This window comes from Ambystoma mexicanum, chromosome 5p, assembly GCF_040938575.1.
Source record: "Ambystoma mexicanum isolate Mex_15411 chromosome 5p, UKY_AmexF1_1, whole genome shotgun sequence".
NCBI classification, from domain to species: domain Eukaryota; kingdom Metazoa; phylum Chordata; class Amphibia; order Caudata; family Ambystomatidae; genus Ambystoma; species Ambystoma mexicanum.
The window spans coordinates 1,043,938,943-1,044,515,658 of NC_090930.1; the positions used below are offsets into that span (position 1 = coordinate 1,043,938,943).

General features: G+C 45.5%; 1 protein-coding gene across 2 annotated transcripts; it reads right to left on the reverse strand.

Moving 5' to 3' along the window:
- Nucleotides 1–79,330: 79,330 nt before the first annotated feature.
- On the reverse strand, nucleotides 79,331–362,038 carry MYLK4 (myosin light chain kinase family member 4). Of its 2 annotated transcripts, none has more exons than XM_069613527.1 (14): nucleotides 360,925–362,038; nucleotides 266,599–266,698; nucleotides 248,581–249,019; nucleotides 245,258–245,586; nucleotides 216,025–216,130; nucleotides 197,713–197,806; nucleotides 190,126–190,235; nucleotides 182,639–182,780; nucleotides 176,732–176,802; nucleotides 165,726–165,854; nucleotides 157,826–157,978; nucleotides 148,122–148,200; nucleotides 113,793–113,859; nucleotides 79,331–86,321 (listed from the first exon to the last, which is right to left on the reverse strand). In XM_069613527.1, the coding sequence occupies exons 1-13, from the start codon at nucleotides 361,585–361,587 to the stop codon at nucleotides 113,812–113,814; spliced, it is 2,463 nt and encodes an 820-aa protein (XP_069469628.1). In that variant the 5' UTR covers nucleotides 361,588–362,038; the 3' UTR covers nucleotides 79,331–86,321; nucleotides 113,793–113,811. The 2 variants fall into 2 exon arrangements, with proteins under 2 accessions (XP_069469628.1, XP_069469627.1); XM_069613526.1 differs by having other exon boundaries at nucleotides 248,581–249,196.
- Nucleotides 362,039–576,716: the final 214,678 nt, after the last annotated feature.

Consider the following 576,716-nt stretch of genomic DNA (forward strand, 5'->3'; position numbering starts at 1 on the left):
ATTCCACTCCACCCCATTTAAAATAAGGGTGAAAAGCACCACACAAATACAAAAAAACAATTTAAAAAGAAAACCACAATACTGACAACATTGTAAGGGAGCACCGGTTCAGAGCTCACGCAAGAAATGGAAATTGAGACAGACCCCATATAGACTGCTACTTGGAAGAGTGTGGCAGCCCTGCTGAACTCAACACTATAGGACTTCTAATCTGTCCTCCGTATGGTAGGCCTCATACATCAACTACATGTCCCAATCTAAGATGGCTGCAATATCAGGACTGGGTGAAAAGTCCACCAAGCATTGCAGGATGTGACATAGCTGCATGGAACAATAATGCAAAGATTTAAAGATACAATGTCCTGTAAGATGGCATCTGGGAAGGAAGATTACTTCCCAGAAGAAGAGATTTAGCCTGAACCTGAACATCTACTACATTAGCTAATTAGTCGCCCTTCATGTTTGTTAATCCACTTCCATGGCGAAAAAAAAGGATTTTGGGATAAGGGTGATTATGGGTTGGTCTCTGAGGGCTATCTCTCTTGCTGTCTGGTTTATTGTTCTCTCCTTAACCCACGTGTGCCCTAAGTGACCCCTCCAAAGAACCCACAGCAAGACACTACATAAATCCAGACTGTGCATGCAACAGTATCCTTTAGACAGAGATGGATGGAAGAGTTGGTTTAAGCAAGGCTCCCATCACTGCCAGGTATGTCATTATTTGGGGATTCAGTAATAACGGGAACATCCCACCATGACAACTCTTAATGTTTCCTCTCCCCCACAGCTCCTGAGCCTGTTACATGTTCATGTCCTACTGAAGGGGACCTCCATCCAGTTAGTCTCATGTTTGATTCTTTGGGGAGCCAGACATAAATCGTCCTACGTAGATGGAGGACACTGTCCTTTGGCGTGTTTCCATCAAGGAACTATGTTGTCTCCTGCAGTTGAGGTGACCATCACCCATCATTATTGAGAGTCTACTGAAACCTGTCTGACCAAGATCTGACAAAAATGCACCACAGGTAGGAGGCAAAGGTAATCTCAAAGGTAATGTAAAGGCTAGGTATGATAGTTATAACTTTAACGTGATCAAAATAACCAACATTTCACCTAACAAACAGGAAAATATAGCAATGGAATTGGCAAGTGTTTCTCCTGGGAACAAAAGTTAATTGTCGTGGGAAGCAAACAGGCTTTGAGTTTGAGATCTTGCATTATTTATTGCTGAGTTATTTTGTTCCCGTGTGACAAGCACAGAATTGTTACAAAAAATGTTTGTAAGCTTATTAAAAATATAACATTACTAATTTGTTTCTGATTGTACATGGTACTCTGGCCTTTTACATACATTTGAACATCGCAATTACTTTTCCATATTCTTTATTCTTGTAGAAATATCTTGCAGGGAAATGGGAAAAGCTACACAATCAACAGTGGGCTCCTAATAAAATTCCGAAGCTGCAGGGTAGTGTTTGGAAGTTGCCTTATAATACCCCTCTATGGTATTGTTACTCCATGGGGCCTTTTCAAAATGGTGGGATTTTTATTGTGTTCCTGCATGAACGTCTTTGGAGAATACGTGCAGAGACACAACCAAAAAAATGAAAGCGGTCCACTCTTAGGGCCTCATTACAACTTTGGCAGTAGCATGGCTGCCACCAAAACCGGGTCCGGGTATGGGTTCCCTGAATGTGGAATTACCGGGCCATTCCGAGTTTGGAGGGCCCGGTAATTCCTCCTTGAGGGAACCCGGGCCTTCCCCATTCCCATTTGAGCCCCCATAGGGCTCAATGGGAATGGGCGCGGGAGCTGACAACGGGCCAATTACGACCGGCCCGTTGTTAGCTCCCTGGTCCCCTCGCGTGACCCGGTAAGGACGTCTGGTAAAACCAGACGTCCACATCGGGTCCCGCGAGGGAACCTCGTAATGAGGCGGAATGGGTAACCCATTCCGCCAGGGTCGTAATGAGGCCCTTAGTCTTTTCATGGTCCATTGTGATGCTGCACAGTCCTGTCATATTTGGAGGAAATATGTACATTGTACCTTTTTTTCCCATATTCCAGTGGAAATATCTTGCAGAAACGGGGGTCGGGGGAGACGAGGGGGGGACGGTAGCATGGTGGTGAAAGTCACACAAAAGATAAACACTGAGTTGCTCATAAAATCCATAACTTCATTGTTAGTGTTATGGCTCTCTAGGGTCTTTTTATTTCATGAGCACTTTTAAAAATGGTAACATTGTATTGTGTTCCTATGAGAAGAGGGAGGAAACGCAACAAAAAACGAATTTTCTGTGCTCCTTTCAGTGTTTTTATGGCCCCTTGTAATGTTACATCATGCTCCCACATTTTGAACGGGATTTGAAAATGATAATTTTTTTCTATATTCCTGCAAAAATATCTCATGGTAATGGGTTAAAAGTTTTACAAAAAATAAACAGTACGCTGTTACAAAATTGAGAACTTCAGGGGGAGTGTTTGATAGTTGCCTCATGATTCCCCCTGGTAGCTTTACCTCAGGAGGCCTTTTAAAAATGGTGGAATTGTAATTTTGCTCACACGAAAATGTCTCAAACGAATGGAGTGGAAACACAATAAAGAATATTTTTCCAGGCTTATTAAAAATATGAGATGACTAAATGCAGTCAGTCTGTGCGTCCCTGTGATCTTTCATGGTACTCTACTTTTTTTTTTTTAAATACATTTTTTATGATGTTCCTGAAGGAACGTAGGATAAAAATAAATAATTGTACACTATTGAAAAATAGCACAATTTCGTTGTTGCTGCTTGGATGTTTTGCTATGATTTTCCATGCCCTTTTTACATGTTCAGGGCATTCATACAGATCCCCTTTTTTGGTTACCATGAGAATATTTAACAAAAATGTCATATAAATCATGAAAAAAATATTTTTGGGGGATAAAAAAACAGGTACTGTTATTTCTATTGATATTTCTACTTAGCTGCTGTTAGTATGTTTTGTTTGATTTGATGTACGAATCTTAAAATGTTATTGGGGTTGATTTAAATTTCCAAGAAACTGGAAATTGCCTTTAAAATATGTTGAAGTGCTTTAGAGTGGTACTTAGAATGGCAGATGTTTATGAGATAGTGTTTTTTTCTAGCATACTACTATGGCTGAATTTTGTCAAGGCATATTGCTGTAATTGCCAGCATTTTTAAGATGTACTCCATCTCTCCGATACAGAGTGGATGTGCTATGATATGATAGGTTATTGATAACGTGCTTAATACCCAAAGGTTTCCAAGCACGGACCCGGGGAGCAAACCTGTGTTGCTCTGTGTCGTCTTGCTTCCAAGGAGAGCAAGATGCCCCCTGAGCTATCCTCCCGAGACAAAGTGGACATATGAAATTGTATTGTATTATTATACATGCAATACATCCCATGGTCACCCATACATGCGGATATCAATTTATTAACATTTATCTGGTTATGCACTTCCACATTTGCCTGTGTCTAATATTGGGAAAAAATCAAAGAACTGTGGTGGTACATTTCCATGAGTTTTGTGAAAATATGTTACATAACTGGAGAGACAGAGACACTCCACATGTTGTCCCAGATTGCGCCAGCCTCGTGCGCCATAACCCATTTTGACGCACAGCGGATTCATGGATACTTACATCCATAACCAGCCATGGCGCAGCGTGGCGCAGCGACCCTGCAGCAGCGCCAGTTACGCCCCTAACCCCGCACTGTGCGCCAAAAACATCTGCACAAATCCCCTACATGGTGCAAAGGCCAGTGGACCAGCATAGAGCCCCCCAACAACGAAAACGCGCTAAATACGCCACACAACCTACACGCGAGAACCCAATCACGTGGAAAACTCCCCGCGCACCCCTTGGAATACGTGTACCCCGCTCGCTGCAGGCCCATCACCGCTGGCCATGACCCGCAGGCAGCCAATTGTTAGGCGGAAACCTGTGCAGTTCCCTCTGGGACCACTGCAAAAGATTTAGGACTACAGGCGTTGGCGGTGAACCCACTTGGTGGCAGCCTGTACCACACAGATTCACTTGGTAGCTGTGGCTGAGCAGTCAGACTTCTCTCAAGAAAAGTTGGTCAGTATGTGGAGTATACAACATAGGGCAATTCTTCGCAGCAAGACAAGCAAACACGCAACGAGGCTTAGTGTAAAGATAGTAAGTTATTTATTTATAACACAACATCTATGGAAAACACTAAAGCAAATCACGGCAAACAAATCAAACACAATTACTCTACGGAGTAGAAAACGATCAATCCCCCTAGCAAAATATCGACAACTCTAGGTTCTACTGGTACCACTTATTTTCAGACAGAGGTGTATACCTCAACCTAGATGACACTCGAATATTAGTTAGGACGGGAGAGAAAAAGATAGGCAGGTTATGAAATCAACACAGTTCAATCCTAAGCGGATAAAATGCAAGGCAGGAAGGCAAGAATCACAATAGATCATAAAGTTCAGAGGCCAGGCCCACTCGGAGAGAGGCAAGGCGCGATGTCCCAAAAAGTCTCTAGTGGAGATGCATTCAAGTCTTTATAGCAAATTGTTATCGGCAGATTGAACCAGTTCAGAACAAAGAATGAGCAAAGCTTGGAGGCGACCCAGCGGAACGGAGAGGATTAAGACACCTCGCTCAAACCGAACGAAAGGGAAGCCAGGCAGACACGGTACCTTGTTGTGGAGGGCAGCTCCGGCGGGGGCAGTTGTTCCTGGTGGTGGATGCACGTCTGGTCTTGGCCAAGAGTAGATATGATCTCGTCGTCGAAGGAAAGTAAAGTCCGGTGCACCACCAGGGAAGAGACCAGCCGCGGAGTGCTCCGTCACAAGGCACCACCTTTTGGTCGCGGTACAGGGGTAGTGGCTATCCGGTTGCCGAGGTGCTCTGCACGGGCAATTCGACCACTGCGTCCTGAGGCGAATAAAAAGCAAAAGGGACTGGTTGTTCCCACCAGTCAGGGGAAGAGACTCTCCGGCAGGGAGATCTCCTCTGTCGTCGGGAAGTGGTGAGTCGGTTCCGCAGGGCTCCACCAGAGGTGTCGTCGTGCAGGTCGGCTCAGCGTTACCCTTGTCGGATTCTTAGGTCCTGTGGCGACTTCTGAAGATCCAATCCCAAAAGCCCTGCTTTTATGCAGACGACCCTCATTCATTCAGCCTAGCTGTCAATCAACACATGCTAAGTGGTGAGCGGGAAGGCTCACCACCTGGGCCAATCACTCCAGAGTGTGACCTGAGTTGGCAAGGCAACTCGGTCCAGGGTGCCTAAACCCCCTCCCACACCCCTGAGGTAACCCAGACAGAATGGCACCACTTTGGAGGGTCTCTGTACAGAGGCCCGCCAAAAGTGGAACAAAGGGCTCAACCTTTGGTTTAGGAGTCACAGAGACGAACACAGACGCCATTTTAAAACCGAGTTCTGGCAGAAAATACCATTCGATAAACTTATTTAGGATAAGTAGATCGATGGTACGTCAGAGATTAATGAGAAAATGTATTAATCTCCAACAATGGGACGAATCCCATAGGGTTAGGTTCGGGATCGAACATAACAAGTAGTTTCCACTGCCACCAGCCAAAACTCGACGAGGGGGGACGGGACAGTGCCCCCTCGAGTAACAGATACAGGAGTAATCAAATTACCCCTACTAGTACGTCCACAATAAGATGGTTGGTACTAGTTCTGTTAGTAAATTTAGGTCTAGTAAAGCCAATGGTGACTTTACATGCCCGGGGAGACAGTAGTCAGTCCCCTGGTATGGAGTCTATGGTGGGGGACCCGCTAGGGCGCCCCCGTGTTACGACACGTAGTGTGCGGTGTAACACACATAGAAAAACATATGAGACCCTATGGAGTAAAAGACCCCGTAGCCCATCGAACACATTGGCATTTCAAAGGAATTACACACATAAATGTCCAAGAGTGGGAGAAAAGAGTCTCACTCTTGGCAGGATGGAAAAAACAAACTCCAGCAATCCAGCAAAGCTGCTGGGGGACTCACTAGGTTAGGAAATTCAGCCTAAACAGAGAATTCTCCCTAACACCCATCACCCCTGACCATGACCCGCAGGCAGCTCATCACCCCTGGGCATGCGCCACAGGCAGCCCATCACCCTTGGCCATGACCCGCAGGCAGACCATCACCCCTGACCATGACCCGCAGGCAACCCATCACCCTTGGCCATGACCTGCAGGCAGCCCATCACCCCTGACCATGACCCGCAGGCAGCCCAGCACCCCTGACCATGACCCGCAGGCAGCTCATCACCCCTGGGCATGACCCGCAGGCAGCCCATCACCCCTGACCATGACCCGCAGGCAGTCCACATGGCGCCATGCACTTGGGAGCCCTGTCACACATCCCACCCCTCCACCCCCCAGTGCAAACACCCAATGATCCACTGCACCTACTCCCTAGTAAATTACGCATTCCATTATAGTCTGAAAAGAACTAACATGCCCATCAACAAATGTCCGACAGAGCCACACAGTGACAACACATGACTGAGCCAATGTTCATGGAGACATGCGCAAAATAAATCATAGTACACCACACCAATAATGTAGAGTCATGAAATGTATTAAAAATAAAACAAAATGACAAAAATAAAACCACACATGCAAATGAAGAAATAATAAATGCAATCTGAAAAAGAAAGTAAAATCCAAGGAAAATTGAAAAACCAAGACATGAAAAATGAAAAGTGGTCCATTGCCAAGTCCATAGAAACAAATCCAAAAATTAAAAGCATAAAAAACCATTACTCCATGGGATGAAATAAGAGTATTTACATGTCCGGAACTATTTACAATGAAAGTCTGAAGGGTCCATGATCCCAAAACAAAAGGAAACCTACCTAAAACCCTATCTAAAATACAACTATATACAAAAGGTGGAGCAAAGTCTGTGGACTCCAAATAAAAATAAAAACCAAATGAAACCTAAATCTAAATAACTATAAACAAAGGTGGCGGGCTAGTGCGATGGCTCACTCATTGATGTCACGGGCCAGTGCATCATCGAACTCCACTTCAACGTCCCGGAGGCAGGCCTCTTCCCTGGCCCCGAGGTCTTGCAGGGATGCAGCCATGGACTCCTCCAACTCCCTGCAAGCTGCCTCGAGTCACTCAGCCCGCCTCAATGCCTGGAGTTCTCCGCCCTGACCATTGTGAGCCGTGCCTCCTTGGCCCGCCGCTCTGCATCTATCTGCTGGCCCAACCGTTGCCACATGGAAGACACTCCCAAACCAGGGTCCTCTTGCCCACCCGCCGATGCCTGCCCTTGGGATGTTGATGACCCAGAGCCATGATCGCTCCCATGCTGAGCCTGCTACTGCCGCCAATGCAACTGCCTCTGGCACCACAATGGCCTCCAGACTGATGGAATCCTCTGGTGCCGCCGTGCACGTGCCCTGCCTGATGATGCCTGCACGTCCTCCATCTGCTGGGGTCCAGTTGGTGGGGTGGCCACCCCTGCTGGACCTCCGACTCCCGACTGTGGCAGGGATGTCTCCTTTACCAGCCAGGCCGCTGGCTCAGGGGCAGCTCCACAGGGGGCCCAGGTGATACTTGGCACTTGAAGATGGCACGGAGGACGACTGGCACCTAGGGGGTTCAGTTGAGGAGGGGGTCGCAAGAAGATCCAGCACATGGAGGAACCCAGTGCCGATGACCTGTCCTAGTAGGTCGACGTGGCCAATGAGGTATTCGAAATGACGTGCATTGTCAAGACGAGAACCCTGTACGTCACCCCGAATACCACGTTGGAGCAACGCCATCACAACTAGGACAGGCTCAATACGGTCACGGATTGCAATGTCCACAGGGAGAGGAAAGCCAGTTTCTGTATGTGCATCCCCTCCCTGAAAACGGGTCTGGACGGAGGCATCCCTGCTGGTGCCGGATGATGCAGTCACAGGATCGGGGACAGGATTACACACAGGCACCTCCGCGGCGGCCTGTGCTGCCTTCTGTCCCTGCCCTGGACTGCACCACTAGCACCAGTGGAATCCCCCCCACCAGGCCCCGTGCGTGGCGCTTCCACGGCCTCCTCCTCAACTGAACCCCCGACCAACCTGGATGACTCTGTGCCATCTTCCTCCATAGGCCCCTGTGGGGGTTCAGCTGCCCCTACTGCTGCCGAGGAGTCCACCTCCAAACTCCGCCTCTTGGACCTTCCCTCGGCAGCTGTGGCCATGGAGGCGGCACCAGACTCCTCACTCCCCGAAGAGATGACTACATTTTAGTATTTATTTTATATATAGAGCACACCAGGCCCGAGGGAATCCGGGCATGTCACTTAGTTACAACATGATAAGGCAAACAAAGCATTACAATTTACAATTTAAGTTACAGATATATACAAAGGCAGTTACAGAATTAACATAAAAGCCATAAGCTATATACATGAGGTAGGGCAGGTGGCTAGTGCATGGAAGGGGGTTGGCCAGTAGGAGGGGGGTGTTGGGTGGATAGCCAAGCTTTGGCCAGGTGTTTGAATCTGTGGAAGGAAGGATTCGCTCTTAGCGCATTGGGGAGCGAGTTCCAGAGTTTAGCCGTCATTACTGGGAAGCTAGTTCCGCCTGATCTTTGAAGGTTGAAACGTGGTATGGAAAGCCAGTTAGTCTGAGCCGTTCTACGGGATCTGTTAGAGTTGTGGAGGGCAAATCTATTGGCTAGGTAGCAAGGTGCTTGGGTAGAAAGGCATTTGTGAGTGAGGGCAAGTGTTTTCAGAGAAATACATGGGAGGGGAGCTGGGCCTTGCGTCTCCGGCTGGCGGTGGGATCCCTGTCGCTGTGCTCCACAGCACCCTCTCCGCCCTCTTCATCAGTCGACCCTGCAGACAGGGAGAGACAGAACACAGGCATCAGGGCACTGTAAAATGGTCTGAAACACACATGACACAAAGAGTGGCAGTGTCAAACTTCACAGATGGCATCACACTCCCCAACACTCATATCATTAGAACCCACACACACGCACAAATTAACAGGAATCGTGCAGCAGGCAGCAGCATCCATACACACACACCAGCATGAACAACCGAAGGTTGGCATGACGTCACAAGCAACATGGGTAGTGCCCAACACATGCACACACGCCACCAGACAGACATGCATCTGTACATCTCCACCACCTGTCACAGTGCATTCATCGGCAACTATGCCACATCTGCTAATCGGGTTCCTACATGTCTGTGTCACATGCATCCATGGCGTATCACAGTTGCACAAATGTCAAACACAGACACACACTCATGTACACCGTGCACATACATGAAGGTGGAACAAGCCTACATGTGTCACACCCCAACCATGGCATAGTACATACACAGAAATGCAAACATGTGTGCGTCTCCACATGCAGTTGTGCATCATGCTTTGGAACACATACACCATTGATGTGCATCACACATGACTGGAATCACATGCAGCAGGCTCATGTCCCTGCACATACACATCCATACATGGGCCTTTCCAGACATATGTCCAAGCTGCACACTCCTGGCACACCTCAACATGCACTGCGTACAATAAGTACGCATGGACACTTACCGCTCGACTCCGGACGGGTCTCCCTCTCGAGAACCTGGCGGTGAAGCACTGGGTTAATGCCTTCCAGGACCCTCATGTCGTCGGTGGTAAGGTGGACCCGGCACCTCACTGCATCCGCTGCGTCCAAGAGGCTCCGTGCGTTCCTGAGGGTCCTGAACCTGAAGTCCTCCTAGCGCTTACGGACATGTGGTAGGTTGCGGGTTGCCACGCCCTCCATGTTGATGGCAACCACGATGTCCAACCAGATCCTCCTCCGTCCATCCTTGCTGGTGTGTGTTCTTACGAAGAGGGCATCATAATGCACCAGGACCTGCTCCACCAGGATGCCAACCTCTCCTGCTGTGAAGCTGGCAGCCCTCTGCCTCTCTGGCTGGGGGTTGCCAGTGGTCTCAGATTGTGTTTCCCCCGACATGGCAACCCCTGAGGCAGGTGTGGGTGGGCAACTGGGTCGTGGTGCTGGGCTGTGGAGCGATGGAACTGCAGTCGGGAGGTTTCTGTTCCAGCAGGGGTGGTCACAGCAACTGGACCCCTGCAGATGGCTGACCTGCAGGCGCCAAATCGCAGGGCATGTGGCTGGCAGGCAGGCAGCAGCAGATGGCTGGTGGGAGTCGGCTCAGGGCTCTGGGGGGCAGGAAAATGGCCTTCTGGGCAGGAGTGTGGTCTTCCATGTGTTGTCACGTGTCCAGCTTGATACAGAGTGATTTGGCACGTGAAAAAACAGTACATCAGTGTGTAATTTGAGGAAAGGCCCTTAGCGCGTAAGCGCGTATGTGACGTAACACACGCGGGTGTTTCACTCGGCACGGGTGCATAGTGATTCAGCACATGAAAAAACAGTACAACTGCGTGTTAATGCGTGTCATTCGAGGAAAGGGACTAAGCACTTAAGTGATGTGACGCACGTGGGCATTTCCCTCAGCACGGGTTAAAGGTGAGCGGAGCCCAGCAGTTGGCTGTACGTGCTTTTTGTGGGGACCGACGCGTGTGTTGCTACTTCTGGTTGTTTCACGCGCCATCACTACTTCACAGCGTATCAAAGACGTATCTCTTCTTTTGGTGGGGGTCTTACCTACGCGTGTTTTTCATTACCACGCTAGACAGACGGTGAGTTGCGCACAATATTTTTCCCACTGCGGGTCCCCCTGTGTATCGCTTACCCGTTTTTGAGCTTAAAAAAAACTTTTCTAAAATTCAAACAGAGAGGGTATGGATCAAGAAACACAAAAACAGCCATTAACAAAGCAGAGAGAAGAGAGAATCTCTACTGATAGACAAACCAAAAACCAATATGTCTAGACCAAAAACTCAGTTCGTTACAACCTATGGCACTGAAGCTAAGAAAATGATACGGATACTTTCCAAATATTGGAACATTCTTCTCACAGACTCCAGTTTACAGAAATACCTAGACAGCTCTCCAAGCATTTGTTTTCGGAGAGCACCCACTATTAAAAACGTGATTAGCCCGAGCTTCCTCAGACCAATTCCAAGTACAAGAAAGATATTTTTCCAGAACTCAATTAAGGGCACCTATAAATGTGGACATTGTAAGTTATGCCCATTCATCTATCAAGGAAAAAAAGAAATTAATTTACCAAATGGAAAAAGAAAACAAATCAATCAACTGATCAACTGTAACTCGACATTTGTCATATATGGTATTGAATGCATTTGTGGAAAACTTTACATTGGCAGTACCATTAGGAAACTGAAGGTGAGAATATCTGAACACATTAGAGCTATCCGAAACAGGCACCTTAGATCTCCCATTTCTGTTCATATCATCACAGATCACCCATCCCTTGAAATCTCAAAACTCAAGAACTTTGGTTTGGAGAAAATACTTTCACCCCCGAGGGGGTGCAATAAGGAAGAACTGCTACGTAAACAAGAATGTAAATGGATTTGTATCATGGACACATGTGTATCAGGTTTGAATTGCGATACGGAAATGTATAATTGGTTATAGACTATCCATGTTTCTAGCTAAAAAGCAAGAAGGCAATTTGTCTTTAGAAAGGAAGTCTGAATTTATGCTTGAACTAAATATGTAATGTTAAAATGTGTTATGTAGTAAGTATGCAATTCACCTTTGTATACTATTTATCAGAACTTAATTAGGAAGTTTGGATGTTTGAACATCGCATGTAATGTTTAAACTCTGTTGCCAACTATTGCTATCTATTTCATTCAACTGAGAATGTAATGTTCATTTTTGATGTAATCACTATTTTGTTATTGACTTCCTCGCTTTACTTTTGTTAAGACAAAACAGGGATTAATATGCCCATTAGCTAAATAAATTTCATTTATAACGAGCCTCACACCCTTCTCCTAATCAGGAAATAAGTTCTTTAGTTTGAATTCACACGAGGACTCATTTTGCTGTTAAAAATGGCCGCCAGGAGCGTTAGTGACGTGGTGACATCATCGTGTCACGTTTAGTAACATTGCGTGTGACGTGATGACATCACGGCGCACCGCGGACGCCATAAAAAGAGCACAATGATCAAAAGATATCGCAAAACCAGCCCAGGAAATCAATACTTGCTTATCACGGCGAGTTTTACCTACTGAAACCTTTCAGGATATCATGGATCTAGGTAAGCCTGCTATATAGATCTTTTAAAAATTCCACCCTTAAAGATGTTTTTCTAAATTTCTAAATACTTAAAAAATAGGGTATATTTCTCTTTCTCTTCCCTGCAGTTGCACCTAATTTGAATTTGAAATAAATAAACATCTGCCAAGTTGAACAGGCATGTTTAACAAAATTACTACCTTGCTGTAAATACTACCAATTGGATAAAATTTCAATCAGAAACATAAAAGAAATAGGGTGAGTCATTAAAATTGATATATTTTTCTTGTATTATTTAATTTTTGAATAATTGATGTATATGAGCCATATACCTAAAAGTAATTACCTTTTTTCCGCTTCCCTACTTTTCAGAATAATTTCATATCTTTTCTTTCTTCTTTCCTTTTTCATATTCATTGCAGACAGAAACTATCTCTTTTCTCCTGATGAACCATTGAAACTCACAACGGGGAAACATGTGTCGAGAGAGGAAACACAATTAGTGTGATGAGAGAGGAAACACAATTAGTGTGATGAGAGAAAAAAACACAATTTGTGTTATATTAACACAAAGAATATATCATTATAAAGCATATAATCAATTTTTGTTTGTTTTTCAATTAAAGACATTTTTGAGAACACCAACATTCTTGGATTGATTCTATATATCTCTTCTTTCGTACTATGAACATGGACTCTAGCTAAATACTATTAATTGGATGCCAAATTTTGACCCACCAATGTATATTTCTAAAAAAAACTTTATTGGAGTTGGCGCATTTGAGTAACAGTTTCTCATATCTTTATACCTTTATACCTCCCATTGGCACTATTACATCTGTGCCATGGTTGGGAGGCCACGAAAGGTGAGGGGCGCCTCAGCTGGGCGTCCTCCAGATGGTGGGCGTGGTCAGGGACGTGGCCAGGGTGACCAGGGAGTAGGGGGACTCCAGGGTGTCCAGGGTGGCTGCAGAGGGGGAAGAGGCAGGGGTGCACCACTTCGGCAGGATGTTCTGCCACGTGTTGGTGCAGTCATGCCACCACCCCCTGTGGTTCCAGTAGATGCAGCTCTTGCATCTGGCACTGGCACCCATGTGACCCGGCAGTCCGTTTCATTGACTGCCATGGGCTCAAGGGTAGTGGTAGCTGCAGGTGCAGCTGTGGCCACCACCACCCAGGCCAAGGGTCGGCCAGCGCATGCTGCGTTGACACCTCAAGAGTCCCGGGATGATTTCCAGGTGGTCAGGAGGCATGTGGTAAGTGCACGCAGGGCTGCTCTGACCGAGGCACATGTCCCTGGGGCAGTATTGTCATCTGCTGCCCCAAGCAGCCAGGTTTTGGCAACTGCATGGGCAGATGCAGCTGACACCACCCCGGCTGTGAGTCTGCCATCCAGGACAGTCTTGGTCAATAACCTTGGCACAGCGGATGTTGCTGCACAGGGTCCAGTCAAGGGCACCCAGCAGCCACTGACGCAAGTCAGGGCTTCCGTCCTTGTTCCACCTGCCACTCCCTCGGTTCAATCCACCAGTGCCACTGCCCCTACTGATCAGGGCGCCATTTGCCAGTCAGGGTCCGGATCATTGCCCAAGAGGAGAAAGGTTGCTCCTGCACAAGAGGCTGGGACCCCAGACATGGCTCCGGCCTCCGGCACATTGAGGAAGAAGCCTTTCGGCAAGCAGGAACTGGACTTTTTTGTGGGCTATGTGTCGGGACACAACCGTGAGATGCTAGTGATTCCAAATTGTCACACTACGGCTGCCCAGCGTTTGTACCACTGGAAGCATGTTGCGGAGGTTGTCAGTGCATTTGGACATGAGGTGCGCACAGCTCAGGAGTGCAAAAAGCATTGGGATGACCTCCGATGCTGTGCTAAGCTAAAGCGTGCCTCCAATTATGCCATGACTCGGGTGATGGCAGTGGGCCACCACCTGGGGAGGAAGATCTCACTTCACACGAGTTGATCGCTGCGGATTTCATACCAGCAGAATTGTACGAAGGAGTGGGAGAGATGCTGGATTTTGATGTCCCGTCCAGTGAGTGTTGTTGCGTGTTTGTCCAGCCCATGTGTGGTTTGCCTGTGTGATATGTTGTGCTTGACTGCCACTACATGCTATGTGTACATGGTTCTCATGTGCGAGTCATGCAGTGCTTCACTAATGCATGCCTGCTGTGCAGCATGCTGGACATGTAGAGCAGACTGTCCTCATCACCACACCTGCACCCTACTCACATACTAGTCACCCGGCTGCCCCTCTGGTCCATGTCCCAGCTCACTGGCCCTTCTGCATGTAGCCTGGGGTGTCCTTCCACTCAGCACTCCGACTATCTCATCGCATGACTGACGTGCATGTGTGTTCTGCCTGAATGGGGTACTCCACGAAGGCATACTCCATTGCCCCTCCACCCCAGCACCACAATTACGCCATGGCACTGGTGGGTAACATGTTGGACTACTGCAATGGCATGTTCAACACTCCTGTGTACATGCACACTTCCCCCTGCCAACCTGCCAGATACATACTGAGGGGTACATCCTTTGTCCTTGATGCAGGGTGTCTCACTCTGACTATGCAGATGGCAGATGCCCCGCAAGGACATGAGTGTCCATTCATGCTCCATATGCATTCCATGCATGCCCCTATGTGTCCTTGGCAGGATGATCATTGTAGTACGTGTCCAGGATGACATACATTTAATGGCATTTGATCATCCATTCCATGCTCACTCTGGCTCAGTCCTGCATCACGCACATGTTTAGGGTGTCGTAGTCTGTGTGGGTCACAGGCCTCCCCCTGTTTCAGGCCCCCTGACTCTGTTCAACTGATGTAGTGCCTTCTGCACAAATGGGTGTACTACAGAGGGTTCATCATGTTTATGTTTATGTTTACATTTATATAGCGCGCCAGGTACCCTGTGTCCTGCTTACAGACGGGGACTGTCCTCATCACCACACTTGCACCCTACTCACATGCTAGTCACCCGGCTGCCCCTCCGGTCCATGTCCCAGCTCACTGGCCCTTCTGCATGTAGCCTGGGGTGTCTTTCCACTCAGCACTGGGACTATGTCATCACATGACTGACGTGCATGTGTGTTCTGCCTGCATGCGGGTACTCCACGTAGGCATGCTCCCTTGCCCCTCCACCCCCCTAGCACCACAATTACACTATGACACTGGTGGGTAACATGTTGGACTACTGCAATGGCCTGGTCAACGCTCCTGTGTACATGCATACTTCCCCCTGCCAACCTGCCAGACACATACTGTGAGGTACATCCTTTGTCCTTGATGCAGGGTGTCTCACTCGGACTGTGCAGATGGCAGATGCTCTGCAGGGACATGAGTGCCCATTCATGTTACATGTGCATTCCATGCATGCCCCTATGTGTCCTTGGCAGGATGATCATTGTAGTAAGTGTCCAGGATGACATACTTTTAATGGCATTTGATCATCCATTCCATGCTCACTCTGGCTCAGTCCTGCATCACGCACATGTTTAGGGTGTCATAGTCTGTGTGGGTCACAGCCCTCCCCCTGTTTCAGGCCCCCTGACTCTGTTCAACTGGTGTAGTGCCTTCTGCACAAATGGGTGTACTACAGAGGGTTCATCATGTGTCCTGCTTACTGTCCCATTCTCATCTGCTGTGTTGTCAGTTGACTCAGATGATGCAATTGACGCTACTCAACACTGTCTGCCAATACACAGTTCTCTGGTCAACCTTTCACTGCCATACAATGCCTCCAGCATTTTCACTAAGGGGAGGAGGTTGCCTGTACCCATGCAACCCATTGCATGCACATTGCAGGTGATGCCTGACCTTGCCCTTACACTGCCTTCATGTTTATTGATTGACATCATAATGTACTTGTTGATGTAGTCGGTAACCTACACATGTTCTGCACTGCACCAACCCACTTCTGAGCCATGTTACACCGTTCTACATGCCTACTCACTGCTGCAATGTCAAAGTGACCTGACATGTATGGTCAGATTGTCATCCCTTCACTGACATGAAAGGCACGGGCACAGGGGCATCCTGTGACACATGTACTCAGTATTGGAACACACTAGCAGGTGTTTAGCAAAGTTGATAGGTCAATCTGCAGCCTATACTAGCTGGTATAGGCCGCAGATTGACTATAGCCTGCCAATCGGGTAGTAGTGACATAACACACACATGCTGCCTGCACATGTGTATGTGTATACTTTCACATACATCAAAGCAAGCAGTGTTGTAGCAGCTTGCTTTGCTGTATAGGATGCTGTTCATAATCACTATACGGGTGTAAATGGACATGGGTGGTTTTCAACACTTTCACATGTATATATGCAAGCAGCTTCCACGTTGTGTAGTGCAACATTGCGGCTACTCATTTATGTGTATGTGAAAGTGTTCATTTACACATGAGTCCTCTGCAGCTTTTTAGTTGCCTGACTAATATGTAGTTGATTAACGTTAATGCTGCTGAGATTTCAGCATGGCGACCATTATGTTCAACTGACACAATCCTGAAGGTGCACTGTCGTGCAGACACACTGAATAATGTTTTAGGGCACAATCAATGCACAATGTGCTCAATCAGGCCCTGAGGGGTGTTCTGGAGGCTTCATGGCCGGTATCTCAGACCGTACTGGGAATTATGGTCTCTTATGCCTGGTTGAAGGCCCTCGCTTTGCTCGGGACATTCACTATGTCTCCATGGCCCATGACGCCCGGTACGGGCCAAGCAGCAGATGGATGAAGCTATATTGGTGATGATGGTTTAGGGATGCATGTGTACATGCAGATTACGTGTGTCATGGTGTGTTTGGATTCACTTGCACCTGTGGCCATTTTACAGTTCAGACATGCTTATGGTATGTGCCATCTCTTTGATGCCATCTGGCATTTCTGCCTGTGACATGTGCCTGACAGAGGTGGTGTGTGATGGAGGTGATATACTACATTCTATACATGTGTAGGCTTCGCTATTTACACACATCCATTTCTGCTTTTGGGAACTGTTTGCATATCAATGCCACTGGATGCATGCCGGAATTTCATTTGTGTGTGACATGTCTGCTTCATGTGTTGGCTGTCGATGTGATGTCTATGTGTGGGTTATGTGCTTCTGACATGTGTACTCATGTTTGTTTTTTCCACATTACAGATGATGACGCAATGGAGCCAGAGGATAGTGATGTCAATCCTGACATAGGGTTGCTATTACATCAGCAACCCGGCACAGGTGGGGGTCATGGGTTGGTAGGCCACGAGAACCCACTTGTGCTCCAGACCATCGTGTCCAGGGCTGGCAATCAGTCTAGCTCTGAGGATGACTCTGACAACAATGTTGAGTTTGATGAGCATCATGTCCATTCCTCGACGGTGAGTGATCCTGATGAGAAGGATCTTCTGTGACACCTGCACTGGAACCTCCGCCTGTGGTGGATCGGGACGCACGTTCACACTCCACACCAGTTGCTGATGTGCCTGGGCCATCATGTCAACAGTGGGATGTAGTCTTGCAGCCGCAGGCGGTGCCAATCCAGCGAGGACCACGGCTCCTTGGGCCCCACGGGGTCAAGCCCAGCAACGTGGTGGATGTGCGTCACTGGGGTATACTGAGTGGGAGCAATCCATGTATGCCAATTCAGAACAACAGGGGGCAGCAATTGATAAGATCGCTCAGAGCATGGAAGGTGTGGCCCAATCCGTGCTTCCCCCTGCTAGGGAGGTGGATCTCCAGCAGCGGGCGGCACATTCCACGGCCCGCTCACTCAGGGTAGGCATGGCGGCCTCAGACAGGGCACGCCGGCCTGAAATGATGTCTCTGCGTCAAGCACTTGCTGCTCACGCAGAGGCACACAGGAAGGCCCTGAGGGATGACCATCAATCCCTCAGATCTACTCTGGGTGTGCTAAACATGACCCAGAGGAAGCGGTCAAAGGAGAGGTTGGAGCAGCTTAAGAATACCATCTCGGCTGAGCTACGTGCATACCGGGAGGTGCTCCAGATGTCATGCGAGGCCATGCAGGAAGAACTCCATGTTACTCGTGCTACCTTGCAAGAGGAAGGACGCGTATCACGTGAGGTGCTGCATGCTGACCTACGTGTCATCACCGCACAGGACCAGGCTTACCAGTCCCGCAGACTTGCTGCTGATGAGGGGCAAGCTGCGCATAGGCGTGGTCAGGGTACTGTGCCACGTCCACCTTCTGCTTTCCATCCAGAGGGTGAGCAGGATGACGACTTATCTCCCACACAGGTCGGGCCGTGCAGGCGTTGAGCCCATGGAGGTTTTTATTTTATTTCAACATCATCGCATGTGGGTGTTGAGGTGCACCCTGTACCTCCCCCCTCCTGGGTACCTTCCCCCTGGGTTGTATGCAGACATTTTTTATTTTGTTAGTTTAATTAGTTAAATTAGTTTAAAATTGTTTGTCTATTGTGCATTCATGTGACGGTGTGGTGCTTTGTGGCTTTTGAAAGCATCCATTGTCTGTTCCAGCTGGGCCCATTCAAGCGTGTCTCGTGTATGTGTTTGTGGCTTAGGGCCTGACACATATGCCACTCCTGCTTCCCCTATCCATGGGCTTGCAAGGATCGTTCGGTGTGACAACCATTTGCACAAGGGCATTGGACGTTCGTCATATCTGTGGCCTGTCTGCTGCTCTACTACTTGTGTTAACACCCCTAGTGGGGATTATGGATGTTTTCTCCATGGCATGTCTGCAATAAATTTTGGTGAGTACATTATTAAACTGTCCATTTATTGATGTTGATTGTGATGTATGTTCATTTATTGCCTGTATTCGTGCTTGATGCACTCCATGCTGTAGACGGTAGCCTGCACCCTTTAGCTGTCAAAGTCACACTGATGGTGGGAGGGGGCCGGGTAGTGACAATGTCAAGTTGATACGTGTTGAGTTCAGCCCCTAGGGATTCTGGCAAAGGAGGATGCATTAGGAATGTGACCCAAGAGGCACAACTCATGGTCCAGTCCTCACCTGAGATGTCTCCCTATACTACTACTATGCTCCGTTCCGTTTGGATGGCACGTTGTATCTGTCTTCCCTCTTGGACTTTGATGCTGCCTGACGGCGCATTTTTCCTACTGGACTACATCTCTTTTACTTGTTTTTCACACTCTGGTGCCTTTAGTCCCTGTTTTTCCTCCTGCTACTGTCCTTGTTGCAGATCTGACCGCCTGTCTCTCGGGCAGTTATTTCCGCATACTCTTACACTGCCTCCGTTTGCCTCAGTACACTTCTGTTCAACAGCATCTCTCGGTCGCTCCTCCTGTCTTTCATCTATTACATCCATGCCTTTATGTTGACTTTTGGCTTTTACCAATGCTATTCAACTATTGTGTCTCTTAACTTGCTGTCAGCTGTGTCTGGCTATCTCGCATTCACTGTGCCTCTCCAGACTTGTGCTGTCTCTGCCTTTCTTTGTTCACGCTATCAAGGATTGATTGGGTTTCAGCTCAACCATCCAGTTATGCCAGCCTCCTTGGTTATTTTCTAGCCAAGTTCCATGTCTACCTGTCAGGATACAGACCCTGGGGTTGTGTGGGAGGAGGTCAGATGTAGGTCTCAGACATGATATGATATGCTATGATATGATATGGCATTTATAACACCTATACACAAGTGTTTCAAGGCGCGACCAGGCAAGGGAGGGGGAACAAAGGGAAGACAGACAACAATCCTACTAGGCCCAGTGTCATTCAGATCGTGCAAGTGCATGGGCAGGCGGGAAAGGGAGAAGTGCGGGGGGAGGGAGACGTGCAGTACATGTAATAATAGCATAATAGGATAAGATAAATAAAAATGGCCAACTAGTGGCAAGTGTACGGTAAGTGTAGACATAAGTGCTAGTCGAGGGGGGGGCTGTAGGGATGCAGAAAACAGTCCGCAGGTGCAGGGGTTGCCAGGGAGGCAGTGCAGGTGGGTAACTGGTGTGGCATGGGTCCGAGTTCAGAGGGTGGCCAGGTAACCAGTGCAGTTTCTGTCAGGAATTCAGGGGAGAGGCGGAGAGAAGGCAGATGCAAAGAGGAAGGTTTTGAGGTGCTTTCGGAACCAGAGATGGTTCTCCTCAAGTTTCAGGGAGGCAAGAAGGCTGTTCCAGAGGGAGCCCCCGCCGAAGAGAGAGATCTACCACCAACTTGTTGCTTGGAGAAGCAACTGACCATGAGGGAGTTGGAGGTGGATGAGCGAAGAGCTCGAGAAGGAAGATATTTAGGAAGAGAGAGTTGAAGGTGTTGCGGCCCCAGGCCCCAGAAGGCCTTGTGGACAATGCAGAGGGTTTTGAACTTAATCCTCGTGGCTACTGGGAGCCAGTGCAGAGCTTTCAGTCCTGGAGAGATACGGTCCCTGGGCTTGAGGCCAAGGACAAGTCTCACAGTCCTGTTTTGGATAAGTTGCAGAAGGCGGGGAGTAGAGGCAGGCAGATTTAGATAGAGGCTGTTACAATAGTCCAGCTTAGAGAGAACCAGGGCTCTAGAGACAGTGAGCTTCTGGGGGAAGGAGAGGAAAGGGAGAATACCTCTGAGGAGGTAGTGTGACTTCTTAGAGACGTCAGAGATGTGAGGAGAGAAGGAGAGTGTGGAATCGAAGATGACCCCAAGGTTTTTAGCCTTGCAGGTGGGAGCAGGAAGAGGGCCAAGAGAGGCTACTACATGGTCCAGTAACAAGCAGCATTAAGACACACACACGGAAAAGATTACAGCCTTACAAAAAAGGCTTTTATGCACTTACTGCAGGAAAAGGAGACTCCAGACTAACTTTCCCAGCAGACACCGGGCCAAGAACTAAAAAACCATGGCCACGTTGGGTGCGGCACATGTGAGCATGCGCGCGCGAGCAGAAGCACAGGGTTTGTGCTAAGACGTCAGACAGAAGCAGACGTGTTTCCAGGAGCTCCGAGCAACGTGAGCAGCACGAGGGGCCACGCCCCAGCCGACCTTCCTCCAGGCCCCGCGCACATGCAAGTTAAGTAGCGCCAGTGCAGGGGAGCTTAACCAGGCGTTGGGGAAGATGTGCACAGTACAGCTAAGCCGCGCTGAGGAGAAAATGCCAAGAAGCTTTCCAAGTTGTCAGGGGCTCACGCAGGGGGCATCGCCCATATCCTTGAGTCCCCCCTGCTCCATAGAAGCTAAGTTATTAACGCACAAACTCGAGTGCAGTGCATATCATTAGCATATGCAATTTGTCACGTGCACTACCTATAGAAATCCGCGGCTGGCAGAACGCGACTTGTACTGAAGTCGCACCTCGCCACACCCGGCTAGCAGCTCACCCAAGGTCCATTCTATCATGTGTGATTCTTAACACATGGGGCCTCATTACGACCCAGGCGGTAAGTTACTGCCTGGGTCGTACCTTTACCACCATGGCGTAAACTACGTTTACGCCATGGTGGTTGGCGGACTTACCGCCCCATTCCGAGGTTGGCGGGGTGGTAAGTCCCCAATCCCCATTTACCCTTCCCCATTCCCATTTTTGCCCCATAGGGCATAATGGGAGTGGGGAAGGCGTTAATTACGCCACCGTAAATTACGGTGGTGTAATTAACATCAAGGTCCCTTAGCGCCATGGATTTTAACACCGGCTAAAAGCAGGTGTTAAAACCTCCATGGCGCTGAGGGACCTCGGAATCAGGCGGTAAGGGTCGGCGCTGTTTACGCCGCCGTAAACCCCTTACCGCCTGAGTCGTAATGAGGCCCATGGTCTTCCATTTACCGCAGGGCTACATGCGGCTGCCTTACCACATTGACAGTGTATGAACCATCACGGGGGCAAGCAAAAGTATACGAACGAAGCAGCAGGCAAGAGTGCTTGTTTGGGGAGGAGTCACTAAGTTCGAGGCACAAATGGTGTTATGTGTGTGTGGGGAAAACACACACAGAATAGTAACTCACACTCTCTTTGCAGCATTGAACTGCTCCTGTTACCGGACCTGAGAGTGCGCAGACATGAGGCCAGCACTCACCCCAGAGATAAGTGTCTCTTTGTTTCACCTTTGTGCCATTTTGTACAATGTGCATGAAGAACATGGTTTCTCTGATTGAGTATGTGTAATTGTCAATTGTTGTATTTTGTCTTTTGCCTACTTTCCCTTGCCCATCCACCTCCCCTCTCCTGACCCCCTTTCCGGTTATCCTAAATACTGATGCCTATCCAACCAACGGATCCCTAACCCTCTTTCCCCACCGTGGTCTCAGAGGCCTGTGTAAGTTTTACCTTGCAGGCGCCCAGACCGCGGAGGCGGTGGTTGGTTCATGTCACTCCTGCGCCTGGACACCGGAGCTGTGACACTACCCATCAGTTGTGGCATCCTCATTGATTATTGTCTACTGAAATTGCTACCCATCCTGTTGAACCATTGTTCCAGTGTGCTACCTTGGTAGTTATTCTATCATTCTGCTTGGACATGTGCTTGGCCATTTTCAGCGACTTCAAGTCATCTACTGGAGACTCTTCCAGGGTTTTTTGGTATCTACAGGCTGTTTCCCTGGTTTGGGGGTTTGGCTCCTTGGAGTTCTCTGCGATTTGGTATTTTTACCAGTCAAGGTGACCTCTGAGGGGGCTGGACCCTATTTGTATGAAAGGAAGAACAAGGAAACCAAGGGGAAGGGGAATCCGGAAGCTAGGTAGACTAGAAGCAAGTAGCCAACAGACCCCAGACACAGTTCTTCTGAAGGTCATGGTGATGAGTTAATGAGGGAGGGACTTTTGTTGTCGGACAGTACGCTTGGGCTACAGTGTTTGGGCACTCTCTGACATTCCCATTGTGGGGTGCTATGTACATGATGTGTTCTGCTGGTCAATGGATGTTCCTGTGTTGGGTTTACTTTTCAGGTGTCAGGGGATTATTGTGGTTTGACATACTGGGATGTACACATGGCCACTGTTCACATGTGATGTGTACAGGATCTTGAGGGTCACTTGATTTCACATGCATGTATTGAGTTCATGTCCCTACTGAAACACACACTTACACAATGCTCCACCACACATACAAACACCCTTTCATTCCCGCACGCCTACACAGATTGCCTTCTCTGGCATGCTGTGTCCCTGCAGCGCATGATCACTTACCATTTGGGGATCGTGTACATGCGTCACTCAGTTATTTTTGTTGCTTGTCTTTTTATATGATACTCAAGGTGTATCCCCAACACAACGGCTGCTCAGTGTGCTGTGTGCTGAGTGGTGTGTTGCAGGTGACACACACAGCACACGGGTTTGGGATTTGCGGATTTGGATTGGCCAATGTGCATGCCAACAGGCATTCTTTTTTTGTTGATGGTACCACTGGTGGCATGCATTTGTGTATGACTTTGTATGTGTTGGAGGTTGTTGGTCAGTCATTTCATCTGATTCCATGTCAGGTGTGATTGTGTCAGGCCTCTTTCCATTTATCACGTGTCACTTTGTATCTAATTGGTCATGTGTTGTGCTTTTGGTTTGCTCTTTTGATGTTGCATGCCATGTCATGGTGTGACCGACAAGGGTGATGTGGGTTGGGTGGGAGGGTTTGGGTGACATAGCAGTGATTGTCATGGCCTGTTTTGCAGGGGGGTGGTGTGATATGCACCTTGGATGTGCTCCTTTTGGTCACACAGGATTGTTTATGTTTAAGTAGCTGGGGATGCACACAATGTAGCACTTCCGTGGCAACATTCTCAGGGTGGTAAGGTTGTGACAGTTGAGTGTCTCTTTGTCATCATCGATTGTCACCTGGTATGTGCCAGGCCTGTGTGCACACCGCAGGGTTGGGTGTTTAGGTGAAAAATGTGGCCACAAGCCACAAGGTGACATAGCAGTGATTGTCATGGCCTGTTTTGCAGGGGGGTGGTGTGATATGCACCTTGGATGTGCTCCTTTTGGTCACACAGGATTGTTTATGTTTAAGTAGCTGGGGATGCACACAATGTAGCACTTCCGTGGCAACATTCTCAGGGTGGTAAGGTTGTGACAGTTGAGTGTCTCTTTGTCATCATCGATTGTCACCTGGTATGTGCCAGGCCTGTGTGCACACCACAGGGTTGGGTGTTTAGGTGAAAAATGTGGCCACAAGCTGGGTCCGGGCTGCCTCGCTACGTGCCCTTTGCCCTCCCATGTGCAGTGCCTGTGGTTGGGGATGTGGGGGCACCACCATGTCCACGGTACACCCTGCTATGTTGCAACATTGTGCAGGACACATGCTGCCACAATGATCCTGCACACTCCTGGGGGTGCATATAGTAGCTTCCCGCCAGAGCGGTCAAGGGAGCGGGAGCATGACTTGAGCACTCCGAATGTGCACTCCACTATGCCCCTGGTTGCAATATGGGCAGCGTTGTATCTTACCTTGGGTGGTGTGGTGGGGTTCCGTATTGGCATTATCATGTGGTTGCTCAGAGGGTAGGCACTGTCCCCTGGGGAGGTGAGGATGGTTGTCATTAGTTGGGTTTGTGCATTTGTCTGTGTGTGACATGCATGCATGTGCACAGACATTTGTGCACAGACATTTGTACTCACCAATGAGCCATGTGTCGCCATGCTTCCCAACTTCCAGGTCCCCGCTCAGGGCAGACATTCTGTACATGAAACTGTCATGGGTAGACCCAGGATAGTTTGCATAGAGGTGATGATTCCATGGGCATCGCATACAACCTGTACGTTGATGGAATGCCAGTGCTTGCGGTTGAGGTAGATGTGCTCAGTGGCCCTAGGTGGACGTAGGGCCACATGGGTGCAATCTATGGCACCGAGCACTTTGGGGAAGTGTGCCACCCTGTAAAAGTCCTGGACCACGGCCTGCCTTTCTGCGAGTGTTCTGGGCATGTATGTGTGCCTGCGGACTGAGGGGCGCACAGTCATGATTGCCAACACCTGGTGTAGGCAGCATGACTGTGTGGCCTGTGAGACACCGCCAACTATGGCAGTTGTCCGCTGAAATTACCCAGTGGCCATAAAATGCAGGACATTGAGCACCTTTTTCAAGGGGCTCAGTGCTTGGGAGCACAAGGTGGGTGATGTGAGGCCATCCTCCCACTCAGTGACCAGGTCTAGGATGATACGAGGTAGAAACCTATACCTGCCATAGACCTCGTCATCAGGCATCCCAAAATGGCTGGTCCTGGCCAAATAAATGCAGGTCCTGGCTATTCTCCTCCTCCTGTGGTGTCCCACGATCAGTGCTGCGAGAAATGGGACATTCATCGTAGCTGTATATGGGTTCCATGTGATAATATTGCTGCAAAAATATCACCATACAGAAATTTCGCCATATTTTTGCAGCAATATTACCCCATGGAACCTGCGGGGGACACCCCCGCAACCCCCATATATTTTAAAAGGGAGCGGGGGACACCCACGCAACCCCCCCATCCATTTACCCCATAAATTATCCCCACCAAAAATATCGCCAATGGCCGTTCCCGACGACCATATGTACGGCGATATTTTTGGTGGCGATAATATTACCTGATACCTGCATATGCGCGTTTGGTGTTTGTGCGCACTTTTATACTGCGCGGAGACGCTTCCGCCTGCCTTCGTGTGGCGGACGTGTTTACGCCTGTGCGTGTCTTTTGGCGTGCATGGGTTTTCCATATTCCATTCCATGAATACGTGTTGTTGGCTCGCGTGTGGGCATTCCGTGCATTTCCCAGCAGTACGTCCCCAGTTACGCCCTCATTTTCACACGTTGTTCCCCATTCTGCATGTTCCGCCCCCTTTTTGGTGTGTATGCTACACGTTGTGCGCTTTCACCGTGCGTGTCGCTCACAGTGTTCAGGGTTGTCGCAGTGATGTGTGCTTTTTCACGCTTGCACCACTAATTTCGGTACACATTTGTTCCATGAATCGACCCCCATATCTTTCCTGTCAGTAAGTTCTGAAGTAAATGAGGGGTCTGTTTAAGGAGGTTTTTGGGCTGATTCATTGAATTTGTGCGCCGAAAAACGGGGATTTGTGCGCCATTCTGCCTGCAAATCCCTGTTTAAAAAATGGGGATTTGCTGGCAGAATGGCGCACAAATCCCCGTTTTCCAGCACACAAATTCCATGAACCAGCTGTAGAGGGAAAAACAAACTTTCTAAAACGTTTTGTGACTGATTTGTATGTCTGTAGTGTGTGTCCTGAAACTGGATATGTTATGATATAAGAAACAAGTATTTAAGACTGTTGTGCCAATGTTAAGAATGATGGTGGGCAGTGTGATTGATTGGGAAGTCTGTCTCATTTGTGTGTCTGAATTTTTCTAAATTGTAAGCGCCATTTTGATGATTCACACAATGCAGTTTGCTCAGAAAAGCGGTTTATAAATTAGTACAAATACATTAGGGAGATATGTCTGAAAGTCTGTGTGCATAGCGAATATTGGGGTTTTCAGTTGTATTATCATGAAAGGAACGTGAGCTAGTTCAATTGAATGGTTGAGACAAAATACAGTATGTTTGGCATGTTCTTAAACTTTTATAATTTTTTTCAGCCAGCAGTATAAAACTATCTGTTTATAGTGCTTATAGAGGGATTTCCAGTGTAGAATTCACACTTCTTGCAAAATAATAGTAAATTACATTTGTAAATTAAGTGAATGAAATGGCATTATGGACATGTGTTTGTTGTGTGTGAGTCTGCCAATTATATTTCATTTTTATAATGTCATTAGTAATTCTGATTGCATTGCCAAGGACATTAGTATATAAATGTGTATTGGCGAATTTTGAAAATACGCCAAATACGCCAAAATGAGGAACTATAAGAAACAAAAAGGCTAAATTGTAATTTTTATTTTGATATGACTTTGTGAGTGGGAAGCTTATATGATAATTATTGGTTCAGCAAGGATAGATAGAAGGGAGATGTGAGATGATTAGAGATGTACAGTCCATGGTATTTGTTTGGTTAATTATTGATTGGCCAAGATAAAGTTACTGCATTCAGCATGTTGATGCACAGTGCAACCAGGTTTGTGCATATGCCACTCTGTCGGTTTTTGTTTGACTATGTTTGTACTTTCTGAGCATGTGTGTGCAATTATTTGTTTTAATTGAGTTGTAGATCACTTATAGATAATAATGCAAATATGTCGCTTGGTATGGTAGGTACATTCCTATGATTTACAATTGACCTATTTGTGCATATGAGTGTAATTTTAGTGGATGTTTGGTGAAAAGAAACAAAAGTAATACACAAAACCTTTGGTTGTTGTATTGGAATTACAAGAATATTCCATAGAGACTGTACTATCAAATGTGCAGATACAAATGATATTTGGTAGGTATTCTTATTTGATGAATATGTTGTGAGATTGTGCTATTTGCTGCTAGTCTGCAATCATTTCCGCTGCTCTGTGGACAGACATAAGACTTTCATCTCCAAATAGTGTTGGCTTGTGTTCTTTAGAGTCTGAAAAGTTTTGCATATCAATGTGTCTGTTATTTATTTATTATTTATTTATACAGCACACATACAAAAGGGAAGTGCTTCAAAGCGCTTTAAGACGGGAAGGGAGCAAGGGGATACAGTAGTCATTCTTAGGGCTTGACGTTTCCGAATGATCTAACAAAAAAGTAACTAGCGTACTAGACCTGACGGCTTTTCTCCTGGTGCAAGTGCATGAAGTGTTTCAGGCGCAACCAAACTAGGGAGGGGAGACAAAGGAAGACAAGAGTGAACATTACTAGTCCTAGTAGATTCGGGTTCTGCAAGTGTACAGATGGATGTGCAAGGGAGGGGGTAGTGTGCCCAGTTCAGCAGGGCCCTGGGCTAAGTGCAGAGAGGTAACACCTCTCAAGGGGCGTATGCTGAAAGTGTAATAGTCAGAACATAGAGCAGAGGCCCGGTGGCAAGTGCAAAGACTAGCGGGGGAGCCTGGGACCTGCGAGGCTCTTAAGGTGAACCAGGCGACCAGTCAGTAAAAACTGAACAGAGTTAGGAAAGGGAGGAAGAGTGAGGCAGGATAAAAAAGAGAGGAGCTTAGCAGGGGAGAGCGAGGCAGAAGGAGGAAGTGAAGAGGAAGGTCTTGAGGAGTTTCCGGAACTGAAGAAGCTCCGGCTCAAGGTGGAGAGAGGTAGGAAGGCTGTTGCAGAGGGAGGCACCTGCAGAGGATAAATATTTACCCCCAAATCTCTGCTTAGAAAAATGGCTCAGCCGCAAAGAGTTGGAGGAAGACGAGCGGAGGGCTCTAGAAAGAGAGTATTTAGGAAGAGAACATTGTAGATAGTGCGAGTCCCAGCCCCAGAAAGCCTTGTGGACTATGCAGAGGGTCTTGAACTTGATCCTAGCAGCCACAAGGAGCCAGCGAAGGAAGTTCAGTGCCGGAGAGATGCGGTCTCTGGACTTGAGGCCAAGGATAAGTCTTGCGGTTCTGTTCTGGATGAGTTGTAGCGGACAGAGAGTAGAAGTAGGAATATTGAGAAAGAAGCTGTTGCAGTAGTCTAGCATAGAGAGATCGAGGGCTCTGGAGAAGGTGAGCCTTTGGGGGAAAGTGAGAAAAGGTAGAATACCTCTGAGGAGGTGCAGCTGGTATTGGGACTTTTTCGAGATGTCGTTGATGTGGGAAGAGAGGGAGAGAGTGGAGTCGAAGATAACCCCCAGATTTTATGCCTCACTAGTAGGTGTAGGCGCAGGGCCAAGGGAAGCCGGTAAGTGAGAAATTGGGAAAGCAGGAGCAGCGCACCCCAATGAGGACGATCTCTGTCTTACTGGCATTGAGGCAGAGATCATTAGCAGCACACCAAGACTGAATTGCGGAAAGACAGTCAGGGATGAGTGAAGAGGAGGAAGAGTCGGAGGGTAGCCTGAAAGAGAGCTGCGTGTCAACCGCGTAACACTGAAAGTTGAAGGTGAAGGTGAACAATGCTCTCAGAGCAGTTCAGGGCCTTAAAGTCTCAGAACACATCTTCCAAATCAAAAGTGAAGCCCACTGGCTTCCCATTAAAGCATGCATTGACTTTAAAATACTCTCCACCACCCACCACTGCCTCTACAACACAGCCCCCCATCTTACACACTGCATCTCCAAGAAACCAGATCCATGAACCTTACGTTCAACTTCCTCCATCTCACTTACTACACCTTACTACACCTAGATTCAACAAAAAATGATCGGGGGCTCCTGCTTCATTGTCATCGCACCCAAACTATGAAACATTCCCCCTCCCTCCATCAGGAACGAACCTTCCTACCTTGCATTTCGCAAACAAGTCAAAACCGCACTGTTTAACAAACATGCATGATTACCTATGTAACTACTGCTGAATGGACTGTACTGTAACTAACTATGCTTTACTGTATGATACCTCTAGGTCCTGTGCCCGTATAACAAATGAAATAAATAAAAAAGACCGATATCCTGTGGGTCAGAGGGGCCATGTAGACATTGAAGAACCATGGGGAAAGGTTAGATCTCTGGGGGACACCACAAGAAGAGAGAGTGATAGAGGAGAGAAAGGGCACAAGTTCCACTTGGGAAAGATGGTCAGAAAGAAAGGAGGCAATCCACGCCAAGGCCTGATCTGTGATGCTCAGGGTATCATGGAGATGGGATATCAGGATCATGTGGTTTGCTGTGTCGAAGGTAGAAGAGAGATCAAGAAGAATGAGGACAGAAGGAGAGTTAGAGTCAAGGTCTGAGAGCAGGTCTTCACAGGTGTTCAGAACAGCAGTTTCCGTGCATCTGGATGCTCTAAAGCCAGACTGATGGTCAAGGAGACAACCAACAGATTCAGTGTGGAGGGTAAGCTGTGAGATGGCCTATCTTTCCAGGAGTTTGCCCAGGAAAGGAGTAATAGAGTTTGGGCAATAGTTTGCCGGGATAGAAGGGGCAGCATAGGGCTTTTGAGGAGAGGGTGCACACGTGAGTGCGTTGAGAGAAGTGGGGAAAAGTGCAGTGGTGAAGGAGAGGTTGCAGAGGCCGGCCAGGGCTGGAACAAGGGAATCTGTGTTGTCCTTGATAGTTTTTTTTTTTTTTTTGTAAAACTACAGCCTTATACATATTTTATGATAAGGCTTTTGTTACATTCTTCCACACTTCATCCTTATTCCTTGTTACTGCTGCTTTGCCTTTGGTTATAGTTTGCCGACTTTCTGATCTGTGTTCCAGGAATCCTGATTTGGCAACAGCATGTCTATGTAATTAATTACTGAACAGACTAGCTGTATGTTTTCGCCTGATAATAGATTTTTCCACCATCTTTCGATATCATTCCTCAACGGAGTGAACTTTTCCAGGTGTGTTTTACGCTGAGGGATTGTTCCTGTGCACTCTGTTATAAGATGTTTGGTGGTTTCAAGCCCATCTTTACAGAATCTGCAGGAACTGTCTTTTATTTTTGTGTTTTTTTGTCTCCTTAGTGTTTCTTTTGTTCTTAATATGTTTAGTTTCAATCTTAGAAACTGCATACGATAATACTTTGAAGGGCATCGTGTCAGGAATCGAGCTGGCATGTTTAATTTGTTTTCGATTGGCCCTAGACTTGCCATTGATTTGAGTGAATCTCGCATTTCTTTGTTAATTATCCAGGACCATCGTTCAAATTTTTTTTTTGCAATTTGAGGTGTGTTCAGCAGTTCTGTTTCTTTAATGTCGGCTGTGGTTATGATTCCCATTAGTTTGGAGTTCCATTTAGTTGTTAGATTTATTTGAGTTCCAGATTCTGTCTTGAAGATCTCGTATGCTGGGATTGGGGGGTTCAGATTCATTTTCCTCCATGTTATAAGCGATTTCCATATAACTTTCGAGTGTAATGAATTCAGTGATAATTCGTGCCTTACTGCGGCAGCGGGGACATTTTTGGGTAGATTCAACACTCTGCGCCAAAATATGCTTTCCAGCAGATGCCATGTTGTTTCTGAGATGTTCCACCCAGCTTCCGCTCCGAAGGTTATTGTTGGTATCACTTTTTGTGCATAGAACAATATAACAGGAGCCAACGAGAATTTGCCGTATTCTCTCTCTAATTTTGCACCTTGCAACGCCAGCTTTTTCATACGGTTTTTTAGATCTTCGATCCATGGTCCTTCACTGATGGAATTATTGAAGCGTATTCCTAGATATTTTATGGAGGTTACTCTTTCTATGTTTTCACCGTTTATGGACCATGAAAAATTTCGGTCTTTTCTGTTACCTTTAGAGCCAATTTCTAAGATCTTGGTTTTGGCCGTGTTTATTTCGAGATCATTCATTGTCAGGTAATCATACAATTTGCTTAACAGTCGTTGCAGTCCGACTTGTGTACGATCTAATAGTACTATGTCGTCGGCATATGTTATGCAGGAAATTGGTGTATTATTCAATTTTGGAGGAAATGCGTTGACGTTTCTCAAGTGAGTTGGTAGATCTGCTATAAACAATTTAAATAGCTCTGATGCAAGAGGACACCCTTGTTTTACCCCCTTCTCAGTTTTAATGGTTTCTGACATTTCTCCATTATTGCTTAATCGCACACGTATTGATGTGTTAGTGTGGAGTGCTATGATAGGTTCAAGTAGGTTAGCCGGGCATCCCCATAGACTAAGTTTTTGCCATAGCCTTCTGCGATTTATTCCGTCGAAGGCCTGTTTCATGTCGACAAAAGCTAGAAACATCCGTTGACCTGCTTTGATGGTTTCCATTTTTAGTATGCTTAAAATGCAAAGATTTGCGTCCACTCCGACGCCAGCAGTAAATCCCGTTTGTCTTGGGTCTACAATCATCTCTTCATTTGCCCATTTCGCGAGTTTCTTTCTCAAGAATGATCCACAAACCTTACCTATGGTGTCTAAAAGAGCGATTGGACGATAATTGTTTGGGTCGTCCCGGTCGCCCTTTTTATGAATTGGCACCACTATGGCTTTTGACCAAGACTCAGGTATTTGTTTAGTTATAGCGAGTCGAGCAAAGAGAATTTCCATAAAGACTGACCATTCCACAACATTTTGTTTTAACATTATGTTTGTGATCAGGTCTGGACCTGGCGCTCGGGAATTTTTTAGTTTGGTTATTGCATATGCAATCTCGTGTGCATCTATTTTTAAGTCCCAATCCTTCATTCTAGTGTTGAGTTCTATTGCTGGTTCCCAATGGGAGCTTTTATATACTTTTGTAAAATGGTCAACCCAAATATTTCCTGCTAGACCATTTACAATTGTTGGTTGGAATTTCAGGGATCCAGCATTTAATATTGACCATATGTCTCTGGAATTTTTCTTTATCATAAGTTTCATAATATTTTCTGCACGATCTTGATCAATGATTGCTTTCTGTGATCTAATCCAGTTCCTATATTGATTGCGCCGAACTTTTATTCTTGCTCGAACATCACCCGTTTTGTGATTTTTTTTCAGTTTTCTCACGTCACTTCTTAATACTTTTTTAGCGTCTTGAATCACTTTACTGAAATTATGTTTATGTGTTTTACCAGTCGTACTTAAATGGTTTTTTACAAGGTTTGATAATAGTGGAGCATATTCACATGTACCTTGGTCCTCGTTTCTGCAGAAAATTTCAGTGACTTGTCGTATCTGCGGGCCAGTTATTCTCAGTCTGTTACCAGTCGAGTTTACTGTTAACTGGGCTGTTATTGGTTCGCTCTTTTTCCAAAAGACCCGCCAATTTAGACGTATCATCTCGTGATCACTCTTTCTTGTTGTGATCACTTCTATGTTAATTAGTTTTCCATACATCTCTGCTGACGTCCAGATGTAGTCTAGGGTTTTGGCTGCACCTTTGAAGATGCCTCTCCAAGTGCATTTTGCCGGGATGTCTCCTTTGATGTTTCCATTAATCATACACAGATCTCGATTTGACATCATATTTTGCCAGGCATTTGCTCTTTTGCATAGTTGGTTTTTTGGAATTCTTAGATTAGTTTCTGAATTTTGGTCCCATTTAAACCATGCACAGTTCAAGTCTCCACAGCAGATGATCCATACTTTCCTGTAATTTAGAATAACGTTGTTTATGAGCTCCAGCACTGAATTTATGAATTTGTCAGTTGCAATTTTGGCTGGATTCCAGTAACAGTTAATTATTAGCATGTATTCACATTGCTCTTTGTTTGGTAGGAGGTATTTTATTAATGTTCCTTGAACAAAGGGATTTGGGTTTAGGGATTGTACTGGTGTCCATCTTTCGTTGATTCGAATCATCGTCAAAAGTCCCGAAAAGGGGCGACCAGTTCTGTTTTTCCCAGCAGGATTGAGGAATATGCTAAAACCATCTTTTGATGGTTTATTACGTAGCCAAGTTTCCTGCAAACAAATGAATATTGTTTTTTCAGACGAAACAGGAAAATCTTCAAACAAGTGTGTAAATCCACGTGTATTCCACGATAAGAGGTTTCCTTGTCCCTCTTGTTATTTCAATCATTGCTAATTTGGTTGTCTTTGTAATCCTTGCTTAGTTTGAGTGTTAGCCAGTGAATGACGTAATGCGTTGATTTTGGATTCCATTGTGAGAGTGTCCTGCTCGTCATATTGGCTTCTTTCCTGTTTAGAGCTTTCTAGAGGTTCTACCATCAAGTCAAAGCCAAATACCAGAAGTTCATCTAAGGCATGTAGAATTGTGGATCGCACTGCATTTGAGGTAATGTGCAGTAGCACCTGATCAGTGGAGTTTTCAGAAGCGTATTCCACTATTTTGATGTCATCCGTATGAATGGTCCGTAAGGAGGGTATACATTGGAATAGCTTCAGCACATTTGTCCGATTTAAATTCATCTCGTGTTCGTCTGTATGGATGTTTTGAAGTCGAAGTTTTGTGATTTGGTTGCCATTTTTCTTTTTCTGATACTGTTGTGTTTTTGATATATAGTGCACAGTTTGTTTCCTTTGATTTATTGTTAATTTTGGATTTAATTTGTTTGCCGCTTGTGCTCTAATTCCTTCTTTCTCTGAATTTGATTTTCCCATCATTTGAAGCTTTGTATTGTTTTCATTGGTTCGTCGAGTTGGAACACTTATTGGAAAATTTTGTTTTGGTTGAGCCTCGTCTTGCCATACATTTTCAAACACAGCCGCGTCATCATTTCCGTCGCTGTTATGCGAGTATGTTGACAGATTGCAGAGCTCTGTTGACGAGGTTGAGATGGTTTGTGCTGTGCTTGTTCCTGAAGTTTCTCCCCGCATGCGTTTTCTACATGGGCTCCTCTTTTCGGTGTTTTTAGAGTTGACTTGCTTTTCTGACGTTGTTGGTTTTCGATTTGCCTTCTCCGTTCGTGCGAATATTGCTGGTCGGGTTGGTAATGGCATATTTCTTATAAATTTTTTTTTGTATTTGCTGTTCTTTTCCACTTATTCCTGTCAAGGGTGGTTGCGGAAAAAAGTGGGACCTTGGGAACATCATTTGTTGTGATTTCTTTAGATTGATTTTTTTTTTAAGCTTTTGTTATTTCTTCATGTACGCCATTGAAGATTTTAAAGGCTGATTGTTTAGTAACTTCACCAAGAATGATCTGAGGGTGATCTTGAAGTGTTTCTGTCGTCAGTTTTTGTTGTTTATTTAATTGCCGGGTATTTGTCCTGTTCTGTGATGCTTCTAAGGTCGTTTGCTCGCAATCAGGTGCACGTACGTTTTGTTGTAACTTATCATTTTTGGCTCTTATTTCCTGGAACTTTCCCTGTACTTCGTGTGGAGTTACTAAATAGTTTTAGGAGGGCAAGGGTCAATGTGTTTGGAGGAGGCTTTCATTGAGAGGACTTATCTAGCGACACCCTCAGGTGGGACAGGGGAGAGGGAGGAGAGAAGAGGGAGGGTGGCCGAGGGGGGGCCCAAGAGATGTGGGTGCAGGTGAAGGTACAGGGGAAAGAGAGGATAGGATGTCCTGTGTTTTGGCAGTGAAATGTGCAGCCAGAGCCAAGAAAAGGGCCTGGGTGGGTGCAGTAGAGGAAGAGGCTGCAGTAGAATTGGGCAGTTCCTTGCAGATTTTGAAGAGTTTAGCCGTGTTGTTAGATGCTGATGAGATGCAGGCTTGACTATAGAAATGCAGTGTATATTGCCGTTGAAGAAGGCGGCAGGCCAGTTTGTCAGATGGTGCACCTGAAGATCCCCATTTCCGTTCCTCTGCACTGCCTTTTCGTTTAAGGGCAGCCAGCTCGGAGTCGTACCAAGAGCTGCACTTATTGGAAGGCTTGAGATGGACCCACATGACAGGGGCGAGAATGCCAAGAGTGTTGGAAATCAAGTGGTGAAAGTTAGAGAATGCTGTGTCAGGGTGGGAGTCAGCCGTAGGAGAAGGAGTAGAAGGAGGAGAGTAGGTGGAGGCAAAGGCAGACACTGTCACTCTTTTCATGGGTCAAATGACCTTGAAGGCAGAGGCTCTGAAGAGTGTGTCAGTGTTAGAGGAGAAGAGAGCTTCATGTGGGAAGAGAGAAGAGAATGATCAGTCCAGGAGAGTGAGGTAGTGAGAGGGATAGAGAGATGGATGTCTGTGGAGATAAGGGCATCTAAGGTGTGGCCAGCGGTGTGCGTCGGGACAGAAGGAAGAATGGAGAGAGAAAGAGAGTCACATAGGTTGCAGAAAGGACCGGAAGAATCAAGGTGGATGTTAAGATCCCCCAGAAGGATGAGTTGGGTTGAAGGAGGAAAGGAGAGAGGAGGCCAGGTCAGCCCATTTAAAGAGGAAGAGGGTGGACTGGCCCGGTGGCCGATACAGGTGGCCAGAGTAAGAGAAGAGACAGGAGAGAGAGAGAGAGCCTGCAGACCAGACATTCAATGGAGGAGTAAGCCTAAATGGGAATGATGGAGGCAGGGATCCACTCGGGAAAGATCAGGCCTGGGTCCACAGAGGATCTTGTAGCCTTCAGGGAGAAGTGTGTCAAAACTCCTGACAGAGCTGTCCTTGAACCATGTCTCAGTAAGGGCTAGGACATTGAGATCCAAGTGTTTCAAGGAGGTGGCAGATATCAGAGGAGTGCTTGACAGCAGAGCGAGAGTTAACCATGGCAATGTGGAGCAAATTGCTGTTTTTGAAAGACATACGAGGGGGGTACAGGGGATAGTAGTCCTCCGAGTAAGCAGCGAGAGTACCAAAGAGATAGAGGTAGGGAGGGGCAGAGGAGCCAAGGCTAACACTGATGTTGGGGAGGGGAGTGTGGGCAAGGGAGCCAGGACAGTAGTAGATGGCAAGGGAGCTAGTGTAGGGGGGCCACAGGGGGCAATGAGGCCCAAGAAGCAGCGACAGTGGGTGGAAAGGGTACCAGAGTGGTGGCGGCTGGCAAGTTAGTCAAACAGTGCTTGTAGGCAAGAGAGCCTGTACTGTTGTAAGCAACAAGGGGAAGTAGTGAGAGGGGCAGTAGGGTTAGTGGGAGGCAAGGTAGCCAAGGTGGACATAGCTGGCAAGGGAGCCCTGGCGGTCATAGAAAGAGGTGGCAAGGGGGGGGGGCTGTAAGGAGGAAAGTGAAAAAGTTGAAATGGCAAGGAAGAAGCCTATCAAAAAGTAAGAGGTTGGGTTGAGGCCCTTGTACCAGGATGGTACCATTTTGATACACATTTATGATGACCCTGGTGGTGAAGAAGGAGGCAAGAAAGACCTCTCAGTGGGTGCCACCATTAATGTGTGAGGAAGAGTAAGTAGAGAGCAGAGCGACCATATGAAGAGTGCATAGGTCATGAGAAGGAACGAAAAGGAGGATGTCGGTGAGAGTCTCTCTGGCGGAATCACTGTTGTAGGTGTCAGTGATAGGCAGGTCTGGGTTCGAGCCTAGTATGTCCATCTTAAGTTTTTTCTTGTCAGACATTGTGAGAGGAGAAGGATAGGAAATAGAGAAGCGGTTAGAGAAGATAGGAGAGATAGGAAATGCCATAGTGCTTTGCACAGAGTGTAATACACTTAACCCATGCAGAGCAGGAGTGGTGCATGGGAGGAACTGGACAAGGAGGGCGCAGGCGTACAAGGAGACACAACAGGACTGGGAAGAAACAGTGGGAACTGAAAAGGGTGAGGTAGCAGAAACAGTTATATAATAAAATGGTGAATGCTTCTGTATCAGACTTTTCTGTACTGAGAAATATGTAATAAGTAGCTAATAATGCATCACTTCATCTTTCTACTAATGCACACAAAACATAAATAGACTACAATGCATACAAATATGGGGCTTATATATGGAGAGTAAAATAAGCAAACAAGCGGCAGTACCATTAGCAACAGTGTATAATCTACATGATTGTATTCACGCACAAAAATGATTGCTGTGTTTCAGGGCTGCTTCTTCCTCTATGTACATCATAAGATGCGATAAAATTCTAAGGAAAGTAGTGTAAGAACATGTGAGAATAGCGATGTCTATACATGTAATACGTTTGAAAGTTAAGTTTCTGACTGTCAGTAAATAAAACCACCTGGCCTAGATATGGCAGTGAACAGAAAAGAAGGGGCTAGACATGTGATGTCATGAGTGATGTCATCAATGGTGATGTCATCTTTGATGTCATGGGTGTTAGTCTTAGCAGTATACAGTGGTGGTGCGAGTTATGGTTGCTTAGCTTACCATAACTGGCGAATTTCAGGGGGTTTTCGATTTTACTTGTAACCATAATATCCTTTTCATAACGTTTTTTTACTGAAAAAAAAACAAAATATATATATATATTGCTCCACAACACACTGAAATATGCCATCTTCTTATCAATGTTTTATATATATATACATGTATATATATATAAAACATTGATAAGAAGATGGCATATATGTATATATATATATAAAACATTGTATAAAACATATATATGTATATATATATATATATAAAACATTGATAAGGAGATGGCATATTTCAGTGTGTTGTGGAGCAATATATGTATATATTATATTGCGCCACAACACACTGAAATATGCCATCTTCTTATCAATGGATATTTCTGCAATACACCATCTCTGTCTCTTGCACTATTCAACAAATTGTTGTCTACTCACATGATGGATAAGGCAAAGTCTATTTTGGAATGTGTTCATGATTAATTTCAAGAGTGACTCTCATATTGAACACTCTAATTTTGGAGCTGGGCATGAAGGTGCTATCCTTTCAAAAGAAGTACTCTTAGAAATGAAATGCTAAGAAATGGCTGTATAAGAGCCTGCCACAGCTGAAAAGCCAGACAAGGTTGGGGTGTCTCGTTGTTGCATATTGCATAAATCACAGACAGAGTAAGTGCACATTGCTGAGAAAGTGGATGATGAAAGAGAAGATGTTTGGAAAGCCCTATACCTATATTAGATTGTAGAAGAGTTGCATCCAATTAAATCTCCAACAACATGTAAGTATTGTTTCAGAAACATCAGAAAGGAGACTATGCCTCCCACAGGTATTTTAATTAGCATAGAACCATGTGCCTTTCACCCAGATCTTTGAAACCTGAATGTGCTTAAAGTGATTGTTTTACAAACATTTCATCCTTTTCAGATGGTAGTTAGACAAGAAAGCAAATCTTCAAAGTGTCCTCACAAAGATAACGAGAGGGAGTAAAGGGAAAAGTAGTGTATTTTCCACCTGAATTTAATGAAAATGTTCAGAATCTTGGTGTAAAACGTCAGCTTCAGGGTTCATTGTTTTTCTTGGTCAATGGTGTAGCTATGAAAGACAAATAAATTCAGTAGGATCATATTGACTTGGGATATTTGTCAAATGAAAGTGCATTGTATGCTGATGTGCAGACTTTGAAAAACATTTCCCTGGTGGATATGCCTATTGTGTAATCAAAAAGGGAAGGGCAGTTTCAGCAAATTTTTGAAGCTGAATCAACCAGCAACACTGATTGATCCATTACATTCTCATTAGGACATGGTCGATAGAACTGAGATATATAAGATTTATTTATTTATTTGAACATTTAGATAGCGCACAAAACCCAGAGGTATCTAGGCGCTTAATCATACGAAATTGGTTACAGGCATGAGTTTCAGCTTAATCATTGAAAGGTTGCAAGGCAAGGTACAGTACAAACATGCGAGTTACAATCTTATCTTACATTCCTATCATGCAGTATACAGTGTCAGACATCATCAGACATTATTTAAAGGCTTTGCACTATTTACACTATTTACACAAATTATACAGATAAACCAACTCTGAATTTGTTTCAAGACTAACAGGCATCTTGTTTGAACAACAGAGTTTTAAGGCTTTTGAGGAAAGACCATAAGGATGTGTCTGTTCTTAAAGATGGTGGCAAGGTGTTCCAGAGTTTGGCAGCAATCACTGGAAATCTAGTTCCACCAGCTTTGTGTCTCCTAAATCTCTGTGTAGAGATTAGGCTAGTGAAGGAGGCCCGAGTAGGCCTGTTGGATTGGGTTTTGGCAATTTGATTGCTGAGGTATACTGGAGCATTGTTCGAGAGGCATTTGTGAGTCAGCGAGAGGACTTTGAATTTAATTCTGTTTCGTACTGGGAGCCACTGGATGTTGCGTCTTGTTGATAAGATATGTTCGTGTTTGGGTATGTCAACTGCTGATCTAATTGCATTATTTTGCACGACTTGAAGTTTGCTAATATTTCTGGCATTCGATCCTGCAAAGAGTGAGTTACAGTAATCTATCCTGCAGAGGATCGGTGCTCTTGTCAAGGTAATGCAGTTGTCAGATAAAAGCAAGGGCCTGCTGGCTCTAATTAGTTTGGAGGTGTATGGTGAGGAGGAAGCAATGGCATTGACCTGTCTTGTTAAGGTCAGTGTTGAGTCAATGTAGGCACTTAATGTTTTTATCTCTTTGGCCACATTGATAGTAGTGACATCAGTGTTGAAGGATTTATATTGTTGTGATAGATTTTTTTGTTTTGATTTGCTACCTATGATGTTATCACTACATAATATCCCCAACAAAAATACTGCCATAGATAGGCCGCTTGGTCCATCATAGGCAATATTTTTGTTGGGGATATTATGTGGGAGCGGGAATTGTGGGGGTGTCCCCTGCACATTAGAAAATGATGCGGGGGTGTCCCCAGCAGGGTCAATGTGTGAATTTCGCAGCAAAAATATGGCGATATTTTTGCATCGCAATATTTTCGCGGCCGAATTAACACATGGAACCCCTATGATGTGTAATTCCTCTTTCTCATCATTGAAACATAGTTCATTTTGTGCCATCCAGGCTTGGATGATGAGGTAGATTTTATTGATGGTGTCTGAATCAGTGTCGTAAGAGGCTGTCATAGGTAGGAGTATTTGGGTGTCGTCCACATAATTTGTATACGTGACACCCAATTTGTCTAGTTTGTCAAAGAGATGTTTGGTAAAGGCATTATATAACGTAGGCGAAGCACAGGAGCCTTGTGGTATGCCACAAGAAACTGGGGCTGGGGTGGCTGCTGAAGAGGCAGAGAAAACCCTCATAGCATGATTAGAGAGAAATTATTTAATCCACGTTATGGCTTCAGAGGAGAATTGAGCAACTGTTGCTAGATGGTGGCAAAGGATTTTGTGGTTGACCAAATCCAATGCTGTGGACAGGTCGAGCAGGAGGAGGATGCAAAGGTCCCCTTTGTCCTTAATATGATCCATTTGTGTTTTTAGATCTAGGAGTGCTGTTTCTGTTCCGTGCCCAGGGTGGAAGCTGGACTGTCTGAGGCCTAGGAGATTGTTTGATTTAAGAAACATTTGAATCTGTAGATAGGCTACCCGGTCTAATATTTTTAATAGAAATGGCACCATGGTGATGGGTCGGAAATTAGTTGGGATGTTAGGTTCCACGTTGTTTTTTTTAGCAGCGGTAGTACCCACGCTTCTTTAAGGTCATCAAGTACTTTGCAAGAGGCAAAAGAACTGTTGATAAGTGAAGTAATGAAGGGGGCCAGCTTATCAGCAGAGTCTTTGATGAAGGTGCCAGGGCATATGTCCCCTTTGCATCATGAGGGTTTAAGTCCTTTGATAATTTGGATAGTTTATGGTATGGTCAGAGGGGTGAAGGCACATTTGGGTGTGGTTGCTGCCCTACAGTGGGGGCATCTTCATGGGTCAGGTCATGGTTAAGTATCATTTTCTTGGCTTTAATTTCGTTTTGAAGAAGGGTAACTTTGTCCGCCAATGCATTTTGGACATTACAGCACCATTGCTGGTCCTTGATACAATGGTCAAGGGTGGGGGCAGGCGATTCCAGCTTGCGAAGTATAGCAGATAGTTTACTGGAGCTAGATTGGGCATTCTTAACTCTCAGATTATAAAAATCTCCTTTGGCTTTAATAGTTGCTGCCTTGTATTCATTGGCTAGGGCAAGGAAATGGGCCTCATTTGCTGTTGACAGTGTTTTTTACCAGTTGCATTCGGCTGACTGTAAGGTTTGTAGGTCTGCTGTAAACCAGGAGTTGGCGTGTGCTATTGGTTTCACTTTTCTGACATTTAGCAGAGCTACTTTGTCAATAGCTGCTAAGATAGTTTTGTTGTAGAGGGTAACTAGGGATGTGGGATCCAACTGGGGGTGGGGTATGTTTGTTTTGCGGGTAACATATTGCCTCGATTGATGTTTTTCTGACTTCTTGACAGCAATGATGAAGTGAGGAGGGTAGGTTTGGCCAGTTTGGTAGTTATAGAAGTAGAGAAGAGGATGGTGTTGTGGTCGGACCACGGACAAGGGGTGTTAGCTAGCATGTCAGTGACACAGTTGAAGTCTGCAAGCCAATCTAAGGTACATATTTTTTGATGGGGCAGGAGGGATTTGCAATGTGTGAATCCTTGGGCAACCATTGAGTTGGCAAGGAGGTGAGACAGTGAGTCGAGAGGGTCGTTCAGTCCTAGATTAAAGTCACCCAAAATGATGATTTTCGATAGTGGTTTTGTGTTGGAGGCTAAGAGTGAGGTGATGCCATCTTCAAAGGAGGATATTGGCCCTGGAAGTCTGTACACGATATGGAGAGTAAGGGTGCAGGAGTGGGTGAGGGCCATTTTCAGAGTGATTACTTCCCCTGATGGGAAGATGTGTTGTGCAGATATCCTAAGGTCGAAGGATTATTTTGCAAGGAGAGCTACTCCTCCTCCTTTAGCTGTAGTTCTGTCTTTCCTATATATAGTGTAGCCTTCTGGCATGGCTAGAGAGATGGCCAGTCCTGAAGCTGCATGGAGCCATGTTTCCGTGATAGCGAGGATGTCTAAATCGTTAGATTTGATGAGGTCTGCAATGTCTAAAGCGGGAGCTGGGAGCAAACTAGCGTTAGATCTAGCTAGATAAGAGCTCCTTTCAAATGTATCAGATTATTGTTACAGTCGGTAACCTTGATGTTAGTTGTAGGAATCTTCAATTAACTTTGTTTGTTTATTGGATGTTAAAGTTGGACTAGCGATATTTCACTGACCTCGGAGGTATTGCCAAGATTAACTTGTTGGTGGATTGAGGTGGGGGGTGTCTGGTGTCTATGCCAAGGTGGGTGATTGCTGTCCCTAGTAGGTATGGAACATACTGGAACCATTTTGAGGTGCAGGTGAGTGCAAGATGCTAGTCGTTTGTTCCTCAGAGAGATAGAACAAGGGGCTAAATGGGGCATAGGAGATTTGTAGTGATGTTCCAGGAGGTCTGGGGTGGGCCCTTCCAGTAAACACAATGGCAAGAAAGGGGGTATCTTTGGTAGGAAATGGGTAGGGGGAATATTATGTGGGTTGGGGAGTGCAGTGGCCATTTGCAGTCTATGTTGACTATGGTAGTGGGGGGGAAAGGCTATCTGACTGGGTTATTCTCATCTTCTTGGTTAAGGCCTAGGACAGTTATATTGTATATATTGTCTTATGCTTAGATTTACTAATATCAATTCATCAGGCTCAGTATAAAGGTATGAGCACAGTATCTGGACAAGGGGGCGCAGGTAAGGAAGGGCGGCGATATCTAGGTACAGAAAGCAGGTAGAGGCACAAGGTGCACAAATCAGGCAAAGGCACAATATGTAGGTGCAACATCAGACAAAGACATAATATCTAGGTGCAAAAACAGGCAAAGGCATAATATCTAAATTCAAAATCAGGCAAAGGCATAATGTCTGGGTGCAAAAACAGACAAAGGCATAATATCTGGGTGCAAAATCAGGCAAGTGCATACTATATAGAGACAAAATCAGGCAAAGGCACAATAAATAAGTGTGGAGCATGCATGTTAGACTTAGGTGCAAACTGTACCAAAGGCAAAGCATAGTACATTCGGTGTATGACTCACACAGTGCGATGCAGCAGGCCGCAATTACAATGTGGTGTGCCATACAATGTCAGTGGTGGCTCATTTTGTATAGGGATAGTGATGCAGCATTTTAGTACACAGTTATTAGGACACAGCGAGAGACAATAAATCAGTAGACAGAGCCGGGTAGGATTAGGCAGCTGGTGCCAATCTGATGAAGATATGATATGATATGATATGATATGGCATTTATAACACACCTATACACAAGTTGATCCGTACGGCAGTCAGGCAAGTTGGCAATGCAGTGGAGTGCAACGCATAGTAGAGAGTTGGTTTTGTTGCATGTTAAACTGCCCGTTAAGTAACAAACCGTTTTTACATGGCCATACGGGTCAATTTGCAGCCAAGTTAAGTTCAGTGCGCATAACTCCTGATGCAGAGAGGTGTGCCTCAGTTTACGGTGAGAGTATTGAGTTTGCAAGGTGGGCAAACAGGATACAGCGAATGTCTAGTCACCGTGTTGGAAGGGCAGGGTGGGAGAAACTTAGACATGGGCTTGTACGGTTTTGCAAAGGAATTTGGAGGCAGAACGTGACAGAAGCCAGGGGCAAGCACAATGCGGGATGAAGCGCACAGTGTTTACCTTACATGCAGTTAGGATAGGATCACGTTGTTCCACGGTCTCCTGGGTGACACGGACAGGCACATACAGGGGCCTGAGCGTGGGCCTTTGGTGGGGCCGATATTCACCTGCCGAATGCTGATTGGCCTACTTGAACAGGCAGACAGCCAATCACAATGGCTCATACAACAGTAAGGAGGCACTCTGGAACAGAAGGTGCAGCAGCCATTTTGAGACAGATTTCTTTCTTTGAAATATAGTATGCAGCATGGTTCACTTCACGGATCGTAGGGACTTCTATTCCTTCCCTCAATGCAATACAAACACTGGATATTATCAGGATGCGTGCTTCAATAAAATAATATTTAAGCAATTTTGCTCTTACACAATGGTCAATTCAGAATTTTCGCCCAGCTGGGCTTACCTTAGGAATAGGTGTAGCGCTGGCTAGTGGGAGGGTGCCGGGGCCATTGGGGCAATGATCAAGTATTTCTTCGCTGTCTGCAGGTTACAGCTGCCTGGGGCCATAGAATGCGCACTGATGATCAGGGCCTGAGCGTGGGCCTTTGGTGGGTGCCGGCGCTTGCTTACCGGCTGCTGATTGGCGTACTTGAACAGGCAGTCAGCCAATCACCACAGCCTCATACAGCAGTAAGAAGGCACTCTGGAACAGATGGTACAGCGGCCATTAGGAACAGGCGTAGAGGTGCCTTGTGAGAGGGTGCCAGGGGCACTGGGTCAATAATCAAGGATTTAATTGCGGTCTGCATAAGATATACAAAAGGTGCACCAATCAGTTTATGGAATAAAAGTCTAGAAGCTTGATGTCAAAAGAAATTTCTCACTGGAAAAGATGGAAGATTGGATTGTCATATAGCTATTTTAGCATTAGAATACGGTTGTACACAACTGTATTCTGAAGTTCCCAGCTTGAGAATCAAACATATAGTACATTTTCCACTTAATGTATGAAAGTGAACTTTATATCCTTGTCTGTTTAGGTGCTCACACTCTTAAGACTGATAAGCATTTCCAGAATGTTACTTCCAAGCGAGATGGTGCAAAACGTTAAAGATAAAGATGAGGTCTTAATCAAAGATACCAAGGATTCTAGTTGGCATGTCTGTAACTAAGAATTATGGGTGCAGATGACATTCAGAAGTAGAGTGTGTGATGCAAAACGTGGGTCCTACCCCATGGTTTCTGACTTTTAGCCCAAAATGTCACAAACCAAATAAAGCCCAAATAAAATTGTAATACTCCAGATGATATGAGTGTAACGCTCACCTTAGCTCTGCAGGGGCACCTGGAAGACCTCATCTGTTGGCAATCTCTGCTTGGGTTCACTGGAGAAGCTGGACTTCTGGTCGTAGTTCTAAGGAGAATGCACAAGAAGATGTAAGTAAGATGGTATTGGATAGAATCTACCACCCACCCTGTACCTCCCAACCTCTGGGGTCTTTGCTCACCTGCTTTAGTGAGAGGTGAAGCTATCCATCCTGTTATATCCTTAACAGGGGCGCAGTTTGTATGAAGCCAGTTACGTCACTGGTTGTGAAGAGTTCCGCCCAGACCTGCTGTGGCGTGAATAATGTTCTTATATGTGCCTTGTGGGCAGTTACGGCCACGTGTCAATATCTTCTTGTGCATTTGCTTTGGTTCATTTTCCTGGCTATGTATCACTCTTATTTGCTGATGATATTGCCCACTAGAGCACTGCTGCAGCGTAGTGCTTGGTGTTGTCTTTTGCTCTTAAGTGTTCTTAATTGTTCTTAATTGTTCCTAATTGTTCATAATTGTTCTTAATGTTCCCAAAATGGGTATGCGCCTTGTAGTGCCTTATAAGGGCACCGTTATGCTGCTGATTGTTATTGGGCGCAGTGTTCTTATGTTTCTTGCGCCTGATTGGTTGTGACACTAACCTTCTTCCTTGTTTGCTTTCCTTTCAGATGGCGACAGCAGGAAACTGGAGAGCTGCTGTCTGTTGAAACGGAGGAGCGCAGTGTGGAAATACCTGGCATCAGCTGTCCGTTGAAGCGGTGAAGCGCGGCATTGGAGGTTCCTGGAAGCAGCTGTTCATTGAAGCAGAGAAGAACTGGATTCTGCACGAGACGGTCAGCTGACTGTTGCTGGGGATCGAAGGGTCGGGTCCGTGGTACACGCTGCTTCTAATCAGCTGTTCTGTTCTTCATTCCAGGAGTAATGCCAGGAGCTTCACGCTGCATTAGCAGAAATACGCGAAGCGAGGATCTTTGCTTGGGTGGGGCTTTGAATAGTCAGCCACACCCAGCCACGCCCAAAAGGCTGGCATGCAGCATGGGATGGTGCTTAGTACAACGCCTCCATGTTGGAGGGACAGGAAATGGTAGCAGGGAATTGCTCCCATTAAACGTTCACCAAAGCATCCCATTAACCCATGAGTGACTGCTTCTGAAGTGTTTATGATCCCATGAATGCTATATGGCGCCAGTCACGCCATGCTTGAACCCAACTTGTCCTCTTACTCACTTGTAACCTGGCCCAGGGCCCCCGGTGGTATTTCGGAACACTCAGATTGAGTGTCCCCCCTACTCCACCTATTACTGGTGCACTGGGACTGGAGCAGGAAACTGGGCCCATGGTACTAGGACCTGTGGTCGTGACAATGAGAAGAACTTTGTGCCGTGGGCCCTGTTCTCATTTGTCATTTCTCAAAGCCACTGAGTACTTTCACATTCACATGCTTCTGTGAGTAAAAGATGGTGCTAACTTTGGAAAAGACCCTCGCATCTCTGCCATGGAATATATGGAAAGGTAGGTCACATATGTGATTACATCAGAAGCTGATAATGCAGAGTAAAAACAAATACATTTTGAGACCGACAAGTGTGGCAAATACTGTTGTATAAGATATTACACCACAAATAGGTTTTGTTTCCCAATGCCCATGTCTGCAGCTGGTCAGGCCAACAATGTATTTTTTTCTGTTCATCATAATGTAACTGGTGAGTAACCCAAGAAGACATAACCTTTAGTGTGATGAACAATCTCAGTGTATTAAAAATGACACTCCTGTTAACGATCTCCTTTGGATTGATGCTCAATATGTAGCTGATAACACATCAGATGGTGCTTGTATTAATACATCTTACTTAATCAAAGGTGAAAACAGCAATGCTAATGAGGTTTGGTATTATTTGCCAGCTGTTAAAACTTTGTGTCAGAAATGTCTCAGCTTTGACATCAAAATGCTCTAACACAAAGAGTGTGGTGTGTACAAAGCTTTACATCCACTCACCTCTGGATGGCAGGAGTGTCAACATTGTTTGGCTAAGCCTTGTTGCAGATATCCTAAAAAGTAATCTGATTAACACCTATTACCCACAGAGGGCTGTCTTTTGAGAGGATATTGGGCCTCATTACAAGTGTGCCGGTCTCATAGTGTACCGGCACCGTTGTTACCAGACCGGCACACTATGAGCCTGCGAGCAGCTGGCAAGCGGGACGGCAACTGCTCGCAGACTTTCACAGAAGCACTGGCACCGTTTTTAACGGTACTGGTGCTTCTGTCATTCCCATTGAGTCCTATGGGACTCAAATGGGAATGGAGATTTACATTTTTCCGGCGCCTGACTTCCTGGAACGCTGGGGTTGTAATCCCTGGTTATTCCAGGAAGCCAGGCGCCAAAAAAATTCACAAGTCCAGCGGCAGCCTGCCGGTTTTACTGGCACAGCTACCGCCAGACTCGTAATGAGACCCACTGTCTTGTATGTAGTGGCTGAGCACTATTCATACCCAAATGGGAAAGGAGATGTGATGCAGGACATTTATAAATACTTAGTTGTCCTGGTTACCTGGTGAGATATGAAAAAGCATCTCCCATAAATCACATGCAACTGTCTTGCCAAACCACTGAGAAGGAGGACTTGTTATACTTTTGTCTTTTGCATTTGTTTTTACCTTGGTGTAACATGGGAGAGTTGCTTTGAATTTTAACATTAATGAACCAAAGAAGAAAGTGTATATTGTTTATTCAAAGTTGCAGCAATATTTAGAAATGTTAGAGAAGGAAAATTGGCAGAAAGAAACGGTGGCAGCAGAAATTGCACAGGACATCCCTAAACTGAGTCAGAAGCCTTTGCATGGTACTAAGAATGCTCTTAATGAACCAGTTGTACAAAGTGATGTTGTACTTGTCATGGTGGAAGTCAAACATGCTATAAAACAAAAAAATAATTTAGATATTGTTTTGGATATGTTTCTGTCTAATCTTAACGCAAAGCAAATGGAAATATAAAAGATAGTAAGAAAACAATCATGCATGAGAATAATGTGTTCTCCTGTAGACAAAGTCATCATTTGTTGCTGCATGTTAGGGGACAAGCTAGAACAGAAAAAAAGATTTTTCTCCATGCCTTGAGATGTTCTATTCAGCAAGAAATGTACTGCTGTGTGTCTTGTATTGTGTCTAACCCCACAGTATTTACCATAGGATGTGTTAGTCTTCTTGTTAATGCTACCATTAGAATTAAATACAAAGGCAAAGGCCCATTTGATTTAACTGGAAACAGTATTTTCTCAAACAGCTAGATTAGAGTTTGCATTAAATATAAGTTATGGTAATATAAAACTTGAATGCAGCGATTGGTTTTGCTTTTGCCACTTTTCTAGCTTCCACCTAAGCAGGAATAGGCTCGCTGAAAAAAAGCCTGGAAAGCACATTGTGACGCAGATAAAGGCTCAGAAGGAAGTGACAAGATAGGCATGCTAAACTGGGGCATGGCTCTGCTTTTTAAGGGTTTGGGAATATACTTAAGACTGGAGCGGGTGTCGGCGACTGGAAAGGATATACCAAGAACCTGGGTTGAGAGTACGATACGTATACATTTTCAACACAAATAAGTATATAACTGTAAAACTAGTGAAAACAACAATGAGACTGGAATAAAAATGATGTAAACCCAATCATGGGTAAAGAGTTAAATACAGACTACTTAGTTGTCAGACTGTGCTGGACTACGCCACTGATCCATTATGCATCGAAAACAATTTGTCAATGAGAGCTGCTCTGCTAACAGAAGGCTCACAACCAAAGGCCTTAAAATTAACTATTCTTACTCTGCGTCCCTAAATGCAAGCGCATCTCATGTTTTAAACCATGTATGAAAACAGGCAACAATTGGTATCCAACTATTTTTAGTGGCATTGGTAGTTCAAAATATGTTCAGTCATATTTGTACTGATGTGTTAGTAAAAGGTGACTTAGTTAACAATGGATGTGACATCTGCATGGCCATCGGTTTAGCCCTCTGGGATTCCTCAAGGAAAACAAATCAATTCAATTAAATTCTAAATAAGTCAAATAGCTGCCAATTATACATCTGACAGCAGTCCCATGAAGGGTGTGCAGCCCTAAAGGATGTTCCCCTCCTTCAACTACCTCAATTTGTGATGAGATACAAAGATTAAAGAGGACAGGAGCAAGGACACATTTATTTATTTTATTTATTGAGCATTTGTGTGGCATCTCTACATCAAAAGGTGTTTCCAGGCACCACAAGACAAGGGAGTGGGGGGGCGAGGAGAAAATAACAGTAACGGTCCTACTAGGCCTTGTGGCATTCGGATCGTGCATGTGCAGTACCAGGAAGTGCAGGGAGAGGGGAAGATGGAGAAGTACAGGGGGTGAGGGTACCGAGGGCTGGGCAAGTGTTAAGGGATGCCTCAGAGGGCAAGTGCTCAAGGAAGAAGGAAGACTCAGTAGGCTAGTCGGGGAAGGGCGCCCAAGGGCAAGTGCTTGTAAATAGGGGGTAAGGTGGAAGACTGGTCGAAGGAGGACCTGGCCCCAATAAGGCTCATTAGGGATACAGGCAACCAGACAAAAGGCAGGTGGAAACTAGAAGGGGAAGGGGAGAGGGATGGAGGAGGAGAAAAGGAAGGTCTTGAGAAGCTTCCAGAACTTAAGGAGATCTGGCTCAAGATGGAGAGGGCCAGGGAGTCCCAGAGGGAGGCTCCTGTTGAAGAAAGTGATCTACCCCCGCTTTCTGCTTCAATGAACATCTTACCTGCGGAGAGTTAAAGATAGTAGACTGAAGGACTCTAGCAGGTAAATATTTAGGGAGAGAGAGTTGGATGTACTGAGGTCCCAGGCCCCAGAAAGCCTTGTGAATGGTGCAGAGGGTGATGCCCTGTGTCGCGTTCCTTCTCCCCGACCCCACTTTCCACTTCCTGACTCCCTCCCGCCTCCCAGCCCGCCCACCTCCACTGATTGGCCATTATTCTCTTGCGGTTTGGCCTGGTCCCCGGCCTGTGTGCCGTGCTCACTTTTGTCTCCAAACTGCCCTGTGAGTAGAACCTTTGGAAAGAACCCTCCTGAGCTTCTGTATATGGGATAATTTTGTTTAATTTCGTGTGAGCCACTTGCCCCGTGCCGCATTCCCTCTCCCTGACCCCACTTTCCAGTTCCTGACTGCCTCCCACCTCCCAGCCCACCCACCTCCCCTGATTGGCTGTCATAAACAGCCCTGGTGAGTAGAACTTTTGGAAAGGACCCTCCAGGGCCTCTGCATTAGGGTTAATTTTGTTTAATTTCGTGTGAGCCGCTTGCCCTGTGCCGCGTTCCCTCTCCCGACCCCGCTTTCCACTTATGACTCCCTCCCGCCTCCCAGCCCAACCACCTCCCCTGATTGGCCGTTATTCTCTTGCTTTTTGGCCTGGTACCCAGCCTGTGTGCCGTGCTCAGCTTTGTCTGCAAACTGCCCCGGTGAGTAGAACTTTTGCAAAGGACCCTTCTGGGCTTCTGCATTTGAGCAAATTTTGCTTAATTTCATGCGAGCCAAGTGCCCTGTGCTGCGTGCCCTCACCCCAACCCCACTTTCCACTTCCTGACTTCCTGCCGCCTCACAGCCCGCCCACTCCCTTGATTGGCCATATCGGTACTTTTAACCCTCCTTCCCAGGGAAGCCCTGTGCCCCTGCAGCAAAGAGCCCTGAAGCAAAGGGCAGCATCTACAGATGCAGCACCAAGTTGTGTCTGCAGGTGTCAGCAGGGGAAGCCAGTGGCCAGCCGTCATCCAGCAGCTACAGCCAAGGTAGGTGTGGCTAGGGTGGGGGTAGAGCAATCACTCAACCCTGACAGCCCTACCACATTGCAAACTATTCTAGCACTGTAAATGTTGGCCGGCGCCGCACAGTATCGAGCTATTCAGATTGATCTGAACCACATCTGTTCTTGCTACACTAATTCAGATCTAGAAGGAGCTCACTGAGATTGTACTATAATTTACTGTAATTAATTTTGCCTGTCCGCACACTTAGAAATTGCTCCTGTTAGCTTGATTCACATCTAGAAGGTGCCCACTGAGCTAGTACTGTAATTCATCTGTGCCGCACACTTAGAAATTGTTACTCTTAGCTGGATTCACATCTAGAAAATGCCCACAGAGATAGTACCGTAATTTATTTGCCTGTCCCATACACTTGAAATTACTCCTGTTAGCTTGATTCACATCTAGAAGGTGCCCACTGAGCTAATACTGTCATTTATCTGTGCCACACACTTAGAAATTGTTCCTATTAGCTTGATTCATATCTTGAAGGTACCCACAGAGCTAGTACTGTAATTTATCTGTGGGGCACACTTAGAAATTGTTCCTGTTAAGGGTGGCGACCGAATGTGCGGAAAAACAACTACTGGCACAGACACCCACAACATTCATTGTGATCTGAGAAATTTGTGTTGAAGTACAAGATACGGCATGGCGGGGACGGCGCGACCCCTGCTCCCGATAACACCATCCTCCTGGAATACGGCTGCGTGAAGGTCGAAGATCAGAGAGGGTGATTGGAGAATAATCAACTCCTACTCCCACTGTTGGTCACCTTACTGCCCACGCCTGGTACCTAGCTGCGATACATGGGCCGACACAAGAAGAAGGGCACAGGAACAAGGAAAACAGGCCCAATGGATTCCTTCACAAACTCCCAGGCCCAAAGACCTGTGGCAACAACTTCACTGGCCAATTATGCCCAAATGGAGATGCCTGACAACTCCAGAGACGATCGACTGACGAACCTCATGCAAAATGGATTCCTAGCTGTAAACGTCAAACTAGATGACATAGTGGCTACAATCGGTTCACTCTAGGCGAGGGTGGAAAAGGAGAGTGACCGTGTCACCGAAACAGAGGGCAGAATCAGCACACAAACGAAGATACGATTACTCAACATGGCCGCGATATAGCACAACTCAAAGATGACCTATCTAAGATGCAAACAAAGTGTGAAGATCTTGAATCCAGGTCCAGGAGAAACAATATACAAATTGTTGGGGTCGCAGAATCCTTCTGCAAAGGGGCAATGGAGGGAAGTGTGGAAGCCCCCCTGAAATCCCTATTTAGTACAGAATACATTTCTGAGCATGTTTTGGTCGAAAGAGCCCACCGTACCCTAACGCCGGTGTCCAAACCTGGTGCGGCGCCATGAACTGTAATTGCACGTCTCCTCAACTACAGAGACAGAAACATGATTCTCAGGCTGGCCAGAGAAAAAGCCACTCTACATTTTGAGGAAAATAATATACACATCTATCCTGACTTTGCGTCAAAATTTCAAGCGCAAAGGAGATCGTACGAACCAGTGAAACGATAGCTCTGCCTACGCCGAATCCCTTATGCCCTGATCTTCCCAGCCAAAATGAGGATACAGCATGGGGGAAGAGCACATTTTTTTTAAACACCTGCAGCCGCCTTGGCCTATGTGGAGGCCTCCATCCCGCTACCCCCTAGAGAGCGAGGAGCAGATCACAACATCAGACCTCGACCAGTCAAGGAATGACATGATCACGCAGACTGAATGCCGAATATCGATATCCTTTGCATTGATCGCATGATGGGGACAGTGGGTGGCCCAGCCCACTACTTGTCAGTTCTCGATCGGGGGTTGCTGGGGACAGCAGCCACACAACTGCAACATGCACAGCAGCACACCTCAGGAATGTTCCACAAGTTTGAAAGGATATATCATTGAGTTGAGGGTGATGATTTGGGGGAGGAGGAAGCGATGCGGAAGAGGAGTGGAGGGGGGAGAATTTTGGGTGCTCTACAAGACATATAAAGGGGGGTGTTGGTGAGTTGAAGTGGTTAATTGCGTTAAAACATATGTTCGCGCCACTGCAGGCGGCACCCACTTGGGAATGGCAAGTACAATCAAGGATCACTTAGATCTGTAAATATGGCACACAACAATCCAGCAACCAAGGGGCTAAAAGTTAGACTCCTGTCTTGGAATGTCTGAGGACTTAATAACCAGACTAAATCTAATAAAGTTGGTGCTTACATCGCCAGGCATCACTTACACATCCTAATGTTGCAAGAGACACATGCACTCCGTAAAGTAAACACTGACCTTCTTCCACACTGGGGCCCACAAAGATATTGCACTGAATACTCCACTCAGGCTAGAGGGGTACTGTAACGCTCATCTGACTCCCACGGAGGCGCTGGTCTGGTTCGCGCTGCTGTGACCTCTTCTAAGGTGATGCGCAGGGTTCGGAAGACGGACTGGACCGGGCCCCCAAATCTGGCTTGTCTGGCTCGCAGAAGTATCCTTCTGTAGGCGAAAATAGGGGATTAACTGTCTGCGGGTAATGCAATCGGCCTCCCACTTTCCCCTCTCACCCGCCTCGAAACCCTTCTGTGATTCCTCGTAGCGTCTCACCTTAGGGTCTGGAAGGACGAGCTCTCCATCCTGCTTCTGATGCAGGTGCGCGCTGGTATCCAGTTACTTCACTGGATTTTCGGATTGGTGAGAACCAAACTTGCTTGGCTTCCAGGTAAGTCTTTTGATAAGAGGTTCCCCTTGTGTCCATGCATTAATGTACTAATGCTAGTGTCTTTTTCCCCATAGGGGCTGGGGTACGGAATGCCGGAGGACAGGCACCGACCCGAGATGAGAGGTAAAATCCTTGTAGAAATCAGGTAAGTCTTTAATGAGCGTTTTTTTGGTAATGTCTTTTCCTTCGCTCATTACCGCTGATGTCTCTTTTTCCCCTTAGTGGCCGGGATCCGGAAATGCCAGGATGCGGCGCGGACCCGAAATGAAGAGGGAATGAATCAACTGGTAAGTCTTAACATGGAGATTTAGCTTTCCTTATTCCCTTCTCTCTCTCACCTTTTGTTCTGGTCTTTTTCTCCCTATGCGCTGGGGCGTGACTGCGAATCCGGATGATCGCTGCTGAACATGGAGGCGCCCTGAAAAGGTGAGTGGAATGCGGCGCTGCAGCGATCGACGCGATGAGCTTTTAAATAAAAGTCTTCCTTTTCAGGATTGTCGGGAGATGTCTCCGGGATGCGGTTTTTAGCAGGTAAGGACTTTTCCTTCTTCTGTTCTCTTCTTCTCTTCCTTTGCAGGTGATCCAGGATGCTGGCAGGCGTGGCAGAAGTCAGGATGCAGGAGCAGACACGTGAGCGTCCAGCTGCTAGATGCAGAACAACGCAAAGCACGTGTGGCTGTTCGGGTGGGGTTTAAATAGCCTTGGAAGAAGTTCCAGGTATGTATCCTTACTCCAATCAGGTATGTATCCTTCCCCGACCACGCCCGGATGGTAAATTAGTCCCACAGGTAAAGTAGTTCCTTTCAGGCCTCAAGGAGGCCGGGATCCTGCAGCATGGTCTGCATCAGGTAAGTGCACCCAAGCACTCCCATAATGAGCCTGGCGCCTATGGCGCCAGGACTGATGTCTTTTATGAGCCTGGCGCCATAGGCGCCAGGACACTGTCCAAAGGGCCCCTATATGGGGTTGCTGGGTCCTTCCCTGGGGACTGGATGTCCGCTTTCGGGGACGCAGGGCTTGAACCGGCTCCCCGGGAGCGGGCATCATGTCAGCACTCCCCCCCAAGGCCCCTCCCAAGGTTGTTCCCTCCGGGGGTTTTGGTTTGTCTGGGAAGAGTCGGTGGAATTTCCTGACTAATCGAGGTGCATGCACATGGTCGCTGGGTTCCCACGACCTCTCCTGAGGTCCGTACCCCTTCCAATCAATTAGGTAGAACAGTTTTGACCTAAACATTTTTGAGTCTAAAATGTTCTTCACTTCCAATTCGGGCTCCCCATCTATTAGAATAGGTTCTGGAGGTTTGAGTAGTCGGGTTCCGGGTACCACTGGTTTCAGAAGTGACACATGAAAAACAGGGTGAATTCGCATACTAGCTGGTAAATCAAGTTTAACAGCCACTGGGTTAATTATTGCCGTAATAGAATAAGGTCCCAGATATTTTGGGTTAAAAGTTTGAGGCCCTTTGAGTGGTAAATGTCTGGTAGCTAACCACACTTGATCCCCAATCTGATACGGAGGTGTTTCACTCCGATGTAGATCAGCATTCTCCTTGTATTTTCTCTTGGCTTGTTGTAAATGTGTAGTTGCCTCTTTGAAGGCTTGGGTAATTGTAGAATGCAGATGTTCTACTGCAGGCATTCCGAGGTTCTGAGGTGAGTCAAGGTTTGAGGTTCGAGGGTGATGCCCAAACAAAGTATAAAAAGGACTGTGGCCCGTTCCAGAGTGTACCGAATTATTATATGCGTATTCGGCTATCCAAAGAATGTCTTTCCAGTTGCTTTCAGATTGCTGTAACATACATCGTAAGTACTGCTCAAGGGTCTGATTTGTCCTCTCGGTCTGACCATCGGTCTGAGGGTGGTGACTGGTCGATAATCTTACGTCGATCTGCGCCATTTGACAACATTTGCGCCAGAAGTGGGAAATTAATTAGCTTCCCCTTCAGAGATTAGTATAGATGGGAATCCATATAGCCGAACAATATTTTCGAGGAATTCTTTGGCTAGGACAGAAGCTGAAGGTAAACCTTTCAAAGGAATAAAGTGGGCCATTTAGGAAAACAAATCCACAATTACCAGAATAGTATTGTACCCCGAACAAGGAGGCAGGTCCGTAATAAAATCCATTGATAGGGTGTGCCAGGGTGCTGGCAGTATGTCTAGAGGTTGAAGGAGACCGGCTGGTCTTTTCTTTTGACTTTTATTTTGGGCGCAAACACCACAGGACATCACAAAAGATTTAACATCTTTTCGCCAAGAGGGCCACCAAAATTGTCGTTTCACCTTTTCCTCTGTCTTGGCAATACCGGGGTGTCCCTCTATTAATGTATCATGATAACCGGAAATAACTAGTTAGTGTAATTCCTTATGTGGCAGGAATAAGCGTCCTAGGAAATAAGGTAAACCATTATCTATGGTAAAGTCTGATCCCTTTTGTATCCAATCCTGTAAGGTTGTAGGGTCCAGGAGTTGTTTCATTCTGGCTTGAATGTCTTCAAGCGTCTGTAACGAAGTCATACCTAGAATCCTCTGTTCGGGATTATCGGTGCTGGTTCTGGGTTTGTATCAGATTCTCCCATTCCAATTCCGTATAAGGCGTCTGCTTTGCCATTCTTGCAGCCAGGTCGATAGGTAATCACGAAATCAAATTCAGCGAAAAACAAAGCCCAGTGGAGCTGCCGTGATGACTGAGTCTTGGCGGTTTTCAAATACTGTAAATTCTGGTGATCAGTGATCACTGTGATGGTATGTCGAGCTCCAAGCAGATAATGCCGCCAGGCTTTAAAAGCAGACTTAATGGCTAACAGTTCTTTGTCCGTGATTGCATAATTAACCTCGGGTGCCGAGAATTTTCTGGACCAAAATGCTACGGATGCAGTTGGTTGGTTTCGGGATCTCTTTGGGACAGGACAGCTCCAATGGCTAGGCTGGATACGTCAGTCTCGACGACATAAGGGAGATCTGGACGCGGGTGTTTCAATATAGGTGCAGAGGTAAACTTAGCTTTTAAATCCTGAAAGGCCTGCTCGGCTTCTTCAGACCATTCAAAACATTTATTTTTCCTCAAGAGTGCAGTAATGGGTTGTACCACGCGTGAAAATTCTGGGATAAACCTGCGATAGAAATTGGCAAAGCCGAGCATGCTTTGAACCCCTTTTACAGAGCTAGGTGATGGCCATTTGAGGATGGCATCCACTTTTCTTGAGTCCATTCGGACTCCTTTGGGTGTCAGGATGAAACCTAGAAACTCGACTTCTGTGGTATGGAAAACACATTTCTCCAATTTAGCAAATAGTTTGTGTTGGCGCAGTTTTTTAAGTATTGCCCTGACGTGTTTTCTGTGATCAGATTCCGAAGAGGAGTACACCAGAATGTCATTGATATATACGACAACACACACATCAATGAGTTCCCAAAGGACATCATTCATGAAGTATTGGAAGGCAGCCGGCGCGTTACATAATCCGAAAGGCATCATGTGGTACTCGAATAATCCGTATTTAGTACAGAAGGCAGTTTTCCATTTGTCGCCTTCTTTAACTCTTACCAGATGATAAGCCCCCCCGGAGATCTAACTTGGTGTATATGCAAGCGTCCTTCACCTGGTCAAGGAGTTCAGGGATCAGAGGCAGAGGATAACGGTTTTTAACCGTTATCTGGTTCAATGCGCGGTAATCGATACAAGTTCTAAGGTCGCCTTCTTTTTTGGGCACGAAGAACAAAGCCGAGGATGCCAGGGACTTTGACGGGCGAATAAAACCATTAGCTAGGTATTGATCCAAATATTGTCTCAAATGCAGATTCTCAGGTTCGGTAAAGGCATAAATCCTGCTACAAGGGGGTTGTGCACCGGGCACCAGATCGATTTGGCAATCGTACGATCTGTGAGGAGGTAACGTGTTGGCCTGTTCCTTTTGGAAGACGTCCTGAAATTCTTGGTATTCCGGAGGTAGTTGCATGGAGGCAGAGGTTACAGATGCTAGATTAATCTTCAGGTTTTCTGGGTAGCAGGTTTCTGTACAATCCGGGAAGGTTATTCTCTTAGCTCGCCAATCAATTTGAGGATTATGTGTCTCTAACCAAGGGATTCCAAGAATAACTTGAAACTGTGGAGCCTTGATTACATCAAACACAACACCCTCCCGATGGCCGTCGGGACCAATAAGAGTCACCTCAGTAGTGGAATGTGTTACCGGTCCAGAGGCAATTTCAGTTCCATCGACTGTGGTGTTGACATCTTTGCTGGTTTTAGGACGGAGAGGGAGGTTAATCCTAGAGACCAATTCACGATCCACATAGTTTCCAATAGCCCCACTATCGATGTATGCCTTTATTGCATGCAACCGCTTAGGCTGTTCTGGATCTACGAGAACCATTGGCACAATGAAATGCGAGGTCTGAGAGTTAGTTTTCAAGCTTGGCAAGCGGACCCCTACACTTGTCGGGCGGAGTCGTTTCCCGAAACAGAGTCTTCATGGTTTTTATCAGCGGCTCCTACCGCCTTTCGGGGCGGTTTTGCCGGGCAATCTCGTAGAAAGTGTCCAGAATTCCCACAATAAAGACATAATTTTAACTGCCGCCTCCTTTCACGTTCCTTTTGAGTTAAGGGTCCTTTAACCCCTCCAATTTGCATAGGCTCAGAGACATCAACTCCCTTGGGATTGGCATGGGTCTTGACCAATACCCGGGTCTCAAACCTGGACCGATCTGCTTTTCTGTTTTGAAGTCTGTGATCCAATTGGACCACTAAGTCTATATACTCTGTGCATTCTTGGGGCGGATTTACAACTTGGGCCAAGACATCTTTAAGTTCTCCGCGTAGGCCTCGATAAAACAACGTGACTCTTTTATCCTCTGGCCATCCCGTTTCCACAATTAGTCTATTAAAGGTTGCAATATAGGATAGGAGGTCCTGATTGCCCTGTCGCAGGGATAGAAGTTCGTCATCCAGAGCCTGCCCCTGAGAGTGTCGAGCAAATAACCTTTCCATGCTTGCTTGAAACCTTTGAAAATCACAGAGAATCGGGTCATCTTGAGTAACCAGTGGAACTGACCAATCGGCAGCGCAGCCGCTGAGATATGACAATACAAAGGCTACCTTGGTCTGATCATTAGGGAAGGCCCCAGGTCTGCATAGGAAGTGCAAACGACACTGATTCATGAATACGGCGAATCGTTTGGGGTCCCCAGCAAAGCGTTTGGGTGGGGCCAGCGGCATGTTTCCAGGTAGATTAATCTGCACAGGGTTACTGGAAACCACAGGAGCGGGGTTCCCTCCGGAACCGGGTAGAGGAGTTTGCCCAGCTTGACCTTGCAAAAGCTGTCTGGCCAGGTCATCAGTTCTTTCCTTTGATATTATTAATTCCCTCCTGAGGGCATTAGTCTCTTGATGAGCGGCATGTACTTCGGCCCGTAATTCCCCCAGTAATTGGGCCAACTGATCAGTCTCAGAACTTTCCATAGCGCCTGGGTGGGAATTTGTAGGAAGGCTTCGCGTTCTGTAACGCTCACCTGACTCCCACGGAGGCGCTGGCCTGGTTCGCGCTGCTGTGACCTCTTCTAAGGTGATGCGCAGGGTTCGGAAGACGGACTGGACCGGGCCCCCAAATCTGGCTTGTCTGGCTCGCAGAAGTATCCTTCTGTAGGCGAAAATAGGGGATTAACTGTCTGCGGGGTAATGCAATCGGCCTCCCACTTTCCCCTCTCACCCTCCTCGAAACCCTTCTGTGATTCCTCGTAGCGTCTCACCTTAGGGTCCGGAAGGACAAGCTCTCCATCCTGCTTCTGTTGCAGGGGCGCGTTGGTATCCAGTTACTTCACTGGATTTTCGGATTGGTGCGAACCAAACTTGCTTGGCTTCCAGGTAAGTTTTTCGATAAGAGGTTCCCCTTGTGTCCATGCATTAATGTACTAATGCTAGTGTCTTTTTCCCCATAGGGGCCGGGGTACGGAATGCCGGGGAACAGGCACCGACCCGAGATGAGAGGTGAAATCCTTGTAGAAATCAGGTAAGACTTTAATGAGCGTTTTTTTGGTAATGTCTTTTCATTCGCTCATTAACGCTGATGCCTCTTTTTCCCCTTAGGGGCCGGGGTCCGGAAATGCCAGGATGCGGCGCGGACCCGAAATGAAGAGGGAATGAATCAACTGGTAAGTCTTAACATGGAGATTTAGCTTTCCTTATTCCCTTCTCTCTCACACCTTTTGTTCTGGTCTTTTTCTCCCTAGGCGCGAATCCGGATGATCGCTGCTGAACAAGGAGGCGCCCTGAAAAGGTGAGTGGAATGCGGCGCTGCAGCGATCGACGAGATGAGCTTTTAAATAAAAGTCTTCCTTTTCAGGAATGTCGGCGAGATGTCTCCGGGATGCAGATTTAGCAGATAAGGACTTTTCCTTCTTCTGTTCTCTTCTTCTCTTCCTTTGCAGGTGATCCAGGATGCTGGCAGGCGTGGCAGAAGTCAGGATGCAGGAGCAGACACGGTGAGCGTCCAGCTGCTAGATGCAGAACAACGCGAAGCAGTGTGGCTGTTCAGGTGGGGTTTAAATAGCCTTGGAAGAAGTTCCAGGTATGTATCCTTCCTCCAATCAGGTATGTATCCTTCCCCGACCACACCCGGATGGTAAATTAGTCCCACAGGTAAAGTAGTTCCTTTCAGGCCTCAAGGAGGCCGGGATCCTGCAGCATGGTCTGCATCAGGTAAGTGCACCCAAGCACTCCCATAATAAGCCTGGCGCCTATGGCGCCAGGACTGATGTCTTTTATGAGCCTGGCGCCATAGGCGCCAGGACACTGTCCAAAGGGTCCCTATATGGGGTTGCTGGGTCCTTCCTTGGGGACTGGATGTCCGCTTTCGGGGACGCAGGGCTTGAACCGGCTCCCCGGGAGCGGGCATGATGACAGGTACTCACACTAATACACCCTTCATTGGGCTTCCAATACACGAAGAGCACAATAGACCCCCAGGGCCGCTACGTAATGGTGTGGGGCAAGATAGCTGGGAAGGCAGTGGTCCTAGTTAACACCTACGGGGCAAACATAGACGACCCAACTTGTATATAAACGTCTCAAATGTACTCGCACTGGTAGACGACGCATGGATAATATGGGGGGGCAACTTTAACACCATCTTGGATGTCTCCCTCGACCGATCCTCTAATAAGCACAGGGGACCCATGGCGGCCACCACTTTACACCAGATTTTACTGCAGGCACCCCTCATCGATGCATGGAGGACTCTACACCCACTGGAAAGACATAACTTATATTATTCCTCTGTACATGATACAGAATCCTGCATTGATTATTGTCTTATCTCCTCCTATCTCTCCAATATGTTAATTAGCTGTGACATACACCCCCACACTGTCAGACTACTCTCTGATATCCCTGGAGGTGGTACTGCAAGATGCTCAACCACCAATTAGGAGATGGAGAATGCCACCCGACATCCTGAAAGACACAAATGTAATAGAGTCACTTCACACAGAGATTAGCAAGTTCTACACTTTAAATAAGGGCTCCGTAGACAGATACGCAACAATTTGGGAAACTTTCAAGGACTGGGTAAGGGGGGGTCCTAATGTCTGAAACCACTGGGCTACTGAAAACTGTCAGATCGGAATTAGCGGATGTGGAGAGGTGCCTGCGGGTCCTAATCAGGAATGTACCCGCTTCTACTCAGATGTTTATTCAAACTGAGACGTGAAATCCGGCACAGAAATAGAACATTATCTGAATGTATTAACACTCCCTATACTCCCCTAGACTCCCCTTAGATGAGAGCCTTGCCCTAGATCAGCCGATCACATGTGAGGAAATGACAGATGCAATAAAATCCCTAACATCCGGGAAGGTGCCTGGGTCGGACGGCATGGAATTATATAAGGAGTACCACGCCGAACTAGCCCCGATATTGTTACTGGTCTGGGAGGAGGCGATGGAGCGGGGACCTCTGCCAGAATCCATGTAGGAAGCTATTATAACGGTTTTGTTGAAGCCCGGGCGTCCACCCCACGACATGTCCTCATATAGGCCCCTCTCATTAATTAATTCTGATGCGAAAATATTCACTAAAGTACTGGCTACCAGGCTCCTGCCGAACATGCCCAGGCTGGTCCACCCAGACCAATGTGGCTTCATCCCAACGAGGTTGACCGCGTTGAACCTATGCAGATTATTCAGGGTTATGGCACAGACCAATCCGGAGGCGCAAGCGGCAGTAATCTCCCTTGATGCCGAAAAGGCTTTCGATTCTGTGTCCTGTGAATACTTGTTTGCTGTGCTTGGTAGATTCGGATGGGCCCCTACTTCCTCAAAAGTGTCAAGTTATTATACGCCGAACATGGAGCCAAGGTACTTACCAACCGTACTATTTCCAAAACCTTTCCACTAGGAAGGGGTACTAGACAGGGCTGCCCGTTCTCCCCCATCCTGTTTGCCTTGACGATAGAACCGGTAGCGGTGGCTGTCAGACAGAACCAGGGACAGAGAGGAATCAGAATGGTGGGGTTAACCCGGTCCATATCGTTATACACGGATGACACGCTACTCTACATCCGAGAACCTGAAGTTAACCTCGACCCCATAATGAGAGCTATGCACAAGTTCGCCGAGTACTCAGTCTACAAGATTAACAACTCTAAGTCTGAAATATTTCCTTTGACGCACACAACCAAATGTCCAACCAACACCTGTGGACTCAAATGGTCACCTACACAAATACGATACCTGGGCATTCTTGTGTCGAAGGATAGAACCTCCCTACTGACAATCATGACCAGCTCCTGCACACACTTGCAACCAAACTACAGTTATGGGCCAGGCTCCCCATATCATTGATGGGCCGTATCGCAATCCTGAAAATGGTGGTTCTCCCCAAACTCCTGTACATTTTTGGAAAGACCCCAATTTGGCCGGGCATGGCGTTTTTTGACAGATTGTGGTCAATGGCCACATCGTTTATATGGAATGGGGCAGCGGCCAGGATGAAGGGGGAGAAAATGGTCGAGGCATACAACACAGGGGGCATTGCAGTGCCTGACTTCAAACTATACTATTTGGTGGCACAAGCTCAATACGCTATGCACTACTACGACCGGCTAGACACAACACCACATATCCCGATAGAACAGCACTCTGCACTCCCAATTGACCTACCTTCCATCATATTTAAAGTAAAACACAAAGATTCTTGCAAATTCAACCGTTTTAGCACAACTGTCCACGCCTGGTCTATTATTTATAAAAGATTAAAGATAGAGACACCCTATGATCCGGACGCCCCCCTCTGAAAATTCCCCAGCATTTCGCCGACATTCGATGCAGATGTGCAGAGGATGTGGGACCCTAACAGGGAAATAAAAATGCGGGATATGTTTTCGAATGGGAAATATGTGACCTTGGAGGACTTCCTGAACACTGTGGGGGAGGACAGCTTAGAATGCTCCAATATCATTGCATGAAAGCAGCATTCAGCGTCAGATGGCTGCTATTTCCAGATGAATCACCCTCACACAAATGTTTACGGTCCTTGTCCTCCAGGGCCGGACCCAGTGTATCCAAATTATATGCTACAATACAAACACACACGCCCTCATTGAATACAGTTGAGGCCACTTGGGAGGCAGACATGGGTGCCACAATCGCAGATGAGAAGTGGTTAAAGTTCTGTAAACTGTCTAAGACAGTATCTCTTGACGCTGGCCTCCGCTTGATCCAATTCAAAATATTGAACAAATTGCATTATATGCCAGCCAAAATGGCTAAGTTCACAGATAATTGCACAGGGGCTTCCAGAAGTGTGGGAACCCAATGGCGGACTCATTCCACATGTACTGGGCCTGCCCACTGATCACTGGGTTTTGGAGGGAGGTTGCCATGATAATAGAAGAAATAATACAGATCCCGGCTGATCTCACAACTCAGAAATATTTGTTCAGTGATATAGGGAAAACAGGGGAAGTGACAAGAAGGCTGTTTAATGTGTCTTGCGTGGTAGCGATAAAATGTATACTTCAAAGTTGGAAAAGCCCTCAAGCGCCACGCATAGACCACTTCCTTAAGGAACTCACGTATGTAAATGAATGCGAGGAACAGTATGTTATATCACTGCCTAGAACGAGTCGACTCAAGGACATTTGGACGCCATTCAGAATACACCTCTGTGAATTGGTATCTGATGATGAAGGCTCTCCAAGGCCCTAGTTTGAAAGTGTCTGACATATTATGTAATGCTATGTACGTGCATTGTCTATGCACCATTCATTTCTATTGTACTGTTGCAGAGTCGTGACCATCAATAAATAAAGTTTTTTTAAAAAAGAACAGCGAACAGCACCCTTCTGAGCACACTTGCAATGTGCGCGCGCCCGATGCGCTCTGACTTCTCTTTTTATGGCACCTTCCTCAATAAGGAGAGATATGTGGTAGACAGCTCCAGCTGAGTGGCTCAGCAGAACAGCGAACAGCACACTTCTAAGTGCATTTCTGATGTGCGTGTACCGGATGAGCACGGCTTCTGTTTTTATGGGGCCTTCCTCAATAAGGGGCTTTAATATTAACTTTAATTATGCACAATGGAAGGAAAGTCCAGGGGAGATATGTGGTAGACAGCTCCAGCAGAGTGGCTCAGGAGAACAGCGAACAGCACACTTCTGAGCGCACTTCCGATGCGCGCGTGCCCGATGCACGCAGTCTTCTGTTTTTATGGGCCATTCCTCAATAAGGGGCGGGGCTTCAATAATAACCTGAGACCTTGAAACATACGGTTCTCTTCTATGTAATAATTCTAGGATTGGATGCCTGGGGAAATCACTATTTGTTCCCCATGAAATCGGAGATTGTCTGTAAATGTAGGAAATTATCAGCAGCTGTGCATGTTCTATGTATTCTGTTGTTATAATGTAAAGCGCTTTGGATGAAAACGCTATATAAACAAATAAATACAAATACAAATACTGAGTTAACACTGCGTTCTAAATGAATCCTCATAGGCAGACTGATATTAGCGATCGATAGATGAAGGCCGCTTCCAGGCCGGGACAGGCCCAGACAGGGTAGTCACAGCCATTTGAATATGGCCCTTAGAGAGGGTCCAGCATTTCCTGCCAGCTCCCGAGCTGGGCTGTGATAAGTAGAAACAGCAGGACCAATCAGGCTGCTGGAAGAGGCTGATGGTCCACCTCAGCACACAGCAGCAAGCCCGGCAGCCATGTTAGAGAAGGTCCAGGCAGAAGATAATTGTATTTATTTATTTTTGCAATTATAGCACACCAAACCCTGAGGCATCTAGGCGCTGTTCTTGACACTGGTTAGTACGTAGATTACACATGAGAAATGATACATCGTTACATAATTCAAATGAATGCTAGGCAGAATGTTGTGCGAGAATACAGGTAGGTCTGTAACATACACTTAGATAAGGGGCGTTACAGATATGGTGAGGGAGTAAGCAGGTGGGCATGAATTATATCTGTGTTTCATGTGTGAAGAGCCAGGTTTTCAGTTGTTTTCTGAAGGTCCAGTAGTAGTCTTCAGATCTGAGTTTGAATGGCAGAGTATTCCAGAGTCTGGCGGCTATTCCCGGGAAGCTACTCCCTCCGGCATTCTTAAGTCTGAATCTCGGTGTAGAAAGTAAATGCTAATGCACAGATCTCGTGTGCCTGTTGGATTGTGTTCTAGAGACTCTGTGTGCTAAGTAAGAGGGAGCTGATTTGTGTAGGCATTTGTGTGTGATGGTGAGAGTTTTGAAGGCTATGCGCTCTTGCACAGGAAGCCAGTCAGTATTCCTTCTTAATGTGGAAATATGGGCATGTTTAGGTATGTTTAGGGCTGCTCTGAGGGCATTGTTTTGTATCACCTGTAGTCTTTTTATATTATAATTTGTGGTGCCTGCATAGAGGGCATTACAGTAGCCCAATCTGGACAAGATGAGTGCTTTGGCTAGAGTAATACAACTGTCAGTGGACAGAAATGGTCTGCAGGGATTGATCAATTTGGAAGTACAGGCTTCTGCTGAAGCTGTGGCGTTCACTTGCCTGGTTAGTATGAGTGCTCAGTCAAGTTAGAACCCTAATGTTTTTACTTCTTTAGATACCTTTATAATGTTACCGTCGATGTTGAAGGCCTTAAAGACTTCATTCAGATTGTTAATGCAGAGTTGAGACCCTAAGAGGAGGAGTTCCGTCTTTTCGTCGTTTAAGCGTAAACCCTGGTGGGCCATCCAGGTTTGGATAGTTTGGTAGATGACATTGAGAGAGGCTGAATCAATGTCGTGTGATCCAGAGATAGGGGTGAGGATGTGGGTGTCATCAGCATAGTTAGGGTAGGTGACACCCAAGTCATCCAAGCAGTTGAATAAGGGTTTTGTAAATATGTTATAGAGTGTCAGTGAGACACAGGAGTCTTGTGGTACACCACAGGTGACTGGGCTAGGCTATGCTGCTGCAGTTGTTGAGAAAACCCTCACTGTATGAAGTCCTCGAGGCCATAAGGGCCTTTGCCATGAAGTAGCTGGTAGGGAGGTAGCCAGGGAAAAATGGTCCATCCAGGGCAGTCACAGCCCTTTGAAGGTGGCCCTTGGAGGGGAGCCGGGGGCGCCTGCTGGCTCACGGGCCGGGCTGCGATAAGCGGAAACAACAGGACGAATCAGGCTGCGGGCAGGAGGCTGGTGGTCGTCCTCAGCAAACAGCAGCAAGCCTGGCGGCCATGTTAGAGAAGGCTCAGGCAGAAGTAAATTGTATGAAGTCCTCGAGACCACAAGGGTCTTTGCCACGAAGTAGCTGGTGGGGAAGGAGCAGAGGACTTGTCTCAAGCCCTCATATGTCCTTACTTCTGCAGACATAAGCCCTCTTCCATCTAGCTTATTCTTAAGGTGCAATTCGAATGTAGGTTTATTTGTATTTGTAATGATTCTGAAAAGTGCCAGGAATATAATTTCTGCCTCGTTTTCTCTTTTTTGACGACATTAAATGCCATAAATAAGTCAACAAAAGCAACATAAAGTGGATTATTTTTATTCCAACCTTGCAATTGCAATAAATGTACAACTAGGCCATTTTGCGAAGTACCAAGACCCCTTCTGAAACCGGATGACATTTATCCAGCCTGTACATATGAGCTGCCCACATCTAGAAGAGAAGCAAAGAGTTTGGGTGATGAACTAGGTAATCACCTGCACTGGGTCTGTTTTAGTGGGCTAGGATTTGAGTCGCGATTGCTGCTGCATGTGCCTTGTTAGGGGGCCACCTCCAAAGGACCCCAAAAAGGTAAGATGGGTAAAGAAACAACGAAGGCAACTGTGCGCTCGTGGCAAGCTTGGCCAAAAAACGCGGCAAGCCTTTCAGCTCAGTGCAGTTCAGCTATAGCTTCTCGGACATCCAGGCCTCATAAGCCTACTAGTATAATACAATTGAAAATGTGGAATGTTCCAACAACAACTGGACAATAAAACACTGTCGCAGTTTACCAAGCTTGCCACATGCGCAAAGTTGCCTTTGCTTTTTCTTTTCTGACATCTAGAAGAGAATAGCTTACCATTGACATCCAACAATGTAATTGGTCGATAGTTGGACAGCAACATGCAATCCCCTTTCTTAAACACGGGCACCAGAGGTGCCATCCGTTAAGACAACAAAATTATTTTAGTTGTACAAATGTTATTAAATAATCTAGCTAAAATGTTAGACCAGTGTTAGGGAGAATTCTCATTTCTGTGCTAATTCCCTTCAACTTTAGAAACCCCCAGCTCTTTTGCTGGACTTTAGGACCTTTGAATTTTTACCCTGGAGTGAGTGAAACCTTTTTCACTCTCTCGTGTGTTTTGACCTGATTTGGATTATGCGTTTCCACTGTTTTTGCATTATGGCAAACTCCATAGGCATCTACTTTTTGTATGGCGACACTTGGCACATTCAGTGCAGTGTCCCAGATAAATCGTTTTGATTTCTCATACGGTTTAAATACCTTTTTCTTGTTTGAACTACCGTTCCCAAAAATAGTGAAGTAAAATTGACTTTACTTAACCTTTTCTCTTTGTAGATCCAGCACACACAATCTTATGTGGAGTGCTGGGGGGTTACCTAGTAGCCCCTTATCCTAACTACTCATGTAATATTTTTTATGTTACCCTCGCTACTTTTAATGGCTGGTGGCAATGGTTTAATTTTCCTACCATTGTGCTTTTCTACCACAGGCTGAATCCTCAGCTGCAGTATAGCACCCATGGGTGACCATTTTGTCAAAATGGCCCTGGTCTTCTTTTTTTGCCATTTTCTGTCGGTGAAGTCTTTCTTGGGTTTTACTCTGCGCGCCAAGCCAGGTTTGAACCCTTTGTTCATTTTGCCTTCGGTGGGCTTCTGTCCTGAAACCCGCCTCTGGCTCCAGTGTGTCTGGAAGAGCAGGAAGTAAGGGAAGTTCCCGAAACTCCCCTGTCCTTTGTCTCTAGGAATGCCTGAATGCAACCAGCCCTAAATCAAGTCAGAGGAAGGGATTTATACTCCTCTTCCAGGTTCCATGAAGTCTGAAAAATACTTTATTGTTAAGTATAAGAGAATAACATGGTAGGAAGAATGGGTTGTAACATTAGGGTTAATTTGAGCTAACAAACAAGCAAACACAGGACATTGGGCCTCATTCTGAATCAGGCGGTCCAGTAAAAAAGTGCCGGTATCCGGGGATACAGGTATTTCACCGGACCGCCCGACTGCGGAAGTGCTGGTGGGGCACCTGGGTTACCTTCAGCTAAATGCTGGAGGTAAACTAGGAGCCCCACTGGCCAAAAAGCCCTTGTTATCAATGACGGTGGCGATAATGATGGCAAATCCCCTTATGGAGTCCTATGGCACTCCATGAATGGGGATTTACACCGCTCCACCGGCACCCGTAATCTGGCAGAAATGCTGCCGGACCGGGTGCCGGTAAAGGTAAGTACCAGGTGCTGGTATCCTGGCGGCTCTACCGCCAGGATACCGGCATGCTCAGAATGAGCCCTTTTATCAGGTCAGAGGGGGGATCATGCCCTTCCTGTACCAAGTGCCAAATAGTCTGGAAAACAACTCAGTGCAAGGCATAGGAGAACAATAAGTGGCAGGGAAGAAGGGTTTGCAACATGAGAATTCCATCTGAGCTGCCAAACAAGCAGACACAGGGCAAAGGTGGGGGCCGAGGAGACATGGTGGCTACAAAGGGGTTTCAGAGTTATTAGCTGAGCAAAGTTCCAGCTATGTTGATTCATTGTCCATTGAAACACTTTTCTGTCCATTCAAAGACATGGCTGTCCAAATAGTTTAATGCACGAAAGTGCCAGGCTATTATTGAAGTCTATGTAAAAAGGACGAGTATACTCGTCCTTGGCACTTATAGGGTTGCATATTATTTCTTATTGCTCGTCTAACGTGAAAATCTAGCTATTACCAGCTACATAAGTGGCTTCTATGGCACCTGCTCTTAGGGCAGGACTTGCCTGACTGCAGTTTGAGATTGTCTGAACTGGCACACCACGTCATGACCTGCCTGTCAGACCAGAGCTTTTGTGCTGCAGATGCAATGATCATTCCACTTGTATGTCACAGAATACTACACACCTCTCCCCATCGGAAATCCTTGGACTCAAGAAGGATAATCCTTTCTTGGGTCTGCAATCAGGTTGAAATTCTGATAGTCAGTTGGTGGGATTGATTGTTCTTGGTAGTTAAAAAAAAGGGACGTTACACAATCAAAAGTTTTTTTATCTTAACAAGACAAAGATTGGGACAGACTGGAAAAGGGGAAATTGCATGACCCTTTGCTGGCATACGTATGCTTCATAACTGCTTTCGGATCGCTTGATTGATTGATTGATTGATAGTTTATTTGTATAGCGCCTAGACAAACATGTGTTTCAAAGTGCTTCAAGGTTAGGGAGGGAGCAAGGGAAAATACAATGACATTCTTACAAGGACTTGAGACATTAAGAATGTGAAATTAACTATCGGACTAGGCCTGGTGAAATTTCAGATAGTGCAAGAGCTTTGACAATGATAGGGGAGGGAGGGTAGCAGATGAGAACAGACAAGCGACTATCGTACTAGGCCTGATAACATTTCTGGTAGTGCCAGAGGTGGACAAGAGGTGAAGGAGGGGTGGGAGAGGGAAGAAGGAGAGGAACAAAACAAGCGACTATCGTATACACCTGACGACATTTCAGGTAGTGCTGAAGGGGGAGGAACAAACAAATGTGGGAGGAGGAGGAAAAACAAACTACTATTGTACTAGGTAAGATGACATTTCTGATAGAGTAAGTGCATATAATATAGTACGGGGAGGTGGGAGGGGAGAGAGGGAAAAGATAGAGAGAGGGAGAGAAGACTGAGAAGCAGTGAATGTGATGAAAGAGAAGAAAAGACAAGCTGGCAAAATACAGTGTTATGGAGCGGAAAGCAAGTGGAGAGAACACATCAAGTTGCAGAGGTAAATACTGAACACATAGGCCCTCATTACGACCCTTGCGGAAATGGAAAAATGATGGCGGAAATGCAATACCGCCATCGAACACCGCTCGTTGCGATTATGACCCGTCACCGTAAAGTACGATGCCATTAGCGACACCGCAGTGAACGGCAACGCTAACTGCACCAAGTACGCGCACGCGCGCCTTGCAAAACCGGAATCACCGCCATGGCGCAACGGTACGCGAATTCTGACCCTAGCGGACATGTACTGAACGCCATCAAGCACGTCGTAAAGTACCATTCCGCCATGGCGAGAAATACGGCATCGTGAACCAACCGTAAATGGCCCACTGAGTGCCTGAACTCCACTCCCTGGCCACATTGCACAACTCCTGGCAGGCGCAATGTACTCACACTATGCAACCAGTGAAATCTACAATTCACCCATGCATGCCAACGTAGAAATGCATGCAGGGGCTCAAAGCGCCCCGTGAGTGGGCATCCATGTACGGCATGCCACCATAGCCGTACTGATGCAGCACAGGCATGTGAAGGTACAATACATCAAAATGAAAATCAAGAACACATGACACAAAACAACAGTAGTCCCCCATCGCTTGCCACCAGCGCAAGGCAACATCCAAAACAGCATCCTGAGGGGGATAGCACCAGCCCTGTACTCTTGCCAGTAAACAAACCAACCATCAGCAGAAGCATGTACCACACAAGTTGGCAGAGTGACTGAGCAGCCAGGCTCATCCCAAGAGGGGCCGATGGGAGCTGCAGGGCACAGATGGCATGAATACAGAAGCTATTCCAATGGACATGACCCCAGTCCCCCTCCAACAAACGCACGCAAACACAGGCACCTGTGACCAGCCACATTCTGAACATCCCATCATTCCACCAATCGACCTGGCTGACAGGCACCAGTCGGCCAAAAGCCAATCCCCCGCCCCTGAACAGCACATCATGTAAACAGTCACAATGGCAGCCCCTATCCGTGACCATACTGTGCTACGTAGGCAAACGCGGCCAGTACTGTACCACACAACTCAACTCAGAAGGCGGAACACAATGCAGATCATCTCGCAATACATACCGCCACAAATCGAAAATCGCCACATCACCTGCAAAGAATAACGCAACACGCCAAATATCGGAATACAATTTAAATGCACATCCAAATGACAAAGGCCTCACAGCAATTTGCAAAATAACACCAAAACATCCATCATCACCGAGGGCTGCATCTGCAATAATTGACCAGCTTCCACTTGTGTGACGCCCTGTACCATCATGGCACACAGGGCCTACATCAACGTTCCAAAAGGCAACATGGAAGCGGCAAGAACCGCAGGTCCGTCCCATGAGGCAGGCACTAGTCGAGCTGAAAGGCCGAAATGTTGCACCTAGCCACCAGTACAGCGTAAGGGCATGTGGCCCATTGGCGATCGTCCCATAAGATCGCAATGGTGCTCCACTGATTCACCCGAAGCTGCAGGTGTCGAGAGTAAAACCCATCTGGAGGAGTGGCGTACAGATGGCATCTGCAATAGGGCAGGAGATACCTGTCACCCAAATGAAACACAAATTAACCGATTGCATTACGGGACTCATGATGCATTACAATCTTCATTCAACACACCAAATCCACACCCATATGCATGCTAGCCCACTCCAAAGGAATATACACACCCCTAAATCAGTATCGATTCATAACGAAATCAATCGAGGTAAATACACCATTGGCAACGTCGGTTACTGTGCATGCGTCCGTCAAGATAGAACCCATGACATGGGATTAGTAACGTGCCTAGACACAAGTGTATGAAGGCGCGTCGAGACAGGGAGGATCCGACAAGGGCAGATAGACGTAAGTCCCACTATGGCAGCCTTGCATCACATAGCGCAGGGGAAGGGGAGTGATTCAAAAAACCCATGTACATGGCAGACCCTAAATGGAATCATCTGTCCATGCATCCATTCATCATTCCCTCATCCCGCAATGAAAACGCATGAATATTCACTCACATAATATGTGAAACTTCCATCGCGTCTGTGCGTAATGCAGTCTGCAAAAACCACTGTGCTCCTGGCCGGATCTGTAGTGTTGTGAAGCAAGATGGATTTGGGAACGTCCTGCCTTATCGTCCACTACGCTATTGCGCATCCCATTCAATTCATATCATTCATTGCTTGCTCGTTATGGGCCATGTCCCAAGGACATCCTACAATAGAACGTTACATTTCCAGCCAGACCTGTGGGCGTATCCTCGCCGCTACTTCAAAACCAAAAATGCTGGCCTTCGAATTCATCACTTGCAACATTACGTCGAAAAGGCTTCTGTGAACGCTTGCATTCACAATTACATCAATGTAGTGCGGCTGTGTGTCATAATGCTAACTGGCTGCAATCACAAATGGGACGCCACGCCCGTCGGTGAAGTACGTTACTGTGCTGCATGAGGGTCGGCCATCGACCGAGCCCTACATACCACTGACTCTTCACAGGTATGTAAGCGGCTGCAATTATAGCATGTGTAACAATGGGAGCATAGCATGAAAATCAGTCAAAGTACATCACACTGCCATCGGGATTTGATACATGATTCCAATTCCAAGTTGCCATGCGGCCAAATGCAGCCTTACGTGCGGGACGTGCTCGGCCAGAAGGGATTGCATCTGCCACAGATTCATTCAATCAGCACAGGTGGAGGCCATACAGGCCGACAGCACATATATAGCAGACCCAAACCCCTCCCACAACCACTCCCACTCCAAAATGCTACCGGCAGGACTAGCGATGTTGGGCCTGGGGCACCAGATAGCACTGCAAGTGCTACAACTACAAGAAGACGACCAACAACAACAGGTACAACAACCGGGCGCACAGGGGAGACGGAGGAGAAGGAGGAGGAGGAGGGCAAGGCAGGGTCAGCAAGGCCCACAAGCACTGCCACTACCACCACGCAGGCGGCCCGCAATCCCACGCCTCCGAGCTGATCCGTTCAACCTCACTGCTGAGCAGATCCACACCCTCTACCGTTTGGACCGGGACACCATAATCGCCATTGTGGACATGACACATGCTGACCTCGTGAGCATGATAGATAGCCCAACCGCCATCCCACCCCTACTGAAGGTGGTGTCTGTACTCCACTTCCTGGCCACAGGCACCTACCAGCACACAGTCGGACAGTTGCATGGCATTTCACAGCCACTGTTCTCACGGACACTCTTCCAAGTGCACGATGCCCTCCTGAAGCACGCCGACGACCACATCACACTACCACGCACGTACCAGGAGATTACCAACGCAAAAGTGGGATTCCATGCACTTGGCGGCATCCCGGGTTGCATTGGTGCCATCGACTGCACCCATGTTGAATTGGTTGTCCCACATGCCATGGAGGTCCAGTACCGCAACCGGAAACAATTTCATTCAATCAATGTGCAAATGGTTTGTGACTCCAACAAGATCTTTACGCATTGTTGTGCCAGATTTCCAGGATCTACCCATGATTCTATGGTCCTGAGGAACACAAGAATACCACGCTACATGGAGCGACACGCAGGGCACAGATCCTGGCTACTCGGTGAGTCTCATTCCATGCATGACATCGTGGCCCATTTGATGCGTCAATGACCTTGCAGGAGGGGGGGGGGGCTACTTAGCACTATCATTCCACTGACACCCTTCATTCGTCTCATACAGGTGATGCCGGGTATCCACTGAAGAGATGGCTCCTTACACCAATCCGGAACCCACAGAACGAGCATGAGGAGGACTACAACCATGCCCACTCACGTACCCGTGTGGTCATTGAACAGGCATTCGGCCTACTGAAGGCTCGTTTCCGCAGCCTCAGCAGGTCTGGCGGGGCACTCATGTACAGCCATGATAAGGTTTCTAAGATGGTCATGGCATGTGTCATGCTGCACAACATGTGCATACGTAGGAATGTGCCCATGCCCCCTGACGCTGTACTGCATGCACCTGAAGATGATGATGATGAGGGTGGGGATGTGGAGGCACCTCAAGGAGTCCATGAGGCACAGGATGCACGTGCAATCCGACAGAGCATCATAGATGCATGCTTCTAGCAACCACGCATGGTGCCTATTACACGGAAAGGGGACCTGTGGCACTGTGTGTGTGTAGTACAGGCACATTGTGGACTGTACGCCTATGAAGGCCTCGTACGCAAATATCAATGTCCACACATGTCATTGGATGATAATGAGGTGCTGTATTGTTAATGTGATTTGATTTATACACCCTATGGACCCGCCACCCAGTGAAGCCCAACACACCCCCTCCACCCTACTACCTCCCCCCCCAACACCAGTGTCCAAATATGCATGCTGTCCGTGGGTGGACGCTATTGCAAGCCCCCTCTACGGGTATCAGGGGCACCCCTGCCCGTGGAGCGCAGGTTCCTGCCAGATCTGCGTTGGGGGCTGCCCTGGACGGAACTTGCCACGGATGATGTCTCTGCCTGCTCGCGTCCATGCATGTCTCTGAGGGTTTGTGAGAGCTCCGAGAGCACACGGCGCACAGCAGCAAGTTCAGCACAAACGTCTTTGGACGTCGCATGCAGTTCCCCCCTCAGGCTCTCGGTGCTTTTCTCCATTTGTGCTCTCAGGCTCTCGGTGCTTTTCTCCATTTGTGCTCTCAGGCTCTCGGTGCTTCTCTCCATTTCTCCCCTGAGGCTCTCACTACTTTTCTCTATTTGTGCCCTGAGTGTCTCGGTGGATGTTTCCATGGCTGCCCTGGAACCCCCGCATTCATTTGCATGGTCCTTGAGTAGCGTGGACACTTCCTGCTGTTGCTCGATCAGCAGGTCGAGGGACTGTTGCCTCTGCTGGGCCATGGACATTTGCGGTGGTGTGACAGGGGGGCTGCTCAACACATGTTGCCTTGGCACAGGACTTGTGGGGGTTGGCCAGTCGTCGTCTTCAGGGTGCCCCTGCGTGGTTTCGTCATGGTGTAGGGGATGTAACATGCAGGGGGATTGGGAAAGGTCATGGATGGTACCTACGTCGCCAGCACTGTTTTCCGTGTCGGAGCATGCTGGCATGACAGCTGTGTCACCTATGGTGCTGCTACCACCAGAGGCAGTGCCATCAGATACGTTCTTTGGGGGGACCTGTGGTGCTGGGGTTGTGGACTTGCTGGCTGCTGGGGTGCCTGTTGCAGTCCCCTCCAGTGTGCTGCCACTTGATTCCTGCTGCTGCCGTGTCTTGATCCTTGCACCTGAGGTGGAGGCTCTTGGGACGTTGGTCCTGGCCCTCTTTGCAGGCGTGCTGGTAGGGGTGTCCTGCAGCTCGTCGTTGGTATCGGACCCTGTGGTGGAGTAAAGAGGGGCGAGCGTTAGTTATGGGTCTGTGGGATTTGGAATGGCAACGTATCAAATGCATTGGGGTGGTACATGAGGCTGATTTGGGACTGGGCCTTGGAGGTGGTCTCATTTTCGTGTGGATTGAGGATGCATTCATTTGGCTGCCTGCAGTTAGGGGGTGCATGCTGCACATGTAGGGGTTGTTTATGGCATCTTGATTAATTTGTTTATTCATTCTGACTTTTAGAGGGCGCTGTCAGGGCAAAGTATGTATTGCACTATGGGGTCACATGGTACTGCACATGTTCGTGCTTTGTGGATTTCGCATTGTTTCTCTTGGCCAACCTACCTGATTCTCCGGATGTCGGCACTCCTTTCTCCATCCCTCCGACTCCCTCTATGCTCTCCATTCCTATGGTGGAGGCGCAGATATCCTCCCAGGGGGTCAACTTGATGGGCGACTCTGATCCCCCCCCGGTAGCTGTGGCGATGTTCCTGTTCGCAGAGAGTATGCTGCGTACGCGGATCCGCAGGTCGTCCCACCGCTTGCGACATTGCTGTGGCGTGCGGGGTGTTGTCCCCACCGCACTTACGCGCTGTGCCACCAGGGCCCATATGGCCTTCTTGTTGGCAAGGGCCGTCCTGGTCATTTGACTGGAGAAGACGACGGCGGCATTTTCCTGGAGGGTCTCGGTGAGCACGGTCAGTTCCTCTCCGGAGAAGTGGACCTGCCGCTTGCGATCACACGCTTTCTTGGCTACCTTTCCCATATTTATTTTTTTAACAGGGGTTGCTAACGGGTCGGGATGTGTGTCAGGGTCGGATTTTTAATGGTTGTGTTGGGATTCGGATTTTATAGTTGTGCGGCGTGCTGTTTCCCGTTCCGGCCACATGCTTTTACTTCCGTTTCCGTATATTTACGGTGCCCGTAATTTGCGGTGCCCGCTCATTACGGTGACCGCTCATTACGGTGACCGCTAAGATGGGTGGCGGTATTGCACCTGGTGCAGCGTACGGCGGCGGTAAGGGCCGTTTTGGGGTCATTTCCGCCATCGCAGCCTTTCGGATTCCGCCATGGCGTAATGCTCGTGCCCGATGGGTCGTAATTAGCCGCACTTTGCTCCTTCGTGCAATGGCGGAAACGCTATTTACGCTGTTGCGGTCCGGTCAGTCACTTTCCGCCTGGGTCGTAATGAGGCCCATAATGTTGCAAGAGAACAGCAAGTGCAAACCGGGAATCAAGTCGTAGATTGGCACAGCATGATTCGAGGTCACCATGATTGCGTGATGCTAAAGAAAGTCCAGCATGAGAACGACGAGATTCGAGATTGGTGAACCAACATGAGTCACATGAGTCCAAAAAGTCAAATCAAAGCATCGGCAATAAGGCGGTAATGGTGTCACCATAATGTGTCAATGTAAACTCCCACAATAGGCAGGGAGGGATTGATTGACGTAGGGGGGATAGCAGGAGAGGGCTACCTTGGGGGGAGGGGACAGCAAGATGAAGGATTCAAGCATACAGGTATTACATTCGTACAACAGTGGGGGGCAGTGAAATACAAGAGGAAGGCATACAGGCATCACATGCATACAACAGTGTGGGGACAGCGAAATACAAAAGGCAGGCATACAGGCATCACATGCATACAACAGTGGGGGGGCAGCGAAATACAAGAGGCAGGCATACCGGCATCACATGCATACAACAGTGGGGGGGGGCAGCAAAATACAAGAGGCAGGCATACAGGCATCACATGCATACAACAGTCGGGGGGACAGCGAAACACAACAGGCAGGCCTACAGTCATCCATGTATTCAACAGTGGGGGGGACAGCGAAATACAAGAGGCAGGCATACAGGCATCACATGCATAAAACAGTGGGGGGGCAGTGAAACACAACAGGCAGGCCTACAGTCATCCATGTATTCAACAGTGGAGGGGACAGCGAAATACAAGAGGCAGGCATACAGGCATCAGATGCATACAACAGTGGGGGGGACAGCAAAAAACAAGATGCAGGCATACCGGCATCACATGCATACAACAGTGGGGGGACAGCGATATACAAGAGGCAGGCATACAGGCAACACACATACAACAGTGGGGGGAGAGCAACATACAAGAGGCAGGCATACCGGCCTCACATGCATACAACAGTGGGGGGGACAGCGAAATACAAGAGGCAGGCATACAGGCAACACATGCATACAACAGTGGGGGGGGCAGCGAAATACAAGAGGCAGGCATATAGGCATCACATGCATAAAACAGTGGGGGGAACAACAAAAAACAAGAGGCAGGCATACCGGCATCACATGCATACAACAGGGGGGGGGGCAGCGAAATACAAGAGGCAGGCATACAGGCAACACATGCATACAACAGTAGGGGGGGACAGCAACATACAAGAGGTTGGCATACCGGCATCACATGCATACAACAGTGGGGGGGACAGTGAAATACAAGAGGCAGGCATATAGGCATCACACGCATACAACAGTGGGGGCAGACAGTGAAATACAAGAGGCAAACAATCAGGCATCACATGCATAAAACAGTGGGTAGACAGCGAAATAAAAGAGGCACACATACAGGCATCACATGCATTCAACAGTGAGGGGCAGCGAAATACAAGAGGCAGGCATACAGGCATCACATGTGTACAACAGTGGGGGGGACAGAGGAATACAAGGGCAGGCAGCGTTACGGTAGTGGACAGGGAGCAGACAGGGGTCTTCGTGCAGGCCTTTGCTGTAAGAGACGGCTCCCGCCTCCTGGATAAGGTGATTGGCTAAAGTAGCCTAGCCAACCACAGGGTGGGGAGAGGTCCAAGGCCACTAAGTGTTACAAGGTTCAAAAAAGGAGCGGCCATCTTGCAGGGGTGAAAGCAATGGCCCGGCCAGTGAGAAAGGATAAAATCCTTTTGCAAAATGCGGGATGTGGATGCAACAACGTAAAAGCAGATTAATGCTTTGATTCAAATCATTTAAAAATTAAATTAATCATTGTGATTAAAGGTAAAGGGGGCAATGCACGCTGCATATGGTGCCACACTGGCCTTACCCCTCGTGGTGCCAGAGGAGATGATGTCTGGGCTGGAGGCAAGGTTGCCGGAGCGCCATGGTAGCTGTTGCTCCCAGTGCAGGGGAGATGAAAGCAGAAAGGAAACAGAACATTCTCTGAGGGCCTTGTTGCAGGCCTTTGCTGATGATTGCCTGGGGCGTTAGTGTCCCTTTGGGGTGTCTGATCCAGATGGGCCAGCCTGCTGGTCACATCCTGAAACATCCAATGGTTGGGTTTGAGCCTATAATTCAGGGACTTCACCTGGGGCAGGTATGGCTGGGACAGCAACCTGAGGAATAGGTAGCAGGGTCTTGGGGCCCACAGAGCACTGCCTCTGTCTATCAGACATACTGTTCATGCCACTTTTATTTCACAGGGGGCTACACAGGGGTGTTGCTAGGTCTGGAAAAGACCTGGGGCTATGCTGATGTCAGAACTGTTGGGACTGGGGGCTAGCTAGCCTTTTGGCTGTAGCTCCTGAGATTCTAACCGGGGCTACAACCAAAAGACCAGGGGCTATAGCCCCCTTAGCCACCCCCACAAACCCCAGCAACGCCTCTGGGGCTACACATGGGTGAAATTATAGTTACAAAGGAACCAAGTAGGAGAAAGTCTGAGGTTATAAGGGTTTAGCTGAAAATGACAAGGTATAAGATACATTATGAGAAACTTATTAAGTCGAGTTACCAGGGCAATTCCATAAACAGTAACAGAATAACAGCATTGGGAATAAGTCAATGGCTCTGCATATTATGGAACATTTTCCAATGGCACAGTTAAAAGGATGAGGCAAACACAAGAAATAAGGGCTTTCGTAGCAGTAAAGAAATAGTCAAGAAGTGCAGAGAATGATATTTAATTGTTTTATTTTGGGTATTTATTGAGCTTGAATCTAACTTTGAGAAGCAACAGAACGCTGTACATCAGTAGGGGATTCTGGTATACATGAGATGGTTACAGGGGGGGAACTGTGCATACATTATAGCATTTATTACCATCATACCATTTAGGGTAGCTGGGAATAGCTAACATTTGCAGCTAGTAGGGAACATGCAACACTGCTGAATGGGTGGTGGTGGTGAGTGGTGGAATGGGGCAGGCTATAGAGGGGTTTTGGTAGGAGTGTTACTGAACTGGGTAGCTTCGGGTCACTGTGCGTCTTACATTGTGTGAAGAAGGTGCTCCTGGAATAGTCGGGTCTTGATAACTTTTCTGAACTGTATTGCATTAAGTTACCTGTTTTTGGTGATGACTATGCATTAAATGATGGAGACATTCAGTGAGGGAGTCAATGTATAATCCAGCTGCCTTACCGCTAATATTTAGGGGGGACATCTGGTAGAAAGTCAGTCTCATTTCTTGTGAGGAAGGCATAAGTGATAGCCGTAGAGTTAAATCTCTGTGGCGCCAAACTGAATGGACAAGACCTATAAGAGCGGCGTGTAAAGAACCACTGTGATAAGTAGAGGTCAAAAGTGTCCGTTGATATTATACAGAGTATCAAAATTGAAATATAATTCAAAACCAATGGATTAATGAGACTTGTTGAAGTAAATAAATATTAAAATGAAAACAAAACTGGGGAGTGACTTGTGCAGTGGCTGGCAAATGATAGATTACATGAAATATACAAAAAGTCAACTTTTATGTTTCAGAAGAAGAATGAGAAACAGGGAGTTACAGGAATAAAAAAACATCTTTTTTTTTATTCTATGCAAACAATTAAATACAACAAATTAAGCCAAACAGCAGTGCACAAAACATTAGTATGATTTCTTTCTACAACTGTCAACATACAAGCATAAATATCTGACAATGTGATGTGCGAATGTGTTGAGGTGCTTGCTGGTGAGGAAATGTGTAATTGCCCGAAACAGACAAAAAAACTGAAAATATGCAAGACAACCAATCGACAAGTTTAGCATCTTCTCTACATTGAGCAGTCTCTATACAGTACTACGAAAAACAATTCTTGAGAACACTAAAACACAGACAAGATCAAGTTAGAATAACTCTGTGATATATGTACTTTTACCAACATTAACATAAATCGCAAAGATACATAAGCACGAGGTACTAACCACAATCTAGCAATGTTTCTTCAGTAGGTAGTTGGTTGTTGAACTTTAAGCCTTCATGGAAGGTGAAATCTGCTGTCTAAAAGTCCATTGAGGATGCATGCAATATCAGCCTTATAGACAAAATGTAATTACAAGTACACTACAGTGTGAATGACAGGTAGGGTATATCAATGCAGAATCCTCCCTGTCTAAGGAAGAAGCGGAGATCCCAGAAGAACTACTGTCGCTTTTGGAAGTTAAACTATTACTTTTAAGTGGAGCTTTGTTCATGAAAGCCGCTTTGTTACCAAGAACTATACATCTTTTGTTTTCAACCTGGGAAAAATACACCCAGGTTTTCAGACAAGATGTTTCTGATCCCTGAAAAGATGTTTTTGTTCCCTGAATAAAATTATGCCAGATACTTCCTCCCCTTTTGAAAAGCAAAGTCTGTACGACAAATCGAGGAGTGAAATCTGGCTACAGCAGTTCGGAAAATGCAATAACACTGCATGAAAAGCTGTGTGGTACCAGTGTCATGCCCCCTTTGATACAAGCAGAGCTATTGCTGGATTTCAACAGAGGTAAAACAGTTTCAGGGCACCTAAGCAAAGAACGCTCACTGCACTCTCCTGTTAAACAATAGGTGCAACACGACACTCTTTCAGTGTCTGAATATCATGTGAGATAGTCTTTGTATATTGCCGAGATACACTGGCAATCACTTTTCAGCATTTCCCCATTCTCCGATCCAGTGACTGGATCTGTCCATGTGCCCCCATTGGTTGGGTGCCGGGAAGAGATGTGCCGAGGCCATAGCTCAAGAGCACTAGAGTTGCCCTCACCTATTTTGCTCCGGATAAGAGATAGAGTGTTCCTGTGAAACAAGACAGCTAGAGTTATAGATATGATATTATTCACTTTGAGCCCTGCCCTGTCATTCTGATTAGGATGTGTTTTGTTCCCAGTTGCAGTCACCCTGGCAAGAGCTGTCTCTAAATGCAGGACTCAACAGGAAAGATATCCTTGTGGATCGATGAAGCCTGTAGCAAAAAGGCACATGCCATCGAGACACAACAAGCAGCCTCGCCATAGGGTGAGGTCATTGCCAGTGATTTAAGTGGGAGGCGGAATCAAGGGAGGTTGGAGGGAACAAGATAGGGAGTGTGACATACATATGGGTGGGTATTATACCCCACCCACCTGTACTTAGGCCACGCCCCCTAACTAGACCCCAACTCACCCATGCCGCCCACCTGCCTGGGAGCCAATTGCCTTCTAAAGCTGTGGTGCCCATCTTTGCTTTTTGTTTCTCAGAGTGAAGAACCAACCTCCAGCAGGCCACCGTTTCACTCAAGGTGCTGCATGGTTAAAGAGCTGCCTCCAAGTGTTGGCATTTCTGATTATAAAAAAAGGAGAGGCATCTGCCGTGCAGCTCTTTGGCTAAACGGACCGCCATGGGGGATTGGCGTATCTGGGGCTTGTTGTGGGGTAGGGGAGGTGTAGGCAGCCCAGTTTTGATGCTATTCTCTCTCCTTCCACTTCACAGTGATTGCAAACATTTCCAATTATTTATTTCTCGGAAAGTAATCAGACACTTTTTATGCATTTTAGTTTACATCTTCTGTACCAGTGATAAGTGTGCCAGCTCTCAATAAAAAAGCAGCTACCTCTTATTGTTCTGCCCATCGGTGGTGCAGGAATATGTGGTAATGCTCCTAGGAAAGCTTGCTTGTGTGCTTTAACGATATTCTGCTTGTTTCCAGGAGCCTAATACTGCACACACTGCATTAGAAAGAAAGAGAAAATAGCGGCTGCGCCCAACATAAGCGTCATCATTTAGTGCCTCGCCAAAAACATTTCCTAACAAACTCTGCATTTAAGCAATGTCAGTGCTTAACGCTCTACACGTGTACTATGCATCAGAAACAAGCGTATTTTGTAGTCAAAAGCTGTTTACAGAAGCACATTGTTTTTGTTAGTTGGCCAATGTAGACTGGCAACCATCTAGCAAACACCCTGCCAAAGGCAATGGTAATGGGAAGTGCAGACCTCAAAAATAAAGAAACGCCCAAGATATAACGCTGCGTGGCACGCCTGGGCAGAGGAGCACCAAGGCACAAAGTCAGCCTTTGCTTTGCCATAGAACAAGTTCCTTCTTGAAGTGACATACGTTTTATTAGAACCCCAGATAAATGGCAGGGCTGCAACAGTTTAAAAAGTGTTTTTTATAGGGTGGTAAAGTGTAGGGGGTGAGGAATTTGGGTTTAACGCATATGCCTATGCTGCTTTATTAGGGATGAACAGGCCAGATACAGGAGGCATTGCTGTGGGACAGGGACATATTGTATGCAGCATATACATTGACTCTAAGGCATAGACTATCTGCCTGTTTATTTATTTATATTTTTATGACGCGCCGGTCACCCGTAGGTCTCAATGCGCACATAAAAGAAAGACTGGAGACACACTGGAGACACATTGTTCTCCTGTGTTCATTTTTTAAAGACAGAGTATGATCCAAGCTTTCTTTCAATTGTTTTAAATGTGCAGGAACTTTGCTTTCCTTGTAGAGCAGCCGTCCTTCTCGATGCAATTTACCAGCATTTCTTGTCAGGACTTAGAGGGACTGCGCATAAACATTGTTCCTAGTTCAAGCCCTGCGTATGCCACCTCATTGTCTGCCAAGGACACCAATACACAATCTTCCAACTGTGCTTTGCATTAGAGTGAAAAAATTAAGAAAAGAAAGCATCAATACAAACACAATAAAATAAGTATTTAGCTTTTTTATACTGAAAGTGTTAACTTTGCGTTCCCATAGAGAAAAAAACTGTATGGAAAACAAAATATACAGTGCCAAAGTCTCATGTGCAGAATCATGTCTCTTTCACACACTAACCTACCTCAGTGACCATGCAGGTTCACAGAGACCCGCCTGAATTATGCCTCTAAAATATTCAGTACAGCGTGCAGAGCTTTGAAGAATAGTTGATCACACCTAAGAAAACAGTCAATACTTCCTCTTGCCCTCACACTGAGCAGCCCGAGCTGATTAAGAACTATGTTAACAAGTCGACTTTGAATTACAGCTGATATTAAGCATTGCATATGTGTGCAGAATAAACAAAATTCGCACCCCGGGAAGGGTGCATAGCCAATCAGGTGGCTTGAACAGCAGGCGAGAATACACATTCTCTGACCGCCGCTTCCAGCCACCCGAGGCCCTTGCTTAGGTGGTGCAATTTTTCTTTTTTTATGTGGGGAGGCATCAGGGAGTGTCTACCTGTTGCCTCCCCACCCCCCAAAACAATCCTTACCCTTCTCACCCCCTCTCTCTCTTCCCTCTTAACTGCTGGGACCGGAGCTTTGTGCTCCGGTCCGAGCACTCTTCCCGTCTGCCGAATGCCACCATAGAAATGGAAAAGGGACTTAGTCCCTTTTTCCTATGGTGGCAGATATCTTTATTTTTTTCCTCCGAGGGGAAACAAACATGTGCACCCCAGATAAACCCTGGGGTGTGAATGGCTTTCACCCATGCTGTGGGGGCCTGGCATGGCCGGTAATAGCCCATAGCCCTCACCTTAACCAGAATGTTGACGGGATAAGAGGTAGATTAGTTAAGGAAGGGGTAAATCCTGCAAGGGCAATAGGGATTGTGGTTTTTGGGTGTTTCTATAAGGGTAGGGCTTCAGGTGATCAGTAATAATACAATCGCTATAATCAGATGCAACCACTAGATGCTAATGCAGGAACTCTTGGCCTATTTGCTGCCATTGGATTGGTACCCTAAAGTATCCCAAATGTAAGTGGTGTGTGCAGGCAGTTCTTCTAAAGGACACAGTGCACGATTAATGTATTTCTTGACTACACTTTATAGCAAGACCTTCTGCAATAAACTCAAAACAAAGGAAGTTCTCCATGGGGAGAGAGTGCCAACAGGAAGACGAGGGCAGGGATCTACAACCTGTAGCTCTACAGATCTTTTGGACTATGACTACCATGTCCCTTTAAAAGGGGCTGCGCTGACAAGGGCTAATGGGTGTCTTAATTCAAAACATCTGGAAAGCCATCTGGAAAGCCAAAGGTTGCAGATTCATGCACCTGGTTTAATCATTTGTAGTTTCATATACAGTGAGATGGCCAATTAAAGTATGAGAAGGTCTGTGTCACAGGGCTCTATGTGGTTTAATTCCAACAATATTTAAAGTGGACTGTTTGGTCATGGCAATTTCACTGTCGATATCCTGGTTTTGTTCTTTCTTATAATGTAATGCGTGGGTCCCCTCCATATTCCCCATCCTCCTGCTCTCCCCTTACCTCCTTGCCTCAGCCCTGCCCCTATGTATATATGTATAAAGCCGTGGTGTGTTAGAGAAGACAATGATTAAGTAGAAAAACGGAAACCTACACAATTGATGAATCTGAATGTTTTTTCGATGTTGTCAAGGTTTTTCTCCAAAAATCAAAAGAACTACATGGTTTATATACTATTGATAAGTAGTGGAGATCAAAAACTAATGATACAGATGTTGAGCTTGATCAATCAATGTGACCAAAAATAATTGTTTTAGAGAAATATCTGTTTTAAAAATAAATAAAAAATAAATTTTTGAATAAATGCTGAAAGTAGTCTGTAGTTTATCAGAAATAGGTACGGACGATAGACCTATATTTTTTTGTTTATTATTTATATCGCGCACCGAACCCTGAGGTAACTTTATAGGTATATTATAATAAACTCTATCCAACAGTCATATGGTGAGCCTGAAAAGACAAAAGACCATCCAAACAGATTGTATGTACCACACCTTTAATTGAGGTGGGATTGTTTGGAGAGGTCCAGTTAAATATCCCCTCTTGACTCTAAATTGTTTGTAAGTGGTAATCGCATTGCCATAACCAAACCATTAACTATATAAATGGTGGGGCTGAACCCACTGCAGCCCGTGTTGAACATGTTAAAAAGCAGTGCTCTGTGACATAAGTGACATAGCTTTTGGTAGTGAATATAAAGTACCTGTGGGGCTGTGGCACCACGAATGCCACAAACGTTGAAAGATGCACCCAATCTACACTAACATGGCTACAAGCTGATTTGAAACTACCCTCACTACAGTAAGTCTTTGCGTGCACACCAAAACTTGAAGTGTGCAAAGGGAAATATATGCAAATGGCGCAAATGGTGATTGCCATTTTAAGAAGGAGAACCGGGTCAGTAAGAGTGGCGGAAGGGACACAATGCTGGGGCCCTGCATTGTGGAAAGGGGACTTTGTAAGGGCCAAGCCAGAACCAGAGCCTTTTTTCAGTTCTCTTGGGAGCATGGAGGCCTAACAAGAACCACAGCGATTATATGGCTATGCTGGCTCCTGGCGCGCCTGATGGAGAAACTTGTAAAATGTTCAAACGTGTGGCTGAAATGGAGAAAGACCTCTTGTACAAAGTAAGGGGAGTGGCATTTCTGCTTTCAATCGGTGGCATGTGTCCAACACAGGCTTAGACTACATTCTTCCATAAACACCACCACAAAAAAACAACTGCCAGGCAAACATGATGGCTATGATGGCAATGGACGGGCCGCTACACAATTTAAGTAGTTGTTTTATTCCCTCCATCGCAATCTGGGCACGAATTCGGCAGCGTTGGGGTTCATCCTGCAGCTGAAGTGGTTGGTGTTGGTCCACTCGGTAAACTATCAAGTCATCACAGGGGTCAAGGAACCGGAAGTGTAGATTTTTCCCAAACTATTAGCAGAAACCACGCAGCAACTTTCATTTCCCTGCAAAGTAAACAGAAAGGCAGAACACTCAGGTCAGAAGCAGCCCACAGCTCTAAAAGTTATTATTATTGCTACATTACTCGGTTGTGATCTTTGAAAACCGCAGCTTTCTTTGTACTAACGTGGGTGGGCCAGAAAGCCCCTTGGGAACGAAGTCATTTTTTAAAGCTTGGTTAAGATCTACAAGTTCAACTTGCAAAATAAAAAGACAGGGCCTTTTGTCTGAAATGTCTGCTGGATTTATCCCATTAAAGCTCGGACGGACACCCGCCTTCGTGTTGCCACTAATATCCTGCGGATCAAAGCCCAGCATCGCAGAGAGGGGATTTTTCTATTTGTGCAGCCATTTCAGATATTATCCCCTTAGGTCTTACGCCATGGGGGGGTTGTGCACCCGCAGGAGGCTACATGGCTGTGTGACCCTGAAACTTGATGAAACCGTTTAAGTAAGCACACATTTCAATAACTGTGGGGAAACTTAAGAGGAAGAGAATCTATTTTGGAAAGTGACCACGTGACGCAGAACACAGGAACCCAATGTATTCAACATCATTGGCCTGACCGCAGTCAAATGTAAAAAGCATTAAAAAGCTGATAAAATGGGGGCTAATGGGCAATGTTTATTGGCATTAGAAAACTTCTTATATACATTTTTCTACTGTTATAATGCAGTTGAAATCTGTTCACATGTTCTCCACCAGTCTGGGCCTTCTGTCTGTTCCCATGTGCGCAGTACCCTTAAAGTAATATGCCACTTTTAGGTTCCTGACGACCTGTTGAAAGCTAAAGATAAACTGAAGAGAAGCGCCCTGTGGTATTGTCTCACCGATTGCCAGACCTAAGGTAGCTGAAATGTGCCCCTAGGCACCTAAAGTTTGGTTATTATATATTGCCTATACCAATGAACTTCAAGATAGATAGTAACTTGATGTCCATACCAATAGAACATTGGTCCGAAACCTCTGGATCTCCAGATGTTTTAAACTACAACTCCCATGCTCCTCATCATTGACTTTGCTGGCTAGGGCTGATGGAAGTTGTAGTCCAAAATATCTGCCGAGCCAAAGGTAGCAGGCCCCTGCAATAGACCTGTAGACGTATGGTCTGACCTTCAAAGCTACTAAGTGATCATCCTTAGGGCTGTTCATTGGAAATCCTTCTTAGTATTGGAAGATGAAGTCGCTTTACGTAAATAACAGCTGCTAGTCTATATTTAATTGTGTATATTTTTTAATATATTTTCCAGCCTATTTTTGCTGTATATAATGATCAGACCTGTATCCTCACATTATTGAAAATCCTTTATCATTTTATTTAAACAAAAGTGTTGACATTTCCTGTGTGCATGTGAGTTTGTGAGCCTTATCTCTGCTTCCCCCACATACCCTCTCTGTGCATGTGTCTTCTTATTGCACAATAATGAATGTGTTTTCCCCATTATCACTTACAACTCTGCTTGAAAGAGGCTGATTTTTAATTTAGTTATTTATTTGTACATTTATAAAGAAGCACACAAAGCCCATGGGGATCTAGCACTGGTTACATATGAGAAGAAAACAGTTATCGCAGAAATAAGATGAGAAGGAGAGTCAAAGGTGGGGGGAAATGTCAGTTGAAAAGGTGAGTTTTGAGTTTCTTCCTGAAGGAGTTATAGGATGGTTTATCTCGCAGATGGGGTGGTAGGTCACTCCAAAGGGCGGAGGCACGGACTGGGAAGCTGGAGCCCCCCGATCTTTTCCAGAAGAATCTGGTTGTCGTGAGGCGATGTTTGTAGGCCGATCTTACTGGCATCGCCGAAGAATGCTTCTTGATTTTTTGGGTAAGGGATGGAGTGGCTTCTTTAGAAAGGCATCAGTGAGTGATGGACAAAATCTTAAACTTGATTTTGTCCTTGACCGGGAGCCAGTGCCAATGTCTAGTGCTGCCTGGAGGGCATTGTGTTGCATTATTTGTAATTTGAGCATGTTTTGTTTTCAGACGTGCGCACAAGGGTGAATTATAATAAACAAGTTTGGATCCTATGTGGGCAAGGGCAACTTCAAGCCGGTTCTTGGTGGTCAGGAAGGTTTTGCTGGCATTAATGAGCTTAATTGCATAGCCCGATGACGATGCAATGTGGATGCCCTGGCGCGTCATGCTTAGTGAGGAGTCAAGGTACACAACCAGAGTCTTGACAGAAGTAGCAACTGAAATGTTGTGGCCACTGATCATGAAGGCTTTGTAGGCCTGGTTTAGTTTTGACAGGCGTGCCGTAGGGCCGATGAGGAGGAGCTCATGCTGTGTGCAGCCATGCAGGAATGGATGGCTTCATAGATCGAGGTTATTCTGAGAGTTAATATGCTGCATTACACTAAGCCAACTGCTACCCCAAACTCATTGTCTTGTAAAACAAAGAACACACAAAAATGAGAAGGCAGCAACAGGATTTGGGGTGCAAATCTAGAAAGGGAAAACAAATGCAAAACGTTTAAGCTGTGAAGAAAGAGGGTGTTTTGGAGTGTACAAAAAGGGCAGAAAACCAAAGAGGGGCAGCCATTTTTGGCTTTTGCACCATACTTAAAAAACGGTATACAGTGATAATAACTAATTAAAAATAACTAATAACTTTTTAAACAAATGGAAAATAACGAAACAAAATTAAATTGTATGTTAAAAGTATATGTGGGGTTTGGGTTAAGGGATTAAAATGGGTGGTGAGGGTGTTGGCGGGGGGTAATAAAACCAGGAAAACAGGGTGCTTGGGCGGGGTGCCATGGCAGGCAAATTGAAAAACAAAAACAAAAAAAATAAAATCGACATTTGCTTGTTATTTTCAATTAGTTACAAAAGTTTTTATTTTTTCATTAGTTCTTTTCACATAGAACCTTGAAAACCTTTCCACTTGCATTTCAAGGTGGATGGGGCTCTAGCTCTGGCCAGGATCGCCTGGCAATCTTGCAGAAGGGACAGAGCCCCAAACTCTAAGATGACAGGAGCCAGGCTGTCAGACAGAGAGGCCGGGTCATGATGCAGTACGGCTCCCTGATTCCTGGACTGGAGCGATTGGTGTGGGCGCAGCTTGATCGGTGTTGCTGACGAGAGGGCAAGGAGGTCTGAGTACCAAAACTGTCTCGGCCCCCAAGGGGCCACTAATATCAGTTTACACCGATACAGTCTGAAGGTGTGTAGGACTCGAGGCACCAGAGGACTTGGGGGAAATGCATAAATAAACTTCCCTACCCACAGAAACGCAAAGGCGTCCCCAAAGTTCTCTGGATAGGGGAAGCGGCTCGCAAAGGTTTTGCAGTGTCTGTTATCATGGGTGGCAAAGAGGTCGATCTCCGGAGCCCCCCACGTTTGAAAGAACAAGTGAAGCTGGTCGTTGTGCAGTTTGCACTTGTGGCAAGAGCGCAACTCCCTGCTGAGGGAGTCCATCAGAGTGTTCTGAATCTACGGTAGATGAAGGGGAATGAGAAACATGCCCTGCTGTAGAGCCCAATGCCAGAGGGCTTGTTCCTCCTTGCTTGTGGAAATAAAGCATCAACATTGTGTTGTCGGTGTGAATCTGCACGACCTTCCCCATCAGGAGGGGAAGAAAGGACTTCAGGGCCGAAAAAATAGCTTGTAGCTCCAGCAGGTTGATGTGCTAGCTCTTTTCCTCATCCGACCAAAGGCCTTTGGTGTGTTGGTCTTGACAGTGGTCACCCCAGCCCTCCAGTGAAGCGTCCGTCGTGATGGTAGCCTGATGGTCCGGCAACCTGAAGGGGGTGCCCTGCACTAGATGTTTCCTCACTTACCACCAGAAAAAACTCTGTCTGAAAAGCGGTGTTAGAGCAATGCGGTCGTTCTAGGATCCTGCGGCTTGGGCCCAGCGGGCATCCAAGAATTCCTGCACCGGTCTCATGTGTAACCAGCAATTGGTGATCAGTGGGATGCATGATGACAACATCCCCAACAGGGATTTGTAGCTGCAGATTGGCGTGACCTGGGCACCATTAAGACAGCGCACCTTGTGTAAATGAGCTGCCATCCTTTCGTCTGAGGGTCTGGCAGTGCAGGTTTTGGTGTCGAGTCTTGCTCCGAGAGTGCCTGTTGAGATGGAAGCAGGCACGACTTTGGGAAGTTGATGGAGAACACCAGTTGCTGTAGACATTGGATGGTGGTGGCAGTGTTGGTTTTTGCCAGAAGATAGGAGGGGGTTCTTACTAACCAGTCGTCTAGATACAGGTAGACGTGAACGCCCCTCCGCCGCAGGTGAACCACCACTGAAACAAGGCATTTGGTAAACACCCACGGAGCAGACCGCAGGCCCAAGGGAAAGGCTTTGAACTGATAATGTACTCCCGCCACCAGAAAGCCTAGGAGGCGCCAGTGTGAGGGGTGAATAGGGATGTGAAAGTAGGCGTCCTGAAGGTTGAGGGACGCCAAGAAATCTCCTTGTTGTAGCTGGGACAACACATGCTGCAGCATGACCATGCAGAACCTATACGCCTTTAGCAACTTTCTTGAGCACCATCAGAATTAATATGGGCCTCCAACCCCCTGACTTGTTGTGCAGTGACTTTTCCCTTACCAGGAAGTAGCAGGAGTAGACTCCTGTTCCGAGCTCGTCCCTGTGAAACTACTCCACACCACCCTTGTGCTGCATATCTTGCACTTCCTGAAGCAATAGGTGTCGGAACCTCTGTGGTTTGTGTGCAGGAGGAATGTCCTGTGGATAGTCCACAAACTCCAGCGAATGACCCTCGCTGAAGGAGGGATAGCACCCATTCGTCGGTCATAATGTGTGTCCATTCTTCAACAAACCTTGACAGTTGTCCTCCCACTGGGGTGCTGAAGTAGGAGAACCTGGCCCTGGGCTAGTCATACCTGTTTGCCGGACTGGCCCCTAGATTGGCAGGAGCCACAGCGTAGCTGCAAATCCTTGAAGGACTGGGACCTTTTCCTGTACTGGTCTTGTAGGAGGGTCTTGTAGGAGGGTGAAGACTGGTGCATGGTGCGGTTATCCCGCAAAGTCCTGACATAGCGCCCTTTTCCTGAACGAAAGGACTGGCGCCTCTGCTGTAGTGTGCGCAAGGAGAGAGCGGTTTCATGTCTTTTATATAGACTATAAGGCCTCATCCACCTTCTTCCCAAAAAGGGCAGATCCGTCAAAGGGCATATCCACGACCCTGGACTGGGCATCGGGTCGAAAATCTGTGGCCTTGAGCCAACCCTGCCTACGTAGCACCACTCAGTTCCCAAGCTGGTGAAAACCAGTGTCAGATGTGACCACAGAGACCGTAATGGCATGGTCTGATGCCAACTTGCCTTCATGGAAGATGTCCAAGCACCCGTGCTTCTTGTCTGATGCCAACTCGTCATCATGGAAGATGCCCAAGGCCTCTTGCATCTTGTCATCCGGCAGGAACTCCAGCAAGGGACCCTACTTGTACCACAGCTCACAATCATAATGTTTCGCACGTTAGGATTGTGAGCTGTGGTACTCGCGTATGGCCATTGCCTTAGTCGCTCTGATAGAGGTGGCTGCGGTGGTAATGATCTTCTTACCAAAGGCATCAAGGCGTTTGCCTTCCTTGTCTGGGGGGACAGAGTAGGAAGACGATGGGTTAGCCGACCTTTTTCTGGCAGCTGCCGAGACAACAGAGTCTGGTGTGGATTGGGTGCAGAGGCAGTCGGCAGCGCTCTCTGGGACTCTGTACATTTTGTCGAACCAATCCTTTTTAGCCAGGGCAGTTGCGGGATGTGCCAAGGTGATCAGGCATCCTCCCAGAACAGCGGGATAGCATGACAGATTTCCTGCGCTACTCTCTGTGCTGGTACAGCACACTCTCCTTTCGCTGCTCCTCCGGCACAAGGCTGAACATTGTGGCCACCCTGGACATGAGCATGTGGCAAACCCAAACTTCATCAGGGGGAGAGTCCCTGAGTGGAACGTCATCTGCTTTCAAATCAGCTGTGATGAAATCGGCAAATTCATCAGTGTTGGTTGTGTGTGTAGAGACCCCGTTGTCGGGATCTGTGTCTGTCCCAGTATATGGCAGCCTCTGCGGTACTGACTGGTGCTTACCCCTTCTGGGGGTACAAGGGATGTCATCCATTTCCCTGGAAGGCCCAGGTACATCTGTGCAAGGTCACTTGGTAGGTTCAGTAACCGGGGCTGGTGCAGGCAGCCGCTGTTGCAAGGTTGCCAACAGAGTGGTCAGAGTAGATAAAATGTCCAGTGGCATGTCTCTTTGTGGAGGCAGTGATGGCTCTGGTAGATTGATTGCTTGAGGTGAATGTAGAGGGGTTAAAGGTGGTAGCCTGATCAGGCTTGCCTCACCCCACAGTGACCTTCTGTGAGGCGATGTACTACGTGCTGGCGAGGACGGCAGTGACATGTTGGCCTCCTCCTCTGCTTCCTCCACATCTGAATGGGATAGACTTGGTTCTGGCACCTTAATACAACCCGGCAGCAAGGCTACCCAAAGGTTAGGGAATGATGCCCGTAGACGGGCCATTATTGCAGACACTGTGTTGGTGTGGGTGTCGGTGACGCCAGTGAGAATGGTATGGAAGGAATCAACTTTCGCCCATTGATGAGGTCATCAACAGTGTCGTCGACGAGATCCTCATAGTCTTGGCTGTTGTAAGACAATTTTGGTGGAGGCGGATATAGTATAAAAGCTTATTAACAGAACTTATATTGGCAGTGTTAAGTTAGCCACAAATAGCAGCCTAGTGAATATCAGAATTGAATCAGACAAAACGTGGGCGGAAAAGTGCAACAGTTGAGAGAGGGTAAGGGAAGAGATTAGCAATTCTGCAGGTAGGGGTGAGATTCTAAATATGCAATAGATGGTGGGAGAACAAACTGACAAGCGTAAAGGTGGATTGGAGTGAGCCAAAGTTGTCACACACACCAGAATTCGAACTATGTTGAAGGGGTAACATCAAAAGACCAGGGAAGTGGGGGTAGAAACCATAAATATAGAGAAAATGAGATACGGTGGGCACATCCCTGGGATAGTATGCAAAGCTACTAAATGTACACATTATTTTGGTGCATAGAACCAGCCTCCATACTACACATATGGAAAAAAAACAATTGTTATTGAAATTAATTTCAATAACAATTTGTTTAGTACTGATATTTCAATTCTTTAGTGATCTGGACTTTCTCAAGCATCAGCATAAGTGTTGAGACAGATGCGCATTCCACCTATGCATTTCGCACCCCCGATCCTTCATCAGGGCTGGATTTGTGCTGATGTCTTTCTATAGGAGATATCTCAGATGGTGGTAGCAAGGACTGACCAAGAGAAGGCATGTTCTACAATACTTTATTGTTACACAAAAAGAAAATGCCTATCTCTATTCTAAGGTGGTTTCCCTACTTAAACAAAGAAACTGGGGCGATCAGGACAGTCGAGTTCTTAAAATAAACAGTGTTGGTCAAAACCCTGCTATCCCTATTGCTACAGCAAAACCCAACATAAATATAAGATCGCCTGTGCTTCAAGGGGGAATGACTTCCTCCACCTTAGCAAAATGGACAGTTTATCGCTATAAAGGAAAAGTCTCAAAACAAAGTTCTGCTAAACATGGGAGGATGACTCCCTCCTCCCAGCGGACTCCTCATAGAGACAAACAGAGACAAACAAGGTTTGTTACAAGGTTTGTCATAGAGACAAACCTTGTGACAAAACCAAAAGTTCCAACAAAAAGTGAGTCTCAAAGTGTTCCTGTGTAGAAAACTGAAATGTTCAAAGGCAAACACTCTCAAAAGTCCATGTGGTTTCGCTTGGGACAATAAGGATTATAGTAGTAGTAGACCTTCCTCTAGTCCCTCAAGTATTACCTCCTTATGCAGGTAATTGAGATCGAAAGTGATCTACAATACAGAGTATTTGTTGGTTGGGTTCCCAACCCGATCTGGACTTAAGCGGCTCCCAAGTACCTTGATTCTGGGAGTTCTTCACTGGCTCTTCTTCAGGTCTCAGGAACCTCAGGATTATACAAGGTGCGTCTTCTCCATCTTTAACAATTCAGCGCTCATCGACTGGAGGCTGATGTTGGTTATAGGGTTGCGGTCTGCTTGCATACATTATAGGCCACCCTCACCTAGGCTCGCCTTCCTACTGCTGCTGCTCATTGCTGGTAGATGTGGCTTTGGGCGTGTTTGTGAACCAAACCTCTTCCTCTGGTCCCGTGCCTTTCGATCATCCCTCGCCTGGACCTCTCTTTGGTGGCTCGCCTGCTCACTGGGTTCACAGGTATTCCGCCTTGCTGTATCTGTAGGCAAGCGACCGGAGGAAAAACAGGAACTTGGCAAGTCCTCCTGGTGCTCGTTCTTCATTCCCCTCTCAGGCCCTTTCCTATTACCAGTGCGGCTCCACTCTAGCAAATGCAGTCCTTCTTTGCTTTCAGGTTCAAATAGGAAGTCTGGCCCATGGTTAGCACCAGTCACTTGACTTACAGGTGTATCAGTGTTGTTGCGCCTTACTTGCTGATCTCGTTGTTTCTTACTCGTCCTGGTGTTTGATGAAGCAAAGGTTTTAGAGATTTTACAAAAACACATAGTTTCTACTACATTGCCCACTGAGGAGGTACAGGGGAAGGGTTTTGGCTCACGGGTGTTGATCTTACAGGAAACACCATTTACCCTGTGAGGGACATTTCCCCCATGAGATCCTACTGCCGTGCAATGCCCACAGGGCGGGAGGAAGTCATCCCCCTTGGAGCACAGGGGATCTTATTTTTATGTTGGGTTTTGCTGTAGCATTAGGGATAGCAGGGTTTTGACCAACACTGTTTATTTTAAATGTTGGATAGATTAGATACAATATTGTTTATAAGTTTCCCCAGGATGCCTCTTCAAGTGTTACTATCGTCAAAAAAGGGGCGATGTGAGGTTGCACAACAATATGAGAAATGGGTTGACAAGGTACTTGTTGCGGCAAAGCAAGTGTTGAAGGTATGGAAGACAAGGAAAAAGCCACAAGTGGTGAACTGGGTAAGTGATGTGTTGATGTTGTCTAAGTTTGAGATAGTAATGTTTCAAAGACAGGAAAGGGAAGAGAAGTATTTAGCTCTTTGGGCACCCTTCAACTAATGATATGGTGAGTCTATGCTTTGGTGTTTTAATGAAGGAGATCAGGGATGTGAATTGGGATATTTCTTTTTTGGTCCTGTTTTGTTTTATTTGTTTATGTTAGTCTGCTGAATTCTTGTGGTTGTCTTAGTGTTATTTCATCTTGATGTTTATTATACGAAGTAGGAATATTACTGAGACAACGTATACATGAAAAACAAGTTATTTTGATTGGAGTAATGTAGATGACATGGTTCAATTAAGTTGTCTTGAAATCGCTGCCTATGTAATAATATACAATGGAAAGCATGTCTTGTGTTTAAAATAAACAGCTGCATTATTGTTGCTTCTTATTCTGGAAATTATTAAATAAAAAAGATTTTGCAAAAAAAATGTTCAACTTAATATTCCATCTGTGTCCAAAACCTATTCTTTTCCGCACAACTAGAACAAACAAATGTTTAAGGATGTCAAAGTCAGAAATAAACAGTGTTCAACTTAAAGTTCTGAGCTTCTTCCAGCTCACAGCTTTCTCTCAGTTCCCCTTACCCAAGCACAAGAAAGTTGCATGAAAAAGAGTCTTGACGTTTACCGTTCTCCAGTTCAAAAGTAATGTAATTCACTGTCACTCCTGGGGTTGCCTTCAACAAGTTTCAAACACAACACTCCAACCTTGCCAGGCCTAAGGATTTCCTTCCCCAAGACTTCAATGTCACACAGGTTCCTTGACACTTACTCCTGTGCGTCAAGCTAGTTTCACTTGCTTCTCTTTATTGTTTCCGGGGTTAGGGTGTGATATTTGGGCTTTTCTGGTTTCTTCTTAGCTGCCCCGTGGCTCTGCCACCATGTGTCACACACCCCTTTCCAAATGGTAGAATATTCGGGTGCAGGCCATATTTTTTATGCAGTCTTTTAAAGCATTTTTATGTTGCTAAGTTCTATTCAGTTTCAAGATTTGGATCTGTTCGTTGTGCAACACACATTTAGCATTTGTCGTAATACTTGTTTGTTTCACATTTAAATGTCCTTTTCCAGTTCAATATTTAATTATGCTTTCACTTCGAAGTTCATTTCATGTGTAAAGAGGCATTCAGCTTTCAGCGTCTTACCGTCTTTGAGTTCGGCATTAAATAGGTATTCACATCCTTTATATTTCCATTTAGTTCGGTATAAAATAAATGAAAAAGTGAAAAACTCACTGGCTCACTTTGTAGTCTTCTTTTGTATCGCGCAGGCCACGTACTGGGCAGCTTCAACACAGAGGGATTCACTCTGCTCCTCAGACACTCCTGTGCTCTTGCAGCGCCACGGGTGAATGAGCAGTCTTTTAATTGGAATGGAGGACGACCCTGCATCTGGTCCTGTTCCTTTTCCTCGCCACAGAGCTCCTGCTCCCACTTAACATTCACCCAGACCCTCATCTGCACCGGTCCTTAGGGTGTTTCAACGGCTGCAGCATAGCTTCCGTCTACTCCCATCAGCGTCTCTCTTTCCTCTCCTGCACACACCCCTTTTATAAACCTGAGCTGTGTAAAGGGGTTGCGTGTGTGTGTCCTTTTCATGAATTGCCTGACCATAGTTAGGCTTGTTAGCAAGACATGCCTGATCTTTACAATTATACTCTCATGAGGCCCTCTTCCTCATCTCAGTACCAAAGTGGTGCATGTTGGTGTGCATTACTCCTAGTTGCCTCTTCCTCGTCCCAGTACTGTCAAAGGTCATGTGTGCCAAAATGAGGAGGGCTGATTTAGAATAGCCCATACAAGTCAGGGGAGGGTTGGATTTGTCATCAATGGGAAAAGGGGATACCATGTCTCGCCCAAGGGTTCCCCACTCCCAATCCTCAAGGACCCTCCGCCCAGGTGATCCTCCCTCACTTCTCCACCACCAGGGTCAGGATCCAAAAGTGAAGGCCTTTCCCTGGCCACCTGCACAGAGGATCCAAGGGGAGTAGGAGTGAGAAAACCCTTGGGTTTCTCACACCACCAACCCTAACATCTCAGGAGGTTCCAGATTGGCTTTATGTAGATGTCAAAAAGCAGAGATGAAACAAGGGTGCCCTGGGAAACCCCACAATCCACCTTGTTAGGTGGTGACCAACAAGTACATAGTCTCACCCACTACTCAGAACCCCCAAAGGAAGAACACATCCACTCCACGGACATTTCCAAAATGCAGGTTACCATGGTGAGACACACCAAAAGAAGAGTGTGATACACAGTGCTGGAGGCAACCTAGAGGTTGAATAAGATTCAATAAGAGAGAGAGTCCTGTTCTGCAGTTTTAAAATGTAATCCAGAACAAAGACGAGCATTGTATCAGTTCCATGCTTTAGACTGAAGGCTGACAGATGATTATTTAGGATGTTTTTACTTGTCTAGCAAGGTTTGCAGTTGCAATACTACTGAATTCTCCAGGAAATAAGAAATTCAAGGTACCCAAGCCACCTGACAAATCTTGTTAAACACCAAGGCTTTTTTAGCAGTGGTCTTGGGACTTGCTGCTTTGAAGACCTGGAAACAAGGCCTTGAAACAATGCCTCGTGAAAAGGACGCAGTTGACAAAGCTGCAGAGTTAGAGAGGAGCTTTCAGAGAACAAGTGGGGCACATAAACCGAAGGAGGGATGTTACAGAATCTTGATTTACAGGGGGAACGTTGAAGGAATGTGTCTATCAGAAGAGTGCTGAAATAGCTAACCAAAATGTCCCTCAGAAGAGCCATTAGGATTGTTTGAGTGTTTGTCTGATTTTTCTCATTATAAGGATAGCGGAATACTCCTAATACTACTGTACCGCCTTGATAGGACAGTCAAAGAAGGATTAGCATGCAGGGCTATACCAGCAGTTGTGGCCCTGGAGCTGTCCAATTTCGCTTTAAGCAATTTCCAGACAGACTGCTTTCTTCCACCAAGGCCTGTCAGGAAATTGCCAGAGAAACCTTTTGTGCATGCCTGTCAGAGAGACAGGAAGGGAGTCAGAGCAGTCGGTAAGGAGTGAAGCAGGGCTTGAGGGAGTTAGGGTTTCTTTTGAGGGGGGCATATGGGCTGGGAGGAGAGGGATGGGTTGGGGGGATGTGATGAGGAAGGAGCAGGCCTAAAGGGGGAGATCATGGTGGTGGGGGCAAATGGGCAGGGCATGTGGGGGTGTCCCCTGTACAAGATGTGAGTCAGGGGCAGAAGCAGGGGATGAACGAAAAGTGCATGCAGCGCCAAAACCGAACATGGAAATCCATGTCTCAGAAAAAGGGGCCTTCACATTGGTTGAGCAAGTCACAAAATTCCATTTTGTTTTGCTTATGTATTGAACTGTCTTCAGAGTGAGTACTCCCTTTACAGAGTAAGATATGTGAGAACCTAAAGTAGAGCTAGAACATGGATAGTTCCTTTTTGATGCACAAGAATCATCACAGGCGAGCCATTAGTTAATAGTTGTAAAGGCTCTACAAGCTGTCAATATCTATGTAGTTGAATTGTCTGAAGGGGTATTTGCTCTGTAGGTTGACACATTGGCTTTGCAAATAAAAAGCAAGCATTATTAGAATGATTATCCTATGCTTTTCACATTGATTGTGTGTCCTTCTCTAAGATGAAAAGTGGAACATAGTGGACTTTGGTTTGTTGATGCAGAGAACTGCTCTAGTGTGTAGTAGCCTAGTAGCCATATAGGAAGACATTCTCCATCCCTCCTTCCCTCCGCTGGTTGTTTTAAAGCCTTCTTCCGCTTGGCAAGAGAGGATGCCGATCTCCAAGTCATTAATAAGCAGAAATTTTTAGCCTAGTAAACTAGATCATTAAGTGAAGCGCTTGCTTCAAAGATCTGTGCTTGACCTGCATCACAAGTCTACACCCCAGTGCGACCGACACAGTTAATCAGTTTCCAAGGATGGTAAATTTAATACCATTAAATTGGGAAAAAAACAACACCTTTTGTGAAGCACTTAGAAGTGAGATCAATCTGCGATTAAGTGCTATACAAAAATGTTATATTATGTTTGATGCTATACACCCTTTTGGTATCACTAAAATAAAGATTTTAGGACATTTACTCATCAGTAAAGGCTGTGTGTGGAAAAAGGAACAAGTTACTTACCTGTAACTGTTGTTCTCCAGCATGGGTCTGGCATGGATTCACATGCTCATGAATATTCCCCGTCGTCAGGCTGGGAATCCTCGGTAAAGAAAAAACCAGTATTAGTTTCGTTTCTGATCTGTCTTTCGTAGTAGTAACCAATCACTGGTCTCTGCGTCATACTGACCACAGCCAATGACTGCCCTCTACCTAAGCACCGCCTCTGGCAGCCATCTTCAGATTTGGAAGCACGTGAAGTGGCAGTATGACCAAGTGAAGAGCCGCAGAGGGGTAGGCGGGAGGGTTCGCATGTGAATCCATGCCAGACCCATGCTGGAGAACAACAGTTACAGGTAAGTCTTAGTTACTTACCTGTAACTGTATTTCTCCAGCATTGGTATCTTTCATAGATTCAGATGCTTGAATATTCCCCGTCGTCAGACTGGGAATCCTCGGTGATGAATTAAATAATAATAATAATAATAATTTAAAAAAAAAAATATATATATATATATATATATATATATATATATATATATATATATATATATATACACACTGCCACCTAGCAGTGCATGTACATAGCCCATTATAGCCTATGAGCCACTTCATTGTGTAGTCCCTCCACCTCACTTTGGTCCTTTATGGCCCCAGCCAATGAGGTGGCAGGGCTTAAGCTCCGCCCCCGGCAGCCATCTTCAGATTTTGAACCGTAGAGATTACAGTATGATGGATGCCGAGCATAGGAGCAGCCTCTCAGGGGAGGCGGGCGGGCGCATGTGAATCTATGAAAGATACCAATGCTGGAGAAATACAGTTACAGGTAAGTAACTAAGACTTCTCCAGCATTGGATCTTTCATAGATTCAGATGCTTGAATAGAATACCAAGCAGTTAAAACATGCCACCATTATAAACAGATATGCATAATTACAGAAAAACATATTTCTGATCAAACCTTTACCATGCAGCAACACAACGGTTACATACTTCGGGAAAGGTGGGAAAGGAGGCTGGTCCTACCTTACACAAAGAGATGGCGGAGCACTGCCTGTCCAACTGCAGTTTCTTTGTTGGTATCTTCAGTCAGGCAGTAGTGTTTCGCGAAAGTATGGAGAGTGCTCCACGTGGCAGCTCTGCATATGTCTTTCAAGGCCACCCCTGCGTGGAATGCTGTTGACGCCGCCCTTCCTCTGGTGGAGTGCGCAGACGGCGGTCTAGTTAAAGGGTCGCCTTTCAACTGATGACAGTGGGTAATGCAGGACGATACCCAGCGTGCCAGGCTTTGTTTGGATATATGTTGACCCTTGGTACGGCCAGAGAAGGAAATGAATAGCCGGTTTGAGGAGCGGAACTCCTTGGTTCTTTGCAAGTAAAACTTCAACACCCTAGAAACGTCTAGAGAGTGTAATGTCCTTTCCGCTTCTGAAGCGTGATTCTGGAAGAAGGTTGGTAAAACAATGCGCTCAGTGAACGACATCTCCGAAAGTACCTTGGGGAGGAACTTCGGGTGAGGCCTTAAGATGACGCGGTCCTTCTGGAACAAGGTAAATGGAGGTTCCGAAGACAAAGCTTGCAACTCACTGATCCTTCTGGCCGATGTGATGGCTACCAAGAAGGATGTCTTCCAGAACAAGAATTTCATATTGCATCTATGTATGGGCTCGAAGGGAGGTTGCATGAGGGCTGTTAAGACGGTGTTGAGGCTCCAGTCCGGAACTGGTGTAGGTGTAGGCGGATAAGTACGCATCAGCCCTTTCAGGAAGATCTTGATCGCTGGTAAGGAGAGTAAGGCTTGCGTCTCCGCGGTTACTGTGTAGGCCGCTATGGCTGACAGATGGACCTTGATAGAGGACAGTGAGAGCCCTGATTTAGCCAGGTGCAACAAGTAAGGCAGAATTTGATCAACCGAGGCCGTGAGGGGATCGATCGCAGAGGTCTCGCACCATTTGGAAAACCTGGTCCATTTTCTGGTGTAGGTGAGTTGCGTGGACGGGGCTCTAGCGGCCCTGATGATATCCCAGCATTCTGATGGTAACTTTAGGTGCATTAGTTTACGCTGCTCAGGAACCATGCTTTGAGGGACAGGCCCCTCGGGTCGTGGTGGAGGACCTTGCGGTTCTGTTGTGTTAGTAGATATTGATGTGATTTGAGACGAATCGGGGTTTTGCAGGATAGATGTCTCAGCGTCGGGTACCAGACTTGCCGTGCCCAATCGGGTGCAATAAGAATCAAGGAACAATCCTGTTCTTTCACCCTGCGAAGTACCCTCGACATGAGGGGAATGGGTGGGAAGGCGTAGAGGAGCTTCCCCGACCAATCCACTGAGAACGCGTCTCCCAGCGATTGGTGCTCGGGGTATCTTGACGCAAATCTCTTGCATTTTTTGCTGTTCCTGGTGGCGAAAAGGTCGATCTGCGGATGGCCCCATAAGGCAAATATCCGTCGGGTTTCTCTGTCGTCCAACTCCCACTCGTGTGACGCTGTGTATTCTCTGCTTAATCTGTCCGCTAGGACATTGTCTACTCCTGGAAGGTGCTCTGCCCTGATTTGTATCCCGTAGCGCAAGGCCCATGCCCATAGCTGTTGGGCTTCTTGTGACAGAATCTGAGACCTCGTGCCTCCCTGCTTGTTTGTATAGTGCATGGAGGTCGTGTTGTCTGTCTGGACCGTAAGAACATGACCAGCTATAACCGGTAGGAAGGCTTTCAGCGCCAACCTTACGGCCCTGAGCTCCAACACGTTGATGTGGAGCTGGGACTCTTGTGCCGACCAAGATCCCTTGGTTTGGAGGTCCGCAAGATGAGCGCCCCAGCCTGATAAGGAAGCGTCCGTCCGCAGCAGGAGGGTCGATGTCGGTGCTTGAAACGGCATTCCCTGTAGAAGATTCCTCGGAACGTTCCACCATCGAAGGGCCTTGTGCAACGTCGATGGAATCTGGACAATGTCTTCCCAGCATCCGAAAGCTTGTTTCCATTGGTGGTCCAGAGCTTCCTGAATCGGCCTCATGCGAAGCCTGCAGTTCGGTATGAGGAATATGCATGATGACATCATGCCCAATAGGGATTTGTAAGAGCGTACAGATGTTGTCTCTTTCTGTAGGAAGTTCGAAGTTGAGCGTAGAATCGCTGCTATTCTCTCTGTGGATGGTCTCACTCTGGGAATGCTGGAGTCGAGCTCGGCTCCCAGGAAGAGAGCTACCTTGCTGGGAACGAGGCAGGACTTCGTCTGGTTGATGGAGAAACCTAACTCTTTTAGAAGGTTGACCGTCCTCGACACTGCCGAACGAGCCTTTGCAGCTGAACTTGCCTTTATCAGCCAATCGTCCAGGTATGGAAAAACGTCCGTTCCTGCTCTCCTGAGACTTGCCGCTACCGGTGCCAGGCACTTAGTGAAAACTCTTGGCGCCGATTTTAGACCGAACGGAAGCACTTGAAACTGAAAGTGGAGCCCTCCCACTGTGAACCTGAGGAACTGCCTGTGTGCTGGATGGATCGGAATGTGGAAGTATGCATCCTCCAAGTCTAAAGTGGCCAAGAAGTCGTGCTTGTTTAACCAAGGTAGCACCCCTTGTAGAGCTACCATCTTGAAAGTTATGCGCTTGATGAACTTGTTGAAAGCCCTCAGGTCCAAGATGGGCCTCCATTGACCGTTTTTCTTTCTGACGAGGAAAAATCGGGAGTAGAAACCTTTTCCCCTCTGAGAATAGGGTACTGGCTCTACTGCTGCCTTCTGGAGCAGTTTTTGCACTTCGGACATGACCTGTCTTAGCATATGCACTCTGCGGGGAGTTGGAGGCAGGGAAGGAGGTTGGTCCAGAAATTCCAAGGTGTGACCCTTTCGGATCACCTGTAACACCCATTTGTCCGATGTAATTGACCGCCAGCGTTGGAAAAACTGGCTCACCCTTCCCCCCACCGGGGCGTGGCGAAGGGGGGGGGGAGATTGGTCGTCAGTTCTGCTTGCCTTGCGACTTCCCTTGGGCGGAGCCACGTCTGCCTCTATGGGCGTATCTGTTGGATGACTGATATTTATTGGCTTGGTACGTGCCGCCTTGTGCTTTTTGACCATAGGAAGAACGACTGTATCCCCTGAACTTGGAAGATGAACCTCTAAAGGGACGAAAAGACCGATGGTCCTTACTTTTGTCCTTTAAAGAACTGATGGCTCTGGCTGTGTCAGTGTCTGTCTTGATTGCCTTCAAATGGTCATCTATCTTTTTCCCAAAGAGATCTTGGCCGTCAAATGGCATGTCTAGTATCTGCGCCTGAACTTCAGGTCTAAAGTTAGTAGCCTTCATCCAGGCCTGCCTTCTGAGCACTGTGCCGTGCGCCATCTGTCTGAAGCCTGATTCGGCCACATCAACTGCTGCGTCGATCATGTGATCCGATGTTGCTTCACCATCCGCGATTATGGATTTTGCCTCCTCCTGGAGCTCCGGTGGTAATTGTTTCGCCAAGTTAGACATGCGGAGCCAAAGCTCGCGATCGAATCTTGCGGTCATGGCCAGTGCATTACCCGCTCTGATTGTAAGTGATGCAGAAGATGATACTTTCCTGCCCATGGCTTCCAATTTACGTCCGTCCTTATCCGGTGGGGCCGACAACGGTGAGGAGGGGTTGGCGAGTTTCTTTCTGGCCGCCACTGTAATAACTGAGTCCGGTTTCGTATGACCCCTTAAACAAAGCGGTGCCGAATCCGGAGCTTTATATTTCTTTTCTGGCCTGGACACCAAAGCCGGAGTCGATAAGGGCGTAGATAGGATCTTGGATCCGGAATCCCAGATGGTATCGAGGAGGGGAATTGTGGTCACTGTCCTCCTCCGTTTGTCCCTGTGCTCGTAAAGCACTGATTGCCTTTCCTCCGAAGAAACCTGAATTTTAAACAGTTCTGCGGCTTTACCTATTATGGTGTGGAAAGAGACGAGATCATCCGGTGGTGAGGCCTTGCCCGGCGAGTCTCTCCTCCTGGGCTTCTCGACGACGTAGACATCCCAATCGTCTGGCTGCTGAGTAATTTCTCCTTCTTCTGGTTCCGAAAATTCACCAAAAGGATCCTCCTGCCAGTCTGATACCGAGATGGTGGACGGTACCATGGTGGGATCTATGTCCGGAGAAAGCGGTCTGTGCGATGACTGTGGTGATGGGACTCTTGTAGGTGAAGCACTGTGGGAGCTGCTCCTCGGTCTTCGAGCAGGTGATCTCATCCGTTTTTGCGGTCTACTCCTGTAAGGAGAGCAACCCGATGTGCCTGGAATCGGGGATGACTCTCTAGGAATGGGATTAATCGGAATTTGCTTCTCCCTTTGCCGTTTGTAAAATTCTTCTACAATCCTCTGCACGGATAACATGAGCACCGGGTCATGAGGATATTCGGATTCTCCCGTGGACGGGTGCCAAGGAGGGCTGTATTGCTTCGGTAAGGGACCGATGGACTCTTCCACCACTTCCGCATCGGAGAATTCTTCCTGAAGAATTATATCCAGAAGTTCTGCCATGTGCCCCAAAGGTGAAAATTGTTGTACCAGAGGTTCAGTTACAGTATTCTTTTCAATGATATTGCTTGTAATGACAGGAGCTTCAAGAGTGAGAGGCAGTAATTCCTCTGTAACTGCCGAAATTTGCGGTGCCTCTGAAGGCGTTATGGATGATGTTATCCTCGTCGACGACTGAGGTTTTCCCGTCGACGAGGGCTTCGCCGTCGACTGAGATTTTCCCGTCGACGACAGAGATTGTCCCGTCGACGGAGGCTTCGCTGTCGACTGAGCTTTTCCCGTCGACGACAGAGATTGTCGGGTCGACGGAGGCTTCGCTGTCGACCGAGCTTTTCCCGTCGACGACTGAGATTTTCCCGTCGACAAGGGATTCGTCGTCGACGACTGACCTTTTCCCGTCGACGAGGGCTTCGTTGACGAATGTGGAGTGTGTTCCGTGGACGACTGCGTCATGGAGTAATGCTTCGTGGACGAGTGGTGTTTCTTGCTCGTCGACGATTGCTTCGCGGTCGACATGTCCGATGACGATGATCTAACTGTCGACGATGTCTTAAGCGTCGTCGATGCTGGTTTCGTCGACGGTATGGCCGATGACGGGCCTTTACCTTTCCCTTCACTCGTGGGCGGTTTACCCGCCGACGACTGCCCCCCCCGTTTTTTGCAAACTCCTCCTTACCTCTGGAGGCAGATTTTGCTGACTTTTTCTGGCCCTTCTCTTTGAAGTTTGCCTCTCAGATGGAATGCTGGATTGGACAGGAGCTGTTCTGACAGACTCTTCGTCCGAAGATTGATCCCTGGATTCCAGGTATGAAAGGAGTCTTCTATGCCTGTCATGAAGGGTCTTAGTGGAAAAGGTTTTACAAATCTCGCATTTTTTAATGTCATGTGGGTACACACAATAAATGCAATGCTCGTGGGGGTCCTTGTAGTAAACCAATTTCTTCTTGCACCTCGTGCAGTCCCTGAACAGGGAAGGCTTCCTGACAGCCTGAGGTGCCTCCATTTCTGAAGAGAAGTTCAGTCGACGATTTTGAGAGGAAAACAACAAGTTTTGTCACCAAGGTTAATTGGAAAGAAAGCCCCTAAGAAGGGGAACAAGATGGAATATATTTTACAAATATATTCCACACAAAAGTAGAAAGAATTTGAGAAAGCTCAGAGAGCTTGAGGATTCCCTGTGTCTGATAGACTGCGGTGAAAAATCTGAAGATGGCTGCCGGGGGCGGAGCTTAAGCCCTGCCACCTCATTGGCTGGGGCCATAAAGGACCAAAATGAGGTGGAGGGACTACACAATGAAGTGGCTCATAGGCTATAATGGGCTATGTACATGCACTGCTAGGTGGCAGTGTATATATATATATATATATATATATATATATATATTTTAAAAAAAAAACAATTATTATTATTATTATTATTTAATTTATCACCGAGGATTCCCAGTCTGACGACGGGGAATATTCAAGCATCTGAATCTATGAAAGATCCAATGCTGGAGAAATAACTTGTTCCTTCTCCAGCATGGGGTCTGGCATGGATTCACATGCTCATGAATAAAGAATACATAGCAGTACACACATGCACAACCACGGGAGTTGGCAAAGGCTCAACATTAAGCATTACATCAAACTCAACATTAAGCATCTTACCTCCTCACCAGGCTCACCTCAGGTGAACAGGTTGCGCAGCACTGCTTGGCCGACCCTGGACTCCTCCCTGGAATCCTGATCGACGCAGTAGAATTTCGTGAAGGTGTGCATCGACCTCCATGTAGCAGCCCTACATATGTCCAGCAGGGGCATACCAGAAAGGAACGCCGTGGTAACTTCGATCGCTCTGGTGGAATGGGCTCTCGGACGGCCAGGCAGCGGTCGGTTTGCCAACCGATGACAGTACATGATACAGCCGGAGAGCCATCTGGAAATGGAAGCCTTCGAGAGAGCCTTCCCCTGATTGACAGGTCCAAAGTTCACAAAGAGTTGTGACGTCTTCCGAAAACACTTCGTGCGGTCCACGTAGAACTTCAGCGCTCTAGCCACATCCAGCGAGTGCAAAGTCCTCTCAGCTGGCGACGAAGGCGACGGGAAGAACACAGGCAACACCAAGGGTTCGTTGAGATGGAAGTCCGACGGTACCTTGGGCATGAAGGAGGGGTGCGTCCTGAGCACTACCCTCGTGTCGTGAAAAGTCAAGTATGGGGCCTTGCAGGAAAGGGCCTGGATCTCTCCCACCCGTCGTGCGGAGGTGATGGCCACAAGAAACACTGTTTTCCACGACAGAAACTTCAACGGGGCCGAGTGCAGAGGCTCGAACGGAGGTCCCATGAGCTTGGTCAGCACCACGTTGAGCTCCCACGCCGGGGCCGGAGCCTTCACCGGCGGGAACGATCTGAACAGTCCCTTCATGAACTCTTTCACCAGACGATGAGACCACAAGGACGTCCGCCCCGTGGTTCTGGTGTATTGGGAGATCGCAGCAAGATGACTCTTGATGGACGCGTGTGCCAGTCCAGCTTTGGCCAGCGTCAGCAGGTACGGCAGTACCTGGGGAGCCGTAATCCGTAGAGGGTTAATCTTCTGTGCGTGGCACCAGACAGAGAACCTCTTCCATTTGTGTCCGTAGCATTTAAGAGTCGAGGACGCCCTGGCCTTTGCAAGAACCTCTCTGCAGTCGGCCGGTATGTCGTATCCTCCAAACTCTAGCGCTGCAGGAGCCAGGCCTGCAAGTTCAGCGATTTCGGGTCGTGGTGGAGGATGGCGCCTCCTTCCCTGGAGAGTAGATCCGCGTCCACCGGCAGCTTGATTGGCGGGGACGTTGACAAGTCCAGAAGGTCCGGGAACCATATCTGCCTCGGCCACGCAGGTGCGACGAGGATCATCCTGCACCGTGACCTCTTGAGCTGGTTGACGAGCCGGATTAGCAGTGGCAAAGGAGGGAACGCGTAGAGGAAAAGGCCCTCCCAGGGGAACGAGAAAGCATCGCCCATGCTCCTCGCCTGGGGAAACCTGCTGGCGAACCTCCGGCACTTGGAGTTCGTCGCCGTCGTGAACAGGTCGATCTGGGGTGTGCCCCACTGTTGGAAGAGGCGATCCACTAGATCCTGCCGTAGTTCCCACTCGTGGCACGAGCGCAGCTCCCTGCTGAGTGAGTCGGCGATGGTGTTTTTTATCCCTGCCAGATGAAACGGCACCAGAAACATCCTTTGGGCGACGGCCCAATGCCACAGGTCCTGCGCCTCCTTGGACAGTGCTGGGGACCTGGTTCTGCCCTGTTTCCTGATGTAAAACATGGTGGTGGTGTTGTTGGTGAAGATCCTCACCACCTTGCCCTTGAGGGACGGAAGGAAGGACCTGAGGGCCCAGAACACTGCACGGAGCTCCAGGACGTTGATATGGAGGGACTTCTCCGTCGGGAGCCAAAGGCCTCTCGCGTGTAGATTTTCGGTGTGCGCTCCCCACCCTTCCAGGGAGGCATCTGTGGTCACTGTCTCCTGGTGGTCAGGGGTCTGGAAGTCCATGCCCGCCGTCAGATGCGCGCGGGTGCCCCACCACCGGACCGCGCGGCGGAAACTCTCGTCGAGTGTGATCCTCTCCTCGAAGCCGCCAGTCGTTTGGATCCAGCGCGCGTCCAGGAACTCCTGCAACGGGCGCATCCGGAGCCTGCACATGGGAATGAGGTAGATGCAAGAAGACATCATTCCGAGGAGGGACTTGATGGACCTCACCTTGGCCGCGTCGGAAGCCAACATCTGCTGTACCTTGCCCAGGATGGACCTGGTCCTTTCCTCCGACGGGGAGGCCAGAAGGGACACTGTGTCGAGCTTCGCTCCCAGAAACAGTGCGTTTTGCACGGGTACCAGGTGGGACTTGGCGTAGTTCACGGAGAATCCCAGGTCCGTGAGAAGTTGGACGGTCCTTGCCGTGTGCTCCACGGCGAGCTCCCTCGTCTTGGCCCGGATGAGCCAGTCGTCCAGGTAGGGGTAGACGTGGATCCCCTCGCGGCGCAGCTGCGCCGCCACCGGTGCAAGGCACTTGGTGAATACCCTGGGTGCCGACCGTAGTCCGAAGGGGAGGGCTTTGAACTGATAGTGACGCCCTTGGACCACAAACCTGAGGAACTTTCGGTGCCCCTTTAGGATGGGAATATGGAAGTAGGCATCCTCCAAATCCAACAACGACAGGAAGTCTCCTTCCTCCAGCTGACCCAGGACGTGCTGGAGGGTGACCATCCGGAACTTCTGCGCCTTGATGAATTTGTTCAGACGTCGCAGGTCTAGGATGGGGCGCCATCCTCCCGTCTTCTTCTTCACGAGGAAGTATCTCGAGTAAACTCCGGAGCCCCGAAGCTCTTTGGGACGAGTTCGATGGCGCCCTTCCTGAGCATCGCCCTTACCTCCAGGAGAAGCTGAGGGACGTGAAGCTCTTTTCTGGCCACGGGGGGGACGCGCGGGCACCTTCTTTGAAACTCGAGCGCGTGGCCCCGGGCTAAGGCGTCCAGCACCCAACGGTCGGTGGAGATGGACTCCCACACGCTGACGAAGCTCGCCAGCCGGCCTCCCACTGGGGTGCATCGGTGGGGGCCCGACCCCACGGTCGGTTCAATCCTGTTTCGACGAGGCTTTGCCGCCTTGACCTCCTTGGCGACGACGGTGGGGTCGCCAGACTTGCCTCGTCCTCTGTAGGCCTCCTGAGACGACGAGCGGGCCGCTTGACGGTAGGTGGAGAAACCGCCGCCGGAACCTTTGGAGGCGCCCTTGCCTCCGGTGCTCAGAAAGGGCGTCCGTCGTTGCTGCAGAACCCCAAGGGCCCGGGCCGTCTCAGTGTCCGCTTTAATGGCCTGAAGGGAATAGTCCACTGTTTTCCCAAACAGGTTGTTCCCATCGAACGGCATGTCCAGGACTCTGGTCTGTACGTCTTGACGAAGTCCGTAGCCTTGAGCCATCCACGCCGCCTAAGGCACACGCCGTTGCCCAACTGGCGAAACCCAGTGTCGGTGATGTCCGTCGCAATAGTGATGGCGTGGTCCGACGCCACCTCACCTTCCTGTAGGATCTCCAGGGCATCCGCCCTCTTGTCGTCCGGCAGGAAGTCCAGCAGGGGAGCCAGTTTGTACCATAGCTCCCTGTCGTAGCGGGCCACGATAGCCAAGGCGTTGGCCGCTTTAATCGTCGTCGCTGCAGACGAGATGACCCTGCGTCCCAGCAGAGACGACGGAGTCTGAGGTAGGCTGCGCCCGGAGGCACAGGGGGGCCGCGTCCGGGTCCCGGTACTTCTTCTCGTACCGGTCTCTTCTAGCTGGCGTAGTGGAAGGGTTCTTGAGGAGGGCGAGGCCCTCATCCCAAATGTCGTCCAGTAGAGGCACCGCGAGGACCGTCTTCCTCTTGACCTCGCGCCGTTGATAAAGGAATCCTTCCTTTTTCTTCTCCTCAGGGCAGAGTTGGGAAAGCTCGGATGCCCTGGCGATCATGGAGTGGAACGAACCAATCTCGTCGGGCGGAGAAGCCCTGGTGGGAGGTGAGGACGGTAGATCCTCGTCGTCCGTACCCGTCGCTGCCGTGTCAGTCCCCGTATTATCCCCTCGGGTGGACGGGGAGGAGGGCTGGACGGTGCGCGACAGCTGAAAAGGAGGTGGAGGGTGAATCCTTTTCTTGGGCGGGGGAACGCCAGAAGGTCCCGGTTCAGGATCCCCCGACGGGAGAGGTTCCTCCGTCGGCAACGGTAGTCTCGTCCTTATCTCTGAGCATAAGGACTGTATAGCCAACAAAATGGCCGCCGAGTTGTCTTGCGGCGCTGGCAGAGGGGAATCCGACGGGCGATCAGGGGCCCCGTCGGCACCCTCGACGATGTCGTCGTCACCCGCGTCGGGATCCATCCCGACGGGCCGGTCTTCTTCCACGCCAAGGCCGTGGCTTAAGACCTCGATCAGCTCTTCCTCTGAGGTTGAAGCCGAATCTACGACGACCCCCTGCCCCCCCTTTTTCTTCCCCGCCGGGGATTTCACGGGGGTCCTATCGATGGGCACAAAAGAGGACTCCCTCCGAGGTGGCAGGGAGACTCTGAGCCCCGAGGTCGCCACCACTGGTGTAGCCTCCACAGGCTGAGCCAGGGTCGCCGCGACAGTATCGATAGAGGGCTTGGCCGGATGGATTAAGGCCTTCACCACCTTAGGTGCGCTCACCGCCTTATCCTTGAGGGGGGGACACTGCCTCGCTCCCCCTCCGATGGGGCCTTCGAGCTCGACCGGGGCCTCTCCAGGAGCTTCGCCGGGTGCTCGCCCTTCCTCTTACCCGACCCAGAGCGTTGGCTCGTAGTTGAAGGTGCCGGGGAGGGTGCACCCTGCCTGGCGCCCGTAGAGCCCGACCGTTCGGCGCTCCCGGTGCCAGCGGACTCACGGTGCTTGGCTTTGTGTTGGACCCCCGTCGCCGGGGCGTCCTCAAAGGTCTTAGAAGACCGCTTGGATTTCTTCCTCTTCTTCTCGCCTGACGGGCTCTTCCCTTCCAGCCAGTTGGCGAGACGTTGATGGCGGTCCTTCATGGTCCGCTCCGACATATTGCCGCAAAACGCACAGTCCTTCTTCACGTGCGTCTTGTCCTCATGTAAGCAGTAGAGACAAAAGGAGTGTTCGTCCTCCTTAAAGACGTTCTGCAGCTGGCATCCAGGGCAGACCCTGAACAGCTTTCCGGGCGTCGAGCTTCCCTTCTCCTGGGCCATATCCGGGCCTGAGAAGCTTCTGGAGTCCTCCAAAGCGTAGCTCGACGAAATCTTCACCCTTGAGGGGCGCAGACGAATCCGACACAGGTCCCCGTTGATCGGATGGAGAGTCGGTGGAGCTTGAGGCTCTTTTGACCGAAAAAACAAAGTTTTTGAGCAAAAAACGTGAAAAAATAGCACTAACGCTCGAGAGCAATAGCACGAGGATCCCAACACATGAGCGTGCGGTAAAAATCTGAAGATGGCTGCCAGAGGCGGTGCTTAGGTAGAGGGCAGTCATTGGCTGTGGTCAGTATGACGCAGAGACCAGTGATTGATTACTACTACGAAAGACAGAGCAGAAACGAAACTGATACTGGTTTTTTCTTTACCGAGGATTCCCAGCCTGACGACGGGGAATATTCATGAGCATGTGAATCCATGCCAGACCCCATGCTGGAGAATAGCAGATTTCCATAAGTTGCAGGACCTAAACTTGAGATTTTGCGCAAGGGTAATAATGGAAAAAAGGCTATGAGGTAAGAATACAGCTGCTGTAAAGGCTCTATGATGCAGGAGAAAGTCATGAGTAGTTCTTGTGCTGGGGATACAACTTGCTATTGACTTGCCAGGCGACATTGAGATAAAGAGATTTATGTGGACAGATCCATCAAATGGAGCAGATAGATGCCAAAAGAATAGAGACGCAAGGACGGCAGATCTGATGGTGGAGGGTGGAAGTGGTGCCAGTTGTGGGGCGTTAACCCCCATAGAAAAAACAAAAAATAAAAGAGGTCCCCATGCGCGTGTGCTACTTGGAGAACCTTTCAAACAACAAATAATGTTGAGATCGACATTAGCGGATGCTGGTACATTTATAGTTTGTCCCACCCTCATACCGTAGGGTCGAGAAGGCACTCCACCTAGCGCCTATGACAAAACAAATGTTTTACCTTTTAGATTCTGTCTCGTCTGTGGTGCCCTGTTGTCTAGGCAGGGTGCTGTATTCACTGCTGTGGGCCTCTGCCCATTGCTTGAGGCTCAATATCGCATCGTTCACCGCCGGAGGTCCAGGCTAATTTGTTGGCACTCCCCATTGGGACAGGGAGTGACCAACATCACCACCACCTACTGGGCTGCTTCTCATTACATGGTGCTCCCCGCCTAGGAAAATGAGCTCTGTGCGAATGTTTCTGGGCACGCCCCCTGTTATGGCAGATCTGCAAAGACTCCCAAGGCTGCTGCTGTTGGCCGACGTGGTCTGGGTGAAGATTAATGACTGGGGTCCCCGTCTGCGGCAATCAATGCTGGGTTGCCTATGGCATACGTAGCCCTGCTTAAACAAGCTTTGGGTGCCCTCCATACACTGCTGCTACCCTGGATGACCTGCTGACCACACCGAAGCAACATAATCCATCACCTGCAGCAGAAAGGACCTTGAGACAGCCCTGGCCAGGCTGTCTTTCAAGCAAGGGTTTTTTGCATATAGTTTGAGAACATAAAGTGCACTTCATAAGGTCTTTTAAAAATATGTTTACAGGTCTCTTTGTATAGTTTTAAAGGACACCTGTTTTAGTTTTCAGTGTAGCTGCTTATGATAGTGATAGTGTTAGTGTGCATATAATGTCTATTGTGATTCCCTATTTTTTGTACAAAAACAAAACAACTGCTGGTGATTTAAGGCTGAGGCAAAATACCTATATGCAAATCACTAACGAAACAAACCCATACACCAGCATTCATTTTATGCCCTACTCTGTGTGGGATACATTGCTGATAATCTTGTGTTTCTTTCTAGGGGGTTTGAGTAATCCTTCTAGTCATTGTCTTTCCTGACCACATCCTTTTCCTACAGAGGCGCAGTCAGGGTGATCCAGATGCTCAGGTAAGCGGGGGTTGCAGGAGACAGGTAAGAGGTGGGTTGATTATTTAAAAGCTAGAAAATGTGTATTGCTGTTCCCTCGCCTGTGTCCCACCTGTGTGTTATATCCATCCCCCCAAGGAAGTAGTGCAAGATGTTGGTCCATAGGGCTTGTGATGAGATGAGGTCATTAATACTTAGCTACTAGATACGAAAAAGACACGACTCTAACCAATCAGGTTACAGGCAAGGCTCCTGCACATTCTCTACAGCTTACAATGTATAGCAACAAAGCTCTACCAACCTTTTCTTTTCTAGATATACTACTGCGCCATGGTTGCTTGAGAATCCGTGACACACTTCATCTTTCTCTGTGGAAAGAAAATATTTCAGGTGCGTGTTTTACTTATGCAAATGAACAAAGTAGCAAGCAAAACATTATGAAAACGGTGGATGTCAGAAGTCAACCAATACAATTATTTACTGTAATGTCATGTTATTTTTAATGACGTGTGTGTTCATTTGACATCTATTATTACATATTGTGTTATCTGGTTATACATTTAATATCAGGCAAACCTCAGGCTGCCACGTGTGTAGTATCATCAATATTGACATTCTGCTAGCAAACAGGGTGGGACAGAAATCTGAACGTTCGAAATATAGGCAATAAACAACACGTCAATATACACTTGAGCACTGATCTCGGCGGTCCCCTAGTGTGAAGTGGACAATGGGGCATCCTCAGCCCTTCATCCTTCTGAGGTAGATACAATGAGCACCATTAAATTGGAAAAGAATAACAAAGGTTGTTATAGTGCTGAGAAGGGGCAGCTGAAGATCACACATTATTGAGGGTGAGCTTGAAATGGATATGTCTAAGTTTAGCACATATCCCACACTGACTAGCTATCGCAGTTTATTGTTTTTATTTTTTATTTAAATGTATTAGTTTATTACAAACTTTAACACTAATACATATAGAAATAAACGTGCTTTTCAAAGTGAACATATACATTGGGAAAATAACTTGATAAAATACATTTTAGTAAATACATCGAACACATTAAAATAAAGCACATTACATATCAAGGTGTAATTATCATACAAATAAATTAAAAGTAACATTGAAATATCCGCATTAAGACATTGAAATATCCCCATTAAGACAGTGAAATATCACTGCTTTACTTTCTGTAACAATATATGAATCTGTTTCCATAAACTGCGGTTCGAAGGACGATGAAGTTAGCCGAATAAATAGCTGATCAGAACCATCAATGATGGAAAAAGATTAAATCTAAGTAACATAATAAATCTACGAAATTCAGCATCTACAGTGTATATTATGCAATTGAATGGTAAAAATGAAGGAAACTCTTGTTGACTACATTCAATCAAGTAGGGCTTTCTCACCACACTTATGCAGCATTAGCTGCATGATCCATAACAAAATCTTGGCAGTCAACTCTTTCTTTATGATTACCTGCAATGGGCCACATATCTAGTCAGGACCTTATCATGCCAGTTAGGAGATTTAACAAGATAACCGTATAGGCTTAAAAAAGAAGTAGGTTCCTCCTATATGACAAAACAGACTTTGTCTAATTTGCAAAAGTGTCTCCAGCGACACAAGGCCCAACTCTAATTGAATGGCTTCTATATGCAAGGATTTGCATAAGGCTAATGTAGATTTCCATAGCTTACCCTCAAGGGTTTTAAGCCATCGAGTATGATGTTTCCGGTAAAGATTCAAGGCCATAAAAAATGGCCGGGATAATACTTGTTTTATAGATCTTAATCAGCCCTTCGATTGAGAAGCCACCACAATTACTAATAAAGCTTCTCCTGAGGCTACATTTATTACATGTTTTGGGAGACAAGTAATTGTACATGGGCATACCAATATGTTTACCACTTAAGAGTGTTCCCAGGCTGTCTGTTGTAGCTCACTCAATTCTTGACTTATTATTTTGCTGTAATAAAAATTTTCTTTGCTTAGCTGAAAATTGGATTACTCCTGACAACTCTTTCACACCAGTTTCATTTCACACTGCGTCCACCCTGTTTTCCCACGCCCCTCGCCCATCTAGGCATAGCAGGAGTACTTGTGTTCTTTCAATTTTTCGTGGACTCTTACCTCCCCCTTCTGGTCTCCCACTCTTCACCACTTCCGAATATCATTTTTCCTCTTTTTCTATCCCATTTCCTGTTTCTCTTCCTGTTGTTTATTGCCTCCTAGGCGAGCTGCTGATTTTCTTGATCATCTTGATCTTCTTTTATCCTCTCTTCTTCCTTCCCTTTCACCTTTTTCTCTTCTTGGTGACTTTAAACTCCCTTCTTCTAACTCTTCTTACTCTCTGTTGACATCACTTACTGACTCTTATTACCTATATTTTTTTCCATCTCCCCCTTCCCATCAGTCGGTCTTTTGTCTCAATCTAATCTTTTCCTTGCTCCCTCCCTCTCAGTCTGTGTCTTCATGTCCTTTCTGTGTTTCTGATCACTTTTTACTTTCTTTCTCACTTTCTCCTGCTACCCCATCCGCTTTTTCTCCCTCCTTGTGCACTTTTACCCATCACAAACATTGTTCTTTAGATTCTGCCTCTTTTCTTTCCTCTTTGCACTCCCCTCTTCACCTGTTCCTATTTTCTTCCCTCTTTCCCGCGATGTGGCTACTAACATTCTAGCATTCTAACCTGCTGTCAGTACTTGACTCTGTCTCCCCTCTTCATTCTTTCCTTCCTACTCGTAAAACTCCCCAACCTTGGCTTACCTTTTCTACCTCCATTGCGTCTGCGTAAAGCCCAGCTGCACTGGAAAAAATCATGGTTGCCCTCTGATCTTGCTGAACTTTCATCTTTACACTCCTCTTTTAATTCTGCTTTATTTACTGCAAACAAATCCTACTTTTTGGAATGTACTGTTTCTCTTTCTCACCATCCTCATCGTCTATTTCAACTTCTTCATGACATATTGTCTCCTAAAAATCCTGACCCGTCCTTTCTCTCATCCCTTCCATCCTCAGATTTTGCCAACTACTTCACAACTAAAGTTGCTAATATTAATTCTCCCTTTTCTTCTTCTGCTACCTCTGCCCCTTTCTAGACTTCTAGTCCACCCTAACACTCTTTATCTTCTTTTTCTCTTCTTACTGATTCTGATACTTCAGATCTTCTTACCTGCGCTCACCCTACGGCTTCCCCCTCTGATCCTCTTCCCCCTTTCTTATCCCCGGGTTTATTCCCACCTTCTTCCCTATCTCACTTCACTCATTGGGCCTCATTACGACCCTGGCGGAAAGTGACTGACCGGACCGCAACAGCGTAAATAGCGTTTCCGCCATTGCACGAAGGAGCAAAGTGCGGCTAATTACGACCCATCGGGCACGAGCATTACGCCATGGCGGAATCCGAAAGGCTGCGATGGCGGAAATGACCCCAAAACGGCCCTTACCGCCGCCGTACGCTGCACCAGGTGCAATACCGCCACCCATCTCAGCGGTCACCGTAATGAGCGGACACCGTAATGAGCGGGCACCGTAATGAGCGGGCACCGTAAATATACGGAAACGGAAGTAAAAGCATGTGGCCGGAACGGGAAACAGCACGCCGCACAACTATAAAACCGAATCCCAACACAACCATTAAAAATCCGACCCTGACACACATCCCAACCCCTTAGCAACCCCAGTTAAAAAAATAAACATGGGAAAGGTAGCCAAGAAAGCGTGTGATCGCAAGCGGCAGGTCCACTTCTCCCGAGAGGAACTGACCGTGCTGACCGAGACCCTGCAGGAAAATGCCGCCGTCGTCTTCTCCAGTCAAATGACCAGGACGGCCCTTGCCAACAAGAAGGCCATATGGGCCCTGGTGGCACAGCGCGTAAGTGCGGTGGGGACAACACCCCGCACGCCACAGCAATGTCGCAAGCGGTGGGACGACCTGCGGATTCGCGTACGCAGCATACTTTCTGCGAACAGGAACATCGCCACAGCTACCGGGGGGGGATCAGAGTCGCCCATCAAGTTGACCCCCTGGGAGGAGATCTGCGCCTCCACCATAGGAATGGAGAGCATAGAGGGAGTCGGAGGGATGGAGAAAGGCGTGCCGACATCCGGAGAATCAGGTAGGTTGGTCAAGAGTAACAATGCGAAATCCACAAAGCACGAACATGTGCAGTACCATGTGACCCCATAGTGCAATACATACTTTGCCCTGACAGCGCCCTCTAAAAGTCAGAAAGAATAAACAAATTAATCAAGATGCCATAAACAACCCCTACATGTGCAGCATGCACCCCCTAACTGCAGGCAGCCAAATGAATGCATCCTCAATCCACACGAAAATGAGACCACCTCCAAGGCCCAGTCCCAAATCACCCTCATGTACCACCCCAATGCATATGATACGTTGCCATTCCAAATCCCACAGACCCATAACTAACGCTCGCCCCTCTTTACTCCACCACAGGGTCCGATACCAACGACGAGCTGCAGGACACCCCGACCAGCACGCCTGCAAAGAGGGCCAGGACCAACGTCCCAAGAGCCTCCACCTCAGGTGCAAGGATCAAGACACGGCAGCAGCAGGAATCAAGTGGCAGCACACTGGAGGGGACTGCAACAGGCACCCCAGTAGCCAGCAAGTCCACAACCCCAGCACCACAGGTCCCCCCAAAGAACGTATCTGATGGCACTGCCTCTGGTGGTAGCAGCACCATAGGTGACACAGCTGTCATGCCAGCATGCTCCGACACGGAAAACAGTGCTGGCGACGTAGGTACCATCCATGACCTTTCCCAATCCCCCTGCATGTCCCATCCCCTACACCATGACGAAACCACGCAGGGGCACCCTGAAGACGACGACTGGCCAACCCCCACAAGTCCTGTGCCAAGCCAACATGTGTTGAGCAGCCCCCCTGTCACACCACCGCAAATGTCCATGGCCCAGCAGAGGCAACAGTCCCTCGACCTGCTGATCGAGCAACAGCAGGAAGTGTCCACGCTACTCAAGGACCATGCAAATGAATGCGGGGGTTCCAGGGCAGCCATGGAAACATCCACCGAGACACTCAGGGCACAAATAGAGAAAAGTAGTGAGAGCCTCAGGGGAGAAATGGAGAGAAGCACCGAGAGCCTGAGAGCACAAATGGAGAGAAGCACCGAGAGCACAAATGGAGAAAAGCACCGAGAGCCTGAGGGGGGAACTGCATGCGACGTCCAAAGACGTCTGTGCTGAACTTGCTGCTGTGCGCCGTGTGCTCTCGGAGCTCTCACAAACCCTCAGAGACATGCATGGACGCGAGCAGGCAGAGTCATCATCCGTGGCAAGTTCCGTCCAGGGCAGCCCCCAACGCAGATCTGGCAGGAACCTGCGCTCCACGGGCAGGGGTGCCCCTGATACCCGTAGAGGGGGCTTGCAATAGCGTCTACCCACGGACAGCATGCATATTTGGACACTGGTGTTGGGGGGGGAGGTAGTAGGGTGGAGGGGGTGTGTTGGGCTTCACTGGGTGGCGGGTCCATAGGGTGTATAAATCAAATCACATCAACAATACAGTACTTCATTATCATCCAATGGCATGTGTGGACATTGATATTTGCGTACGAGGCCCTCATAGGCGTACAGTCCACAATGTGCCCGTACTACACACACACAGTGCCACAGGTCCCCTTTCCATGTAATAGGCACCATGCGTGGTTGCTAGAAGCATGCATCTATGATGCTCTGTCGGATTGCACGTGCATCCTGTGCCTCATGGACTCCTTGAGGTGCCTCCACATCCCCACCCTCATCATTATCATCTTCAGGTGCATGCAGTACAGCGTCAGGGGGCATGGGCACATCCCTACGTATGCACATGTTGTGCAGCATGACACATACCATGACCATCTTAGATACCTTCTCATGGCTGTACATGAGTGCCCCGCCAGACCTGCTGAGGCTGCGGAAACGAGCCTTCAGTAGGCCGAATGCCTGTTCAATGACCACACGGGTACGTGAGTGGGCATGGTTGTAGTCCTCCTCATGCTGGTTCTGTGGGTTCCGGATTGGTGTAAGGAGCCATCTCTTCAGTGGATACCCGGCATCACCTGTATGAGACGAATAAAGGGTGTCAGTGGAATGATAGTGCTAAGTAGCCCCCCCCCTTCCTGCAAGGTCATTGACGCATCAAATGGGCCACGATGTCATGCATGGAATGAGACTCACCGAGTAGCCAGGATCTGTGCCCTGCGTGTCGCTCCATGTAGCGTGGTATTCTTGTGTTCCTCAGGACCATAGAATCATGGGTAGATCCTGGAAATCTGGCACTACAATGCATAAAGATCTTGTTGGAGTCACACACCATTTGCACATTGATTGAATGATATTGTTTGCGGTTGCGGTACTGGACCTCCATGGCATGTGGGACAACCAATTCAACATGGGTGCAGTCGATGGCACCAATGCAACCCGGGATGCCGCCAAGTGCATGGAATCCCACTTTTGCGTTGGTAATCTCCTGGTACGTGCGTGGTAGTGTGATGTGGTCGTCGGCGTGCTTCAGGAGGGCATCGTGCACTTGGAAGAGTGTCCGTGAGAACAGTGGCTGTGAGATGCCATGCAACTGTCCGACTGTGTGCTGGTAGGTGCCTGTGGCCAGGAAGTGGAGTACAGACACCACCTTCAGTAGGGGTGGGATGGCGGTTGGGCTATCTATCATGCTCACGAGGTCAGCATGTGTCATGTCCACAATGGCGATTATGGTGTCCCGGTCCAAACGGTAGAGGGTGTGGATCTGCTCAGCAGTGAGGTTGAACGGATCAGCTCGGAGGCGTGGGATTGCGGGCCGCCTGCGTGGTGGTAGTGGCAGTGCTTGTGGGCCTTGCTGACCCTGCCTTGCCCTCCTCCTCCTCCTTCTCCTCCGTCTCCCCTGTGCGCCCGGTTGTTGTACCTGTTGTTGTTCGTCGTCTTCTTGTAGTTGTAGCACTTGCAGTGCTATCTGGTCCCCCAGGGCCAACATCGCTAGTCCTGCCGGTAGCATTTTGGAGTGCGAGTGGTTGTGGGAGGGGTTTGTGTCTGCTATATATGTGCTGTCGGCCTGTATGGCCTCCACCTGTGCTGATTGAATGAATCTGTGGCAGATGCAATCCCTTCTGGCCGAGCACGTCCCGCACGTAAGGCTGCATTTGGCCGCATGGCATCTTGGGATAGGAATCATGTATCAAATCCCGATGGCAGTGTGATGTACTTTGACTGATTTTCATGCTATGCTCCCATTGTTACACATGCTATGATTGCAGCCGCTTACATACCTGTGAAGAGTCAGTGGTATGTAGGGCTCGATCGATGGCCGACCCTCATGCAGCACAGTAACGAACTTCACCGACGGGCGTGGCGTCCCATTTGTGATTGCAGCCAGTTAGCATTATGACACACAGCCGCACTACATTGATGTAATTGTGAATGCAAGCGTTCACAGAAGCCTTTTCGACGTAATGTTGCAAGTGTGGAATTCGAAGGCCAGCATTTTTGGTTTCGAAGTAGCGGTGAGGAGACGCCCACAGGTCTGCCTGGAAATGTAACGTTCTATTGTTGAATGACCTTGGGACAGGGCCCATAACGAGCAAGCAATGGATGATATGAATTGAATGGGATGCGCAATAGCGTAGTGGACGATAAGGCAGGACGTTCCCAAATCCATCTTGCTTCACAACACTACAGATCCGGCCAGGAGCACAGTGGTTTTTGCAGACTGCATTACGCACAGACGCGATGGAAGTTTCAAATATTATGTGAGTGAATATTCATGCGTTTTCATTGCGGGATGAGGGAATGATGAATGGATGCATGGACAGATGATTCCATTTAGGGTCTGCCATGTACATGGGTTTTTTGAATCAATCCCCTTCCCCTGCGCTATGTGATGCAAGGCTGCCATAGTGGGACTTACGTCTATCTGCCCTTGTCGGATCCTCCCTGTCTCGACGCGCCTTCATACACTTGTGTCTAGGCACGTTACTAATCCCATGTCATGGGTTCTGTCTTGACGGACGCATGCACAGTAACCGACGTTGCCAATGGTGTATTTACCTCGATTGATTTCGTTATGAATCGATACTGATTTAGGGGTGTGTATATTCCTTTGGAGTGGGCTAGCATGCATATGGGTCTGGATTTGGTGTGTTGAATGAAGATTGTAATGCATCATGAGTCCCGTAATGCAATCGGTTAATTTGTGTTTCATTTGGGTGACAGGTATCTGCTGCCCTATTGCAGATGCCATCTGTACGCCACTCCTCCAGATGGTTTTTACTCTCGACACCTGCAGCTTCGGGTGAATCAGTGGAGCAGCATTACGATCTTATGGGACGATCGCCAATGGGCCACATGCCCTTACGCTGTACTGGTGGCTAGGTGCAACATTTCGGCCTTTCAGCTGGACTAGTGCCTGCCTCATGGGACGGACCTGCGGTTCTTGCCGCTTCCATGTTGCCTTTTGGAACGTTGATGTAGGCCCTGTGTGCCATGATGGTACAGGGCGTCACACAAGTGGAAGCTGGTCAATTATTGCAGATGCAGCCCTCGGTGATGATGGATGTTTTGGTGTTATTTTGCAAATTGCTGTGAGGCCTTTGTCATTTGGATGTGCATTTAAATTGTATTCCGATATTTGGCGTGTTGCGTTATTCTTTGCAGGTGATGTAGCGATTTTCGATTTGTGGCGGTATGTATTGCGAGATGATCTGCATTGTGTTCCGCCTTCTGAGTTGAGTTGTGTGGTACTGTACTGGCCGCGTTTGCCTACGTAGCACAGTATGGTCACGGATAGGGGCTGCCATTGTGACTGTTTACATGATGTGCTGTTCAGGGGCGGGGGATTGGCTTTTGGCCGACTGGTGCCTGTCAGCCAGGTCGATTGGTGGAATGATGGGATGTTCAGAATGTGGCTGGTCACAGGTGCCTGTGTTTGCGTGCGTTTGTTGGAGGGGGACTGGGGTCATGTCCATTGGAATAGCTTCTGTATTCATGCCATCTGTGCCCTGCAGCTCCCATCGGCCCCTCTTGGGATGAGCCTGGCTGCTCAGTCACTCTGCCAACTTGTGTGGTACATGCTTCTGCTGATGGTTGGTTTGTTTACTGGCAAGAGTACAGGGCTGGTGCAGTCCCCCTCAGGATGCTGTTTTGGATGTTGCCTTGCGCTGGTGGCAAGCGATGGGGGACTACTGTTGTTTTGTGTCATGTGTTCTTGATTTTCATTTTGATGTATTGTACCTTCACATGCCTGTGCTGCATCAGTACGGCTATGGTGGCATGCCGTACATGGATGCCCACTCACGGGGCGCTTTGAGCCCCTGCATGCATTTCTACGTTGGCATGCATGGGTGAATTGTGGATTTCACTGGTTGCATTGTGTGAGTACATTGCGCCTGCCAGGGGTTGTGCAATGTGGCCAGGGAGTGGAGTACAGGCACTCAGTGGGGCCGTTTACGGTTGATTCGCGATGCCGTACTTCTCACCATGGCGGTATGGTGCTTTCCGCCGTGCTTGATGGCGTTAGGTACATGTCCGCTAGGGTCGGAATTCGCGTACCGTTGCGCCATGGTGGTATTTACGGTTTGGCATGGCGCGCGCGCGCGTGCTTGGTGCAGTTAGCGTTGGCGTTCACTACGGTGTCGCTAATGGCTTCGTACTTTGCGGTGACGGGTCATAGTCGCACCGAGCGCTATTCGATGGCGGTATTGCATTTCCGCCATCGTTTTTGGATTTCCGCCAGGGTCGTAATGAGGCCCATTGACTCTTCCTTCTCAGATCCTTGCTTTGCAGCTACCTTTAAGCATGCTCTTATTCTCCCGATTTTAAAAGAATTATCTCTTGATCCTTCTATTCCTGCCACTGTCCGCCTTATTTCGCTTCTTCCATTTCTCGCTAAAATCTTTGACCGGGCTGCATATGTTCAGGTTACTACTTTCTTAAATCTTTACCCACTGCTACCACCTTTATAATCTGGGTTTCGACCCTCTCACTCCACAGACACTGCTCTTTTGAATGTATCCAACTCTCTTCTGTCTGCTTGTCACTCTAAACTTTCCTCTGTACTCATTCTCCTTGATCTTTCTGCAGCGTTCAACACTCTTGATCACACTATTCTTATTTCTTTTCTCTCCACTTTGGGTATTTCTGGGTCTCTTCTCAAATGGTTCCACTCCTATCTTTCGCAGAGGTCTTATTCTGTAACTTGGGCTCGACATACCTCTCCTCCACTTCCTCTTATTTATGGTATCCCCCAAGGCTTTGTACGTGGTCCTCTCCTCTTTTCTCTGTACACTGCCCCTCATCTGCTCACATTTCTTTGCTTAATTATTTTTTTCATCTTGCGCAGATGATACTCAAATCGTTTCCCCTTTTTCATCTTTTGACTCTACATTGCACTCCACTGTATTAAACTACTTTTCTGCTGTCCAAAACTGGATGCCTTCACCCTTTCTCCACCGCAATCCTTCTAAGGCTGAGGTTCTGTTCTCCCCATCTTTCTCTTTTCCCCCATCTGCCCTTTTCCTCTTCTGTACACAATTTGGGTTTTATCGTTGATCCCTCGCTTTCCTTCTCACTGAATATCTATTCTACTGCTTGTTCCTGTCGCTACGCTCTTTTCAACATTCATCGTGCCCGCCCTTATCTGTCATTTCATGCTACTAAACTTTTTCTCGTCTGTCAGTTTTTTTCTCATATCGACTACTGTTAATCTCTTCTTCTGGGTCTCCCTGTCTCACATCTACTTCCTCTTTGCTCTGTCTATAATTCTTCGGTTTGTCTCCTTTTCTCTTTATCCTCTCGTTCTTCCATTACATCCTCTATGCTGCATATTTCATTGCTTCCCTTTGAGTCACGTCTTCTTTACTACTTTCTTTCAATCGTTTTTAGATGTATTCATGGACTTGCTCCTTCATACCTCTCTTCAGTGGGGTTGTTCTACTCCACTTCTCAGACTCTCCGTTCTCAAAGTCAGTTCCTTTTCACTGTTCTCAAACCCCCACATGCTTCTTCTTGCTTTCACTCCTTTCGTTCATCTAGCCCCCAAACAATGGATTTCTCTTCCCCTTTCTGTCCACTCTTCTTCGTCTCTTTGTATCTTTCAATCTAATCCCAAGTCCATTCTTTTGTCTTTTCTTTCTACATAATGATATGTTATTTGTCCCATTTTTAAATGGTTATGCATTACAATGATTTTACTGTCCTTTTTTTATATATTGTAATAGCACTTTTGGCATAAATTCAATAAATAAAATGAAAATGAAATTAAGTTGATTTGCATGGAGGCAAGCTGCCAATCCTGCAATGGCGCTCCCAAGTAGGAGGCGTGGGAACGGAGACCACACGGAGGAGCCCTTTAGCGTAAAGTGCTCGGATTGCTGGGCACCATGCCCTGCATCGTACAGGCTCTCTTTTGCCTCTTGTATGGTGCGAGAAATCACATTGTAAGGGAAAAGGGTACTTGCATTCCCGTATGCAGACAGGCGCCACGTTGCTACTCTGCAGTTTGGAGCTCCGGAGAGTATGAACTGGAAAAGAGGACCCAAAAGGGTGGTGTGGTGATATCACAGCATGCCGGAGGCATAAGATTACTTGTCCTTGTACCCGGGAAGTGAAAGGAAAAAGATCAGCAACATCAGGTGCTACCATAGAAATCAGCAACATCAGGTGCTACCTTAGAAATTGCAGTAAATATCTCACCGAAATTGAAAAACTGTGGAACTAAAGCCAGCAAACAGAGGTGAGAGCAGAAGTATAACAAATCACAGGGCCTCATTACACGGAAGGCGGTCACCATGGCGCTACTAGCGCCTTGGTTGCCGCCTGTAATTTACTGATCCCGCCATGGTGAATGCCGGAATTACCGCCCCATTCCAAGGTTGGTGGGGCGGTAATTCCCCATTCACCATTGGCCCTTCCCCATTCCCATTGAGCCCCCATAGGGCTCAATGGGAATGGGGAAGGCGGCAATTACGGTACCGCAAATTGCGGTACCGTAATTGCCTCCAAGGTCCCTTTGCGGGTCCCGTCCTTAACGGCTGGTAAAACCAGCCGTTAAGGTAGGGACCAGAAAAGGGACCTCGTAATAGGGTGGTAAGGGATTACCGGCACCGGTGCCCTTTCTGGTGCCGGTAATACCTTACCGCCATCCGTGTAATGAGGCCCACAGACACTCAAGCTAGCTAACAGAGGTGAGGGCATACGTAATCAATTGAAAGATCTCACCAGGCAGAATGTGTCAGGTCCAACTGTGTTCATGGCTCATCCTGGCACTCCCAAAGTAAAGGTGGGAATGTAGAGAAAAAGATGTTTGCACTACCTGAGGGTGGGGTGTGAAGGGAATGCGGGCAGTGATGGAAAAATATCCTTACTCATGCACTGCCTTGGGTATGAAGGGCAAAGACTAGATGACATCCTACCTTATCTGGATGATGAGGAGGGTGTAATGGAAGGTGTGAGTAGAATTATACATTAAATAAACTGGATAAATATTTCAACTTCAAGATTAGCACCATTTTAGTACGGTATAACCTTGACATGCGTAAACAGTTTCTTGGAGAATGCGTTGAGGAATATGTGACAGCACTCAGAGAACTTGCAGGAACATGCAATTTTGGAGACACATTTGATGAACACATAAGGGATCAATATATGGCAAAGTTCAATCAGGACAAGAAAAGGGAGGAGCTGTGTTTGAAGGATGATCCCTCACTAGGCGAAGTGCTGGGGATAACTAACAGAATAGAGCACTAACTGAACTGCTTAGCGAAGCTGGCAAAAGCGAAAGTACCAGAAAAGGAAGTGATGAAGATCGAAGCCTGTGTGCGCACAAAACAAAATGCAGGAAGGAAAGATAAAAAAGACTATCCCAAAGAGAGTATCTTGACTGGAGGGGAAAGTGTGTCACTTAAGAAAACATGTTGTAGATGTGGCAGCAAAGGACTTCTCTCGGGGCGTCAAATTGTCCGGGAAAGAAAGTGATTTGTGAGAAATGTAACAGATGGGGACACTTAGCAAATTATTGCAAAACCATCAAAGTGTAAAAAGCGTTAATGTGGTGATTGTGGGTGCACCATTTGAAGAGGTTTCAGGGGATAGTGATGATGTTGTGGGAGCGGATATATGTCCCATATGTGTAGTAGGTGTGGAGTGTGACAGTGAGGATGAGAGTCCATTACGGAAGTGTTTGTAAATGACATACTAATACACATGATGGCTAACTCAGGAGCAAAGGATTCCCTGATTTCAAGGGATGAGTAGGAAAAGGTATCGGATGGGAAAAAAGAAGACTTGATGCCACCAGACATTTGTTCAGGGAGAGAGGGGTACAATATGGATACAATTGATATACTTGGGAATTTCATGGCCAATTTGGGATTCAAGGGGAGAGAAATGATTGTGAAGATCTATTTAATACGGAGGGAGGTGCACTGTTTAGTTGGAAGGAGCAGAGTAAGCTTAAGATAAGGCTTGATCCCAACAAGTGTGAGCAAGTATTAGCTGTGAAGGAAAGTTATAATGTGACACCAGAGATATTGAAGTATCCAGATGTTTTCTCTACCAAAGTAGGAAAACTGAATGGAATGGTTCAGAAGATAATTGTGAAGAAGGGATCTCTACTAGTAGTGGTGAAATTGATGTATGTGCCTGTAGCACTGAGAGAGGTTGTAGTGAAGGAAATGAAGAAATTGTGTGGTGAAGGGATAATAGAATGGGCAGGGGCAGTAGAGTGGCTGTCTCCTTTGGTTGTAGCCAAGAAAAAGAGCGTTGATGTAAGAGGATGTGTGGATTTACGTAAATTAAACAAATGTATAGTTGTGGAGCAGCATCTGCTGCCAAACATCAGAGAACAATTGTGTCTTATTCGAGATAGGATTTTATTTACAAAAATGGACATGGTGTCAGCATATCATCAAACTGAGTTGCATCCCAAGTCAAGGAAATACACAGCATTTATATCTCATGAAGGTGTGTTTCATTTTAAACACATGCCCATTGGATTAGTTTCAGCAGCATCTGTTTTCCAAAAAGCTATGTACAAATTGTTCAGAGGAGTTGGAACAATGTTCTGCTTGGAACCATGTTCGCTCAGGATGACATATTAGTCTGTGGGGGATGTATCAGAGCATGATGTAATATTGCGAGGTCTGTCAATTCTGAATGATAGAGTTCTCACCGTTAAGAAAGAAAATGCATTTCAGGAATGAAAAAGTAGAGTATCTGGGACATGTGATATCCAAAGGAGGTATTAAACCGAAGGAGGAATTGGTCAGCACTATGAGAGAAGTGAAAGTACCTAAATCCAAAAATGAACTTAGATCATTCCTTGGGCTAGTTGTGTTCTATCAGAAGAGTATAAAACAGCTTTTATTTTTTTAAAGTGGAAGGGATGATAGAAATGCTGAGGAAGAAAAGTGGATTCTTGTGGGATGAACAATGTGAGAGGGAATTCAAAGCCTTAAAAGCAGAGATTAATTTAGCAAAACTACTTGGCCAGTTTGACACTAGAGATAAGACTATCATTACTACAGATGCTAGTGACACAGGATTAGAAGCAGTGTTATCCCAAACAATGGTGATGGAGACAAAGCAATCATCGCACATGCATCAAGGGTACTGAAGGGAGCTGAACGCAGGTATTTGGTGATAGAGAAAGAGGCTTTGTAGTGAGCCTGGGGAATAGATAAGTTTAGAAGCTTTGTGTGCAGGCAATATTTTACATTAAGGACGGATCACAAACCACTCAAAGCTGTGTTTGAGAACAAGGGTATGGAAAAGGTTTCCAGGTGACTGGCATGTTGGACAACCCGCGTGCAGTGCCATGATATTGAAGTGGAAGTGGTAACTGGTCGACGTAATATATTCGCTGATCACCTATCAAGGGTTTGTGTTGAAGAGAAGCGGGGAAGTGAAGAAGTCGGGTGGAATAAGCAAGTGCATGCCCCACACAATGGGATTATTGGAAAGAGAGAATGCAAAGCTAAGTGTGAGAATGAGGCATGTGTCAGGGTGGTGAAAGAATTTGTGAAGGGAAAGTGGCCTAGGAAGGCTTTGTTACATGAAAAACTGGGGCTATTTTGGGAAGTGAGAAGTGAACTCAATGTATAAAACAATTTGCTGTATCGGTCAGGAAGAGTTGAGACTCTTATTGGGGTGAGAGACAGGTTGGTTGAGCTAGCCAATGAGGGGTATATTGGGATTACCAAAACTAAAGAGATATTAAAAGCAGATTACTGGTGGCCTGGGTTCAACAAATATGTGGACGACATACTTAATTCTTGTGTCGGCTGCAACGAATCGGAGAAGAGATTAAGGACGAGATAGCAACCATTATGTGTTAATGCTGGTAGATCTGTTTTCAAGGTGGGTGGAAGTGAAAGTAGTGAGGGGGATCACTGTGGTGAGTGTGGAGAGATTTCTGGATGACATTTTTGCTAGGGAGGGTGTTCCAAATAGCATTTTAACAGAAAATGGTCAGCAATTTGTATCATCCACAAACTAATTAAGTGGTGGAGAGGGTAATTAGATGCCTTGTGGAGGGAGTGCAGGTTGCCGAAAGCAGTGGGAAGGGGCGGAAGGAAGAGAGGTTGGAGAGGGTTCTGGCCCTACAGTATGCACCTCATACTACGACTAGTGCAATACCTTTTGAAGTGATGAGGGACCAGTAGGTAAAAATGAATATATGTGAACTGTGGCTACTGAGATCTTGTACGAGGATTATACATGAAAAAGAGATTGAAGCAAGGGAAAAATGTGTGAAGGAAATGGCAAATAAAAGGTATGACAGGTTGAAGTGTGTCAAAGGAATTGTGGTTAAGAGAGGAGATGTGAGTGAAGATGGGAAGGATGAAGGATAAGAAGGGGATCAAGTATGGTCCGCAAGAGAGAGTCAAGGAAGTTTCAGGCGGTGCTGTGAAATTTGAAATCGGGCAAGTTTGGAATTTGAAAAGATCATTGAAATTGTAAGGTGTGAGTGAAGTAGGTTATCTGGGTACCATGTATATAATTAAAGTTTAAGTTGAATAGATACAAAATGATTAATAGTATGTTATAAGGTAAGAAGATGTTTTGTATCTCGTGTAAGCCATGTTGTTGTGTTCCAGTACCTGCTCCATGGTTACGTGGAGAGGAGAATTCCAGAGTGAGGCAGTAAAGCAATTGGAGGAAAGGAGAGAGGTGGGAACCTGGAGCAAGAGCTTATAGATCTCACTTAATAAAGAAGCAAACCCAACATCACCTATTCGTGAGCATCTGTCTTCAACACCATCCATTTGACAATTAAGTTTTGGTCTCAACATCTTTTCACTGATCGCTAGCATTTTAGTTTTACTGGAATTGATCTTAAATTAATTAGTCTTTGAAAAATCTGCAGTCTTTTAAAGCTCTCCAAACCCCCAGGCAGGTTCTGTCCAATAGCACTGTATTGTCTGGATAGCTGAGCCAGGAAACTGGGTGATGACCAGTTTTGGGTGGAGAATTATTGGAGGGGTCCAATGCATGGGGCACACCCCTGCTTTAGCCCAACATCTGTTCAATGTAATCAGAAAGGATTCCGCTGTTACCCAGCCTAACTGCTACAGAAGTGTGAGTATATAATTGCTGTACGAGGTACAAAATATCCAGGTCGAGGTCCCAATCTCTCAGTTTATCCCACAACCTGTTTCTATTAACACAGTCAAAAACGTAGGAGCAATTGATATATGCTAGATAAAGGGATGCAGCAGGGGTATCAAAAGTGGGGGCTTTCAGATGTTGGCGTGTCCAGATGTTAAAGTTAGCCCCATGGCCTTACGAAGTCCAGTTTGTTGGCAGTGGTAATAAGCATTTCTTGGCTATTCATTTATTAATTTCACCTAAGGGAATGGTACAAAATATTTTCCCATATCTCCATGTACAGCATATGCAATAACTTTGCCCAATAATCAGGGTCCTTTTTTATCACCACATTGGCCAAGCCATCCATGCCAGGGGAACGGGAGGATTTAAGGCACTGAATTAGGACTATTAGGTCCTCTTCATCCAATAGAAGTCTATAGCATAGGTCAGCGCAAGGTTGCCTGGCTGACTTACTCACACGGGGCTCGTTCCCGTGTCGGAGTCTGTCTTTTATTTCTCACACACACACACTGGGTGGCAGCCTCCCTTCCGACCACTCGGCTCAGAAAGCTGATTGGCCTGGTCTGTGAATTGGGGCTCCTCTTAAGGTGCTCCCTCCCTGGCGGTGAGTTGGATCTGAGACTGCTTCTGCAGCTCAGCTTGATGTCAGTTATGCTCACGGCTGAATTTTAGACTGTTTTATACTTTTTCCTCATTTGAGTTTTGTTCCTTTAAGGGGTTCCGGTTACACTGGACCTCCATGGTCCAACTGGGTGTTTTTTTACATTTTACTTTCTGTATACAGCTTTCACTTTCATTATTTTACTTTGTTTAATTATCTTAGGTTCTTTTTATTTAATTACTTTTTCTTTCCTTGTACTGGCTACAGCGTTTGCTGCAGCCAGCGCGTGGTTGCCTGCCCTCCTTACTCACACGGGGCTCGTTTCTGTGTCGGAGTCAGTCTTTGATTTCTCACACTCACGCACTGGACGGTGGCTTCCCTTCCTTCCACTCGGCTCGGAAGGCTGATTTGCCCCTGCCAAACACGATGTGCAGATTTAACTTGCCCGCCCCCCATAAGCGTAGCGAATGGGCGCAGCAGAAGCGCCTTCACTCGGCCAAAGTTAGGCCCATCTGCGCCCATCCACGCAGCAGATGCGGATGGGCTCTTCCCAAGGTTAGCCTCTTGCCATAATCTCGTTCCTCCCTGATTCACTTGGCACCTTCCGATACGGTTTTTCCCTCAGGTTGGCACAGGGAGGTCTGCCCCGAGTTGGGCTCTCCTACTTTTAAGGACTATGAGGTCAAATGTTTGCTGTTTAAAGCACAGTCTCTTCCCGCACATGCCGCTGATTGTTTCACGCTACTCCTGCTCTCGCCTTCGTCACAGAAACATGGCTTAAAGCTACCTCGGCTCCCAGTCTGGCCCTGGCCCTATCTTCCAATTATCAGATTCTCAACTTAGATAGGTCTCCACCTAAGGTGCGCACAGGTATTGCCCTGCTTTACGACAGTGTTATGATATGTTCCCTTTGCAGCACACTTTAAACATGGAAGTCTTGCGCCTGCGTGTTTCCATTTCCCCTACCAGCCCTCTTAATTTCTTGCTGCTCTATCAACCCACTGGACCAGATCCTCTCTTCCATGCTGATTTCCCGGCACTTGTGGCCGATCTCAGACTTCAGCTGGGGGCTTCAGTTGTCCTCCGGGACTTCAATCTCCATCCCAATGACACTGCTGACGCTCAGGCGGCTTGCTTCATCATTGTGTTGAAAGAGATGGGTCTCTACCAGTTGATTATTGGCCCTACCCAGCAGCTGGGAAACACTCTTGATCTTTTTCCCCGCCCCCTCACCCCCCCGCACTGGCCACTTCTTTTGGCCACCTCCCCGTTCTTTGGTCGGATCATATGATTATTCCATTCACAGTGAATTCTCGCACTTGTCTCTGCCCTCCAGTTCTGCCCCGCGCCTCTAAAAGGAACTGGGGGAAGGTCAAGCACTCCGACATCACAGTGGCAATTATTCAGCAGCAGTCAGCTGATGTTGTCTGGGATTTACAGTCATATACCGCTGCTCTCACAGCTGTCGCAGACTTTCTTGCACCACTTAAGGCTGATAAAGCCTGTGCATGGCCTTCTGAACCTAGGTTCTCAGCTGACCTGGCCAAGCTTTGGCTGGCCCGTAGGCACGTCGAAAGTAAGTGGCACATGTCATATTGTGACTTTTCCCGCCTGGCCCTTCGACAAGCCACAACCTCCGAATCAGGCAGCCATTGTGCTAGCTAAATGTGCATTTTTCGTTGCTTAGGTGGAAGCCTCGGGTAACTCCTCTAAGGAGCTTTTTAAAGTAGTCCGTTCTCTCCCCTACCCATCCACTAATTCTGGGGAGGTCCCTTCTCAAGGGCTCTACGATTCACTGTGCTCTTTCTTTAAAGATAAAATTGTGATTATTCATCAGAATATCTATGCCACGGCTGGCATTTGCCCTCCTTCGGGCTGCCCAGAGGACCTGAGCCTGCCCCTCTCTGTTTGGTCTACTTTTCCTGTGTTCACGGCGGCCACTGTGATTGCAGCTGTGCTTTCACTTAAATGGGCTACACCTGCTGACCCTATTTCACTCAGTATCCTCAAGGATATTTGTCTTAACATTGCACAGCCTCTTATGGCAGCGGTTAATGCTTTCTTTTCGTCTCCCACATTCCCAACTCTCTTAAGCATGCTCTCATTCTTCCCTTTCTCAAAAAACCTGGTCTTGACCCTTCTACGCTTTCTAATTTCCATCCAATTTATCTTCTTTCATTCCCTATAAAGCTTCTTGAAGCTCTGGTTACTCCACTTCTCCGTTCATTCCTTGAGGACTCTGGGTGACTTGACCCTTTCCAGTCCGGATTCCAGACTGGTTGTGGCAAAGAGTCAGTTTTAGTTGCGTTGGTTGATGATCTAGTTCAGATCGCGGATCAGGGGGGCTCGGCTGCCCTGATCCTGCTAGATCTCTCCGCCTCCTCCGACACGCCCCATCACGCCATTTTGCTTGCGCGATTGTCAGAGGCTGGCCTCTCTGGCCTGGTCTTGGACTGGTTTGATTCCGTTCTCACGGGACACCCCCAGTCTCTCCCTCTTCCTCCTTTTCTTTCTGTAGTGAAACCCCTTAATTGTGTTGTCCCCCAAGATTCTGCTCTCTCTCCTCTTCTCTTTAGTCTCTATATTCGTCCTTTGGTGAAGCTGATTCACTCTTTTGGGTTTCTGTGTTTCGCCTATGCTGACAATACACACATTTTGGTAGGGCTTGATCCCTCCTGCCGGGCCTCTGCAGAACACTGCTGCTCCTGCCTGTTCGCCATTCACACCTGGATGAGCAGAAACTGGCTTCGCCTTAACAGCGATAAAACAGAGTTTCTGCTGGTGGGGTCCCCCTCGGCCTCCCTCAGCTGATCCTCAGCCTTTTGAGCTCCCATGCTTGGCCCTCTGCCCTTGCCCTCACTTGTGGTAAAAAAAACTGGGGGTGAAACTCTCTGATTCTCTTTCCATGCAGAGTCAGATTAGTGCAGTCAGCCAGTCAGTTCACTTCGAGCTCTGCGTTTTGCACGAAGTTCTCATGTTCCATCCTGCTCACCTTCGCTCTTCGGTGGTATCGACTCTTACCACTGGCTCTCTAGATTACTGCAGTGCGCTCTATGTGGCCCAGCCAGCGTATCTCCTCCAGCGACTTAAGTGCTGCAAAATGCGGTGGCCCGGCTTGTTGTTGGGGCCTCCAGGTTTTGCTCGGCTTCTCCTATTTTGCTTAAACTACAATGGCTTCCTGTGACGAAACACATTATATTTAAGCCCCTATGTGTGGTCCATTGTGCATTTTATGCTAAAGGTCCTGAATTTCTGCAGGACAAATTCTGCCCCTACGCCCTCACTCGGTAGCTGTGTTTGACTCGCATGGGGGGCGCTCATTCTCGGTTGCCGCTGCCTCTCTGTGGAATGCCACACCGGTTTCTCTACAGGTCATGGATGAACATCTTAAATCCGGTTGTTCTCTGAACATTTTTCTCTTCACAGTTTAGCTGGCCGCTTCCTTCATTCTTGGTTTTTCCTCAGCGCCCTGATGCGCTAGCTGGTGAAGTGGCACTTTAGAAATTATTTTTACATTACATAGCATAGAGGATGCACAACAAACTGCTTCCACTGTATATGATACCTTGGATTTATTTCAGGCTTAGTACGAGAAGCATTATATTTACTTTTAAAGTGCCTGAATGTTCTGTCTTGACTGCGAAGGATGTTATGAAGTATTTTACAATGAAGAAAGAACTGGTGCCCTATATTGGGGGACACTCCCGTCCCCTGCACACTCGTGGTACTGAGACAACTCATTCAATATTTGTGATTTGATGATGGTAGTTCTGACTGCTAAATACAGTTGAATTAGTATAGGAGGAGAGGAGGAGCCAACAATAGTCAGTGAATTATTTAATATAAAGTTGCTAACAAAACATACAAACAAGAACATTCACCAAGAAGGTATTCAACAAGAATATATTCAACAAAAAGTATATATAAAGTGTAAGCTCTGTGTTTCGGGTATACACCCTTCTTCAGGAGCCAAACATATGAGCATCTTTATTCCAGATCCGTCAATTTCATGTCTATAGGGTAAAAAAGCATATGGTCAAGAATCTATCAAAGGCTTCTACAGATTGGACTGATTCAATTATCTCCCATGTGGTTGAGTAAGCATTCAACTGGATTTCATGTGAGAGACTCACCAAGAGTCATATAGAATTATCCATATCCATGCAATTAGAGAGTGTATGGTGGCACGTTGAGGTAAGTATGGCAACACTGTAAAAATAAGAGAGTGTGGAAAATATGGTCAGAAGATGCAACAATGTTCTGATAGCCAAATATGTGCTTATTAGAGGCAAACTGCCAGACCTTAATCTCTGAAGTGGGTAGATTACGCAGCCAATGATTTCAAACAGCAACATCATAGGATGATGTCTGTTAAACACTGATCTGTCATAAATTGCAAAACTCAATGAAAGAAAAAGTTGGAATTACTGAGGAGTCAAAGAGTTGCCTCCAATATAAAAGATTCTGCCCCAGTAAACATGAGATCCTCAGTCTTGAACTTACCTTCATGAGGCTCACAGAGTTCACAGAACTATATCCTGGCTGTTTGCGGATGTGCAAACATCAGCAACATGTTGCCATATAATGTGCGTGCCTGGGTTGGAGACGTCTTCACGTAAAAGAGCGGTGACGTTGCGTCAAAATATTTACAAACGCAGACTTGCGCTGTGATTCTAAAGGCCTCTTTAGTTTTAGGTACTCGAAGTGCAACACAGTAACATTACATAATCATATATTGAAGCATGAATTTAAAGGCAGAGTGCTGGTATGTCAAAGTAGTGATATACAAGTTGTGGGGGAATCCAGTTGCAAGACTAGCCTCCCAACATGTTCACATTCTATAGTGATATCTATCAGCAATGTCATTGGTTACACAGTATGGTGGCATCAGCAATGTCATTAGTTACATACTACAGCAGCTTAATTCATATTGTTTTGGCACATATAAATTACATGGTGACAATGACCATTAGTTACATATTGATGAGATTATCTTTTAATTACATTTGTACAATATATGTAGAGACCACCATAGTGAGGAGACATTTGACAGTGTTCATCAGAAATACAGTCAGTCTATATGCATCATCATTAAAGGTTCAATTGTCAGATACAACTATTCGTGAGAGTATATTGTTATAGGAAAGCTGCAAGTGGAAATTCCGCGTTCATGCCTGTCGGTCCAGGGGACTTTAACGTATGCATCCAGAACATCTCCCTGCGTATCAGTAGGTCATTCATGTTGCTCGTTCTAGGTGTTATCTTGACTCTTTCTAAAATTACATATTTAAGTTGGCCAATACTATGTCTGTTTTGTTCAAAGTGTCTCGCTACAGGCAATTTTCGGTTTTTAGTCCTGATGTTGGACTTGTGCTCTGTGAGTCTGTTCTTTATTTTTCGGAGTTGTTTGGCCCGCATAGAATTGTCTGAATGGGGAGACCACCAAATAGATTACGTATTTCGAATCGCAAGTAGTGTAGGTTTTCAAAGTTACTTTCTGATCTGTCAAATTATGTCTAATGTGATCTCCCCTATGTACGTTGTTGAAATGGCAGCAATGTAGGCAGGGGAAAGTGCCATATTTAGGGATACGCATAAATAGTTGTTTGCAAGGATCCACTCTCTCAGCTTTCACTATGTTGTGCCATAGGTTCCATCCTCTAATGTAAGCTACCATGGGTGATCTTGGAAAGAGTTTTATGAGTTGAGGATTGAGTCTTGTAATCTTCATATTTTTCTTTAATAATTGGTTAATCTGTGAGCTTTGTTGTGAGAGTTTCATAACATGTATGAGCGATGGATCGCCTTTTGGTCTGTGCTAAGCTTTTACCCTTCAATTCTGTCAAGATGGTGTCTGGTAAACCTCTAGATCTGAATCTGTTGGCTAATATCTTGGCTTCTTATGTAAATGCATGATCGGCAGAAACAATTTGTCTTATTCTAAGCAATTGACTTAGGGGAAGGTTGATTTTTAAATGCTGTGGATGGTAGCTTGTGTAATGAAGTGTATTGTTAAAATCTGTCGGATTTCGGTAAATAGTGGTATTTAGTGTATTGCCTATTGGAGTAATTTTAACATCAAGAAAATATGATCCTAGATTCCATTGCAGGATCAAATGTATGTTAGAAGTGGGATCCACAAGTGTACACTTTCTTGATGTTCAAATGTTTTCACTTTAAACACTTTTCACTTTATTAGCAATTCATCAGGATCATGATAATAACAATAGTAATCATAATAATGATAATATTTACATGTCTTCATTTGTGATGATCCGTGGTTTACACGGACCACGGCATAACAGACGAGATGTGCGGCACCCCTTTTGTCCTTCCAACATGGATGGTTACGTAACGGTGAGTAACAGTCTAGCGGATGTTCCACTAGCCGTAGCCACGCCCCCAGTCTGGCGAACAGTACTTCAGGAACCATCGCTCACACATCGGCGCGTTGCTACTCTCTACCCAGGGGCAAGCTACGCTTCGCAGATGTAAGCACAAATTCGGGCCCGCTGCCTTTCATTTTCCTCGCAAATCTTAAGAGTCAGACTCTTCGAAGTTGGACTGTGGAGGGGCTTCTAGGTATTCTCCCATTCACTTCTGAGTACGGAAGGAACCACCGATCCCAAAGATAATTAAGGTGGGTGCTTTCTAGTCTGTACTTGAGTCAGTTTGCATGTATTGATTTTTGAGTCATCACATCATTTGCCAACAAGATAGTGTTTGCCTGAAGGTTCACAAGTTTCTTTTTGAGGGATGTGTCACCAGCCTTCAATGCATCCCTCCCTCAGCTCCAAGGATTTACCACAAGTCCTTGCTAGCAAAGTGTGTCAGCCACTACGAGTACCTGGGGTTCTGTGACATAACTCTGGGCCTTCCACAGTAAAACACTGCATCACCTTCAAAACAATGTGCATAACGCACAGGGCAATCAGCGGACAAGGAGCAGAATTTCTACAAAAGAAAATAACAATCTACAAGCCAACAAGACTCCTCAGGTCAAGCAACGAAATCCGCCTGGAACCAAAACCGTACCTCAAGAAGAAGCTTGGAGGCACCTCCTTCTACCACTTAGCCACAAAAACCTGGAACAACATCCCAAAAGAAATAAGAAACACCAAAAATCACCTAAAATTTAGGAGACTACTAAAAACCTGGCTCTTCAACACCACAGACTCAAACTGAAAACCAAAACAGGAAGGAAAAGGGATGACTAAACTGGAGTGGACACGGACAACTCCCAACACAGACCGTTAACAACTCCCTATGTGAAGAAACTCCCACAGCACCTGAATGATGGCCGCCGGTCAGAGTGAAACACAGAAGACATACACAGACACAGAGTCAACAACCCATACTTTTTCCCACCCAATACCCAATACTCGCATACGCACCTTAGCTGCCACCAGGTACCACAGTGCGGTGGAATTAGCGGGATATTGGCAATCACCACACTATCAGAGCTGTGGACACTGACAGGGGCACTAGCCCTAAAAGTGGGAAGGGAAGACAGGTAGTAGATGTGAAAGGGACCCTGAAGGCCGGACGGATCTAGATCAGAACAGAGGCAGACGGGTGCTCCCGAACCCCACCTGGGGAGATTACGTAAGCCCAGCACCTCAAATTAAGGATAAAGATGCCAATTAACCAATTGCACTAACAATCCCCCCTCTGCATACACCTCTCAAACCCCAAACCAAACACAACCACAAACCTTCAGCACAACAAACCGCACAAACTTCACTACACTGCAACAACAACAAAAAAAACTCACATAGACCCGCACAACAGTACACAACAACTACTGGCCAAATACATCCCAGGCCCAGCCAATGGACCCACCGGGCTGATGCCGCCAACAGCACATCACTGCTCTCTTGCACTTTTCCAGCCTCTTCCCACTAATCCCCCCTTCCTCTTTCAGAGCCGCCAGAGCGCCAGGGGACCACTCAGGTGGTGATAGTGCGCGGTACAAATGTCCTTTAAAATTAACATTAACTTTGAGTCCATACTAGAACCTCAATTGGCATCCAGTTAAAATAATGCAACAAGATGGCTAAACTAGCGCAAATCAATAATAAACTCTGAAGATGAACACAGAGAAAAGGACACAAATGTGCCCTAAGTAAAGGTAATGCATAAAAGAGCCTTAAACTGATGGGTGACTCAGTAGTACAGTACTACATAACAATTCGAAAATAGAAGAAAAACACTTGCAGACAGTACAAAAAAAATTAAATAAAACAACTTTAGTAATACCAAAACCCTGAACATCAAAATGTGTCAATTACATTAAAAAAGGTGAAATTTGTAGCAAAACAAACAAAGATAACAAAGCATGCTGTGTCCTTAAATACAAGAGACAAAACACATAAATGGAATATACAAATGTGGAGTAACCTACAAACTAGCAATCTTAAAGGTTATGCTGAGCCTTATTTACACTATTCATGCAGGGAAACTGAAACAAACAGCCCTACATGTTTCTCTCCTATTCAGCAATTCTTTGGGGGTGAAAATGTCTGCGCAAAAGATAAAAGGTGTCGAAAACTATTACTGTATGGTGATAGGTAAATGCCTACAAACATATGCAGAAATAAACTTTCAGACCCAAGCATATAGAGTTGTCTTGTTAGTAAATAGAGTCATGTCACACATCATAAAATAAAGCACAAATTAAGTGGATTAAAAAAAATCAATAAATGACCATTGTATTCTTAATAAAGAAATTAACCATTACTATTGAAAAAAGTCTAAATATATCTGTACATTCAGCTTGACCAAAGGAAAGTTCGACTAATGCAACCCATGTGGGCAAAATGTCTAACCTTTGTTATATAGAAAGTTACTATGTGATTTCAAAAGCAGGATTGAATGGATGAAGTCCCTAGATTACCATCAGTTGAAAGATGGAAGATACTCATGTACATGGTTTACTTGAGCTGATCTCAATATTTGTAACTCTAATTGTTTATTGCTGATTTTTTATGTTTTGTTTAGGTGATTGTTAATGCATATGTATATAGTTTACTGTTAATGGAGTAATCCAAAATACAATGAATGTACATGGTAACCGGTCAAGGCAAAATCTTATCTTTGGTCCTATAGCCAATCAACATGCTGTGCACCAGAAGGTTTGGAAACAATTTCTTTATGTGGCATGAAATTATTAAAATAAAATAAGTACCTTGAGTGCAATTAAAAGTGAACATTCCCACACTTATATTTCAAAATACCTCAGTAAAAGTTCAAGGGTGAAGCATCCTACTCAGCAGAAAAGAAATGCTGTGGAAAAACTACTGGAATTGAAGTTGTAGCAGGTAATATCATCCCCACCAATAATATCGCCATATACGTGGTCATGAAGTAAGGCCATAAGTGATGTTAGTGGGGATAATTTTTGGGGTTATTGGTACATGGGGGTTGCGGGGTGTCAATATTTTTGTATGGCGAAATTTTCGTGGGGATATTAACACAGTCCAAATATGTTATCATACAAAATTACTCTAGTCGAATAAAGGTGTGCCCTTAAAATAGGATCGGGACCCTCTGCCGCCAGAGTTGCACACTTCTGCCAACTAGCACAAACTCTGCCACTTATTCCCTGTGGGTCGGAACCTCCAGTGTTAATTTCACTTTGTAACTGGGAGCTGCTTATTTTGCCCCCTAGCCTATTTTGCAAGATCCCTTTCATGAAATGTATGAGAATACAGATCATGACATTTGAGAGAATAGAAGTCCAAATATGTTGGTGCCACCAATGGAAGAATTAGCCACTTTTTAAATGAATGGCTCAGAATTTGTTACAGGGGTCTTCGGTAAGTATGGTACCTGGTCAAACTATTACAAGGAATCCCAAGTTCACAATAATGGGTTCCGGAACGTTCTATAATGTTGTCCCCCAACTTTACCTAATTACATCCTATAACTGTGTCCTCAAGACCTAGAAGAATATGTCTACCCAATGGATAAAATAGGTTGGACAAAAACAACCGCCCGACTTCTTTTATCTATCCCAAGCTGTCAACAAAAAGTAAGCATGACAAGGAATCCTTACAGCAAGTAGTGTGTATGTCAGGGATTGATGGAGTAGGTCACTTGTTGTTCTCTAGGATTGTTGCAATAGGACCCTTTTTTATGATAACCTCAGTTACTATTTAACATGTTAGCACACTGAGATATCAATTTAATTTAAAGCTCAATGCAGAAGCTGGTTTCACTCCAGACATAACCCAATGTACATTCAGTAAGCAGATAACATATAAAAAGGCCTCATTACAAGTTTGGAGGTGTTTGCAGTGCTAATACCTCCAAATGCAATTACAGTTACCATTGGTGGTAAATGGTGAGTATTCAACTGGTTATGAGTTGTGGTTAGTCCCCATTCTGAAATCCCATAGTACTTCATTGGGGAAAGGAAGAATTTATTCGGAAGTTATTAGGGTTGTATGGGCCAGCTCCATTTTCTTTTTAATGATCAGAGTGTTGTATGTTTGGTCGGACCAATTAGTAAAATAGTGTACAAATAATACTAGAGTTTGGGATTGCACAAGTTTCTTAATACGATATGTCAAGGCTACACCAAGAGTCGAACCAGAATATGTACAAGACGCTCATAGCAAAGTATTAATTCCTCAGATTGATTTTGGAAAAGTTGTTAACAGAAGACTTTTGAACTAATAATCTTTAGTCTTTTTTGGACACAGGTTTATGAAGAAAGGCACATAATTAGCTAGAGTAAACCCAGCCTCGCGGTGATGTGATGCACATTATGAGAACTACTGTGTGTTAGAGAATAAGAACCAGTGAATTGGTCTGTGGAAATTGTGAATAGTAGTGTATTACCATACACTTTCACTGACACTTGCTTGGCTATGATCCACACATGGGACAAGAGAACTTGAACAAGAATCCGAAACACAGACAGAACATCCCTTGCCCTTCTGACCTCTTCCTAACCCCTTTCCCCCTGAAAGACCATGTTATCTCTCTGTGATTTTGTTTGGAAGGAGATAGGTCTACTTGGGGTACTCAGTGATTCGCATTGTCAGGCTTGGACTACCCTAAAAGGCAATAAGGCAATGCCTGAAGTGCATGCCGTTTTTTGGCCAAAGTGGCAATGTACAACTCATAGTTTTGACTAGTGTTAGTGAACAAATATTTGTTTAAATGCACAATTTACAACACGTTACCAAAAAACTCCTGCTTGAGTACTACCTAAACAGTCTGTCAGAAAAGGAATGGATTGTCATTTGCGACAGTAGGTCTCTTGTGCCCAAGCCAATTTTATACCCCAGTCCAACCTTGCACATCCTCTCTATGAATATGTAAATAATATTTCTCAGAATATCTCAAGTTAAATGTTCAAAACACAGAATCAATATGAAATGGTAAAAGAACGGAACCAGTGCAGATAAGGGAAGTTACAATGAACAGTGAGAGAAGTAGTGAAAAGACTAATAAGTGATAGAGAAGCATAGAGTCTTGTTTATAGATCTCACCATTTGTGGAGGCATGAAATGCCAGAGGTAAAGTCAGTGTATGAAGTGATTTGTACAGTAAATGTATATTGATTAATTATAACCTGGTACCCTAGCAGTGATTGAGATATTTCATCACCTTACATTTAAGAGCTACATACCACCATCTGGTGTTACACAAGGATTTAAGGGATTTGTGACCGCAGAGGGGGCTTTCAGATTTCTGAGAAAGCCATTTTGGACTCAACTTGACCTATTCAATATTTAAAAAATTAAGGCGATGTATTTCAGGGGCATTAAGGAAGTTGAGGCATTCGAGAAGGACATACAGATGGATGCCAACACAAAATCACAATGCCTTGTGACAGTAGACCTGTTGCACACTTGACGAAAAGAATGAGCGGGCTCATGAGTAAAGTGTACTGTTAGCCAGAAATATATTGCGATGTAGACTATTGCCATAGAATTTGCATAGTGTAAAAGGTAGCGGATAAGATCTTTCAAGATTGTTGCACCCCATTGAAATATTTGTGGACGTCACTCAAAGCCCGGGAGAAAGTAGGAGTATATATGATGGAGCTATTTTCTGTTCTTCTTCGCATTGTGTTGTGATGATTGATTATTCCACATAGAGGTTCAAGGTATGGGTGTGGTGATACCCAGATCAGCAAGGTTTACCATGGTTTTAACCATGTTTTTGCTGTCTAGCCCACTTTTGCCGACATACACTTTCGACAAATGCATTTCTGCCAATTTGTTTTGCACTTTTCTTTGCGGCAAAATGCATATGGATACTGGCTTTAATGAATACTAAGGTGGGTTGCAGGGGGTATCCCCACATTTTGCATTAAAAAAAGTGCAAAAGTCTGCTTTTTGCAAGGGAGGGCATATCACTGGAGATAGTAATGGCAATGGGACACAGGTTACATTAAGTGAGATAGTCAAGAGGTCAAATGGAATGAGACAGACAAGTGAAAATAATAAATTAAATAATCAGAAATGCAATGCAGTGTGAAAGCAAAAGTGGAACAGCGATAAATTAAGCTTTTGGCAAGATAATGGGCCTCATTAAGAGATTCCTGGTAAAAAACAGTCATTACTGGGATGGTGGTACTAACACATCCGAATTGCTTCCACGCCACAAATAACGGCTGATTACGAGAGCGTGTGCATGCCTCCATGCCGGTAATCACTGCACCGCCATGCCGTTAAAGACTCCCAACCCCCCGATAGCGGCATCACGAAACCCGCTGATACCGCCTCCGTCCCATGAGCACCCCCTAAATAACGGACATGAACAACAACACACAGCTAATACATGAGGGTTTAGCAGCAGTAACCCAGGTCCTGGGCAGGATTGCAGATCACTTACAGCAGCAGCGTCCTGCACCAACAGACGCACCAGCAGGCACGTCAACATGTTAGCGGCGTCCCGGTATTGCCGCCACGAAGGGCTCGTGTACGTGCGCATGCCGGTACGGAGTGGCACGGTCCAAGCGGTGGTGGTAATGCCGGGATGTCGACTCGTAATAGGCCGGACCGGTAGACGATGCTGGTATTACCATTCCGGCATCATTTTTGACTTAGCAACGATTCTCGTAATGAGGCCCATTGAATGCATCCAGAACTACACCGAGTTCCGAGTTCTGGTTTAGTTGCAGCAATAGGAGGAACACTCAGACCACAAAATCAGGAAGAATTGAGGCCATTTGCAGGTCTTTGTAAATGTTATGCACGGCTCATAAAGAATTATGACATAATGTGGGTGCCGAAACATGCATTCATGAGGCGGAAGTGTGCATTTTGTGTGAATAATGTCGGCAATGATTTTAGAATATCATGGTGCACATCCACAAGGCACCCATTTTACACTCATTTGAAACATGCTATCAATGTGTAATTATGGTTGAAGCAAACACGTATTCAATTGGTTATTGTTTTAGCACACAAAAGAAACTAATCTGCTTTAAAAACATTAAGCAAGAGGGATAGGGAGTTCATTGTAAAAGTGGGATAAACACTGGCATTGGCAAGGGAAGTCAATAAATCCAAACCATTTATCTGGGTTATGCAATTCTTCATCAGAACTGACAACAAACCGTTAGTTTATGTATTTAATGTGAACTATTCAACCAGATTTTTTTTAAAAAAAGGGTAGTGCAAATTGTGACTGAACTGCATGAGTACCATTTAGGAATGGTTTACATAGCTAGAAAAATAAATGTGCAAGCAGACTGCTTGATAAAAATACCAACGGTGACATAAGAGGGAGCAAAAGAGGACTCCAACTACAATGCAGCATGGGTGGATATAGATGCAACCATGAATCATGTAATCAAAGAGGAACAATGGAGATAGGCAGCAAAAGAGGATGGGTATATGCAAAGGTCAAAGGCCTGAATTGAAGGATTTACCTTCAGTAAAATGCTGGCAGTAAATCCTCCACTTTAATGCCAAAAATCAGCAAATGTATGGCAGCGGAATAACTGCTCACAGGGAATCTGTCAAAATCCTCATGGAACACTACGCACTACAAAAATGGGGACTAACACCCCCATATCACCACTCAGAATCCCTTGGTAAGTCCACAGGACCGAGTGGCAGTAACAGTAACTGATTTTGGTGGTAATTCTGTGGATGTACTGCCAAATTATTCCCAAACTGGTAACGAGGACCCTGATGAGCTGTTTGTTGTTCTTCCTTTAGAGCAGTCACATTTTATTGTTTTGCAAGATTATTATTAAAAGTAGTTCAAGCTTCCTAGTGATGGGGCTAGTCAATTCATTAATGGTTATCTGGCTTTTGAAGAATGTAGGGCATAAATACCTGTGCGTCATATAGGAGCATCTATGTATCATCCAGATGCTAACAGACATGTGGAAAGGGTAAACTCGGATTTTCAAAAAGCTTACAAACAATAGTGCAATGGTAACAAAGGAAGCTTTTAGAGTTATGATGCAGGTGTACAGACGTATCAGTGATGGAAAGGTCTCCATTTAAGTTGTTTCGTGGAAAGGTGCTGCGAGAAACCTGAAGGTGTCTCTTCAACTAGTCCCTGGGGATCTGTCATCGAAGTGGCCAGGACACGGCCATCGCTATTGGATCCAGTTCCTGGGGGTGGACCAGTGAGGGAGGATTACCTTGATGGGGGGTCGAGGTGGGACACGGACAGGTGAGATGCTGTACACCCCTTCTTGTTATACCATTTCCCCATCCTACCCCATAGGATATTCTAACACTCTACCACCCCTTTCCGACACAAACACTTTTGCATACCGCAAACGACGACGGACAAACACCAAAGCCATTTACGTGACATGTCCCAAAGCCAGGGTCAGGCAAAGTAAGGCAATTGACTAGAATCACACACACCTGACGGCCCTTTCACTTCTACACAGGGATAAATGGTGGAGCAGGAGAGCACAATACGAGCAAGGCAGACCGCGCGTCCAGGAAGCTAACTTAGCAAGGCAGTTCAAGAGGAGAAATACGGCGCATACTGAGAAGGTGAAAAGGAGAGGAGCACCCTTGCCCTTTCCAACCAAGACCAGTGAGATTTCCACAGAAGGAGACGTAAGACCACGAACAATAGCCAGTGTGTGTTGCAGAGTTGTCAACGGTACGCAAGACCCTGCTCTGCTGATAAGCATGCCTGGGAGAGACGCTGGTCTCTGTGGTACCAACCTTGACTCCAGAAAGAAGAAAAGTAAGCTGTTCATCACAGCTAGTGAGTCGAGGGTAGAGCTGATAAGAAACCGAACTGTGTTGAACGAAAGTAGCAAACGGCTAATTGAACTATAAAAACACAAAGAAATGTTGATCTTGAGAAGGGGAAAACCTGCAGCAGAAGAGTGCTGCACCACGTGGGTGCTCACTCAGGGAACGCTGGGCGATTTCTCCAACTGCAGAAACTACCTGAACCAGAAGGCCTTGGGAAAAGCAAGAAGGGGGTCACAGTGGTCATACAACAGTATTGTAAAATCCTCTGTACAGTGGAAAGTCTATGACCAACAAATGATTGTGAAGCTGAGGGAAAGTGAAGCCCATCACAAAAGTTGAATAAAAGATGTGCAATTGATAAAGTTGGCTAGAGTGAACCCGGAAGAGGGATGTTCACAGTGAACTGATTAAAGAGACATTAATATTTATGAATACCAAAGGGGTCCGAGCCCGAACGAGGGAGCACCATGGGGTGAGTAGCCATCACCCGAAGATTTGTGCAGAGGGGTGAACAGCCATCACCCGAAGATTTGTGTTGTTGAGAATACCAAAAGAGAGAGCATGTGAATGAGAGCCGTGGTGAACTCAACACCCACATGCATAAGCAAGTAACAAGCCAAGTTATTGAAAAAGTGCAAGCAGAAAGTAACTTTGAACTTTTATGTATTATTTTGAGATGCATCACGCTCTCAGAGGCAAGAGAGTTTTTTGTAGAAAAGAGACTTAATCACTGAAGGCCCTGATCGCTGAGAGTGGAACTGTCGGCTTATGCTGGGAAGGCTCAAGCGTGTGCTGTTCTCCAGAATCCTACCTTGTTCCATGCTAAAAACATGGTGAAGGGAGACCCGACTACCACATCCAGATTTATTATTTGTGAACACTTCCTTCTTTCTTATGAACATCATCCCACACTTCTTTCGTATTTAGAGTAAGGATTTGGCAATAGGTGTCTTAGTATAGGCCATTTTATTTGACACAACGCCACTAGGACTGCCTTATTATTATTTGATGGTTGAAGCTTGCTCCCATCTTAGATTGAGGTTTAGATTAACTTAATCCAGGGTGGTTAATATTGTCAAAAAAGAAGGTAAGTATTGGAGGATGAAGAAAGAAAAGAAGTGAGAAAGAGACTGCCAGAAAAATAAAACAAGAGCAAAAGGTAAAATGACCAGAAGAAGTCCACCAGAGAGTTAACGGCAGATGTAGGAGATCAAGTATGAGTGTGCAGGTACCATGGGAGGTGCAAGATGCCAAATTATTATTTTCTCACTGATGTAGTAAAGCGAGTCAGTTCTACTGGACAAGCAAACATTGTCATCGGCATAGAAAGAAGGAGTTGGAAGTGGTAAACATGAGATGGGTGGCCATAAAAGTGAAGTATGTGAGTATGGTAATAAAGGAAGGGCCCTTGCAAGTGGTGCATAGACTGTTTGAGATGCAGAACAATATACAAGTTGAGTAGTATAGAAGAGAAAATACCGGAAATGGAAAGAGGAAGGATTGGAAATGATAATTGTGTGAGTGTTCAAGCAAATGTAAGGAACTTAAGCAATCGGGGGAGTAATGGGATTACTAAAGAGGTTGATGGATGTGGATATGGCTTAAGTACATGTAAATGCAATACAACAATTCAAAAAACGCATCACAACTTTAACATGGAGTAATGTTTTCAGAAAAAGATCCACGAATATGCAGTTTCAATATTTCTTGCATTTCCTGTTCGCAAGTGGAAAAGTGGAAATATGCTGTAATTAGGGAAGTATGAAGGTATGAGAGCCAGGAAGATGAATGACATGTGCAGATGCTATGTGTATGGGATAGGTGGATGAGTGGAATGTTACAAAGGTAGGCTGTTGGGGGATTGGGTGTTCAAAGGTTAATGGTTTAGGTGGTTGTATGACAGATGCTTGGCAACACACCTCTGGGTAAAGATTTCCATCATGTAAATGACCAGTTATTTTTGTGATAATTTTCCTTCTCCAAAGAGTTCTCAGGGAATTTTAAGGTTTTCTTTTTTCATAAAGAGAGCAAAGCATGTTACTGCACAGCGGCAGGATAAACAGGTGTCTTAGTCAATTAAGTACATTGAATTTGATATTCAATCTATATTTACAAAAGTGAAAATGTATGGGTGGCTGGGTTTGTGGCAAAGTGTTGTACCTTATACAATTCTGCAGGAGATTAAAACTAGAGTACCTTAAGGTTGAGTCCGCAGTGGAGTTCAGGGTCGGTTAGCCAGCTGTGTTTCAATGATTCCTTTGCACTTATTCTCCAGCTAGAGGAAAATACAGAGGGTTAGTCTGAGAGAAGCAGGAATCACTGCATAGGGCACTATTCAACAGACAACAACAATCACACCTGTCAGTGTGCTTTCAAGTGAGTAATGCAATAGTATAAAAAAACTGAACTTTTCTACAAACTATGACCTTAGGTCTATAATATACTGAAAGACCTCTGCTGGCTGGCCTACTCATAATTTCTGAGTATGTCAGAGTTCAGAAAAGTAGGCCTTGCAGGATCTACAACATGAAGTTAAAAAAACTGATTTTGCGCATACAAACACACAAATCCCGAGGAACTCCCTTGTTCAGCAGATAGTAAAAGTTTCTAGAATGTGTACTTCCCATTCATTTCTAGGTTATGCTGGTGTTGATATTATTGAAACACGAGAATGAAATAAAAGCGTGACCACCAATGAAACACACAGAGCTCAACCAATAGGTGTTATTATGTGTGTCATGTTGTGTGCATGGAGATAGAAATGTTTTTTCTGAGTAGTAGTCTTTATTTCAACCAAATTGAACTCCTTGCATCTCTTCCCTGTTTTCTGCTCCTTTTTATCATGACTGTCTGGGTCTGTGGCATAGGTGATGCCAGGAATATTCTGTGATGCGTTCCTGTCCTCTTTACCAGTCAAACATGGCTGTCGGAGGTCGCACTGTGAGAATGGTAGTCTTCCCTCGCTTTCCAACACTTTCTAGAAGATAGCTGAGACTGCTGAGTTGATAAGAACTCCTTGGATCAGGCAACTGATGCATTGAAATGGCACAGGTAAGGTTCGGAGTTTTATGCTTTTACCGTAGTTCCTGTTGTTCTTTTGCTACCTACTTGTGATCCGCTTCAGTTCTGTTCCATTTTGCTCATCGTCCCCTTTGGGTGCAGTTCCTGCCCTGTTTTTTCAAGTGCTCCGGGTCTCCTTAAGGTTGCTCCCAGGATTCCTTTTCAAGATCCTGCCTTTTGCTAGTCTCATTCAGACTCCAAGCTCCTAATTGAATTATAGCAATTCCCACCAATCATATTTGAATCTTGACATCCATTATCATGCACAGATCTGCACCTACCGACCTGCAAATGGCTTTTCAATTGGCCTCTTTCAGAACATTGGCCACCAAGTGCCATCTTCCAGCTAGAGGTCTGAGGAGGCCTTCTCCCATTGTTGGTTCCTCTTCTGGTTGACCCCAACACCACAATCTTCTCATTTGTTGTGCAACAGAGCGGCTTCTGGAAGGGACAGACCTTACCTCACTACTTCCAGAAGGACCCTGAGGACAGTGGTAAGGCTGGTTGCTGACACCCTTTCCAAAACAGATCTTGACTCATATATGCTGTGATGAATCAGTAATGATTCCTCCCAGTAACCTGGTCTGGGAACTTTTTCATGTGGCCGGGGAAAGGAAGACGCTTCCTGATCCCGACCCTGGGGGTGGTGTACTGCGGGAGGATCAGATGGGAGGGAACAGGCCAGGAAGACTGGGAAACCCCCTTTTTACCTTTCCCCATAATCCCACATGTTTGATGACTGTTTGCAAAGCAGCAGCTGTCAAAAGAACTAACTTTGTTGTTGGGGACTACAAGTCCCATAATCCCATGAGAAATGGCATGAGGAAGAGGGCTGAAGAGGCATGCTGTAGCAGTAGTCAGGCAATTAAAAGGCTCCCTCGGGTGCTGGCAATAGGAAGGAGCTGTAACTGTGGCTGGAATGCGTGCAGTGGTAGCAGAGGCAGGAAGAAGAAGACAGTGTTGGCAATCCAGGCATAAGTGGGGGAACCAAAGGGACGCCGGAACATTGATGCAGCAGATTTCACCTGCTTGTTCTGATAGTGTTCTGACTCTGAGTTGGAGAGTCTGCGCAGCGGAAGGCGTGCAGAGGGTCTGCCTTTCCCCATGTGAGCCTGACTGTGGAGATTGCCATGCCAGAAGTGTGTCAGAGACTGAGGCGAGGAGCTGCTGTCAAGCCATGGGTCTCAGGTGCAAGAGGGGCTCCTTAATGAAGTGACTAGACCGAGGCACCTTCAGCGAGGAAGGGTGTGGGTCCCTGTGGAGCCAGAAGCAGTGGAAGTTGTGCCCAAAATCGTGGAAGATGGGAAACCTGCTGAACTAGGATCACAGAAGCTGGTGAGTCAAACCTGGTGTTCTGATTACTTGTGTGAGCACTCCTGGCAACAGCATCCAGTTCAATATTCACTCACGTAGAAGCAGAAGTGAGTTGAAGTTATTTGTTGAAGTCTTTAACAAGGGGACAATGGGAAAGTAGCAAACGCATGTGATAGGGTAATTCTCATTTCACTCACGTGAAGTGCAAACACTATGACGATCATTGTTAAACCCTTAAACCTTCCAAACCTTATTACAAAGTGGTCTCGTGTCTCCCATTATGCAGAACAAACATTGCTAAAGACATTGGGCCTCATTACGAGCTTGGCGGTAGCCGTGCCTGTTTTACAGGCACGGCTACCGCGAAACTCGCTACCGGCACCCGCGATTGGGCAATAACCGGCCCATTACGAGTTGAATGAGCCGGTAATTGTCCATTTGCAGGTGGCGGTATTGCCGGGCTCCCGATCCCCATTCTGCCCCATGGGGCAGAATGGGGGTGGGGAGCATGGTTGCACGAGTTTGGCTCGCGGGTGCCACACAGCCTGCCAGGTCAGACCTGGCGGGCTGTCAGACACCCACGAGCAGAACTCGTAATTCAGCGGTACGATATGAACGGTGCCGATGCCTTACCGGCACCGTTCATACCGTTTACACCAACATTATAATGAGGCCCATTGTTTAACATGTAACCTTTGCAACCTGTTAAGAAGTGGTTGTGTGTGACTCATTTTGTTTTTCAAAGGAAGATGAACTCTACCTCTTTATCCACATGAACAATCATAACTAATAAAGGAAGTTAAGTGGTTAAACATTGTATCTACAGTTGAAGAGAGCAAGCATTGCCAAAGCCGAGAGTCATCCCCTATTAAGACTGAAAGCAGCCTTTTGCAGAGCCAGAAAGCAATATAATCAACACTGTGAGCCAACAGGAGTTAACATTGCTTAAAATACCAGTGTGCAAGCATTACCTGAAGCCAAGAGAGTCACACCAAGGCATCTGGGTAATTACTGTGGCTAACAGTTAGCAAAGAGGTGAAGACAAATTTGGGGAAGGGTAACTTGCTGCTTCTAAAGATCATTTGAAGTTAACACAACCTATATTGCCAAAGACTGTGAGAGAAAGAGAGAAGTGGGTCATAAAGGGAAACTTGGGCTGTTATTGTGGCAGACAAACAAGAGAGGCAAAGAGGCTGCCCCTTTTGAAGAGATATTCAGAGGAAGAGTGCCTTGCCTACTTGAAGGTGTTGAAGTACCTTAAAGTGAATCTTGTCAGAACCTGTCTTGAGTCACAAATCACTGAAGCAGTGGTGGTACCACAAAGTATTGAAGCTGTGGTGGTATATTTGATTGTCAGTGGATGACAGACTGCAGTGGTACAAGTAAAGTGGAATGCTAGGAGGCAAAGGAGAATGTCCGCACGGTAAATGCTAGTAGAAATGAAGTTGTTGAAGTAGAAGTATCAACACTGTGAAGTAATCCTGACAAATATACTTATTGTGAAGCCTAATCTGAATAGAAGAATAATTACTGTTAACCAAAACGTATGTTTCACTAACATTCTAAATGTTGTATTTCCTTTGAACTGTGTCAAGTCTTCTTTGATAACTGAAAGTGGTGAAAAAGCATAGTGGCTGGGAATAACATTGATGCTATTCTGAGCAAGTGGAATGTCTTTATTTCACCAATAAGAAGAGCTCTGTTGTTGTTGAAATTTCGGTTAAGAAAATGTTATCTTACCATTGGAAATTCAAGAACTGAATTCAGATTTTGCTACCTATGCAGATTTCCTTCTTTTCTTTTGATGAACATTGGAGTTGAATTAAGCTTGAATCCTGGGGATGGGGATTCACCCAGGTTACTGAAAAAGTTATCAAGGAACTGTGATATCATTGTTTATGTTGAGTGAATTGTCATATCTTTTTTTCTTTCTATTTATTGTTTAATTGTGAGGGGCAGACATCCTGTGCTATAGTGTTTCCCCTTCGTTTTGTTAGGCAGGAAAATCCTCAGCAGAGTATGGATAGTGGGGCATTTAATATTATTTGTACCTTAATAAAATGGCATGCTTTGAACAATCATCAAACAGTAGTCCGCCTCGAATTGCTGACCTCTCACATTGCCTAACACTCTATATTTAAGCAGGAGGTTCCTGGTATTTTAGACACAAGTATTGCGATTATTCATAGGTTTGACCTTTTGGCCTCCTGAAATATTCCTTACCCCAATGCAATTCAACAGGCAAATTGAGTTCTTCCTCTTTCCAAATCAAAATATTCCTCCTCTTCCACCTCTTGGGTAAGCTTGGATAAACTTCACAACTCAAATCTCCCTAATTTTGGGGGATTCAACCAGGCCAAACATCAGAGAAACTTTTCAAGAAGTTTGATCGAGTTCAACGTCATGAACTATAAAGCGGTGCACATGGCTGAAGGTCAATTCCAGTCTTAGGCCGCTTTCAGCGAGGCAGGAGGCTGTTGCTAGGGACAGGGTTAGAAAATTCAGGTAATAAACTTGAGCTTAGTTATAATAGTTCAGTAGAAAGGATTGTAGGGGCAGGTATCAAGTGACTGGGGACTCAAAGGGATAGATTTAGGGGAAATCTTGTTTATGCTGCGCCGTGAAGCATTCAGTGATTTGGAGTGGGCGAACAATACAAGTGCCATGTGGTCAATTGGAGGTATCATCCGACTCATGCTCTAATGTCACAAGTTTCTCTGGTGTACACACAGCAGTACAAGTACATAGCAGGTGTTGCACCACAAAGATGACCATCTCTGAGACCAAGAGAGCAGGTTTCACATTCAGTTTCATCCACTATATCCGGTGAAAAAGTGGGAGCGCTGCACATCTAATCTACTGAGATCAAGAAAGAACAACATACAATGTAGTTGAAAAGCAAGAGGGGATTGAAAATACCAGCTCTCTATCTCTACTACCCCCACCCACTAATAAGTCAGGCAATGATGATAATGACGACAACATGCATGATGATCAAGACAAATATTATGATCCATCAGATTCCAGGAAGAAACATGTGGTGGTCTGGAAAGCAGTGATACTGAGGAGAAGAATCACACAACAGATGTTCCCCAGGGTTTTGTTATTGGGCCCCTTCTTTTCACTCTACATACTTCTTCTTTATCTTCTTTCATCTCTGGTTATGGCTTTCAAGTCCAGCTCTATGCAGACAACACTCAGATCCTAGTATAAGTTCCATTAATTACTGACTCTACCCATCACGGTCTGTCTGCTTGTTTAACTGACATAAAATAATGAATGTCCTCTCATTTCCTTTGTCTAAATCCCAATAAAACAGAAATCCTTTTCTTTCCTGCTTCAAAAACCTCTCCTCCTCCTCTGTTTGTATCTTTTGCTCCACTATAACTCACCTTTTCAAGCCAGGCTTGTAATCTATGTATTATTTTTTTCTTCTTCTTTTTCTATACAGGCCCAGATCACTATGGTGGTCAACTCCTGTCAGTCTCATTTATATAACATCCGGAAAATCCATCATTTACTAAACTTTTCTGCCACTAATATTTTGCTTCAGTCAATGGTTCTTTCTCGTTTACATTATTGTTGTTCTCCTTAGGTCGGACTGCCTACATTTGCTCTCTTTCCTCTATGCTCTATCTTGCACTCTGCGCTTCATATACTTTTTAATTTTCCTATTTGCGCTCATTTTACTTTTTACTTGGCTCATTTACGTTGGTTACCAATTCAGCACTGTTTTGAATATCAGTTTATTTCTCTTGTCTTTAAATGTACATATGCTGTAGCTCCTCCTTATCTTTGTTCCCTGCTTTCTTTACATCAACCTTCTGGTAATATATGTTCTACAACACTTTTCTTCTTGACTGTTCCCCGTCCCGCATGTGCCTCCTCATGCTTTAGATCAATTAAACTTTTAGGGCTTAATCTCTGGAATGCGCTTTCATTTACTATCCGCTCTTGTTCTCTCTCTAAATTTAAGAAACTCTTAAAATCTCTGCTCCTTTTTTGTGCCGACATTAATATTTAGACACTTGCTAGATGTGGGGGCTGGAGTCATTAGTGGAGATTATCCAGGGATGGTGAAGATTGTTCTCTTCAATCTAGGGAACCACACTCAGGTAATTAAATCAGGCCAACCCATTGCCCAACTAGTGTAGGAAAGGATCCAGGGTCCAGAGATGGAGGAAGGTGTGGAAGGAGAGGAAGCACAGAACAACCTCAGAAATAACTCTAATCCACTGAGATCCTCGGATCCCATATTGTTGGGAATTATTGTAAGAACTAAACCCCCAAAAAGGGAGCCAATCCAAGCTGGAATCCCCAAAGTTCAACTTGCAGTAGAATCCGCAGAGGCCCCAGGAACAGACCCCTTGCTGAGGAAAATCAGGAGACTGCTACCATTGGAAGAAAAGAGTCCAACTTTAAAGTCTCCACCTGGTATCGAGAAAGGAACATGTAAAGTGACCCCAACATCCCTAAATGACCCGATAAGGGCTGTGGTTGAGTGTCAGGTAAACATCAAAACTAAAATAAAAAGCAGAGCCAAAAGGAGGTGAGATGTACGCTAGAGACAAGAGCAGGTAGAAGTGTGGTGGAGATGGAGGTGGTAGCAGTATGGAGGAGGCGGTAAAGGAAGTAGTCTGGTGGAAGAGTGTAGAAGTGGATGGAAGAGTGTAGTAAAGGGTGGAGGAGTTTTGTAGTGGCAGAGGAGTGTAGTTGTGGGAGATGGCGTGTAGTAATGGGACAGAGTATCTAGTAGTGGGAAGAGGAGTGTAGTAATGGGAGGAAGGGATGTAGTAGTGGGATGAAGAAAGTAGTAGCAGGAGGCGGTGTGTAGTAGTGCAAGGGGGAGTGTCATTGGAAGAGGGTATTAGTAGTGTGAAGGAGAGTAGAAATAGAGAAGGGGAGTTGTGAAGTGTAGTGGGAGGAGTGGGTATATCAAAGGGTGGAGGCAAGGAGTCGCAGGAGTGAACAATCTGAAGGATGGAAGATTGGTGGGAGGAGTAAGTTGGAAGGAGTGGTAGTAAGAGTAGAAGAGAAGAGTTTAGTTGTCATAATCGAAATAGTCCAAACCATCCCAGTAAATTCAAGGCTTTATCCAGACACCGGTTAGAGCATTAACCGTTGTTAATGTACAGAAAGTTAGAAAGCCACTAAGGGGATAAGATAGCCTGCATAGAGGGAACCATCTATAAGAGAAGGCACAATTTTAGACAGTAGGGATTACCATTTAGTAGAACTTACCAGGGGCTACAGTCTCTTGGGTAAGGGAGGAGGGTTGTGGGCAGAGAAGAGAGTGAGGCACAGCCATACGTCCCAGAAATCAAATAAAAACCCTTGAACTGTCTCAAAGATTCAGTGTCTTCTGTGCTATCTGTGACACTGTATTAGAAGCACATCATTGCACTCCTCAGGAAAGAGACCTGGGAAAACCAAAAGAATCCCAAGAAACGAGAACCACACCCCAGTAACAATTAAAAATTCAAGACACAACACTACACTTCTAAGACTGACAAACCACCACAACAGCAAGTGGTGAGATAAGATGATCACAACAACAAACAGATGGAAACTCTGAAAGGGTAAACATCTTTAATTCGTTTTTCTTTGTTTTTGGGGATAGGATTGGGACAAGGAACTTTTGGAGGGATTTTAAGCTTCATCAGAAAAAACAAAAGAGAGACGGGCAAATATGTTGTTTTCCTTTTTCTGTATGGGGAAACTTAACAAGCCACTGAACAAACACTAAGCAGGCAAAGGGATAGAACAAAACCATTTCTAAGAACACCAAACTAACCAAAAACAGACATCCAACTCCTAAAACAGACTCTATAACTTCTCAAATCTTTCTCCCAATCCCCAGGTCTTGATTAGGGCATGAATCAATGCAAAATAATCTGAAACCATCAGATAACAATAGTATCACAGCTCTGACTATGCTTGACTTATCTGCAGTGTTTGACACTGTTGATCACGCAGGGTTGCTAAATTTTTTGATCTGTTCAGGGCTTCCTGCTCTTTCATGTCCTTTCTCCCAGACTGTACTCAAATGGCCTGTCTTGCGCCTTTTGCCTCCACAAGCCACCCTGTTAATTGTGGAATTCCAGAGGCGTAGGGGCCTTTCTGGCTTCTTTTTAATCTGTATCGTCTTGCTAGGCCAATGCATGTCTTGGGATCGCTATTTTTTGTTCCTATATCCATACTAACCCACCTCACTCTACCTTCACATTCTCCACCCCTATTCAACCATGCTACCAAGCCAACAATTCCCCACCCTGTAATCCTACCTCATCCCTGCTTATTTCCACCAACTTACCCTCCATTGCTCACCTCTGCCTATCCCCACTAGTACTAGGTCATCCATGCCTACCACCTCCCACCTTGGCTCAACCATACCCTGCCATGCTAGCTCACCTTATAATCCCCATGCATACCTTAAACATTTCAAAACATTGGACCTCATTCCAACCTTTGCCGGTATCCTGGCGGTAAACCCGCCAGGATACCGGCAAGGCTGTTACTGTTTCGGGCACTCGGTCCAGCAGCATTGCCGCCGGATTACGAGTGCCGGAGGGATGGAGGCAATCCCCATTCATGGAGCCGTGTAGTCCTCCATGAGGGGATTTGCCGTCATTGGTGCCGGTAATGAGGGCTTTTTTTGCCGGTAGGGTGCCTGGCTTACCTCCAGCTTTTAGTGTTTGCTGACAAGTAACATTAGTAATGCACATAGTAAAAGGACCTCTGCACAGTGTAGTGAGGAGAAGTCTCTCTACTATGTCTTTTTTACTAATGTTATTTTTCCGCAAGCACTAACTTGTAGACACGTTAGGAATTACAGGCTAAGTAGAGCTCAAGTATTTATCTATTAATGTAAAATGCAACCACAAAGGCCAAAATTATTGTCTTTGAAGATTCTTGTTTTTATTTAATTTTTTTGCTGAGTTGTACTGCAGAGTAATACAAAAAATGTTGGTGACATTTTATAGTTTTGCAAGTCAACTTTCCGTTTCCTGACCTTGTAAAGGCACGTCGCCACTTCATAGAAATTCTCATTTACTTTCATTAGCCGTATAAAGAACAGTTGTGAGTACTTCACCCCATCTATAACACTACATATATCAGACAGCAATAGCCTGCATGGTTAAGTGTTTAGTGGGCCTTCTGTAGCCTGAAGGTCACAGGTTTGAATCCCTGCTGGTGTGTGTTCTCGGAAGCAGCATCAAGAATTGCACAACACCTAACACAACCGCAACCAATGAATCCTTCCGGTGATTGATTAAAAGGGGGCCTTTAAAAGGATAATAACATCAGCTGCCGTTTACAATGCAACAAAACTTTGTAATTTGAGGATAATGGCATACATGTTTTGTTAAAAATGTTGTCATCACATTTAGAGCGCCACTTTGAATGCCCCAAAAATCAGAATAACGACACCATCAACCATTCCCTGGTCGCAACTAAGACCATGTCCCGTGTATCCCCTTTCGCTTCCTTCGCCTATCGCGAAGGCAAGGATGATGCGTCCATACCTCTTGTCTTTAATGAGAAGCTTGGTGATGAAGTCCTTCGCCTCTTCCGATACATCCTGAAATTCTTCGTTCTCAAATCCCCACCGACAGCAGATGATGTTGTTCAGAGTTTCATTGTCGTCCTCGCCCATGAAAGGTGACAATCCACTAAGCCTGTAGTGAGATACATGCAGGAGAGCTTACCAAAATCCACATCATCCAATCACAATTCAGGGAAAGCCCTGTTAGTGTGCCTTTCTGTAATAATGCATCCTCATAAAGAAGTAATGCTATGGGTTAGTCATAAGCGCCGACATGTTATCATGGCTGCTTTAAGGCACTTCGCGAAACAGACCTGAGAAAGTGTGCTCATTTCTTTGAGATTCACTTCAAATGACATTATTTTTCATTACAACATAGTTTAATTGTACTTTTCATTGAATAACTGAGATCTTTGACAACATTGAGCAACTGACAGTATCTTCTGGGCAAATACGAGTCTAGGTGCACTAGGGGAAATATGTTCGTCCACTTTCGTAGCGCAGGCAATCCTCATATGACCGCTTGAATCTAATCATGTCCAAGTCAGCAAATGCTAGATTTGGCAGTAAGAGATGCTTTGAGAAACTGAGTGGCAGGCTCATACATGAGATCTACCACACAGAGCGCAGTGCTTAAAAAGACTACATCCTACAGATAAATATTCTCTCCTTAGTTTCCTTAGTTACAGAACAATTTTTCGATCTCTTAGAAAACTCTCCAGAAAAATAGAGATGTGATATTTTATTTGGGGCACAATTCCCAGGGTACAGCATTTTGTGCTAGTTTACATTGAAATAATGTGTATCTTTTCGAGATGCATGGGTTGCTTTTAGGGACGTGCAGCTCTACTCTTCAGCTGGAAAGAAGGAATTCAGCTGTAGTACTAGAATTATTTAATAGGGCGATTTGAATCGCGTTTAGTAAAATGTTTGTTTTGTTAGTGTTTTCCGATTAAATATATGCCCTCCAGACCCAGTAAATAAACAAACAAAAGTGTCTGCAAATTAATTATTGTGTACCCGTAAAATATACATTTTAAAAAATTGGACTCTTTTTCTCAATATACTGCCTATGTTGGAGACCATCCTCAAGTAGGAGTGGTTGCCGGATGCGCATAGTCTCCAGGTCAGGGACAAGGTCATGAGGGTGGTTGGACACCTTCTGACTGAAGGACATCCAGGAGCAGGCACCGCCAAACCTGAGCAGGTTAAATCCAGGTTGAAGAGCAACCAAAAAGGGAAGGGGACGGACCCCTGAGGGTGTGAATGCAGCTGGCAAAGCATCAACTTGCTTGGGTTGCAAAAAGAGGCCAGTTACAAGGGGTATGGAAGTTTATTAAAAACTCACATTTAAAATCTAAAAATCTGATGAGAACGAAGAGGTTAGAAGCACAGGACCGAGCATGTGAATACTTCGAGAGGGCCAATACCCTGAAGAATGCTAAGGCATTATTGGTTAGGATGACTTAGAGTGTGAAGGAGTATGTCCCCAATGTACCTAGCAACATCTCAAGAGCAGGATGTGAAGATCTCCTTAAAGCACTGTACATAACAAAAGAAGATTTGGTTGGGCTAGCAGCTACCGCAGCTTGACCAAATATATTTTTTTTATTCCAGAAGTTAAAGCACTTGAAGTCAAATTGGAGAACATTAGCTTGCATGGGGGTCAGGAAACAAGTGTGGATAGATTCTCGGGGGATCACTTTTTGATTTTCACAGAAATCTGCACTACCTTTTTGTGTGGCATTTCAATCTGACCGTGAGACTGGGCTTGATCCCAAAATAATGGAAGCTTCCAGTGCTGGTGCCAATATTTAAGAAGGGAAAGAAAGTGGGGAGTTCACCCAATAACCAGTAGCCCATCGCCATCAACATAGCTTGCAAACCCTTTTGTGCCAGGGGATGATCTATTTTGGTATGAAATATGTCAATCTCATGGGAGGGGGGTGCAGACGGTCTTTTCCTTTGTTGATTTAAGTGCAACCTTCGACAAAGAGTCATTTAGGGATCTGTTGTGGTAAGTCTTGCAGAGAGTTGGGGTTGGGCCTGGACTTATTGATCTGCTCAGGGCACTTCACAATGGGACCCAATGAAGGGTGAGATTTGGGAAGAATGGGGAGCTGATGGGCAGGTGCCGGATCAGAAAGGATGTCAGGAAGGGTGCTGTCCTGGCCCCAAACCTCTTCAACATCTTCATTAAGGATGCTGAGGAGTGGTTCATGGCGGCAAGGTCTAATGCACCCAAGATCAGTTCACAGGAGGTTCCAGTACTCCTTTCACCAATAATGTTGTTCTGTTGATGATACAGGGGAGGGGATCATGAAGCTTCTTAGAGCATCTAAAAACTACTCAGAATAAAAAGGTTGATTAATACCAGAAAAACCAAGCTAATTACAGGTGCTCGAGGAGGCTACTGCCCTATCAGGTGTATCTGACCAGGGAGAGGGCTAAAGTGGACCAAGAATTTGCTAACTTAGTGGTGCAGTTCTTTTTGACAGGGTCTTGGATTGTACAAATGACCACCATGATGATCAAGAGTGAGGGTTGAAGTTATAGATTGTTTAGGGTGGTTGCTGCTAGGTCTCTGCTAGCCCCTCCATCCGCATCAGGTTGCAGCAGTGGTGGAAACACTATATGGGAGTGGGCTTTGGGAGAACTAAGAAAATTATACCATTGCGTAATGAAACAGATGATGTCACTGTGTCATAAAAGGTAACACCATGACGTTATAAAAACTGTTTACAGAATGGCAGCACCAATCCTATACGTGGAAACCTGCCGCCTTTTGTGACACAATGACAGCTGGAATCAGTGAGTTAAACCTTTAAACCTTCAGACAGTATGATTTGGATTAGTTTATTTAATTTAATTTCTTTGTTCAGGAATGGGTACAAAAGAGTGACAATTTATTGTTAGACTAAACACCTGGGAAATACTTAAAGAATAAAACGAATAAGCGAACACAGAAAATCATTTTAGAAGATGGAAGACTATACAATTTATGTAAGGTATTTGACAATTACAACTTTGTGCAACAACACATTATTTTTTGAGCCCATGCATTGTGACATGATATTAATATTTCTCTAATAACATTTGACTAGAAGCATGTACAATATTTAAAATTTTCCTGAGATAATAGTTCGGGGGAAACCTGGTCACAGGCTCCTGCGAATAGTTGACAGACAACGCATGTGGATGGCATCAAGCAATCCTTACTTGCAATTTTAAAGGGGGCGTTTTCAAAGCCAATATTAAATTGAATCTTGGCATCCACAGGGTGGTACGGGGCTACAATGTGGGACTGAGCCTACAGCTGGGCATTATGTTACTGATTATAATTAATTACAGTCACTTAAGGATATTAAATAGAATTTGAACAAGAGATATGATTTGCGAATTGAAATTGGAATCGTTTCTGTTTTCCAACTATTTGTTATTTTCTCTTTCTCTCTTTAGAGTTAACACCCACAGGAGGACTGTGGATAAAGAATGGATGTATTGTACATTTGTATTGCTCAAATTTCTATATAATGCTTGGTGCACTTAGGATCAGGCATACCCTGAAAAAGGTTTAACAAATTAGACACAGGAGGACTGTGGATTGAGATAGCACAAATTTCTGCTCTTGTAATGTTTTGTTTATATATTATTTTGGTAGACGAAGGATCATAGTAACCTAGAAAAAGCCCTAAGGGAGGCGAAACATTTACACACGCTCTAAATATGTTATGTTGGTACATGGGTACATGACTTTGAGTATGCTTTTTTGTTACAATGTAGACATATAGTAGTTTGGTTTAAATACAATGTGGACAATTGCTGTGATGTGATTTCTTTTCTTCTCCATTTGGTGTTAGACTTCTTGAATCCAAATAACATTACTTATGTGAAGTCATATTGACTAGCGTAGGGATTAAAATAAATCAATCAGATACAAGGTTATTTATATAACCCTAAATCAAGCACATCTATAGCCTGGAATTTTTTCTTTTATTACATTTGCGGATGTACTATTCCCCAGGAATGTAATCTCAAGACCTGTCAAGATCAATGGAACCAACTAAAGGTTTCTAATAAGAATGTCCCTCCTATGGATGAGTTTGCCAGAACTTCCACAAAAAGTTCAACATGAAAACTAAATATTGGTATTGAGAGCAAAGTATATCTAATCATGACGAAGAAGAGATATCTCCAATTCGCTACTCAGAGCTTTTCGTCCTTGTATGGTTGTTATTATTATTATGATGATGGTATTTATTGAAGGCAGACCTAGCTTCAAGAAGCAATGGAGCACTTTACAAAGGTATAAAACAATACAGATACACGACAGAGCACTTTACAGAGGTATACAACAACACAGATGCATAACAGAGCACTTGTAAATCAGGTTGCTATTTATTTAAGCTCTGTGAAAATGAACTAATCTGATACATGCTATTCCTCAGACTTAACATTCTCCTGGATAATGAATACATTGGAGCTTGGCAGAAAATCCCCAGCAATGCTAGACTTTGAGCCTCATCAGTAGTTTAGCGGTATACCTCGCAGGTAATACAGCCTGCGCAAATAGCGTTATCGCTACTTGGTCTGCCGCTATTAGCGCCAGATCACGATTAGCAGTAAATTCCAATTCCCCAATGGGGTTGGAGGATGCTATTCCCACCGGCAGTAATTGCGACGTTGGTAATAGCGCCGAAAAAGTCTGAAAACCAGCAGAAAGCAGGATTTTTACTTCCAGCAGAAAGCTAGAGGAGGTAAAACTCCAACCTTTCCACCCAACTCATATCAGGGCCAGCACCTAAATGCAGCGGTAATAGCATTACTGCCTCAGTTAAGGGCTACCGCCCAACCCGTGATGAGGCCCTTTGTAGGCTGTGTCACAGTGAAATAGAAATGGCCCGTCACTTATTGACCAACTGTCCACTGCTTGGTGAACATTATTGTAAAGGATATTCTAATCTGGATAGTATGTTAAGCAGTAATATTACTGATCAATTTTGGTCCAACATATACTCAGCAGAATCATTGGTTATAACTGCAGCATCCTTTTATATTTGGAAGATTGCCGGACAACGCATTCATTGTGCATTAGGATTGATATGGCCTTCCTTTTTGTATAATGCTGTTTTATTTATCTGTTATTGTGGATTTTATGTTTATTTTATATTATGTCTCAATCTTGAATATACTATTATATGTATTTACTTTTTTACTATAAATTTAGTGTAAAAGGTTTAATGTTTCAAACCATATGCACTTAAAAAAAAGAATGCTGCTTTGAAATAATGGTGAGATATTATACAGGGTAAACTCTAATCATGTACTGATGTACATTTTAAAACTATTCAAGGTTTCATTGTATTCATTTGATGGTCTGGCCCTCATTAAGAGCATGCCGGTCCATAAAAAAGGGGCGGTAACAACGGTTACCGGCACCTTTTCCAGACCAACATACTCTGAGTCTGCTAGTAGGGGCAGTGAACTACCAGCAGTCCTGACCTGCCGGTAGTTAAATAACCAAAGAACCGGCAACCTTACTAACCGTGCTGGTGCTTCAGGTTCCCATTCCCATGGAGTCCTATGGGACTTGATGGGAATGGGAAACTACCATTCCGACACCGCCCGTAATATCCCAGTTTTACTGGGATATCGGGCAGCAGAAACGGCAAACCGAGGTTGCCAGTACCAACAACCTCATAATGAGGGCCAATGTGTTTCTGAAGGCTTACAGTGCTATACAAAAAACCTATTTACCCAGTAATTACATGAAATCGAACAAAAATAGCAGCAAGTTAGGGTTTGCAGGCCCATTATATTAGTGATAGAGATAGTAAAGAACCTAATCCGTGTTACTAAGTTTATATATTATTGCACAAAACATAGCATATCTACAGAGCATGTCTATACAAAAGCCAAAACTATTAACTTTGTGAATGCTTGGCTTAAGACAGTAAATGGATGAAATGTGATTTTTGCCTACACATTTCGTAGGATTAACTCCCTTGTAGATATCCTCATTGTTTTCAAATAGTCCCAACATTTACCAGCATATTTAATACATCTACAAATGCAGGGAAAAATCCTTTGGAAAGTTTGCAAATAAACACTGCATTTTAGAAAAAAATGATTTTCCTACCTAGAAATGCAGAAGGCATTTTTTCAGTGATTAGTAAAAATGCATTTCAAACTTGATTAATACAGTGTGGAAATGTTTTATATTTGTTCTCCATGGTAGGCTATTATATTCTGGGAAATTTCCCTTGATGACAAATTCTTTGTATTTAGACGCTTTTTTCCTTTAATCGAAAGAAGAAATATATTAAATGAGGGATTGCTCTGTCGGATTAATCACCTCATTGCTCTACTGCGGTGAGTGTTAAGAGATTCCAGAGAAGGTGATTTTGTATTTTTTTTTCTAAAGGCTAGGTAGTTGGTTTTGGTGAAGATGGCTATCGGTAGTGTGTTCCATATTCATCGCCTTTATATCGATATCTGCTTAAATTGCACAGTCAAGTCTACACTCACCAAAACACTTGGCGTATCAGAACAACTATCCTAGGATGATGGGCTCCTTGAATGACCGCAGGTACTGGCTGGTGGCCTCTAATATCCATATACAGGTATTGACAAAAAGATGGTGTGGGCTACCGCGAGTGTCTCAAATTTCTAAGTTGATATTGATAAAGAGAATAACAAATTAATTGAGAGTACACTTTTTTAAATCACAGGTCCTAACAGCAGATGGTGAAAGAAAGGAATGAGTTTTTCAATGGACAACCCTAACAAGGGCGCAGTGAGATCCTAATGTATATCCTGGCAGATACATGTAACAAATATGTTCAAAGTAAAGCAGGAGTTTCAGCACTGGAGAGCAGGCTAGAGGCACAACATTTTAGAGATAATGGAATAAAACAAAAATTGACCAAGTTAATATCAAAATGTTATCGCTGAAGAAGGTTGTTTACGGATGAAGTAATGGTGTACTTATTGCAGGAATTTGGGCCTTATACCACTTATAAGTGACAACACTCCTAGAAGTTGAAGGCAAAGTGTAAAGTCATAGAATCTTTGCTCTCACTTTTGAAACTGGAAAGAAACTTATTGTACACTTTCATGGAAAACTCTTTCATTTAATTCTCAACAATATTGCAAAGATAGATTTTCATAAACTTTGTAAAAATTACTTGACATTATTATACATTTGTCAGTATCAACAAACACTCAGTTCCTCAATACGGAGGAGAATCTTTGAATTCATTTTTTGCGCAACAGTTCTGAACATCAAAACATTTGATCAGATCTTTGAGGAGAGGTACAATCAAATGAGCCATTAGCATTGCTTTGATTTAAAGATTATGCAAGCCTTGCAAGTGTCATCTATTCTCAAACGACCCTCACACATTTGGACAGGGGGTGGGGCACATCACACTTGTTATACAGATCATACCACTGTACCTCACTCATATGGTGACTCTAAATTGGAGCAAAATGTATTCACTAAAATGTGCTAAAGAAGTTCACACCTGCAGCATTTCTTGTTTCTGAATTCTGAGGTAAAATGCAAAGATAAAAGGCTGCAGAGTCGCTGAGCACTATGCAGTGTATCATGGGAAATTATATTTAGCCAATATGTGAGGATATCAAGGCTGGATTTTGAAGGTGTCTTCGCAATTAACAAATGATGTCAAATAGAGCTGAAAACCCAACTATACATCATCAAACAAGGGAGCGTTCGGCAATCCATATTGTTGGTCTTTGTGGTTGGTGCAGAATTGGGTCCAGAAAACATGACTTTTTCATTTGAAGGCCCCTCAAAAGTGAGAGCTAAAATAAAATATATGAAGAACTAATACCAAGCTAATTGGAGAGCTACTTACAGCATATAGGCAATGACACCAATGCTCCACATGTCTGTGGGGAAGGACACAAATTCATAGTTCACAACTTCAGGAGCAAGGAACTCAGGCGTACCAAAATGCACTTTCAGTTTTTCTCTGGGCTTATACCTACGCATTGAAAGAGGAACAAACATCAAATCAATTGACAACTGTCATTGAGAAAAGAACAGATTAAAATAGTTTCATCAAGAACATTACCCCACATTCTTAGGTATCCTAACCTTGATATAACTAGCTCTTGGTTATATTCTTGTTTTAATTATAGCCCTATGATCGGGCTGTTTAAATATGCAAGTGTCTTTGTTTAAATGTAAAAACCAAGAATGTATGATGTAATTATTCTGAAACCCATCAAAGCAATGCAGGGTTCGAAATTGAGGGGGAGTGGGAGATATTAAGCTCCTGCTTATAGCCTAGAAGAACAAGTTACTTCTTACCTGGTAACGTTCTTTCGATGGGATGTTCCTCTGACGTATTCCTTATCTATGATATTTGTATCTCCACCTTTCTGGCCTCGGAAATTTTTTTTCCCAAAAGAGGGCGCTGTGCGTCGACGTCTGTCGAGTAGGTGTTCCTGGACAGCCACCGTATCGACGCCGATATCATCATGCCTATAAATGGCCACGCACAGCGTCCTTTGCTCAGTTCCGTTTTGTAGAGTAAGGTAGTTATTGCATGAATGGTTACTACCCTTGAAGGAGCGTAAACTGCAACCACAAGGGAAATGTTACTGCGGGGATGGATGGGAGGGGCGATAAGGAATACGTCGGAAGAACATCCCATCGAAAGAACGTTACCAGGTAAGAAGTAACTCGTTCTTCAAAGGGATTGTGTCCTCCAACGTATTCCTTATCTATGATAGACTCCCATATGTGATTGGAGTAAGAGATGCCATATTACTCATTAAGAATGAACAGAGTGTAGCACAGCTTTGCCAAATCTAGTCTCTTGACTAGAGGAGGAATCCAGGCTATACAATTTGGTAAAGGTATGTGCGGACGACCATGTGGCAGCCGCACATATGTCTCGAATTGGTACCCCTCTTTGAAGAGCTGAGGAGGCTGCGATACCCCTGGTCGAATGAGCCCTTAGATTTTGTGGGGGCTCTTTCCCTGCCAGTTTGTAGCATTCCAGAATGGCTAAAATTATCCATCTGGAGATGGTTTGTTTGGTTATTGGTACTCCCAACTTATGTCCTGCGTAACCTACAAAGAGTTGGTCTTCTTGTCTAATTTTAGCAAGTCTACTGATATAAAAACTCAAGGCTCGCTTAGGGTCCAGCCTGTGTAGTCTCTCTTCCTCTTTCCCCGGATGGGGAGGAGGATAGAATGAAGGTAAATTAATCTTCTGAGTAATGTGAAATTCAGAAATTACCTTTGGGAGGAAGTTAGGCTTCACCTGTAGAACGACTTTGTGCTTGTGAAAAATTGTATGAGGAGGTTTACAAAATAGGGCTTGTATCTCGCTAACCCTTCTAGCAGATGTTAATGCTACCAATAAAACAGATTTGAGGGTGAGAAACTTCAATGAACAAGAGTGGAGTGGTTCAAAAGGAGCACCCTTTAGGAAGTTTAAAAATAGATTTAAGTCCCATAAGGGAACTTGGAATGGTCTTGGAGGGTAAACATTAGTTAGACCTTTCAGGTATTGTATTACCAATGGAATTTTGAAATACGATGGCTCCCCTGCAGTGCGCTTAAAGATCGATAGCGCTGCGAGATAGCCCTTAATAGTGCCAACTTGAAGGCCTGAATTTGCCAAATAAAGTAAGAAGGATAACACCGCAGGTGTACCACATGAAAAGGGTTCGATATTCTTTTCTCTGCACCAGCTGCAAAATTTATTCCAACGGCAGCGGTATAGAGTTTTAGTTGCTGGCCTTCTGGCAGAAAGCAACACCTCCATGACGTCATCTGGAAGGTCCCAATCCTTATACCTCAACCTTTCAGATACCAAGCGTGAAGGTTGAGGGTCTTGATGGCTGGATGGAGAACCTGACCTCCCTTCTGTGAGAGAAGATCCTCTCTGTACGGTAGACGAATTGGAGGGCAGATGGACATGTCCAGAAGGTCCGGGTACCATGTTCTCCTGGCCCAATCCGGGGCAATTAGGATCATGGTCTTCCGAAACCTTCTGAACCTCCTGATCATTTGAGGAATGACAGGGACCGGAGGAAACGCGTACAGAAGTGGGAACTCCCAGTCCACTACAAACGCGTCTCCTAGAGCTCCTCTCGGGGGAAATTCCCTTGAGCAAAATCTGTCGCACTTCCTGCTGATACTGGTGGCGAACAGATCCACTTGAGGGGTTCCCCAAAGGGCGAAGATATCTTGAAGGAGCTATCTCCCACTCGTGGGAGACTGTGTTCTGCCTGCTCAGAGCGTCCGCTGTCAAGTTCTTCTCTCCGGCTAGATGAATTGCAGATAGAGAGATTCCTTCCTGAATTGCCCAAAACCAGAGCTGCATCGCCTCTCTGCACAGTGGCAGTGACCCTACGCCTCCTCTTTTGTTGAGGTAGTGCATGGCCACTGTATTATCCGTCATTATCAGGACGTTTCTCCCCCGTACAGACGGCAGAAAAGCCTTCAGTGCCAGTCTGATGGCTCTCAGCTCCAACAGGTTGATGTGTAGTCTGGACTCCGATGGAGACCAACGACCGCTGATGGTCAGGTCGTTGGCATGGGCTCCCCACCCCTTGAGTGAGGCGTCTGTGACTACTGTTATCTCCGGCCATGGTTGCCAAAACAGTTCTCCTTTCAAGATGTTCTCTGGAGAGGCCCACCATTGAAGGTCGTGGGCTACCTTGTCCGGAATCCGGAGGAGATCTGTCATCCTCCCTGAGAATTGTGACCACTGAGTCCTCAGTGCCCACTGAAGGGATCTCATTCTCAGGCGAGCCTCCGGCACAAGGGATATGCAGGATGCCATGAGGCCTAGCAACCTCAAAAAGTCGTAGGCTGGGAGACATTGGGCATTTTGAAATCTGGTGACCATCTGCAGAATATCTTGAGCCCTCACCTCTGGTGGCGAGGCTTTTCCCAGGGACGTGTCCAGGACTGCTCCAATGAACTAGAGTCTCTGTGATGGTATCATCTGTGACTTCTTTAAATTGAGGGAGAAGCCCAGCTTGTGAAGGAAGTGGCAGACATAATCTAGTTGGATCCAAGCTTGTTACGAAGAAGCTGCTCTGATCAACCAATCGTCCAGGTAGGGGTAGACGTGAATCCCTTCCCTCCTTAGACTTGCAGCCACAACCGACATTAGCTTGGTGAAGACCCTCGGGGCAGAGGTCAGCCCAAATGGCAGAACTCGAAATTGATAATGAGAGTTGCCAATTGCGAACCTCAGGTACTTCCTGTGCTTGGGATGGATTGGCACATGGAAATAAGCATCCTGAAGGTCCAGAGATACCAACCAGTCCTGAAGCTGGAGGGGCTGAAGGATCTGAGAGAGAGTTACCATCTTGAACTTGTCCTTCCTGAGGAACTTGTTCAATTCTCGTAAGTCCAGGATGGGTCTCAGTCCTCCGTCTTTCTTTGGTATGAGAAAGTAGGGGGAGTACCACCCCTGGTTCTGTCCGCTACAGGTACCGGTTCTATGGCACCTTTCTCTAGCAGGTCTACAATTTCCTGCAAGAGGAGCGGATCGGCACTTTCAGCGAGTTGTTCCCCGGTGGATGGCTCTGAGGGATACGTAGAAAAGGCAGCCAGTAACCTTGCGCAACTGTCTCCAATGCCCAAGCATCTGACGTAATAGCCTGCCATTCCGTCAGATGGTGAGTTAACCTGCCCCCTACAGGTGTCTTGTGATGGGAGATCTCAGAGTGGTTTGGGAGCGGCTGATGCAGTTGCCGAAGGTAAAGCGGCTCCTGCTCCTGCTGATTCGGCTTTCTTTCCTTTACCCCGTCCACCACAGGTAAATTTTCCTTGGCCTCTTTGAGCCGGCCGTCCTCTGCCTCTTCCATATGAGCAATAATAGCGAAAGGACCTTCCTCTCCAAGAGGATGCTGAGGGACGAAAATTAGTTTGGCGAATTGCAGCTCCTAGTGACTTGGCTGCTGCTTTAGATGTTTGCAGTTTTTCCAAACTGTCATCCGCCTTTTTACCAAACAGGGAAGAGCCGTCAAAGGGCATATTTAAAAGCCTGGCCTGTACGTCAGAAGCAAAGCCGGACTTTCTCAACCACGCATGCCTGCGGATTGTGGTACTTGCCGTGCTGATACTGTCTGCAGAATCAATGCCAGTTTGAAGGGACTCACACATTGCATCTTTACCATCTCTGATGATATTTAAAAATGCGTCCCTTTCTTCCCCTTCCTGGAGGCAGTCAGCCGCTGATGAAGCACACTCCCAAAGAGTGTGGCTGAACCTGGCGAGCGTACAAGTCGCATTAATAGATTTTAAAGCCATGCTACAGGCCGAGAAGACTTTCTTAGCCATGGCATCATATTTCTTATCATCCCTATCCTGTGGAGCAGTGGGGTATGCAGATGTACTGCCTGATGAAGTTGCAGCCTGGACCACCAGACTCTCTGGAGTAGGGTGTTTAGATAGGTATTCAGGGTCAGCAGCAGATACCCTATATTTCGTTGACAACTTCTTGTTAACTGCAGGGACAACTTCAGGAGTTTCCCAGTTAGTTAAAATCTTCCTTTGTAAAGCATAATGAAAGGGAACCACAGGATCCTCCTGTGGACCTTTATCCAGAATATCTGTGAGGTCATCCTGTTGAAAAACAGGTGAAGGCGCAGACCAACCCATGAACTCATTAATTCTTGACATTAGGGTTCTATAAGAGGTTTCAGCATGTTCCCCTGGGTCTGGTTTGACAAATTCCACTTCTGGGGAAGTGTCTAGGCCACTTGCTTCCTGTAATGCATCCTGAAGGTCTTTCAACCTTCTTTCCTCAGAGGCAAAAGTCTCTGGTTCAGGTGATGTGGTCCTCTCCAGCCCAAAAGGCCTTTCTTGATCAGAATCTTCCCTTTCTTCATAAATTGAAGTTAAGGGGGGATGCGCTGGCCTGTGAAATGGTATAAAACCCATCTCTAAAGCAGAGGGAGCCATCATCAGTGGCCTTGAAAAGGTCGATGTCGTCGGCGCCGATGTGAAAGTCCTCGAAGGCGCCGACAAAGGCGTTGAGAAAATTGGAAGAGGCCTCGAAGAACTCGAGAGGATTGGAATCCTACTCGAGGATGGCGACGACGTTCTCTACGTCGTGTCGGAGGCTCTCAGTGTAACCGTTGGCTGTGGAGTAGCCGTGGGTTTTTCTTTTATCGGCGTCGATGTCGGCGTCGACGCCGGCGTCGATTCGATCGACGGATGCGTCGAAGAACCCTTCGATAACGGCGTCGATGGCGCCGATCTATGCTTCGAAGGGGCTTTCGACGATGGCGTCGAAGATGCTTTACTTCCCGATGGCTCATGGCGCTTTCGGGTCGACTCTTTCGCCGGGTGCTTCGACTCGCGGCGTTTAGATTTTTTGGGCTTTTCACCTGGGGTATCACCCTCATCTGACTTCGAGGGGGTCGAGGCCGCTTTCTCGAAGACGCTTAGCATCTTTTTTCTGAATTCCTCCTACTCAGCCTGAGAGCTGTATTTTGTGGGGCAATTTACTCTTTCAGTGGAACTAGAAGACGATGACAAAGGAGATCTTGTACGTCTCTTTTTCGAGTGTCTAGACCTCGACGAGTGGTGGGAGTCACTTCGAGACCGAGACCGAGAATGCTTTCGACGGTGAGGAGACGAATGTCTCGACTCTACCGCGGAAACTTTCGAGGAAGTTAAAACTGACTTACCTCTCTCGAGCTTCCCCTTACGCTCCTTCAAGGCTTTCGCCGTCATGGATAGGCATTCCTCACACTCCGAACACTGGTGTTCGATTTCCAGACACCACAAACAGATCCTGTGAGGATCCGTCAACGACATTTTCTTCCCACAGTCTCGGCATTTTTTGAAACCGGACCGAGGAGTCGTCGGGTCGGAGGAGGAAGCCATCGAGTACGAGTCGGTTTTCTCGAGGAAATATGAATATATTTCGACTGACGAACTGAGCAACGGTATTCCGAGGCACACGAAGCGCGGAAAAACAGAACTGAGCAACGGACGCTGCGCGTGGCCATTTATAGGCATGATGACGTCGGCGTCGATACGGTGGCTGTCGAGGAACACCTACTCGACGGACGTCGACGCACATCGCCCTCTACTGGGAAAAAATGTTTCCGAGGCCAGCAAGCTGTAGATACAAAGGAATACGTCGGGGGACACAATCCCTTCGAAGAGCCTGGTTAGCTTAAAACCAGCAGTTACCAGGAGCTACTTCTGGATCCCCATGCCAACTGATGCCCAACGAGCACAACTATGTGAATTTAACTCTGTACATTTGGGACAATCTATAAATAAAAATTAGGTCAAATCTATATGGCATTTAAAGCATAAGGGGACATAAATAATGGATACAATGTATATGTTTGCAGACCACTACCCCTACAGGTCAAGATAGGGCACTCATGGAATTCAAACTGTTCCCCAATAGCACACTTTAAGAAGCAAATAATTCTCTGCTTAACACCGAATTTTCACAGAATACCTTTACATTTCAGTCCATTCATTGTTATCATACTTGTTTGGCATTAACGTATGCTTTTAAAAATATAAAGATCAGGTGATGATGTCTTTTACAGATGATTGAGGCAATCCCTTTGTTGGGGTGCCTTTACAACAAGCATTGGGTATGGACGGATAGTGCAGTAGGTGATGCAGGGGCAGTATAATGGCATATGCAGAGCACAGTGACAAGGAAATAGACATACATATGATATACATGAATGGCCTAGAAGCATAATCTGTACAGGATTACATGCATATTTACAATGATGTGTGGCATTATCGAGAGAGTCAGGGAGGGGAGAGAGGGGCAAGGAGACAAACCTTCACCAGATGGCAAGTACAGTTTGAGTCAGGCATGATAACTTGCATGGTAATGAATGGTTGCTGCTAAATGCACCATAAAATTCAAATCTTTTAGCAAATCGCTTTGCAACTGCCTTTGTATTGTTTTTGTATTTTTGTATTTATTAGGCTTATATAGCGCTTTATACCAAAGCGCTGCACATTAACAACAACAGGATACATTTAATATAACAATAACAGTAACAAGAAGCAAATTACAATTTTGATTCAGTCAACAAAACAGCATGTTGAGCAATTTGACAGAGGGAAGGGGAGAGAAGTGGAGCAGAGCTAGGAGGGAGAGGAGAGGGGTAGCAGGAGGAGGAGGCAGGAAGGGGTGAGGGCGGGGATGTCAAATATGCCATCATTTAAACATGTGAGTTCCAAAAAGGGTCCCTAGTCAAGAGAAAACTGTAATGAATAATAGGCTTTGTGGGAGCAGCAGTGAGACCCACAATCTAATGTTGAGCATGGACCAAGACTCTTGTTCTTACTCACTCTTGTTCTATCGCTGAGTTCCAATTTCAGCCAGTGTACAGACCACCTGGACATTAAGGAAGGGCTGGATTTCTTTTGCAAAATAACCATATACATATTAGTAAACACACGCTTATGAGCATCACTTATAGAGTAAACCTCCCTGCCCCTTTCAAACTTGAGCCGGACCACCTGAAGTTTTGGAAGCAGCTCAAGGCATTCCTTTTCGCCTCTTCTCTCTCTCTCTATCTCTCTCTCTCTCTCTCTTTCTCTCTCTCTCTCTCTCTCTCTCTCTCTCTCTCCCCTTCTGACCTACCTGGCTACCACGCTGACTGGTAGCCTGGCTAGCCTGAGAGTCTCGCTGGGTACCAGGCTCCTCTACGACCAGTCGCCCCTGCACTGCCTCCGAGCCTAACGTGCACTTAGGGGCTGTAACTGTAACCCTACAGTCCCTTGCCTCCTTCCATTTACCCACAGCCGCATTGACCTGACTGCACTTACTCAGAAAAATGCTGCTCTGATTGCACTTCCCCTTTCCCTTTCCCTGGCACTTCCCCTTTCTCCCCCCACCCCCAGCACTTTGTGTTATCGCACTTGCAAAATCTGAATGACACAAGACCTAGTACGATCGTTTGTTTTGTCCTCCCTCTGTCTTCCCTCTCTTGTATTGCCGCGCCTAGAAACACTTGTGTACAGGAGCCTTATAAATGACTTATCATATCATTATATATAATTTCAGGATTAATATATGGGACTTAGCAATTGGTCCTGTATATACTTTTGCTATTAACACAAGGCTATGGAATTGGAAATCTAAAGGACAGTGATGCATGATTTCTCTCTGTAGAAATAAGCCATGAAAAGCAAAGCATAGACAGTGTGAGCTATGGTGATATGATATATGATATGATATGATAAGGCATTTATCTGGCTCTTGGAGCCCCTAGACTCTCGACTCTAAGGATCTGCTCTGTCAGCTGCACTAGCTCCCCATTAGGAGCGGGAACAAGTTTAAGACTTTGTGCTCAGTACACCCCGCCATTCACAACTCTGGTGCTTAGTTTCCAGGTTCAAAACAGACTCTTTATGAGACCACGAGAAAATGTTGTTCCTCTTCTCAAACCGTGCTATGTATTCCAAGGTTCCGTAGGGCTCGCACAGGGCAAAGATAATTTTCGGTGCAGGCTCCCACCCTGTGGAATTCTCTGCCGACGCACCTGCGTGACATCTCCGAGTATCTTCAGTTTTGCAAGGGCCTGAAAACACATCTATTTTGAATCTGCCTCGGATCAGTCCTCTACTTATCGTTATTAGCGCCTAGATGCCTTCTGGCCTTAGCTCGCGCTCCACCAATATCAGTGTTAGGGAGAATTTTCATTTCATGGCTAATTTCCCTTACCTAGTGAGTCCCTCAGCAGCTTTGCTGGATCTCTGGAGTTATTTCCTTCCACTTGGTTAGAGTGTGAGCTTTTCACCACTCTTACTTGTGTTTTGCTATGTGTTTTTACCTGTTTTTGTGATTGTGGACTCTGCAGTACACCACTTCAGTAGCCCCCATCTTTTGTGTGTCACACAGCACCTTCTGTGCAGTGACACAAGGTTGTCGGTCAGACTTTCCACCGACTCCATTTCCGAGGCTGACTACTGTCCCCCAGAAAAGGGTAAAGTTACCATCAACTTTACTTAGTCAAACTAACCACAGATCCGGTACACCCCATATTACATGGAGTACTGGAAGGGTTGACTCTTAGCCCTTTTTAACTGTACCTCGTAGAGCATTGTTTCTCTCTTTTTAACATTTAGACATGGCTGGTGGCAGTGGTATCCATCCTAATTTTCTACCGCAGTTATCTTATATAACTGTGGTAATGTTGTAGGCTATTGTGTTAGCCTCGAACTTAAACCCGCTTGACCAAATACTTTTTCTTTTGGCTCCGGTGCGGTTTATTCGCCATTTCTTTTTGTTAAAATCCTTCTTGTGTTTTACTTTGTGCGGCAAACCAGGTTTGCCTTCTTTGTTCACTGTCTTTTGACGGGCGTCTGCCAAGAAGCCCTCCTCAAGGCACCTGGGTGTCTAGGTGGGCTGAATGTGAGGGAGGGGTGTAGTCACCTCCTGCACAGGGTATCCTAGGAAACCCAAGTCGCACTTTTTCATGATTGGCTGAGGTGGTTGTCCAGGCTGGACAACCCCACTGCTGTGTGATTGACAGCCAGGCTGTGTGAATGGGGGATTTTCGGATAAAAGGCAGGTCTCTTGGGCTGGAAGTCAGAGAGTTGCCACTGGAACTACAAGGAACCGAAGAGAAGCAGAGGAGAGGTTGACTGCTGCAACTATCCCGTACCGGTGAAGCCATGCTGCAGCCCTGAGCTATCTACCCTTCAACGACTAAGAGGAGATTTAGTCTGGAGACTTCTTCCCTTGAGACTGGTGGGGATAACCAGCTCGTCTTCTTCAGCCAGAGGTCACCTTCATGGTCGAAATCGCTGCACACTGCTGTAGTGGTCTGGATAGCCACCTGAAGAGCCTCTCCTTTTTTTAAGGAGCGCACCTTTTATTCATTGTCGCTGCTGCCGGCCTCATCCCTGTGTGGTGTAGACCCCCTTCATCGTCCTTCTTCGTGCCGAAGCCAGGAATTGTGGGTCTACAGGAAACTACCAGGAACAACTGCCGTGGCACCAGCTTCTTCTTTGAAAAGGTACTGTGTTCTGCTTGAGGAATTTTGGGTGAAATCCCTATTTCTCGCTTATAAGGCTTGTCTTTATTTTTCCCTCCTTCTTATAACTTTTGCTTCCGAACATTTGACAATATCTAAAGTACTTTTGGCAACTTTAAATCGCGAGCTATCCGACGTGTGATCCACGACACAGGAACCCGGTTCCACTTGACACTGGCTCCGGCACCTTGACTCTTGTATTTCTGTCTATGAGTGTTCTTTGATTCTGTCTGCCTACCTCACATATTGCCTGTGATTTTTGCCCCCAACCCTCTCTGGGTATCTCAGGTGCTAAGTGTGTTTTTGCCCCGGTAGCATTTCTTGCTGGGGATACGTGTTTATTTAGTAGACCGAACTGTCAAAAAGTGATCGCAATTGTATTCACGGTAACGTGTATTGTTTCGTAACACTGGTTCCCTTAAACACAGGGTACTTACCTTGATTCATACCGTACAAAGTGAATTGCTCAGTTGTAGTATATTTAACGTGTGGTTTTAAATTTAATAGAAGTGTTTTGTTAATAACAAATGGTTTCAAAATAAACGTACTTATATTTTTTACCTGAAACCTTGAGTCAGTGTTTGCTTGAGCCACTGTAATTGTGTCCCTTTGTGTAATCTCTGCTACTGCTCATATACTCTTGAGATAAGCCTGGCTGCTCCGCTACTGCTACCCCTATAGCATAGTAGTACAGGCTTGAACCAAAGGTAAAACTTGTATTGCCACATGTGGTCTTAATTGTGTGTAGTGGTCCCTAAAGGCACTGCACAGGATTCTGCCTAACAATCATTACATCACAGTGTTCCTCACTAGAAATGCAAACATTTAGAGAACGACTAAAACCTACCTTCGTGCCAACCCAAAGTCAATGATCTTTATTTGATTAGTTGCTCGATTCACGCACAGGATATTCTCAGGCTGCAGACAGAGAAAGAGGGGGAGGGGGGTTGAGGATCAATTCGTTGGTGTTCGGTCAGAGATATACAATATAAAGAAACAGACGATTAGGTGGACTGCTTTGCTAAGAGGCATGCTCCTCCTGCTTGTCCCTCAAACAAACATTCATTCCAGTATCTCGACGGATAAATCAAAAGATGTATTTAAAAAAAAAAGTATTTGATATTTGTAAAGGTTACATGTCTTTCCATTGAAAAATGTTCCATCTACACATTTTCAATCGAATCTTTTCCAACGAAAATGTTTTCAATGGATGCATTTTTTGGGGGGTGGGAGGGTGCTCCCTTCCAACTCCCCGTTTTGAACCCTTAAAAACCCACCGCAAACAAAATGAACCCATTACCCCACATAAATATGCATTCGATGAACATATTTTTTTGGGGAAAAAATTCAATGGAAAAAGTTTCCATGGGTTAAGTTTCGATGGAAAGACTGCACACCATTTGTAAAGGGCCACACATATCAAGTTTGCAGTTTGCCCAGCTAAAGATATTAAAAATGGCTGACAGTCAAGCGGGTAGGTAGGGCAGTAAGAACACAAAGAAAAACAGGTAGAGTGGTAGACAGAAAGCTAGACTGATGGACCTACACGTATGCAGCTACATATGGACAGGTAGGTGGGCAGATGGACAGGCGAATGGTCCGATGAATGGCTGGATGCGTGGCAAGTGGGATGGCTAGATGCATGGACAATTAATGGATACAATGGTAGATTGATGGGCAAACAGACGACCAGAATGACGGCTAGACCGAAGGGTAGGCTTGCCAATGGACAGAGTTATATAGAGCGTCCCTAAGGCGGGAGCATTGACACAGAGGCTATCCATTGGCAATGAACAAAGATTTGCGTTCCAATGAATGGCTCTAGGTCCACAAGAGTAGTGACTGCAGAGCATACCGGGTCTGCCTTCATTCATGTCTCGGCTGCTCTATCTTGCTCTGTCCTACTCTCCCTAAAGGAGTGAATGCAGGTTATGGATGAGCTGTAAGCGAAGCAGAGCTCCCCAAACCCCACACCTCATTGCTTCCCCGTCTGACATCATTCAGGAGTTCAGATAAAGGGCTCAGGGGGGAGGGGAAGGACGATGCTATTTTGAAGTAAAGCCACGGTGAAAGTTTCTTATTTTTCGCTCTTTAATGGGACGAGGACCCCAATTTTTCCTAAAAATCATTTTGCATCTCTAAATGATGCCTGTGATGTCCCAGTGGCCACAGGTTCTGGCAGTGGCGTTTGCGTTGATACTGAATCAGCGACCTACTGCAGTCAGCTGGAGGCTCTTATCAGATATACTTTTTCGAACAGGGTGATTGATGTGTTGTTTTGAAGCTACAAAGAGCCCGAAACACAGTATTTCATCCCTGGCCAGCATCCCACGCATAAGTGCTCGTCTTCACCTGGCAGGCTTTTTGGAATACACTAAAACAGGAGATCTAAAGTCTTTCGTTTTCTTGAAGTTGTGATTTACATAAGCTGCTCCGATAGAAAACACTGTTTAGTATCCCTAGCTACTCAAAGGGTGTTCTTTTGTGCCCCACAGTCCAATACGGGCACCTGGGCAGTGGAGCATGACTTTTACCAGTCCGCCACCATGTCAATGGGTGCCCATCTGACAACAGGTGCTAAGAAGGGAGAAGGAAATTAGATAAACTAAAAATCACTGTGACCCACGCAACATGAGCATTCTTGGCCTTTTCCAAATGCAATGTGTTTCAGGGACAAGTGGTGCGGCACATCCACTTCCCGTTTATGAAAAACATGGAGTGGGCTTTCCATGAATAAGTGGCTGTTTTATTTGCTTATATGTTTGATCATGTGTCCGAAAAGCTTCTACAAAATAATCTACCAGCCTTGTGATACAAGAAAGTTGTGCTTTGTAATCGAAATGGGCAAAGAGTTCACCTCAGGGTATGGCACTGACAATAACTAGGGTGACCAGATTTTCAAGACGAAAAAAACGGGACAGGCAACAACAAAAAAGGACTCACCCACCTTCCTCACCTGCCCCGCACAGCCCATCCCCCAACCCTGCATCTCCCTAAAACTGCCGTGCCCCAGTGGCTTGTCCTGCGAGTGGCCTGTGGTGGCAGGTGCTACTGATGGAATCTGATTGGCCACCCCAGGTGCCACCCCATTATCCTAAACTATGACCATTATGTGTGTGCGCGCTCATACTTCAGGCCACCACTGCATAAGTCAGTGCCCCATTTGTGCCACCCCAGTCAAAAGAGTCTAGGCACGCCACTGCCTGGCCCCACAGTATTTATAGCACTGCCCCTGCATATAAATCGCCCTGTTATGACAGTGGATATAAGCATACTATTAAAAAAGAGCTTTTGCTCTGATACATGCTACAGACCTTGCTTTTCAGACATTTACTGCCTGGTCTCTGTGGCACAATCAGGAAATACTGTGGCTGATACTTGCAAGATTGGCGGTTCGAGACCAACCTGATAGGGCAACACTCTGACTGTATTATAATTTTTGTTTACTTCATAATTGTTGTGAACCGTCCCTTTAGCCAAAATCGGGCATGTGACCCTCCCTTTCCCCCAAAACCGGAATAGGACTTTTAAATTATTAAAAAACTCTTGGCTAGGGCGGGCAGAAGCCTCAATTTCCGAGACTGTCCAGGCAAAAGCGGGACGTCTGGTCACCCTAACTTTAACCCATGGGTAAATCTAATGCATGTACATGTACGAAAATACTAATGCTCGGGCTGGACTCTACTACCCAGCAAATGCTAAAATCCAGTCTAGTTTTAAGGATATCCTCTATGAATATGAGTTTTTACCAAACCACGAAATATTTTTACTGCACGGTGGTCAACAAGCAATCCCCATACTAGTACTAGCATCCACCGACAATGAAAGGAAGCAGGCCCTCCTGATATGACACAGAGGCTCAAACGAAAACTGCCTAGTATCTGTCGCTTTCATGGCCCCAAGTAACAAAAGCCTGCCTTGTGCATGGGGTGGGCGCAATGGTATGGCAGAAGCGGCCCCTTCTTCCATACCAAATTGGTGCTCTCTAAATTTGTAGAACTACATTCAGAAGGGGGTTTTCCTAATTTGGAGGGTGGTGCGCCCCAGAGAAAAGACGGTATCCCTATTGCATGTAAGCATGCTTTGCATTAGCAAAGCCGGCACAAAGCTCATCAGGATGTGGGTGTGTGCACAGCACGTGCATCCCCGGAGAGGTGATGCACATGAGCGGAAACTCAGGGAAAACTTTGGAATGCAGAAATGTGAGTTGGAGGGACCTTCTGATCAGATCCCACCGGGAATGGGTGCATTTACAAACTGTTCCCCTCCATCATACACTAGGGGGTGTGCTGCCAGTTCCAAATTGATGCACCTGCGCTAAAGCTGACATCTACACCAATGTTGCTCTGAGAGTACCCGTACAGGACCTCCACTGCATACTTTTACAGAGCAGTGGACGAATTTCCTACTCTGTAGAAATATGTTACACCTCTCCAGAGTGATGCAGCTGCTCTGCTTTTATAACTTTACTAGCAAAAAGTACCTGTACTCTGCACGTGTTCTGTAGACAGACACGCAAACACTCTTTTCAATATTTGGAAATCAACGATCCTGTAGGTCAGTGTTCCGAGTCGCTAATCACTTGTGCTTTCCACCCTGAAGTAAACTGAGCTGAGTGGGCGTGTGTGGCTGGCTGACATACCCCGGACCAGACATGGACGGAGGTGAGAGTTGGCATGCTTCAGCATACTGGGTGTGCTCGCTGCAACTGTCGCCTCACCCTGGCGTGGTGCTGTGTGTTGATTTGCATTGCAGTGCAAATATCTCAGAAACAGTGCATCCTAGGGCCGTGAAACGTGTTTTCCTTGAAGGTCTGTTTCTCGCCTCGAGACGCTTTAAATGAGCTTTGTCCGGTCCTTTTACGACCACATTGATGTTTTGCCGATTTCAGGAGAGCGTGAAATCTCGGGAAAGGTGTGAGATGTCAAAATGTCATGTAGCCAGTAATGTCTGGGGGGCCGTAACTTTGCCAAATTTGGTGCAGCTCGGTGGAACGGAGTAGAATTGTATAACAAACAAACAAACAGACTTTCTGCTTTATATATATATATATATATATATATATATATATATATATATATATATATATATATATATATATATGATATAAAATAGAATTGATAGATAACTGGATGCAAAGGGACAGTTTATGGTGCATAAGGCGCACTTTGGGTTTGGTTTAAATAACCACAGGATTGGCCAACTAGAAAGGTCAGAACCTTTTTTAAATCTAATGTGCTAAATAACTGAGATTTGCAGAAAGAGTCGCTCTCAAAAGGCATTTCTAGCTGCCAACAGTCAGCTGAGGCAACAAGCCTCTCTGCATCCACCTGAATAGTCCCATAATGAGGAAAGGTCTGGAGTCACCTTTGATAAGCAGTGAGGAAACCGTGAGGCATAAGCGTAGTCTAAACAAAGAAAGCACCAGCGAATGGGTGGCGAGGCAAACCTTCCCTTCTAGACTGGCCGTCGTACCAGAGCAGACCCAAGAATCAAGCTATTCACCAGAGGTTCCGGTGACAGTCTCACTCCGCATTGGTCGATTCAGAGGAGAACGAGGAGCACAATATTGCTGAGCTGCGAGAACCCCAAACGAAAAAAGGGGAAAAAGCCTGCGAGACCAGGCAGGGACAGAGGTATCCAATGTGGGGCAAGCAATGTACACTAAAGAAACTCACTTTTATTATTTATTTAATTGGGGCCCAGGAGGCTACAGAGGAAAGAGGAGGCAAGACGGGGAAAATCAATGGGAATTGAGAAGGCGATCTCATGGAATCCCATATGAAATCCTGTTGGAGAAGGGAGAGCAGTAGCATCAAATGACACATGGATATAAGTTGATAAAATGAATGTTATACCAGGGGCAGCTCATCCATCATAGGTGATATGGGAGCTGTCCTACCTCCCATTAAGGAGGAGTCAGAGGGAAAGCCCAGTGAATCCTCAGCACTCCCTCATCTGCAGTGAGCAGCTCCAGGGCGGCTGGGTTGCTTGCTTTCTCTTGTGTTTAGTATCCGAGGCAGCACATGCACAATGGGCCATTCAAGGACAGGAATGTTGTGCTTCCTGTGCATTATCAGGCCCATTGGGTATTCTGACCGGAGTACTGCAGGCCATTATAGCGAAGGCACAACTCCTGCACACCCCCATGCTAATGCCATACTGGGGATGTGGAATCCTGGCACTGCGGTAGGCAGGAATCAGGACACCCAAAATGGGATTTACACCGGCTTGCCACCACTTGTAATCCTGTGGTAAATACACAGGACAGAGTGGCAGTAACACATCAATTTTCCATGGTAAATATACCTAGAATCAGTGAAAGATTGACTATAAAGACCAGAGGAAACATTGACAACTAAAACAACTCTTGCTTAACCTTTAGTACTGAAGACCATCTTTTATGTTGTCATCTCCATCACTTCAAGCTATGGAGCCGGTGTCTTATTCAGTCATTGCAGGATGTAAGGGTCTCCGGCCCATCTTCAGTGTAAATGGGTAATTAATGCTTATTGTGTTAAACAGTATAGAATCATAGTTTTGTATGGGCATCTTTAGTAAGCAAATACATTCAACCACACCCAGATATATGAGTTCTCAGAAAGGTAACTTTCACTGCCCCTGGGATGTAGATGCATGTTCTAATCTTAGGAAAGTATTAAAGTACTGGCAGTGAAAGGGTTACATTCTCTGCATGCTTCTGCCTCGAATGCTGTCATGTGGTGGTGTGTGTATATGCAGTGGTGCACAATACCTTAAGGTCTAAGTGGATGATGTACATTTGGTGCATGTACTGTATCCCTTCGCAGATCTGCTTTATGAACAAGATGGTGTCCATTTCCGTTAAACTGTACGATTCATCGATGATCCTGTCAAACAGCTCACCTCCTGCCACACTGTTGAAAGAAAGATAGAACATTTTTCGAAAACATATTTCATGTATGTGTGGGAGGTGCAGTATTTGTAGTTGACATGCATTGTTTGCATTCCTGCAGCTCAGACTCTCCTGAACACTTAAACAGAAGGTTAGACCATGGCGGCTAATGTTAAAGAGAGTCCTAGCAGATCCGGTTGACATAACGAGCTGACAGTTTTATAACTCACTGCAAGCACACAGAATAATAAGAGTCGTTTTTCTAAAAAGGCAATGTTATGATGCAGCACGCGTGTTGAGTAAGCCCATGCCATTGGATTCAAGGCATGGTGCGTTATGCAGAACCATGTTACGTGTGAAACGGGGCTCTGTGTCGGCCCGCAGGCCATACTAACAGCACCTTACAGTGCAACAATGGTCCATGAGCAGAGTTTGTTCCTGCCTGTGTGACCCCTCGTTAGGGAAGCTGTTGGCTTTCCATTTGTGCTCCTGATCGCCCACATTGAGGATATTGGCCCCCATACTGCGTTCCCCGCTAGCAGGAGGACAAGCTGCTGTTGATCTAACCAGGATGCCCCCCGCCTGCTGTAATTTCCCCACTCCAGCTTCAATGTTATAAATAAATATGGGAACGGTGCACAAACTACTCCTGAAGCACATACACTAAGAGCAGGACATAGAAGCACAAGGAATGTTCAAGATTTCATATAGGTCAAGGCCAACATTTATACTCTCCTGGTAACCTCTGGAAGCAAGTCTGTAGCCCACTGGTGGGTGCGTGTGTGGGTTACAGGGGTACGTTGGCAAGACGGTGGGGGTAAAGTAGGCAGGCTTTCAGCCTTTAATGAGGCTGCTCGTGTGGGTTGTGATCCAGGAAAATAACAACCCATGGATTACACTTGTCTGGGTGACAACAATGGTGGGAAACAGCAACAATAGGGAAAGCAAAGTATCATCCTCATATTTAAGGAGCCGCCAACACCACCAGCCTGCCTGGTCTTGTAAAGCAATTCAGGCTGCCCTGAAACATGAATTTAATGTTTGTGTTCTACCAATGTCTCATGAGGATAGCTCAGGGGCAACGTGCTCGCCTTGGAAGCAAGACGACACAGAGCACCACAGGTTCGATACCCAGGTCCATGCTAAGAAAACTCTGGGTATTAAGCACATTATAAATATCCTATCATATAATATCATTGCAAGGTGGGACCTTTTGGTCGAAGGCCTGACGATGTAATTTGCTGTGACCAGGCAACTACACGATGTGATAAATAAATCTATGATGCTCTTCACAGCAGGTTATGCAGTTCACAAACTATTTAAGACAAGCTGACAATGAGCTCTAAGCAGCTGCTAATTGGACTCTCACTGCCTAGCTTAGTTCTATCTTTAATGCAGATTACGAGAGGTTTTGCCAGGCTCGCCAATAGGCACAATAATTGATTGATGCCTATAGCGCCCTATTCATGCGATGCTGTATTCTGAGAGATGGGGAGGACAAATTCAGTGCACAACTAATTCAAGGGTGTTTATTCACCAGGCGTTGCCAACATATATTAAGAGATTGTCGAAATTCGCTCCAAAGAATCCTTGAGCTGGCAGGTCTCATGAGCTTGCAATATAAGGGCAGAACCTAGGGCATAAGCCCTAAAATCACTGAGTGGAGGTGGTCAAAGCACTACAATACCATACAATGCCCAGAGGATGGCACAGATGGAGAGCAAAATAAAGCCCCAAATGAAACGATCACATTGCCGCAAGCTGTCTGCAAATATTGTGGTTGCAATCTATCGCCATGTGGGTAATTGCCGTGCCTGGAGTCAAACATGCGGTAGGTTCCGACGGTATATGTGACGTAGCATTTTCTTCCTAAAAAGATAACAGATCTCAGACGACATGGCTGCAAATGGCTAAAATGGCAACAGTACAAGTTGAAGCCCAGCAAGGAGGAGGATGTTGAAGTAGTATTCTTCATTTTTAAGATATTTGGTGCCAAAACTGGAAAGCACCAGCAGCCTCGCCGCAAGGTGAGACTACGCGCTGTGTATGTCCCAGTCCTGATTGGCACTGGTGGCTACGCAAATGTGATTGCCAGAGACCAATTCCTTCCCTTGACCAGTCTCTCCCATTCCTAAAACCAAGAAAAAAGATGTTGATGACTTGAGGAGTGCTGACTTTGCTCTGGAGGGAGATTGCATCGCAGAAGTTCACCATGAACAGAACTGTGTGCAAGAAAAACTCAAAATTACTTTGGAGCGTAAAGGCGCTCTGCTGAGCTGTAACATGGATGAGGCTCTATCACTTGTGCACTTTGCATAGTTACCGTTTGATAAGCATGTGTGCACCCTGCTAGAAGAGCATGTAGATGTATTTGAAGGAATAGAGTGTCTGAAAGGTCAGCTAGTTCGTAGATACACAGACCCGGGCTTTGTGACACAACAAGATCGGATAACTCTAGAGGCTGAGGGGATCATTGAAACCATGACAGGGCCGAAACCTTCGGTGTTCCCAGTTGAGGTCACGACCAAACCAAAGCATTCTGAGACTGTATGCATTTGTATTTGCATGAGAAATAGTTGATCAAATAAAGCAGTAACGCATGAAAGGTGCCATAGATTATATTATAACGAGTTTCTAGGAAGTGACCACGTTCTCGAAAATAGATGCAAATACTGGACAAAGCCTGGAACCATTGCTTAAGGAGTTGAGATACATCACCACTTTCTCCTCCCACAGTGGACTGTTTAGGTTCAAATAACTCTGCTTTTTGATGTCATTGGAAGTCTTTCAGCACTCAATCAATGGTGCACTGGTTAGACTCATAGTGGTTATTAATTTAAGGGAAGATTTACTGATATACACTTCATCATTGCAGGACCATTTGGGGATTGGTAAATGAACTCCGATGCCTCAATGAACATGGATTGAGACTGAACAAGCACACATGTGTCTTTCTGGGCCACCACATTAATCTTTTGGTTCTATATTCCAAGGCTCCTGTTTGTCAGCAGATCGAAAGCAAGCTGCCAGAATTCAAGCAGGCATTGCAGCCTCCAGTCTATGTCTGCCATAGGCAGCTTCCTCTGGATGGTTCATTTATGTGACCCTTTAAACCCTGAACTTGCCCGACCTTCCTGAACCAACCCAATGTCTCTGGTGGAAGGACTTCACTTCAGAATGGGACGAGAAGGTACAGCCTACCTTGATACAGCACTGGAAAGAACTTCCGACTAGCCCATGGAGTATTTCAACTCGCCGAACGCAACAGAGATTGTGGTGGATGGAAGCCCCTCAGGTGCAGTCTCGGGGACACCACAGGTGGAGATGGAGACTGGGAGGCTGCTGATTGCTTATGCTATCAGCGGCCTCATGGCCAAGAAACAGCACTATTCTCAGATAGAGAGGGAAGCGTTGGCTGTCTTCTGGAGCTGCAGGCATTTCCACCTGTACTATGTGGGCCATGTGATTACCAACCACAAGTCGTTTCTGCGCATAATTATTCAGCAGAACTTTCCCCTACATCACACATACTGCACAGTACATAATCAGTCCCAGGAGGATAGCTCAGCGGCAACATGGTCGCCTTGGAAACAAGACGACACAAAGCAACACAGGTTCGATCCCCGGGTCCACACTGAGAAATCTCTGGGTATTAAGCGCACTATAAATACGCAACTAAGTGGTAACAGCGCCTTGATGCCCCCGGGCTCTGTGAGCGCTTTAAAAATGCAAACAAAAATAAACAAATAAATCATGCTTTAGGCAGAAGAGCTATCCGCTTACATAGCATTTTATACACCTTACATGGTCAGGCTTTGGGCAACAGGGCAGTCCCTCTAAGTCACTCGTACTGCACGGTAGATGGCCAGGCTTGGGACAGCAGCACTATCCCCTTAAATTGCAGATACTGCACTGTACATGGTCAGGCTTTAGACAGCAGATGAATCCCCCTAACTTGGCCATGCTAAACACCAGGACCCCGCACAGATTTCGCTGACAATGACTATTGTATAACTGGCCCACACAACCCATAGTGAACTGGATGAATACCCTCATGAACTTTACTGTCTATCCCAATAATCTTCCTACATGGCACCTGTTACCTTGCTACGTGGTGGTGACCAATGCTTACTTCCTCACCAGTTGCACCCCTTGTTTGTCAACTCCCCAGTTCTCCCCGACTAAATGTCTCGCTGCAAAAATCTCCTACCAACTTACACTAAACACACAAAGCCTCCACAGACGGCCACTGCACCCCTAACCGTTATCACATGAACATTAATCAAGCCACGGCCAGGTTCCCCTCTGCAACCCTATCACATTCCCCATATCAGCGCCTAACTAGAGCCAAAGCACTGCAGTCGCATCTGCCTCACCCGCAGTCCCACAGACATCCTCTCTACCGCTTCACTGTTAGGGCCACACCCAGCGAGGCCAGCAAGCATGGCAGAAGAACACTATATAAGATTACTGTACATTATAATACATAATGAATGGCATGGTGCGTAATCCCACAGGTGGATTCTGCAACTCTAAAAAACATGGTGTGACATTGTGTTTCTGCACAAGGACGAACAGATGGGCGGACTATAAGTCTCAAGATCATAGGGTAGAAAAGGGGTTGAAAACGTAGTGGTTGTGGAGCATAGGCTGATTAGTAGAGCCGAACTCCCGGTTTCAATGTCGATTAACATCATTCTTTGTCCATGGTGGGGGGTCGAGGCAGACCCCTGAGCTGTCTAAATGGGTCCTAGATGAGGATAACTGCATGGCAACGGAGGAACGAGTGTATAGGGGTAAGGGCTGCCCCGACAAATTCGGGAAAATCTGGAACAAATGGGCAGATGCCAAATAACTAAACCCTTGTGACACCGAGCGTCTTCTTAATGGCTAATGCAGGGAGGTGCCCTGCCTCAGATGCTGTGTCTTGCTCTTAATGGGAAACCGACTCAGTGCCTGGGAAATTATATACAGTTCAGAGATATGTTTTGCCCTGTCCTGCTGGTGTGGTTAGAAAACTCAATACATTTTTTTTTTAAAACCCATAATTCTTCGGGCCATGGAGGATGATGAGTACCTTTAAGAAGTCAAGGACCGCTGACATGTATGTAAATGGCAAGATGTCCTTCCCCAATCTGAGCATCTCACATTGGAGGCAAGAGATGCAGACTTGTCTCCATCAGTTGGCGATTTCCTCCTGAGAGGTTCCAGAATGATGATGCCCTCATGGATCACCCTGAGACAGGCAGGACACCAGGGGGCTATCATTACCAAGAATCCACAGAGAGAAGGTCTGCTTCCCTGGAATGGAACATCGGTTAAAGTGAAGATCAGGAGCTACACTGGGTGCAAGGCCATAGGAATACAAAAAGGACTGCCTCCAATCGACTGCCCAGGGAGAAGCAGACAACCAGGGCGAGCAATCTCCGCGTGTATCTGTGCACAGTGCTAAGCTATCAGCATTTTATGGCGGTCATCTATGAATTCTCCCTGTATCCTCAGATGCAATGGATCCCTTTGATGCCTGTGGAGCCATCATACTGGCACTGGAAATCCTGTTTGCAGCGCATGGCATACCCGGGTCACTAACGTCAGACAGTGGGTCTCCCTTCCAAGGCGCCAACTACTTCAAAGCATTCCTATCAAGGCTGATCATTTGCCACACACGTATTAACCCATGCTGGCCAAAGGGGATGCAGAAGATTCATGGGAATGATCAATAAAGTACTTTGCACTTCCTATGCGCGAGCGAGGAGAGCCTCTACCCATGGCGCTCGCTAGATTTCTGATGTCCAACCCAACGACACCACCACCATTCAGGAACCGGTCTCTGCTCGAGGCCTTCCAGGGGAGAAAAGCGAAAACTACGATTCCAGCGCAACCCTCCAGGCCAACATAATACGATTCCGAGGGATGCATGCCTCTGCGGACAGATATAAGAACATAGCCTTGAAGGTATGCAGTGAAGGTATGCAGGAAGAGGACATTGGTGAGGGGGATTCAGCTCTGGCAATGAGCAGACACCCACAACACGAATGTAGATCTCAGCCATGTGCTCAGGAAGCCATTAGATAACAGAGGCTCAGGAAGGAAACAGGCAGCCCAGCCGACGGGAGAAGCAGGTCCCCGGATGTCTCGGGACTGCTTCTTTTATGAGTAGAAACAAAGGGGTTACTGCCTCCTTGTAAGACTGAAAATGAAGTGAATAAATACACGGCACTAATATTTTGGAGTGGGATCTTACGATGCGGCGCATATGTCGCGTATCCTTACGTTTTTGTTTTCAGGGTGAGATGTGTCATTCATCACCACATCAAGTGAATACAGGAAGCACACCCATGGTAAGGCGGGGAGAGTGTGCCATGGTTTACCCGCAGCCTGTATACTATGTGTGCCGGCCGGATGGACTAACTGTCCTACAGAGTGCAACACGCAACACACTCTAAAACAGCCCCCAAGGAGGGGTTCACAAAAAAGGCCCAAGACTGATTTACGCCTGGAAAAGTCCGAATGCACACATGTATAATTTGCACATTGTTTAAACAAAGTAGGATTTCACATAAACAAGTGTGTTTGTTTGCAACTCCAACATTGCACACTGACAATTTGCTACTTACTGCATGTACATAAGTGGGGCTTCATATGGGACTGGCAGGCGGAGGTTCGGGGCGACAGTGTAAAGGGTTGTCAATGCGCAGTTATAAATATTATGTGTTGTACCTACCTGAACACTTAACTTACACCCAAAATCTTTATTATTAGTACTAGACCAGCTCATATAATTATCATATGTAGCAATGTTAGTGTTATTATGATTATTATTAATAATGTTGTTATTATTATATTATTATTATTATTAAGAAGAAGAAGAAGAAGAAGAAGAAGAAGAAGAAGAAGAAGAATATTAATGCATATACTAATAACATGAGCGGGTCTAGTAATAATAATAATAATAATAATAATAACAGTCGCAAGTTAGATCTTCGTGTAGGCGCAAGATACACAATGCGAAAATAAGGCATCTGCGGTCAGTGCTTTTTTAATCAGACGCTTCTTATTTCGGAAAGTTGGAACTTTCACTAAATACATTGCAACCCTAAATATATTTACGCCCTGGAGGCTCATCTCAGGAAGAGGGGTGAGGTGCCTTTCAATGTGGATAAGAGTATTCTGTGCCCCAGCATGATTGAAAGACAGCCCTCATTTCTGAAGTCATTTGAAGCACAGGCTACAGCTTCAGAGCTTCGCCGAGCACCACATGCATGGCACAACAAATCATTCTAGATGCCAGTTTGGCAACCAGGATCAGCTTACTGAATCTGCCCGAACAGCATGAAATAAGGTATTGGGTACAGAGAGGGACTTACTATTCCATGACCAGCACAATGTCATGCTTGGACTCAAAGGCGTCGTAGAGCTGGATGAGGTTCGAGTGGTTCAGCTGGTTCATGACGAAGATTTCGTTTTTCACTTCTTCCTGCCAATACAAAGCACATCCGGTTCATTATAAATTGAGGAGAAAAGGTGCACACTCTTGGGGTGACATGTAGGAAAACACGTAGGGCAAGATGATTCAGTACTTGAGCCAACTACACGCAAGTCCCGTCTGGGTGCTGAAGGAGGGGCTGGCTGCCTCCAGCACTGGAAGTCCCTCGATCCGTGTGCAAGGGTTGATTACACTCCTAAGGCCCATCCGTGCATTATATGATATGAATATCATATGATATAAGTCATTTATAACACGGCTGTACACAAGTGTCTCTAGGCGTGGCCAGGGAGGGAAGACAGAGGCAGGACAAGACAAACGATTTTACTAGGCCAAGTGTCATTCAGATCGTGCAAGTGGAAATGCAAGTGTAAAGAGGGGCGGGGGAGACCAGCACCCATCAGTGGGGGAGACCTGAGATTAGAGAATCACCCCTTTGTTTGCTGGGGCACATCGGCTGTGATGGGCGTCACACTCTTGGGTATACAACATCACAGGAACACGCACAGGCAGGGGTTTGCAAAGATTCCCTGCCTGCTTTGTGCATTCCCCTGCATCTGGCTTGTGCAATAGAGGGACCACAACCTCTAGTGAATCCCTTCAGGAATAAGGACTGAGATCTGGGGTGTGGCTTCCCAACCCTTGGTAGCCCCCTGACAGCAAATCCTGTGGGTGGCAAAAAAGGTATCCAGTCTTTGCATCGAATTAATTAGCATCGAATTATAATCCATCGAAATGTATTCATTGAAAAGCTTTTCCATTAAAAAGCATATTCATTGAATGAATTTCGATGGATTTTTAGGGTTAGGGTTTGGATTACAGTTAGGGTGAGGGTTGGGTTAGGGCTAGGGTTACGGTTAGAATAAGGGTTAGGATTACAGTTAGGGTTAGGGCTGGGTTAGGGTTAGAGTAAGGGTTATGGTTAGAGTTAGAGTTAGGGTTAGAGTTAGGGTTTGGATAACAGTTAGGGTTAGGGTTGGTTTAGGGTTAGGGGGGGTTCCCTTGGGAGTCCAGGGTAGGGGGCACCCCCCCAATAAACAATAAACACTACAAGTTAGAGGAAGCTGGCTAGTGCTGAAATACTTTAAAGATTTCAGCACTGGACAGCTCCCTGTAATGTTTTACCGTTAGTCATGTTTCATCGAATTTCTATGCAAGAAATGTAAAGTGTTTATATAAAGAAACCCTATTCGATGAAAGGGTTTCGTTGCATAAGCATTTTGCACTTAATGTATGGGAATTCAATGAATTATTTTTCAATGGAAATGATTCGCTGCAAGTAATCTTCGATGCATTGTTTATGTGAATGGTACCGTCTTGGTCCAAGGCCCTCAGACAAACCTTCTCCTCTTTGATAGACGTGTACCTCGCCTCATCAATTTCCTTTCTTCTCCTGCTGTCCTCTCTCCCCCCTCCACGGCTTCCTTGCCTCCCCCTTTTGCCTCCTCCTAGGCTACCTTGCCCTCTCCTGCTTCCTTTTCTGCTCCCCCTTGGGCTTCTCCTACACCTCCGCAGGGCGTACCTCTGATTTGTACCCCGCACCGGAATTCTTTCAAGGATGGCAACCTTCTCCATATTGCCACTCTAAACTCTCGCTCAGCTGTCAAACACTCCTCCAACATCTGCCACCTTCTGGAGGCACTTGACCTCGATGTCCTCGGTCTCACTGAGACATGGTTCATGGCCAGCTCTGTCACAAGCTTTGACACTCTCCTCCCAGACGGATACGAGATCCTCTGTGCGCCCAGTTCCAACCGTTCCAGAGGGGTGTAGCCCTCATCTTCCCCGAGTGGATTCCTGCCTCTGTCATTCCTACGCAGGCCTACTCCTCTTTCGAATGCCTCGTCTGCAGGCTCTCTCTGTCTCCTAGCCACTCCCTTACTGTGGCTACTATCTATCGGCCACCTGGTCAGATCTCCTCCTTCCTCTCTGAGTGGGCGGACCTCTCCTCTTCCCTCCTGGTCTCAACCACTCAACAACTTCTCCTTCTTGGAGACTTCAACATCCACCTGGATGCTTCCTGTCCTTCCTCTGGACTCTTTTGCGACCTTTGCGACTCTCTCTCACTATCTATTCTCCCCTCTGGCCCGACTCACTCTACAGGGCACACTCTGGCTGTTCTGATCTCCTCAGACCTTCCCATTTCTATCCCTCTCAACACTCCTGGAGCGATCACTTTCTCCTTTCCTTCCAGCTCACCCTCTCCTCACCCCAGGCTAGGCCAACTCCAGCACTGCCACCCACCTTCTCGGTTATCTGGACCATGATGCGTGTGTCAGTTGAGGCTTTTGCCGCCACTTTCTCACCTCCCCCTCCCCCTTTGGCTGACTCACACCCTGAGACAGCCATTTCCATGCTCCACTCGGCTATTTCCGATACTCTCGATGTTCTTCCCCCTGTCATGAGGATCCGCTTGAAGCCCAAAGCCAAGTGCAATTCCACGTACGACTCAGACCGCGCCACCCTCAAACGCAAGTGCAGGGTGGCTGAGAGGAAACGGCATGCTTCTGATACATATTCCGACAAACTGGCCTGCCGCCTGCTTCAAAGGCAATTCCGGCTCTCTGTCTGCACCAAGAAGAGAGCTCACATCCAAGCCCGTGTCTCTGTGGCATCTAACAACTCGGGTGAACTCTTTAAAATCTGCAAGGAACTGGGCGATTGTGCTGCAGTCTCTGCCTCTCCTTTCCCCTCCCAGGCCCTCTGCACGGCTCTGGCTTTTCATTTCATCTCTGCACAGCTCTGGCTTTTCATTTAATCTCTTAAATTCAGAACATCCTGTCCTCTCTCTCTTGCTCTCCTCCTCGCCCCTCTACTCCCTGCTCTTCCTCTGGCCCTTCTTTGGCCACCTCTCCTCCCTCCTTCTCTGCCTTTCCCCTGTTCTCCCCTGATGAGGTTTCTAGACAAGTCCGATCTATGAAAGTCTCATCAAAACAGGTTCATCCCTGCTCCTCCAAAACCATCAAAGACCACATTGACTCCTTGGCTCCTGCTCTGGCCAACTACTGCAATCACTCCTTCAAAACTGGAGTCTTCCCATCCCCCCTGAAGCACTCCCCTGTGCACCCTCTTAAGAAACCCTGTGCCGACCCGTCCTGCCTGGCTAACTTTCGCCCTATCTCCATCACTCCCTTCCTGGGCATACTTGTGCAAAACCTGGCCATCTCCCACTTCTTTCCTCTCTGACCCACCCTCCCAGGTCCAACTTGGGTCCTTCGTCTCCTCTATCTCTAGCTCTACCAGTGGTGTCTCCCAGGGGTTGCTAACCTCTCTCCCTGACTGTTCAACCAATACCTGGCACTTCTTGCCCACTGTATTGCCGCTCTCTGCCTCAACTTTCAGTGCTATGCGGATGACACTTAGATCATTTTCAGGCTACCTTCGGCCACCTCTTCTCCATCTCTCACTTTTGACTGTCTGTCTGCTATCCAGGAATGGTGTGCCGCCAATGACCTCTGCCTCAATGCCAGTAAGACTGAGATTCTCCTCATCGGCACACCCACTCCCAGATTGCCTGTCATTCTCTGGCCAGCCTCTCTTGGCCCTCTTCCTGCTCCCACCTGTGAGGCTAAAGACCTCGCGGTCATCTTCGATTCCACACTCTCCTTCTCTCCTCACATCTCTAATGTCTCTAAGAAGTCACACTACCAGCTGCACCTCCTCAGAGGTGTTCTTCCCTTCCTCTCCTTCCCCCAGAAGCTCACTGTCTCCAGAGCTCTGGTTTTCTCTTGGCTAGACTATTGCAACAACCTCTTTCTAAATCTGCCTACCTCTACTCTGCACGCTCTGCAACTCATCCAGAACAGGACTGCAAGACTTGTCCTTGCCCTCAAGCCCATGGATCGTATCTCTCCAGGACTGAAATGTCTGCACTGGCTCCCAGTGGCTGCGAGGATTAAGTTCAAAACACTGCATTGTCCACAAGGCCTTCTGTGGCCTGGGGCCTCAATACCTTTAACTCTCTCTTCCTAAATATCTTCCTTCCCAAGCTCTTCGCTCATTCGCCTCCAACTCCCTCAGGGTCAGTCGCTTCTCCAAGCAACGAGTTGGTGGTAGATCTCTTTCTTTGGCTGGGGCTTCCCTCTGGAACAGCCTCCCTGCCTCCCTGAAATTTGAGGAGAACCACCTCCGGTTTCCGGAAGCACCTCAAAACCTTCCTCTTTGCTTCTGCTTTCTCTCCTCCTCTCCTGTTGAATTCCTGGCTGAAACTGTACTGGCTACCTGGCCAACCTCTAATCTCTGGCCCAGGTCCCCCCCCACCAGTTACCCACCTGCACTGCCTCTTTGGCAACCCCCGCACTTGGGGACTGTTTCTGTACCCCGACAGTCTCCCGCCAGCACTTGATACTCGATGTCTGCACTTACCCTTGCACTTGCCGCCAGCTGTAACTACTTCTCTTATTGTTTTTTATTAATTCTTATCCCATGTACTGCACTGTGCACACCCCTCACCCATTCCGCACTTTTCACCTTCCCCCGTCCCCTGCACTTGCGCGATATGAATGACACTTGGCCTGGTAGGATCGCTGCATGTCTTCCCTCTGTTCCCACTCCCTTGCTGCGTTGCGCCTTGAAACATTTGTGTATAGGTGTGTTATCAATGCCATATCATATTGATTCATAAAGTCGATGCAAGACTATAAACCGCAGAAATCTACCCGCATGATGGCATTTGTGTTGGCAGTTTCTTTTTTGTGGAATGCAGTAGTATTGCACTTCCATGCACAGATGACACAGACCTGTGGAAACAATATTTTGTGAATCCGGCCCTTCAAGTTCTGGTCATATACACATATACACAAACTTTCTACTTTTGCTTATTCTAAAGCCATCTTCTGAGCGAAACACAGGCCTTTACTGCTGGTTCAATAATTAGATACAAAAGACATATGCAAAGGACTGTTGGCCACATTTGAAAAGAGCATCACATCAAACGCATATATTCTTAGGTCCCCACCTTCCCAGGAGCTCTGCAAATAACCTTCAGTTGTTTTCATGGTCAAGGCGCCTTCTGAAAAATCTATTGGGTAGCCATCTTTGGACGCTGTGCAGTTTATCAAAACTACAACGATCAAACCACTTACCACTACCTAAGTTTACATAGCATGGGACTTGGTAATCCATCCCTAGGAGGCAGCTTAGTTTGTGGTAAACTATACAAATTGTCCATCTCACTGACTCACATGAGGAAAAATGTGCATACATTTAGAATCATTGTATGCAGATTTATCTCATGAATATTAATGAGGTATCCTGAAAACCCAACATGGATCCGGCCCTCGAGGCCTGGATTTGGACAACCCTCCAACTCAAAAGAAGATGGAGTTGATGTATTTGGTCGTGGGATGAGGGTGTGTGAAAGCCTCTAGATTCCCAGAAGGACATCTCTAATTTGTTTTCATTATGAATGACATTAAAACACTGTTTGGAATACACTTGAACAACCTCTTACCCGCCCATCTTCTTTGAACAGAACATCTATGTGAGCTCTTGATATAAAATACTTGGGGGAGATTTCTTGAGTTCTGGTGGCTTGTTCTGTATTAGACTAATTGACAAAACTGATTCTGTCTGTTGTAGGGCGGCTTATCCTAAAATCTGTGACCAATTTGTTCTCCTGAAAATGATGGGTATGGTGGTGGGAGTGGTTGGTGTTTTCCCCACATGCTGTGTCTTTTTCCTTCGTGGTTTGACATCGGGGTGATGCCAATGTCCTCTTTGCTCGGTTTCTACGGGGCTCTCCCAAATTCTTGCTTCTCGCATGTTCCGTTTTATGGCTGTATGCATTCTGCATATCATTTCTGAGTGGGTGCATCATTTCTTTTGAGTTTACCTAATTGATAGCCAGAACTAATATCTTTGTCTCAGGAGAATAGCTCAGGGGCAACGTGCTCAACTTGGAAGCAAGACGACATGGAGCAACACAGGTTCAATCCCCGGGTCTGCACTTAGAAACCTCTGGGTATTAAGCGCATTATAAATAACCTATCATATCATATCACATTAACATTAGAAAATCTCAAACTACCCTAAACTCATTCAGTGTGTTGCCAGCTTTTATCTATTCTCTGGGGGTGATGTTCATGATGTGAAATGCTACTCTGAGGATGGAACACATTTACTGGGCCTCCTATGTTCGGTGATTTCTGATTCTTTGGGTCAGTGCATTCTGAAATGTTGAGCGTCTTAAATAAACTGGCATTTAGCTTATTGTTACAATATGGATGCTTTTGAGTCAATTGACACATTCTGGTGCTCCTTTGGACCCTCTTTGCACATTTTTGCAAATAAGGGGGCATCTCGGTGCATTCCAAATCTGAATGTAGTGGTTGAACGGCCTATAGGGAACTCTAGAGATTTCCAGGTGGGCCTCTACGCCATGCGCCTCTTTTGTGGGTGTACTGTAGTGATGTGTCTTTGGAATGGTGGGGCACGCGAACCAATCTCCCTGCATTGTTCGGAGCTTGGTTCGCGTGACCCAGTGAGCCGTTGGAGGAGTTGTCGAGTGGTTGGGCACGGCGAGCCCCTTACCGAATAGCGGGCCCCTTACCGAATAAACTTACTTGTACCCTTGTTTTTAGTGCCTCCTACCCTCTCCCCCATCCACAGCCTGCCCTTCCGTCCAACTCTCATCCTCCCCCACATCCATTTGAAGTAAATAGCTTCCAATATGTTTCTCCTCACTCTTAGCAAATCGTATGTGTCCGTTTTTTGTAATGTTTATTTACCTAGTAATCTTAATAGAGGGGCACATTTAGTTTGAAATTCACAATTTCTTCCCACATTACTCGCTTGTCTTCATATCTACATTTGATCCCACAGTGTAATATAGATGGGCCCACTTACAAACCCTTCCAAGGCCACTTTTGCTTGTTAGTCCACTCCAGATGAGATGCGCATTGAAATGCGCCAAAAAGAAACACATTCCCCTGAACATGCTTGAAACATGTGCAGGGGGATGAACAATGCATGACATGCTCATTCAGACCCTGTCATTAATTTTTGGGGGAGTGTGATAGCACTAGTTTGATCTGCTGCTGTCACACTCGCATTTCTATTTCAAAAACATGGATAGAAATGCTTTCTTTTTTTTTGTGTGCGTTTTACAATGACAGGCCCTTTAACGGCCAGCCACCAAAATGTACTGTGCTGACCTGGGAGCCTGTAATATATCACTAATGTATGCAAAGAGCTGGCAAAGCATCTTTTGTGCTGCAGCCGAACCCTCTGAAATGAGTAGGTCACCTTTGAGAATAAGGTGACCAGTGCATTTCGGAAACAAATCCAAATTTTAAAAAAGTGCATCTTCTGCCCTTTTAAAAATATATATGTTTATCTGCTAGGCTTTGAGAATGGACCCACATGCATCTATGAAAACAAACCTCAAGGTAGGTCAGTGCAATGCTAATTTGGTTGGCTATTCAGGTAAAACAATGGGTCAGAAACAGAATGCATGGGTAGTACTTACTTTCTGCTTTAGAAACTTGGCTTTGATGATCTTTGCTGCCAGTGTTAGCCCTGATAGCTTTTCTGTGCAAATGTGAACTTGGCCAAACCGTCCCCTAAAATGAGAAAGACAGTTTCAAGTTAGTTTCGCATAGGCCCTTACCCCGTTTACCACCCTAAAGGCTGCCCAGAAATAGGAGTCCTCCAGGTAGATGTGTTTGCACCTGGAGGATCCTCTGCACTGCAAGGCAGTACTGTGCAGTGTAGGCCTCCAGCTGGAGGAGGGATTAGCTATACGAATCTCTAGCATGTTGTTGATGTTTTTGGGAAGCACTTTCCCTCAATGGGTAAGTTGAGAATTGAGGGACAGTCACTGTAAGTCTTTATATCATTTGATGACTGAAGGGTAAGGTTCTCAGAGAGTACCAGAAGAACAGCCTACATATAGAAAGGTTGGTTATCACTTGCCTATATCCCCTGGGTCATAATATGTTTCAGCTCGACTTGTAGCACTTCCCCGGGGCCCATCCCCATGGAAGTGTATAGAGCATGGTGGTAGTGCATAGAGCATGGTGGCAGTGTATAAAGCATGGTGGCAGCTTTGCATGGCTCTCTTAATAAGGGGATTTGCCCATTGTAGCCCATTACCAGCAAGTTTCTTTTGAAAGAATTTGATGGGCGTTTCAAAAATCTGATCCCTAAATCCCCTTAAATGTTCAGCTTACCCTGCAGTGCATTAGGGCTCCAGCTACTCCGAGGAGGACGCTTTACCACCTCCTGGTGTGGAGCAATGTCCACACGGAAACTGTTAGGACCACCTTAAAGACATTCTGAGTTTAGATGGGAGTGTACATCTGGGATGGTTGAATTGTACACATCCCTTGCTTAGTTAGCTAGGAACGCCCAACGTGTCAGCTTTATTAGTCGAAGTAGGAAAAATCTATATCCAGGACCGGAAGGAGAGATATTGTTGCCATTTCCAATTGGGGGTAATGGGAAGCCTTAAGGAACCCAGTAGGAGTGAGATGCACATGTTAAAAAGTATGTTAGGAGCCAGATGTGAACCAAATGATTCCAACAGAATAAAGGGCAATGTGGCTAAGGATTACTGGGAATCCTAGCCCTGGAAGAGCTGCATTGTTTGGCGATCTCATTTCATGGAGAATGAGCACATGGAAACACTGAGCTACAGAAACAATGCTCATTTTCTCTTCCTTTCCCGCATTGAAAGGGGTGAGGTCTGGTTCATGCCCCTACTGGGGCAATTGGAGAATTCAATCAGGGTTGAAGCCCTTATTCTCTATTAATTTACCTCTGAGAACGAAATACAATGTATAGCACAGTGTTGCACAGTATATTTGGGAGTCATAGGGCCAAATTACGTCCCTGGCTGTAGTCGTGCTGGTAAAAACGGCACGGCTGCCGTTAGGGACATTTTTATTCTGGCACCTGGCAATGGGGAATTACCGGGGCATTACAGCCCTGGCAGTCCGGGTAATTCCCCATTGCCAGGCGCCGGAAAAAATTACTCCCCATTCTGATTCGAGTCCGGTAGGACTCAATGGGAATGGGGATGGGGAGGATGGATGCACCGGCACTGTGTGCAACAGGGCTGGTGCATCTGTCAAGGTCTGTGAGCGAGTGCCGTTCCGCCTGCCAGGTCAGACCTGGCGGGCGGAACGGCACCCGCTCACAGGACTTGGAGTATGTCGGCATGGTAACAACGGTGCCGGTAGCTTATCGGCACCATTGTTACCGGACCGCCATACTCGTAATGAGGCCAATATAAAATAAGAAACGGGTGCATACATCATTTTTGCATCAATTCGGTCTAATCTTAAAGATTGTTGCGCCTTTTAATTATTAATATGCAATATTTCTATTGGGTCAAGTACCTGGAAATTAGTTTTTGTATCTTATGATTTGAACGAACAAACCAATTAACAATTAATGTGATATTTGGCATGTTTTTGTGCTGCACGATAGCAAAACAAAAACAGCGAAACAACAGAGGTGATGGGTGGAAGGTTTAGAATTAATCTTAAACTCTGGCATTGCTCTGGGCACCCCTCCAGACCATCATTCTTCGTCTGCCAAACCATTAAAGAAGGAGAAAGACCACATGCAAATCAGGCTTTGTCCGACCCCAAAAGGGGCAGTCCAGCCTGAACTGCTAGGTCACATCCCTTCTGCACGAGACCACAAGCATCCCCCGACATGTTTCGGCCTATTGGGCCTCCTCATCAGTGAGGTGTAGCGTGGGTCTCTAGACCCAGCAGGCACGAGGCCCACGTCCGAGCATCCCCGTCACTCTCAGGGTGACAAAGCAGAAACAAAGAGGTGATGGCTGGAAGGTTTAGAATTAATATTAACCTCTGGCACTGCACTATACCACTTTTAGGCTAGCAGTGTAAATATGTTTTAGGTAAATGATTTTAAATGAATGCATACGTATGTGCTGTCCTGTGGAATATTATTTACTGTACTGAACTGGCAATGCTGATAAAGATGAGGATGCCAAGGGAGAGATGCATGACCCTTCCAAGCAGTCAGAGAGGGCACATAGAAGGGAGAGTGGTGTTGAGAATGTTGCACATTATGCATGTGCTTGCTTTAATGTACAGTGAACCTAACTGCGAAACAAAGAAGAGCTGTGCAGCAAGTCGGCACAGTAATGGGGTTCAATAATACAGACACAATTATCATAAAAGATAATAAGGCGGGCTTATATCCCAGTTGTGAGCGGCATCCAAGACACTACTTGAAAAAATGCCACAAAATCAGATTCCTTTTGCTTCACCCTTGGATAACCAGTAAACCTTTCATAAGGAAGTTGGGGAAACAGGGAGTATAACTAAAGAGCAGGAGAGGGCAATCTGAATGAAAGGACCCCTTGTGTTTTATTGGCAACGTCTGGCATAGGTATATCATAAGAAATGGTGGGTCATGGCTGACCCCACCACCTGAACCTGTGCGTCTCCCACCCCCAACGTCCTGGAACTGTTTGCTTTTCTGTTGCTGCTCTCCTTTACCTCTACCTTAACACGGATAGGAATTGAACTCTTCTGACTATTTTTAATTCCTTGACTATAGGTGTTTCCTACTCTTTTTTAAGTTCCTTTCTCATTAGGCGTGCATGCACAAAACTGGCAGCACAAAGGCTGTACTCTCGTTAAAGCAGGGGTCTGCAACCTTTGGTTCTCCAGATGTTTTGGACTACAACTCCATCGGCCCTAGCCAGTATGGTCAATGAAGATGGATCATGGGAGTCACAGTCCAGAAGATGTGTAGAGCCACAGGGTGCAGAGCTCTGCATTAAAGCGTCCACCTGAGGCAGGTAAAAGTCTATTAACATTTGTTCCCACTCTCTGGAACACACGCTTTCTCCCAAAGACTTCAGTATCAAAGAAGATTTGGCTTGTTTGACCCTTTTTGTTGTCTCTTAAGTTTTAATGTGTTCCTGAAAGGTACCTTGCACCGTCAGGATTTATTTTGGGGTATAATTCACTTCAGCAAGTCATTGCACGCAGTGACCAATTGACAGCTGCTTTTCGTGCCCACCTTCCTGGAGAAGAATTTCATGTCTGTCATGTGTTGTCCCCATTTGCTGTTCCCAGCTCCTTCCAACCACCATCCGGTTTAATGTAGTACTACGTCTGTATCATGACTATGTAAAGCAGACAGCAATATGCTGCTCCAGCAACCAGTATGGCTTTTCAGCAATGCTTATTGGCAAAGAACATTTAATTTTCAGTACCTACATAGTTCCTTCTTCATCAGATAGACTGATCAGGATAAACTAATCATGTATATTGTTAGAACCCTCTTTTCAAAACCATAACATAAAGAAAACACTTGTTTGTGGAACATGACATGAGTAATGTGTGGACATGCTAGGGAGGCATGCAGGTGAAGTTCAGTTGCACAATTGTAGGTGCACGCCTGCATGTGCATCCCTACCATTGTTGGTGTGACTGTTTAGTTACACTTGCTGGGGGAAGATGAGTGCTCTCTTATATATGTGTGCTGTGTTGTTCTACTCGCAAGGGGATAGATGCGTGTTGGTTTTTCTACTTACAACAGAGTAGGGGCCTGTTGGTTGTTATACTCGTAAGGGGTAGATGTGTGATGTTCTTTTTCCTTCTTGCATAGAGTGGATGTGTATTTGTTCAATTCTATTACTCTCTGAGTGTCTGTTCCATTGACAGGTGGATGATGTTTGGTGTGGTTCCCCCATCACTCTCAACACCCAAACACGATACATGCCCACAGGGCTAGCCAACCTATAGCCTAAGACAAACTCAACACAATCAACACACACTTACAACAACAACAAAAAACAGACACTGGACCTTACCCGTAAGGAAACAACAAGCGAGTGCGAACAACCTTAAACCCCTGTCAATCTACACATAAAACACACATACACATCCCAACATAACAGTCACATAGAAACCTCCCAGGCAGTGGACTTTACCCGTATGGATACAACAATCCAGTGTGCAAAATCTGAAATACCAGCAATCTACACATAAAACACAGCCACACAGAAAACGCACCAGGCATTGGACCTTAACCGTATGGGTACAACAAACCATTGCACGCAACCTACCATCTGCAAGCCAACGCACACAGACAGATCGGTTGAATAAGGTGGGGCAGGGAGGGGCGTAAACCTGCAGATATGTTGCTGCAACTGACAGTGAGACAAATGTTCTTTCCTACTTGTGTTTGTGATTGTCCTATATCACCTTGGCTATCTAGGGTACCTTCAGTCTGCGAGTGCTTCATTGCCACCGTACGAGTGGCTGTGAGTGTCTTTCCCTTACATCAGTGTATGGCCTATATTGCTTTGGTCTCCTGGCAGAGCCTTGCCCCAGTAGAAGTGTCACTGCCATTTTCCAGAATGACTGCAAGTTATTCTTATGTTTTGTCTTGTGTTCCTTTCAAGGGGAGAAGTGTGTAAATCTTTGTGCAGATATGTATGTTGGGTTACTCTTGGGGGGAGAAGTGTGTGAGGGCATGTCTGGTGTATGAGTGCCTATGATACTGGTGATCTGCATATAGTGTGTTTTCCTAGGAGACTGTAGCAGGAGGAATGGCTTATGGAATTCTGAGTGGACATTGTATGTGTGCCAGAGTGAGTGACGCATGAGTGACATTTCAGAGATGGGCGTATGTGTTGGGTCTGCGCATTGAACTACTTAAGTACCTTATCTGTCAAGATGATAGCCTACCTGTGACAGAGTATGATTGATAACATCAGAGGAACCATCATATCATATCATATCACATCACTACGCCTACTCTCTACTATACACCTTCACACAACTAGAACACAGTTATACCCCTGATAAATTCGGCCTAGCTGTTCACATATGAACACTACCCCATGAACACCTCATCACCCTAATAAAACGCAGCTATCCCATGACATTCCAGCCTAGTTGCTCGCATAAGCGTCCTTCAGGCCTAATGCAGCCAAACCCAGTCTGGATGTCCACCCACCAGACTGCACACATTCCAACTAATATCTTCAACACGACACCTAACGCTAGGATGCAGCTACCATCCAGCTACATCACCTTCACACATAACTGGTGCACCCACGCACCCTATGACACCATCTCTCTCTACTGACCTGAACCGAGGGTGTTCAACCTACCAACGCTTTGAGATCATACCAATGATATATAGAGCGCTATATAAATGCCAAGTAACATAACATAACATAACATAAAAATGCCACTGAAAATGTACCTGAGACTGTGGTCACATCTAAGGAGACAGCATCCAATATACCAACACCTTAATATATGATTATAGCAATAATATATGAGCTGGCAGGCTAGATGGGGCGGTAACTGACTGGTCAAATCGAGGGGCTTAAGAATGGGCCACAGTGTCTTTAACATCCGCCGGCAAGGGTTTAATTACTATTAGCACCACGGGTCCTTTATCCGGGGTGCTGATAGAAATTTATTTCTTTGAATGAATGGGTTGCTAACTCGTGGTGTCCCATTCATTCACAAAAATACTCACAAAAGATTACCGCCATGGAACGGGAAGCAAGACCAACAATGGAATTTTAATGGCAGCCCAGGATGCGGGAGCAGCAGCGGCGAGTCCACCACAGGAGTCAAATAAGTGGGGTGGGTAGAGGGAAAAGAGACCAGAGGGAAGAGGAAGTGTGGGGAAGATGGTTGGGTTGGCACACAGATTACAGTTTGCTCAGGAACATGGGCTTGGATTGTGGGATTCAGCCCGTGATATAAGCAAGCTGAATCGTTATGGTGTCGACACTGGGTGCTAGTATTAGTTTTGTTCTTCAACAAAGTGAAAACTTTATGGTATGGCCATTATTACAAGGGAACACTCACCATGCAAATTAAAAATAACATTTCAATATAATTTTCATCCTACACTTTTCATCAAATTCTTCTTCCCATATGTTCAGGCGTTGCTGCAAAGAGATTTAGGAGTCAAAAATAGAGCCATTGATAGTTGAGCACCCTCAGAGTTTGACAAAGGGGGTCATTTTTTAATGGGCGGAGCAGTAAGTCAAGGCGTAAAAGGAAGGTATAATGTTTTTCTATCTTAATGTACCGCTCCAGCACATTTCCAATTGCTTTGAAGACACAGAAGGGGCATGAAGTGGTGTTATTATCTCTGCAGGGCCTTCTATTGATATATGGGGCCAGTGATATTCAAAATTCTTCTATTTGAGTCTGTCAGTCAGCATAAGCACCATGACATGCTTCTGGTACTATTAGCATCTAACCTGGCAGGCTTAAGGCAACTCTGATTTAGCACTTGACGGCTGACATAACACAGATGGGATGCCAGTGGTGCTCGGCCAACTTAATGTGATTCCATTGTGGCTGGAGAGTTATCTGCAGTCCTACCCAGAATGGGGCGAGAGATGGGCAAAGGGCCAAGAAATTGGGGGTCACAGAAGTCTCACCTGTGTAAAGGGAAGACAGAAAATCATAAAAAGTGAAATTAAAAGCGGAAAGAAGAGAATTGAAGGACGAAGGAAAATGGAGGACATTGAGAAAAGAATGCAGGCTAGCAAGGGCAATGAATGGGAAAGCCGGATCCATGTAGTATGACCCCTTTCCAATGGCAACATATAAGAAGAGACAATGTCAGGAACTAGAAATTATAGACAGTTACATAAGCCATTAAATTCAGGAAAAATGTGGCCATCACTGTTATATGAACTCTTTGGAGAATATTTGGATAGACGAGGGATATGAGTAGGCATCAGTATGATTTATGGTGTTATATATCTTGTCAAACAAACTATTAGGTTAGAAATATTTATTCGTAATGTGTAGCAATAAAATTACATTTATATTTAATGCTTGCATTTTCAAATACTTTACATAGTATTACCAAACAATGGGTATTCTTTTAAATTCCAAATTATGAGAATTATAACAATCATATGAAAATAATGTAAAACATTGGTTGATAAGAAGGGCTCCCTTAAGAATCATTAATGATGGTACATAAGGAATTGTCACTGGGTTTAGGGATGAGTGCAGTAGCATCTTGGAGCTTATCTCATGCACAGAATGCAATTATCATAATAAATGACCTTGGACGCAAATAACCGGACAGACTCAAAGAATAGGGCAAAGTACTACTTTTTTGTCAGCTCAAATAAAGTAGGGAAATCTGGTGACCATACGAAATGCAACTCACTCACTGTCATCTAAGTTTTGATTACACAAAGGCTTTATATATGTGAGGAGGAAGGATAGCTCAGAGCAAGGCAACACAACACAGGTTCGAATCCCGATCCCGTGCTTAGAAACCACTCGCTGGTATTAAGTGCGTTATAAAAGAACCATTATAATTATACTTCAATGTACGTCAGCTATGACGTCATCCTACGTGGCAAACAGTAAAAACTATCAAGGGGAGGGATTGCTCAAGCGAAGATATATACCTATAGTATGTATAAGTGTTGGTACATCATTGGTTGCCCCTTATCTGTTAGACGTGCCTCAAACTACCTCCAAATATGTATAATACTGATTATAGAAAAATACTAACAGCGGCTTGGCTTCTGCAACATTGTAGAGCATGCTGCTACATACCACTCATGATTGGTTGGCATGATCTTCTAACCTTGGACATTCGGCTCGGTAACAGCATGTGAGCAGAACGAAACCCAGGTGCAGAGACCAACATCAGACCACTGCCCACTTTGGTCAATTAGTCTACCATCTCTCATCTGTCCGATCATGAGCCAAGACTTCTCCTTTGTAGGTCATCTTGCTTACTGTTTTCTTCTATGGGATTTTTAAGGGAGTTAGGGTGCACCATTATCTTCGTCTGATCCCTAATGAATAGGCCTGGTATTCAAGTCTTGCACCACGTGTCAGTAGACCACAGATTTGTCAATTTCGACCTGTTATTTACTGCTATTAGATTTGATTATGGTGGGTGCTATTACTCCTCTTGAACTCTGGAGAGTTGGTTGCTCTGTTTTACATGTGCTTTCTTCACCCTTAATGTTCCAATACTTGGCACCTGCAAATGTTTTTGCTTCAGCTTAATCTAAGAGAAATGTGCCCTTCATTCATAGCTTATACTGGTTAACTCCCTTTGTACTTATCAATTATGTCTTGCTGTGCCATCCTTAGTCTCAGCAAAACAAATATTCTTTTTTTCTTGCACAAAGCTGTTTTCTGCAGTGTTTCTGATCTGCGGCCCTGGTTTATTTCTGAGGTAGTTTCAACACGATCCGATGTCCATCTTTCCATCATGGCCACTTTCTTCACGTTATAGTTTCTACTGCAGCAAGCTTCGATTTATCTCATCTACCTTGCCTTTCTGCGTATATACATCCACTACTCGTCTGGTTACTTATATTCCTTGTATATATGGTTTCTTCGTCTCAGCATACATGTTTCTCTTATCATTTCTGTTACATTATCATTCTTTAGGTATTTGCATATCGTTTCAATACGTCCCAATACCTTCTCTTCATGACATCTCTTTACTCTGGTTTGACTTCATTTACAGCTCTTTTATGTCCATGGTGTATGCCAACATCCTTCCACCACATCAGTGCAAGGGTACATTCAATACGGTTGTCTGAGTGCATAATGTCTCTCATATCTTCGGTGGGGTATTGGGATGATACCTGGTGTCATGTGGTGAACACAGGTCACATTATTAGACAAACCTAAAACACATGGGGTGATACATGACAGTATAATAACCAAAAGATGCTTGTGTACAACACGCTCACTCTGAGTGCACAATGCCAGGTTAAGAATAATCCTGCATTAAAAGGGCACGTGAAACCGAGCTAGAGAAGCCATTTTGATACTTTACAAGGTCCTAGAGAGGAAAAAGGGAGGAAACAGTGTTCGGTTCTGAGCATTGTATAGTAAGGAGATTTTTTTAAATGTTCTAGTTCATGAAATTAACATTTCACAAATGTATCATTAGAAAACAATCATACAATAAACACAATTAAAACAGGTATGACATAGAAAGAAAAAAGAATGAAAAAATAATAGAAAAATATACAACATTCCATAAAACCAGAGGAGTAGCCAAGATTGTCTAACAAGTGGTGCCTGAAGCTAATGTAGTTGGGCCCCCCGCATTGACATTAACATCTGTAAGTGCCCTCACAGCGCTGCTGAGTGGGAATTTACAGATTTTGGGTGACCGTTGCCCGCTCAGGCCCTGCCCTGTCTACACCTTTGCGATAAAACCTGAAAGTCGAAAACCAAAAAAAGAAAAGACAAAATACAAAAAGGCTACTGTATAATGTTATCACAACTCCTAACCTCACTGTCCACATTTTCAACCAGGAAAAACTTTAAATGTCTCAAAAATTAGGTTTCAGGACTTAGTATTACATGTTTTCACCTCTTTACCTTTTCTACTGCAAAGCACTCTGGTTAGGCCCTCATGCACCAATCCCTGTGGTGCATGTGGCTTTAAATGAGGGCAGAGCCCCTATTTTGGCAGATCATCTGAAGGCTTCACCAGAAGCACATGGAACAACTCACCATTAGACCCTACCTGAAGGTACAGTCTGCCTTACATCTTCACTTTTTTATTTCTTTCATTTCCTACTTCTCCCTTTCATACTATTTCTTTCCTTCTACCAATTTCTCTTAATTTCTCTTCCTTGCGACAAACAAAGATGGACTGAAGGAAAAATAAAGAAGTTAATGTAGAATGATGTATAATGACACAAAGAAGAACATTAATAATTATGCTAAAATGCAAAGAACAAATGATGGATAGATGAAAGAACACTAGAAATATGTAATTAAGTAAATCATGATTGAAATAAGGAAATACAGAAATAATGGAGGAAATAAAGAATGAAAGGAAATAGAGCAACAAAAAAGGAGAAGGATGAAAAGAAGAAAGGAAGGAATGAAGTAAGAAAGAAAGAAGCAAGAAATAAGAAATTAAATAATTAAATGGAAAGAGATGGGAATAAAAACAAAGAAATTGAAGGGAAGGGTCACCGAAACAGACGAAAAAATGGAGGAAATAAATTAATAAAAGAAGATAATAGGCATCATTATGAGTTTGACGGTGCATTACAAGAAAGTGGCTGCAATTCAGTTACTACCACCTTTTCTTGGCATTAACAGAATTACCCTGTTTTTACACACCAGCGAATTCTGAATTTGACCTTAAAGTGGAGGGTTTAACTCCAGCTGGAGATAAAACCTCCACGTTAAGGCCAAAAATTGCACACAGTAATTCGCCAAATTCCCCACGACATCCTACAGACTCAAAAAATTGAGATTTACATCACCTTGCCACAACTCGTTAGCCTTTTGTAAATCCATGGGACTGAGTGGCAGTACTGGTAATCGATTTTCGGTGGTAATTGGAGAGATTTACTGCCAAATTACTGCCAAACTCATAATGAGTCAAACAATCATTGTAAAGAAAGGAGGAAAGAAACAAATAAATAGAGCACAGAAAACGAAAGAAAGAGGAAGGACCAAAATCAAGATAGCCTCATATTACAAGTAAATTTGTCAATTTAAGAATTGTATTATTGAAATTCTGAGTAAAAAAATATTTTAGAGAATTATGTCTATTATTGACACATTTTAACTGCATCAATTGCCTATCATTTGTTGTACAAACTCATCCTTAAGCAATCAGTGAGTTTATTACTGATACTTTGTAACAGGACAACAGGACAGGAGCCGCAGCACCTTGTGATGCAGTGCGAAAGATAGCAGTTCCCAGGGACCAAATCTGTTACTGCTTACCAATGTGCTACTAGTAGTGAATGTAATGGTTTAAAATAAATTACTTCAAGAATGTTGCCCTTTAATACCATAAGTTCATCTAGTTGTGGTGGTTTTCTATAGAGAAAAGGGCACAGAGACTAGCTGTGGCTAAATGGTAAAAAGAAGTCCCACAAGGATTTGCAGGAAAACATTTATGTAATTTTGCCAACAGAGAGAAAGTGTGGCCATCGATAAACACTAAAAGGACCAGTATTCAAGCACTGCAACTGACGCATATTGCAGGCAGTGCAAGGCATTATGCTTGATGGGTTCTTAGATCGGCATGGCACTGGCATGTAGTCGGAGTATTAGAAAGGTCTGACAGTAGGATTGCTCATATCGTACAATGTCAAGACTTCTTTGCAACAAGACTGGCCTGCTACTATGTTGAAGGTTTGCCCACTCTTAAGTGATATTTATATACAGGGGTGCATACCTAGGTGACGTTGAGCGTGAGCATGATGAGAAGCCCTGATAGAATTAGTTTGAAGACAACGATGACTTGCTACTTTAAAACGCTGACTGAATGATTTATTTGGAAGCTTTTATGACTACAAAGGGATGCTACTTCAGGCTGAAAGAAACAAGTGACCCTTCGACACTACAAAAGCACTTACCTCTAGGCTTCTTCTGTCCTCTGTACCCTGTCTATAAGTCTTGCTCAGAGTGCAATATTATACATTACACTAACGCTTAAGGGAAACTCAGCTATCCTCTCTGAAGGCTCAGGTGGACAATGTCTATAACACTAATTAGCCTTTGCCATGGGCGCTAGATTCACAAGCCATTCATTGGAGTATACGCGGGGCCAATGTGGGGACATGTATGCATATTAACGATAATACTAAGAATGGAAACATTGGTGTATATACCAGAATATTAAGATACGCAATCTTGAATTGCCGTGAATTAGTAGTGCAGTGCCTCTACATCAAATTACCTCTGTGAGTTGAGGGGCTGGCATGCCTTGCTTGAAATGTTTTCTTTTTTGTACATTATCGCTTTTCCTCTAAATCAATTGGGATGAGGACATCTTAGTTCAAGGGCCCATTGTAACAGAATCATATAAAAAAAAGATATTTCCTGTATTTGAAGCTCATTATTTTTTGGTAAACAATTTTAGTTATTAAGTGGTATTAATGGTGATTTTTGATCCCATTTCACATTTTAAAATGCCTGAAAGCTAAAAAATGTATTTCTGAGGAATTCTACCATCCGCACGGTGGGTGTGCAATTGCCTGGGCTTTTTTGAAAATTTTAAATGGAATTTAATGATGGTAGATCAACTTCCGGAAAATGTGTGGGGCGAATCCGCACACATTTTCCTATGCTCACCGCACTGTCAGGTGTATTGACCCATGTTCGAGTTATTATGCTGCAACATTTGGTGCTGTGGGCTTAGAAAATCCAAGATGGCTGAAAAGCCCACATCTGCGCCAGATTCCAGGAAAACCGTGCAGTTTTGCGCACACCAAAATGGTCGCCTGACCTGCCACCCACCAGTGCGAGCATGATGGGCCAGAAGCACCATGAGTGAAACGTGGTGCCAAAGGAAAAACAGCAGTGCCCGTTAGCTCAAAAAGCGCTTTGAAATCACCTTTGTTTCACTGAATGCAAGCTCAAAATGCCTATTTCAAACATTGCAAGATAGTTAATACAGGAGACCATTGCCAGACCCTATCCTTTGGCTGCACATAGAGCGAAATCCGTGCAAAGGAATATGGTGCTGTTCAAAATCCGTTTTAATTGATGTCAAAAATTGCTAAAATCATGGGCACAAAACCACCAAACAAAAACGCAACTTCTGGTTGGGTGTTCTACAGTACTCTACTGCAGAATCTACATCAATACAATGTTAGCAAGGATCATATGCCATCAAGTAAAATCCCCTTTTTGAAATGTATTAATTCAAGACAGCTCCCAAAAATGGGTGCAGTACCGGTGCTTGACACTGACCGGCGCTAGCGATCTAAACTCTGACAGGAGACCTGCATTTCAGGAGCTGAAAAGGAACCTAAGTCAGCTGGGACTTCAAAGCCTTCCTGGTCAATGAGAATTCTTCACACCTACTGTTCCCAGGCCCTATACCAGAAGGGAGTGTGATTTAATTAAAAGTTCAAGAGGCCTCTGTCCATGGGAAACCTTCTGCTGCCCCACTAAAAGGAGATCACACCTCTATGATTGAATCAGGGGAGTGGTACCTGGGACTGCAGGGAAACAGAACAATGAACTTCCCTTGGCTCAAAGCAATTGCTAAATCAGGGGGTCGTAAATGGCTTCCTCTTGGAAGGAACTGGGAGGGGCACTGCCTCTGTGAGCCAGCTGAGCTTGGAGGCGGGGACGAACCAGGAATTCCCCCATGTGCTTTGGGACCGAAACATGCCCATCTGGGCCAGAGCATAATTTTAAAAAGATGGATAATTCATAGTACGAAATTGTCAAAATTATATAAATAATATCATTATTCCTGTGATTTTTCTGTGCACATTTTAAGAGGCGTTAGGACTCTGTACGATGTTCTGAGACCGAACCCCGCGATTTATTAATATTACAGACACTGTGGTTATCTCAGAAAATTGAAAACTTATTGTAATGTGCCCAGAGAGGGGGTGTACCTCCGGGGAAGATTTGATGCAGAACCGACCATGGCAAAACCCACTAAAAGCACAAAATGTTGTCGTTTCTGAACCCAAGCTCGAAGGAACATGGGGCTTGAACAGAGACCTGTCTTAATTCATCTGTGATGTGTACATGTAGTATGAACCACGTGTGTATCTGGGAAACCTGTTTGTTATGAAAAATTCATTTTCTAAGTGAAACCAAAGGGGAGTGTTCTTTCTGTATGCCATAAAAAAACGATGCCTGATGACACCGGATGACTCACAACTCTGTTCTCCAGTCAGAGGACAGAAAATCCTCTAACCTATCAGAATCCTCAGTGGGTTGGGCATAGAAAGTCAGCCTTCCCACCCATTTTCAAAAGACATAAAAAGAGCCACTGAGACCCAGGTAGGGACTGCTCTTTCCACTTTCTTGCGAAGCACTTTGCCGGACCAGACAATATCCAGAAGGACCATATCCAGAACTTAGACTCCAGATTCCAGAACTTTGAAGCAGAAGGCCTACTGCAAGCTACAAGTATTCTCAGCTGGCCTTACAATCTTGCAAACTGATTTTACCCCAGACTTCCAAGGGGCACATCAGAATAAAACAGCCAGGCTGTGCTGTTTCTGCCTCTTTGCCAAGAACTTTTGCCAGAACCAGAGACCCAGACCAGACCGCTGTGCAGTGCAAGAACTTTTGCCAGAACCAGAGATCCAGACCAGCAGAGCTGACCCAGATAGCTGTGACTTCAGAACCACCCGCCAGAAGTCCAGTCTAAACCTGTTGACCAGATCTTGACAGCCTATTTCAAATTTATAGTGTGAGTATCCAGCCAGAACTGTGCTGAACCAATCTCTTAGTTTAAAATAATGTAATTCAAACCATTTCCACCTACCTACTGCATCATAGAAATCGTGTGTCCATTCTGTGATTTGAAACCTGTGAAAGTGTCATTTGTCATTCTGAATCGTTACTTCATTTCTGAAAATCTACCTCCACTAAGACGTTTGTATCTTTTGAACCGTCGTAGAAGTGAGATTTAACTTTCATTTTAAAGCTAAGAACCTAAGCTTTCCAACAAGCCCAAATCCGACTTTCTATTCATTATAGTTTTTCCATAATCGCGATCGACGCACTCGGAAAAAGTGCCGCGAATTGCAATTTGACTCAATTTCTCCACCTGTCAAAAATAGCTGTCTTTTGCTTGCAACTGCTGAAATTCGTTTTCAACCTGACAATCATTCATGACTCACTGATAGTGTTGACCTGAACCAATCTTAAGTAGTTATCACCTACCCTGAATCTCCTATAGGGAATTAAAATCATTTTAGCATATTTTTCACTTCATTGCAAATTACATTTAAAAGTATTTTTGACTGTTTAAAAGCATACCGGTTGCTCTAAGCTTGCTAGGGGGGAACTGGAATTTGTATTGCATTTGATTATATTCCTGCAAACTGTGTGCTCTCCTTCCATCTCCTTATATTGCATAGGGGGGGGGGTGAATTGTCAAAAGAAAAAGTGATCATCTTATCTCTTGTTGAAACCATATCAGTTTAGTTCTGTGCTGCATTCTTTCCATCATTGTTTTTCCTTGAAACCATAAAAGTATTCTCTGCTACCTTATCCTTCCTATACTAACTCCTAAGTAATTAAAAAAGTGTGCTAGTGTAATATTATCCATTGTTGATCACTGTCATATTCATAAGTGTGCTATCAAATATTAACTTATTCATAAAAGTGTGATATATATACATATATCGTTTAATTTTCAAATAAATCTTTTAATTTGCAAAACAAACCTACTTCTTGGCTCAGTGAGGTCAGGGGGATTCAAAGAGAGGGGCGTTATATAAGGGGTCATCATCCAGATTTAGGAACTTGTCATAAAAATATATAAACAAGGGCTTCTATTGTGCATCCCCGACCAGGCATTGACTTAGTTGGATTGCTAGATTGGAGTCACTAACAGCACAACATACACATAGGGCCTCATTACGAGAATGGAGGTAGCCATGGAGCTATGTAGCCATGGAGCTATTAGCTCCATGGCTACCTCCGTTCCGGGCTCCATTACCGGGTTCCTGCAATGGGGACTTACCGGGTTACTCCGACATAGGAGGACCCGGTAATTCCTCCTTGCAGGAACCCATCCCCATTCCCATTTGAGCCCCCATAGGGCTCAATGGGAATGGGGAGGGAGGTAATAACGGGCAGATTACATCTGGCCCGTTATTGCCTCCCTCTTCCCCTCGTGGGACCCGGAAAGCACACCTGGTTTTACCAGGCATGCAATCCGGGTCCCGCGATGGGAAGCTCGTAATCGCCGCTCCCAGAATGAAGGGGGCCGGTCCCGTACCAGCCCCCTTCATTACGGGAGCGCCAGCCTTATAATGAGGCCCAAAGACCTGTGTACTCTGGATGGACACAGCCTACAGGCGCCATCCCCACTATCATATTTAGTTGGAAAATGACAGCCAAGAGTACATATAGGGATCCCAGAAGGGGGAAGGCAAAACCTCTCCTGCCATGGCCAGCCTAATTAACTATCAAAGCTCCATGGATCTGTCTGCTCATTGTTAGCTGCTGGTGGCAGCTATGCATACTAATCAGAGTTAATTCAAGCAGGCCCATGGGAGGCCTGGTCGCAGGACTAACAAAAGACAGGAAAATCCCAACAGCATTGGATATGCACTGTGTCAACCTGAAGTCAGCTCCCGCCTCTCAGTATCCAGGGCAGTGACCTGTCATGTCTGCAACTGTGTATTTACAGTAGTCATCCGTGCAGGGGGACCCCATTCAGAAGGTAGAGCATGTGGTTTGGTGGAGACCAAATGTCTGGTCTCGCCACAGCTTCAAGGGAGACCTGCCACTTTAATTAGGAACTACAGAGCTAAATTAACCAGAGAGACACTTGTAAACACAACAGACAGGAAGATGGGTGGGACATAGTATTACATGTTTTCACGCCTTTACATTTTCTGTTGCAAAGCACTCTGGTTATGACCTCATGCATACAGGAGATTGCTGGTTCATTAAGATAGGCTTAGCCTACACCAATCACTGGGGCCCATTTGGCTTTAAAAGAGGGTCGAGCCCCTCTTTGGCAGATCATCTGAAGATTTTGCAAGGAGTAACAAGAAGAACTAAGTTCAGCCCTGGCTGAAGGTACGGTCTGGTCTACCTTACATCTTCTGCCAGCGAAGGAAGGCCAGGATTTCAAGAGAAGGAAGCAAGATCCCTCCCCTAAACATCTCCAAGGGAACAGAGCGAGATACTGAATCCAGAGGACCCTCCAGCAGCTCTAGAACCAGTACTCAGCCAGCACAAAGCGTGCCCTGCTAGGCTCTGCAAGCAAGCTTCCTAGGTGGAAAGTGCCACAAAGTCTCTGAACCAAACCAAGGACAAGGCCGTTGCCTGCAAACCTCTCCTCAGCTTTGGGCTGTCCGGCTTAAAGGACGACGCAAGCCCAGTGAAGAAGCTAGGAGGAGTGCATCGACAAGCATCAACCAGCTCCTCGGGCTGCAACCGACTGCACTGCTGACTGTTGTCAAGCTGCAGTCGCTAACGTTGTCCGAGATGCCTCGACCAGTGCTTCAGACCCAGCAACCAGCACTGAGACAACGATTCCTGACCCCGAACTGCCCTCTAGCTCAGTCTGCAGCCGTCCATCCAGCCTCGCCCTCCGAACTGCCTGCCATCTGATACCCACAGCTGTCTCTTGTCTTGAACTCGCTGGAGTTGCAAAGTACCCTGGAATCGGCTCGACCCTGTCAAGCACCACGAATTTCTACAAGCACAAGGTACATTGTGGTTCTGTCCCCATGGTCCTCCTCCGAAGGCTCCTAGTAATATTTTACGACCCATTGCTCCCTTTGTGTTATAACCAAGTATCCTTGAACTATTGTGATTAATTACTTTACCAACTACCCTCCTGTCATTATCCAAAGTGCATACCTTTCCTTCTTGAAACTGTCTGTCCTCTGCATTCCTTTACAGGGTGGGTTGTATTTTGTAGTGTGCTAGAACTGTCAATTGTGATCATAATAAAGTCGATATTTGTATACAACCTTGACTGGACAGTCCCTTTTATTATTGAGTAATAATTGTATTTAGGGCTGTGTTGCAACTAACCAACGATCCGCAACCTTTGAGAGATAAGCCTACTGTTCCGTCCAAGTTACCAAAATTGGACAAGGAGGTTTATAATTTTATTGTGTTTCCAATCTGTTTGGATACTAGAGTTGTGGTGCTGATTGATGGTTTAGAAACCGATATTCACTCCTGGACCACTGGTGCCCCAAAAGTTGATTTGTCACAGTATTCATTATTTATTTACACCCGATGGTGGTTTCACATTTCTATTTTACAAGCTAAGGAATTCACAAATGTAAAACCAGAAAAAATGTATTGAACGACTACCAACTTACCCTCCAATAATTTCAGCTCTGTTGACGGTGTAATAGTTGTTGATCTGCGCATGTCTCGCTGAAACAATCCGATGATCGAAGGGTGCTGCCGGAGCTGGGCACTCAACTGCAAGGACAGAGAATAAGAGCGCAGTGGCTCAGTTTAGAGAAAGCAAGCAAAGACAGCTAGAGAGATAAGGCATGGGCTGCTGCAAACATACATTCAAGAAATTGATGGGATAGGTTCGTACAATGCCAGAAATAAACCTTAGAAGAAGAATACATGTGACTCAAAGCAAGAGCTTTATACATTTAAACGAAATATTAACCTAGAATGGTTCATAAACATTTGTCGGATAACTGGATTATAGTTCATTTTCTTAAAGACCAAAGAATAAGCAATCAAAAGTTAATTGCCTAGAGCTTGTTTTGAGGACAAACCTTTTTTGCATTGCATGTCTTCCATTTGGTCCTTGCACCGACTCCCCCCCTTTTCCCACTTCTCACGAAAGTCGCACCCTAGCATTTTAGACAACAATTGTCAATGCCAACAGTTTTGACTTTCGTGTGGATAAGGGAAAGGTATTTTCCAGGCATTGCCGTAATGGTATTAACTGGAAATGGTAGCAGCTTGAAAATGGTGCTGTACTTGGGCTTATGATAGCAGTGCCTGGGAAATGCCTATCTAGTACCTAAACTACCTACCAAAACCGATGACTTTGCTAATGCATGTTTTTAACAGGACTTCATTGATGGCCAAGCACAACGCAGAACAGGTTAAGACATTTCTATTACACCAGTAGTGAGTTTAAAACACTAATGAAACAATTAGCTCTCCGAAGACTGCTTTGAAAAAACCCTGGCAATGCAAAGTTTGATTTTAAGGGTTGATAAAGTTAGCTCAACGAGATCCCAGGAGGGTGTGTTTTGGACAGGGAGGGGCAGCAAGTGGGTGGGAATGGCCTTAAGATGTGCATGGCCATGGGCAGTCAATGGGTAAGTAAATAACCAAACAACACCTACAAGCGGTGTCCCTCCTCATGTGCCATGTCTCCCTAGCTGTAATAAGTTAATAATCTCTGCCCATTTCCAGTGCGTTCGTTTTGCCTTAGCGGAGGAAGACTGATTTTTTTCCAGTGACGTTCTGCTCGCTGAAGAAAGGACCACAGGAGCAAGAGATCGGGAGTGAGCCAAGGCTGAGTTGGCTTATGGGAGGGGCGAAACGGACGAGTGGTGTGAAGAGCGTCAAGCGTATTAAGAAGAGCAGCGTTAAGGATAGAGAAGGCTGACAAGTAATGTATAAACAAAGAGACCTTATTTGCCACTCCGGTTCCTCTGCCACGGTTATCTGCCTCTCTGGTTCCTCTGCTATTTGCTCCCGGCCACTGCTCCTGCAACGTCTTAGGGGCAGCAAAGAAAATAGAGCTTGCTTCACTTTTTTCATGGCAGTTATCTGATATTGGTTTTGCTTTTCTTTAATGAAATGACACTCAGCCACAAGCATTTTTCAACTATTGAAAACCCCACTATCAAGGCCATTAGCACCTTAGACATTTTGCCAGGATGGTAATCAGGATAGTGACCTGGTGGCAGGCTGTATGCGCTGCAGAGCACTTGCTGATTCCCTCTGTAGTGTGCCGTTCTGTTAAATTGGCAAGCCAGAAACAGCCAGAAGAGCCTGCCTAACTTGGAACATCATCAATCAACCACAACAGAATGCTGCACTCCTGCATATAAACCAAGGGCCTCATTATAATGTTGACGGTAACCCGCCGGTGCCACCGGCTGGTTGCAGCCAACCCTGTAACACCACTCTCTGCCACCTGAGATTCTGTGCCACGGGGACATTACAAGTTCCTGCGGGCCGGGATGTAAGGCGGCGGAAATCTTCAGTCCACATTCCCATAGAGACCAATAGGACTCTATGGGAGTGGGGAGATGGAAGCACCGGCACTGTTGCTAGAAGTGCGGGTGCTTCAATGAAAAATGTGCCTATCAGTGCCGATGCGCCCGCCAGGTCGGACCCTGCCAGGCGCAGAGGCCCCGCAGCCATAGTTGTAGTCTGCCGGTTCATAAGGGGTGCTGGTACGTTGCTACCAGCACCCTTAATTCTGGACCGGCAGACTTGTAATGAGGCCCCAAATCTCTATAAACTACTGAAAACAGATTTAAAGGCAAGACAGGCTGAAACAAACACTGGCAAAGCCATTATGTTTTGGCTTTTGTGTATTATTTCCGCCTCAAACTCCGCAATTTCTATATGATATGCGTGACATAGTCATCATATCGTAAAAAATATAACCCCAAATGTGCAGCTGCTACCATCATAGGCCATGTGCAGCTTCACAGGCACCAAAAGAAATAAATACTTTCCAGCATTAATACCATTCACGACTTCACATGCTGTTGAATATTCCCCGTCATCAAGCAGGAATCCTCTAAACATTAACAAGGCAGCTTACTTGTACATAGACAAAAAAGGTGTATAATGTTAATTTCACAAAAAACATTGCTAAAAGAATATTATGAACAATGCCATTTCGTAAACAAGGCAGAGAGAGGGAATACATGGCGATTTAGGAAAGGGGCCTAAAAGTAAGAAAAAAGGGTGGACCTGGGGGAATAATGGGTTAATGGTGGAAAAGCCTGGGAAGGGGAATAGGGTCGGGAATGAAACCCTCTCATATGAAAAAAGGGGCAAAAAGAAATACGAATAAAGAGGCCATGAAATGGAAGGGTACAGATTAGATTTCAAAGTTGATGCCCTTTGGAAATCATCACATGAAACACAAAAAATGCACATTCACTTTAGTGGTCGATCAGCTCCATTTCAGGGCATTGGGCTCCTGGACAATAAGGAAGCAGCCCCTTAGCTTCACCACAGTGCCAATCTTCAGATGATGGTAAACACTGAGCCTCAAATAAGTTTCGGAGGGTTAGTTGTATGAGAATCTATAAAAAGATATCAATGCTGTAGAAGTGCACATATAGGTCAATTACCTTTTGTTCTCCAGCAATTAATCTATCATTCTATTTAGTAGAAAAGCAGTTTAAAAAAGTTTTCTTATTGCCAAGAAGGAGGAGAAAATGAGATTTACCTTAAAAGAACATGCTCTGCAGGGCAGCCTGGCTGACCCCGGACTCCACTGTGAACGTCTCGTCGATGCAGTACAATTCGGTGATGTTGTAAGCAAACTTCAATGCTGCAATTCGGCCCCACCTGAACCCTCATTTTTGCTTCTGTTGCTTAGTAGTATGTAACACAGCCATGCTATAATGTATGCCCCTTTCTTGTACTCTTATTAACCCAGAGTTGTACAGCGGTCTGCTGCTTCTCTAAGCTAGGTCCACGCTGAATACATACCCACAAGGACATCTAATCAGACCAGTGTCCTCCAGAGGAACCCCTGCCACCAGAGCAGTTGCAGATGTCATGGATTTTGCTCTGGGTCTCCAGGATTGTTTGTGGTACAGTCCAGTGCTGGCTGACAGCCACCTGGCAGAGCCCACTTTGGAAGGTTCCTTTCCTGTGCCATTGTGACAGAACGCTACAGACAGTTGGGCTGAAGGATGAACTTTCTTTGTGCGATCAGTGTAGCACTTCTAATCTATCTTTACATCCAGGGAGTTGAGAGATCTTTTGCCTAGTATGGACGGGTTGTCAAAAAAGGTGTGAAAGATTATTGGCTGATTTTGATGTAATGTCATGGGAGCATTTGGAAAAATGTGGGCATAGCTCATAGAATGAACCTGTCCTTGTGGAATTTTAGGTGCTGTTCATGGACCACCAGTGCTTGAATTTCCATAGCTGGTTATGACCATGATGGAGGAAATTTCTTCGAGTATACCAACTTGAGTTGTGAGTTATACATAGGCTTAAATGGGTTCCCTATCAATTTAGAAAGAATCATGTCCAATTTCCACACAGGTAAAACTTTCTGAACAAGAGATACCTTCATGAACACTTTGATGATCGTCTGAGACCGCAGAAAATGAGCATCTCGTTGGCCAGTGAGGTGAGAAAACGCTGGACTTTAGTTTATGAGAAAGCCAGGCCTTATTTACCTTATTTACACAGGCTTAGCAGATATGTAAAGATTTGAGGCAGATAACAATCAAACGGAGTAAGACTTTCCTGAAAACACTATGAACAGATTAATGTTCATTGTTTTGCCATAGCAGCATTTGATTGAAGGAGTTCTTGTTACAGCTAAAACATCTGCCTACCTTTCCAAGGAATTGTTAGATTTCTAAATTCCTAGAAGCCATGTTCTGAGATTTAGGGAATGCGGGGTCATGTTTGAGGCTACGAACATTTATTATGAAAGAAATAACCAATCTTTCCCCACTTCTAAGGAGCATGCCCTGCTTCAACCTAGGAATCTTTAACGACCCGTCAGAATGTCTGTCCAAAAATAATATGTTCTCCTTCCTATCAGAAACCTATTAATCTAACCCAAACACTTAAACCAAAAGTCTGTAACAAAGTAAAGTTCCTTCACCCGGAGAATGACTCCCTTCTTCTGGTGGCTTGCTTCTGTCTTCTCATAATAGTAATTCCTTCAGTGTCCCTTCAAAACAGGACCAAAGGAATGACTCTGTTCCCCTGGTTCCTTTATCAAAGTTCTCCACAGCGATCCTTCAGCACGTTAACAGAAAGCGTGTATCAGTACCTTCAACTGTTTCCAAGAAGTAGAAAAGTTCACAGCTTTATCTGGCCTCCCTTTATTGTCTGCATGATAAGTATCTTTCCCAGACTCCTCTGATTCCTTCTTGTAAACCTTTCTGAAGGTTTGAGCAGTGGTAATGGTTGGGCCACTGCGACGTGGAAGATGATTCCTGATGCCTTCAGCTGGAGCAGTGGTATTGGCTTGGCAACTGCGACGAGGGAGATGACTCCCGTTGCACTCTGCTGGAGTAGTTGTATTGGGTTGGCCACTGCGATGATGGAGATGACCCCCAATGCACTCTGTTGGAGCAGTGGTATTGGATTGGCCACTGTGATGAGTGAGATGACTCCTGTTCAGCTCTGCTGGAACAGTGGTGTTGGCTTGGCCACTGCGACGAGAGAGATAACTCCTTATGCACTCTGCTTGAGCACTGGTATGGGTTTGGCCACTGCGACAAGGGAGATGTCTCCCAATGCACACTGAGTGAGCTGGGCCTCTTCCGGACCCCACCTGGTATTTCTGTCATTCCTGTTACTGACTCTCGCTTTTCCTTGGGTCTCAGGGTCCTTTCCTCATCCTACTCGCTTACTGCAGGGCTCTGTGGACTCAACATTGTTTCTGGACCCAAAGGTCCACCTTCCAGCTGTTCCTGCCAGCTCTCAGGACGTTCCGGCAACATCCTGCTTTTCCTCTCTCGCTCCCGGAGAGAACTTGAACTTCCCAGGTTTTGTGTGCCTACTCTTGGCTTCCACGATGAGATCTCCTTTGTCTGTTCTCGCTTTCCAGTTTACACTGTTGGCGCCGCCCTCGCGTAACGTCAGCGCCATTTGTGAAAGTCTCCTTTGCACTCTTCATGCCTCCACCAAGCCACCTCATTACAGTACTTAGCTGACTCTTCATCTTGTCACTACATATGCTTCTCATGTTCTTCTTCATCTCAGTAGGTTTTATACTTGTCACAATCATGGGTTTACAGTAGCAGATGGTTCTACTATTAAGGATGGCTGAAAAAGGTAACCATCAGGGTAGGGGATTATGTGCTGTGGTGGTGATACAGAGACTTTTCCCCATTTGGACGTCCTTAACCTCAGGAGGGTAGTCCCTACATATGATGTCCTCCTGCATATTACCACCCCTAGGAGGACTATTGGGTAGCAGCCTCACCTCACTAGCCTCATAGGAAAGGGCTCCCCCCTGGGGAGAATGCACAAGACCTGGTGAATTGTCACAGATTGTCAAGTAATTTTTTGCTGTGTTGCCTGGAAGGAAGGTTTGGCATTATCAGCTAACAATGGGCTGCATTTGGCACAGCAGCAACAGGTCTGAGAACCATTACTGGTGGGTCGAGGCAGAGGCAAAGAGATTCATCTGACAAGGTTGCTGTCTCATGCTGCTGAGAAACCTTGGGTTGAGAGTCAGATGGAGAAAGTTGCATAGAAATATGTTTCCAAGGGAACAAGAATCCTTCTTCCAGACTGCCAGGATGATGAAATCTGCTGGCAAATGTTTGGCACTGGGAGTTTGCACAATGTCCTGAAAACATAGTCTCCTAATCGTGTTTCAATTCCCACTTGTGATACGCTGTGAGGTCTCTGCTCAGCGTTTCCACTAAGGTGTTCTAAATGCTGGATAGAGCAAATGGGAGGAGAAACATCCCATATCCAAAGGCTCTTGGTTCCTCTTTGTTTCTTTATGTAATAAGATAAAGTTACTCCGCATAGTAACTACTGTACTCCTAGTACATAGTCCAATTTCCACCATTCTGATGCGGGTCAGTCCCCAGGAGACAGGACTAGAGCCATTAAATTTGATGCAAACAAGGATGTGCCTAGGTGTATCCACCCATGCGGACTCCTCCCACCAGCCTCTCCCATCAGTCCTTATCTGCTTGTCAGCTACTGCTAACTTAGTGATTTACAGTGGATGACTGGTGGGTTGATAACTCTTACTCCTACATCCTATTCCTTTTCCTCCATACTCATGGGATATTTTGTGGGAAATGCAAAGCTTATGGTAGGGGGAACATTCTTACTAATTAGCAAAAGGTTTAAACAGGAAAGCACAATCAGGAAGAGTGTCACATTTTTAGAGTTGGAGAACCTCACCAGGACCTTTGGGAGGCATAGGGGGATCAGCAGAAAGGCATACAGAGAGAGGGAGTCCCACTGTATCCTCAGATTGTACCTCAAGGAGTTCAGAGCAATTCTGACCTGGTATTCAAAGAAGGTGGACTTGCTGTTGTTGGGCGTCTCAAAAAGGTCCACATGTGGATGGCCCCAGCAAGCAAATATGGTTTCCTGAATAGAGTGTTTGATTTCCCATTTGTGGTTTGTTAGAGTTTAACCTACCAAAAGGTCGGCTTCTGTGCGAGTACTCCTGGAAGATGGATAGCCTTCAGGGACATGTGGTGCTTGATTGCCCACTCCCATATCACTACTGTCAGGTGACATAATGGAGGGGATCCTGTTCCCTGCTGCTTGTTGAGGTAAAACATGGATATGGAGCTGTCCATCTGGATGAGGATCTGCTTCCATCTGAGTACAGGGAGGAAGGCCCTTAGGGCATTGAACATTACTTGCAGTTCGAGCGGGTTGATGCGAAAAGGCTTCTTTTGAAAGGACCAGAATACGTGCCCGGTGAGAGGCCCCATAGAAACCCCAGCCTCTAATAAGAGAATTTCTGAAATGGAAGTCCCTTGTCAAGTTGCTGCACTTGTTCCACCGTGCCAGGTCCTGAGACAGAGATGCCAAATTCAGGATGGGATCTTGTTGCCTCCCCGTGGACTGGATCTAAGAACTCACTAGGTGCAGCTGGAGGTATCTCATCTTCAAGTGGGCTAGTGGAACACACAGCACGCATCCCACCATTAATCCAAGGAGCATATGGAACTACCAGGCTGAGGTGAACTTGCTCCTCCAGAACTGATCCACCACCACTCAAATGTCTGTAATCGTCTGCTGGGATTGGAAGATCCTAGCAATACACACTTCTTTTGCGAATTTTAAATTAATTACACATACTCATCGCCTTACAGATCTGACAACGACTTCTATTTCAAAGCTCAATTATGCCAACATTAATTCAATAACAATTCAATTTATTTCATGAAGGCCAGTTCAAAAAAACATAAATATACATACCTACATCAAAAACGTCTATTCAAAAAACACATACACATACATATAACATTCAGCAAACCTAATGTCCAAGCATACAACCATTTAGCACCTCAAAAGGCAGTTGTGGAAATAGCCATAATAAATGAAGGTGCTTGCGACAATTAAAAGGGTATATCTAAAACAATTCTTTACAAATCTTGAATGCATTCAAGGAACACGCCTTTAACAACCGGCATTCAAGAAGTGCATTCAGCAGTTCAAAGGGTGCAATGGCAAAGTGCCATCAACAGTGCTAATGTGTAAAGTGCATGATGTGCTAAAAAATAACATTGATTCAAAAAGCACTGATGACTAACAAAGAATGAACAATTTGAATATTACACCATTGTATTTAGCTGCCATTCCATCAATCAACGTACACTAGTTTCAACAACTAGTTGGTCTTGATCCTTTTGCCAGCCTCGTCTTCCTCAGCGCGACCACATTTTAGTACTTCGACAACTGAAGAAAACACGACTTAAATCACTAACTAGTTAAGGGAAAGAACGGGTTGTTTGCAGGATTAAATCAATTAGTAGATATGCTTTACCTATTTAAACTTTGGAGGCATACGATGAATTTATCTTCATCTCAAAGTCACTTAATTTAATCACTGCAACATCAACGCAAAAATCGTTTTAGTTGCATTGCAGATAGTTATTAAAATATGGTCAAATTTCTGCTCATGAGCAATCTGTTAAACACGGATTGGATTACCTTCATGTGCTCTTTTAAGAACTGACAGTGAACAAATCCCATCACAGGGTGGAAAGATCCTTGCAGCCTGAAGGAACCAAACAAATTCAAGAAAGGTGACTCCAGTGGCAACTAGAGAGAACTTCTGAAAAGATGGAAAATCTGAGATTGAAGAGCGTATACACCAGAAACTGGGCTGAAGGGGCCGTTCGCAGGGGGGCACCTGAGCCATCAATTCCGGAATAAGCCCCATAAAGTAGTCTGACATAGATTTTGATGTAGGTGTGGGAGGAGTGAGAGGGGCTAATGACACGGTGGCTAGAATCCAGTATGCTTGTCTGTGCTGGCAGGTCCATGATGTAGGTGTCCATGAAGTAGGAGTAGATGAGCATGAAGGGCATGAGGTGTGCCAGACTCCAGACTGCCAGCCATAGTGAGGAAGGAAGGCTCTGTTAGATGAAGTCGAAGACAGGGGCACTGAAGAATCATGGGCTCTGAAGGTAGAACTTGCAGCCAGCTTGCCTAGTAAACAACTGGCCAGAAATTCCAATTCCTCTCTATGGGGATCCAGTCTTGCTGTTTGCATCGTCATGAGAATCTTCCAGGAGGGCTCCCTATGCGTGCCAGGGCACTCCTCGTGCACCATTTTCTTTTGGTTGGCCATATTGGGACTTCCGTAGCCTTTAATGTCAGGGACATGAGGGCCTTTACTTACCAGCATGGACCCGTTGAAGAAAGCTTCGAGAGACCCTCAGAACGGGCCCTTGTCCTGGTAGAAGGGAGTCTCATGTGTGGACCTGGGAGGTACTGAAGTATTGTCATCAACAATGTCGCTGGTAACTCCTGCCTCCTCTGAATGAGTTTCGGTGATAGGCCATGCGTAGCCATCAGCCCCAGATCTGATGAAATCTCTCATATGTTACAGTCCCAGAGAAGGAGTCGTCATGCTGGGGTGCCTGGGAAAAGTTTACTTACCTATAACTACTGTTCTCCACCCTGGGTCTGGCATGGATTCACATGCTTATGAATATTCCCTGTCGTCAGGCTGGGAATCCTCAGTAAAAGAAATAAACACTTTCACTTTAAATCTGTATTTCTACTCTAAACCAATCACTGTTCTCTGGGTCATTCTGCCACCATTCAATGACAGTTCTCTCCCTAAGCTCCACCCCTGGAGGCCATCTTCGGATTTAGTAAGCACGTAAAGTGGCAGTAAAAACCAAGAAGAGCCACAAAGGGGAAGGCGGGAGTGTTCACATGTGAATCCATGCCAGACCCATGCTGGAGAACAATAGTTACAGGTAAGTAACTTAAACATTCTCCAGCATGAGGTCTGGCATGGATTCACATGCTCATGAATAACAATTACACAGCAGTACATATACACAACCACAGGAGGTGGCAAGGCTCAACAGAAGCAAAAAACACTCACCTCTGGAACAGACACACCTCAAACAAACAGGTTCTGTAGCACCACTTGGCTGACTTGGGACTCCTCCCTGCAATCCATGTCGACAAAGTAGAACCTTGAGAAGGTGTGCGTTGACCTCCACGTTGCAGCCCTGCAGTTGTCGAGCAGGGGCACACTAGAGAGAAACACTGTCGTTGCTGCAATGGCTCTGATGGAGTGGCTCTCGGCCGGCCTAGCAGAGACCTGCTAGCCAGTCGATAACAGTGCATGATGCAGCCGGAGAGCCATCTGGAGCTGGAAGCCTTCGACAAGGCCTTTCCTTGATTTACAGGTCCAAAGTTGACGAACAACTGAGAAGTCTTCTGAAAATTCTTTGTTTGTGCCACATAGAACTTCAAGGCATGAGCAACGTCGAGCGAATGCAAGGCCCTTTCTGCTGGCGACAACGGATTCGGAAAGAAAAAAGGTAACACCAAAGGTTCATTGTGGTGGAATTACAATAGTACCCGTGGCATAAAGGTGGGGTGTGTACATGGTACCACCTTCGAAGAGTGGAAAGACAAGTAAGGCTGCTTTCAAGACAGCCATCTTCCATTAGAGGAACTTGAGCGGGCCTGATGCATAGGTTTGAAGGGCGCTCCCATGAGTTTAGTTAGCAGAATATTGAGCTCCCAAGCCGAGGCAGGGCCTTCACTGATGGGAAAGTCCTGAAAAGGCCATTGAGGAACTCCATGACGAGCCTGTGAGACCACAGCGAAGGTTGCCTGGGGACCTGGTGTACCTGGATATGGCAGTGAGAGATAGAAGTTGTTAGGTAGAAGTTGTGGAGCCGTGACACGCTGAGGGGTAATCTTCTGAGTCCGGCACCACACAGAGAGGCGTTTCCATTTATGTCCGTAGCACTTCAATGTTGACGAGGCTCTGGAATTGGCCAAAATGTCCTTACATTCTGCAGGTAAAGCATAACCTACATAACTCTAGGGCTGCTCTCCAGTTGAGAGACTCCAGGTTGTGATGCACAATCAAACCTCCTCCCCTTTGAGAAGTTCTGGGGACAGCAGCAGCTGGTTGGACAGGGCCACTGACAGACGTAATAAGTCATAATAAGTCCAGAAACCAGATTTGCCTCGGCCATGCCAGGGCGACAAGATTATCCTGCAATGACACTGGGCCTCATTACACGGTAGGCGGTGGACCAAGGTGCTATTAGCACCTTGGTCCATGCCGGTAAAATACCGGCACCGCCTTGGAGGAAAGGGGAATTACCGCCCTATTCCAAGGTTGGCGGGGCGGTAATTCCCCCTTCCCCCATTGCCCTTCCGCATTCCCAGTTTTGCCCCATAGGGCATAATGGTATGGGGAAGGTGCTAATTACGGTACCGCAAATTGCGGTACCGTAATTAGCACCCTGGTCCCTTTGCGGGTTGGTTTTTAACACCTGCTGAAAAGCAGGCGTTAAAGTACCAACCCGCAAGGGGACCTCGTAGTAAGGCGGTAAGGGTTAACGGTCACCGGTACCATTAACGGTGACCGTTAACCCTTACCGCCTTCCGTGTAATGAGGCCCACTGTCTGAGTTTGTTGATCACACATAAGAGGAGTGAAAACAGAGGGAAGGCGTATAGGAACGGTCCCTCCCACAAGAACGTGAACGCATCCCCCATGCTCCTTGGTTGATGGAACCTGCTGGCGAACATTTGGCACTTGGTGTTTGCCGCTGTCACAAAGAGATCAATCTGGGGCTGGCCCCATTTGCCGAACAGAAAATCCACTTGGTCCTGGTGAAGTTCCCACTCATGTCAAGAACGGAGTTGACTGCTGAGCAAGTCTGCAATGGTTTTCTTGACTCCCGCTAGGTGAAACAGTATGAGGAACATGCCTTCATGGACGACCCAGTGCCACAGGTCCTGGGCCTCTTAGGAAAGAGCCTTTGAGCGCCCCCCACCCCCTGTTTCCGGATGTAGAACATGGTGATGGTGTTGTCTGTGAAGATCCTCACCACCTTGCCCTTCAACGACAGGAGAAAAAACTTGAGGGCCAAGAGCACGGCCAAAAGTTCCAGGACATTGATGTGGAAGTCCTTCTCCTCTGGTTGCTAGAAGCCTCTGGCATGCAAATGTCCGGTGTGGGCTCCCCATCCCTCTAGAGAGGTGTACGTGGTAACTGCCTCCTGGTAAGGAGGAACCTGACACGGAGCTCCCTGGATGAGATGTTGCTGTACAACCCACCGCTGAATCATCAATGGAACTCTTCGTTGAGCAAGATCTTGTCGGCAAAGTTCACAAACACCTGCACACACCTTGCATCCAGGAACTCCTTGAGAGGTTTCATGTGAAGTCTGCACAGACGAACAATGCTGATGCAGGAAGACATCATGCCAAGCAGTGACTTGATGGACCGAATCATTGCAGTCTGCACCGATGACAAGCGCTGTACTTTGCCTTGAATGGCCCTCACCCTCTTCTCCAAGGGCAAAGCCAAACACGTCACTGTGTTGAGTCGGGCACCTAGAAACAGCAGGTCCTGAGATGGCATCAAGCAAGACGTTGGATAGTTTATGGAAAACCCAAACTCTGTCAGCAGATGTACTGTCTTCGATGAGTGTTCACCCGTCAGAGCATGTGAGCAGGAATGCACCAGCCAGTTGTCCAGGTAAGGGTATACGTGGATGTCATGTGCCGCCACCAGGGCCAAGCAGTTCCTAAAAACACCCTCTGCCCGATTTCAGGCCGAAAGGCAGAGCCTTAAACTGGTAATGCTGACCCTGAAATACGAAGCGTAGTAACTTGCAGTGTTTCTTGTGAATGGGGATGTGGAAGTAGGCATCCTCCAGATCTAACAACGTCAAAAATTGTCCTCGCTTCAATCCAGAACTTTTGGGACTTCAAGTACTTGTTGAAGTGATGAAGATCTAGGATCGGCCTCCACCCACCTGTTTTCTTTTGAACCAGAAAGTACCTGGAGTATACTCCGGACCGCCGGAGACACTGGGGGAAAGGTTCTGTTGCCTCCTTCTGTAACATGGCCCGCACCTCCTGCAGAAGCTGTGGTCTATTTTTTTGTTGCTGAATCAGCGGAATACAAGGACACCTCTGAGAGCATCCAGCACCCATCTGTCTGTGGTGATCTTGACACACGTGCCAATGCACTTTGCCAGCCGGCTTCCCACAGGGGTGCATAGGTGGGTGCCCAATGCCACGGCCAGTTCAGGCCTGCTTGGGGATCAGAGCTCTGCCCTGTGTGCAGCGCCGCTGCTGTCCTCTGCTGCCTTGAGAGCAACCCCTGTATGCTTCCTGAGAGGAAGAGCGTAGTGCTGTCGGTACAGTCTATTATAACCCTTGTAAGATCTTCCTGGTTATCCTCTGGAAGAGCAAAAGGACAACGTCCGTTGCTGCTGTAGAGTTCCCAAGGAACTGTGTTGGTCCTTATTGCTTGCAAAGACTCATCGAGCCGCCTTTCTGAAGAGGTTCTCCCCATCGAACAGCATATCCAGCACCTTCTTCTGAACATCCGGGCAGAGGTTTGTTGCCTTCAGCCCACCTTCATGACTCAGGGACACCCTGTTCCCCATCTGGCAGAAACCCATGTCCACGATGTCCACTGCCACCATGATAGCATGATCCGAGGCCAGTTCCCCTTCCTAAAAGAGTTCCAGTGCCTCAACCTTCTTGTCTTCTGGCCTGTACTTCTTCTCCAACCTGTCCTGCTTGGTCCGGGCTGTACTCGGGTTTCTCATAAGAGCCAGGCCTTCCTCCCAGATGTCGTCCAGGACTCAAGATGTTGATATAGGAAGCCTTCTTTCTTGGTCTCCTCAGGGACTAATTGAAACAGTTCTGAGGCCCTTGATATGACGGAATGAAAGGATCCAACTTCATCGGGTGCGAAGGCCCTATGGGGCTTGTCCACGTGCAGCGTTTCACCGTCAGCTGTGATGAATTCATCATCCTCGGAGATGCCCGTAGCGCTGGTAGCTATTTCCGTGTGTGGGTCCAGGACCCTGGGTCGGGTCTTTTCGTGACGAGTTGGTGGAGTCGGGTGATGGCAAGGGCTAGTGCCCCTTTTGGTCAATTTCACAGGGGCGAACTGAGCCTCAGAGGCTCCTGAATGTCCTGTGAAGGCGTAGGTCGCGGGGGCATACTCTGCTGGATTTCCGTGACCAGTGTGTGCAGGGTTGTTAGAATATCCAGCGACACGTCCCTAGGTCTCGGGGTGTCAGGAGTCAGCAGTGTAGGATCCGGGCTATCGCGCCTCCTCTTGCCAACAGGAGACCCCTTGTGATCCATGTAGCAATACTCCTGCAGATCATTGTCCTCGTTGGTACTTGAGTAGATCTGTTCTGGCCTATCTTGAACAGCCCGCTGGTCCACATACTGGGGGAGTTCCACCGGAGGGACCATCTTCTCAGGAGGTTGGTGGGTCTGTGCAGTCACTGGGTCCTTCCCTGACCCCACTGTTGCTGCTGCCTTCATCGCAGCTTCCGCAGCCTTATCTCCCCTCAGGGTTAAGGACACCCATGGACACCTCATCCACGGACCCACTCTCCTTCAGTGCTATCGCAGCGGTCGTCGTTGACTTCGTCGACGATGAGCTCATCGCCACTTTTGACGACGGTGACGTCGTCGACTCTGTTGGCCTGGCAGGCTGAGAGATTTTAGCCAGCTTCGACGAGTCCTCTACGGACTTGTCCTTTGTCAGATTATCCATGGACACAAACAGCTTTGCCAGGTTTGAGGACTTCCGCTTTGAAGAGGACCCTTCCATTGGCAGGCTCACTGCAGAGGCCGATGGTGATTGCCTTTTGCCCTGACTCGGGACCCGCATCAGCGGCGAACCCATCGTTGCTAGCATCGCAGAGCTTGGCCTTCTCTTGGACCCCCGAGAGCAGGGCGTCCTCAAAGGATCTTGACCTCCTCCCGGAGTGAGTTCACTCCTCGGACTGGCTGGTCCCAGATGAGTCTTGACTCTGCCCCGCAGCTGATTTAGTGACCTTGCTCGACTTGAGCTACGCTGACAGTCTGCTTTAACAGTCTTATTTGGTTTTCTCCGAGAAACCACAGCATACCTCGCAACCCTCCTCATTGTGTTCCAGATGTAGGCAATATAAACATTTATGATGCCGATCTTCCACGAAGACGTTTCTTAATCCACACTTCATGCAGGGTTTGAAGAGGCTTTGACTTTCCTTCTTCTCTTCACTCATGGATAAAAGGTGGAAAGTAGGCGCAAGGCTGGGCCTTCTCGAACTGCAATGACGATCCGTCGGTGGACAGTGATCTTTGCAGGTAGCGGGCCCCCGCTGACAGCCTCTGTCCTTCATCGATAATAAATAAGCAAAAATCAACTGTTTTGGATACAAATTTATAAAACACAAAATTAGCTCGGAGAGCAACTTGAGGACTCCCAACACTGAAGCGTGCATTCAAAATCTGAAGATGGTCTCCAGGGATGGGGTTTAGGGAGGGAACTGCCATTGGATGCAGCAGTATGACACAGAGGGCAGTGATGGGTTTAGAGGAGAAATACAGTTTTAAAATGATAGTGAAACTGTTTTTTCTTTTACCAAGGATTGCCAGCCCGATGACGGGGGATCCGTAGGACTCCTCTCATGTGTTCAGTCCCAGAGAAGTTCTTGCTGTGCCGGGGTGCCTGGGAAATAAATCGTACGCACCTCAGAGGAGCATATGGGTCTCCAGAATTGATTTTTAATGAATTCCTTCACAGGACGAGAGGTCGTTCCACCAACTGAAACTACAACGGAGCATTTGCAAACACAGAGCCAGGCACATATTTTTGGGGAAGCTATGTAAGGCATCCAGCTTTGTGCAGTGGTAAGAGAGGCCAGTAAAAGGAGAAAGTATGGGCGGGTACGCTCAAGCACACCCTTGCTAATGACAAATTTAAAGAGGAAATGAATGTTTGCAGTGCAAAAGGCTCCATTCCCGTCCAATGGGGCGAACTCCCATCAGTGTGGAGGAAAAGGGACGGGACATAGGAGTACATCATAGTGGTGTTGTTTGCGTCAAATGTGAATACTTTGTTTTATGCCAAGTAGGAGGACTTTAAGGCCCAATAGACTTTTCAGAGCACTATGGAATCAATGTGCAGTCATTTTTCTTCTGAACTTCAAAAGCATTGATGTAATTTAGAGGTTACCAAAGGAAGCAGATGCTACTCCTGGTGACTCCCCTGCCACCTCTGGCACCGGCTTTCTGACCCCTGGTTCTGGAATCCCAGAGGCAGTGAAATATGGAGAGAGCTCTGATGAGAGCCTTGTTTACTTTTGGCAGCTCCATTCCTAGGGCCTTCTACTGCAAAAGCTGCAAATAAGTAAGCACTTTGATCTTGTGCTTTCCTCTGAATTTAACTATGTATTAACTCCCTGCACAAAGTGAGCTAGTGCAGCCTCTGAGGCGCTGCATGACTCTTTAATATTTCATTGGTTCCCTCTCAACAACCCTGAGACATGGCTTTAAATTGCTGCTTCTGTAAGGAGGACTCGTTTTAGAGATTCAGTGGCTTTATATTTAAATAGTTTTCATCCATGCCTGCTGCCATAGTGCCACCAAGTGATGGGTCATGACACAGATAGTGCCATGCAATAACAGCGGCTAAATGGAGCGTCAAATCATGGAAAAAACACAGTGTACATAAAATAAAAACATGCATTTTCCTCCGGAATCACCTTTCTGCACTTTGTGGAAAAAAAATGTGCAAATAAAAAACAAAGAGGAGGCACTTTTTTATTTGCATTAGTTTGAGAAATGTCAACTTATTCTCAAAGGTCACCAGCACATTTCAGTGGGGCGCTGGGCAGCCCACTTGCATACAATAGCTTTGGGGAGGGAGAACTCGTGACACTAATGTTATATTGCCTCCCAGCATCCCACTGGGTGCTGGGAGAACATATCACAACCCCTTAAGGGGGCTGAAACTGCAAAACGTAAATAAAAGAAAAAATGTCTGCCATTTCAGGGATAGAAATGCAAGTGTGACAACAGCAGTCACAAAACTTCTGTTCCACTTTCAAAAGAAGCGTGACAGGATCAGGACCTGGCTTATGTCATGTAATGCATATCACCTTTGCCTGTTCCAAACAGGCAGAGAGGGATGGCTTTCATTTCTGAGCATTTTAAAGTCCATCCCATTTTTGGGGGGTGAGCTTTCAAATGCATAGCACCTCCCTGATTTCCACAACTGTGTAAAAAAGGGCCTTCAATCTTGTGCATCTGGACACTGGATCACCATTGAAGGGAGCAGAAAGCAGAATTAAAGAGGAGCGGTTGGGGCAGAGAAGCATATTAGCCTAGAGAAGGGACAGGATGAAAAGCCAGAGAGGTGCCGGAGGCAGCAATAAGGACGGAGCTGGAAAGTAGTGCGGGCATCAGAAGGTGAGCGCGGTAGGTGTATGGGGCACACATTTCAACTTACGACTGTATCCTAATTATGACTGTGCGCTTGCCTGGGAATTTGATGGCAACAACTCGTCCTGAGAATGTACATTACAGGTGGTAACATAACATTTCTATGAGGCACTTTCTGCGGCATTTGAGCCTGCATTTGGCATATACAAATATCATCAAGACCTGTGAAGCTGCACATAACATATGATGACCTTTTGAGACTACTGTTGGCATGTAATGACAGCAATTGGATGTGTGACAATTCGCATTTCAAGTGGTAGCTCTAACATGAATATGCAGCATTACATGGGCTTGACCCACGTTACTGGGCTTGGATTTTGATGCCAGAGACTGGGCATTCAAGCCTGTATCTTAAATAATATGACTATACCTAGGATACAAGACTATTACAGACATAGCACCCTCTGCATGTAGGACACTACATGTGACATGTTATCCCACCACCTGGGAATGTGGACTTTTAGCATATGACAACTGCAATGTAGCATAAGGTGGTATATCTCCTTTCCTATGTTGATCATACTGGATGTACTTCTCTCATCATTTTGACCCCACACGTGGCATATCAAGGCAGCACCAAGTTTGATTATATTAGATAACTAAAGCAGTTACAAGTTTATTTATATAACTATTATTGTATTAATCACGCACTTATCAGTTGTTCTGTTTCCATCTATGATGTCCATTTTAGTGATGCCATCAAGGTCAAAGTTTGCATGGTGTTATTTCCTGCGATGCCATTATGGTCAAAGTTTTTATGACATAACTTCCTAAAATGCCATCCGGTGTGTGATATCGCTTCTGCTACCCCTGCCATTTTGGTGAATTGACATCCCTGTCCAAAAGATGTTCACATTATTATCAAAATGGGATTCCTAGCCCTCCATGAAGGCAGCAAACTCTTGGTCCCTCAAAAGAACCCCAACATACAGATTGTCTTTGCTTGGCCACCCGGAGTGGTTCTTGCAACAAACAAAAAAACAGTTTAGAGTATCTTGTTGTCCCCGGCCACTCAAAACCTCAAACCATCTGGCATCCAGGTACTCATGAAGTGGCCATGTGTGCAGTCGACAGTTTTGAAAAAGGAGTATGCAGGACAAAAGCATGCCTAGCAGAGACTATTATGTGTGATTCATTTGCACATTCCTTCCAATTAGAAATGGAATCTTGGAGACTAGGGCTTGTATTCTCGTATTCTGTATTTCAGTGGACAATCTCGTCCTTATGATTACTGTGTCTGCATGTCCAGAAAAAACCATCTGCTTGCATGAGGTAATGGAGGATTTCCTGCAGTTTTTTGAGGATCCCAAATACTTGAGTGTTTCTTGTGTTTGCAATGTCAAACAATTTGCCTGACAACTTAATGAGGCTCAGATCAGATAGTTATCTAGATATGGGTTGATGTGATGGCTTGCTCTCTTTAGGTCGATGGCTTCAGGGCCAGACATTTTTGTGAAAATCCTGAGTGCTGATATGAGCCTAAATGGGAGGATTTTGAGTTGATAATGCCATCCATCTAGCACAAACCTGAGGGATTTCTTGTGGTTGTGCTGGTTGAAGATATGCAAGTAGGCCTCCTCCATGTCAATGGTGGTAAACAAATCGCGCTTTTGTACCCAGGACCTTGAGCAATGTAAATATTTGGAATGACTGGTCCCTGAGAGACTTCAGGAGTCCAAAATGGATCACCAGTCTCCCGACATTTTCTTGACAAGGTAGTGTCTTGAGTACAATAAGCCTTGATTTGAGGCACAAGCTCTAGTGCTTTCTTGAGCAAGAGTGACAAGACGTTGCCTTGGAGAAAACTAACATGTTCTTCCTTCTTGTACACTAGAGGAGTACACTGGGCTTTTTAAATAGAAATTCTAGTGTTCGACCACATGACAGAAGCAATAGCACCCAATAGTCTGACGTGTTCTTTTACCATGGATGAATGTAATGATGATGTGTGAGGGTGCCTGGGAGAGAAAATGAAGACTACATTGACGCATGCCCTTTGGATTGAGAAGGACCTCTGTGTCTACAGTTTTTGTGGTATCCATGGAAGAGGATCCCTTCATGAATAGGAGTGATTGGAGGATTGTAATCCGCCACCGGATCCTGAATACATTACCCCGGGTCAAAGTGAATGATAGTGTCACCTCTGCTGCTGCGATCCCAATGAACAAGCTGTCTCTGTGACAGTTTTGATGGCCAATAAGGTGTTGTCTGCTTTCATCCCAAAAAGGTCCTCACCTTTGAACATCATGTCAACCACCTCATTAACCTGTATGTCCGATCTGAGGTTTGTGGCTTCAAGATATCGAGACCTGCACAGAACTGCACCATTTCCTAGTTGGCAGAAACCTGTGTCAGCAATGTCCACTGCCACTGAGATTGCATGGTCAGAGGCCACCTTCCCCTCATGCAGAAGAGTGATTACCAAATGTTTTGGTCATCTGGCCAAAACTCAAGTTTGAACCATATTTCACAGTCAGACCTGGCCAGAATGGCCACAGCATTAGCCGCCTTAATGTTGTAGCAGCACTAGTAATACTTCTCTTACCAAAGGCATCTAGCTGTTAGCCCAGTTTGTCCATCAGGACTGAATAGGAGGGAAATTGGATTGCTGACCTTCACCTAGCAGCTGATGATACTAGCCACTCCGGGCTGGCGTTGGCCCTTAGACCCTCCTGCTAGGCCTACAAAAGAGCTCCTCATTGCAACTAGGCCATTCTCCCACATGGCCTCCAAAATGGTAATGGAGAGAATTGTAATGGTTGAATCGAAGGCTCCTTTTTCATCCACTGGCAAGTCCCTTGGAGGGTGCTCCTCCGATTCCCTGTCCGTTTGGACGTAGTGATGAAACACATCAGTCCTGTATGAGTGAGCAAGGGACGTGTCCAAGTAATCTCCCACCTGCATTGCAAAGTCAGAAGTGAGATCTATCTCCTGTTTTGGCCCAACAAGCTTCTTACTTTTTAGAGTAAATCAAGAGACTGTGGTGCGTTTTAGTAGAGGTGGGGTCAAAGAGGGTCTAAGAGGAAATTCTGGTACCCTTGTTTAGAGTTCCATCTTTGGGATATGCGATATGCCCAAAGACAAAAAATGGAATTGAGGCGTTGTTGGTGGAGTGGGGGCAAGACATTTAGGCTTTGGTTGTGAAGATGTGGCCCCTAGTAGTTTTCCTCATCACTATCATCTATGAAGTGGCCTTCAAATTCAGTATCTCATTGATGCTGAAAGATTTTCTCAGGGAGAATGTCCATTGGATCCAACAGAGTAGGTAGCACAAAAGGTTGAACAGTGAGAATGCCTTTCTAATGCCATCATTGGGAAAGAGGAAAGAGCTGTGTTGCTGCAGAGCTGTCAATTCTTGGGGCAGAAAGGGTTGAGGACGCTGAAAGGTCTTTTGGAGCAGCTGATTGAAAAATAGGTTCTTCCTCCATTGACAGGGCCCTCACTGACTTTGTTAGCACTGCTTTTTACCGTTCCATTGAAGGCTTTAGTAACAGTCTCGCTAAAGATACTGTTGATGGCAGTGTAGTGGTCATCAACACAGTGCTCGTTGACATGGGGATGATCATGAATAGTGCGCATAATGACGTTTTATTCTTTGATGGGGACTTAGTAGCTGCCGATTTAGATGACTTACTAATGGTGCCATTCATGGATGACTTGTTCATGTCTATCGAGCCCTCTGGAGGTAGAGAAAGATTCAGACATCTTCATGGCCTTTAAGGAGGGCTGATCAGTTTCCAATGGAGCCTGGGTCGTGTCAGCACCCTTCACCCTTTCTTCCCTAGATGTTTCCTCATGGGATCCTGTTCTTATAAAAGGCGTGGCCTTTAAGGATGACCTTCCTGGCCTTGATGAGGTAGAGCACCTCACAGAGCTAGTCCCTGATGAAGTTGACAAATCACCCAAACAGGCTACAGTACTATTTTGGCTGACCCGTACAATTTTACTGGATAGAAATTTGCAGACATTGCATGTATCAATGTCATGTTCAGGATGTAGGCAGGAGAGACATGCTTGATGCCAGTTTTCTACATACACATTCTTTAGATGGCAGGTGGTGCAGCTTTTAAACAGGCTCTTCTTAATTATATCTCCTGCAGCCATGATGTCAAGATCAAAAATCTACCCCCTTTTCCGGAGCTCAGAGCCTGAAGGGGGGTCAAAGGGTGTCCACCCCTTCCCTGGGGGGAAGCCTGCAGGTGAAAACTTCATAAGTCTTAGAAATATGAAAGATCTCTCTGCATGTACTTTCCAGAAATGTCCTTTTTGAAGCTTTATCAGTTCAAAACTTTGAGTGAAGACAGAGCTGTGAAGGTGACTGAACGAACGGTACATCATCTGAAGATGGCCTCCAAGGCAGAGCTATGGGGACTACCACTCGTTGGCCAGGGCCAAATTGCCTGAAAAGAAGCTTATAGAGCACTAAAGTAAAAGCAGTTTTTAAAAAAATGTATTCACATGTAAACTGCTTTGTTTCTGCACAGAGGATTCCTACCCTGATGAATGGGACAATTTAATGAAAGATCCAATGCTCGAGAAAAGTGATAAGTAAAACTTCCAAATAGAAGAATAGTTACTGTAGTGTAGTGTAGTCATACGCTGTATCCTTGAGCAAGTCATGAGTCACACAAGGGTTGAGTCACAGGGGGGATCTTTTGTCCCACAGTCTAGAGTTGTATTTTAGCATGATAGAATCTGGAATGCAATATAAAAAAAAAATCACTTTTCTAAACCTGTATTTTACTCTTCCTTTTTCATGAACCAATATATTTCTCTGGAGTAACAAATATCCTTATTGCCCACAAACCTGGCAACTAAATAGTGGTGTGTGTGTGATTTATGATCTTTCTGTTTTCTGTTTTCGTATACAATTCTGTATGTTCACAATGTCCCTGAGTGCTTCTCAGCTTTCCGAGGGCAAGAGCAGGTGAATGCTATCTGAAACAAGAAACAGGGTAAAAAGGTGTACTGATAATGTCAAAAAGAGGGCAAAGAGGGTGGGAGTGAAAAGGTGGAGATTGCAGGGTGATGTCTGCAGATGGACGGACAGGGAGAGGTGGAGAGATTGGGGTCAAATAGAGATGGATAGTGAAAACCCAGCACCGACAGGTTCTTTTCAGTGCTTCAAGAAATGTAAACAAATCCATATGTTAGCGACTCGATCCACTAGCTCTCAGTTGGGAATACACAAGTAAATGCATCACTGGAACACACTGGGCCTCATTATAAGCCTGGCGGTAGCCGTGCCTGTAAAAAGGGCACGGCTGCCGCCGGAGTTGTATTTTTAACGGCACTCGTCAATGAGGAATTAACGGGTAATTCCAACATTGCCGGGTCCGGTATTTCCTGCATTTCTGGGTGCCGGTGCCTGTCAGTCCCCATTCCCATTTGAGCCCAATAGGGCTCAAATGGGAATGGGGAAGCCGGATGCACAGGCACCGTTATAAACGGTGCCTGTGCATCCGACATGCTGCGCTTGCGGGTGCCGCTCTGCCCGCCAGGCCATACCTGGCGGGCCGACAGGTGCCCACGAGCACAGCTCGTAGTATGGTGGTCCGGAAACTACGGTACCGGCATGCTTACCGGTACCGTAGTTCCCGGACCGCCATGCTTATAATGAGGCCCACTGACTTCAATCAAAAAGCCTGACATAGCAGTGGCTGCTAATGCAGGGGTTAGATTTTTCATGTCAGCTGTCGTGTTGTGATATTGGAGGTCTGTCCCGATGTTGAGAGGCCTACCTTGGTGTACTTCCGCCTGGGTTTTGAAGAGTTTTCCACTCTGTCGATGTTGGAGGCATGTCCTAATGTCATCGTATGAGTAATTCTTCTTTGGTTTTCCAAGAACTTTCAACTATATTTGCTGCATTCTTTCACAATGGTGTCTCCTGTCCTGGTGTTGCTGGGAGCCTCCCTAATAAAAGGGGTGTTCCTTAATGGTGTGAGCCTTGTGTTGGTGTTATTATGGCTGGTTTTGGAAAAGCTTCCACTGTATTCGCCTTTTCCCTTTCTTGTCCATTAGCAGCCTTCACAAATCCTTCCAGCCTCTACAAAATCTTCACATTGATACCTCATGCCTTTTCTACATCTATAATAGCATTAACACATCCTCCATGTAGGGTTGGAGCTGGAATTCCCAGGCATTCTTTCCTCTTAGCAGGCACACCCTGGCCATTTCTGCACAAGGTAAATGAGGGCATGTGTGGAGAGACAGAGAGAGAGTGAGTGAGGGAGAATGGCCACTATCTGCCGAGGTGGGTGGGAGGAGTTGGTAAAGGAGCCGTAGGGAATGCAGGTGAGGGATTACAAAAGAAAGAAGAGGATGGGAACTCAGTCCCCTTGTTCCTCTCTCCTAGACTCTGGCATGACCATTGAACTAGCACAAACATCAAACTCATCTCACTACTCTAACTGACATCCACCCTGGGGAGTTCCTTGTGACTAGCATCCATCCATCCTGTAACACAACCCTCTTCTCACCTTTCCACCACCACACACAAAGATGCCTCTGGACAGCATCCAACATGCCACCTTGAGATCTGTGTTTTCAAGATCTGAGTCGCACCACAGTTTTATGAACAACAGCTATGCTCGTCTACCTCTTCCCCATTAAGCTCCCCAACTCATCCCTTGCAACACACAAAGTGGCAAGAGGACATACAAATGGCAGAAACTGCACTATAAATGCCTAAGAATATACCAGAACAGTGGACTATAGTTCAGGAAAAGGGGTACATACCTGATCTCATCTTCCTGTCTATCGTAACTGCATATTGATAGAACGTTTTCTTTTACTGGGAGCAGAGGAATGGTTTGGCTGGAATGAAAGGTTCTATTCTTGCTTCGTCGTTACTAGGGGCAGTGTATGATAGAGTTACCCTTCTCTTCTCTAGGAATATAAATATGGAGGTCCTCATGTTGGCATTTGTGTCATATGTAGGAATGTGCAATGTTTGTTAACTACCTTACACACACAATGTCATTTGCACCTTTGTTACATGATGACATAATTGATATCCTATATATTAATTGTGCGTCACCATTGGCATTAATTCTCTCTTTAAGACACTGTATTGACTATCTGCTTTGTAATTAGGTGTTGATACGTCTTCTTGTCCCCCAAGAATAAGCTATTTTAAAATGGCACGTTTTTTCTAAGTGTACCGCTGTTTGGCTGCTGAACGAAGTGAAAACTTACAATTTGGTGGAGCGACTTTCCAGCCATTGATTGCACAGCCTGGAGCTCTATCGACAGATCGTTTCTCTATTGTTGTGCCTGGGAGCCTCTGCTCGGTGCTTCACCCAGTCTGTGCTGGAGATTACAAAAACTCAATGTCTACATGTAGCGCGCGTGGCAAGTGTGTTATACGTGTTCTGCTCCTTGGCTGCTGAACCTAGTGAAAATGTACAATTTGGTTGAATTTCTAGCCATTGATTGCACAGTCTGGGGTTTGTTCGCCTCCTGCTTTTCTCCCTACCAATGATAGTAGTGCATCATCTATCACTAAGGACATATTGCCGGTTATTGAAATATTGGGCACGCAAAATGAATTGCGGAACATTCAACAGGAAGAACCTCCAAAGGGCAGGAAACTAAGCACTTAAAAATGAACAAAGTAAACAGCAATTCTTGATAAACTTTTCTGCCCCGAATGCTGCTAAAAACATTTGTGAGAAAAATAGCCAGGCAGGATGTGGAGCCAGATTCATATTGTAATATGCCTGTTAATAATTCTAAAGTGTTAAAAGAAAATGAAGTGATTCAAGAGGTTCAACATTTGGGAGAACAATGGCAATATGATGTGGCTCTTATCTTAAAAAGTCAATAAGATCACCATAAGGTTTTTAATGAGTAACAAGATTGACATATTAAATGGAATTCGCAGCCCTATGGCCATAATAGGACAGAGGAAGATTTTTTATTTTAGGGAAGCAGCCATCCATGACCTATGTACATAGGCTAAGGCATTGACAGTTCCCTGCCCATTAATTCTTTGAATCTAATCAGCCGGAACACAAGAGGTAATTCCAATTTATTTAATAATTCGCATTTAGGAATTTACCTTAAAAAGTATAAAATGATCTTAGTACAGGAGACTTGGCTGGTTAATTGTCCAATGTTTGCTCGATACAAGGTTATCTCAGGCCGCAGTAAAAGGTTTAAAGGGAAGACCTTCAGGTGGCCTTATGTAAGTTATAAAATCTCATTTCTCCAGCAAAGATATTATTGAGGGCACTATACAAAAAGAGGCACTTTTCGCTGTAATAGAACTGGAGAAGGTATACACTTAAATAAGTTGCATCATTGTGAATATATATTGGCACAAAGGAATAAGGGAATTGAATGCATTTGTGGATAGGCTTGAGAATGTTTTAAACAATTGGCACTTTTCTAACCCTAAATGTCATATTATTGCAGGATATTTTAATGTTGCATGTATAGATTTGGTCGATCTAGATTCTGATGAAGAATTATTAATAGCCTATGACTTGAGGCTAAAAGTGAGAAATGGGGTTAGATGGAGTACTCTGTTAAACACTATGGGTTTGAGGATGCCAATGAGACTTCAAACAATGGTATTCCTTTATTAAATTCTGGAAAAATGGTGATAAAAGATTGACCATTGATTATATTTATGTGGATCGAATTGCATATGATGGTTTTACAAAATTTGAAATATTAGAAACAGAAGTTAGCGATCATAATATGTTAAAAACTAATTTGAATGTGTTTTTATCAGAAAGAGAGATAAGTGCTCCACTTATAATTAACCAGGGGAGAAATAGTATTAGTCTACTCTGTACATTAATACATGATTTTAATGAAAGAGTTACTAATGATTGGAATATGAGCAGTTATGAGTGGAAAGCACAGACGTTTAGTGAGTATGGATTTCATAATTATTTAGAGGAAATCATGCAAGGAATTATGAGTGGGAACAATAAGCACAAGGATAAAAAACAGAGATTTGTCAAAGATACCCATCATTATGATAGAACATTGGCAGAGCGCAAAAGGATTTTGAGAGCTGCATTACGATCTACTAAAAAGTTTAGAATAGAGATCGAGGACAAGATGAAGGTGATTAAAATGGAAAATTTTAAACATTGGATTGCTATGCATTACAGTATTATGTATCAAAATGATACAGAATATATGTTGAAGTTATTAGGCCAAAGGACACTGCACAGTTTTGTCAGGCATACATGGCTTGAATGGTTCTCAAGCAGTGATACAACAACATCGAATATTGGAAGTGACTTGGATATCTCGCTTTGAAACTGTATACAGAAAGCCTGAGGCAAATTCACATCCTCCTCGAAAGTTTGGTAATAATATTAAGAACCTTGGAGAAATGATGTCATATGAGCCTATATTATAAGCTATTAAGAGAGATAGCTCATCTACAGCCCCCAGATCTGATGGGATGAGCAATATGGTTCTTAAGGCGGCTCCTGAGCTATGGGCTAACATTCTGACTCTATATTTTTTGCATCTTGTCACATTAGAATGGCATTTGTATGTGAGAATTTCAAAGACAATCCAGGCATCTCCATATGGACTCCATTTTGAGGCTTTGAGAATTGGGTATAAGAAAGCAGGTGCAAACCAGATAATTGCTAATATCAGTGTGCATTGTTTGTCAAGGAAACTTTTGCAGCTGAAACTGGACAGAAGGTGGCCACCACATTGTCACTGTTAGGGAACCATCAACTACTGTAATGTCTTGTTTGAACCACTTGATGTGAATGTTTGTAAAGCGATGGATTATGGTCTCCTATGAGATCGGAGAAATAGTCGTACCATGAAACAGGTTGTGAGGTTGGTTAGATGATTGGTTTTGTGTCCACAGCAAATGCCCAAAATGTAAAGGATCTACAATGTTCCACATGCTCCTCCTTGTGAGACTACTGACTTATAACACCTGAATGGATGTAATGCAGGACCCCAAGGCTTATTTCATCTAATGGGAAGAGAACCTAGGTCTTTCAGAACCTGAGAGAGGCTGAACTATCCCAGTGTTGTAAGTGATTGCTGGTGAGAGTGTGCCACTTCCAGGGCATGAAGGGTGTTTATGTTGACTGTGCTCCCACTGATGGATGAGAGTTTTCAGCAATGAAAGTGGAGACAAAGTGTGTGATGTACCTATATAGTATTGCATGGGGCACTGTTAATAGGTAAAGACTGTTTACTTTCTGTGAATAACATGTACATGTGCTCTCTACCCATCAGTATATGAGGTAAGACGCCCCCTATTCCAACAAAGTCCTATGAGGTCAATCTGAGTCAGTGTTGTAAAATAAATGGCAGTAATTCTGGTTCCACCATTTTTGACAGTAATGGAATTATCACCATTTTGCCACACTACACAATTCCAACGTTCACTTTCAGGTCTTCAGGTGGTGGATTTACCTCAAGCAAGGTCTTCTAATTGAATGCCCCTAATCAGTGAAATTACAAGTGACGTAATTAGGAGTTACCTAGTTCCTATTTACTGCCACTTGATACTGCGGACTATCTGCCAGATTCTGAGCAGCAGTATGGTGCTATTAATACTAAACCTGGGCAAACTTTCTCAAAAGTGATGTGCAGCTCCCGCAAATCCCCTAGTTAAATAAGGGTATGTGTGCATGTTCCCTGTGATTTTTCTACCAGACCGAATCTGCCCAAATCTTTTTTGAGAGCCATAAATCTTCAAGAAAGTTCAGATAAGTGTGGGCAAGTTTTAAATGATGCATGGGCAAAATACACACAAAATAGCTTAAAAGGCTTGAGGAAAGGAGGGAAAAGTTAGGGGAAAGGGAGGAAGCGTGTGTGTCTCATTGGGGGCATGGGACCTAGCTCTATGTAATGGAGTCATGCACATCTGTGACCGTTATCCAAGCAGGACATCAAATTCAGCTCCGCAGTAAGATCTCAGTAGATGAATGCATCAACTGCAGAGATGTATGTGTAACATGAGGATCCCATGTTTGAATCTGGGTAGGAACTCAATCTTTTATCCTTTTGAAGGTGACCAAATGAGTACATTGAAGTGGATAATTGTAAGATTGTAGGTCAGATCAGCAGAGTCTGTCACATGTCAGGCATTACAGGTCTGCTTTTCATCATTCAGAGGTTAACACATTGTATACTGTTGAGGTTTATAATATTACACTATATGGAATCCATAACAAACATGGACCTCTGGAAAGCCTGTAGTGCTGGAAAATATTCAGTCCTGCTTTAGGGTGTACGATGTTTCACCCTGCAGAGTTTGGTTTCATGAGGACTGATGTGATAATTTATTTAATAATAGCGAGTGTTTGTGGGTGTGGGTCAATGACCGAAGGAAGGCCAGTAGGGCTGTGGCAGAGTCATTCATATGTCAAGCATTCATGACATAGACTCTGATGTTTCTTAAAGGAATACCACTTAGTCAGGTAGGATTGCAAGGTTAACAGTTTCTGCCTATGAAAAAGCACATTACATATATCTACGTTAAGAGGCCTACAGTAAGAGGCATGGATTTCCATACATACACCCTACACTAATGCATGCACGGGAGCTGGCCAGCCCATCATTTGTGTTGCAGCACAGCCCACGAGAAATATGCAGGTCGCCTTTGTGACCTACATATTTCTTAAAGTAATGTAAATAAAACATGCAGCCTCTGCATTTTTTTTAAAAATAAATGTTTATGAACGTTGCACAAAGTAGTTTTTTTAAAGTTAACAAAACGGAGCTTGGCTGTTTGTAGGAGGGAGGGAGGGCAACATATTAACAGTATGCAAGCAGCAATTAGTCTAAATTATAGTTAGGGTGCCCATCACAAGCCAATAGAAAAGCTTTCCTCCAGGGTGGCCATGTTAAAAGTCAAATAAAAACACTCATGTTTTTAGTGCACGCTTTTTCTTACCAATTACGAGCTCTTCCCCATTGTCTTCAGTGGCTAGGTCCTCTCGATGGTCTTCTGTGGAATCTGTTTCCAGTGATTCTTCTGTTGGAATACTTAAAGTTTGTGTTGGTTCTAAAGGCTCTTCTGTGGTACTTGTGGGTGCTGAGGGCTCTGTATCGACCCTGCTTTTTTTGTTATCGTCTTTGATTGGGTCTTCCTCGGTTACCCTACGCTTGCTGCTGCCAGTGCTATCCAGTAAGCAGCTCTGCTCGGGAGTCTCTGGCAATTCCCTATCTATCTCTTTTTCAGGGGTCCGTAGCAGCGATGGGTCCTGGTCACTGTCCTCATACCTGGAAAAAAAACATTTTGGTCCCATACAGCTTAGGAAAAAACACAAGAACAATGACAAGCATTGAACAACAAGGTCATGATTTCACAAGGTTTTTCTTTCAGGTACCCAATTAAGATGACCCAATAACACATTGTCATCCGGGATAATCAACTCTATTCTTGGGATTTGGTTTTACAATAGCTTTACTTGATTGCATTTTAATCAATTAAAGTGCAGAAGAATGCAACTCCTCTCAGAATACAATTGCAGAGAATTGAAAGCCCAAGACTGCAGCACTATGCCCCCAATGACACAAAATCTCCTGATAACCAGCAACACAACTGGGGTACTTAGCTCCTTTAATGGCGCTACTGAGAGGTGGTGATATGTTCAAAACTCACTGAAATGGTGTGAGCTGTATGGACTTCATAACTAGACAAATAGGGTTTTGGATGTGTGTATTTCAACCTCTTCAAGCACACCCCAATGTGATAATGCTTCCAGAGTGTTTACACATTACTGTACATATTCATGGGTCTGGCCAGTTTTGTTAGCAGTCTTTCACTAGAAATGTAGAAAAACTTTTCTTGAGCCTAAACACTTTCTCCATTAATAATGTGGTATCTGCATTTGGTTTGAAACACTTCAAAATAATGATGAAAACATATGTTGCTGCTATTGAGATAGAAGTCTGCTATCGTTTCACAATTAAGCTTTCCGGAAATCTCCTTTATCCCGCATGAAACATCCCTTTTAACTGAATATGGTCAAAAGGAGAACTTGGGTCAATAGATGTGATGTGCTCTGATAGAGCAGCATGACTGTTGCAAGAGACATTGGACTTGCTCTAAAATGTTTAGGTGTGCAGGCGAATTGGAAATGAGGAAATCAGGAAATTTTGTGTGACTTCCCCAGTTCTTTATATCAACATTATGAGACCTCCACCCTTTGCGAGAAGGTACATCACAGTGTCTAGGCAAGAATGTTTTGAGTCAGGACTCTTGAATCCATGCCTTTACTTAAACACTGGTCTAATCAGTTACTTTTTAATTAGGGAATTGTACATTGGGAGTATATTCAGTGCTATACGGCCCAGCATAAAGGTGAGCTGCCATTTTGTCATAAGAAAGACCCTTTCAAGCAATCAATCTGTTTTCATCAAAAATGGTTGCTAAACACAAGTCAATTCAGTTTTATGGTAAAACAACCCATGCAAACATATCTCCAACAACCTTATTCCCATTGAGGATGTCTTTTATTGCTATCTTCTACTAGGAGCTGACTGGGATACTAAGAGTAGAAGAAGCAGCTGTGAGGAAGCATAATGTACTTACTCCATTGATCGGTTGCCGATGACACCCCACTGAACGAATGGTAAGCAGAGAAAATAGTCATCTGCTGTGTCCCTGTTGATTGAAGATCATAAACAGGGTCTTTTTCTTAATGGTTAGCTATCATTAATCTTATATATATTTTCTAGGAAATCTGCCTCTTCGATCCACCGGTTTGTTCAGGCCCCATACACCTCACTTTTAAGGTTGTGGTGGCAGTGGAAGGTAGGGCAGGTGGTTGTGTCTGTTGGACCCACCTGTAATAAACACAACACGTGTTTCCTCTGCAGATTCCCACAGTGATGTTGTTTCTCACATACAATTGCACACTTCTCCCCACTCAACTAATGTAGGACTTGAGAGAAGTTGTGTATTTGCTTGCTAGCGCTTTGCTTGCCAGCACTCTGCTTGCTAGCGGTTCTAATCTTAAAGTCTCTGCCTTTTTGTGTATTTTGCTGCCACATGCATATGACTAATAATAATAATAATAATAATAATAATAATAATAATAATAATAATAATAATAATAATAATAATAATATCTCCAGAATGCAAATTACACAGAATCTCTGTTCTCTCAGGGTGGTAGTGGACATGAGGGAAAAGGGCTATCCCCCTAGTATGCAGAGGCAATTTTAGTTCTTCAGTGTTGTGGCAATTATACACAATGTGAGCAGCTATTTGTTCATGTTATAAGTGACATTAACCACAGCAACTGTTGCAAACCTACTCTCATTTTAAAAGATTTGCGAACATTTCTGTTAAATACTCTGTAATCGAGGCTTCCCCTCCAATTCTAAGTTAGTCTTTAATGAAATAGTCCGGCCACTTTGTTCCAAATGGAAAGCCGAACAAGCTTGCAAATGACCTGGTCATGCGCTCTCAGTTCTTTGCCTTTATGCTATCTAAATCTCTGGATTGTCTATGCATGTCTAATTGTTTAATTTGCAGTTTGTTCTTAGCAGAAATCATTCTTAATGTTATCACATGTACGCACATTTGTGTATAGAGAACCCAAAATATGGTCAGGCCATCATAAGAATCTTCCATGTTATTTACTCGAAGACCAATGTTAAGCAGTGACCCTGCATTCTTCTCTCAATTTGCCACTTCACTATGTTGAATTTTCAACTGTTGCAACTGCTTGTTGAACACAAACAAATGCACAGCTACGAATGAGACGTGTGTCTGAGTACCCCCAAATTACTTGTGGACTGTATATGCTAATATTTCTGAAGGGATGGTAGCAGATTACACCTGATTGAAGACTAATTAGTACTCCCTAAAACTGAATGACATAAATTTGGTTGAGCAGTATCTAAGCAAGTTACATTTAAAAGCATTGAACATGGTATTGTGTCACTGTTTTTCCTCTCTATTGAAATAACACAACTACACCAAGAGTCCTAAAGTCCGGGCCTTAAAAGCGAAACCAGACCAGGTTTTTGGGATAACCACTGCTGTATAAATAACTCCCATTTAGAGCCACAGTACTGAAAAGTGATTTGCCTGGGTATCCTAAAAACATGGAGTGTAAGTGGCTTATCACACCTGGAGACGGCAAAACTACGCTGTTGTGTTCCTGTCTATTTAGTGTCCTCTACCTGAGCTTGCTTGCCTGAAACAATTGCTACAATAATTGAGTTAATCATGCTTTGCGATTTAAGAAAATGATTCCATACCTTTCAAGTAGCACTGTGCAGTTCGGGTTGCGCTCTTCTACAATGGCGGCTGGCAGCTTTAACTCTTGGTCTCCGTCATTTGCTTCAGAATAGCTTAGAGTCTCTGCTGTGCTTGTGTTATTTGAATCAGTCGTGTGGTCTTGGCCTTCTGCTGAACAGGCTTCATGATGTTCCTTTTCTTCAGACTCTAACGTAGACTCTGATTCTGTCTCCTGATCTTGAAATTTACAAAACTTCTTGTTGTTAAGTGATGTCTTTTCTCCTCCTCCCTCCTCTTTAGTCTCTGGTTCTTCCCCTTCCTCGTGCCCATCTCCTTGATCCTCGTTGCTTTCCTCGTCAACACTGTGCTCAAGTTCTCTTTGATCTTCTTGAATAACCGTGTTCCCATTTTCTCCCCCTGGTTCTTCTTCTTCATGAAGGGCATGCTCGTCGGAGACATCTGAAACAGATGTGGTGCTCTGTTGAACCTTATGTGTCAAAGCTTCAGTTTCTACCTCAAGTTTTGGCCCAGTGGGGAGTGTGTCCAGGCCGCTACCCTCAACCAATGGAACAGCGGCCGTTCCTGAATGAACTTTGCCTTTGGAAGGATAGGCTTGGTTCTTTTGGATAATTCGCTCTAAAGGTAAGGATAGGATAGCAAGCATGTAGTGATTAAGGCAATTAGTTTGATTTAAATAGCTTACATGCAGTTACAATAATTAAATACTTTAATAGCTAGCATAAGTCACAATGAGAAAAAGGCAACAGTCACTGGTGGAGATTAAGGCAGCAGCAGAGTGTTTAGTAAACAGCGCTAAATTTAAAGAGGTAGGGGATTGTGTTAAATTAGTGAAATAACGGAATAGCAGCAGTTACAAGAAAGTTTGGAAAGAAACTAAGATTTCGCTCTGGGAGCAAATACAGACGAAAATGTATTCAGTCAAGAGGAAAAAGAAGTGTTGCATAATAGACAATATGATGGAAAATCAGAACTATGTCACTCTGAACAGAAACCCCTGGGTGATATGTGAAAAACTATGTACAGGCGGCTATGAACACACCAAATGCAACTGAAAATATACCACACACTTCCTCTCCACCGGAGTGCATGAACACCTGTGGGCAAACATTGTTCTATGGGCGATCATCAGCAAAACCTTTGATAGACTGCTGGAATGGCTGCCCTACACACTAAATTGCAGTACAATGTAAACATTGAGCCTCATGCAAAAGTGGAAATATGTGCCCAACCGCCAGTGATGGGGTGAATGGAAGTCCCGGAAGGGTCTCAACGACAGTTGCGCATGTGCAGCAGAGTCGGGTAGAATTTCTGGACTTCACCTATCTGTCGAGGGAGTGCGGAATGAGAATTGGAAACCCCCTTAGTGGCAATAGGCGGTAGCTGTCTTATCTCAAACCACAGAGCCCTTTTATTGTTCTAAATCAGGCACATTGTATCCGTTCCCCGGTTGAAAGACAACATGAATAGAGGAACAGGTCAACAGGTCAACAGGAAGAGGCACAGCATTAAGCCCTTATTGGAGCCCAGATGTATGCATATAGCAGAGATAAAATGTGCAATGCAGTATGGAATTAACTGTCTCTCTTCCTCATCTCAGGCATATCATCATATGGGTGAGCCCAACCATCACAGTCACCCATTGCCCAGTTGAGAGTTAACATGAAAAGAGGAACGGGCTACTAGATAGAGTCAGGCAAAGCATCAAACACTTATTGGAGATATGAATGAACAGTATAGTGAAGACCTTCAAAAGTATATGAGTTATGCATATTGCAGATATCCACCCATGTGCAGTTTAATGTGGCATTACCTCTTCATTGTCCCCGTCCTATAATAATGAGGGTGAGCCCACCTATGACAGACACCCATGCAAGTAATCAACTTTATTATTTATTTATATATTTATTTATTTTTGGATCCTTATACGTAACCTCCTCCTTGCAAAGAAAACTATAAGACTTCGCCCATCCCATGAGCTCCTGATGTTTGTCTGCCTGTGAAAGGCATGCACATAAGTATGTTGAGGGTTAACTGCTTTTGGGAGTTGAATAGTCTGATGTTAAGACGCTCCACTTTCCTGGCGACTGGGGGTGTACGGTTACTGCCACACTACATGAAGCACAGGTGACTGCCTGCGCTGGAGGAGACCCCCAGAAGGCCCATGAGAACTGTACACTCTAAAAGACTCCAGTTAAGGGTTCTGTGACAATGATTTGTGTTATTGTTAAGTACGCGATCTCTGCATATCTGCTAAAATGTCAGAAGCCTTGCGGAAATGTAGCGAGAAGAGAAGCAAGAACTCACTTTTTTCTCATGGGGGCATACGCATAAAACACTCCCACAGACATGATTTCCTTGCACCAATGATTGCTACTCCTAGTGCTCCAGCTCCAGTGTTACCAGTGCTGGACCTGCCTGGCTGCCCTGTTTCTCCTTCTCTGGATCTCCCTGTTCCTCCCCCGACTCAGTGTTCCCAGCCCTGGTTCTCTGGTTACAGTTTCAGAAGCCATGAGAGAAACCATTTGAAGCTTTCCTTAACAAAATAGGTGTTCCCAGAGAAGGGCCATCTGCTGAGCGTTCGATGCTCAAGAAGCCTATGGGACTGAGTGATGACCTACATGAAGCATCAGGCAAATAGATCAGAAGAGTGGTCCTTGAGGAGGCTACAGCCTACCTATGCTTTGGATTTCCAGGATATTTAGCAACCCTCTTCCTCCGAGATGATTTGAGTCTTCCAGCTCAAGCTCCTGTACTGGTAGAACTCCTGGTCATACAACATGTGAAAGATCGCTTGTCCATGGAGTTTAAGGAGCCTGAAAAGACCAGGATTTCTAGGTTCCTCACAAGATAGCAATCACTTTCGAAACTCAATCTGGACTTTCCAGCAATCCTGCAGGAGTTTTCATTGCTTCCGTCACTCTCCGGTAGTTCCTCCCTTTTCACAGGATGCACCCCCCTTGACCCAGTGGACAAGAAAGTAGAGGCATCACTTAAGAGGGCCAATGCCTCCACCAACGTTGCTGTGTGAGAGGCAATCTACTCTGATTAAAGACAGTCATTGTTAGAGAAGTTCAATGCCATCTTGGTGATTCAGAGGATAGATCCGACTGCATGGACCGCCTCCTTAGGTTGCACAAGCAAGTGCATTTCCTTTGAGACATTGCTTGGCTTTTGCTTCCCCTGTAGGTGCAAGGTTGCTCCATCAGAAGCTTTGCAGCCTCATGGTTGGGGGCCTGGGAGTCTCTACTAAGGAAATGTATTAAACTTGGGCATTAGCCACAATTTTGGCAAGTGGTTGATTCAGGCTCTGGGTGGATACCTGTGGATATGGCTTTCACCCCTGGTGTGGGGGGGGGGGGGGGCAGGCTTGACCGGTAACGGCCTGCCAGCCTGAGCCATGGTAGGCACGAACAAAGCGAGGGCCTTGGCGAGGGCTGTGAGCCGTTACCAGCCATGTCCGCTCCCCTGCCCCACCAGGGGGTGAAAGGCATTTGCCCCCCAGGGTTTATCCGGGGTGCAAATTATTTCTTTTTCCCCTGAGGAGATTCACACTGCTTGCGCTGCCAATCTCCTGAGGGAAAACAAAGAGAAAAGATTTCTGTCGCCATAGGGAAAAGGGACTAAGTTCCTTTTCCATTTCCATGTTAGCAGATGGGATCGGAAGGAGCGTGGGTACTGGAGCTCAAAGCTCCGGTCTCGCAGGTAAATTGGGAGGGGGCGGGGAAGGGGTTTAGTTGGTTTTGGAGGTAGGAGAAATAGGGAGACCCCACATAAAAAAATTGCACCACCCGGGGAAGGGCATTGAGTGGATGGAATAGCGGATGGACAATGTCTATTCTCGCCCGCTGGTCCAGCCACCTGATTGGCTAACCTTCCCCGGGTGCGTGTTTTACAGCAGTTCTGGCATTTGGGTCTGATTTTTCCTCACGATTGAAGGACATAGACGAGGAAGAGTTAGACTTGGAGTTATGAAGATCACCAGTAAGTAATGTAGGCATTTCTGAGCAAAGGGGAAGCCATGATTGACATAAAACTGGTGTGTGTGTGTACTTGTCCTTGAAATGGATGACAGCAAAAGAAACCTGTTTCACTGTTTACCTGAAAATAATAGGTCAGACAATCCAAACAACGACACATAAAGAGCAATTGATTGATTAAATATGGTGATTAATTAATGCAGCCATGCAATAAGAATTGTTTCCCTATGTGTTTAGTTATGGTTATGAAGGAGCCACAGAGACTGACACATACTGCAGGCCATGTAATTACGATTACATTCAATATTTTTTCATTCTTTATGGTAATGTTTTTCACATTTTTGGCACATATGACATGATTATCAATGATGTATAATCAAAACCGTTTACTAAGCAGCAAAGAACTACCGTATTGGCTATGACTTAACTAATGCAATCCTTTTATTGTGGTACTGCCTAAGTGACAAATTCTACAGCTCCACACTAGACAAAACGCTACCTCATATCTGGTCAAAGGCTTAGACCATGGACCTGCAATCTTTGGCTGGGCATCCATCAGGCTCATACAGCATGGCGAATGGTGAGGAGTTATAAGAGTTATAGTCTAGATGGGCCCTCTATTGTCTCCAAGTTAGAGGAAGTATCCTCCTTAAATTTGGACGCTTGACCCACAAATGCATCAATGACAGTGATCTTCAAACTCTTTCATGCCAAAGCTCCTATAGCAAACATTTTGAAGTCTGGACCCCTCTGCCCTAGGTCAAATGGTGGCTCACGGTAGGGGGTAGGAGAAGGAGTTATAGAAGGGACCTCAGAGGTTGCGGTTTGGTGGCTTGCACAGAAACCACCTGTCACTAGTCACAAGGCTGCTGGTAGAAGGTGGTGTACCTCTCTCACATGAATACCACGCAATCTGTTGAGTCTCCATCAAGTAGGCAGTCATGTTTTGGAGGGAGTTCTCAATGAAGTTGAAATTAAAGAGAGTTATGGATTATGCTCATGCTGTTTAACGTTTCCCTTTCTCCCACAGTCCTCTTTTTAGTCTTGCTTCTGACTCTTTCTTTTACTGTCCCTCTCTGGTTTTCTCACCTTCACATTTGCAGTCTCCTTTTGCTTTCTACGTCACTCACCCTGCTGCTCTGTCTCTTAAATCTCCCGTGCAGTCTCTCCACACCCGCCTACCCTGTCTCTCTCTTCCATGGCCCACCAGTATTGTCTCTCATTTATTCTATCCCTCCTTTTTTATCTCTCCTCCCTATTTCTCCCTTTCTCTTTATCCATCCAGTTGTGTGTAACCAATTTCTCCCTGCTGCTCTCTCCCTCTCTTTCTCTCTCTCTCTCTTTCTCTCTCTCTCTCTCTCTCTCGTTTTTTTGGGATGACATTTGTATCTGTCCCTCCTCTTCTGGCTCTCACTTGTTGTGGTTCATCCTGTTCTTTGGCTCTCCTTTCTATTTCTATTGTTCCTTCCCTCCCTCAAATTCTATCTCTTCTCTACTCTCTATCTCTCTTTGAATGATCTCTCTCTCGTTCAGTTCCTCATCATTCTCTCTCCCTCTCTCTATTTCTGTCCCTCCATCCCTTGCATTCCCTTCAGTTCTGATTCTCCTCTACCTCCCTCACTTTTCTCTCCCTCGTTTTGTTGCTCCCAACTCCCTTCCTGCCTGAAAATGCAATGCTTGTCGGCCCTGTCTTGCTTTCTACCTTGTGTTCTTGTTATCTTCCTCCTTCTCAACATGTCCTTGCTCTTACTTCCTCCTAAACTGGCATTTGTTTCTGTCTTTTCTTTGCACTGCCTATGTTATTATTTGTGTGACGCAGAGCTCGCAACTAGTTCCAGGTGAGGTGAGTTTAATACATCCAAAACTGTTTTTCCTTGGCATTCTGGTACTTAACGTCCAGCATTTCTAATAGAAAAGGCAAAACAACAAGCCCCATAATGCAAAGAAAGAAAGGAACTGGAAGGGCAACACTCTCCTTACAAGGGTTTAGGTAAGAGCTCTGCGAGACCTGTTCCTCTCCCTCACTCATTCTGTCTCCCTCGCACACCTCCCCTACCACAGAACTTCCCATTCTGTCTCTCCTCTCCATCTTCAGTCTATCCTCCCATTCTATTTCTCTTTTTCCCTTTCAGATTTTGCCTCTCCTTTGTCACCCAGATCCCTTTATTTGACATTTGTTGGCATATGCAGCCCATATGGTCCAATGCAGACAAAGGACTTAAAGACCTACTTCTGTTTTTGACTGAATCACTTGTGTGTGTCCTTTCTGTCTCTTCTGTCTCTTTATCCTGTTTCTGGTTCCACGTTACTTTTCTTACATTGTAGCTCACATTTTGGTTGTCTCTCTCCCTGTCTCTCACAGGGAACAGGTCAATCACTCTCTGTTTTAAGAGAGAAAGCCAGAGTAGGACAAACAGAGGAAGAGCAATAGAGCGCCAGATGACACCTGTAAGCCTAACACAGGGAGATAAGGTGGGCAGGCCACCGTCTATGCCTCCCTGTGGCACCAATGAAAAGGAGCTATCCAAAGCTGCTACTTGATTGATGCCTGTAAAAGTTCTGTATCCAGGATCATGAGGGCCTCCATTAGGCTGAGCATCAGTGGGGCTCTCTGTGTGAGAGAAAGGCTAACTAACCCTCCACGGGCTGAGCATGGAGGGATGTGTGTCCCGTCACAATATGCTGCTTGTGCTCCCCCCAGGCCGCGTGCCCCACTTAATTTGAGAGTACCGCCGGTATGTCTGGAAACCAGAGGTTTACTGGTACATGCCAAAATGTGAACTGAGCACCCCACTAGTATATGTTCTGAGAGTTCTCAGTAATCGGCTCACAGGTTCACCATGTAGTGCAGTTTAGGAAATCTTTTTCTAAAACAGTCTCCCACCGTCACTACAGACACACTGTGGCGAATCAACTTCTGGGGCACCAGTGGTCCAAGGATGAATATCGGTTTCTAAACCATCAATCAGCCTCACACCTCTAGTACATCCGAAGGGATCCGAACAGATTGGAAACACAAGTAAATTATAAACCTCATTGTCCAATTTTGGTAACGTGGATCGAATAGCAGTCTTATCTGTGCAAGGTCGGGGATCGTGGTTAGTTGCATCACAGCAACAATACAATTATTACCCAATGATAAAAGGGACTGTCCAGTCAAGGTTGTATAAAAATATCTACTTCATTATTATTACAACAGACAGTTCTAGCACACTACAAAATAAAGCCCACCCTGCAAAGGAACATAGAGGACAGACAAGACAGTTTCACAAAGGAAAGGGATGCACTCTGGATACTGACAGGAGGGTAGTCGGTAAAGCAATCAGTCTTAACTGTTCAAGGATATTTGGTTTCAGCACCAACGGAGTAAGGGGTCGTAAATGTCACCAGGGGCCTTCGGAGAAGGACCAGGGTGGCAGAACCACAATGTACGCAGTGCTTCAGATGATCTTGATGCTCGACAGCGTCGAGTCGGTTCCAGGATGCTTTGCAGCTCCTGCGACAGAGTTCAAGATGGGAGACAGCTGCGGGTATCAGGTGGCAGGCAGTTCGGCCAGCAAAGCTGGCCGGACGGCTGCAGGCTAGCCTACACGGTGGCTCTGGGTCAAGAATTGTTGTTCCTGTGCTGGTTAGCAGATCTGGAATGGCTTTAGTGACTGCAGTGTGACAACAGTCAGTGGTGCAGCCGGTCGCGGTTCGAGGACTCGACTGTCTCGAAAATGTCCTTAAAAGATGGACGCTTGTTGATGCTTGTTGTGGCACTCCTCCTAGCTTCTTTGAAGGGCTTGTGTCATCCTTTAAGGCGGATGGCCGAAAGCTGTGGAGAGTGTTTGCAGGCAACGGTCTTGTCCTTTGTTCTGAAACTCTCTGGCACTTCCCACCTATGAAGCTTGCTGGCAGAACCTAGCAGGGCACACTGTGTGCTGGCTGGGTACCAGTTCTGGAGCAGCTGGACGGGTCCTCTGAGGTCGGTATCACCCTCTGTTCCCAGGGAGATGTTTAGGGGAGTGATCTTGCTTCCCTCTTGGAAATCCTGGCCTTCCTCCACTGGCAGAAGCTGTAAGGCAGACTGTACATCCAGCCAGGGTCCAAATGAGTCCTTACTCCTTTCGAAGGATAATCTCCCGAAAAAGGGGATTCAACCCTCTTTAAAGCCAAATGGGCTGCAGTGATTGCTGCAGGCTAAGCCTACCTTAATGATCAATCCTGGGTCCCCACCAACAATCTTCTGTTATGAGTAAGGTCATAACAAGAGTGTTTTGCACCAGGAAAGGTAAGGGGTGACAACATGTACTACTAAGTCCCACCAGTCTGTCTGTCTGTTGTGGATCAAACTGTGTCTGTTGTTAATTGAGCTCTCTGTGACTCCCATTCAAAGCGCAAGTCTCCCTTGTAGTCTGTGGTGAGGGCAGATTTTCTGTCTTCATAAAATCACATATTTCTTCCCTCTGAAAGGCGGTTCCCTGCAGGGGTTGCCTACTATAAATAGTTGTCTCAGACATGACATTAATTGCCCTTCATACAGAGGGGTGGGAGCTGTTGCGCCCTCTGCTGGGCCTCTACATGGGCCTTCTACAGACGACACAGGAGCCATGTCTCTAAACAACCTTCTCTTTATTCTCCTTCCTCCAACTGTCCCCTTTCTCCTGCCGTCCCTCCCCTTCCTCCCGCCTCCCGTTCCCTCCCCTTGGCCCGGGTCCTTCCTCCTAAAAGGGGCTTGTCATGTTTCCCTGGTAACACCTCCCCCCCATTTAACATGAATCTTCCCGGGCTATATTTATTCAATCAACCGTTGGGGTCTCCTTATGGTCCGATGAGGCCTGCCACGTGACTTGCGGGTCTCGCCCGTATTTTCTCGTTGCGGTTTTCGGTATGCCTCTTCGCCCCCTGCTCCTTCCGTCTCGGCCACCTCGTCTTCCTTTGGTTCCAGTTCCTTCAGGTATAACTCGTGGCGTCATCTCGCCGTGGTCCCCGTTGTAGTTATCACTGGTCCTTTGTCCACTGTCACTAGGAGGGGATCTGCGTGGTCTAGTGAATTCCTCTTTTTGCATTGTCTTTGGTGCTCTATGGCAGTCTCCTTGATCGGGAGTTGAGGCTCCTTGGCCTTTTGTTTGTGGTCTGCCCTTTCCCTGGCTTTCCTTGTCTCTCCAGCATCTTGCTTAGGCATGTAGTCCTTCACTTGGGTGACTTTGAATGATATGTACTGGATGTCGATGAGGGCACGCGCTAGTGCCTCCGATGGCTGAGACGGCTCCGCCCTATGGCGGGACTCGGTACCATGTGGATGGTGGCGGGTACTCTGCGGTCTCCGTGAGTTGGGTCACAGTGGGACTGTCCTTTTGGCTGTGGCGGCTGTGCTGTTCCCCACTGAAATACGTAGGCTTGGGACTTGCCCAGGGGGTATGCTTCCTCTCTGGTTTGATAAAGTTGCTTGTTCATGACGTTGACTGTAGCCTCTGTGTTCACAACAAACGGCTTGTGCAGGTTTCCAATCCGGACTGTGACCTTGGGTGCCATGGTGTCATCTGACGTGGTGCTGATCAGTCTCCCGTATTCTCCCTTGCACCCGTCATGGGAGTGGTAGTGGTCCCCCCCACCCCCGGTTTCGGCATCTCGTAAGGCTCTTGATGTTCATATGACTCATGATCGTCTCTCGGGACGGGATGAGAGCATGCGCCATGCTCCTGATCAGGTCCGTACCTCCCCGTGTGCCTTAACTCAGGGTAGAGTAGGTGCTTGTGCCTGAGTGGGCTGGGAGGATAGTTGTATGCATCGGAGTGACACCTGGGTGGGTCGACTTTTATGGCCTCAATGGCCCTCATGAAGTCTGGTCTGGTCGCCGGTGGTGTCAGGTACCTCTCTTGGGGTGGCGTTTCCTGGTCCCTTCCGTGTGTTGGCCAGTCGTTGGGCCCTCTTGTTTGTTCTGGTCGTCTGGTCGGGATTGGTGGTGGTGCCGGTCGGTGTGCGGGGGGTGCAGGCAGTCTCTCTTTGCACATCGCCTGGAAGTGGTTTTCTTGGCCACATCGCATGCATCTCTGACCCATGGCCGGGCATGGTCGTCTGTCTGGGAACTCAAATCCGCACCTGTAGCATTGTTTGTCGCTCAGGGTTTGATGCTGTGGGCCTCTGAGTCCTTGTCTTCTCCAGGATCCTGTAGTCCTAGTGTACCCCGGCTGTCCTACTGCAAGGGCTAGGATGGTGTCACGCTTTTTGGTGTTTTCAAAGGTGGCTGCCTGTATGTCAACTTGCTCGTGTATTCTTGCTAGGTCAAGGATTTCTTGTAGGGACAGGGGATTTTTGAGTAGGTGCTTTCTAAGCATCAATGAGGTGCACCCTTCAATGATCCTTAGGCGGATCGCCTCTTTATCATTAGAGTTGGCAAAGTCACAATGCAGGATCTTTCTCTGCATACGAATGATGAATTCCCCTATGGATTTGTGAGGGAGCTGTGTGCATTGGTTGACGCATGGAGTTCATAGTCCCTGTTGGGGAGTACTATCAGTTTGTCGTTGATTGCTGCGAGAAGGCGTTGGTATGTGTTTCTCTCCTGTGTGGGGACAGTTTTCATTATCCCCTTGATAACCTTTCTTGAAAGATTGGCGAATATATCCATCTTGTTGGGTGAGTCGTTGTCTCCCACCGCCTTCATAAAGTCCTCAAACTCTTCGACCCAATCCTCCCATCTCTGGCCTTGATCGTGGTGTAGGTGGAGGGCAAACGGGTTGGGCCATCGTAGAAACGTGGTGTGGGAAGCGGGCTATAGGTTTGTAAGGGCATGTGCCCCTGTGTCGGCAGCTTGCTGTGCCTGGTCAACCATGTTGATGGGTTGTATGGTCTTGGCGTTTTTTGTCACCGTCGGCGTAATGTTGTTTTCCTGTGGGGGCCTCTACCTCCTCGGCTGAGGCAGTGGTGTCGCTTGCAAAGTTGGTTGTGGAACCTCCCTGTGGTGTCTCAAGGGGAAAATGGTGATGTGGCAGGTCTCTGCATTGATTGCGGTGCCTCGTTGCTCTGCGTAGTTGCTGAGCCACAGTTCGGGCAGGTGTAGCTATTGGTGCCACTTAGAACATATATAGTGGGCTGTGGGCACCTGTGCTGGTGCATGGTAATCATGTGGGTGGTGTGAGGCTGGGCTTCTCCCCTCCACTGCACTGCTCTTAACCACTGGTACTCTGCTGGGCTCATCCCTGCTGCTGGGCTTGGCACACCGGCCGCTTCTCCCCTGAGCCGGTCTCACTCTCCTGGAGTCTTCTTCGCTGTGCTGGGCGCTGGACGCCCGTCAATCTGCTGATCCTCCTGATCACCATGTGCGGTTCCTTCTGCTGGGCTCCTCTGACCCACCTTTTCGTCAGTTGTAACTGCTGGGCTCTGCTCACCCTCCTTTCTGCTGTCATGCTGATCCTCCGGATTGCTGTGTTTGGTTCCTTCTGCCGGGCTCCTCTGACCCTCATCACTGCTGGGCGCTGGGCGCGTTGTGCTGCATGTATGTTGGCTGTGCTGGGCTTACTTCGCCCACCTATGCACTCCACATGATGAAACGTGAGGGTCAGTCAGACCTCATCGCTAGTTGTTGCACCCTTTGCTGAGCCCCCGCATGGGCCTTCTACAGACGACATGGGAGCCATGTCTCTAAACAACCTTCTTGTTATTCTCCTTCCTCCAAATGCCCCCTTTCTACCGCCGTCCCTCCCCTTCCTCCCGTTCCCTCCCCTTGGCCCGGGTAACAGGAGCTAGCCTCAAGTTGACACATTGCCTATCAAAGAGGTGTTAGTTTCCTGTCCCTTGTATTAGTTCTGTGAGCAGGCCTCTTCGCTGGCCTGCTTTCATTTAACTCTCATCAGTATGCGCTGCCACCACACAGAACTTAGACAATAGAACATGACACATCCATGGAGCCTTTGATATTTAATTAGGCTGGCCATGGCAGTGGAAGGTGGTGCCTTCCCCCTTCCTGAGGTGCTTTGATGTACCCGTGGCTGTCACATTTCAGCTAAATGTGACAGGGAGGACTGCGCCTGTAGGCTGTGTCCCCCTGGGTATACATTACTATGCGTTTGTTGTGCAGTGAAAATAGTAAAAAGTGTGCGGATTAGCCCTACACATTTTCTTACAAAATTTCAAAAAAACCCAGGTGAGCGCACACTCGCCATGCGGGTGGTCAAATTCCTCAAATGACGCCCAACCGCAACATGCGAGCCACCACCCTATTGAGGGTCCGGTTCGTCATCAAGGTGAAAGTACCGGCTGAGGCCATCTGCATTTCCATGCTGGAAGCCTGGCTTGTGCTGGATGTACATATTTAATCCCTGTAGGGACATGGCCCAAAGTAAAAGCTTAGGATTCTCCCCTTGCATGGCCATTAACCATCGCAGAGACCGGTGATCTGTCTGGAACATAAAGTGCGACCCAATGATGTAGGGTTTCATCTTCTTTTATAGCCCATACGACCGCATACACCTCTTTTTCTAGGACAGCCCAGTTTCTTTCCCTTTTTGTCAACATCTTGCTAATGTAGGCAACAGGTTGCTCTACCCATTCAGAGTTCAGCTTCGCTAATACTGCTCCAAACCCAAATTCACAGGCGTCTGTCTGGATAATGAACTCCTAACCATAGCCTGGCATTTTCCAAACTGGAGCCCTGCACAAGCCATCTTCCTGAAAGGAGGTTTGACAGGCGGGGGTCCAAATTACCTTCTTTGGCATTTTCCTGGAGGTTATATCCTTAAGGGGCATGCCAATGGTCCCATAACCTCTGATGAACGACTGGTAGTACCTGGTGAGCCCTAAAAAGGTTCTCACCTGCGTCTGTGTGGTGGGGATGTTGCAATCCTACACAGCATGTACATTTGCTTTGAGAGGTTATTTCTTACTGCCACCAACTAGGTGGCCTAGGTAAGTCACTGTGCCCTGCGCTATCTGGCACTTAATGGCCTTGATAGTCAGACCTGCATTCTGCAGCGCCTGAAGCACTTGTTATGATATGATATGATATGAGATAACATGGCATTTATAATGCACCTATACACAAGTCTTTCAAGGCGCGATAAGGTGTGATAAGTGATCCTCCCAGGTGTGGCTGAAGACAGCAATGTCATCTAAATAGGTGACATTGAAGTTTTCCAAACCAGACAAAACCTGGTTAAAAATCCGCTGAAAAGTGGCAGGGTCATTCTTCAATCCGAAGGGCATCACAGTGAACTGATAATGTCCTTCCGGGGTTGAGAACGCTGACGTCTCTCTCGCTCCATCTGTCAAGCCGACCTGCCAATACCCCGCTGTGAGGTCAAAGGTATTCATGTACTTGGAAGCGCTGAGCTTGTCAATGAGCTCATCTCCGCGAGGAATGGGGTGAGCATCTGTCTTTGTGACCGAATTGAGCCCCCTGTAGTACACACAAAAGCAAACTTCAGTCTTCCCACCACTGGTCTTTTTAGGGACCAGTACCATTGGGCTAGCCCAGAGGTGTGGAATGGCTCTATCACTCTTAGGGGCAGCATCTTGGAAACTTCCAACTTGATGGTGTCCCTGACATTATCTGACATACAGTGAATCCTACTCTTCACCGGCTTACTGTCTCCAATGTCCATATGATGTTTGCACCAATCTGCACAACCGGGAGTCAGAGAAAGCAGACGGGAGTCAGAGAAAGCAGTCTGTCAGTTGCTGTTCTGAAAGGTCTGTTGCAAGGTTTACACCTTCAACTGACCCATCTTCAGTGTGTAAGAGGTCTGGGAGGGGATTGGTCTGCTCCTCAGTCTCTACGTCAGTCACTAATGCCATGACCATGTCAGTGTAGACTGTCACTGTGGGCTTCTGGTTGTGCCAGTACTTCATTATCTTCTGACTGGCCTTTAGGTTCTTTGTTCACTATTCCATGTACTTTCCCATTCTAGACCGAAGTCTGAGTACATAGTCCACCAAATCTCGTGACAGGGATGAGGGTTTGCTTTCCCATCCCTCTTTCACTAGACTGAAGGGACCTCGTACAGGGTGTGCAAACAGAAGCTCAAAGGGGCCAAACCCTACTCTTATCTGTGGCACCTCCTTGTAGGCGAACGGATGGCATGGCAGGAGAAAATCCCATTTCAGGGTCTTGTTGAACTGCTAAACAAGCCCATTGGTTTGTGGGATGGAAGGATGTAGAGAACCGGTAGGTTACTCCACACTCTTCCCACATAGCCTTCATACAGGCTGATATGAAGTTTGATCCCCGGTCAGAAACGACTTCCTTGGGGAATCCAACATGGGAGAATATCCCAATCACAGCCTTCGCAATCACAGGGGCTTGGATGCCCCTTAGAGGGACAACCTCGGGGTATCTGGTGGCGTGGTCGACCACCACCAAGTTAAATCTGTTCCCTGAGCTGGTTTGAGGATCCAAAGGACCCACAATATCCATGCCTATTCTCTCAAAAGGCCGACCAACCACAGGTAGTGGAATTAAGGGGGCCTTTGTGGCACCACCTGACTTGCCAGACGCTTGACAAGTAGGGCAGGACCAGACAAATTCCTTAACCTTTACGTCAAACTGCAGCGAGCAAAAGTGCGCAGGCAACCAGTCTGATGTCTTAGTCACTCCCAAGTCACCGGCTAAAGGAATTTGGTGTGCCAAATCCAAAAGGAACCTTCTGTGGCATTGGGGAATCACCAACCTTGTGGTGCCCTCGCGCTCAGAATCTTTTGGCTCACTGTACAGGAGTCCATCCTCGCAGTACACTTTGAAAAGGCCAGGGGGCTCGTCCTTAGCCTGCTCCTCCACCTGCTTCCACAGATCCGCCAGAGTGGTACACTCTTTCTGGGATGCGAAGAAGTCAGTCTGACCTGGGCCCCCAGCTGATGTAAACTCATCCAGTTTGGGCAGGCCCTTCAGATCTGCACCCACCTGGTCCTTCATTTTAGGTTTCTGTGCTGCACCATGCAACTCTGAAGTCACTGATTCCCCTGCTACCAAAGGAGGGTCCTCAGTGGCTACTAGCCCCTCTCCCGCAGAAGTAGGCGACTCAGTAGTCTGTGGAGCTGGACTAGCGGCATCCCTTTCCTTCATGAAACTGTCTCTCCTCTATGTTCATTTACAGGGTGGGCTGTATTTTGTAGTGTGCTAGAACAGTATGTTGTAATAATAATAAAGTAGATATTTTTATACAACCTTGACTGGACAGTCCCTTTTATCATTGGGTAATAAATCGCTGTGTTGCGAAGATAAGCCTGTCGCTCCGTCCACGTTACCAAAATTGGACAAGGAGGTTTATCATTTATTTGTATTTCAAATCTGTTTGGATCCCTTCTGGTGTACTAGAGGTGTGGGGCTGATTGTTGTCTCTGTGCTGGTTGGAGGATCTGGAACGCTGGTTGAGGCATCTCGGATGGCTTTAGTGACTGCAGCATGACAACAGTCAGTGGTGCAGCTGGTCGCGGTTTCAAGGGCTAGACTGCCTCAAAAATGTCCTTAAAAGATGCACACTAGTTGATGCTTGTTGTGGCCCTCCTCCTAGCATCTTCGCAAGGCAGGCAATGGGCTTGTCCTTTGTTCAGAGACTCTATAGCACTTCCCACCTAGCAAGCTTGCTGGCAGTACATAGCAGGGCACGCTGTGCACTGGCTGGGTACTGGTTCTGGAGTGTCTGGACAGGTCCTCTGAGGTCGGTATTTCCTTCTGTTGCCTGGGAGATGTTTAGGGGAGAGATCTTGCTTCCCGCTTGGAAATCCTGGCCTTCCTTCACTGGTGGAAGCTGTAAGGCAGACTGTACCTCCAGTCAGGGTCCAAATGAGTCCTTCTTCCTACTCCTTTCAAAGTTGTCGGACGATCTCCCAAAAGAGGGGCTCAACCCTTTTTTAAAGCCAAATGGGATACAGTGATTGGTGCAGGCTAAGCCCACCTTACTGAACCAATCCTGGTTCCCACCAACAATATTCTGTGATGCGTGAGATCATAACCAGAGTGCTTTGCAACAGGAAAGGTAAGGGGTGACAACATGTACTACTAATTCCCACCCATCTTCCTGTCTGTTGTGGATAAAAGTGTCTTTCTGGTTAATTGAGCTCTCTGTGACTCCTGATCAAAGCACAGGTCTCCCTTGAAGTTTGTGGTGAGAACAGACTTTCCTCCATCAAATCACATACTTCTTCCCTGCAGGAAAAACAAAACTTATTCTTCCAAGGAGAGGCACTGTGACAACTGGTGAGTTAGTAAATAAAGATACAAAACTCAAATTTACAATCTGTGTTTTAATCACAGTTGTGCTGCGATTTTGCCCAAACTTTGCCAACACGTGTTTTGACCCTTCCTAGGTCTTTTTCAAGGTAAGGCTATAATATTAAGCACTACGGTCGCCTAATCCCATATATCAATGGTTTTGTTAAACCATTGACAGGTAAAATGTATATATCATGCGAACATTCCCTCGATTTAACTGAAAAAGTATCCTCCAGACCGGAGCTTCTGTGCTGATTAACCTTGATACCGAGTTGCAGCGGCGTCACCAGGAATCAAATTTAGGAGGGGCACAGAGGGGGCCAAAGACAAAAGTAGGGGGGCACAGACAAATGTAGGGGGAGAACATGGTCACTGCTTGTCTTAGGTAGGGGGGCAAAGGAGGGGCAGGGGGTTTTACAGGGGGGCCCTGTCCCCCCCAGACTCCTCCCTAGCGACGCCACTGCCGAGTTAGTGCTCGAGATGCAGATACCAAAAGTTATAGCACAACGTCATTCAAAGATTTGTGTATTTAATAAGATTTCAAACTGCGGTTCCAACGGTTCCAAGTTGGACGACCAACTCCATTTACTTTTTGCACGAGAACATTTTTAAAGATACAGAGCCGTAGAAGAATCCATCATCATTGGTCACTTAGTACCAGGCGGTACAGCGGTCGGAACTATGTATATTTGCCCCATTTTACTTTTAAGCGATTTTTAAATTCTAAGCTCAGGGAGCAGCCATGTCTTATTTTACCAACCAAGATGTTTCAACATGCAAGTCAGGCTTCTTTCCTCTGCCAAACAATGTTTTTTATGCATCCTCAGTTTCTGTAAATGACTTTGACTATAGAAGCCATTTACAGAAAACCTTTCAGTCACAATGCACAAGGACACAGCACCTGACGACCAACAGAAGATGATACAAGGCCATGCAAGATGGGAGATGTAGTCCAAAGTAGGCTTTAACTAGGCTTGTATGGCTGCAGCCAGGAAGGATGGGGTCAGCACATCACCTGCTGAACAATATTTGTTTTGCAATCACACAATCCATTTATAACAAAAGACAAACAAGGCTCTAGCTTGGCCTGTGCACCCAATAAGGGGTTGTGGGGTGGTAATCCAGAAGCTTTGCCCTACTGCCAATGCAGTTAGAACTAAGGCAAAAATTGTCATATTTCATCAATACATGTTTGCAGTGCTAGCGCAAAGGACTAGGACGAGGGCAAACATTGGCATGGTGTAAAGAATAAGGACCTCCGTATGAGTGCAGTGGTGCAATAAAAAGTGGTGGTATTTCTGTTACTACAACGTTTTTGGTGGAATTACCACAACTTTTACCACACTGCCAAATTACGAGTTTGACCTTGAAGTGGAGGATTACCTCAAGTGTGATGCTAGAGGCAAACCCTCCACTTTAAGGTTAAAACCAGTGGATTTACACTGCAGAATCACTTCTCATAGTGACTCTGTCAAAAATCTCCATGGAGTCCAGCGGAATCCAAAATCCAAAATGGGGATTTGCACTGCCCTAGCACAACTCGTAACCTGATGGTAAGCCCACGGGACTGTGTGACGGTAACAGGAAACTATTCTGGTGGTAAATCAGCAGATTTACCACCAGTTTACATCCAAACTCATAACAAGGCCCTATTTTATGGGGACTAGGGCAATTTTTTGCCAAAGTGCTAATTGCTACGGTGCAAATATTCTGTAACACTGCCCCTGGTAGCTTAGGGCAATTTGCTCGATGCTCTGAGCTAGTAAAGTAGCATACACGCATGAACTGAATACTTGATTCAGCACAACACATCCTCAGGTACAGGTGCAGAATAACGCGTGAAGTCTTACCTGTAGAATCGGGTGTCTTTTTCTTCTTCAGAGACTGTGTTCCCCTAAGCCCTAAATAGGACTTCACCTTCTTCTCCTTTGCTGTTTGATCCCTGGTGACCTGTAGGGAGATGCAACATGCAGGTACCTGTGAGAAACATCTTACAGTGAACACCGCTTAGAGCATAGAAAACCCTGATAGAACACATTAAGGGGGTCATTTTGTAACATCTGATCATTGCATTCAGGGTACCACCAACACTTACACTTACCTGTTGCTGGTCCCCTGTATGCAATTTTCATCACTCTCAAAGTGGAGTAGAAAGGTGTAGCGGAAAGCAAAATCAAAATCGCCATTACTCCTCATTTGTACTCTCTAATTGGGAAGAAATTAAACACTGCATGCAAATATACTGCAGGCAGAGTTTTAGAATCGAATGGGCCTGCTTACTACCAGGTGCTAATGTGAGGCGTTTTCCATTGGAATACATTCGTTTTACGCATGCATGAAAATATAATGCAGGTGTAAAAAGAAGTGCTCAGCTGAGAGGGAGAAGGAAAGCAAAGCGGAGATGCTCTCCCTTATGGACAATTCCTTAGACACAAGCCTGATGGCATCGACCACTCATTTTATTGCAGAAGCATTTAAGCTTCAGAACAAACTCAGAAACAGGGGACACCCCAAACGTCTGGTTTTAGATGCATTTATACACGCAAAAAACACTCATAGGGAGAACGTATTGCGTGTAAGAGAAAACAGCAGAATACCAACATGATCACATGTGTAACTACAATTAATGAAAACAGTTAAGGTTAGTCGAATCATAAGACAAAATTGTAGAATACTGACAGACAGTGCCCAAATTGAAAAATTACCTCTGTTCCCCTCCAGAAAGGGTTGTAGTTTAAAACAATTATTACTAAAAACTATATAGATCCAAAAACAACATCACTGAGGGAACTTTGGGGTCATTAGCTGAGTGTAATGTCAGACAAGCTCAAAATCAAAAACTGTTGAATACAAGAATTTAAAGTGGGAATGGACGTTCCACTTACTCGAATTGCAACTCTAAAATGTTATTTAATGCATATCTTGTCCATGTAATTTACTATATATCGGCAATAGAACTGGAAACATTTCAGTCAGAATAAATGAGCATAGATCGCGCCTCAGAAAAGACTTGGCATCAAACAAAATTGCCTTTCACTTTCGGAAGAAATCACATCTGGAAAGCGATTTCATCATGTACGAAGGTAGACATAGTCCAAACATTAAAAATTAGGGTAAAATCCTGGATGACAAGAACCAACTTCATCACAGGAGGTTAGAATGAAAAAGATAAATTGTTTAATTTAGTCATTAAGTTTCAAGAAACACCTTAAAGATAGCCGCACCACCCGAGCTGACCTTATAAGCAATTCAAACGGCAGTGCGGCATGCATGTGAGAGAATCAACGGAATGCCACACATGATGAAACAAGACTTGAACAAGCACCCAGCACAACATGGCGGTCTCATTTATTTCACCTAGCACTTGGATGTGCACGGTGAGCGTGTGCCGTTCGTATGAGGGAGCTCAAATTAATTAGGAGTACCAAAACCAAGGTGAGCATTGGTGAAACTGCAAGATTTGACTTGGTCAGTTAATTACAATTGTTGTGTTTCACAGTTGCTTTACAATACTGTGAATGTGTGCCATTTTAAGAACTTACAGTTTGGCAGTTGGATAGGGCTGACCAAGACACATAGAAACAAATATACAGACAGGATTTAAAATTCAGGAAATAAACTCATATCACGTTCACAGAGATATTGACCAGAGGATTATTTACATATACTCATTGGGTGATTTCTGCGCATTTTGGCCTAATATTATTTTGGGAATATTGACCTACAGGAATGAGTAGAAATAATAAAAATTGCACTTGAAAATGTACTGCCTATTAAAATATGGAGTAATTGAATAGAATAGAATGTATTGATTCTATGAAACCAAACGAATTGGAAGAACCATGTTTTTAAATGTGTTGACTAGGCAATTGTATTTAATTAATTTAGGAAATTGCATTCATGCATGAGAGGGAGTGGTACCACATTGTAGAAATTCAGGTGTTTGATAAATATTATGAAATTGTAATTACTTTACAAAACTTGTCAATGAATTGGAAGGCTGTCTTAGTGGGCAGGTTCTAAGTAGTTACATAGTGTGTTTTGCTTTTTATTTTTTTTAATTTTTATTTTGGTTGGCTGAAAAGAAAATTCAACCTTTCAAAAAGTCATGACATACAAAATCAGATTCTGAATCAATTTCATCATACATTGTATCATTCACATGGATTCTTACAAGAATGTTTTATCTATTAAACAATTATTCAGTTAAAAACAAAAACTTGAGGATTAAAATAGAATAGAATAAAATATACACCATCTATGCAAAAGGCTGCAAACAATGTACATTGTTAATGTTTTTCAAGTAGATGGAAGCGAAAAAAGCATGTCAAGAAATTGTACCAGGGCAACTTTAACCGACAATTGTATTTTTGGCATGTTAATACAAATAGTGAAACAAATACTCATCATAGCAGCTAGTTCAGCGGTTTTTTATTTCAAGCAAGACCACGCAGAGCAACAGAGGTTCGAATCCCAGATCTGCACTTAGAAACCAAACTCAGGTAATAAGCGCGTTATAAAAAAAATACATATATATGCTAAAGTATTACAAATCCATTCTACTCCCTGCTACCAAAAAACGGAATTAAAATACTTACACTTCAAAACCTCATCTGAAGCCCCAACTATGGCCGCTCTCTGGCCACATAGACAGAAGACCAACTTTGAGTAAATGATCTTGATTATGCAAGTACTAATCATTTGTTTATTTTAATCTTTCTATGCTCATTTTAAAACAATAGAGAAATGTGACAAAACTCACTAGTTTGTACATCCACTTAGAAGGTAGGTTTATCTAAGAAAATGAAGAGAAACTGAGCGCCCCGCTGCCCCCCACTCCATCATCAAGAACTGGCACTGCAAGGGTTAAATAGTATCAGCACAGAGACGAGAATGATCCTAAAAACTGCCTTTGCTCTCCTCTGACTCCTAGAAATAAACCTGCCATGCTTTGCAGTTAATGGCATTGGCCGGCCATCACTAGCCTCTCCCGGAAGGGAGCCCCATAGAGTCCTAGGGTGTCCCCAGACCCAGCGACCCCAACCCTCTTCATCACACAAGTGCACATCTGTATATACCTGTAAATATCTCTAGGGGCCTCCCTCTGGAATAGCGTCCCTGCCGCCCTCCGTCTTGAGCCTGATCTCCTTAAGTTTCAGAAACTCATAAGACATTCCTCTTCTCTGCTTCCTTCTCTCTCCCTCTGCCCTGCTAACCTCTCTCTCCGCTCTATGCCCCTCTCCCTCCTTTTCCACACAGCATACCGACTGGCCACCGGGTGTACTTCAGAGTCTCACACTTCCCTGGCGCCCTCGCCAGTCCTCCAGCACTTGTCTAAGTGCCTGGACATGCCTTATTACTACTGCACTTGGTCAATGACCCATTAGAATGGCATCTCTCATCACTTACCCAGTTCCTGACTAACTGGCCGCACTTGGATTCCCACCACCCCCTGTGCTTGTCCCCCCCCCCTGTCCCCTCTCCTGTACCTCTTTGCAACTGCAAGACCTGAACGCAGCATGCCTTGAAGATCATCTATCCTTTGCTCCCCGTCTCCTCCCCTGCATGGTGGCGCCTCCAAGCTCTTCGACAAACTGCAGAATCGTTGTCAGACCTATTTGCTGTTATCTACACTGTTAACTGTATTTATGCACTTACTCTGCCCTGGCAGACTTGTATCATTCAGAAATTCAAGGGCTCTGATTGAATGTTGTTTTTCCTCCCCTTTTTCCCTCTCTCCTTGACCGCCTTGAAACACTTGCCTTATGTATAGGTAGCTTTACAAATAAACATTACCATACTATACTTGCTGAAGGCATCTTTAAAGCCTGTATTGTGCTTTCCGCTTTTACTCTTTCCAGCTCCCCCACCCCCATCAGCAGCCTGTGTAATGTATTACTTGGCGCATCTGACTTTGTAAAGGCATGTGAAGCGCCCAGCAATGGGACTGGCACTGCCCCAACCATCAATGAGACTTTTGTACAGTGTTTTTGGTGAATCCTTTTCAGGATCATTGATAATAAAAACAAATGCAACTGAGTACGTTGTGGGATGTGGGACTAGTTTCTAGTTTTAAAAAGTACATAGCGATTGGAGAATGGGAGTACATTTCAACCTCATGACATGTCAGATCTGGTCGATTCGATCGAATTGCCACTTAATGGTGGTATCCTTCCGCCGTGGCAGCACTATCTAGACATGAAAAAGCTTTGCAGAACCACCGCTTCCAAAATGTATAGTCAGGCTTCACTTCATCCATAACAAGTGCTACAGTGACATCTCCTGGAAACCTTTCGCAATTACCGTCAATGTACAACTTCGAAGAGCTTTAACTTTTTTCCAAGGTATATCTATTACAAGAAAAACATATCCACAAACCTCTGCCTAAATCCTCTTTAGGCATACGTCTGCAAACATTAGGCACGCTGGAATAAGATCTGCTCTTTCAGATAATCTCTGACTATTATAACGCGCCCGGTAGCCGCATATAGTTCTATGGGGTTTACCGAAAATAGACATACATAGTGATGCTGGGAGTGTTTGGAGAGTACAATGATTAATTTACAAGACAGTGCCCCAAGCAGCTTCAAAATAATGTCACAGACGAACCCACTGAACTGAAGGCACGCCCTTCACTTATATATCTGTTTTAGAGTCTATAATGAACAGTCCTTGCAAACCAATGTATAACGTTCAATGTAATTCCTGCAATCAACCCGCAGAGCCCCAAACACCAGATGTTAGCATAAACTATTACTTTTTGTTTCCGTCAACTGCCATGAACCCCTCAAAGTTAGCCGTGCACAATATTGCGGGGTACGATGCTCAGCAAACACATGAATACACCCTTTTTTTAGTCAATGTAGGTCACTTATTTGGCCAATGTGGGCCAGTTTGATGAGTTACTTCACTAGGGGGCTAGTAGTTTTGACTATTGTTGCTGAATACATATTCTTTAAATTGCACAATTTGCTATACATTTTATCAAAAAACTCCCCCTCGGGTACTATTCAAACAGTCTGTCACAAAAGGAATGAATTTCCATTTGTAATTGTAGGCCTCATTTTCATTGGTGCTCAGACAATGTTATGCCCCAGTCCGACCCTGCAAACACAACATTGTCTATTCTATAAAAACATATTTGAGAAACTTCCTGAAAACTGGTTTTAAAATGCAATAGTTGCTTACAGAAATAGAAACGCAGCAAACATGTTTTACACCCTCTTTATTTAGTTATTTATTTATTTCTATTGTTCCGGTAACTTGCAAGTTTCGGGGTGCAGATACAAGCACACAGAGTACACCATGTAGAAAACGGGACTGATAGACAATGTTAAAGCTGTGGGATCCTTTGGCGAGAAAGTTAGTTGTAGATGTGGGTCTTCACCAGTTTACGGAAACGCATATAATTGGTCTATTTTCTGATGTTGGCTGGAAGATTGTTCCACAGCCCTGTTGTCATGGTGGGGAACGACTTTCCCAAACCATATTTGCGCTTGAAAGCAGCAACTGATATCATGCCTTGGTCGGTTGATCTCAGCCTGTGATTAGGTATGCATGGGTATATTTTAGTTTTTAAGTAATCAGGTGCTATTCCGTGGATGCATCTATGTGCCAGGGTCAGTGCCTTAAACTGTGTTCTGTTTTCAATTTTAAGCTAATGCAGATCTTTCCTTGCGTCGTTAATGTGATCAAATTTAGTTTTGTTCTTAATGATCCTTACAGCATTGTTTTGTATGATCTGGTATGCTTGGAGGCATTTTTTTATTGAATCGTAACATCAAAGCATTGCCATAAACTAGGCGTGAAAGTATGGTTGCTTTGGCCACCGTGGCACAGTTACCCTCCGAGAGGTAGGGCCTAATGGCTTTGAGAAGTCTTAGATAGTATGTGCATATTTTCTTTATGTATTGGGCCTGTGGCCTCAAGCATCATGCCCAAAGTTTTGACTGTATCCAGTACCGGAATTTATGTGTTTTCTATCTGGAAAGTGTGGTATTCAGGGGGAAGGGTGGCTCTGGCTTGATGGGAACTGAATACCATTAACTCAGTCTTCTTGCCATTCAAGCACATACCTCGCACTTGCCACCAGCTGGCCCTTTTTATTTATCATTTATTATTTCATTACGCCACTTACCTTGTACTGCACTTCTCCCCCCACCTCCTCCCCCTGCACTTTCTCCTTTTTCCCCTTACCTCTGCACTTGCGCGATCTGAATGACACCTGGCCTAGTAGGATCGCTTGTCCGTCTTCCCCTTGTTTCCCTCCCTCCCTGCCTCGTCGCGCCTTGAAACACTTGTGTATAGGCGCGTTACAATTACCATATCATATCATATCATATCATACAGTTTGCATCCATCCACTGTTCTATGATGGAGTAAACTTTGAGCAGATTCTCGTTGTCTTTTTTATGGCCTCCACTAAGTTCCATTACCAGCTGAGTGTCATCAGCGTAGTTGGTAAAAAAAGATATTTAGGTGGTCTAATACATAGCAGAGAAATCTCAGATACAGGTTGAATAATAAAGGAGACATATTGACCACTTGTGGGACACCACAGAGGATTTCCTTTTCTACGGAGAATTTGTCTCCCCAGTGTACCCGTGAGATTCCATTTTTTAAGAAGGACATTATACAGCCTGTTGCCTCTCCTGAGCAGTTGGCTGTTTTTTTCCAGCGCTGTTTTGAGCAGATTGTGATCCTGCAGGTCGAAAGCAGCACTGAGATCAGGTTTTCCCTTGATCCATGATACTTAGCATTTTAGATTGGAGATCTATCATGGCAGTCTCTGTGCTGTGTGCTGGTCTAAATCTAGACTGTTGGGAATGGAGAGATCCAGATGCCTCTATGTGCCCTTGAAGTTGTGCTGTGGCTAGCTTGTCCATGATTTTCAAAATGAAGTTGCAGTTTGTGATTGGCCTGAGGTTTCTGGGATCTCTTGGATCCACCCAAGGTTTTTTTACCGGGGGGGTAACTGTGACCCTTTTTATGTCTCGGAGACTGTCTCGTCTCTAAATGACGAATTATTGATTTTTGTAAGTATTGGGGCAAAGATGTTCGAATGCTCCAATATCATTTTAGAGGGTATGATATTTTCGGCGCAGGTAGTAGGTTTCATGGTGGCCAAGGTTTTTATCATGACCTCAGGGGTGATATCTGAAAACTTGAAAACCTCGATATTTTTGGTGGCCTCTTCTAAAGAGGGGGCTGTTACTCTTAGCTTGTTTGTTTGAGATTCTAAGATTAGGTCTCTGGCTTTGGCGATTTTTGTAAGGAATGCGTTTTGGGTGTTATCACACTCGTGTTGAGTAGGGGCAAAGGGAGGGGAGATTGCCTTAGGTTTTTCGATGGATTTCGAAATATTGAAAAGTTTACTGGTGGCATTGTCTGCGGAGGTGATTAGATTATTGTAATAGTTCTTTTTTGCCTCAATTATTGCTTCATTATTGCTCTTTGTCCATAAATATGTTAAAAGTGTTACCATGTAAGTGTAATCGGCCCACTTTAAAGCACCTGAATATGTTTCATGTGTTCTCTCTAGAAGGGTCAACAACCAACACCCCAGAACATTCTCTAACATTTGCAGTTGTAGGCCCAAAGGAAATACAGTGTATTGGTCAAAAAAGAACAGCGATGGAGTTGTAATGATGCAAAGGTTGTCAGTTGTCTGGCTCGCTGGCTAAAAATAGATTTTTTAGACTCACGACAAATTGCATTCTGGTACTTGTAGGCCTCCATTCAAGATGGGGGAAAATAAAGCTACAATTGTACTCTTTATGCATAACATATTTCTCAGAGGTTTTATAAATTTGTCTCAGTGGTTTATTATGATTTGTGTAATGTTCAAGTCATTGCTACAAAATAGAGTATTACTGAAAGCCAAACATGGGATGAGGAGGCGAAAGGAGGTGAGGGCAAGTGGGGCAAGATGATTTGCCAGGTCCAGGGATGCGGGAAGAGCGTTTGCTGGCCGGACGACTGGAAAGGTTGTTTTCTCTGGTCGCAGCACTGCACTGATTCTGTTACCATTTGAACACTTGCCGTTCCCGGTAAATAGGCCCAGCTTCGAACATACTATAAGGCAATCCTCCAGCAGAGGTTCTTTGCTCGGTTTCCCTGCTTGCAATCCCGGGATTGCAGGCCCTGGAAGCTGCAATCACGGATAGACACGTTGCCAGGACTTCTAATTTTGGCTGATAAGGCATGGTGAGAGCAAATGTTTTGTCCAGGAGCACACACTTTGGTAAAGTGGCAAAGCCAGGATTTGAGACCAGTATGCAACTCAATCACATCTTTCAGGATCCAGGATCCCTCTCCAGTATCAAAGAGTAATTCACATGTGCTGTGGTGTCACTACATATGCAAACAAGTGGGCCCTGCACACGTGTGCCGGCCAGGGCCCTACAAATCCCAGGGCCAGTCCTGCCAATAGCCTTCAACCACCTGAAGAAGAAAAAAACAAGCTCAGGATGTTTGACCCTTGCTTACTGCCATGACCACTTCCTGTTTTACTGATCCGCGCTGATTATGGGTTTGCAAACCAGTAAGAAGGAAAACAATCTGCATATGCATGGTGGTGTTACCTTAAGAAAAAAGCGGTACTACCTTTGGCAGTAGTACTGCAATGAGGACCAATAGGACCATAACGGTAATCTCATAATTAGGCAGAGACGATAGTGTTACTTACCATCAGTGGCAATGGTAATTCCTTTGGTGGTATTAACATGAATAATACAAACAAACTCATAACGAGGCCCAAATAGGGGTCTGTAATTGATCCAGGTTCTGGCTGATATGGTTTTGGATGAGGTTTGGAATTGCGAATCATTTCTTTGCCATACTTGGCAAACGGTTGTGTCATTGAGGGATAGCTGAGTAGAAAATGTCCTACAGGAACTGCACATTTTATTCTGGTAATGAATGCACCTTCTGTAGAGCTCCACCAGGTTGTTTTATTTTGGCCACTTTGGAGACAGAGAGGGGATGAGCACACAGCGACGCATGTCATTCACAGGAACAGTTTGAGGGCAGTAGTTGCTGGTCCTCGTACCTTCCAGTTGTCATGTGGATCCATTCAACTATAAACATGTTGAGTGAGCTATTGGTGGCCACTTCAGGGGGAGGTGAAGCTGCAACATGTTCAATGGCTACCATTAAATTCATCCCTATAATGGACTTGTCATCTGCCTTTACCCGGCAAATCGCCCCGCTCTCCTTTTGATCCCCTCAGACTTAGGAATTCCTTTTGGACTGCATCTTTACTGTCTGTTGGAACAAACTTTAAACCCTATTCCTCTTCCTGTCTGTCTTGTACAAGGCTCTGGCCTTGTCCCTCTCCTCTTTACCATGGCTGCCTCCTCTCTCGGTGAACATATTACCTTCTGTTTTTTCCTACCACCTCTTTGCTGACGCCACCCACATTTTCTTCTCCTACACCACATTCATCCCTCAGTCATCTTCCAATATTTCTACTTGTCTTCTAGACATCTGCCAATGGATGGCCCTTCACTGTCTCATGCTAAATGTATCTCAAACCAAAGTCATCTACCGTCCTGCCACAAACACCCCATTCCCCCTCCTTCGTCAATATCTTTTAATTCGACCAAGTCAACCTCTTTCCCAAGGCATGCAGCCATGCTCTTCTATTTGACTGCAATCACCTGTGAACATGATTCTTTGCTTAAATGAACAAGCACGTGCACACACTGTGTGTCAGGGGGTAGACTTTGTGTTTGGTGTTTTTTAAAGCGCCAGAGAGTTTCTTAACAATATGGAAAAAGTTGATTACAGGCCCCAGAAGAAGAGGGTCTTTCATTTCCCTCAGAGAGACAGATGATTATCTTACTAATTTCTCAGATAAGCAGTTAGGGGGTTCCAGCTAAAGGTTGACTGGGAACCAAAAGAGGCCCTGGAAATCATTTTCAAAGTGGCCCGATATTACATATTTTCAGCAAGCCCAATCCATTTCGTATGGGAAAATTTCGAAATACCACTCAAAAGAGGCTAGGGTGCAGAGGCCTACCGGGACATCTCCAGAGTACTCTATAGACCAGTTCAGCTCTGGTTCCAGCTTTTTGAGGCCATATCGATGAACCGTTGGCATCCCCCATTGTGTTGAGAACTGCGTTGTCCGGTAGGCGTACAATGGATCAAACTGCCTGCTACTGCAGCTGGTTTAGGACCAAACAAGACTCTGTGAATAAGACACTTGATGGCCTCATTACGAGGTCGGTGGTACAGTAAAAAAGTGTCAGTAAGTCCGTTGCCACCACCTTTTTGGGGCAGTAACGGAATTACTGCCATTTTTACCGCACCATTGAATTCCAGGTTTGACATTGAAACAGAGGATTTAACGCTGGCATCGTGCTGGTGGTAAATCCTCCACTTTAAGGCCAAGATCGGCAGAAGAAATGGGGCGGAATGACCACTTCTGGTAATTCCACCAACATCCCCATGAAGTCCTATGGACACTGGGGATTTACACTGCCCTTCCACCACTCGTAATCCTGTGGTAACCCCACAGGACCAAGTGGCAGTAACAGTAAACGAGTATAGTGGTAATTTGGCAGCGCTACTACCGAATAACCACCATTCTCGAAATGCGGCCATAAACTGAAAAACAGCCCCACTTGTGATCAGGAGCCAATGTATTACTGCCCTGTAACCAATTGAATTGTACGGATCTTAATCCGACCCGTTTATTATGGCCATTAAACCAATGTTGTTGCAAAATACACATTATTCCCTGAGTCTTCTGAAAACTGAACTATGTCCCTCCTGGCGCACTAAGCCAATGGGCAGAACATGTGATTGGCAGCTGCAGCTGATTAAAGGAATGACAGGAACTTGATGTCTGCTCTGTACTATACACAAAGGGTCTGTATTCTGTTGTGGCAGACATCGGTCTGGTCCCTGTAACCTCTCGAATAGCATGAAAAGTACAGTCTGGGCTACAGTCTCCCTTGGGCTACTCTGGTAACTAAAAGCACACTCCAAAGTTGTCTGCAACTTGGTGTGTCTGAGATTCTGCAAGACAACTTTTTTTATGTAAAGGGACAAGCCCCTCTCACAGGCGAGTAAAAGGCGAACTTGCAATGCTAATTATAGCGGCTTTCGGAGGGTTTTGCTTTCTCAGCACCGCGTGAGCTTGACATTGGCTGACTTATTCTCATTTCTGGGTTTCTTTTCGCAATTCACTGAACAAGAAAAGGGCCGACATGATGAAATCCCTCTTATTTACATTTGTTTCTGAAAGATATAAATGGTTGACAGTTTCTGACATTTTGTGTATTTATGTATAGCACCTGGGGTTTCACCCTAAGTGTGTAAAAGTCATCCAGACGTGAACTCACTGCTCCCTAGAGAGTTAGCCGAGCCTCACTGATGACGCCCAACAGGAGAAAACTGACTCTGGGATTGCTGGTTGCACTCTTGTAAAGAGCAAATTGCCTCGCATGTCATGCTGGACTGCCCTTGTGGGCGGGAAGAGACTGATATGCAAATAGAATATGTTTGACACTCTCCCTAGTAGGCCACATCCCATGGAACAGGCTAGTGTAGCCTGTGTTCTTTCTTGGTTGAGCAATTCTCGCATGATGTGTTTTTACAGATCAATGATTGCTTTATATTGAATTGGCTAATTTGCAACAACAAAAATAATCATCTTAAAATGTGTGATGGGACCTTGCTCATGCCTTTGGCATAGTCTGGTGTTCATGAAGACTTCCATAGTTCAGAAATAATAAGTATCTTCATCATCTGAACCACCTGGAGATACAGTCATCTGTCCAAGGTCAAACCATTTTCATAAGTAACTAAATCAAGATCGAGGTCCAGATCTCCTAGTTCCAAATTGAGCAACTTACTTCTTAGGCTACTCCTCCTCCCTTTCCTGTCCTTGCTAATATGATTTGTTTAAACTAGCACTTGATATTGGTGGTCCATTTACTTCTAAGCATTACCACGTTTGACAAGGAAAACAAAAAAAATCAGAGGTGGAAAAACTATTTGCCCAAGACCTAATAGTTTGTGTCAATTGGAGAAATTGTGATTAGAATAAGTGGCATTCACCGAAAACATAGGGGTTGCAGAAGAGACATCACGCATCCTTTGTCCCGCCCCCGCAGTGGCGTCACAGAAAGTGACATCAAAAGATCCTTGACTTCGATGATCGGCCAAGGTAGCCTCTGTAAACAATATGTACTGGAATCGCGAGGCTTCATCCGGGTAATAAATGGGCCCAAGCTAATGAAAGTGCCAGAGATGAAGGCATACTACCGTTGAACAATTCAGTCGTTCAATGAGTCAAATCAGAAGGGTTGCAAATCAGTCCTGAGTGGCTGCAAAACAGCAACAGAGCGGTGGCTATTGCAGTACTGAAATAATGCCAATTATTACAAGATTATAGTCCAGATATTCTAGTTCCAAAGGCACTCATTTAGGCATTAGGCATTAGAACATGCCTCTGCACACCCCTCTTTTTGGAACAATATCGTACTGTAGACAAGTCTTCATTTCTTTTTCTTTTTCCTTGTTCAAATTTGACAGAGAAGGAAAGAACTGAGAGAACATGGGTTTGCTCAATTTCAGCTCGTTTTTGTCAAATGGTGGGCATGGATTATAAACTCTCACTCAAAACTTGACAACTTTGCTGCTAGGCTGTGCCTGCCCCCATCTTTTTGATTTAACATAGCGCAATCCACTGGTGTTTGATTTGTATTAAGTAGAACTCTGACCTTCAGCAGATAATGAAACTGGAGTACAGGGAGCTAAAGGGGCACGCCCAAGATCACAAGAGGTTGGATAAGGGGGTAAACTGGCATTGCAACCCAGATATTATGATTCTAAAGTTGGTCATTTACCATCTAAACCTCTTAATTACTTATAATTCCTTTGAATACTCTACTCCCTTATCCCCTGCGTTCTCCCTGAATCTGTGTTGGATGGGACAGTTTTGGAGGGAAGGTGGACCTATGGGGTATACACTGATGCATGGCAAGTGTGAAAAGTAGTACTGTGGTACCTGTTGGGGTGGATGGAAAGTGTGGATTAGCCTTTGGGTGTCATATGGGGGCTGGAATGAGCATATAGAGGTAGTTTGGGGCAGAGAGTCTTGAGATGTGCTTTTGGGGCTGCTGACGAGGGGTGGCGATGTGCCTGTGAGGAGGGATGGAGGGTGTAGCTAATACTTTTTTTTAAATGATGGTTTATGGTTTAAGACAAACCTTTAAAGTTCATCACATTGAAACATATACACCCATTTAACAGTTTATCACATTCCACCATATGAACAAACTGTTTACTCTTTTTAAATGTATAGAAAGATAGTGGCGTAATTCCCAAATAAAAAGACAAGTGATCAAAACATCCACAAAACTACCAAAATGCTCATTTAAATAAACCTAAAACCTTTTACAAATCTCACTGCAGCAAATGGCAAGGCTACCAATCTGCTCCCCAACATGCTTAAAGGTTCTGTGAATCAGCATGTGCCAAATTGTTAGCAAACTTACCAAATAATATTATACACTGGGACAGCAGCACGGGACAGAATAGCAATAGATGTTTTAGGTCTTCCATAGCTCTCAAATTCCAGCAAAATCTGCAAAAAGCCCGTACCTCTGGCAACCAATTTCGAGTACAGACTATCTCCTTCATCAAGAGCACATTAAAACAAAATCTCATAAAATTACTCCTAGAGCTCCAATCAGCAAATTTTAATGCGTAAGTTTCCACCATACCCGCTCTCTTATGAATACTTCGCAGAAGACCATACAAAGCGAGCCGACCAAGAGCCTCCCCTGTTCGAATCCAATCTCTTAATATCACGGTAGCTTTCACCTTGGCTGGATTAGAGATCAGGGTATCAGTTGAAATTTCTAGACCCATGAGTTGTTCTCTCAGTAACTCACAAAGTCATTTACAGAGCAGCAGGTATGAGATGGTGTCGCTATGTTTGTGGGGAAATGGGGATGGTGAAGAGTGACAATGTGTCTGTGGGCGTGGTTGGTGGATCAAATGTGGAGCTGTGCATACCGCTAATAACGCTTAAAGTACAATATTGGTAATCCTGTGCCTACTGCCCTTATTGCCAATCCCGTGATAATTGATGATTATAGCAAATCTCCTATGTGCTCATCAGCATTTCTACCCTCTACCTTATGGTATTTATTGTTACACTGACAGAAGTTATTAGTAATCCTATGCTTGTTGATGGATTCTTGCTTCTCCTGACTGACTTCATTGTTACGCTGGGAGGAGTAGTGATGAGGGCTTTATTTGATAAGCAGATTCATGCCTAACTCCCCTTCAATGGTCATAGTAGCACTTTGCTGCCTCCACCATGACTACCACCATCACCTATGGCACCCGCCTTCTGCACCCGTAAAATCAGGTAGTAGGTGTGCCTGTTAGCAGCAAACACTAATCAACTATTCACCTGCCTTTCATCCTCAGGTTTCTGAGTGTATTTGTGCTTGGGGTGTGTCTCTATGTATCATGCATATGGCTGTGTGCAACAGTGGATGGTTGTGCGCCACTACAAAAGTGTATCCACATATGTGTCAGTGATGGTGAGCATGTGGGTAGGACATATTTGTGTGCATGTGTATTTATTTTTGATTTTGTATTTACCTAAGAGGAAAAATGTGGCTCGACAGAAACATCTACAGAGTATTATACAGAGGCTGTGCAGTCCTGGAGTCAGGCGCATTAAATATGAATTTACATGCAATTAATATTTGAGAAATTACCAGTTGGTTATGGGGGTTGTCTACAACCGTAGACAAGTACATAGCAGGATGTCTACTGAGATATTGTGGGGATAAAAGGGATAAAAGATACTAAGTGCCACGGAGAAAGGTAGGGAGTTCTTGGGGAAGAGCTATATTGAGTGAGAAGTATGATTAATGCCCCTCTCTGGCTCTTGGAATAAAGGGTCAGGTGACCATGGAGCTAACTGATATATGGACCCAGGGCGGCATGGGGAGTATTCTCGCTCACCCCCCCAAATCACAGCCACACATTAGGAGTTTCTCTCCAAAGAGGACTGTCCCATGTTCAATGATCCACCCTCCATAGCAAGTAAGGTTGACATAACGGGAAGTGTGAGAAACCTGAGGGTGTTCTCCAAAGTAGATCCCGAGAACCCCTTATTCAGGTGGTCACAAAAGGAGTGGCCCTCTCTTATCCCAACCCTGCAGGCAAACGAGCAGGGAAAGATCACCTGGGTAGGGGAACCTGGGGTTATGCTCAGGAGAATGCCCAAAGGGAGACGCAGTATGATATTGTGGAAGGAGAAGAGGATGTTGAAATCTCTGAGACCTTTATGGGCTGTGCCACATCTACCCTCCTTCGACTCATTAAACCTCTTCTACCCAAAGCCAATAACCCCTCCGTACAGAGCCAGTCTCCTAGGATCTCAAACCCCATCACATTCAGAAACCATCTTTTCCAAAAACCCTGTTTTCCGGTTCCCTATCCGAATACTCCCATTAATTCTTCATTCCCGTCCCTCTGATTATTATTCTCTGCACTCCCAACCTGCTCAAGTAAAATACTACAATCCCCCTTGTTTATTTCATGATTCTGGCTATTCCCTTTTGCCCCGCAAACACTACCTATCCCGCCCCTCTGATTGTCACATTGTGAACTCCCAGTCGAAAGTGACCAACAATTACAATTCCCACCATCCCCTATGTTCTGTTAACAATCCCGATCATTCTCGTACATTTCACAAACCTTACCCATTTCACCCTTCTCAGTCTACCAGCCGACCCCCTTCTTATAATAGCACCATCTCCCCATCCTATCCCGTAGGACATTCCGACACTCCAACCCCTCCCTTTTCCGACATGAATACTGGTTTACAACGGACTTGTAATGAAACTGTTTACCTGACATGTCCCGATACAAGGGTCAGGCAAAGTCAGGCAATTGACTTAAATCACACACACCTGAAGGCCCTTCCTTTTTCCCACAGGGATAAAAGGTGGAGCAAGAAAACACAGGGTGAGCAAGGCGAGCACAACAGAAAGCATGACGAGACAGCTAAACAGGCGCAGCAGTTCAAGAGAAGGAGAAAGGTGCCAGGGCTTAAGAGGGTGGCAAGGAGAGAAGTGACTTCCCCTTTTTGTCCCAAGCCCACAGAACCTTTGTGGAAGAGAGCCTAAGACTGCGAACAATAGCACAAGTGTCTTGCAGCAGATGTCAACGGTACACGGGGCATGCCTACGCCAATAAGCAGGAGCGAGGGAAGCCCCCACAACCGTGGTACCGGCCTTGACTCCAATGAAGAGAAAAATTAAGCGGTTCATCACAGCCGGTGAGTCGAGGGGAGAACCAATAAGATTGGGGCTGTGTTGATTGAGAATAGCAAAGTGGCAAGTTTGAACCAAGTTCACTTAACTCTGGTCGATCCCCATTTGAGAAACCATACAGATACCAGAAGGCCATAGGAGAGCCACCAAAGTAGGTAAAAGTGGTCACACTGAGGGTCAAGCAAAATCCCTGTACAATCGAAAGACTTTGATCTACAAACTGTGTGAAAGCAAGGGAAGTGCATCCCGTGAACACTTGCGAGTAAACTGAATGAGAAGTTGGTAAGAGTGCCACAAGGGATGCTGACAGGAGGGGGCAAAGTCTAAAGTCCAGAGAAACAGTGTGTTGACAAACGTGAACCCGGCTGAGGGGTGTCCAGTAAGAACTGTTTGAAAAGGCATTGAGAAACCAAGCGAACTGAATCCTGCTAAAGAGAAGAGCAATCCATAGTGAACCCGGAGGAGGGAGGCTGAGATTTGCAGAGAGGCTGAGCCGGACCAAGGGAGATCTAGCAGTGAAGCTATCGCCCAAGAACTGACAGTCAAGAGGGATCCGAGCCCGACCGAGGGAGATTCAGGGGTGAAGCTATCATCCAAAGTTCATAGGGGCTGAGCCCAACCGCGGGAGATACAGCGGTGAAGGTATCAACCAAGAGCTGACAGGCAAGAGGGGTCCGAGCCCGACCGAGGGAGATCCAGGGGTGAAGCTATCATCCAAGTTCATAGAGAAAAAGAACTGACATATACATTGTGGAATAAGATATGTGAGTAGGGTCAGCGCCCAGAAGAGGGTGACCCGGGGTGAAGTCATCACCTTACATGAACTGTGGCTAAGAATTAAGAAGGGTCAATGCCCAGAATAGGGGGACACAGGGATGAACCCATCACCCAGTGAACATTGGAAACTGAACTTCATTTGTTTGTTAAAGGAACTTTTGTTTTTGTTATTTGGACACGTCAGGCCCAAAAAGATACTTTCAAAGGAAACAAGACTTAGCCATCGACGTTCCTGAAAGCTGCAATTGGAACTGTCATCTCGTGCTGGACAGACTTGAGTGTGTGCTGTCCTCCAAGTTCCCATCTTACCCCGTGCTCAAAACCTGGGGAAGGGAGACCCAAGCTACCACATCCTGACATATTATTTGAGAACACGTCTTTCTGTTTCTTGAAAGCTATCCCTCACCCTTTTTGTATTAATGTAAAATCTGGCAATAGGTTTCTTAGTATAGGCCCTTATTATTAGACAACACCATTAGCACTGCCTTATTTACATTTGATGGTCGACACTTGTCCCCATCTTAGATTTAGGTTTAGAATAGGCATTTTTCCAACCTACATACAGCATTCATTGTTCAATAAAAACCTTCTTGAACTGTGATCACTTGTGTCTGTTTTACATGTTGCCACCATGAGTTCCTTACAGAAGACAAGGTGGAAATGAGATATTAAATCTCAGTCGTATCGCTGAATTGTTTGTGGGGAACAGTAGCGCACAGCACAGTAATAGGGAGGGTGAGCATACAATTGTGAGCTTCCACATACAGAAACCCTCTGACTTAAAGCCGGTTACTCTCAAAGGACGAGAGCAGTGCCCGTTTTCAATGTGGCATCATTCTTTTCGTATGCATACTTTTGAGATCATAGGTGGTAGACCACCTTCAAAAAGGCTTGGACTTGGAGCTGAAATGGTAGAGAAAGGACCTCCAGAGCGGCGGGATAGCAATACTAAGGTAGTCATTAATCAATCCAGTGTCAAAGCCTAAATGCTAACAACCGGAACCTACCTGAGTGAGGGCATTACCCAGAGGTGGGACCAGGCCCTTGAATAAGGAAATCAGATTGTCACAAGGGTATGGGAGACTGGAGTGAGTGGAGGCGCACTGCAGGAGTGATTTGGAGGCAGAAGGACCGGAAGAGGAGACAGATGTGAGAAAGGATGGAGAGTGGACGAGGTTGAAGAGAAGGAGAACGATTGACAGAAGGAGGTGGTGACTCAGGAGAAGCAGATGAAGTTGGAGGAGAAAGGAGACCGGAGAAAGGAGGTTGTGGAGAAGGAAGAAGAAAGACAAGATAATGTGGTGGTGATTGCAGAGGAACTAATAACTGACCAGGTGTAGGGAAGTAAGGAGATAAGGTGGAGGGAGATAATGAGGAGTGGAAAGAACAAGAGATTGAGGAGGACAAGGTGGAGGGAAAGAACCTGAAAATAATTAACCATAATGGACTGGACGTGGATGGAGACCACAGGAGGAAAGAGATGGAGAGATATAGAGAGGGACATTTAGAAACATCAAAGGGGAGAGCAGAGGAGATAAGAGTAAGCTCTGGAAGGCTCTGGAAGAAGAGGGAAGAACTCCACCCATGCCATATGTCTGAAATTGAAGAAGAGAGTGGAGGTTTGGGTGGAGCTCTGAAAATTTGGTGAGGAGATGAGGAGGTATCAGAAGAGGCAAGTGAACAGCAGACGGCAAGAGAAGAAAATAAACCATAGCAATGTTTCCCTTCGGAACAAGATCATCCCTGCTTCAATGGCCGAGTGCTTGGTGGTAATTCTGGGGCCTTCTCTGGTGATGCACATCCCTCGTTTCTCCTGCGGCCTAGAGCTAGTGTGCAGGTGCACCCAGGACCTAAGACATCAGATGGACAGGTCTTTCAAGAACCAGAGATAACCAGTATTGGAAGCAGAGGAGAAACCAGATGTGATGCAGTGGAACCAATACCAAAGCCAGGAGTCAAGGAAAGAACTGCGGAGGGCCACCTAACCCCCCCAGACTTTCAGTGGCTGACATATCCCTGAAAAGAGAGCCTAGAATTGGAGAGACTTTCCTTTACGGAGACATCCAAGCGTTCGTTTTCTTTTACAGTTTCTTCTTTGTCAGAATAGTCCTGCCTACGAAAAATGCCTGGGAACAGTTTTGGTCAAATCAATCTGTTGGATTTAGAGGCATTTGAGACTCAAAAGAATAATTCCACAGATCCAAGCCTTACCCAATGCATCCTTGAACATTTCTGGGCTTTGACAGAAAAGAAGGAGAGGGTGGCTTGATGTCAGGAAGAAGGGGAGAGTTGGGAACTCTTGCTGTACGGTTTTTAAGGGCCAATGTGAATAAAGAGTAAATAACCTAAGTTGGTGTGCATGTGTGTGTGTGTTTCAACCTGCCTTGTGACAAAGGTTGGGTGGTGCCTTGGAGATGGAGGTGGGGCTTGAGTGCTGATTTAAACATTGACAATTATTTTAATATCAGGAAAAGGGAATTTCAGTGAATCGGGCAAGCAGGGATGTCATTTTGGGGTCACCAGGGGTCTCACCTGCAACCCCTAAGGTCTCGCTAGCTACCCCTAAAAAAATGAAAGCTCCTGGGCTGTGGCCAGCTATGATGTTGAGAAGGCTTACCCTGCTGGTGCTTCTGTGGGAATAACAAAGTGTTGGGGCCTAAGGTCGCTACAAAATTAACTTCAAGGTTATAAGCCTTGGGTCGAGACCCTGGCGGAACGGGTCAAACGGCGCCGTAAAAGGTGACAGTGCCGTTCAACCCGTTCCGCCACATTACGAGGTCCCCTCGCGGGACACGTCAAGCATGCCTGGGAAAACCAGGCGTGCTTACCGGGTTCCGTGAGGGGAAGAGGGAGCAAACAACGTGCCATCTCGTTATGGCCCGTTGTTTGCTCCCTCTCCCATTCCCATTCAGCCCTTATGGGGGCTGAAATGGGAATGGGGAAGGACCGTGTCTGGGTCCTTGAGGGAAGAATTACCGGGCCATCCGAACTCGGAATGGCCCGGTAAGTCCTCATTCCGAGGACCCGGACACGGATGCGATTTCAGCGGCAGCCATGCCGCCAATAGCGGCATGGCTACCGGCCGAACTCGTAATGAGGGCCTATGTATTTTGCTTTCTGGAAGTTGCAGTTATACATGTTTCTTTCTGCCGTCATCTCTGTATCATCACAAGACATGCCATCATGGTGTCCTCGTTCACTTAACAAAATCCTTGTACCTAAAAGCTTGTGTACAGTGTAAAAATGTTTGACCATAGCACATAAAGTGGACCTTGATTTCATTGTGCCACAATTAATGCTTTGTTGTAATGTGTCTATCTTTCCCATCTCCCTGGCATGCTGTTCAGGATGTTTGTTTGCATGTATGAGGTAACGAGAGCCCAGAGTACGGGATGCCGTGTGAGTTGCACTGCTTTCCCTGCGCTTCTCTAAATTCTTTAATACACAGTTATGAACCCTCCCAATGGTATGTATTTTGCCAACTTCTGAAGCCCAAAAAGTAGATCCACACAGGCTTGACATGTGGCCAACTTTGCACAAGACCTGCAGATGAACTGGCATGCTGTTAAATCTCAGTTACCAGTTTAATCGGGAGAGGGAGAGTGTGTGTGTGTGTGTGTGTGTGTGTGTGTGTGTGAGTGAGTGAGTGAGTGAGTGAGAGAGAGAGAGAGAGAGAGAGAGAGAGAGAGAGAGAGAGAGAGGGAGAGAGAGAGAGAGACACCTGAAACTCAGTGGGTTCAGCGCTCGTTGCTGCGATGTGTGTGTGACAAGGCCAACTCAGCCTTTCATACTTCTGAGGTTGATATGTCAGTACCAACACAGGTTGGGTGATATTGTATGTATATTTGTTCTATATAAAGGGCTTACGCGTAAATGATATATAATAACACACATCACTATCATTTGGCCTTGGACGTCTGCTTGCATTCACAGTCATTTGGTAATATCCGCCTATACACACTGATAATAACAATGCATATGGTGATCCATTCTTGTATGAAATGTACACCACATTACAGTGACATCGTAACCATATTTTTCGTAGTGTACATAAGGACAATGCTATGTGATGCCACTTCCTGTTTTGTTAAGGAGTGAAAGGTTGTGTTCATCACTTCCAGTGATGTCACTTCGGGTTAGGGTTAAATGACATCACTTTCTGGGATGTCAATAGAGGCCAAGGGTCATGTGATGTCACCTTCGCTACCCTTGGCATTTCGTGAAATGACGTTCCTGGGGGCAAGGAGGAAAAAAGAGCAGAAGCAAGAGAGTGAATACTGTGGAATAGGGACAGAAAGATAGAAAGATTGAGAAGTGTGGCAGACTGTAGGGACCGAGGAGGAGAGAAGCATGAGAGAAGGATGCTATGTAGGGGGAACAAGGCTATGGTAGATTTCAAGACAAGAGTCGTTGTTTGCCTGTGTAGCCAGCCAGCATTGTGGAGATGATAGGAAAGAGACCCTGTTACATGAAATATAGTAGCAGATGTAAGTTCAGAGGTAGTCATACAGGTAGGAATCAATCCAGGTGAAAGGAGTGCCTTGAATTCCAAGGTTGGAGGGAGCTAGCAGGTGAAGGGTGTCATGGGCCATGTCAAAAGCAGCGGATAGGTCCAGGTCATTGATTTATAAAAGTTCATGTGGGTGAGCATATGATCATAAGCAAGTTCATGTGCTTTTATGAGAAACCACGTGTGTGTGTGTGTGTGTGCGTGCGTGCGTGCGTGCGTGCGTGTGTGTGTGTGTGTGTGTGAGAGCATTTGAAAGTGTATGTCTGAGTATGCCTGAATGTCTGATTTTAACTAGGAGAAAAACTAACATCAAACATCCAAACAAACAATGAGAACGTTTTAGGTTGGCTGGTTTTAATTTGGATATACATTTCACAAATTGTTCTTAAGTTTCCTAAATAAATAGAAAAACAATGGGTGCCACTGTCCCGGAAGATTTTAGCAGTAGAACATGTTAGATTCAAGGCTAGACCATTAATTGTAAATGTATAGACCAATGGGGTAATAGGGTGGTATCTCTTCTTCCAAAAACCTACATGTCCTCCACCCACGTCTTGTCTCTGCATTCCCCCATCCACAGGAATGGTCTCCCCCAGCCATCAAAGATATTGCATCTATTGATGTGTTCAGTGCACTGTTCAAGCTTCACTTTCCGGTTAGTGTAGGGGTGTCCTCATCCCCCATGCTATCCTCTCTCTGCTGATTTCCCAGCCTGCCTTTCATGGTAAAGTCAGATAGGTACGGAACTATGTACACTCACCTGTAAATAGTGGCTCTATGCCCTGGGCCATGAATATCTATTTTAATTATGCTCTGTCTACCTGTCATGTACAGCACTTCAAGCTGGAGGAGTTCAGAATTAAGCGTGATATAAATCACCAATAATAATAGCAATAGAGCATGTTCCTATACATTACCTCTCTACCACCTGGTCTAGACATCTTCCAGACAACCACTGTAGCCTATAAAGGCCTGCTACTCTAGCCAGTGACTGCCCCCGCAGTACATGTTCTGCATGTGATTTCTCTTAGAAATTACCTCCTTACTACCAAATAAATATAAACCTCCCTAATCTAGGTGAATTTATGTGTTTCTGGTGATGAAGCCCCAAGTGCTGAAGTGTGACATGCACACGGCGATTGGTCCCTTAGATTTCTCCTAATCACATTTCAAGTACCTCTCCCAGGAACCCAGCCATATTGAAAATCATCCAGTCATCACTCACTAAATAGCTGGCTAAAATCCAAGGCAAAAGGACACCGCTGCCCCCTCTCAGGGATCTGTTTCCAGTGACCTCTGTTCTGAAAAACCTCCCCTGATCTCTTATCCCACTTTGGCTCAAGGTTCTGGAGATGGACTATTTTGAGTCTGTCATATTGCATATGTGGCCAAACTGTGTGTATTTACATTCTTGGGGGTGAGCACATCTACTTCTAAAAACCTGTATTGCAAGTTTCTCTATCTTCGGACACAGATTTTCGAATACGTTCTAAAACTTTCAGAAGCCTCTTACCTCACATCCCCATCCCTGGCTGAAGCTGGAGCAATTGCTTCTGTCTGTACAGTTTGTCCTATTTTCCCTTTTAACAGGTTCGAGTCTGACCAGCGCTTAGAAGCAGTACGTTTGAGCAGGTGTTTTTCAAATGTACTCACTCGCTTGTAATTGAAAGCGTTCAAATGCCCCAATATTTCCCATTATGCAAAACAAAAAATATTTTATGAGTAACCTTGTGTTATATATACCTCATGGTTTATGATAAAATTAGCGCTCCCTCAAAGTAGAACAGGAGTTTCCTGTTACAAAACTATATATATTTGTATTTTATTGTGTGCATATAGTTAATACAAACCTTTTGCACAGTGAGATTTTAAAAGAAAGGAAAAACAAATACAGAGTATACAATTATTCACACTAAAACACGTAATAAAAAACTCATACTAAAACCTAACTCCATAGAGGAGGCACATACCTAAGTTGCAGAGAATTGCAGAAAGAGGTGATCAAAAGTGCAAATGCATGGACATCAATTAGTAAACATTCAGCATCCTTATTAAGGGAGATAAAACGTAACGCTTCCCTCCATTCATGACAGGCAGCTGCAGTATAGTCAAAGGATTCTGCCCCACAGATCAAGCATGTATTTTCACCCTCGCTAGGGCAAACCTCAACAGCCACCATTGCTCTATAATCTCCCATAGCCAGTGCTCCAATATTATCCCTTTAAGCCAGTGCTCCAAAATTATCCCTTTTAGCCAGTGCTCCAACTTTATCTCTTTTAGCCAGTGCTCCAACTTTATCCATTTTAGCCAGTGCTCCAACATTATCCCTTTTATCCAGTGCTCCAACTTTATCCCTTTTAGCCAGTGCTCCAACTTTATCCATTTTACTCAGTGCTCCAACTTTATCACTTTTACCCAGTGCTCCAACTTTATCCGTTTTAGCCAGTGCTCAAACTGTATCCCTTTTAGCCAGAGCTGTGACATTATAACTTTCGCCAGTGCTCCAACATCAAGAGGATCATCACAAGTTGGGCGATGCAGTAAAATTGTGGCGTAATACCGTTGCTGCCGAATTACCTTCAGCTTTTAGCTGAAGGTAAATTTGCTGGCTTTCTGCCCATTTTTGGCACAATTATCTCAGCAGAATTACTGCTGCAGTAATTGCACCGTAAATGCCCCATTGAGACCAACAGACTCCAGAATACGGGGACTTACACTGCCACTTGTAATCTGGCGGCAATAGCGCCAGACCAAGCGGCGGTGACAGTAATTGCATTGGGGCAGTATTAAGGAAGATTTACAGCTGGGATACCGCCCAACTCATAATGACCCCCTATCTCTTTTGCCAGTGCTCCAAATATATACCTTTAGCCAGTGCTCAAACCTTACCCCTTTTAGCCAGTGCTCTAACATTATACCTTTTGCCAGTGCTCCAAATGTATACTCTAAGCAATTGCTCGAACGTTATCCCTTTCAGACGGTGCTCCAAAATTCTCCCTTTTAGGCGGTGCTCAGTATTATCCCCTACAGGTAAGCTTACAACATCCTTCATGGTCGACACTATGGTAAAAAATACCTCAGTAAAGAAATGGTAGGGCAACACCGGCAAGCACATTTCCAAGTCTTTACTCAATTGACTGTTATTTTGGCATATAAAATTGATCAGAACAAAATCAGTGCGAAGTGTAAGTCTGATATATCTAAATTACATTTTGGAGAAGTGATAAAAAATAGGTTTAAAAGACCGTGAACCATTAACCTCCCGGTTTTCATAGTGCATAATACATGCCCACACAACGACCATCCCTGGCACTCTTTCTTTCTTTCTTTCTTTCTTTCTTTCTTTCTTTCTTTCTTTCTTTCTTTCTTTCTTTCTTTCTTTCTTTCTTTCTTTCCTTCTTTCCTTCTTTCTTTCTCTATTTGTGCATGCAGCACTATTTTCCGCTTTATACCTGCCATGCCTTATTCACCCAACCGTCCAGATGGGTCCAAAATAGATGTATGTCATATTTATAACCAATTGCTGTCATTCTTCCCAAAACAATGCAAAAATATTTTGGTCTACTTTTTCATTGATCTTGATTTTTTACATTTGTGTTAAGCTGATTGCATTTGTTTAGTTTTCTGGTTGATATTTCCATGACAGAGTTCATGTACAAAACTGCTTACTTCACTTGGGTGTCAGTGTAGTATAGCTTTTCAGAGTGCAGCTAAATCTGTCAGCATCAGGTTTCCAAGTCTCTTGCATAAGAGTTTGTTTTGCAACTGCCTTCTCAAAAGATAGTCTTTCCACCAATGCACATTTAATCAAAAAGGAATTTTAGGTGATTAGGGGGCCGGAGCAGTTGTGAGGCCTAACAATGATTTCAGCTTTAATTGGCATTGTGAAGAGACCGGCTGGCGAGCTATTTCCAGGCCCATGCCAGGCACTGCTAGTGGAATGCCTACATTAAGCTCTGCTTATTTTTAGAGGTTTATTTTCAGCCTCGCAAACACTGTCCCAAACTATACAGTCAAATCCCAAGAGGCTAATGGCTATGGAAACATACATGGATGGTGAAAGATAATTATGTAAAAGGCACCTGGGTTAGCTGGGTGGTCCACCAGGGCACTATTGACATTTTGGGTTATATGTGATATTTTACCGATAGAAATTACAGAGTGGTACATTCCATCGAGGTCAAAACACTAGAAAACACAGAATTCTTTGTTTTTATTTGGGGGGGTCCCCTCTCTAAACCCCACCCCCGATTGTCCACCCTTATAATGCCACCCCAACACCATCCTGACCCATTTTAACCCCTTGCCCCAACACCCTCATATATTTATGTAATGTTTGCTGTGTTTTTCAGTGTTATTGTCTGTGGTGAAATGTACGACTCTGTAATGTTTTAGATGAATTGACTGGGTACTGCCCTTTTGTGACCATCCACAGATATGTTACAAAAATAGCCATAGCCAAGCAACCCATAATCCCACTTTTAGACGTAGAATTGGGACCTAAATCACGAGTACAGCACTTTTTAGAGGGAGTAATTGATATCTGTCTTCCCCTGCACCGTAGGCAGTCACCTAACTTGCCTTGTATTGGAATCAGCATTCCTCGATATACCACAGTGCCAAGGTATGCATTTCCTATAGCAACACATCTATCATTGTGCTTGCAACTTTGGGGAACTTTTGACAGTGACACCAAGCTCCAGCAGTGCATAATCACCTCCAATGTCATGGCTGTAAAATTAACCCCCCTGGATGTGCAGAAAATCCAACCCCGACAAACCTATCACTCCTCAAAAGCCTTGGTCTCTCCCTTTGTTCTCTGCAAACTTGAATATTTTTCTAGCGTCCTCTGGTGCTTTCCCCTTAACTTCTTCTCTCCACTCAACACAGTACTAAACTGTGCTAATCACATCCTTTTTCGATACTCTCTCACCTCCTCCCAATACCTCCAAGCTTGGTGACTGTCCAATTATAATTAATTCATTTTTTTTAAAAATGTCTCCTTCTGATCTGTTTGGCAAACACTAGCAACGTTATGGTGGTGGCGGCTCGCTAGTTAGGTCTGAACAATATAAAACCTATACCTACATATACTCCCAGTCTTTACAGCCCCAATATCTTCAATTTTGACATTTCCAGTATACTGCCAGTATGATAACTCCAGTATGTTCCCAGTTCATTGTAGCACAATTCCAGTGTACTTTCAGTTTGCAAAAGCTCAATACTTTTCTAGTCTGTAAACATACCATATACTACCATTTACCAATCACAGTACACTGACAATCTCAGCAACCGTCAAGTTTGCAAAATTCTATTATACGCAGTTCTACAATCTCAAATTCCTATTTTGCAAAATACCAGTATTTTCTGTGTTTGGGAATCCCAGTGTACTCCCAAATGAACCACCCCAGTCAACTTCCAGTTTCAACAACCGCTTATCCTCAAGAGTTTTTACAATACGGACATATGGTCAGTTCCACAATTCCAGTAGGCTCACAGTTTGACAACCCTGCAATGTGCCCAATGTAACATTCCCAGGCTATGCCAATTTGCACAATTCCATTATGCCCCCTATTTGCACAACCCCAGCATACATCAGTTTGCACAATTCCGGTGTATTTACGATCCTGATCCACTTCCGGCTGTACCATTCCAGCATATTTCCATTTTGCACAATGTCATTTTGTTTCTAATCTGGCAGCCCTGGGGTATGTTAGCACAATTCCAGCATACTCTCAGGGCGCAAAATATAAATATAGGTTCAGCCAATAAAACTGAAACATGTGGCCAGATTATCAAAGCTTTTCACGTGTGCAGAAAAGCAGAGCAAATTAATTTAGCATCGATTTTGCTGCTTAGATAACATGGAAATGAGCATACGGGTTTAGCCTCAATCCACACTATGTAACAATGTTTTCTCCTTGTTAAAATCGGACCAGGCTTGCTGTGTAACATGAAAAGAAATGTAGTAAAGGCATTTCTTTTTATGTTCTGCAGCAAACATAGCACAAAAACACTCAAATTCATGTTTGCACTAGTGCATTTTTAGATAATATAGATTGCGAAAAAATCCAGTTTGCTCCATCTTGTATTATCAAAGCATTGGAGCAATTTTTGCCGTTGTAAATCTGCCACTTTTGCTAATCCTAGAAAACGGAGTTTGTGAAATAAAAGTATACTCCCAGATTGACTGCCTTAATGCATTCATAGTTTGCACTATGCCAGTGTATCTTAAATTGCACAGTGCAGGCCTTTTTCCATTTTGTTCAGTAACCCAAGATGCACACTTTTAATATTCGCCCGGAACACTTACACAATTTCATTATAGTTGTGCAGTCTGGTTGACAGATGTTTACTCCCAGTTTGGTAATCCCAGGAAGATATGTGCGTAATCACAGTTTGGCAATCCCTGTATGTTCTAAATTTGACTGTCACAGTATACATCTAGTACGATTAACCCATTGTACTCACAATTTGTCAACTTCAACATTTCCGCAGTCTCCACAATTCCAGTATAGGTTGCATCAGCTTTGGCATTCCCAGTGTATACGTCCAGTTTGGAAAATGATAGTGGATATCACACAGCTATCTAGCTATCTCCTTCTCTCTGTGTGCTATCACTTTTCCTCGCAGTTTGGACAATTTCGGTATACGAAGAGTCTGCACTATTCCTATACAACTTCTGATTATATGTCTACTTTACATTTAGTTTTCACAATACTTGTATATTTCAAGTTTGATCATCCAGGTATATTCTAAATTTGACAACCCTAGCGTATACCAGGTTCACAATCCCAGTATATTCTCATTTTGATAGTGCCAGTATGCTCCCAGTTTGACCATCCAAATTTATTCCAATTCGAAAAAGCCAGTTTTCCAGTTCATTACATATCCATTTTGACAATCCAGTCTATTGCCAGTTTGCACAAAACCAGTATATTCAGTCATGACGAAGACCAGCAAAACACACGACACAGCAGAAATAAGGTGGAGTTTCTTTATTTTGTCTCACAAAAGTGGTTGATTAACACCCATGCTTTATAGTGTAACTAAAAACAAGAGGGATATCTCTGGCTCACAGTGTCAGGGTGGTGGTATAAACAAACACTGTGAAGGTTTAAGATAAGAGGAACTTGTGTCCAGGTCCAATTCCCTACTATATAAAGTATATTTCCCGGTATATAGTCCGTTGCAGGATACTTCCATGTCACTCACAGTCAGATGTTTTTTATTTATTATTTTATTTATTTATGTATTTGTGTAGCGCCCAAAACAGGAGGTATCACGGCGCTTGTACATAGTATGAAGGAATAGAGATACAGTCTGATGCATGTTCTTCTTAGCATCACAGCATGCTTTGTTGGCATCTCTGCTGATTACTCCTTCGTTCCAGGATTGCCTCATGGGCTCTTGAGATGTAGACTCCAAACGTCCCCCATGCAACAACTGGTGAGTTCCCTTTGCTTTAGGGGATGCCCAAAATGATACATTCACATTGGTAAATTGTTATGGTTCCCTTGCCTAACAGGATACAAAAATTATTAAGTGCCAGGAATGTCTGCCCCCTGTCGGGGTACTGTTCACACTATATTTATTCTTAACCACCAGCCAACGGGCAGCTTCCAAGGCAGAGGCCACTGTAAGGTCTGATTGATCTAATTTTTTTTTGGCTCCCACCATTTTAAAAAGGCCATCTTTGAAATCTCAGTCTACTTCCCGTTATCATCGTCACAGTATATTCCCACTTCACACAATCCCATAATACTTCTCTTTGTGGTGGCAATGCACCACTGGCGGTGAGGTATCGACGTGACGAGAAGATAGGAGTTTGATATGGAGATGCGTTACAGAAGGTGTGGTTATATGCCGATGACATGCTGCTGGTGTTGTGCGCCCTGGATTCCTCACTGCCGGCTCTGCTGCAGTGAATAGAGAATTTTTATTTTTTCTCGGGATATAAAATTAATTGTGCAAAATCTGTAACAATGCCGACCTCATCCTCCTGCCCAGTACTTGTGTTGCCAGCTTTTTTTTTTTCAAATTAGATTTTATTGGTTTTGTACACACAAAAAAAGAAAGGTAACATATATTTGGCATAAGTATTGTATGAGTAGTATTTTCCGAAACTGGATAATATTCTCAGGAGATACTGTGCCAGCATACATTGTTTAAAGTCCCTCCCTCCCTCTGCCCACCCCCCAGAACAGGTTACAAGCACAACTGAAGCACATTACCATGCATGCATAAGTATTCCATATGGGGCCTTCTTTCAGATGGGTTCGACATGTTTAACCTTACAGATAGTCACATTATTATTAGCAGGATACAACTCGGGTCATTGGGCTAGTCACGGTGCACGCAGACTTGAGAAAGCTACGGGGTCCATCTTCCACCAGAGTCACATTCATATGGGGTTCTGTACGGGATTAGGAGCATGTATATCCCCAAAGTTATTCAACAGTAGTTCATGTTGGGCTAATTTGTCATGCAGATCAGCTGTGATCCTTTCCATCGTACATATATTTGTGACTATTTCGATCCACTCTTTTTTAGAGGGAGGCTGTTGTGCCTTCCATCTGATCACCAGGCCGGCTTGCGCCGCTAAGAGCAAGGGAGCCGATATTCCGCCCACTCTAGACACTCCCTCGTCATCCTCTTCTAGATCAAACAATACTAGTAGAGGTGTTCGTTCTCTGGAGATACCCTCTCCCTGCTTAATCCAGCCCAGAACCTTGCTCGGGTACACCTGTATCTGAGGACATTCCCACCACATGCGCCAGTAGTTGGCTATATTTCCACACTCCCGCCAGCACCCGGGGCTAATAGTTTGGAACATTTTGGAGTCTAAAGGGGTCATATTGCCACCTATGCAATAATTTAATAGCATGCAGTTTCTACTGTGCAGCAATTGATACCTGTGAGGGTGTTTTACTTATCTTTGCCCACGTGCGTTGGTCAAATTCCCTTCCAAAATCTAGCTCCCACCTTTGTTTGGGCTTTGTGATTGATTTCAAGCCAGTTTCTAGTAATGCTCGGTACATGTGAGTAATCAAACCCTTTGCCTCAGTCATTGTATCGAGAAGCTTCTCAAACGGTTTGAGGTCCCTTTGTGTTTTTATTTGCCAGTCTTCTCTTGACAGTATGCCTTTAAGCCATAAGTAAAGGAAGACCGAGATCAGATTTAATTGGAGTGCCTCCTCTAGCTCTGGGATCATCAAAACCACCCCTGTCCTCCACAGTTGCCCGACCCTCTCCAAACCTCAGTCGAACCATGATTGATATCGTGAGTGTTCTGGTATCTCTTCACGAATCCCCGGGGCCCATATATGGCTTAAGGGAGATGGCCACGTTGTGATACCGACCATGTCGTCTCCTTCCTTCCTTATATTCCATATAGTACAGAGTATGGGGTGGTCTCGTAATCTTCGCACAAGTTTGGGTCGTGGAACCCATAACCATTCTGCAAGTGTGACCAGGGTTAGGTTATCGTTATCTAGTTGGACCCATTGTAGATCCTTCCTATTTCTTAAATGTGGTATCAGCACTCGCAATTGGACCACTTGATAGTATAGTTTGAGATCAGGGAGGCCTACCCTGCCTTGCTCTTTAGGCAGTATGAGGACTTCATATGCTATTCTCGGTTTCTTTCCCTCCCAGAGGAAATGTAGCATAGCCCTCTTCACCTCTCTAAAAAACCCATCCGGGACTTTCAAGGGGAGGACCTGGAAGGGGTATAGGAAGCGAGGGAGGCATACCATTTTAATAGCATTCAATCGGCCCATCCATGAAATTATTAGGGGCCACCATTTTGTTAAATCAGCTTGGAACGCGGAAAGGAGCTGCGGGAAGTTGGCATCATACATTTCATCTAGGTTTCTTGTTAAATGTATCCCTAAGTAGCGTAGTGTAGCGTTGAACCCCCCCATCACCAGACCCAATTGACCGAGTTCTCCGGCCAGGTCAGGGGCTGGTTCTTGTAAGGGGAAAAGAAAAGATTTTGACCAATTGATTTTAAACCCTGATAACGCGCCCTAGGTCTCAATAAACTGTATGGCCCGGGGTACCATAGTCAGAGGGTTCTGCATATGAAGCAGGATGTCATTGGCGTATAGGGCTAGTCTGGTCTCTTGTAGGAAAAGTACATCAAGGTTAGCCCTCTTGAATTCCCGGGAGACCAATGATCTTTTAGTAGGTGAATTAAGACCCTTAACATTCAAGGTGCCAGCCGTAAAATATCTGGATTTGCCTGCTAAATTGTCACTTATCATAGACATAGTCGTTATCTAGCTGTCCATTCCTACTCCCCAACCAGTAAGAGTTCAATATCCATGATATGATTTTGCATGTGCCAGTGTAATTACCTGTTTTAATCGCACCCTCTCCCCCCACCTCCCTCCCCACCCATCATCCCTCTGCCGCGTCCGATCCATCTGGGTTAACCTCACCCACCCCTTGTTGGTCCTTTAACATAACACCTCTAACAGAAAATGAGCCCCCTAAGGTACCCCCCTCTAGACCCCCTCTGTTTCATACCGGTGATGTTCACCCACAAATTCTGGTGTCTGGTGTCCTCATCTTCATTGCCCTTTAGTTGGAAGTATATGATCTCAACAAGCAGCTTTCCGCGTAAGAAAGGGCAGCATTATGTCTTCTCTGGTAAATCTACAAACAGTGACATTGATTCATAGAGGAGACATCAATGTTCCATATCCCGTGATGCATTCATCCTTCTGAACTTTCTTGAGCCAGGAACCTTTCTTCGCCTTGGTCCTTTGATCTTACACTCTCTGTCCCTATTCCATCCTTCCTCTGGGACCAGACCTCCTTCCTGTTCACCGACCAGGTAGGTCTGTTATGCAGCCGCCAATGTCCCTTTCGGTTCTCAATTTTACTGTGCTCCCCTCCCATTCAAACGTCAGCGAGAAGGGGTACCCCCATCAATATCGTACTGCTTTATCTTTTAAAAATGTAGTGAGTGGGAGGCATTTCCTTCTCATATCCAATGTGAGAGAGGAGAGGTCCTGATAAATGGATACACTTGCTGTGTCCTGGGGGATCTGTGTACTCCGTCTCGCTTTGTCGAGGACCTGTGCTTTGTCCGCATAATTGTGGAAGCGGGCAAGTATTGTTCTCGGGCCACCAGCCGAACCGCCTGCACGATGAATGCGGTCAAGTTTGGGTTAATCTACAGAGTCATCATCAAATAGTAATTTCATCAGTGTGTGCAAATTTCTTTTCAGATCGATCTCTGGTTTCCCCTCCTTTTCTGGAACGCCAAAAACACGTATATTGTTGCGTCGCTCGCGGTTCTCCAGGTCATTGACCTTTAGGCGAAATTCCTCCTCCCTTGTTTCAATATCTGTGATCCTGGCATCTATTTGCATTTCTAGGCTGGATAGGGAGGTCTGATTATGCTCCACTTCCTCCAGCCGCTCCTCCATTTTGTCGATCATATGAGTTATTCTGTCTTTTTTCCCACTCATGTCGGCTCTCATACTCTTCATTTCAGATAACAGGTCCACTACGTCTGCTTTGGTTGCAGCTGCTTCCGGTCCCGAAGATGCCATAGCAATGTCAAGGGGTAGAGTGCTATGAGCGCGGTGTGTGTAAAATGTATATGCTGCAAGCTTTTCTTTAATGTCCATGTGCACGATGCTCATGGCGCTTGAGGGGGCGATATTCCAGGCGGTGTACGGGGGTGTTGCGCAGTCCGGTCTACTGCCCGCCTCTTACGTGGAGGGAAGAGGGCACACGCCCCTATCAAAAGGGGGCCCAACCTTCTCAAAGAGGCTTAGGATCACCAGTGTTCAGGAAGGTCAGTTTTCTCCTTGGGGACTGTATTTGATGAAGTAAGCAGGAGGACCTCGCATATGGCCTTCGCTCCTCTGGGAGTGTGCATCGGTTGATTGGTAGGGAGTGAGGTTCAGCAATGTCCCAATGGATCTTCGGGAGCCAGGAGAGAGGAGATCAGCGTACCGCTCTGTTTGGAGGGAGAGCGCTGCCGCTAAAAGGCCGGGGGGCAGTCCTTATTAAGTGACTCCATTAGATAATCCTTGGAAATGTCCCAGTCACCAGGTTGTTACTGGGTGTCCCCTAATGCAGAGCCTTCTACCCTCAAGAGCGTTGTGGATCTCACCACTTTCTCATGGTGGCGTGAGGATACTGGTGTCACGCAGGGGGAGATGCCAAGCCCATGTGAATCCCTCTTATCGTCCGTTATTGTGCACTGCACAAGGAGGATCTTGTTTAGCCAATTGTGGAGTGATCCTAGGCCAGGTGGCCACTACTTCATTGCTGCAGAATGAACGCAGGTGTGTCCAGAGTGATTCCAGGAGAGAGGGGCTTGGGACGTGTAACAATCAAATGGATAGGGGGCCTCTGTAATGTTGAGGAGTTGCAATGTTCAGTCTGGGTCTCTCAGAAGTGTATCTTGGTTGAGAGCAGGGACTCTACATTGACACCTATATTTGAGGAGAGTCTCGGGTATGTCCCGACTTCAAGGGTGTCAGGGGCAGAGTTTACAGTGCTTTACATGGGATCCTATGGGTAGGGGTCTCCTTGCACCTGCGGGGATGAAGTGGAAGTTGCATACAACAGAACACCGTTCCAATGCCCCTACCCTGTGTGAAGTGCGGATCAGGATTATCCTGTTTGCTCCTGCCCTTTCTGTAATCTGGCAGGAAGAGGCCTGTGCGTGCTGGGTACAGTACCGTTCTTTATGATGTTAATTGTATACAATTTCAGCTGGCCAGACTTAATGCAGCTTCAGGATGGGCCTGATGGCACCTCGGTCAATGCGCACGTGTAGTGCATAGCATGCAAAGTTCAACATTGGGTTTTAGGCACTCATTCAACCCAATGGCAGTTCTCGCTTATCCGTTCAATACAAGATTCTCCTCCACCAGGATGTATAATATAGGGCGAGACTGGAAGGGTTTACTAGCCCTGTGAATCCGCACAGTCTCTGTGGTTACTGATATCTCCTCCAGGGGCCGGCGGGCGGTCACTCACTGTGTTTTGAACTGTCTATGCCCCGAGCTACCGTTGCATATTCAAAGGTCATGCGGCCATCAGTGGTGTCCTCGAGTCGATGGGCACATTGATGGTGAGAGGAGAGTCCGCAATGGGCGCACGACCGGGCCCGTTCATGCAATGTTATCCATTGGAGATCAAGGGAGTCCTCTGTCTCCGCCCGCTCTCAAGATGGGGCACTTCTCTATGTTTGAGGGACAGCTGAGGAGCTTTTCCGCAACTACTGTCCTTTAGGCACTCCAATGAAGCTCCTCAAGCGGGTCAGAAAGTGGTGCGGGTGTTCCACGCACGGGGGGGGCAGCACGGTTCTCAGAGGCCTCGACTGGGCTCACCCTCTCTGCGTTGGATTATTTGCAGCTCACCTTCCTCTGTCCTTGCGAAATCCGTGGCTTGTTGTGTTAAAGTTGCGTGTGATATTATGGAGCGGTCCTACTGCAGGACCTGGAGGCGCTCCAACAGGACAATGGTCGGCTGGTATAGTTCCACTTTCACTACGCAGCAGCAGGAAGGACCGACCTCTTCAGTCTGTGATTTCTCCTGGAAATCTTCATCATTTTTCGCTGGGTTTTCTCCAGCAGGAGGGAAGGGGGCACGCTCATGCAGCTTTATGCTACTTATTTATATATCTATCTAACATCGGCCACTCGTCCATGGGTCCCATCCCTGCTGAGAACCCTATCTATCTACTTTTCAGATCGGCTATCCAGCCCCCCTGGCGCCCTTATCTGGGTGGACCATCTTACAGCATTTTGAAGTCCACCCCTTAACTCAATTGGGTAAGACTCTGCTTCTTCTACATTCCTTCAACAAGGCTGTCATACCAATTTCTTTTGGCCCTTGACTCAACTAATTGAGTCTCCTTTTCCTTTGTCTCCCTTGGTACATTGTTTCTTACTCTGTCTCAATTTTACTTGAACTGTAACTATACACCTCGTCATGCCTAAATGTAACTATCAATTGTTATATGTTCTGCCCTGTTATTCACCCCGTCACCACCACTCATGATCACGGGTTTGCTAATTACCAATCTGTTGCCACAATGTGCTTCCATTCCTCATTACTGAAACTATTTATTAATTACATGCGTATTGAATGGAATATATATGTCATAAATAACAATGGGTATCACTATGTCACTTCACGGTGCACATCACAACATCACTAAATCACAGCCTTGAAAAAGACTTAGGTTGAGATGCGCGTCGGCTGTGTAGCGAGTTACCATGTCAAAAAACTTGTCATTCATTTCTACAATGATGTTTTCTTTGGTGCTACCTAACCAAAAATAAACAAATGAATGACTATGACCTGACTGGACCATATAATTGATCAAATCGCTCAACAGCGACCATTGGACCACCATACCTTATCAGCGCCCAACTGATCTGGAGTTTGTCATCCCCACAATTCTTACATACAACATTAACATACAAAATGTACTTATCCATGTGGTAAAAAGGATCCATACCATTTAAAATTACATTATTCAATACACTTAAAAATTTCAACAATTTTAAAATAGAACAATATGATAAAATATATCAAATTAATCTCATTACCGCTCATAAAATTCATCCACAATTCATTCTTATTTTGTTCCTCAATAGAGTTGTCATATGAATTAAAATACTTCAGTCTCAAATCCCCTAAACTTTCACAGTTCATTATTACATGATGGAGAGATTCAATTACATTATTTCCACATAAGTGACAGTTCCTCTGTGTATGGGTTAAACATAATCTATTACCTTTCGTCTCCAATACCTCAGATGCATTAAATTTGAGCAACAAATAAGTATGGAATGTTCTAGTGCTTGGATAGGCCTTTATGTACTTGGGGGACATCGTTCTTGATAGTCTCTCTTGGCAGTAGTCACCACTGTGTGTCAATGAGGCCAGGCTCACCAACGATTGCTCAAAACTACATACAGACGTTCTTTTTTACCCATGTTTCCAGTTGTGCTATGGACCATGCCAAATCTGTACCCTGCCCCATGTTAGTTTGCATTCTTTTCATGGGGCCCATTATACCTACAGGCACAGGACCATCAAGACTCAGGAGTGCTTCCACATACGGGACGATTATAGTGTCAATTTCCAATTTACATAGCTTTTCGTATGACATGACACATTGACTCATATATGCATACCCTATCCCCGTAATGTTAAACTCCAAGTACAGATATTCCACACTCACACTTTGTGGCAGTCGAAACAACTTTCTTAATATTTTGGCTTCAAGCCTCACCAAGCGAGTTTCAAATTTGTGTCCCCATATTTCGACCGCGTACATAAGTACCGATCGAATTTTTGCCATATATATAGTGATTACTGCAGCAGCAGATTATCTATTATTCCTCCCAATGAAGATACTCAATGTGTTGGTGAGGACAAGACACTTAATTTTCAAAGCTTGCCATTGTTGCTCCCAGGTTAACTTTTCATCAAAAATGATGCCCAGATACTTGTATGTGGATACTTGTTTAATCTTTTTGTCGTCTAAGTTCCATTGATACGATCTCAGACGCCGTTTGCGAGAGAAGACCATTATTTTGCTTTTTTCCACATTAATGGTTAATCCGTTCTCCCCGGAGTAACCCACTAGTGAATTAAGCATGCGCTGTAGACCTGCCGGAGTATAATCGAGCAGCAGCAGGTCGTCAGCATATGCTAACCACCCTATGAGTACATTATTTACTTTCACAAGCTTGATTTTGGGGATAGAGAATGAAGCCTTCTTGTCGGCAAAATACAAATTAAAAAGAATAGCGGCAATCATGCACCCCTGTTTGACCCCACATTTAGTTTCCATGAGATCAGAGAGTCTGCCTATTGCATTTAGTCTGATCCTTACTGTTGTGTCAGTGTGTAACAACATCAACATGCGCAGCAAGCCCAGTGGAATGCCCCAAGAATACAGTTTATGCCATAGTCGATTGCGCATTACCGTATCAAAAGCTGCTGAGAAATCGATGAACGCGCAATAGACATCCAGATTTCTTTTATTCCATGCATGTTCTACTCCCGTTGTAAGTATCACCAGGTTGTGGATGGTGCTTGATTTATCCCTAAAACCAATTTGATTCATTGGGAGGATGCTATTTTCTGCAATCCATGTGTTGAGTTCTTTTAACAATACTCTAGTGAAGATCTTAGATGGGAAGTCCAGCATAGCTAGTAATCTAAAATTTGCTGGTTTATCCCACACCCACTGCTTATGAAGAGTGAGAATGTTACTTGTTTTCCACGAAGGGGGAATCACCCCAGTAGTACCAATTTGTTTGAATAAAAGGAGTAGAGCTGCACCCCATAATTCTGGTTGCTTTTTAAGGACTAGATTACAAATCCCATCCGGGCCTGCTGCACGTGAGTTTTTTAGACTTTCGATTATCACTATGATGTCCAATATTGTAGCCTGACAGTCCTAGGTCACATTAGGAATCGGAAGGAAGTAAACAGACGGCTCAACTCTTCTCAAAGTTTCTTTAATGTATTGCCCCCACATTTCTTCTGTAATGCAATTAATAGACAGTTCATGTTTTCTATTTTTGCTCATCAATTGCCATAGTCCATGATTGTTATTTAGTAGTGCTACTCTTGCAAGAGACATCTAGGTGTCTGCATTACTACCAACCAGCATATCTTGTTTCTTGGTAACCCCTGATGAAGGTGAGCTGAGTCTCATTGACAAGTCAGTAAGGAAAGGTAATGAAACTACTCTGACATGTTGCCAAAACATGGGGAGCCTGATTTTCTCTACCTATTTGTGATTGCCCCATGTAAAGGGGTTGCGGAGGGGTGGAATAGGTTTTGCAGCCTTGGTACAATAGGAACATTAAGGAATATGTCAATTTACTCGTAATAAGTAACTGTCCGGTAATAGTGGTCATTGTAACCTAACATACTTTGATCGCATGCTATGAAAAAAACAGATATTGTTTTCCTCACATGCAAAGCAAAGAGCTTTTGTTGAGCCATTCAAAAAAGCAATACGCAGGTAAGGTTATATTGTTCTGAGTCGCTAAATGGCAGCTTAGCGTTGTAAAGATCTTATCCCTGATAAGCTCCCCAGTGATCATTTCACTGTCCTGTTTCTGCAGTGCCCTGAAATAGAAATATTATCAGGGACACGTTGTACAGTGATTAAGACTTGGCATGGAGCGTGTAATCTGACTGATGCAAGGGTTTTCCTTACTATGGTTTAGCAACTCCAGAGAAAATTCTATCTTTCCACGTAATGTGAGTCCTACGAGATGCAAAGCTGCATATGTTTTAAGGGGTTTTATGTGTAAAGTCTTGTTTTCCCACCCATTGACTCAAATGGAGATAAGTATCCTACTGCCTACTGCAATGTTGTGCACTGTGTTCCATTTCCAGCTGGCGGAGTTACCCATTCAAAACCGAGCACCGTCAGTGCTGCTCTTCTTATTTGAGTTAGAAGATTCGCCAAAAAGTTTTAACTAAATAAATGCATGGTCATGTTGTAAATAGATAACTCCAGACAATAAAAGACAAACGTGAAAAGTATTTACTGAACAAAGTGGGTGAGTTTATGACCGATCGAACAAACAAGGGTGTGAGTGAAGCGAGAGTATACATTATCAAAGTGCTGCATTATGGTCACATCGTACTCTAAATGTGGGGCGTGCGGCTGGAAAAATGATCATGCCACAAATCTTTGTGCAGGGCAGTTCTTTCAGACACGTCCTTACGCTAGGATTGTGTTCCCTCAATCCTGTTTTAAGATTAAAGTTGTTTCTCATACGATCACCCAATACTCTAGAAATTCTCTTTTCTGAAAGATCCTGGCCTTGTCAAATTTCGTTTTTTCTCACTGATGATTTCTCTGGGCCGATATCAGATTATTTCTTTTTAACAAGAAAACAGAAGGCGGGTGTGACACAACGACTTCTGTCCCACAGGAGTAGAACAACGAGCAGTGGCTAAACCAGCTACTCAGAAATCACACTTCTCAATCATAAAGGTGAAACACGCACTTCTTCTCCTTCTCCATGGTAGTGACATGGGCCTAGGCAAAACTAAGAGGAGTGTGAAAGTGAAACAGTAGAAATCCAAACAGCAATAGTACAACAGTTCAAAATAAAGGTATGTCCAATCAAGGAGCTATACAAAATATATATACTTTAATTAAACACACCAATATGCAATTAAAAAACGGTACTAAAAAACACTAACAAAATCCCACCGGAGCAAAGGAAGAAAGTGACATGCAGAATGTAAAGATGCAAGCGCTCTGGATATTTAATAGGGATGAAAAAGACAATAAATCACAATAAGCAGAAATTGACTCAATTTGAGTTGATTGGGTTCGTGATGAGCCTAAGCCACTTATTATTTGTGCTGGCGACTTTAATTGCTACTCTCTAGCCCATAAGTAACGACGATCAGCGCATGGTGGGGCTTGCAAGTTCCCCCTGTACACAATTTAGAATTTCAAGTAAGCTAAAATCAAGGGGAATGTATCAGGGAATTATCCCTGTCAGCTAACCTGGACTCGAGGTTCCTCACATTCTACCAAGCGTTTTATCTTTGTTCGAGAGCTTTTGTTTTTCAAAACAATCTTTTTACTGATACTGCCTTCTTCTAAGAGCGATCATGTCCAATTATCACTTGAACGTGAACCAACCTTGCATGATGCCAGGATTCCGGATTCAAACACTAGTTACTTGACTGCAAACTATGCCAGAAAAAGAGTAAAGGTCTCTCCTGCGGTCACCAGGCGTTTGAGTTCGAACGTATGCACTCGATGGAAGACCTGGAGTTTTCTGGAGAAACTACTAAAAACTTCTCCCTCTGGTTTTAACCATACAATAAGGGAACAGATCTATATAATTTCACTCTCCTATGAAAGAAGGGTTATCCCTTTTTTTAGTAAGGCATAAGCATTCATTTGAAATAAACATAAAAACTAAAAAGTTGCAGATGAGACGTAAAATCAAGATTCTTCAAAAGAACCGCAAAGGTCCTCAATTAGATACTCCAAGTAAATAAAAAAAAATTAACAAAATAAATATAAAAACTGGCTTAAAACTTACAAGGTAACTAGGAAGATACACGATAGCCAAAAGATAATAAAACGTGTTGCTTGTAAAGAAACTAGAGGCATATGGTCCACACTTAATGGAGGTTATACGACTCAATTGTTTATTTATTTATTTATTGCATTTACAGCAGCGCGCCAAACCCTTAGGCATCAGGGCGCTAGTTACATTAGGTGCACATAAGAATTCTTGCTTAAGGGTTACAGGTGTGGCCTTATAGATGAGGCAGGTCAGGTAGAACCAGGGATGGCGGAGCCACTCCTCATGGTACAGGGGCAGCGCCACACAATGCACATAATAGACAAATCAGGAGGATGCAGGGGCTGGCGGAGCCACTCTTCATGGTACGGGCCGCGCCACACAATGCACATAATACCGACAACTCGGGAGCATCATGCCAATCTCTCAGCGTGTGCACACTCAAATGTTACACGTACAGATGATACTTGAGAGGTACAATCAAGGTGGAGGCAAAGTAAGATACAGTCACACCTCATGGTAAAGTGGCAGATTTATTAGGACTCAGATAAAGAGGATAGCCAAGTCAACAAGGTGGTGAGGGTGCTCGAGTGATAGCAATGGGCAGTAATGGAGGTCCATACCCTGAGAGTGCAGTGGGCAAAGTAGGGTGGAATGCTGCATGTCAAGTGGTCGCCCTGGAAATGGAGAGAAGCACACATCACAGTGATGGATCAGGAAGGGGGTAAGCCTCCTTACCTTAATGCAGATGACGTAGCATTTGGAATGAATACGTTGACATTGACACATCGTATGCAGCCGGACAATACCAGATAGGGGCCTTAAGTATGGGCCTTAGGCAGAGGGCCGCAAAGCCTGCCGGCTTGGGGACATCCTCCTTAGAGCTGGGTCTGTGCAATTATGTAGGTGTATGTAGGCCTCCATTTTAGAAAACATTTGGGTAGCCCGCTTCCAAAAAGTCTATTCAGGGTTCAAAATTGCTGGGGGCTGAAAGCTATTTATATCCTGCTTCTAGCCTAGGAGTGCCAGTTTAGCATTAAACCAATAGCTTCCAGGAGCTAAGTTTGGCTCCTCGGGCAAACTGGTGCCTTACAAACATGTATATGTGACATTAACTTTAAGCATTTGAGACTGTTAATCAAGAGGATTTAGGACACATCTAATGCACATTTAAGCACAATGCATCATACATAATGGCCAGAAAGTTAGGGCAACACCTCATGGTTTCTCCTGGTTTCCCTACAGTAGCTCCTGCCTATAGGCTGATGCCCGACACCCAGGAGTTGGTTTTAGCTCCTGTTCATCGATTCTAAATTTCGAACCTTGCTATTGCACAGATATTGTAGCTGCCCACAGTAATTATAGTGAGTGGACCCCCCAGTGGGTCCCAACATTTTGCGTGGTTCACCTACAAGAATTGCAAAACTTAAGAACTCATGAGTGGGAGCACAAATGGACTCCCTAAAATGGTTTATAAATTAGATCCTATCCTTTGGTCTAACATACTCTGGTTGCTTACTTGCTGATATTAGATACTGGTAAAATTCTGCAGAGTTGGAAGAACGTGATTGTTATTACCATCAGTAACAAAGGTGACCAATTATCTCCATCAAACTACACGCCCATTAGTCTGATTGATATGTCTAGCAAAATACTGGCATTGCTTCATCAAGAGTTGGGTGGTAGCCCTTAAATGCGGCAGTAATGGCATTACTGCCACATTCAAGGGCTGACCCTGTCACGAGCCTGGCTCTAAATGGGCTGTTTTACCTCAAGCTTTTTCCTGGAGATGGAAAACCCATTTAGCGTAATTACCGCTGGTTGTATATACGTGCAGTATTTGCGCCGAAAATTCCCCATTGGGTCCAGTGGATCAATGGGGAATGGGGATTTACCGTTAATGCCCAACCCGTGATCCGGCGGTAATAGCGCCGGACTTGTTGGCGCTAACGCTATTGCAGTTGGGAAGTATTACAGCCCAGATACCGCACAACTCTTGATGAGGCCCTTAGATGATTGATCCTAAAGTCAGGGCGACTATCCATGTTTCAAACAAGGTTCAGGATGTGCATGGGTACAAACCTTAACGGACTGGCTGACAAGTTTTGTCAACAAAAAGCCTCATTGAAATCCTCAGTGCCACCATACTATGCAGCATTAGACATGACAGACGCATTTGATAAAGTGATCAGGAATAAGCTTTGGGGCAAACTACAGGGATGGAATATTCCCCATGGATTGTTGAATATGCTCCTACTATTCCACATGGATAACACACTACAGGTACGACTTGATACGTCGGGCACTCTGTCCAAACCAATTAGGGCAAATGTAGGGCTGAGTCAAGGGTATGTTCTTGCCCCTTCTCTATTTAACCTCTACCTGGCTGATATACCTGAGTGAATGGCTAAACCGGATTTGCTTCCTCCAACAATTGCTAAGACACAAATAGGATGGTTATACATTCAACTCTCCCTCCGTAAATATCTTCCCACTCGAGCTCTTCGCTCCTCCACCTCCAACTCCCTCAAGGTCAATCGCTTCTCCAAGTAACGAGTTGGGGGTAGATCTCTTTCCTCGGACAGGGCCTCCCTCTGGAACAGCCTCCCCGCCACTCTGAATCTTGAGGAGAGCCATCTCCGGTTCCGGAACCACCTCAAGACTTTCCTCTCCCCTTCTGATCTGTCTGCTTTGGCTCTGTGCACCTGGCTACCGTCTGATTTCGGGCCCAGGACCCTGCCCCCCCAGCCACACACCCACACTGCCTCCTGGCAACTCTTGCACTTGGGTCTGTATATGTAACCCTACAGTCCCCCTACTTGCACTTATCTGACACCCCTTGTCTGCGCTTTAAACCCCACACTAGCTGGCTGCACTACCAGTTGTTGTTTTTATCCCTTGCTCAGCACTTTCCACCTCTAACCTTTGCCTTGCACTTTCCCCCTTCCCTCTCCCCTGCACTTGGGCCTTCTCAAAGTCACCGGGCCTAGTAAAATCGTTGTTTTGTCTTCCCTTGTTCTCCTCCCTTGCCTTGTCGCACTCTGAAATACGTGTGTATGAGCACGATACAAATAAAATATCATATCATATTGTATGCGGACAATATAATTTAATTGGATAAGACTACGTACGGCCTGCAAAGAAGCCTTAACTATTTTAGTGATTTTGAAGTTGCCAATGGCTTGGAAATCAATGCCACAAAATCAAAAAATGTTATCTTTTTGGGTAATCAGAAAAAATGGTCAACTAATAACACGCAGCTGGTGGTGGTGGAAAACCTAATTTATTTAGGATTTACCATTTCTAGCAAACAAAAAGTGAGAGCAATTAAAGACAGAATAAGATTGAAACGCAGGTCATATCAGTTTGAAATGAAAATAATGTCTAAACATTGCTCATATACACTACTTCCCTTAATTGAATTTGTGTAGCTAAAAGTGATACCCACAATCACCTATGGTTTAGAATTACTAAACGATATTGAGGTCATTTGGCGAAATGTCTTTGAAGGCCTGCTTTGGAGAACAGTCTCTCAATACCTATTTCACTGATTCTCTTAGAATTTGGCATGTTTTCTTGGCGCATCACGGGTCTAAGAACCAAATTAACTGTATATGGTCAAATCTTTTCCCTCTTTCAGGGGATATCATGCAGGGTTGGATGGTGAAGATTCAGTGGTTCTCCAATTTACCAAGAAGTGTGACAGTTTATTGGCAGCTATGATTCTTGAGAACTCAGTGCTGATTGATAACACTAGTCTTATGGTTAAAAAAATGTAAAGCGCTAAATAACATATACAATCGTGTATCTCTTTCAAATTCAAAACTATATAAGCCATTTTGGCATGCAATTAGCACACTACAATCCCCGAGGGCTTACGTTAAAAAATTCCTTTGCCGGTGGAAAGGATATGGCTCCTAAGATTTCATTTTAATGTGCTGCACACAATGGAAGTTTCAGGCCCTAGATTAAAACTACAGCTAGCGGAGCGTACGTGCAGAATTGTGAATCAAACAAAGTTGAAACCCTGCACCACTTGATAGTACAATGTGCACATTCCTTCGTGTGTGGTTTGCTCTGATGCCATATGGTCCAGAATTATAGCTGCAAGGAAATTGAACCTATCTGTAGCACTAATAGATTTATTGAACAATAAATAAACAGAGGTACCAAGTAATAATTCCAGATATTCATTTTGTGCATATAGCATCAACTAATTCAAAGGTGGAAGCGCAACTTTCGACTTTTCTACTTACACAGTTATTTCTAATCTGTGGTCCGCCTCAGGGCATCAAGTCCTAATCTGCAGCTAACCTTTTCTTTTTCTTTTTCATTAACATTCATACAAACAAACTATTTGATTTCTTTGGATGCGCCAGTGCTACTTAAAGGCTGATTCCTTTTCATTAACCTCTATCTAGCTTAAGGTCTATTGAAATCTTAATAGAATCAACTCTGTATGATTATATTCCTTTGTCCATCATCTATCACCCAATATATGTAGGCACTTGGAGAAAGCCTTCTATTGGTTGTCTTGTCAATGCATAGGCATTCAAGAGTTTTGCCCATGTACCACTGACAGTTGAGCCATCTGAAGGAAATGAGAGTAGTAAAATAGTCCATATAATTATTACCACTCTTTTCAGAACGTTTATGGTTCCCCAGAGAATCGGAATAATGGTATTCTGTGCACTATTCCTGGTAGTTGGTTAGAATAATTATTTCCTGCAAAGCGAAGCTGTCGTGAACATTTTCCCTGCTTGCTCTTGCTGTTCTGTGTTTCATATTTGAGCATTGCACTCCACTTGCATCTCCCTCCACCTGTAGGCATCCCCTGTTACTCCTGGCATCCCTCATGGAATTGCCCCGCACCACTTTTTTCCTCTTTCGCTCTCTCACACATTTCTCCATTTCTTCAACCCACACCCTCCTCTTCCAACATCCGCTCACCATCCACTGCTTTCGCCAGTCGGCTCCTGTTGCATGTTTCACCTACATGGCTATCTTTTCATGCTCACGTTTGGCGGCCATCTTTCAGGATCCTGAATGGTCCTTTCATCATATGTCTCATTTGGCCACATAGCCCAAGGCAGCATACTGCCCAAGGGGAATATTGGCTACAATTAACACCCTTTTTGTCTGCTTCCATTTTATTTGCCTCAAGATACAAACCAGGGTCAGATTAGCCCCTCTGCCTTTCGGCCCGTGGCTGGGCCGAAATCGTCCCTGGGCAGTGGGGGCCGATTCCTGGCCACTCCTGGGCCGGTTTGAAGAAAAATGTAATTGCATTTTTTTTGTTTTTGACAAAAAAAATTTAAAAACCTGCAACGTGCAATATGCATCTATACACACAGATATTAATGATACATATGGTGATCCATTCTTGTATGAAATGTATATCACATTAGTGAAATCATAACCATAATTTTCATAGTGTACTTAGGAACAATGCTATTTGATGCCACTTCCTGTTTTGTCAAGGGGTGAAAGGTCGTGTTTCATCGCTTCCCGGGATGTCACTTTGGGGTGGGGTGAAATGGAATCACTTCTGGTGATGTCATCAGAGGTTAAGGGTTATGAGGCGAGGGGTGGGCCACTTTTTTGAGGCAAGGGGTGGACCACTTTTCTTTGGGTGTCCGTGCGTATTTCCTGTCCCAGTCCGACCCTGATACAAACTGTAATTTTGCACACATCTGCTTATTAAGTTTTAGCATTCATTCATTTTCCCCTCATACTTCTCCCTCTACTTTTATTTTTCGTTCCACTATCCCACAGCCCCTTTCCTTTTTTCTATGTTGAATATTCTAAACTCCCCACTTTCTATTTCTTCTCATTCCATAACTTCCATTAAGAAGCAACAATGGAGTCGCCTACACAAGCCATGATCCTCCCTAACACCTTAGATTCTGTTGGTGGCCTTTCCCCTTTCCAAAGAGTGGGTAATGATTTGCAACTCTGAGGATTTTTTCTGTTTCGCTTCCTCAGAATGAAGCTTTTGAACATCTTGTCAAGTGTCAACGTCACCTGCCTGAATCAACATTGCCCTACTTTGAAAGAGCGCATTCCGATGTCAAAACCCAAATTACCACGAAATAAGCATTAAACACATTTCAAAACTGGCGCACTTAGTATAATCTTCCTCCTACCTCCAAAGGACTCCCGACTCTGAAACCTGCCTCCCTTCTGCGCCTCTTTTGTGCACCAATCTCAACTTGAATTATCATTCTTTTAACGTGTAGTGGGCATCAGGCGCAATGATGCCATAGAAATCTCTAGTCGCCCATGCCATAGAAATATCCGAAGTCATCGCTACTGGAGACTACGACTTCCTAGCCATAACAGAAACATGGCTGCATGAGGCATCAGGCCCAGCACTATCCCTAGCTGTTCCCGACAACTACACTATCCTCAGAAGGGATAGATGTGGAGCTCGGGGGGGGGGGGCAGACTAGCCATCATTGCCAAAACTAAGCTTGGGATGAGACTTACTCCTTAGCCAACCATTGAATCTTGTGAGATAATGTCTACTAAGACCCCCACAGCTAACGCTCAAACTATTAACCTCCACTTGATATATAGACCCCCAGGTCCCATCAAGACCTTCATAGAAGACCTATCGACCATTCTTTCAGAAAACCTCAAAGACACCACCCAATCAATATTACTTGGTGACCTTAATATTGGCTTCAATGATATCAATGACCCACAAGCCATAGCAGCATCTAACATTCTAACTGAATTGGGCTACACCCAAAGAGTGTTTGAGCTTACGCACATCAAAGGGAGAACCTTAGATTGATTTGCTGACCATAACTGTAAAATCTCTACCCCTATTATCTCACCTCAAATATGGACAGATCACCATCTAATTTCATTCTCCTTGGACACTACCACCCCTAAACTGCAACAACCCTGTGCACCACCGGCACTCACCAGAAACAAAAAAAACATGACACTAGACAAACTACTCCCCGGCATCATGCCCACTTTGAACGCTCTACCTAATAACCTTAACCCGAACGATTTAGTGGAAGAATTCAATAATATTAAGAATAAAACACTTGATAATATCGCTCCGCTTAAGCTCAGAAACAGCAAACCACAGAGCCATCTGAATAACTGGTTCACCCCTCTTCTAAAAAACCTAAGATTAGAAAAAAGAAAATGGGAAAACACGTGGAAAGCTTGCCCCACTCTGGAAAATAAACTAAAATTAATCAACATCTCATCCCAATATAAAAAAGAAATCATTTTAGCTAAACAAGAGACCTACAACAACAGAATCACACAAGCCAATTCAAGTACAAAAGAATTGTTCTCCATACTTAGAGAACTGGAAAATCCAATAACGCCACAAGACAATTGCCTCAAAGATAAAAAATGGTGCTCTGAAATCCAGCATGCATTATCCAACAAAGTCTTAAACCTTCAAAAGAAAATAGAACTAAAACGAGAGACCTTAGCCTCTGCCACATTACCCTCCACCAGGACTCCTTCCAACCCCAAACCCACCACCCAATTCCACTTCTCCAAAGTCTCTATATTAGAGGTGGAGAAAGTAATACTCGGCCTAAAACCATCCAACTGCAAAGGAGACCTTTGCCCAGCACAACTCATCAAAGATGCTGCACGAGACCTAGCACAGTTCATCACAAAACTGATTAATGCCTCCTTTACTATGGGTACTATCCCGAGTAACCTAAAAGAGTCCTGGGTGCTCCCACTCCTTAAAAAGGCAACATTAGACCCAGCCATGCCCACTAATTATAGACCGATTACCACTGTACCGTTCCTCCTGAAGATTCTGGATAGGATGGCATACATCCAAATCCAGAACTTCTTGGAACAAAATCAACTACTAGGCTCCCGTCAATCCGGTTTTCGCCCACTGCACGGCACAGAAACTGCACTAATCGACCTAAAAGCCCAAATAGATAAAATACAAGATTCTGGAAAGCCAGCACTTCTCCTGCTATTAGACCTATCGGCCGCATTCGACTTAGTGGATCATAAAGTCTTGTGCAATCACCTCGATACAGCAGCACACTTCTCCACTGAGGCTATAGTATGGATCCAATCATTCCTTAGCGACCGTACTATGAGGGTCTTCTCCCCTATAGCAGCTGCTGACCCCATCCCTATCACCTGCGGCGTGCCACAGGGATCTTGCATTTCACCAACGCTATATAACATTTTTACTAAGCCCCTGTTTGATGACTTGGACCATCTGGGTATCACGTATACCAACTACGCCGACGATACCCAGAGCCTCCTCCCTCTCACGGGGGATTACGAAAGTGACCTAGCAATGGTGAACAAAATCTACAGCATAGTTCAGGCATGGATGGCAACCCATGGCTTATGCCTAAACAATGATAAAACTGAGCTCCTCATCCTAGGTACGGCTGCCCTCTTTAATAAGCTAAGTACAAACTATTCCTCCTTTATCATCGATGAGAACTGTATACAAATAGCCAAAGAAGTAAAAACGTTAGGTATGTACCTTGACTCCACCCTATCATTCTCCAAACAGGTAAACTCCCTAGCATCATCAACTGCTTACACATGTAAATTAATTAGAGCAGGAAAACAATTCTTATCCCAGCATAGTTGTCTAACATTAGCCAGAGCCCTAATCATCTCCAAACTAGATTACTGTAACGCATTGTACATAAGAGCCACTAAATCTACCATTAACAAAATTCAGATACAGCAAAACAATGCCCTCCGAGCTGCATTGAACATCCCCAAGAGGGAACACATCTCAGAAACAAGAAGGAAACATAAATGGCTCTCCACCTACGAGAAAATCAGACTCAAAACTGCATCCCTTACATACAAATCACTCCACAATAAAGCTCCAAAATACTTAAAGGACAGATTCACCAGAACTCACTCCACTAGACAAACAAGACTAGCCAACACCAATCATCTCCAAGTACCCCGATTTAAACTTGCCACCATAGGCGGAACCAGTTTCCCAGTCAAAGCCGCTCAATTGTGGAATGAACTACCTAGCACTCTGAGGCTAGAACAATCTTTTACCAAATTCAGGAAAAAATGTGATCAACTGGTTGACGACAACAAATGTTAAATGAATGTATGAACTTGTTCCTACATGCCTGTAACCAATGACTTGCTCCTACATGCCTATAACTAATGACTTGTAACCGATGAACTGTAATCTGTAACCTGCAATTGTGCCTCAAGCTGTACATTTTCTTACCTTGCGCCCTTATACTCCAGGGTCCAGTGCGCACAATAAATACTAAACAAACAAACAAACAAACAAACAATGATGGTTTTCGAAGTGCATTTGTCTTATTAAATCTCTGTGATTCTCTGGAGCAGATATATCCAGCCCCCGAAATACTGCATCTCGCCCTAGAAACAGAAATACCTCAGTCTTCAGTTTGGACACGCCCCAACCCTTTCAATGGAACGTTTGGTTGGAGGTGAAACTGCACCTCACAAGGTGTGGCCGTGAGGAACTGCGCCAGCTGGCCGCTTCTGCATTCATCATTAAAACTGACAAACAGGGCCATTAAGTATACCTCAGCATCATTCACTGACCGCACTAAGAATCATAATTATTTCCCCCAAAAAACTCTTGCTGAACCTAGCAGCCATGTCGCTCCATCAAGAAAAGTGCCTCTCACGACTTCCCCGCAATGCTCCTAGTTTCTATCTTCTCCCAAAGAAGTGATATGCTGTCAATGTCGCCGTTAACCTGTGTGGTACAATTCTTGTCCTCTAGGCAAACTTACCATTGGGAACAAAATGTCCAGAATTTCCCAATGTCCAGCTTATCTCCTCTTGAGTAACTTTTCCCTTTACTCCACTTTTCTACCTTTTGCCCACCTCTTCGTTTTGGCTATCCTCCTTTATTTCGAACTATTCCCGCCCACTCCCCAACATTTATTTGGTAGGGCTTGTTGGGCTGCCTTTATCATTAAATTCCTTGCTGTTACATCTTGTGGTCTGCTCCAAGTTGGATTGGTGTTTGAGGAGTGATGGATAGGAAGGATAAATGGGGAGCATGGCATGAGCTTGGGAAACAGGTGGTGCAGGTAATTTTCTCTGAGCAATGATTTTTTACACAGATCTCTTTCTTTCTCATTTTTTCTTCAAGTTGTCCTTTCTGTCCCTAATTCACTTATGTCTTTCACAGTAAGTTTCTAGTATGCTTTGTGAATTGACAAGTGAATCGATCCACCCACTGCAACACAGCTGTCTTGAATTTCCTTGTGGCTAGTCTGCCTGTCCTGTATTTGCGTGCTACGTCTGCCATGAACTACTTTTGTGCTAGGAGCCCTACTGCCTGTACACATGTGGCAGTCCCTTCCTCGAAAATGCAAGTGTGCAGCTTTTCACAGGCGGCTACCTCTATTGAGCAATAGTAAGTGACTACTCTTCACCTGCCAGACCTCCGTGCAGGCTTCATTACTCAGGCACGCCCTCTTTCCCTTTCTCCGGCTCACACGACCACTGCCCTCTTCCATAAGCAGCAGCTGCCGTCCCATGCTCTGCCCTTTAAGCATGGCTACCATCTTCGCTTTGTGTCCATCGTTACTTTGCCACTCCACCCCCACACTACTACTCAGGTGTTCTAAAAGCCTTGACACCCATGTCCTGCGGGAAAAGCCTACCATTAGGTGTCCCTAAGCCCTTCTTAACAGCCTGAGTCGTGCTTGTGGGCAGCTAATTACTGGCATTTCCCCACCAATGGCCGTGTGAGGCGGGGTTGTCAGAGAGCACAGCGTTAAGCCGGAAGGGGCATGCTGAGGAGGGGGAGGTGTGGTACTGCGGCAGGGGACTGGATAAATGGGAAACATGTGGTGAGCCAGTAAAGAGGGGCCGGGACTAACGCGCTGGTCAAACTGCCCCAAGTGACATCACGGGAAGTGACGGTACACAGCCTTTCACCCCTTAACAGAACTGGAAGTGTCATCACATAGCATTGTTCCAGTAGACTAAGAAAAATATGGTTATGATATCACGGTAATATGATATACATTTCATACAAGAATGGATCACCATATGTAGCATTAATATCAGTGTGTATAGCTCCAGGCAATAAAGCACTGTCAACCGGCCGGTGACAAACTGTTGCTGCTGGAACAGAAAACAGTGTATGAACAACCAATATAGTGAGAAACACTGAGATAAATATATGCCTAGAACAAAAAAGTTTAAAAAAGCGTTTTACAGCCTGAAAACTCATCTTCTGCCCAAAGAGAATGCAGAAGTTGATTCCAGATTAGGACGCCCAATGTCGCCAGGCCTCCAACACCCTGTTAAGTGGTTTTTCAAATTCAGTGTGTGCCAGTAGCGCCATTTTGATTTTTGAAATCAGCACTTCAATAAGGGACTGAGGCTCTTTGAGATAATCTGAGGCATCAATCTTGATATGATATGATAGGTTATTTATAACGTGCTTTTAATTCCCAGAGGTTTCTAAGCGCTGACCTGGGGAACAAACCTGTGTTGCTCCGCATCGTCTTGTGCTTCCAAAGCGAGCGTGTTGCCCCTGAGCTATCCTCCCGAGAATCTTGCCAAGTTTGTGGTTGTGTATTTGAGCAGGGGGACTGCCAGAGATCTATCGCTTTGCCAGATATCGGCTATAATTCTGTAAATTAGCATGGCATTCCAATTACTCCAGACATTTAGGAGGTGAGCCACACTCTTCCATTTCAGAGGGAGGCAAATGTAGGGGCTGATGTGGAAAGACCCGATTATTTTTCCAGGAATTGTTTTGAATCTTTTGCATTTGCCCTCCATTCCTTCTGCCCCATATATCCGAGCCATACAGGGCGATTAATTGTACTATTTCCTTGTAGGCTCCCAGCATAAATTTTACTTGTTGAACGCGTTAAAACTCTTAACGAATTTAAAGCTCCCCCGCCCGATGGCTTGCACCATTCTTGAGGCTTTTCCAATATGTTTTTCCTTGTTAAATTAGAAGCACATCTCATGCCCAAATACCCACAGGGGTCCTCTTATCCAATTAATTCCTGGTTAGTTTGCAATCTCAAAGAGGCTGCCTGTACTTAGTAGAAATCACCATTGTAGCTGATTCGCCTTTGGTTTGATTCCAGGTTTCTCATATATTCAACGGAGACGTTGATAAGCTAGCTGCTGCAAAGAGAATGAGCTTTCTGCTAATAATGCACTGTCATCAAGGTAGAAATGTAGGTCACAATAAAATGTATGCAAATAGTTAGTGAATGTATTGGAAAAAAAGAGGTCCAGGTTTGCATGCCTATGGCACTCCAAGTTCCACAATAATGGGTGAAGTCACCAACCCTTTCATTCTATATCCCACCACCATGGAATTACTTGTTTGCACATCCATGATTACTCTCAAAAGATCAATTGGTATACACACTTGGCATTGCCCACTTCAGCCACGCTGTCCAGTTGGCATGCCCTTCCCACGTGTCACAGACAATCTTGAGTGCAAGAACGAGGTCAACCTACCCTTAAATTCAGTTGACGCAGGTATAGAGCTTGAAAGCTATTGCTAAGCCCATAAAGGCCACACACAGTACTTCTTTCTTGCTAAATAATAACTTGGCTGTAATAGGACATAGGTTTAAACCCTGGCGGGGGGTCGTATGTCCCTTTTGAATGCCTAATTGAGATGATGCAAGTACAATGGTTCTGCTCAACCCAATCTGACACTTTTGCAAGGATCACACTGCCAAACAGATTAAAAGAGCTGTTCAGCAAGGATATTGGCCTGTAACTAAGAAGGATATTTATTATCTTATTTAAAAATGTTATATAGAGCATCAGCAGTGAGGGGGTGGAAAAAGGGCCAAAGAGCTCAAGTGCTGCCCACAGCCAGTATAAAAACATTTTTTCTTTCTTTTTTTCATTGGCCACGGGTAGCAAGGAAGACAGCGGGGGAAGCAGCTGAGACAGCAGGGCTCACAGCTTCGACCCCTCATCACCCCCAAATGACGTCCCGGGTGCAGAGAGAGGGGGTTAACTGTACGTGTTGTATGTTAGGCTGAATAGAAAAGGAAGTAGGATGTTGTTGATTCTTGTTGATCGGGGGAAGGAGGGTGGGTTGCATAATGTGAGGGCTGAAAGGGAGATAGGAAAGGGTATCATGTAATAATATCCCCACATATATGGTCGCCGTAAATAATATTGGTGGGAAAATGTTGTGGCGATATTATTTGGGTGACCATATATATGGCGACAGAGGCAAAAAAAGAAAAACATTTTTTAAAAAAATAATAATTTGGGGGTTGCGGGGGTGTCCGCCGCATGTTCCATGCAATAATGTCGCCACAAAAAAACGGCAATTTTTCGGCGATATTTTTGTATGGCGATATTTTTGGGGCGACATTATTACATGGAACCTAGGAAAGGGAAAATTGGTGCTGCGTATTCTTGTTCTTCTTGGAAATGTTGAAATTGGAGGGTCTATATTTATTAATGTCAATCTGAAATAAAGGGATTTGAAATAAAAAAAAAAAGAAATAAGGCCTAGGTCTACAATGGGTACCTATGATACCTGAATAAAAAAACAAATGTTTCCATTTTGATAACTGACAATATTTCAGAAACATTAAAAAGGAAATCATTAGCTTAATGGAAGCAATTAAGCACAAACTACCATGTGGAAAATAAATGTCAAATGGAAAGGATCTTATTATGACCTGAAGCAAATTGAATTGAGCAGGAAAGGATATGTAATATCTTTCCCTTCCTGGGATGCCAGCCAGCAACTCCACGCGGGCCAGCATACCCTTTGTGAATCTCCGGCTCAAGCATTGTAGACTCCTGAGCATGACAAATGCCTCATGCCCTATTGGGAAGTGCATTACCCAATCTTCCCAAATGTACGGATACTCGTGGGGACCCCTCTAACTAGGTGGGATCTCCTTGCATTATCCGACCAATTATCTATCTGTCGACACAGCAACCTTTAAGTGTGCGCCCAGCCCTGATGAATGTGGCCTTTACCTTGTCTGTGCCACTGAAACCGGTAGGCTTTTTGTGGCTTCTTTACCAAGAACAAACCCAGACGAACAGACAAATTCTTTTCTTGAAACTCGTCGGGCCTTCCTATTTTTGACTCCCCTTCAAAAAAAGATGGGAACCACTAATATTCCTAACTGGACTCTGAAAAAATTATGAAAAAGACCAGAGCAGAAGAAACAATATGGGAGATCTGAATCTCTAGGAAATTTTGAAAAATGAATAAAAGTATCCACTAGAAATACACATATATGTATTCTCTTTTTATACCCTGCGGATAGAGAAACCTAATTAAAAAAATCTTTTTTCATCTATGAAGCAGTTTTTAAGCAATCCCAAGTACCTCATAAGAGGGCAAACCCAAATTAAAAATTAAAAATTAAATATTTGACTACAATATCCCCCACAGAACTGATCAACCTGAGTCTACTATTGGGCGAATACTCCTCAGTGAAGGCCTTGAAATGTCCTGAGATGTAAAGATGCAAGGCGCATGAAAATCCGGTATGCGCTGGCATGTGAAATGGAACATGAATGATGGCCTCGTTGACTGCTGCAAGCTCAAATGAGATTTGTAATATTATACACACATTCAAGACATATTACAGAGCAATCCTCTAGGAAGAGAAAATATAATCACATTTACACCATTCCTGTCAGAGATGTTCTCTTCCTCCCAACAGCTGTTCAACACAACATTGAAACCTGCGTCGACTGAATTTAAGGACAGGTTGACCTCGTTCTTTTACTAAAGATTGTCTGTGACACGTGTGAAGGGCATGCCAACTGGACAGCATGGCCTGAAGTGAGCAAATCTAATTCCACTCACACTCTCCTCAAATCCACGGGGCAATGTTGGGGTTGTTCTCAAGAATTGTGAATTTGACGATATTCTCCTCCCAACACTGTACACAATAGGGTGTGACTTCGGCTCTGCACCCTCATGGTGCACTTGATAATTTAGGGTACTGAGAAACCTTCCCCCAGTTACAGTTACAGTTTCCGTCAAGTCTATAGTTCTCTGCACAGCCGCTTTCACACTCTGTCTCAGGAGCACTTGTCTTCCGGGAACTTGCTTGAGGGTGCTAAGATGGGTCTTCGCCCAGTGAACTAGCCATCAATCTCATGGTGCCAGAGTTCTTGGAATTAGCAAGGGCTTAGCTAGGGCTTACAAATTACATTCTCCTGTGATCCCTTCTGTGATCACCCACTCTCCCATCTTGAGATGTATGCATACCCAGTACTGTGAGAGCTCTGCACTCAAGCACACTTCATTGAAACTTTGCATGTCAGCCTCATCCCACACGGTTTCTCATTGTCCCTGGTAGCCCTCCTTTTCCTATCCACCAAGTATCCTAATGTCTGGCAAATGCGAGGCAACTTTTGCAAATTATGTCTCACTTCCTATTAGGACACGAGCTGGTGACGCCCAGTATCAGAGGGCCACAGATGTGAGCAAGGATGACTGACAAGAGTTCTTGGTTTTCAGGTGTATGCCAGCGTTCAGGGAATAGAAGAGGAAGCAAGGAAACTCTGTCTAAATATTTTATTTCTGACACAAGTCTTTATTTCTTTTCAGTTCAGCTGATGATCGCATTATCCAAAGGATCTATTTGAAGGGATGCTGCTAACATACCATCAATTCCGCCGATATATTTAAGGGATGATGCACTGAAGAGGGTTGCTAATAAAGGAGTCTGACACTAAAGGCGAAGAAAATGCAGTCTTGGCGATTTTGTGCCAACAGCACCACAGTGAGGCCAGGACAGAGAGTGGGAGAACAGCAATCTGAACCTCCTTCGGGCAATGGAGTGGGGAACGGAGGGCACACCTGAAAGGATATTGAGGCACGTGGGCATCTGGTTGACATAGTGCATTTTAATCAGAAAGGGGTGAAGACTTTTTCATTAATAACCATCAGCTCTAGAAGCTGATGGCCTATGGTAAAGCAATCTATGACTTGCATACAATTAAGCATCCCATTGGGCTACGGTGTACAAATTGGATATGTCAAGCATGGTTTACTGCCGCTGTTTGTAACTCTTGCTCAAACCTGTGGTGGCACTGTGCAAAGCTAGACCCCATCCTGGTGGTAATATGATAACAAGTCACACTGTTAACAATATGACAATGACCTGAGCACAAAGGATGCCTTATGCATTTACTTATGCTCAGATTGTGACCGTAAGAGATCCAGATCCAAGTCTCTTGTATAACTGAGGTATACAACCCTCCCCTCTACAAGATGAACAGGTTTGGTTTATCACATTGGGGAAGAGAGCACTTCACTGCTCAGCCACTTCATGAATGGCACTTCACACATCTGGAGAAAAATAAGCAAGATGTTGTGGTTACTAGATGTGTGATGTCATGCATCAGATGCATGCTGTTGATGATCCTGCAGCGAACAAGCCTACAAGACAGGATTTGACTGGTGCCGACTTAAACTTGTCTGCCGAGGAATGTGACCTTGTGGGATGCAGTCCCCAAGATCGAGATTTCATATGGTACTGTGTCGAGCAGCGTGGGTTGTGTGGTAAATGTTTGAATAACCATTGTGTGTCAAGAGGAAGAGGAGAAAATGGCATCTTTATGGGTCGATGTTTAATATGTGGAACTAAAATGGAACTCATCAGTAATGACTATTTACTAGTCTTAAAGGGCTTGGATCCGGAATTTGTAGAATTATTTAAGGTATTACATGCATGTATGACATGCTGAATAGTTTTTAGCAAGTGTGTTGGTTGACCATACCTTTATTTTTATAGCAAGGAGCAATGCTAATAGTAATATGTAACATTGTGAATTAATTGGCAAAACGTCACGTGAAGATATATAACAGTATTTATGTTCTGACAGGTTATGAACAATATGGTGAAAAAGAAAAATGTTATTTCATGCAGTATTCATATGTTGTTATGCATATAATCCTATCAATAATGATAGTAATTGATTCTAGGTGTATGACGTGTGGAATCCAGGGTGTTTCTGCGATTATGGTTGAATGGTGTCAGCGCAACTAACAAGTGATTTGTTAGTGTTTTTATCTGGAAAATTTGAGATGCGCTGAATTTTGATGAAAGTGTAAGCTTTCCCATTGGGCTTGTGGCATTATACAAAACATGAGCTTAATGGTGTGGATTTGCCTGTGTCATGCCTGGAGTTAGCTTCTGATTGAGCTTTGTCACGTGTTTTTAGCAACCTGTGTGATTGTTTTTAGCATCAGTCTATACCTGCAAGGTGTGTTGGTGATTGGAGGGTTTCTTAAGCAGCATATTATGTATGCTCAGCAATCTGGGCATTTGCCCTGCCCGTGTGGCTTTTCTTTTGTGTTTCTGTTGAAATCCTGTATGTTGTCATGGAGTGGCCTGTGTGCTTTGACTACCCTGTTTTAATTTGGATGTGAGTCGTGCCGGTGTGGCGTTTCTTTTGAAACTGTGTGTGTTATCAAAGAGTTGCCTGTGTGCTTTAACTACCTTGTTGGATTTTGGCTGTGAACCGTGCCTGTTGGCATTTTTGTATGTTCGTCTTTTATATGGTAGTTTACCATTTCTGTGTGGTGTGGACTAACTTGTCATATGTTAGTTTTAAATAGTGCAATTTTTGCATTACATTGCCAAGCGGGGAAAGACAACCTCTAGCCTGATAATCAGGACAAGCGCCACACTAGAAAGAGAATTTCTTGCGGAGACCCAAAGCTCAGAGCCACTAGAATAGATCCAGTCAGCTCAGCAGGCACTGGAAGGTAATCAGGAATGGGGGACTCCCACCAATCTGCACTGACACTCACACATACCTATATGCTCGCTCTCTCCTCTACACCATCAAACAATAGAATGCCCCTCGATCAAATTCAGCCTAGCTGTGCACACATACCCAAACACCTCCACGAACAGTGCACACATAATCTCATACACAAGCTCCAGCACCGCCAGAATGCAGATTCTGAGGTCAACCGCCTGGCTGCACACATTCTACTGATCTCATACAACCACTGCACCAGACCTAGCATTAAAATGCAGCTACTCGCCACGTAAACCACACTAGCTGCACACATACTGAGTGCACCCAAGCACTATTTACTACACCTACTCTCTCTCCACTGACCTGGAGTACGGTCCCTGAGGGCGTTCAACCCACAGTGCTTTGAGATCATACCAATGGTATATAAGGCAGTATACAAATGCATAATAACATAACTTTAGGAGAAAATGAGTTGTAGGCTAGACCTGGCTGTTCAGTTTGTGTAGGTGGCAGTTGGAGAGCGTGTTTCTTTGTGTTTTCCATGGCTTTAGAAGGATGAATGACTTTCGAGAGATTCAGTAGCCTAGCCAATGCATATTTTATGCATTTGTGCAGAAAGCCCAGTGGCCTTCCGGTTCTGTGTTGGTTGAGTTTAACAAAGGGGGTAGGATCCGGCTGTGCTTATATTTATTAGTGGCAGTGCGATGTGCAGACTGTACATCTCTGTTTTCTGGTGCCTAGGTGGCCTGGGAGATTAAGTAAACTACCCAAAGTTTGGTTGTATTGGACCGGGACCTGTAGGCATGATGAAGGCTGGAATATGGATTTGTTGATTAATGGTTGCGTGTGGTGGGTGATCAGTGTGGCAACCGTACTGGATCTTTTGTGGAGATTAATATCTACATGTTGCAGAATTGAGGGTTGTTATCTAGAAGTCTTTGTCGTGGGTGCACTGTGGAGTAATTAGGGAGCATCCTTTATGCATTTAGTTATGTTTTGTTATTTTGGTTGGTATGCAGTGATAAAATCGCTGCAAAAATGTCGCCTATACTAAAAATTGTGGCAAAAAAGCTATGGTTTGACCCGGTAAAGGTGTACCCCATTATACCATTTAAGGTGAGCAGAGGTTGCAGGGGTGTCCCCCCGCTCCCTTTAAATGGTATAATGGGTCTGGGGGTTACGGGGGTGTCCCCCGCATCCTTTACATGGATTGTGGTGGCAAAACCACAGCATTTTTGCCGCAATATTTTGTAACCACAGCAATTTGGGCCGCGATTTTAACACATGGAACTTTGTGGTTTTGGAAAGAGTGAGGTTTCCGCAGTTCTCAAGTTAGTGTCTGAACTTTGTTATGTTTGTGAGTCCTAACAGTAGGGTGCATGTGTATAGTGAATGGGGAATTAGCTGCAGGGTGCATGTGTATGGTGAACATGACAATCCCGGCACTGCACTCTCTTTTGTGGTGTGAATATAGGTGTGTGGCGGTAACCATTATGTGATTATGTGGTGAATTATCAAACTGTTAAGTATCAAGGATATTTCTTATTGTATTATTGTGCAACAACTGTAACACTTTATTTATGCCTAGGTAACAGCTTCTCTTATCCTCCGTTATTAAGGTCTTTTCATGAAAGACATTTATCCTGTGTGAAGTTACTCATGATATGGCTTGTGCGATTCATTCAGTACTTTCTTTATGGATGCATATCTTTTACTCAAGCGATGTTGCAATGTGTTCAGCATGCATTTCTGGTATCCTTCAATCCCCTTTGTTATGAATATTAATGGGGGAGGTGTGTTGTGGTTATTAGATGTGTGATGTCATGCATGAGAGTGTTCCATGGTGACACGACCTGAAGAATGCAGGTGTAAATTGAGTGTATGCATTCTAAACAGACAGTTATTGCGTGCCCAAGAGAGTATCAAAACCTGCCTGGGTGGCGGTCCCGGTTAATCCTATAGTGTACCACAATATGGTCTGTCATATACCATGTACTGCGGACCACTGTTGGAGGCAATAAAGAAGACCTATCTACGACTTACCTAGTGACTCCATTCTCTCCTTCCATCTAAACACAAGACTTTTGGTCTCATTTACACATATAGTGGTGTGGCATATTTTAGGTGGTTCCTTATTTTGATGGTAACAGAATTACCCCACCACGAATTCGAAGTTTGATCTTGAATTGGTGAATTTACCTGCAGCAAGTTATGAAAATCAATACTAGGGAGGAAGTGCAAATTGGTAACCAGCAAAAGTGCTTCTGCCATCATGAATGGTATGCTCTGTGCCAGACACTGATATAAAAACAAATGTAAAAGGGTCTCAAAAGAGGAGTTCTTTTGTATAACCTTTGAAAATGAAATACCCCCAAACAGTCCACAAAGATGGGCACATAATTTTGCATGCATGCAACACAAGATATGCACCTGTTTATCACAAATATCACTTACCGCTAGAGCATATTAGGAGGAATGACACATTAAATGCTATATGATGTTGCCAAGTGTTCATCAGTCACACTCCTTAACAAAATCAACTTCTGATGATCAGTCAACTAGAAGACTTAAATATGGTGTCTGTTTCTTTTTAGGGACTTTCGTTTTTTCACCATTGTCGTTCTCAAATGTGTCAAAAGACCCGTGGTAATAACAGTGATAGTACCAGTGATTAGACACCAGCTGGTTGACAATTTAGGATTTAAGGGCTACATGGACTAATGCCTGCCATATAACAAATATACTTGTACAGTATATCAGGGGACACATACTTTGCCCTTCAGAACACATTGCCCCTACATTTGTACTCAGACTACCTTTCCTCTTTTCTTATTCATAGTTTGAATGTTTGGGATACTTTGTGTCTCTCCCCTGTCGAAGTAGCATTCTACCATCGTTCCCACTCTATAAATGTTTGCAGAATTTCTGTATTTCAGTTTTTCAACCTTAACAAATTCTTGTAGTGTGAGGAGTGCAGCTTTTGTCTTGCTGGAAGACCGCACAAAGAAAAAGTTGGACCACATCAGTTTGCGGTGTTTCTCCACAGAAAGCAGCAAAAGGCAAGGTCTGGCCTTTCCCAGACAGGGTTCAAAGAGATAGGTGAGAGGAAATGTCAGTCCCTATCTTGCAGGGGCTAAGAGGAGCCACATGCTCCTTGTTGCAGCCCTTGGAGGTGGTAATGGTCAGAAATCATTGTTGCTAGAAGAATACCCTGAACGGCACCAGAAAGAAAGGTACCGCCTTGGTGCCAGTACAGACGGACTAGGATTTAGTTAAGGGCATGCCATGGCACCCCTAGTGGAGGAACCCACAGAAATCCTAGCCAGGAGAAGATTTCAGGTGGCTGAGGAGTGAACCAGGGATTCAAAGAATGCTTTAGGGACCTTTCACAATTCCATGCAAGGAGCAGGAGTTCGAAATCACTGCAGGTTGGCTTTGCCAACTCGGGCATAAGTCGGGACCCAGATCCAAAAGCCAAACCTTTGGCTGTGCACGGAATAGCAAGGAGTGAATGTTTGTGCTCACTGCGCAAACACTGACTTCTACAATTCCACCTTTACTAGTGAATACTGACAGAAGGGAGATCATGTTACCCGAAAACATGACAGGTGTAGTGCCATTTCGGCAGTACCCATTCCCCATGAACTTGGAAGGCAGAGCACAGGCCAGGAATCAATCATGACACTCCTGCTTAACATGGCCATGGTGGACCTGGGCAGAAGATAACCTAAGGGTGTAGGGTCTACCCAAAAGAGGGAAAGGATGGTACATGGCACAAGGAAAACCAAGAATGGAAAGGAGGTTTCAATCTTAATCCTTAGAAGCCCCAATCATTCTATTACGCACAGTATTAAAGAAGCCTGAACTCTACTATCTGTGTTGGGGAGAGGTCGCCATTCCTGAGTGCTGGTGCTAATGAAAGAGAGAAGAGTTGGTGAGGGAGGGCGGTGGAAGCGAGATCAAGGATGGTAAGGAAGAGATTGGAGGAGGAGAAAGGAGGGAAAAAGCAGGAGGCAAAGGAGCTGAAGTGAGAAGGTGCTTAGGTTCAACATACTCAATTCCCTTACTACATTTGCAAGAGAAATAATTGATAAATAGTGGTGGGCCAGTTTGTTGGCTTAGTCTGCTGATGCCTGAAACGGGGGGCGAAGCACGGGATGCGAAGGGAAGTTTGCAGACCAGGAAACGTGAATTAATCATGTTACAGGATGAGAGAGGAGGAATACCGGAAACCTGTTAATCAAGGGAGGTCTCTGGAGTCGAGGTTAGAAATGGAGACTGGAAGATGGGTTTGGGCGAGAACTGAAGCATAGTGCAGTCTGTTTCTTTCAGATTGTGAACATGTGCACAGCTATTTAAACATATGACATGTATTGCCATCATGTGACAAATTACTTGCACCGTTTTGAGTACAGAGCAGATGGCGTACGCTGCACATGCACCTTTCAATTGAACATACATCCTTAATCTCACACTCCACACACAAACACACACTCTGCCTAAAACCACACACTGCAAAGAGATACTCTGCACATAGACCCTTGCAATACATGCCCCCCCTGCACAGTGCACGCAACCACTAAACACACACACAGATAAACTTACACAAACACTGCATATTGTATGCCAAGACACTGCATAAACACACACACACACACACACACTAAATATACCCTGACTCATCAGAATACAATGCCTATGCAAAATCCAAAACGTCTATCATTGTCAATGTTTGATTTTTTATTTATGTGGTTTAATAAAGTATAATTTTAATTTCACGAAAACCAAGCTATTGATGTTAAATCTGCCTGGATAAGCAGTGCGTGGTAATACACATGGAGTGGAGTTCCTTAGGGGTCCACAATACAGCTACTCTTTCCAACGCTAGAATGGAATTACTCATTTGAACTGACCATGCTGCATTGGGGCATCTATGTGTGTATAACTGTCTCTTACACTATGGTCTCTAAGATGCTGCTTACTGTCCATTGAGATTGCACTGGGGTTTTGAGAGCACTCTCCACACCTCATTTGAAGCCTATGAGTGACTGGCCATGCACACACTAGGATCCATCTCTTGCTTAAGCGAGTAGTCTCAAAATATAGAGCATTCAATCCTACCTTGCTGAGACCACTCGCTTCAGATGATGCTCCGGGAGGCAGTTGTGCAGCTACAGTTGGTGTAAAGGTTTGTGGGAACTTTAGAAGTGGCAAAACGATGAGTCCAAATAATGTAACAAAATGACAGCATTTTTCCTATTTGCTCACATTCTCCCAAGAAACGTGATATGTATTTGTTTATGCATTTATGTGTTTAGGGATGTGGACAATACTACATGCCACTACAAGCCACCACATGCCAGCACCTTTACACCGAGGGTGGGGGGCATAGGAAGATGATCGAGAGTGATTTGATTTGCAGTAGATCAGTGTTACCAGAGGATGTCCTCAAGTTGTTCGACAAAGAGACTATAAAAACCTTAACGTGAAGAGTCCAGGGTGACAACACCTACAAGATGCTGATCCCAGTCTAAGGCTCCTAACTGGTGTTTTACTCTGTACTGGTGCGAAATGTCCCAAGTCAATGCAAGTGAAAGGGTGTGGCTGCCATTGAGTCCCCGTATGCCGGTGAAAAAGCAGTCTTGACTACCCACTGGAATTTCATTAAGTCCGTCTCAGCGCATACATTAGTAGATGCGACTGCAAAATGAGCCGCACAGACCAAGTAAATCAGTTTTTAGGGCAGCTATACCATTATTAGCAGATGTTATTCCGACTTTCAATTAGTGAGCAAGTGGCCTATGTCTTTTCAGAGCCTGATCAACAGATCCGGGGCCTCGCAAGTCTTTCTCTGAAGACTTGTCATGACCAATGTTGCTTGTTGCCAGGGAACGGTTTCGGCCTTCCTGAGTCCGAGGTCACTTCTGGCTGCCTGCTAATGTCAGCACGTTGATGCCCCAGGGGTCCATGATGGGCATGTAATGAATACTTTACGTGCTCATCCATATGTCTGTCATCAGGACAACCTATTGCCCTCTGATCCGTCAAGTATCTCCTCCACTGCTCTAAAGCATTGCTGATTCAATTCTGGGAATCCCTATCCGCAAACACAGCTGTGGCTCAGGATCTGGTGGCGAGGAGTTGCCCATAGCAGCCGTGGATTTGGAATAAGCAACAGGGTGGCTGGCTATTCCCAATATTATGGTCGCTTGCATTGAACACATAGAAACTGACAGGTTCATTTGCCACTGCTGGCTGAAACAGACGATGCTGTCAATTGTATTTAGTGGCTGCCATTGAGTGTCCAGTGGGTACCTCTGTGTCTTCGAACATTTTGAGGGGTTCTTTGTGAAAATGTGCAACGAAAAATGTAGTCATGTGAAAAAGTAGTCAGCAGAAATTAATTTTCAAAAATCTAGTCATTCGGTAAAAAGCATAACAAAATGTGAAATATTTTCCAATAATAAGGTCCCCAAAAAGCTATTTTTAAATACACAAAACTGAAACCCTAACAATGACCCACACCCCTCATAAAACCAGCAATCGCCAGCCCTCCACAATCACCTTAACTCCATTCCCCACCCTTACCCTGGCTCTAACTGCAGCCCTTATCCCACCCTGAACCCTTCTGCTTTCCCTAACATTAACCCTTCAGGGTACTTTATATGCATGTGACTCGATACAAAACCCCAAATATATAGAAAATGAACAGTGACCCTAACTCCAGCCCTTGCCCTAACTTAAACCATTGATTTAATCTGAACCGTAGCCTTACCGAAACTAAACGCCTACCCTAACCTTTATCTTTACTCTATCCTAACGTCTAGGTTTATCCTAACCCCTATCATATGCCAAGATCGCAAGACGGCCCCAACCTTCCCATCCCTTTCTTTAACATTTGCCCGCACATTTACTCTATTAGCTCTAGCCTTACCATAATCGATACCACAACACTCATTACGACCCAGGCGGAAAGTTACCGCCTGGGCCGTGACTTTAGCACCATGGCGTAAACTACGTTTACGCCATGGTGGTTGGCGGACTTACCGCCCCATTCCGACCTTGGCGGGGCGGTAAGTCCCCAATCCCCATTTACCCTTCCCCATTCCCATTTTTGCCCCATAGGGCATAATGGGAGTGGGGAAGGCGTTAATTACGCCACCGTAAATTACGGTGGCGTAATTAACTCCATGGTCCCTTAGCGCCATGGATTTTAACACCCGCTAAAAGCGGGTGTTAAAACCTCCATGGCGCTAAGGGACCTCGTAATTGGCGGTAAGGGGTCGGCGCAGCTAACGCTGGCGTAAACCCCTTACCGCCAGGGTCGTAATGAGGCCCCCTGACTCTTATCTACTGTCGTCTCTAACTAAATCCCAACATCACCGGCCTTTCACAACAACCCTAACCCTAATGCTTTCCCTAATTATAACAAAAATCTTTACTCTAACCCCTCACTTTACCCTAACCCCGAGCACACCATGTTTGGCTATTTTTCGGCTGAAATTTCTGTGCAATTTTTTCTTGGTGACTTTTCCACTGCTGAGGTCATTTCACCAACATTTATTCACCGACTAGAGTTTTGTTAGCAACATTTGATATGTTTATCATGTGGGATCTGATGGCTGGCTTTCCAAGATATGTTCATCCCATTTTGACACTGCTTCAGATGGCAGATATGTTTCTATTGCAACAATTGCTACTAAACTTGTCCATCTCCAGGCCTCGAGGGCCGGATCCATGCCGGATCCATGTCAGGTTTCCAGGATACCCCTCATTAGTATTCATGAGATAAAATTGCAAACAATGATTCTAAATGTATGCAATTATTTTCTCATGAAAATTAATAAGGGATATCCTGAAAACCTGTCAGGATTCCGTCCCTTGAGGCCCAGAGTTGGACAACCCGTGCCGGGCTAGATCTTCATTGTGTATTAGATGCCATGCTCTGTATGTAAAAATCACTGCCGTGCAACTGGTACAGAAATACAGGACTGTCAGCATGTTGGCACATGTTACACTTAAAAGGGCACTCAGGTGCTACATGCTTCGCAGCTGATCTGAGGAGGGGATTGAGAAAGCTACAAAAGGATGAAGATCGGAAGGAGCGGCTGAAGATTGAGGATGATACTGGGCAGGTCCCTCGTGCCAGGGGAGGGTCGGGTCAGACACCACACGGAGTGCCGCCTCTTGATCATGATTAAAGGAAGCTATGATATATATGTGAGACTCAACTGCACTGATCTGTTTGAAATGAATTCAGCCCAGAAGTGGTCAAAGCAAAGAAAGTGAGCCGCCCTCTTCGTGTTAGTGAGTATTGAGCCATAATGAATTGTGTGTTGACGATTACATGCAACCGGGGAGAGTCACATATGACATCTACAGTGGCCTACGTTTGCAGCCCCAAGAGGTAAAGGGTAAGTGTAGGCATTAGATATAATAACATGCCATCGTGGGGTATGCGGTGGACACAAGCTTAAAGAACTCAGTTGGCAGCTAAAGTGACCTGTTCCAGTTCATACTAACAGGTGTCCACTTTAGTGCAAGGAACAGGCTATATGTTGAGGCAAATTGCAGGTGGAACATTGAGTTGTTTACAAAATGTTATTATTAGCAAAGAAATCACAATACAATTGTGCCCATTCCCGTAGGGTAGCCATCTTGGTAATGAATGATGCACGTGTCAGACCCCCGACTTATATAAAAAAAATGTTTAAAATAAGAGCCGATTAATTTGACCCTTATAGGACTCATCGGTGTGATGTTTGCACTTCACATACCTCAGGAGTATTGAAGCACAAGAGGGGTATAATAAATGGGAACGTAAAAAACATCTTGACAGGTACCGGGATCTGACATCAAAGACAATATAAATATGCATTTTTTTAACCGAAAGTCTTAGTAAAACATGTTGTACTTATAAATATAGAATGCTTTACCACTACCAGCAAACTTGTAATCAGGCCTTAAAAATATAGGCCCGTGTTTAAAAAAGCGTTTTACGATGGCACAATCCCATTGAAAAATCAGTGGTCCAACTGTACGAAAAGAAGTAGTGGAACTATGTTCCCTACTGGCCTGCCACATTCCCCTCAAACCGCATCGCCACGCCCCCTCCCATGGACAATACAAGCCCCCAACCAAATGCGCCTGCTGTCCACATGCGCCTGCTGTACACAAGGGTCTGCTGTACACATGCACCTGCTGTACACATGCACCTGCTGTTTAAGGGAACATTCAGTGCAGTGCTTGAAGTTCCAAGTTTCAACGTCTTCAAACACTTTTATTTTAAAACGAAATCATTTCGAAACGGTTTCTTTTTTTAAAATAAACGTGAATTTGCCAATGATTGTCTGTACCAGGGCTTCAACAATTAACAGATACAATGACACACATATTTCTTTGCAAATGAAGTGGCTGATGGCACACTTGGTTAAGATCTTTTTATTACAACAGGAGCTTATTTACATAGCAGTTAAGTCATTAACTCTCAGGAAATGTTTTGAATGAACACTGGCAGGCCCTATAGGACACAAAGTTTGATCATAATGCACGGTGTAGCTTGCTCAAAGAGGTTATTGACAGGAATTGGCAGGTATCGGATGGGAAGTAACCTTTGGGATTAACAAGGCAATGTGTGGTCAATGGGTGGGTAAATATCCAAACAACTCCCACAGGCTGTGTCCCTCCTCAAATGCCATCTCCCTCCCATCTGTATTCTATTGACACAGTTTTGGCTTACAGGTGGCACAAAAGCACAACCCAATATTATATGATATGTATTTCTATAGTTGTGAAATGATTTAGTTCTGAATTCCTCAGTTTCCCTCTTCGTTTGTTTTTTCCCCATTGTGCAGTGTGGTTACTGGTTTGCATGATTTACTCGCTTACTATAAAGTGGTGCCCTCTATTTCCCCTCACTAAAACACAACTTAACTGTTAAAACAAAAAAGGGGGCTGGTGGGTTTGAGGGTCGAAGGGAAATTAAGATCGGACAGCGAGTAAATTAGAGGATGGGATTAAGCAGGTGGAAGATGGGTTCTGGCAAACGTTGCACTCAAACCATTAGCTTGCATTCAAGGTACCTTAGTACATATCTTGAGATTGATCGAATCAGATGAGGATCTAGACAAGCATTTTTCCTGAAGGTAAAGTCTTCAAGGGCACTGGTCAGACCCTGTGTGCCACTTAAACAGGCTATTTATGGCAGCACCCTCATAAAGCATGGAGCTCACTGGTGACAGTCTAGCTAGCAGCAGTTTGAAAATCCACTCTTTAATTTAGCAATCCAAAGAAGCAACTGGGATGAGTCCTGGTCTGTTTCATGTTTTAACACTCTCCTCTGTTAATTATTCTATCAAGATAATACTTTCTGAGCAATGGAAAAGGGAATTTGTGTTTGTTCACTTTGTTCAACTGCTTGCATTTTGTAGGTTACAGTGTTATTAAAGCATCTTTGAATCATGCGCATGCTTTTAACTTTGCTTTAGGACAGTATTATGTAAAATGAAAAGTGTCTTAAACAAGGGCTGCATTTCTGCTTCATTTTCCTCAGTCTTAATCCGCTTTAATAGAGGCAGCGCAACTGCAGCAGCATGGCCATTTCATACTTTGCTTTCTTTTCATCACAGAAGCACATCAATTGCATTTAATGTCTTGGGCTTCTTGATCTCTTGAAGTTTTAAAAGAGCCTCCCACCAAGCAATTGTTTGGCTTTTGTGAGAGGGAAATATTTTTGGGTGTTCTATATGAAGATGTTTTTTTTTGTCTTTAAGATTGTATGTGTTTGTGTGCATGAAAGGGCACCAGATACAGTTTGCTTTCCTAGAGAGCAACAAATAGCTCGGCATGTGGTCTGAACTTTAACTCCCTTTCTGACCACCCACCGCAAGCAGGTATAATGGATTCAGATAGAATCAGTGCTGTATATATTTTCAGTCGCACAGATTGTACCGGTACCTCTCAACAGGACTGCTATATATTCAGGCTATATGCATGTCATGGCATAATGCCAAATATTGTCAGCAGGGCTGATTGCATCATGCCCACATTTCTTAGCAGGACTTCTATGTTTGGGAACAGTACCTGAATTTCTTAACAAAGCTGCTCTAATGACAAAGCACCAACATGTGTTGGCATTTTCTGCAGCAAGCTAAAGTACTGAGCAAGAACAGTGTCTGAGTGTTTTCCTCCAACCTCCTGAGCTGGTGTGATGCACACTGGCAGATAGTGTGAGAAGATGGCAGTGCTGTCATATACTTCAATTCCTTCTACTCGGTCTTGCATTTTTCAAAACATTTGCTTCTCCCATGTCCCATTACTGAGTCTCACTGCCAAAAATCTAGCAGATTTCATAGGCTCATTATGAATCTCCTTACTCATGTGGGATAGTTCAAACAGGCTTAGAGCTTTTGACAATTATGTCAGGCAAGCCTCACATGAAACTGCCAGTGCCCTAACCCTACGTGCCTTTCAGTGTCTTCAGCCTGTTGGGTTAGACAGCTCAGTGGGTCAATAACCGTGCTGCAGAGATCATTGTGTAACTGGTTAGTACAAATCCTGTTGATAAGTTAGTTAATGATTCTGCATCAGATCTGTGCGTTTAAGATGCAGGTAACATTCATTTGTAACAGAGTTGACTTAACTTTTGACTTATCAAAAGGACTACTAAATGTTCAGGGATTCAGAAGACACAGATGTCATTAGGGCTGCTATACCTGTGATTGCTCAGAACACACCTCTTCAGGGCTGCTTTGCTTATGCTGGCTCAGAACAGACACATCTCAGCTGGGCTACTATACGTGCAATGGCCCAGAACACACAGCTCATATGGGCTCTTGTGCTTGTAATGGAATACAGTGTTGGTAAAGCATCTGCATTCAAGCACGTGCTGCATCTGTTCAGACAAACCTCTAACTCTATCATTCCCAGCCTAATGGCCAAAAGAAGGGTTGCACACATCTACAAAGGAGCACCCAATATTAAAGCTGCACTCGATTTTCTAATGCAAAAGGCATTTTAAGATTGTTGGATATTTATTGGTGCTATGTTAAAAGACCAACAGAAAACCAGGAGAGGAAGAACAACTATTAACCTAAGCAATAAAGGATAATAAAGGTGGGGAGGTGTCAGGGAGCAAAGGGACAGAGAACATACTAGACAATCCAAAACAGAAATTCAAGCAACAGGAAGAGAGAGCAATGAGCTACATGATAGGGCAACAAGGAAAGTGAGAAGGGAAACAGAGTTAATAATAGGACAAACACACAATAGGAGTGAGGGATAGAAGCCAAGCAACAGACATTTAGAGACAGTAAAATGAAACACAGATCAACAGCAGGTGGGGAGAGATGGAAATAGAAAAGCAAGACTAGACAAGGGCAGGCCAATAACATAAGAGACAGTGCAATACAGATCATAAAAAGGAGTAGCAAACACAACAAGAACATGAAAAAACAGATATAGCCAAAGTAATGACATGAGAGAGGAAGAGGGGTTAAATCAACCGATACAGCGAGATATTGGAGGGAAACAGGAAACAGCAACAATAGAATGCTGAGATGGGAGAGGAAGAGTGACAGAGTAACAGACCGCAAAGCGTGGCATCGCAACACTTAAGGGAGAGAGGCAGAGTGTCAGAAAGTGAGAGACAGGGGAAACAGAGTGGCAAAGAGGAGAGATGGAGCAAAGGAGTGGCCTACGGTTGCCTGCAGCAACCGTAGACAGAGAAGCGATGCTGGTATAATGAGGGACTTGATTTATGAATCACCTGATGGAACTAGCTGGCATCTGCAGTAGCTCTTAGCAGAGTGTGTGCCCAAGTATCATGAAGATGAAGCTGAGTATTATGCATCTACAAGGTTCTTGTGTGGGGGAAAAATGTTTTCAATAGGTGCAATAAATTATTGAGAAACCATTTTGAAATGCAGCTCTTTTGTCACTAATGTTTTTTAACAATGTTTTAATTTTATGCAGACATTGGATAGTTGTCAGGCACTTTTTACTCTCTTGCGCAGGAGGAAACTCATTTTTACTTTCTTAAAATTGGATTTACTCTCTAATTCTAAAACTTGGGAGTAACATACTCTCACTCCAAAATCCTATCTGGAGCACTGCGGAGAAGTGCAGGACCGGGACGAAGGGTAATGCTAAGGCGGGATGGAGGAGAAGGGACCCCTAAGTGCAGATTAACAGGTTCACTTGCATTATTGAGGAGAGGGTGCACAGTGGAGTGCTAGAGGAGAACGGGAAGGAGCACAGTAGCAAAGGGTTTTGTCCGTGGCAAACGGTTAGGGAAAGATGGCAAAATGCAAGATTAAACATTGATAAAGCATTCACTTCAAGCATTTTAAATAATATTCCTTCTAGAATAGTCAATTTACTGCCCTGTTTTTAAAATTGTGGCTGCTGTTAGCTCTTCCACTAAAAATCAAATGAAGTCACTGGGGTTCTCAATGTAAAAAGAGATCTGCAAGAAGCTTGGGTAGGATCAACAAGGAAAAATGCTAAATCTATTGCGTTCACCTCTTAGCACAGCAGAGCTCTGAAGGGTGAGGGGGTGGAGGAGTTTAAGGCAAGAAACAAAGAACAGCAGAACAACACAAGGACTCTGGTAATGTAAATGAAAAGAAATGCATTGTGTGAACTACTGGTAAAGGCAGTTTTCTTACAACAGGAGATTGTTTACATAGTTTATAGCTGCAATTAAGCAATTACAGTTCAGATGGCTGAACAGTGCCAGCTCAAAGAGGTCCCAGGATGGGTGGGTGTGTGCGTGTGTGTGGGGGAGGGAAGTTGGGGGGGGGGGGTTTAATGAGGATGTGCAAGTAGTGGGTGGGAATGCTTCACTGTAATCTTCATTCCTCCTAGTGCAACCCTTCCACGTCACAGTACTGTGACCAGGAAGAGGAATCTGAAAGTAATGCCCTTAGGGATTAGCATGGCAAAGGGCTGTGAAAGGGTGGGTAAATATCCAAACAATACCCACATGCTTTGTACCCCTCCTGACATGTCATCTATCTCCTATATTCACTCCTCGTGACAATAGTTTCAGCTTCTAGTCAGCTCTTTCAACACCATCTAACAGCCAAAGGTTTTAAAAAATAAGAATTGCCCCTGAACCAGCGCATTCAGGGCAGCCAGCTAAAGACCTTTTCCTTTCTTAGAATGACGGGAATTGAATATCTGCTTCCACAGAGAGTGTTTTTGGAGAGGAGTGTTGTCTATGAATTTAACAAAGAAAAGCTGTGCCATAGCCGTGAAGCAGAATCATAAACGTTAATCATTTTCGAAAGGTCAAAGGAATGTTACAAGTTAACAGTCAAATTCCATCAATAATATGTCACCATGTCTGCCTTTCTCTTTTCTTCTCTAGCACGTGGATATGCAAGTGGCTTATCTCAGAAGTGCATCTAATCTAACAATATAATAAAGGGCCAGATGTATGTTTGTCCCTGTATGTTTGGCCGATGCAGTCATGCGCAGTAGAGACAGGTTTGCATAGATTTGCCATTTGTCACCGCTAAAGGGAGCTGTTGCCTTAGGATACATAGAGACAATGCTAATTTGCATAGCTTCGCCTGTTGCCACCGCTAGAAGGAGCTGTTGGCTCACGATATGTAGTGGTCCTTCTGTGCCAATGAAAACCTGCACTTTGGCCCGTGTACACAGGCTCTTACACTAGTTTATAATAAATAAGTAAATCAGGTATATTATATATATATATATTTGGTATCAATTTACTAAAAGCAGGGATTTGGGCCTATATATAAGGCTACAACTGCATAAAACATAACTATTGAACCCAAGTCCAGATTTCAGAAACGAAGCAGCATCCCTACAAAAAATAAACAAATATAGCAACTATATACATTGTTTGACAGTTTTGATAAACCATTTAGGATACAGGAGTCTGCTGCTGCCCTATAAAAAGGCAGGAGTCTTCTACTGATCCCCAAAGACAAAAGAAATCCTTAAGCAAAGGCACGTTCCTTGGCAGCAAAAGCACAAATTGTCCAATTGAACAGGAGTCTACAACTGCCCACCCCAGACTGGAGTCCATTCTTGAAGCCATTCCTCATGCAAAGTCTTCTAATCTGATTCTGGAAGGCAGGAGTCTGCAACTGCCCCCAGTTTCCCTGGGACAGGAGTCTACAACTGCACACAGTCTATCCTCAGGCAGAGTTCTTCTAATCTGATTCTGGAAGGCAGAAGTCTGCGAGTGCCCCCCATTTTCCCGGGACAGCAGTCTACAACTGCAGTGTATACCACAGGCCTTCAGCCACCGAAAAGATTCTTCTTCCAAAGGAGTCTCTTTCTCCACCATCCTTAGACCAGCTAGGCATTCTTCAAGCACCCGCCTTATATCAGCACACTGAAAGAAGCAGAAGATAAGCAGATTCTATACATCTCTGGACTGACAGTTTAAAGGTAAAAGTAAACACTGCTTACCCTTCTACAGCTAGTTGGCCCAGAAATGACTGCAAATCATTCCAATATCTGACTTTTCGATGAGTGAAACAACCCCTTAATGTAAGTTAAAACACCAAGAAAAGAGGTCATCAGCAATGAACCAAGTATTGATATTGTTTTTTCATGGAGGTTTAGATGCCCATTTGAATTCCAGATCAGATTGACTTAGTTTTCCCATGTCCCAAACATAATAGTTTTTCAACTCTGCCTGAGCAATCCGGACAGTATCCTCAGCTGAACATAAGAAATGTATAAGAAATTACCAGGGCATTCCTGGCTTTCCATATTGCAGTTTTGATACAAGAAATTGAGGCCCATAGTTGACCCCACTTGACATCCTGCCAAGGACCCACATTGCTCCCAAAGACCACCAGTCTTGCATTGACCTGACTCTGTACTATAAATGGCAGTATTATATCCTGGGCAAAAGAGCATTCCCAAAAAACATGTTCCACAGACTCATTCACCTGACAGCCCCTAGGGGACGGGGGGGTAATGGCCAGAGACCGACGAAACATGGCTAAGATCAAGTGCAGGGGCTCCCTTCGCAGTCTGGCTTGTCCAGTCCAGAGGGACCCCCTTTGCAGCTAAAGTCCCCAGGTTCGGGCCTCGGGGTGGGCGACTGATCAGCTTTGAAGGGCCTTGAAGTGGTAATTTTTTACCTTTTCCTTTCTCTTTCCAACCGGGTAATAAACTCTTTAATATTAAAAAAATATATTCAAAACTTTTTTTTTTAAACTTTTGTTTCGGAACTTTTGTAATTCGAAACTATTGTTTCGAAACATTGACTGGACACCCTGGCTGGCTTGCCCGGCCTCCAGGGATGGACTATGCAGCTCCTCAGGCCACCTGTCTCTGTCAGGTGGTGGGATACAGGACCACCTAGGCGTTGAGGTAATGAGAGACCCCTGAGAAGGGGAGAAGGGCAGCAAAATCTTGAAGGTTCCAGAAGATTCCAGGAGGATCCAGAAGGTGCCAGAGCCCAGCAGAGCCCAGCAGTGCCCAGCAGAGGAGTGATGGTGACAGTTGGGGTGCTGTACTGGGGCTGTGCTGCAGGTGTGTTGCTAGGTCTGCAAAAGATCCGGGGCTACACTAATGTCAGGATTGTCAGGACTGGGGGCTAGCTAGCCTTTTGATTGTAGCCCCTCAGATTCTATCCAGGGCTACAACCAAAAGACCCGGGGCTATAGCCCCCTGAGTCCCCCCCTAGCAACGCCTCTGCTGTGCTGCCATCTACTGGAGTTCCACCAGTGGGTTTTGGTACAACTGGCTCTAAGGCACCTCATACTCATCCAGCCCACCCATTGCCTATGCTCAGTCTGGCGTTGTGGGTGCCCTGTGGCAGGTGCATTGACCTACTGAGCCCACTTGTTAATTCATATGTCAAGACAGGGATGCTGTACTGAGCTCTCTATGAGGCTTAATGAGCAGCATGGCACTGGGCTTTTGTGAGTAGAGCCCAGTGTCACTGACTGACTGGTCTGCTACAGTTGTGTTGTTTAAATTGCCTTGATACAAATGTGTTCTTTTGTTTAGTTCAGGAAATTAGTGGTGGGTAATATAGCAACAGTTTAAGGTTTGAGGTAAAAGTTTTGTTTTTCAAATACAAATACTGTTTTGGTTTAACATTTCAAAAATACATATATTTATTGTGGGGAAGTTTAAATTGTCTTTTCAAGGGAAAATGACTTGCTGAGGGCTTCATTTTGTAATTAGGGAAGGATTTGTATCCTCCTGTGTGCCGCTCTGCGAGGTGCAGCGTTCGGAAAAGCCTGTCAGTTTCAAGTTAAATGTAAATATTGAAGTTATGGTGTCTTTGTAGGGATGTGCGCCTCACTGTAAGTCGTGACGTATATAGGGTTTGGTACAGTTTTTATATTTTATTTTTTGTTTTCCTTTTAGTCCGTTTTCCCCTGTATGCTTGGAGAGTGGAGGGCGTTCAAGCCACAAGTACATATGTGAAAGATACAACGCACTTTCTCCAAATACTAGACACCATCTCTTTGGCCCCGGAAGACATCCTATTTACGATTGACGTAGTCAGCCTCTATACGAGCATTCCGCATGATCTTGGACAACAAGCAGTAGAATCTCTATTGCTTAGTACAATAGAAATTGGAGCTAACAAAGAATTCTTAATGATTTTGCTTGACTTCATTTCCAAGAATTCCTGCTTTAGGTATGATGGAAAGTTTTACAATCAAATATCGGGGACAGCAATGGGAGCAACAATGGCACCAGTATATGCTAACAGCTTTATGCACCATTTTGAAACCACGCATGTGCTATCCAATCCAAGATGGCAACACCATTTGAAGACATGGGTCAGATTCATAGATGACATTTTTGGCATTTGGTCAGGTAGTAGACAAGATCTTCAAGAGTTTCTGATATTCCTTAATGGGATCGACCAACGTATCCAGTTTACTATTGAGATAGGTAATCCTAATGTACATTATCTTGACGTACAAACAGTCATACAAGCCAATAGAATTACCACTACACTGTACACAAAGCCTACAGACCGTAATAATCTACTCCATCGGCTCAGCTTTCACCCGCCCAAAACTCTTCAGAATCTGCCTTATGGGCAGATGTTAAGGGTTAAAAGGATTGTAAGTGACCCTGAGGACTGCCGCTTGCAATTACAGAAACTACAAGAGAAATTGCAAGCAAGAGGATATCCTGAGACTGATTTAGCTATTGCCCGTGACAAAACCGATGCACAAGAACGGCAGCAACTGTTGGCGAAGAAACCGGTGAAAGACAGACCTGAATATGTTTTCGTTACCAAATATTCAATACAAAGTAAGCAAATTAAGGCCATAATACACAACAGATGGAATGTTCTCACAAGCGACGAACGGACTGCTGACCTGTTTCCTACTCCACCAACATTTGCGTATCAGAAGAGCAGTAACCTGCGGAACTTATTGGTACAAACCAAAGAGAAAATACCCGCCAAGAGACCAAACAAATTCCCTGGGACTCATCCTTGGATGAGCTGTGGGAATTGTAACAGCATCATCAAAGGTAGCACAGTTACACATCCAAGAACTGGCAAAAGGTTCGCACTAAGACGACATGCTACATGCCTTTCTGAGAATGTCATTTACGCGATAAAGTGTCCCTGTGGAAAGTATTACGTGGGAGAGACCTCACGCAAAATCAGGATCAGGATAAACGAGCATAAATCAAACATCAGGAATAACAACAGGATGTCAGCTGTAGCCAGACACTTCAATGACAATGGGCACACGGTGAGCCAATTGAGATTTCTCGTGCTAGAAGTTATGTTTCTCGAGACATCAAACAGTGGCGAGCACAGAAGGAGGCTTTTTGGATCAACAAACTCGACTCGCTGTCATTGAATGGAATGAACGAGGAACTGGACCTCAGTTGTTTCCTTTGATGCTTGAGTAACTGTATTATGATATACTGTGGAGTTGATAATGTATGATATGTCACAATTTACCATGACATTGAGCCAATCCTAGGCTCACTTAGGATATGCCAACAGGGGTGTGGTCAAGAATGTACTTATTTCTAAAGATATTCAACATGGCCTTTATGACCAATAAGGTACTGTATACTCGCTTTGGATTCATCCAGGCTACCATCTCCATACTGTCGGAGAATTTTGTCTTAAGTTCCTTCTTTTCTTCCTTCTTGCTTTCATAGGATTATTTCACCTGATGATAATCTTAGATATAGTACCCGGGGCATTCGCAACATTGATCTGCTCTTAACTTTCTTTTTACCTCCTTTGCCTCTAACTAAGGATATTTACAGGTGAGCTTACAGCTTAAACTACTCTCGCCTGTGCCAGTGCACACTGTGGCGATAGGTTTCAAGACAAGGTAGGCGTATTTTTAACTATAGAAATGGTGTTGATTTCATTTATTTTTTATTCTTTAATTTTTCTCTCCCTCATTATGCTTGGTTTCACATTTCCCAGTTTGATTTTTTTATGATTCTATATTATTATTTTGTCATTATTTTCATCCATGTAGAAATGTTATGTAATTACGCTCCTATTTTATTTCGCAATGTGAACTCAACCATTATTACTACGAGCTCACGTAGAGTGTACACCTTATCAGACATGTAATACTTGGGATACACACCAGCAGCCTTTCCAACATGGCCGCCGGCGTTTCTCAGTACTTGCGGCTCCATGTGTTGCTTGGCAACGTGACACGAACACAACATTTAGCACTATGGCTACCGCGAACGCATCCTAGTGGCGTCTTCGCATGGCTCGCCTTCTTTCTACTGTCAGGTAAGAAGCAAGATTGAGCGTTATGGTGCTCGTTAGCATCTGAACCCTTCTAATGGAATGGAACTCTGACACGGCGCGTCTCGCGCTACATGTCAACTTTAGAGCCTTTGTTATAAGATGAAATAATGACACGCCGGGTGCCGCGCTGCATGGCTCTCTTATGAGCGACTATGCTCGTAGGCGTCCGTGCGTCTTTAGTTAAATGGTATCTCTGACACACTGCTAATCGCGTTGCATGTCTCTTCCAGGCAAGAGTCTGCACGCAAAGTAAAAAGCCGGCACACGCATAGAAATGCCAGTCAAGCACGTTTACTTTGGAAGTGTTGGTGTGAAATTCAAGTCCATGCTGTATCTTTGACAAGGTCAGTGTTGAAATAGTCACGTCATTACTTGATGCCTATTAGATAAAACGATATATGGCATTTTGGTGGTCATTTTTCTACCTTTTTCTTTTCTTCCTTCTTTGCTGTAATTACACGGTTTATCATCACGCACATAAAATGGGATTTCAGTTATGTGTTTTTTACAATCTTTTTACTTTTTTACTATTGGTATCCGTTGGTAATCTTATGGTTCATGACATGTATGGACTCTTTATTACATGTAACCTTTCTCCTAGTATGTGTTGAAATCGTGTTGTTCATTGCGGTTATTGTCATTGAACATGTGCATCCATATGGCCACTTTGGGCATAATATATCCACACCCGGCATGCTTGAAAAACTCCTAAATCATGATGATGATGATGTATACATTGATGACTTTATTTTCTTGCTATGTTATGATCCCTGTGGATTTGCTTTATAATTACTGTATGTTAAATTAATTAATGTTGCTGACATATTGTGGGTTATCCAACAGATTTGTTTGCTCAATTTTTAGCACTCGAATTTGATTAGTTTGTGAATGAGCTGGCCCTGACGAAGGAACAGTGTTCCGAAATGCATTGGCCAATTGTTTGAGCTCGCCCTGAACATCTGCTTTTTCTAAGATGTACAATACTTAAATTGATGACGAAAATCAAGTATTAAACTGTCATTTTTTGCAGTAAACTGACAGAAGTGAATTATTTTGTGCTTTGAACCACATTGAATCTATACACCACGAGTGGTGTTTGGGAGTGCAGCCCGCACTGCTGGCTTAACGGCCTTGGTCCTTACCCCCTGTTTTCGTTGTGTGCTGTTCCACGGAGGCACCTTTTCCAGCGGGTTTGCACCCTTCTTTAAATTCCAAATTAGTAGTGTTTTAACCATAAGAGTTATTTAACAAAGGAAGGTTGTGAGCGTTCACCACACACATTTCTGTTCTTGTTCCCATCCGTGGATTCACTTGAACGTGGCACACCACTGAAAAGATGTCATATGAAGAAATTGAGCATATCACAGACAATAGAGCGACAACGCTGGGTTTCTCAGCTGAAGAAGCAGACGCGATTCCGGGTCTCATCAAGGAAACAATATGTACCCCAGGTGGGGCAGACCCGCACAACAAGATTAAACAGCTTGAGTACAATGTCAGAAAGCTAATCAATCGTAAATTACATGCAGTGACCCTGAGCAGGTATTACAAAGCACAAAGGATTCCTCGAGGTGTTCGGATTCCATTTCGACCCACTCTTTGCAAAGAGAACAAGAAGTTTGTTGAGAAACGGGAACAAATTCTCAATAGATGCTCCCTAGACTTGATCCTATTGACCATACAGGAACTATCTAGCAACGTAGAACAGCTTGAGAAGGAAATTGAAAATCTCTCTAAAGATATCACTGACATTACTGATGCCGAATCCTTTGCCGAGATTGTAGCTGATATCAATAAGAAGCTTGAGAGCTATCAAGAAGATCTGGAGGCTCAGAAAATACGTACATTTTGTCGAGATACCTTCGATTACCTCAATAACGAGGTTTATACGTGGGCTGACAAGTATCAGCAGCAAAGCACACGCCCGAACAAGACCACAAGTGGCAATAGCAGCTCCGATTCGGATATCCCTGAGCAGGAAGACAGAGCAGCGACAGATCCTCAACCAGCCAGTACATCAGCCCAAGAAACGAGGCCAGCGCAACCCAAACGTACTACTAACACTGTTTTTTTAGAAAGAGGAAGAGGACAAGGAGGGGGAGAAAGAGGAAATCAAAGGATGCAAACAAGGTTTCAAGCAAATTGCAATTAGTGGTTAACCTATCTAAGCGAGCACTTTCCTCTCGAGAGATACACACCCTAGAGAAAGGGCTGAAGTTTGTACCCACTTATAGTACCAATAAATTTCAGACGGAGATTGAACTATTCAAACTGACTCGAAAGCTCAAGTTGAAAGCATTTTTTGCTGAAAGTGCACCATCTGCTGCAACAATGGAGTCAGAGTATGTTGAGTTCAAACCGAACAGTACTTTTTGTCCACCAATACAAGTACCGGCGATAGACATTTTTCAAAAAATGGTACTGAGTGACCTCAAGAAGGTTCAGTTCCAAGCACCAAAAAGAACTAACCTCAACAGAGGAGAACTTTCACAGATACGGGCCTTGTTTAGCGATGACACTATAGCTCTCAGTCCGGCCGACAAGGGCGGAGCAATGGTGATCCAAGATGTATCACAATATCATTCAGAATGTCTACGGCAGCTCTCAGACACCAACACCTATAAATTGCTACCGCAAGATCCTACTCCAGAGATCAAGAAGAAACTAGATGAAGTTCTTGACAACGCTGTAGAAGAAGAATGGATCAGTATGAAAACTAGGGCGTACTTATCAACCACATTTCCAGTAATGCCTCATCTGTATACCTTGCCTAAGATCCACAAGAGCTTGATTAACCCACCTGGAAGGCCCATAGTAGCGGCCACAAAGAGCTTGCTACAACCGCTTGGAACATATATAGACTTCTTTTTGCAGCCAATCGTTCAAGCCACAAGTACATATGTGAAAGATACAACGCACTTTCTCCAAATACTAGACACCATCTCTTTGGCCCCGGAAGACATCCTATTTACGATTGACGTAGTCAGCCTCTATACGAGCATTCCGCATGATCTTGGACAACAAGCAGTAGAATCTCTATTGCTTAGTACAATAGAAATTGGAGCTAACAAAGAATTCTTAATGATTTTGCTTGACTTCATTTCCAAGAATTCCTGCTTTAGGTATGATGGAAAGTTTTACAATCAAATATCGGGGACAGCAATGGGAGCAACAATGGCACCAGTATATGCTAACAGCTTCATGCACCATTTTGAAACCACGCATGTGCTATCCAATCCAAGATGGCAACACCAGTTGAAGACATGGGTCAGATTCATAGATGACATTTTTGGCATTTGGTCAGGTAGTAGACAAGATCTTCAAGAGTTTCTGATATTCCTTAATGGGATTGACCAACGTATCCAGTTTACTATTGAGATAGGTAATCCTAATGTACATTATCTTTACGTACAAACAGTCATCCAAGCCAATAGAATTACCACTACACTGTACACAAAGCCTACAGACCGTAATAATCTGCTCCATCGGCTCAGCTTTCACCCGCCCAAAACTCTTCAGAATCTGCCTTATGGACAGATGTTAAGGGTTAAAAGGATTGTAAGTGACCCTGAGGACTGCCGCTTGCAATTACAGAAACTACAAGAGAAATTGCAAGCAAGAGGATATCCAGAGACTGATTTAGCTATTGCCCGTGACAAAACCGATGCACAAGAACGGCAGCAACTGTTGGTGAAGAAACTGGTGAAAGACAGTCCTGAATTAGTTTTCGTTACCAAATATTCAATACAAAGTAAGCAAATTAAGGCCATAATACACAACAGATGGAATGTTCTCACAAGCGACGAACAGACTGCTGACCTGTTTCCTACTCCACCAACATTTGCGTATCAGAAGAGCAGTAACCTGCGGAACTTATTAGTACAAACCAAAGAGAAAATACCCGCCAAGAGACCAGAAAAATTCCCTGGGACTCATCCTTGCATGAGCTGTGGGAATTGTAACAGCATCATCAAAGATAGCACAGTTACACATCCAAGAACTGGCAAAAGGTTCGCACTAAGACGACATGCTACATGCCTTTCTGAGAATGTCATTTACGCGATAAAGTGTCCCTGTGGAAAGTATTACGTGGGAGAGACCTCACGCAAAATCAGGATCAGGATAAACGAGCATAAATCAAACATCAGGAATAACAACAGGATGTCAGCTGTAGCCAGACACTTCAATGACAATGGGCACACGGTGAGCCAATTGAGATTTCTCGTGCTAGAAGTTATGTTTCCCAAAGGACAATCTCGAGACATCAAACAGTGGCGAGCACAGAAGGAGGCTTTTTGGATCAACAAACTCGACTCGCTGTCACCGAATGGAATGAACGAGGAACTGGACCTCAGTTGTTTCCTTTGATGCTTGAGTAACTGTATTATGATATACTGTGGAGTTGATAATGTATGATATGTCAGAATTTACCATGACATTGAGCCAATCCTAGGCTCACTTAGGATATGCCAACAGGGGTGTGGTCAAGAATGTACTTATTTCTAAAGATATACAACATGGCCTTTATGACCAATAAGGTACTGTATACTCGCTTTGGATTCATTCAGGCTACCATCTCCATACTGTCGGAGAATTTTGTCTTAAGTTCCTTCTTTTCTTCCTTCTTGCTTTCATAGGATTATTTCACCTGATGATAATCTTAGATATAGTACCCGGGGCATTCGCAACGTTGATCTGCTCTTTACTCTCTTTTTACCTCCTTTACCTCTAACTAAGGATATTTACAGGGGAGCTTACAGCTTAAACTACTCTCGCCTCTACCAGTGCATACCTTGGCGATAGGTTTCAAGACAAGGTAGGCGTATTTTTAACTATAGAAATGGTGTTGATTTCATTTATTTTTTATTCTTTAATTTTTCTCTCCCTCATTATGCTTGGTTTCACATTTCCCAGTTTGATTTTTTTATGATTCTATATTATTATTTTGTCATTATTTTCATCCATGTAGAAATGTTATGTAATTACGCTCCTATTTTATTTTGCAATGTGAACTCAACCATTATTACTACGAGCTCACGTAGAGTGTACACCTTATCAGACATGTAATACTCGGGATACACACCAGCAGCCTTTCCAACATGGCCGCCGGCGTTTCTCAGTACTTGCGGCTCCATGTGTTGCTTGGCAACGTGACACGAACACAACATTTAGCACTATGGCTACCGCGAACGCGTCCTAGTGGCGTCTTCGCATGGCTCGCCTTCTTTCTACTGTCAGGTAAGAAGCAAGATTGAGCGTTATGGTGCTCGTAGGCATCTGAACCCTTCTAATGGAATGGAACTCTGACACGGCGTTTCTCGCGCTACATGTCAACTTTAGAGCCTTTGTTATAAGATGAAATAATGACACGCTGGGTGCCGCGCTGCATGGCTCTCTTATGAGCGACTATGCTCGTAGGCGTCCGTGTGTCTTTAGTTAAATGATAACTCTGACACACTGCTAATCGCGTTGCATGTCTCTTCCAGGCAAGAGTCTGCACGCAAAGTAAAACGCCGGCACACGCATAGAAATGCCAGTCAAGCACGTTTACTTTGGAAGTGTTGGTGTGAAATTCAAGTCCATGGTATCTTTGACAAGGTCAGTGTTGAAATAGTCATGTCATTACTTGATGCCTATTAGATAAAACGATATATGGCATTTTGGTGGTCATTTTTCTACCTTTTTCTTTTCTTCCTTCTTTGCTGTAATTACACGGTTTATCATCACGCACATAAAATGGGATTTCACGTATGTATTTTTTACATTATTTTTACTTTTTTACTATTGGTATCCGTTGGTAATCTTATGGTTCATGACATGTATGGACTCTTTATTACATGTAACCTTTCGCCTGGTATGTGTTGAAATCGTGTTGTTCATTGTGGTTATTGTCATTGAACATGTGCATCCATATGGCCACTTTGGGCATAATGTATCCACACCCGGCATGCTTGAAAAACTCCTAAATCATGATGATGATGATGTATACATTGATGACTTTATTTTCTTGCTATGTTATGATCCCTGTGGATTTGCTTTATAATTACTGTATGTTCAATTAATTAATGTTGCTCACATATTGTGGGGTATCCAACAGATTCGTTTGCTCAATTTTTAGCACTCGAATCTGATTAGTTTGTGAATGAGCTGGCCCTGACGGAGGAACAGTGTTCCGAAATGCATTGGCCAATTGTTTGAGCTCGCCCTGCATATCTTCTTTTTCTAAGATGTACAATTACTTAAATTGATGACGAAAATCAAGTATTAAACTATCATTTTTTGCAGTAAACTGACAGAAGTTAATTATTTTGTGCTTTGAACCACATTGAATCTATACACCACGAGTGGTGTTTGGGAGTGCAGCCCGCACCGCTGGCTTAACGGCCTTGGTCCTTACCCCCTGTTTTCGTTGTGTGCCGTTCCACGGAGGCACCTTTTCCAGCGGGTTTGCACCCTTCTTTAAATTCCAAATTAGTAGTGTTTTAACCATAAGAGTTATCTAACAAAGGAAGGTTGTGAGCGTTCACCACACACATTTCTGGAGGGCATTCTGTTGTCACTGCTTCCCGCCATCTTAGGCAGGGAGCGTGGCTTCGGATCCATCGCTGTTCCAAGGGAGGAGGCGCAGCTTTTGGAGCCGGCTCTTTGGGCTTATATTTGGTGAGAGGGACGCGCTGTCTCTGCCTGCAGGGCAGCGCGTCCCTCTTTTGTCAGGAAGGGGTGTCACGGGGCATGTTGCAGCTCTTGTGAACCGTTGACGGCTCTTTGTGCCTCCCTTTGTTCATGGGCTTTTCTTTGTTTGAGGCCCTGGCTCCCTTGTGGGTGTCGGGCATGGGTGCCTGCCACGTGGTGCGGTTTTCGGAGCCAGCTCCCTGGGCTTATATATGGTTAGAGGGATGCGCCTGCAGGGCAACGTGTCCCTCTTTTGTCAGGAAGGGAGTCACAGGGGCGTGTCACGGCTCTTGTGAGCTGTTGACGGCTCCTCATGCCTCCCTTTTGTTCAGTTTGAGGCCCCGGCTCCCTTGTGGGTATCGGGGCACAAGTGGCTGTGTTTGCGGCTGTCTTTTCTGTGCTCTTGTCGCCAGCGTGGGGTGGGCGATGGCCTCCTCCGTTTGAGGGGGCGGAGCTGGTGAGGCCAACAGGGCCAATTAAAGTAAGTAGAGCATGTGGCTTAGAATGGAGATGGTGATGCACTGTTGGGTGCCCCACCATCTTCGTGTCTCTTGTTGTTTCGGCCCTTAAGGGCCAGGGCACCTTTTTATAGAGGATATTTTTTTTGCACATAGGAAGTTAGTGAAAGAAGTTGTTTTTTTTCTTTTATGTTAAGGTTATGAGCCTAATTAGGTTTTTTTAGGTTAGGTTTTTATATGTTGAACATATTTTGATACTATTTTTCAAGGGTGGTTTCATTTTTTGTGTATGAATCCATTCTTCATACACTTGCTTCTCACAGATACCCTCTTGTGGAATTCTGGCCCAGAAATGAAACAGATGTGAACCGAACACATGAGCCTTGACCAAGAAGTATAAAGAATACAAGAAGACCGAATGGTCACTACATAACAGACTGTTGCTATACAAAAATTAACCCCTGAAGAATTTCCTGAAATTATGAGAACTGATAAAGGAAAGAAACATGTTGGGTAGTGTGGATTGTAGAATGAAAGGATGTATGAATGACATAAGTGTGAATGAGTAGAGCACGGTTTTTATGGGGAAGTTAGAGTACCCAGTGAAGAAAGGAGAAGATATAAAAAGTAAATGAAAAACTGAAAAATGTGTCTTCTACTGATGAACTATCTAATAACAGAGATATGTATTAGAAAATAGAATGTTTTGTAGAAGTTGTCTGTGGTCAATGATACCAAAAATAGTGGCAAATGTGCAAATAATAAGTGCAAGATGCTGTTTTTGTTGAGATAATTGTGAATGTATTCTTTAGTGGTGTTTTTACTGAGAGTAAATAAATTGATATTTTTGATTAAAAAAACTGTTTGGAATAAGTATGTTGTAATTTAATGAGTTAAACAACATGCAGGACTGAGTTAGAAGAAGGTACTGGAGAAGCAAGGGACCCTTTAAGCATTAGTGTGGTATGTTTAGTGGTTTTGACGTTTTGAGGGTTGTCTTAAAGAGGTCCAGATAAATATTCCCTCTAGTCTCTTAAAGTTTTTTCAAGCACTGTTGGGTGCCCCACCATCTTCGTGTCTCTTGTTGTTTCGGCCCTTAAGGGCCAGGGCACCTTTTTATAGAGGATTTTTTTTTTTGCACATAGGAAGTTAGTGAAAGAAGTTGTTTCTTTTCTTTTCTGTTAAGGTTATGAGCCTAATTAGGTTTTGTTAGGTTAGGTTTTTATATGTTGAAAATATTTTGATAGTATTTTTCAAGGGTGGTTTCATTTTTTGTGTATGAGTGTATTTTATTTTAGTAAATTGGTGGCAGCTAGTTTGTAATTAATTTGCATTTGTGCGGGGTAAGGAAGTTTTTCCTTTTAGCGGTTTGAAGGGTCACAATAGCTGTTTCGATAGGTTTTGCTTTATGTTTTGTGTTTGCATATTCTGGTGAAGGTTAATTAAGAGGAGGCCTTGAAGTGGGCTAGGCTTCAGGTGCCTAGTGTGCTTGTAGCTTAGGCCATAGTTATTGTTAAAGAGAGTTTTGTGGTACTTTAAAGGTAAGTAGGGTTTTGTTGCAGAAGTATATCTTTGAGTGGTGGTTGTTTTTATAGTCAGCTGCCTTTAAAAGGCATTGCGAAAAGGTAGTCATGGCGAATAGTAAGTATGCAGGGAACCAGCACTTTTGTGTCCGCTTCCAGTTAAAGAAGAAGTATGCTGAAGAGGTAAGATAAATTGGAGATCACAAGGGATGAGTTCTGCAGGCTGGTGTTGAAAAAGGCCCTGCAGATCTCGTTGATGACATTTTCTGTATTCTCCCTGCCTTCATGACAGGGATGAGAGGTCAGTTTTTAGAGGTGCCACAGAGATCAACCATTTTTGGGATAGGTTCAATGCAAAAAAGTAGAGCTCAGAGTTGTAATTCCTTGAGGTTCAATCTCTTTCAGAGTTGAGCAACAAAGTGATTATTGTGAAGATGTATAATGAGACAGTTCAGGAGCAGGACCTGCATTTATGGCTAATCAGGAATTGTGAGAGTGGTGGTAGTTTGGAGAAGTTAAGGAACTTGAATGGTATATAGATCTGCTCTTGGAAGGCCAATGTTAAGCTCCATGTAGACCCCAAAGGAATTGCAGGTTTAAAGCATTTGCCACGACTTTTGTTTTGGGTTTGAACAGGGGCTTTGTGTTCTATTCTGGGCAGTGACCACAAAAGTGATGGGTGGAAGGTTTTGAATGAATCTGTACCACTGGCGTTGCTCTGGGCAACCTTCCACACCACCGTTTATTAGCCCGTCTGCAGCATTGCAAAAGGGGTCCAGCCACTGATGAAGCCCAACAAGGCTGAAACATGTTTGGGGTGCTTGTGGTCTCATGCAGAAGGGATGTGACCTAGCAGTTTGGGCTGGACTGCCCCTTTTGGGGTGGGACCAAGCCTGATTTGCATATGGTCTTTCTCCTTCTGTAATGGCTTGGCAGGCGAAGAACGATGGTCTGGAGGGTTGCCCAGAGCAATGCCAGAGGATAAGATTAATTCTAAACCTTCTAGCCATCACCCCTTTGTTTTTGCTTTGTCACCCCGAGTGGGACGGGTATGCCCAGATGTGGATCGCGTGCCTGCTGGGCCTAGAGATCCAAGCTACTCCTCACTGATGAGGCCCAACAAGGCTGAAACATGTTTGGGAATGCTTGTGGTCTCGTGCAGAAGGGATGTGACCTAGCAGTTTGGGCTGGACTGCCCCTTTTGGGGTGGGACCAAGCCTGATTTGCATATGGTCTTTCTCCTTCTGTGATGGCTTGGAAGGCGAAGGAAGAACGATGGTCTGGAGGGTTGCCCAGAGCAATGCCAGAGGTTAAGATTCATTCTAAACCTTCCAGCCATCACCCCTTTGTTTTTGCTTTGTCACCCTGAGTAGGACGGGTATACCCAGACGTGGGTCCCGTGGCTGCTGGGCCTAGAGACCCAAGCTACTCCTCACTGATGAGGCCCAACAAGGCTGAAACATATTTGGGGATGCTTGTGGTCTCGTGCAGAAGAGATGTGACCTAGCAGTTTGGGCTGGACTGCCCCTTTTGGGGTGGGACCAAGCCTGATTTGCATATGGTCTTTCTCTTTCTGTAATGGCTTGGCAGGCGAAGGAAGAACGATGGTCTGGAGGGTTGCCCAGAGCATTGCCAGAGGTTAAGATTCATTCTAAACCTTCCAGCCATCACCCCTTTGTTTTTGCTTCTATTCTGGGCAGCCTAAAGTTTGCAGGCAGTGTGGTGAGGAAGGGAATAAGCAGGGTGAGTGTAGCAAGGTAGTGTGAATGAATTGTAAGAAAGAAGGTCATGTTTCTAAGGATTGCCACAAGGCAAAAATTTGCAACCTATACAATAAAGAAGGTCAGCTGTACAGGGATTGTCCAGAGAGCGTTGCTAATACGTTGAGGCAAGCAAAGAGGAAGGGGATGGAGGAAAAGATGAGGGAGAATTTAGATGAAGCGAGTAGTAGTTTGTTGCAGAAATATTTGCCAAGACAGAGCTTGTTTAAGAGAAAGAAGGAGGGCGAAAGTAGTGTGGTCCCACGTAAAGAGAAGGAAGCCGAAGAAGGGGGGGATAAAGGTAAGCAAGTAGTGGGAGTGGGAATAATTAATGAACTAGGTGAGACCAATATTGTTCTGTGTGAGCCGGTGAAGAATATAGAAGGAATAAAGGACAAAAAGCAGGAAACTGCAAGTTCTCAGTTGTCAGTTTCAGATAGTGACATATTGGGAGTGCAGGCTGATCAGTAGCAAAACAAGGAAAAGGTTGATGTGAAGGAAGGGTCTGAGGTGGTACAGGAGGTGAGTCAACCACTCCTGATTCAAAGTAAAGAGAATACATTTAATTATAGGGAGCAACGGTTGAGTGCAGCTCCGGTATTGAAATAGAAGTTTAAGGATAAAGAGAAAAGTACTGAACACTTATCCATATCAAGAAAGCTATCTAGGAAAAGGCTTGTGGATCCAGAATCTGTGGGGATTAACAAGTGGAAGACGAGAGGGAAAGCGAGGAGGGGCAAAGGTGTGTCCCTTTCTGACTCAGAGGAAGAAGATGACATGGTATTAGGAGAAATGAAATTGAAAAGGGAAGTAAAGTAGGTGTGGCGGTTGAAACTTCTAATAGGCATCAAGCCTTAGAGGATGATGAATGTAGTGTTTTAGAGCTGGAGGGTTCTTGAGTTAAGTTCCCCTGCTAGACAGAACAATGAATTGGAAGCTTTTAATACTGCCATTTATGGCACTGTGAGTCTGTACTGTGAATGTTTGTAGCATCAACAGTACTTCTAGGAACCAAATAGTTATAAACTATTTGGAGGGTTTAAAATGTGACATTATTTGGAATGTAACCTGCCTTATCAGGATAAATATGACAAGTGTGAGGCCTTGTGGAGAAAGGGATCTTCATTGTGGTCAGGGTCAAATGAAAATAAGAATAATGGGGTTGTTGTCCTGTTTATGAACCGTGACTTTCAGATTACTAAACATAACATAATCAAGGCGGGTAGAGCACTGCAAATTGAGTGTAATTATGATTGTGTTGTCTTTACTCTCACCAATGTATATGCATGCAGTGATAAAAATGAGAGTTGTATTGTGTTGGAGCTCTTGCTTCCCTATCTAATTTTAAGAGGCCCTCAGTTATTAGCGGGAGACTACCTAAAGAAACAACTTCTCATGTTAATTTTGATAAAAATGTGAACTTGTTGAAGAAAATCTTGACAGACTGTAACTTGAGAGATGCCTTCCCGGGAGAAGCATCATGATGACAGAGGTCATACATGGTCAAGGCCTGGATCAGGAGAGCAAAGCAGGATAGACTATGTGTTTGTAAGCAAGGAATTTGATGGCATTGCAGCGCATTTATCAGATGTCATTTTCACAGATCACAGAACACTGGAAGTGCAACTCAAAATGAACAAGATAACGCCATGGGGAAAGGGGGTGTGGAAGATTAACATAAGTGTGCTAGAGGACCAGCTTTGTGTTAATCAATTTTCGTTTTTTTTTTTTTATGAACGAGTGCAGGCAATGAAATGTTTTTTGTAACCATGATGGAATGGTGGCTAGACGCTAAGCAAAGATTTCAGTTGTTATTTATAGAATTTACAAAGAAAAAGCAAAGGAGAGAGGAAGCCCTATAAAAGCGCTACAGAGAAAAGTTAGTGGCTCCTTAAAATGAGTCGACTGGACTTAGAAGTGAAGGAGGAATTGCAGGAGATCAAGATGAGCATAAATAAGTTCCACATGCGGCGATCTGAAAAAATCTTCTAATTAATGGGGATATGACAGTCAAGGGACAAAAAACTAGGCAACAAGGATCATAAGCAAATGCTCACTTTAACAGTTAGCGTACACCAAGATTATGTAACACTTCAAAATGGGCCTCATCACATTGACAAATAATACCAATATCAACAGTGTCCTTTCAATCGAGTCGAGGTTAGGGCAGACTGGTTGCTACCTCTGGAATCATTGTGCTTCATTTTCTAAAAAGTGACGGGGACTAAGCACAATGAGGTTTCTCAATATTGAATACATATCTCCTTGCATGGAATTAACTGTCTTGGGACTCGGAGGATAGCTCAGGGAGAACCCGCTCGTCTTGGAAACAAAACGACGCAGAGCAACACAGGTTTGATCCCCGGGTCCACGCTTCGAAATCTCTGGGTATTAAGCATGTTATAAATAACCAATTACAATTACAACCTTCATCATCTCACAAGATTTCTCAATGGATACATCCTGCCTCATAGCACCCACCCTCGCCCTACATGTTCTGTTGTGAGAGCCAAACTTCTGCAAGTTCTGGGATCAGGCACTACACTGTTACCACATTTTAACTTTAACCCACCAACCTCCATTTCCAAAACATTTTGAGGAAGGCTTGTCATGAACCCAGTATCTGGGCTACACTACATTCCAAGTAAAGAATATCTACACTACATAGAAACCTGGGTGCAAACATGCAAGGTGGGGAAACAATATTTTAACCCTTTTTAACCCAGCCCAGTCAAGGAATCTGTCCCGATTCAGCATGTCAACACACTAGCCCCTCAGGTGCGCAAGGTATCATTCACCATGCTCCTTGCAGGTGCCCACTCGCACATTCAATCCAATCCCTGTGCCCCGATTAAACCTGTCACCACTCGCTTCAACCAGCAACACTTTCACAGGAATCGAAATTAAGTTTTGATGAGCAGGAGCTAAAACCAGCTCCTGGGTTTCAGGCAGCATCCAGTAGGCAGGAGCTACCGCTGACAAACCAGGAGCGAGTACCCAGCACACCACGAATGTAACTTTCACATGAGGCACATTTTAACTTTCTGTCCATTATGCAGGATTCATTATGTTTAAATGTGTTCTAGACGTGTCCTAATGCTTTTTTATTAGCATTCTCAAATACTCGAAATTAATGTCATGAATGCATGTTTGTAAGGCGCCAATTGCCTGGGGAGATAAAAGTAGCTCCTGGTAGCTGTTGGTTTCATGCTAACCAGGCTCTCATAGGCTAGAAGCAGGAGCTAAATAGCTCCCAGCTCCCCCGAATTTCGATCCCTGCTTTCACACATGAGCAACCTCACTCAGACTCACTCAGATGTGCAAATCACCAATGGCTTACTGACCAATCACTGATTGCGTATTTACATTCTGCAACAGACTAATCACAGCAATCACTCATGCCAAGGAGAAAAGCCTGCTCCTTCTGGCAGGTTCCTCTTACTTTGTGTGCTTTTGCCAAAGCCTTGCCAGGGCCGCAGCTGGCTCTCTTTACATTAACTTGCACTGCTCAGAAAGTGGAACAGTAGTGGTCCAAATTCAGTACTATGCATTATTTATTTCTGTACAACATAGAGTTTGCCACCATCGCAATAAAACAAAGGGCTTCATTACGAGTACGGTGGTGCAGAAACAATTGTGGTAAAGCAGTGGTAACTCCATTACCACTTTATTACTGCCACATTACTGCACCACCATACTACAGGTGAGGTGGAGGATTTTCTTCCAGCAAAAAGCTGGAGGTAAATCTGCCACCTTACTGAAAAAAAATCAGCAAAATCGGCAGAATTACTGCTGGTGGAATTCCTCCAGTAGGTAATTCCGCAGAAATCCCCATGGAGTCATATGGAATCCAGAAAATGGGGATTTACACTGCCTACCGCCACTTTTAATCCAGCTGTAAATCCGCAGGACCAAGTGACGGAAATGGTAAATCCATTTGGCAGTATTTTGGCAGATTTACCACAGAAATACCACCAAATTTGAAATGGGACCCACTGTCCTTACACCTGCCTCTAACACACAGATGGTTTTAAAACACCTCAAAAGAGTTTCTGCTAAATGGTTAATCGGATATACTCAACATCTCTTATCATAAATGTCATCTGGTAAGCCTGATCTCTCCATCCACATTTATAACCTTTACGTGATCAGAATTCAAGGGACGTTTCCTTCCATGGGTGACATTTATCTGTCCAAGGGATAAACAATGGATCCCATTCATGTGACCCTACTCACTGTTGCCAATACATTTGCTGAGAGGTGCAGATGCTGCTGAACATGGAACTCCACAGGCAAGCTCAGCGATCATTCAGATGCTTTTTCTTAAAATTATTTGTTTTGCCATGTAAGGATCCATCAATATTGGTCACTGAGAGACGCACATTTGGCAGCTAAGGGCCAGCGCCCACTGGAAACTCACAGCCCTGAGGTAACAACTCAAATATTTGAAACCTAAATCTGACTACAGCCAAACCGATCCGACCACAAAGTACCATCCGGGAAGTCGCTGTGTTTTCCGTTGGCCACATTCAGTTACTTGGAGATTTTCCCCTCTTGAAAATCTGATACTGGTGATCAAAGGAAACTGTGCAGGGAGAGGCAGACATTCCAAAGGTGTGCCATGGTAGGGAACCAATACCGTGTACCATGACATTGCCCCCATTCCTATCTGGCACACCATCAGGACCATCTCCAGCTAGCCCAGTCAGCCACCTCTTGGCTACAACCCTGATTCCTATGCTTGTGTTGGAAATCCTACATTGAACATATGGGACACCCCAGCGATGGCATATATTCCTGAAAGACTTCCAGTGAGCCCTTGAACACCCTTCGATTTGCGGTTCAGTTAAACCATAATGGATAATGACTATTTAACAACTTAAACTAAAGGCCTGAGTTAAACCATAATGGATAATTACTCTTTAACAACTTGATCTAAAGGCCTGGGTTTTTCACTGTGTAACACACCTTCCCTTTAAATGTCCGCTCTAAGAGCGCCTGAACTACAAACAGTACCTCAGCCAGGACAGTGTCTTTACTTATTGTGATAACCTATTACCTTGTATTTTGACCCAACTCACTTCACCCCAGTGTAGTAAGTCTGACCATTCGTCCAACCTTAAAAAAAGGTGAGCAAGTGCATCTGACGGAACTCTGTTCAGTCGGTTGGGGCCAGCAACTACCTCGGCCCCATAGTCTGGACAAAAATCCTGCCATTCCCATGGACTGTGTACATTAGGGTGTGGGGCCTGCTCAGGCCTTGTGCAGTACATAGACTGATCGCAGCCCCATTCTCTGTCTTTCTTTCCTTCTCCAAGTGATTAATCAAGTAGTCGTCCTGTGAACTCGAATTGCTTACTCTACAGGCTCTCATTTTTCATAATCACTGTAATGACTATAATAGCGATGCTGATCTGATAAGGATGACCAATCTCCCATCATTCATGTTACATTGTTTAGTCAAATGTTTCTGATCCCAGATACGCTTTTGATCAGGTGTTTTAAGGCATCAAATCAACACCCACAGCGTCAACAGAATCACTCATGCTTTCTCCCACACACATTCATTCAAGGCTTACCTTTATTTTTCTTTTACAAGGAGGAGTGTCTTTTTTGCCTGGCAAAGCTCTCTTGCAAGAACCTTTGGCTTTGTCTTTCTTTGAAACCCTTGCCTCCACTGACCGCCTGGTCTTGTGCGCTACCGGTCCATGCAGGAGCAGCTCGACAAGTTTAGATGTTTTCAGCTTCTCTGCCAGGAAGCTTATGAACTGTTGTATCCCCAGCACAATATGTTCCACTGTCTCCATGCGCTTGATGTGCTGCTCTGTGCATGTGTTCATGTGTGATAGCGTCCTGTTCATCTCCAGGCAGAGCTCTTTCGTTTCCAAAATGTCCTCCCTGCCCGCCACCTTGCAATCAGGCCCTAAATCCTCCTTTTCCGTCCTCGATGTCACCATATGCTTGGCAATGCCGTCCACATCTTGAGACACGCAGTCCAGTTTATGGAGGACATTGTCCTGAACCAGCAAAAGTTGGTCGATTTTTTGGCTCAGAAAGTCGAACTTCCGGTGCATGTTGCTCGGACTTTCCGAGGGGCTGTCTCCTCTGTGCGCTGCCAGGCTGTAAGCCGGCTCCTCCGTCGTCGTAGTAGGCCCTTGGTGTTGTAACGCGTGCGGGTCGAACCTCTTGGCCAGGGAGTTCACTATGGACGAAGTTGAAACCTTCCGACTGGGCGTGCTCATTTTTCAAGCTTAGTCAGGGATACAAAACCGAAAATATGCTTTGCTAATTTTAATCTAGTGTTTCTGCAAATACCTCCATGGCCCTTCAAAGTCCATATCCGGTTCCAGTCTTCCCCAGCCCATTGCCCTGCGGCCCGGACCCGGCTTTGCTTACCTCGCAAGCATCCAAACACATCTCAGAGCAGCAACGTGGGCGACGCACTCCTGTCAAAGGACCCGGATGATTAGACACGAGCTCGCACCGCTCTGTGTGTTTTTCAACCTGTTTCGGAAGAATCAAAATAGAGAGGTGGGCCTTAGCTGTGCGTCCTAAATGCACTCAGCCGCGTGACGTCAGGGAGCAGAGGACAGGGCTATTTGCACGCGGGAGGAATTTGACAGCTTGAAGGCCGCAAGATATCCGAGAAGGCTGCCGGTGCACGGGGGCTTTGCCAGCCGTACGCCGGCCTGCTTGTCAGAACAACACATGTCGCCTGCGATGTGATAGTGAAGCGTTACAAGAATGGGGGCTTCTTAAGGGGAATCTAAAATTAGAGCTTGAATTATGTCTCAGTGCTCTGTTTGAAACCGCAGGCATCCATAGAAGAAAAAAACATGCTCTAAGAGGCAGAAACATCGAACGGGAGTGTTATGGCCTACAAAAAAACTGCAGCTTACTTCCCTGGAATCTCCTGTTTTAATTGTTTGCGCGTTTAAGTATAGAAATGCTGCTTGTTTGCATTATTAAATGCACGGGATAGCAGACGCAAAGTATATAAAATGCATTGTTAGACAATATCCCAAAAAGCTGGGAACACTGAAACCTTGGCAGGCCAATGTAGTGCTTATTTAACCCTGTGAGTCACATGTGACACCAGCCAGTATCTGGACTTTGCATCTAATACCATTACATCGAATGCATTTCCATTGAGGGATTCGCATCGAAAAAATATGCATCGAAAGCATGTTTTTTTGGGGGTACAGAGTTAATTTTTATTGTGGTGGGTTTTAAAGGGTTAAAAAACGGGGGGTTGCCCCCCTCCCCCAAAAAAAGCAAAAAAAAAAAAAATGCAGTTGATGCATATTTTTTGGATGTAAAAAATTAGATGAAAATGTCATTAGACGTAACAAATTCGATGCAAAGTCCATAAACCACACCAGCCAGTCTCTGGACCTGCAATTCATTGCTGCTGTTCAACAGGAAAGTTCCTGCCAAAGTCTTCTGCTCAGACCAATTCTACTGCTCACCTCGGGCACCTATGGAGCTGCCACGTTGGGCCCACCCGTGCACCTGAACGAGTATCACCCCTCCGTGAAATCGCACCACCAGGTCTTTGAGCAGTGCCATCGCAAATGAAGAAATGCACAGAGCGGCAAATCAAGCGCATGGACGCAGTGGGACGTGTTGCGCTGTGGACACAGTGCTTGCTGTTGCTCATCTGGTGGGATGCAAAACCTGGGCAGTCCATCCTTTGCCCCATTCCTTGGCCTCCCAAGGACGATTCACGCCGTATTTAGCTTAAGAGGAACCTTCCACCGGGCCTACCTTGCCGCCAAGAGGGTGAGCAAAGAGAGCTTCATGGCACGTACTCAGGCTCGGGCTGGCCTATAGGGCAATGCCCAAACCAAACCCGCAAAATGCTAGTCTGGGCCAGTTTTTTGGGTCAAAGTGGGCCACTATTGCGCCAATGTAGGGCAGTTTTTCGCTACGCGGTTAGTAGTTTTTAACATCGTTGCTGAATACATATTCTTTAAAATGCACCATTTGCCTCATATTTTATCAAAAAACTGCTCCCATGGGTATTATATTCAAAATGTCTATCACAGAAGGAATGAACTGCCTTTTGCAACTGTGGGCCTTGTTTTCATTGATGCCTGAGACGAGGTTATGCCCCAGTGCGACCCTGGACGTACTCAATGGCTCTCTTGGTAGTAGGGATGTGGGTTTGCTGACTCATAAACAGAGTGAATTCATTCAGCAATGAGAACAACCTTTTTCTGTGTTAGTTGCCTAACTGTAAATCAAAGGGGCCATATTACAGAAACGTTGCACTGGTGTAAGTACAATACGCATTAGGGCAACAAATGCCCTAGGGCAAACACATAGGGGCAACATTACAAAAGCTTTGCATTGGTGAAAGTGCAACTAGCAGCAGGCCAAACATTGCACCAGGGCGAAAAACCTGATTTAAAAGCATGTGTGCACCCAACCACAGGACTAGGCCTAGGACACCCATTTCCCTGGTACAGAAATGCAATGAAAGAATGCGTTTTTGCTTTTGGGTAATCTTGGCCCTAGTGATGATTGCACTTGCATTAGTGCAAAGTGGCTTTAATACCACCATCCCCAGCACTGCTTCATTTTAATTGCAAACCATTCATGTGTATTGTTTGGGAATACTGTTTAGAAAGCTATGCTTATTTCTCTCGATCAGCTTCTGCCCCAGCATGTGATGGATAAGAGTAGTTTTTTACATGCTTGGTAAAACGCCTGGCCGTTCTGGAGCTTAACTCAGCACCCCTGCTCTGCCCCCGTTGAAAAGCCCATGAGCACATACGCATTGGAACAGAAGGGAGTCCCAATGACATATAAATGACATCACAGGGGACAGTGATGGGAAGATGCCGAGTCAAGATGATCATCACTTCCGACATCCTCTGAATGTCAAGGCTTTTATTGCGTTAAATCTGATCACCTCAATTGTCTCTTAAATAAAGTTTTTTCACTGATATATCCAAGATATGTAGTAAATGCTTACTGAAGGTATGTGTCCATTATTTAGCTACATTTGAACTGGAATGCACTTTTTAATTAATTTTGCTGCTGTGCATTGGCCGACCCGCTGCACGCTTTGGATAGTCGTTTAACCGTGCCGTGACACGATGCTGCTTTTCTGCTGCCCCTCTGCCCCCATTTCCTCCATAACCATCACCCATTGCAGTGGGTCGAGTGTGGCTAGCCATTAGCTGCTGCTCCTCTGTCCCCTCTCCCACAGTGTGACCCATATCAAGGAGGTCTGAGGTCTGAGGCTTGGATAACCATGGCTGCATGTGCCCAGGGGTGGACTGGCCCCTAGGGAACTGGTGATTTCCCGGTAGGCCTCTGCAACCTGTGCCCCTTTGGGTAGTTATTTCCAAATGTTCTCATAGGAAACGGTTTGGGCTTGCTGAAAATGCGTAACATTGGGCCACTTTGAAAAATATGTCCAGGGCTTCTTTTGGTTCCCAGTCCACTCCTACACGTGCCAGTCCTAGCCTATTATATATCCATCAAATGCATTCTGGGAGTTGTAGGCTTGGTTTGCTTCAAATAAATAAATTGTACTAAAGACAAGCAGGAACTGGAGCTAAAGTACATGGGTTGTCTTCAATAACTAACATTCCAGCTCTCCCCATCCCAAAAGCATCTTGAGAGTTTGGGAGTCCCATTGTTAAATATTACTTTTTGTTGTTAACTTATCCCCTATCATTTTAAATATTATTTTACTAATATTATTATAATCTGCCTATTACTAAAAATTATGTTTAATATGTACAGTAATGCACAAACAGCACATGAGCAGGCATAACAGTAGCTTAAGTGCATCTGTGCTCCTCTTTTGAATGAAGAGCTTAATTGTTCATTGCATTTTGGGGCTCATAGCCTTGGTTTGCTTCAATCAAATAGATGAACCTACAGTCAGGTAGAGAGGGCTATGAGTTACACTATAAGAGTTGCTTTCCGCAGTAGCAGTAACATTCGACTAACCTTAACAAGTGCGTCTAAATACTGCTCTTCTGCTCTTCCTTCCCAGATCTGAGCAGAGTTATTTAGGTGTCTAGGGGGTTTAAAGGGCTGTGAGTCTGGGAATTGAACAACAGTATTGTAATTTGTGATTTGTAATACGCAGCCATGCAGTGTAAACTGCATTTGGGCGCAGATTGTCAAAAAACAAGCCAGGTTAACTAGAAAATGTCAAGGGGAGAGAGAGCAAGATATGTCGTGGGAGGACAGTATTGTCAGTATTTTTTATATCCTGTCATCTGAGTGATCTCGTCGATTGGTAATAGGAAATTCTACTAGCTAAAAATCGCACAGCTGTGCCATTCACATATTTGAACATTAGAAACAAGATTTTAAACTCAGTTCTTTGACCCACCGCCAACCAATGTAGGGACCTTTGATAACATGACACTGGGGTGACGTTCGAGATCTTAAATATCAGTCAACTGGCTGCATTTTGAGTTACTGCAGTGGTTGTAGATGATATATAGGGATGCCTATTAAGGTTGCATTAGCACAGTCTAGTTTCAAATTTACCAGAGAGCCTACAGCTACCGGTACATCAGTTCTTGTCAGAAATGGAAGAGCTGGCCAAAGTAGTCTCAGAGTTTAATAAACTGATTGAATAATTGAGCCTATCTGGTGATTACAGCTCAGATCAGACTGCCAGTACCATCCAAGATTCTTGATCCCATCGATTTTAAGTTAGTGACAAGTCAAACAAATTGTGAGTCGGAGGGATTGCATTTTCATTAGAAATTTTGTTCCTAGCAATATCCTTTCTGCTTTTGTGGTATCCTCAGTTTTTGCATGTCCTCAATCCGCACGTATAGCTGGGTATCATTAGCATAAGAATGATATGACAAATTCAATTTAGAGAGAATTTCCATCAAGGGTTTCATGTAGATATTAAAAGAATAGGGGACAAAGAGGAGCCCTGTACAACTCAACCAGCAACAAAGGTTTCTGAAGATACAAAATTTCCCAACGATCTGTCAGAAAAGAGCGAAACCGTGCTAGTGCTACATTTGACACTTGTGACACGTTAGAAAGTTTAGAGAGCAAGGTATCAAACTCCACTGTGTCAAACGCTGCAGAGAGGTCTAACATGATTAACAATGTCAGTACCCGCTCAGTGTTTTTCAACACAACGCCCCAAACTGCAACCAATGCAGTCTCTGTGCCATGTAATGAGTGAAACATGGATTGAAATGTATCTAGAATATATCTATATGTGACTGTAGCTGGGGGGACACAACCTTTTCGGGCCAAGGAAGCCCTGCGGCGGGCCGATAGCTCTGCAATATTTCCAGATCAAGAGACAGAGTGATGTTATGATTACACAATTTCAACCAACATCAATTATTTGGCAAGAAATGTGCAATTGTATTTGAAAAGACTGTTTCCCCACTGTAACCAATACTCAGCCTTTCTTAATTGCAGCCACTTGAAGGGTGAGACCTACCTTAGCCCGGTTGTTGCCGGCATTTGTATTTCAAGTGGGGTGTGGAAAGCCATTAAGGTCACTTTACACTTCCGTTTGCGTCCTAAGTAGATAGGAATCACTTGCCCCTGCACCATGCAAAAGACACATCATACCTCTCTGTGTTCACCCTTCTACCCTTATTCCATACATATAAATATATATGGATAGTATTAATGCATGTATGAAACCCCCGTTTATCACTTTTTGAACATGTGAGTTATTTTTTGTAAGTTCAATATATTTAAGCAGCACATGATTGCCCTACGGAAAAAAAGGGTATACAATGAAAAGAAAACACTGGCGGAGAGATTCAAACTCCGCTCCCAAGGCTGCTCTCTGTTTCTTACCCAATTCTCTCGGGCATGAAGGGCGTTCCACTGTGCATATGCTAACACACAACAGGGCACATCATCATGCACAGAGCAACACACTGGTGCTGGAACTTAATGCCTAGAGTGCAGGACTGTAGATAATGTCACATGTTTAATAGGCGTAAACATCAGGCATGAGCAGTGAAATTGCATCTGAAGCCATACAATGGAGAATTTTGAGAGGTGCGCTTAATTTTATTCAAAGAGCATTGATGAAAGGGAAAAAAGAAATACATTTGAGGGAGGTGAAAAACTAAGATGCAGGATATTGTATAGCAGAAAAGGGCACTTCATGGATCATATAGCTTACAAAAGTCCACGCCAAGTATTATATGTTTAAAAGTACTGTCAAGAGTATGGAAAGAAGTGTGTTCTGTACACATGCACACAGGACATATTGTATATCCATGTTATAGTTCTTGTTGGGCTCATTTCCCTTAAAAGCATGCTCCAGCGACACTTGGATTGATAAGAGAGCTACTCGTTCTGTCTTAGACATACTTCTGATACAGTCATAGGGAACAGGAAACTTTGCTCAAAGAACTAGGAGGCTACAAGGATAATTGTTACCCTTGGGAACCACTATGAACATTCATTTCTCAATCTTTTGATTTATTTTTTTAGAACTTGAGTAACCAGTGGAAAAATGCTCATGACAACTGGGCTGTGAAAGATCAGCTATCATATTGTGAGACCAGAAGATTTTAAGTCAAATCCTATCTTTGTGATCCCATTTATGGCAGCCGGGATAATCCATCACAGCACACCCAAAGAACCAGTTTACAATTTCAAGATAATGCCTCATCAAAATTCAGAGACTTCCATATCATGTGTTCTCGTTTGAACAGGGACTAACTCACGCAGCCGATAGTCTACAGAATGTTCTAGGGCCAGCACTATGCTTCGGCCCCTGAATCTGTCTTGAAATGTACACATTTGGCGTGTCGCTCTCTGACATTCTAACAAAAACTTAAAACACTCACACAAACACCCAAGCCTTCTTCTGATCAGGGCTGCATTTGAGTTACATTTGAAAAGTTGTTGTTTTTGAGGGACTTACGAATTCACCTTGCTCATACACAGTGTGTGTGTGTTTGTGTGTGTGGGTGTGTGCGTGTGTGAATCTGGCATAAGGAAAATTATAGGGTATTTCTGTAGTCTACCAATGTGTGCATGAGGTAAACTATTAGAACACATGCAGAGAGAAATTAAATTGCGGCACCTGGAAGAAAGTAACTAACCTAACATGAGTCGAACCAAGGTTGGAAAAGATAGAATCATTTCAAACTGATTAAATAACCTTAGATTAAAATTAGAAGTATGTAAGTCAAAGGGAAAGTTGTCAGCTAGTTAATCCGCACCTTTAGAACATTATGTAATAGTGTGCCACAAGCCTACTGGCAAGAAATTATGCTTTAAGTATGAATAAAATAACGAATCTTCTCTAGTACCCCGATTCCTAAGCCCCATCAGGTTTTTTGTATGCAACTCTGACTGAGGAACTGATGACAGTTTGTTTGGCCATCAGAGAGATGTGACATCAACTTTCAGCCGCCATTGTGAATGGTGAAGACGTAACTGTCTTTGTCTCGCATTATGCATGGAGTTCATTATTAGACCTATCAATGGGGAGCCGGGGTGTGGGGGACTGCCACCTCTCCAGTGCATTCACATCAGGTATAAAAGACATCTGTCACGCCTGCTAAGGATTGTGACCATCCTCGTCTTAAAAGATAGTTCCGGGACTTTTTTTTTATTGTTCCTATGGTTCGGCCATGTGTTTTTAAGCATAAATCGGTAGATCGTAGAAAACTTTCCTATGGACCTTACCCGACTTTTCGTCCATTAACGCACTCGAAAACATCCGCCATTTTATGATAATCCTATCATTTCCCCCCATCGCCCTGGCTCACCTGCTTTTGCGGCACTAAATTAAATCCCCCGCCCCTGAGCCTGACATCAGCAGACGCGTACCGCCCATTTCCCGTTTCGTGTCAACAATCGCTGCGCCTCAGCTAATGAAGTGTCGCCATGGAAATGGCAGGACGCCTCTTTCCTCAATAAGTATAAACAGACCGTTTCACAACACACAGCAGCAGATTTTCGAATCCATTCCTCTCTCTGTGTTACTTTGAGTATTCTGTGACTCGTTTCTGTGCTCTGGTCAGCTACCTTCGTTGATTGTAGCCCGTGTGAACAGATACCAGTACCACCGCTATAAATTATTTTACTTTCTTTACCACATAATGGCTACAATAATGCCGTATATGTACGAGCCGGAGTACACCGAGGAAGAACTACTGGAAAGGCAAGCACGCGAAAACGATGGGGATTCGGACGGCAGTTGGGAGGACCAGTCAACGGATGAAGAGCCTGGACCATGTCGCATGGACGGCGTCTCCACCTGGTGCACGTGCAATCGGTGCGAGCTAATGCCAACTGAGGAGGAGAACTGCTGCTGCCGAGAAAACTCGGGATGCCTGGCCTACATTTCGGAAGGCGAGCCAAGTCCGCAATGCATCACCGAGCTGCCAGAGTTCAGGGAAGCCTGCCTCTCACGGACCGTGTTGAGGATGATGATGGTGCTTATGCACGAACTTCGCGGCACTGTTCGTCCGCGTAATCCGAGTAACGAGTAAGTATACTCTGGTTGTGATGTCAGTGATGCCACTACTATGTCATGGTCGTCTCCCACATATAAAATTACATCTACATATCATTCGAATGCATGTAAATTGGTTCCATATTGTGCATTTTCTAGATAGAATTTTTTTCAAAGCAGAATGACATTTTTTACCTGAATCGACAGTGATAAGAAAGTTTTGTCATTTTAATACAGTTTGCATCTTTCATTTTCACAGGTGGTACAGGCTGGTGGCCTATCGTTGCTTCACTTGGTGGCTTCACGGGAGGCTCGGACACCGCGTTCGGAGAGTAATACCTGCCTGTGCGGTACTTGCCATTAGACAACATTTCCCCAGCGACAGTGGACAATACCGCAGATTTTCCCTGGATGTGCTGCAACCGCAAATTTACAATGTGTAATGTTTATTATTTATGTTCAATTGAAATTAAGATCCAAAATAAAACCCAATATATATTTTAACAATGGTTGTTTTGATTTGTTCAAGCGTTGGCAATAAAAGGAAGGCACATAACCATAATGTCGGCCGTCAACAAAGTAGGACGACCGGAACTTTAGGGACGCTTCGCTACAATAAGGCCTTCACTAAAAGAAGTAAACAATGGGTGATCAAACCAGTGTTTGAGGATATGCAATATGAGTTTATTGAGAGACTTATTGTTGACGTCCTAGATAGGCACATAAATGGAGTTGTGAACGAACCTGTGCAGGTGACAACTGCATTGCCACCCAACATTGCCTCTGTTCCATGTCCACCTAAAGAAGAGCTCATTGAGAAATACACATCACGGTTTAAATGATTGTAATTTGATTGTCTGTTCTCTCGAGTCTCCTCATGTCGCAGGCCCATTGAATATGTTTATCTATCCAACCTTGTTCATTTGCGCATTAAATTAAACCAAACAGTAATATAAATGATTTTTCCAAAAATATAGAATGTCTCCGTATTTATGGTTCTGTGGGGCAGCAAAGCACGCCGACAAAATGCAAAGATGGAGTGTAAATTTCAAGTCCTGTAAGACGGCCTTACACTGAATGTAGCTAACTAGGAATGTGTGTTCGTTCAAAGTGAAGGTCAGCTGCTTTGATTTTTTCTCGGGTGCCAGAATGGCCCACGACTCAGTATAAGGTTCTATTGTTATTTGACCTTGACAGGCCGGGACCACGTAAGAAACGATAATGAATATAATTTCAGAAACGAAAGCCATTTCATGTTCGTTCATTAGAAGAAATAAAACGTCGGCATAGAAGGAGTGGTATTTCGGGGCTGCCCTACGCACAGACACAATGGAAAATGCAAATATAATGTAAGTAACTCTTTGGATGAGTTTATACCGCAATTTAATTACTATACAGTAGCTTTAAACACGGGTTAAGTTGTACTTGTTCATTCTATGTGGCATATTGTTTTGTACCGCGCACTATCTTGGGGAGAACCGTCTCCTTTTACGGAAGCACCTCCAAACCTTCCTCTTTGCTTCTGCTTTCTCTCTCCCTCTCCCCTGCTACAACTTGTCCACTGTCTGCGACCTCGGTCCTGGGCCCTTCCACTCTCCACCTGCACTCCCTGTCAACCCCTGCACTGGGGGACTGTCTCAGTATCCTACAGCCCCCCCTTGACGTATAAAACCCAGTTGCACTGTCCTAGCTATGAAATAATTTCCAGACCTAATATATAAAATGAATAATTTTAATAAAGATCTGATGGTGAGACTAATTTCCTTTTTTTATGTTTTTCAAATAGATACATCGTCCATTATTGTCTGTGTCACGAGTACCAGACACCGGCGGATGGCTTCTATAATCGCCAGTTGCTTCTCCGCGTGAACAACGTTAGCACCCTGACCATTTTGTGGGACGATCGCCAAGTACAAGTATGCCCTTACGCGGTACTAACGGCTAGATGCAACATACAGACCGTTGTGGTGGCCTAGTGCCTCGTTGTTGGAACAGCCATGCGATTATCAGTGCGACCGAAGAGCTTATTTTATCGTAAACCAACACCCTGTCTACTGCACATGAACATCGCTTGCCTCAAGACGAAATATTTTGGATCGAGAGCAAATAAAAATTCATTGATCTAAGACCCTGTGTACAGCAAAGGAACATCGTGTGCCTCGAAACGAACTTTTCGGAACGTGAGCAAATAAAAATGCAAATCGCTGAATATTCTCAAAACATTTGATGTCAAATAAATGTACTTTGCCAAATGTACAATCTTGCCGTTTGCTTTTAAACCACTGTTTCATATTCCGAATTGTGGCGCTGTATTGTGAGATGATCTAAGACCCTGTGTACAGCAAAGGAACATCGTGTGCCTCGAAACGAACCTTTTGGAACGTGAGCAAATAAAAATGCTAATCGCTGAATATTCTCAAAACATTTGATGTCAAATAAATGTACTTTACCAAATTTACAATCTTGCGGTTTAATTTAAAAGTACAGTTTCATATTCCCAATTGTGGCGCGCTGTGTTGTTTGAGCTCATCTGTGTTGATTTCCTGGTTCTGTGTGGAGTCGCGTAGAAGACGCCTGGGCGCGTTTGCCTACGCAGCTCAGTCACGTCACGGATAGAGGCGGGGAATATGAATGTTTTGATCAAGTCTGTTTCAGGGGCGAGGGATTTGATTTAGTGCCGCAAAAGCAGGTGAGCCAGAGCGATGCGGCAAGTGAGAGGATTATCATAAAATGGCGGATGTTTTCGAGTGCGTTAATGGACGAAAAGTCGGGTAAGGTCCATAGGAAAGTTTTCTACGATCTACCGAATTATGCTTAAAAACACATGGCCGAACCATAGGAACAATAAAAAAAAAGTCCCGGAACTATCCTTTAAGTGGCTGTTTCAACTAATTTGCAAACCCCACTTAGCATCTTAAAGTCACTGTTTTTGAATTTCTAAACTACGTACAAGAAGTCCTCACTTCAATTCTTGGTTACGAAGACTGTCATAGGGGCATATTCGTTTCTACTACAATGGGCCTTGGGCCTTAAATCTCTGACTCCACTTATTTACTACCGGAAATTACCTTATATATAAGGTGTCATCTTAATGCCTAGTACATTCAAAAATTCCACCACCCATCTGTAAATACTCATGTTATTATCCCACATACATTTCAAATATAATCACATAGAGATCAATTAGAATGCTAGAACAACTCACAATTTATATACATCCAAAACTACATGCGTGTCACTAAATGTACAGTTAACTGCACCATCTTCAACTCCCTACATCCATGTGTTCCTATCCCTAATGCGCATGAGTGCTGGACATTCTTCGGAGGACAACATCATTTTCAAATTTCCATGGAGTATTCCCACACAGGGAAGAAATCATTTTTCTTTTTTGCTGTAGTGGTTTCCAAAAGATCTACAAAAGATGACACAAAAGCCTTATCAGGTTATTACAAATTAAATGGAATTTGTATATCTAATATTATTAACGGGGAGGACTAAAATGTCACCTTCCTACAAGCGGTTGAATCCTTTTAATTAAGGAATTTCTTTCTTTCTATAATCAAATATTGTGTTTGGAAAGATATCTTGATAATCTTCCATTAATCTTGCAGAAGATAACATGGCCGGCTACTTAAGGGGGCATATAATCATATCCATCATTTGCATAACTTTGAATTAATGTCATACTCACAATACCTGATCCTGAATGGTACATATCCTAAAAAAAAAAACAGAAAGCACATATCCCTAACTAGTTCAAAATGTATAATTGGTGACTTCCAAGATGGCCACCGAGCAGGGTAGACGTGTGTGAGCGGTGCTCTGTCTCCTGGCTCGGAGCCGCAATAATAAAGCTTGATAAGTAAAGCTGACACGGCCTCAGGAGAGCTCAGATACCTGGTGGAAGCGATACAAAGACGAGATAAGGCGTGCAAGTCGGAAAGGGAGCATAATACGCACCACCATCAGCCAGCCAGCACAGCTCCGGCGGCATTGCAGCGGCCCACCCAAGCCGCAGACATCCGGCCAGTGTGCACCGTGTCCTCCCTGCAGAGACGTGACAGCGGAGGACCAAGGCAAGCCTACGCGGGAGGAGGCGCGAGCCCCGGAGAAGCGGAGGGCTCACCTCGAGCGTACTCATCAAGCAGGCACCCGAGCACGGAAGGCGGGAGCTCCCAGTGAATGCACTCGCGCAGGAGGAAAGGGCAGACCTGGGTGTGTGAAAACACACGCCAGAGGTGCCGGAGGAGCCGGGAGTGGACTTGTAGCCCAGGCTCCAAGAGAACCCAGCAGCAGAGGAGAAGGCTTGGAAAAGCACCCGGGGGGGGGGCTAGCGGGGAGCACAGATCCCGGCACACAATGCAGAGATCCCGACACCCGGGAGGGACAGGAACTCAAAGAAACCCGACCCCCGGGGAGGACCAGCAGGTGTAACACGGGCAGAGGGCCGTGGGGTGAAAAAGAGAGGGGACGCGGGGCCTGCGGGGGATCCGGAGCTCCCCCTACAACAATAGCCTCACGCAACAAACGGGCTGCCACAACCTAGAAGCCTGAGGTGCGACGAACGGCTCCACCAGGAGGCCCAGAACCCAGCATACCAACAAGGATCACGGAGTGGGGTAACAGCAGGCCAGCCCCAGACGCGCACGAGAGCGCTAACTCAGCGATCCCCATGCGGGACCATTCATGGTGAGGAGGCAGCATAGAAGGGTCCCGGCGGGAGAAACTCATAAGCCACAAGAAACATATACACATTTCACCCGAGAAGGGCCCCCGGGATATCAGAGGAGAACATAACCTGCCAGACCCTCCCGAAGCGGCATAAAGGGACAAGAGAAGGGGCCCACCACCACAGAAGTATCCCCTAAAGTCCCCAGGAAGACGGTACAAAAGAGTCGGGGAGGCCCAAGGAATCCAGCAACAGAGAGGACGGAGAGGAACAGCATGGCCACCATAGCAGACTAGAGGCTTAAACAAAGCAGCGTGTGATAGAACACGCGGGACACACTACCCCCCACCCCCTACGAGAACCCGCAACACCACGCACAGGTTAGGGGAGGCTGGGATGACACAACTAGAGGTGCAACCCAGACGGAGCAGTGCGCATACATTCACCACGACAAGCCAGACCCAAATTAAGGGAGCAGGGACAACTAATACGCTCACAGGCCACGACCAGGGCCGGGACAGCACACATGTCAAAATCCAGGGGACGTCAATCACAGGCAACAAACAACAAAAGGGAAGCAGGACCAGAATCTGGTACAACTTTGGGGGTCGGACTCGCAGGGGATCCCAAAGATCTCGACCCAAAAGGACAATGAAGAGAACGCACGAGTGGAGAAAGAAAGAGCCGACATGACCACCAAAGAATATATGAGAGACTGGTTTAGGGAGTTTCAAGAACAATTTATGGCCTCCATGCACACCCAATTCGAGACAATGAAGGGCGAGATGAAACAAGCAGTGCAAGAATTGAAAGTGGACGTAGGAAAATTGGAAGAGAGGACCTACATCCTAGAGAACAGTCCAGAATATGGACGAGGAAGCGCAACACTATGCAGAATTTCAGGAACGACTGGCCAGACTGTCCCACAACCTAGAGATCCAATGCGAGGACCTAGAAAATAGGCCCTGGAGATCAAATATAATAATTAAAAACATGGCTGAGTCGGTCGAAGAAAAAGACCTCAGAACTGCAGTCCAACAGGTATCCAGAGACATCTTAGAGGAGGAAGATGAAGCAGAGGTTCTCATAGACAGAGTCCATTGAGTGGGCCCGCGCCGCTCGGGAGAACCAGGAGCCCGCCCTAGAGATGTGTTAGTCGCAATGACATTGTACACACAGAAGGAGCAGACACTACGTCAAGCGAGGACGATGGAGCAGGTAAGGATGAATGGGGTAGAAATACACCTCTCCCAGGACCTGGCACAAACGACACTCCAGAAGCACAGGGAAATGGCACCAATAACAAAAGAACTCATAGCGAGACAAATCCGATATAAATGGACGTTCCCATTTGTCCTACTATTTACATGGGAGGGCAACCAACAGAGAGTCACCACATGCGAGGAAGGCATTCGGATTATGAATATACAAGAAGAAGCTCGGGAACAAGCCCTTGGCGGAGAACCCATGCAAGGGCGGAGAGCCCCGAGATGGTGGAAAACTATAAACTCCAAAATTAAGCGCCCCTCGAAGAACCGGGAAACCAAGTAGAAACCACTCTCGATATTTGGAGAGAAACAGGTGGGAATTCACCAGAGAAACCGATGCGAATAACCCAAGAGATGCAGAAGCGACCGTTGGCAAACACATAGAGATGGAGAGAGCTCGGGATCACCCAAGGATCTCCAGAGACCTTTAAGTGGGCTTTAGGACTCCCCATGACCTAGTTATACCTGAGTTCGACAGGGCATGGCGCGAAGGGCAACACGCCCAGAGCTCTCCTCAGGGAAGTAATGGGGGAGGGGGAGTTGAGGGATTAAGGTGGAATGTTGGGGAAAATGTTGGGATTACACACCAGAAGGCAAAAGAACCAAGTAAACAAATCCATGCGAAACACGATGGGCAGGATACCACCTACAGAAGATGGGGCTGAAAGTCTTAACATATATAATATCAGAGGGCTAAACTCCCCTGTAAAAAGGAAAGTGTGGAACATTTTCAACACAAGGGGGGTCATTACGACCCTGGCCTTAAGGGTTTAACGGCGCCGTAAAAGGTGTCGGCACCGTTAAAACCCTTAACGCCTGATTACGCGGTCCCTTTGCGGGACCCGACCTTAATGGCTGGTTTTACCAGCCGTTAAAGTAGGGTGCCGCAAAGGGACCTCGGTGCTAATTACGGTACCGCAATTTGCGGTACCGTAATTAGCGCCTTCCCCAGTCCCATTGAGCCCTATGTGGCGAATATCGGAATGGGGAAGGGCCATGGTGAAATGGGGAAATACCGCCCGCCAACCTTGGAATGGGGCGGTATTTCCCCATTCCACCATGGCAGACTCGTTACAACACCGGCACCAACCATGGTGCTAAGAGCACCATGGTTTAGCGCCAGGGTTGTAATGAGGGCCAAGGAAAAGTTCTACATAATAATGCTCCAGGAAACGCATATTAAGAAACAAGAGAAGGGGAAAATCTGCATAAAGGGATTTACTCAATTCCTCCAAGCAAATGACACAGAAAAGAAAAGAGGGATGCTTATTGCATTTGCCAACTCCCTCAATGTACGGATCCAGGAGGCCCTACCGGATAAACACGGCAGATTTCTGTTCGTGAATGTGCAGATCGAAGGCCTCCCCCTGACATTGGCGACCATCTACACCCCCAATACGGGGCAGGGCGGCTTCAGAAGGGACTGGAAATAATACTAATCAGAGATTTCAATTTACCATGGGAACCTAACAAAGATCGATCAACCCCCAAATCCTCGTGGCTGGGAAAGTCTTCAAAGGCCCTGCAGAAGGCAATGAAAAAGGCTAGCCCTGGAGGACACCTGGAGGAAAATCCGGGGTCATCCCCAAGATACACACACTTCTCAAACATCCACTGCACAAGCTCCAGGATTGACTATATTTGGACTTTCACAAACCTTCTGGGGAAGGTACGAGAGGTTGAAGTGGGCAACATCTCTCTCTCAGATCACGCCCCTCTATGGATATCGCTCCCCACTCTACGCAAACAATCTAGTCTCTGGCGATGGGCGCTGCCGGGAGAAATCCTCCAGGACCCCGTCATGAGAGAGGCAATCAGGCAGCGCACAGAAGAGTACTTCAAGGAGAATAAGACGCCGGACATAACCAAATCAACCCTATCGGAGGCCTTCAAAGCTGTAATACACAGTCATATACTGGCGCTTAAAGCACAAAGAGCCAAACTAAACAGCAAATGGGAAGCTGAGCTGGAATCAAAGAGTACGGAACTACGAGAAGAAATGACACGTGACCACTCCTCAAAAGTGAAGAGAGCCTACAGACACATACAGGGACAGTTGGACTCCCTCCGGACCAAATGGGCGGATAAACACTTACTACACTTGAAACACTTGTACTTCATAAAATCGAACAAAGCCAACAAACTACTGGCAAGGCAGATAAAGGGAAAACAAGAAAGCCAAACGATAAAAGCCCTGTTGAATGAGCAAGGCCAGAAATGCACACTGTCAACTGAGATGGGAACAGTGTTTAAAGAATTCTACCAAAAACTGTACTCGTCAGATAACCCAAGAGAGGAAGATCAATCCACATATCTGAGAAATGTTACCCTGCAGACATTGTCACAGGAGGAGAAAAAACAGCTAGATGGGCCCATCACAGAAGAGGTGGTGATCAGAGCGATTCGGGATCTGCGAACAACAAGGCCCCGGGACTGGACGATTCACCGCAAAGTTTTACAAAACATAGGCAGGGGACTTGTCCCCAATCTTAGCAGAGTTATTCAATACATTTAAAGACACTGCGAATATTACGCCATCAATGAACGAGGTGAAAATCCTGGTATTCCATAAACAAGGGAAGGACCCTGAATCCCTGAGTTCGTACCGCCCCATAGCACTAATAAACTTGGACGCTAAGCTGTACATCAGAATCTTGGCCAATATACTCACAAAGGTGCTACCTAAACTGATTCACGAAGATCAAGCAGGGTTCATACCCAACAGGATGACCCACAACAACATCCGACGGATAACCCACCTAATAGAAAAGATAGGGGACACACGATCCCCGGCTATACTACTGGCCATAGACGCAGAGAAGGTATTTGACTGCGTCGAATGGTCAATACTATTCCACATCCTGGGGAAGATGGGCATGGGAGAGGACTTTATTAAGATTATCCGTGCCAACTACAATATGCCATCAGCCCACATTGCGGTAAATGGGGAACTCTCAGATACGATCAAGATAGGAAGAGGCACCAAACAGAGGTGTCCTCTCTCCCCATTACTATATGCAACCTTCCTAGAGCCACTCCTGCATAGGATTAGAGAAGCCCCAGTGGTCAAGGGTATTGATATGGGGGGATAACACATAAGTCAATGGCCTACGCAGATGACATGCTAATGGCATTGTCGGACCCGAATCAACAGGCAGAAGGCAAAATTTTAATCTTAGCCGGTAACAGAGAGGAGATCCACAGACAAGCAGAGGAGCTCCAATTAAAAGTGGCATAAGAAGGGGTCAAATTCCTTGCAGTAGTCCTGACGAACAAAATTAAAGATCTCTATGCAGACCAAAAGTGATCTGGAAAAGTGGAACCCGTTATCAATCTCATGGTTGGGACGGATGACAGTGATAAAAATGACAAGTCCTGCCCAGACTACTGTACTCTTTCCAGACGCTCCCCATCCAAATCCCACCCTCCTTCTTTAAAGCCTTCACCAAAGCAGTATCAGCTTACATTGGGCAGGAAAAGCCCCCGAGACTCGCGAGCGAGATACTCACTGTGAAGAAGGAATCGGAAGGCATGGCACTCCCACATTTCTGAAAATATTATGAGGCCGCTCAACTGTGGGTACTGAAGGAATAGATTCCGGACACCTCCATGAAAATCTGGGAAGCACAGGGCGGGGCAGTGGCAAAAACCTGACTCTGCCAGCTCTTATGAACCAGGGCCGAAAGCAGACACCAGAATGTCAGAATCAGAAAAGTCATGAGAGCATCGCTGGAGATACGGAATAAGACAACTAAAAAAGAAGTATTGACAGCTGAACGAGCCCCCTTTATGCCAATACTTAGGAACCTGGAATTCCAAACAGGAATCGAGAAGGGCACCTTCCAAAAATGGGACGAGGCCGACTGCACAAAGATAGGGGATATGTTCAATGGCCAACAGATTAGATCCATCGCAGAATGTCAAGAACTCCTCGGCTTCTCAGAAAAGGACATGTACAAATACGACCAGCTACACCACTGGCTAGCCACCCCGTGGATCACACAGGCGGCAACCAGGGCTCTAACTCCATTTGAGGCGTACCTAATGACACATTCAGGGTCAAAAAAGTTTGTATCAGCCACATACAAATTCCTCAACGAGCCGACAGAATTCATCAAGTGGCAATATATGAAGACATGGGAAACAACGCTAGGGAAAGTAGTGCCGAAATCGCAATGGGAGTATGTCTGGCACATCATCCCCAAATGGACGAGAGCAATACAGATAAGGGAAGCGTGGACAAAAATTCTGGTCAAATGGCACTACACTCCCGAAAGGCTACACAGTATGTACTGCACCACCCAGAATAAATGCTGGAGAGGATGCGATGCAGCAGGTAACTGGAGACATATCTGGTGGGACTGCCCGATCTTACTCCAATCCTGGTCAGAGGTAAAGTCCCACATGCAGGCGATGTTCAAGGGTGTGGAAAATTTGAGTGAAGAGGTATGGATGTGTGGCATGTGGAACCCCAGATGCAGAGCTCTGACGAAAACCCAGAAAAGGAACTTTATGGGGCTCCTAACAGTGGCCTGGCTAGCAATAGCACAGAAATGGATGCAGAAAACACCTCCATCCAACCTGGATTGGCTCCAGAGAGTCTGGTCCCACTTGGCGAAGGACTGCATCACTTATAGCATCCAAGGGGAACGCCAAAGCTTTATTATAGATGGGGGAACGGCACTGGAATATATGCAGAGCGATTATATGGTACAGTGGTGCCCACACATAATACGCATTTTAGACTTGTTCACATAAACTAAAAGAACTTGGTGATTTCGTACTCATGGACTGGAGAACAATCACACCGGTGGGGGGCTGAGGGGCAGGGAAAGGGCATGGGACGGAAGGGAAAGTCCCATTGTTGATGTTTAAGAAAAGTGCAAAAAAAATAAAAATAAAAAAAATCTATAATTGGTACCTTCACTGGTGTATCTAGTTTTAACAGTACATGTAAAGGGTACTCACACTGCTTACAAAAGGGTGACTCCTATTTTGAAGTGTTATTATCTTTTTTCTTCATCCAATTATCTGCAAAGCACACATTACATAAGGTCAGGCAAAGTGGTCCCTATTAGCAGTTTCCCAAACCCCTTGTAGCGTTTCCAGTATCCCTGCTTGCCTTCCTAATTCTCAGAGCAGAGGTCGCACTGCGCGGAGAAAACCACGCCATTGTCGGCATCTTCCTTTTATGGGCTTTTAAGCTCTATTTCCTTACTTATGGAAGGTGGGAAATATAGTTTGTAAACTTGATATCTGCTGCCGTAATTAAATACTGCTAAAACGAACGGTCATCGCTTTTTATATGGTTGGCCTTACTATCACTAGCTTTAACATAGCTGTTCTCATTTAAGTCTCTGTACAGAGTATGCTTTGTGGCTATTAATTATGGTTATTAAAGTCGATAAAAAAGAAAATATAACAACTCTTTCCAATTAGTCTTTGTACCACACAAAACTCTCTCATGATCATAATCCCTACAATGTAGTATTATATAATCTGTGAATTATATATGTTTTTAATGTCTGTCAACAAAAGCCATAAATATGCTGTTTTGCCACATGGCATAGTCACAAAAATTAAGTATCTATGAGTAAGCTGGATGTAAAGGTTGCTAATGTTTCAAATGTGTAGTGTTTCCCATTCACATGTTTTATTTAGTCCCATCCTGTCTCTCTGTATTCTTAATATAATTTGTTGTTTTAATTTAACCAATGTCTTTTTGCTCCTTTTACATTGGGTCCCTTCACTTGTTGGAGCACGACCCATCTAAAATCATCTGATTTGTGTCCTGCCTCTAGAAAAATGTTTGACTGTCTGGGCTGTGAGAATCTTTTTGTTAATACAATTCTTGTACTCTATCATTTCACTGGTCTTCCTGTTTTACCTGTACATCTCAATACACAGGGGCAGACTATTTGAAGGATCACCATTTTGGAAACACAATAAGTAAAATCTTGAAGTATCCACAGTTTTTGTAGAGCCAAATCTACGTCCTCAGTTTTCATAGTTTGCCCCCACATGATACAACTGCAACATGGATAATGTCCCATTATTTCAGGCAGTGCCCAAGCTTTTATAATTGGGATAGGTCTAATTGAATAGGTTAGATGCTTAGTAGTTAATTCATGGCAAATGACCCTGTTGCAGATACCTGCACTTTTTTTTAAAGCAACAATGGGTGGTGCAAATTTTATTTGCCCATATTAAAAAATGTCTAATTCCTCTTTATGTATTGTTTGATTTTATATGACAAAGCAGTGTATGTCATAGCACAAACTATTTTATCTTCTGAAACTTCTCTCATTCTTACGTTTGGTTCCAACAAGGCTTGTTTGTTATTATTGCCTGCTCTTTTAGCTGTTTTTTTCAAATGGTGTTCCGTATAATCGTTTCTTCAATTTGTCAATCAAAATGTTAGCTTCCTATTTAAACTCCTTTTTCTTAATACTATTGCGTCCAAGCCACAACACGTGATCAAATGAAAGATGTTCTTTCACATGTTGGGGGTGATGGGTAGTGACACGAAGAAGGGCATTACGATTGGTAGATTTTTTATATGACTTTTCCTGTAGTAGTCCTTGATCATGATAAATTGTTACATCTAAAGAGGACATGATTGTTATTTATAATAGAAGTAAGCTGCAAATGACTATTCTGTGCATTTAGCCATGTTACAAATTCATGTGCTATATTTTTTCTCCCTGCCCAGAAAACAAAAATGCCATCTTTCTAATTCTCCCACAGTACTATGTGGCCATGGAAGAGATTCAAATCACCATACACAATTTTATTTTTGAAACTGTCTGCATAGAGATTTGCTATGCTTGTTGCGACCAAAGCCCTTGTTACTCTCCCTTCTGTCCGATGGTACAGTTTGTCTTGAAACTAAAAAAAAATGATCGGTAAGCACCATTTTTGTACACCACTATACAACTTCTTTTGTAATATATTAATTGCTACAATCTAAAGGAAAAGTAGCTTTTACTATTGCTACAACAGCCTATTGCTAAAACAGCCTGTTGGGAAATGTTTGTTTACACGCAGATAATCTCTAGCTTTAGCAGCAGATGTGTTTGTGTTTGTGGATCAAACTCTTCCACTGCTACATAATTACTTATATATATATATACTATGCTTGATATAGGATTTTATATTTGTGATGTACTTCTTAAGAAAGAAGTGACCATACTGAGAAAGGGGTTCAAATATAGATGATTCACCAGAAACTATTGGGCAGCCTGGTGGTTTATCTCTTGCTTGTCTATTTTAGGGAGTGTGTAAAACATAGATATTCTTTGTTCTGTTTGTATAAGGAACTCAGCTTCTTGATTTGATATCTACACATTACTCCTGGCTTCCAAGATTTTGCTTAGTAGCATTTGTTGTAAACTCTCCGTTGGATCGTCCTCTATTTGTCTATAAGCTAATTTATCGGATAGAGGTAGGTCAAATTTTGCTATGTGAGCATCCTTATTCAGGATAACTATTCCTCCTCCTTTATCAATCTTGCGGATAACCATATCTTCATTGTTTGCCAAATCTCTTAAGGCTTTACTTTGGGGTTTTTGATGTTGTGATATTTGTTGCCTTTATGTTTTTCTATCTGTTCTATATCTTTAATAACTTTGCTTTGCAAGACCAATGACTCAACTGTCCTTAGGTGGGTCTGAGGACTACATTTGGATGGCGGTCTCAATCCTCTGATGTTTTCTATTGAAATATAACCATTCACTTCAAATAATTGTTTAAGATGTATTTTCTTCATTAGAGCAAAGAATTCAGTGAGAAAAAGAAATGGGTCATTTCATTTGGTCAATGCAGTCTAGACAATTCATTAACTGGTTGTGTTTTCAGCCAGAAACACCAGGTGGCTTTTGGACTCTGCTTTTCCCATTTCATTCAATATGCTCTCCCTCCTTCTAAATAAGAGCTAACTCTTGTAAAGTTTTTTCCTCTATTTCTCCCCCTTTGGGAACCCCTGTCTTCAAACATTTCATATTCCCCTTTATATTAAATGGAACTATGCTGTCCTCTTTCTTGTTCTCTACCCTCAGTGCTCTCACTGCTACTATAGGAATTATCTCTGAACTGTACTCTTAGTTTATTATTCTGTTGTCTTCATTTCTTATCTCTGTTTTACCAGGATTCTGGTCTTGACTAATGTACGGGAAGCTCCTGTGATGTGCATACTTCTACAGATCATTTTTAAATCTCTTGATTTGTTCTGCCGTCGTTGTGTTCTTAAACTGGTCTATTTCTTTGATTATTTCCTGCACTCTTTGTTTAACTTCTTTCAATTGAATTTGTTTTCTAGTATCTTCCTCTTCTTTCTGTAGTTGTTCTTGAATTGATTTGGTGACTTCTCTTGTCGTGTCTATTATCAAGATCACCCAATCTCTTCCACATCTATTAACAAAGTAACTCAATGTGAGCTTACTATCAAACCCTGTGGGAATGTTTTGCTCCTTAAATACTCCAACATTATTGCCCAGTGTAGTACATATTACGCACTTCTTTAGTTGTGTAATTTCATCCCAACAAATGAAATTCCCATCTGGTCCTTCTAGATTTGGTAAAATTGATGTTGTCTGTACTGATTCCATCATATATTCATTAGTATAAAGCCATTAATCTAAATAAGGAAGCAAATGAATATTGAGAATCACGATCAAGACAAGGAACATTTGGGTTCCTCCCAAGTGCTGGGGAAACGGAACCATACAGGGACCATCCTCGTTTTAAGTGGCTGTTTCAACTAATTTGCAAACCCCACTTAGCACCTTAAAGTCACTGTTTTTGAATTTCTAAACTACGTACAAAAAGTCCTCACTTCAATTCTTGGTTACGAAGACTGTCATAGGGGCATATTTGTTTCTACTACAATGGGCCTTGGGCCTTAAATCTCTGACTCCACTTATTTACTACCGGAAATTACCTTATATATAAGGTGTCATCTTAATGCCTAGTACATTCAAAAATTCCACCACCCATCTGTAAATACTCATGTTATTATCCCACATACATTTCAAATATAATCACATAGAGATCAATTAGAATGCTAGAACAACTCACAATTTATATACATCCAAAACTACATGCGTGTCACTAAATGTACAGTTAACTGTACCATCTTCAACTCCCTACATCCATGTGTTCCTATCCCTAATGCGCATGAGTGCTGGACATTCTTCGGAGGACAACATCATTTTCAAATTTCCATGGAGTATTCCCACACAGGGAAGAAATCATTTTTCTATTTTGCTGTAGTGGTTTCCAAAAGATCTACAAAAGATGACACAAAAGCCTTATCAGGTTATTACAAATTAAATGGAATTTGTATATCTAATATTATTAACGGGGAGGACTAAAATGTCACCTTCCTACAAGCGGTTGAATCCTTTTAATTGAGGAATCTCTTTCTTTCTATAATCAATATATTGTGTTTGGAAAGATACCTTGATAATCTTCCATTAATCTGGCAGAAGATAACATGGCCGGCTACTTAAGAGGGAATATAATCATATCCATCATTTGCATAACTTTGAATTAATGTCATACTCACAATACCTGATCCTGAATGGTACATATCCTAAAAAAAAAACCAGAAAGCACATATCCCTAACTAGTTCAAAATGTATAATTGGTGACTTCCAAGATGGCCACCGAGCAGGGTAGACGTGTGTGAGCGGTGCTCTGTCTCCTGGCTCGGGGCCGCAATAATAAAGCTTGATAAGTAAAGCTGCCACGGCCTCAGGAGAGCTCAGATACCTGGTGGAAGCGATACAAAGACGAGATTAGGCGTGCAAGTCGGAAAGGGAGCATAATACGCACCACCATCAGCCAGCCAGCACAGCTCCGGCGGCATCGCAGCGGCCCACCCAAGCCGCAGACATCCGGCCAGTGTGCACCGTGTCCTCCCTGCAGGGACGTGACAGCGGAGGACCAAGGCAAGCCTAGGCGGGAGGAGGCGCGAGCCCCGGAGAAGCGGAGGGCTCACCTCGAGCGTACTCATCAAGCAGGCACCCGACCACGGAAGGCGGGAGCTCCCAGTGAACGCACTCGCGCAGGAGGAAAGGGCAGACCTGGGTGTGTGAAAACACCCGCCAGAAGTGCCGGAGGAGCCGGGAGTGGACTTGTAGCCCAGGCTCCAAGAGAACCCAGCAGCAGAGGAGAAGGCTTGGAAAAGCACCCGGGGGGGGGCTAGCGGGGAGCACAGATCCCGGCACACAATGCAGAGATCCCGACACCCGGGAGGGATAGGAACTCAAAGAAACCCGACCCCGGGGAGGACCAACAGGTGTAACACGGGCGGAGGGCCGTGGGGTGAAAAAGAGAGGGGACGTGGGGCTTGCGGGGGAACCGGAGCTCCCCCTACAACAATAGCCTCACGCAACAAACGGGCTGCCACAACGTAGAAGCCTGAGGTGCGACGAACGGCTCCACCAGGAGGCCCAGAACCCAGCATACCAACAAGGACCACGGAGTGGGGTAACAGCAGGCCAGCCCCAGACGCGCACGAGAGCGCTAACTCAGCGATCCCCATGCGGAACCATTCAAGGTGAGGAGGCATCATAGAAGGGTCCCGGCGGGAGAAACTCATAAGCCACAAGAAACATATACACATTTCACCCGAGAAGGGCCCCCGGGATATCAGAGGAGAACATAACCTGCCAGACCCTCCCGAAGCGGCATAAAGGGACAAGAGAAGGGGCCCACCACCACAGAAGTCCCCCCTAAAGTCCCCAGGAAGACGGTACAAAAGAGTCGGGGAGGCCCAAGGAATCCAGCAACAGCGAGGACGGAGAGGAACAGCATGGCCACCATAGCAGACTAGAGGCTTAAAGAAAGCAGCGTGTGATAGAACACGCGGGACACACTACCCCCAACCCCCTACGAGAACCCGCAACACCACGCACAGGTTAGGGGAGGCTGGGATGACATAACTAGAGGTGCAACCCAGACGGAGCATTGCGCATACATGCACCACGACAAGCCAGACCCAAATTAAGGGAGCAAGGACAACTAATACGCTCACAGGCCACGACCAGGGCCGGGACAGAACACATGTCAAAATCCAGGGGATGTCAGTCACAGGGAAGCAGGACCAGAATCTGGTACAACTTTGGGGGTCGGACTCGCAGGGGATCCCAAAGATCTCGACCCAAAAGGACAAGGAAGAGAATGCACGAGTGGAGAAAGAAAGAGCCGACATGACCACCAAAGAATATATGAGAGACTGGTTTAGGGAGTTTCAAGAACAATTTATGGCCTCCAGGCACACCCAATTCGAGACAATGAAGGGCGAGATGAAACAGGCAGTGCAAGAATTGAAAGTGGACGTAGGAAAATTGGAAGAGAGGACCTACATCCTAGAGAACAGTCCAGAATATGGATGAGGAAGCGCAAAACTATGCAGAATTTCAGGAACGACTGGCCAGACTGTCCCACAACCTAGAGATCCAATGCGAGGACCTAGAAAATAGGCCCTGGAGATCAAATATAATAATTAAAAATATGGCTGAGTCGGTCGAAGAAAAAGACCTCAGAACTGCAGTCCAACAGGTATCCAGAGACATCTTAGAGGAGGAAGAAGAAGCAGAGGTTCTCATAGACAGAGTCCATTGAGTGGGCCCGCGCCGCTCGGGAGAACCAGGAGCCCGCCCTAGAGATGTGTTAGTCGCAATGACATTGTACACACAGAAGGAGCAGACACTACGTCAAGCGAGGACGATGGAGCAGGTAAGGATGAATGGGGTAGAAATACACCTCTCCCAGGACCTGGCACAAACGACACTCCAGAAGCGCAGGGAAATGGCACCAATAACAAAAGAACTCATAGCGAGACAAATCCGATATAAATGGACATTCCCATTTGTCCTTCTATTTACATGGGAGGGCAACCAACAGAGAGTCACCACATGCGAGGAAGGCATTCGGATAATGAATATACAAGAAGAAGCTCGGGAACAAGCCCTTGGCGGAGAACCCATGCAAGGGCGGAGAGCCCCGAGATGGTGGAAAACTATAAACTCCAAAATTAAGCGCCCCTCGAAGAACCGGGAAACCAAGTAGAAACCACTCTCGATATTTGGAGAGAAACAGGTGGGAATTCACCAGAGAAACCGATGCGAATAACCCAAGAGATGCAGAAGCGACCGTTGGCAAACACATAGAGATGGAGAGAGCTGGGGATCACCCAAGGATCTCCAGAGACCTTTAAGTGGGCTTTAGGACTCCCCATGACCTAGTTATACCTGAGTTCGACAGGGCATGGCGCGAAGGGCAACACACCCAGAGCCCTCCTCAGGGAAGTAATGGAGGAGGGGGAGTTGAGGGATTAAGGTGGAATGTTGGGGAAAATGTTGGGATTACACACCGGAAGGCAAAAGAACCAAGTAAACAAATCCATGCGAAACACGATGGGCAGGATACCACCTACAGAAGATGGGGCTGAAAGTCTTAACATATATAATATAAGAGGGCTAAACTCCCCTGTAAAAAGGAAAGTGTGGAATATTTTCAACACAAGGGGGGTCATTACGACCCTGGCGTTAAGGGTTTAACAGCGTCGTAAAAGGTGTCGGCACCGTTAAAACCCTTAACGCCTGATTACGCGGTCCCTTTGCGGGACCCAACCTTAATGGCTGGTTTTACCAGCCGTTAAAGTAGGGTGCCGCAAAGGGACCTCGGTGCTAATTACGGTACCGCAATTTGCGGTACCGTAATTAGCGCCTTCCCCAGTCCCATTGAGCCCTATGTGGCGAATATCGGAATGGGGAAGGGCCATGGTGAAATGGGGAAATACCGCCCCGCCAACCTTGGAATGGGGCGGTATTTCCCCATTCCACAATGGCGGACTCGTTACAACACCTGCACCAACCATGGTGCTAATAGCACCATGGTTTAGCGCCAGGGTTGTAATGAGGGCCAAGGAAAAGTTCTACATAATAATGCTCCAGGAAATGCATATTAAGAAACAAGATAAGGGGAAAATCTGCATAAAGGGATTTACTCAATTCCTCCAAGCAAATGACACAGAGAAGAAAAGAGGGGTGCTTATTGCATTTGCCAACTCCCTCAATGTACGGATCCAGGAGGCCCTACCGGATAAACACGGCAGATTTCTGTTCGTGAATGTGCAGATCGAAGGCCTCCCCCTGACATTGCGACCATCTACACCCCCAATACGGGGCAGGGCGGCTTCAGAAGGGACTGGAAATAATACTAATCAGAGATTTCAATTTACCATGGGAACCTAACAAAGATCGATCAACCCCCAAATCCTCGTGGCTGGGAAAGTCTTCAAAGGCCCTGCAGAAGGCAATGGAAAGGCTAGCCCTGGAGGACACCTGGAGGAAAATCCGGGGTCATCCCCAAGATACACACACTTCTCACACATCCACTGCACACGCTCCAGGATTGACTATGTTTGGACTTCCACAAACCTTCTGGGGAAGGTACGAGAGGTTGAAGTGGGCAACATCTCTCTCTCAGATCACGCCCCTCTATGGATATCGCTCCCCACTCTACGCAAACAATATAGTCTCTGGCGATGGGCGCTGCCGGGAGAAATCCTCCAGGACCCCGTCATGAGAGAGGCAATCAGGGAGTGCACAGAAGAGTACTTCAAGGAGAATAAGACGCCGGACATAACCAAATCAACCCTATGGGAGGCCTTCAAAGCTGTAATACACAGTGGCGCTTAAAGCACAAAGAGCCAAACTAAACAGCAAATGAGAAGCTGAGCTGGAATCAAAGAGTACGGAACTACGAGAAGAAATGACACATGACCACTCCTCAAAAGTGAAGAGAGCCTACAGACACATACAGGGACAGTTGGACTCCCTCCGGGCCAAATGGGCGGAGAAACACTTACTACACTTGAAACACTTGTACTTCATAAAATCGAACAAAGCCAACAAACTACTAGCAAGGCAGATAAAGGGAAAACAAGAAAGCCAAACGATAAAAGCCCTGTTGAATGAGCAAGGCCAGAAATGTACACTGTCAACTGAGATGGGAACAGTGTTTAAAGAATTCTACCAAAAACTGTACTTGTCAGATAACCCAAGAGAGGAAGATCAATCCACATATCTGAGAAATGTTACCCTGCAGACATTGTCACAGGAGGAGAAAAAACAGCTAGATGGGCCCATCACAGAAGAGGTGGTGATCAGAGCGATTCGGGATCTGCGAACAACAAGGCCCCGGGACTGGATGATTCACCGCAAAGTTTTACAAAACATAGGCAGGGGACTTGTCCCCAATCTTAGCAGAGTTATTCAATACATTTAAAGACACTGCGAATATTACGCCATCCATGAACGAGGTGAAAATCCTGGTATTCCATAAACAAGGGAAGGACCCTGAATCCCTGAGTTCGTACCGCCCCATAGCACTAATAAACTTGGACGCTAAGCTGTACATCAGAATCTTGGCCAATATACTCACAAAGGTGCTACCTAAACTGATTCACGAAGATCAAGCAGGGTTCATACCCAACAGGATGACCCACAACAACATCCGACGGATAACCCACCTAATAGAAAAGATAGGGGACACACGATCCCCGGCTGTACTACTGGCGATAGACGCAGAGAAGGTATTTGACTGCGTTGAATGGTCAGTACTATTCCACATCCTGGGGAAGATGGGCATGGGAGAGGACTTTATTAAGATTATCCGTGCCAACTACAATACGCCATCAGCCCACATTGCGGTAAATGGGGAACTCTCAGATACGATCAAGATAGGAAGAGGCACCAAACAGGGGTGTCCTCTCTCCCCATTACTATATGCAATCTTCCTATAGCCACTCCTGCATAGGATTAGAGAAGCCCCAGTGGTCAAGGGTATTGATATGGGGGGATAACACATAAGTCAATGGCCTACGCAGATGACATGCTAATGGCATTGTCGGACCCGAATCAACAGGCAGAAGCTGAAATTTTTATCTTAGCCGGTAACAGAGAGGAGATCCACAGACAAGCAGAGGAGCTCCAATTAAAAGTGGCAAAAGAAGGGGTCAAATTCCTTGCAGTAGTCCTGACGAACAAAATTAAAGATCTCTATGCAGACCAAAAGTGATCTGGAAAAGTGGAACCCGTTATCAATCTCATGGTTGGGACGGATGACAGTGATAAAAATGACAAGTCCTGCCCAGACTACTGTACTCTTTCCAGACGCTCCCCATCCAAATCCCACCCTCCTTCTTTAAAGCCTTCACCAAAGCAGTATCAGCGTACATTGGGCAGGAAAAGCACCTGAGACTCGCGAGCGAGATACTCACTGTGAAGAAGGAATCAGAAGGCATGGCACTCCCACATTTCTGAAAATATTATGAGGCCGCTCAACTGTGGGTACTGAAGGAATGGATTCCGGACACCTCCATGAAAATCTGGGAAGCACAGGGCAGCGCAGTGGCAAAAACCTGACTCTGCCAGCTCTTATGAACCAGGGCCGAAAACAGACACCAGAATGTTAGAATCAGCAAAGTCATGAGAGCATCGCTGGAGATACGGAATAAAACAACTAAAAAAGAAGTATTGACAACTGACCAAGCCCCCTTTATGCCAATACTTAGGAACCTGGAATTCCAAACAGGAATCGAGAAGGGCACCTTCCAAAAATGGGACGAGGCCGACTGCACAAAGATAGGGGATATGTTCAATGGCCAACAGATTAGATCCATCGCAGAATGTCAAGAACTCCTAGGCTTCTCAGAAAAGGACATGTACAAATACGACCAGCTACACCACTGGCTAGCCACCCCGCGGTTCACAGAGGCGGCAACCAGGGCTCTAACTCCATTTGAGGCGTACCTAATGACACATTCAGGGTCAAAAAAGTTTGTATCAGCCACATACAAATTCCTCAACGAGCCGACAGAAGACATCAAGTGGCAATATATGAAGACATGGGAAACAACGCTAGGGAAAGTAGTGACGAAATCGCAATGGGAGTATGTCTGGCACATCATCCCCAAATGGACAAGAGCAATACAGATAAGGGAAGCGTGGACAAAAATTCTGGTCAAATGGCACTACACTCCCGAAAGGCTACACACTATGTACTGCACCACCCAGAATAAATGCTGGAGAGGATGCGATGCAGCAGGGAACTGGAGACATATCTGGTGGGACTGCCCGATCTTACTCCAATCCTGGTCAGAGGTAAAGTCCCACATGCAGGTGATGTTCAAGGGTGTGGAAAATTTGAGTGAAGAGGTATGGATGTGTAGCATGTGGAACCCCAGATACAGAGCTCTGACGAAAACCCAGAAAAGGAACTTTATGGGGCTCCTAACAGTGGCCTGGCTAGCAATAGCACAGAAATGGATGCAGAAATCACCTCCATCCAACCTGTATTGGCTCCAGAGAGTCTGGTCCCACTTGGCGAAGGGGCGCATCACTTATAGCATCCAAGGGGAACGCCAAAGCTTTATTATAGTTGGGGGAACGGCACTGGAATATATGCAGAGCGATTATATGGTACAGTGGTGCCCACACATAATACGCATTTTAGACTTGTTCACATAAACTAAAAGAACTTGGTGATTTCGTACTCATGGACTGGAGAACAATCACACCGGTGGGGGGCTGAGGGGCAGGAGGGGAGGGAAAGGGCATGGGACGGAAGGGAAAGTCCCATTGTTGATGTTTAAGAAAAGTGCAAAAAAAATAAAAATAAAAAAAATCTATAATTGGTACCTTCACTGGTGTATCTAGTTTTAACAGTACATGTAAAGGGTACTCACACTGCTTATAAAAGGGTGATTCCTATTTTGAAGTGTTATTATCTTTTTTCTTCATCCAATTATCTGCAAAGCACACATTACATAAGGTCAGGCAAAGTGGTCCCTATTAGCAGTTTCCCAAACCCCTTGTAGCGTTTCCAGTATCCCTGCTTGCCTTCCTAATTCTCAGAGCAGAGGTCGCACTGCGCGGAGAAAACCACGCCATTGTCGGCATCTTCCTTTTATGGGCTTTTAAGCTCTATTTCCTTACTTATGGAAGGTGGGAAATATAGTTTGTAAACTTGATATCTGCTGCCGTAATTAAATACTGCTAAAACGAACGGTCATCGCTTTTTATATGGTAGGCCTTACTATCACTAGCTTTAACATAGCTGTTCTCATTTAAGTCTCTGTACAGAGTATGCTTTGTGGCTATTAATTATGGTTATTAAAGTCGATAAAAAAGAAAATATAACAACTCTTTCCAATTAGTCTTTGTACCACACAAAACTCTCTCATGATCATAATCCCTACAATGTAGTATTATATAATCTGTGAATTATATATGTTTTTAATGTCTGTCAACAAAAGCCATAAATATGCTGTTTCGCCACATGGCATAGTCACAAAAAATAAGTATCTATGAGTAAGCTGGATGTAAAGGTTGCTAATGTTTCAAATGTGTAGTGTTTCCCATTCACATGTTTTATTTAGTCCCATCCTGTCTCTCTGTAATCTTAATATAATGTGTTGTTTTAATTTAACCAATGTCTTTTTGCTCCTTTTACATTGGTTCCCTTCACTTGTTGGAGCACGACCCATCTAAAATCATCTGATTTGTGTCCTGCCTCTAGAAAAATGTTTGACTGTCTGGGCTGTGAGAATCTTTTTGTTAATAAAATTCTTGTGCTCTATCATTTCACTGGTCTTCCTGTTTTACCTGTACATCTCAATACACGGGGGCAGACTATTTGAAGGTTCACCATTTTGGAAACACAATAAGTAAAATCTTGAAGTATCCACAGTTTTTGTAGAGCCAAATCTACGTCCTCAGTTTTCATAGTTTGCCCCCAAATGATACAACTGCAACATGGATAATGTCCCATTATTTCAGGCAGTGCCCAAGCTTTTATAATTGAGATAGGTCTAATTGAATAGGTTAGATGCTTAGTAGTTAATTTATGGCAAATGACCCTGTTGCAGATACCTGCACTTTTTATTAAAGCAACAATGGGTGGTGCAAATTTTATTTGCCCATATTAAAAATGTCTAATTCCTCTTTATGTATTGTTTGATTTTATATGACAAAGCAGTGTATGTCATAGCACAAATTATTTTATCTTCTGAAACTTCTCTCATTCTTACTTTTGGTTCCAACAAGGCTTGTTTGTTATTATTGCCTGCTCTTTTAGCTGTTTTTTTGAAATGGTGTTCTGTATAATCGTTTCTTCAATTTGTCAATCAAAATGTTAGCTTCCTATTTAAACACCTTTTTCTTAATACTATTGCGTCCAAGCCACAACACGTGATCAAATGAAAGATGTTCTTTCACATGTTGGGGGTGATGGGTAGTGACACGAAGAAGGGCATTACGATTGGTAGATTTTTGATATGACTTTTCCTGTAGTAGTCCTTGATCATGATAAATTGTTACATCTAAAGAGGACATGATTGTTATTTATAATAGAAGTAAGCTGCAAATGACTATCCTGTGCATTTAGCCATGTTACAAATTCATGTGCTATATTTTTTCTCCCTGCCCAGAAAACAAAAATGCCATCTTTCTAATTCTCCCACAGTACTATGTGGCCATGGAAGAGATTCAAATCACCATACACAATTTTATTTTTGAAACTGTCTACATAGAGATTTGCTATGCTTGTTGCGACCAAAGCCCTTGTTACTCTCCCTTCTGTCCGATGGTACAGTTTGTCTTGAAACTGAAAAAAAATGATCGGTAAGCACCATTTTTGTACACCACTATACAACTTCTTTTGTAATATATTAATTGCTACAATCTAAAGGAAAAGTAGCTTTTACTATTGCTAAAACAGCCTATTGCTAAAACAGCCTGTTGGGAAATGTTTGTTTACACGCAGATAATCTCTAGCTTTAGCAGCAGATGTGTTTGTGTTTGTGGATCAAACTCTTCCACTGCTACATAATTACTTATATATATATATACTATGCTTGATATAGGATTTTATATTTGTGATGTACTTCTTAAGAAAGAAGTGACCATACTGAGAAAGGGGTTCAAATATAGATGATTCACCAGAAACTATTGGGCAGCCTGGTGGTTTATCTCTTGCTTGTCTATTTTAGGGAGTGTGTAAAACATAGATATTCTTGGTTCTGTTTGTATAAGGAACTCAGCTTCTTGATTTGATATCTACACATTACTCCTGGCTTCCAAGATTTTGCTTAGTAGCATTTGTTGTAAACTCTCTGTTGGATCGTCCTCTATTTGTCTATAAGCTAATTTATCTGATAGAGGTAGGTCACATTCTGCTATGTGATCATCCTTATTCAGGATAACTATTCCTCCTCCTTTATCAATCTTGCGGATAACCATATCTTCATTGTTTGCCAAATCTCTTAAGGCTTTACTTTCGGGTTTTTGATGTTATGATATTTGTTGCCTTTATGTTTTTCTATCTGTTCTATATCTTTAATAACTTTGCTTTGCGAGACCAATGACTCAACTGTCCTTAGGTGGGTCTGAGGACTACAATTGGATGCCGGTCTCAATCCTCTGATGTTTTCTATTGAAATATAATCATTCACTTCAAATAATTGTTTAAGATGTATTTTCTTCATTAGAGTAAAGAATTCAGTGAGAAAAAGAAATGGGTCATTTCATTTGGTCAATGCAGTCTAGACAATTCATTAACTGGTGGTGTTTTCAGCCAGAAACACCAGGTGGCTTTTGGACTCTGCTTTTCCCATTTCATTCAATATGCTCTCCCTCCTTCTAAATAAGAGCTAACTCTTGTAAAGTTTTTTCCTCTATTTCTCCCCCTTTGTTAACCCCTGTCTTCAAACGTTTCATATTCCCCTTTATATTAAATGGAACTATGCTGTCCTCTTTCTTGTTCACTACCCTCAGTGCTCTCACTGCTACTATAGGAATTATCTCTGAACTGTACTCTTAGTTTATTATTCTGTTTTACCAGGATTCTGGTCTTGACTAATGTACGGGAAGCTCCTGTGATGTGCATACTTCTACAGATCATTTTTAAATCTCTTGATTTGTTCTGCCGTCGTTGTGTTCTTAAACTGGTCTATTTCTTTGATTATTTCCTGCACTCTTTGTTTAACCTCTTTCAATTGAATTTGTTTTCTAGTATCTTCCTCTTCTTTCTGTAGTTGTTCTTGAATTGATTTGGTGACTTCTCTTGTCGTGTCTATTATCAAGATCACCCAATCTCTTCCACATCTATTAACAAAGTAACTCAATGTAAGCTTACTATCAAACCCTGTGGGAATGTGTTGCTCCTTAAATACTCCAACATTATTGCCCAGTGTAGTACATATTACGCACTTCTTTAGTTGTGTAATTTCATCCCAACAAATGAAATTCCCATCTGTTCCTTCTAGATTTGGTAAAATTGATGTTGTCTACTAATTCCATAATATATTCATTTGTATAAAGCCATTAATCTAAATAAGGAAGCAAATGAATATTGAGAATCACGATCAAGACAAGGAACATTTGGGTTCCTCCCAAGTGCTGGGGAAACGGAACCATACAGGGATACTTCAAGATGACGCAGCCCAACGGGGTGAACACTCAAATATTGCAACGAGATAAAGTTCATCTCTAAAAGGAAAGGGGATTCCAGGAGGGCGGAAAAGTCCCAAAGAACTAAAGGAATTAATTCAAGAAATAGCCAAGAACTATTTGAAAATCATTATTAAGGCCGAACAGCCAACCCAGGAAAAGGGAGTAATTCTCGTGGATTTGCTGTTGTTTTCCTTAGGCGTACGCCCAGAAGAGATCAGCTTTCAGACGGAGGACAGACTGTTTACTTTTTGGACTTCACTACTGATGACGAGCACACTAGTTAGTTTTGTTAGGTAGGGAAGCCCATAGAATAGGGATAGGTAGGCTATTGTCTTCTTATTTCACTAAATAATGTGTTGAATATGAGAAAAACGAGTCTGTCCCCTTCTTCTGACCTACCACACTGTGAACTCAATGTGTGTCTCAATTATAATAATTTTTTATCATCCTATCAGATACAGCGGTCCACTTCATGTACAGTAATTTATAATTTAAAAAATCCTGTAGTTTACGTACCGCAGCTTTCTGTTCAATACAGGTACCCCAACTGTCCCATTGTAGCGAAATTTGCCTGCTTTCAGGAAAGGCAGCAAACCCTGCTCAGCTGTGGCACTTTCCCTTAAGAATCATTTTCCTCTCACCTTGTTCTGTACGTATTGTGCAGATAGAGGGCAACTTGGCTGTTCAGCAGGTTTAGCTAATAGCTTGTTTTAGCTCTTGCTTTTTTATTTTTGCACCGCAAACGCCAACCATACATGAAATAAATAAAATACATTCTACAGTACATTCCGTAGTGGCCAACAGGGATAAAAAAAAAAAGAATGTGAAGGTGAATGTAACTCCTCTACTGTACTTCAGCAAGCTCGAACGAACAGCCAGTGGGAGAGCACTTTTCTCTGAGAGAGCGAGCAGGTGGCTGATTCCACTATACCGTCTCCAGGATAGTGGAATGGGGCTGCAGTTGGCGCAACTGTGCAAATAGGAACCGGAACCTTAAGTGAAGCAACTGCGAGCTTGTTTATTTTCCACAAGTTGGAACACTTTCCTTTGCAGTTTAGTGTAGTCTCTTCCTGCTTGAGGGAAGGCTCAAGCACAAATAACTTGATGGGAAATGTTTATGAGTCCCGAGGCGATGTCAGCCACCAAGTCCTAGTTATGACAGTTAGGAAGATAATTCCTGGATTGGTGCTTAAGACAGTGATACTGTTTTCCTATCTCTTTGGAAAAACAGAAGTTCTGTATAAATATTTTCTCCAAAATGTACACCTCCTTGCTTTAATATGTTTCAGCAATTTTTTGTTTGAATATAACTGTCAGATTATTGGGGATTTTATCAGTGTTTTGTGTGAAGATCTTGTACGTATTCTATTGAAAACTAAAGGGAACGTTTTGTGGGCTCTGGTTCTTAAACTGCAATAAAACATTACATGTGTTTGGCGTTAAGCTCTAAATAAACAAGTGTATTGTAACTTGTGCTTTGCAGGATCTCTTCACCATAAACCTGTCACCTTAAACCATTGCCTATCAATGCTTTTTATATAGTATTTGCTACGTATCTTTGATTTTGCAGCTGTAAATGTTATCCTTATCCTTCTTCCTTGACAGAGCATACCCTCTGGTTTTGTCACTACCAGCACATCAGTGGCAGAGGTTCAGATTAACTGTAAACATTCCAGCCATTACTTCTTTGGTTTTGCTGTAGTCACCCGAGCGGGACGGGTATCCGCAAACATGGGTCCTGTGCATGCTAGGCCTAGAAACCCATGTTACATCGGACTGATGACACCCAATGAGGCTGAAACATGTCTGGGGTTGCTTGTGGTCTCGTTCATAAGAGATGTGCCCAAGCAGTTTGGGCTGGACAGCTCCTTTTGGGGTGGGACCAAGCCTGATTTGCATATGGTATTTTCCGTCTGTGATGGCTTGGCAAGCTGAAGAAAGAGGGCCTTGTGGGTTGCCTAGAACAGTGCCAGTTGTGAAGATTAATTCCAAACCTTCCAGTCATCATCTTTTTTGTTTTGCTACTACCACCTGTTCTAGCTCATCTCAGTGGAGGAAAAACTGCTAGTTAAAGAGTCATTGCCCTGCCTCACTCTATATTTGCACACAGTAAACATTGTTGGAATGGCACGGTTAATAACTCACTCAACTTGTTCCTGCCTGTCATCATGTGTGCTACTTCGAAATAATCTAAATTGCTGGACCTGGAACCCAGAGTCCTGAGCTTGAATTCTGGATTGCCACTTGACTGCTTTGTGATTTTTGTCATTCATTTCTCTGTGCCCTAGATCCTGCAACATTACAATTGGGCTATTTTCTTATTTTTCTATTTATTTTATTCAGATAGTATAGTCAATAATAGACTTTTTTATCTTTACACAATCATAAAACAAATAAAACAAACACCGTCATAATCCCAATACACTTAGAAGTCATTTACATTAATAAATAAAAGGACAAAAAGCGTAAAAATAAGAGACTTTATGAAGACAGGTTCAAATAGTGACTCTCTGCACAGATACTTCAAAGTAATATTAATAAGATCTAAAAGCCAGTCAAATCCTTAAGGGCATCCTGTATTAATAGCCACAGTTACGTGAGCTGAAAGATCAGATTAAAATCATTACTGGCCAAACAAGTTCCCAAAGTAGATCTACATTAACATAAGTGACCTGAGGAGAACCATACGCCCTGTACGTTTTAGTATGAGCGCCATGCAAACGTACACACAACAAAGTAAAAGATGTTTGGTAGTTTCTAATACCCCTCCCTCCACATAGTCTACATTCCCTCCCCTGTTTAGGTATTTTTAGTAGAGCTCCAATGATCTCATAAGAGTCAACCAAGTTGAATTTTTCTTTGAGGTACTGTCAAATGTAAACATTTTCAGGATACAAGAGACTATAAAATGGATAGGCTGGAACTTCTGGCACTGGCACAATATAAGAACCACTCGAGGATTTAGATGCAAGGTCCAGAAAGCTTTGCTCCCGATCAAGCATTCTAAAATGGTTTCGTGAGATTTGTTTGTAATGCATCTTGCTCGAATTCATAAAATTCTAAGGCAAATTTTGTCCCCATGAGATCAACAAATAAAAAATATGATATAGCGTGGAGTTTTAAAAAACAAGGCATGAGAATTGCATCCTCTGTAAACAAAATGCAGTAAGGACTCAATTGGGGAATTAGATCATCTCCAATAAAAATTAAGTCACCTAGCAATCATAATAGTGTTAAGCTTACAAATGTTAAATTCTATTTACACATACTCAATAGGGATACAAGAAGGTCATTTGAATAAAAGGGTGGTCGGTCATTTTTTCGAAAAAATAATGTCGAATGACAATTTTTTAGAAAAAATAATGTTGAAAATAAAAATGTGGAATTCTGTTTTTTTAAATTATATATTTATTTTGGGGTTCGGGATAAAATAAAATGGGTAAAACAAAAAAAAATTAAAAGGGGGCTTGGGGGAACCCCCCCATTTCAAAGAAAAATGCATTAAAAAAAATGTGAAATTTTTTTTTTCGACATTTTTTATTTTCGAAAAAATGACTTTCGACATTATTGGTTTCTACATTATGACTATAAACCGAATAAAAGCTTCACAGATGTCCTTTTAATTTCATCTAAAGCCTATCCATGACATACAACCCAGATTTCAGCCCTCTGGTGAATGATTTTTACACAAAATGACTTTCCAACTACAGAACCACAAATGAGATTTAAGGTCAAGCAACAGAAATCTGCTGCTACAGTTTAAACACAGACTGTGATGGCTGGCGGCAGTGGTCACCCTTTTCCTTGAGTGTTTCTAGATCTAATGTGCTTCTTGATATTGATCCATTTGCATTTAATGCACAACAAGATAATAACACTAGTCAAAACCATCAGCTGCGCATGGTGCTAACACATCAAACAGGCCCCACATACTCCACAAAACTGGCCCGCACTGCCCTCAGAGATCTGTTTGCACGTCCTTTCGAGCATTGCCCTATCATTAAATAAACTACGTCAAGCCTCCGTTCCTCATACTAGCTTCTACAGAACTCTAGTATATTACCCTCTTTCTCTATGGAGTATTGTCCTTTATTTGCCACTCTCAATAACCTTCTGTCAAAGTCATGCCCCAACTGCTGTCCAAAACCAAGTATACAATTGAAAGGACAAACCCCACTCACAGCTGGCAATGGCTGGTATTTATCTTTTAACATGGTCACAGTATGCACATCTGACAGCCATATTTGTTCAGGCATTCTTGGGTGCATGCCAGCAGTGTGTCCTTGATCAACAAGGGCATAATCAGAGTGAGACATGAAGATGTACCCAGGAACATCACCCACGATGAGCCTTGGAGAGTTTGCCATCACACACTCTGAAAATACAGAAGGCCTGCAGAAAAGTGTTCCAACTGAACACTTTACACAATCATTTTGGACCATTTGAACCAATACAAAATATTGTGTGGGGTAATTTGCGCCATACAGGCATGTTTGACTGTTCATTTTTCATAGGCTGGATTTTACACAGGTATCTTTTCTGGAATTTGTAGTTTCCTTTTTAAAACTGTATGGTCCTGCAAAAGATACACATGGCAAACGTATGGTGAAGCAAAACAGGTTTATTGCGAAAGTGCCAGGCAAATATTGTAAGCCAGCAAAATTGTATGTCTAACCCAGTTCCCCCACCCACCCGGGGTACCAGGCAGATTTACATAAGTGTGGCACTTGATGTTCTTTGAAATGAGGCCTCAATGTGTCAAAGGGACCGGTTGTAAGAAAAATGATCATGCGTCATGGAGGGAGTCCGCAAGAGTATGTTTGTCATTTCCGGAGGGCTAGTTTTGTGATCAGAACGGAACCTCATGGGCTTCACAGTGCTGGTGTGTCCCATCTGTGCCATTAATATAATCCTGATTCTCCATTGTAACTTGACTAAGAATAATCAAAGTTCTATGTGATGCGACAAAGGCTTCCCATAATGTAAGTTCTTAAAGCATATAAACAACCAACGAGGCGTCATGAACAACTGCTTTACAATACAACCAGAGAAAGACCCCCTTCATTTGGCCAATCAGCCACCTTGAGAATGTCTTCAAGTCTTGCACCGGACCAGAAAGCTTCCAATTCCATAGCCTCTCTCCAATAACGATAAACATAGAAAAGTTAACAGCTGCTAAGGACATAACCTGTGTAACCTGTAAGGTGGAAGACTGGTCTGTAAGATTTCCAAAAGGATACAAAAAGCTGATAGGAAAACCCTCTCAGAGAAGCCATTCTGGCCTCATACTCCTTAAAGGATCTAACTACACAAAGTTGAGGCTTGTCATGAAACAGAGGCACATCCTGTCTTAGTTCTCCTGCAAATTTTGAAAGAACTCTCATCCAGAGTAAAAGGTCTAAGGGCCTCGTTACACGGTAGGCGGTAAGGGTTTACCGGTACCGGTAAGAGCACAAACCCTTACCGCCTTACTACGAGGTCCCTTTGCCGGACCCGACCTTAACGGCTGGTGTAGACCAGCCGTTAAAGTTGGGACCCGCAAAGGGACCTTGGTGCTAATTTGCGGTACCATAATTAGCCCCTTCCCCATTCCCATTGAACGCTATGGGGCAAAAATGGGAATGGCGAAGGGCCATGGAGAAAGGGGGAATTACCGTCCCGCCAACCTTGGAATAGGGTGGTAAATCCCCTTTTCTACATGGTGGTACCGGTATGGTACCGGCGGCAACCATGGTGCTAATAGCACCATGGTTTACAGCATTCCGTGTAATGAGGCCCTAAGACTCTCACATGAGACACCCTTCTAAAAGAAATGAAACATAATGGAATCACAAGCTTGGTGGACTGCTGTAGCAGTAATAAACGAGAGTTGGCAGCTTTCAATGTAGTGGAGATAGAGCCATATTTACAGCCCAAAGGCCCAAATACTCGAGTTGCAGTAGGAAGTTCTAGTGTACCCCTCTCAGACGTGCACACATTGGCATACATAGATATGCATGCTGTGATGAATCCAGTGGAGTCATTACAGATTCCCCGGCAGTGACCTCCTCTCATGTGGCCAGCGGACGGCAGCCGATACCTGATCCAGACCCTGGGGATGGTTCTATGAGGGAGAATCACATGGGAGGAGACAAATACAGGGGAGATATTTTGATTCCATTGGCCAAGACGCGGTAACCGACCCTTTCCCATGTGGAAGAGCCTCTAATACCTGAGTTCCTAATGGCTTATTGTCATTCTGGTCAGGCTTCCACCTTTGACCCAAACACCCACAACCCACACATAACACCTTTTGTTTCTAATGTGCTTTTATGTGAAACCCCTGAGAAAAAAACATTTAAGAGTGAAAAGTCTAATGATATCAGGTACTGAGACAAGTTGGAGGATGAGAGAGTTTGTGCAAAGTGGCAGGTGCTCAAAGTACAGCATGCCGGCTGGTTGTTTGTCCACACCTTCAGTGGGAGGGACATTTAAAGATGACAACCACACTGTCATGTCGCGCAGTGCAGGAGGAGACATATCTACCCATGCTGAGGCTCACGAACGCAAGGCACACCAACAGATATTGCAAAACAGAAAAAAACACAGTTTAAGCGCGGATCCAGGATTCAAACCTCTGTTGCTCTGCATGGTCTTGCTTCCAAGACCAGCACGTTGCCCCTGTGCTATCCTCCATTCACAATCGATGCTATATATACGGGTAGACTGCCTTCACCCAAGCCTTTTCCTGGAGGCAGTTTATAACAAAGCTGTTCAGTAAGGTTACCATCCCTTTTCTAAAACCTACCTGGTATTTACTTAATCTTCCAGTATCTAGAGCCCAAGCTTCCAAGTCACACAGAACAAAAAACACAAACAGTTTGCTCTTGGCATCAATAAGGGCAATTGGACAATAGTAGAGTGGACTAAGGCGATAACTTTTTTATAAATTGGGACAATTGTTGAACATTTTCATGAGTAGTTTTAGTTTCTATGGTGTTATCAAACAGGATAGTCAGTAATCTAGCCCATTCATTTCGATCAGTCTTAAAAATGAAATTACTAAAGCCATTTGGCTCGGGAGCTGTAGAATTGGATAATTTTGCAATCCAATTTTCTATTTGATCAGTTTCTATTTTTATAGACCATGCTGTTGAAATAAGGGGATTACAATAATCTCTTTATGAAGAGCGATATGAACTCAGGAAGTGTACCTTCCAAACATCCTCTGATATCGGATTGCATTAAGAATCAAAATTGCTCTTGATAAGATTGTTGGTAATATCACAAAAGTTGCAAACATATTTAATCATAATGATCTGCATCATATATTCATTGTCTTTCAGAGTTAAGAGATAGCAGCATCCTCTATGCCAATTTTGATATGTCTGACGCAACTGGCATACTTTTTATTTCCCTCCTCTTCTGAGAGGAGTTGCTTTTGTAATTGTTGTATGTTCCGTCTGAAAAGTGATTTTTTTCCCTTGCACTATATCATCAAAACAATGTATGCTTTGACTTTGAGGGTATAAGGCCGTTGTCCCTGTGCTATTATGCCCCATAATGAACTTCAAAAACCCTCTGAAGAGAGTGCAGACAATTTCCATTCTAAAGTAGATTTCTCATATGTCTAGGATAGCTTATTGTTAAAAGCTTGAGCATCAGTGACTCTCTTATAAATCCATTCCCCTATGGGATTGACCATCAGATTTCCCAACTGTACGCTGTGTCATGCATGTTCCTCAATTCAAAGCTAGTGTTTAGCATGTTATGATCGCTAGCCACAAAAAAAATCATACAGATATTAAATAAATCCGATATCAATACCAAATAATCAATGCATGTAGAGACAGTACTGTTTTTCCAGGTACATTTTGCAGGGCTATCCCCATTAAGACTACCATTTGCCACATATAGGTACCAATCATTAAAACACGTTCTCCAAGTCCTTCCATTTGTATCACTGTTTCCATCAATCATAAAAAGTTTACTGCTGTCCTTTTCCAAATAGTTAGTCATTATTTCATTGAGTTGCACCAAAAACTCCTTCAAGATACATGAAGCTGGATTCAAGTATACATTTATTCATAAAATGGGTGAGTAAAGAGCTTTTCCTTTAAGAAAAATCTTAACAGCTAATAGTCCATAATAAGTGTAAGAGTGCATTTCATGTTTTACTATGGCATACAACTTTATAGCCTTCATTAAGCCACCCGAGAGCCTAACACCAGTTGATAGCATTGCAGCCTGTTCAATGATAATGTAGTGTGAGCAGTCAGACACATAGGTAAAGTTTTATCACATGATGCCATTTATTAAATAATAAAAAGTGTGATAAATGCCTATCTATCCCAAGCCTAACAAGGATTTCCCTGCCTATCAAACTAATAATAAAATAATATGATTTAGTGTCCAAAATGTCTGTCCCTCACACTAATACATACAACAGAAATCATACAGGTATTATTTGGCAACTTCAACATACATGAAAATATAAAGAAAACAAGAGTTCTTATGATCAGGGTTGGATGCCCCTCCACTAGATCAACTCAGAGTATGTTTAACACAAGTTCAATTTCAGAAAATCTCTTTTCCCTCCAGAAGGAATATATAGCTCTTTGTAACCAATATGTCCTTCACTTGACAAGGAGACTTCCTTATGTCCATAAGGTTTCTCACTCTTATGACAATTGTTACAGTTTCCACTTAACAAGTAAAAAGTCCTTTTCATCATATATCAAATTGAAAAGTCAATTACAGATTTCGTTCTCAGGAGATAAAATCAGTTTTCACCACTTTACATTTCTGCTTTATAAACAACACCTTAATAAGGATAGATCATTTAAAAGTTCTACTTTAGTCGGGATGTTTATGTACCAGTTCATCAAAACACTTTGGTGGAACTTTAATTATTTTCCTCCTTCTACTTCAACCACAATCTTCTACCACAGTTACAGTACTTCAATTTCTTTTCTTCCTGGCCCAATCGCCTGCCAGGATTAACCACTAATTGTCCCTTTGCTGATATACTCACTTGCAAGGTTAAATCTCCTCCTACTACCACTCATACTTTGTGGTAAGGCTTGTTCACAACTTTCTACATTTAACTCTTAATGGGGAAAGTTAAACCAACACCACCTTCTGGTATAAGTCTTTTGACTTGCAACACAGTCGGCTTGTAACTTCTTTCATACACAAAAGGACAATCATTCTTACAATTATTTGTTTGCCATTGGCAATGCAGGTTGTAATGTGCTCCCCTTTCTACAAGCAGGGTTTTCCTCCTGCTGTCTCTGACCTCTTTCGACACAACCTACTGGCTGTAGATAATGTGATTTACAACTTCTATGTTTGCTACTTTCAATCTGCGTTGTTATCTCTTGGCATTTGCAATGCAAGAAACGAGGGCCCTTATTTGTATATCCCTCTTTGTGAAATGTATATATTCCTTTCGTTTTATTTTTGCCCTTCTTTGGCTTGGGCAATGCTGGTTATAGTTTTGTCTGATTGGGCCTCTCCTTTCATATAAGTTGCATTCACTTTGTTTCAGAATTGTCCCCTTTTGATTTGGACAACGTGGATTAGAGTCTGCTTCTGTTCCTCCTTTCTCATTTGGCTTGTTACATTCACTTTGTTTGAATTTAACTGTTCGGTATTCAAAATTAACTTTCTGGTATAGCGGTCGGTTTTGGATCGCCCCAGGGTTACCTCAATTAGGCCAACTCACTGGTTGATGCTGACGTCTCCTCTTGACCCACTTCCTCTGCTTCAATGTTTGTCGGGTCGGCCCATGCGTTTGACAGCCACGGTGGCTTCCAGCGGGCCGTGTTCTCTGTCAATGGAGCTCCCTCTGTCCACACGTGCTCTGGTGCAATCCGCACGCCGGAGTGAGATGTAGAACGCAGAGAGTTCTTCTCTCCTTCAGGACAGCGGGTCTCAGCACTGCTTTCCCTCTGCATGTCCTCGAACTCTCTTGGGCACCACAACTTCATCCACACTCTCCTTACAACATCCTGCTTTTGGTACAGCAGCGACACCGTCTCCTGCTTCACCCTGCTTCTGATGCTCCTGTTGCTCCTGCTGCTTCCTTTCACCCTGCACCTGAAGGTACTTTAAATATTTAAAGGTCTCGCTCAGGTGTGGGATACTACAACCACTAGACTGCATATTACACTATGGTTACTCTGGATTCTTCTTCCTCGTCTGAGTACTAAGAGCTATATGGGGCTGGAAGATCATACTGTTTGTAGTTGAATTACATGAACATATTCACTTTGACAATAAGCCATCAATACTGTGGAGTCCTTAGGGAAATAATTCAGAAGGTACTCCAAATGTTCCTAACCCGAATCCCTTCCCATGTGATCCTCCTGCAAAACACCACCCCCATGGTCAGGATCAGGTAGCGCCTGCCTTTCCCTAGCCACATGAGAAGGGTTTCAGGCCACATTCTTTGGAATCATTGCCTCAGATTCATAACAGTATCCATTTAAAACAAGTGACAACTTCAAACAAGTTTCCTGCAAGAAGATCACAGAATGAGAATTATGCGTTTTTACAACTCCATTATTATTTGAAAAACTGTTGAAGCCTCTCAAATTCAAAGAGAGAACTGAAAAAATGTCAGTGTGCGTTAGGTTAAAGGGCCGTTCCTACTTCTCCCAGCCTCCTAAAAGCTTTAGCATCGCTTGCCAGGACTAGTCCACTTGGTTGGGGGGCACCTGAGCTTCCCAAGAGCTTAACCTTTACTGATTAACCAAGCATTTTCTGTGATTCCCATTTGTGAAACAAAAGATCATCATGGGGGAAAGGTCGTAACATATTTGGCATATTGTGTCCACTTCCCCCACCAGCATGAACAAAACCATTTTTTAGCTAATTGACAGCCTGACTATATCAGTTCTTGCTTCATTAGGAAAGTAAACGCAGAATTTCATGGAATAATGGCAGCACATTTGCACGGTTCAATGCAGTCTTCTGATCTGTATCTAGCAAAAATTCTAACAGAACATGCTGGATACCATCATTCTTAGGCTGTAATTCTGATCATAATTACAGGAACCCTGCAAACTGTAATGGTAATTGTTTGATTTAAAATGATGCTGTTGTTTAGCTACTTCAGTCCAGGTTGTGTTTATCTTATCCACCGTTTGGGTTTGGATGGAGCTAACCAAGGGACCCAACTGGTCCTCTGATTATTGTATTGCATATCCTTTTGCTGAGACATACGAGAAGGTAGGATTAGAAGTAGACAGGATTGGGCCCTTTTCCAACTGCAAGAATGTTTGGGTTTCAGTGGTTTTATCTGACAAAGGTAGCAAAGGTTCTCGGTGCTCGCCACCAGATTCTATTGGTTAATGTAATAGAGAGTCTGCACAAGTTATCTTTGAAAGGGACACTGTCACCCTCTTGCAAGCCCCAGATAAGATAAGAGATAAATCAGTCCTGGCTTCATCAAGTGAGGCGGGCTTGGCAGGATCATAAAATGTGGGTGCTACATCTTCAGCAATATGCATATTTCTTAGTATTTTCTTTAAGTACGGGTATTCTGTCTTATTTTTCATCCCATTTTTAGATTGCTTAGTGCTTTTTTCAGCCTCTCCCTAAGTTCCTGTGACGGCAGGGGCGCTATAGTTTGCTTGCAACTTCGATTCTCTGGGGCACCTTTTCTGGGGTCGGATATTCACATGTCGCTTTTGGCACCTACCTGCCATCATTATTATCACTGCGCGAACCAGCCCTGAATAATGTAGCCATCATGTACAACTTTATTTTTATGTCACTAAGTGTTATCGTATGCGACGTCAGTTCAATTTGTATGTTGTCATAGAGTGTGACAAACAAGCTTAACACCACGTTTAAAGCAGATGGGGAGGACAATTTTAAATTGTTGTCTAACACCCTGAATGAGTAAAGTGGGTCATTCGGGGGCGCAGAACTCACAGATGACAGTGAGTCTAATTCCTCAACGACCCCATGTTCTATCAAAAAGGAAGGTGTTTCGTCACAGTTTATGGAATTAGACTGAGCAACATTATGATTCATGCCATTTTCTAAAGTTTACACATTTCCTAAGTAGGAAGAGTCATTGTCGGTTTCCCAAATAAGATCAAGTAAGCTAACGTCATTTATGAAGTTGCTCTCTTCTTGCGGTGATGTCTTTCCGTCTGTTGTATGCCAGACATCAGTGCTTGTTTCCGCTTTCGGTTGGAAATCAGTGATCATCCTGCAATCTAGGCCGTTTTTAGGCGCTTTCACCTTCGGGTCCTCAAAGTGTATAGTTTTGCCCTCGGATTCCTCAGTTGAGTAGTCAACCTGGATCTCTGGAAGGTCTCTGGGGGACGCGGCTGAGGGTACCAAGGTAGACACCTGCTCGGACGACAACCAAGTAGGGCTCTGTTGAGCAGGTAGCTCAACAGTTTTCACGGACTTGTTTAAAATGACAACATCCACCTGGGGCTCCGTAGTGTCATTGGAAGTTCCAGGGTGGCGAGGCACAGTGAGAAAGCAGTCATCTTGGACTGATTTGCTTCGTAGATTGTACATCGAGTATGAAAGAGGACAATTGAATAAAAACAGACATACTGTTCTTACCGGGTGTTATCCTGCCAAGTAAGACAAGGCGGGAGTGGGCCACCTACACCTCCAACTGCCTCTAACTGTGATCGCACTTTGCACACTCTGCCTTATTGTGCCTCATAAAGACATCAGTGTACTTAGTCACCATTTCCAGAGGTTCACAATTTTAGAGTATGGGTGGGTTATTGCAATCCTGAAGGCAAAGCGCAGGTCATTAACTACCATCACTTCCTCATAAGTAATGTCCTTGTTATCCAGTTTGTTAGGCATGCAATTTCCCAAACCATCCTTACACTCATTGGGGGAAATGGTGGAGAGGAATCATTCACTATTTACCTTGTCAACAGGCCTAATGCTAAAGCATATTTCATTTTTTTAACCAGACAGTGGTCTTCCTCATGGCCAGAGGGTTAAACCTGCTTGAAGTACATCTTGCAGAGAAGGTCCCTCATACATCCAGACCTTAGGTTGGTAGGCCCTAGAAGAAATCACACAGTACTCTACTGTGTCCCAGATGCTGTGCTGCATGTCGGCGGTATGGGCCTGCCCTGCATAGATAAAAGTAAGGGAGTGTGAGAGGACAGGGATTGTGAAGGCAAAACACTATCTTTTGACCGATCTGTGGATTTTTGAAGAATCAGAGAGGTAAGAAAGGGCCTGGTCAACAGACTTCTTTACAGATATAATAATAACGTTTATACATCGATGCCTCCATTTATCTTCATAAGATTGAGTGTTTCCCCAGACTAATTCTGCCCCGAACAGGAATGCCCTAATTCTGAGCACCAGAACATCAATGGAATCCATAACCTTGCCTCCCGGACTGAGCTGATCTTCCTCACTTGTGAAACAACACAAGTAGGCTGGCTACACACTGCCACTTGCTGGAGCCCACGTTTTGTGGTATGCGTCCCCATGATCTCAGGAGTTCTTTCTGATAATCTGATGCACAGCCAACCCGGGAAACCAAACTGTGCGCCAGAGAACTGCTGTCTCTAGCCAGTAAGCACTCCTGAAAACAAGGCAAATGGTCCTTGAGATGCGTGATTGAGTGGCGAGCTGGATCCTAGCTCACCAACTGCTGTGGCACATTGTTGGCAGAAAACTGAGGTTGCAAACCAAGCACAGCACAACATAATTCAATCATGCCTATTGAAGCTGACTTTATGAACGATGTTGTATCTACGGCACTAGCTGGTCCCAACTGTCTCGGCCCACTCAACACAATGGACTCCGGGGTCTCATGCAGTTTCTAGGGGTCAATCATGCTATGTTAGCCATGTGGCGATTTGCGTTTATGATGACATTGCACTCACAGGTCAGCTCTCAAGTCCCCTTTGTAATATGGACTGTTTCCCGGAAGGACTTCTGTTTGCTGTATAAACCTCAGCATATGGTTCCAAACTGTACTCACGTGGTGGGTGGGGGAGGTCATATGGATAGGGGAGGGCTAATCGGGCAATTGCCCCTGTTAGAGGGGGAGTTTTATTTGACTTTGTCTAAAATGCAAATAAAAACAGTAAAAAAAAAAAAGAAACGACAGAACAGTGCCCTATCGTCTTAAGTGACCGAATCATCGGGTCCTATTTTATAATTTGCAAAACTCTCTTGTGAACTGAAAAGATAAATCTCAAAAAGTAAGAAAAGAGGATGAGAACTAAGAGGAGGAACTTCTTAAAAGGGACTTGCTCATGTGATTGGTGAATGATGCACTATGGCATAGTGGCAGAAGGAAATTGGGGTTTTAATGTTTTCTTACTGCATGGAAAATATATGCATGAGGTATATTCCATAATACAATGCATCCATTCCATAAATTAGAATCAATATGTAATGAGCGCTATCAATGGTGAGCATTTCCAGTAATGTTAATGTCTGCATCTGCCACATATGAAACTCTTCCATCATCGCATTTTCTGCAACAAGGCGCACAATTGCAAATAACAAGTTACTTCTTACCTGGTAACGTTCTTTCGATGGGATGTTCCTCTGACGTATCCCTTATCTTCATAGATCATCTCCAGCTTGCTGGCCTCGGAATTATTTTTTCAGTAGAGGGCGCTGCGCGTTGATGTCCCTCGAATCGATGTCCCTCGGCAGCCTCTGTATCGGCGCCAACGTCATCATGCGTATAAATAGACTCGCGCAGAGTCCGTTGCTCAGTTCCGTTTTGACGTTAACTGTTGTTTTACATGAATTGGTTAGTGACCCAGAAGGAGCGTAAACTGTAACCACAAGGAAAGTTTTACTGAGGGGATGGATGGGAGGGGCGATAAGGAATACGTCGGAGGAATATGCCATCGAAAGAACGTTACCAGGTAAGAAGTAACTTGTTCTTCAAAGGGATTGTGTCCTCCGACGTATTCCTTATCTTGATAGACTCCCATAGCAGTGGTGTGTAACTTGAGGTGGGAGTAAAATTGCCATGTTTCCCTTCAGGAGTGAACAAAGTGCAACACAGCTTTGCCAAATTTAGTATCTTGGCTAGAGGAGGAATCCAGGTTGTAGAATCTTGTGAAGGTATGTGCGGACGACCATGTGGCAGCCGCACATATGTCTTGAATCGGTACCCCTCTTTGGAGGGACGAAGAGGCTGCGATACCCCTGGTTGAATGAGCCCTAACATTTTGAGGAGGCTCTTTCCCTGCCAGTTTGTAACATTCCAGAATGGCTAAAATAATCAATCTGGAAATGGTCTGTTTTGTTATTGGTAATCCCAATTTGTGCCCTGAGTAACCTATGAACAGTTGGTCTGCTTGCCTAATCCTAGCAAGTCTGCTGATGTAAAAGCTGAAAGCCCGCCTTGGGTCCAGCCTATGCAGCCTTTCCTCCTCTTTCCCCGGATGTGAAGGGGGATAAAATGAAGGCAAGGTAATCTTCTGAGTGATGTGGAATTCAGAAACCTCCTTTGGGAGAAAATTAGGCTTCACTTGTAGGACAACTTTGTCTTTATGAAAAATTGTATGAGGGGGTTTACAAGATAGAGCCTGTAATTCACTCACCCTCCTAGCAGATGTCAATGCCACTAATAAAACAGTTTTAAGGGTGAGAAACCTTAGTGAACAAGAGTAGAGTGGTTCAAAAGGAGTACCCATCAGGACATTTAAGACTAAATTTAAGTCCCATAAGGGAACTTGGAATGGTCTTGGAGGATAGACATTGGTTAATCCCTTCAGAAATTGTATTACTAAGGGTAACTTGAAATATGATGGTTCCTCTGCAGTGCGCTTGTGGATCGATAGCGCTGCGAGATAGCCCTTGATAGTGCCAACCTGAAGGCCCGAATTTGCCAAATAGAGTAGAAAAGATTACACCATTGGTGTACCACATGAAAAGGGGTTGATATTCTTTTCTCTACACCAGCTGCAAAATGTATTCCAACGGCAGCGGTATAAAGTCTTTGTTGCTGGCCTTCTTGCCGAAAGCAACACCTCCATGACGTCATCTGGGAGGTCCCAATCCTTGTATCTCAACCTTTCAGATACCAAGCGTGAAGGTTGAGAGTTCTGATGTCTGGATGGAGAACCTGACCTCCTTTCTACGAGAGAAGATTCTCCTTGAGTGGAAGACAAATTGGAGGGCAGATGGACATGTCCAGAAGGTCCGGTTACCACGTTCTTCTGGCCCAGTCCGGGGAAATTAGGATCATGGCTTTCCGGAACCTTCTCAACCTCCTGATCATTTGAGGAATGACAGGGACTGGAGGAAACGCATACAGAAGTGGAAACCCCCAGTCCACTACGAACGCGTGCCCTAGAGCTCCTCTCGGGGGAAATTCCCTTGAACAAAACTGATCGCACTTCGTGTTGATGCTGGTGGTGAACAGATCCACTTGAGGGGTTCCCCAAAGGGTGAAGATCTGTTGAAGGACTTCCTGAGCTAGTTCCCACTCGTGGGAGACTGCAGTCTGCCTGCTCAGAGCGTCCGCTGTCAAGTTTTTCTCTCCGGCTAAGTGAACTGCCGATAGAGAGATTCCTTCTTGGATTGCCCAAAACCAGAGCTGCATCGCCTCTCTGCACAGAGGCAGTGATCCTACGCCTCCTGTTTTGTTGAGGTAGTGCATGGCCACTGTGTTGTCCGTCATTATCAGGACATTTTTCCCTTGTACAGATGGCAGAAAAGCCTTCAGCGCTAGTCTGATTGCTCTCAGCTCTAACAGGTTGATATGTATTCTGGACTCCGATGGAGACCAACGACCGCTGATGGTCAAGTCGTTGGTATGGGCTCCCCACGCCGTGAGTGAGGCATCTGTGACTACTGTTATTTCCGGTCATGGTTGCCAAAACAGTTCTCCTTTCAAGATGTTCTCCTGGTAGGCCCACCACTGAAGGTCTCGAGCCACCTTGTCCGGAACCTGAAGGAGATCTGTCATTCTCCCTGAGAATTGAGACCACTGAGTTCTTAGTGCCCACTGAAGAGATCTCATTCTCAGGCGAGCCTCTGGCACAAGGAAGATGCAGGATGCCATGAGGCCTAGCAACCTCAAAAAGTCGAAGGCTGGGAGACGTTGGGCATTTTGAAACTTGGTGACTATCTGCAGAATATCTTGAGCCCTCACCTCTGGTGGCGAGGCTTTTCCCAGGTAAGTGTCCAGGACCACTTTAATGAACTGGAGTCTCTGTGATGGTGTCATCTGTGACTTCTTTAAATTGAGGGAGAAGCCCAGTTTGTGAAGGAAGTGGCAGACATACTCTAGCTGGATCTGAGCTTGTTCCGGAGATACAGCTCTGATCAGCCAATCGTCCAGGTAGGGGTAGACATGAATCCCTTCCCTCCTTAGACTTGCAGCCACTACCGACATTAGCTTGGTGAAGACCCTCGGGGCGGAGGTCAGCCCAAATGGCAGAACTCGAAATTGATAATGAGAGCCGCCAATTGCGAACCTCAGGTATTTCCTGTGTTTGAGATGGATTGGCACATGGAAATAAGCATCCTGAAGGTCCAGAGATACCAGCCAGTCCTGGAGCTGGAGGGCCTGAAGGATCTGAGAAAGAGTTACCATCTTGAACTTTTCCTTCCTGAGGAACTTGTTCAATTCTCGTAAATCCAATATAGGTCTCAGTCCTCCGTCCTTCTTCGGTATTAGGAAGTAGGGGGAGTACCAGCCCTTTGTCATGATGCCTGCCCCCGGGAAACCAGACCAGGCCCAGCAACCCCGGAAGCAGGCATCATGCCATTTGGAGCATGCCCAAAAACCCCAGTTAGGGGCTGTTTGGGTGCAGTCCTGGCGCCTATGGTGCCAGGCTCATAAGGATAAAGTCAGTCATAACAGAAAACCTACCTAATGCAGACCATGCTGCATACTCACCTGGCGCAGACCATGCTGCACGAAGCCACAAGCCAAATGGGGCTTAGGGGGGACTATTTTACCTAAGGGACTACTTTTTTCTCGGGTGGGACCTGTGGAAGAATACTTACCTGGGACTTCTTCCTAGGCTATTTAAGCCATGCCCGGACAGCCACACGTGCTTCGCGTTATTCTGCATTCAGCAGCGTAACGCTCACCGTGCCTCCAGCATCTTCCAGTCTTCAGCCACGCCCGCTTCAGTCCTGGACCACCTGGAAACGAAAAAGAAAGAAGGAGAAGAGGTTCAAACTGGAAACCTTACCAGAATTCTTGATCCATCGCACCGTCGATCTTGAAGAAGGAGTCATCGCACGCTCATCGTCACGCACCTCGCAGCGCTGCGCTGTACTCACCATCCAGTGCAGCTTTTCCTCACTCCATCGCGGACTCTGCATTTCCAACCGCTCTCCGATATCTAAGGGGACAAGAAAAGCCAGGTGAGCACGGGAATGCAAAAGGACAATACAAGCTACCCCCAAAGACTTACCGGATTACCACGGGGGGTGCTCACCTCATCTCGGGTCGGCGCAGTTAACTCTGCATCACCGCCGTACCCCGGCCCCTAAGGGGAAAACCACTATAGACTTACCTGACTCTCACCAACTGCCCTTTGGACTCTTCGTGGTGGTTAAATCGGCAACCTACAAGGAATCGGGAAGAGTGTGATCAGACATTTGAACTCTTACAAACTATTGGATCCTAGAGTCGATACTGGAACTCACCAATTCCTCCACGCCAGTGAAGTAACTGGTCATCTACGCGCCCCTGCGCTCGATGCAGGATGGAGAGCTCACCTTTCTAAACCATCAGGTGAGAACAAGAGGGAACATCGGGTGTGGTCAGTGGGCAGACAACGGGAGTGAAAGGTGGGTTAACGCTCGAATTACGGGAGGTTAATTCCCTTTCTCCTTTGCAGAAAGATATTCATACGAGCCGACAAACGAAGTAAGTGGGGGTGTCCAGCCAGTCATCTCGGCTCTATGTGGCATCAGGCCAGTCCAGATCGATGTCCCCGCGGGAACCAGGTGAGCGTAACAGAACGCGAAGCCTACCCACAAATACCCACCTGGGCGTCATGGAGACCTCGGAAACGGATCAGTTGGCCCAATTATTAGGGGAATTAAGGGCTGAAGTGCATTCCGCCCGTCAAGAAACTAATGCCCTCAGGAGGGAACTGATAGTATCTAAAGAACGAACCAATGATTTGGCCAGACAACTACTGCAAAGCCAGGCTGGACAAACACCTCCACCAGGACTCGGGGCAAGTCCAGCTCCTGTACCACTGAGTAACCCGGTGCAGATAAATCTACCTGGAGCTGTTCCCTTGGCTCCGCCTGAACGCTTTGCCGGAGACCCAAAAAGGTTTGCATATTCATGAATCAATGCCGCTTGCACTTTTTATGTAGACCTGGAGCCTTCCCGAACGATCAGGCCAAGGTGGCCTTTGTGCCGTCATATCTCAGCGGCAGTGCGGCGGATTGGTCCATTCCACTAGTCAATCAGGATGACCCGATTCTTCAAGATTTCCAGGGTTTTCGAACAAGCATGGAAAGACTATTCGCCCGACACTCCCAAGGACAGGCCTTGGATAACGAACCTTTATCCTTACGGCAAGGTAATCAGGATCTTTTATCTTATATTGCAACCTTTAACAGATTAGTAGTGGAAACCGAATGGCCTGAAGCCAAGCAAATCACATTATTCCATCGAGGGCTTCGAGGAGAACTCAAAGATGTTTTAGCCCAAATAGTGAGCCCGCCTCAGGACTGTGCTGAATATATAGATTTAGTGGTCCAGTTGGATCACAGACTTCAAACCAGAAAGGCTGACCGAACCAAGTTTGAGAATAGGGTGTTGATTAAAACCCATGTAAGCTCCAAGGGAGTAGATGCCCCAGAACCTATGCAACTTGGGGGGGTTAGAGGACCCCTAACGCAAAAGGAAAGGGAAAGAAGACAACAACTGCAATTATGTCTCTATTGCGGAGCTACCGGTCATTTCCTTCGGAACTGCCCAGTAAAACCACCCAAGAAAACTATAGGAGCAGCAGACGAAAGCCATTTAGAACCTGACTCGGGAAACGATCAAGCCCGGCAAGTGTAGAGGTCCGCTTGCCGAGCCTAAAGAAGGACACTCTGACCTTGCATTTCAACATACCCATGGTCCTTGTAGATCCAGAGCAGCCATCACGCATGCACGCGGTAGAGGCATACGTTGATAGTGGAGCCATAGGAAACTATTTGGACTGTGAATTGGCTTCCAGGATGAATCTATCTCTCATCCGAAAGACCACTGCCGATGTCGTCACCACAGTGGATGGAACGGAAATTGTCTCTGGGCCCGTAACTCATTCCACTGCAGAAATGACATTGCTGGGTCAAGATGGGCACCGAGAGGTTATTGTATTTGATTTGATCAAGGCCCCACAGTTCCAACTGATACTGGGAATACCTTGGTTGGAAAAACATAATCCCTGCATTGATTGGCGAGAGAAGAGACTAACCTTCCCAGAATGTGCTCACACCTGCTACCCTAAGAAAACTCAAAACTCAGTTCTGGCCCCAGTAATCCCAGCTGCCACGCAATTACCTGCTGAATACCAAGACTTTCAGGATGTCTTCCAAAAAGAACAGGCAAACACTTTACCACCTAACAGATCGTATGATTGTCAAATAGATCTTGTACCGGGAGCACAACCACCTTGCAGCAGAATCTATGCCCTTACGGAACCCGAAAATCTCCACTTGCGCCAGTACCTTGCCCAGTACCTTGCTAATGGTTTCATTCGCCCGTCCAAGTCCCCTGCATCTTCAGCTTTGTTCTTCGTACCTAAAAAGGAAGGCGACCTCAGAACATGCATAGACTACTGCGCTCTGAATCAAATAACCATCAAGAATCGATACTCATTGCCTTTGATCCCTGAACTACTAGACCAGGTGAAGGACGCTTCTATATACACTAAACTAGACCTTCGGGGGCATATCATCTGGTACGTGTCAAAGAGGGCGATGAATGGAAGACTGATTTTCGCACCAAGTACGGATTATTTGAGTAACAGGTGATGCCTTTCGGACTATGCAATGCACCAGCAGCCTTCCAATTCTTCATAAATGATGTCCTCCGAGAGCTCATCGATGTTTGTGTGGTCGTTTACATCGACGATATCTTAGTATACTCCTTATCAGAATCTGATCATGTAAAGCACGTTCGAGCAGTCCTAGAGAAGTTACGCCAGCATAAATTATATGCTAAACTGGAAAAGTGCATCTTTCACACTACGGAAGTGGAATTCCTTGGATTTATTCTGCCCCGAGAGGTATCAGGATGGATACACGTAAGGTGGACGCAATTCTTAATTGGCCTTCGCCAACTTCAGTCAAAGGCGTCCAAAGCATGCTTGGCTTTGCCAATTTCTACCGCAGGTTCTTCTCACACATTGTACATCCGATTACAACGCTATTGCGAAAGAATAAACGCTTTGTGTGGACTGAGGAAGCCGAAAACGCCTTCCAAGAGTTAAAAGCAAAATTCACATCTGCCCCTGTATTAAGACATCCGCGCCCTGAGCTTCCATACATAGTGGAAACGGATGCATCCAGTTCAGCCATGGGAGCAGTGCTCTCCCAAAAGGATCCCGAAACTAACAAGCTTCATCCAGTGGCATTCTGGTCAAGGAAGTTTTTCGGCTCCTGAATTAAACTATGACATTACCGACAAGGAGCTGTTAGCCACCAAGTCCGCCTTCAAGGCTTGGCGGCACTATCTGCTGGGTGCCAGACATACCATCACGGTCATCACCGATCACCGAAACTTGCAATACCTAAAGACAGCTAAGGCTCAATCTTCGTGCCAACTCCGTTGGGCATTGTTCTTCGCCGAGTTTGATTTTGTAATAACCTATCGACCAGGTTGTAAAAATGGTAAAGCAGATGCCTTGTCCCGAATTGGAATGGGAGAAACAGAAAAAGCCTTAGAACCTGTACCCATAATTCCCGAACAAAGGATCCTTGGCCTGACGTCCATACATTCACTGGAGGACAGAAAAGATCCACCAGCTCTTTGATTCAGTTGCCTTACAGGACTGGGCCAAGAAAGGTCCAGAGTATTCTGTCACCGATGATTTACCTTATTACCAAGGCCGGCTATTTCTGCCACAAAAGGAACTACAAGAACTTGTCATTTCCCGGTACAATGATACCTTACTGGAAGGACATCCTGGTATTGCAAAAACTGAAGCCAAAATTAAGAAACAATTCTGGTGGCCCACCTGGCGCAAAGACATTAAATTGTTTGTCATGTCTTGTGGCATTTGCGCCCAAAATAAAAGTCAAAAGAAAAAACCCGCTGGACTATTGTAACCTTTGTATATCCCACCCACTCCTTGGCATACCTTGCCATTAGACTTTATAACAGATCTACCCCCGTGCAATGGCTTCAACACCATTTTAGTTATTGTGGACCTTTTTTCCAAAATGGCTCACTTTATTCCTTTAAAAGGAATACCTTCAGCTTTAGTCCTGGCCAAAGAGTTCCTTGTAAACATTGTTCGCCTACACAGCTTTCCATCCGTGTTGATTTCGGACCCGGGCAGTCAATTCATTTCGCATTTTTGGAGAAAATGTTGCCAATTGGCGCAGATAGATGTTAGGCTTTCCACCAGTCACCACCCTCAGACCGACGGTCAAACAGAGAGGACCAACCAGACTCTTGAGCAGTACTTGCGTTGTATGCTACATCAGTCTGAGGGTACTTGGAAAGACATTCTTTGGATTGCCGAGTACGCGTACAATAATTCCGTACACTCGGGAACCGGACAAAGCCCTTTTTTTACCATCTATGGACACCATCCTCGAACCTTGATTCGCCCCAACACTTGGAGATGCCTGCGGTGGACCATCTACACGCTGTTATTACACAAGCCTTTAAGGAAGCAACTGCACATTTGCGAAAGGCTAAGGAAAAATACAAGAAAGATGCGGATCTGCACAGGAGTGAAGCACTGCAATACCAAATAGGGGAACAAGTATGGTTGGCCTCTAAGCACATCCCACTCAAGGGAACACAGACCTTTAACCCTAGGTATTTAGGACCTTACTCCATCAAGGCCATCATTAACCCGGTAGCTGTCAAGTTGGACCTACCTGCTCATATGCGGATTCATCCCGTTTTTCACGTATCCCTTTTGAAGCCAGTACAACCAGGAACAAGACTAACCAAACCTCCGGACCCCATCCTCATAGACGGAGTGCCGAATTTGAGGTTAAGAGCATCTTGGACTCAAAAAAAGTGATATCAAAAATCTTTTATCTAATCGACTGGAAAGGCTACGGTCCTCAGGAAAGGTCTTGGGAACCTAGTGACCACGTGCATGCACCTCAATTAGTGAAGAAATTCCACCGAGAATTTCCTAACAAACCAAGGCCAGGGGGGAGAACGACTTTAGGAGGGGCCTTGAGGGGAAGTGCTGTCCTGATGCCTGCCCCCGGGAAACTAGACCAGGCCCAGCAACCCCGGAAGCAGGCATCATGCCATTTGGAGCATGCCCAAAAACCCCAGTTAGGGGCTGTTTGGGTGCAGTCCTGGCGCCTATGGCGCCAGGCTCATAAGGATAAAGTCAGTCCTGGCACCATGAGCGCCAGGCTCATTACAGAAAACCTACCTAATGCAGACCATGCTGCATACTCACCTGGTGCAGACCATGCTGCACGAAGCCACAAGCCAAATGGGGCTTAGGAGGAACTATTTTACCTAAGGGACTACTTTTTTCTCGGGTGGGGCCTGTGGAAGAATACTTACCTGGGACTTCTTCCTAGGCTTTTTAAACCACGATCGGACAGCCACACGTGCTTCGCGTTATTCTGCATTCAGCAGCGTAACGCTCACCGTGCCTCCAGCATCTTCCAGTCTTCAGCCGCGCCCGCTTCAGTCCTGGACCACCTGGAAACGAAAAAGAAAGAAGGAGAAGAGGTTCAAACTGGAAACCTTACCTGAATTCTTGATCCATCGCGCCGTCGATCTTGAAGAAGGAGTCATCGCACGCTCATCGTCACGCACCTCGCAGCGCCGCGCTGTACTCACCATTCAGTGCAGCTTTTCCTCACTCCATCGCGGACTCTGCATTTCCAACCGCTCTCCGATATCTAAGGGGACAAGAAAAGCCAGGTGAGCACGGGAATGCAAAAGGGCAATACAAGCTACCCCCAAAGACTTGCAGGATTACCACGGGGGGGGGTACTCACCTCATCTCGGGTCGGCGCAGTTAACTCTGCATCACCGCAGCACCCCGGCCCCTAAGGGGAAAACACTGGACATTACAAGCAACCCCCCAAAGACTTACCTGATTTACCGCAGGGGGTACTCACCTCATATCGGGTCGGCGCAGTTGTCTCAGCATCATCGCCGTACCCCGGCCTCTAAGGGGAAAACCACTATAGACTTACCTGACTCTCACCAACTGCCCTTTGGACTCTTCGTGGTGGTTAAGTGGGCAAACCTACAAGGAATCGGGAAGAGTGAAGATCAGACATTTAAACTCTTACAAACTATTGGATCCTAGAGTCGATACTGGAACTCACCAATTCCTCCACGCCAGTGAAGTAACTGGTCGTCTACGCGCCCCTGCGCTCGATGCAGGATGGAGAGCTCACCTTTCTAAACCATCAGGTGAGAACAAGAGGGAACATCGGGTGTGGTCAGTGGGCAGACTACGGGAGTGGAAGGTGGGTTAACGCTCGAATTACGGGAGGTTAATTCCCTTTCTCCTTTGCAGAAAGATATTCATACGAGCCGACAAACGAAGTAAGTGGGGGTGTCCAGCCAGTCATCTCGGCTCTACGTGGCACCAGGCCAGTCCAGATCGACGTCCCCGTGGCAACCAGGTGAGCGTAACACCCTTGTTCCTCTCCGCTACAGGTACCGGTTCGATGGCACCTTTCTCCAGCAGGTCTACAATTTCCTGCAAGAGGAGCGGATCTGGAACTTTCCGAGAGCTGTTCCCCGGTGGATGACTCTGAGGAATGCGTAGAAAAGGCAGGCAGTAGCCTTGGGCAACTGTCTCCAATGCCCAAGCATCTGACGTAATAGCATGCCATTCCGTCAGATGTTGAGTTAGCCTGCCCCCTACTGGTGTTTTGTGAGGAGAGTCCTCAGAGTGATTTAGAGGCGGCTGATACAGGTGCCGAGGGTAAAGAGGTACCTGCTGCTGCTGCGGCTTTTGTATTTTTACCCCGTCCACCTCGGGTGAATCTTTTTTGACCTCTTTGAACCGACTGTCCTCTGCCTTTTCCGAATGTGGAATAAAAGCGAGAGGACTTACCTCTCCAAGAGGTTCCTGAGGGGCGATATGGCGTTTGACGGATTGCAGCACCCAGGGATTTTGCTGCTGCTTTGGATGTCTGTAACTTTTCTAGGCTGTCATCCGCCTTCTTACCAAACAAAGAAGAGCTGTCAAAGGGCATATTTAAAAGTCTGGCTTGTACATCTGGAGCAAACCCAGACTTTTGCAACCACGCAAATCTGTGGGTTGTAGTACTTGCCGCCATGGCCCTACTGATGCTGTCAGCAGAATCAATGCCAGTTTGAAGGGATTCGCACATTGCGTCTTTACCATCCTTAATGATGTTTAAAAACGCTTCCCTTTCTTCTCCCTCTGAGAGGCAGTCAGCCGCTGATGAAGCACACTGCCAAATTGTATGGCTAAACCTTGCGAGCGTACAAGTAGCGTTATTAGATTTTAACGCCATGCTATATGCAGGAAAAACTGATGCAGTTGCTGCTTGAACAACCAGACTCTCTGGAGTTGGATGTTTAGACAAAAATTCAGGGTCAGTAGCAGATATCCTATATTTGGCTGATAACTTTTTGTTAACCGCCGGGATAACCTCAGGGGATTCCCAGTTAGCCAATATTTTTCTTTGTAATGCAGCGTGAAATGGAACCACAGGATCCTCCTGTGGGCCTTTAACTAAAATGTCTGTAAGGACATCCTATTGGAATGCAGGTGAAGGTGTAGACCAACCCATGAATTCTATAATTCTTGCCATTAAAATTCTGTAAGGGGTCTCAGCATGTTCCCCTGGGTCTGGTTTGGCAAATTCTATTTCTGGGGAAGTATCTAGCCCACTTGCCTCATGTATGGATTCTCGAAGGTCCCTCAACCTATTTTCCTCAGAGGTAAGTTCCTCTGGTTCTGGTGTTGCAGATCTCTGCAACCCAAAGGGTCTTTCTTGATCCGAATCGTCCCCTTCCTCATAAATTGAAGACAAAGGTCTGAAATGATCAGACCTTGGAAATGGCTTAAATCCCATTTCCAGAGCAGAAGGGGCTAAATTTGTCATAATTGGTTGGGAAAACGTCGACGTCGTCGATGTGGACGTTAAAGGCTTTGAAAACACTGAAAAAGGCGTTGAGAAGATTGGAAGTGGCCTCGAAGAACTCGAGAGGATCGGAATCCTACTCGAGGTTGTCGATGACCTCGAAGTCATGTTAGAGGCTCTGGGTATGACCACTGGCTGTGAGGTAGTGACGGCCGTGGGTTTGCTCATTTTCGGCGTCGACATCTGCGTCGAAGACGGCGTTGATTCGATCGACCTATGCGTCGATGAGCCCTTCGACAATGGCGTTGATGACTCAGATTTATGCGTCGAAGGGACCTTCGAAGATGGTGTCGATGGCACAATGCCTTTGCTCGAGGGTTCGTGACACTCTCGAGTAGTTTTTTTCGCCGGGTGCAACGACTCGCAGCGTTTAGATTTTTTGGGTCTTTCACCCAGGGTATCAACCTCAGCTGTCTTCGAGGGGGTTGAGGCAGCTTTCTCGAAGACGCTAAGCATCCTTTTACGGAATTCCTCCCACTCAGCCTGAGAGCTATGTTTTGTGGGGCAGGTGACTCTTTCCGGAGAAACAGAAGAAGAAGACGAGGAAGGGGATCTTCGACGTCTCTTACTTGAATGCTTGGATCTCAAAGAGTGGAGGGAACTGCTTTGAGACTTAGACCGAGAATGTTTCCTGTGTCGGCGAGGAGACGAATGTCTCGACTCTGCCGAAGAAACTTTCGAAGGAGTTTTAACTATCTTACCTCTCTCAAGCTTCCACTTACGCTCCTTCAAGGCTTTCGCCGTCATGGACATGCAGTCCTCGCACTCCGAACATTGGTGCTCCGATCCCAGGCACCACAAACAGATCCTGTGAGGATCTGTCAACGACATTTTCTTTCCACAGTCTCGACATTTTTTGAAGCCGGACCGTCGAGTCGTCGGTTTGGATGAAGGAGCCATCGAGTAAGAGTTGGTATTCTCGAGGAATAATGAAGAATATATTCTCTGACTAATGAACTGAGCAACACGATTCCGAGGCCCACGAAGCGCGGAAAAACGGAACTGAGCAACGGACGCTGCTTGAGTCTATTTATACGCATGATGACGTTGGCGCCGATACGGAGGCTGTCGAGGGACATCGGCTCAAGGGACATCGACGTGCAGCGCCCTCTACTGAAAAAAGAATTCTGAGGCCAGCAAGCTGGAGATGATCTATCAAGATAAGGAATACGTCGGAGGACACAATCCCTTCGAAATAATGTTACTCAAAAGAGTTGCATTTATTTATGTATTGCATTTGTTATAAGCCCAAACCCAAAGTTATCACGGCATAGGTTACTTGAAAGTTACAGCATAGAAAGACATTTGCAATCATATATACAAACATGTTCATGCACAGAGTGGGAGACGTAGACCTGTTAGGAGTGTCTGAGTTGTGCTAATAATAGCCTAGTAGTATTTATCAAATAGTCAGGTCTTGATCAGCCTCTTGAAGCACTGGTGCGAAGTTTCATTTCTAATGTGAATTGGGAGGGTGTTCCAAAGCTGTATGGCCGCTACTGGAACGCTGGAGCCCTGCCCTTTAACTCTTGAATCTTGGAACGTTCAAGTGCTGGATCCAGATCTTAGAGATCAAGTCAGTCTTTTTTGTGTTACACTATTGTTCAGGTAAGATGGGGCATCATTAGTAATACATTTATGTGCTGTGATCAGAGTCTTAAAAAGAATTCTTGCTTGGATAGGGAGCCAGTGCACTTCTCTTCTGATGTGGAAGATATGTTCATTTCTTTTTAGGCCAAAGGCTGCCCGTAGGGCTTCGTTCTGTAACAATTGTAATTTGACCAAGTTGGTTGTTGTAGTTCCTAGTAGAAGGATGTTACAATAGTCCAGTTTTGATAGTATGAGGGCTTGGGCTACGGTTAGGCAGTTCTGTAGGGTGAGGAATTGTTGGCCAAGTGATATGAGTTTAGACGTGTAAGCAGTGGAGGAAGATAGGGCGTTGATGTGTTTAGCTGTAGAGAGATTAGCATCTAAGTAAACACCCAGGGTTTTTACCTATTGGAGGACTGGGATAGATGTTCCATCGAAGGTGATGGCCGAGTAGTCGGTGTGTAAGGATTTTAGGCGGGCGGGATAACCTACAATGAGGATCTCTGTTTTTTCGTCATTTAAACAGAGGCTATTAGTGGCCATCCAGTTTTGAATGATAGCATAGATTTCATTAATGGTGATAGTGTCTTGTTTGTGATGTGCAGTGATGGGGATCAGGATCTGCGTGTCATCAGCAAAATAAGTATAGATGACTCCCATAGAGTTAAATGCTGTGAAAAGAAGTTTAGTGTAAGCGTTAAACAAAGTGGGATAAAGACAGGAGCCTTGAGGGATACCTAAGGAAACTGAGATGGGGTCAGCGGCCTCATCACCAATAAAGACTCTAGAAGTGTTTTCTTACAGGAAGGACTTGATCCACAAGGTCGCGTTTGGAGAAAAGTTAAAGTTTTCTGTTAGGGTAGCGCACAGCTTATCATAGTCTACCAGGTCGAACACTGCTGATAGATCTAGGAGTAGGAATGTTACCGGAGTCTCAAATACTATCCATCTGGATTTTTAGGTCTAGAAGAGCTGTTACAGTGCTATGTTTAGGCCGGAAGCACGATTGTCTAGCTCCGAGCCAGTGGTGGTTTTCAAATAAATCCTGGATTTGGGTGTAGGCTATTTTGTCCACTATTTTCAGTAGGAATGGGACAGTGGTAATGGGGCTGTAGTTAGTAGGGATAGGGGGATCCAAGGATGGTTTCTTAAGTACTGGGATTACCCATGCTTCTTTAATACTGGTGAAGGAAGCGTTAATGAAGTCGGTAATAATGGAAACTAAAGCAGGAGCACTAAGTTTGACCAATCGGGCTGGGAAGCTGTCGCCTTTGCAATTAGAGGGTTTCAAAGTGGAGATGGTAGCCTGTACCTAGTCCTGAGAAACGGGGATACATTTAAATTGGGTGAAGGAATTATTAGCAATGGCATTAGGTGTGATAGGGGGCATGCTTTTGCAGGTGTTCCACAGCTCTTTTCTGTGTGCGTAAGATAGTGAGCTCTTTGTCAAACCAGAGGTTGGCTCGTTTTGGTTTCTGAGGCGTTTTAGAGGAGAGTGGGGCAACTGAGTCGACAGTGGATTTAAGGCAATTGTGGTAAAAAGTGGAGCTGCTGTCAGGGTTGGTCTTAAAGGTGTCAGCAAGAATAGGCATAAGATTTTCTAACGTGAGTTTGCAAGTGTTTCTGATCACTGAATACAGTTCGTTATTCCCAGGAACATACTCACATTGTGTATGTCCAGTCACCAAATAGACTCCTCAGTGCTGGCAGCGGCAAAAGCCACTATTCCAGGACACCTGTATGTCCATCGCCTTTCTAAACACATCTTGACACACATTTTCTGGGAAATAACTAGTACACGCACTTTAGTGCAATGTTTTCACTAAGGAAGCTGCAAAGATAGTCATGCCGCGGTCCTGGTCCAAAGCAATTATAGTCCCTATATTTAAGAAGGGAGAAAGCGGCTCCCCTTTAAGTTACAGACCAATCACCCTGATATATGACATTTAGGCCAGCCTCGTACTAAAAGACCTAGTTAAATGGTCTCTTCCGGAAGGGAGTAGGGACAGTGGTGAGTGGACTACTCCTTGCTTGAGTATAGCAACTGTGAAGGATGGCTCGACAGGCTCCCTCCATATAGCTAGCCTGGACTTATTGGCTGCCTATGACAGGCTGGACTGGGCACGCTTATGGGAAAAATTGCTGGACTGGAAAATTGAAGCTGGTCTTCTCAATATATCAAAATGATTTAATAAGATTTGAATATCAGAGTCTGCCTTAATGTGTAGGGAGACCTTTCAAGAGTTGTAAAACCTAGCAATGGTTTGCTTCAGGGATGTGTGTTGGCCCCTACTCTGTTCAAGCTGTATATGTCAGACATTAGGACGTTGGAGATGTCATTACGTGCCTTCCCCGCTAAACTGGAAAACCTTAGAGGGGGCTGTATAGCATACACTGATGATATCCTCTTATTAGATCAAACGTCCTTTGGCCAGCAGTGCAGTTTGGACAGGGCAGCGGCCTACATTATTCACAACGGCCTATTAGTTAACCCAGAGAAATTCAGGGTCTTATCTCCAAGGAAAAAGAGGAAATGGAGAGGTCTACTTTGGACAATGAATGGCCAGAGGATAGAGGAGGTAACTCAGTTTGTGTATTTAGGCTTCATAAACACTCTTTCGGTACACCAAAAAATTGAATATGGAGAGAGTTGAAACTAAAATCCTCTCACTTAGGAAAGTGATTAAAGCATATACATGTGAATATTCACAATGGCCTCTGATAGACTTGTATAGGGCCAAGGTAACACCAACAGCACTGAACGGCCTTGAGCTGCTGCATTTTAAAGGTAGGAGGTTGTTTGATCCGCAGGAAGGCAAGATCTGGAGAGCTGTGTTGGGACTTCTGCTTTGCATCCCTATAAGCATTATCAGGTCAGAATTATGTTTACAATCCTAGTGGTCATATTACATATGTCAGAGGATAGGACTGTATTTGAAAATAAGAGATGGTATGGATGCTTCCCTGTATGATGGATTAAGAGGTCTGATGTTGCAAATTAGAGCACTATTAGATCTTCAAAAAGAGTCTGCATTATATTTGCACGATGCAAATGTACCTGATGATGTACTATAGACCAAGATTAAATCAAGGACCGGAGATTGGGATAGGATAACAGATGAGATGGGCCTTCATAGATTGTCTTTATATACATATTCACTGTATCAATATACTAATCAGAGAACCCTTAGTCCTTATTTGATGATACGTACACAGTATTTAAGATTCAGCCTGACTTGCCTCCATACACTTGAGATCACGCGGCTTAGAATAGGTATACCTCGGGATGAGTGCATATGTAGGCTGTATAAAACCTCCAAAGTAGGAGCACTTTGTCATCTCAGAATGGAATGTCCAGTCCTTTTACCAAGAAGGATTTTTTATTTGGGAAACTGTGTACACTCTACAGCTGCAATTATCCCAGTGCAATCTATGGTCAATGATAATAGTAGGAATCGCTTTATTGGTAATTGTAGCAGTAGTAATGTTCTTAAACGACATTTTTGTAAAATGTGAATAATTTGTATGTGTAAATTATGGAGTGATAAAATGATTGTTTTAGGATTTTTAAAGGGTATCTTATCATTCTATTTATTGGTTGAAATTGTGTATGGAACTGTTGGATGTTATTCAAATGTTATCATTGTATGTATTACATTATTAAATTGTACTTGATTATGTAAGGTTTGATATTAACCACAAATAGAACAAATATATTTTTTTTAAATAAAAAGTTTACTGACAGGTACCTCATCAAAAGTGCATCACAGGACGCAAACACATGTCAGTCACGTGTGAATCGGCCTGAATTATCCTGAGGACCATGTACAGGAATGGTGAGACCACGAGGGGCTTATTGGGCTTTCAAATGCGGCATGATTTAGACACTGCCTTATTTTAGTTCAGTCAAGTGTTGGCAGAGGCCCCACCCAAGCATTTAATCAATGTCATATGCCCATGTCGCAGACACTGTTGTTACATAACTTGCATTACAGTGACTTAAAAAAAGAAACCCTCACCGCCTTTGTGTTCAACAGGGAGACCCTTGGGAGGAGGAGAGATACAGAAGGAATGTATAAGCTTGTACAGCTGTCAGCACTGCACAGATAGAACCACAAGGATGCCAAAGCAGTCTTTAGATGCCTAAACCCACACCTAATAAATGCTGCATTAATAGGGTTCAAAGAGTCACAAAGCACTTGCGTGGCATCTTTTCTGTTTACCATGGAACATGCATCTTAGTAAACAAGCACACATATGCTTCAATATGAATCTTATTGGGGATTAGGAAATGGGTTGAAGTATAATATTTGGAAGCAATGTTGAATGCTGCATTTCCGACTGGTACATCTGTGGCAAGACACTGGCCGAGCAGTATCACTTTCTTCGTCATCAGATTCTTCAGCAGCAATGTAAAATAACAGAAACAACAACATGAACTCTGTAAAAGTACTGCAGTTCAAAACATACTGTGCTTTTCGACTACTTCTATACTAAACCATTTCTGTTTCTCCTCCAATGAGGTGATGGACCCTCACCAATTGCTAATCGATTCTTATCAAATCATGTCCAGAGAAGGCCTCTGTCTTGGCTAAAACATTATGTGCTTCTAACAAAAGCCAGTGTAGAGTAAGAGGAGATTGTGTGGAGCAGCACAACTAGACAGTAACATGTGTATGTACTGAAAAATTATGTATGTACATTAACCCAAGTGTTTTTGCAGCAACCCACGTGTGTCCATTGTAAAAGAAAAGTATGTAGAGTAAAACATGAGTATGGATAGGAACTGCCTCTGCTCATAGTCTTCTCTGCAGAACCCATGGGCTATGTGCTGGTATGTAAAGAAAAGAGGGAGTGGGTATACTCTGACATAACTATGTGTATTGTAGCCCATACGTGCCCCCCAGTGAAGTATTGTTAGGCTATTGATGAATCTTCGCGGGGTCCTCTGAGTGAATACATGTGCATGATGAAGAGGACTAGGGAAAGGGTGGGCTCTTGAGGTGTGTGCATGTAAGTGGCAGCCGCTGTGATGTGGCTGCTCTCCAATGTTTGCTATATTATGCAGCGCTAGTCTACAATCATTAGAATATTTAGATTTTCTAACTTTGGGTCGCTCTTGTGTACACATTGAGCTCAAATCCTGCTTGGAAGCTGGGTTGCTTGACAGAATGAACAGCAATTAGTGAAACCACTTTTATGTTACTAAGGTCACCCTGTGCTACTAGCAACCCACTGATATTCAAAATCATCCAGTTTCTCTTTCAAAAATATGAATTTCAATATCTGTGAATACTTTGAACGCAAATTAATCAGTATATCAAGTGCAAATATCCACTTAAAGTGATATGACTGACCATCATATCATTTAAATGAGCAGAACTGCAAGTAAAAAGGCAATGGCATTAAATATGAATTCATAGTATTACACAGGTACTGTTTAGACTGTAACCTCTGCTTCAACCAATTGCATAAGCTAAGCAGTAAGGCCTGTCACTGAAGGTAATAACAGGGTTTCTGGTACCTGGAAGCCCGATTTATGTGTCTAAGCCAAAGGAAAAGGCTACCAGGAGGTATCAGGAAACATGGCCCAGAGGATTGCTCTGCGGCAATGGGTTCTTCAAGGTTTTGGGCAGAATGAAGTGCCATCAACCACAAATGTGGACTTTCGCACCCTTTTGGGTATGAAAATGTGAAGAAATAAGTGTGAAAGATTAAAGAAACTCAAAAAATGGTCAACGAGCAATTGACGATTGGCATCTGAGTGGGCAGAGTCCATATTTTCTTTCCGTGATGGGCATTGGGTCAGGGTGTGAAGCAGATGGCCATATGACTGCAGTAGAAAAGAAGAAGATTGTGGTGGATGAGGACAAGGATCTCAAGGTAAATGTAGAGCATGAGTAAAGGCGGCACCGGAGGAGAGGAAGGGTTGTGGACCGAAAAGCACTCAGAATGGCAGTTGACGCCTGGTGGATGACGGTCATACCGATAAATTCTCCCTGTAAACCCTGTATCCTCATTGGCTGCCAGGATGTCACGATTGTCCTTCAGGTGTTAATCATCCCAAACCGAACCTTCGGTACTATCACATTTCTAAACATTGATTTCACTAGAGAAATATGCATTGTATCTATTTGCCAAGTAAAATTATCAATGTTCCAGTACAAGAATCTAAATGCGAAAGGTTTTACTCTTTTACTTAAAAGGTATGGGTTTCCTGTCACGCTATTAATTTAATTAGTTGTGGCAGTGGAGTAGCTTCATAGAGTAAAGGAAAAGACAGCACTCTTTTCTATATCTGGATGTCGCTATGCGTACCTTAATGGCAGGGGATGAAGCTAGCTTTCCCAACCCATTTGAAATTTGTGAGGTTTTTGGTCTCTAAAATGAGAGCGAAAAGAGCTTAAAGGTAACACCGGGAGTACTTGCCAAATAATGCTGCTTTTATTGGCCTACCAATTCCCAGTTAGTACCGTCCTATTCCGAGTTAGAGTTTCAAACTGAAAATCTACACATGTTCACCTCCATCAAGTAGGTGGAGGTAAAAATTGGAACACTGTGCAAACATTTTTTAAAGTTTTTTAATGTACATAAGGGAAGCACAAGAGCTTCCCTACAATAAAAAGATAAAAGACGTTTGATTGGGGACATTGTATGAGATTGAACAGGTGGGCATCTCCTATGCCCACCGTCTCACCACTTTACCCATGTAATGCATAAAAGAGTAAGAATATACTCTTTTGTGCATTAAAAAAAGCAAAGCAGTGCTTCAAACCTCTATATCCATTATCCGATTCCACCCTCAATAATAGGATGGAAATGGATAAAATAAAAAAAAATAAAAAACAGGAGAGTTATTGCTGGAATACCACTTGCGGTTTTCTGGAAATTCTACCGCCTTACCACTGGGCCAGTGGTAAACTTTGAATTGGGTAGATTTTTTGGACTACTGCCAGAAGATGCATTTTGGGTTTTTGGTTTAGATTGTGAAGCAACAGGGAAACAGGGCACAATGTGTTAATTTCTTTATATCCGTTTCATCAATGATCGTCATCATTCATCGCACATCACCTTATACCGTCTGACAAAGGGTGGCAACAAATTGGAGCCAACACACCACACTGCTCTTCTGGAAGAGGCAGAAAGCACTGTTTCACTTTCCCCAGATGGCTTGACTCATAAATCAGAAGTATTGTCCATTTAATTACTGATGTGAGGGCTGACCCAAGTCGGTGCTACTTCTTTCAAATTTCTCATGTAGTATAATGGAATTTCACTCGCACCTATTTGCTAAAGCACTGTCGTAACTCCTAGTCCGTTACAGCAACCCTCGACATCACTCGAGAAGGGATGTACATTTGATCCACTCCAGGATTCTTTTTTTCTGAAAACATAGCTCTTCCTTCTATCTGTAACTCTAGGCCTTTGCTGTTCCGCTGGGATTCTGCTCTTCCTGTTTCAGGCAAGGGTCTATCCTTGGTCTGTCTCCTGTCTTGGGTGCTGCGTCTTGTCCATGCTTCTTCTTCTTGTTTATCTGGCTTTTCCATAGCGTATGTATTTATTTATATATACAGTAATCAACAATGCTCTTTTGATCACAAAGGAACATAAAATAGAATAAAATAGATAAGAAATCATATTTGATGTATGAGGGACATTCTGACTAGGTTGTGAAGGGGAGTAAATTAAACATTCACCCGGGACAATACATGGGTGGACTTACCAATATTAAGGACAATACACATTAATCATTGTTAAGTACAGGAAGGCAGTGTTAGGGATGTGACCAGTTGAAGCACAGAAATTGAGAGACAGGGGCAGGTTAGGGGCAAGGGAATGTTAGCTCAAAGGCAGCTGAGAAGCAGGTTACAAGGGTAACTCAGAGGCAAGGAGGAAGGCTTTTAATTTGGTTTTGAAAAAAATGAGTGTGGACTCTTTCTTGGATGTCCAGGAGAAGAGAATTCCATGCAAGTGGAGCAAGAAGAGAGAAAGAGTGGAAGCCCCGGGAAGCACAGGGAGGATGAGGTGTCAGAAAGGTAGTTGAGGAGGTAGAGTGCAGATTACAAAAAGGCTTGTAGAGTTGGATAGAGGAGGATAGATACAGTGCTGCCTTACCATGGATAGATTTGCGAACCTGGTGAAGACATTTAAATTTGGGCCTGTTTTGCATCATCCGCTATCCATCCTGGTGATGGTACGTAAAAGTAGGTGTGAGGTGAGGGAGTTCAAAGAGAGTCCCGGTAGTAAAGTTAAAGATCTTATCGAGAGGAGAGAAAGCATAGTTGGGTAGACCAAAGAGGTTGCTGGCATGGTAGTCCAGTTTAGAGAAGAGTGGTTAAGAGATGCTTGGCAGTGTTGAAAGGAAGGAGGTGTCTGTCATAATATTTAGGAGGTTGTGGCGAGCCGCCTTTGTAGTTTTGGAGATGAAAGTAAATAAGGTGTGAGAAGGGTGATAGAGGACACTGAGGTTTCTAGCTGATGACGAGTAGGGGATATTGTCAGGCAGGAAGGGGATAGGCAGTGGAAGAGATGAGAGTATTTGGCCGGGAGGAAGAGCAATTCTGTGTTGGCAGATTTTGACATCAGAGCCATATAATATTAATGGCGCACAGAGAGTTTAAATTTTTGATAGCGAGATCTAAGGAAAGTTCGGGAAAAGAGAAGATTTGGGTATTATCCATGAAGAGTTGGTACGCGAACCCAAAGTAGGAGATTAGCGACCCAAGAACAGAGGTGTAGAGTGAAAAGAGGAGCGGACCCAAGACAGAGCATTGTGGAATACCAACAGATAGGGGAGTGAGTTGAGAGGTGTTATTGTTCTAGGAGACATAGAATAGGCAACGTGCTAGGTAGGATTCAATCCAGGCAAGGGCTTGATCGGGAATCCCAAGAAAAGAGAGAGTATTAAGAGTGATCAACAGTGTCAAAGGCAGCGGACAGGTCAAGGCGAATTAGGATAGATGATAGGTTGGAGTGATTAGCAGAGATGATGAATTTGGAAGCATTCATGAGAGCAGGTTCCGTGAAGTGACAGAAGCTGCTAGGAGGGTCTTCTACAAGGAGCTTCAAGGTTCTGCTTTGACTCATTTGCATACATCGTCATCAACCTGACACACCCACATTGCATTACTGCATTGGTGGAACTAATTTGCCATGGTTGACCTAAAGTCACCAACTGCCTGGTCCACGTTCCTTCTGAGATCTGCATTGCTGGTTAATGGGCATGATCTTGGGCAGGATCTTGCTCGGTCTGAGATCCAGCATCAGATGTCTCCCTGGATCTCAGACCCGGCCTGCGTCAGCCCTGACAAGGTTTTACCAAGCCCCCTTCTTTGTCGAGCACGCAGAGCAGATTAGATTACCGAGCACCCAGCTTCACCTCGAGCCAGTGACTACCATGGCTTAAATGGGGAGTCCCTGGCCCGAGGCAGGAGCGTGCTCTGCTGCTTCCATGTCCGAGGCTCATTTTGTCGAGGGAGGCATCTGTGTCACCTCCTGTGGCTCAGTGGCTGGCTAAGAGACAAATACCCCCTCGCAGCGGCCCATCAGAGGGTGCAGGAAACATCATTACAGCATATCATTTTATTTCTAGCAGAGTTTTTAAAGTATGAGTTTTTCATAAATCATGGCACATTTAAGGGACTATTGTTTTGGACAAGACATTTGTTCTGTGTTAACAAATGAAAATTGACATTTTCATTCCGAAAGCACTCTGAAAGCACCAGTTAGCTGCCTACATCTATTCCCTCCTTCAGGCCAATTCAAATATATCACCCAAAACTGTTTTTAAACAAATTACATTATTTTCAGATGTTCATGTTTCACACACGAAAAAGTGTTTATTTTTGGTATAATATAATATCGTCGTCATATTTGAATCATGCATTTGTCAAACACTGAAACATAAACGGGTAACCTTTTTACACATTACATTTTGTTATAAGTCTTGGAAGTATGATTTCAAACCCCAAAGGCCATTTTTTTGCCTTTTGCTGAACTGGATTCTGGTATTCGCAGTTTCCCAGTCAAGATGGGGGGAATAATGTCACAATTGTATACGTTTTGCCTAACATATTTCTATAAGGATTCATATATTTGTGTCACCAAACGGGGGGGTGAGGGTGAGGAGGGGAGATGATGAAAGTGCAAGTGAGCCGTGAATATTTGCGCAGGATGTGGCAAGAGAGTTTGCAACCCTGGAGACTGGAGCAGTTATTTTTCCCTTTTTCAGAGCACAAGGAAAGGATAGATGTGGTTGGACAGCGTCACTTTATTTCAGAGGGCAGACGCAACACCCATTGGGTGTTTGTGAGGCCAGCAAGCTTGCTCAAGTGTTTGGCTACCAGGATTTCAATAAAACGATCATCAAAGCATATGTCTTATATTTGAATTTTGTTTTCCATGGACTATTACACTATAGATAGTTGGGTTTAAAAGGTGAGCACCTTTTATACTTTGCCACCGTAGTTACTGGAAAATCTCATCTCTCAGGTTATTTTTCTGGTAATGGGATTCCAAAGCGATTTTAAAATGGAAATGATAACATATTTTGGGTGCACCACTGCCATGGAAGTGATTTAAAGTGGAATTGATGTGCAGTGTGGAAAGAAGCAGCATGAACGAAATTGCACCATTTTTTAACTATTATTTTGAACATTTCCTTTGAGCAAAGTTCAACTGCCAGCTCTGCTCCCTCTGAACACCGCCCCCACCCCGGCCCTTCAGGGATTCCCCTTTAAATGTCTTCCATTTCCAACACTGGTCACAGCTTCATGTAATGCCATCACATGTGTTTCGTCTGAATTACTAGCTGTCAAATTCCTACTTTTAACACCCTATACAACTAATCCTTTTCTCAAAGCTTTAGCTCTACAGAAAACAGATCATAATGCTTTTCAAAATGATACAGCAATATATATATTAATACCTTGTAGGACCTTCGTTTGCTGAGGCATGCATACATAAAGACAACATTCTAACCAGCAAAGGGAACACCCATTGAAAAATGCATCAGTGCAATACAACGCTTTTTCAGTACAGATGGGAAAGGTGCGATTTCCCCTGCCCTTAATCTATACAAAGCCCAGGGATGGGCTGTGACTTTTTATGGGGCTGAATTGTGGGGCTATCATGTCAATACACAGATTAGTGTGGCAGATAACCACTTTTTGAGCATGTTACTTATGCAATCCAAGGGTGCACCGATGGCGAGCTTGCGATGGGAGTGCGATCTGAAGCCCCTGTCTGAAGTTTGAGGCAAGCAAACCATTATTATATTGGGCTAACTTGTGGAGCACACCGGAATTGGTTAAATACATGGAAGCTATTGTTAGCCTGCAGAATGTCCCCAGAGCAAATTCACTCCCATGGTTTAAGAATATCCGCAATGGGTTTGAGGATCCCAATTTACCAACCTTTTGGTCCAATCCAGTGGAAATGTCGCCTACATCAAAAGTGCTGGTTAAAACAAGAAGTAATGATGTTATGTTTGGGAATATGGTCAGGGCATGTGCTGTACTGAAGACCGGTGTACCGTACTTAATGTTGAAACAAACTGAGGGCTTTGAGTCGTATTTAGATTGTGTGGTACCTGGGTATTCGTGAGCCCTGTTCTTTCAACTCTGTACAAATACACTAAGGGTGACCTCTTTTACAGCCAGGGGGACATATTCCTCAAACTCTTATTGTACAGTCTGTGGTAACCCGGAGGAAACAATAAAATATTTTTGGTTTTTTTGTCCTGGGTACGTAGATCTTGGGAAATGTCATTTTGTACATTACTAAAGCTAAAAGGTGTTAGACAATTGGAAGCAGCTCTGACACTTTGTAAAAGTACTAATGATGTGAATGCAGTCTATTTCATAGCAAAATGTCTTCATAGGGCGTGGTTAGGAAGAGGAAAGTTGGTACTGTAAGAAAATGTATCCAGTCAAATACGGAAATCTGTTCTTTTTTAAATAGCTTGAATACTTTTAGATTTTCGCTTGCGTTTTAGCTGCACTTTGATGTGCATTCGATTGTATTAGCTGAAAATGAACTCTTAACTCTTTTTTAAATGTATGTTCCTATTTTACAGTTGATGTTATTGTGATAATGTAATAATGTAATGCTTTTATGGTTAATACTGCCGAATAAAGTTTGTTTGAACATGAAAAAAAGCTTTTCAGATTTCAAATTTCTAATGCACTCACTTCCTCGAGTCATCCTTTGAATGACATTAGGAAGGTGGCCAAATCACACCTCGTAGAGTAAAGGGAATGTTCTACTTCCAGTTTTTACTTGAGGCATAGGTGTCATTCTTGTTTTACTTGCTGCCTCACCCGTTTGTCTAACAATAGGGAGTATATCATTATCCCCAGAACAAAGAGAGCTGAATGTTATGCCTGTAAATTAACTACCAGCGAAACCCCATCTTGTAATTCCCATTTGAGCCTTTAATCCCAGCAGTGCAAGAAACACTGTTTGCACTTCTACCTCCTCTAACAATATGTCATGTTTCTAAATATTGACCTGAACATCGTAGCCACATGTTTTAAAGTCCCCACTTCCTAGATGTAAATCTGGCCCACTGTCATGTGAAAGCCTTCCATCAGCACATTTAAAGGAACCATTCCATTATGCCTCAGAGGGTATTTGGGGTTCATCTCTAAAGAGCAGTGCAATCAGATCAATACGTGTTGCCTGATTATGTGACTACGTCTCTATACATATATACCACTGATATGAATCCACACCCAAGTATAACACACACCTACACTAGTTTGTACAGTTCATCCTTGCAGAAGTAACAATCATTGCTAGACAGATAAACAAACCGCGAGTTACGCACTCTTTTTTTTATAGTGCGCAGTATAAATATAATTCAAAATAACACAATGTACTGTGTCCATTATTTTCGGCAAATTGCACATTCACACGTTGCTGAATTATCCAATATGCATACAGCACACATGCTATTTTTAATCGCAAAAAGATTATGTATAGTTGAACTTATATGATATCAGTTCCATTCTCTCTGTGTCACGCTGAGTAACTGCTCCGAACGACAGAATGCAGAAATTGAAAAAGAAATTTCAAATGTCTCCTTTCAATATAGTAAATGTTATCATTTTTTGAGGGTATTCGACACCTTGTGTCCTTCAAGCGTTTGTTGACTTTCGCTCAAGGTCAACTAACAATAGCAGCTTGTTTTCAGTGATTGAAGCCAGAGATGGGTAGGTTTCAATTTTGGCTAAGAATGCCACAAAAATAAAACAAATCGGACAAGACGCGTCAGTGTGACTGGATTTATTTCTTCCATTCCTACAAGCATCAGCCCACAACCTGACCTTCACTCCATGGAGAGATGAGCCCAGCTGACACACGTGGGAATCGACAGACGGCTGAGAAAAAAAAACAATTGTAGGCTGGCATCCACCAATGGAGCACAATCATGTATACTGTCTTACCGATCACAGTTGCGGGTTCAGACCCTATATGTGATATGATTACTGACGCTGTGGCCTCTTAAAAGGCAACATTCATTCTGAAGGTTCTCGAACAGCAGATACCTTTGCTGATATTTTTGTATTCTATACAATTAAAGCTTGTTATCCATGCAAGCTATCTCTTGGCTTCTTTCCCTAGAGGGTTGTATTCATTCTGTTGTGAGCGTAACATGGGACAGCCTTCAATTGCACGCTGCCTACTATAATTCACGCATGTCCGTTCATTCTACCTTGCGCACCTGAGGCAGCCCTCTCTTCCATAATGCGAGACAGGTGGCATTGCGTGTCCATACCAAATAAGTTACATTCATGCTCCAACTAGGCCTTGTGCCAATCGCTCATGCTAGTGCATAGGGTAAGCAAGGAGGAGCATTAGACCATTTTTTCAGAGTCATTCCCAAAATGTCAAGTCCAGCCCTGAGAAGTGGGTAGCCTTGTGTTCAACACTGTAGTAGTGAGTGAAAGCGCACGATCGCGCCGGTGAAGCAAGAAGTGGTTGTTCTTGTAAAGGCTGTAGCAAGTCAAGAAGGGGCCTGAGGCGATGAAGAATTGGTTCCCACTATTCAAGTAGGATGTGCCCTAGGCAGCAGATTAGTTTTCAAAAATTTAGAATAGCTGGGGAATGCAGACTAACCCAGCTAATATCGAATACCTTTATGGGATCTCCGTGCATAAAAGGTATCGGTTGCGCCGGTCCAAAACAGTCAAGTGGGGCAAGGTCTTGATCCATGTAGCCAACTGGGACCATGGGATAGTTTTTATGTCTGCGAGGACATGCTTTTTACCCCTTTCAATTACCCTTTCATCACACTTATTGTCCACGGATGGCACCTCCACCTCGCACATATGTAAAACATATACCTTATTGTAAAGACTTATTGCGTCTGCTACGGCAAGGCTGTTAGGGCAGTTTTTCTGAAGTCCAAGCTTAGTAAAAAATGTCAACTGAGGCAGTCCAATACCCCAATCTTAGTATAATGCTGTACCACCTGAGTTCTGGTTAGCGTAGACAGAGCAGCTAGGCTTCTCGCAGAGGGAGAGACGGCTTTAGAATCAGTGTAAATGAAATTGCAATTCAAGTGGCCCAGAGAAACACAGAAGCACTATGTAATGTGAAGATAAGTGGTCTATTTACATAAGATTAGGCCTGGATACATTGTGGGGGAAATAAGTTCTATCACGTTACATATAACCACATTTATTAGAAAAACAACACTATGCTTGAAGCTACACAGACGAAAGCATATAACCTTATTCCGGACACCGAACAGGAGTTCTTGGCAGGGGAGTTGCTAGGTCTTGAAAAGACCCCGGGCTAAACTGATGTCGGAACTGTTGGGACTGGGGGCTAGCTAGTCTTTTGGCTGTAGCTCCTGAGATTATATCCGGGGCTACAACCAAAAGATCAGGGGCTATAGCCCCCTTAGCCCCCCCTAGCAACGCCCCTGGTTCTTGGGAAGTCAAAACAAATAGTTTATTTTCATCTCTAAAACACAGGACATCCTGTCAACCCTCTCGTCCTCTCCTCCTTCTCCCTCTACTCTCTCCTCTATCTCGGGCCCCATTGTGGCCACCTCTCCTCTCTCTTTCTCTTCCTTTCCTCTTTTCTCCCTAGACGTGATTTCTAGACTAGTCCGATCTATGAAAGTCTTGTCAAAACAGGTTTTTCAATTCTCTTCCAAAACCATCAAGGAACACATTGACACCCAGGCTCCTGCCTTGGCCGACTTCGCCACTGGCCATGCTGGCTGGCCTCCCTTGGCCCTCTTTCTGCTCAGACCTGTGAGGCTAAGAACCTCTGGGTCATCTTCGACTCCACACTCTTCTTTTCTCCTACCAACTTCACCTCCTCAGAGGTATTCATCCTTTCCTCACCTTCCTCCAGAAGCTCAATGTCTCTAGAGCTCTTGTTCTCTCTAGGCTGAACTACTGTAACAGCCTGTTTCTAAATCTGCCTGCTACTAATCTCTGCCCTCTCCAACTCATCCAGAACAGGACTGTGCGACTTGTTCTTGGCCTCAAGCCCAGGGATCGTATCTCTCCAGCCCTGAAATATCTTCATTGGCTCGCAGTGGCAGCAAGGATCAAGTTCAAGACCCTCTGCATTGTCCACAAGCCCTTCTGGAGCCGGCGTCATCACTATCTCTATCTCCAACCTTCGCTTCAGAAATATCTTCCTATTCAAGCACATCGCTGCTCCTCCTCCTAAACTCCCTCAGGGCCAGTCGCTTCTCTAAGCAACAAGTTGGTGGTAGATCTTTGTTGCCTCTCTGAAACGTGAGCAGAACCCTCTCCTCTGCACTTGCGTGATCTCAATGTCACTTTTCTCTGTTATTCCTCTGTCCCCCTCCCTTGCTTTGCCTCGCCTTGAAACACTTGTGTACAGACGTGTTTTTAAATGACATACCATAGCATATAATTTCAGTAATACCAGGGTAGTAGACCCAATCCGTTGTATTGTGACGCTCAGCAAGAAATCAGACCTTCTAATGAACTGGACAATACATTTTTCTGATCTAGTGATACTCATACACTAGGCACCGTATAATCCTATAACTTTTATTCAGGATAACACAGTTATTCTAGGGGAGATGGACCTAGGGGTGTAATATTCAATCACAGTTGCTTTTCAGTTCACATTATTTTAGGATAACACAGTTACACTCAAGGTAAGTAAAACCGATACTTAAAGCAACTGAAAGGCAGGTGTAACCTAAGACTCTTTTTGTGTCTGTCTAAAACAAGCCATGCAAAGCAAAACCCAGTGTTACACTGTATGAATGGCCCAAAGTTATTCTATGTAGGCAAACCCTAAGGCAGACCTTATCTGGACAGGCGAACATCAAGTCAGGGGAAGCAAAACCCAGTTGGGGGGCACTTATACAATTATCCTTACAGGTGAAACCACCAACACTACTTTTGTGGAAGAGGCACCACCAATTCACAGGCGACCAAAATAACCTTATATATACTTTCCAGAATAGCAGAACATTTCTAAGGTAAGTAATCTAAACTTTTATATACTCTGCAGAAAGGTGAGAGCTTGATTTCTTGTGATGTGAGGACAGTTTGAATCCTCTAGTGAAGTCTCGCTGGGCCTTTCATATCAGTTGAAGTGTTCAACAAATTACTCCCACCTGCCACTAATGGTAAGTTTTTCCGTGTAACATCAATGTTACATTTATTTAAAATCTGAAAGGGGATACTAAGTATCAGCCCAGCACTCCATTTAATGTGGGGGGTGCTGGTCTCACTTAATGTAAAAGGGATCCAAAGATACTTTCAACACTTTGGGAACTGTAGCTCTGTCAAGGTTGGCCAGAGAAAGTTAAAAGTGGAGCAACAAGGGCAACCTAGCAACAACAGGCACGTATTGTCAAAATGTTGCCAAAGAGGATACATTTGAAAAGACAATATGGACACTCTGCAGAGCCCAGAAAATCACCCCCATCAAAAGACTAAAGTATTTTGTGAGTGTGTAAGAAGGTTCACACTCACAGAGGAATAAGAAAAGATAATCCACCAGTAAAGCTAAAAGTTCTGGAAGTTATGGGTATGGGGTTGACACAGGTCAGGAAGATTTATCATTACTTTGAAAATCTTACCTACCATAGGCCACCATCACAAGTCCCATGGATCACATGTGTGCATAGGGTACGCGTCTAGCAGATCATTTGACAGATACCAAGCCTCAGTGTACCTTTGACTGATGGCAAATATCCATTTGCATATCAGTCTTTCTCCCACCTAAATGAGCAGTGCAGCACCGATGTGCTAGGGCAATTCCCTTCTGAAAGATAATACCAATACCAACCACAAACATGTGTCTTCTCGATAGAGGATCAGTAATATAAATGAACGAAAGGTAAAAGATATACATTAATGCATCATAAACCCGATTATATCGGCGTAAATAGATACTTTGTAATACATTTTATAGCATTGAAATTTCAAGTGTAATAGCATTCGATTGTTTCTGTACAATGTCCAAACATTGGGGAACATATCTAAAATGTTATTGTGAGCAGATTTTGAAGACAGCTACAAATCATTTAAATTTGGAAGTCCACCTTTCAACAAGTTCTGCTTTCAGAGGACAAGGCTCGTTTGCAATCGTTTGTGGCATTGTAAGTGTCCTAGGAACAAAATCAGGATCCATCCCATGAGTATGCATGACCAACGCAGTCAATGTCAGATCTTTCACAAATTCAAATTCCATTGCCTGGTATATTGGCTTGGTCACCCATTGTTTGCCTCGTTTTGTAAAGGCCATGAGGTAACGAAGCATCCCAAACGTTCCTGCAGTTTTTGCTTGTTCCCTCCCAATGTTCTCATTGTGCGTAAGTACAGCTAGTCTTGTTCTGGCCTCCATACCGTCTATGCCGAAATGCAACCTTTTGGGCCTGTACTTTAGGCACATATTATGGAACACCTCCAAATCTCCAGTATGACGGAATTCGGTGGGTCCTTTCAGGTCTCTTGAAAGCGTTTTACCGTACATAATCTTCTCAAGTGCTTTGTGACGAGGGACATGGCACCAACCACTTCTTCTTGCATTCCTGCTCCTTCTGTAAAGGTCCATGTGCACATTCGGGAAAATGTTTCTGTCCACGAGTGTACGTTGGAACAATGGTGCATCAATGAACGCCACTTAGATTAGATTTTCTACAGATCTATCACAAGTTTTGGAGCTCAGCTCCACCAAAGATGGCTGCTGATAGACTGACACCACTTGAAAAAAATTGCCGAACCCTTTTTTTTTCCAGAAGCTGTAATGTTTTAATTGACTAATTTGACAATTTGCCATACATCAAATTGATCCCGAATGTGTGGAAACTGCTCTTGCATGGCCTTGGCTATTGAAACATGCCTGTCAGTGGCTATCAGGTCTATTTGCATTCCCCTGGATTCCAGATGTTCGACGGATTTGATGAAACCATGTTTCCCCATGGCCACAGATGATGTACATTCAGACACCTGCACGATCACCGAACTCAGAATTCTTTTACTTTCCATGTCTTGAAAGTGGTATGTGCAGTACTGAGCAGAAAATCCTGGACTGTCCGTCGCCAGCTAGCCTGAAACGTTTGCCAGAAAATTTACTGTCCATTGACATCTGTTCGATTTTCCAGGGTTGACTAATAGCTAGGGGTGTACTGAACCTTGTCTTCGAGTAAGTATTCGGCTGAAATCCGGCTGAAAAAAAGCTATTCAGCTCTGGCCGAAAAGTTTCAGAGTTTTCGAAATCGAAATCAAAATGAAATTACTAGTAAAAGTAATCCTCTCAACAAGTAAAATATCCACCAAGATGGTGGCGATATGTTCTTAGAGCGCTCTGTCAAAAGCATCACAAAAATAAATAATCCCACAAAATGAAGTATTAGTAAAAGTAGGTCTGGCAGTAAGCAATACATACACCAAGATGGCCGCGGCACGCTTTTGGAGCATCTTGACGTCATCGCGGCACGCGCACGTGATGACGTCATCACGCGCCAAATTCAATTATAAAAGCGGAATGAAATAAGTTTCACAACAACCGCGGATCCTGGCGAGCATGCTTAAGGCAATCGGACCTGGCAAATAACAAGAAGATTTAGGTAAAGCTTTACCTCTTTCATCCTTATTTTGAGAGAATAATACAACACCCAAATAAGTAAAATAACTGGTCCTTTTGAAATTCTTTTCAGATTTATCAATTTTGGCATAAAAGAAACCCACTTTTCAAGCCTTGAAATCAAAAAACTACAATTATTTTTCAGAAAAAAAAGAAAAAGAAAGGGTGAGTTAACCTAAATATTTAATTCATTACAATAGTGTTCCTCTTCTTTAGTCTTTTCCCAAACAGAGATGATACAAAAGCTCAAGAGAATGCATTTACAATGAGTTAAAGGTAAAATTATCACTAACCAATGTTGCGTTGAGCTCAATTTTCAATAATTCTGTTAAAAGTATTCTAAATTATTATTATTTTTTTGTGTGCAGAATCTCTCCTGAGGAACCACAGCTAAAAGCTGTGGTGAAACACGTGTTGGGAGAATAAAAGTGTTTTCATGTAAACTGGGAGAATAAAAGTGTTTTCATGTAAACTTAGATGACTGTAATATATGAAAATAATACATGAAAAATAAAACCATTCATGATTTAAATAACTAAGAGTCTATCGTATCACATCTGGTGCAGGAGTCGCACAAATTACAAGTGACAACATTTGAAGAAAAATATTTAGTCATTATTGTTTCAGCCACAATAGAGTCATTTGGAGTGCAGATCCGAGCACAAAGAATATCATTGGCACAGTAGAATCGCCCTTGAAAGGACTATAAGCAAAAACAGTTGAAGTATTTAAACAAAATGTGATTTGGTCATAATATACATTTCAGATTTAACCTGATAACCTTCCGAGATGACACATGTACTTGATCTGAGATCACCCTGAAAAACAAAGTAATTGTAATGTCGCCTTCAAAAGTAGTTTACTTTGCAATGTTTGCTTTGTAATCTATTCTGCATTAGGGAGGAAGTGTAACGTTAGAACTAAAAACAGAAAAGTGTGAAACAGTGCAAGGTTACATGCATTTCAGTCTCTAAGTATATCCTTTGTAGGAATTACTTTCATTCTTGCAAGGGAACTGTAAGTATGCATACCTCATACTCTGGACCTGTTGCAAAGGAGGAAGTGATTGTAGTCGAAGTTCCAGCACCCCCCCATAACACAGTACTTGTTTTAATATGGATGAAAACCATGAAATCAAACTGAAACAATGATATTCAGACGAAGGTACATACAGAGAGACACCCGTACATGCCACTTTGTGTAAATAACCAATACTATACATAATTATTTTCAATTTTTTGAAATTCCAAGCATAACACATGGACGAAGTTCATTCGCATATAAAGGACTAGTACAATATAATTAATTGATAGTCAAGTGAGGTTGATGTTGACATTTTCAGTACATTGTCAGACAACAGTACAATGGAAAAGTTAAATTAGTATTAGAAATGTGGCCAGATACAAAGTTTTAAAATATCCCTTTGTGCATGTCGGTAGAGCTCATCAGCGGGATACTAGACGTGATGGTGGTTTTGTCACTTGTCAGGGCCTGTGCTTCCATTAGTGTGCTCTACATATAGAAGGATATTTCAACCATCAGATTTCGAAAACATTATGCAACTGTTAAAGGGCACTATGGCAGTTTTTACTAAGGGTCACAATTTAATGATTTATTAGAGGTTCCCAAAAGCGGGGATAGATGAAGCATACTAATGTGAAACATTTTAAAATTCTGTTGAATCTGGTAACCATGGACACTTGAGTAGTACAACTTTATTGTAAATAAACACTGATAGCTCCAACCCGGTCATTTATTAACCTTTTCAGTACACTACTTTAAATAAATCGAGAGATCATAGAGAATACTTATTGATGCAGACCATCGTCCTACATACCAACACACTTAAAATTTTCATTGTCCAGTAATAACCTGAGCCAGCATGTGCCTGTGAGGTGGAAACAGTGGCAGCCGCCCTGGACACTGGGAGAAAGGAGGGAGTTGAGGAAGAGTCCCGTCAAGTACTGGCCATCAATGAAAAGAGACAAACTACAGATCCCAAAATACCCCACGAAATACTGCATCAGGGGGGAGGCACACCGATGGGTAAAGAAAGGAGAAAAAGGAAAGGGAGAACCAGGTTTCCTTACGTTAAAACCGCCCGAACACAAACAAAGTACAGGGTTAGCCCACAGTGGACGGAGCAGGGAGGAGGTGGGGAATCTGATTCAGGTGTGTTAAAACCGTTGCTGAGAACACATGGGGCTGTTTACGGGGGAGGGGCTGGACAAGGATTAAATGCAACTCCAAGAGACTCAGGAGGCGTCTTATTTTTCAGGAGCAGCGCGAGACGAGAGACGCCGCACCCGAGTGGAGTGAGACCAGCCAAGATTACGAATGGGCTTACTAATAGTAAGCGGAAAGCTCACAGATTGACACCGTACCCGGACCAAGGCTCAAGACCTTCCATTGGAGAGAAACGGACACCTAAGAAGAAGGATTCAGAGTGGTGAAGTGTGTACTATTGACATTTTGTTAATTTCGTTTTTATGGCCGGCGGACAGGTTGAAGGGTGAAAAGCCTGTAATCGCCTGGCTGTTATCTTGGAACTAATTAAGGCCAGCATACGCCATTGCAAGTAAAGTAGGACGGAACGCCTGTGCCTATGAGGTGAAAAAAACCGTCATCAGTTGGCTAAATTTATTGATCTGTGACCAGAATTTGTTGTGCAATAAACCACTGTGAAAGAAAACCTCGTTTGTCTTCAGCCGACTACATAACAGTGCTGTAACTCAGTCGGAATAAGCAATTTACGAAGAATTCTGGGTTGATGCGTTTTTGTGTACTTGTTTGTACATATCGTCTGTAAAGTGCAGGCTGCAGAGGCGGAATCGATTGGCCCTCACATTGTCCAAGACAGCGTGGGCTCTACTTTCAATCTCGTCCACTGGAAAACCGCAATTTGTGATCACATCTTCTTATTAAATCAATATCCTTCGGGAATGTATGCAGAACTGTGCCCTGAGTTTTGGCACGGCTCACATAAGGGCAACCAATAACGATACATGAAGGCATTCTTGAAACGTCTGTAGGATCTGTATAAAAAATCTAAATAATTATAACAAATAATACTCTATGAATGTGAATGAAGGAATTATAACACAGCTTTGTCTGCAAAGTTTGTTTTGTATAAAGAAAGAAACCCTGTGTAACCTATTTCAGGGCAGTGATCGATGAACATAGAGAAGTAAATAGGTGACCTACCCTTACCTGGATGAACAAATGAGCTGATTCAGCAAGCAGGGGAGCAAGTAACCGTGCAACTGGTATCCGGGGAACAGGTAGCACAATGACGAAATACCTTGTAGATCTCAGAGATGTTCTCCTGGTAAATGTCAAGGTGTTTATAAATGCTAAGAAAAGTGGGTGTGTATGTGAATGTGTGACATGTTCGTTGAGCCCTACTCAGCCTCAATGGCAATGTTTCACATCTGCCATACCCACCCACCCTGCCCTCTTGCGAGCGCACAGGTATAGGCCTGCTTGTATAGCCGATAATCCTATAGGCCCATGGTTGAAACACAAACGCAAAATGCTTGTGTGGGTCTTTTTTTGTTCATGAAAGTGGCCTACTTTTTTGAGCCATGTGCCAGTTTGATGAGTTACTTCAATAAGCGGTTAGTAGTAGTGAACAATGTTGCTGAATATATTTTATTTTATTTTAAATGCACAATTTGCATCACCTTTTCGTCAAAAAACTCACCTTTGGGTAACATTAAAACTGTGCCCAAAAAGGAATGAATAGCGACTTTGAACTGTGTGCCACATTGTCATCGGTGCCAGAGACAATTCTATGGCACAGTATGACCCTGCTCATAGGTGCCAACTGCCATTGATACTAGGGAGGAGCAGGATGAGGATGACCTGAGCGCAAAAGGCCCTGGAACACTGCTCAACGGACAAAAACATATGTTGATTGCAGGGAAGGGGTCTTGAGGAGGAGAGTTAGGAGACACTGGTCTGGACATGTGGACAACGGATATCATGGGCCTGGAAGGAAACTGCCAGCCAGCACAATAGAGCTCACCAGATAGGATGTAGGTCCCCAGCACACAATGGGGGCAGTCGGTGAGCTAAGGAGGGCCAGTTCATGTTTCACAGTCCAAGTGCCCAAAAAGTACTGAACTATGATAGCGATGCACAGATGCACACCTGTTGATTTCTGACAAACACAGTAATCTTGTTTGGTTTATTATTGTTATGTTTAATAAAAGCCACAGACTTTTATTGCCAACACATAAACAAAGAGTCTGCATAATTTAATATGATGCGTAATGTATATTTTATTTTCAATGCTACACAGAGGCTAGCTATTCAACAGCTTGTGGCACCTTGTGCGTCCACACCCACCGAGCTGCGTTTCAAGCATGGTCATAGGTGCTAACTGCCATCGATACTGTGGAGGGAGGGGGATGGATGTACTTGAAGAGGGGAGTCTGGAGACACTGGGTCTGGGGAGGCCATGTGAACAATGGTATCTGTGCGAAATAACCCTTTGAGGTGCACACAGTGTTTGGCAACTAGAGTGTTCCCCCCAAGCCAGCCCCCTTGGAAGCGCACGGCCATAGGTGTGAACTGCCATTGATACTGGATGGGGGGATGGATGGGCATGAGGCGAGAGCAAAAGGCCCCGAACACTGCTGGAGGGAAACAAACTTATGTGGATTGCTGGGGCGGGGACTTGAATAGGGGAGTCTGAAGACACTAGGCCTGGGGAGGCCATGTGAACAATGGTCACCGTGCAGAAGATCCCTTTGAGGTGTGCATGGTGTTTGGCACCTTGAGCATTCCCATCCTCCCAACCCCCTTGCAAGCGCATGACCACAGGTGCAAACTGCCATTGACACTGGAGGGGGGTTGGATGAGCATGAGGCGAGCGCAAAAGGCCTGGAACACTGCTGGAGGCATACAAATGTATGTGGATTGCTGGGGCGGGGGCTTGAAGATGGGAGTCTGGAGGCGCCTGGTCTGAAGAGGCCATGCGAACAATGTTCACCGTGCAGAAGATCCCTTTAAGGTGTGCATGGTGTTTAGCACCTTGAGCGTTCCCATCCTCCCAGCCACCTTGCGAGCGCATTGCCACAGGTGCGAACTGCCATTGTTACTGGAGGGGGGATAGAGGTGAGCGCAAAAGGCCCGGAACACTATTGGAGGCATACAAACCTTCTTGGATTGCTGGGGCAGGGACTTGAAGAGGGGAGTCTGGAGGATCCCCTTGCGTTGTACACAGTGTTTGGCACCTTGGCCGTTCCCACCCACCCAATACCGGAGAGGGGTGTAACCGAAGGGGGATGGATTGTTGCGGATGAGGTGAGCGCAAAAGGGCACCAACCATTCTTTCATGAACCTCATAGACGATTGAGCGTGTTCTTGATTTACTGAAAAATGTACACAACTATTCCTATATGTATTTTGTTTGGTGATGTTGATGGCACAATCCAACTATAAATTATATACATGAGGTTGCAGCACAGTGTGTGAACATCCCCTGTACTGTCCGCGTCACTGGGGAATTTGGCGCCAATGGCGACAATGACACAGGCGGGTGTTACTCGTCGAATGCGGATTCCAAGCCTCCCATAAACCCACCATGTAAACGAACGGTAGGCCACCAGCCTGTACCACCTGTGAAAGAGAAACATACATATTTTAATTGAATGAACCTTATAAGTGTACCACCTTACTTGAAAATGCATCCTAAATTCTATGGCATAGTTGCCCTTAAAAAACTAACTTTATGTAAAAATGAATTTGGGCTTTGAAGTCTCGACACATTCCAAAAGTCAACACCCATTCAAGCCAGAATGGTTTGGGCAACACAGAGAAATATCGTTTATTAGTTGGAAGCGAAAGACACGTAAACGATGAAGACTCTGATTTCCAAAAGCAAGAGAAATGTATTATATTTACAGACAAAATTCATTTGTCAGTGTTCGATCAAATTTATGACAATGTAGGAGAAAAACATGACATGGTAGTCGGATCAGTGGACAAAATGACATCACATCTAGAGTATACTTACTCGTTACTTGGATTGCGAGGGCGAACAGTTGCACGAAGTTCATGCATAAGCACCATCATAAGCCTCAACATGGACCTTGTGAGGCAGGCTGCCCTGAAGTCATGAAGCTCGGTAACACATAGCGGTGGTGTGCCTTCTTCGGCTATATAGGCCGAGCATCCAGAGTTTTCATGGCAGCAGCAGTTCTCCACCTCAGTTGGCATGACCTTGCAACGATTGCAGGTACACCAGGTGGAAATGTCTTCCATGCGACTAGGCTCAGGCTCATGCGTCAGTGATTCATCTTCCTTACTGTCGTCCAATTCCCCATTGTTTCCGCATCTTTCTATTTCCATTAGTTCCACCTCGTAATACTCAGGCTCGTACTGGTAGGGCTGTATTGCTGCCATTATATGACAAATATTTAAATAAAACGCAAGTAACAATTGAAATCAGTTCTGCTAGTGTAAGTATCTGTTCACAGGGGCTTCGTACTAGGAAGATAGCTGAACAGAGCAGAAATGAGTCACGGGCGATCAAACAAAATACAGTGAAAAGATTGAAAAAGCAACTCCAATGTTGTCTGGTGAGAAGGGGTCTGTTTATACTTGTTGAGGAAAGAGGCATCCTGGCATTTCCAAGGAGACACGTCAATAGCTTGTGCACAGAGAACATTGACATGAGAAGTGCATTGGTGTTGTGAATGGGTCCGTCCGCGTCTAGTGATGTCAGCTTCAGGGGCGGGCGATCTGTATTCTTGCCGTGCGCAAACTTGAAGTTAGTGCGATGCCTCAACGGATAAGATTAGCACAAGATGGCCACACCCAACCCGTTGTTTCCGCATGTTTAAAAATGAGGAAAATTAAGGTAAGATCTATAGGAAAAAATGTTAAGATAGATTACAGTATGCTTAAAAATATATGCCCAAATAATCGGGACAAAAACATTTTTTAGCGCCCTTTAATCATTTCAAACATCCTTCTAGGATCCTAAATCTTGGAGGGAACACATGCCACATGAACCATTTGCAGCTAGTGATTGATAACTGTGATCCCAATATGCATGGCTTACAACAGGAAGGCATTGACAGAACTAATAGAATGAATTGGGAAAGTGCTCAGCGGCTGATATTTCCCAAAGTGACAGAATGCCTCCAAAAGATAAATGATGGACAAATACAGCAACAGGAAAATGTAACTGGTACAATTCACTTCCTGAAAATGATTTGAAAATACATTATCATTTTCTACTCCTTGACAGCTACTCTTAAAAAAATGGTTACATATGCTTTATATGTAGCAAAGTTCCTTCGAATCTGAAGATCATGGGTCAGTAAGACTAATAGTCTTGTGCTTCAAACACATTATCAGACCAGAGAAACCTATGAAGATGTTCTTCTTTCTTGTTGTCATTGTGTTTTAGTCATAAAAGCGGGGCGAGACTTTGCGCCAGATCAGGACATCTGTTTAGATCCAACCGGATCTGATGTATGTGAAGTGTATTTCTCTAAAAATGGATCATTTGTTATGACCAAGCATAAATATAGGATTTCGGACATGTCCAGAAACTTGGGGAGTATGAATAGACTCCAAGAAATCTATTCAAATGAACATGGTCCAGATAATGTAAAAAACATTGCAAGGGAGAAAATATATGGTACAAAGGGTTTGTAGGTAATGCTGACTGACTGTTCACCAAACCTTAAAGACTTCCCAAGTGACTTAAATTTTTATGAGGCATGGGAGGCAGGTCTGTTAGAAGCGCAAAATTATCTAAGTGGAATTGGTGTTAACCCACATTCAAATGTTGAAATAGATCCTACAAACATATAGTTCTTTTACTCGCCCAAAGTTGATGAAAATGTCTCACAGAAGGGCCTTTCTAATGGTACGGAAGGCAAAAGTGATGATTTGACATTGATAAGTAATTTCTCAAAACAGCTCAATGAATTAAATACTAATGTGGACCTGGCCCGAGGACTCAGTGTCACTTCAGGCATGCTGTAGATGAAGTGAATGATGCAGAGCATTCAACTGGGATAATTTCCCATACTCTGCATGTGCTTGATGTTGGAAATATTCACAAATCAACTTTAGTAACCATGTTAAATTCAAACCCAGAAAAACTGTCAACAGACCGATTGAAAAAAGTGATATTTGGCATTAATGGAGCCCCATTAAGTAAAATCTCAGATTCAGGGACTGAGATTGGCCTCTTTGATGATTTTGCCTTGAATGTAAAAATAAATGGGCATCCCAATCACTACAAATTAGCCAGAATTATTCGAATGAGAAATAAAGATAATACTACTACTGAATACAAAAGACCAATTCATTTGGATAGCATTGAGCAATATACAAATGATCAACTTATAGTGAATATTTATAGCAGTCATGGTGATATCTATACACACACACAACACAGAGTGTATTGGAAGAATACCCCGTAAAGAGAGTAATTAAGAAGGTTTCACTTTCCTGCATGAATGACGGAAGGTTTACGCTACTTGAAAGTGACTACCAGCATGGTAAAACTTTAAAATGGAGATTTCAAGGAGATGTATGAAAAACACTTTTAAACAAAAACAACAAAATGCTGTGATGGGAGAAGGTAGACATGTTTTAGTGCAGAGCCCATGCACCCAAAACAATGAAACTGACAGTGGCACAGTCTCAAATGACACTAAGGCAAAGAGAAGTAGAAAGATGATTTTCTTTGAGGAAGTATAAACTGGCACGTGCAAAAGCTATGATATTTTTAAAATGAGCCTTGAGAGTGATCTGTCCGAGGGGTCAAAATGAAGGTTGCATTAGTAGGAGCTAAACGCAGCTCCTGGGTATCTAGCATTAATCAGTAACCATGAGCTACTAATGGAGAACAAGGAGCTAGTGCAGAGCGTTCTGCAAATCGAACTTCCACATAAGATGCAAACATGTGTCCATTATTTATGGCACCTTATGATTTAAATGTTGTATAGATGAGTCCTAATGTGTATTTATGAATTGTCCCAAATGCACAGAGTTAAATTCATATAGGTGTGTCTGTTCAACATCAGATCGCCTGGGGAGCCAAAAGTAACTCCTGGTAGTTGTTGGTATCAACCGAAGTAGGCTCTTGAAGGCTACAAGCAGGAGATAAATAGCTGCCAGCTGCCCTCTATTTCGAACTCTGTGTCAGGTTTTAATTGCTAGCTGTGTCAATGTATGGATTCTCTTGTGTCGGTTGATTTAGAAAATGACTAAATATTTATGTATCCTTGAATAACTTTCATATGAAACTTGTGCATGCAATTCACGTTGCGTTTATTCATGGTCCCAAATATAAAGGAATCAAAGGAAAGGAAGACCAATCTGTATATTACAAAGAGAAAGGAATCGTATAGAATCTTATAGAAAAATTGGTGGCAATCTGCATTTTCACGCATAAGCGTGGTGTAACGGACGTTACCTGCTTCTTGTTTTCGGAAATAAGTGGGGGGTCAAATTAAGGTTCAACAACAAGGACAGGGGGTGTTTTAAAAAAATGGGGACTAGCATGGGTACAACTTTAGACTGAGAGTGCCACCAACGAATCTGACAAGCTGGAGTTAGCCATTTTCCCAACCAGACAAATCTGCGGAGGAAGTCAGTATCCAACATGAATAATAATGACTTTAAGGGGATTACACACCTACTGGAGATGAACTGTATATTTATTTAACTTCCCACCTTGATGCAAAGAGGTTGCTCGGATTCAGACCGCTCAAGTTTCCCAATTCCATGCATGAGTAGATCATACAATCCTGTTTTTTCTTAGAATTCTGGTACTTGTAGTTCTGAATTTTTCAATGGGAAAAGCCAAAAAGATAAGGTCTAGAATGCAGAGAATGGAATCAGGACTGGAGGACATACTCACACAAGGTACAGGGAAACGTCGGAGAATGGGGCATTTTATTCACCTAGTGTGTATACAGTATTAATGCTGATATGTGACCCGTCCTCATCATCCATGCACTTGCGCGTTCTCAATGTCAATGGGCCTAGTAAAATTGTTGTTTTGTTCTCGCCTGTTCACCCCCCTTGCCTTGTTGCGCTCTGAAACACTTATGTACGAGCGCAATATAAATAAATCATCATATCATATCATATGTATCCCTGTTTCAGAGTGCAAGTACACTAGAACCTGCCATCTCATGCAACATGGGGCATGATGTGTAGCTGTCACTCTCATTCCAGTACACCAGTGCTGTCGATGACACAGTATGTCAATTTCACAAGCTTTTGGCAACCGGTTTTACTGGGTAAGATTACATACAAGTGAGAATTGTGCATCTTTCCATGTTCTGTGGGTGCAGTGTTTCCCTTCTGACCAGTTCTTTCACATGGAGACTATCCCTTAGTCCCATGTGTGAAGCCTCAAACAGAGCACCTAATACATAAGTTGCTGCTGGCACCACAGCATATAAACAAGAGCTCAAACAAAAGGATTTATTTGTAGAATACGACTCCACAGTCGCCCTGGCCACATGGTGTGATATATCCTAGTTCATACCCAAAGTTACATATCGTGCGTGCCAGGAACATCTGTGTCACAACCAGTAACACAACAGCTATTTGAATCTGTTCCTTGGAAATGTCCACGTTTGCCAATACTTTCGGCTGACTTTGCTTTACTGGTTTCAAAAGGCATCGCCTTTTTCCTCCCATTGACCAAGTCTCCAACCCCCTCTCAAACCACAAGCGCAAAATGGCATCCTATGACTTGCGAAAAGCAAACTCTGCACATACTGCCCATTGCTTAGTCATCTGGCCAAAAGTGATAAGGCACCCCACTGTTTCAGCCAGGACAGCTTGGCAGGGATCACTATGTTGAGTGTATATTTGGAAATTCACATGTCTACATGTTGTCTGGCTTCGCTAGTAACAAACTCCCACTTTTGATACCCCAACCATATAATAAAATACCCACAGCTAACTCATCATAAATGTTAAAATGGGCTGAGAGGCTAGATATGTAATAAGACCACAGTGATTGTTTGGGAAAACACCTGCTGAAGGAAGTAACTGTAACATTAAATAAAGGTAGCTAGCAAAGTCGTATGGTCATTCGACTGGTGGCCGACAGATTAGGAGGAGGGAAGTGTAGATATAGGAAATTCCAGATATGTAAAAGATCTCCTCCAACCTAATGCCAGAGGTTACTTTTAGTTGATTTATTTCCCCCTTCTGTCTTTGAATCTTTTAATTTCAGTGTTTTTCCTTCCTTTTGGCCCAGAAGTGACACTTAGGCTCTTCTTAAAATAGTCAATGCCTGTCTCAGCGAGGGTATGTTCTCAGGCATCCTGATACGCCCACTCCTAAAATAAAACCAAACTACTAGCCCATTACGAGCCTCCCATTTATCGGCAAAGTCATTGGAAAGGTAGTTGCTATCCGGCTACTTGCAAAAATCAAGCAACTCAGTCTGCTCAGAGAATACTAATCTGGGTTCTGCCCCAAATGCAGCACCGAAATAGCCACCATCCAAAAGGCCAAAGGTGCCCTTCAGATTATAGACAAAGTTGACTTGTACCTGCTAGTCCTCCTGGAAAGTCAAGGGCCCACACAATATTGCTCGCCTTGAAACCATTCAAATATGGATAACAAGTGCATACTTAGAGCTTACCTCGAACAGGATGAACTCATATTCTATGCCGCCCATACAAGCAGGAATCCACTCAAAGGTGGCAGGATGAACTCGTTCTGTGCCGCCTATCCAGGCAGGAATCCACTCAAAGGTGGCAGGATGAACTCATATTCTGGATTGCCTACCCAAGCAGGAATCCACTCAAAGGTGGCAGGATGAACCCATATTCTGTGTCACCTATCCAAGCAGGAATCCACTCAAAGGTGGCAGGATGAACTCCTATTCTGTGCCGCCCATCCAAGCAGGAATCCATTCAAAGGTGGCAGGATGAACTTCTATTCTGTGTCGCCTATCCAAGCAGGAATCCACTCAAAGGTGGCAGGATGAACTCATATTCTGTGACGCCCATCCAAGCAGGAATCCACTCAAAGGTGGCAGGATGAACTCATATTCTGTGACGCCCATCCAAGCAGGAATCCACTCAAAGGTGGCAGGATGAACTCCTATTCTGTTCCGCCCATCCAAGCAGGACGAAATGCACTTGCACATGTTCTACCCTGAACTTACCCACTCAGGAATATCCCTATGCTTCATTGTGGAAAGCAATTTACAACCCATCATGAAAATGGCTGAAACAGCTTGGCATCAGATCTCTGTATTCTGTGCAAACAAGCCCTTTCTCCGGCCCCAGGATTTCCAAATGGTGGAGCAGGCCCTAGTGATATGGGGTAAAGACCTCTTTGCAGGGCTCCGGGCTGCTCATCTGGCCTCGTCAGAGTGTTCCTCCTCACTGCGGCTCGCCTCATCACTAGCTGCAGGAAATGTTAGCACATCACCCCACCTGTCAAAAATTACACTGGCTCCCAAACCCGGCTAGGATTTCATTCAAAACCACATGTTTCACCTGCTAGTCAACCACCTCTGGTACAATGGCCTACCTGAAGGACAAATAATAAAAAACATCACACATGCACCTCGCAGTGAGACCATCATTAATTCACCTGCCAGGGTGAAAATAAAACAATGCATGCCAGCTGATCTTTAAGTTTCACCTGAATTTCAAAATGCCACACTTTCTTACTATAGGCACATTTTCTATTACACTGGTTACTTACACTTTTCCCAAACAAATGTCTTAAGTGGAAATACATGCTTCTGTTCCGTCCTTTAGACTGACTGTCTTTGTCCATGCAGTGGTATCAAAATGGTATAGTGTGACCAGCAACAAACCAAACCTTATTTGCTAGTAATTTTACCAAAAACTCCATATGGTTGGTGCAGGGGAGTCCGGGAATGACGACCTATGTAAGTGTCTTTCAGGGTAATTCATAGAATTTCGCAGAAAAGTGTCGCAAGCGGCTGGCGCAGAGTGTCCGCGTGCGATTGTCTGCGCCAGGCACGTGCGCTAAAACCGATTTCCGCGCACAGCGTATTCATGGATTTTAGGCTCCCAAACCAGCCGTGGCGCAGAGTATCGCAGCGACCCTGCAGCAGCGCCAGTAACGCCCCCAAGAACGCCCTCGCGCAAGGAAAAGCCATCAAAATCGCTAAATCATCGCAAAGGGCTGCGCTAACCCTGGACCAGTTTACAGGGCTGCCAAACAAGGAACGCAAAGCGGGTAACGTGCATATCAGGGGTACGCTTGAAGTTATACACGCGATTAGCCAGGGTGCCAGGGTACGTGTATTTCAGGGGTGCGCGGGAAGTTCAACACGCGATAGTCCAGGGAACGTGTATTACAGGGGTACGCGGGAAGTTCAACACGCGATTGTCCAGGGAACGTGTATTACAGGGGTACGCGGGAAGTTCAACACGCGATTGTCCAGGGAACGTGTATTACAGGGGTACGCGGGAAGTCTTGCATGCGATTAGCCAGGGCACGTGTAATACAGGGGTACGCGGGAATTATCACACGCGATTTGGCAGGGTACGTGAATTACAGGGGTGCGTGGGAATTATCACACGCCAATTTGCTGGGTACGTGTATTACAGGGGTGCGTGGGAATTATCACACGCGATTAGGCAGGGTGGGTCCTCACAGGTGCTCCCTGTACACCCTCCACGGCCCCTGCAGGCAGCCCACAAAACAGGGGACTACCCTGCACACCTGCTCATGTCCCCCTGCACCCCCACCCCCCAGCCACCAGGGGCACCCACCACCAGGCCCCCACCCATGTCTCCTACCACCCCCACCCCCCAGCAGTGCAGGGGCAGCCTCCACCAGGCCCCCACTCATGCCCGACTCATGTCTCCCACCACCCCCACCCCCCAGCACTGTGGGGCACCTGCCAGCAGGCCCCAACCCATGTCACCCACCACCCCCACCCCCCAGCAGTGCAGGGGCATCCTCCACCAGGCCCACGCTCATGTCCCCTATCACCCCCACCCCCCCCCGCCACCAGGGGCACCCTCCACCAGGCCCCCACTCATGTCTCCCAGCGTGCTACGTGTATTTCAGGGGTGCGTGGGAAGTCCCACTCGCGAATAGCCTGGGCGCGTGTATTTCAGGGGTGCGCGGGAAGTTCCACTCGCGAATAGCCTGGGCGCGTGTATTTCAGGGGTGACCGGGAAGTTCCACACGCGAATAGCCTGGGCGCATGCATTTCAGGGGTGCGCGGGAAGTTTTACACGCGACTTCAGCAGGGTACGTGTATTTCAGGGGTGCGCGGGAATTCTCACACGCGATTTGGCTTGGTACGTGTATTACAGGGGTGCGTGGGAAGTTACACACGCGATTAGGCTGGGTGGGTCCTCACAGGTGTTCCCTGTACACCCTCCACGGCCCCTGCAGGCAGCCCACAAAACAGGGGACTACCCTGCACACCTGCTCATGTCACCCACCAGCCCCACCCCCCACCATCCAGGGGCACCCTCCACCAGGCCCCCACCCATGTCTCCCACCACCCCCACCCCCCCAGTCACCAGGGGCAGCCTCCACCAGGCCCCCACTCATGTCTCCCACCACCCCCACCCCCCCAGTCACCAGGGGCAGCCTCCACCAGGCCCCCACTCATGTCTCCCACCACCCCCACTCCCCAGCAGTGCAGGGGCAGCCTCCACCAGGCACCCACTCATGTCCCCTATCACCCCCACCCCCCCAGTCACCAGGGGCACCCTCCACCAGGCCCCCACTCATGTCTCCCACCACCCCCACCCCCCAGCAGTGCAGGGGCAGCCTCCACCAGGCCCCCACCCATGTCTCCCACCACCCCCACCCCCCAGCAGTGCAGTGGCAGCCCCCACCAGGACCCCACTCATGTCCCCTATCACCCCCACCCCCCCAGTCACCAGGGGCAGCCCCCACCAGGCCCCCACTCATGTCCCCTATCACCCCCACCCCCGCAGTCACCAGGGGCAGCCCCCAGCAGGCCCCCACTCATGTCCCCTATCACCCCCACCCCCCCAGTCACCAGGGGCACCCTCCACCAGGCCCCCACTCATGTCTCCCACCACCCCCACCCCCCCAGTCACCAGGGGCAGCCTCCACCAGGCCCCCACTCATGTCCCCTATCACCCCCACCCCCCCAGTCACCAGGGGCAGCCGCCACCAGGCCCCCACCCATGTCTCCCACCACCCCCACCCCCCAGCAGTGCAGGGGCAGCCCCCACCAGGCCCCCACTCATGTCCCCTATCACCCCCACCCCCCCAGTCACCAGGGGCAGCCCCCACCAGGCCCCCACTCATGTCCCCTATCACCCCCACCCCCCCAGCCACCAGGGGCACCCTCCACCAGGGCCCCACTCATGTCCCCTATCACCCCCACCCCCCCAGTCACCAGGGGCAGCCTCCACCAGGCCCCCACCCATGTCTCCCACCACCCCCACCCCCCAGCAGTGCAGGGGCAGCCCCCACCAGGCCCCCACTCATGTCCCCCACCACCCCCACCCCCCCAGTCACCAGGGGCAGCCTCCACCAGGCCCCCACTCATGTCTCCCACCACCCCCACCCCCCCCAGTCACCAGGGGCAGCAGGCCCCCACTCATGTCCCCTATCACCCCCACCCCCCCAGTCACCAGGGGCACCCTCCACCAGGCCCCCACTCATGTCTCCCACCACCCCCACCCCCCAGCAGTGCAGGGGCAGCCTCCACCAGGCCCCCACCCATGTCTCCCACCACCCCCACCCCCCAGCAGTGCAGGGGCAGCCCCCACCAGGCCCCCACTCATGTCCCCTATCACCCCCACCCCCCAGTCACCAGGGGCAGCCCCCACCAGGCCCCCACTCATGTCCCCTATCACCCCCACCCCCCCAGTCACCAGGGGCACCCTCCACCAGGCCCCCACTCATGTCTCCCACCACCCCCACCCCCCCAGTCACCAGGGGCAGCCTCCACCAGGCCCCCACTCATGTCCCCTATCACCCCCACCCCCCCAGTCACCAGGGGCACCCTCCACCAGGCCCCCACTCATGTCTCCCACCACCCCCACCCCCCCAGTCACCAGGGGCAGCCTCCCCCAGGCCCCCACTCATGTCTCCCACCACCCCCACCCCCCCAGTCACCAGGGGCAGCCCCCACCAGGCCCCCACTCATGTCCCCTATCACCCCCACCCCCCCAGTCACCAAAGGCACCCTCCACCAGGCCCCCACTCATGTCTCCCACCACCCCCACCCCCCAGCAGTGCAGGGGCAGCCTCCACCAGGCCCCCACCCATGTCTCCCACCACCCCCACCCCCCAGCAGTGCAGGGGCAGCCCCCACCAGGCCCCCACTCATGTCCCCTATCACCCCCACCCCCCCAGTCACCAGGGGCAGCCTCCACCAGGCCCCCACTCATGTCTCCCACCACCCCCACCCCCCAGCAGTGCAGGGGCACCCTCCACCAGGCCCCCACTCATGTCTCCCACCACCCCCACCCCCCCAGTCACCAGGGGCACCCTCCACCAGGCCCCCACTCATGTCTCCCACCACCCCCACCCCCCAGCAGTGCAGGGGCAGCCTCCACCAGGCCCCCACCCATGTCTCCCACCACCCCCACCCCCCAGCAGTGCAGGGGCAGCAGGCAGTCAGGCAGCAGCAGGTGGGAGCGTGCTCGGGCTCTGGGGGGCAGTAGTTCGGCCTTCCGGGCGGGAGCGTGGTATTCCATGTGCGTACGCGTGGCCAGCTTGGTACGGAGTGATTTTGCACGTGAAAATCCTGCACGTCAGCGTGAAAACTGAGGAAAGGCCCAAAGCGCGTAAGCGCGTCTTTGACGTGACCCGCACAGGTGTTTCCCACACAGCACGTGATGACAGAGCACACGTGGAAAGACTGCACGTCAGAGTGTAATCGCGTGTGATTGGTGGAAATGGCCCTACACGCAGAAGTGACAAAACGTGTGATTGGTGGAAATGGCCCTACACGCAGAAGTGACAAAGCGTGTAATTGGTGGAAATGGCCCTACACGCAGAAGTGACAAAGCATGTAATAGGTGGAAATGGCCCTAGCGCGTACACGCCGCGTAAGTGATGCTGGACATGTGGGCCTGTATAAAAGGTACGTGTAGAACACGTTTTCCTTGTACGTGCTTTTCGTGGAGAGCGAGTGGGTGAATTCTGTACTTCTTGTCGTTTCACACGCGATTTACTTCACGGCGTTTCAAGTTCGTATTCCCTGTTACCTCTGACAGCTTTTTCTCTTTTTTCTCTTTTACTGGTTTACCTGGGCCTGTTCCCTCAAACAGTGTTCCCTTCTACTGTTGTCCTGTCTCCTCAGACAGCGTACAAATCTTCTTTTGGCGGGGGTGTTGCCAACCAAACGTGCTCCTTTTACACGCTCGTTTACCAGGCAGACGGTGAGTCACGCACGTATCTAACATCTGTGCTTGCTCCGTGTGTAGCCTACCCCTTCAGAGGTCATTCTAGGCTGCGTGTGACACGCATACGTTCATTCTTGTGTTACTGGGTGCCACAGCGTAGTGCAGGTTTTTCTTTCTGGAGGGGTTGCGTGCACGTCATCTCCCTTTTTGGGGCCTCCTGTGCGTTGCGTGACCCGTCATCTTTCCCCAGGGGTTACATTCAGCCTTGCTAGAGCACTAGGGTACAATTACCATCTGGTACCCAACCCCTTTGACCCCCAATTGCCCAGGACAATAGTCTACATCCACTCCCATACGCACATTAACATCAGTGCCATGGCTGGGAGGCGAGGATTCCGTAAGAGTGGCAAAGGTGGAAGAACCACAAGTGGTGGCCGTGGTGGATCCGGTAGGGTACGTGGTCGTAACTTGCAGGGTGAGCCTGTCCCCCCATGTGTGGAGGACCAGTCACGGGCACCCATAATCCCCCCCCCTCCCATTGAGGCTGATGTGGCTGACACCATCCATGCTCAGCCCTTGTTGGACCAGCCCATTGTGGCACCAGACCTGGCTGACTCCATGGCTGACTTCCAGGTCAGCAGGGCTACGACACGTGCGCTGGTGCACGTTGATGCCATCATGCCACGTGGATCTGGGGCAGCAAGGTCATCTGCTGCACCAAGGAGGCAGGGCGGAGAGGCTGCAGGGGCAGCTGCGGCTCCATCCACCCCAGCCCTCACACACCCAGCCAGGACAGTGTCGGTCCTAGTCCATGCTGCTGACATTCCCCCTGACACCATCACACTAGAGCCAATGCCTGCACCAACTCCCATGCTGAGTGTGCAATCCCACACTCCTGATACAGAGTCCACCAGGGCTTCTGCCCCTAGTGTCCAGAGCGGCGCAGGACACTCAGGATCACCACCACCTTCCAAGCGGAAGAGGAAGAGTGCTCGTCCGGCACAGGCTGATGCCCCAGACACGGCTACACAGTCCGGTCCGTCCAGGAAGCCCAGCTTCACGGATGACGAACTGAATGCACTTGTCGAGTATGTGTCCGGACATGACAACGAGATGGTCATTGTTGCAGGATCCAAGACCACACCTGCACAACGCCAGGCACACTGGCAGACCGTTGCGGACATCGTAAGTGCCCTTGGAATCGTGAGGCGCACAACCAATGATTGCTATAAGCGCTGGAATGACCTAAAGCGCAGGGAAAAGGGTAAGCTGGCCTCAAGTCATGCCGCAACTCTAGTGACTGGAGGTGGGTCTCCAGTAGTAGACATGGAACTCACTCCACATGAGTCAGTCGCTGGGACCTACGTCACGGAGGAACAGATCCAAGGCGTGGGAGATCTGGCTGATTACGAGGCATTGTCCGGTGAGTGCACATGCATGTGTGTGTCATCCATGTGCATGGTGTGTGTGTGAGGGCTTCTGTTTGTGTGCCAGGTGAGAGTGTGTGCGCCTGAGTCGTATGGGTCAGCCATGTGCTTCATGCAATCCTTCCTGCGCAGCTGCATTTGGCCATAGCAGTATCCCTTCTGCCAACAGTAGACATCTAGCCCAACTGCACGCCAGTTGCCCTTGAAGTGTCACCTTGCCACAACATATTTGCTTATTTTTCACTGTTCATTCAGTCAGTTTGTTTGCATTCCACCACTTTCACTAGGCATGTCGCTGTCTACTAGTCACATGTCTGACATGGGTATGGTAAAGTGGAGTGACTTTGTTACCTGGATATCATTTGTACACACATGTCCCTGTGCAATTGGACCATTTCAGACTGGCAGCTCCAGGTGAAAAATCTGACCTGTTAGAATTAGAAAAGCAATTACATGCGGGAACTGGACTGAATGAATAGGTGCTGCCCTCCTCTCCATCTTCACTCAATAGCAATGGTACATGCCATCTGTGTGATGGCATGTGTGTTTCACCTGGCAATCACAGGCCAATGTGTGATGCCACTGCCAGGCAGCATGCAGAAAATGTGTTCATCTTCCATCTTGGTGTCATCAGTGTGTGCCATTTGCCTGCACTTCATACGCAGTGAGGGTGCATGCATGGGAGGGTTTTAGTCATGTGGGACATGTGTCAATCAAGTACTGGTCCTCTTGCTTCTCAGCCCTCATTGTGTGCCATGGTGCTAATGCCTGTTTCCATTTCTTTGTTTTCATGTCTTTGCAGGGGAAGACGCACCTTATACTGCTGGGGTTGTGGAGATGGTGCAGACCCAGGAGGGGTCCGAGGGCCGACCAACCACCAGTGAGGGACGTGGTGTGGTGGTGGGGGAGAACCCACAAGTGCTGCAGGTCGTGCTCTCAAGGGGTGTCTCTGGCTGCACCTCCCCCGAGCTGTACTCAGGTGTTGATTCGGATGAGACCTACGTGCCGTCGCAGGTGAGTGTTCCAGGGAGGGATTCTGTTCTGTCTCACCCACCTGCACCAGGGTCAGAACCCTCCATGGGGATGTCAGTGTTGGCAGCTACGCCTTCGGTGGTTACGGATGCAGGGTCACACTCCGCGACATCTGATCCTGTTCCTGGGCCAGCAGATCAGAGGGGGAATGCAGTCCTGCAGCCTCAGGCAGTGCCGGCACAGCAAGGCGCAGTTCGCCTTGCCCCAGACAGGTGTGGTGCCCGCCGACGTGGTGGCCGTACGCCACCCGGCAATACCGCATGGGAGCAATCCATTTACGGTATGGCAACCCAACAGGCTGCATCATCCGAGATGATGGCTCAGGCCATGGATAGGGTGGCCACTTCCATTGTCCCCCCAGAAAGGCTGATGGAGCGACTAGAGCAGGCAACCGACTCCATCTGCCAGTCACACAGGGAGGACATGTTGGGGTCCAACAGGGACAGGCGGGCGGCACTGGCGACTCTGCAGGAGGCCATCCCCATTGAGTCCCAGGGCCACAGGGAAGCCCTGAGGCAGGAGCTCCTTCACCTCAGGACGACTCTTGTTGAGCTTGAGGCTTCAACACACCAAAGGACAGAACAGCAGCTGGAGCGTCTCACCCGTACGCTCTCAGCTGAGATGCAGGCAACGAGGGCGGAGATCCGGGCATCCCGTGAGTTGTTGCATGGGGACCTCCGCACACTCATCCTCCAGAACCAGACCTACCACACCCGCATGCTTGCAGCCATGGAGGAGCAGACTAGGGCCTTGCGTGAGCTGCCTCCCATAGTGCAACCACCTCCGGATGCAGCTGCACAGGGTGATAATAGCGACAGCAGTGATACTCCCACAATAGGGTAGCCGTGTGGGCCATGAGCCCATGGAGGTGTTTTATCTTCCCAGGATCCACGCAGGTGGGTTCTGGTGTGCATCCTGTCCTCGGACCTCCTGGGTGGCCTCCCCAACCCCCCCGGGCCCATCAATGGCCATTTTTGATTGTTTCTTATTTTTATTTTTATTTTGATTTCTTTTATTCCCAATTTTTTTGGGACGATCTGTTGGCTTCCGTGGTTCCTGTGGGCATACGCTGCATTGTGGCTGGGCACATGCAGGCTTGTAATGTATTTGGTTCAGATGCTTGGGCTTGAGTCACACACACCCCTCCTGCTTCCCGTTTCCATGGGCTTGCAAAGGGTGTGCCCAAGTGACAGTGAATTACACAGTGACGTTGGACTCCCATGAGCTGTGTGGGCAGTCTGTAGTCAATACTGTGTATACATTCCTAGTGCATATTGCTGTTGTGTTGTACACTGCATGTTGCATTGATGTGTAACTCTTCTTCTGTGTCTACCTCCCAATTTGCAGGTCCCTTCCTCATGTCCACACAAGGACCTCTAGTCTGGAGATGGGGTCCATGTTGGCAGCAGTGCACCTACAACTCTACATGGCGCCAACACTGCACAGTTGGTAGTGGTGGGAGTTCAGGCATTTTCAGGTGGTGAGACTACTAATATGTAACATTTGTGATGTCATGTTAATGGTAGTACGTGCTCAAGTATGTTGTTGGTCCGGCATTGCTGTGAGCATTTCAGGTGTTGCAGGTTTCTAATAGGGACACTGTACATAGTGAGACTGATGTCATGTTGTGGGGATTACTTTGTTTACCTGCAATTAGCATGACATGGCACGGTGTGTCGTGTGGCGATGCTGGGGTTGGGTTGGCTGACATGGCACTGTCCTCTTGTTGCATTTTGCAAGTGGGTATTCATTTTAGCTGCTTCAATGTGTAACTTCACAAAACTGCATTGGTGGTGTCTGTGTGGGTAGGGATGCACACATTGTGACACTTCCAGGTGAACAATCTCAGGCTGATATGGTATTCACGGTTCATTCTCCAGACATTCAGGATCAGTGTCAGGTTGAGTCATCATTGATTGTCAGATGGAATGTGCCAGGGCAGTGTGCACTCCACAGGGGTGTGATTTCTATGTGAAGTAATTAGCCACTAGCTGTGTACGGGCTGCCTCCCCCGTGCCCTTTCCCCTCCCATGCGCAGCGGCTGTGGATGTGGTTGGGGATGTGGGGCCACCACCATGTCCACGGCCAGGCCCCGGCGTGTTGCAACGTTGTGCAGGACACATGCTGCCACTATGATCCTGCACACTACTGGGGGAGCGTATAACAGCTGCCCGCCAGAACGGTCAAGGGAGCGAAAGCGTGACTTTAGCACTCCGAATGTGCGCTCCACTATGCCCCTGGTTGTAATGTGGGCTGTGTTATATCTTGCCTGGGGTGGCGTGGTGGGGTTCCGAATTGGCGTCATCATGTGGGGGCTGAGAGGGTAGGCACTGTCCCCTGTGGAGGTGGTGATTGGTATCATTGGTGGGGTTGTGACCTTGCTCAGTATCCAACATCCATGCATGTGCAGTGGCATACATACTCACCAAGCAGCCATGTATCGCCATGCCGCCCAGCTTCTAGGTCCCGGCTTAGGGTGGACATTCGGTAAATGAAGCGGTCGTGGGTGGAGCCGGGATAGTTGGCATATACTGAGGTGATGATTCCCTTGGCATTACATTCTACCTGCACGTTGATGGAATGCCAGTGCTTGCGGTTCCTATAGATGTGCTCAGATGCCCTGGGGGGACGTAGAGCCACATGGGTGCAGTCGATGGCACCTAGCACTTTGGGGAATCGTGCCACAGCGTAAAAATCCAGGGCGGCAGCATGCCTTTCTGCAGGTGTTCTGGGCAGGTATATGTGCCTGCGGACTGATGGGCGTGCAGTGATGATGTTCAAGACCTGGTGTAGGCAGCGTGACTGGGTGGCCTGTGACACCCCACCCACTATGGCACTTGTCCGCTGAAATGATCCAGTGGCTAAGAAGTGCAGTACATTGAGGACCTTCTCCAGGGGGCTGAGTGCTTGGGAGCACAGGGTGGGTGATGTGAGGTCATCCTCCCACTCACTCACCAGGTCCAGTATAATGTCTGGTGGAAACCTGTACCTCCCATACACCTGGTCATCAGGCATCCCGAAAAGGCTGGTTCTGGGTGTGAATATTCTGGCCCTGACTATCCTCCTCCTCCTCCTTTGGTAGCCCACTGCCACTGCTGCTAGGAACGGTATGTTCATCCTGGCGTCTGAGCTTGTTATTGTTAAAGTCCGCAAATTTATGCTTTGCGCGTGTTCTAGGCGAGCGTGTGACCCGCGCACCCCTGGAATCCAGTTCCCAGTCCAATAGCGTGTGGAAATTCACACGCACCACGGGATACAGCGTGTGACCCGCGCACCCCTGGAATCCAGTTCCCAGTCCAATAGCGTGTGGAAATTCACAAGCACCACGGGATACAGGTTCGCACCCCTGGAATCCAGTTCCCAGTCCAATAGCGTGTGGAAATTCACAAGCACCACGGGATACAGGTTCGCTGATGTACTTGCGTGTGTAAGTGCCCGCGCACCCATTAAATACACGTACATAGGCCAATCGCGTGTACGCGCACTTTTGTCCAATTACACGCGATGACACTCTGATGTGCAGTTCCACGTGTGCCCCGTCATCACGTGCTGAGTGGGGAACACCCGTGCGGGTCACGTCACAGACGCGCTTACGTGCTGAGGGACTCTGGTCCAATAGAATCGCGTATGCGTGCTGACGCGCTTACGCGCTAAGGGCCTTTCCTCGGATTTCACGCTGACGTGCAGGATTTTCACGTGCCAAATCACTCCGTATCAAGCTGGCCACGCGAAAACACACGGAAGACCACGCTCCTGCCCAGAAGGCCGAGTTACTGCCCCCCAGTGCCCCGAGCAGCCTCCCACGTGCCATCTGCTGCTGCCTGCCTGCCTGCTGCCACCGTGCCCTATCATTTGGTGCCTGCACATCAGCCATCTGCAGGGGTCCAGTTGCTGTGTCCACCCCTGCTGGAACTGAAGACTCCCGACTGGGATTACATCGCTCCACAGCCCAGCCCCAGGACCCAGTTGCCCACCCACACCTGCCTCTGGGGTTGCCATGTCGGGCACTTCCACATCTGGCACCAGTGGCAACCCCAGGCCAGAGGGGCAGAGGGGCACCAGCTTCACTGCCACCGAAGTTGGTGTCCTGGTGGAGCATGTCCTGGGGCAGTATGATGCCCTCTTTGGATCGTCCCGCGCCAGCAAGGAAGGACGGCAGAGGATCTGGGCCGACTGTGTGGTTGCCATCAACGCGGAGGGGGTGGCAACCCGCGACGCCCTGAAGATCAAGAAGCGCTGGGAGGACTTGAGTTCCAGGACCCTTGTGAAGGCCCGGCGCCTCGTGGAGGGGGGCCGGGGCCGCATGAGTTCCATCCAGATGAGGGTCCTGGAACACGTACGCCCATCGCTCCACGCCCAGATCCTTGAGAGGGAGGCCCGTCTGGAGTTGAGCGGTAAGTGTCCAAGCATTACTGTGTGAGACAGGGCATGTTGCGGTGTGCTGGTTCTATGATACTTGCCTGTATGTGTGCCATAGGCCATGTATGCATGTATGTGTGCAGGGACATCATGGTAATGCATGTGCGACCAGTGATGTGTGACCCACATGGTTGTTGCATGTGTTCAAATGCCGCATGGGGAGCCCTATGCAGATTTTGAACATGAGAGCATGCCAGTCTCTGTACCTGGACATGGGTGGGGGTGAGGGATGGGTGCTGATGCCAGGTACATATATGGTAGCCATGTCTGTGTGCCTGACCTGCGTGTCTGTGACTTGTGCATGCCATGGATGCATGACACATGTGTGTGACAATGCACAGATTCAGTGAAGCAGCCAAATTACCCTTGTATCCGCTGTGTTTGGTGTGTTTGGGGCCAGATGGATGTGACTGAGGTGAAGTGTGTGCATGTGATAGGCATGAGCCATGATGCATGTGAGTTACATATCATTGAATGTTTCAAGAGTCCATTGGACATGCATGGAAATGTCCATGGCATGCACCATGCCTGTTACTGTGTGTGTTTTGCCTGGACTGACCCATGTGTTGTGGAGGGACATGATGGAAGTGTACTTTGACAGTGGTGCTCATCTGCTATTGCTTCCTGTCTGGGGGACCATTGTACAGTGCCCTGATGCTTGTGTTCTTTGTCTCCCTCTACGCAGCGGCTAGTGAAGAAGAGGGCGGAGACGGCGCTGTGGAGCAAGGCGGCGGGGATGCCCCCACGGCTGCAGCGGAAGGGGTGGGTGAGCCCCCACAGGGGCCTGCTACGGTGGGAGACGGTGAGTAGCCATCCAGGTTTGTGGTTTGCACAGAGGAGGAGGAGGCCGCCACTGGGGCACACATGGGGCCTGGTGGGGGCATCCCTGCTGGTGCAAGTGGTGCAGTCCAGGGCCAGGGGCAGGAGGCAGCACAGGTCACCGTGGAGGGGCCTGTGCATGTCGCTGTCCCTGACCCTGTGAGTGCACCACCATGCACCAGCAGGGATGCCCCGTCCCAGGCCCGTCCGCAGGTAGAGGGGATGTCCATGTCACCTGACTCCCCTCCACCTGCGGACGTGGGAACCCCTGGCCGTGCGGAGAAGGTCCTGATTGGGGTCGCGATGCGCACGGCTGTGATTCGTGATGCCGTGCGTGCTTCCCGGGAGGAGCACGCACGTCATCACGAAGTGCACTGTGCCGACGTGGCCCAATTGGGATCGGCCATGTTCGGGGGTTTCCTGCATGTGTTGGCCAATGTGGCGGCCCTCTCCTCCTCTGTGCAGGCTATCCACCAGTTGTTCTCCTTGCCGTCTTCCAGCCCAGATGCCACCAGGGCCCCCTGTGGACCTGCCCCGACCAATGCAGCCAGCTCGGTGGGGATCCCATCCCTGCCACAGTTGGGAGTCGGAGGTCCAGCAGGGGTGGACAACACAGCAACTGGACCCCAGCAGGTGGAAGATGTGACAGCATCATCAGGCAGGGCACGTGCACGACGGCGTCGGTGGTTTCCATCAGCCTGGATGCCGTCGTGCTGGCAGAGGCAGTGGCGTCGGAGGCAGCAGCAGGCTCGACGTGGGAGGCATCATGGCTCGGGGCCTTCAAGATCAGAGGGGCAGGCATCGGCCGGAGGGCAGGGCAACCCTGGGATGGTGGTGTCTTCCGTGTGGGAGCAGTTGGTCCAGCGGATAGGTGCGGAGCGGCAGCGGGCGGAAGAGGAGCGGCTCACCATGGTCAGGGGGGAGTTCTCCATGCGTCGGGCGTTGAGGCGGGCTGAGTGCCTTGAGGAAGCTCGCAGGGAGTTTGAGCTGGACATGGGGTTATCCCTGTGAGACCTCGGGGCCAGGACAGAATCCCGCCTCCAGGACATCAACATGGAGTTCGATGATGCCCTGGCCAGCAACATCACCGAGTGAGCCGCAGGACTTGCCCGCTGCCTTTGTATATAGTTATTTAGTTATTTAGTGTTAGATTTCCTTTATTAATTTTTTTTTTTTTGGACCGCTCGGACAATGGCCACTTTTTTGTATATATTATTTTCATTAGGTAGTAGTAGTAGGTTTCATTTATGGTGTTGGGCTCATGGACCCTGGAATTTTCGTGTATATAGTTTGCTTTTTGAAGAATTTTTTTTTTTATTAATTATTGTGTTCACCATGAGGAAATGGTTTTTCATTATTTTACTTCCACATGATTTTGCTTTGGACAACATTTGTTTTTGGATTACTTTGTTTATTTTATTTTTACATTTGTTCTCGGACATGGACCATTCATTTTGTTATCGCCATTGTTGTATGTTTGATTTTTTTACTTATTTTTCATCTTTAATACATGTTCTTTTTAACTTTCACTTGTGGTATTTTCTCATTGGTTTCATACATGTCATGATATGGGTTTTGACATTGACTTGCACCCATTGTGTATGCGTGTGTGACGGACATGTGTTCATTTACAGACTTGCCATTGGGGTTGTATCATGTAATTGCATTCACTATGTGGGTGGATACAATCCTTGCCTGGGTGTTTGTGCTGGGTATGCTGCCCATTACTGCCATGATTGAGTATCGTCAGGACCTGGGGGCAGGGGGACATGTGTGGGTGCCTGGTGGAGGCTGCCCCTGCACTGCTGGGGTGTGGGGGTGGTGGGAGACATGAGTGGGGGCCTGGTGGAGGGTGCCCGTGGTCGCTGGGGGGTGGGGGTGGTGGGTGACATGAGTGGGGGCCTGGTGGAGGCTGCCCTGCACTGCTGGGGTGTGGGGGTGGTGGGAGACATGAGTGGGGGCCTGGTGGAGGGTGACCCTGGTGGCTGGGGGGTGGGGGTGGTGGGTGACATGAGTGGGGGCCTGGTGGAGGGTGCCCCTGCACTGCTGGGGTGTGGGGGTGGTGGGAGACATGAGTGGGGCCCTGGTGGAGGGTGACCCTGGTGGCTGGGGGGTGGGGGTGGTGGGTGACATGAGTGGGGGCCTGGTGGAGGGTGCCCCTGGTGGCTGGGGTGTGAGGGTGGTGGGTGACATGAGTGGGGGCCTGGTGGAGGCTGCCCCTGCACTGCTGGGGTGTGGGGGTGGTGGGAGACATGAGTGGGGGCCTGGTGGAGGGTGCCCCTGCACTGCTGGGGTGTGGGGGTGGTGGGAGACATGAGTGGGGGCCTGGTGGAGGGTGGCCCTGGTGGCTGGGGGGTGGGGGTGGTGGGAGACATGAGTGGGGGCCTGGTGGAGGCTGCCCCTGCACTGCTGGGGTGTGGGGGTGGTGGGAGACATGAGTGGGGGCCTGGTGGAGGCTGCCCCTGCACTGCTGGGGTGTGGGGGTGGTGGGAGACATGAGTGGGGGCCTGGTGGAGGCTGCCCCTGCACTGCTGGGGTGTGGGGGTGGTGGGAGACATGAGTGGGGGCCTGGTGGAGGCTGCCCTGCACTGCTGGGGTGTGGGGGTGGTGGGAGACATGAGTGGGGGCCTGGTGGAGGGTGACCCTGGTGGCTGGGGGGTGGGGGTGGTGAGTGACATGAGTGGGGGCCTGGTGGAGGCTGCCCCTGCACTGCTGGGGTGTGGGGGTGGTGGGAGACATGAGTGGGGGCCTGGTGGAGGGTGACCCTGGTGGCTGGGGGTGGTGGGTGACATGAGTGGGGGCCTGGTGGAGGCTGCCCCTGCACTGCTGGGGTGTGGGGGTGGTGGGAGACATGAGTGGGGGCCTGGTGGAGGGTGCCCCTGGTCGCTGGCGGGTGGGGGTGGTGGGTGACATGAGTGGGGGCCTGGTCAAGGCTACCCTGCACTGCTGGGGTGTGGGGGTGGTGGGAGACATGAGTGGGGGCCTGGTGGAGGGTGACCCTGGTGGCTGGGGGGTGGGGGTGGTGGGTGACATGAGTGGGGGCCTGGTGGAGGGTGCCCCTGCACTGCTGGGGTGTGGGGGTGGTGGGAGACATGAGTGGGGCCCTGGTGGAGGGTGACCCTGGTGGCTGGGGGTGGTGGGTGACATGAGTGGGGGCCTGGTGGAGGGTGCCCCTGGTGGCTGGGGGTGTGGGGGTGGTGGTAGACATGAGTGGGGCCTGGTGGAGGGTGCCCCTGCACTGCTGGGGTGTGGGGGTGGTGGGAGGCATGAGTGGGGGCCTGGTGGAGGCTGCCCCTGCACTGCTGGGGTGTGGGGGTGGTGGGAGACATGAGTGGGGGCCTGGTGGAGGGTGCCCCTGGTCGCTGGGGGGTGGGGGTGGTGGGTGACATGAGTGGGGGCCTGGTGGAGGCTGCCCCTGCACTGCTGGGGTGTGGGGGTGGTGGGAGACATGAGTGGGGGCCTGGTGGAGGGTGACCCTGGTGGCTGGGGGGTGGGGGTGGTGGGTGACATGAGTGGGGGCCTGGTGGAGGGTGCCCCTGCACTGCTGGGGTGTGGGGGTGGTGGGAGACATGAGTGGGGCCCTGGTGGAGGGTGACCCTGGTGGCTGGGGGTTGGGGGTGGTGGGTGACATGAGTGGGGGCCTGGTGGAGGGTGCCCCTGGTGGCTGGGGGTGTGGGGGTGGTGGTAGACATGAGTGGGGCCTGGTGGAGGGTGCCCCTGCACTGCTGGGGTGTGGGGGTGGTGGGAGACATGAGTGGGGGCCTGGTGGAGGCTGCCCCTGCACTGCTGGGGTGTGGGGGTGGTGGGAGACATGAGTGGGGGCCTGGTGGAGGGTGCCCCTGGTCGCAGGGGGGTGGGGGTGGTGGGTGACATGAGTGGGGGCCTGGTGGAGGCTGCCCCTGCACTGCTGGGGTGTGGGGGTGGTGGGAGACATGAGTGGGGGCCTGGTGGAGGCTGCCCCTGCACTGCTGGGGTGTGGGGGTGGTGGGAGACAAGAGACGGGGCCTGGTGGAGGCTGCCCCTGCACTGCTGGGGTGTGGGGGTGGTGGGAGACATGAGTGGGGGCCTGGTGGAGGCTGCCCTGCACTGCTGGGGTGTGGGGGTGGTGGGAGACATGAGTGGGGGCCTGGTGGAGGGTGACCCTGGTGGCTGGGGGGTGGGGGTGGTGGGTGACATGAGTGGGGGCCTGGTGGAGGCTGCCCCTGCACTGCTGGGGTGTGGGGGTGGTGGGAGACATGAGTGGGGGCCTGGTGGAGGGTGACCCTGGTGGCTGGGGGGTGGGGGTGGTGGGTGACATGAGTGGGGGCCTGGTGGAGGCTGCCCCTGCACTGCTGGGGTGTGGGGGTGGTGGGAGACATGAGTGGGGGCCTGGTGGAGGGTGCCCCTGGTCGCTGGGGGGTGGGGGTGGTGGGTGACATGAGTGGGGGCCTGGAGGAGGCTGCCCTGCACTGCTGGGGTGTGGGGGTGGTGGGAGACATGAGTGGGGGCCTGGTGGAGGGTGACCCTGGTGGCTGGGGGGTGGGGGTGGTGGGTGACATGAGTGGGGGCCTGGTGGAGGGTGCCCCTGCACTGCTGGGGTGTGGGGGTGGTGGGAGACATGAGTGGGGCTCTGGTGGAGGGTGACCCCGGTGGCTGGGGGGTGGGGGTGGTGGGTGACATGAGTGGGGGCCTGGTGGAGGGTGCACCTGGTGGCTGGGGGTGTGGGGGTGGTGGTAGACATGAGTGGGGCCTGGTGGAGGGTGCCCCTGCACTGCTGGGGTGTGGGGGTGGTGGGAGACATGAGTGGGGGCCTGGTGGAGGCTGCCCCTGCACTGCTGGGGTGTGGGGGTGGTGGGAGACATGAGTGGGGGCCTGGTGGAGGGTGCCCCTGGTCGCTGGGGGGTGGGGGTGGTGGGTGACATGAGTGGGGGCCTGGTGGAGGCTGCCCTTGCACTGCCGGAGTGTGGGGGTGGTGGGAGACATGAGTGGGGGCCTGGTGGAGGGTGACCCTGGTGGCTGGGGGGTGGGGGTGGTGGGTGACATGAGTGGGGGCCTGGTGGAGGGTGCCCCTGCACTGCTGGGTTGTGGGGGTGGTGGGAGACATGAGTGGGGCCCTGGTGAAGGGTGACCCTGGTGGCTGGGGGGTGGGGGTGGTGGGTGACATGAGTGGGGGCCTGGTGGAGGGTGCCCCTGGTGGCTGGGGGTGTGGGGTGGTGGTAGACATGAGTGGGGCCTGGTGGAGGGTGCCCCTGCACTGCTGGGGTGTGGGGGTGGTGGGAGACATGAGTGGGGGCCTGGTGGAGGCTGCCCCTGCACTGCTGGGGTGTGGGGGTGGTGGGAGACATGAGTGGGGGCCTGGTGGAGGGTGCCCCTGGGCGCTGGGGGGTGGGGGTGGTGGGTGACATGAGTGGGGGCCTGGTGGAGGCTGCTCCTGCACTGCTGGGGTGTGGGGGTGGTGGGAGACATGAGTGGGGGCCTGGTGGAGGCTGCCCCTGCACTGCTGGGGTGTGGGGGTCGTGGGAGACATGAGTGGGGGCCTGGTGGAGGGTGACCCTGGCGGCTGGGGGGTGGGGGTGGTGGGTGACATGAGTGGGGGCCTGGTGGAGGCTGCCCCTGCACTGCTGGGGTGTGGGGGTGGTGGGAGACATGAGTGGGGGCCTGGTGGAGGGTGCCCCTGGTCGCTGGGGGGTGGGGGTGGTGGGTGACATGAGTGGGGGCCTGGTGGAGGCTGCCCTGCACTGCTGGGGTGTGGGGGTGGTGGGAGACATGAGTGGGGGCCTGGTGGAGGGTGACCCTGGTGGCTGGGGGGTGGGGGTGGTGGGTGACATGAGTGGGGGCCTGGTGGAGGGTGCCCCTGCACTGCTGGGGTGTGGGGGTGGTGGGAGACATGAGTGGGGCCCTGGTGGAGGGTGACCCTGGTGGCTGGGGGGTGGGGGTGGTGGGTGACATGAGTGGGGGCCTGGTGGAGGGTGCCCCTGGTGGCTGGGGGTGTGCGGGTGGTGGTAGACATGAGTGGGGCCTGGTGGAGGGTGCCCCTGCACTGCTGGGGTGTGGGGGTGGTGGGAGACATGAGTGGGGGCCTGGTGGAGGCTGCCCCTGCACTGCTGGGGTATGGGGGTGGTGGGAGACATGAGTGGGGGCCTGGTGGAGGGTGCCCCTGGTCGCTGGAGGGTGGGGGTGGTGGGTGACATGAGTGGGGGCCTGGTGGAGGCTGCCCCTGCACTGCTGGGGTGTGGGGGTGGTGGGAGACATGAGTGGGGGCCTGGTGGAGGTTGACCCTGGTGGCTGGGGGGTGGGGGTGGTGGGTGACATGAGTGGGGGCCTGGTGGAGGGTGCCCCTGCACTGCTGGGGTGTGGGGGTGGTGGGAGACATGAGTGGGGCCCTGGTGGAGGGTGACCCTGGTGGCTGGGGGGTGGTGGGTGACATGAGTGGGGGCCTGGTGGAGGGTGCCCCTGGTGGCTGGGGGTGTGGGGGTGGTGGTAGACATGAGTGGGGCCTGGTGGAGGGTGCCCCTGCACTGCTGGGGTGTGGGGGTGGTGGGAGACATGAGTGGGGCCCTGGTGGAGGGTGACCCTGGTGGCTGGGGGTGGTGGGTGACATGAGTGGGGGCCTGGTGGAGGGTGCCCCTGGTGGCTGGGGGTGATAGGGGACATGGGTGGGGGCCTGGTGGAGGGTGACCCTGGTGGCTGGGGGGTGGGGGTGGTGGGAGACATGAGTTGGACATGGGTGGGGGCCTACTGGCAGGTGCCCCACAGTGCTGGGGGGTGGGGGTGGAGGGGGACATGAGTTGGACATGGGTGGGGGCCTGCTGGCAGGTGCCCCACAGTGCTGGGGGGTGGGGTGCAAGGGGACATGTGTTGGTGTTCATTAGTTCAAGGAGACATGTGCCTTTGCTGGGGGGCATGCCCATGTTGGGTGGGCTGCCTGCGGGACATGACCAGGGATGCAGGGTAGTCCCCTGTGGTGTGGGCTGCCTGCAGGGGCCGTGGAGGGTGTACAGGGTACACCTGGGAGGACCTACACTGTCAAATCACATGTGGGACTCCCCGGCACCCCTGAAATACACGTACCGTGCAGAAATCGCGTGTAAAACTTCCCGCGCACCCCTGAAATACACGCACCCAGGCTATTCGCGTGTCCCGCGCACCCCTGAAATACACGCGCCCAGGCTATTCGCGTGTGGAACTTCCCGCGCACCCCTGAAATACACGCGCCCAGGCTATTCGCGTGTGGAACTTCCCGCGCACCCCTGAAATACACGCGCCCAGGCTATTCGCGTGTGGAACTCCCCGCGCACCCCTGAAATACACGCGCCCAGGCTATTCGCGTGTGGAACTTCCCGCGCACCCCTGAAATACACGCGCCCAGGCTATTCGCGTGTGGAACTTCCCGCGCACCCCTCAAATTCACGCGCCCAGGCTATTCGCGTGTGGAACTTCCCGCGCACCCCTGAAATACACGCGCCCAGGCTATTCGCGTGTGGAACTTCCCGCGCACCCCTGAAATACACGCGCCCAGGCTATTCGCGTGTGGAACTTCCCGCGCACCCCTCAAATTCACGCGCCCAGGCTATTCGCGTGTGGAACTTCCCGCGAACCCCTGTAATACACGTAGCCCGCTCCCCCAGGCCCGATCGCGTGTGAAACTTCACGCGAACCCCTGAAATACACGTAGCACGCTCCCCCAGGCCCGATCGCATGAGGAACTTCACGCGAACCCCTGTAATACACGTAGCCCGCTCCCCCAGGCCCGATCGCGTGAGGAACTTCACGCGAACCCCTGTAATACACGTAGCCCGCTCCCCCAGGCCCGATCGCGTGAGGAACTTCACGCGAACCCCTGAAATACACGTAGCCCGCTCCCCCAGGCCCGATCGCGTGAGGAACTTCACGCGAACCCCTGTAATACACGTAGCCCGCTCCCCCAGGCCCGATCGCGTGAGGAACTTCACGCGAACCCCTGTAATACACGTAGCCCGCTCCCCCAGGCCCGATCGCGTGAGGAACTTCACGCGAACCCCTGAAATACACGTAGCCCGCTCCCCCAGGCCCGATCGCGTGTGAAACTTCACGCGAACCCCTGTAATACACGTAGCCCGCTCCCCCAGGCCCGATCGCGTGTGAAACTTCACGCGAACCCCTGAAATACACGTAGCACTCTCCCCCAGGCCCGACCCCCAGGCCCGATCGCGTGTGAAACTTCACGCGAACCCCTGAAATACACGTAGCACTCTCCCCCAGGCCCGATCGCGTGAGGAACTTCACGTAGCCCGCTCCCCTAGCCCGCTCCCCCAGGCCCGATCGCGTGAGGAACTTCACGCGAACCCCTGAAATACACGTAGCCCGCTCCCCTTCACGCGAACCCCTGTGATGCACGTACCCTGCAAATCGCGTGTGACACTTCCCGCGCACCCCGGTATACATGCACACGTATTTTTTGTCAGCGGGTGTCCGTGTTTGTGGGTACCCCTTTGCACGTCATTTTTCCTGGAGGGCCACAGTATGGGACATTCATCATGGCAGTATATAGGTGCTATTTGTTGGCGCACCTTTTGGCGCACATTTCTTACAGCCGCAGAGACGCTACCGCCTCCTTTCTTGTGGCGGTCGTGTTTGTGCCTGTGCGCTGGTTTGAGCGTGCGCTTTTTTCCCTTATTCTATTCCATGAATACGTGTTGTAGGCGAGCGTGTGGGCGTTCCGCGCACTTGTGCCCTGTACTTCCCCCGTGACGCCCACGTTTTGGCAAGTTGTTCCCCATTCCGAGTGTTACGCCCGTGTTACGCCTACTTTTATTGCGTGCGCCGCGCTATGTGCGAATTTCGCTGTGGCCTGTGCGATTTTCGCTGTGACCTGGCGCACGCTGTTAGATGGCCTGTGCGCCAACGTGCGCCAACGTGCGCCGCGCACTTTTTTATCGCACATCCGCTGGTTTTCTTGCGCACGGCCTTCCATGAATCGACGTGCGCTGCTTTTCGTGCGATTTTCGCACTTGCACTGCGATTTTCGCTATTCCACTGTGATTCGCACGTTTTTGCCCACTTGTGCCGCGCTAATTATTCCATGAATCGGCTTTTCCGTCTTTCTCCTAACCTGATGTAACTACACATCTAGAGTGTCCAGCAAAACCATTTCATGAAGTTGGCCATCCATCCATTCTAAGCACAAACTGGAGTACTATGCATTTCCTACTAAGTCATCGCTGATTACCTGAAAATACCTCCGTTGAGAAGATCTCCCAGGACCGAGAGGAGTATGGCCTGTCTGAGAAGAGTTATGTTTTGTTATGTTACATACACTTTTAAAGCGCACGGTCGCCAAAAGGCATCATGGCGCTGGTGTGGAAGCTGCAAGCTAAAGAGGAGCAGTAAAGAATCAGAAAGCTAGAACAGAGTGGTTTTCAAAGCTTTCCTGAAAGCCAGATGATTAGCGGAAGATTTAAGTGATAGTGGGAGAGTGTTCCAAAGCTTGGCCGCGGCAATAGAAAAGGCTCTGCCACCAAGTCTTTCCCGGTTAAACCTGTGGACCGTAAGTAGGTTGGTTGTAGAAGAGTGGAGGTTACGTTTTGGAATATATCGGGAAAATTTGGATTGAAGGAACTCCGCTCCTAAGCCATGGATTGCCCTATGGACAATACATAATGACTTAAACTTAACTCGCTGCGCCACAGGAAGCCAATGAAGTTGGCGAAGCACCAGTGAAATATGGGCACCATAGGGGGAGTCAGTGGCCAGCTGCCAGATTTTGCATACGTTGGAGCCGTTGGAGCAGGCCAATCGGTTGGGATAGGTACAGGGAATTACAATAGTCCAGCCGTGAGAGGACCAGCGCTGCCACGACGGGGGGACGCATGGCTTCCGGGATCATAGGCAGGACTCTCTTTAAAACCCTGATCTGATGATGGGCGGACTGACAAACAGCCAAAACCTGATTTGCATGGAGAGGGAGGCAGAAAGAATAACCCCCAAGTTCTTTACCTTGTTGACTGGACAGGGTAATGGACCCAGCGATGTGGGCCAAAAGGCAGGGGTCCATAGTGAAGGGTTGGGGGGACAGCCCACCAGCATCACTTCCGTTTTATCGCCGTTGAGCTTAAGCCAGTCTTGGTCCATCTAGGCACCGACTGCTTTAAGGCAGTCATGAAGACAAGCTGAGACCACGGATTGATCCTGATCAAGCCGGATTAGGATTTGGGTGTCATCAGCATAGGAATAACAGTTAAGTCCATAAGAGCAAATAAGGCAAACCAGTGCCCAAATATAAATGTTGAACAGAATCGGGGAGAGAGAAGATCCCTGAGGGACACCACAGGTAAGAGCACAAGGGGCAGAGAGGAAGGGAGGCATAGCGAGAGTCTGGGTGCGGTCTGAAAGGAAGGAAGTAAACCAGGCAAGAACAGAACCGTATATCCCAATCTGTGCAAGACGTGATAGAAGGATAGGGTGGCCCACCGTGTCAAACGCGGCAGACAGATCCAGTAGGATCAGGGCCCCTACTCCACCCGCATCGACTAGTCTGGACATATCGTCTTGAACTGAGACAAGCACACTTTCCGTCCCTCGCCCTGGCCTAAAACCTGCCTGGGCATGGTTGAAAATATTTGAAGATTCCAAGAAGGAGGACAGAAGGGGCGTGACCAGAGATTCCAAGAGTTTAGCCAAGAACGGAAGTAGAGAAATGGGGCGGAAATTCGCAGGGACGGTGGGATCAAGGGAGGGCTTCTTGAGGAGAGGGATAACCCTTGCAGATTTCAATTCCGGTGGGACCAGTCCAGAATTTGGCAGGAGTTATTAATAGCCGCAGTAATTTCAGCCAAAATGTCAGGAGCAATCGTTTTCATGATAATAGCAGGAATAGCATCCTCAGGGGAGGAAGATTTAATCTTTAATATATCTGCCAGGACTTCTGCCTCAGTAAACAGAGGGAAGGCCGACCAGCTAGGGGAAGAATCAGTAGAGGGGGGTGGCACAAAGCTGGTGGTGTCAGGGGGCAGTATCATCAAGGATTTAGCGATGTTTGAACTAATCACATCAATTTTAGTGGTGATAAAGGATGAGGTCAGAGATTCAGAGGAAGCAAGAGAGTGAACAATGGAGAATAGAGCTTTTGGCTTGAGTAAAGCATTTTCAATTTTTTGAGCAAAAAAAGTTGATTTAGAAAAGTTTAACATTAGCTAGATAAGTAGAGAGACTGAGCTTGTACAGGTCTCTAAGCGCCAGATTGTAATTAATCCGCCACTTACGTTCGGCATGTCTAAATTGAAGACAAGCATTTTTTAGTAGATCAGTGAACCAGGGCTGAGACGGTAGCCTGTGGCCTTGAGAAAGTTTCAATGGAGCAAGGCAGTTGGCAGCAGACGCCAATGACTGTGAGAGTGTGGTTAGCGATAAGGGTCTCCGAGAAGTACAATTGGAGGCTATATGAGCACTAAGTGCCTTAGGATCAATAGAACGCCAGGAGCCGAGTAGCGTCTTAGAGGGGAGAACCTTGCAGAGGGGGGTGGCTGACTGAAATGAGCATTTGACCAAATAGTGATCAGACCAGGTCACTGGGTCAATCGGGCCAGGGTCAAGCAGGGTATCTTTGGCAAATACCAGGTCAAGGATATTACCATGGAGGTGGGTAGGGGCTTGAATCAGTTGACAAAAATGGAGAGTGCTATCCGAATGGCATTATCAGGTGATAAAATGGAGAAAGGACCACTATTTATTGCCACAGTGGCTTCAACAACGGAGGGAGACCAGCAGATATTTCCCAGACTGCAATGCTTAGTAGCTGCACGGTCACCACAGACGCACCAAATAACAGAAGAGGACCTACAATGTGCCGGAACTGCAAGCACTTTGGACACAAGTCATGCTGTGTATGTTGTGGGAAGAATTACATTCCCAAGGGAAGCCCCTTTGATACAAAGAAGGACCCAGTGAGGTGTGCAAACTGCAAAGGCCCACACCCTGTAAGTTACCACAAATGCACTTACATGGTTAAGGCAATGAAAGAGGATCAGCAAAAAGGGACATCTCAGCCTCCACAAAAAACTACTCAACTCCAAGATCCCCACCGAGCAACAGAGACCCATAGGATCAACATAGAAAAAGTGACACCAGACCAGGACATGGCAAAGACTCAAAAGACAACCTATGCATATATTTTAAGGCTACCCCTCACCAACTCCCTTCTGGCAGACAATCCAGAAGCCACACGCAGAATTACAAGCTGCAACTGGCAGACCGTTACTGTTAAAATTGCAAATGCATTACATGAATATCGACCCTTTTGTGGCAATGGTAGCAAAGCTCATCCTGAGGCTTCTCCAAGGCAAAGAAACCAACCAACATATCAGCAACATCTAAGCTACAATCCCCTTCACAACGTCAGCCTCCCTCAATCGGGTTCAGACCAACAACTCACTGTGGACAGCCCTCAGTCGGGTTCACGTTTGTTACCACAATGCAGTTCTCTTAGCTTTTCACTTCATAACGTGTCAAAGAATTTCAACTGTACAAGGGGTTTTGACTTGACCCTTGCATGACCACTTTGACATCTCTCACGGGCCTCCCCTAGAGCCTCTTGGTTTTTCTCAATTCAGCATATCCTCCTGTTCTTTTATCGAAGGCTTTGCGGCAAGGGCAATTCCCTCTGTGTCATCCTTTGGTTTCCACTGCCTTTCTACTCTGTTTGAACTGCTGTCCCGGAATAGCTGCTTCTTCGTGCGTTCGGCCTTGCTTAAAGTGTGTTCTCGTGTTCCACCTTTTATCCCCATGGGGAAGGGAAAGGCCCATCAGGTGTGTGTAGTTATCGGCAATTGCCTGACTCTGCCTGACCCTTGTGTTGGGATATGTCAGGTAAACGGATCTGGTGTTAGTCCGTTGTCTTTTGTAGTGTGAGGAAGTGTTCGTGTAGGAAACGGAGGAGGGTTTGTTTTTCTAAATATCCTATGGGGTAGGCGTTAGTTATTGACAACCCAGAAGTCAGTATTGACACAATCTTGTAACAGTCTGAATTCAAAGAACTTGCCTGTTCTTCGTTGTAGCCGTGAAGTCTGGAAAGATGAATGAAGAAAATGGTGTTCAAAGCCCAGAAGCCTCTTCAGAGTCCTAGTGTGGAAATATGAACTCTGTGGAAACTCCCTGGGCGGAGCCCAGAAATGCACTTGGGGAGAAAACCCTCAGAAGGGAAAATCCTGTGTAGGTTCTCTTCCTTCAATGAGTTGGACTGTAGAATATGAAGGCAGTTTCTCCGTAGAGTTCAGGTATAACTAGTCAGGTGCCTTCTAGTAGCGAACGGGCGTGCGCAGAATCTCTCGCCTGCTACTGTGAATGATGCAGGATATGAAGCAGCAAGCCTGTGGGAAGAGGATGGTGTTCCGGCTGCCAAGCCGGGAGGGAGAGTGGCTGATAGAGAAGCAGCAAGCAAGAAGGACATATGGCAACCGAGTAGTGGGGCTGTGAGAGAGAGGAGCTGCTGGCAAGCCGATAGAAGAGCGGCTGCAGAGTAAGCCGTGAAGGAGAACGGCAGACAAGAAATCTCTGGAGTAAGTAGGAGGAGAGAGAGAACGGCAACCGAGTGGTGGAGCTGAAGGAGAGAAGAGCTGCTGGGTGATTCCGTGAACAGAGCGGCTGCAGGGCAAGCAGTGAGGAATAGGAGCTGGGAAGTCCCCGGCATGGAGAGGAAAAGGCGGAATGGCCACAAGACGTTGCACAAAAGGCAAAAAGGAAAACTAGCATCAGTGCTCACAAAGGTGAGATGAAGCAACACTCAGTTCCTACCTTTAGAGCTGCTTATGAACATTCTCAATCAGCGTCTCTACTTGAAAAATGCTCAGTGCTGCCACCATGTGGCAAGACTAGAATGCTTGGTTTGCAAAGCAAATGAGGACCCTTCCTCCGCCATCTCGAGTGGGTTAGTGAACCGTATGGATGTCTCCTTCGCCATCTTTGCCATAAGGACCATGAAGACTGATTCCTAACAGTACGCCACCCTGGAAGAGGCAAAGGTCCAGGTTTCCAGGGATGAAGGCGATCGAATCTGTGCAAAAGGCGCAGAGCATGGACACCAGATGCAGGTTACCAAATGCTGTCTGCTGGAGTGTAGCCTTTCCAGTCCAGTAAATATTGTAAATGTGCTCTGTGATATCTGGAGTCACAAATGGCCTTGACTTTGTATTCTGGACACAAATCCATGATGACTAGTGTTGGAATCCGATGGGATGTTCTATGGAACCAATCCGGTTGATATGTCTTGAGCTGGGATACATGAAAGACCGGATGGATGCAAAACCACGTTGATGGTAACTGTAGCTGGTAAGCAACAGGACCCACTTGCTTGCACATCTTGAAAGGGCCGAAATAGCGTGGGGCTAACTTACTGGGAACCAAATGCTTAGGCAGAAATCGAGAAGAGAGACACACCCGGTCGCCGAAGTTCCAATTGGGAGAGAGTAGCCGATGTTTGTCTGCCATTAGTTTGCTGTAAGCCCTGGCTTCCTTCAAAGATTGTTATGCAGTGGCATGGTCCTTCCTGATGTTGCCCACAAGCTCATTGATAGACAGGACTTTGGTTACTGAGGTGTCCAATACAGGTAAGCAAACCGGATGAAATCCGTAGATGCATAGAAATTGACTCAATCGCAAAGAGGAATGCAAGGAGTTATTGTAAGCGTATTGCACGGAGGGTAGTAAGGTCGCCCAGTTGTCGTAGGATGAAGTGGTAAAACATCTTAATTACTGTTCTGAGGACCAGGCCTCCGATGCCCACTTGGAGGCTCAGAAGCGAGGCTCTGCTCGACACAGCCTTCCGCGAGCATATAAGAGAAAGCACAGGGGAATATTGGCAGTCGAACCTGAACAGTGTGAGGCACATAGGTACGGTGTGGGAGGCATATAAGGTGGTCATGAGAGGAGAAATGATTGCAACTGTGGGAGGTGCCCAGAGATCTATCATAGCCTCATTAGAACGCATTGAAAGAGAGCTGGGAGATTTGGAAGGGAGGGCCGACTCAACCCCAGAACATTTGCAGAGGGAGATTGAACTTAGACAAACCTGCCTAACACAATGGGAGACCCTGGGGAAACTAAGTCACGCTAAACACACTGAGAGAACCCATGCCCTGGGGGACAAACCTGGGAAACTATCAGCCTGGCTTTATAAGAGGGAAAGCCCCCGGACACCTATCCGTCACATTCGCAAACCAGACGGCACTACAGCACACACGCAGATAGAAATAAACTTAGTCTTCTCTGAGTTTTACCGAGACCTCTACTCCAGCTCCACATCCCCTACGGACATCGAAATAGACGATGTGTTGGACATTATTAAGCTACCCAAACTTGATACGCAGATGGCAGGAGTACTGGATGAGCCCATCACCCCTGATGAGGTGCTGACAATCATTAGATCCCCCTACTGATCCACCAGGACCAAACGGGCTCCGTGCCTGGGCACTCCATCACAGAGAACCTGCGCAGGTTGCACCACGTGATATACAGCACCGAAACAGGCCTCAGAAATATGCAGTGGCGTCCCTAGACGCTACCATAGCCTTCGACTCAGTACAGTGGAAATGGCTGCAAGCCACCATGATAAAAATGGGAATAGGGCCTGCCTTCTTGAAATGGACCCAGCTAGTATACACTAACCCCACTGCCAGGGTACGCACAAATAAAACATATTCCAACAGATGGGCCCTCCACAGGGGCACGCGACAAGGATGCCGGCTATCCCCCATGTTATATATCATGGCCATTGAACCTGTAGCAGCTTACCTATGGCAGGAATACAGGGATGGGGGCATAGAAATAGACGGCGTGACCCACCTTATCTAAATGAACGCTGACGACACGCTTCTATATCTACACAACCCTGAACACCTACTGCCATATATCCTAGAAACATTAGATGGATTCCAAAGATACACGGGGATCCGGATTAACAAGGACAAGTCTTGCCTCTACCCCCTCGCTGCATTGTGCGGCAACGAATACGGACCCCTCCCCCCCATTGCCCTTCAATGGAAGACAACCTCCTTTAGATACATGGTAATCACTATACACCGAACCCCCAAAACTAAACACATCCTCAACACGGTTAGAGCCAAGGACGCCCTGGAGAAATCAATGGACTTCTGGGGGAAACTGCCGCTCTCTGTTGCAGGGAGGGCTGGTCTTCTCAAAATGGTGGCGCTACCCCGGCTACTACATAATTTCACCAATGTCCTATTCAATATCCCCCCTACCTTCTTCAGAGAAATAAATAAACTTTTCAGCCGGTTCCTATGGCAGGGAGGCAGACAGAGAGTGGCGCTGGAGACACTACAGAGACCCTACGAAAAGGGAGGCATGAAAATCCCCAACTTTGAACTATACTACTTGGCAAGTCAACTGAAGCATGTAGTGAAGTGGATGGCGGATGAAACCACAACTGACACCGACTCTTACAACCGGCCCTACCTCAGCTGCTACTTAGGGACCTACTCTGGGTCCCGACTGCCGCACTGCAAAACAGCCCATACCTGGTTAAACTGGGGACCCAGGTAGACATGCCTGCAGGACTGTGAGGGTAGAAGACCCGTACCGTCCACAAATCCCCATAGCAGCAATCATGGCAAATAGGCCCTGGGGACAAATGGAAACGCGTAGCCAATGGGAGCCCCATGGCGTGGCAACACTGGGGGACCTGATACAAGAACAAAAGATCCTAATGTTCGCTGAACTCAACGAGACCACGGGACTGCCAACAGGGCAGTTCTTGCTCCATAGAGCTGTGGTGCGGAGAATGGTGGACAGATGGCCAGCAATTACAAACCTGGTAACATGGCACAAGGTCATCAAAACCATGCTAAACACGACTGAAGGGGGTCATGAAACCTCACGACTTTATGAGGCACTAACGGAGGGCTCAACCAGAAACAAACTCAAATGCAGGGCGAAATGGGAGAACAAACTCGGCCTAGAATTTGATGACAAGGATTGGTAGAAAATAACCCACTATCACAAAAAGATCTCCAGGAATGCCCGCTTGCAACTCATTCAGTTCTGCATAACTAATAGAGCATACCTCACGCCAGAAGCCATCTCAAGGTTCGGGGGAGCGGGGATCCAAGTATGCCCCAAATGTAACGAACCTAGGGCGGCAATGTCTCACATGTTCTGGAGATGTCCAGTGATACAGGAGTTTTGGACGCAAGCTGCGGCAAAAGCGGCAGAATCGGGCATCGACGTGGAAGTGCAAACACCAGCAGCTTGCATCTTGGGCAGATACAAACAAAGCAGGAAAAACAAGCCTTTAAATAAGCTCAAGGACCTAATATACATAACAGCGAAAAGACGCATAGCCATGGGATGGAAGAGCCCTAAAAACCTGAGCGTGGCACAGTGGTGGGGGGACCTCCTGAGGTGGGTGACAGCCGAAACCGGAGCATGGGAGACTGCGCTAAAGGAACAGAGGCTGGCACCAGCGGAGACCTGCACCGATGGGTGGCGCTGACGGTGCCTTTGCTCCATCCCAGCGTGGTGGACACTACCTCAGACGACCCAGGCAAGACAAGCTCGAAAGCTGGCACAGCAAGGTCTGGTGAACAAACTGTGGTCTTGGAGGGGAGGGGCGGAAGTGAGGGGAGGGAAATCAATGATGAGCGCATTATGATTGTTGCATTGATAATGGTGGAAGTTTGGTTATATTGTTAAACTAATAAATAAATAAAAAAAATAAAAAAAAGTATTGTTCTAAGGATTGGTTCAAGCACTCTGTTTGGCCAATGGACTGTGGATGGTAACCTGAAGTTAAGGCTTGGTGTACTCCCATTTTCTTACATAACAACCTCCAGAAGGTAGAAGTATATTGAGGTCCACCACCAGACAAAACAGTTTCAGGTAAAGTTCTGCCATTCCATGTGCCGAGGGAACCTGAGGCAATGCTACAAAATGTGCCATTTTAGTGAAGGAATCCACTGTAACCATGATGGCGGTCATGCCACATGAAGCTAATTCCACTATGAAGTTGGTACTGATGTGCTGCCATGGATGTATGGACAAAGGGGATTGAGTTAGTTTGCCCAAGGGAGGTCTGCAATGGGTTTTGCATTGTTGACAAACTATGCATGAGGCACTGTAGTCATGAACATCTTTCTGTAGGGTAGGCTACCAGAAGTATCTGTTAATGTTTTCTGCAGTGACACGCACCCCTCGATGTCCTCCTGTCTTAGCGTCATGACACATGAGTAGGACTTGTTTTTGAAGGGTAGGCGTGGGTACGTATAGATGGTTATTATGAAACAAAGTCCCCTGTTCGTTAGTTAATCCATGATCTTCAATGGCTGCTGAGATGTCTGGATGTTGTATGTCCGTTGCAGCCCTTGCGCGCTGAAGGAATCCAGATATCGTGAAGAGAAAGGATGCTTTGGGAAGTAAGAGTTCTCAAGTAGGTTCCATTTCTGGGGGAGAGCTGGAGCGAAAGAGGGCAATAGCCATCTGATTCTCAAGCTCCGGTAAATAGGTAAACAATAAATCATATTGTGAGAAAAAATATGCCCATCGGGCTTGCCTGCTGTTTTGGTACTCCTGTTGTTGTAGTACTCGTAGATTGCGATGATTGGTTCTGATAGTTACTAATGGTTTGCCCCTACTAACAGATGTCGCCACTCTGTACAAGCTTTCTTTATTGCTAAGAGCTCTTTTTGTAAGACTGTGTAGTTTTTCTCTGAGCTGGACAAGGTTTTTGATATATAGGCGACAATAGGTTCACAATTGTCGCCAAATATCTGTTTCAGAAAGGCTCCTATGGCGGTGTTTGAGGCATTTGTCTCCAAAATGAAAGGTCATTGCTAATCCAGCAGGTGCAAAATGGGAGCTTTGGTGAATAGTTCCCTGAGAAGCCGAAAACTCTTTTAGCTGAATCATTCCAGAGGAAGTGTACTCCCTTTTTTAGGAGAGAGGTTAATGGTAGGATTCTTGCAGAGAAATTGGGTATAAACTTTTGGTAGAAATTGGCAAAGCCTGAAACCTTTGGATGTCCTTAACAGAAGATGGTTCTTTCCAATTTTGTATGGCTTGGACTTTTGTAGGATTCATAGAAGCACCTTCTTGAGACAACACAAAACTCAAATAACTAACAGAAGGTTGGTGGAAAGAGCATTTTTCCAATTTGGCATGCAGATGGCGTAATTGTAGGCAAGAGGGAACCTCTGAAACGTGAATCCGTTGTTCCTCCAAGGATTTTGAAAAAAATGAAATGTCGGCAAGATAGACGATAACGGAATGTAACATCAAGTCAGCAAAACTATTGTCCATAAATCTTTCAAAAATAGCCAGGGAATTAGCCAGGCCAAAGGGCATAACCCTATATTCGTAATGGCCGAATGGAGTACAGAAGGCCGTTTTCCACTCTGCACCACTACGAATGCGAAGGAGATGGTACGCTCCTCAGAGATCCAGTTTAGAGAACATTGAGACCCCTCTAACCACCTCCAGAATATCCAGGATCAAGGGGAGAAGATATTTGTCCTTGATAGTGATTTGGTTTAAGCCCCAGTAGTCAATACAAGGTCTGAACTCTTTTGTTCCTTTTTTGGGTATAAAAAACAAAGAGGCTCCAGCTGGAGATTTAGATTCAGTAATTAAGCCGTTCTGGAGATTGGTTTGCAAATAGGCTCTGCGTGTGTCCTTTTCCAGTTCAGAAAGGGTGTACATCCTTCCAAACGGAATCTGTTTGTCGGGTATTATGTCTATGATGCAGTCTTCCGGTCTATGAGGAGGTAGTGTTTTATATTCCTCTTCTGTAAAAACTTGATGGTAGTTAAGATACTCCTCAGGCAGTAGAGATAGGTAAGAGATAGTACGCATGGGGATCTCTTTGTGTTTGGGTATGAAATCCAATCGCGACCTCGTTAAGGCAGTGAGTGAGACAGTGCTCAGATCCCATAAAGATGGTTCCGGCCGTCCAGTTGATGAAGGGATTGTGATGTCAGAGCCATGGGATTCCAAGAATGATAGGGCAGTGAGCAACCTTGATAAGATCAAAGGCTATCTTCTTCACATGAGAAGCAATTTCCATAGTTAATTCAATTGTTCTCTCCACTATTGGCCCTGAAGATAGAGAAGTTGCATCCACTCCTTGAACGGTATAGGTAATGCAGTAGGTTCCTGTGATATCTGGTGTTCTTTGCCCCAAGTATCATCAATAAAGTTCCCAGCTGCCCCATAGTGGATGAGGGCTGGGACTCTGGAAAAAATTGTATTCCGTATGTGTAAATCCACTTTGAGAAAGATCATGATGGCCCCTTCTTGTATCTATGTCTGGGAACAAGTGGTTTCACCCCGATCCGTAGTTCCCATTAGGAACAGGGGTTTGCGTTTCCCACCTGACGTGGAGGAGCGATCGTACAATCCTTCAGTACATGTTTATCTGAGCCACAATGCATTCATAACCCAGAGGTTCTGCGTCTATTCCTTTCTTCGGGGTCAATGGACTCTGGCCAGTACCTATTTGCATAGGTTCTTCACTGGATGAAGGATGACTTGAGGAGCAGAAAACATCCGGAGGACGTAGCAGATTACCCGTTTGTTTTGCTTTCAATCTCTCTTGAAGGCAGAAATCGACCTGTAAAACAAGTGCTATCATTTCTTTCAGATTAGGAGGTCATGGAACCTTCGAGATCGCATTCTTGAGATCTTCCGAGAAGCCTTTACATAAGAGTGTCAAAAGTGCTTCATCAGGCCATGCTGTTTCGGCTGCTAAAGGTTTGGATTCCGTGATGTAAAATAGTATCAGCGGGTTTCCTTGTTTGATCTCCAGTAGTCTTTCTTGTGCAGAGATGGTAAATTCTTGTCGACTGACCATTGTCTGGAGGCTGTTGAGAAAATCTGGGTAGGAATGCAGGATCTGATTATTTGTAATGACTAGGGGAGCAGCCCAAGCCAACAATCCCTCAGTGAGGTTAGACACCATAAAGCTGACACGGGAGCGGTCTGTTTGAAAAAAGGCACGTTTCAGGGTGAAGTGAACCACACAGGATTCCACAAATTCTTTTAGTCTTCTTGGATTTCCATCAAACTTTCCGTAAACAAAGGCTGACGGTAGAAGCTCGGTTCTGACTAGAGCCTGACTGGGCGTTGCTTTCTTGTTAGTTATTGACAACCTGGAAGTCAGTATTGACACAATCTTGGAACAGTCTGATTTCAAACGACTTGCCTGTTCTCCGTTGTAGGCTTGAAGTCTGGAAAGGTGAATGAAAAAAATGGCGCAAAGCCCAGAAGCTTCTCCAAAGTCCTAGTGTGGAAATAAGAACTCTGTGGAAACTCCCTGGGCAGAGCCAAGAAATGCACTTGGGGAGAAAACCCTCGAAAGGGAAACCCCTGTGTAGGTTCTCTTCCTTCAATATGAGTTGGACTGTAGAATATGAAGGCAGTTGCTCCGTAGAGTTCAGGTATAACAAGTCCAGTGTCTTCCAGTAGCGAATGGGCGTGTGCAGAATCTCTTGACTGCTTCTGTGAATGATGCAGGATATGAAGCGGGAAGCCAGTGGGAAGAGGATGGTGTTCTGGCAGCCAGGCCTTGAAGGAGAGCATCTGATAGTGAAACAGCAAGCAAGCAGGAGCTATAGAACGGCAACCAAGTAGTGGGGCTGTGAGAGAGAGGAGCTGCTGGCAAGCTGATAGGAGAGCGGCTGCAGAGTAAGCCGTGAAAGAGAAACGCAGACAGAGAAATCTCGGGAGTAGGTTAGGAGAGAGAGAACGGCAACCGAGTAGCGCAGCTGAGGGAGAGAAGAGCTGCTGGGTGATTCATGAAGAGAGTGGCTGCAGGGCAAGCCGTGAGGAATAGGAGCTGGGAAGGCCCCGGTAAGGAGAGGAAAAGACGGAATGGCTAGAAGACGTTGCACAAAAGGCAAAAAGGAAAACTAGCATCAGTGCTCGCAAAGGATAGATGAAGAAACACGCTGTTCCTACCTTTAGCGCTGCTTATGAGCATTCTCAGTCAGCGTCTCTACTCAAACAGTGCTCAGTGCTGCCACCATGTGGGAAGACTAGAATGCTTGGTTTGCAAAACAAATGAGGACCCATTCTTCGCCATCTTGAGTGGGTTAGTGAACCGTATGGATGTCTCCTTCACCATCTTTGAAGACTGATTCCTAACAGTAGGATGGAGAAAAGGTGTCATAAGGAACGGGGTACTGTGTCTCACCTTTTCGGTGTCCCACTTGCACTCCCTGAAGACCCCCCATCCAGGTGATACTCCCGCAGTGGTCAACCCCAAGGAACTGGATCTAATAGTGCTGGCCGTGTCCTGGGCACCTGGTTGACAAATCCCCAGGGACTAGTTAGTGGGTGAGACAACTTCAGGTTTCTCACACCATGTACAAACAACTTATCTGTGGCAAACATAATATAGACCAAGAATATCACCAAAATCGTGAGTGCATACTCAACTAGCAGTATTTGGAGTCCAAAGTCATCATTACCAGATCAAATCTGTCAGCCAGAAAGAAAACAGCCTGCACCTGGGTTAGGAGACGTGAGGCATCAAAGTGTTGAAGGAGGCTGTGAGGACTAGAGGCAAAGCAACAAATTGTGCGTGCATACACAGCTCCTCCAGATCATGTAATTCTGTGTATCTAGGAGCTGATCAGGTCATTCTATGCCTGGGGACTGAAAGGGATGAGGGAAGAACATGTTTTCTTGCACAGATTAACATGGTTGACCCGCACAGCAAACATAACTCACTTGGCTTAATTTGGGGTCCCATTGTAAAAGCTTCTTCTATTTTAATGGGAGTTGCAATATTTCTGATATCCAAAAACTCTTCAAGGAAGCGGGCTCTATTCACACATTCTTTTGTTAGCTGCCCTGACGAGATTAGAATGTTTCTTGTGATGGAGCATGGAATATGCTGAAGACATTGATGAGACTCTCCCTTCCTGGATCTATTGGGGCCGAGTTTGTTCATGTTGAACCTTCTGCACACGTTGTACCCCATAGCACACAAGATTACCTCTTTCCTGCCTGCTAATGTATTCTTTTCTCATTTTATTGCTAACTAACTTTGCAATTAACTGATGAGAACATTTTTATATCCCGTACTAAAACCACGCTACACTACTATTAATAACTACACCTTTTATGTAACTGTACAGGTCCTGGAATGCCTTTGATCTCCACAAACATCTAAAAGACCATGCAGTAACAATGAAAAAGTGGAGTTAACCATGGACTGGTGCTCCGAAATTGATTGTTCACAAAGCACCATGGGGTACGTCTGTTTCCTTTGTGTTCATCTTTCCATGTCTCTCTTTTTCATATTTTCATGGTGCCGATGTTTACGTTTTACTAGCTCACACTTGCAGTGTGAATCTCATGTGCTCTTTTTATGTTTAATGAGTTTTATGGGACATAGACAGCGATGTGTGAAATGTATCCACTTGGATATTTCCATTGGTCACACCCTACCAATATACCGCCAGCCAGATCTCAATTGGTGACCTGTGAGATCAGATCATGGCCATAATAAATTATGACTAAGGCTTCCAGTTTTCAGTTTTTACTGATTTTTACACATAAATACAGACGGAAATCAATCTGCTTTCTGTGTATATTTTTTTATAAAAATGGAAAGAAACGGAAAAATAGGTCTTTCTGTCTGTTCTCTATGATGTCACACATACAACGCATTGCATATTTACTCTCCATGCTGCCAAAGTTGTATACAATACCATTACATGTCTTCACATTGCTGAGAGCCTATATCTTAAGGCAGCAGCAGTCACATGAGCAACCATGTGGGGTTATGGAAAATATTGAGCTAGCATTTCTGTCTTATTTGGCTGCATGTGTGCTTTAAAAAGTTCATTTTTTATTAGAATAAATGCAGAAGAATACTGGTTGCTTATTATCTTTTTATATGACAAAAAAATAAATGTGGCTAAAAACAGATGGAAATGGCAGAACAATAAATACCATAAAACCAGAAACCTTAATTATGACCTTGCTTTTATGCATCGTATGTTAGTCAATTATAAAACACATATAATTTACCCCCTGTCTTTCAAAATAGCAACAATGAAAGCCTGATAGTTAGAAAGCCCTATACAGATTCAAATCAACTGAGATGGCAGACTGGTATAAGAACATGCAGAGATGTAGAAGGGTGTGTTATTCTATATATAGCCATACATATATTAGTTCAGGGTGTATCATGTTTACCAAAAGAAAAAACATTCTTGCCTGAACCCCAATCAATGATTGAGCTGCCTGCTCTTTATTTAGGCATAAGATTGCGGTAAGCTAAACTTATCAATGTGGATGTTTTGCTCTCACGCCTTCCCTGTCTCGGACTTGAGTTTCATTAAGTCCCTCCAATCTACACAATACATTATTATGTTGCCACCATGCCAGCAAGGCCACAGAACATAGAGGTGGAAGAGCTATGGCTAATCTAGTACATAGAAAATAATGTTGGCCCTGTTCCAGTTGGAATATCAGACAAAACATCCAGTCATGTCAAATATGTGCACATGTTAAGATCGATCGGCAACAGACCCTGGGATTGTTCAGACCACCAGAGCTACGGTCACATCCCATGGAGATTATTTCAACCAACTTTGTTAACAAACTTCCTCAATAAGATGGAGCTGTAGTCGTCATGGTGACAGTGGATTCATATACTAAGATGGCCCATTTCTCTGGCATCTCTGGTCGACGTTAGCCATTAGACAACGGTAACAAGTGTATGCGTGAATTCATCTCATGGAACACTAGAGGATTCACCCACTTATTTAATGAATTTGACGCTGATCTGGAAAAGGTCTTTGTTATATGCCTACAAGAGACATGGTTGTGCGAGCCTCCATCAAGGGACGGTTTTCAGACTCTACTAAATCCTGCAATAAAAAACGCAAGGGGGCAACCTTCTTCTAGCTTGGTAATTATGATCAAAATAAATACCAGGTGGCGCCTCGTGGATTTCTACAACCCTAATCCATTTGTGCAAAGTGCACTGCTCGAAACCACCAACAAAGATGAAGAAACAAGGACACATTTGCTTATCCTAAATTGCTACTGGAATCCGGCCAAGATAAGCACTAAAAAATTCATAGATTCAATAACAACTTGCATTGATCAGACATTGTTAAATTATAAGAATCTATCAATAATCTGTTTAAGCTATTAACACACGACGAAGTAAAAAGTCAGGAGTCCGCATGAAGCCAGGCGCTAAGAAATCGAAATTGCAATATGGTAAATGGACAAGTTCCGGGCGACCAACCACCCCAAAAAACTTGGTCTTCCTCAAATGCTCAATCAATAATTGACTACTTCTGGGTTTCACAAAATCTCTTTGAAAACAACGTGAGATTATCAATTAGCCCTATGTCAAGTAGCGACCACAACCTGCTTCGGTTGGCCTGTGTGGGGGATTGGGCAATTGAGCAAAGAAAATACGACCCCGTAATCTCCATTAACATCGGTGAACCGGTTGAAGATTGATAGACCGACCATAGAGGGAATAAACTTGAAATTACGGTGGGACACAGAACTGTCTGTAAATTATGCACCCTTGCTCTCTGATTTCATCACAGTAAAAGCTGCTGATCGCATAATGGGCTCAAAACACAAACACCTCTCATCGTCAATTTTAACACACGCAAAACAGGTGATGAGACGAGACATAAGAACCCTAAGGAAGTCAAGTAAAACTGCTAGTGATGTAAACGCAATCAAAAACGCAATACGAATAAGTCGCCAACAATACCGTAACTGGTTGAAATCACAAAAACTTATAATAGAGCAAGACAAGACTGAGCAGCTGATGAGGCATTTAGTCCAAAAGAATTCCTGAGAAATTTGGGCAATTTTGAATGCAGGAAATTGGAAGCACCAGTCATTACCATCAAACGAGATTGAGGCTGACTCATGGGAAAAGCACTATGGCAACATCTTTTGCAAAGCACCTAAAGAGGACGTCAGCAAACCAGCACAAGAGTTGACATCTTGGAAACTGCTAATAACAGGGGAAGATATAAGCGTTGCGATACGATCTTTGAAAAACTCTCACGCGGCAGGCCCAAATTTAATATCAAATATGATGTTAAAAAAGAATGAGGAGCAATGGGCTATTTTCATCGAACTATTGTTCACCCGTGTGCTTACATCCGCAACGATACCTGACTCCTGACGTGAAGCGATTATTGTGCCAATTTACAAAAAGGGCAATCGGGCGGATCCGTCCAACTACTTCCCGATTGCCCTACTAGACACCATAGGAAAAATCTTTGCCTCTTTTTTACGTCAAAGCTTAGCTGCGTGGTCAATGTCAGAGCAAATCTTTGACATACGACAAACAGGTTTCACAAAAGGCGTGGGGGTGGAGGTGAACCTGGTGCTCCTAAACATCCTCAAATTAGAAAGCCAAAAGGCAAAGAAAAGATTATTCCTCGCTTTCATAGACCTGAGAGGAGCTTTCGACAGTGTAAATCGTAACAAACTGTGTCAAAAATTGGAAAACTGGAATTGACCAAGAAACCTCGTCGAGCCAATTAGAGCTCTGCATACTCAAACCACAGTCAGCATAAGACTAAACAATCAAGGCACCCTATCCAATAGGATACCAACAAATATAGGTGTGAAACAGGGATGTCCACTAGCTCCTGAACTCTTTAAATTGTTTATCTCAGACATCCTTGCCCATCGCACAGATGTGCGATGCTTTCCACCAAAAGTGAACAACATCGAAGTAGGTTGCTTAATATATGCTGACGACGTGGTTCTTTTGGATAGGACCCAGATAGGACTCCAATGGCAACTATCAAACCTTCACGAATACCTGCATAAAAACGACCTGGAGCTAAACACTGAAAAAACTAAGATCATCATCATCGGCCAAGGCCATTCAAAAAGACAAAAAACCTTCAAGTGGAAAATTGAGGATAACTGCCTTGATACAGTCAACTCAATAAGTTAATTGGGAATTATCTTCAACAACTCAGTCCATGAACATCACTGGAAGGTCGATATGGTCAACCGAATGATTCAATTCGGCATCCAAGGACAGCTGTTGAACAGAAGTTATGGCAAGTTTGGCCTTGCACCAGTCTTGATTTTCTACACCCAAAAGGTGGTTCCTGCAATCACCTTTGGTTCAGAATCAGGCTGGAATATAGACGTCTTGTTCTGGCAAAAGCTGGAAGGAATCTTCTGGCGGCGTGTTTTGAAGCTTCCTACCTATATTTCAATGACCCAAATCCGATACGAACTCTCACTAAACTCCTTACACTCTCATGTAATGTGGAAATCTTTAACAGTATTGCAAAAGATGAATTTGTCTCCAACAGCGCCTGCTTTCCATATCATCTCTGCTACAAGCGAAATAGGGAATTCGAAACATCTTGCTGAGTGGAAACAAATCATGCTGTCGATTCTTGCCACTGTTGATCTCAACCTGAACGATCTGCTGCTGAGACCACAACAAATCAAAAAAAAGTTCGAACAATGGTGCTGGATTTCCAATAATGATTTACGTCTTTCGATGCCGACCACCTTAGATGCTGGAATAGGGGAACACAAGCTAAATGTGACAAGTAACTATTTAAAAAACTGCCCATCTCAACATCACCGCGAGCAGTTTTTAAGATTCCGCTTAAATGCTGTAAAAACAAAAGAAATGATGTGGAACCGTTACTTTAAAGAAGTGAAAGACAATATATGCCGCTTCTGTCATTGTGAAATTGAAACTTCGGAACATCTGCTTACTAGTTGCAAAGAAACCACTGCCAAACGGATGATGCACTTGGGAGGCTTTATTCCAGTGGATGGTATCAGTCGAGACTGGTGGTCATACGCGGCAGCTGGACACTGTATAAAATTAAGCTGTGCCGTAGTTGACTACATGGACTCTTTACGACTCGATACAAATTTTATTTGATACACATATTTTAGCCAGGATGTTCTAAGACGGCTCAAAGTGACGGTTATAGCACCATGGAACTATGTTTTGGGAACTTTTTTGATACATATGGTTATACTGTAATAAAAGTCCGATGTCACAATGTTCGCATTGAGTCATGGCGGACTGGTGTTTCAATAAAAAATAAAAAAAATAAAAATAATAAGATTATCTGCCCCCAATTGACCTAATGTATTAAATCTAGCTAAATATTTGTCCCTTGGACCTTTCAAAGCAACACATTCTAAAAAGAGATGGCGAGTAGACTCAATCACCCCAGAAGTGTTGCAAAAGCGGCATGTAGGGTCCAAGTCAATAAACTCCTTCCTTCTATGTAGAACTTACCTAGTGGGAAGGAGATTCCATCTAAGTTTGAGGAGAAGTGAACAGTAATAACGATTAGGGAATTGAGTCAGAATAAAAGACAGTGAGCCTCTTTTCTTATGATCAAATTGTAAGTAACTGAGAGAAGAAGAATATGCAGTTTTTCCAACGTATTACTCCAATCATGACTAAATAGACACTCCTTAACCTTATTGGGATTTGTTACCAAAGTATCCCTATCAGTAGAGAGATCTGATAGGGTCTTATCACAGAGGTCACTGAATCTAGTAAGATATAAGGTTTGATCCGTAGGTCCCTGTGAGAAGATCGTTTTGCCCACATCAACATATAGGGTATCAGATTTGGGAGAAAGCAAGGCAGAAAAGAGTGTAAGACCTCTCCAGAGAATCCTAGCTTGCAGTGAAACTAAGCCGAGTTTGTATCTTATGCCTACTATTGGAACACAATTTGGCAGTTTCAAGATTTTTTTCCAGTACATACCCTCAAGAGAATCCCAGAATGTCAAGAGTACCAAGTAGTGAAGTTCCATTCCATATAATAGCTTTGGGGTAACCTTTCCCTTAAAAAAATCTACTACAGGTTTGAGGGAAAACATGCAATATTTATTGTCTAACCTTATGGATTGGGAAATGAGCGGAAGCAATTTGTGTCTAAGAAATCGTCTTAATTCAATCACCAATGGTTGGGCCAGAATAAGAAATCCCAAGTAGGCAATGAGATGAGCCTCTGCAAACCGACTTTGGTATGATCAAAAAGAAGAAAGTTGTCGGCATATGCCAACCATGAGAGCCTGAGATCCCCCAATTTTACACTCACCATGCCTGAGTTTCCCAAAAATTCCCCTACATCTGCCATAAAGAGGCTAAAAAGGCAAGAGGCTAAAGAGCAGCCCTGTCTAACCCCAATACGGGTCCTTATCCTTCTAGATAATGTTCCTGCCAGATCGATCCTAATATGGATCCCCGAGTTCTCATACTTTGCCATGATAAGAGTAAGAAGACCAGCCGGGATCCCCCATTTGTTTAACTTTTCCCAGAGTCCTGACCTGATTACTAAATCGAAAGCATATGACAAATCGATTGAAGCAACATAAAGAGAACCATCATATTTACTCCAAGTAGTGCTTTGAAGGACAGTTAGAATGATGCTGTTAAGGTTAGTTGAATGACCAGCCCTGAAGCCTGTTTGTTGCTTCGGGCGAATATGATTTTCCATAATCCAAACATTAAGGTGGGAAAGAAGCATAGATGCAAAAAGCTTGCAGTCCGCATCAATAAGAGAGATTGGTCTGTAATTTTTGACCACAGTTCGTAAACATCTCTTAAAAATAGGACCAATATGTGCGCTCTGCCAGCTAGTTGGTACATTACCAGAATTAACAACATCTTGACATAACAGGGAGAGGAGCTTGACCCAAAGATCTGGTTCAGCTTTTAATGTATTATTCGTTAAGCCATTAGGCCCCGGGGACCTTGATTTCTTAGCTTTGGAAATAAGACCAAATATTTTCTCATAATCAATTACAGGCTTCCAGGGATCATTTAACACATTTTTCCCAAAATTATATAATTCTAACCCCTCTCCCCTTGTATCAAACAATTCAGTGTAGTGCTCTACCCATTGAACCTCTGGGATAGCATTCAGCTGATTGGCCTCCGCCACATCATCTTGACTAGAGAGAGTAGCCCGAAATGCCCTCAGATCTCTTTTCATTAACACTTCAAGCATATGCTCTGCATCACTTTGTAGCATAATAGCTTTTCTTGACTTACAGTAGTTTTTATATTTTTGGCGGATAGCTTTAATTTGTATTTTTTTATCATCCTACTCAGTATCTAGAGCTCGGGCCTCTCTAATAAGTTTCCGGGTGTGGGCCTTTTCATTAGCCAGCTCTAAATCAAACCTATGGGGATGAGATATTTTTGAGATACTCTTCCTGAGCAGACCATAAATACTGCTATGGAGAGCATTGAGAAAACTGTAAAAATAGACAGTATTAAAAACTGCAAATTTCCAAGAGAAAGAGGTATGATTAAAGGAAGAGATCAATTTACAGTTAAGTAGATTCATATTTGTAGGTGACCAACGTACCCATGTCCCTTGTCCCACGGTTTTAAGGTGGCATGGCCCCCCAGCGGGCAGAAACTTCATGGGGAAAGGGCAGAGAAATGAAACCAGCAGTGTTCCATGGTCACTCCACGGGTTAAAGAAAACCTCAACTTCAGACGAAAGAGAAGACAGAGAGTGATCTACATAGACCTAGTCTATAGTGGACATTGACAAAGTTCTACGCCATGTAGGACAAAGTGAGGAAGTAGCATCATAATAACCGTGAAGACATATTAGACCAACCAAATACAAAGCAAGATTCCAAAGTCTACCCCATGCATATTTCTGACCTTGGCGAGTGTCATCCTCCATCGCCAGACCCAAATCGTCATAGTTGGAGTCCAAAGAAATAGAGCAGTCGAGAGTTGAGACCGCAAGCCAGAATCACTTTCCCCCTAGGATATGAAGATCTCCAAAGAAGTAGCATATCCGTTAGACTTTCCAGAAAAGGCTCAAGGGCAGCAATGCTCTTGTGCCAATATACATTAATCAAAAGGAGAATAGCCATTTGGTCAAGAGAAATAACCTCCAAAGCCAAGATACCAAAGGGCATATCCCGAAGAACCTTATTCCTAAAACCAAGAGAGGTTCTGATTCCTATAAGAAGGCCCCCAGAGGCCCTCCCTCCCAGGCTCGGTTTAGCATTTTGAGAGTAGATATCAAATCCGTCTAAAACGGGAGTTGAGAGCATCCAGGTTTCCTGAAGAAAAAAACAGTGTGTGACCCTTATCATAGTTACAGTATCCAAATTTGTAAAGCAATGAGAATTTCCCCTGGAATTCCAGGAGAGAAAGGTGAATCTGTTGGAGGGGAGAACCTTAGTAGGCATGTTAGAGAAATTAGAGAAGTACTCATTTCCACAGACCTGAGGTAACCTGGGCCCAGTTTCTTGCATTTCCATTGAATCTGGGTGTGAATTGCCTCTGTTGGTGCTGTGGAGCTCTTTCTGGATGATATACCATAGTAAGGTTTCCCCTATATTCTTCACACCCTCCATTATTGCCAGCAGACTGATTAGATTTTAATAATTTTACTTCAAAACCAGGCTGCTTTAGACCTTCCCTTTGACACATTATCAATTCTAACACCACTCTTGATTTGAGAAAAATAATACTCACATCTACCCGACCCTGAATAGGAAAGAAAATACTTTCCATATCATAACTAGAAATGAGTGAAAGCAAGGGTAGTTGATGGAAATGTTTTAAAATATTACCACGGTTAAGACAAATTGGCATATCTTGACCTCACAGGCTAGTAAGTTGCAGAATATCGAGAAGATCTTTGGCCTCCGCTGGGTGAGGTAGTGAGTCAGTAATGTTTTTGGTAAACTGACTTAAAGAGTCAGCCTCCAAAATAGAGCCCCTTGCGCCCCTTAGTATAGTCCTATTTTGGATTGACTTTGGTCCCACAGGGTATCTTTCACACAGTTTGAAAGAATTCCTGTTTTGGGCAGATCCAGGCCCAAGAGGATCACCTTCATGGCCAATAAAAGGGCCAATATTTGGCATAATTGAATGAGCTAAATTGAGGGAGTTAGGTGCATAGAGACCCCCCACTGGTCTAGATCCTGTACCACACTCCCCCATTGCAGGCTCAATATTGGTAAAATGACCATCAGGACGGGAAGAAAGATGGGGATCCATAGAAGAAGAAGAAGAAATAATCAAAGCCCTATCCTGAGATGGGCTTTTAATTAGATTAGAATCCACCTCACTAACAGATTTAGGAACAAGAAGCTTCTGGAATAGATGTTTTACCATATCGAGATTGACCAAATTTGCCAAAATCGGAATAATAATGATCTCTGGTTGGAATGGATCTACCCCAGAAATAGAGTTACATGGTATAATTAAGGATTTTGCGACCGAAGAAGATTCCGGCGGCTTAATAACAGTATCGATATCCGGTACTGCTGAAGCGTTGGTATCAATCGACTCTGGTATAGTTGAGGCTTTTTTTCGGAGGGCAAGAAACAGAAGTGTCCTCAACCCCCACAGTATTACCCACCGCTATAGGAGGGACAGTATTGTTGGTCATAGAACTGTCTACTGAAGCATCAGGTAGACCAGATACAGCTGAAATAATAGGTAGTGAAATAGGTCCGACCGGAATGGCCGCCGTATTAGAGATAGAGGTCACAGAAACCGCTGATTGCACAGGGTTCTCGGTCCTTTTAGAAGCGAAGAAAGGTGTTACAGAGGCCAAAGCATTTGCCGAGAATAGATTTTTAAAGAATTGATTAGTATAAGAAGTAATTTTTTTCATATTCTTCTGATTTTTAGATTTCTTAGTTTGCTGATGGAGTTTTTTTTTCCCTATACATAGAACACCTTTTTGGAGTGTCATTTCTTTAGTGAGGTCAGTAGGATCAGATGGCTTCTCCACAGAGGAGGCATCATAATCTCTCTTAAGTGACTCAGCCATTTCTGGTGTGGTAGCTACAGAGGATAGTCCCTGAGGAGTAGGATTAGGAGGATAACCAGTAAACCCCTCTTGAACTTTCTCCTCTAATGATTCAATAGTGACATTTATATGAGGAATAGGGAGTTTTACCTCCATAACAAGGTCCTCTTGAGCAGCTTCAGTGGTCATGGAGGGGATCACAGATGGATGGTCACAGATATCCATATCCGAGCAACGAGGCTCAATGATACCTAAGCCCATATCTATAGCTTCCCCTTGTAGAGTAGGCATTTCCACATTAAGGACTTTTTTAGCCAAACGGGATTCCACATTCGGTTGATTAGAGAAAATAGGATCAGAGCACTTTGTTGCCAATATGGGATTGTCTTCCTTAATAATTTTGACTAGCTCTTCAAATCTATCTAGTCCCTCTAACCTCGAATAGATTTCAGAGAGTAGAAGAGAGTGTGATCTGACCTCCGACCATATATTGTCATACAGGCTCACAAAAGAACTCAGAACCATATTCAGTGCAGAAAGTGTCGGTTGAGTATGTTTTATTCTGTCATCCGCCTCTTTAAGAGTATGATGCAGAATAGACTCACTTGCATGATCCTTTTTTAAAATCTGGAAGTAGACCCCTTTCTCTCATCCAATTTTGTTTTTCTGTATACTCATCAATAAAATGTGTGAGTTCAGATGGAGAACCCACATAAGAATCATCACAAATTTGCTGGGTAACATTGTTTGTATTCGAAGAATTGAGATCTAAGTGGCTATCAGCTATTGCCTTATCTGCACATTCTATGATACTAATATCATCAATGTCATTATCTGGGGGATCTTCAATCTCTAGTTTCTTTACCACATCTACCAGATGTGTGTGATCCGGAGTGGTCACTGTTGGAAGTGATTGTGGAGGTTTAACAAGAGTACGGGTAGCAGTCCTCTTTCCAAAAAGGTTAGAAATTCTTTTCCCTTGGATGGGTTTACCTTGGGTACCCATATTGGATTTTATTTTTGGGGTAAGATTTGAAGGTTTATTAAGTGGAGTTTTAAACACTATAGATTTCGCTATGGGAGTATTGGGAATACCCGCAAGGTTGGCAGAATGATTGACATGAATAGAAGAAGTATGGTTTACCCCCCTATTAGAGGAAAATACCTCAGGGGAAAATTTGATAGGGGGAGTACGATAGTTCCTATTGCCCTCTGAGGGGGTGAGTTGTTGGGCAGTAGCCTCTTTTAACGTGACAGGAGATTCTGTAGCATTGGCTGCAGAATCATCCAGCACTAAGGCCAGTACAGGCAATTTAGATTGTGATTGAACGGGGGTTGGGAGTACAGTGTTCACCATGCTATTGTTTAGGTGTTCCATGTGTACCCTTGTCTTTAGTAAACTTCCGCCTTCCTCCAGATTGAGGGCTATAGTAGCTGCTAGCCGCTCTTCCTGTGCATCTATGGAAATATCTTGTTTTCCATTAAAGATGCAACTGTTATTAGCTGGAATGTGCGGGGTAATACCCATAATATTAAGTACCTCAGACCTATCTCTTGAGTGAATTTGGGCCTGGGCCAAAGATTTTAGGAGAGAGGAAAACTGGGAACCATCCAGTAATGTATATTGTGGGTTGCCCAAGGAAGCAGGGATGGAGTTAACTGGTTGGATACAAACTGTTGAAGCAGAGGAAAGAGCCCCTTCAGCAGAGGGAGTAAGATCAAGAGAAGCCTCCATAGCTGCCTGGCTCCAAAGTCCCTTACGTGTCATTCAAACGTGACAAGAGCCCATAGGGAAGAGAGTCAGGGAGTCGGAGAGATGGTAGCAAAATTAAACTTAAAGTATAAATAGTGCAAAAAACTCATAAACTGAGTTTTAAAATTTGAAATTACAGAAAAAAAAAATAACATAAAATGCAATCGATGGAAGATCAGACACAGATATTTAAAAATGCACTGAATACAAGGAGCAGCTTAAAACACATCAAACGCTGCCCCAAAAACACGCTAGAGTAAAATACAGGTAAGTATGGATCTCTGTCCAACAATTGGGAAGTAGTAGGTACAAGTAATATAAAATATGTCCTTTATTCCATCAATGAACAATTCATAGAATAACTAGTAGTTCCATTAATCAGCGTAAACCAGAAAGAGCACTCAGTCTCAGGGTAGGGAACGCCCGACAGCTTGAGGAGCTGCCAGAGTCCGACTCTCCACCCCTTACCGTGAAGACTGGTAGTGATGAGGCAGATAAGGTGAAAACTTGAAACCCCAGTCTAAGTCACTTACAGGGCCGCTGCACGGGCACAGGTCACAGCCAAACAGCCTAACAGCACCAGCCCTTCTGCCACCAGGGCTTTCGCCGCGAGGGTGGTTTGGCCAGCATAAAATATCCGAAGAGCGGTCATGTGATGCGTCACGTGCGCATGGTGTGCCTCGCCTCCTCCAAGAAGCAGAGAGCAGCAAGAGCTCCTGCTCGCAGTGCTGCTGGGCTCACAGAGTCGAAGAGAGCCTAAAAAAAAGTTCGCTTCTCAGAACGCACTTTCAGTATTATCAGGTTCTCACCCCTCGGGCGGTTTGGCCAGCAAAAAATATCCGAAGAACGGTCACGTGCGCGTGGTGTGCCCCGCCTCCTCCAGGAAGCAGAGAGCAGCAAGAGCTCCTGCTCGCAGTGCTGCTGGGCTCAGAGAGTCGCAGAGAGCATCAAACAAATGTTCGCTTCTCAGAACGCACTTTCAGTTTATCAGGTTCTTCCAGATATTTATTAAAAAAACTAACCTCCCAGTGCACACAGAGACAGACCACATCTGGATGTAAGACTGGGCAAGTTACCAAAGCTTGTTATGCTCCACTTTGGCAAATGTTGTATTTTGGGCTAGGGGAGGAGAGGTATGGGGGAAGCAAAGAAAAGTAGGAGTAAGGGTCAAGGTAGTGGAAAAGGTAGCACCTTTCCTCCAGTGCTGGGTGTGTAGGTATAGAGAGCGTGCAATATTGCAAATCTACAGAAGCGGCTGCAGAATTTCGAAAATCCGGACCGGCAGCAGACCAAGAAGAAGGTGCATGGAAGGGCCTTGCAAACATGTATTATTGGGTTCCCCCTTATGAACTTCTGATAGCATGAAATCCAAGAACGTAGCATTGGCAGGAACATACTCTTTTCCTTGCCTCACTCACATCCCCAGCATCCAAAGGTTCGAATCCCCACCTCCACTGCACCACAGGTGAAATCAGGCATCCTCCGCCATTGTTCCCTCACACGATTAAATACACCTAAATTCCACAGTCGTGCCCCCACTGCACCATAGCTGTGCTCAGCACCGATACACAAATGGACCAGCCGATCGAACTGTAGCCCAGGCTCCCGAGGAAGCCTTCACCTGAGACACCCAACTGTTTTATTCAACATCTGGATCCAAAATATACGCGCTCCCAGAGGAACTTACAGCAGAGTTATTGGAATGGCATACATCTCCAACAGTGTAACTCCAGGACACCAGCCCTCTCACTTTCTGCCCATGATAACAGGCAGGAGATTTAACCAGATTCAGAATGAGTGTCAGATATTACCAGATCGGCTGCTTGCCAAATTTGGTGAATCTTCATGGATGAGGTCAAAAGTTGCACAGGTTATTGTTTTCTCATTTTTCTAGGTAAAGTGTGATGTAATCTTAATTATACTGCCGCCAGTGCACCAGTATAATATATATTTGCCATAGGTGGGAGAGCCCTTCTACTGAGAACATACAAGGCCAAATAGCCTGCCCTAACGGATGGTTCCTTTAATCTCTTTGTGTCATACAAGAGGATGCGTACCCATATGCATATCAGTCTTTACATATGTACAATCCTATCAACGTTCCATCTTCTACGTTCTGTAAAAATATATGCTATTACTATGCAATTTAAGGCTATTCAGTTTATCGATGTTTAGTGACATCAGAAGTTTGAAGGACAGCACTGCCAGCATTTTATCTTGTGATGTGCAGTCTGCACTCTGCCAGAGGTGAGTTCTAAACGCATGAGCTATCCCCCAGGAACTGCAGAAATAATCATTGACATTCACCTGCTAAAATATCATCACCCCTGAAACTGTCTTTATAGCAATTCAGGCAATTTAAAAATAACCAAATGTGAACAACTGGATCCAGTAGAAACCATTTGGTAATTGGTAACTGCAATTTATACCAGAGCGTCCTCCCTCCAGGTGAAGATCATGCAACAGGTGAGGTTGATTACAGCAACAGCGCGATATCTTAAGTGGCTCCATGGCAGAGTCTCTAAATACAGCTGTGGCTTTAGAGCCATTGGACTGTGTACATATCCAGCTAATAGACAATGAAAATGCAATTGATGCAAGGGCCACTGGAATTAGGAAGATGCCATTACATCCATGTGTTGGCAACTGACGTCACTCCCCAGATAAGGATGCTGCCCATCTCTTATGCATCCTTTGATAACAATACAAACCCAAATGTATTCACCCATCCAATTCTGCTTGTAATAACTGGGCAGAACATTAACAAAATATCAATTAAGTGTAGGAGACGTTATCGCTGTGTTGCTGGAATTCAGTGTGTGTTGTCTAAGGCCGATGGGATGTGCTTCTGTGCCAATGGTCGCTAATGCATGAGCAACTTACGTGTGTGGAGGTGTGGACGTATTCATCCAAAACGTCACCCTCCCCTCTTCCTGCTCATGGCATTCATGTGCCGTCACACTATGGTTCTGAAACACATGTGGGACAAAACAGGGCAGACAGGGGAGCAGATGGTTACTGAAAGGGTTGCCATAGCAAGGTTTTAAAAATGCATTTGTGTTTCCATGTGTTGTATTTTTTAGAAACTGCATTACAATAATTTAATGGGCGAATCCAAAGCAATGTGTTTGGAGAGCGTTTTTAACATAAGAGACTGAATTGCGTTCATTATAAAGCATGACGCAGAGACACCTTTTCCAAAAGTATTTCTAGTGCAAATTCGTCTGAACTGGGTCTCGAAATGGTGTTCAACACGATGCGCCTTCTTCTACCATAAAGCACGACCCAGACTAACCTTTTCAAAATAAAAGTGTTGGATTTACCAGTGTCAAAGCTCCCAACTAGACTCATGTACAGTCCTGTTTTTATTTTACTCTGCGGCTTTTACGTTTGCATTCTCATTATTAATGCAGGTGTGCAATTTACAGAATGCAAAGAAACAAACAAAACTGTATGAGTGACACTTACTGGCCTGGGTCAAGTTGGGAGCTCTCCAGTGTAAGTGAAATCGAATATTTCGAAAATGTTTTCAATGTTAGGGAGGACTCTCTAAATTATGTGTCAATCACACCTTCCATCAACAACATTCGTTTGCTTCACGAAACTAATTAAGGAATTGATCAGCCAGGCTTGTGATTACTAATTAATGGAGTTCCCATAACCTTCCTCAAAATACATGCTTTACATTGTTTCTGTGTCCTGCTGCTTTTGTGTTGCCTAAAAATGTGTTAAACGGGATGTGTCTAGGACATAAAGGTTTGAATTGCATGCTTTTCTAAATAAGCTCAAATGTAGAAAAAAAAAGTTGTCTTGGTTTACAGAAGCCCATTTAATTATATGCCTATGAAATTGAGAAACTGGAACACACATTTTTTATTGCTGGTCAAACAGAATGTTAGCACTTTTTCCCGTGTGATTTCTTGCCGGAGACAGGCAATTCTTTCCACAGATATTTCCAGTTCAGATTTGAACTTTATGTTTAAAATATCGATATTCTCTCTGCTCGCCCTACTATCTCGAACCTACCCACAACCCTACATTCGTGCAGGTCTCAACCCGAGCATTTCCTGGTACCTCAGAGTAACATCTGGCATATGATGCTGAAAAGTGATCGTGTATGATGGCCTTACACTGGCTAGCGTGCGACTGGTGCGAGTGCTGGTGTGTGAGGCCAGTCTGTATACACAATGCATATAGAACACCCACAACAATTGCTGTTGCCAATGGCTGCTCCCCTCCAGGGAAATCTGCGTGTTCCAAGCGAACGCCCTCGATCTGAGGTTTACAACGTTCTATCACTACAGGTCCAGGCACTGCCCTTTTGTCCCATTGCTCGCCACAAAACTCACAAGTGGCATTCCCGCCACCCACCTCCACAGAGGGGCCAAAGACTGAATGAGCATGTAATCTGAATTTACTGCCTGTAAGTGGTCTGGTGAGCCGTTTGAGAAGCTTACATAATCCTGTCAAACTTCAAGCACCATAGTTCCAACATCTTTAATGAGCAACTCCAAATTCGCTAAAAGCGCCTAGAGATGACATCTTTGCTATGCGGGTTCAGGCAGTACTGCATAATGTTTATGTAACACATGCCTGCACTTAACTGTTTCCCAGAGACGTGGCACATGCTGATTGAGAATGAGATGAAGCTTTCCCAAGAGTCAAATAACACCAAAGCACTAGAGCTCCAGAAATAGCTTCTGGGAAATATGGGGCATTTGCTATTCTTGACTTCGTTTCAGAGAATGGCACAACACTTACCTGTCATTTGCTAATTTGTTTTGAGAATTATTCAACATCTCAACAGATATGTTAAAAATTTCCTATTAAGTATTGCACACCTTCTGACAGTTGAAAAGCCCTACCTTCATTGAACTTTTGTCTCCCCCAGGAGCCATGCGAATGTCAGAATTCTGCTCAGCAAAAATGGGTTCCAAAAAAACCCTGTTGGCAACAGCACCAACATGAGGTGCTGTTTTATATATCACTTCCGGTCTGTGCACTCTTCTCAAGGTACCCCTCATAAAGAAAGCATTCATGTCACCAACTCAATGACAATAATAATATTTGTTGTTCTTATAATAGCACCTTGTGCCGGTTTCCACCTGCTTCAAAGCATTGTAAAAATAGTTGCTAATATTACCAAATGTAATGGTACTTAAATATGCCAGGATTCAAATCTGTATCCCACAGCCTGCACCCAGATATCTGAGGCGCGCTTTTAACTCAGTGACTTAATTTACCAGATTGCATGTCAAATTTCACCCACTTCAGACCACTTAGAATAGAGATTATGTAATATTGCAGAAATATGAAAACATTAGCAGAATCCAGTAGAATGAGAAATCAGACTACATTCAAGATTAGCTAGGTTAGTAAATTATAAACCACAATCACACTGTGCTCTGGTACACCCTGGTTTGGCACCAATCCAACAGCCTGGCAGCTGTCACGAATGATCAGGAAGCCAATATGCACTGTTCATTTCCCTCTATGTTTGGCACATTGTGAGGTTCAAATTCTGCCCCAGAATCAAATGAACTGCCTCTAGTCACGTTGGACCTAAGAATACAGAAATCCTTTTTTGCAATTGGAAAATAGAGGGGGGCTGAGAGACAAAAGGGGGCATTTCATTCCCAGCTGCCCCACATCAAAATGCTGTTGCAGAGCAACAAAAGAGTATGAACATTATTAAATGAGCCCAGTGCTGAAATAATAAGGCCCAAAAACAGAGGCCTACTTTCCACTGAAAGCGTAATTTTGCAAAAGCAGAAACCACTATCATTGAAGTGTGTGTAGGTTGCAGCCTAAACAATGAGCGCATGGAGACCAAGCTTAACTTGCCAGAGTAGTGTGAATATATCCTGATGGAAAAATTAACATTGATGGCAAGATGCACTTATATTAAAAAAGAAGACCTCATGTGTGATGTAATTGTAACATTCAAAGTACGATTTTTGTGCATGAAGCTGTATTTAGCCCAAAATGACATTTGTCATGAGATTCGAAGGCCCAGGCGAGCCCTGCCTTCCCCCGTTATCTTAAATCCACTTTGAAGTTTCTGAAGAGCCAACTTGTGCTGGAATAAGGCTTTTATGAGGTCAAGAGCAAGATCACCCATCAAGCTTGCCCTTTGACTGTTCCAGAATGTTGATGGACTTTAGTGCAGGTGTGGGTCCACACAGGAAGCGGATGGCCATATTCCCTGTTAAGTTGCAGAAAGAAAACTTGATGTGCAATTAAAGTCAAAATCTGCATACGTGTTTAGATCTTGCCACAGGTGTACATCGAGATTCAAATTTAGTCAATTTTCTTGAGATCCACACATCGCAGAAAAATATCCCAAATAATATTGAAAGCTTATGAACAGCTTGACCTGCGGAGACATAATTCAACCTTGGAAATTAAAGTTATAATCTGAAATGGGATTGTAGCTTCCCAGAAAATGTCATGAAACAGACATTTTGTAAAAATAGTAGCTTAAGGAAGTAAGGAACTGTGTGTAAAGTTTTGAGATATTGGCTTTTATCATCTTTGAGGAATTCACAAGAAAATTGCTGTTCGAACTTGCAACATCCTGCCACGATGGAACATATTTCAATAACTTCAGCATGATGAGAGGAACCTAAATATATCTATATTGTTTTGCTTAAAATGTGTAAGAATGTAAATACAAGTGGGTGGACTGATCCCCTAGCAATTTGGCCTCGGTAAACTGAAAGCGCCAATTAAAGGAGAGGAGCAAGCCCTTGAAAAGGGAATGGATAATAGGTGTCCAATCAAAAGTAATGACCAATGGGCTGGCATGTCATCATTTAGACATTTTGGGCTGTGGTTTAGGTGTTATAAGGAGACGCACAATGGAAACCAGGATCGGCCTGAGAAATGAATAGGACGGAGTGACTGAAATTAACTGGGTTGGAACTGCCGATATAATTTCTGGAGGAAACCAGGTGAAAGGCGAGACAAAATAGAGTGACTGAGCCAGGAGAATATCCAGACTGTGGTTGAATTCTGATCGTCCCTGTCTTGTACCTGAAGAATGTCCTTTTTCCTGAGCGCAAACCCAGAGACATTGATGTAAGTTAACCTGTCCAAATAAACCAAGTTTTGTGGGGCTCTGCTTGAGCTTATACCTTCCCCTTAATTAGTGGGTGGGGTGAGGATAGTAGACCCTTTGCAATTTTAGCAAACAATAATTTAATTAATTCCCATGTAACAAATTACACAGAGTGATTTTGTTGAAATTCGAACTCAACTACATTGCTTCCAGGTTGGATAAAAGAAAATATAGCCTATTAAAGTAATTGGTCACTCTTATTTCTTTTTGCTAACCCCAACATTCCCAACAGGGAGGGGTGCATTAAACATGAAATTCCCTATTGTTTTCCATTCCCTTGAATCCTAGGTTAAAACAGAGCGGTCCCAAATGATACAATGAATCTGGGTTTGTGTGCATTGTCTTCTTAAAATTAAACATAGTGAAGTCACTGAGTTAAAAGCGCATCCCTGCACGGAGTCGGAAAGCATGTCCTGAGAGAAGGGATATTCTGCATTGCAGAGTGGTGATGAAAAAGGTTTCCAAAAATGTATGAAAAGTGTTTTCTTTGAGAAATTAGGTGTTTAGGATGCTGCCAGAATTACTAAGAGTGCAGTACCTGTCCAAATCCTTTTATCATTAACCTTTTAACTGCCATGGGCCCCCCTCAGTGCCAAGGCCTTTTTTGGTGATTTCGGTATTTCCCCATTCAATGCCTTCTAACGTTTTCTGTTTCATTACCCTTTAAGTGCCAAGGACGAGATATCTCGTCCTTGGCAACCGGGAGGTAATCCGCAGGATGAGATAACTCGCCCTAGGTACTTAAGGGGTTAAACATGTTGGATATTATTTGAATTAAACCCTATGGAAATCATTTGTGACAAGCGTGCAGGGATATAAAAATACAGATCGCTTTGTGTGTGAGATTTCTTAGTGAAAATCAGAAAGTGTTGCATTTCATTTAAATTAAACTTCATAAACCGTGTAGTGCCAAGCTCATGATCTGGTCAGGTTTCAAGGTGCTACATTTTATTAATCATAAACTTCATGCAGCATAAAGTGGGCAGTAAAAATATTTTGTCATGCCCAGGGTGCTGCAAACTTTTATACATTAAAGAGTATTTTATGATTTATCCTGGTAGCCGACATATACCTTAGACCCCTTGTTCTATATGACCTGGGTGCAAAAGAATCCAAAGAAGGAATGCTGTATATGATGTTGCATTAAATAGTCTGTGATTTGTGTGATTCTAAACCAATTGGTGTTTTCCTATTGGTATACACTGTGAACTGTTGGGTAACAAAAGCCTTTGTGCCAAAGAGAATGTAGCTTGTCGTGTAATGTTGTATAAATATACATTTCTCCATAATAATTAATAAAACATACATTCTTTCTATATACTTGGTTCTTTGTAATAATCTGTAATAATCGCTGCCCATAAATATATCTCACAACATGCAAGGACTTTAGGCCAGGTCTAACTGGGTTGACACTGAATCTTTCGTTCTGCTTGAAGTGTAGCTTTTTTTGTGATCTTCTCTGCCTCTGTTGTTCCACCCCATGAATACATTTATTGTCGATTTTAGCCAAATGTTGCAGCAGTTTTGTCACCATTAGGTCAGAGTGCGGTTTCTCTTTCAGCGAACCCCTTAAAGATAGTGGGCCTCATTACGACCCTTGCGGAAATGGAAAAATGATGGCGGAAATGCAATACCGCCATCGAACACCGCTCGTTGCGATCATGACCCGTCACCGTAAAGTACGATGCCATTAGCGACACCGCAGTGAACGGCAACGCTAACTGCACCAAGTACGCGCACGCGCGCCTTGCAAAACCGGAATCACCGCCATGGCGCAACGGTACGCGAATTCTGACCCTAGCGGACATGTACTGAACGCCATCAAGCACGTCGTAAAGTACCATTCCGCCATGGCGAGAAATACGGCAACGCGAACCAACCGTAAATGGCCCACTGAGTGCCTGTACTCCACTCCCTGGCCTCATTGCACAACTCCTGGCAGGCGCAATGTACTCACACTATGCAACCAGTGAAATCCACAATTCACCCATGCATGCCAACGTAGAAAAGCATGCAGGGGCTCAAAGCGCCCCGTGAGTGGGCATCCATGTACGGCATGTCACCATAGCCGTACTGACGCAGCACAGGCATGTGAAGGTACAATACATCAAAATGAAAATCAAGAACACATGACACAAAACAACAGTAGTCCCCCATCGCTTGCCACCAGCGCAAGGCAACATCCAAAACAGCATCCTGAGGGGGATTGCACCAGCCCTGTACTCATGCCAGTAAACAAACCAACCATCAGCAGAAGCATGTACCACACAAGTCGGCAGAGTGACTGAGCAGCCAGGCTCATCCCAAGAGGGGCCGATGGGAGCTGCAGGGCACAGATGGCATCAATACAGAAGCTATTCCAATGGACATGACCCCAGTCCCCCTCCAACAAACGCACGCAAACACAGTCACCTGTGACCAGCCACATTCTGAACAACCCATCATTCCACCAATCGACCTGGCTGACAGGCACCAGTCGGCCAAAAGCCAATCCCCCGCCCCTGAACAGCACATCATGTAAACAGTCACAATGGCAGCCCCTATCCGTGACCATACTGTGCTACGTAGGCAAACGCGGCCAGTACTGTACCACACAACTCAACTCAGAAGGCGGAACACAATGCAGATCATCACGCAATACATACCGCCACAAAGCGAAAATCGCCACATCACCTGCAAAGAACAACGCAACACGACAAATATCGGAATACAATTTAAATGCACATCCAAATGACAAAGGCCCCACAGCAATTTGCAAAATACCACCAAAACAACCATCATCACCGAGGGCTGCATCTGCAATAATTGACCGGCTTCCACTTGTGTGACGCCCTGTACCATCATGGCACACAGGGCCTACATCAACGTTCCAAAAGGCAACATGGAAGCGGCAAGAACCGCAGGTCCGTCCCATGAGGCAGGCACTAGTCGAGCTGAAAGGCCGAAATGTTGCACCTAGCCACCAGTACAGCGTAAGGGCATGTGGCCCATTGGCGATCGTCCCATATGATCGAAATGGTGCTCCACTGATTCACCCGAAGCTGCAGGAGTCGAGAGTAAAAACCATCTGGAGGAGTGGCGTAGAGATGGCATCTGCAATAGGGCAGGAGATACCTGTCACCCAAAAGAAACACAAATCAACCGATTGCATTACGGGACTCATGATGCATTACAATCTTCATTCAACACACCAAATCCACACCCATATGCATGCTAGCCCACTCCAAAGGAATATACACACCCCTAAATCAGTATCGAATCATAACGAAACCAATCGAGCTAAATACACCATTGTCAACGTCGGTTACTGTGCATGCGTCCGTCAAGATAGAACCCATGACATGGGATTAGTAACGTGCCTAGACACAAGTGTATGAAGGCGCGTCGAGACAGGGAGGATCCGACAAGGGCAGATAGACGTATGTCCCACTATGGCAGCCTTGCATCACATAACGCAGGGGAAGGGGAGTGAATCAAAAAACCCATGTACATGGCAGACCCTAAACGGAATCATCAGTCCATGCATCCACACATCATTCCCTCATCCCGCAATGAAAACGCATGAATATTCACTCACATAATATGTGAAACTTCCATCGCGTCTGTGCGTAATGCAGTCCGCAAAAACCACTGTGCCCCTGGCCGGATCTGTAGTGTTGTGAAGCAAGATGGATTTGGGAACGTCCTGCCTTATCGTCCACTACGCTGTTGCGCATCCCATTCAATTCATATCATTCATTGCCTGCTCGTTATGGGCCATGTCCCAAGGACATTCTACAATAGAACGTTACATTTCCAGCCAGACCTGTGGGCGTATCCTCGCCGCTACTTCAAAACCCAAAATGCTGGCCTTCGAATTCCTCACTTGCAACATTACGTCGAAAAGGCTTCTGTGAACGCTTGCATTCACAATTACATCAATGTAGTGCGGCTGTGTGTCATGATGCTAACTGGCTGCAATCACAAATGGCACGCCACGCCCGTCGGTGAAGTACGTTACTGTGCTGCATGAGGGTCGGCCATCGATCGAGCCCTACATACCACTGACTCTTCACAGGTATGTAAGCGGCTGCAATCATAGCATGTGTAACAATGGGAGCATAGCATGAAGATCAGTCAAAGTACATCACACTGCCATCGGGATTTGATACATGATTCAAATCCCAAGATGCCATGCGGCCAAATGCAGCCTTACGTGCGGGACGTGCTCGGCCAGAAGGGATTGCATCTGCCACAGATTCATTCAATCAGCACAGGTGGAGGCCATACAGGCCGACAGCACATATATTGCAGACCCAAACCCCTCCCACAACCACTCCCACTCCAAAATGCTACCGGCAGGACTAGCGATGTTGGGCCTGGGGTACCAGATAGCACTGCAAGTGCTACAACTACAAGAAGACGACGAACAACAACAGGTACAACAACCGGGCGCACAGGGGAGACGGAGGAGAAGGAGGAGGAGGAGGGCAAGGCAGGGTCAGCAAGGCCCACAAGCACTGCCACTACCACCACGCAGGCGGCCCGCAATCCCACGCCTCCGAGCCGATCCGTTCAACCTCACTGCTGAGCAGATCCACACCCTCTACCGTTTGGACCGGGACACCATAATCGCCATTGTGGACATGACACATGCTGACCTCGTGAGCATGATAGATAGCCCAACCGCCATCCCACCCCTACTGAAGGTGGTGTCTGCACTCCACTTCCTGGCCACAGGCACCTACCAGCACACAGTGGGACAGTTGCATGGCATTTCACAGCCACTGTTCTCACGGACACTCTTCCAAGTGCACGATGCCCTCCTGAAGCACGCCGACGACCACATCACACTACCACGCACGTACCAGGAGATTACCAACGCTAAAGTGGGATTCCATGCACTTGGCGGCATCCCGGGTTGCATTGGTGCCATCGACTGCACCCATGTTGAATTGGTTGTCCCACATGCCATGGAGGTCCAGTACCGCAACCGGAAACAATTTCATTCAATCAATGTGCAAATGGTGTGTGACTCCAACAAGATATTTACGCATTGTTGTGCCAGATTTCCAGGATCTACCCATGATTCTATGGTCCTGAGGAACACAAGAATACCACGCTACATGGAGCGACACGCAGGGCACAGATCCTGGCTACTCGGTGAGTCTCATTCCATGCATGACATCGTGGCCCATTTGATGCGTCAATGACCTTGCAGGGGGGGGGGGGCTACTTAGCACTATCATTCCACTGACACCCTTTATTCGTCTCATACAGGTGATGCCGGGTATCCACTGAAGAGATGGCTCCTTACACCAATCCGGAACCCACAGAACGAGCATGAGGAGGACTACAACCATGCCCACTCACGTACCCGTGTGGTCATTGAACAGGCATTCGGCCTACTGAAGGCTCGTTTCCGCAGCCTCAGCAGGTCTGGCGGGGCACTCATGGACAGCCATGAGAAGGTTTCTAAGATGGTCATGGCATGTGTCATGCTGCACAACATGTGCATACGTAGGAATGTGCCCATGCCCCCTGACGCTGTACTGCATGCACCTGAAGATGATGATGATGATGAGGGTGGGGATGTGGAGGCACCTCAAGGAGTCCATGAGGCACAGGATGTACGTGCAATCCGACAGAGCATCATAGATGCATGCTTCTAGCAACCACGCATGGTGCCTATTACACGGAAAGGGGACCTGTGGCACTGTGTGTGTGTAGTACAGGCACATTGTGGACTGTACGCCTATGAAGGCCTCGTACGCAAATATCAATGTCCACACATGTCATTGGATGATAATGAGGTGCTGTATTGTTAATGTGATTTGATTTATACACCCTATGGACCCGCCACCCAGTGAAGCCCAACACACCCCCTCCACCCTACTACCTCCCCCCCCAACACCAGTGTCCAAATATGCATGCTGTCCGTGGGTAGACGCTATTGCAAGCCCCCTCTACGGGTATCAGGGGCACCCCTGCCCGTGGAGCGCAGGTTCCTGCCAGATCTGCGTTGGGGGCTGCCCTGGACGGAACTTGCCACGGATGATGTCTCTGCCTGCTCGCGTCCATGCATGTCTCTGAGGGTTTGTGAGAGCTCCGAGAGCACACGGCGCACAGCAGCAAGTTCAGCACAAACGTCTTTGGACGTCGCATGCAGTTCCCCCCTCAGGCTCTCGGTGCTTTTCTCCATTTGTGCTCTCAGGCTCTCGGTGCTTCTCTCCATTTCTCCCCTGAGGCTCTCACTACTTTTCTCTATTTGTGCCCTGAGTGTCTCGGTGGATGTTTCCATGGCTGCCCTGGAACCCCCGCATTCATTTGCATGGTCCTTGAGTAGCGTGGACGCTTCCTGCTGTTGCTCGATCAGCAGGTCGAGGGACTGTTGCCTCTGCTGGGCCATGGACATTTGCGGTGGTGTGACAGGGGGGCTGCTCAACACATGTTGCCTTGGCACAGGACTTGTGGGGGTTGGCCAGTCGTCGTCTTCAGGGTGCCCCTGCGTGGTTTCGTCATGGTGTAGGGGATGGAACATGCAGGGGGATTGGGAAAGGTCATGGATGGTACCTACGTCGCCAGCACTGTTTTCCGTGTCGGAGCATGCTGGCATGACAGCTGTGTCACCTATGGTGCTGCTACCACCAGAGGCAGTGCCATCAGATACGTTCTTTGGGGGGACCTGTGGTGCTGGGGTTGTGGACTTGCTGGCTGCTGGGGTGCCTGTTGCAGTCCCCTCCAGTGTGCTGCCACTTGATTCCTGCTGCTGCCGTGTCTTGATCCTTGCACCTGAGGTGGAGGCTCTTGGGACGTTGGTCCTGGCCCTCTTTGCAGGCGTGCTGGTAGGGGTGTCCTGCAGCTCGTCGTTGGTATCGGACCCTGTGGTGGAGTAAAGAGGGGCGAGCGTTAGTTATGGGTCTGTCGGATTTGGAATGGCAACGTATCAAATGCATTGGGGTGGTACATGAGGCTGATTTGGGACTGGGCCTTGGAGGTGGTCTCATTTTCGTGTGGATTGAGGATGCATTCATTTGGCTGCCTGCAGTTAGGGGGTGCATGCTGCACATGTAGGGGTTGTTTATGGCTTCTTGATTGATTTGTTTGTTCATTCTGACTTTTAGAGGGCGCTGTCAGGGCAAAGTATGTATTGCACTATGGGGTCACATGGTACTGCACATGTTCGTGGTTTGTGGATTTCGCATTGTTTCTCTTGGCCAACCTACCTGATTCTCCGGATGTCGGCACTCCTTTCTCCATCCCTCCGACTCCCTCTATGCTCTCCATTCCTATGGTGGAGGCGCAGATTTCCTCCCAGGGGGTCAACTTGATGGGCGACTCTGAACCCCCCCCCGGTAGCTGTGGCGATGTTCCTGTTCGCAGAAAGTATGCTGCGTACGCGGATCCGCAGGTCGTCCCACCGCTTGCGACATTGCTGTGGCGTGCGGGGTGTTGTCCCCACCGCACTTACGCGCTGTGCCACCAGGGCCCATATGGCCTTCTTGTTGGCAAGGGCCGTCCTGGTCATTTGACTGGAGAAGACGACGGCGGAATTTTCCTGGAGGGTCTCGGTGAGCACGGTCAGTTCCTCTCGGGAGAAGTGTACCTGCCGCTTGCGGTCACACGCTTTCTTGGCTACCTTTCCCATATTTATTTTTTTAACTGGGGTTGCTAACGGGTTGGGATGTGTGTCAGGGTCGGATTTTTTATGGTTGTGTTGGGATTCGGATTTTATAGTTGTGCGGCGTGCTGTTTCCCGTTCCGGCCACATGCTTTTACTTCCGTTTCCGTATATTTACGGTGGCCGTAATTTGCGGTGCACGCTCGTTACGGTGACCGCTCATTACGGTGACCGCTAAGATGGGTGGCGGTATTGCACCTGGTGCAGCGTACGGCGGCGGTAAGGGCCGTTTTGGGGTCATTTCCGCCATCGCAGCCTTTCGGATTCCGCCATGGCGTAATGCTCGTGCCCGATGGGTCGTGATTGGCCGCACTTTGCTCCTTCGTGCAATGGCGGAAACGCTATTTACGCTGTTGCGGTCCGGTCAGTCACTTTCCGCCAGGGTCGTAATGAGGCCCAGTCACTGTACATATTGAGCATGGAGAACTGGGAAATGGGAGAAGCTGCTACCTTGAGTTTATCAAGCTTTGCTGTGCAGAAGCACATACTGTTAAGTAATAGTAGCAGAGCAACTGCAAGCAGGCATTTCTACTAGCATCTTTTCAGATCTTATCATTCAGACCTATTTTGGATATATTTTGGAGGGAATGTACATTTTAAGAGCTGCAATTCTAAATAAAGGGAAACATTGCAGAGCACAGCATTGTAAAACTGTTAACACTAATGGAGTTCAAAAACAGAGTATGGAAGATAGATACAGCAATTTGCCGCTGGGAACAACATCAAAACAACAAGTGAAAGATGGATGCACCATTTAAACAGTAATGTAGTATTACTAATCGCAATAAATCACCAAAAGCATCTGTGACAGCGAGTTAATTTAGTGATAAGGAGAGGGGCTGAGAGAAAGAAGTCTGTACTGTATCAAATAACCAATGCTTATTGGCAAAGATTCCTATGGGGGATGTTAATCACTGTATGATTTGGAGCTAGCGTGATTGTCACAACCCAAGGCTAAGATCAGAGAAAAAGAGGACCAAATCAGCTGTAGGTCCTCACTCATGTGGGGATAAAGATTGCACAGTGACCTTAAGCGGAAGTACAACTGCAGAGATTAAGTAACTTGAACTTGGATGGGGCAGAGAGCAGATTAGATCAAAATGCATCACGATATCCTCAATTTGACACACCCCAAATCTAGTGTGGTAAACCCAGATACAAAAGGGAAAATGTAAGAGAGAAGCTGAAAGAAGGTGAAGCTCAAGAAAAGTCAATATAGCACGATACGATATATCATGACATTGCATACCTTGACATTATATGTCCTGCAAGACACATCATGGCATAGCATGACATGACGTATCATGACATATCCTTTCACGACATTTCATAACATGACAGGTCTTAAACATGTCATGATCTGTCATAATCTTTCATGTCATAATCTTTCATGTCATTCCATTTCATGTGTAAACTGGGAATATATTGAGACTGTCAGATGTTTGCATTTAGGAACATGTTCATGGCAGGCCTGAATTGCTGGATATAGTGACATCAGAACCAACAGAGATACAATAGTCTGAGAGCTTTCATAATGAAAAGATTTGGGCAAGTTTTAATGCTTGCAAAATTGTTTCATTTGTGCTGCTGGTAGTTGTACTGGGTGTTAAGTCTGATGCAGATGTGGTCATTGCACCAGGGCTAATGCCAGTCATATTCAATTATTGTCTGTGACTACAAATAGCCGCTACGATGATCCAAATTGTGCTGCTAATTTCAAAGGAGAAAATCTGGACATTACTTCAGTGCGAAAATGAGCTGTAGTTAACAATTTCACTAGTATAACAATAAGCGCAAATAAAGCACTAGGGACAGTGCCAATTTTGCCATTTCCCCAGTGATACAGAGTCTATGTAGTTGTGCCATGAAGCACTTCCCGTAGGGAAGTACTGCTATATGCTGTCTGATTGGAGGCTAGTTGGGTGATGTTGGGGCTGGTAGCCCAGTGCACTCTAGCAAGTCATCCAGCAATCCGACAGCATGCATAGCCTGGGTGTAGACTTTAATCCTGTGTCCACTGCTAGTTTAAACTTCACTGTTCGTGGAGGCACTACACAGCCATGGGGCCATGAGCCGCATTGGACTCCTGTAATTGCAGAACAGGCAACAGAAGGTCAATCCTGCTGGGAGCGGGCAGAGAATGCAGGGCAATAATGGATTAAATTAACATAATGAACATCAACCATGATGAGGGGCCAAATGTAAACTGGAAAGCATATGCAAAGTGTGCATAATGCAAACTAGCAATGCTGTGCTAAGTGCGTATGCAGGGAATCTAGAATGATGTAGTAACATGGTTTAATGGCAATTGGGTATGATCTGCCAAGTAGGCCTGAGATAATTTGATAACTGGGCATAATGTCAATTGGTCACAATGCCCTAATTGATTTTGATGGATATCAGCAACGGTGTGGTAACTAGGCATACTGTATGTTTTTTTTGTTTTTATTTATTTATCGTATTTGGTTTAAAAAACCTTTTACAAAAGGAATCATACATGACCATCACAATTTAAAATAACCAATTATTTAGAATCAATCAAAGCTTAAGATAAAACATGCAACAAGTTAAAACGTACATCAATTTAATATCATCGCAATTCAAAATAGATTAAATCTTATACTGACAATTCTTGACCAAAGGAAAGGGAGAAACAGAACTAGGAATGAAGAGAGAGATAAAAGGGAGACAAGAGCAAAAAAAGATGGAAAAGGAGATCATTAAGCCGGGTATCTGCTGATTCATTAGATGTTATAAACTTCCTTCCTAGAGCAAACATTACTAAGTCTACTCATCCAATCCTCTCCTGTGGGACACTCAATTACGTCTACACTATTTGTAACCTCCATATTTCTGAACTGCCATATTAGAATACTATCTGGCTTCTTTCCAGCACCTGTACCGCTGCTGTTGTAAGTGCCTGAACCTGTCCTGAGACCAGTCTATACCAGAACATGTCAGGTAGAAAGTGTCCTGATCCAACCCCAAAACTTGCGAAGAGCATAGATCTCTCAGGCCGGGTTCCTTTACAGACCATTAACAAGTGCTTAAGGGTTTGTTCTTTAGGGTTTTTTCATAAATTGCATAAATCAAAAGCATTATCGCCCTTCCCTCTTATGGAGAGAACCTCCCCTGTACGGACTACATTTAGGCAGACCCTGAGGAACTTTTTCCTGATCTTCCATTTTGGAAATTTCACCAAGTACTTTGCCATATAACCCTGCTTTTTGTCAACCATCATAAGTAGATTAGGATGAGCTGAGGCTCGCATATTGTCAATTGTAGCTATGCAATCCATTTGATCACAGGCTTTCATCACCTTCATTGGGTTCTCAATTAAAGTTTAGAGATTTGTGTTTGTTTTTAGCATCTCTTCTTCTGCCCATGTACTCATATTTGTTAGCATTTTCGATCTATTATTTTTAAATTGGGATTTAATATCTGTGTATAGCGATCCATCTTTCGATGTTAAGATAAAACGGATAAGAGAGATCAATTTCCATCCTGCTTGGGCCTTCAAAGATCGTAAACCCAATTCAAATCTGAGACTTGACATGGGGAGGCTCCTCGGGAGCCCAATGACATTTTTCCAGATGAGTCCCTTCCAATTTTGCCAGTTTCCATTCCAGAGCATGGGCTTGGCCTCCAAACCATAAAGGACTACAGGGATGACTTTCGCCTGCTAATTTCGGATCAGTGGGATGATTGAGAATCTACAGTACTTTACCATTATTTTCTTCATTTGTGGGATGAGCTGCGTGATCTTATTGTGGACATCCTGCTCCACTTGCAGGAAGCCGGGGAGGCATAAACTTCATAGCCTACATAGACCATATCTTTAACCCTTAAGATAGGCATACTGTATGCATTCTGGGCGCAGTGATCCCTGCCTGGAGTTCTAGGAGAGCCTCAAATCAGCCAAGGATTTGATCAGTTATAAGATCCTTGGCATATGTAATCATGAGTCAGGTATTATGTTTCACGCTCTGTTCTGAACAGTATATCAAGCTGATTTAAGAGAAGCATGGAAGGCAGCAACTGCAATTACTGCCTCACAGACTCGACTTTGTAGAGAGGTTCCAATCCATGATTAAAACAGCTGTCCTACTGGTCTAAGATTTCCTTAATAAAGCATTGGAACATTTGGTTTTACACCCTGATTCAGTGACAGGAAGTTTTGTTACAGCTAATGATAATAATGTGTGACATAACACAGGTCAGTCCTTTAGCCCTAATATTCTTAAAGGTTGGAATATATAATTTAATGTAGCCATTCATAGCCAGCAGCTTATTTAGTGTGGATGATACTGGCACTCTTGTCAATATATACAATGGCCTCTAGCCTAAATTTCAAACAGGGCATATACACGTTAAATAAACTTAAAACAATCATCGACAAATACACTCGTTTTGGCTTTTGCAGAGTGTATAGTACGCGTACATGTAGGTGAAAGATAGAAGTGATGCGAGGAGTGAGGTTGTTTTTCAGGGTTACATATTTTAAGTAACGGGTTGGAGAAGGTTAGGAAGGGAGGAAGGCTGGGAGAAGGAAGGATCTCCACCCCTAATTGAGAGCTAAAGACCCCTAGATCTGGGTATGCATATATCACAAAGCTGGGTGATAAGTGAGAGCAGGTGGAGGAATTTGTGTAAGAATGTGGCATTAACTTCATTGAATCTTGGTGAAAGGAGTAGACAAATCAAGATCTTAAACAGAGTATTTTGGACTCCACAAAAGTTATATGCAAGAGGTTTGATTAAATCGGAGGCATGCTGGAGGTGTAAGCATGTCAAGGGCACCTTTGAGCACATGATTTGGGAATGCAACAGCTTTAGGGGCTTTTGGGGTGAGATTACATCTAGAATAAATAAGGTTCTGATGCTAAACAAAGACTATGATTGCAGGAGCATTATTCCTGGTGAGGAGGATTTGGTGGAAGATCTCTCATGCCCACAATGCTGTTGGTTTTTCAGGGCAGCAAATTCTGCAAAAAAAAATTATTCTGAGGATATGGAAAAGTGAGGAATCGCCAGATGTGTCAGAATGGTTGATGGACTTGCAACAAGTGTCGAGGTTGGAGATAATTATCCTTCAGAGAGCCAAGAAAGAAAACTTATATGAACACATTTGGGTGACATTTTTAGAATGGTGAGATATTTATTTCTTGTAGGTAATGTTACTGTATGAATGTTTCCAATTATATGCCTGTGTTATGTGTCCAAACAGTGAAGAATTGAACTGTATATATGTATATATGTTTAATGGTTAGCTGTTGTAAGGTTTTAAATTCAATAAATATGTAAATACAAAAAAAACAAAGCTGGGTGATTCTGCTCTTCTTGGAAGTGTTTAGGAGTGGCACAGCTTTCAGTGCTGTTCTGTACACATGTCTCTTGTGCTCTCTTAAACAGAGCATCCAGAAGACTGAGGATATTAAATATGCATGGACACAGGTTCCAAACTCTGAACAGACTATGGTTGGAGCCAATAGTTTCATGAATATGAACAAAATATGCAAGAATTAGGAATAGTGCCTGCCCCCTTCTCAACTCATCAGGGACCACACATCATTTTCATCTCATCTAACACACTACCAGCATCAAATACTTAGGTTGAGTCTTGGGTGTGTCAGTGCTTCCATTCCCTTCTAATACAGACACATGGAGCTAAAAACACCTCATAAAATTAGATAACTACTCATATTAAAACCGCCCCATGTAGAGATCATTTTGATAAATGTCATCCTTTTCACTAAGTGGCAACCCATGATCTAACACTCCCTGGTATGCAGTCGCACTCCACCATTCTGGGATAAAAGGCAAACTGTTTGATTAAAACTCAAATTTATTTAAATTAAAGAAATTTAAGGTGGTCCCCTTACATTATGCAGGCGATTTCTACCACAAGACATCAGATATACATTACATGGGCTTATTTACCCAATAAATGCTTGTGACAATCTCGATAAATATAATACATGCATTCTATCACACAACATAACTATTAGCAATGTTTCTAACTACTCTAATCCTAAATACTACAATGCCACCTTTAAGCAGAACTTAATTTTATGGTAAAAATGCCGCTTATCTGCCAGTCTATTAACGCTCTCTTCAAATAACATTTACACAAAATCAACTTCAGCCAATAAATAGCAAATCCAGCATATTTTATTTCCTGCAGTATCTAAAACAAGTACTGGTACCAGAGAAAGGTTTCATAGAAAAGTGTCATTTAGATGCACATATTTACATCACTTTGTCCAACTGTGTGAATGTGTGGCTGTGAATTTCTAATGTATGTGCATGCAATTTAATTGAAGGCTAAAATGAATTGCATCAGAATTCTGCAGGTTTGGATCTGAAAAGCAGTGATGTCACTTTAGAACACACATTATGTCAGTACACTGTCCAAAGATAGGCACATGGTTTTGTGATTTTCTAATACAAGGACGAGTACCCCTCCCATTTCACTTTACAAATCAGGTCCCTTTGGTGCAGACCTCACTCCTTCCTGTGTAAGGGAGAGAATACGGTGCATTTATATTGAGATTATTGTCTATGGTAATGGAATAAGGATGGCTATTCACACTTTTACTTCACATTCACTTTTTAATGTCTATGACATTCAGAAGTGGTAAATTATCAAGCATTTTTCCATTTAGACACTGAAGCACAACCACTGATTCACAGTTCAAAGTATTAGACTATACCTATGAATACCATATGCTCCAATATAACTACCACTTACAAAATGCTACACTATTAGTACTGGCTAGTCCTCCCTGTTTTACACAACACTCATAGCACAGAAAAAGCATATTTGTTCTTATTTAAATGTAATCTCACTCAACCTTAGTACAGGGAAAGTAGGATATAACTCACACTAGAAAACTATGATACCATATTCTCATTCTGATTCATCAATGTATCAGTCCCTGAACTCTGTGTGCCGAAATGCTATATCTTCTACAAGCAGTCAAATCTCAGTTCAGAATATGTTTAGTATAAAAAACACTGTTCAATTTCACACAAAAATTGTAAGATATTCTATTTGGAATGGGCGCCCCCTAGTGGCATCATCTCGCCAGTTTCCTCTCACTCCAGGGACTTAGATGTGCAATGATTCTAAGGGACTTTCTGATTGGATTTGGGGATTTTTATACTCACTTTGAAATATGCTTTAAAGTGCTGAGTCAGAACGGGCCCTTATGAGTTTTCAAAAGAACTCTCATTTAGGTTCTCCTCCCTCTTGGCAAGCACCTCTGCTTCAGGTAATAATTCCCTCATGTGTAGGGCCTATTCCCAGCATGTCCAGGTTAAACACTCCCTTTGGAACAGGTGGTATCCCTATTGTGTAGCTTTTAATTCCAGAGTCAGAATTATATTCCCGGAGTTTTTCTGCTTTTAAAAATGTGCAAAATTCCCATACTTATGTCTCACTTTTTGATTGGTGAAATATGTCCATTTGCGTGGCCAAATGTCAGACACTCTCAAAGAATATACCCCCCATTTCTCATTGGATGTTCACATTTCTATACACGTGAAAGAAAGAGGAAGGTGGGGACTGCTTGCTCTCACATTTCTGCATTTAAATCATTGTTTCCTTCATAATTAATCACAGTAAAATTACCTATTGCTAAAACACAGATTTCAGTTATCCCCTGGCCCACATGCACACCTGGATATCCGATACAAATCTATCAAGTCAATTCTCAAAGTTATTGATATTAATCATTATTCATTTTTGATACACACCGAAGATTTGATTTCATACTGATTAGCTAGCGGAGGTCCTCAGCTTGATTATAATTGGTATGGCTGTAGAATTATGTAAAATCTTGTTTTCTGTATCTAAAAGATAATTGTAAATATTGTGTGCATTTAAATCATGGAAAACGGACATGGCTGGGCATGCCTTCCAGTTTATGATCAGTCTGGGTCATTTGGCAGCAATGTTTGTGTTTGTTGTTCACATTATCCAGGCCATCTGACTCCCTTAATAGTCTTAAGTGCCTTAGGGTTCCTTTGAAGTCTGTGAGAGAGATGAAAAGGTCTCTGACCATCTGGTCAGTTCAGATTCTTATCTTTGTACACACACTGCATTTCAGCTTGGCAGAGTTGTAAAGTATTATTTCAAGAATACACTCTTAAAATGTACTTCCATGTTTGTGGGCTAGTTTGATATGGGATGAAACTCTGGTCAGCTATTTTATCAGCTCACTATGGGGCTCAGATGAAAACAAGTGTTATCCAAGCCAATACAAAATCATTGGGCCTCATTACAAGTACTCCGGTCCGGAATTAACACTGCCGGTAAAACCATACCGGCACCGTTTGCATGTCCGCGCAATCATGACCCGCGGCCCCGGTAATAGCACCACCCTAAACCGCCACCGCGGAAATAGGGTTCCCCTTAATTCCGCCTGCACGGAAACCCCTCCGTTACCGGCAACACGAAACACCGTGAGCATCACAACTAGCGCGGACACGGAAATACCGGGAAAAAAATGGCGGAAATACCGTGATCACGGTGGCGGAACCGCCGCCACCGCGAACATGGCGTTATACACTGCCGGCTGAACTGAATCAGGGCACAGGTGCACCAAATCAGCCCAGCTGGACCTAGCAGGCCACTGGGAGCCTACAAAAGGGCCACACCCAGCCCAACACAACACAGAACCATGCAGGCAGCAGGGCTAGTAGCACTGGGACTGGGCCTACTCAACCAACAGGCAGTACTGCACATGGTGGCAGCAATGGCGCAGAGGAGGAGGCGTAGGCGGAGGAGGCGCAGGCGGCAACCAGCCAACCCTGCAGCTATGGCAAACCCCATTGCCCAGCCAGCCCGACCCCGCCGCCAGCCACCAATACCACGCATCAGGGCCTCACCCTGGAACCTCACCCCAGGACAGATCCTCACCCTATACCGGCTGGACCGTGCAACAATCCTGCACATCACCGCCATGATTGAGGACAACATCAGCAGCCTAATTGACAACCCCACTGCCATCCCCCCCCTCTTGAAGGTTGTCTCAGTTCTGCATTTCCTTGGCACTGGCACCTATCAACACACGGTTGGTGAGCTGCACGGCATATCACAACCGTGTTTCTCAAAAGTCCTGGTACAGGTACTGGATGCCATGTTGCGCCATGTGTCGGAACACATAGCCCTACCCCGCACCCTCCCCGGGGTCATTGCCACCAAGTTGGCCTTCCATGCCATAGCAGGCATGCCAAATTGCATAGGCGCAGTTGACTGCACCCACGTCGAGCTGACAGTACCACATGCAATTGAGGCGGTGTTCCGCAATAGGAAACAGTATCACTCTTTGAATGTCCAGATGGTTTGTGATGCCATGCAACTGATTACACACTGCTGCGCACGTTTCCCAGGCTCATCACATGACTCAATGGTACTGCGGAATTCCACGTTGCCACGGTACATGGAACGCTATGCCGGACAAAGCACGTGGCTATTGGGTGAGTACAGCTGACGATGCTACAACCCTGTCGGAGTGGTGTGTGTGTGTCCAGGCAATGAGCATTGTGAGTGTGCCGCTGTGACCGCACATGCATCACCCCCCTTCCATCTACCAAATACACAGCGGATGCCAAACATCATGAAGGAAGACATGACAGGGCACCACAATGTGCCCGTGCACACACTGCCACAGCCAATCCCGTCACTGTCCCATGAACCCTGTGCCACTGCAGACACCCACCCTCAATTGAAACACTGCCCCAAAAAGCACGAGAGGCGTGTAAATGATACGACGAGTATTTACTACTTCCGTACAGTGAAGTCACTCTGCCATGTGTGGACAGCACGGCACCATGACATGCACACAATCAAATGTCACCCGCAGGGCACAGCAAACATGCAAGTTAATGTGTAGGCCCATATGCAGTCAGCGACATTCCTCGTGATGGCCAAAACATACCTCCAGACACTGCATGGTTCATATGCATGAATGAATGATGATACAAGAATGCACAGCAGCAGATGAGGACATGATGCCACAAACACTGACATGTTCCCCCATCTACATCCCATATAGGTGATGCGGGATATGCACTCACGCCATGGTTGATGACACCTGTACGGAGACCAAGGAACAGGCATGAAGAGGCATACAATAGGGCACATATCCGCACACGTGGAATGATTGAGAGGACATTTGGACTGCTGAAGGCCCGTTTCCGCTGTCTGAGCAGATCTGGCGGATCACTGCTGTACAGCCCAGTGAAGACGGGCAAAATCACGCTGGTATGTGCCATGCTGCACAATATATGCCTGCGCAGGAACATCCCAATGCCACCAGACGCAGATGAGGAAGATGGGGATGGGGATGGGGATGGGGATGGAGATGGGGATGGGGATGGGGATGGGGATGGAGATGGGGATGGGGATGGAGATGGGGATGGAGATGGGGATGGGATGGCACCGCCTCCCCCTGGGGGTGCACATGATGGCCAGAGAGCACGGGATGCCCTGATTCGCATTTACTTTTGAGTCACAGCACATTCACAGTAATGCACAAACATGGTGACGACAATGAATTAATAGTTGCACTGCAAAATAAATGATCAATGTCCACACATGTATGTCTTGATTTGGAATGGTGATGTATTGATGTAATAACAACAGGGAAGAAGGTGCATTGGTTAGGGAAGCTGTACACCCGGGGCCACCCACCACCCAAACGTGCCCACCCCCACCCAGAGCCCATTGTCCAAACCCCCAAAACTACCTACCCCACCACCCAAACGTGACCACCCCTCTCACACCCTTGTAGTCCACATGTGTCCTGCACTGCCCCACACACATGCCATCACTTCCGTGTGCGCTTCTGTGCAACCTTGCCCAAGGGACCCGTTAGCCTACTCGAGCGCCTCCTTGGACTGGCAGTAGTGGAGCTGGATGGGGTGGTAGTGTTTGATTGGCCAGAATCAGGGATTGAGGGCATCCGTGCCAGATTTGCCTGTTGGCCAACCAACATGGCCTCCACAAGCCTGGAGGTGTGGTCATTGCCCTCCCGCACATGGCGTGCAAGGGTCACTATGGTGCTCGCAAAGCGTCCAATGGACCTCGACAGGCGACGCACTGAGGCGCTGTAGCTCTCCCTCTGCAGCCTGGATTCCTCTAGCTGCCTCTCCACCAGCTGGGTGAGGGTAGCCTGCTGGTCCTCCATCCGCTGCATGCGGGCATTCAGTTCGGCCATGGATGGGGTGGGCGACCTCATGGGACTCCCCAGTGAAGTGGGGCTGAACCCCAGCTCATGGAAGGAGCCCAGGTCTTCCAATGTGGGCATCTCCCCCTGTGGCCCCGTTTCCGAGTGCTCTTGCGGGGCACTGTTATCACTGCAGGCCGCCCCCTCTGCAGTGCTGCTGCCTTCGGTGTTTTGTTGGGTGGCCATGATAGGTTCCTGTGGCACCTGTCTGGACTCAGCCAGTGTGGAGATGGTGGGGATGTTGGTGGTGGTGGTGGTGTGATGCACTTCTGTAGTGGCTGGTAATGTGGCCAGAGGTGCAGAACTGCCGGCAGCATCCTCCTGTGTGGTGGCGGTGGCTAGTGTACTTGCCGATGCTGATTGGCTGGCCTGTTGTGCAGTATCACTGTCACTTGAAACAGCTGTGGGGACACAAAGGGCATGCAATTAGTGTTGTTGTGGTGGCAGATGGGTGCATCACATGCGTCATTTAGTTTGTACATTGAATAGTGTTAGTCACATGCATCTGATTGCTGGTGTCTGCATTCAGTGATATTGGTTGCCATACGGATCATGATGGGTTCTTTGGCCCACACATGCACTGCCTGGGGGGGGGGATTGTTAATGGGTCCTTTGGCCCACACATGCACTGCCTGGGGGGGGGATTGTTAATGGGTCCTTTGGCCCACACATGCACTGCCTGGGGGGGGGGGATTGTTAATGGGTCCTTTGGCCCACACATGCACTGCCTGGGGGGGGGGATTGTTAATGGGTCCTTTGGCCCACAAATGCACTGCCTGGGGGGGGGGGGGTTGTTAATGGGTCCTTTGGCCCAGTACTCACAACTGCATATTTACATGTGGCATTCATGTTTGGGCACTTACCGGCATCTGCAGGTGGGCTCACTCCTGCCTCAGCCTGCCCAATCCCATGGATTCCCTCTAGGTGGAGGACGCTGCTGCAACGCTCCTCCCATGCTTGCAGCCTCAGTGGGGAAGGGGGTCCTCCGCCTGTCCCACTGCTGCGTTGGCGGTGCGTGGAAATGAGGTTGCGTACCCTCAGCCTCAGGTCGTCCCAACGCTTGTGGCAGTCCTTCACGCTCCTCACTGCCACGCCCACAGCGGTGCACTTGCATGCAGCTTCGGCCCACACCTCCTTCCTCCGCTGCTGTGTGGCACGCCGTTGGTCGGCGCTGAACAGCATCTCAGCATTGTCCACAATGTGCTCCACCAAGACGGTTAGCTCCGCCTCGCTGAAGCGCTGTTTGCGCTGCCTCTGAGCAGGAATCCTGGCAGACATGCTGGTGGTCCCTTTTGGCTTCTCAGAGTCAGGATTGTGCTTGTGCTGGCTCTGGATGGCAATGGATTGTGCTTTTATATGATGGCCGCCTCTCTGTTTCCTGTTTTGGCGATCATGGTATTTCCGGTTCCGTGTCCGTGGCGGCGGAGGCGGAAACGGGTTTTGCGCCACTTGTGGCTTCGTTATTTCCATTTCCGTGGGGTATTCCGTGACGGCGGTAACAACGTTTCCGAGTCCGTGTGGTGCGCGCGACCGACAGCGTGTAATCGTGCGGTTTTTCCGCACCCTTGCGGACACGGAAACGTTTTTACCGCCATCACGGATTTTGCACGGTCCCGGACTGGCAGGTTGTAATGAGGCCCATTGATTTTCGATACATTTGCACTGTAATGCATTGTTTTCAAAATCCTACTCATCACTATAAGCTTTGTAAAGCAATCTGACTGTTGTTGGAAAAAGGAATTAACTGTTGTCACCTTATATGTCCTCTACTTTCCCTGAAATTCATTGTTACATTGCAAGTGATGGTACATCTAGATACTCTTGATGTACAGCAGGTAAACTGCATAGTTGTGCCATTCAAAACACATGGCAACATCCTATGAAAATACAGAATAATTCACTTGTCTTTTGACTCTTTTCAAACAAAATAATGATATAAGCACAGGCCATCAGATTGTGTGGATCTTTTTATTTTTTATTTTTATGCATATATTTGTATTGGTATTTCTCATATTGCAACAAGATTGTTTGCATTTCCACATATCCAGCATTTTTACTTATAGTTGTCTGTCAATACCCTTTCCCACCCCAACTCCCTCCCTAACCCCAACACAAACTATAACTGTAAGCACGGTTTGTAATATTTGCAAGGATCTAAACCATTCGGATCTCAGTTCAGGTGAGGAGTGCATGACTATATTCATTTGTGTCCATCACTGATCTCTAGTGAACGTTAAACTGGGCGGGGGTCCTGATTTTCAGGGGGATTTGTCATCTGGCGAGGTGAACAGATCTTGTACAAGTGTATTCCGCGTTATTATGTCCTCAGAGTTTTCCCTTCTGCCTGTTTGGAGTGCTTCATGCCATACTGCGGTCTGTGCCATGGTCCATCTTTTCAAGTCGTTCCACCGCATTTCTATCTTCGGCCCTTCTCTGGCCTTCCATGTCATCACTATTCTTCTCTTGAAAAGCACCCAGGTGAGGTCCATCATTTTTCTCACTGCTCTATCTCTCCTGGGGCATTTATAGATCCCCAGAAGGCATGCTTCTGTTGTTCATTCCTGACTCACATTCCTCCCTTTTTCAATCGTGTTTCTATTTCCTACCAGTATTCATGGGCTATTGGGCAGGACCAGAACATATGTCCCACAGTAGCCCTTTCTTCTCCGCTTCTTGGGCATCCCTTTATCCCTCGCCCCAGAGAATTGCAATATTTTCTGGGGTGTCATGTACGCCCTGTGAAATGTGTAGTATTGGGTCAGTTTAAGCCTAGCATTTCTCGAGACACTCTTAGGGTACAGCATTGCTTTTGACCACTCTTCTTCTGGAAATTCCCTTCCCACCTCTAGTTCCCATGTTTGTTTCCCTCTGTTTAGATCTTTAGATATTGCTTCTAACAGACCTTGGTATATTCTGGAGATCACATGTCCTCCTTCTGACACATCATATAGTAGTGCCAGAGTCGGGTTGTTGTCTTCTCGATCTGGGATGGCTGGTCATGTAATTTCTAGTGCGCGTGTTAGTCTGGTGTATATTTTGAATTGTCCTTTGTGTATTTCGTGTGTTTCTACCAGATCTTGGAATGTGTGTAGTTTCCCTGCAAGATAGAGATCTCCTATGGTTATTATCCCTTTTTCCTCCCAGTACTTTCTGCTATGAGTTAAGTGTACCCTGTTGTCTTCATGTAGGGCTGCCAGTGAAATCTGTGGGGAGTAGGGCTCCTGCACCTTCAGTATCTTTTTGGTTCTGGACCATATCTGTCTGCCTAGTTGAAGAAGTGTTGGAGGGTCGGCAATTCTGTTTTTCTTCAGCCACAATGCTTCTTTCAAAAGGAAGGGGGCTATGGTGGGGCTCATCAGGACATGGTCTATTGTTTCCGAGTCATCCTACCACATGTTGGAGTTGGCCTGCTAGGTAATAGAGTTCAACGTGTGGAAGACGTACCCCGCCCTCTGTGTACTCTCTGCATAGGACGTCAAGTGCGATTCTCCACCTACCATTTCCCCATATGAAGCCGCCTAGTGTCGAGTTTAGGTCTCTGAAGAAGGCTCTTGGTATATGGTATGGTACATTTGTGAAATTATACAGTAGGAGGGGGAAGGCTATAATTTTTAAGAGGGTAATTCTACCCATTAACAAAAGGGGCAATTTACACCCAGAATTGAATAGAAGCCTCTAGACCTAGTTTTGCTTTTACTCTATTCTCTGTATGAGTGTCTCTAATGTCGTAGTGTATATTTATTCCTAGGTATCGGAAGGAGTGGACTTTCTATTGGAGTCCTAGAAGTGGGAGTTGATCTTTCTCGATCCTTATCCATCCTGCAAGGGGGAAGAGGCAGGATTCCGTCTTGCTAATCAAGATTCCCAATAGCGTTGCAAAGTTCTCCAATACTTCCAAATATGTCTCTATGTTTTCATCTGGATGTCTTATGTAAAGCAGTATGTCATCTGCGTATAGGAATATCACATGTAGTGACCCATCTACTTGTAGCCCTGAGTCTTTAAGTGTTTTCCTCATATGTATTGCCAGCGGTTCTAGGGCCAAGATGTATAGTGGGGGTGACAAGGGACAGCCCTGTTTGGTGCCTCTGTGAATCAAGAACTGGTCCGAGATGTGTTTATCAGTGCACACTCTTGCCGTTGGGCTTGACTAAAGCATGCAAATCCATCTCATGAACCTGTTTCCCATGCGGTGTTGTTACAGGGATGCAAACAGCCATTCCCATCTAACCAAATCGAATGCTTTAACAGCATCCAGTGCCACTGCCGCACAGCCACGTGTTCTGTCTATCATCGCCTGGAGTCGTCTCAGGTTTTCTGTGTTGGCCCTGCTCAGGACATAGCCCGTTTGGTCAGGATGTATCAGTGTTGCGACTACTTTCTTAAGTCTCTCTGCAAGTACTGCTGTGAGGATTTTGGTGTCTTGGTTTATTAGTGCTATCGGTCTGTAGGATTCGCATATCTTCCTGTCTTTACCTGGCTTTAGGATCAGGAGTATGACCGCTTGTTCCATACTGTCTGGTAGTTTCCCCTCCTCATATGCCTCTTCTAGCACTAGAAGTAGTTGTGGGGCATTTAGATCTTCATATTCCTTGTAGAACTCTGCCAGGAGGCCGTCGCCTCTTGGAGTTTTCCCATCTGGTAGTGTGGCTATTATCCCTTGTATCTCTTCTATTGTGATTGGCGCTTCTAACATTGGGGGTCATTACAAGGCTGGCGGTAAGGGGTTAACGGCGCCGGTAAAGGTGCCGGAGCCGTCAACCCCTTACTGCTGCATTACGAGGTCCCGCTAAGGGCGCCTGGTTTTACCTGCTAACAGGCCGGTTATTAACGGGCCCGTTGTTAGCAGGGTCCCCATTCCCATTGAGCCCTATGGGGGCTCGAATAGGAATGGGGATGGGGATGTGTTCCCTGAATGGGTAAATACCGGGTTCTCCATGGTTGGAATGGCCCGGTATTTCCCCATTCACGGAACCCGGACCCGGTGTGCGGTATGGGGGTAGCCATGCCGCAAATAGCGAAATACCATGGATAAGTGACTTCATGGGCCTAAAGTGAAACAATCGATGTAAAAAAATATCAAAAATTATGCCCTATGCACGATGAAGACATTCAGTTAGTTTACATGTGTACATATGCAAGAAACTGCAAGAAGCAAAGAATCATGAGGCTTGCTTATGCTTAGTAGTAAAATCGATTGCGGCAAGCGCCACCAATACATATCTACCTCAAAAGGAGCACCTAATATAAGTATACTTCCACTATGCACAATAGCAGAATCAACCAAAGGTTACTAAAGGTCTCAAGAGGGGAGCCCTGCAACAAGCAAATCGAGAATGAAAGACAGAAAGAAACCCAGACGAGGGCAAATCATGCCAAGAAGCCAAGGTTGCATCGGCTGAAATAGACAAACAGTGGATACAATTTATGAAAGAAGAACAGAGTATCCTGTTCAGAAAGTTCAAGATAAGCCACAGAAGGCAGATGGCTGGCAGAATTTAATCAAATACTCAAATTGCATGAAGAATAAGACGATTTCACTATGTCGCAATCACGTGACCAGCCAAGCGAGAAGGGATGAAACTTTCACACCTACGCATGGACTTGTGCCATGCACAGATGTCTTAACTTTTCCAGACCAAGAAGCAGTCTCAAGGCCAACCACACAGAAATAATTGACACATGACCACTGAGGTGATGACTGATTATCGCAATCATTGGAGGGAAGCTTGGGGTGCAGATAAACTCCCTGCACCTGGCCGGCTATTCTGCACGCTGCTAGGCAAGTGGAAAAGTATGCGTGGGGTTGTTGCCAACCCAATCATAGTGGACCAAGTAATCTAGGGTCCTATAGTTAGTAGAACCAATGAGACGTCATACTTTTAGTGATGTCTACAGTAGCCATTTTGAAGGAAGGGCTTATATGCCCCACCCGACAGAGTTTATTCAATCCCCACTCCCTGTTACCATATACAGATATAGAACCTATATTAAAGTTACCTTCCTAGAACCAATAGAATTGCATGCCAGATTTTAAGCGTTACACATCAGTGTTGACGAGTTTTTAATATAAATTATGTGTTTTTTCTGAAATTAATTGGATTTGAAGCGAGAAGGAAGATTGAGCGATTGCTGATATTCATGAACTCCCTGTTTTTTGTACTTGTCATTAAACGGACTCCCTTTGCTAAACCATTGAGTTGTCATTATTGATTTGATGCGAGAGTATTAATCTGCATCCCGATTGATCTCACGGGTGCTGCTGCTCAATCTTAAAGTGCTATTGGGAAACCCCCAGCTCTATGGGCCGGTTGGAGTCCTAGTGCACACTTGGTAGCAGAGAGAGGATGGTTTATCAATTATCAATTTGATAAGACACCTATTGACCATCGACATAAGTAACTCTGAGTCCTCGGCAATATCACAAGTCCTTTGCCATCTGGCTAAGTAGACCGAGAGGCTCCCCGTAGATAGTGGTTAGCCTAAAGTGTAAAACCTGCAGGTTGAGGTCTGAAGGAACATGTGCTTTCCCCCACAAACCCATTCCCACTTCTACGAGCAGCCGACGGAGCGAACAGCAGTGAGAGACGGTAATGAAGGCGGTGATCCCGAGCATCCAGAGAGGAAAAAAATGCGAACAGTGAGTGAAAAAGACTAAATACTTTGGCAAAAAGTTGCATGCCTTATAACACGTAAGGGAAGAAAACGGAGGGAGGTGAGACAAAAATAATGCCTTAGTGAGAATATGATGTATATATATAAGGGGAAAGAAATATTGACTTGAGGGGGGTGGAGCTAAAGAGAGGATACCGGGAAGGGTACCCGAGCAACAGAGGATAACGGGAAGGATACCCGAGCAGAGAGATACCGGGAGGATACCTGAGCTAGAGGAAACGCCCAGATACCTACGCTTTAATATAGCGCTAGAAGAAGCCTGCATTCAAAGTCCTGAAAAGATAGGGCGCAATAGGAAACCAGAATCGATGAAAGAGGTGATCTGAAAGGGATGGGCTTACATTCCATGTCGGAATATCGATAGGGGCATGAGATTCGTGTAGCCGGCCGGAGTCTGTCTAGTCTGTCACATCTGTTTTGTGTTTTTCCTTTTTCTCTGACGTCATGAAGTAAGAACATTTTTAGGGGAAATAGCATGAAAATTGTGCGATTGCATAGCCAGGATGTTGCATGACATGAATTGATGGTTGTTGTATGAAAAAGTAAAAATAATTTTTCGGGGAAAAACGGGATTGGAGCTTGCGACGATTGGTGCTCGCTCATATTGTTGGTTTTGTTTAAAAAACGTAAAGCATAACAAAGTGTTATATACAAGGAGAGGCTAAACAGATTTAAGCATGGAAGACGTTACACTGTTAGTACACTTGTGCAAACAGTTGCCAAAACATGCATCTAAGCTGAAAAAGTACAGTGCAGAATGGGTTAAAGGAATTGCCCACAAAATGTTTATGTCAGGGCCCCAGGGTGAATCGGTATATAAAACGATACTGTAACACATGACGACATATTTGCATGCCACATACACTGGCAAAAAGTTAGACAAATGCCTAGCTAGTTAAGAACTTTGGAAGATGTACCAAGAGGAGAAGGAGGAGGAGCCGCCTTTAGACTGGATACTTAACATATGCACAGAGGGGGGTAAGACGCCTTCTACGCCACCCGCCCCGCCTGAAACGAAAAGTGAGGCCAGTAAAGACAAGGTATTATACCAGTTGAGGGAACTTAAAGCAGCCACAGGATATAGCAACCTGTCATATGATTCACCAAAGACAGAGACATCACCTCCAAAGTCCTGAGGGAGAAGGAGATACGCGAAAAGGGAAAAAGAGACCAGGCACAGCAAGTACATCTCTAGATACAGATAGAGAGGGAAAGAGATGGAAAGGAGATGAGGACAGAACAAATGGATGGGAGGTCAGATTCTATTGAAACTCAATGGTAAAGGCATTGAGGACATGAGGCAAAAGGGAGAGCCAGATGATTCAAAAGGGAAAGAGAAAGAAAAAGAAAAAGGATTGAGAGATGAAAGAATCAGGAAAAAAGATAGACAGAGACGAGAGCAGTTGTGTCGCGAAGAGCAAGAAAGGAAACGTGATCATAAGTAGAGAACAGCTAAAGATCAGGACAGGCAATAACAGCGGAGAATAGAAGAAGAAGAACAAAAGATACGGGAGAAGAGAATAAAGAGACAAAGGGATGAGGAAATACAAAGGGCAAATGAATGTAGAGATGCGAAGAAACAGGAAGAAGATAGGGTCAGAGAGGAAGCGAGGAAGTGCAGAGAGTTTGATGACGACAGGATCTCGAATACCTGGAGAGAGAGGTTCAAAAACTCGATCCAGTTGTAGACTGGGAAGATATAGAAGAATTACGATTCAGTACCAGGCACATCTAGGGCACATATGGAAGATGACTTCGACACCAGAAGCATTGGAGAGACGATCAATATAATATATGATAAAATGGGACTAGAACAAGTACCGCAAGGGAAAAGGGACGATGAGCGTCTGGACAGCACTCAGTTGTACGATACTGAGGACGCCTCTCGAAGTAGCAGAAATAGAGAGCTGTCCCTAGATAGGTTGATGCTACATAGAAATGAGGAAGAGGAGAGGATTTGCACGAGTTGGGCACAGACAATATTGGATGCTGAAAGAGAGGAATGTGAGGAAAGAGAAGATGAGAGAAGACGTGAAAAACGCTTCTCTGGCGGAAAAGGAATAAGGTGGTCAGATTCCAGTGGATCTGTACCTAAGGAATCAGAGTCAGTCACACAATCAGATCAACATGCAGGAGTGTGTTACGGTCAGAGGAGGGTGTTTCCACCACCCTATGTTAGGAGACTAAGGACATTGCCAGGTAGATGTCGATGCCGGAATATTACCCCTGCAGTCGATAGGAAAATTATGAGACAAGAAAAGGAGTGCCATGTGTTACAATTCCCGTTGCTTGAAAAAGGAGGAACGAGGCCACAGTATATACCATAGCCACACATGGATCGAGAACATCTGAAAAATAAGCTTCCAATGTTAACATCGGGAGCCGGAAAATGGATACATGAGTTCGAAAAAATTACAGGATGGAACACATTAGCTATCGGGGATATTAAGGGTCTTTTAATCGCCATACTTGGTGATAGAGCTGACGATGTGTGGACACGTGCAGGTTACCCTGGCGTCACTACAGTTAATACTGCGCATGAAGGAGCACCATTTAATAATTGCAGAGCCGCGGTATGGAAAGCATTATGATTGCTATACCCGGATACTTCTGACATGGGAACTATAATGACACGTACAATGAAGGAGCCAGAAGATCCTCTGCTTTACTTTCAGAATTTGCAAGACGCATGGGTGCTGGAAACGCAGGAATCTTGGGGGAAATCCATACCCGTGTTGTACCATATATTATGCCAAGGGCTGCCAGATCAGGTACAGAAGCAGCTCAAGAAATTGGTAGGAATTGAAGCAAAGCGTGGTCTGAAATACAGTTGACCATAGGGCACTATTGCAGGCTGCTACAAGAGAAAAATCGCAAAAAAGAGGCTGCACAAAAAGCTGAAGATGCAAAATTAGTGCAGAAAAAATTGTCAAAATATGCCATTGAAGGGGCAATGATAAATAGTACAGACAGATCAAACATGAGGCAGGCCAATAATCAAGAGCAGGGTGATCAAGTCAGTAACGGGTTCTACCCATTTGGGAGAGGCTTTAGAGGAAGAGGATGGCAGAGTAATCAGGTAGGTTTCCAGAGTAATCAGGGTGGTTTTCAAAACATGCAAAATGGCAATCAGGACATGTCAAATGGGAAAATAATCAGACCACCGCTAATATGTTGGACGTGTGGGATGGCAGGGCATCTAGCACGCACATGCAGAAGTCAAGGCATGGTGCAAAATGACCAAGGAACAAGAGTAGGGATGGTGAATCCACCTGTATTTTTGCAGCAGGGTGGAAATGGAGTTGCACAAAATCACACGGTGCAGCAGCAAGCGCCGAGAGCACAGCAAAGCTTGCAACCTCAGAATATGACACATTTTCCACAAGGACAGTCCCAACAGTCGCTGATGCAACTGTCACAGATAACAAGTGCAGGAAAGGTACTGAATTCTGGAATGCGAATTAACTCTGGTGAAGGTTGGAATCCATTCACTCAGAATGGAACAAAGTTATATATGGATTAGGACAGCTCAATGGGATACCTGTTGAGGCAAAATATTTCACGGTCATTGGGCCTCATCAAGAGGTTGGTGCTAAAAATCAGCCCGTACCGGCATGCCATTAAGAACATGTCTGGCTTGGCACCAACCTGCAAATAGCGAGTGATCAAGAGTGCGCGAGCACGCGCACCCCTGCATGCCGGTAACGGCCGTACCGGCATACCAGTAACGACCCTCAAACCCCCAGATAGCGGCATCGACGAATATGCACAGAACGCCTCTGCCTTCGGCAACCCCTAAATAGCGGTACCAGTATTAACATAGTGCTAATAACGGGCCCGTCAATACCGGACCCGGAAGTAACATCATCGCACCGGAACGGGAAATGCCATGGCGGCTGTCTTCAAAAACACAATCCATTGCCATCCTCCACATACAGGAACTTCAACACCACAACTCCTAGGCCACCACGGACAACATGGAGAAGGCCACCCGGAAAGGCACGGCCTGCCTGCGCAAACCATGGTTCACGGACGATGAGCTGAACATGTTAGCCGACACCCTAGTGGCGAATGCTGAAGTGGTGTTCTGCAACGACCTCAGGCATCCAGCCCAGCTGAAGAAGAAGGCCATCTGGGAAGAAGTTGCCCAGAAAGTAAGTGCAGTCGGCACCACCGCATGCACAGTGCGTGATTGTAAAAAATGGTGGAATGACCTCAGGCTGAGAGTCCGGAACATCTTGTCGGCCACTCGAAGCCAGGGGCTGGCAACAGGAGGAGGACCACACTCACCAATGAAATTGGCCAGATGGGAGGAGACCTGCAGCTCTGTCATAGATGTGGACTCAATCGAAGGAGTCGGTGGAGCAGAGTTTGGCGTGCCAACATCGGCAGATGAAGGTGAGTGTCCCTACAAAAACACGATAACTAATCCACTTCATTGTCCTCCAAATGTGACAGCAACGCCAGCCGATACATGGCCCATCATGCACACCTTCACATATCCATATACACATGGTGGGGCCACCACTATCCCATCCCAATGCATGCTGCGCCGATACACAAATACACACCCGACACACAGATGATGTGCACGTGTCACCCAGGACGACACTCCCAACACACATCAAGGCCCAACAGCAGCCCACATGGTATACATCTGAACACCAGTACGATTTCAAAATGCACCTTCCAACCTTGCATGTACACAGTCCGCCACAAAGCCAGGCATGCAATTGATCAGATGGCACCACATGCCCAAAGACTAATGCATGCATAATGCAAGCACCACCATCACTGATGCCCTGCCACTCTCTGTCCCCCAAAGGTATGGATGCAGACAGCAACCAGTGCCAATACAGCCACACAGACACCCACACAGGATGAGCAGACACCTGCCCCTGCACCCCTGGTCACACTATCCACACAGGCTGAGGACACAACAGGCATGGAGGATGGCACACAGTCTGCTGCTGCCAGCACAATTGGGGAGATGGCTGCATCGGCACATCATAGTGTTGATGAGGGAGCTGACCCGGACAATGAGGGCGATGCAGGACTTGTCCACTCAGAGCCTGTAGTTCACACACCAAGCCCACAGCCCACCCCACTGGACACACCTCAGCGGGACTCATCCGACCAGGGCAGCCATGGAGAGTGGTCTCCGGCAATGCACAGCCCCATGATTCATGCAGTGCCACCACATCACCCACCAACCACAACCCACACTGCCATACGGGACCTTGAGGGACGTCTGTCTAGGATGGAGGCCCAGCAGGAGGCGATACAAGGCTATGTGCAGCAGTACCTTGCTGAAGGGGAGACAACACGCTGTGTCATCCAGGACAGCACTTCGGCCGTAATCCAGGATATCAACTCAAGTGCACAGCAAGTGCGCGATGGCTTCAATGCCTTGGGTCAGATCCTCACCAGGATTGCTGACAGCATGGAGCAACGGCAAACCCTGCCATCTGGCTCATCCACATCAACCACGCCAGCGGGTTCGAGGCAGACCAGCCCCGTGCGCATGTCCCTGCAGAGTTCGCGGCGCTCAGAGAGCCAACCCTCACCTCCAAAGGGGGCTCCACAGTTACAGGGCCACCCTGCAGAATCTCTTTGGGTATACATCCAGACACATGTCGTGCCATAGTTGACTTTGGGTGTTAGGCGGTGGGTGGAGGGTGGTGGTGGGTGTAGTGTGTAGTACTGGGGTGTTTGGGGGTGTGGGAGTAGGGTGGGGGGGAGGTGGAGGGGTGGTGGGGGTGTGGATTGTTGAATCATGTTGTACAAAATATCTCACGAATACACCTGTTGTGTAGCAAACATCACATGAGTGGACATTGCTGATTTGTTCTTTGTCAATTTATTGCTTCATGGTGAATTGTGCACATGTGCCCACACACCCAGTGCCCACAGTTCCGAACACATGGCACCCTCTGCATCAAAGTACATCAGAATGATTGGTCTATGAGCATTTGCCGCACTGCGCAACCCTCACGTGTTTCTCGTCCTGGCCTATGTCCTACATCTACTCCTTCCTCTCCTTCTACTTCACCAGGTGGTGGCAGCTCCACGTCAGGTGGCAGGGGTATGTTCCGCCGGATGCACATGTTATGCAGCATTGCACATGCCGTGATGATTTTGCCCACCTTCTCAGGCCTGTACATGAGTGCCCCTCCTGACCTGCTAATGCAGCGAAACCGTGCCTTCAAAAGGCCAAACGTCTGCTCAATGACCACACGCGTACGTGTATGTGCATGATTGAAGTCCTCCTCATGCCTGTTCTGCGGGTTCCTGACAGGGGTGAGTAGCCACGCCTTCAGAGGATATCCAGCTTCACCTACATGGGAGCAGAAGGAGGTATGTGTGAGGATGAAGCTCAGTTGACAAGTGTGCTCAGCCTGTACATCATTCAAGTTCATATGCACAATCTCGTCAATGGCAGCCACATCCACATGACTGTCAGCCCTGTACAGTGCATGCCAATCCATGGAGGGAGCCTTGAGTGACATACACGACCTAGGGTCCTAGGCTTTTAAACCACCAGGCCACCCAATGTATATCTTGGCTAGGGGCATTTTGTATGAAAATGTGAGAGCTGTGTGTCGGCGGATGACTCAAGAAACTTCCATTCCCCCAATCCATCTCCTCCCATGGCCCAGAGGGCATTCCCCTTGCATATGCATGTAGCCCCCCCCCAATCATCTCCTCCCATGGCCTAGAGGGCATTCCCCTTGCATATGCATGTAGCCCCCCCAATCAATCTCCTCCCATGGCCCAGAGGGCATTCCCCTTGCATATGCATGTAGCCCCCCCCAATCCATCTCCTCCCATGACCCAGAGGGCATTCCCCTTGCATATGCATGTAGCCCCCCCAATCCATCTCCTCCCATGGCCCAGAGGGCATTACCTTGCATATGCATGTAGCCCCCCCCAATCCATCTCCTCCCATGGCCCAGAGGGCATTCCCCTTGCATATGCATGTAGCCCCCCAATCCATCTCCTCCCATGGCCCAGAGGGCAGACTCACCCAACAGCCAGCCACTTCGTACAACGCCTCCTCCCATGTAGCGGGGTAGTGAGGAGCTCTGCAGCACCATGGCATCATGTGTGGATCCTGGGTATCTGGCACAGCAATGTGTTATTATATGGCTGGCATCACACACCATCTGAACATTTATGGAATGGTATAGCTTCTGATTGCGGTACACCGCCTCCACGACATGTGGGACTACGAACTCTACATGGGCGCAGTCGAGGGCACCAATTACATTGGGCATGCCTGTCAGTGCATGAAATGCTATTTTGGTGGCATTTGCCTCCTGTGGTGTCCTTGGTAGGGATATATGGGCACTTGCGTGCTTCAGTAGTGCATCCAGCACTTGGTTTAATACAACAGAGAAGCATGATTGGGACATGCCATGCATTTGGCCCACTGTGTGTTGATAAGTTCCTGTGGCCAGGAAGTGGGGCACAGATGCCACCTTCAGCAAAGGGGGGGATGGCTGTGCGGATGTTGATCAGGCTAAGTCATCCTGTATTAATTCCACTATGTTGGTGATGGTGTCTCTGTCCAGCCAGTACAGGGTGTGGATCTGTGCTGGGGTTAAGTCAAATGGATTGGCCCTCATACGTGGAATTGTTGGCTGTCTGCGGGGAGCAACTATCTGCACTGGTGGGATTTGCTTGGCATGTCTCACCCTCCTTCTCCTCCTGCGTCTCCTGTGTTTCCTGTTGTACTGCCTGCTCAAGGAGTAGCAATGCAGGCATGTCCTCCAGGCCCAGTATGGCAAGTACAAGTGGTAGCATTTTGGCTTGGAAGGGGGTGTGGTGTGTGGGTGTGCTCGTTTTGTACTGACTGAAAAAGGCCATTTGCACTGCACCAGTTCTAGGAATTCCCTATTATGCAGATGAATTCTACCTGTTTTCACACACGAATGGCAGTGTTATGATGGCAGTACTCACACAGAGAACCACGTTGGGGTACAAGCCCCTAGCATACTACAGTGGGAATTTGGACCCAGTGATGAGAGGTCACTTCCCATTCAAACAAAGTTTAGCTACTGCAGCATTCGCCATAGAGATGGCTACAATCATTGTGATGGGATGCTCAATGACGATGTACGTCGAGCATGCATTATTTGCCATTCTAGAGAAACCAAAAGGCACATTGACATCTCAGAGAGCTTCTGCTTATGAAGTGATCATATCAAATCCATAGATTAAGATAATTCGATGTAAGATCGTGAACCCAGCTATGTTTATAGCAGAGCCAGTCACTGACGGAGAGCCAATCCATGACTGAGTGAACTATGAAGATCTATGATGAAATTCCCAGAGTGAAAGAAAATGCATTGGCAGAAGGAGAAATTGTCTTCGTTGACGGTTCTTCGAGAATCGATCAAAATGATGAGCAAAGATACAGGCACAGCTGTGATGAAGCACACAGCAAATGGAGAATTTTGAGTACTCATTAGTGCACAATTACCATCACATTATTCAGCACATGCTGCAGAATTATTGGCGTTGATACTCGTGATCGAGAATCACGCAGACCAGGAAGTGACAGTGTACAGTGACTCAGCCTATGTGATGTCGACAGTGCACGCAGGCCTAGCGCTGGAAAAGGAGGGGCTGGTTCCGAGTGGACAGCATGCCAGTGCAGCACGCAGCCTTATTGGATAGGCTCATTAAGGCACTACAACTCTCAGTGGGCATAGCGGTTGTGAAATGCGCCGCCCATACGAAAGGGACAGATTTTATCTCACGTGGAAATCAAGCAGCAGACACGGAAGCCAAGCGTGTGTTGACCAAAGACGAAATAATAATGAATGTGGAAATAATGGATGTGCATGAGAGAATAATTGTTGCACGAAGTGAACCTGAGGGTTATAGTAACATGGGGCAAACCCAGTTAATGGAACTCCAAGGGGAGGCACACAAGAGGAGAAAAACCTGTGGGAGCGGTGAGGGTGTTCTTTAAACCTCTCGGAGAGCTTGTGGCGACAAGACAGCACTGGTAAACCGGTGATGCCTATAGCCCAATTGAAAATAGTATTGGAACAATTGCATTATCCAGCGCACATGACAAAAGAGAACCTAGCAGCGACGATTGCTGAAGACTGGTTCATACCGAACTTGGCATAGCACGTTGCATTTTTATGGTGAACTGTATAATCTGCCAACAGTTCATGGCTGGGCATACACTAAAAGTAATTAGCGGAGTCATCCCAAGGCCTAGTGGACCTTTTCAGCACTTGCATGTCGATTATGTCGATATGATTTAAGTATGTAACGGGTACCAGTACCTAATTGTTGTGGTGTGTCCATTCTCTAGATGGATAGAAGGAGGTCCATGTACACACCCAGACTCTACCTGTGCGGCCAAATTTTGGTTGAGAGAGGTATTTCCCAGATGGGGAGTATGTGAGGTCATGAGGTCAGATAATGGTCCTCATTTTGTTAATGCAGTATTCAAACAGATTAGCTTTTTGCTTGGTATAAAGCACAAGTTCTTTTCGGGGTATCATCCTCAAGGTAACGGATTATGTGAGAAGCTCAACGGCTTTTTAAAGGAAAGGATAGCCAAGTTGTAGCTTACTCTAAAGAAGAGTTGGCTGAACTGCCTTCCACTGGCACTGTATGCCCTCAGGAACCAGCCTGGTTCTGACCACCATCTTACGCCACATGAGATAGCGACAGGCAGAATGATGCACACTCCCTTGACACCCCGAGATAGAGCAAGATGTGATGCTCATCCGACAGGGGAAGTTTTAGGATCAGAAATGCAAAATTACTTGAATTGCATGACATCTTGTCTTACTGTAATTTTAGGACAGCTGCAGCAACGACAAAAAGGGTGCAGGGCAGCAAAGAACACAGAAGGAGATACTACAACAGACCTGATTCAAGGTTTACGTCTATCACCAGTTTTCCCTGGGGACACGGTCCTGGTGAGGAACCACACGAGAAAAAAGTGGGACGAACCAAGGTTCAACGGACCATTTAGAGTGGAGGACGTCACTTCCTCTGCAGTCAAGCTAAAAGGAAGAAGAGCTTGGCTATTCCTGGGTGACATTAAGCCATACAACGGAGAAGGCCTTCTGCCCGCACCCCAATGCGTAGAGACTACAGACGACGGGAAAGAACCACAGCACGTACAGACGAGATCCAAAAAGAAGGACACATGACCAGCAAAGCAAAGACAAAGAACTTTTGTGCAAAGTTGTGGCTTCAATTTTGACATTTCCTCTGAGCAAAAAAGGGGATAAGGACATAAAAACGGACACTCTGTGCATCCTAGTTGCAGGGTGAAGAAGAAATTGCACGCAGAAACCACAACATATGTTATTGACTTTGAACTTTGGACTGAGGGACACTGAAGCCTTGATAAGTAAAGGATATGGCAAATTTTGATCAAGGACACACAAATTGGAAGAAACAGACTTGTTTCAAACAGGAGCCTTGTTTGGACTCACTTATGGTGTCCCACAGCAACGACATCACTAACGACGTTCTAATTTACTTCGAGTTAGTATTGAGATTGTAACCATTGTTAGTGGGAAGGCTCACTAACATCAATGAATTTCTTCAAGATCCTGAAAACGAAAAAATAATAAGGAGGCTGCTCACTGTGAGTGCCGAGCAGTTTCTTTTGCTTCAGGAATATAGCGGGGACAAGACAAATGTCCCAAGCAGAAGAAGAAGCAAATAGGTGTCTCAGCATGCTATTCTTCCGCTTAATTGAAGATTGCCCAGATCGTGTTGGGAGACACACTGACGTCTTGACATTTCTTCAAGATCCAGCAAACACAGAAGAAAGTTTGAGTGTAATCATGAATGGAATCATAATTCAGGTTGCTCTTCACGCTCATCGAAATCACAGAGGCTGCTCATCGTAAAGTGCAGAGCAATTCCTTTCACAGCAAGGACCAGACAAATGTCCCTGTCACCAGAAGATAGCAGACTAGAAAGCAACGCCTTCTTTCGCCTGATTGAGGACTTTCCAGAGCTTGTGGGGAGGCCTGCCGGTGTTGACGTCCTCACTTTCGTCAGAGACCCAACAAACACTACACAGATGAGCATGCTCCGGCATGGTAGTGTAATGCAGGTTAAACTTTCTAATCATCATCAGAATTTCCGGAGAAGACTGTAAGACTTTCCGCCGAGGGGCAGATCGAGAAAGTGTTGCCAGAAAGCTTCACTCTTGTTTATGCTGACAAAGACATGACATGTCTTCTGGCTTGAAACAGATAAGAGGCATTGACTGGGAGCTTGTTTATTTTGAACATGCGAACTAAGAGGCTTGCTGAACTTATCACCTGATTTGACATTTTGGTATACAGCAAGGAGAACTGTGTCCAGAGATAAGAGACAATCCATTGTGCAGGCAAAGGAGGACAATCATTCCAGTACCTGCAACCGACGAGCAGAGACAGCAGAATCCAGAGATAATATTGCCTAGAATGTATTAAAAAATAGTCTTCTTTCCTTAAATGTTTGAGATGGGCAACCAAAGCAGCAGTTTGTCATCCCTCAGGAGGAGAGACGCTCACATTGTCCCAGCACTAAGTGTTGCAGACTAACATATAGTCAAATAATGTACCTATGCATTGTATTCATCATCGTTTCACTGTCACTGACGATTCAAACTGCATTTTTTATTGTTGCACAAAGTACTCCGATTCCAGTGCACCCACCTAATGATGTACGCATAAAACCCACAAAGACACCCAGACCCTTTATAGTCATTCCAGTCCCTAGAAGGTCTGACAGAGGAGTGAGTGAACTTGAAATGGATGTGATTAGCAATTACACACACACACACACAGACTTGGTAACAAGCAAATTGAAAAGCCGGAGACAGAGACGGCAGAACAAGAATGAGAAAAGGTTAATGAAAGACACACACCCGCAAACGATGAGTGCAAATACACCAGGTCTAGTGTCAATAACTGCAGAACCACTATCCAAAGAATGGGAGAAGGTTGGACAGCCAATGATGAGAAGTTATACTGTAAGTGAAGTCAAAGGACAAATGGAAAAGGTTGAACTTTTAAAGAGAAAAAAAGGAGTTGGAGAATAAACCAACAGAGACAGCATTGATAAGCACCCCTGCTCCAGCACTGAAAGGGACAAGTGCAAGCCCAGCAGAACTCTCACATGCAGAGACGATAGCAGAATCCATATGGCCGTTCATAGCCAGAAGCAGGAAAAGACAAGAGGACAAAGAAAGAAATGCCAGACGTTCTTCTATCCAAATGGTACAGATGAAGATGCCTGAACAATGGATGGAGGTACCTGAGAATCCTCCAGGGAGAAGAAGCTACATGGATGATATTAAAGGTGTGATGATAGCAAACTACATGAAAACTTTGAGAATCAAGAGAAGCACACACGAAGATAATAACAAACTGAATGACTACCTGGACATCACAGCACACTTGGGAAATACCATCTGGTACCAACATATGAAAGAAGTTGGAAGATGCATTCAAAGGAGGAATGCTTTGTTTGTGCACTCCTAGCTTACAGCATGGGGAAATCAAAGATCTTTGTAGCTGTTGAAGTAGATGTGCAGATGGCACACTGTCTATCACATGTAGCAATGTGCAAGACCAGAGGCCAGTTCATGGGAAGTTATGCTTCATTGAAATGGGCAACTAAAGCAACGGATCCAAATGAAGACGATTATGTCCAGGACATAAAGACAAGAAACAATGGAAAAACAAAGCACATTGTGATCAGATATGAGCAGCCTGGAGCAGAGATCAGAAGAGAGGCAAATCAAAAACTGAACGTCCAAGGAAAAACTCCAGTAGAATCTAGGAGGTGGAAGAACAGAGGCCAAATGCAAATTTGGGGAACAGTGCTTTCACCAGACGGATGGGAGAAAGGAGTAGTGATCTGCAGAGCATGGATGGTCTTCGGTCACTACCAGCCCACCATAGACATTGTACAAATTGGATGCAAGCCACTATGGCCAAAACTTGTTAAACTATTGACATTGGTCGATGACAGAGGAGGACCCTTGCAGATAGCGCCATTGGAGAGCCCAAAATTCTGCTTCAGGATAACAATGGCACAAAAAAATGGGAGAGAATCAAAACTGTGGATGAGTTTTTGATGCTCCAGGAATGGTAAATGGTACTGCAATGATCATGGATCATTATTGGGCATGTGGATCCAAAGCATATATCAGACTGCCAAAGAACTGGGGAGGTATATGCACACTGGTGAATGTCCATGTTCCAGCATTGGTAATTACAAAAAGTGATCTGAATATTGACAGTTTCCCAAAAGCAGATGTTCACCTAAGGAAGAAGAGATCTGTGGAACTGATGAGCCGAATGAAGAGAGAGAATTACTTCTCTGCAAAATCCATAGAAGCTTTCAATGCTATCCCATATGAACATAGACTATTCAGTCAGACTTCTTCAGTGTTCACCTTAATCTTGATGCTAAGAGTTCAGGTTGGAGCAAATACTAAATGGTTTCAGATAACCAGATGGGAGCTACTGCAGACCATCAACATGACAATAAAAGGATTCAATGCAATCAAGGAAGAGTTAAGAGCAATTCGACTGATGACTCTCCAGAACAGACATGTCATTGACATCATCACAGCTAGGGATGGAGGTGTTTGTGCAAAAATCGGAGAATCATGTTGTACATTTATACCAGCTCACGATGACGAAAATGGAACCTTAACCGAGACCATAGCTATGCTGACGAAACTACAGAATCAAATGATTGATGAAACTGACGAAGTGGACAACGACAGTTGGTTTGGATCACTATTCTCATGGGTTCCACAATGGATGGCAGATGCATTCAAATTCCTAGAAGCCCTGCTAGTGATGATTTTGCTCGGATTCTGAGTTATCAAGATAATAATCTCTCAGTGCCAGAAAACTGTGAAAAAGGCCATAGGGATGAAGATCATGATTGATGTCAAACCAGGATGGAAACCCAAGGACCTGGCTGATGAAGAAATAAGAGACTTTGTGAAAGCCAGCATTTATGCACCAGAAGGAACAAAGTTTCGATATCCAAGGAAACATAGAAATTATGTGGGAAAATTGATCTATTGTAGTCCAAGTGGCCAATGTCAACTAATGACTTAAAACAAAGATGAGCACGTAACAACAGCAGGAAGCTTAAATGGAGTAATAAAGATATGGACCCCAAAGATGTATTTCTACAAACCTCTATGTGTGGATCCAGAGGAGGAAGTAAAAGTGGATCCAGAGGATTAAGTAAAGGTGGATACCAAGGAAGAAGTGAAAGTGGTTGATGAATCGCCCAAAGAGGGTTGGGGGGTGTAGAGGAGGTCCCAAGCACGACTTGAACTCCAGCCGTCCATTTTGAAGTACCAGGAACGTTCACGCCGAAATATGTAACGTATGATGAGCAAATGAACCCGCAGAGAGCCGCAGTTGGGCTCTGTGCGGTACCTATCAGAAGAACAGCACCTGTTGAAGTACCGACACCTAAAAAAACCTGGACAGTAAGGTACCCATTCAGAAAATCATATCGACAAATGAAACAGAATGAAGATTGGCAGAATGCAATCCCTGAAGAAGCTAAAAAGATACAAAAGGAAGACGAATGGTGACGTCACAAGAACCCGGACAGACTCACATATAGAAGATATGACGACCTGTGAATGACGAAAAGAGAAGAAACACCATGGATAAGTGACTTCATGGGCCTAAAGTGAAATAATCAATGTCAAGAAATATCTGAAATCATGCCATATGCACGATGCAGATATTCAGTTAGTTTACACGTGTACATATGCAAGGAACCGCAAATTGTGAGGGTTGCTTATGCTTAGTAGTAAAATAGATTGCGGCAAGGGCCACCTATACATATCTACCTCAAAAGGAGCCCCTTATATAAGTATACTTCCACTATGCACAATAGCAGAATCAACCAAAGGTTACTAAAGGTCTCAAGAGGAGAGCCCTGCAGCAAGCAAATCGAGAATGAAAGACAGAAAGAAACCCAGACAAGGGCAAATCATGCCAAGAAGCCATGGTCGTGTCGGCTGAAATAGACTAACAGTGGATACAATTTATGAAAGAAGAACAGAGTATCCTGTTCGGTCTCAACAGGAGAGCCCAGCAGCAAACAAATCGAGAATGAAAGACAGAAAGAAACCCAGACAAGGGCAAATCATGCCAAGAAGCCATGGTCGTATCAGCTGAAATAGACTAACAGTGGATACAATTTATGAAAGAAGAACAGAGTATCCTGTTCAGAAAGGTCAAGATAAGCCACAGAAGACAGATGCTGACAGAATTGAATCAAATACTCAAATTGCATGAAGAATAAGGCGATTTCACGGTGTCAAAATCACGTGACCAGCCAAGTGAGAAGGGATGAAACTTTCAAACCTACGCATGGACTTGTGCCAAGAAGCAGTCTCGAGGTCAACCACAAAGAAATAATTGACACATGACCACTGAGGTGATGATTGATTGTAGCAATAATTGGAGGGAAGCTGGGGGCGCAGACAAACTCCCTGAAACTGGCCGGCTATTTGGCACACTGCTAGGTAAGTGGAAAAGTATGAATGGGGTTGTTGCCAACCCAATGATAGTGGACCAAGTAATCTAGGGTCCTATAGTTAGTAGAACCAATGAGACGTCGTACTTTTAGTGACGTCTACAGTAGCCATTTTGAAGGAAGGGCTTAGATGCCCCACCTGACAGAGTTTATTCAATCCCCACTCCCTGTTACCATATACAGATATAGAACCTATATTAAAGTTACCCTCCTAGAACCAATATAATTGCATGCCAGATTTTAAGCAAGCATTATACATCGGGACAAGTTTTTAGTATAAATCATGTGTTTTTTCTGAAATTAATTGGAGTTTAAGCGAGAAGGAAGATCGAGCGATTGCTGATATTCATGAACTCCCCGTTTTTTGTACTTGTCATTTAACGGACTCCCTTTGCCAAACCATTGAGTTGTCATTATCGATGTGATGCGAGAGAATTAATCTGCATCCCCATCTATCTCACGAGTGCTGCTGCTCAATCTTAAAGTGCTATTGAGAAACCCCCAGCTCTGTGGGCCGGCTGGGGTCCTAGTGCACACTGTGATAGCTTTAGTGGCCCAAATGAGGAGTTCTATAGAAGAAGTGAATGTTGTATTTAGTAAAATCCATGGTTTTACAACAAAGTTGTGAGTTAAAGTTCGTTTTGCACAGCCATGTGGGCAACCCTGTTATCGTGGCATATCAGAAAATCTCCCAGCTGCTCAGATTAGTGGTATGTTCTCAGGACATACCACTAGTAAGTCTTCATTGGGGTAGGTCTTTCACCTATAATGGTTCTCAAAGCAGCTGTCAACTTCCTTAGGTTTACTGGACTAGTGACCTTTACCAGGTGGTCACCCAACAGTATGTGTATAGTATGCACATTATTCTATGTCAAGACCGAAGGCTCGAATTATGCTTCTCTTTCCATTTTACTACTTCAGCAGCAAACATACAAACCAATAAAACATGATAACAAAACTCATAAAAACTACAATAACCATTGTTTTTGAGTATTTGGTAGTTCTGTTCTTATCAGTCCTCAAACTGACCACATGGTACCATTAACTAATCCGCATAGTCCTTATCCTTAAAACACACTGTCCCTCTACTTCACTTCCTCTTTATTTGCTGCTCGGCAGCGACTTAAGTGCCATTTTCATTATTCTTTGATGAATGTATGTTGAGAGTCTGTGTATGGAAAGGCACACTTGCACGCACGCACATCTTAGAGCTTTGGCAGAGCATATCCGTAGCTGATCTGTGAGAATTCTGAAGTTGCGGTCGCGGCAGGGCTGGTGCTCAGGCGACCGCAACCTCTGAAGGGAACAACAGAGGGCACTACAGTCACGGAAGGGGGAGCGCGACGGGACCACGTAGTTCCGGTGCTCCCTCCATTCCACGGACAGTTTAGAGAGTATAATCACATTATTAAGATCGCTCCGAAAGCATTCCTTTATAACATCTGATCCCCAAGAGTCGGGAGACAGAATCCGCTTGTTTGCTTCAGAACACAACATTCTGTATAATCGCACTGCACGAATAAAGATCACAGCGCCCCTACAGGCCAGAGAGAGATACTGCAACAAAACAGTGACGGGCACAGTCCCAGGTACAACCTGCCATATCATTACACAGCCACAGTAGTGGCTGTGTAGTTATTGTTAAGTTGCTGTTTCCATAGGAAGAGCACTTTTTGGGTGGCTTATAACTTCGCTCCCCCTGGACAAATCCACACCAAACTTTGCAGTATATGGCCCACTCAGAATTTTTTTGCAAAGTTTGGTGAGGTTTGGTCCAGGGGGGGGCAAAGTTATAGGGGGGTCCAAAAACGTCTTTTTTTCCCATAGAATGAATGGGGGAAAAACTTTGCGCACGCCTACAGGCCAAACCGCTAGACGGATTTTCACCAAATTTGTGGCAGAGGCTTGGTCCCGAAAGTGTGCTTTTGTAAATTTGGTGACAATCCGTCCAGTAGTTTCCTTTAAAACGACCAAAAAATATGTCTCAAAAAATTACTGAAATCTATGTCCACTCCCCGGTCACACTTCCCTGTTCGCTCCGCGGACAAGAAATCGATTGGCTAATCCCTAGCGTCATGTCTGCGGACATGTGGCGCCTTCACTGATTGGTTGTGGAAGAGTGTGAAGTGCGTCAGATTTCTTCGCTGCCCCGCCATCCTTTGTTCATGTTTTGGTGTACGCGGACATCGCCGGTAACACAGACAAAACAAGACACGGTTGCACTTGTTACACTTATGAAATACTGTTTCCAAAGGTGAGCTTTAATGAGGCCGGGATGGGATGTGGCAGCAGAAACTCAAAAAGTGGTGTTTTCTTGTCACCAAAGTCATACGGTAAAGTGGAAGTTGTTGCTCAATGTACGGTGACCAATTACATCGTCTGTGTTACAATGTATTTAGACTAATATTGCCGTCAGACTGGCATCCTACGTTTTGAAATCTGAGGCCACCACCTGCACTGTTTGATGGAAATAGCGGTTCTGGAGGTGTATGGGAGTAGTGGTTCTCATGATTGGATTCTCATATCTTGTTCCAAATTGAGAATGTATTTGTCTTCTGAGTGAAGGTCACATGATTTGCTTTTTTGGTTGCAAGCTCAGTAGGCCCACGCATCTGAGTGAATCCATAAGGGGCAATTGTTTTTTGACCTTGAGCGAAAGGGAAACTTCAGAAGCAATGCAAAGAATGAACGCTTGGAAAAAATACCATTCGATAAGGTTGCGTCTTAAAAACGTTTGTAAGGCACATGAAATATCAGTTCATGAAGATTCTTTGGTACGAATACATTGCTGTCTGACTTGGCCAAAAACAATGGAGGCAGTAAACATCATGTAAGTTTAATTTTGACGACTCTACACCGAACCGCGTTTTAATTTTATATTACCGAAACACTAATTGTGACAATATAACTGAAGTATTATCTTTCTGCACAGTTGTAATTTTCCTCCAATAATTGAGAGTGCAGATTCTCCGCGTTTGCAGGCTCTGACTAGACTCACCCTTGTTGAGCGTTAATGTTTCTACTTTGAAATGTTATGTTTGCCCACATAGCTTTGTGTATCACTTTGCACGTTCTTTTGGTCTTGTTTAAAATAACGAGATGTAATTTTTTCCTACTTGTCCATTCATTTTGGCTTCACAACTGAATTACCATCTGACTGTGTAGTTGCCATTTTTTTAAACCTTACGGCGAGTGCAGATTCTCAGCGTTTATAGGCTGTTACTATATTTACCCATGGTCAATGCTAATATTTCCTTAAAATGTCATGTTTGACCACTTCGCTTTGTGTACTTTCCACATTCTATGTGTCTTTTTTGCAATTTTTTGCTAAAGGTTGGGTATTGACACGTATTTTCTCTTACGTTTTCTGCCCAGCTACATCTTGCCGTACTGTGCGTGCCATGGTTTCCAGATGGCGAGTGACGGCTTTTTTGGACGCCAGATGCAACTGCTCGTGACCGGCTGCCTGTCCATCACAATTTTGTGGGATGATCGCCCAGGCTCCGTTTGTCCATACGCTGAACTGGCCATTAGGAGTAACATAACATCATTTATGGTGGTGTAGGCCGAAGGTCATGGCGCCGTCTTTGAAATCACTGTGCAAACAAAGCGGGTGCTTCAACAAAAACGCTTACTTTGTGTATGGGAAAAGAACAACGTGTGCCTCACCATTAAAATTTTCAATGACGCCCTTAGAACGATTGCTAAAATTTAATTGAAAATGGGATTAGTCCAATGGTCTCTGACAGTTTCTTGTTAAATAAAACTACTTTACAAATTCTAAAATGTTAACGTTTTCTTTTAAAATCCAGCCTATCATTTCAAAATGTAAGGTACTACGTTGTACGTCGCTGTATGTTCATTTACAGGTTCTGCGTCACGGCACATACTTTTGCTTTTTGCAGGCTGACATTGAAAGCGAAGAGGGCCCATGTATGGAACAACCGCCTTCCCTTTCTATGGTGGCCATCTTGAAAAAGGATTTTGTTTTGTAATCCGGCCCGCTGCAGGCGCTGGATTATAACCAGAAATCCTATTATTTAGTAGCACACGTTACTGCTTCGCAAATCTAGACTATTACTGGCAAATCTTATTGCGTCTATGTCCATTACTGAGAAATATAAAGTACATGGAGTGTATGCGATTTTTTACACTGTGAAAGGTGGTTCTTAACGGAACATTTACTTTGTTTACAGATGGCTTCCTTTTTTGGTAGGACAGCTAATAAGGCAATTTGCGAACGGAAATGAGGAAACAGGCACCAAACAGTAATATGGGCCGTAGGTGGAAAAATGTTGTGCGTTTGTTATTTGTAATGTAGGGGCAGTGTTTGTCATGCTCCTTCATTACAGCAGTGCTGCTGTTTCTTGTGGAGGAGGGATGGCCTTAGCTGATGTCATTTTCAGATAACTAGAACTTTTGCTTAATTATGTAATGTGTACTACATTGCTAATGGCTGACTACCAATATGTGTTGGCGCTGTGCAAGGGAAATGTTGAAGGTGGACGTTCCTACATCAATATAAAATCTATTTCCACACTGTCCACAAGGCATACATCTTACTGTTAAGTGTGTACAGATTCTCGGACACGTCACCGTGCTGTACACCAGCATATTGTCATGTGGCATTTTCCGCAAGGTGTGTAAATAAGTCAGAAGTTACTTTACATTATGGTTACGTGCCACTACTACAAACCGATGATCTTTAGCAAAAAATCTTTGCTAAAGGGACGGTATGGTTAAGTTGCCCTACTAAAAACCTGTGAAATTCAGTAAAAAAAACGTTGTTAAAGGGGCGTTATAGTTCAGTTGCACTACTAAAAACCTATGAAATTCACAAAAAAAACTTTGCTAACGGAACGTTATGTTTCAAAGTAAAACCAAAAACCCCCTGAAATTCGCCAGTTATGGTACGCTAAGCAGCCATAACTCACGCCACCACCGTGCACTGCTAAGACTAACACCCAGGACATGAAAGATGGAGGACGGTGCAGGTGATGATTTTGATCCTGAAGCACTGATCCACCCACGGTCTTCCGAATCGGAGCCGCCAAAGAAAATAGCGGCCTACCTGAGAAAGCACCTGAGCGCGCCCGTAGCTAAAGTGGCCAGGAGTAAGATGAGGGCAGAATGCCTCATCTTCTGCTCTTTCCAACTCCTCGCTCCCTTCCACTGGTACCACCTCCCCCTCCACATCCGATCTTCTCCCTCCTATCCTTCCTTTCGCTCTTCTCTAAAATCTTATCTTTTCCATTCCCCTCGCTAACACCCGTCGCTTCCTCTCCTACTTCTCCCACCGCCTCATTCCTCACCTCTTACTCCTGCTCTTCCTTACCCTCTCCATCCTCTCTACTGCCTTCTATCCCACGTCCGGCTCTTTCTAGTCTTACTCTTTCCTCTCTTCTTCCTCACACCTTCTCGCCTTCCCTCTTACTTCCGCTTTCACCTCCACTAATACCTCCCATTCCCTCTCACACCTCTGTCCCTCTCCATTCCCTCCTCACCTCAGCAATATTGTAAATTGTTCCTTATACTGTTTTGGAGTTGTGATTCAATTGCCATCTTATGCTTGTTGTATTTTTGCTTGTTCTAATGGAAAGCCCTTTGGATTAAAGGGCTATATAAATTCAATAAAATACAAATACAAATAAATGCCTGAGACCTCACCTCCCAGAGGGTGCAGAGGATACACCCGAGATCGATGAGAAAGTTATCACATTCATGAGCAAGGATGTGAGAAAAGGACTAGATAGGTCCTGGCGATCACGCCAGGACAAAATGCAGGACATGACAGAGCCCCTCACTAAGATACTGCAGATTGGCAAACAGGCCAGAGAAAATGGAGAACTAGTGGACCCGGTGATTCTGATCGTGTGGGCCCAGAGGGCAATTTGTATGTTGGGTAACGCCAACCACCTAATCACCACGGAGAGAAGAAGATCTCTTCTAGTAAAGATAGACCCAAAGCTAAGTGAACTAGCTTCTTCGGAGTCGGCGTCGACCGCAAAGGGAAAGCTCTTCGGAAATTCCTTTATTAAAGAGTTAACAAAGTTTGCTAACTCCTATGCGGCACTGGACAAGGCGCAGGCATCACTCGAGATTGTTTGGGAGACAGATTTTCGGAAGGGCCAGCAGAGGCAGGGGTTGCTCGGCTGGCCGATTCCACTTTAACAGATGCTACCAGGACAGAACGCAGTGGCGAGACCAAGAGGATCGAAGGCAGACCCCTTTCTTCCCATCAAGAGGCCGAGGAAGGGGTAGAAGCTGGCGCCACGGAGAGCATCAACAAAACACCTCAGGTGACAGCGAACAGCCCACGATTAATCACACCAACAATAGGGGGGAGAATAGTAGAGTTTACAAAAAATTGGCACACTATATCTGGAGACTGTACAAGGTTTTCACATAGATTTTCTAGAGACACCTCGACAGAGGAATCCTCCACGGGGTTTAGAGCTAAACAGAGAAGACAAATTATTGCTAGAGGAAGAGCTGAGAGGGCTAGAAAGCAAAAATGCCATAAGACTAGTAACAGATTCCTCAAGAGGTTATATAAGCAACATGTTCCTTGTGAAAGGGAAACACAAGGTAAGACCGGATATAAACATGAAGGGTTTGAACGAATTTGTGGCGTCCAGGCACTTCAAGATGGAAGGGATACACCTGTTAAGAGATACCTTAATTCATGGATATTGGCTCGCCAGAATATATCTAAAGGACGCACATCTAACTATACCCATAGCAGAGGAACATTGCAGATTCCTAAGGTTCATCTGGGTAGAGTCGACATGGTAGTTTCTATGTCTGCAATTCGGCCTGGCATCCGCACCATGGTGTTTCACCAAGATAATGAAGCCAGTGGTGACGCACCTCAGGAGTCAGGGAATAAGACTCATAATATACCTAGACAATATATGTCTGATGTGTCAGGAGAAAGAGACACTCCAAGTACAGGTGCAGACAACAATACAATTATTAGAGGACCTGGGTATCCTAATAAATTGGGAGAAATCCAAGATAGCACCGAAACAGTCAATGGAATTTCTGGGGTTCATAGTGGGCTCTATTCAGTGATCTCTCAGCCCACCCATTGCCAAGGTGAACAATATAAAACAACAGTTAAGACACACCCTAGCGAGAGGAGAAATGTCAATGAGGGACATTGCAAGATTAGTTGGCTGACTAGCGTCATCAGGCCAGGCGACATTTCCAGGACCACTACATTACAGGGCACTCCAGAGGTTAAAGATCAGACACCTCAGGAGGGGTTACCATCTCCCAATAAGTGAGGGAAGAGTTGGAATGGTGGCTACATCACATGGATGCATGGAACGGGAGGGCCATATTTGGCTCATCCTCGGACCTGGTCATCGAATCCGACGCCAGCAGATGGGGCCGGGGAGCCCGATGCAGGAACCTGTCGACATGGGGCAGGTGGTCAGATCAGGAGACGACATAAAATATAAAGTGAATGGAGTTACTGGCAGGATTCTTTGCAGTGAAATGCTGGACTCAAGAGAGGGCACACTGTTGTGTCCTGCTAAATATGGACAAAGTCTCGGCAGTCAGGTACATAAACAGACTAGGTGGGACAAGATCCATACTACTAGCAGAATTAGCAAAAGATTTCTGGGAACTCTGTCTTCAGAGGAAAGTGTCAGTGATGGCGGAGTACCTGCCGGGCCATCAGAACGAGGTCGCCAATTGGAACTCCAGATACCTCAGGGACGCCAGCGATTGGAAGCTGGACGAGGAGGTGTTTCAAGAACAAATGACTCGATGGGGGCCGTGCCAGGTCGACCTGATTGCATCAAGACTTAACAAACAATTAACCTGGTTCTTCAGCTAGAGAGGCAGAGCCCCAGAGGCAGAAGCGACAGACGCCTTCCTGCAACCATGGGGCCAAAAGACAAACTGCGCGTTTCCTCCTTTCTCTATGATAGCGAGGACGCTAGCCCAGGTGAGGCAGCAGAAAGCATCGCTAGTTCTAGTTATGCCAGATTGAAGGGGTCAGGTGTGATTCCCCAGTCTACTGGAATTATCACACCACAACCCAGTGGCGGTAACCAGGTACAAATTCATTGTTCGAGACCCCAAGGAACTCAGCCATCCACTAGTGAGGTCAGGCAGACTAATCCTAATCGCATGGGCGATTTCAGGAGATCTTGGGTTAGGCCAGGACTATCGAATGAGGCTGAAAGCATCATTAATGAATCCTGGGCCCCAGGAACACACAGGGCTTATAAGTCTGCATTGGCTAGATGGAGTAGATGGTGTTTGGAGAGGAGTATTCATCCCGATGGAACGGATGTAGTACATGTAGCCAATTTCGTAGCACAGTTGGCAGCCCAAAGGAAGGCATACAGAACAATCAATACAACCAGGTCAGTGTTGTAAAGCCAGACATAACAAAAGGTAAATGTAATACTGTTGCTGGAACTGTGGGGGGAAAGCATTTAAGTAGATGTCATCTCTGCCCAGTTTGTAGGTGTGCTTTGTGTGGCAGCTGGGCATTCTCAAGGAACAGAAAGAAACTGGCAGGACCACATATCCCAACAACCTCTGGGCATAGGACTACAGCCCCAGCAGCCCAGACTCCTCCTTGGAAGAAAACAGGCACACAGGGCCTGCAAAAGGTTCAGGCAATGCCCAGGCCAACGCCCAACGTGATGCGCATGCGCGGGACGGCTACCACGCATGCGCAATTCGCGAATGCTTGTTCACGCTCAAGATTCCTTCCGACAGGACGCATCATACAGAGCTCTGGCGAAAACCTTATGCGGGGCCCGCCCTCGCGGGAGTCAATCTCCCTGGCCCCGCGCCTCTTAAGATAAGTGCTGAACTTGTTTTACGCTGCGGATGTTACCGGAGCATGTATCTGATACTTGCCTAACACACTAACTTGGTGATCACAAGCGAATTGGGGAACGTTACAACAAAACTAACTCATAATTGCATGCGAGAGGGAAAAGCAGAGACGAGAAAAGCTTTGTTTATATTGTGGCAAGGCAGGGCACTTTGTAAAGGAGTGTGGAGTAAAGCCAAAAAACAATTCACCTTCCGGAAACACCAGCACACCCTTGGGAAACACCAGTGCTCGCCAGTGAGTAGGGCGGATCTGTCGAGCCAAAACCATTGCAACGCCCCTAAACATACGTTGGGTAATGTGTCACACGCTAATAAAACACACATTACCGTCACAGGGATTTTACAGACGCGCCAAGCTGATCAGTCCGTCACTATCATGATAGACTCAGGAGCCACAGGCAACTTCGTGGATGTTTCCTATGTTCAAAGGATGGGCTTACCAATAAAACCAAAAGACACACAGGAAGCAGTCTGTTCAGTTGACGGATCCCCATTGAAGTCCAGACTTGTGACGCAGCAAACTGGGGAGATGGTGTTGGACATTCAAGGTCACAAGAACTAATTAGATTCGATGTTATTGCAGCCCCCCAATTTGGATTCATTCTTGGTCTACCTTGGCTCGTGTTGCACAATCTAGTTATCGACTGGAGTTATGGCACGATTCGCTTTTCCTCGAAATATTGTAGTACTCACTGCACAAAGGATTCAGGGCACGTGGTGCAGGTCTTGGTAGCCACTGAGACAAGTGATCAAAGTTTACTAGGAGACTTGCCTCAAGAATATGAGGATTTTCGTGCTGTCTTCAGTAAGGCTGCTGCTGAAACGTTACCACCGCACAGATCCTTTGACTATTGGATAGATTTAGAGCCCGGTGCCACTCTGCCATGCAGCAGGATATACGCACTTACGGAGGCAGAAAACCAACACCTTAAAGAATACATCGATATCAACCTGCAAAATGGTTTCATCCGCCATTCTACTTCGCCTGTTTCCTCACCATTATTCTTCGTCCCAAAGAAGACTGGGGACCTTAGAATGTGTATTGACTATCAAGCCATAAACTGCATCACGATTAAGAATTGATATCCTCTCCCCCTTATACCAGTCCTGTTAGATCAAGTACATGGAGCGACGATCTAAACTAAATTGGACTTACGCAGGGCCTACCATTTGGTGCGGGTGCGTGAAGGAGACAAATGCAAGACCGCCTTCAGGACGAAATTCGGGCTCTACGAATATCAGGTCATGCTATTCGGTATCTGTAACGCACCCGCCGCCTTTCAACACTTTCTGGACGAGGTCCTTCGAGGATTCCTGGATATCTTCGTCGTGGTTTATATCGATGATATCTTGATCTATTCTCGTAACAGACAGGAGCACGTACACCATGTCCGATCTGTTTTACAACGTTTGCGTGAACACCATCTATACGCCAAACTGGAAAAATGTACTTTCCACTGTACTACAGTGGAGTTTCTTGGGTTTATTTTATCACCCGATGGAGTCAAAATGGATTCACACAAGGTACAGGCCATCTTGGATTGGCCAGCTCCACGAAACGTCAAGGAAGTACAATCCGTGTTAGGTTTCGCGAACTTCTATCAACGATTTATTCAGGGATTCACACAAACATTTTTAGCCATCACTTGACTCCTAAAGAAAGGAAAACCATTTGTGTGGGACTCCGAGGAGGAACGTAGTTTTCAGCAGTTGAAAGAGGCGTTTACCTCGGCACCTGTTCTTCTACATCCTGATCCCACGTTGCCATTTCTAACAGAAACAGATGCTTCCACCTACGCACTAGGGGCAATATTATCACAAAGGGACCAGTCGGGACACTTGCACCCAGTAGCTTTCTACTCAAGAAAACTCAACCCCACGGAACAAAACTACACCATTGCGGACTGTGAGCTACTTGCCATCAAAGCCGCCTTTGCTGAATGGAGACATTATCTACTAGGGGCAAGGCATACCATAACAGTGCTAACGGACCACCGTAACCTTCAGTTTTTTAAATCCGCACGTGCCCTCACTCCACGGCAGCTACGTTGGGCCATGTACTTTGCAGACTTTGATTTCGTCGTAACATATCGCCCAGCTCAAGAGAATAAGAAAGCAGACATGCTCTCCATGTATCCAGAGCCACCAGTTTGGCCTAATACAGACGAAGAAGCGAAACCCATGGTGCCTTCAGCTAAAATCATAAGAAGTGTGACTAACACTCTACTAGAACAGATTGGAAATGCAATGACTGCACAGGAATTACTTCAGTGGGAAAATCTGAATCTGGAACGTTGACTGCAAAAGGGAATACCATACCAGGGTAAGGTTGTGTATCTACCTACTCAAACTCTGCGAACACAAGCACTCAAGTGGTGCCATGATTCACCATTGGCTGGGCATCCGGGCATCAATAAAACTCAATAATTAATTCAGTGACATTATTGGTGGCCTAATCTTCATAAGGAAGTCCGGGAATATGTAACACAATGTGAAGTATGTGCCCGAAAAAAATCTGATCACAGAAACCCATGGGACTGCTTAGGCCCTTACCCACGCCAGATCAGCCGTGGCATACGGTGTCACTAGACTTCATCGTAGAATTACCTCTGGATCAGAAGTACACAACAATATTAGTGGTGGTAGACTCATTCACTAAGCTCGCTCATTTTATTCCTTGCCAGGGCTTACCAATCACAGGAGAATTTGCAGACTTGTTCCTGCAGCACATAGTTCGATTACATGGGGTACCACAACATATAGTCTTGGATCGAGGTTCTCAGTTCACGTCCAGGTTCTGGCATCTCCTCTGTAAGAAAATTGGTATACAATTACACCTGTCTAGCAGTTACCATCCCAAATCAGACGGACAGACCGAACGTTTGAACCAAACTCTCGAGCAGTACCTTCGTTGCTTCACACATGGTGCTGAGGAAGGGTGGGTGGAGACCCTATGGCTTGCAGAGTTAACTATAACAATTTTCGACATACCGCCACTGGATATTCCCCATTCTACGCAATTTATGGGTTTGATCCACATGTACAACCATCGCCTACTGCGCTTCCAGACACACTACCATCAGTGCAAACAAGAATAGACTTATTAGTGAACACCTGGAAAAAAGGCTCATCAGAACTGACTTAGAGCCAAAAATACCAACAAGATATATGCTGATAAAAAACGCGTGCCAACCCGGATTATCACGTAGGAGATAAGGTTTGGCTTTCAACAAAAAAGTGTACTGGGCTCCGAGAAACTGAAACCACGCTTCCTTGGCCAGTTCTGCATCACGCAAGTTATAAATCCAGTAGCCATGCGTCTATGTCTGCCTCCTCACATGAAAGTCCATCCTATTTTCCAAGTGGCTCTTTTGAAACCAGCGGCCCCTCACATACGAACACAAAGGCCACCACCCATTCTAGTTGAAGGGTTCCCAGAATATGAGGTAAAAGCAATACTCAATTCACGAATACGGGGAGGCCAATTGTACTACTTCATTGATTGGGTGGGTTTTGGTCCTGAAGACAGATCGTGGGAACCCGCCTCTAATGTGCATGCTCTTCGGCTCTTGTGCCAGTTCCATCATAGTCACCCCTTTAAACCAGGCCCTTTGGTGGAGAGGGGGTGTACTGTCATAAAGCCAGACATAACAAAAGGTAAATGTAATACTTTTGTTGGAACTGTGGGGGGAAAGCCTTTAAGTAGATGTCATCTCTGCCCAGTTTGTAGGTGTGCTTTGTGTGGCAGCTGGGCATACTCAAAGAACAGAAAGAAACTGGCAGGACCACATATCCCAGCAGCCTCTGGGCATAGGAGTACAGCCCCAGCAGGCCAGACTCCTCCTTGGAAGAAAACAGGCACGCAGGGCCTGCAAAAAGCTCAGGCGACGGCCAGGCCAACGCCCAACGTGCTGCGCATGCACGGGACGGCTACCACGCATGCGAAACTCTCGAACGCTTGTTCGCGCTCGACATTCCTTCAGACAGGACGCATCTCACAGAGCTCCGGCGAAAACCTTACGCGGGGCCCACCCTCACGGGAATCAATCTCCCTGGCCCCGCGCCTATTAAGATAAGTGCTGAACCTGTTTTACGCTGCGGATGTTACCGGAGCATGTATCTGATACTTGCCTAATACACTAACTTGGGAAGTGATTGCAAGCGCATTCGGGAACGTTACAACAATACTAACTCAAAATTGCATGCCGCGTTATGCCCGCCTGTTGCATACATCTCTGGTGTTGTTTGGGTGACAACTGCAGTACGTGGAAGCATGCACTAATTATTTCCTTTCTTGCCAGGAAAAAGAAACGCTTCGGCGCTCGTAGCCTTCTGAACCCGTGTTACTACAAGAAACAGGACCCGTGTGGAAGCCAGAGCTAAGTGCTTTCTAGTTATCTGTTTAATGCATGAAACTGCGTAATTTGAATACAGCGGGGCATTCGCTGGGTGTACGCATTGCAGCCCAGTATTGTCACGCATTACGAACTATTCACAGTGAACTGAAAATGTGATTTAGAAAGAACCATTACTTTTTGTGCATTTGTTTAATCTGCAATTCACCATCCACCTCTGTGCCAACAACAGAGAGTGGTGCTAAAGCAAGGAATGCATGCATGAAAGCTGAATGCATGTTCTACCAAAAGGGGTAACGCATGTATGACAATGAATGCATGTGAGTGTGGAAGTCATTGCTGAAAGGGCAGAAAGACTCAGAGCACCTGCCCACAGCTATAGGCCAAGAACAGAGCCAAGGAGCATGCCTTCCCTAAAATAACCCTGCCTATCGATTACCGCTTCCTAGCCCTCAACACGGTGTACCTAAAATCCCCTACCCATCCCATCCAAGGACCCTAACCCTATTTCCCCGTGGGGGTCGCGTGACCTGTGTTTATCCAATCCAGGCGCCAAGACCACCAAGGGGAGGAAGGAGTTCGTGCTGCTTCTGCTTGGAACGGATCTCGCCCTGACAGTCAGCAATATCGTCAGGACACCCAAGGATCGAAGACATAGCGATAGGTGAACATCCCCTGATTTGTAGACTAGTAAGGGGAGTAAAGATGACTAGACCCCCTAGTGAAAAATATACTCAATTGTGGGATGTTGACACAGTTTTGAAATTATTTCTATCATGGCTAGATAATCAGGAGCTATCCAGGAAAGATATTTCAGGCAAGCTAGCCATGCTACTATGTCTATTGGTTTGTAAATAGATGTTAGAGCACTAGAGATCAACAGGAAGAGTGTGCCACCAAATGAAATGACCTTCCTGATAACGAGGACTAAGACAGGTTTGAGATCTGCCCGGTCAGATGCTTAGCAGCATATGAAGACATGACAAGGGAAGTGAGATCTCCAGGAGTATCTCAGTTACTAATAGCAATTTGTAAACCTTTTAAGGCCATATCACCGGCTACCATAGCCAGGTGGCTTAGATGGGTGATGGAACAGGCAGGCATTGACATAGTAAAATATGGGGCTCACTCAACAAGAGGAGCAATGGCTACCAAGGCATTCAACATAGGAGCCACAGTAGAAGACATTATGAGGTCTGCAGATTGGTCGAATGAATCGACTTTGAAAACATTCTATTTTAAACCAACGGAAAGTGTGGCATCGTTAGCGGTGCGTAAGCTTTGAACAAGCATAATCCGAGCCTCCGGTCTTGACATAGAATTCAGATTTTCAACAGATTTGTTCCAGAAAGTCATAATTCAATTAAAGACACAGAGGGAAAGGATTATTCCACCCTATCAATCGTAATAACAATAATGGAATGTGAAAGGTACTGGAATGTTTTGCATATTTTTCCTGCAATTATTTAAATATTTATGACGAATAGATTAAAGTGTCACACATTTGCTAAATGCACAAAAGGATAATAGATGGAAATTGTGGTTGATTTTACGATTGTCCCACCCTCTTTCGACTTACAGTCACTGGTTACTTTATGTTTCGATTAGGTGCAGTGGCGGACACCAAACAATCCTGAAATTGAGGACATATCTGCATGGAATGGACGGGGTTGCAAAGTTCACTGGACACATTCTCGACTGAGCAAACAAAGAGGAAGTGAAGTAGAGGGACAGTGTGGTTTAAGGATAAGAACTATGCTGATTGGTTAATGTTATCATGTGGTCAGTTTGAGGACCAATAAGAACAGAACTACCAAACACTCAAAAACAATGGTTATTGTAGTTTATATGAGTTTTGTTATCATGTTTAATTGGTTTGCACATTTGCTGCTGAAGTAGTAAAATGGAAAGAGAAGCATAATCCTTCGCCTTTGTGTCTTTAATAGAATTATAACTTTCTGGAACGAATGTGTTGAAAATCTGAATTTTTCCAAAGGTAGGGCACATAGAACATACCCAATTTCCTTAAAAAAAATTACAAAACAAAATGACCCACGACAGAAGGCAGAAAAGGCTTAAAGTCCCTTTTCTATTTTTATCATGAGGAGACAGCCAGTAAGTGGGGAACAACAGAGGAGATCAGGTGTGTGGGTGAAGGTGAGGCGGGGAGGCACTGCAGAGTGGGTAAGAGCTGAGGGAGAGGGAACAGTGTGGGAATGTAGCAGGGAGGACGAATAGAAGGTCTGGGGGAATGACTGAGGAAAAATGGTGTCTCGGGGGAGTGGCACAGGAGGACCGAATGGAAAACAGGCGGCAGACATAACCTGAATTCATAGCCCCCTGATTATCTGGTGCTACTTCCCCAGGTGCTGATGAGTAATGCATTTTGGCAAACAAACAACTGGAGATATGAGGAATTAATGTATGATTTGTCTTATATTAAACATAGTGAGATTGTTTGATGATTTGTAAATAGGTGACACTCCTTAATTACAAAAAAGGAGAAATGCTTCCCCTTAAAAATTGTTAACGGCCTGAGGAAGAAGTAAAAACGAAATATTGGAAATTAGCGGTTCACATTTGTCAAGTAATATGTTAGACAATGACTTAGTGTGCTAAACTGTTATTCATAAACATGCGGATGGTGCAGGACAACATAGATTTGTGTCTGTTTGTTGTCCTGGGTTATAATATGTGGTGATTTAGATCCGTCAATGTATGTCCTTAATTTTGCAAATTATCTTTTAATTGTATGATGTCGGCTTAGAAACCTCTTGTAAGTGTGCAAAATGTATGATATACAGAAACAATAACAAAAAGTTTCAAATTCATACAATGAAGGAATACAAAATATTTTTCCACCGAAAAACAATACGATAGTTGAATATGTGTGTAAAAAAAAGGTTAGAAGTCAAGTGAAAAGTGCATGTAGATTTAAAAAATGTTAGACTATGCAGAGCACGTTCTAGGCACCAGGGGCAGTTTTGAAGATCCATGTTGCCCACTATCTAAGCATCACTTGCTTTCCAAAGGAGAACATTTATATCAGCAGATCCGCTCTACCCAGCAGTCTATTGTCCATTCTCCTTCCCTTACCTTAAGCCAAGGCTTCTGTTATTGGACAGGAGGGTTCCTGGGCACACTTATGAAGGGGTGCATCATTTCCAGAGAGGTGCGCAGTTTCAGTTTCTAGGATCTATGTTTCATAGGAACAATGAGCTGCTACCTTCTTTAGCACTAAGGTTGACTGGTGACTGTGGACCGATAAGTAGATGAGAGTGCCCGAGCAGGTCATATCTATGCCCAACACAATCCTTTCTTGTTATGGGTAAGAGCTGCTGGGGGATATGTTCATGTAGGTGCAGTGCACCAGCCACGCAACATGTAAGCTAGCTGGCTACACAGACTCCAGGGCCCATATGTACATTTTCTGGGTTAAGGAAACTTGAACTGGCCTGTGCAAATGCTCTGCATGCTTGAGTGTGATGGATGCTTTTACTGACCCTGAACTTGCTATATCTGTTTTGTGGACGAGAGAAGCACGTCCGTCTCATGCTGTACCTGCCCATGTGTGTGATGGAAGCGTGGACTGCACCTTTAATGATGTACGTATTGTATTTGTGTGTCTAGTGAAGAAGGTCACACTAGTCCTTACAATGCAGTCCATGGTCTATTTTTGAGGGAAGCTTACACACTTAAAAAATAACAGTATTGGTTTGTAAGTGATGGAAACTTGCAGCACAACTACCGTAACTTTCCATAACCTTTTGGTGAGAAAAGGTTGCATTGGCCCTGACCATGAAGTAACTCGTCTACCTGTGATTGGCGCTCACACTAGCCATGTCCATGCATGTGTGTGAAGGAAGCATGTGCTGGCTCTCCCCATGCTGTGCTTGATCTTTTTCGGGTGGAAACTGGCATTTGCCCTGTCAATTGCAATACCTGGATTTTTTTGTAACTGAAGCTTGAAATGAGCCTGTTGTAGCTCAGCTGTTTGCGAGGAAAGCTTACTTTGCAACTGTGCATGCATTATTTGTTTTATTTGTGATCAAAGGTTGGGCTAATAAAACCCTACCCATTGTTTTACCAGTATTGAGTGGAATATTTGACATGGGTTGGCCTGTTCGTCGCCTGGTCTAGTTGAGAGGGAAGCTTACTTTGGTACTGCTCATGGTTTACATAGCTTGTTTGTGATGGAAGCTAGAACTGGACCTTCCAATGCTATACCTGATGTGTGTGTGATGGGACTATGTACTCACCTGGCACAAACCTATTTGTGCACGAGGGAAGCTTTGGCTGCCATGACCAATGATGTTCCTTGTCAATTGTGAGGGTGGTTTGCACTGGCCTAACCCATGTTGTACCTTGTCTATTGGTTAGGAAAACATGCACTTTCCCTGCCCATCCTGTACCTCATCATTGAAGAGGAAGCTTGCACTCGGCCCATTATTGCTGTGTCTGTACTATTAATTTTTTCCCATTTATTGTGATATTGATTTACAATGACAAACCTTACACAACACATCCAAACCAACAATAAGTCAATCAAAAATAAATCATCACCAATAGTATTACAAGAAATGGATCGGCACAAATTGATTAGTAAGAACATTTTACAGTACAATGATAGTTCCAAAGTGCAAGAGATTAAGGGCCTCAATACGACCGAGGCGGTAGCCATGCCCTTATTAAGGGCAGGGCTGCCGCCGGTAATGATTGTTTACCAGGTCCCAGAAAAGGGCAATAACGAGGTCATTCCGACCTTGGTGGGCCCGGTAATTGCCCTTTTCTGGGACCCGGTAAAAATCAATCACCATTCCCATTTGAGCCCCATAGGGCACAATGGGAATGGCGAGGATGCTAACAACGGGCCCGTAGATAAATCAGGCAATTGCTCCCATGAAGCCATTGAATGCATCGCCTCATTTTTGGGAAACAGGAGCTCCAAGATTCAATGGGGCGACCACTCATCAGCCCACCGGTCTGTTGACTGTGGTGTGCCTCAAGGAGCCAGTTTTCACCCCTCTTATTTAATATCTACATGCGTTGCCTCTGTACCTTCCTCACCAACTTGGGAATATTTTTTTACAAATTTCACTGATGACACACAATTAGTAATGGAACTATCTGGCTGTAACACCACAGACAACAACAAGATTGCTTGCATTTACAACTCACTTGTGGTGTGGATGAAGACCAACTGGGTATGCCTCAATAGAAGCAAGACAGAGCTTATAGTCTTCAGATCCCCACAGGCCAGAGCCAAACTCGATTTAGCCTACTCGACATTTAAAATCCAAAGCTCAGCTGTTAGGGTATCTGACATGGTGAAGACAAGGTGAAGACACTTGGGGTTTATTTACAGGCTTCTTTGGGAACAGATGCCCATGTTATACACCTTAAGCAAACCTGCTAATAACACCAAAGACTCCTTAGATGGATTAGGCCCCTGCTGAGTCAGCATAACAGCTCCATCATTGCTAGAACCACAATCCTATCCAGATTGGATTATGGGAACTCATTGATGCTGGGGGCCAGCAACAAATGCATTAAATAAGGTCAGGCCATTCAAAATAATGCTGCGAGGACAATCACTGATAAACCAAGAAAGGAGCACATCACCAAGGAAAGAATAGCCCTTCACTGGCTGTCCATAAAAGACCACATTATTTTCAAATCAATGTCCTTTATCCATCAATGTTTTGCAGAGCGGCCCCTAATTACCTAAAAAAAGCAAATCAGCCCGTCCGAACCAGGACGTGCTCTAAGGTCCAAAACCCAAGGGCTCAAAAAAGCTTTTTACCCAAAACAAAGCCAAATGACTTGGTCAGGCTTTTCCCACGAGAGCAACTGCTAAATGGAACAAACTCCAAGTTCATCTCAGATCAAAACCAAACTATCTGCAGTTTAGAAAAAATCTTAAAACTGTAGTGTTCAAATAAGTAAACAACGGCAAGACTTCTCCACCCTGACTCTGCTGACAGATTGTACCTTTTTATGTTTTCCTGTTTCCCCCGTTGTCCTAGTCTTTTTGTGATGCGCCCTGATGCCCGTGGGCTGCGGCGCTATATAAATGAGTAAATAAATCAAATAAATAAAACCGACAAAAACCTCTTTTTATCCGTCGCCTCTGTGAGACTAATATGACTTTTGCAAGCAGGGCATGATAAAAATCTTTATAATAAATGAGTCAAATACAAAATCTACATATTTATTTGTATTTGTATTTATTTATTTATTTAGCGCTTTACGCCAAAGCGCTGTACAAATGAACAACAAATTACATAAACAAACAAAAACAGTCGAAGCAAATACATTATGAATCAGTCGACTAAACAATGAAAAGAGCAAGTAACTGAGGGGGTTAGGTTGGGAAGGGGAGAGGGAGTGGATGGGAGGGGAGTGGTGAAAAATGGTAGGAGGAGGGATGGGGAGGGCAAGAGGGGGGGGATAGTTAGGGGAAGAATAGGGAGGAGAGAGGGGGAAGCAGCAGGGGGGGAGGCTATTCAGGGAGCAGAATGGAGGAGGAGAGATTTAAGGGAAGAGCAGAAGGAGGTGAAGGTGGGGGTAGAGCGGATGGCAAGAGGAAGGGAGTTCCAGTGTAGAGGTGCTAGGAGTTGGAAGGAGCGGAAGCGAGAGGAGGCACAGGGGGAGGGAGGTACAGTGAGAAGGAAGTGGTCAGCTGAACGAAGGGAACGGGAGGGAGAGTAGAAGGAGAGAAGGGAGGAGAAATAAGAGGGAGCGAGACCATAGAGAGATTTAAAGACAGGCAGAGAAATTGAAATTTAAGTTGGGAATGGAAAGGAAGCCAGCCAAGGGAAGAGAGAGAGGTAGAGATGGAGTCACGGGTGGTAAGTAGACAGAGGGTTCGAACCGCAGAGTGGTAGATGGATTTAAGAGGGGCAAGGTGAGAAGTAGGAAGCCCAAAGAGTAGGGAGGAGCAGTAAAAGAGGTTATTTACTCTGATTAACTAGCTCTAGCGGAGTGCCTCCAATTGTCCATGAGAATTTGAGAGTTTTTTTTGAGTTAGCACTAAATCTTAAAATGTTTGACTTGTTTGCATCAACTACCAGGTCATTATAATTTGCATATTGACTAGTGGTGTTTAGAAGATGAAGGAGACCCACTTGAGTGTGATCTATAAGTATAATGTCATCAGCGTTCGCCAGCCCAAAAAATGTTTAAGCTTTTTATCTTAGGGTCAGACAGAGAGCCTTGCTGGTCCGGCCTAACTTGCAGATAGGTGTCCGAATGAAGATATATAAAAATGTAGAGCAAAGATGTTGGAATACACCAATTATCCGATTACTTCAACAATAATGCTGTATTTATTGTATCAAAAGGAAGTGAGCAATCTATGCATGCGGCAAACATCGACACCATATTACTTTGGTAAGCTTTTTAGTGAAATTAGTTTAAAACAAATCCATTTAAGGAGGTACCCATTCCTCATCTGAAGCCTGCTTGGAGTTTTTCCAATTGGCCAGTGGTACTTGCCCATTGCTTTAATTCCTGCAAAATCAGTGATGCAAAGATTTTGATCTCTGTATCTAAAAGAGCGATGGGACTGTAGTTTAGCGGGCTCTTGCGGTCACCTCTTTTGTTAATAGGGATGTATGAAGGCATTATGAAGCGAGGCAAAGACAACAGATTCAAAGTTCAAACAAAAATAATGTATTAACTCAAGTGTCAGGATGATAGAAGACCAAACTAGCCCTATGCTAAGCTGGGATGTCCCTACCTGAACGAAGCTAAGGAAAGTCCGAGTCAAACCGTTCAACTTAAAAAGTCTGTCTGTGTCCAAAACCTATGCTTGCCAACGGAAAGTGTGGCATCGTTAGTGGTGAGTAAGCTTTGAACAAGCATAACACGAGCCTCCGGTCTTGACATAGAAATCAGATTTTCAACACATTTGTTCCAGAAAGTCATAATTCTATTAAAGACACGGAGGCAAAGGATTATTCTACCCTATCAATTGTAATAACAATAATGGAATGTGAAAGATACTGGAATGTTTTGCATGTTTTTCTTGCAATTATTTAAATGGTTTATGATGAATAGATTAAAGTGTCACAGATTTGTTAAATGCACAAAAGGATAATAGATGGAAATTATGGTGGATTTTACGATTTTCCCACCCTCTTTTGACTTAGTCACTGGTTACTTTATGTTTCGATTAGGTGCGGTGGCGGATACCAAACAATCCGAAAATTGAGGACATATCTGCATGGAATGGACGGGGTTGCAAAGTTCACTGGACGCATTCTCGAATGAGCAAACAAAGAGGAAGTGAAGTAGAGGGACAGTGTGGTTTAAGGATAAGGACTATGCTGATTGGTTAATGTTATCATGTGGTCAGTTTGAGGACCAATAAGAACAGAACTACCAAAGACTCAAAAACAATGGTTATTGTAGTTTATATGAGTTTTGTTATCATGTTTAATTGGTTTGTACATTTGCTGCTGAAGTAGTAAAATGGAAAGAGAAGCATAATCCTTCGCCTCGGTGTCTTCAATGGAATTATGACTTTCTGGAACAAATGTGTTGAAAATCTGAATTTTTCCAAAGGGAGGGCACATAGAACATGCCCAATTACAAAACAAAATGACCTGCGGTAGAAGGCAAAAAAGGCTTAAAGTCCCTTTTCTATTTTTATCATGAGGAGACAGCCAGTAAGTGGGGAACAACAGAGGAGATCAGGTGTGTGGGTGAAGGTGAGGCAGGGAGGCACTGGAGAGTGGGTAAGAGCTGAGGGAGAGGGGACAGTGTGGGAATTTAGCAGGGAGGACGAATGTAAGGTCTGGGGGAATGACTGAGGAAACATTGTGTCTCGGGGGAGTGGCACAGGATGACCGAATGGAACACAGGCTTATCCTGGCAGACATAACCTGAATTCATAGCCCCCTGATTATCTGGTGCCACTTCCCCAGGTGCTAATGAGTAATGCATTCTGGCAAACAAACAACTGGAGATATGAGGAATTAATGTATAATTTGTCTAATATTAAACATAGTGAGATTGTTTGATGATTTGTAAATAGGTGACACTCCTTAATTACAAAAAAGGAGAAATGCTTCCCCATAAAAAATGTTAACGGCCTGAGGAAGAAGTAAAAACGAAATTTTGGAAATTAGCGGTTCACATTTGTCAAGTAATATGGTAGACAATTACTTAGTGTGCTAAACTGTTATTCATAAACATGCGGATGGTGCAGGACAACATAGATTTGCGTCTGTTTGTTGTGCTGGGTTATAATATGTGTTCATTCAGATCTGTCAATTTATATCTTTCATTTTGCAAATTATCTTTTTATTGTATGATGTCGGCTTAGAAACTTCTTGTAAGTGTGCAAAATGTATGTTCTACAGAAACAATAACAACAAGTTTAAAATTAATAAAATGAAGGAATACAAAATATTTTTTGACCGAAAAACAATACGATAGTTGAATATGTGTGTAATAAAATGTTAGAAGTCAAGAGAAAAGTGCATGTAGATTTAACAAATGTTAGACTATGCAGGGCACGTTCTAGGCACCAGGGGCAGTTTTGAAGATCCATGTTGCCCACTCTATAAGCATCACTTGCTTTCCAAAGGAGAACATTAATATCAGCAGATCCGCTCTACCCAGCAGTCTATTGTCCATTCTCCTTCCCTTACCTTAAGCCAAGGCTTCTGTTATTGGACAGGAGGGTTCCTGGGCACACTTATGAAGGGGTGCATCATTTCCAGAGAGGTGCTCAGTTTCAGTTTCTAGGATCTATGTTTCAGAGGAACAATGAGCTGCTACCTTCTTTAGCAATAAGGTTGACTGGTGACTGTGGACCGATAAGTAGATGAGAGTGCCCGAGCAGGTCATATCTATGCCCAACACAATCCTTTCTTGTTATGGGTAAGAGCTGCTGGGGGATATGTTCATGTAGGTGCAGTGCACCAGACACACAACATGTAAGCTAGCTGGCTACACAGACTCCAGGGCCCATATGTACATTTTCTGGGTTAAGGAAACTTGAACTGGCCTGTGCATATGCTCTGCATGCTTGAGTGTGATGGATGCTTTTACTGACACTGAACTTGCTATATCTGTTTTGTGGATGAGAGAAGCACGTCCGTCTCATGCTGTACCTGTCCATGTGTGTGACAAAAGCGTGGACTGCACCTTCAATGATGTACTTATTGTATTTGTGTGTCTAGTGAAGAGGCTCAAACTCGTCCTGACAATGCTGTCCACGGTCTATTCATGAGGGAACTTACAAACTTTAAAAAATAACAGTATTTGTCTGTGAGTGATAGAAACTTGCAGCACAACTACCTTAACTTTCTATAACCTTTTGGTTTGCATTGGCCCTGACCATGAAGTAACTTGTCTACCTGTGTTGGGCGCTCACACTAGCCATGTCCATGCATGTGTGTGAAGGAAGCTTGTACTGGCTCTGCCCATGCTGTGCTTGGTCTGTTTCGGGTGGAAACTGGCATTTGCCCAGTCAATTGTAATACCTGGATTTTTTGTAACTGAAGCTTGAAATGCCCATGTTGTAGCTCATCTGTTTGCGAGGGAAGCTTACTTTGCAACTGTGCATGCATTATTTGTTTTATTCGTGATCAAAGGTTGGGCTAATAAAACCCTACCCATTGTTTTACCAGTATTGAGTGGAACATTTGACATGGGTTTACTTCTTCGTCGACTGGTCTAGTTGAGAGGGAAGCTTACTCTGCTACTGCTCATGGATTGCATAGCTTGTTTGTGATGGAAGCTAGAACTGGCCCTTCCAATGCTATACCTGATGTGTGTGTGATGGGACTATGTACTCACCTGGCACAAACCTTGGCTGCCATGACCAATGATGTTCCTTGCCTATTGTGAGGGTGGTTTGCACTGGCCTAACCCATGTTGTACCTTGTCTATTGGTTAGGAAAACATGCACTTTCCCTGCCCATCCTGTACCTCATCATTGAAGAGGAAGCTTGCACTGGGCCCATTATTGCTGTGTCTGGACTGTTCATTCTTTCCCTTTTATTGTGATAGTGGTTTACAATGACAAACCTTACACAACACATCAAAACCAACAATAAGTCAATCAAAAATAAATCATCACCAATATTATTACAAAAAACGGATCAGCACAAATTGATTAGTAAGAACATTTTACAGTACAATAAAAGTTCCGAATTGCAAGAGATAAAGTGCCTCAATACGACCCAGGCGGTAGCCGTACCCATATTAAGGGCACGGCTGCCGCCCGTAATGATTTTTTACTGCATCCCAGAAAAGGGCAATAACCGGGTCATTCCGACCATGGCGGACCCTGGTAATTGGTCTTTTATGGGACCCGGTAAAAAACAATCCCCATTCCCATTTGAGCCCCATAGAGCTCAATGGGAAAGGGGAGGATGCTAACAACGCGCCTGTTAATGACGGGGCCGTTGTTAGCATCCTGGCCTGCTAGCGGGTCCCGCTTTTCATGTCTAGCAGGCCTCATAATAGGGCAGCCCGTAATGAACGGTGCCGGTCCCGTACCAGCACCGTTCATTACGGGACCGCCAGGGTCCTAAGAAAGCCTAAATATCCCTCTCAATTGAATAGGGGGCAAACGAAAACGCTAATAAACCAGCAATATAATCCATGTAAACATCTAGACAGAAACAATACAATAAATCCTACCCTACCGTAGACACTAATCAACTAATCAACTTTATATGTTGCAAAAGCTTCAGGGTGGTGATTGTGCGGAGAGTTTATTTTCCACTCGATAAACGTAACCAATATTCCTCCTCATACAATCAGTCGTTCTGAATCACAATTTCTCCAGAATTAAGGTGTGTATATTATCCAACTTGCGGCACTAAATCAATTGAGGTCTTAAGAGTTTGAATTGTGACTAGGTTTCGAAAAAACGATAAGGCCACCTCTGACTCCATATTTTGCTTATGCATGGTCAATATTTCACCCACAGGTAGCAGACTGAGTCTAAATCTTATGAATGTGTGCGGAAATGTAGACATGTATCTTGGTAAAACCCCTAAAGGCTTATCAAATTCCAGAGCGTGGCGATACGTTTTATATAGAGTTTGCTTACAAATGTTATCACACTAATCATTTAAAAATGATGTTACGCATGATTTCCTCGCTCTTTGACTTAAAAACATGCAAAAATTCAACTAGAAGCATTTTTTTAAATCACAAAACATCGAACTTTCTGGCGGCAATAAAAGCTTTCTATAGAAAGTTAGGATTCTCCATTCAGCCATGCATGAGGCAAAGGAAGACCCCGTTTGAAGTGAATCAACGCTATTGGGACACAATTTCTTCATATTTTACTTTCCAGTTTGAGATGATTAGTTCAACAATTTGATTAATTTCTAATCCTTAAAGAATTGTAGGCATAACTTTAGTTGTATAAAATGTTATAAGAGGAATTATAGAAAACTATAGTTAAGACTGAATAGACGCT

Excerpts from the sequence above, each read along its gene's own strand:
- MYLK4 (XM_069613526.1), bottom strand. The coding sequence starts at position 361,587 with ATGAGCACGCCCAGTCGGAAGGTTTCAACTTCGTCCATAGTGAACTCC. Across the intron at positions 266,699-360,924 it reads CTTGTAAAAGAAAAATAAAG|GTCACCAGGGATCAAACAGC; the intron begins GTAAGCCTTGAA and ends ATCTCCCTACAG. Across the intron at positions 113,860-148,121 it reads ACTGCGGACTCAACCTTAAG|AGAAAGATGAAGTGTGTCAC; the intron begins GTACTCTAGTTT and ends TTCTTTCCACAG.